This window comes from Dama dama, chromosome X, assembly GCF_033118175.1.
Source record: "Dama dama isolate Ldn47 chromosome X, ASM3311817v1, whole genome shotgun sequence".
NCBI classification, from domain to species: Eukaryota; Metazoa; Chordata; class Mammalia; order Artiodactyla; family Cervidae; genus Dama; species Dama dama.
Window position 1 is genome coordinate 36,856,128 of NC_083714.1, and position 576,716 is coordinate 37,432,843.

General features: G+C 41.7%; 4 protein-coding genes, 2 long non-coding RNA genes, 3 other non-coding genes and 3 pseudogenes across 25 annotated transcripts; 2 read left to right on the top strand and 10 right to left on the bottom strand.

Annotated features, from left to right (window-relative positions):
• Positions 1 to 37,409: 37,409 nt before the first annotated feature.
• On the bottom strand, positions 37,410 to 236,029 carry PLAC1 (placenta enriched 1). 3 transcript variants are annotated; one of them, XM_061137279.1, is made up of 2 exons: positions 235,946 to 236,029; positions 37,410 to 38,095 (listed from the first exon to the last, which is right to left on the bottom strand). In XM_061137279.1, the coding sequence occupies exon 2, from the start codon at positions 38,035 to 38,037 to the stop codon at positions 37,498 to 37,500; it is 540 nt and encodes a 179-aa protein (XP_060993262.1). In that variant the 5' UTR covers positions 38,038 to 38,095; positions 235,946 to 236,029; the 3' UTR covers positions 37,410 to 37,497. The 3 variants fall into 3 exon arrangements, with proteins under 3 accessions (XP_060993262.1, XP_060993263.1, XP_060993261.1); XM_061137280.1 differs by lacking the exon at positions 235,946 to 236,029 and adding an exon at positions 76,204 to 76,254; XM_061137278.1 differs by lacking the exon at positions 235,946 to 236,029 and adding an exon at positions 39,919 to 40,033.
• Positions 236,030 to 239,668: 3,639 nt separating this feature from the next.
• On the bottom strand, positions 239,669 to 262,521 carry PABIR2 (PABIR family member 2). Of its 15 annotated transcripts, none has more exons than XM_061137466.1 (12): positions 261,450 to 262,520; positions 259,425 to 259,454; positions 259,231 to 259,309; positions 254,825 to 254,881; positions 254,478 to 254,521; positions 254,339 to 254,393; positions 253,987 to 254,088; positions 253,600 to 253,661; positions 252,999 to 253,060; positions 250,425 to 250,521; positions 242,232 to 242,372; positions 239,669 to 241,427 (listed from the first exon to the last, which is right to left on the bottom strand). In XM_061137466.1, the coding sequence occupies exons 1-12, from the start codon at positions 261,560 to 261,562 to the stop codon at positions 241,358 to 241,360; spliced, it is 912 nt and encodes a 303-aa protein (XP_060993449.1). In that variant the 5' UTR covers positions 261,563 to 262,520; the 3' UTR covers positions 239,669 to 241,357. The 15 variants fall into 15 exon arrangements, with proteins under 15 accessions (XP_060993449.1, XP_060993448.1, XP_060993447.1 ...); XM_061137465.1 differs by having other exon boundaries at positions 252,999 to 253,063; XM_061137464.1 differs by having other exon boundaries at positions 253,600 to 253,685.
• Positions 246,846 to 246,985, bottom strand: LOC133053360 (small nucleolar RNA U109). Its single transcript, XR_009692272.1, has one exon. It is a non-coding gene; the product is annotated as a small nucleolar RNA U109 (small nucleolar RNA).
• LOC133053359 (small nucleolar RNA U109) lies at positions 250,659 to 250,748 on the bottom strand. Its single transcript, XR_009692271.1, has one exon. It is a non-coding gene; the product is annotated as a small nucleolar RNA U109 (small nucleolar RNA).
• A 5,991-nt stretch (positions 262,522 to 268,512) lies between the features above and the next one.
• On the bottom strand, positions 268,513 to 268,617 carry LOC133053303 (U6 spliceosomal RNA). The gene has a single exon (XR_009692224.1). It is a non-coding gene; the product is annotated as a U6 spliceosomal RNA (small nuclear RNA).
• A 547-nt stretch (positions 268,618 to 269,164) lies between these two features.
• LOC133052611 (P2R1A-PPP2R2A-interacting phosphatase regulator 1-like) lies at positions 269,165 to 306,720 on the top strand (annotated as a pseudogene).
• Positions 306,721 to 340,132: 33,412 nt separating this feature from the next.
• MOSPD1 (motile sperm domain containing 1) lies at positions 340,133 to 363,773 on the bottom strand. Its single transcript, XM_061137872.1, has 6 exons — positions 363,637 to 363,773; positions 350,917 to 351,172; positions 350,730 to 350,805; positions 349,089 to 349,306; positions 344,162 to 344,323; positions 340,133 to 341,930 (listed from the first exon to the last, which is right to left on the bottom strand). Exons 2-6 carry the CDS (start codon positions 351,068 to 351,070, stop codon positions 341,899 to 341,901), a joined length of 642 nt encoding a protein of 213 aa, XP_060993855.1. The 5' UTR covers positions 351,071 to 351,172; positions 363,637 to 363,773; the 3' UTR covers positions 340,133 to 341,898.
• Positions 363,774 to 411,203: 47,430 nt separating this feature from the next.
• Positions 411,204 to 420,867, bottom strand: LOC133053125 (exosome complex component MTR3-like; annotated as a pseudogene).
• A 258-nt stretch (positions 420,868 to 421,125) lies between these two features.
• LOC133053126 (uncharacterized) lies at positions 421,126 to 429,172 on the top strand. Its single transcript, XR_009692091.1, has 5 exons — positions 421,126 to 421,249; positions 424,343 to 424,470; positions 425,085 to 425,190; positions 426,119 to 426,218; positions 428,977 to 429,172. It is a non-coding gene; the product is annotated as an uncharacterized LOC133053126 (long non-coding RNA).
• A 14,792-nt stretch (positions 429,173 to 443,964) lies between these two features.
• Positions 443,965 to 447,412, bottom strand: LOC133052235 (uncharacterized). Its single transcript, XR_009692005.1, has 4 exons — positions 447,296 to 447,412; positions 447,084 to 447,219; positions 446,742 to 446,829; positions 443,965 to 444,189 (listed from the first exon to the last, which is right to left on the bottom strand). It is a non-coding gene; the product is annotated as an uncharacterized LOC133052235 (long non-coding RNA).
• A 15,830-nt stretch (positions 447,413 to 463,242) lies between these two features.
• On the bottom strand, positions 463,243 to 465,059 carry LOC133051631 (small integral membrane protein 10-like protein 2A). Its single transcript, XM_061136203.1, has one exon. It carries the CDS (start codon positions 464,820 to 464,822, stop codon positions 464,616 to 464,618), a length of 207 nt encoding a protein of 68 aa, XP_060992186.1. The 5' UTR covers positions 464,823 to 465,059; the 3' UTR covers positions 463,243 to 464,615.
• A 66,329-nt stretch (positions 465,060 to 531,388) lies between these two features.
• On the bottom strand, positions 531,389 to 532,081 carry LOC133052019 (exosome complex component MTR3-like; annotated as a pseudogene).
• Positions 532,082 to 576,716: the final 44,635 nt, after the last annotated feature.

Sequence of the window (576,716 nt, forward strand, 5' to 3'; positions counted from 1 at the left end):
TTTTTATTGTGGTATATATACACAGCATAAAACATACCATGTTAACTATTTGTAAGTGTAGAATTCAGTGGCATGAAGCACATTCACATTGTTGTGCAGCCATCACCATCATCCATCTCCAGAACTTTTTCATCTTTCAAAACTGAAACTCTGCACTCATTAAACAATAATTCCCCAGTCTCTCCTTCCCCTAGCCCTTGGCAGCCAGCATTCTACTTTCTGTCTCTATGAATTTAATTCCTCTAGATTCCCCATGTAAGTGGAATCATACAGTGTTTGTCCTTTTGTGACTGGCTTATGTCTGTTACCATAATGTCTGCAAGGTTTATCTGTGTAGCATGTGTCAGAATTTCCTTTTTAAGGCTGAATAATATTCCATCACATGTATATATAGCCTTTTTGTGTATCCATTCATCCATTGATGGTCATTTGGTGTCATGGACTGAATTGTGTCTCCTCAAAATTCATAATCCCTAATGTGACTGCATTTGAGACAAGACTTTGAAGAAGTAATGGAGTTAATGAAGTCATAGGTATAAGACCCTAAGTCCAAGAAACCAAGTGCAAAAGGCCTATGTGAAGACACAGCAAGAAGGTGGCCATCTATAAGCCAACGAGAGAGGTCTCAAGAGAAACAAACCCTACTGACAGCTTGATCTTAGACTTCCAGCCTGCAAAACTGAGAAAAGAAATTTCTGCTATTTAAGGCACCCAGTCTGTAGTATTTTGTTATGGCAGCCCTTAGCGAATTAACACACTTGGGTTTGCTTCTACCTTTTGGCTATTGTGAATAAGATTGCTATGCATATGGGTATACAAATATCCATTTGTGTCTGCTTTCAATTCTTTTGGGTATATATTCAGAAATGGAATTGATGTTTACTATATAATTCTGTTAACTTTTTTTTGGAAGAACTGCCATCCTGCTTTACACAGTGACTCCACCATTTTATATTCCCACCAAAAATGGACAAGGGTTGCAAACTTTCCACATCCTCACCAACACTTGTTATTGTTTGTTTTCTTGATAACAGCCATTCTCACAGGTCTGAAGTATCAATAGCATTGCATTGTTGGTTTTGATTTGCATTTTCCTTATGATTAGTGATGTCAAGCATCTTTTCCTCTATTTACTAGCTATTTGTATATCTTCTTTGGAGAAATGTCTGTTCAAGTCCTTTGCCCATTTTAAATCAGACTGTTTATTTGATTTTTGAACTTTTATGTATATATCTAAATGATTATGGGGCTTCCCAGGTGGCTCAGTGGTAAAGAATCTGCCTGCCAATGCAGAAGATGCAGGTCCAATCCCTGGGTTGGGAAGATCCCCTGGAGGAGAAAATGGCAACCCACTCCAGTATTCTTGCCTGGAGAATCCCATGGACAAAGGAGTCTGGTGGGCTACAGTACATGAGGTCTCAAAGAGTTGGACATGACTGAGCAGCTGAGCATGCATGGTAAAAGTATATAATCAGAAAAAAAATGAAACTGTTTGCATTGTAGCTAAAACAGAGAAATAAGAAAATAATTTTTAAAATAAAGCTAATGCTCTGTGATTTTTCCTCTTTTCAATTATTTTTCAATCTTTCTGATTACATCAAGAAGACAATCTGTTTGTGCTCCTATAGATTTTAATGCTCTCTGATTTTAAAAATGTGGAAATTAGAGAAAAGTAGGACATATCCAAACACAATCATAGTGCATAGTATTTTGTATCCTAATTTTAATCATACTTTGTACATGACCATGACATTTTTGGGGGCTTAGCTTTGTACCTTCCCTGGTGACTCAGATGGTAAAGAATCTGCCTGAAATGCAGGAGACTCGGATTTGATCTTTGGGTCTGGAAGATCCCCTGGAGAACAGAATGGCTGCCCACTCTAGTATTCTTGTTTGGAGAATTCCATGGACAGAGGAGCCAGGTGGGCTACAATCCATGGGGTCACAAAGAGTTGGACAGAACTGAGCAACTAACACTAACATTTGTGTGTCATACACATTTCCAGGCTATTGCATGAGAAAACCAACATGTATCTACTGTCAGAATTGAATTTATGTGCTCACCTCCACTTCCTCCCTACCCCTGGCATCTGAGCAAGGTTCAGTTCCCACTGAGTGTCCATTTCCAACAACATGGGGTAGATAGTCAATAAATGACAATTCTTATGACAATTGTTACACAGACTTTTATTACCAATTTTCTTAATAGCTGTACATTATCATTATTTTTTAATATTTATTTTTGGTCATACTGGGTCCTTGTGGCTGCACAGGGTTTTCTCTAGTTGCGGCAAGCTGGGGCTGCTCTTCAGTTGTGGCGTGAGAGCTTCTCATCACAGTGGCTTCTCCTGTTGTGGAGCATGGGATCTAGGTGCATGGGCTTTAGTAGTTGTGGCAGGTGGGTTCAGTTGCTCCGAAACATGTGGGATCTTCCTGGACCAGGGATCGAACCAGTGTCCCTTGTATTGCAAGGGGGATTCTTAACCACTTGGACCGCCAGGGAAGCCCTTAACCGCTGTATATTATTTTTAAGACAGTAACTATTTCAAAATCCAAATAGTTTTTTTTTCCTTCCCTGTGATTTCTGGAGGGCCCTGACTTAGAGCAGGTCCTTTCACAGTTCAACTGAGATGGGTTCAAACTTCCAAAGTAGGGTCTTTGTTTGACCCAGACCCCCAGTGGTGGGATTTTTAAAATTAACCAGAGTGATTAATTTGTTAATCAAAACACCATTATCATTTTTTCTGGATATACAAGAAGGTATGAAGAGCCTTGGAAATGGCAAGTAAGTGAGTAAACATAAAAGACTGTGTTTTCTTCCTGTCATTTACTTAAAAGACAAATGACTATAACAATAAACAATAGAAACTGTCAGCTGGGGTTTATAAAACTTGTAGAAGTAAAAGATATGACAATGATTGCCAGAGAACAGGAGGGCAAGTGTATGGAATTATTGTGTTGTTAAGGTTCTTAGATTTGTGAAGTATCACACATAAGATGAGAAGGGGAAAGCTGGAAGTCTTTGTTTTGTCTCTGTATCAATGAGTCTCAATAGACTTTCTAAATTAAGGATGAATGTTGTTAACCCTAGAGCAACTGCTAAAAAATAACAAAAAGAAGTAAAGCTAAGAAGACAATAGAGAAAATTACATCATCACAAAGAAATATTAATCCAAGGAAGGCAGGAAATTCCCAAATATTAGAAAACCAACACATTTCTAAATAGACCATAGATCAAAGAGAAGCTATGTGAGATATTAGACTTACAAAGAAATAAAATCCTGTGGTAACACCACTCTTTCCTGATTTTAAAATTTTAAATAGTTCCTATTGACTGCCTCTGTCCCTCTCTCCTTGACTTTCTTCAAATCTTTGGCTAAATATTTTCATAATACCCAATGACTTATTATTATTTTTTGGCTGTGCCATGTAGCTTGTGGGATTTTAGTTCCCCAATCAGGGATCGAACCTGTGCCTAGGCAGTGAAAGTGCCAAGGCCTAACCACTGGACTGCAGAGGAATTCTCAATGTCCAATAACTTTGTACGACAACTTTCAACTCAATTTTTCATATGGAAAATACATTAGAGAATCTATCAACTCCACTCTATTTTTTTTCCTGCTCCACTTTTTTTTTTCTTTCTCCGCCCCTCTTCCTGACCCCCCCCCCCCCCGGCCCCAGGTCAGCTGCCGCGGCCCCAACCCCTCCAGACAACCACCAGCCTGCCCTTTCTCCTCCTTCTTCTCTCCCTGCTCCACTTTTTTCCTCCTGAAAACAATCCTCTTGAGGCCTTCCACTTCCTGCTCCAGCCTGAACTGGTAGCTCTCAAGGTCTGGTGTACAGATTTCATCCTGGCATCCTCCTTCCCTATTGCTGTGGGAATTTCCTTTGTATTTCACCTGTGTTACATTCTCTATTTGATGGATCCCATGTCTTTGTCTTAATTGGTTTACTCTTATGTTCTTTTTTTTTTTAATCTTCTAAGACTGTTTTATGGTTTTCAGCTTCCTGCTACAGTTGTAAAGCTTGGCATTTCCCCTCTGAACAAAATACACATCACTGTTTTACAATCATGATTGAAAATTGTGGTGTTAGGAGTTCTGCTTTAATTTGTATTGGCTATCATTTCTACTGGTTCTTGCTCATCATAGTGCCTAAAAACTTTAGGAGTTTGATTATGCGTTGGGCATAACTTTTTTTATGAAGCCTAGGATACTGTTCTATTCCTCCAAAGATTTTTATTTGTTTTTCCCGGGTGCCTGGGACTGCTAGCTATCTGAAATACACTGAATACAATTTCAGGGCATGAAGTTTTGGGGGTTACTCAGAAGAATGGAAGGCAGGCTGCATTGCATGTGAGAGCTGGTTTATTTCCAAGCCATCCTTACTCCTAAGCTACAGCTTTTCCAGATACCAGCCCAAGACAAGTGATGATTTACCAGAATCTTTGTCGTGGCCTGACCCTGGACTCTGACTTTTGTTCCCTACCCATTGGAGGCCACTGGAAATGTTCAGTCTCTTGGCTGCTTCTTTCTGATTGGAAAAATCTCCTTGAACCAAAGTGACCCCAAGAGCTGGTCTCATCTCTCCTGGATCTTGGCCCACTAAATTCTATCTTGTTAAGTGTTTCATGCTTTTAGGGATTTTTAAAATTATGTTATCCACCTTCTTTGATGTCTTTAGCAGGAGTGTTGGTCCAAATGACCTAGCCTGCCATGTGCAGAAGCTGAAGTCTCTGTTCTCATTTTGGTGGCAGATAGCCTCCAGGAGCTTCCTGAGAAAGGAAGCAACTTTTTTGAGACCCTGCATGTGTGCAAATGTTTATATTCTCTCCTCATGCTTAATTGTTGCTTTAGCTGCATACAAAATTCTCAGTTGGATCTTAATTTTCCTTCAGAATATTGTTTCCTGTCATCTAGCTGCCTGTTTTCCTCTTGAAAAATCCAAAGTCATCCTGGTTTCTGATCTTTTGTGTGTAATCTATTTTTTTTTCTCCTGGAAGCTCCTAGAATCTTTTCTTTATCTTTCCATTTGAAATTTTCATGATGAGGTGCCTTAATGTGGGGTTTTTTTCATTCACTATGCTGGGCACACATTGTATTCTGCCAAACAGGAAATTCATGTCCTTCAGTTCTGGGCATTTTTATGTATTATTTCTTTGATAATATCTTCTCCCCCTTTATTTTTTTTTCTGGCTCTCTTTCTAGAAACATCTATGATTTGTCTCTTGGAACAATCCTCTAATGCTCTTTTCCTTTTCTTTTCCATTTTCCTACTCTGCCTTTTTGTTCTACTCTCTGAGAGATGCCCTCAACTTTTCATTTCTTGTTCTTTAAATGCTCCTTCTTTTCTTCTTGAAGAATGCATAAATTATGCTTCTGGAGATACGGTGGATTTTTCAAAGTTGTGTTCTGCTGTGTGCATTGTTTCCTTTATTAGCGTTTCTTTTTTCCATTTGTTGGTTTTAGTCTTAAGGCTTTTTGCTACTGTCTCAGCCAGTGCCAAGACTTGCGAGAGGCAAACAGGACACCCTGGGCGCCTCCCTTGGCTCACTCTCATCCCAGCTCTGGGCCCTGATCCACATTTAGGGATGAAACACTAATGTGCTGACTGGAAGCTTTGTGACCTGTGTCAGGCCTGTCCACTGGCTCCAATCTAGAACAGCTGGACCAGCATTCCCTCAAAAGCAGAGGCTCAGAAAAATAATTGAGAGCAGGTAGTTTATTTGGGAGTTGATCTCGGGAAGTTGGAATGAGGGAGCTAAGAGAGTGACACAGGGCAAGAGGAGAAGCCAATATAACCAAGTGTTACTGAGGTCACCCTTGTGGGAAACATGAGTTTTATTCCACCCAGGGCCTCCCTAGAAGCTTTCAGAGACCTTCCAGAATTGACCACTGAAGAACAGGAAGCTACAGCCTTTAAACACCAGCTCCCATCTCCCTGTTGGGTGAGGGTAAAGCCTTATTAACCCTGGGGTGTTAATTGACCACACTTACAAGCTACTTTTATAAGTAGCTCCTACAGCCTCCTAGTCCACTGGGGCTGCTATAACAAAATACCACAAACTGAGGGGCTTGTCAAAAACGGACATTCTTTGCTCACCATTCTAAGGGGCTGGGAAGTGCAGCATCATGGTGTCTGCCTCCTGATTCATAGACAGGCCTCTTTCCACTGTGTCCTCAGCTGGCAGAATGGGGAAGGGATCTTTCTCCAGCCTCTTCCAAGAGGTTTAGTTCAGTTGCTCAGTCGTGTCCAACTCTTTGCAACCCCAAGGACTGCCGCATGCCAGGCTTCCCTACCCATCACCAACTCCCAGAGTTTGCTCAAACTCATGTCCATCGAGTCGGTGATGCCATCCAACCATCTCATCCTCTGTCGTACCCTTCTCCTCCTGCCCTCAATCTTTTCCAGCATCAGGGTCTTTTCCAATGAGTCAGTTCTTCGCATCAGGTGGCCAAAGTATTGGAGCTTCAGCTTCAGCATCAGTCCTTCTGATGAGTATTCAAGACTGATTTCCTTTAGGATGGACTGGCTTGATCTCTTTGCAGTCCAAGGGACTTTCAAGAGTCTTCTCCAACACCACAGTTCGAAAACATCAATTCTTCGGTGCTCAGCTTTCTTTATGAGGTTACTACTCCCATTCCTGAGGACAGCTTCACCCTCAGGACCTAATCGCCTCCTACCCTGACCTAATCAGCCCCATCCCCCAATACCATCACCTTGAAGGTTAGGTTTCAACATATAAATTTTCAGGAGTGGAGACAAACATTCACACCATAACACACACAGCATTAGAGAAGGCCTTGGAACTGAAAGCAAAGAGAGACCTAATACTCTCTGAAGGTCAAATGATGCCAATATGAGGTGAGTCTGATCTCCTACAAAACAGTGCACTTACGCAGCTGAAATCAGAGGTGCCCCAAGGGGAAGGGACAAGAGGTACCAGAGGTGTCTACTACATAGAATAAAATCCCACCTGCTGTCTAAGGGACATAAGCCCGGTTGCCAGCATTCTGGAAGATCAGTTGGAAAGACGGGTTTGGGTGATTGTAATATAGTTCTCATTCATTTGGACTTTCAGTTAATCCTTTCCATTTTGGTTTGGTAAATAGCTCCCATTCTCAGTTGTGTCAAGTGTTACCAACGGCAGATCTTCTAGAATTCACCCCTACCCCCCATATTGATGCCTTCCTTAATCCACTTGGGCCAAGATGCCCCACATGTGTCAGGTTACCCCTCCGCATGGATGTGTGCTTACAGGTCGGCAGCGCTGCACTGAGGTTTGTGTCCTGGGGAAGGTCGCAGACAGAGCTTCCAGCTCCAGTGTCCCGCGTCCCTGTCCAAGTACCGTCCAAGTACCGTCCAAGTACCAAAGAGCATTGGGGGCAGAGGCTTAAACACCCTTGGGCACTCCTCAGTCAGCCTTGGGTCCTGGTGGTTGACCCTGGGGGAGCTGGGAGGCCGGACCTTTCGCCCCCAGACTCCACCGCCAGGTATACTGACTCCGTCAGAGTCGTGGGGCAGAGCACATCCCCACCATTATTGGGGGAGGTGGGGACCCCCTGGGCGCCTGCAGGATGTCCCAGCAGGTCCAATGCCTTGTGGTTAATTCTGACCTGTCCAGAGTCTGATCTCTTACTGGAGGTCTAGAGACACTCTCCCAGGATGTGGCTCCCCCGCTGCTGGGACCCTGGGAATAAAACTGGGAAGACTCTTAACTGTGGGTGACTCTGCTGCTGGGCCCTTGAAGAATGTGGCTAGCTGCCAGAATTAATGTCTGTATGAGTTTGATTACTCATAAAAGCATATAACTCATATAAGTAGACTCATACAATATTTGCCCCTTTGTGTCTGGCTTATTTCACTTAGCATACTGGCTTCAAGATTCATCCATGTTGTAGCCTGTGTTAGAATTTCCTTTCTTTTAAAGGCTGAATGGTGGTTTAGTCCCTAAGTCATGTCCGACTCTTTGCAACCCCATGGACTGTAGCCCACCAGGCTCCTCTGTCCATGAGATTTTCCAGGCATGAATACATGAGTGGGTTGCCATTTCCTTCTCCAGGGTATCTTTCCGACCCAGGGATCGAACCTGCATCTCCTGCATTGCAGGCAGATTCTATGCCAACTGAGCTACCAGAGAAGCCCAAATAATATTCCATTAAAGGCTGAATAATATTCTATTATATGGATATATCACATTTTCTTTATGCATCTGTAGATGGATATTTGTATTATGTACACATTTTGGCTATTGTGAATAATGCTGCTATGAACACAGACTGGTGTGCACATATCTATTTGAATCTCTGCTTTCTTTTGTATATATATGCAGAGGTGGGATTGCTGGATAACATGGTAATTCTATGTTTAATGTTGAGGAACTGCCAGGTGGTTGTCCACAGCAGGTGTACCATTTTATAAGAAATGCACAAGTGTTCCAATTTCTCCATATCCTTGCCAACACTTATTATTTTGTTTTTTTTCCACAGTAGCCATCCTAATGGGTGTGACATACATTTATTTTTTAAGTATAATTTGATTTCACTATGGTAAACACATGAAATTAAAAGACATTAGATCCTTGGAAGGAAAGCTATGACAAATCTAGACAACATATTAAAAAGCAGAGACATCACTTTGTTGACAAAGGTCCATATAGTCAAAGCTATTGTTTTTACAGTAGTCATGTATGGATGTGAGAGTTGGACTGCAAAGAAGGATGAGCACTGAAGAATTGATGCCTTCGAATTGTGGTATTGGAGAAGACTCTTGAGAGTCCCTTGGACAACAAGGAGATCAAACTACTCAATCCTAAAGGGAATCAACCCTGAATATTCATCAGAAGGACTGATGCTGAAACTGAAGCTCCAATACTTTGGCCACCTGATCTAAAGAGCCGACTCATTGGAAAAGACCCTGATGCTGGGAAAGATTGAAGGCAAAAGGAGAAGGGGGCAGCAGAGGATGAAATGTTTAGATAACATCACTGACTCAATGGACTTGAGTTTGAGCAAACTCTGGGAGATAGTGAAGGACAGGGAAGCTTGGCGTGCAGCAGTCCATGGGGTCACAAAGAATTGGACATGACTTAGTGACTGAACAGCAACAACAAAACAGCAACATGGTAAACACAAAACCATTTCTGCTTGCCATAAAAAAAGAAGCTAAAAACAATCATAGTACTAAACTTAAAAAAATTCCTCTTTACTGTCTAACCATTCTGTCGACTACCCCTAGCTGTGCTCTCAGGTTATCGAACCAGGAATGCAGCAGTGCGGGGTTCCCTCTTCCTCTCACCCCTGGGTCCTTCCCCATCCTCACATTTGGTCCTAGAACTGAACAGTGCACCAGACTTATGCTACAAGAATTGATAAATCAATATTGCCAAGCAGGAGTACCCTACTTATGGGTTGCTAGAGAACAAACCACCCCAAAACTTAGTCTCTTAAGACAATGAAAATCATTGATTTTGCTCAGGAATCTGCAGTTTGGCGGAGATGACTTGTGATATCCAGGGACTCGGCTGGGGTGGCCTAAACTGTTGGAACAATTAGGGGCAGCCTCGGCATCTCTTTCTCTCCTTATTGGAGTCTTGGGGCCTCTGCATGGCATCTCTTCACATGGTTTCTCCAGAGCAACCGGAGCATGCTCCTCAGAGCAACTGGACTCATACGTGGAAGCACAAGGCTCCAAGAGGCCCAGGTGGAAGCTGCAAGGCCACTTCTGCCACCCGGGGCAGCAAGGCACTGAGGGCAGCCCAGATTTAAGGGGAGAGGACATACACCTCACATCCCAGTGGGAGCCATGTGTCAAAGAATTTGTGGCCCTCTTTAATCCATCCAAGGGAGAAATGTTTGTCTCACAGCGTCTCTACACCGAAGCCAGTGAGTATGGAGCAGTGGCAAAATGATGCTGTAACCCTGGGGAGACAGAGGTAGAGACGGAGATGGGAGGGTGATGGTGTGAGGCTGCTTTTTTCTTTTTTGGTTGCCCCTGGGAGGCAGATTCTCACAAGCTAAGAGCTGAAAGGAATCATCAAGCAGCAGTTTGCCCCATCTGCTGGATTTCTGGTATGTTCATGTTTGCCTTTGAACTCTTTCTGCTTCTGGACTGAGTTCCAGTGCCTTTTCAGTCTTTGTGGGGGTGTAATAGCACTATTTTATACACCCATGGCATGAAATAAATGGAGTCAATACCAGGATGTTGTGACAGGCTGGACTGTGGCTTTAATGCTTCATGTGCTTGAGCAAGTGTGGGAACCAGATGCAGCCTAGCAGGCAAGTCTCTCCGGAGCTCTATAAGGAGCATGTTCAGTTCCAAGTAACCAGAGCACAGAATTGCAATATAAGGCTGCTTTGATTTTATAAGTATTTTGTCTTATATCAGGAGCCCTTTCGACTTGGCTGTGACAACAGCTCCTTTGGTGCCCTCCAGACAAGTAGGTAACAATGTATTTTATCACAAGATACTTTTGAAAGTGGGAAGATGTTGCTGATGATCATGGCAATAACATAGTCTGAAACCAGGGCTGTCCCAGGAAAAGGATTTCAGATCATTACCCCTCAGTTATCTCCACAATCAGTCTCATCAACTAACTGAGGTGGAGCACCCTCTCTGCAGTGTCAGGCACAGGGCTAGGCTCTGTGGGGAGAAGTAGCATAGGGGAGCCTGGCTCTGGTCTTCAGACGGCTTCCTACTGAATTGTAGGAGGATCACCTGAAAAAAAAAAAGCCACCTCTGCTATGAGCAAGTGCCCGGATACGAGAGTGGCAGGAGCCCAAAGGAGGTTCTACCTGGGTGGGGCAGTCAAAGGAGTCTTCTAGAGAATGAAGCACTTGGGATGGGTCTTAGGTGGGTGGGTTGGGGCAGGGAGAGTCAGCCTAGATGGCAGCTCCTGTGGGCCTTCCCTTCAGCTACTACGTTCTGGTCAGTGGCATCTGCACTTCACATGCAGATGGCTGTCATTGTACTGCACATGGGCAAAGGGCAGGAAAATGGAACAGCCCAGGGAAGCCAGAGCCACACAACCAGAGGAAGTGGGGGTGGTGGGAGGGCCAGAAGAACTGGGCCTGGAACACTTCCTGGATGCATTTTATTTTCCTTTGAAGTTGACTTTCATCGCAGGAACCATGACATTTTCTTCATGCAAGTATCTCAAAAATGGAGCAAATTGGAGCCCCAGCCATTCCAGTCTTTTCATAGTCACCACTTCCAGCCAGGCCTGCTGTGAAAGATCACATGAGTCCCCTGCTCAAGAAACTTCAGCCTCCTTTGTTTATAGTATAGACTCTCTCTCTCTGATCCTTATCCTTAGCATGTACATTCTTCCGCAATCTGTTGCAAGTGACAGAAGCACAACTCAATCTAGAATGTAGATTCCATGAGAGCATTGTTTACTGCTCTATGTCCAGGCCCTAGGTTGGTGCCTGGCACCTAGAAGGTGCTCAGGAAGGATTTTTATAACAAATCAAATGAAACCAGCTTAAACAAAAAAGGAACAGACCAAAAGTGCTCCCAACCTGGGCTCGGACTAAAGTTAGGTCATTTGCCTCCCTCCCCTTCCCCCACCGCTCCTCCCCTTCCTGCCATGTCTCTAAGTGTTTCTAGGTGCATGCTGCTCATTCTGTCCTGCTGAAGATGGACTTCCTCCCAGTGATGGACATGGAAGAGCAAGGTGGGTGAGGGCATAGCCACATACAGCCCCAAGCTTAGAAACTGCAAGAAAGACTCCCCATTTCAGGATTAACCCAGCCTTACCCCCACCAATCAGAGAAGTATTCTCATTGATGAGGCTGGGGTCACATGAGATTTTTAGAGTGTAATTGATGTGTATGTAAAGGGACATGGGGTACCATGGGACTGGCCTGACCTGGGTCCTATGCCTGACATGGGGCTCTAGCAGTTTCCTGGGGTGAGCAGCAGTCACCTTAAAGGGCAGAGCAGGGCAGCTGTTAGCAGAAGTCAAGGATCCTGGAACTGGCAGGAAAAACAAGCAGAAAGCCAAATGTCTAGCGACAAATGCATAAATCCTCCCTCAGGATAAGACTGGGATGGCAGATGTGGGGCAGCCCACGGGGGCCTGCAACAAACTTGAAATGATTTTGAGATCTCAGTTTTATCTTCCTGAATCTGTGCTTAACAGAAAAACAGTGCTTTAAATGACCCACTGTTGAATCAAGTCTTTCTCTTGGAAGTTGTGTCATCTGTATTCTGTGGCTTTTTGCACCCCTTGGGGCAATGTCTTTATCCCCTCTAGGGTCTGCATAGCCCACGTTGAGAATCTGGACTTGACCTTAGCGATTTCCTCCAGACCTGCCTCCTGACTGCCCTAGTGTCGCAGCATGCCCACCCTGCCTGTGCCTGCGCCGGGTCATTGTCCCCACCTAGAGTGTCCTCACGTGCCTCTCTGCCTCTTCTGGCTCCATCTACCTTTGCAGATGTTCATCAAGCCCCACATCCTATCTAGCATCTTCCTGAGTCCTTTAGACGCAATAAATTACAGTGGAAAGAGCCTGGAAGATCAAGGTTCAAGTTCTAACGTCACTACCAATTCTTTGCAAGTTGCAACCTCTCTGCAAGTTATTTCCTGTCTCTCAGCAACTCGGTTTCCTCTTCTGTAAAATGAGGGATTGCACTGACCCTGCTAGCAAAGGGCAGCTCCCAGCTCCTGTGCCGGCCCCCTGTCCCCCACCGCCCTGCCCCTCTTGGCACATTCCCAACTAGGAGTACTCTCTTTAGTGGCCAAATTCTAGGACATTTTATTGGTTCAGAAAATCAGGAGTTGGGGGTTTTTTCTCTGGTAATGAAGAGTTTATGGTCAGTGCTTATGTTAAGAGTTTTCTCTCTCTCTCTCCTTCTCCCCGTCCCCACCTCTCTCTCTCTCTCTCTCTCTCAGCTGTAAAGGAAAGCTTCCACTGAGGAAGGGGGCCCTCCCACACCCTTCTCCCATGCCATGCTCTGGATCTAGGCGAAAAGGAAGATGCTGGATAATTCAGCTGAGCAAAGCAGATTCTCCATTTGGTCTGCCCTGTCTCAGAAGGTCAGAGCCACAGCTCTGCACCCAGTGGCAGACAGAGGACAGGATTGGTGTGTTCAAGGGCATTCTGGCTTAGTATCACATTCACCTGCTTCTCTTCTGTCCTCTCCTCCCTGCAAAAGTAAGTAGCACAGAGCTAGGTACCCTGAAAATGTGCTCAGATTGCTAGAACGCAGCAGAGAAAAGTGCGTATGAAAGATTAAAGAGGAGCACAACCACTTACGCAAAAGGACACTTTTGGTTATATGACAGTTGTCCTTAAGCAGGAAAAGGGCATGGCACCAGGAAATTAGAAGGCTGTTCTCAAAGTCTTATTTCGAAAGTAATGTCTAATAATATGGACTTGCTACAGGGTGTGAATGATTCTTTGAGGGGAAACAATTTCCCCAGAGTGCTTCTTAAAGGATGGGGGTGGAGCCTAGTCCTCTTCTGATAAAGTGTCTCTGTTCAGATCAGTGCAACTGAGGAGTGTTCGACTCTTGGTGGCTGTCTTGTCAGGCTGTGAGCCTGATGTATCTCCAAATGCCTCTGTCTGTCTGTCTCTTTTTTAAATTCTAGCTGCAGTCCTCATGCTTGACCTTGGGTAGGTTATTTTGATTCCTATTTTTTTAAATTATTTATTTTTTACAATGTTATGTTAGTTTCTACTGTAAACAATGTGAATCAGCTATAAGTATATGTATCTCCCTCTCTCTAGAGCCTCACTCCCACCACCCCCCATCCTACCCTTCTAGGTCTCTGTCTCTCCTAAAAGGACAGGGAAAGCTTAAATTTCAGGTGGCACATGTGTTTTTCACCACCAGGGTCGCTATGAAGTGCAGCAGAATTATGGGGGGATGCAGGGGTTTATCTGCATCTGCAAAAAGTTAGCTAAGTGGAATTAGACTTTCTGTAAGGTGTTTTCCTGACTCAGGCCTGTCCCAAGCTGGCCAATGTGTCTTGAGGCCCTGGGCAACAATCCAAGTCCCGCCAGCCTCAATTGCTCATGGGGAAAAGCAGCCTGTTTCAACTTTCTATGCTTCTTAAAGTGTTACTCTGATTAGACAGGAAGATAGCAGTCTGGTTAGCACTATTACTATTATTACTCTGTCATGGTTATATTTTAAAATTATACTTTCTCTTTCCTTTGCCAAGAGTAAATGATAACATACATTTGCACCACATAGCCAACCAAAGCTGTGTAGGTTTTGCTCAGACAGGTTTGAAAATGTATTCTAGGCCCATTGCTGCCCAAATAGGAAGTCTTCCCCCATCCCCGGGTCAAAGGACCATGCTTTTTTTTTTTTTTTAAATAAGTACAAACTCTTTAAAAACATAAAATAAGTTTTATTATTGCTATAAAAGTAATGAATCTTGTTGTTTATACAAGTATTACTTGGAAAATACATAAAACTATAAAGAGAAAGACAGATATCATCTATAATACTAAAACCCAGAAATAACTACTATTAAATTTGGGTATATTTCTTCCTAGCCTTTTTTCTAAATACTGATACAAAACTATGGATGCAAAATGTTCCCAATATACTTATATTAAATATTCAGGAACATATTGCAAAAATAATTTTGCATCTTACTTTTATCACTTTATGATATCATAACCCACAGATAACCATGATATAATTTTTGGTTTCTTCCTGCCAGTCTTTTATCTGTATATTGATACAAAACCATGCATGCAAAATGCTCCCAATATATTTATACTGCATATTAGGAACACATCGCAAAAATAGTTTAGCATCTTTCTTTGATGGACTTTTGGTATCCGTCCTCCTAGCCTTCTTTCCATATAATAATATGACTATTGATACAAAACTATGAATGCAAAATGTTCCCAATACATTTAGATTACATATTAGGAACACATCGCAAAAATAGTTTAGCATCTTTCTTTGAACACTTTTTATACCACAGTTCATAGATAACCACTTTTAAAGTTTTGATACATTTCCTCCCAGCCTTTAATCTGTATATTGAAACAAAACTACATACAGAATGCCCCCGGTATGCTCAGATTGCATAGATGGGAAAGGTGCAAAAATTTGCTCATTTCTTTTATTGCTAAATACTTCAGCAGGAGCATATTCTCTTGCCACATGTTAGAGGCACCAGCTTTTATTTACCCAATCCTTTTTCATTGGTCATCAAGATGTTTCTAATTTCTATTCTTAAAAATACTGAAATGAGGGACTTCCCTGGCAGTCGAGTGGTTAAGACTCCACGCTTCCAATGCAGAGGGTGCAGGTTCCATCCCTTGTCAGGGAACTAAGATCTCACATGCAGCATGGCGTGGACAAAAAAAAAAAAAGTACTGAAATGAGCATCTTTTATGTATTCTTCTTCTGTGAGCTTTTGTTCATGGAGTTTTTATGCCTTTTCTTGACAACTTATATCAACAACATATTAAGGATGACCCTGTGTCTGTAGTGCTTATGGTTCGTGTTTTCTCAATTGTTTGCTTGAGCATAAATTCTTTAACCTTCTAGCATGAATATAAAATCTTATGCCTTAAATGAATGGCAATTCATTACAAGGAACTTAAAACAACAACTAAAGACACAAAGGCTCACTCCCCCCACCTCCCATTAAACTGTAAAGTACAGCTTGTCCCATTCCTTCCACCTCAGCAAACTGTTTCTTCCTCGCTCAAAACCCACTTTTTGATCTTTTCATCAACGGGTCTTGTAATACTTACCAGTTGTATTGCTGTGAAGATGAGCGGCTCCCAGACCTTTCAGTTATCAATCTGTCACAAGTGCACAGTGGTATCTCGTGACATGATGATCCCCGAGATGTCTGAGGTCTGTGCATCCTTGACTCAAAACTGCTGTATCGTCTGTGACCCCTAAAGACTTTTTAGAGAATTATGTTTGACAATGTAACGAAAAACACAGCATAACAAAAAACACATGGAAAAGCAGAGAAAGAACTTCGGCTGGAATCCCACCATCTTAAGCAACAAGTATGTTTGTTTTGATGTTCTTTCCAGTTTCTGCTCCTACATAGACCCCCCCCCCTTGTCAATTGTAGTGTCCACATGATTCTATGTCTGTGATTTCTAAAACTTGATATCGTGTTTCCCAGGTTTCAACGCAGTCTTTAAAATTATTATTTGAAATGGCTCAAAGAGGTTCCACTGAGTGAGTGACTACATTAAGTTAACTCTTATGGTTGGACATTCCATCTCTTTAAGATTAATTTGGTTGAATCTTTAGAAAGTATCCAATAAAGGTCAGAGACTTTAAATGATTTTCAATCACACTTTTTTTGGTTTGTGCGTACTTATGTGTATACACCTGGGTTATTTATTGTCACTATTTAGCCATCCAGGGGCCAATCTTGGGCCTCAAGCAGGAATTGTCCAGGGCAGAGGGAAAAGCTCATCAGACAACTGATCAGTTTCACCTCTAATTTTTCTAAACAAACAAATTCAACTCCATTTCCTGCTCTAGTCACTACTGTATAGTTGGTTCTGATTAACAGGTAATGAAACAAGACATACAACATGAGCTCAGGAGGAAGAGGCCCCAGACTAGCCTCAGACCCCCATAAAAGCCTCAACCCTCATAAGCCCCAGGCTTCTTGGAAGCAATTGCTTTTCTTGACATTTTATCCTATCTATTTCTTGGGGTTGTTGCAAGTAGAAAATATGAAAACTTTTGAAAAACCATGTAAAAGCACAATTTTTTTAAAAAAAACAGGAAAAATGTTAGAATTATTATGTTTCTGATTATTGCAGTTTTTGTGGCCAGGACTTTAAAATGTCTGGCCTTGGGGCAACAGTCTGGTTTGGAGGGCAGGTCAGGGTGGGTTAGGGGACAGGTGAGGGAGCTGCTTTGGGAGAGGCATGCTTCAAAGACTTCGGACCTCATGGACACTGCTCTGTTCTCAGCTCCTTGACTAACAGGAGTGGCCAAACCAGGGCCACTGCCCCCCACTGGCTGCTCAGAGTCTAGAGCTCACTGGCCTAAGTGGAGCACTCCAAGGCTGAGCAGCTGCCTGGAAATGGAGGTCTTTTCAGGGCTCCTCCCCAATGGTTTAATTTACTATCCCTACAGGGGTCTATGTCTTTTTAAACTTGCCAAAGAGATCACTTTTGGAGCAGGGGAGGGCGGTAAAGGCTATAGGTAGGTGAGATATTATGAAAGAGCTATCAGATTTTTGTTCATTTACTGAGCAGTAACTAATGGGAAGGATGACTGGGGTGTAGAATAGCAGGGAAATACACATTTGCTATAATTGGTGCCTAGATCGATTTTCTTTTAGGAGTAATGTAATCATTTTAAACACAAATGCATATCAAGTTTTAGGGTTATGAGGATAAGTTACACTGTAGGCCGATGGGAAAACAGGTCTCTAAAAATTTACTCCAACTTGGATATAGCCCCCAACTCTAGTCTTTATTTCCTATTTATAAACTTTCATTGATTTTCAAAAAAATGCTTTTTGGACCTATTTTTATTTTCATCTTGTGCAGTTTCTCAAGAAAGCTGCCTAGAAGTTAGCTCACACCTGTGTAGGATGACTTTTTCTCCAAGTGTTGCCTTGAGCCTGTTCCAGGATTGGGTGAACAAACCCAGTTCCTTGCTGCCCCATCTGCCTTGATGATTTGATTGGTATTGTGTTTTTAAAACAATCAGCAAAATAATTTGCACTGCAGAGTCCTTAGTAGGTCTTTTTAATTGGACAGTTATTCATATTAATAAAAATCAAAAGCAGCATACAATCATTTAATGTCCCAGCACTGGAGTATATCCAACTGTTTTCCTCTTTGGGGTTCCACTTTAGTCACTGTCTGTATGCATGCATAAATTTTTACATAGTTGCAACCACTGCTTTTTTTTTTTTTTTTTGTAGCTGTGGTTATTGGCATCTAGTTTTCCAAGTAACATTGACACACATCTGTTCAAATCAATTGATGTTCCCATCATGACTGACTCATTTGGCGGGGAAAACAAGTTTACATGCCAATTGGAACAAAGAAGCATGGGTATCAGGGAGCAGCAGGGAGAAAGAAATGGTGGGAGAGGGTTATTTCGACTTACAGATCATAAAACATTTTCCAATAACATTTTTAAAGGATGTATAATATTACACGGAGTGATTGATTATATTTTATCCCATGTTGTGGGACATTTGGGTGGTTTTCAATACCTAGTGAGTTTAGAATGCATATAAATTACAGGATTTGAGAGATGACTGTATTTTCTTGAAACAGAAGTCTTCTGTGTCCAGATCCGGGCCAAGAGTGTTGATGCAGTGTTCCTTTGTTGGAAAAAAAGTCATTACTGCTAACTGGAAATGCTGGATGCCTTCAAAAAATATCCTTGTGATTAAAATAGTTTAAGTTATGTTCAATTCTAGCTTATAAATGTAACCTATATATCTTGTCCCACAACTTACAGAAATGTGGAATTTTAAATTTAGAGCCTGACTAAACTTTTCCTAGTTTATGGGCCACATCTGTCTAATAAACTTAATACAAGGCTGTGTGCACGCAGCTTCCTAACAAATAACATGTGCTGGGAAAAGATGAGAGAACAATGGAAAGGTGCCTCCTTGAAGGTGGTAACATTGAATCAATTGATCTGCTGACTATAAGTGGATTCCTTTCACACTCCTATACATTATGATGCACATTTAGCAACGTAGAAAAACAATTTGAATGAATACCTTAGAGTGTTAAAGAGAATTTATAGTCTGGAACGAACTGCCATCTTCTTAATTGACACGAAAATGTTTGGCTAAAATATTGCTTTATTCACATTTTTGTCCTTGGAGGAAAATCTAGGCACACTGCAACTTCGACCGTGTGAATAATGGTGTAAGATGACTGCTTTAAGTCAGAAAAAGGGCACTACGCAGTCCGAAGGCTGTGTGGACGCCCTCTAGCTCGATGCCTCTTGGGGACCTGGGGCCAAGGGCCACAGCGCATCTGGAAGGTAATGCCCCCAATCCGGATCGTGGCTCCCACCCTCCGCCACTTGCAGTCCCCAACCGGCCGGGTCTCTCACCTGGGTCTCGCTGGAGGGAGCCGGAGGGCGCGGGCATGGTCCTCCCGTGGGATGGGCACTGGCTGCTGCCAGGCCTCCTTCTGGCTCGAGGGGACCCGTCCTGAGCAGGGAGAGAGGGAGAAGATGAGAGGCGCGGGGGCAGTCTCGAGGTGCCTTTCCCACCCTAAGCGCAAAGCCAGGCGGGTGCGGGAACCTGTTCGCCGTTCAGGCCTCGGGATTGCGGGCCTGCGGGGCCCTGGGCCGGCCGCGAGCCAACTCTTAGGGTTCGTGGTCCGGGATCGAGGCCGGGGCGGGGCAGCGGCGGCCGCGGGGAGCCGGGCTGGCCCTAAGCAGCCGGCTGGCAGCGCCCCCGGAGCCCGAGGGTCCGCGGCGGCCGGAAGGGCCCCGACCCGCCCGCGCCGGCCTCAGCGCAAGGGAGTCTAGGAGAGCGCGCGTGGGGGCGGCGGGAGCCTGAGCCCCAGTTGGGGCTGCCTGGAACCCCGGGCTCTCCAAACCCGACCTCCTCCTGCTCCTCCTCCAGGGGTCCCACTCCCGGCCCCCGGGAAGACAGTTCCAGGCAGCCCGTACAGACCAGAGGGGTTTTCACGTCTTTGGTTTCTTTTAGGATGACAGAAAGCGTGGCAAAGATTCCACACCTCTCTCTGTCTTTGCCAAGAGTCCTTGACCTGCCCATGCGCTGGATCAAACCAAAAACCTGAAGTGATTTTCACAGGCAAAGTGTGACCTCAGCCAGAGAATGAGTCCTCTCTTTTCTAGGCCGGCTCTCAAGCTCCTAGCCTAGACTGGGGGGTGGGGGGCGCAGAGTGAGGGGTGGAGAAGGCTTTCGAGGTCCACTGGCAACAGTGCCCGGGGTTCGGCAGGCACGGAGGGCCCCAGAGTCGACAGCTCAGGGGCTGCCATTTTCTCAGGAGCTGTCCAGCCAGTGCCCTGCCGGCGGGCCAATCCCTTGTGGGCGGGCCCCCGGGCGACCGCGGTGGCCTTGGGGCAGCGCCTCCAGAGTGGAATTCTGGTACCCGATTTTGGGAGATAGGGCAAGAAGCAGCTTGAAACGCTGAGCCTCATTCCACAGCCACCCCCTCAGGTAACCTCGCTCCCGGCAGGCCTCAGATCACTCGGGTCAGCGCCTGTCCACGCGGCAGCCTGGGATTCACCGGCGGGCCAGGCCCTGTGCCTCGCCAGATCTCGACAGAAGCTCCCCCCAACAGAGACAGGGAGAAGAGTGGGGAAGGTGTCGAGAAGGGGCCAGAAACATTCTCTTTCCTGGACTCCAGTGTCCCTTCCACATGCAGGACGTGAGTCATTTACCAGGAGCCGCACTGCGGCCTGGCGACTGCTTGCAATGGGTCACCTTAAGGCTTCCCCTTATTTCTTTTTCAACTACTCCCCTCCTTGCTGCCCCACACCGTTTAGTTGCTGAGACTTGAAGGTAGTCTTTCTTCGTTTTTTGTCCTGTGAGTGGTAGTCTAGGTGATCAGAAGGGTTCTCCGCCCCCCCTCCTCGTTTAAATTTTACCCGGACAGGGAAAGGAGTGCTAAAAGGCAGTTTCTTTCACATCTATTCAAAGGCGGGCAAAGGTTGGAGCGAGGACAAACGCGCCTCACCCGGGTCTCGATGCCGGAGCAGACAAGGCGGGCACTGGACTAGGACTTACCTGGTGGGTGCGCCCGTGCGGGAGTCCCAGCCTTGCCCGGGCAGCAGAAACAATACTCCAGATCACTGATCGCCCACTGCAGTACTGTTCCCGCTGCTAGGGCACGGCTGAGTGTTTGCACAGCAACCCCTTTCTCGGAGCGCGTGGCCCTGACCATCCCCAGCCCCCAGCCCCCGGGCGAGCAGCAGCGCTCTCCTCGGATTCTGGCGGAGCCTCGTGGGAGGTGAAAAGGCCGAGGGAAGAGGAAGAGAGATGCAAGCCTCCACTCACCTACCTGGTCCAGAGCTGGCCTGGGGAGCCGGTGCTCCGCGGGAACGCATGCACGTCTAGCAGAACCCCACCTTCCTACTTCCTCGCAAGGGGGTATAGCAGCGCCTCACGTTTTGAACCATTTAAAGCACTTCAAAACATGAATTGCTGCTGCATCCCCTCGGAGTTAACGAAGGAGGATCGCTCTGGGGTACCTGCAGGTGGAGAAAGACAAGGTGACTGGAAGGAAGACCCCCGTCCCACCCGACGGCGAGGAATAAAGCAAAACGTCAGTCCAAATCGACATACTTTTTAGAAATTTGATTTCCAGGATCAGCAGGTGGAGTGAAGAATGTTACTCGATTTCTTCTTTTTTTTCCCTCAGAGGATGAATCTTGGGAAAGTGTAGTGGTGAAAGGCAGAGGGCTGAGAGAGAGAGGAATTAGGGTGGGAAAGAATCTTACTTCTGAAGGAAAGAATAGTAAGAAAAGAAATTGAGGCAGTTTGGCAACATCTGGATCACTCTTGCCTGCTTCAAAGTCTTCCTGAAACTTCTTCCTGGTGTATGTTATAAATAAGCCCCACTAAAAAAACAATAACTTTTCGTTTATTGACTTAAAGAAGATCACCAAAATGTCTCTCGTGGCTTCAGATGATTTTAACATATATGATGGTTGGGAAATACAGATCCATCCCTAGAAGCATGAGATGTCCTCTTGAACTCACCAGTGCTTCCTTATTACAGCAAACACCCTGCCTTGACTTCTCTTTAAAGGTATTAAAGAATGAGAGATAACTGTTCTGAGATGAAATATCTGGATGTTTACATATGAAACTAACTCAAACTTATTCATAAATAATTTGTACCTTTTAATATCAGCTATCAAAACACAAGTCAAAAGGTTTAAATACTTGATGTCAGATCAATCCTTCTTGTCTCAAGCAGTTCCCCAGAAATGCTTTCCCGTTCTGAAATGGCCGGCACTGTGCATACTCCTTAATGATTAACTCATTACATACCGCTTTTTCCTTTTTAAAATGGACACACATTAGCAATAAATTACACACATCCTTTCCCACAGTGTTTAAACGGAATAGTCAAGCAGAAGGAAATAAATCTGTAACTCTCAATCACAAACCTGTAAGTTAAAACAACACAACTAGTACAAAATGCTAATGGTTTTGAAAATTAAAATACATTTTGATACAAGTAATAGACACGACAAGTATTCACGTCTGTTAAGTGTTTTGGTTCATTTAAAATTTACATCGGTTTTTTAAAACAAGTATAATGGATGCTGTGTCCTGTTTATTAGATGATAAAATGTTCAGAGTATTCAGTGAGACTAATTACAAAATTCATAACACCAGACTGAGATCCAGTGTTACCAAATGCACTACTTATGGTAAACTAATTTATTAATAACTCGTTCCCTAAATTGGGACATACATTTAAGTGTCTGTAAATTCCATCTTGTTTTGGCTATGCTATTTACAAACAACTCTCACTTTTGGGATTAATGGAGATAAACGTCCTTGGTTGCCCTTAAAAAGAAAGAAAAAAAACATGTTTAGCAAATGTACAGTTTTACTTTAAAATTCCACAACCTTCTCCCAATTAAATATTTATGCCCCACACAAATATGAGAACCCTCACATCAGATATTAAAGTCATCCCTCATTTAACATTTCCTTAGTTGACTACTTAGAAAAACAAAAGTTCATTCGAAATAGCAATGGTGTCAAAGGCGAAGGTCCCGTCCAGATTGCTCTGCCAACTCACTGGAATCGAATTCATTTGTACCTGTCATTTAACCCGTTTTTTCTCTCCCAGTGACAGTACAACGACTTACATTCCTAAAAAGCCACTTCGCTCCCCTAGTTTATGGATTTCCCCTTAGATTAAAGTTTACTTACGAAAAGAGATTACAAAGAGGCGTCTTGTCACTTCAGAAGAGAGTCAGTCGCTGATACAATAGACAAAGAATCGATACTTTTCGAGTTGCCCATAGCCCCACCCACCCCTTCTGAACTGAACTGTGTTGGGCCAAATCATTTAAGAGCCAAAGAATGCGCCTCTTCCACTGTTCATATTTTACAACGTTTTGTCTTAACTTTGCAGATGCCTTCTTCCCCCCCACCACAAACACGATGTACCTTCCCTTGGCTCATTCATGCCGACTTTCCCAACGTCATGTTTCCTACAGGGAAAACTAAACAACCTTGAAAGTTTTAGTTGGGAAAAGACAGTGCAAAACTAATCACACATTTATTTCCAAGACATATTTTACGGCTTACAAATAAGAGCCACGAAAAATTCATGTACAGTCCGTCAAAACCAGTGGATCCCGACTCTAGCGAGGCTGACAAGCGGTCACAGCCCCTTACTCGATTTTCTCTCCCCACCCCTCCATCTTAGCTTTTTCCAGCCCGTTTCCTAAGAATTCTCCCAGCCCACTCATGTGTCTGTTTCGCCCGCACCCCGGCCCCCCCAACATGCTTTACAATCCCAAAGCAGCCCATAACTTTTTCAGCGTGGTAACTCGCTTTTTTTTCAGTCTGGCGTAACCAACGTGATTAAAGGGAGAAATACCAGCCAACAAGTCCCTTTTAAAAAAATCGCATGTCACCTCTCGATCCACTCGAAAATGGCGCCGAAATCGAAGAATTTCTTAAATTTCATTGTCAGCTTTTTGCAAAGGTTTCTGGGATTTTCCTGCGAAGCTGCTTCGCCGCGTCTGAGAGCTAGCGAACGAGCAAGCAAGCAAAAGAGAGAGGGAGGAATGGAGGGGGTGCGGAGGGGTGAGACAGACAGACAGCGAGAGAGCGGGGCCCGGGAGGGGAGCGGGGTCGGGGCTTGAGGTCGGCGAGGGCGCGGGGGGCGAGGGACCGGAGCCGGGCGCGGAGAGGCGGGAGCCCGGGGCCGGGGTTCAGGGTGGCGGCGCGGGAGGGCGCGCTCCTGCGTTGGCTGCAGCCGAAGCTCGGAGAGCGGCGTGGCGGAGGCGGAGCGGAGCGGAGCGCGGGACCGGAGCCGCGCGCACCCTGGGAGGCAAGCTGGGCGGCCGGCGGAGAGCCTCCAGCAGCGGCTCTAGAAAAAGCCGGCTCCGGGGGCGTGGCCACGCGGCGCCCACGCCCCCCCCCCCTTCGGCGCACTGCTCCCGGCCCGGGGGCGGAAAGGGGGAGGGGAGGAGGGGAGCAGGGGAGCGGGGGAGGGCTGGGGGGGGGGCGGGGTGTGTGTGTGTGTGTGTGTGTGTGTGTGTGTGTGTGTGTGTCGGCGCTCCACGCCACAACCTTGGCCCGCAGCCGGGATGGGGCCGAGAAGGGCACGGGGCATCCAGTAGAGCCGGTACAGAGTCGAAGAGCCGGGGTTCAGGGAGAAAAAAGAATGGGACACGGCAAAGCCACGGGCACAGGGTAGCGCGGCGCGCGCCCAGATGTGTAGGACGGACGCCACCCCGCGCCCACTGGTCCCCTCGCGGTGCCCCCTGAGCTGCCCGTAGGGAGCGAGATGACTGAGCAACGCCCCTGGCGCTGTGCCGGCTGGGGGTGCCTGACTTGTTGGGAGAGGAAATGGGGCGGGGGTGCTTCGGACCGCGTGAGCGTAGCGCTTTCCCCAAGCGTTTGAGGCCAGCCTAGTGGGGACTCCCCTGCCCACGCCACCCCTCCAAGCCCTCGGGGAGAGCGGCCCCGGGGCGGGCCCCGTACTTGCAGGCCGTCCGCTGGGGGCACAGAGCCCGGAGGATGGAACAACTGTCTGCACACGTCCCGGTCCAAGAAGGGGAAACAGTTTTAAGGTTGACCCGGGGCAACAGGAGGGAAATGAGCCCTTATTGTAAATGCTAACGGCTGTTAGGGACGGAGAGTTGATTTTCTTAGGTGAGAATAGTGAGAATAGTATTGAAGGTAAGTAGGAGGATGCCCTTAGAAGATGAAGGATGGAGTGGAGAGGTGAAATGTCACCGTGTCCGCAGTTTTCAGATGATACAGCCTACACGCGCGCATATTGTGCCAGACAGAGGAAGCGAGTGTTATAGTGTGTTAAGTTGTTACATCCAGGTGGGGGATAAGTGGACGTTTGTTGTACTGTTCCTTCAACTTTCCTGTCTACTTGCAAAATGTCATAATAAAAAATTTGTGAGAACTCGCTCTCCTCGTTAAAAAAAAAACAAAACAAAAAACAGCGCCTCAATGCTATCTAGGAAAAGGAGCACGACTCCTTTCTCCCTCCCTGTCCCGGGTGGGACAAATCTGTCAGCACGCAGGGCTCAGACCAGCGAGTTCTGGACGGGAAGGGCAATGGGTAGCGCTGGCCGGCAGCGGCCACCGCCCCGGACACGGGACGCAGGCCCGGAGGCACCCGGGGGCCTCGGGGCAGGTGGGCGGCCGGGGCACAGCGCGGCGGAGGAGCTGCCGAGCGCGCCGGTCTGGGCAGGGGGCTCCGCGGGCGACTCAGCCAGCCCGGGTGCGACTCCGACTCGCTCGGCTCAGCTCTGCCCAGCCGCCCGCGCGGCGGACGGACTAGAAAACGGATGGGCCGCGGGGAGCTGGAGCCGCGCGCCTGACGCCGCCGCCGCGGCCCGGGTCCCCCACGTTCACCGAGGGTGGCCAGGGCTGTAGCGGCCTGCGCCCTGAGCTCGGGGTGGTGGGGAATCGCGCGCTGCACTGGAAAAAAAAAATCAGGTGCTGAAAGAAAAAGAGCAACACATACAACACACACACACACACACACACACACACACACGAAATCAGTATACAAAAATAAAACCACGGGTTCTGCCTTACTCGGCGCTCAAGTTTCTTGAGCTACTTAACTCTCGCATGCATTTTCCTGAGGTTTCTGGAGCGCCGATGTCAACTCTTAATTTCTTTGCAAGGGCGATCTCGCAGACCCGAGGCGCTGCAAGTGCTGCGCGGCCTGTCCCTTGCCTCTGCGGCTGTTTTCTTTATTTTTTTAGAGGTGGGGGGCGGGAGGGAGAGTAGACCCTTCCAGGGTTTGCAAAACTATTTTCAAAAATTAACCAAAAAAGATTTTACAGGCCAAGGTTTGATTTTCAGGAAAGGTTTTAAGACTGCAGTGACGTGTAAGGGTTCGGTGGGTGCTAAGAAGTTATTTCTAAATGCTAATTTCCCTCTGAAAGTTTTCAGAATGCTTCGTGGACAGGGCTGAAAGTTTGTCGGGCTGTCAGACGTGACTGAACAAGCTTCTAAATCCTCAGATAGATCATTTATAAAGCTCCAGTGTCCTTGGGGTGAAAGACTTTTTCTGGGCTTTTAAGGCTCGGCTTCGTGGGTAATTTGCTTGGGTTGATCTAACTGCGCGCAAGCGTGCATTCCCCTCCTTGGATTAGCAGAAGGACAGACGATTCCAGCACTATAAGATAAAAGTGGAGTTTGTGGCACGTCCTCCAAAGGGGGGAAAAAAAGCAAGTTTCCTTTATTAAACTCTTCTTGCTACATCAGCAAATTAGAGAGCCAGTTGAATATTGATGAATGCTTTGAGGGTGAGTAATATGGCTACAGGCCGCAGAAAGTGAGGGCGGGCAAGCTAAGTATTTACTCAAGTGAACAATCTTCGAGTATTTTTCAAATATGATGTCTTAAGGATTTCCTTAGGTTTTCTTGGGACCTCTGAAACAAACCCTGATTCTGCAAATGGCTTCTCATTTTAGTAGGCCCTTCCCAACCTCACAAAACAGAAGTTGCTCTAAGAGTCGCTTAGAAACTCAGCCTGGCATTAAAACCCAGCCGCAGCCCACCAACCCCCGGTGTCAAGGAGGGAACTTCTTGCTGGGCAACCTGGGACCCCCAAATGAAGTGGACACCATTCATTATTTGTTTTTTTTTTTTTTTTGGTCGTTTCTGAAATTCAGCTTCAAAGCAGGTATTTTCAGGAAAATAGCACATATTTTTTTTCCTCCCTGAAACGTCCAGAAATTACCTTGATAAGAAATAATTCTAGTCAGCCGTGGGAGGAGAGTTTTAAAAAATCTCTGAAGGCTCTGAAGGTGCAGCTGAGGAAAATAAATTAGCCCTAGACTGGAGAAATTCAGCAAGGAAGTAACCCATAACAAGGTATTTAGAAGAATTTTTGGAAAGTGTTTTCTGAAAAGCAATTGCAAATAAATCTTTGGAATTAGATACTAGGAAAAGGAGTTGAATTGAAAATCTTTTTTACGCTGTAAACAAAATGTCTAGAACTTAGCATTTTCATTTTAACTAGAAGTGTCTTTTGTGATTATGTTTTTCACGAAGGCCTTGAGTTAGGGAAACAATATTTTCCTTATGTTGTAAATATCCAGAAGTCTTCAGAGAGATAAAATCAGGATAGAGTTACAGATTTAACAGAAAGAAAACAACTGGAATTGTGTTATGAAGCTTCTACTGTGTTATTTGTAAAAGCTTTTTTTTTTCAGGGTTCAAGAAAAGGCTAGTAGTGAGCAGAAATAATAGACTCATGCCTGCCCTACTGTCAGATTTAACAAAAAAGATAGTGCACCTTAGTAATTTTTATTTTATTTTGAGAAATTGGTTATGATAAAAAATAGCTTTTTGCAAAACTTAGAACTTTGGGGGGGGTGGTGGGTGGGAAATGTCAAATCTTAACTTCTCCCAACCCCATGATCTCACCAGGAAAAAGTAGAATAAATTAGTAAATTTTTCCTTTCTGCCAAGGAGGAGCTTAGTAAGTCCTTGATGGCTGTTGCTTTTGATTTCGAAGTCTCTTTTCAAAGATGCGAAATCACTGCCTTCAATGCTGCTGGGATTTCTTCTTTAAACAGGGCATGTTTTTCTTGTTGGGTGTGCACTATTATTGTCTTAATTATTCCTGGATTTTGGCCCATGAAATCAAAGACTCTCAGATGACAGAAATGATCGGATCTTTGCACAAAGGAAGGCCACAGTGGAGGGGTGGAGGGTGACTTTAGTCTCTACACTGTGCTGGCCTTACAGGGTCCTCATCCTGTAAGCCAGCTGGACTCTCCTTTGCACCAGGGTGAGCTCACAGCACAGTATAATGACAGGGGCATGGAGATGAAAGCCCACCTCCTGGACAAGATTTGGTCACTTGCTTTCACCGTAAACATTATGATCAATTTCTAATCTTACACTTCTAGCACTTTCCTTGAGCCTTATTACCTAATTATACAGAAGAAATAAAAACAAAAACTCAGTATAGAGCAATGTCAACACGTCAAATGCAATTGGATTCAGGGAAGCTGAAGTGCATTTGGACAGTTGGTTACTCCTTTTATATCAAAAAAATTTCTTTTAAAGCTCCAAAGTGGCCAGCACCAAGGAGGTGCTGTCAAAAGCACAGAGCTCCCCAAGTTGGAACAACTTCACTTTTAGGATCTTGCTACTCCTGGGGGAAAATAATATCTCGCTGGGCAGAGATAGGAGGAGGGGACAGGAAAGTGAACAGTGCTAAGGGATGCTATCTTTGTTTGAAACCAAGATGTGTTTTCCAAACCATGAAATATTTGTTGAAATAGGAAAGGAAGGAAAGTCAATGTGTATAACTGAAGCATTAATATTAAAGCTATTAATGCCAAAATATCCAGAACTTCTTCTTCTTGTGTCCATAACATAGCTGTTTGCATTAAAAAAATATTTAAAAGACTTAATATGTAGAGTTTCTAGGACTGGTGGGAAATGTTGTTTCTTTTACCTCCTGTCTCTTAAAATAATTCTTGCGTTTAAAATCAGGTGGGATTTCACAGTAGCTAATGATCAGGCTGAGCTCCATCCATTGGCAGGAAATGGAGCTGGAGATCTGGGTCCAGTTTTCCATTTTAGCATGTGCCCTAAACCCAGGGCTTCAGCAGCTTCCTTAGCTCAGCGTCCCCAAGGAATGCTTAGGCCTCAGGCAAGGAAAGAGGAGGGAGGCAGAGAATAGGGCAAGGACAAAAAAGAGAAAGGAGGAAGGTGAAAGAAGAAAAAGAAAATCAAGTCCTTCCCCTCATTCCTTCTCTTCTAATGCAAACCCTTAACTTGCCACCCCTAGGTCACCAAGGTAACCTTCTCAGCCTCCCTGTTCATCTCCCAGCTTAGTTTGGCCCCTCTCACCCTAGTTCCTTAAGTTCAACTCTAAAAACACAATTCTGATCATATTGATCCTTGGCACTAAAAAATTGCACAACGTAAGTGTAGTCCTTGAATGTGGCCTTCAAGGCCACCTCTAGCCTGGCTTTGATCTGCCCCTCTAGTTGTACCCCTCCACCCTCCAGCCACAGCTTCCATGCAGGAGATTTTTGCTCTTCTCATTTCCTCATCCCTCAAGGCTCAGCCCAAATGCCATCTCCTCCCTGAAGCCTTCTCAGATGATCTCAGGTTCGAGTTAACTTCCTCTGGCCTGTCCCGTCACAGCACATTAATAAAGCTAGTCATTCTAAGTCTCTTCCTAGCAGATAGGAAGCCCCTAGAAGGTAAGGACATGCCCATCTATGGATCTTTTCTCAGCACTTTGCACAATTACTTGTGTCAGTTGGTGTCCAATGCAGATTTTCAAATAAATTCTACCTGAGAAGGGAAAAGAGATGGAGGGAGTGAGGGGAATGTCGTGTTGTGTTGGTGGTGAAGTTTGTGGCCAATATCCTCAACAGTTGGCTTAGGTGCCCTTTGGTACCCTTGGCGCCAAGGGTTGTCTAACCCAAAGCCAACATGGTTGCTTAACAAGTTGGTCTGATATTGACATTTGAAACTCATCCCCTTTAGTAATATGGAATTAGTTTATTTTAAATTAGCTACTCAGGACTAGAAACCCTCTCCTGAAAAACTACCTCCATCATTTGATTTATTTTTATTTTTTATTTTTTTGTCTGTGAGGCACAGTGTATGGGATCTTAGTTCCCTGACCAGGGATCAAACCCGTGTCCCCAGCATTGGAAACGTGGAGTCTTAACCCCTGGCCCACCAGGGTAGTCCCCCACCATCATTTCATACTTTTAAGTTTCAAGCTGATTTTTGAAGGGAAATTACAATTTGAACAGAATGGGGAAAACAGTATGTTCAGGGGCCTGCAGATAGAGAAGAGTTAAAAGGAGAGAGACTCAGCAGGACAGAGGCTATCTTTTGGGGAATTAGTTGGAGGTTGAACTGGACAAATAACGTCTGCCCCTCCAGGACAAATAGATTAGAAGGGTGTGGAAGTAGGCAGAGGAGTCTTGATTTAATTATGGGACCGTGAGGAGTCTTTGAAGGGCCTTGAGGAGTGTGATGTAATGAAAACTGTTTGCAGTAGATTCACTGGGCTTACCTGGTAACTCTACAAACTAAAACTGTGATAAACCTAGGATGATCGGAACCATTGGAATATCCTCGTCTTCATGCACACAGGAGTGAGTTTTCTTACTGGAGAAGAGGGCAGATGGGAAAATACTGCTTCATATATGCCTACTGTGTATCAGGTGATGTGCTAGACTTTCTTCCCCAGCAGCTTTTCTCTTTCTTCCTCTCCCTACCCCCTTTTCTTCCCTTTTTTCTATTTCTCAGACAACTGCATAGGCCCCCACCAAAATATACCCCCCTGCCCCTGACTAGGACTTGACTGGCCTTTAAGGATAATCAATTTCCTGTGACATTAGTCATAAAAATATGTTTTAAAATACCAGTAAATATCAGGCAAAAAAAAAAAATCACCAAAAGAATACAGAAATTAAAAAAAAAAAAAGAATACAGAAATTTAACCTCATGTGCTGATTTGATGGAACAGAGGAATGGAAACACACCTTCTGGACTGAGGCTAATCGTTTTGGAGTGATGGCAGAGCTTCAAACTGAAGAATGTTTTTTTTCATGGGCAGCTAAAAAATTGCCATTAAATATTTTCAAGAAGTTAAAACAACACTGAAAGCAACTTGGGCAACTTAAATATTCATTGTAGTTGCTGTAACCAAATATCCCAACATATTTGAGCTTAGGTGCTTCAATATAATCAGAAAAGTGTGATTTCTCTATAGCTTGGTAGAGCAAAAATTAAGCAGATGAAATATGAAATGAACACGAGAATTAATTTGTAGCTTGGATCATAAAAGCCAGATTTTTGAAGAGATAATTTTATTTTGATTGCAGACTGCAAATCATTATAGGGAGTTAGTGTAGGAATGACATTGAGGCTTACTTTTGGGTCAATTTGTTCCCAACTTGACCCTCTGTTGGTAGTGGGGAGGGCTGAGGTTTTTCTAACCCCAAAGAAACCAGTCTCACTATGGCTTTAGGACTTGGCTTTAGGACTTATTTCTCCTCTCCTCACACTGGCTTTCTTTCAGTATGTTGTCATGTAAATGCAGTTTAGAAAACAGAATATTCTATGGGCATTACTTGGAAAATAAACTTTTAAAGATGTGTATGTATTTAAGTTGTAGAGTTACAACTCAAAAGAATTCTTGCTAGAAAGAAATACGTATTTGGCTAAAAGTCAAAAATTTTGAAGTAACTTTAAAAGGTGAATAATTTACATTAGCCTGGTGTTTATATAATAGGGTGTGTGTGACAAAGTTAAAATAACATTGAAAATAACTTGAGTCATTTAAATATTCCTCCTGGTAACTGTAGAATATAAGTGCTTTTGAAGGGGGGAGTGGTAAGTTTTTAGACAGCTGGCAGGGATTTTTTTGTGTGTTCCTTTACATTTGAAAACTGGTATTAGCATTTAATTCTCTGACTCAGAGCAATTCCCCCTTGCCTGTCAGAGAACATCTACAAATGAAGGCTGACAGAGCTAGGCAGGGAAGGGCAAGCCTGTCATTTCACTTCCGGGAACTTGTTTATGAAGCCTCCTGCAATCCCTCACCTGCTCAGACCCTGTTAGCCCCTCTCAGTTCCTGCTGTTTAATAATTCTGGGAGCTACTCTGATTTCATTGCATTACCCTTCAGATAAGTTACAGGAACTTCATCATTGGCCAAGCCAGATGGTTGTGGATTGGATAGGAACAAAGCAAAAAAAAAGAAAAGAAAAGAAAGAAAGTAGTAATGGGAAGAGTGATGGTGGGAAGCATTGTGTTAGTGTGTGTATATATATATATATATATAAATCAATGAGCAAAGTCCCCTGCCACTCAATTTTGAAGCTGGCTAGTGCCATATATATATAGTGTGTGTGTGTGTGTGTGTGTGTGTGGCTCAGTCACTCATTGTGTCCCACGTTTTGCGACCCCATGGACTGTAGCTTTCCAGGTTCCACTGTCCGTGGAATTTTCCAGGCAAGAATACTGGAGTGGATTGACATTTCCTTCTCAAGGGATATATAAAAAATATGTGCATACACATATATATGACTCAGATTCCCCCATCTCCCCACTCCCACTGAGTTGCATTAGGACATCGTCGGTCTGATCTGAACTAGCATCATCATTTATGTTATTTGATTTACCTTTTACACTTTTCCCCTTTCGCTTTAAATGTCTTCAGCAATGTCGTCTTAGAAAAATAAATAGAAGCTTCCTCTGGAATACTTTTCACCAGTCAGTCGGGCTTGTAATTTGCAGCTGGTAGGACTTATTTTCCCCAGAGAAGGAAAATAGAACTGACAGAGGCAAGGGTACAGCAGTGACTTATCATGTATTTTTCCACCCAGGCTGTGTCCTGCCATTGATTGTAAATTGATTGTATATACACAGATAAATTGAAGAATGTCTCATTTGTGGAGTTAAGGTCATCACTAGGATGGTCCCCAGTGATCCCGCCTCCTGGTGCTCCCACCTTTGTATAATCCCCTCCCCTCATGTAGGGGCTGGACCTCCAGAGTCACTTCCCTAACAAATAGAACATGGCAGAAGTGGTGAGATGTCACTTCTGAGACTGGGTTACAAAAAGCCTGTGGCTTCCAACTTGGACTCTGTCCCTCCTCTCCTTCCCTCCCCCTTCTCCCACTTCCTATCTTTGTTGTCATTATCTTCTTCAATACCATGAGAACACTCAGGCAGCCTATGGAGAGGCTCACAGAGAGGAAGTGAGGCCTCCTGCCAACAGCCCCTTGAGTGAGCTTGGAAGTGGAATCTCCAACCCCAGTTGCATCTTGAAATGACAATTTGATGGCATCTCCTCAGAGATCTTGAGTCAGAGGCACTTGGCTACATTGTGCCCAGGTTCTTGATCCACAGAAACCATGAGAGAATAACTAGTTGTTGTTCTGGGGTAATTTTTTTTGTTTTTTGGCTGCACCAAATGGCCTGTGGGATCTTAGTTCCCTGACCAGGGATTGAGCCCCCTGGGTCACCAGGAAAGTCCTGTTTTGGGGTTATTTGTTATTCAGCAAGGGCTTCCCAAGTACCGCTAGTGGTAAAGAACCCATCTACCAATGCAGGAGACATAGGAGACATGAGTTTGATCCCTGGGTCGGGAAGATCCCCTGGAGGAGGAAATGGCAACTCACTCCAGTATTCTTGCCTGAAGAATCCCATGGGCAGAGGAGTCTGGTGGTCTTCAGTCTGTAGAGTCGAAAAGAGTCGGACATGACTGAAGCAACTTGGCATGCATGCATGTTGTTCAGCAATAGATAACTAATACAGAAAGTTTTATAACTGTATAATCAGTGTATAAGTTTATAAGCTGAAATCTGATCATGATTTGATCAGATTTGTTTTCTGAAAAAGTTGTAGAAAGTCACAAGACTGAAAGCCCTCTCCTTATGTCTCTCTCTGTCTCTGTCTCTCTCCCTGTCCTCTCTTTCTCTCTTTTATGGGAATAAACAACTATAATTACACTTTAAGCAATATATCATAAAGATCAACCATAGGGATTGCAATGCTAATTCGATTTAAAGAAAACAGAGAGAAAGAATTAAAAGATGTTACTTCATAAATTAGCCTTTCTTTAAACATTTGATCTTTGATGATGTATTTCTTTTTTTTTTGGACAGTGTATTTCTTATAAACATGGTGTGTGTGCGCCTCTGTCTGCGTGTGTGTGTGTGCGTGTGTGTGTGAACATGCTGTGTTTAGTTTAATGCTTGGTCAGACTTTCATTCTTGATGGAGGAATGGAGGGATGGGAGTATTGACATGCAGCTCCAAAATGGCCTATTAGTTAACATTAGGGATAAAAGACTCTTTGCCCTTGACATTTATATATACTTTATACTGTTTTTTAAAAATCTGGTTTGCTGTTTTATAATTAGTATTATAACACCCTGTTTTCAGGGTATAGGGATTAAAATTTAAGTGTTACTTTGACTCTCCTTCTATCAGTGAAATATTTTAAAATATTTGACAAGCAATTATCATAACACATGGTTTCAAACATTTTTGGCTTTCCCAGAGAGTGAACAGAATGTGAAAATGCTCATTTCTTTTGAGGGCAATAAAGCATTTCTTATTATTATCACAAATATGATTAAAAACTATGTGGTAGATTTTTATAAAATCATGTCACTTTAAAAGCGAAATGGACATTAGCACAATAAAGGAAGAAAATACCATTTTAGAGTGGCATGTCAAAAGGTAAATAAATTAGCCAACTCAAAATGTGGTTTTTTCTTAAAGCATTTTTATCTTCCCATCTTTTGAATGGTTTCTATGCTTATGAACTTTCAGGCCCTTTCTCAGTAACAGTCACCAAACAGGCTTGAGCACCTACTGAATACCTTCACCAAGTACTACATAAGAGAAAAGCAACACAAACAAACAAATAAATAGGACAGGGTCTCCCATGCTCAAGAAGCCCATGATCAAGCAGAAAAGATCAAACATGGAACTGAAATGGTTGAGGTTTGCTTTTACTGAGTAATGACATGTGTGAGTCAACAAGTGCAGATTACTCTTGAATTCTGAAAAAAATTACACCTAATTATACAGAGAATTTTACCCAGGTAAAATATGATTCTTGATACAATATTGCTTTGCATCTTTGTTCTTGCTATTTCCTTTGCCTAGAATACCTTTGCCCTCCATCTTCACCTGATGAAATCCTCTCTCTCACTTAAGGCCTAGTTCAAATGCCCCCGATTCCATGAGGCCTAGGCTTATTCCATCTTGACTTATCTGCTGCACTGGAAAAACTAACTCACCCAGGTCTCTGGTCTAGAATCCCATGAGTCACACTTCTTTCATCTCTTGATCACTTCTCTTTGGTATCCTTTGTTGTCTCTATCTCTTTTTTGCAACTGTGCCTTGAAGATTGAATGTTAGGGAGTTTTCATTCTCTGATCCTAATCGCCTAGATTCATGTCATCTTCCCAAGGCTTTATCTCCCAGTAATTACCTCTTATACCCTTTTCTTGAGCTCTAGTTCAAGGAAGCTCAATTTCTTGAACTAATTCCTGGACATGTTCCCTTGGATATCACTATCATCTCCAACTCAACTTGTCCAACCTGGACTCATCTTCACCCCTATCCTCTACCCTCATTCCAGTTTCCTTACTTAAAGCCAGAACTGACCATGTCTTCTGAGCTTCCAGGGCTCTAAGTGATGACATCTTCTTTGATTCAGTCTCTTCTTTTTCACCTATATCCTGTCAGACCTTAGCTCCAATCTCATGGCCTCCATGAAGCCTATCTTCTCTGCTCCAGGGTCTGGAGTCTGTCACACTCCAAATTTGCCTGCACAGCTCAATTTCTCTCTTGATCAGGAATGGGGCTTCTATAGACATTTAACTGTTTCATAGGCTAAAATGAATGAAGTCTTATTGTTCTTCACTTGAAATCATTCTCATTTTCATCTCTTCCTACACTTCTACACCTTCCCCTGTTTGTTCTTCTCATGTCCTGTCACCTAACTTACAGCCCTAACCCACTATGTGTCTTCCCATTAACAGTGCACTTAATTGCCCTGTGCCAGTTCTTAGGCTCATAAAGGATGCCCCTTGTCCTACTTTCTGCTTAGCCAACTCCTCCTTATCTTCTAAGAGTGAGATCACTGCTGGTCTCAACCAGGAAATCTTCTTGGATCTTTCAACCCAACTGGAAGCTTCTCCTCTCTGGGAGGGAGTGTTAAGTGTAGGGGAGGAAAATGCATTTCGGAGCTAGTCCAACCTGGGTTTGAATCCCAGTGATGTTACGTATTTACTGTCTAGCCTCAATTTCTCTGAGACTCAGGTTCCTCATCTAGAAAACAGAGAAAATAATTTTTATCTTGCAGAGCAGTTGGGAGGATTAGATAAGGTCATGTGTATAATGTATCAGGCATATGGTAACAACTGTTATTAGCGAGTAGGTCTTGAGTGTCCTCCAAGGCTGATACGTTGCACAGCCCCAGGGGGTGTCTCCACGAATATTGCCCCTTGAGGTTGTCAAGTGCACAGCTTGCACATGTAGTCCAGGTGTACTATATCTAGTACTGACAGTTTGCTATGTTATTTATAGGTGTTTTAGTGTTTAATAATCCATAAGCCTCTGAAGAAAGGTTGGGGAAGGGCAGTCCTCATTCTCTTGTACACAGCCTTGTTTATTGCTACTTTTCTACCCCATTTCTCACCGCTGTCAACTGCCCTCCACTCCAATTGCATTGGATTAAACTAATTGTAGTTTCTCTGATGGCCACATCCCTGATCCTCAGGCCTCTGAACAGGCCCATTCTCTGGGCTAGAATAGTTTCTAGCTCCTTAGGCTTATTTACTTGTCTTCTCCTGATTTGACTGTGTTAGTCTTGTTCACCAATGCATGCTCAGCATCTAACATAATACCCAGAACATAGGATGAGGGTGCTGTTCGTTGAATGAACACACTGTTTTCAGGGATTGTTACCTAGTTTTCCTCAAGAAGGGGCAGGAGATTTTTAAGTGAACAGCTTAAAAACAGCTGTGTTTCTTCGATGGCCATGACTGCGATATACTGGGTATTTGTCCCCGCTCCCTAATTTGTATGTTGAAATCCTAACCCCCAATGTAATAGTATTAGGAGGTGGGGCCCTTGGAAGGTAATTAGGTCATGAGAATTGAGTCTTCATGAATGGGATTAGTGCACTTATAAAAGAGACCCAGAGAACTCACTGTTGAATAAACTGATGTATCTTCCCTTTGCAAGTCTTTGAGAACAGTAATGGATAGCCAGGCTTGGCTGAAAAATTTCTGATCACATAAGTTGGGCAACTTTTCAGAGTACTATCGGTCTGTGACTGAGTATAAGATCTACCCCTTGGCCTCAGGAGTTTACCTTCTAGTTGGTGGGATGTGAGTTGAGTGATTCCTAGAACCACTGGTAGTTTATAAATCACTAGTGTGAATTCTGCATTCCATGGACAAAAAGTGATACAGAAAAGTGATAGATCAAACTAAGAAGGTATGTGGCTAAGTGCTAAGTTGGGTGGTGTAGAGTTTCAGGGACATGCGTAGACAGATGGAGGGATTCATTGGGGGCCCTTAAAGGAGAGAGAAGTCATCTTAGAGAAAGGACCAGGCACTCATATTTGTAAAGCACTTAGATGAGTGTCTGGTGCATAGTAAAAGCTTTGTATGTGTTTATGAAATAAAAATGCCCAACTGATATTTCTATGCCAGCAGGATTTTATTTTTTCCCTAAGAATATACAAAAAAACTTTTTAAAAAAGCTCATTCATGAAATCACCATGAGTTGTTCTTTCTCAAAAGCACACATGGGAGGGTCATAAGAGCTTCTATTTGTCTGCTTGATGACGTGGGGCTCGGCTCTGCCCTCTTTCATTGTAGACACAACGCAGACAATAGCAGTTGGGCCTTTGGCTGGATTGTGACAAGGTGAACACTTCATAGCATGTCTCGCCATTTCGGGTTGTGATCCCTCCATTGGGGGCCAAATTCCTGGAACAGGCCATTGTGAGCCATGGGGAACATATCGGGGCAGTGCATGACACTGGAATCACATACTTAGATGAGGTACGCTTGGAAGTGTAGTATATCTCGGTGCTGTAGAGAACCGTGTCCTGGGAGATAGCCTTGGCCCTGATACCACATTCTGTCACACGGTAGGTGAATTGGTAGGCATATGGCTGAACATGGTTGGCAGGGCAACCCAGGCCCAAGTGTAGCTCATGGAAGTGCACATATACGTCGTTGTTCAACATGAAGGGGTGTACCGTGACCATGAACCAGTCTGTGGAGCACAGTACAGTCATTGGATTTTGTGCGGAACAGGCTGAAAACACAGAGGTGAGGATGATCAGCTCGAAAACTTTCATTCTGGTAGCTTATCAGGTAACGACTCTCAGGAAACAGGAAGCTATCCCGTGAGGAGTTCTAGAGCACACAAAAACACAAAAGGTAAATAATTTTATTTCTTATGGTAAGTTCAAACATGACCACTTAAAATAAACAAAAGGCCAGGGACTTCCTTGGTGGTCCAGTGGTTAAGATTCCTTGCATCCACTGCAGGGGACATGGGTTCAATTCCTGGTCCAGGAACTAAGATTCCGTATGCCATGCAGTGCAGCCAAAAAAAAAAAAAAAAGAGGCCATCCTTAAAGCATTGGAAAAAAAATTGAAGAGAGTAGAACTTAAATGTTCTCACTGAAAAGAAAAAAAGCTAAACATGTGAGGTGAGGGATGTGTTTAATTAACTCAATAGGGGGAATTCTTTCACAATGTAAATATATGTCAGATCAACATGTTGTACACTTTAAATCTCTTCCAATTTTATTTGTCTATTATACCTCAATAAAACTGAAAAAAAATAAGAAACAAAGGAAAATATCGTTGTGAGAGGGAACTGAATTTTTATTTCATTGTTGGAACTCATGGGTTTCTAGATAACTACAATAATTTCTTTAAATGACTTTACCATGTTGTTTTGGTATAAAACACAACTCCCTCACATATACAATGAAAGTCTACACTGATTAGGAGTAGCATTCCTTTGTGTGCAACCCCAACACAAAAGAAAACAAAACTGTTTTCATGCCAAACATTAAATAAGGTGACAGAAAATAACAGTTTAATTCAAGCTGACAGCACTTTCCTCCTGAAGGCCCCAATGTCCTCCCCTATACCATACTAATGAACTCTTCTCTATTGCCGTCTTTTGGTTAGCAACAAATTTAATGAAATGAAAACCCAGCAAGAAATTGTGGTTTATTTCCAACAAACAAGTGGCTCACTTAAAGGGATCAAATGAATGCTTTAAAAATGCCAGCAGTAGCATCATAGGCCATTAAAACCAACAGATTCCCTAATATATTCCTCAGGGCACCTTGTAAAACAGTGAAATTGCAGAAATAAAAACATAACAGTTTTATTTTGACATTTCCCCATCCATATTACACATGAAAACTACACAAAAGTCCCATATTGAAGAAAGCAAGTCATGGGTTTGCACTTTACACATTGATTGTCAAGGCATCTCTTAAGGTGTTCTTTGTGGCCATGGCTTGCACCTCATGGAGTCATATGCTTTGCTTGACATTCTTTTATTTTCACTGGTCTTTTAAATTTATTTTCTTTTTCAATAGGAAGCTTTCTAGCCATTTCCCAGTCCTATTGCTTTTACCTCCTAAAGAGTGACAGGCAGAGTAATAAAAAGGAGTCATGCTAAGAACAAGTGTCTAAAGCACTGCTTCAGAAGGGGTACACATGAAGAAAGAAGGAAGGAACAGGAATATCATCACATATTGTTCAACTCAGCTTTCATTTTAAAACTTTAAAAGTGAAAATAGAATAAATCAAATAGAAAAGTGCCTAAAATTTCAAAGGAAATGTCTATGCAGGGTTTTACTTTTGTTCCTTGATGAGTTAAGTAATCCTTGAGTAAATGAACTCATTTGATCTCTTGAGTGTCTACTATGTGCCCAGCACTGTGCTAAATAAAAAGCATCCTAAGACAGTTCTTTCTTCCCCTCTTTCTCAGTTGCAAAAATGCAGCTCTTTATCTTCCTTTGATACTGATGAATTTGCTGTTTTCTTTAATGGCAGAGGAGCCCACTAGCCAGCTGCTGTGGCCTGGATGAAAAGTTTTGTTTTTATGTCAGCACTTGATCTGATTGGTGCCGCTGTCTTTCCCTCCCTTGTTACTGACTCCTTATTCTCTTGAGGATGTTGAGGTGTAAAGAGAAGCCTGAGAGGTTTACCTGGCTCCTTCCTTTCCTCTTTGTTCTGAAATGTCTCTCTTAAGACTATTTTTTGGTTTGTTTTTCAAACCAAAGCAAAAAAAGAAAGAAAAAACCAACCAAAAACAACAGCAGCAACAAACCGAACACTCAACCTTCTTACCCCTCCAACAAACCAACCAAACAAAATAAAGTGATGATGACCACAGCAACAACAAAAACCAAGTCAATTCTGATGCCAGCTGCTCCTGGATAATGACTCAACAGCTAAATAAACAAGCTACTTGCTCCAGAATGATGTGTATTTGCTGAGGTTGCTTCTGGAAGCTGAGGTCATCACTCCATCACTGCTGCACTATTGTCTGGGTCTCAGGAAGATCACCTTGTCCTGAGCTCGCTTTAGGAGTGTCCTTCTCTCTCTCTCTCTCCCCCTCTTTCCTCCTTCCTTCACGTCGTCTCACAGTCTGGACCTATTTGCCCTGAGCAAAAACCTCCCTTTTAAGCACTTCCTGGAATAGGTCAGGGAAACAATCTTTCCACTCCAGTTTTGTTGCTCAAACCCCAAAACTGAGACCAAGTTTAAGGCTGTGTTCTCATCCAGGGAGTTAGCCATCCACTTCTTCTCCTTCCCTTGAACATCTTTTCTATCTTCCCTTCTCCTCCTTCTCATGGTTAATCCAAAGAGAATTATAAAAAGCCCAGATTGTCTGAGAAACATTACAGTTGCCCCCAAACCAATCATTTTAGACTACCTCACTCTCACCCCCAATATTAACTTTTTGAATTACATTCACTGAATCAGTCTTGAAGGAAGGGGTTTAGTAAACATCACTGAGTTTGGGAGTTTATTTAGCATAGGACAGAATTTGTTTCCTCTGATTTTCTTGTAACCACAAGATTGCCACAAGACTGGAGCAATAAATGTGTGTGACAACATAGCTTGGGCTCAGATAAAACTGAAAAATGAAGTTAGTGGGACCTATGTTTAAGACTGCATCTCTAGGGACTTCCCTGGTGGTCCAGAGGTTAAGACTCTGTGCCTCCAATGCAGCAGGTGCTGGACCGATCCCTAGTTGGGGAACTAAGATCCCATAAGCTGTGTGTGACCAAAGGAAAAAAAAAATGGCTGCATCCCTAAGGTGAGAGAGAGGAGTTGGGACATCACGAGAGAGCAGAAGGCACTTGCTAATGAACTTGCTAAGGCTTAGCTTAATGCCGCTCTTGGGGAGTTGCTCCGTTTTGCTGAGCACAGGTCATCAGAAGTGGGCAGCCTCCCTTCCCTAATGCCTGCAATTCCCAGGGAAGTTAGAGGGTGTGTGTGTGGGAGTGTGGGTGTGAGTTAAGGGATGGTTATAACTCATTCACAACACAGTGTGAATTCATCAAGTCAGCAGCCCTTTCTAACATCCAGCTGAGATGTGCTGGTAGAATGGGATCTTGGACTTGACTGGGGAGGGAGAGGGTGGGCTTTGATTACAGGGTGAGGGGGAGCAGAGGAAAAAGAGGGTTGAAGGGCTAACGATGGGAAGGGGGTGAGAGAAGAGAGGGCTGTGCGGGATGCCAAATGAGAGCTATTTTTAGCCATAGTTGGGTCTGTGCACAGCATCGCAGGAGCTGAGGGAGTTGAGATTTGGGGAAGAAATAACTGCAGAGAGGGGAACGCTCACCCTGGCTTCTTAGAGGAGGTTGGACTGTTAGAAAAACTGCAAATTATCCCTGTGACATCCCAGAATCTATGAGTTTCGATGCATTTGTATAACCAAACAGGGCTCAGCTATTGGTACCTACAGTCCTGAACTGAACTATAGAGAGGCTAGCAAATCCAGAGCTGCTAATGACACGTGGATGCAAAATGTTTGCTTTCCTTGCAGCTATAGAGTACAGTAGCTTTCTGTTTTTCTAAATGTGGTTTATGCATACACAGTTTCCATCAGTCCTTTCAAAAGAGTTTTCCTCCTTTCCCCTTTTAAAAAAATTCCCGAATAAGCCTAAATCTTAATACATCTTTTACATTAAAAAAAAAGAAACGTTTCATTCTGGGAATATGAACTCTATTTCTTAATGTCTCACAAGAAAGAGATTGAATATTGGTCTAAACACAGAGCATTTTTAATCTCAGGGAAAAAAAGATACTTTTCAAGAGAGACAAAAGCTGAAGTCCAACTTAGTCTTGTGATGTTGGTGAGCGAATGGAGATGTATAACACAAATCTCCTTGAAAGCAGACAGGACTTTTGCCTCCCCATCGCCTCTGATGTCGTTAAAGACACATATGAACTCTTTGCATGGGGAATGGGGAGGGGAATTAGCTAAACATTTCCACATCTGGTTTGAGAACAGTTTGGAAAAAGAATTCACTCCATAGGCTCCTGGAAGCTTTTGGGGTCGACAGTTATTTATTTTTAAAATTCAGTATACTCATGACAGCAGAGTTATCACTTGTATATTGTTTTCCCAGAATCTTGTTGTCAAAACAAAAGGAAACAGAGGGGAAAAGGAAACTCCAAGGCAGTATGCAATTATCTCAGGGAAATATAACTGTCAGGGCATTGATTTGCAGCAAAGTTTGTTCATGCTCTTGCAGCTGATTTGAAGAAAAATGAATCTGAGTTGGAATAAAAATCCTTCTAAAAAATAAAAACAGAAGAATCCTAACACTCTGTGGACCCTTTAGTTTAGAAATTCAAATAGTCACATGTTGACTTTGCCCAGCCAACTATCTCAAAGCTTGGGAGCCTTTTAAAATTGAGGCCCAGTTTTAAAAAATTACTTGGTTTGCTGCTCTCAAAGAAAGTGAGCATTGTGATTATATTAATGATGCTGAAGGTACATTAAGGTGAGTTAGAAAATTAAATTACTGCTTTGGTAGAATTTACATTCATTCTAAAGAAATCTGGGCCCAGTTTCGTTTTCTAGCCTCACGAAGCAAGCTGTTAAAGTAACCACACATTATTCATTGTTTGGTGAGGAAGAAGAATTATGAACTGCTAATGCTTAACAATGTCCATTCTCTCAACCGAGGAAAACACCTTGACTCAACCCTAGGAAAGATTTCATTCAAATTAAACTAATCATTAAAAGTGTTTTTTTTTTTTTCTCTGATTCTAAAGGTGGAAACAGTGGAGGGAAAAAACTGTAGAAAAACTGGGAGATATAGAAAAAAGAGAAAACATTCTTTGATCTCAAAATAATCATTGTTAAATTTTTAGTTTCTATACTTTTAGTTTTGGGGGGAGCAGAAAAGTCTATATAAATATATATGATCCAAAGTCGTTTCTGGAAAAAAAAAGGGCAAGGCTTTTTGAAAGCTGTTTTTAATTTTTGACATTGAATTTGAAGGCAATCAAAGCATTATTTTTGTTTGGGCCATCTGGTTTTGTTCTTATAATCTGTTAAGCTATCAAGCATAGTTTAAATGTCATGGTTCATCTCATGCACAAATAAAGGTTGCGAAATAAGTAAGAATCCAAGCTCCTTGTAAGAGAGAGAAGTTTTCGCTGGGTCATAAATTTGGTTACTAAAAGGTGAGGAGTCTGATGTGAAATCAAGTCATAATAAACCTATGAAACAAGGGTAAACCATACCCTGACTGAACATAAGCATTTCCAATAAATATAGAAAGCTGCATTTTGGTGGAAATGGCAAATATCAGGTTATGGGAACTCGCTCCCTTTCGTGAAGAGAAGCTGAGTTCAGTTTTTAAAGTTGAACGAAGGGATGTATTTCATAATTTCCATAGAACGTAAGGAAAATCCCAAATGTGTGCCCCTAATCCAGTTTATGTGTTAATTTAATAATTTATTTGAGTTTGATTTTTCAGAAAATGACACCCTTTGCCACAAAGCCCCAGAGTCCCTTCTCATTTCAAAAGACAAGGTAAGTTTGTGTCTGGGCAGAAGTTGCAAGTCCGCGGCAGCATAGCCGCCTTTTTAACCCATCAGTCATCTCTGGAAGGCTGCCCAAACCAGAGAAAGGCTCCTTCGCCCAAGATGACTTCCGGGTGTTACCATCAGAAGGCCGGGGACTGAATCAGACGCTCCTTCAAGGGCTTCACCACCTCTTTGATACACCTGTGTCAATAAACAAGGGCTCTAGATGGCTTTCAAAAATGGTCAGGCACATTCCTCTCTCCCTTTCAAAATTGGGATTTTTGGGTACAGGTTTTCTTAAAGTGAGGTGCACGTCTACGGCCCCAGCTGAAGGATGGCTTAAGTCCAAATCAAACCACAGTTGACTACAGACTGTTTGGCTGATTTTTACCTGACTTGACTAATATGTGGCTCTCCCAAACCCAAAGCTACCTTGTGTGTGCCCCCACCCAGAATGTGGCCACTTGGTCCACGTGTGTACACCCTGACTGAGGCCATTCACCATCCCTTGGCTCCCGAGAGGGAGAAAGGGTTTAGAAAAGGTTTCTTTGGTAGGAAAGCTGTTGCCCATTGTTAGGGAGCCTATAGCTTGGGAGGCTTGCCTGCATATTGGAATAGGTAAAGAGGCATTGCCCTGAGGCCAGGACATTGTAGGAAAAACAAATCCTTTTCTCCCTCTCTCTTTCTCTCACACACATATACAGGCACACACAGATGGACAAATGGACGAATACACAGACACACACATTAAGAAGAAAGGAAAACCCAAATCTATTTCCTGCTGTTGCCATGATCCTTACTATTTTTTCCCACCCCTTAATGCTTGGGCTGTAAATTCCTTAGGGAGCTGAGTCTTGATCTACTATAGTGTCTGGTACATGGTAAATACTCAGTACATAGTTATTGGATAAAAGAATGAAGGAACCACCAGAAATTACCATCTTCCCCTGTGCCTGCTTATCCAACTCCTAAAGGCCTGAACCTTGTTACTGGCTAAATCTCTCCTCCACTCATTCCCCAAACTCCTCCTTGAAGTCCTGGGGCAACAGTGAAAATTTTCTTGGTAGAAAGTGTGGGGCCCACATCAAGAGTCCTGCCCACTTATCCACCTGCCTATCTACTGAGCTTACTGATGCCAAGGGCTGTATGTCAGCCCAGGCCAACTGTACCCACTGCCCTCTCGATTAGCTCCTAGCCAGCCACTCCAAATGAGCCAGCACTCTGTGCACTAACTCCCCGACCCGGGTCACTGTCCTCCTTCCTGCTATTAAGCAACCAAGCAACAAGTATCAGCATGCCTAGATGTAATGGGAGATTCACAGGCTACCCCCACTCTGATGGTATCAGATAAGTGAATGAAGTCAACCTCTACACAGAAGATAGGTGCAACCTTCTCTGGTCTGGCTTTACATGGGAGGAGAGAAGAAATTCTTAAGACCACCCAGACCAAGTCAGGCAACTGAGAGACACAGTATCATCAGAACTGGAAGTCTCAGGTCCACAAGGTACTGAAGAGTGCTGGGTGCCTAGAAGGGGCTTCCTGGAACCACTGGGTTGACTGAAGCCAGTGGACACAGATCTCCTAAGTCGCCCATGGATGGATTCCCTTAGCTACAAGGAGGAACCAAAACATGGGCTGGATGTCTGTTCCTCCTTATAGCTCATCTACATGTCCACTGTCAGTTCTGAGCACAGAGGTGGAAATCAAAAAGCACCAGAGGTTTCTGAAAAATCAGAGGCAAGATGGATTAAGTCTTCCCCAGCGCAAGCTGACCCTTGGCTCACTCTGGGCCAGAGTCGCTCAATCCACTCCACCAACTCTAGACTGAGAGAGATCCAGGCAAACTCCAGGTTTTGTTTCAGTGCCCCCAGCCTGAGTGCTCCCCTAGAATGCTTTGAAGTTGACCCCATCTCCACATGTGCTATTGTATTTCACTGGTAGATATCACTCTCCACCTCTGCCATCTGTAACTTTTATATAACAAAAATTTGACTTTTGGTATGATAGGTCCTTATCCCAGAAATGTTGAAAAACTTAAGACAGAGTGTTGGCTTGGTACCTTCTCTATGCAATTAGTCTTTCATTAAAATAGATACATGATATGTTGAACCTGTGTTCATCATCTGTCTATTATAATGTATATATATTTAAAAGTAAATATATAACATATAATGTTAGGCTAACCTGTTACATTATTATATCTGATAATATATACATATGTGGTATATAATACTATTAAAATATATATTAACAACAAAAAGAGGAGGGTCTCTACTCCTGAAAATCTATCTTCCCCTTAACTAAGAACAAAGGCCTCTTTTCTGAAAGATTTCTCAAGGGCCAAGCTGTTGAACTTACATCATTTACCTATAAATGTATATGTGTGTATATATATATATACACACATATACATGTGGAATTATGTCCCCTCATATTCATATGTTGAATTCCTCACCCCCAGTACCCCAGAATGTAACCTTATTTGGAAATAGGGTCTTTATAGAGATAATGAAATTAAAATGAGATCATTAGGGTGGGCTCTAATCCAATATGACTGATGCTCTTACTAAAAGGGGAAATTTGGACACAGAGGGAAGATGATGTGAAGTCACAGGGAGAAGACAGCCACATGACTGGAGCGATGCATTTACAAGCCAAAGAAGGCCCAGGATTTTCATCAAACATCAGAAACTAGAAGAGGCAATGAAGGATCCTCTCCTAGAGCCATCAGAGAGAGAGCATGGCCCTGATGACATTTTGATCTTGGACTTCTAGCTTCCAGAACTGTGAGAGAATATATTTTTGTTGTTTTAAGCCTCCCAGTTTGGGCTACTTTGTACAGCAGCCTTAGGAAACTAATAAATATATTTTTCCAACAAATTGAACAGACACACATGCCTCCTTCCTGAGATAAGAGTTTGAAAGGATGAACATTCTGACTCTTTGTCTTGTTACAACGTTAAATTCCCCTTGGGATTAGGAAGATGCTAACTAACCAGGATTGGAGACAGGAAGTTATAAAGAAAGGAGCCTGTCTAAAGGTACTGTCTAAAGCTGCTGGTGGTACTGGATGCCGCAAGAGAGTGAAAGGAGGGAGGGAGAGAGATTTTAGTGTAACATCAGGAAGGCTTTTTCTAACTTTAAAAGTTGTCCAAAAATGCACAGAGAAGTCTGTTGTAGAACTAAGCTTCCTTGGTTCTCTGCAGGCCTTCTGGTAGAGTCTGGGTGGTCACTTGTCAGGATGGCTGGAGAGGGAATTCCTGTCCTATGTGGGAGGTTAGATTACAGTGTCTTGAAGGCTCTATCACCAAATGCCGCATGTGTGTTCCCATGTGTGTGTTTGTAATATATGATCATAATTCATAATGTGTTCATAATCATGTATTATAATGTGGTCATAATTAGTGCATATATTATGAATACAGGCAGGAGAGAATACACACACACACACACACACACACACACACAGTATGCAGTTATTTACATACATCTTCCTGATATATACAGGACTACACAATACAGCCTCACAGGGACCTGAGTCTTCAGCCAGGTTTTTGTTGTGACTGGCCCTTGCTGATATTGGTGGCAGTGACAAGGATAAGGTGCCAGGGGAGAAGGGAGGGTGAGTCACAATGTAGCCATCAGAATGGGGCTTACTGTGTAGCTCTAAATGATGGGGGGCTGACTTGACCTTTTCAAGCAGCACAACTTCTGAAAGTCTCACACTGGGGGTTCTCTTTACAAACTTCCTGCACTGAACGGAACGGTTGGGGCTCTGCTCCTTGGAACTAGCGTCATAGCTACAGGGCAAGTGCTCAAAAGTCTAAATATTCTCTATTCAACCTAGAAAGGAGTGGGGGAAACAACAACCCCCCCCCCCCCGACTCTTTTTGTGCTTTTTTGCAATGTTCTAAGCAATTACAGAATCCTAGGATTTTTGGAAGTTTGTTTCAATATATATGAGTCACATGTGGCAATAAATCTCTGCTTTTTTCTTTAGTTTGGCTATCTTTCTGTGTATAGAGACACCCCTCCCATAGAGTGTGTTCTCTCGTTATCTCCGTTGATCCTTGCAGCAATCCTGTAAGGTCCTCAAAAGCAAACATCACATGTTAAAACTGTGGAAATGGGGGCCCAGAAGGGTGGAGACTCTAGGCCTTGGGCCTTCCCAGGAGCCTGCCTGGTTTCTCTTCGCCTTTACGCCAGATACAAAATTGGAAGATACTATAGTGAGCAAATCATTGTGGCAAGGAAGGGAAAGTCCTGCAGTGACTTGACCTATGGACCACTGCTTCAAGATACGTGGCGAACTCTGCGTCAGTGCTGGCGGCTGTGTTGTTTAGGAGAGGGAGAAGAATTGACCCTCAAACTCAGCCAAGGGAGCAGAGCAAACAAAAGGAACAGAGGGCCTCTGGGAGCAACTTCCCACAGCTGCGAAAAGCTGAGAGAAGCTCTAAGAGGGCAAATGGCAGTGAGGGGCAGAGACCAAACTTTACAGAATAGCCCCAGGTTTGAAAATGACAAGAGGAAGAACAGAGTATTCACAGGCTGAAGACGGCAGACCTGTTAGACAGAGGCTGAACGTGTCATTTGTGTTTCCACTGTCACTTTTTAAAGTTTTCTTTGTATTCCTAAGTTATGGGAACAAGGAAACTGAGTCCACCCAAGGCTGTTCATCTGGTGGAGAAACTGAAATTCCTCTGAAGAAGGAAGGAAGGAAACAAACATTTACTGAGACACTGTGTTAAGAGGCTTTACTTGCTGTATCTCACTGAATCCTCACAGCAACCCTGTGTGGGAGGTACTCTTAGTAATGGCCCCATTTTACAGAAGAAGAAGTTGAGGCTCAGATATATTCGGGAACTCACTAAAGACACAAAGCTAGTAAGTGGCAAAAACAGGATTGGAAGCATCTGCCATAAGCATGGAGCTTCCAGAGTTTTCTCTCTAGTATTTGCCAGTGCTAGGAAAATAATACAGGGCAGGTGTCTGACAAAGAGGACATTACAAAAAGAGGCATAGATTATTTATGGGGTGATGACAGATGGGAAGGTGAGGAAATTAATAGCTTTTCAAACAGAGGGAATTGAGAGAAAAAGCAATAAATGAGAGACAGAAATTCAGAAGTGCTCAGAGAAGATAATTCGAGGTCACTGATCACTCCTTGTAGTTTTGACTTCTTAAGACCAAGCTGTCATTCCTGATTTCAACGGAACACATTTATTCCATGCGCTGCATGGTGACCCAGAGTATAATGCACCTTAGGACATGCTGTATATTCAGGCCTTCCCCATCCATTTTTGACAAGGGAAATGGGCATAACTTCTGTAGAAAGCCACCAAATATGGCAACCGCAACTCTGAAGAATGGCCTGCAAGCTCAAGCCTCAAGATCTCTATGACTGGATAAAAGGTACCGCACTTTCTCAAACTCTTGCATTTGTTACAGAAGTGGGGAATCACATGGTCCTGCTTCCACCCTGAGGACAGAGATTGTGTCTCTTTCTGATTTCATCATGTCTTTAAAAGGAATGCTGGGGTATGTTTACCAGGCTTGGATGTTTGTGAAGCTATGTGCAGGGCTTGGATGGGAGGGGGAAGAGAACAGACCACTGAAAGGGACTTCACATTGGCTCCATGTTCTAAATAACTTGCTGGGCAGCCCCAGTGCCCTCATAAAAGTTGAGCTTCCAGAAACATTTTAGTACTCACTTTAAAAAAAGCCCACGTGGTCAGCGTTAAGAAAGCAGTGGGGATGGGATGTTCTTGGTTCCTGGTCAAAGGCACTAGGTTGAGATGTTGGAGAAAGGAACTGAGCTGGTTTCCCCTAATACTACCATCTGGCATTCTCTCAGACTCCTCATGAAGAATCTTACATTGTTTGAGCCATGCAGTAGCTCACAATAAGAACTGAACAACTGTGGCCCCCAGCTGTTAGAAATCAAGACAGAGCTATTAAAACCAGCAGGGCCGACCCAGCAGTAGAGCCTGGCCATTTTGCATGGAAGGCGACCCTCTCCTAAACCCAGGGATTAGTGTGTTCACGTTGGGACAGTCACTGAAGCAGGTGCTCATTCTCTGGGTAGTTCAGAGTTATTTTTCTGACTGCCTAGAGGTAGAGGCTGAAATAGAGTAAGTCCTCAAAGGGCACGACCCCATCCAGGGGATTGGGAGATAAGGGAGATATTCCTTGTTCTTTGCTCCCTTGGAAAATGGAAAGACAAACTCTTGGCACAAAATGGTAGCTGCCCTGGTGTTTGTGCTACAAAACCAGGGGGAAGGAGCAGATGAAAGAAATAGGAAGGATTGTCCTTCTCAAGGTATATGGTCATTTAGGACACATCACTAGGAATGTGTGTTCCAATTCTGAATCTCTAATTAAGCAACACTTTCGAAAGGGCCACCTTATCATTGTTTATAAAATAAACTGATTTTCAGGAAGGGGGATTTTCCCCTTCATTTGAGAGATTTTGCTGGTGAGGGATCATCAAACTAGGAGGCATTTTTTAAAAAATCAAGTTTTTAAGTAGTATTTGTTATTTCTAAATATAAGAATTTACGGTTTTACTTTGTCTTCTGAAGATTCCATGAGCTTATCTATAAAGGTGACTAAAAATTTGGTGCTAGTAATGTCCTGGTTATGATTCCTCCTATATGGATACATGCTTGGGACGTCTAGGCTGATTGGGCATTGGGAATAACAAGTGGTCTTGGAGAGGAGATTATAGAGGAGACAGTGATGTAGCTCACTTACAGGACAGAAATGGGTGAGATTTATATGGACAGGGAAAGGGTGAGAAGAAAGTCTGAGGAAAGACTCTTCAAAATAATATCATAGAGGGCTCAAGGCAAGATGATACTCTAGCAGCTAAGTGGCTTTGTTGTGTCAGAGAAACCTGGTATAAAACGGTGCTCAGTTTTTACATGCTGAGTAACCCTGGGCTTACTAAGTGTTGCTTTCCTCATTTGTTACTCCTCTAAGTGTTGCTTTCCTCATTTGTTACTCCTCTAAGTGTTGCTTTCCTCATTTGTAAAATAAGGATAGTAACAACAACAACAATACTTCCTAGGGTTGTTGTGAGGAGTAAATGAAACCAATGAGTGTAAAAGTGCTTAGTATAGTTCCTGACATGTAAGTGCTCAATAAATGGGAGCTATTATTAAAAACCATTCCTTTTTTTTTTGGCCGTGGCACAAGGTTTGTAGGATTTTAGTCTCCTGACTAGGGATTCAACCCAGGCCCACAGCAGTGAAAGTGCTGAGTCTTAGCCACTGGACCTCCAGGGAGTCCCCTAAAATCATGATTCTTGAATACAAAAACTAAAGTAAACTAGGCAGATAAACAGGGCTCATAGAACCTTTTAGAAGGTCCTAAACTACTTCCCTGGTGGCTCAGATGGTAAAGAATCTGCCTGTAATGCAGGAGACCTGGGTTCAGTCTCTGGGTCGGGAAGTTCCACTGGCAACCCACTCCAGTATTCTTGCCTGGAGAGTTCCATGGACAGAGGAGCCTGGAAAGCTACAGTCCATGGGGTCTCAAAGAGTCGGACACGACTGAGCGACTAATGCTATACTTTCAAAACTATTTTAATGCTGACATCTAAACCACATTCTGAGTTTTTTAAATGCCTGGGCATTGGAAATAGACCTAAGCTTGAACTGGGGCTATGTTGCTTCCTAGCTGGGTGACCTTGGGCAAGTCACTTCCCCCTCCTGGCCTTAGTTTCCTCATAAAGAAACAGGCCCAGGTATAAAAACTGCCTCTTGGGTTGGAGGGTTGAATGAGGTAGGAGAGATGGCACAACCAGAGCCTGGCACAGAGCAAGTGCCTGATAAACGAGACCTATAGCCAGGGCTTGGGCAGACAGCCTGGCTGTGGGTTTCCTTTCACCCCCACTTCCCTCCACCCCCTTGTGAGTCCCAGCTGGACTCTCATCAATCTGCCACTCTCCCTAGGGGGTTGCTGGAAATTCCTGGCAAGGATGTCTCCAACAGGGATGAATTTTGGATATTCCTCCATCCACCCCTGTTACCACTTGAATTATGGGGAGAGAGAGAAGGAGAGAAGACCTATTGAGAGGGAGAGGAGAAAACAAGCGTCTTCTGTACACTCCTGCCCTGGCGAGCCCAGGCTTATGCCTGAAATAGGTGTTCGGTAAATACTTGAGGAATGTATGTACAAATGAATGAAAAAAAAGAGGCGGTGGGCAGGCATCCGGGAAGGCTGAGACAGAAATGAGATTTGTGGCAACCTTTTCCTGATGATGCACCCGCAACATCTCTCAATCGCAGAGGCCTGCCCAGTCAGGGGACCAAGGCCAACCCTAATCTTCTCCTTCCTCAGGCACAGGTTACCGGCAAATACCCATCACACCCCCTCCAAGACACCAGACAGAAGTGTGGTGGTGGATTGAAGCTCTCCACTTTGGAGCACCGGAATCTCTCAGCTGTGTAAGAAAACAGCTTAATTTCCTTGTTCATACAGGGATGTGCAGATAGAATCTCATCCAGCATTGTGAGATCCCTTCTTGTCCTGAGGATGAGCAGTTGGGGGGCCAGATGACCCATCCGCCATCCACTTCCATGTCTCATACACAAGCAGCCTGACTACCAGGTTTTGCTGTGAACAATGTGCAAGTGAGTGAGGACACCTGTACACACAGGTGGACCATCCGAGCATCGTATGTGCGTGACGACTGTGCAAGGCACTGAGGTGGAGGATTATGCTTTTTACCGGTGATGTCCTAAAACCTTCTGTGCCATGGTTTCTCAGTGCCTTTCATAAGCTCAACTTCTGTTCTGACATTTGTTTCAAATAAAGTTTCCTTCCATAAAAATACCACTTAAGGACACACATGCAGGAATGTGCATTTGGCCTTTCCTGGGTGTGAAATATTTTATTTGATGTGCTGATTTTCAAACTACATTGCTGGAAAATTAATATACACTTAATTGCCTGGGTGGCAACCTCTCACTACAGAAGCAACAGTGATTTGATCCTGAATCCTTGATTCTCGACCTCTTGCTGCCTGGGACTCCCAGCCTCAATGTCACACCCAGTCTCCTGTTGCCCACAAATTCTGCTAATGACACATAGAAACAGGCTCAACATCTTGAAAAGAGAAAAAACCCACCACCACCAACAAGGATCTGGAAAAAGAGTGTGAGGATTCCATCCTACGTGATTGAAAATTTTAAAAATATTTTAAAGAGAACCATTAAGCCAGGCCTTTCTAAGCCAGGAAACTTTTGATTGGTTCCACATTCACATCATCTCTGGCTCGATTTGGTTCTTGGGGTTTGACTCAGCAAGCTTTTGTATTATCTCATTCCACATATGCTGAGGGTGAGGGGTATCTCTAAGTTGCCCTTTTATAGTTAAAATATATATATATATATATATATATATATATATATATATATATATATATTAGTGAAAATCAGAGCTGACTTCCACTGTGGGCAATTCCAGCTAATGGATCAGCATATGAGCCCTAGGCAGTATGTGGAGAGGACCCCGAGGTAGGGGTAATTTTGGCCTGGTGGCAGCTGGCTGGGCAGCTGGGAGTGAGCAGCTGCAGGAGGGGACTGGTTCCACAGAGGGTAGAATTTAAAGTTGGACTTCTGTGCAGAACTGTTCAAGTTGACCTGACCCTGGGTCGAATTCCATCCCTCGGTGTACGTTACCAGCTTATGCTTTGACGTGAGATGAACAGCGGTGGGGAAGTGAGCCAGGGCCATAACAAGGACCCTTGCCTACTTCTGGAGTCACAGCATTACTGGGGAGATTTCAGGTCCCAAAGGTGGCACTTCTTATGTGATCTCCTTCCTCTCAATGCGATGTTTGGGTGGAGCTTCGCCAACAGGGTTCTCATTTAAAGTTTAGAATGTCCTTTCATAACTGTTGGAAAGGAGGTTTGCATATATAGAGAGTATCTAGGATTTGCCCACATCTGTTTAAAAAAACAAAGACCCTTTTTGACTGTAAATTCTGTGCTCTGTAAATAAGTTTTGGGTCCAAGAAGACCGGAGACACACATTTTCATACCCCGCTGCCCACCCTGCTTCTGGAGCCCACAGCCACCGGAGGGGGAGGCATCTGCCTGGGAGGGGGCCACAAATGGATCCAAATAGACATATTTAGTTAGTCAACAAGCTCATCATCTTCTGAATTTTTAAAATTCACCGTGAGCAAATATAAGTGCAGGCTCCCTTTGAAAAAATGTACAGCATTTCCCTCAGAGCAACTCAGTAACTGCAGGAAGGCGAGAACCACATTCCATCCAGGTGTGCAGGACTGAACACCTGTGGGTTTGGGAACAAAGTCTCAGCTGCTCAACCTGAGGGGCCACGGCTAGAAAGGCAGAGTGCCTGGGCAAAGAGACACTGGCTGTCAGACCCCTTCTTTCCAGTAGAGTCCAAGGTCATCTGGCCATTGGTTCCGTATCACTTCTCCTTCCTCCTCCTCCGCACCTCTGACATTGACTGTGTGCTCACAATGTGCCCAGCACCCCACTAAGGGCCCTCTGAGCCTTCCTAAGTTTCCTTTCTTTCTCACTTGATTCGTGTACTACTTACAATGGCCCCTGCCTGGCACATCAGCTTATTTATGAGACCCGCTAGGTTTCAAGGTAGCAGGTGGGGGTAGGGAAGGGGATAGGTATTAATATCAATGTGGTTGTCCTTTCTGTCCCCCTGCTTAACCTCCAAACTAGAAAAAGGAGCAAGTTTCATGCAGAATAAATCAAACGTCAACACATTTCTTGGTTTTCTGAACTGGTAACATTTCCCCCTGCTTAAAAAATGTGGTCAGGCCTAGAAATAAGCCCAATGTATAAAGTTCTGACACTTGTATTCTCAGAGAATGCTGAATAAGGTCCGTATACAAAAAATATGCTCCTAGGAAAGTGTTGTAAAATGCCCTTGAGTAGATTTTCATGGATTATGATTTGATTAGCCATTCCCAGTTCAAGCTATTTTGCTGAAAACCACTCTCTTTGGAAAACTTGGTAATATTTGTATCTTGCCTGATTTTTTTCTATAGGCATCTGCCCTGTTCTGTGTGTACCGGAATGAGATCCTCTTGGCAGGGGACACTGAGGTGATTTCAGGAAACTGTGTGTGTTTGGTGATTGCCAGTTGCTGATAGGTAAAGGACCACTTCTGAATCCAAACAAAAGCCTGGGCCAGGTGTGGGGAGGGGCATTATGAGAAAACAGTCAACTTGAGTATGACAGGCAAGGGGAGAATCCTCAAGGATATAGAAAACTCAAGCTGGAGGAAGGGAGTAGAAACTCGGGATGAAATCAATCAAGAGCAGTAGAAAGCAGAAGGGCACCTTGGGAAATAGTTGACTTAGTCAGGGGCCCAGGGAACCAAGTTAATTCCAGCCCTGCAGGCATGGGAATGAGGGAGGGTTGAGCAACCGCTCTGGTGTCAGGTGGCCATGAGGAGAGCAGTGTTCATTGTAACTTGGGAATTGCATGTGAAATTCAGCCAGCAAGGACCTTGTTTCCCCTAAGGGACTGGGGGTTGGAGGGAGCCTGGGTGGCCTGGGGCTGGATCATGGTATATTGAGAAGAAAAGGCAAGTTTATGAGTTAAAGGCTAAACAGGTTGGACCTGTCCTTGAAATGTACTGACGTGGAACATCTGCACCCCCCTTCCAATTCCTCCCACTGGAAAAATCTGGCTTCCTTGCTGACTGGTGGGGAGGGGGGCTCCTATGTGAGTAACAGGGAATGGAAACTTGGAGAAGTATGGGAAACAGTATTTGGGCTCTATGCTCAAAGTCTAAAGGAGACTCTTCTCAAATCTTTTGTGCTCACTCGATTTAACTCAGTTATTCCCATGGGGGAAATAAATAAAGGTAATGGAAACCATAATTTTTGATCCCTAACAGCCCTTATGTAGCCTGGGCAGGCACTCTATCCTAGCACTGGTTCCTGTTGGGTGATTTGGAGAGATCCTTGGTGGGTGGAAAGAAGCCCCCTAGAGGTGGACACATTTTCATACATAGCATCTGCAGGGCCTGGATTCCATGAAAAGAATGTACAATGACTCCCCAAACTCAACAGGTAGGAAGCCTGTGCTTTATTATCATTAGCCCATGGACTTGAATAGTGCTTTTTACTCCAGAGTATCTCCATATCTATTCAGTCTATTCAGTGTGACTTCCCAGGTGGCACTAGTGATAAAGAACCCACCTGCCAATGCAGGAGACGTAAGAGACATGGGTTAGATCCCTGGGTCAGGAAGATCCCCTGGAGAAGGAAATGGCAACCTACTCCAGTATTCTTGCCTGGAAAATCCCATGGACAGAGGAGCCTGGCAGGCTACATGGGGCCTATGGGGTCACAAAGTCAGACATGACTGAAGCGACTTAGCATAGCACACAATGTGACATGTGGGATAAGTAGTGTTTTTTTCCTATTTTCATAATAGAGAAAATAAAAATCAAAGTTTATTTTTCTTAAAATGGTTTTCAGTAACTATGTTTAATTCAGTGAAAATCTTGCTACCCTCTCCCTCTTCATTCATCTAACAAATACGTACTGAGCACCTTTTAGTAACACTAGTGTGTTAGATGCTTGCATGCATGCATGATAAGTCACTTCATTCGGGTCCAACTCTTTGCGACCCTATGGACCATAGCCAGCAAGGCCTCTCTGTCCATGGGATTCTGCAAGCAAGAATACTGGAGTGGTTTGCCATGCTCTTCTCCAGGGGATCTTCCTGACCCAGGGATCGAACTCGCATCTCTTATGTCTCCTGCATTTGGAGGCAGGTTCTTCACCACTAGCACCACCTGGGAAGCCCTGTTAGATGCTTGGGAATATACAAAAATGAACTAAGACAAGGTTCCAACATTCATTCCAGTTACAGTCTCAAATAGGAGACATGTGATAAACTCACATGTCATTATCTAACACTTAATAGTTAGCTTCAAAAACTTGTAACTAAAATTGTGATAAAGGACACCAAGGTCAGATTCAAGTGCTGTGAGAGTGTGTAACACAAGGATCTAACCTAGTCTTGGGGTCTGGCTTAAGGCCTCCCTGAAGAAGGGCCATATCCACACCAGTTCTCAGACTCTGAACTGGGACTGCAGATGGGGAGATAGTGAGCACATGTCAACAGAATGACCAAGATCAAAGCTACAGAGTTGCGGCACAGGTCAGCACAAGCCATCCCCTGCAACTCTTATCAGGTTTATCTTCCTGTCTTCCCTGCTACTCTTTCCCCTAAGCTGCCACCAGCCATTACTTTCTCCCCTCATCTGAATTCAGCTTAGGTGGGTCTCTATCTTTCATCTTTGAAAATGAGGCAACAGAGATATTCTTATCTCTGTTGCCTCATTTTCTCCAACTAATACAAATAAATGAAAAACAAAAGAATCCGATAGCATGAAAAGCCCAACATCTTGCTTATGTATATGCGTGCATGAGTGTGTCATGTACATGTGGAAAGATAGTGATAATATTTAAGAAACATTGCTTTAGGGATCTCCCTGGCTGCCCAGTGATTAAGAATCTGCTTGTGAATGCAGGGGACATGGGTTCGATCCCTGATTCTGGAAGATTCCACATACTGTGGGGCAACTAAACCTGTACACCACAACTACTGAGCCTGTGATCTAGAAAACTGGAGCTGCAGCTACTGAAGCCTGCATGCCCTAAAGCCCATGCTCTGCAACAAGAGAAGCCATCACAATGAGAAACCCGTGCACTGCAACTAGAGAGTAGCCCCTGCTCGCCAAAATTAGAGAAAGCTCATTGATGTATAGCAGAAACCATCACAATATTGTAAAATAATTATCCTCCAAATTAAAATAAATTAATTGAAAAAAGAAAGCACATGCACAGCAACAAAGACCCAGTGCAGCCATAAATAAATAAATAAAATATATTACTTTAGAAACTACCATTCCTCATACACTGCCACAAAATTGAAATCATCAGGGTGCTTCTTTTTATCAAGTTATCTTTTGAATCTTAGGGAACTGAATCTAGAATGTTTGCAATTGGGGTGGTGGAGTACGGGGACTACAGAGTGAGGGGTGGCGATCTTGATGCAAACAGTTTTGCCACTCAGGACAATACCCTTGAGGTCCATCCAAGTTGTTGTCCATTCCTTTTCATCATACCCAGAGTTTGCCTAACTGTTCATCTATCAAAGGACATTTTGGTTGTTTTCAGTTTGGGAACATTACAGGGAAAGCTATAAGCTGTGAACATTAATGTACAAGACTTTGTAGGGGACATTAGTTTTCACTTCTCTGGGATAAATATCCAGGAGTGTGATTTCTGGGTCCTATGATAATGGCATGCTTAGTTTCATAGGAAACTGCCAAACTATTTTCCAGCGTGGCTGCAGCATTTCACGTTCCCACCCACAATATCAGAGAGTTCTGGTTTTTCCACATTCTCGCCAGCATTTGGAATTGTCACTGCTTTTTATTCAATTGTTCTAATAGGTGTGTAGTATTAATAACATCTCATTGTCTAAGTTTGCATTTCCCTAATGGTTAATGATGGTGAACATCTTGTGTATTTATCATCTGTATTTCCTCTTTGGTGAAATGTGTCTTTATGTCCTTTACCCATTTTCTGGTTGAATTGTCTGTTTTCTTCACTGTTGAGTTTTTAAAAAGTTCTTCATATAGTCTAGATATAAGTCATTTGTCAGATGCATGGTTTACACATATTTTCTCCCATTTTATAGATTGTCTTTTCATCCTCTTTAACAGGACCTTTCATGGAGCAAAAGTTTTAAATTTTGATCAGGTTCAATTTATTGGTTTTTTAGTTTTTGTATAGTGCTTTTGATGTCAAGTCTATGCACTTTTTCACTAGTCTTAGGTCCTGAAGATTTGCTGTTTGTTTTTAAAAATTTTAGTTTTACATGTAAGTCTGTGATACTTTTTGACTTAATTTTTGTATGTTATGAGACTTAGGATGAGGTTTTTGATGAATAATTTTATGTGTCAACTTGGCTAGGCCATGGTGCCCAGATATTTGGTAAAACAGCTGAATGTTTCTGTGAAGGTATTTTTTATTTTTAGAAAAGATTAACATTCAATTCAGTAGACTATAAGGCAGATTACCCTCCAAAATATAGGTGGGCTTGATCCAATCAGTCAAAGGCCTTAAGAAAAAGATTGACCTCCCCCAAGGAAGAGGCAGCTTTTTAGAAGACTACCTTCAGATTAGAGCTGCAATATCAACTTTTCCCTGGGTCTCCAGCCTGCTGGCCTGACTTGCAGATTTGGACTTGCCAGTATCCACAATTGCATGAGCCAATTTCTTAAAATAAACATTTCTCTCTTTCTTTCTGTATATATTTAAAGTACAAATAGAATTCAAAGAAGGAAAGGTGGATAGTCTTTTCAATAAATGGTGCTGGAGAAATTGGATGAATGTATATACACATACATACATACATATATATATATATATATATACACACACATTCTCACATTTTTTCTATACACACAGAGTCTCTACACGAACACACACAGTTTATTGGCTATGTTTTGCTAAAGAACTCTAATACAAGGTTCTTTTATTTTGCCCATAGATATCCAATTTCTCCAGCACCATTTATTGAAAATGCCATCTTTCCTTCATTGAATTGCATTTATAGTTAAAAAAATCAGTTGAGCATAATTATGTGGGGGTATTCTGGATTCTATTCAGATCTGTTAGTCTATATATCCTCCTGCCAATACCACAGGCTTAAAAAATATTTATTTGGTTGTTCTGGGCCTTAGTTGTGGCATATGGGAGCTAGTTCCCTGACCAGGAATCGAACCCAGGCCCCCTGCATTGGGAGCTCAGAGTCTTAGCCACTGGACCACCAGGGAAGTCCCCACCATAGTCTTGATTACTATAGATACATAGTAGGGCAACTGATTCTCTCCTTTTCTTTTTTCATAATTGTTTTTGCTATTCTAGTTCCTTTGACTTTTTGTATAAATTTTAGACAAAATTCTACAAAAGTCTTGCTGAGATTTTTATTAGGAACTACCAATTTGTATATTAGGAGCTACCAACTTGATTAGGAACTACCAACTGAAGAACTATGGCTGGATTTTCAGGACATTGTACAGGAGGCAGTGATCAAGACCATCCCCAAGAAAACGAAATGCAAAAGGGCAAAATGGTTGTCTGAGGATGCCTTACAAACAGCTATGAAAAGAAGAGAAGCGAAAGGCAAAGGAAAAATGGGAAGATATACCCATTTGAATGCAGAGTTCCAATGAATAGCAGAGAGAGATAAGAAAGCCTTTCTCAGTGATCAGTGCAAAGAAATAGAGGAAAACAATAGAATGGGAAAGACTAGAGATCTCTTCAAGAAAATTAGAGACACCAAGGGAATGTTTTATGCAAAGATGGGCACAATAAAGGACAGAAACTGTATGGACCTAACAGAAGCAGAAGATATTAAGAAGAGGTGGCAAGAATACACAGAAGAACTATACAAAAAAGATCTTAATGACGCAGATAATCATGATGGTGTGATCACTCCCCTAGAACCAGACATCCTGGAATACAAAGTCAAGTGGGACTTAGGAAGCATCACTATGAACAAAGCTAGTGGAGGTGATAGAATTCCAGTTCAGTTATTTCAAATCCTAAAAGATGATGCTGTGAAAGTGCTGCACTCAATATGCCAGCAAATTTGGAAAACTCAGCAATGGCCACAGGGCTGGAAAAGGTCAGTTTTCATTCCAATCCCAAAGAAAGGCAATGCCAAAGAATGTTCAAAGTATCACACAATTGCACTCATCTCACACACTAACAAAGTAATGCTCAAAATTCTCTAAGCCAGTCTTCAACAGTGTGTGAACCATGAACTTCCAGATGTTCAAGCTGGTTTTAGAAAAGGAAGAGGAACCAGAGATCAAATTGCCAACATCCGTTGGATCATCATAAAAGCAAGAGAGTTCCAGAAAAACATGTATTTCTGCTTTGCTGACTATGCCAAAGCCTTTGACTGTGTGGATCACAACAAACTGGAAAATTCTTCAAGAGATGGGACTACCAGACCACCTTACCTACCTGCCATGAAATCTGTATACAGGTCAAGAAGCAACAGTTAAAACCAGACATGGAACAATGGACTGGTTCAAAATTGGGAAAGGAGAATGTCAAGGTCGTATATTGTCACCCTGCTTATTTAACTTATATGCAGAGTACATCATGCGAAATGTTGGACTGGATGAAGCACAAGCTAGAATCAGGACTGCTGGGAGAAATATCAATAACCTTAGACATGCAGATGACACCACCCTTATGGCAGAAAACAAAGAAGAACTAAAGACCCTCTTGATGAAAGTGAAAGAGGAGAGTGAAAAAGCTGGCTTAAAACTCAACATTCAAAAAACTAAGACCATGGCATCAGGTCCCATCACTTCATGGCAAATAGATGGGGAAACAATGGAAACAGTGAGAGACTATTTTTGGGGGCTCCAAAATCACTGCAGATGGTGACTGCAGCCATGAAATTAAAAGATGTTTTCTCCTTGGAAGAAAAGCTATGACCAACCTAGACAGCATATTAAAAAGCAGAGACATTACTTTGCCGACAAAGGTCCATCTAGTCAAAGCTCTGGTTTTTCCAGTAGTCATGTATGGATGTGAGGGTTGCGCTGTAAAGATAGCTGAGTGCTGAAGAATCGATACTTTTGAACTGTGGTGTTGGAGAAAACTCTTGAGAGTCCCTTAGACTGCAAGGAGATCCAACCAGTCCATCCTAAAGGAAGTCAGTCCCGAATATTCATTGGAAGGACTGATGCTGAATCTGAAACTCCAATCCTTTGGCCATCGGATGTGAAGAACTGACTCGTTTGAAAAGACCTTGATGCTGGGAAAGATTGAAGGCAGAAGAAGAAGGGGATGACAGAGGATGAGATGGTTGGATGGCATCACCGACTCGATGGACATGAGTTTGGGTAAACTCCAGGAGTTGGTGATGGATAGGGAGGCCTGGTGTGCTGCGGTTCATGGGGTCACAAAGAGTCGGACATGACCGAGCAACTGAACTGAACTGAACTGAACCAACTTGTATATCATTTTGAGGAGAACTGACATCTTTATTATGTTGAGTCTTCATATCCAGGAACATGGCATGTCTTTCCATTTATTTAGATCTTCTTTAATTTCTTTTTTTTCTTTTTTTTTTTGGCCATGCCATGAGCAGCTTGTGGGATCTTAGTTCCCCTGCCAGTGATTGAACCTAGGCCCCTGGCTGTGAAAGCATGGCATCCTAACCACTGGACTGCCAGGGAATTCCCCTCTTCTTTGTTTTCTTTCATTAGCATTTTGTAGTTTTCAGCATACAAGTCTTACGCATATTTGTTAGGTATATGTCAAAGTCTTTTTTTTTTGAGCAATTTTAAATGGTATTATATTTTTTATTTTGGTGCCCATGTTTCATTGTCAGTATATAGAAACATAATAGATTTTTAATGTTTATTCCATGACCTTGCTGAACTCACTTATTAGTTTTAAGAGTTTAAAAAATAGATTCCTGGACTTCCCTGGTGGTCCAGTGGTTAAGAATCTGCCTGCCAATGCAGGGGACACAGGTTCAATCACTGGTCCAGGAAGATCCCACATGTCTTGGGACAACTAAGTCCATACCTTACAACTACTGAGCCCATATGGCACAACTACTAAGTCTGAATGCCCTAGAGCCCGTACTCCACAACAAGAGAAGCCATCACAATGAGAAGCCTATGTACCACAACTAGAGTAGCCTCTGCTCACCAAAATTAGAGTAAGCCTGTGCACAACAGTGAACATCCAATGAAGCCAAAAAATAAACAAGATTCCTAAAATATGACACAATTGAACTTATCTAAAAAACAGACTCACAGATACAGAGAATAGGCTTGTGGTTGCCAAGGGGGAGTTAGGTGGGGGAGGAAAGGATTGGGAGTTTAGGATTAGCAGATGCAAACTATTATATAGAGAATGAATAAACTATAAGGTCTTACTGTATAGCACAGGAAACTATATTCAATATACTGTGATAAATGGAAAAGAATACTATATATATATATAAAACGGACTCACTTTTTTGTATAGCAGAAATTAACACTGTAAATCAACTATACTTGAATAAAATGAATTAAAAAATAGCCCCAAACCTATGGGACACTGTAAAAGCAGTGCTAAGGGGAAGGTTCATAGCATTACAGGCTTACCTCAAGAAACAAGAAAAAAGTCAAATAAATAACCTAACTCTACACCTAAAGCAACTAGAGAAGGAAGAAATGAAGAACCCCAGGGCTAGTAGAAGGAAAGAAATCTTAAAAATTAGGGCAGAAATAAATGCAAAAGAAACAAAAGAGACCATAGCAAAAATCAACAAAGCTAAAAGCTGGTTTTTTGAAAAAATAAACAAAATTGACAAACCATTAGCAAGACTCATTAAGAAACAAAGAGAGAAGAACCAAATTAACAAAATTAGAAATGAAAATGGAGAGATCACAACAGACAACACTGAAATACGAAGGATCATAAGAGACTACTACCAGCAGCTCTATGCCAATAAAATGGACAACTTGGATGAAATGGACAAATTCTTAGAAAAGTATAACTTTCCAAAACTGAACCAGGAAGAAATAGAAGATCTTAACAGACCCTTCACAAGCAAGGAAATCGAAACTGTAATCAGAAATCTTCCAGCAAACAAAAGCCCAGGACCAGATGGCTTCACAGCTGAATTCTACCAAAAATTTAGAGAAGAGCTAACACCTATCTTACTCAAACTCTTCCAGAAAGTTGCAGATGAAGGTAAGCTTCCAAACTCATTCTATGAGGCCACCACCACCCTAATTCCAAAACCAGACAAAGATGCCACAAAAAAAGAAAACTACAGGCCAATATCACTGATGAACATAGATGCAAAAATCCTTAACAAAATTCTAGCAAACAGAATCCAACAACATATTAAAAAAATCATACACCATGACCAAGTGGGCTTTATCCCAGGAATGCAAGGATTCTTTAATATCCGCAAATCAATCAATGTAATACACCACATTAACAAATTGAAAGATAAAAACCATATGATTATCTCAATAGATGCAGAGAAAGCCTTTGACAAAATTCAACACTCATTTATGATTAAAACTCTCCAGAAAGCAGGAATAGAAGGAACATACCTCAACATAATAAAAGCTATATATGACAAACCCACAAAAAGCATCACCCTCAATGGTGAAAAATTGACAGCATTTCCCCTGAAATCAGGAACAAGACAAGGGTGCCCACTCTCACCATTACTATTCAACATAGTGTTGGAAGTTTTGGCCACAGCAATCAGAGCAGAAAAAGAAGTAAAAGGAATCCACATAGGAAAAGAAGAAGTGAAACTCTCACTGTTTGCAGATGACATGATCCTCTACATAGAAAACCCTAAAGACTCTTCCAGAAAATTACTAGAGCTAATCAACGAATATAGTAAAGTTGCAGGATATAAAATTAACACACAGAAATCCCTTGCATTCCTATATACTAACAATGAGAAAACAGAAAGAGAAATTAAGGAAACAATACCATTCACCATTGCAACAAAAAGAATAAAATACTTAGGAGTATATCTACCTAAAGAAACAAAAGACCTATACATAGAAAACTATAAAACACTGATGAAAGAAATCAAAGAGGACACAAACAGATGGAGAAACATACCGTGCTCCTGGATTGGAAGAATCAATATTGTCAAAATGGCTATTATACCCAAAGCAATCTATAGATTCAATGCAATCCCTATCAAGCTACCAACGGTATTTTTCACAGAACTAGACCAAAGAATTTCACAATTTGTATGGAAATACAAAAAACCTCGAATAGCCAAAGTAATCTTGAGAAAGAAGAATGGAACTGGAGGAATCAACCTGCCTGACTTCAGACTCTACTACAAAGCCACAGTCATCAAGACAGTATGGTACTGGCACAAAGACAGAAATATAGATCAATGGAACAGAATAGAAAGCCCAGAGATAAATCCACGAACCTATGGACACCTCCTTTATCTTTGACAAAGGAGGCAAGGATATACAATGGAAAAAAGACAACCTCTTTAACAAGTGGTGCTGGGAAAACTGGTCAACCACTTGTAAAAGAATGAAACTAGAACACTTTCTAACACCATACACAAAAATAAACTCAAAATGGGTTAAAGATCTAAATGTAAGACCAGAAACTATAAAACTCCTAGAGGAGAACATAGGCAAAACACTCTCCGACATAAATCACAGCAAGATCCTCTATGACCCACCTCCCAGAATATTGGAAATAAAAGCAAAACTAAACAAATGGGACCTAATGAAACTTAAAAGCTTTTGCACTACAAAGGAAACTATAAGTAAGGTGAAAAGACAGCTCTCAGATTGGGAGAAAATAATAGCAAATGAAGAAACAGACAAAGGATTAATCTCAAAAATATATAAGCAACTCTTGAAGCTCAATTCCAGAAAAATAAATGCCCCAATCAAAAAATGGGACAAAGAACTAAACAGACATTTCTCCAAAGAAGACTTACAGATGGCTAACAAACACATGAAAAGATGCTCAACATCACTCATTATTAGAGAAATGCAAATCAAAACCACAATGAGGTACCATTACACGCCAGTCAGGATGGCTGCTATCCAAAAGTCTACAAGCAATAAATGCTGGAGAGGGTGTGGAGAAAAGGGAACCCTCTTACACTGTTGGTGGCAATGCAAACTAGTACAGCCACTATGGAAAACAGTGTGGAGATTCCTTAAAAAACTGGAAATAGAACTGCCATATGACCCAGCAATCCCAGTTCTGGGCATACACACTGAGGAAACCAGATCTGAAAGAGACACATGCACCCCAATGTTCATCGCAGCACTGTTTATAACAGCCAGGACATGGAAGCAACCTAGATGCCCATCAGCAGATGAATGGATAAGGAAGCTGTGGTACATATACACCATGGAATATTACTCAGCCGTTAAAAAGAATTCATTTGAATCAGTCCTAATGAGATGGATAAAACTGGAGCCCATTATACAGAGTGAAGTAAGCCAGAAAGATAAAGAACATTACAGCATACTAACACATATATATGGAATCTAGAAAGATGGTAACGATAACCCTATATGCAAAACAGAAAAAGAGACACAGAAATACAGAACAGACTTTTGAACTCTGTGGGAGAAGGTGAGGGTGGGATGTTTCAAAAGAACAGCATGTATACTATCTATGGTGAAACAGATCACCAGCCCAGGTGGGATGCATGAGACAAGTGCTCGGGCCTGGTGCACTGGGAAGTCCCAGAGGAATCGGGTGGAGAGGGAGGTGGGAGGGGGGATCGGGATGGGGAATACATGTAAATCTATGGCTGATTCATATCAATGTATGACAAAACCCACTGAAATGTTGTGAAGTAATTAGCCTCCAACTAATAAAAAAAAAAAGAAAAGAAAAAAAAAGAGATTCCTATAGATTATCTATGTAGATTATCGTGCCACCTGCAAATAGAAAGTTTCATTTCTTCCTTTCAAATCTATATGTCTTTTCTTTTCTGTCATTATTGTACTAACTAGAATTTCTAGCACTATGACAAAAAAGAATAGTAGAAATGGATCTGATCTTAGGGTGAAAGCATTCAGTTTTCCACCCTTAAATATAATATTAATTGTATGGCTTCTTTTTTTTTTTTTTTTGGTAGGTACCCTTTAGCAAGTTAAGGAAGTTTCCTTCTATTCCTTGCTTGCTGAGAGATTTTGTCATGATTGGATGTTGAATTCTGTCAAATGTCTTTTCTGCATCAGCTGATATGCTCATGTGATTTTTCTTCTCTTGGCCTGTTAATATGATGGTTTCATTCATTGGTTTTTAACGTTGAACCAGACTTGGATACTTATCACTGTGCCACAAGATGGTGGAGTAGAAGGACATGTGCTCATCTTCTCCTGTGAGAATTCCAAAATTGCAACTAACTGCTGAACAGCCATTGACAGGAGAATGATCCCAGCAGAAAAAAATACCCCACATCCAAGGGCAAATGAGAAGCGCCAACAAGATGGTGAAAGGAAGAGTGAAATTTGTTCAGTCATAGCCAACTCTGTGCAACCCCACGAACTATACAGTCCATGGAATTCTCCAGGCCAGAATACTGGAGTGGATAGCCTTTCTCTTTTCCAGGGGATCTTCTCAACCCAGGGACTGAACCCAGGTCTTCTGCATTGCAGGCAGATTCTTTACCATTGGAGCCACAAGGGAGCCACAAGGGAAGCCCAAGAATACTGGAGTGGGTAGCCTATCCCTTCTCAAGCAGATCTTCCCAAGCCAGGAATCAAACTGGTGTCTCCCATATTGCAGGCAGATTCTTTGCCAACTGAGTTATCAGGGAAGCCAATGGTAGGAGGGGCAAAATTCTGCTTAGAATCAAACCCTTTACCCACCAGAGATGCTCAGAGGGCTCAAACAAAACCTTGTGCACACCAGGACCCAGGGAAAGGAGCAGTGACCCCCACAAGAGACTGAGTCAGACCTGCCTTTGAGTGTTTAAGTGTCTCCTGCAGGGGCAGAGGTCATCAGTGGCCTGCCACGGAGACAGGGGCTCTGGCTGCAGCAGACCTGGGAGGCACAGCATGTGAGCCCCACCATAGAGCCACTGAGCAGACAACCCACAAACTGGAGAACAATTATACCAAAAAAGTTCTTGCACTGTTGTGAAAGTTCTAGGGCCCACAACAGATTTCCCAACCTGGGGATCCAGCAAAGGGACTGAGAACCCCCAGGGAATTAGACCTTGAAAGTCAGTGGGATTTGATTACAGAACTTCCACAGGACTGGGTAAACAGACTCTTGGAGGGCACAAACAAAACCTTGTGCACAACAGGACCCAGGAGAAAGGAGCAGTGACCCCATAAAAGATTGAGCCAGACTTACTGTGAGTGTCCAGGAGTACAGCCATGAAATTAAACGATGCTTGCTTTTTGGAAGAAAAGCTATGACCAACCTAGACAGCATATTAAAAAGCAGAGACATTACTTTGCCAACAAAGGTCCATCTAGTCAAAGCTATGGTTTTTCCAGTAGTTATGTATGGATGTGAGAGTTGGACCATAAAGAAAGCTGAGCACTGAAGAATCGATACTTTTGAACTGTGGTGTTGGAGAAGACTCTTGAGAGTCCCTTGGACTGCAAGGAGATCAAACGAGTCAATCCTAAAGGAAATCAGTCCTTAATATTCATTGGAAGGACTGATGCTGAAGCTCCAATACTTTGGCCACCGATGCGAGGAACTGACTTATTGGAAAGGACCCTGATGCTGGGAAAGATTGAAGGCAGGAGGAGAAGGGGCCCACAGAGGATGAGATGGTTGGATGGCACCACCAACTCGATGAACATGGGTTTGGGCAAGCTCTGGGTGTCCATGTGCTGCAGCCCATGGGGTCACAAAGAGTCAGACATGACTGAGTGACTGAACTGAACTGAACTGGATACTTGTAATGGACCCTACTTGGTCATGGCAAGTAATTCCTTTATATTGCTGAATTCTACTTGCTAATATTTTGCTAAAGGTTTTTGTATCTATATTCATGAGGGATATTGGTCTGTAGTTTTCTTGTACTGTCTCTAGTTGGTTTTGGTATCAAGGTAATGCTAACTTCATAAAATTAATAGGGAAATGTTCCCACTATTTCTATTTTCTGGAAGAGATAATGTAGAATTGCTGATACTTTAAATATTTGGTAAAATTATCTGGTGAAATCATCTGGAACTAGAGAGTTATTTGTTGGGAGTTTTAAAATTATGCAGCTAATTTCCTTAATAGTTATAGGGCTATGAACTCTATATTGGGTGACTTGTGGTAGTTTGCGTTTTTCAAGGAATTGGTCCATTGCATTTAAGTTTTTAAATACAAGTGTGTAGAGTTGTTCATGGTATTACCTTATTGTACCCCACCCTTATCTGCAGGATCTGTAGTGATATCTCCTGTTTTGCTCCTGATATTGGTAATTTGCTTCTTCTCTTTTTCCTTTGTCTGTCTTGCTAGAGATTGTCAAGTCTATTGATCTTTACAAAGGAACAACTTTTGTGTCATTTATTTTCTTTATTGGTTTCCTTTATTCAATTTCATTGATTTCTGCTCCTTATGATTTCCTTCCTTCTGCTTGCTTTGTGCTTATTTTGCTCTTCTTTGATAGATGCATACTTTCTTTTTATTAATGCTTGCATGATATATCTCTTTACATCCTTTTGCTTTCAGCTTCTCTATATCATTATATTTGAAGTAAGTTTCTAGTAGAATGCATATAATTGGGTCCTATTTTTCTTATCCACTCCACCAATCTTTGTCTTCTAATTGATATGCTTAGGCCATTTATACTTATTGCAATTTTTTTATAAATTAGAATCTAAATCTGCCATTTTATATTTTGTTTTCTGCCTTTTATTACTCAGATTTCTTTTTCTGCCTTCCTGTGGGTTACTTGAATATTTTTTGGACTATCATTTTGGTTTATCTGTCATGGTTTTGAGTGTATATCTTTGTATAGATTTTTAGTGGTTCCTTTAGGTATTTATATATATATCTTATCACACTCTAGTGATGGTGTCATTTTACCATTTCAGGTGAAGTGGAAACCTTACCTCCCTTTATGTTCATTTACTTTCCTCATCAACTCAAGAAGGGAAGGAAAGTCTACTGGATTTCTTCATGTTTTTGCTTATTGTGTTCTTTCTTCCTTATATTCCAAGAGTCCTTCTTTTATTATTTTCTTTCTGTTTGGAGAAGTTCTTCTAGCTATTCTTTTAGGGTAGGTGTGATGGTGACAAATTCTCTTAAGTTTTCTTCATCTGAGAATGTCTCCATTTCCCTTTCATTCCTGATGGACATTTTTGAGAGATGTAGGATTCTGGGTTAGCAGTCCTTTTCTTTTAGTGCTTGAAAAATGTGCCAATTCCTTATTAGAACATTGTTTCCTTGTACTCTTTTCTTTTGGCCTTCAAGACTTTCTTTGTTTTTAGTTTTCAGAAGTTTGACTATGATGGGTCTTAGTGTGGATTTCTTTGCATCTATCCTACTTAGGGTTCTTTCAGCTCTTTGAATATGTAGGTTTATATTTTTTCCCAAACTTGGAAACTTTGAGATTTTATTTTTTCAAATGGTCTTCAGCCCCTTTATCTTTTTTCCCTCTTCCTGAGACTCCAGTGATATGAATGTTACATCTTTTGTTATAGTCCCATAAGTTCCTGAGGCTCTTTTCATTTTTTTCCAGTTCTCACTGTGTAATTTCTATTGTTATACCTTCAAGTTCATTAATTCTTTCATTTGTCTGCTCTATTCTGTTGAGCTCATCCACTGAGTTTTTCATTTCTAAATTTTTCATTTAGTTCTTATTTGTATCTTCGTATTTGTTTGCTGAGATGTTATATTTCTTTGCTGAGACTTTCTAGTCTTTTCATTTGTTTCAAGCATGTTTATAATTGTTCATTGAAGCATTTTTATGGTAGCTGCTTCAAAATCTTTGTCAGATAACTGTAACATCTCTTATCTTGATTTGGGCATCTGTCGATTCTTTTTTTCATTCAATTTGAGATCTTCCTTGGTCTTGGTATAATGAATGATTTTCAGTTGAATACTGTTCATTTTGGGTATCATGTAATGAGGCTCTTATTTAAGCCTTTTGTTTTTCCTGAAGAAGTTTCCCCTACTCTGGCAGGGAAAAGAGAGTTGCCATCTTGTTACTGCCACATTGGGATAGAAGTTCAGGCTCTCCACTCATCATTCATTGGCATGGGTGTGTGTGGAAGTCATAGTTTTTCCTGTGGTGTTTGGCTACAGTAGAGTAGTACTTGTCTAAAAGTTGCCTACTTTGCTAGGCTGCCCCTTTCTTGGTCCTTTGGCTAAAGAGAGCAGGCCTTTCTTGTTTGTTTGCTCCCACTTGGTTTTTTCTTAACTGCTGGTGTCTCCAGCATCCAGTCTGGAATCAATGAGGCAAAAAGAAAATACAGGGAACTCACCATCACATCATTCATTGGTTACTGAGGTCCTTAGCCACTCTGTCTTCTTCTTTCCACCTTTCTTGGTTCTCTTATATTTGTTTTATATATAACACCCAGGGTTTTTAGCTGTATTTAGTGACAAAAATAGGGACAAGTACATCTATTCCAGCTTCTTTTCTTGGAGGCAGAAATCCCCATTTGATGCTTTGAACCCCACACCTCTGATTAGCTAAACCTCTTCACTTATCCCTGAAGGTGTGGTGTTAAAAAGTCAGTTTGATATGCGTCCTTCATTGAGTGAGTGGATCATGCTCGTGTAGCCTGTGAGATATTGAGGCAGATCCATAGATTAAGGCATCCCCAAAGTTCTCCAGCTGCTAAGCTGGTGACAGATTCCTTAAATCTGTTCTGCTCTTGAATAAACAAGTCTTCAGTATGTGCCCAGAGCTGCAACGGGTGTTTAAGAGGTTATGGAGAAAGCTGTAGCCTTCACTCTCAGGATGTTTAATGTCTAGTTGAGGAGAAAAGACAAATGAATTCTCCATCTCAGGACTTGGCATATAGTAGACACTCAATACTTGCTTGATGCTAGGATGAGTGCTGCTGAACAAATGTTAACTGTCCCTGAATGACAGGTGCTAAAATAATTGTGTGATGCGGACTAGAATTGTTGTCTGAGCCAGAAGACAGGCAGTGGTGTGGTTTGGGAGTAGTCAAGAAGGAGGTAGAGGTTGGGTTGTTTTGTAGGTTGGGTTGGATATAGAACTATTTTTTTACTGAGGTATAATTGACATATAACATTATATTAGTTTCAGGTATACTGCATAGTGGTTCAATATTTGCATACATTGTGGAGTGATCACTGCAATAAGTCTAGTTAACATCTGTCACCATACAAAGTTACAAATGTTTCTTTCTTGTGATGAGAATTTTTAAGATCTACTTTTTAGCAACTTGCAAATATAATAATATGGCTTTATTAATTATAGTGCCCATGCTGTACATCACATTCTCATGACTTATTTATTTTGTAGCTGGAAGTTTGTGCCTTTTTGAAGGTATTTTTTGAAGGAAAAATGGACAGGACTTGTGACTGTTTATGTGGGGGGTGGGGCATGAAAGAGAATAAAAAGCCAGACTTTGGTTCAGATCCTGGGTCACTGGGAGCCAAGCAGAAGACTATATGTTTGATCTTGGACCTGATTAGCTTAAGTTGTTAGCAAAAGATCCAAGCACAACTGCACAGTATTTGGATTATCTGGAACTGAGGGACAAGACTATATTAGAAAAACTCATCTTTCTACCTGAGAGTCTCCAGAAGATGTAGGCCCTAGCTCCAGCTTTGTAGACAAAAAAAAAACTATGTAATCCAAGGCAATTTACAACGCCTCCCTGGGCTTAGATTTCCTCATCTGTAAAGTGGAGTGCATTACTAGATGGTTTTAATGAGATAACATTTGATCAGCAACCAGCACAGTATCTGGGATTTGGAAAGAACTCTGTACTTGTTGGAATATTTTCCTTCTAGCTGTAAAGTTCTAGGATTCTGAGATTTCTTTGAAATGTGAAGAGTACTTACTGTATCTGCCTTCTACAACTGAGTTTTCACTTAGTAGCTTTTTTCCCAGCAGAGCCCACCAGTTTCTATTATGTAAAGGTCAGAATGTGAGGGAGGGAAGGTTGTACATGTTGTGTCTCAATCTTCTCAGACTTGCTAAATTTTGAGCATTTGCAGTTTTCATGCTTGAATCAGAAAAGCCTCCATTTTGGCTGACTCCAGCCCTCCACTCTGGGGAGTACAATGGGCAGGTAGCCATTAGTACACAGGAAGGGAGGGCTTTGTGATATCTTAAAGCTATTGGATTTTATTTATTTCCAGTTTGCTCAACATTTGTTCCACAGATCTGGACAGTTTTAAAATGGGTGGGGATGGGGAGAGAGAAGATGAAACCTAACTAGGCTGAGAGAAAAGGATGAACAGTTTTGCCTTTCCATATCAAACTGAGGCTCTTAATAAAACTCAAAAAGACTTGTAGGCATAATTTTGTTTTTATGAAAACATGACTTTCCACATGGCATCTGAAGGGTAGACTCTGGTTTGAGAAATCGTTTCACATTTTGTGACTAGGATAGCATTTTTTTCTTTCCAATTAAAAAGATATTTTTCAGGTTGTAAAGTAATACAAGCTGATTGTAGAGAATTTGGAAGTTACAAATATTAGAGTATGAAAATAATTCATAATTCTACTACTAGAATCATTGTTAATATTTTATTTATTTCCTTTCTGTCTTCTTTCTTTTTGCATGTGTGCACAGACACACACAGGCAGGAGATCATACTGTATGTTCATCTGTATCCTCCCTTTCTCCACTTAATTTAGGTTGTGAGCATTTTCTAATGTTGTTATAGACTCTCTTAAACATGATTTTAAATAACTACATAGCATTTATAGTATAAATGTTACTACATAAGATTTTATAATATAGACATTGAAGTTTATTTTACTTTTTCTCTATTTTTTTTCACGTTTTCTCTATTTTAAATGATACTACAATGAGTTTCTTAGTATTTATATCTTTTGTGCATTTCTGTTTTTTTTTTTTTAGGGTAAGTCCTTAGAAAGAGAGTCACTGGGTGAAAGGACAAGAATACTGTTAAGGCTTTGGCATATTTTGGCAAATGACCCTGTGAGAAAGTTGTACCAATTTGCATGCCCAGTAGTGTTTGAGAATGCCTGACTCACTACATTGATACAGAATACTTCACCATATGTGTGAATGACAATATTTTGGATCATTTCCATTCAAAAGGCATTTACTGAGCACCTACTATGTGTAGCATACCAGGCTAGGTATGAGACTCACCCCCCATTACGGAGTGTAAGTGCTATGCAGATAACACACATACAAAGATGGTTAAAAACACAAGTAAGTGTAATCACATATAAATCTCTGTGGCCAGGGTTGATATCATTCAGCCTTCAAATAGCTACTTTTTGAGGAAAGACACTGTGCTAGCAAATTTTCAAACAGAATTGCAATCTCATACATGCTTTAAAAAAAAAAAAAAAAAGAAATGCACTAATGTGAACCTTGCAAACAACAGGGGTTGAGTTGTAATCATTTACACTATATTTCCTGATGTAAATTAAGGTCAGAATGGAGAGGAATATGACAAATCCACAAAAAAGCAAAAAACCTATTTGGGTGAAAGGACAATTTCTGCTTTTGTTAATTCCCTTTAGAAAGTTAACCTGTTAGTTATCAGAGAAGGGGGACACAGAACACACAGAAACACACTCCTTCTGGCAGCTGGGGATAATTTGTTAGTCTCCTTTGAAATGTGGCTTTGTGCTCACTGGTGAAGGCAGCTGGAACAGCAAAAGCATGACAGACAAAAGCTGAAACCCACATGAAGAAAGGTCTTTTTCCCCAAAATTACTGCCTGAGTTAGCAACAGTCAGAACAGAAAGTACATGTATATGTTCCCAGCAACAAGCATGTCCAGAGCTAGAGAAGGCCCCGATGCTACAGGAGCTACTGAGAATAGTAGTAGCCCTGAATGGGGCTGCTGGATAGCCTTTAAACAAGCCCTCTCAGCCACATGAAAAATTATACCCTCAAATGTAATCCATTTAAAACAGAGATGAAATGAATGAAAGTATCATGTTTTAAAACCTAGTCAAAAGCGTTTACTATTCTGAAAAGGAAGACCCACTTAATATATAGTGGATACTGTCTAGAGATATAGAAATAGAGGTTTTAGTATATGATTTCAAGTTAAAAGGTAACCAATGGAATTCACTAAAAATAATACTATCCAACTGGAAACAATGCAAATGTCTTGCAACTGGTGAATGAGTACACTGGTACATTCAAGTGATGGAATACTACTCAGCAAGAAAAACAATGAACTACTGAGACATAAATCTCAAAATAATTAAAACGAGTGAAAGAAGCAGTGTAAAAAGATCACATATTTCTATGACATTCTGGAAAAGGCAAAAGTATAGGAACATAAAACAGATCAGTGGTTACCAGGGGTTGGGAGTGAAGGATAGGTTTGATTACAAAGGGCAGCATAAGGAAGTTTTGGGGGGTGATATATATTGATTGTGATGGTAGTTATATGACTTTTTGTATTTGTCTAAACTCATAGAACTGTATAACCCAAATAGGAAATTGTAGTGAATACTATTTTAAAAGGTGAATTTAAAAACCTCATAAAGATAATACTATCAAACATGGGGAGGTGGAGAAAGAAAGGCGGTTGAGAGTAATGCTAAGTGAGCTAAATTCATAGCTTTTACAGCAAGGAGTCAATAGATAAGGCTCCAACTGGATAAATTAAGAAGTAGGAGTAGAGACATATTTAGAAATATTGAAATAACCACCAGATGAATTGAAAATAGAATCTCTTAAAAATGGTTGCTTCTGAGGAGCGATACTAGGGGTAGGGCAGAAAACTTTTTTTTTTTTAATTACAAGCATTCTTATATTACTTGATTTTTAAAAATCATTCTCATGTATTACTTTGATTTAGAAATAAAGACAGTGGAAAATGCACTGGACTGGGAATCATGAAACCTAAATTCTAACCTTCAGTCTGCACTAATTGAGCAACTCCCTTCTCTCTGAGTCTTGGTTTCTATTGATATATCCATAATATAAAGAGGTTGAACTAGATGACCTTTAAGATCCCTTTCGGACCTAAAAGAATTTATAACATCAGATGACTGGCATACCTACAACAATTCTTTATTGAACCCAAAGCTAAGAAACAGACATTCTTATTTTTAAACCTGGAACGGACTCAGTCATCAAATTAAAGACTCTTTTTAACCACTGAAGAAACCAAGACACAGATTTGTTAAAAGACCCACCTGGAATGACAGTTAATTGGCACAGAGCTAGGACTGGAGCTTAGGTCTCCACCCGAACTCTTGCCATTGCACCACCCAGCTTCTACTGGGTCTAATGGAATTATTCCCAGGCACCAAGGCTGGGAGAAATTCCCAGAGATGACACCAGACATGAAACTCATATGCTTACATGGTTCCACTGGCCTGGGAAATGAGTCAGAATTTTGGAAGTGGTCCCTGACATAAGCATGGATGATGCAGTACCATAGGCATCCCCAAGTTGATTAAGGCTATGTTAGAGCCCAATCTGAGGACTCCACTTACTAATAACTGGAGAATCGACCACCTTAGACAGCTCCTGCCAGCCCACTCACTTTCTTTTTTGTGCGATAGGAATCCCACCACTCAGAAATACCACCCTTTTCATTCTGATTTAAAACAATATTTTTCTCATCGGTCTTTTATCTCTACAGCCTCTAAGCGCATAACATATTTCACCGAAATCTATGAAGTTTGATAGATACGTCCACTTGGAAACATATATCAGCCATCATCAAATTAAAACGATACCTGGGTATGGTTTAGCAATCCTCCTAGAAAGCGAGTTGAAACAGATCCCAGACTTTGACCACACCACCTCCTTAGGAAAGACCTTCCACGTTGGCTAGCAAGCTAGCTGTGAGCATGTGCGTTGTGCCAAGTGTCTTGCCCACCCGCCCCCCCTTCGCCTGAGCCTGAAGGCTCACTGGCCCCTCATCGCACAAGGTCTGAGATTTAGAGAATAAGGACACCATTATGTGGGGCTATCATTCTTCTCCGGTGGAAACAACGCTGCCCTTTGTAAGCTCCCAGCAAACTTCAAAGGGTGTGGCTATCTCTCTGTGCTCCCAGGGAAGCCTCCTTGGGAAACATCGCTCACAGTGTCCTTCTAGTACTAGAATCTTCTTCAGCTGATAAGTGAGTTACAGAAGGAATTTTTAGACTACTCCCCCAGAGCCCGTTGGTGCTCTGTCTACCTTAGAAACAAGATTGTATTTTTTTTAGTCTTCCTCCCTTGGAAAACACTTGTTTGCCAACTTTTGTGCCCCCCTCCACTCCTGAATCAGGGCTCCCACTCAAGCCTGGCTGTCTGCCCAGTTCTGAATCTTGCCTTACCTACTGCCTGGCGTTTACTTCACAACAGCTGGCCCAGGGATCTCGAGTACTTAGCCTCAGCTGCCAGCTTAGGGAAGGAGAGGCCCCTGGAGTTGAGCCTGTGACAAAGACAGCACTTGTTCCCACACCAGTATTCTCAATGTCAACAGCAGTGACAGGCTTGGTGAGAACTCCACAAGCCCAGGGATGTTTAGACATCCAGCTTTCAGACTGGCTTCGACTCTCCCCACAATGCTCTGAGGTGACTAGAGACCAGTAAAAAGATTCTCATTTTACAGTGTGGAAAGGCAAACACCTGGACACTAGGGATTTACCCAAGGGAACGATGATCATAGTGTTCAAAACAAAAACCAGGATACCTGGTAATGACAAACACTGGTTTCTGTGATTTGCCAATTTGTTGACGTGAAAAGTGCTGTAACCTGGCTTGCTTGTCATTAAGTGAGATTGTGGTGGTGCCACCCAAAGTGATGGATGATGGAAAGGAGGTTGATGTGAGAGTTCATGCCCTGTGGCGGGATGGCAAAGAGAGGCTCTATCCAAGACCATCTCTCCCGGGGCACTGCATGGCATTCCTGCCTTCCTTCCACCAACAAATGTTGACTGTAGTGGAAACATGGAATCTTAACCACCTGAGCACCAGGGAAGTCCCAATATGTGTGTGTGTATATACTGTGTATATACTGTGTGTATATATTTATATACACATACATACATACATACATATATATACATATATCTTCTGGTGGCACAACCAGTAAAGAATTTGCCTGCAGTGCAGGAGACCTGGGTTCAATCCTGGGGTCGGGAAGATCCCCTGGAAAAGGAAATGGCAACCCACTCTGGTATTCTTGCCTGGAGAAATCCCATGGACAGAGGAGCCTGTTGAGTTACAGTCCATGGGGTCTCAAAGAGTTGGACATGACTGAGCAACTAACTTTTTTCTTTCTTTCTCTAGTTTTGTAATGATATCCTTGCATATCTAGAAAACCTGGGATGTGAGTGAATTATAATTTTACATCAAAAGTTAATGAGAGTTCAGTAGGGTAGTTAAATGTACAGTGAACATGTAGAAATAAAAAACTTCCTTATATACCAGCAATAACCAGTTAGAAAATATGCAAAAAAGATACAAGTCATAATAAGAGGTGTGCATGGGAATATTACCCAATACAAAGAGCTGGGCGTCTCCTCTAAACAATTCTAGGACACCCGGGCCTAGAAGCAGTGCCATGGTGCCAGTTTCCCAGGCCTATTGGCCTCTGGCCTTGGCCTTGGCCTTGGCCTTCTCCCTCTCAAGGCTCAAGCCCAGTTCAGGGACTGCCTGTCCAGCTCCAGGTGGTCCTATCAACTTCCTTGTTCTCTCCCCAGTCAAGATACAATTGCTCCCATAGCAGACTAGTTTGCACAAATGGTTCCCAGCCTCTCTCATAGACAACTTTATGTATCTTTCTCCTCCCAAAGCCACTTTCGCTTCTTGAAGTGAAGTGAAGTGAAATGAAGTGAAGTCCCTCAGTCGTGTCTGACTCTTTGGGACCCCATGGACTGTAGCCTATTGTGCTCCTCCATCCATGGGATTTTCCAGGCAAGAGTACTGGAGTGGGTTGCCATTTCCTTCTCCATTGCTTCTTGAACCACATATTAATTCTCTTAAAGAGTACCTGCTTGAAATTTGCAGGGAGGAGAATTCTGAGCAATTTTCCCAGGGAAGATTTGTTTGGTCATTAAGATTGTGGGTTCAAGTATGGAGATTCCTTTAAAAAAAACTAGGAATAAAAGTACCATATGATTCAACAATCTCACTACTAGGCAAATACCCCAAGGAAACCATAATTGAAAAGGACACACATACCCCAATGTTCATCGCAGCACTACTTACAAAAGCTAGGACATGAAAACAACCTAGACGTCCATTGACAGATTTGTGCTACATATACACGATGGAATATTACTCAGCCATGAAAAGGAACATATTTGAGTCAGTTGTAGTGAGTTAGATGAACTTGATGCTGCTGCTGCTGCTAAGTCACTTCAGTTGTGTCCTACTCTGTGTGACCCCATAGATGGCAGCCCATCAGGCTCCCCCGTTCCTGGGATTCTCCAGGCAAGAACACTCGAGTGGGTTGCCATTTCCTTCTCCAATGCATGAAAGTGAAAAGTGAAAGTGAAGTCGCTCAGTTGTGTCCTACTCTTAGCGACTCCATGGACCGCAGCCCACCAGGCTCCTCCATCCATGGGATTTTCCAGGCAAGAGTACTGGAGTGGGGTGCCATTGCCTTCTCTGTAGATGAACTTAGAGCTTATTATAGAGTGAAGTAAGTCAGAAAGAGAAAAACAAATATCATATATTAACACATATAAATGGAATCTAGAAAGACGGTACTGAAGATCCTATTTGCAAGGCAGCAAAGGAGATGACATAAATAACAGACTTTTGGACACAGTGGGGGAAGGAGAGGGTGGGATGAATTGAGACACTAGCATTGAAACATATATATTACCATATGTAAAATAGATAGCAGGAATTTGCTATACAACACAGGGAACCCAAATCTGGTGCTCTGTGACAACTTAGAGGGGTGGGATGGGATGGGAGGTGGAAGGGAGTTTCATGAGGGAGGGGACATATGTACACATATGGCTGATTCATATTAATGTATGGTAGAAACCAGCACAATATTGTAAAGCTATTACTCTTCAATTAAAAATAATATAAATAAAGCCAATTAGATCTTCAAAAATAAAAGAAAAGATTACAGGTACAAATCCCACCTCTCCACATACTAGGAGCCTTTAGTCAAATCCCTTCAGCTCTCTATCACTTTCCTCATCTACAAAATGGAGGATAAGTGATCCTAAAAGTGATCTTCACTTTTAGGGATATGGTGAAGCTTAAATGAGTTTATGTATGTAAAGGGTTTAGTAGAGTCAGGCACATGGGAAGATCACAATATATGGGAGCTGCTGTCACCACTAAAACAAGAATAGTTTGTCAACAACGAAAATCAAAGGTTTCATCTCTTGTAAGCTACAGACTGCTAGCAGCAATTAAATAGGGTTTCCAGACCCCTAGAGAAGAAAATGGCAACCCACAGCAATATTCTTACCTGGGAAATCCCATGGACAGAGAAGTGTGGTGGGCTACAGTCCAAGAGGTCGCAAAAAGAGTCAGACACAAATTAGCGACTAACCAACAACAAACAAGACTCCTATCTTCCATCCAAGAAAGTTTCAAAAATATCAGTGTTAGTTTCAGCCTGGGACCCCCAAACACAACTGCCTAGGACCACTCAGAGTACACAGGCTCAGATATTAAACTAAGGACTTACCACCTAAATGGGCAGACAGAAGTCACCCACAGGAAACAACCAGTTTCAGTGAGAACCAGTGACAAACTCTCAGGCGCATGCATATAAGGAAACATATCTATATAGAAACACACATAAGGAAATACATGATCTCCCCACAATGCTCCCTAAGCCCTCAGGCTACAGGGCTCTATTTATCCAGCAAAGGTAATTCAGACACCACAAAGTCATTTTTATATTCCTTTAAAGTTTGTAAAAACAAGATTCTCTTCTTCCCTTAATCATGAATGTATGGCACCTTCACCTACCCCGCTGAGGAGCTGAACCCGGAATGAATCCAGTCACTGTCGGCAGCCTTGATCAAGTGCACGGTTCCTGCCCTCTGGGGGTTTCTGGAGCTGATCCAGGCTTGGCCTCTCAGGCACGCAAGGCAGGTAGAAGCAGTGCTTCAGAGCTCCAGCCAACGTGATGCTTGGAGGGGTCAACACTCACCACTCCTCACCCAGTGTCCAGAGCAGGAGTGAAGAACTGCTTCACACCCCTGGGTTTTCTCAACCGAGGGAAGTGTTCAAATCTGAAGAAAATCTCAGGACAACCCAGGGAACTGAATCCCGAGCCCCCTTTGCAGACCTTGCTTCTGTACCTTTCACACTGAAATGTCAACAAAATTGTTTCACCGCTGGACTAGGGCCTTGACCAATCTCTGCAGGCTGACAGAGGTGTCTTTCCATCAGAGAAGTTTCACAAGACCTGTTACATTAAGTATTAATAGAAACCTGGGCAAAGGCTGAAGAGGGGGACTGCCTAGGGGTTTTGTCACTCTACCCTCCAAAGCCTCTCAGGACACAGGGTGCTACCCTGCACATAACCTAAGGGAGTTACATTCCTTCCCTTTGCTTTTCTTTACCCCTTCCTTCCTTCCTCCTTCCCTCCCTCCTTCTCTTTCTTTCTTTTGATAGCGTGCAATTTAGCTAACTTCTCTAAAATTTCATTTCCCTCATATCTGAAATGCGGAGAATACCTCAAAAGACTGTTGTGAAGATAAAACAGGATAATGACTTTAAATTGTTTAGTAATATGTTGTACTTAGCAAGCCTTCAATACACATTGACTACTATTATTATTACTGGTTAATCCTCATATATTTCATCTCAGTAAATTACCATAGCTTAGTATTAATTTCAGAAAGTGTAAGTTTTATACAGTTCCCATGTATCACAAGAAAAGACAACTGGAAACATTTGGCTTTTTTTTTCTCCTCCCCCACATTTTTTTTTTTTTTTTTTTTACTTTTTAAAGCTATTTAAACAAACATTTTCAATAGAATTTCTGAATTGGTTCATCCTACATTCAAAAAGGCACTTCAGGGAGGGTCTAAGTCAAGGCGCTCTCTGCATGTCCTTTGGTAAAGAATCATTTCGCAACATGACAAATCACCTCTTGGTTTCTCTCTTTCGCAAGTGATTTTGCTGATTGTCTTAAAGCCAGGCAGCCACGTGCTCCTGCATGAAGGAGGCATGCTGACGAAATATAACTTTCTCATGCCAGAGAAGTATAAAGACCCCAAATCAGTTTGCTCCATACAGAGAGGAAAGTCTTTGCGCTCCTCTAGGTAAAGGCTCCAGAAACTAGCACACTCTCCCTTGCATCGTTCACCTTCCTGGGTTTCTGTGGCTTTATCCCAGCCCAGACTCTAACCATTTAAGTTTGGATTCTCATTCCTGGCTCCCAGCTGGACACTTTGACTCCATTCCCTCATTTTGCCCCTCTGCTGCCACAGTTAGCTGCTCTGGATGCCTTCTGTTTTCATTTGGGCAGCTGGGTGTGGTCTCCAGAACCTCTTTACCCAAAACTCTTTTCAAAGCAGCACCCTGGCTCATCACCATGTTTGAGCTCCTCCCTTCTCCTGCAGGCTCTTCCCAGCTTCTCAGCTCTTGCTTATCTGCCTCCCAGCCTTTACTTCTTCCCTCTGCCTCTCTGAACAGCCCCAAACCTGCCTCCTTGAGGAAGGCTTTCTGGTGTCCTGCAACTGACTTAGGACTTCCTGTCTTTAAAGACTTACTGCCCTCAATTGGATGAGAGCATCCAGTGTTCAGTTAGACTCCCTTGTGTTTTTTCCTTTTATCGAATTCTAGACACCCCAATGTAGGTAAGCCTTTCCACATGCCCAGCTCTGTGCTATACTCATTTATAGACTCAATACTCACAAACTAATACTCATCACCATTTCTTGCTAACACACTCCTTTTTGTTTGTTTGTTTTGTGCAAAACACTGCATTTTGACCAAGTCCTCAAAACTCCCAGACTTGCTTATATTATTGCTGTAATAAACGGCATCTCCAACATCTGTCCTTCTGACCTCATTCAGATGTCTTGAGGCTCAGATAGGAAGAAGGGTGGGAAAACCCTGTGGACACTATGATTGCTGCTGGGCCAAAGCTCTGAATGAAGGTTTTGAGCTGATTTGACTGAAACTGAACCAATTGCTCCAGCCTCCTATACTCACTGCCTGAATCTCTACATAGAACTCCATTCAATAATCAAATGTGGTATCAGGGCTCCTCAGCAGCTTTTGGCAGAGGACAAGTGCTGAACAGGCCAAACCCTATATTTTGACAAGATGACAATGGTACAATGGGTTTTGTTTCTATGCTCCTGATTGGGTCACTGAGCATGGCCCCAGGCAGCAAGGTGGGCCCTAGAGTGATCCATGTCCTCATGTCCTCCAAAAAGAGCTTTAGATCTTCATAAAGACTTGAAGATCCAAACAACAACAACACTCAATTGCAGATATGACTGGTGATAGAAGTCCAATGCTGTAAAGAGCAATATTGCATAGGAACCTGGAATGTTAGGTCCATGAAACAAGGCAAATTGGAAATGGTCAAACAGGAGATGGCAAGAGTGAACATCGACATTCTAGGAAACATCAAACTAAGATGGACTGGAATGGGTGAATTTAACTCAGATGACCATTATATCTACTACTGTTGGCAAGAATCCCTTAGAAGAAATGGAGTATCCATCATCTTCAACAAGAGTCCGAAATGCAGTACTTGGAAGCAATCTCAAAAAATGAAAGAATGATCTCTGTTTCCAAGGAAAACCATTCAATATCACAGTAATCCAAGACTATGCCCCAAACAGAAATGCTGAAGAAGCTGAAGCTGAACGGTTCTTTGAAGACCTACAAGACTTTCTAGAACTAACACCCCCAAAAATGTCCTTTTCATTATAGGGGACTGGAATGAAAAAGCAGGAAGTCAAGAAACACCTGGAGTAACAGGCAAATTTGGCCTTGGAGTACAGAATGAAGCAGGGCAAAGGCTCATAGAGTTCTGCCAAGAGAACACACTGGTCATAGCAAACACCTTCTTCCAACAACACACGAGACGCTTCTACACATGGACATCACCAGATGGTCAACACCGAAATCAGATTGATTATATTCTTTGTAGCCATAGATGGAGAAGCTCTATACAGTCAGCAAAAACAAGGCCGGGAGCTGACTGTGGCTCAGATCATGAACTCCTTATTGCCAAATTCAGACTTAAATTGAAGAAAGTGGGGAAAACCACTAGACCATTCAGGTATGACCTAAATCAAATCCCTTATGACTATACAGTGGAAGTGAGAAGTAGATTTAAGGGACTAGATCTGATAGACAGAGTGCCTGATGAACTATGGACGGAGGTTCGTGACATTGTACAGGAGACAGGGAGCAAGATCATCCCCAAGAAAAAGAAATGCAAGAAAGCAAAATGGCTGTCTGAGGAGGCCTTACAAATAGCTGTGAAGAGGAGAGAAGTGAAAGGCAAAGGAAAAAAGGAAAGATATACCCATTTGGATGCAGAGTTCCAAAGAATAGCAAGGAGAGATAAGAAAGCCTTCCTCAGTGATCAGTGCAAAGAAATAGAGAAAAACAATAGAGTGGGAAAGACTAGAGATCTCTTCAAGAAAATTAGACATACCAAGGGAACATTTCATGCAAAGACGGGCTCAATAAAGGACAGAAATGGTAGGGACCTAACAGAAGTAGAAGATATTAAGAAGAGGTGACAAGAATACACAGAAGAACTATACAAAAAAGATCTTAATGATCCAGATAATCATGATGGTGTGTTCACTCACCTAGAGCCCGACATCCTAGAATTCGAAGTCAAGTGGGCCTTAGGAAGCATCATTATGAACAAAGCTCGTGGACGTGATGGAATTCCAGTTCAACTCTTTCAAATCCTAAGAGGATATCCTATAAAAGTGCTGCACTCAAAATGCCAGCAAATTTGGAAAACTCAGCAATGGCCACAGGACTGGAAAAGGTCAGTTTTCATTCCAATCCCAAAGAAAGGCAATGTCAAATAATGCTCAAACTACCGCGCAACTGCACTCATCTCACATGCTAGCAAAATAATGCTCAAAATTCTCCAAGCCAGGCTTAAACAGTACATGAACCATGAATTTCCAGATGCTCAAGCTAGATTTAGGAAAGGCAGAGGAACCACAGATCAAATTGCCAACATCTGTTAGATCATCAAAAAAGCAAGAAAGATCCAGAAAAACATCTACTTCTGCTTTAATGACTATGCCAAAGACTTTAACTGTGTGGATCACAACAAACTGTGGAAAATTCTGAAAGAGATGGGAATACCAGACCACCTTACCTACCTTATGAGAGATCTGTATGCAGATCAGAAATCAATAGTTAGAACTGGACATGGAACAACAGACTGATTCCAAATTGAGAATGTACGTCAAGGCTGTATATTGTCACCCTGCTTATTTAACTTATATGCAGAATACATCATGAGAAATGCTGGGCTGGATGAAGCACAAACTGGAATCAAGATTGCTGGGAGAAATATCTATAACCTCAGATATATGCAGATGACTCCACCCTTATGGCAGAAAGCAAAGAAGAACTAAAGAGCCTCTTGATGAAAGTGAAAGAGGAGAGTGAGAAAACTGGCTTAAAAGTCAATATTCATAAAACTAAGATCATGGCATCCAGTCCCATCACTTCATGGGAAATAGATGGGGAAGAAATGGAAACAGTGAGAGACTTTATTTTTTTGGGCTTCAAAATCACTGCAGATGGTGCTTGCAGCCATGAAATTAGAAGACGCTTGCTCCTTGGAAGAAAAGCTATGACCAACCTAGACAGCATATTAAAAAGCAGAGACATTACTTTGTCAAGAAAGGTCCGTCTAGTCAAAGCTATGGTTTTTCCAGTAGTCATGTATGGATGTGAGAGTTGGACTGTAAAGAAAGCTGAGCACTGAAGAATTGATGCTTTTGAACTGTGGTGTTGGAGAAGACTCTTGAGAGTCCCTTGGACTGACAGGAGATCCAACCAGTCCATCCTAAAGGAAATCAGTCCTGACTATTTATTGGAAGGACTGATGTTGAAGCTGAAATTCCAATTCTTTGGCCACCTGATGCGAAGAACTGAGTCATTAGGAAAGATCCTGATGCTGGGAAAGATTGAAGGTGGGAGGAGAAGGGGTGAGCAGAGGATAAGATGGTTGGATGGCACCACGGACTCAATGCACATGAGATTGAGTAAACTCCGGGAGTTGGTGATGGTCAGGGAGGCCTGGCGTGCTGCAGCCCATGGGGTCGCAAAGAGTCAGACACGACTGAGCGACTGAACTGAACTGGTCTGCAAGACTTGGTCTTCTGGCATAGATACTGTTGGCATCGTTATTTATTAAGTATTTACTATATGTCAAGCACATTACATCACTTACAGTCCTCAGGCAACCATGATACTACCCCCATCTGTTGGGTGAGGAAACTGAGGCTCAGATAGATTAAGTGACTTGCTCACAATCAGAACTATCAGCCTCCAAAGTTCAAAATGTGAAGCACACATGCCTGCCTTATAGGCTGCACTCTGGGACTGAGAACTGAAGACAAGTACTGGGTGGGCCAAAAAGTTCATTCAGGTCTTTTGTACCATCTTATGGAGAAACTCAAATGAAATTTTTAGCCCACTCAATGACTGGAAATGTTATCAGGTACCTTATTCCAGTCTACAAAAAGCACCACTCACATCCTATTAGTGTGGCCATTACCGTGCAAATAGGTCAGGGAGAAGATTAAAGCATGGCAGCATGTCCCATGGGTGCTCATCCTTCAGAGGTCACACAAGGGAAGAGAATCTGACCATGGACACTGACATAGATGAAGTCACTTTCCTAATAAATTACAGTTGAAGTTGCATGATTCATAACACAATTACATTTCCACTTTCCTCTAAGCCCATCATTCTTAACCTTTTTGAGGGTAGAGCCCTTTGAGAATCTGAGAAAAACTTCTCTTCTCAGAAATATATATAAACACAAATATACAATTTTGCAGATAGTTTCAGAAAAATCCATGCAACTTTCTCTATCTCCTTCGAGAACTACAGACCCCAAGTTAAAAACTCCTGCTTTAAGCAAACCTAATTCTATATTTTAAATAGTGATAAATTCAGAAACAGTGATTCTTTTAAATCACAAACCAACCTAGGGCACAATAACCAGGATGTGCTTTGTGAAAATTTTGTTTTCATATAACATTTTAGGAACATGACTGATGGCCTCCATGAGGTGCATTTGCAATCAACATCTCTGTGTTCCCATAGAAATGCAGTTAGAAACATCAGTGGCACAGACAGCCATCATTAGAACTGGCCAGAACCCAGAGCTAGAAACTACATAGAGTCGTATGGAAGCTGGGCAGCCACTCAGCAGAGAGAAGTGTCTTCATCAGATGGGGATTGGACTCATTACCTGAATAGCCCCATTCAGGATATGTCAAAGGTTCTAAGACCCACATAAACCTGGAGAAGTTTCAGACCACAAGTCCACTCCCGCTCAGCTGCTAATGGCTTCGTGAGAGGTACCTGATGGGGGTGAATTAAGTATATATTGGCTCGCTCACCTGAAGCCAGAGTCAACCTCCTTACACTGGCCCAAGTTGTTGCAAATAGCAACCGTTAGTTCCCTGCCAACCAGAGGCCCCATTGTTCTTTTACAAAAATATCAGATAATCCCAGCCCAAGTCATTCCAAGGCCATTTCCCCCTGGCTTCTTGTGTTTTGAGTGGACAGGTCTTAACTGTGATCTTGAATATCATTGTTAGTCATGGACTGATATTTCTTCTTCTGCACCCACCTCCAGGGTTTGAGCCCTCATACAAAGTGTGCTTAGTTACAAGGCATTGATCCAGTAGCACTTTCTCCTTTAAAAACCCTTTCTTTGAAAATAAGAGGGTGTGTAGTATTGGGCTGGCCAAAAACTTTGTTTGGGTTTTCCATGTGCCTATGAAAAAAAAAAATCCAAATGAACTTTTTGGCCAGCCCAATGTTTGAAGGTGCACTAGATCTGGAGCCTAGTTTCTTCATGTATTCCTTCCCACCTCTCTGAGCCTCACCTCCCTCTATCAGATACATAATCTTTACTCTGCTTCTCTCACAGTTGTCTTGTGAGATTCAAATAAGATAGTGGGTGTATACTTAATTCATTAACTGTAAAGTGTTAGACAAGCAGAAGAATTCATAACTATTTCATTTAAGTTTCAAACCAACTCTGTGGGCTGCACAGATCCTTATTGTCCTGTCTTACATTCTTGACTCTTTTGCCCTCTCCCTCCCTTTCATTCATTGAATATTTAGAGGCTGGATTATTACCAGGCACAATGTGTAGCTCAAGTAAGTGCTTACAGAATCAGAAACAGGCTTAGAAAAGTGAAATTACACTTCCAAGCTCACATTGCTAGGTGTGCAAGGAACTAGGACACCCTCCTTCTCCCCCTTCCCCTCCCCCAAGACCACATTGGCTGACCCAGAACGCTCCCCTTCATTGGAATAAGAAATTGTTACTCACTTCTGAAAAATAAATCCTCTACCCTCTTAGAGACCCATAAGGCAGTTGGTCCTGTTTTCTCCTTGTGACTAAGTGGGTGGGGATAGGGGGGCATGGGGAGAGGGTGAGGCAGGCCCCTTGGACTTGACTCCTCTGTGTGGGAACCTTTGCCGTGGTCGGTGGCTTTTGGAAGATGGCTGTGTGTTTGTTCCCTCTCCCTCTCTCCCGGCCCCCTTTTCTAATTTGCAAGTTATAAAAATGTGTCGACCCCAAACGCACCAGGTGTCTCCAAGTTTCTAATTGAGCAAGGCAGACTCCTTTCCAGCCAAGAGCCTTGAAATATTTATCCGCATTTTAGTTTCACTGAATTAATGCCTTAAGCTGGTGAGCAATCCAACTGAAGTCAATGTTCGTTTCCTAAAATTGTCCAATGTATGTGTGGTATTCAGACCTGAAAATGATGACTTGACTCCAGATTGCAAACTCCCCCGAGTGCACCCTGGAGATGGAAGGCAGCCCACATTGCTTTCTGATCAGTCAGCAGAAATGATCCTCTCAAGTTCAAGGTGGGCTCAGGATTGAAGCTGCCTTGAGATAAAGCAGATCAGGCCCATTCACCCCTGGGGGAAGGCCTCCACGCAGGGGGATGTGAAAGGGCCCTCCAGTCAGGGAAGACATCTGCTCCCCTTGGCTTTGGGCTGTACCAGTTGGCAGATGAAGCTCTGTGCAAATGCTGGCCAGACCAAAATGGTGCCGAGACAGCCACAGTGTTGTTTAGCAGAAAAGAAAGGAAACATCTGTAAACCCTGCCTTGGTGTTGAGCAGGGACAGCCTGTGGCTTTCCTCATGGGCCCATGGTGGGCCAGCTCCTGACTGATCAGAATGGTTCCCTGAAACAAATGCATTCGAAAGATATTTTCCATCCCCCTTACCCCCCCAACAGGAAATTCTTGTGTTTAGTCATCCTTACTACATGGGCTGAGTCAGCAAGCTCTGCTTTAACCACAGCTGCTTTCAAATAGTAAGCTAAGACCAGTTAGCCGGGTGAGGAGGCTTGGCTGAAACACTTGGACAGCCGGAGCTTCAAAATCAGATGGATACATGGGTGGACTGGCAAGTTGTGCCCTGCTCATTACCTTTGAGTCCTTCTGGGTGGGCCTCGATTACTTTTTAGCATGTTGGTACTACAGAACCAGAGAGTCTCTTGGATTGCAAAGAGATCAAACCAGTCAATCCTAAAGGAAATCAATCATGAATATTCATTGGAAGGACTGATGCTGAAGCTGAAGCTCCAATACTTTGGCCACCTGATGCAGAGAGCTGACTCATTAGAAAAGACCCTGATGCTGGGAAAGATTGAAGGCAGGAGGAGAAGGGGATGACAGAGGATGAGATGGCTGGATGGCATCACTGACTGGCATCAATGGACATGGGTTTGAGCAAGCTCCAGGAGATGGTGAAGGACAGGGAAGCCTGGTGTGCTGCAGTCCATGGGGTGGCAAAGAGTCAGACACCAATTGGCAATTGAACATGGAGAAGGCAATGGCACCCCACTCCAGTACTCTTGCCCGGAGAATCCCATGGATGGAGGAGCCTGGTAGGCTGCAGTCCATGGGGTCCCAAAGAGTCGGACATGACTGAGCGACTTCACTTTCACTTTTCACTTTAATGCTTTGGAGAAGGAAATGGCAACCCACTCGAGTGTTCTTGCCTGGAGAATCCCAGGGACGGCGGAGCCTGGTGGGCTGCCGTTTATGGGGTCGCACAGAGTCGGCCACGACTGAAGCGACTTAGCAGCAGCAGCAGCAGCAGCAGCAATTGAACAACAACAGCATGGTGCAGTGGCCTAAGCTTTTGGCCTAGGATTTAAATCCTGGGTCTGCTAATAATTAGCTCTCTGACTATAGGGCAATTGTCCCCTCTCTTTGGATCTTAGCATTCTCATTCTTATAATCAAGCCTTGGATAAAATGACCTCTAAGGGCTTTTCCTGCTTGGATGGTCTATAACACAATCTAGGACAGATGGCCGGGTACTCTTTGCGCAATTTACCAGGGAAAGACACTATATAACCTGTTTTGGGAATCTAGCCCAGTATTTTATCCATCTGTGGTAAAAATCTCTTCCCTAGGTCTAACCACAATGTGTTTTCTCTTGTTTGGACCTCTGTGGACATGGAGTACCCCCAGGGAACATTCTTTTCTAAAGATGCTTTGTCAACTCCAAGAGCCTTCAAGTCAGAGTTCTGTTAAGTCCTTCACAAACTGGGGAGACAATTGCTTAGTTTAAATGACCACACTTTCCCTCTCATGGAATAGATTCCCACCCTTTTTTGGGGTCATTATCACTGACTTGTGAATCTAGAGAGACTAAGACTGGGGTACATGAACTATCCAGTGGGCAGTTAGCTCTGCGGATGGAAGAAATTCACCTCAACCAGAGCAGACACCTCACAAAAGGTGACCTAGACCCCAGAGACACATGACACATGAGAAAGGATAGCTCTGTGTAATGTGACCCTTGCCACTTCTGGCTCCATACCTGGACATGGACACCCAATGATGAAAATGATTGGCATTTACTGAACTTAGTAGTGTTCAATGAACAATGTGTTGTGCATTGTTCTAAGCACTTTAACATGCTCATCTAATCTCATTTAATCCCCTCAACAGTACTATTATTAACCATATTTTACAGACTAGGAAACTGAGCCACAGAGAGGTTCATTAGCTGGCTCAAGGTTAAGTAGCTGCTATTCTAACCCATGGGGCTTCCTGGGTGGCTCAGTGGTAAAGAACCTGCCTGTGATGCAGAAGATGCAGGAGATGCCATGGGTTTGATCCTTAGGTCGGGAAGATCCCCTGGAGGAGGACATGGCAACCCACTCCAGTATTCTTGCCTTGGAGAATCCCATGGACAGAGGAGCCTGGCAGGCTACAGTCCATAGGGTCACACAGAGTTGGACATGACTAAAACAACTGAGCATGCAGACGTGCATTCTAATCCAGGACTGCTAGCTTTGGGGTGTGCCCTGAGCCATCACACTTCTGAGTGGGACAAGCACCATGAGAGGACTAAGCTGGTAACTATGTTTCTGGCTCTTGTGAGGGCTTCCCACCCCACCTTCCTCATATGCCTGCATCCCTTGTCAGTCACAGGGGCTCGCCCTGGCTTCCATGGCATTCTGTGTCCCTTCTACAGAGAATAAAGCATTCTCAGGCAGTGATGCCAAATGTTGACTTTATGACACTGGAAATGGGTTGTGTTTCCCTCTTACAAGGGTCACAGAGGGAAAGAGCACTATAGAAAGTGGATATCCCCTAACTACAGAAAGTACTGGAAAATGGCCACATTGCTCTGTGCTGGTAAGACCATTAGATTTGTCAAGTGTCAGAGTTTGGGAAGAACTGACAGCTTGTCTGGTCAAAGTCCTTCATGTTATAGGTAAGGAAGCCAAAGCTGAGAGAGTGGGATTAGACTCACAGGGACTGAGGGTTAGAGGGTTCTTCAAAGGTTGGGAAAGTGACAGAAATGACAGAGTTGGCCTAGTTTATAATTCCTCTTTGAATCAACCCTCCAAGGGAATCAGAAGGAGGGATTCACCCACAGTAGAGTCACTTCTTCCTGTGTGCTGCCCCAACCCCTTGGCATAATGGGGATTCCATGCAGTGTGGGCTTCAAATGCAGCGAGACATCATGCCACTGCCACATTCAGTTGGCCATGGTCCACAGCTAAATCATAATGTCCCCATTACCTGTCTTAACACCAGACCTGCTTACAAAATGGATCTCATAGTGACAATTACAAACAACTTTGGGGAAAACCACTTCTGTTGAAAAAAACAGGTGATCAAAGAGTTTAGAGTGATGATTGTGATCCAAGGATCCCTCTCAAAGCTTATCATAATGAGAGCTCAAGAGAACTAGCTTACTTTTCCATATTGAATGTGCAGACATTGTTGAAATATTTTTCAGGCCAAAAGGCTTGTAAAGTATTATTTTAAAATGAATTTTATGGCCATATAAAATTTCACTGATCCTAACCGGGAGTCAATGTGGAAAAACAGAAAGGACCTGAGGCTTTGTCTTTGGTTAAGCCGCCCAGGAATTGGCCCGAGGGAATGGTATCTTAATAGCTGTTTTCAAAGAAATAGTAGATCTTCCATTCCCCAGTGTTAACCCACAATGTACTTTCCAGTTGCTTCCTCATAAACTCAAAAAAGAAAAAAAAAAGTACCAGAGTTTAAAAATAAAAGGTACAGAACTGGAGATTTGGCCTAATTTGCCTGCTACTGAATTTTATGTACGGTAAAACCTTATGAAGTGTCTTGTCTCCTAGGTGCAACTATAGCTACACTGAAACAGATCATCCAAAGACCCACATCATGCTTTGGGCTATAGTCTATTACTGCTTACTGACTTTCCCACGTGGTAAAGTTGGCCACACACCATCTTATAAATAACCAAATGAACTCCCCTTCATTTTATAGGGTAGCTAAAGGCTGATTACCTTTCACAATCAGCCAACTTCTTAATTCATCCCAGGTTGCAGTTGGGCTTTGGAAGCATGGAGGAGCTTTGGTTCAGGAGGGAAGACTGAGGGTGGGAGAGGGACAGGAGCACACGTGGATATGTACATGGCACACAGAGTCACTTTTGAAGATTTCTTATAGGTATTCAGTACTTCTAAGCTAGGGGAAAAAAACCCGGCCTTTGTAGTGTTAGGGGATGACATTTCATTGCAAAAATAAATGATTTGGTCATTACCATTTCATGGTTGCTGGCAACCACCCTCCTCTGCTTTCTAACAATTTCCATTTTAGGCACTGACAGGCCCTTCAAAGTGATTCAGCCAAATATCCACCCAAAGTTGCGTATTTGGCAGTTTCATACTTGAGAAATCTGGGGCCTCTGGGCAAAAATGTCAGAAAGGGCTCCCTCCTTCTTTGTCAGTTGCAAAACAAACAGATCACCATACACAGTCACCGGGGCTCCTTGGGCAGCCATGCCGGAGGGAAGGGAAGGAGCGGAAGTTGTTGGCAGGGGCTGCCTCCTTGGCTCCGGCTCTTGCTCTCACTCCCCATTGCTGCTTGCGCTTTTCCTGAAGGCCAGAACTGCCTCAATCCATCGTTAACCCTAACCAAGGTGAGGCTCAGTGTTTTGGCAAGCAGGCATTCCCCGCCCATGGCAAGCAATGAGCAGAGATGGAAATCACGGACATGATTCTCTGAGGTCGGGGAGACTAGGAATCCTTTGGAAGCTCACCATATCGAACTGGCTGAACCTCCAAGCAGCCTGTCACCATGGATCCTCACTGGTTAACTTCTAGGTTGGTCTCTGGAACTCACTTGGGTCCTGGAGCCACCACAAGGCCTAGAGCACTTTGGTTTGTCCAGAGAGGGAGCAGCTCCCAGGGAGCCTCCTGCCTGCCTAGCAATTCTATGGGTCTGATTGCACAAAGTCTTTTCACATGTTTCCCTCAGCCTTAAAGGCTCTCTGCCTGGCTCTTTAAGCCACTCAGGACTCGGTCTAAACGCTAGGCTACCTTGGCGAGACCATCCTGACTTCTCAGTCTGGGCCCCATTTGAATGTTCTCTTTCCAGACACATGTACCCCAATGTTCATCGCAGCACTGTTTATAATAGCCAGGACACGGAAGCAACCTAGATACCCAGCAGACGAATGGATAAGAAAGCTGTGGTACATACACACAATGGAATATTACTCAGCCATTAAAAAGAATACATTTGAATCAGTTCTAATGAGATGGATGAAACTGGAGCCCATTATACAGAGTGAAGTAAGGCAGAAAGATAAACACCAATACAGTGTACTAACACATATATATATGGAATTTATAAAGATGGTAACAATAATGCTATATGCAAGACAGAAAAAGAGACACAGATATATAGAACAGACTTTTGGACTCTATGGGAGAAGGCGAGGGTGGGATGATCTGAGAGAAGAGCATCGAAACATGTATACTATCAAGTGTGAAACAGATCACCAGTCCAGGTTGGATGCATGAGACAAGTGTTCAGGGCTGGTGCACTGGGATGACCCAGAGGGATGGGATGGGGAGGGAGGTGGGAGGGGGGTTCAGGATGGGGAACACATGTAAATCCATGGCTGATTCATGTCAGTGTATGGGAAAAACCACTACAATATTGTAAAGTAATTAGCAAAAAAAAAAAAAAAAAATTTGAATGTTCTCTTTCCGAGAATCTATTTTTTTCCTGCTCACAGCGCTTGTGACTGTTTATAACTATGGATTTATTTGTGTGTTTGCTTGCTTAATGCTTATCTATCCTCTGACACAATAAGCTCCATGAAGGCAGAGGCCACTTTCATTTTGTTCAGTGTTGTACTTCCCAAATGCCTGCCACAGTGCCTGGCACATAGCAGATGCTCAGTAAATACTTGTTGCATGAATGAATAGAATGCTGGGATTCTGCTCACTGGTCCATTCGGTGGAAATTTAAAAAAGCACACCTATTGTCTTCATGCACAGGTCTCTTGCTAAAACTTCTTACATTTGACCACTTGTCTCTCTGGGGAGAGACAACTAGCTATCTCTCAGCTACCTCCTTTCCCGGTCCGCTCCTCCATTTTTGTTGGCCCATGATGCCCACGATCAGGTAGCTTTTTGAACAGAGGCTGGGGATTTGCAGGTGGAACTGACTCTAATAGCAGTGTAACAAAATGTCACCTGGGGACCAGACTATGATGCTTAATAATAATACTTGAATTTACCCTCCCTTCCCTTTGGGTGCTACTTTTATTTATTTATTTATTTTTTCCCCAATTGTTTTTATTAGTTGGAGGCTAATTACTTTACTATATTGTAGTGGTTTTTGCCATACTGATGCATATATATGGAATTTAGAAAGATGGTAATGATAACCCTAGTTTCACACACTAGTAAAGTAATGCTCAAAATTCTCCAAGCCAGGCTTCAGCAATACATGAACTGAGAACTTCCAGATGTTCAAGCTGGTTTTAGAAAAGGCAGAGGAACCAGAGATCAAATTGCCAATATCTGCTGGATCATCGAAAAAGCAAGAGAGTTCCAGAAAAACATCTATTTCTGCTTTATTGACTACTCCAAAGCCTTCGACTGTGTGGATCACAATAAACTGTGGAAAATTCTGAAAGAGATGGGAATACCAGACCACCTGACCTGCCTCTTGAGAAACCTGTATGCAGGTCAGGAAGCAACAGTTAGAACTGGACATGAAACAACAGACTGGTTCCAAATAGGAAAAGGAGTACGTCAAGGCTGTATATTGTCACCCTGCTTATTTAACTTCTATGCAGAGTACATCATGAGAAATGCTGGGCTGGAGGAAGCACAAGCTGGAATTAAGATTGCCGGGAGAAATATCAATAACCTCAGATATGCAGATGACACCTCCCTTATGGCAGAAAGTAAAGAGGAACTAGAAACCCTCTTGATGAAAGTGAAAGAGGAGAGTGAAAAAGTTGGCTTAAAGCTCAACATTCAGAAAACTAAGATCATGGCCTCTGGTCCCGTCACCTCATGGGAAATAGACAGGGAAACAGTGGAAACAGTGTCAGACTTTATTTTTGGGGGCTCCAAAATCACTGCAGATGGTGACTGCAGCCATGAAATTAAAAGACGCTTACTCCTTGGAAGGAAAGTTATGACCAACCTAGATAGCATATTAAAAAGCAGAGACATTACTTTGCCAACAAAGGTCCATCTGGTCAAGGCTATGGTTTTTCCAGTGGTCATGTATGGATGTGAGAGTTGGACTGTGAAGAAAGCTGAGCACTGAAAAATGGATACTTTTGAACTGTGGTGTTGGAGAAGAAAGACTCTTGAGAGTCCCTTGGACTGCAAGGAGATCCAACCAGTCCATCCTGAAGGAGATAAGTCCTGGGTGTTCATTGGAAGGACTAATGCTGAATCTGAAACTCCAACACTTTGGCCACCTCATGCAAAGAGTTGATTCATTGGAAAAGACCCTGATGCTGGGAGGGATTGGGGGCAGGAGGAGAAGGGGATGACAGAGGATGAGATGGCTGGATGGCATCACCGACTCAATGGGCATGAGTTTGAGTAAACTCCGGGAGTTTGTGATGGATAGGGAGGCCTGGCGTGCTGTGATTCATGGGGTCGCAAAGAGTCGGACACAAATGAGTGACTGAACTGAACTGAACTGAACTGAACGATAACCCTATAAGCAAGACAGAAAAAGAGACACAGATGTATAGAACAGACTTTTGAGTGCTACTTTTAAGAAGTCTGAAAACAATGGCCAACGTTCTCGAAGCTACAAATAAAGTCAAACTCCTATGATGTCTGAAGACTTCCCTCCTTTCAGTTTGCCAGCCTTCCTTCTGGGAGCCTCTGTATGCTTCATTGAATAATGGCCACAGCCATCCTGTTGTTACACACTCCAGCTTAGTTCCTCTTCCTTTGAAATTAAGTAATGAAGAGAGATAAGTTACCAGATTTCCAACATTTGAAAATGATTCCCAAAGGGTTGCCTTTGTTTCCTTTTCTACCTGTCACTAGATGTGACAATATGGAGGTTCATTTGTTTTAGAAAGGAATGGAAGGCCCTGTGCTTTTTGATTATATGATTGAATGGTGACCAGTCCATTTATTTCTGCTGTAATATATCATTCCCTAATGGTACCAAGAAAGGTTTTCCCTTATCCCTAGTTTAAAATATTAATCATCTCAATGCTGAAAATCTTTTCAAAAAAGTCTATCACAATTTCAGATGTGTTTCTTTTAGCCTGGAAATTCTATTGCTTGGAATTGATGTCACATATATACTAGGATACAAAGATGTATGCACATCCAGAGGGTTCACTGAAACTGTTTGTAATAGTGGTGCTCCCATAGAATGGAACCCTGAGCAGTCACCAAAAGGGTAAGACAGACCTACATGTATGGTCACGGAGAGATCTCTGGGATGTCTTAAAGGAAACCAGCAAAGTTCGGTGCAGTAGGATCCCATATGTCTTTAGAGTCTGTCAGTTCCTCCTCCCTGTCATTTCAACAAGTCCTTGCTTTTCATCTCCTCTTATTGGTTTAGGCCCCTAATCCCAGGGTTTCTCTTTCCAGTTCATCTTTCCCACCAACTGGAATGAGTGTTCTAGAACATCACTTTTGTCAGCTCTCTACTGCCAGAGGGCGAGTCCCAGGAAACCAAGCCCTTATGATGACAGAGGTAGGATGGTGGAGTGTTTCCATGCTCTGGAATGAAGGGAGACCTGGATTTGAGGGTAGGTTCCACCACTGACTAGCTGTGTGACTTAGGGCAAATGAATCAACCTCTCTGAGCCTCAGTTTTCTCATCTGAAAAGTAGCGACAGGGTGCTTGTGAGGATGAAATGAGAAAATCATGTGAAGAGCTCAGCATGGTGCCTGGCACATAGTAAGCACTCAATAGATGGTAGCTGTTATTATTATTACACCAAAAATTGGTTTATTTGAAGTTTTCTGAGAAATGCTTTGTAACTTTGTAACACCTTTCAGGTGGAGAAGGTTTGTGCATTTCCTTCATGTTTATTGGGCATATAGTACTCAAGGAGCCTGGTGGGTTATAGTCCATGAGGTCACAAGGAGTTGGACACAACTAACACTAATACTCACTATGTATAGTAAGGCTGCCTTTTGTCCATTTTTCCTGATATGCACTACAAAGGCTGCCCCTCTTGTACTCTAGAATCTGGAGGACATGTTTAAGTCCTTCGGATCCATGGCCTTCTGGAGTTTCTCTATAAACTTTGACCATATGACATCCCTTCTATGCCTTCATTTTCCCTAGCTATTTTGCTCTAATATTTCCTGCCTGGCCTCGTAGGGCAGCCTCTCAGTGCTTTTGGCCCTTCCTTGGCTTCTTTAAGACTTTCTTTATGGTCGCTTGTTTTGTTTCTCTTCCTTGGGATCAGGTGACTGTTTTACACCACACAAATTCTTTAAAACCAAAAGGGCTGTTAGCTGTTGCTATGGAATGAAAGGGCATGTCAATTCTGTTTTTTTTTTCTCCCTTGTAGAATGCTAATTTTATGCTGTTATTATGAAAGGGCAGTCATGCTTTTATATTCCATTTTGACTTCTGCCTCTTTCAGCTCGGCTCCCAGAGCGGAGTCATGTCTCAGCTCTGCCTGGGTTTTATTTCACTGTTGACCTTGGGCACATCAAAGACACTCCTGTACCTGTCTCCTCGTCAGTGAGCTGAGAGTGTTGGATCATGGTTCCTAGTGTGTCTGCCAGCTCAGATATGAAGTTCTTCTACAGTGTGGATGGGGTCCTGAAGGCAGTGAACAAGGCTGAAGTTCTTTCATTAATCCCCATGTCAGTGACTGGGCTGAGACGGTTCAAGTTGAAGTTAGCTCTTCTAAGAACCCAGCTTTTGAAAATTTTTCTATTGTATATTAAATGTCAAAAGAATTGGGTTTTCCTTTCCTCCAGGCCTCACCTTAGAGCAGCAAGCTCTAAGCCACACTTATGCTGAGAAGAACTGAACACACTGACCTCTGGTTAGATCTGATTGCAAAGGACATTTCTCTCATCAACACCTCTGTTCCCAGGATTGCCATCCTTCTATGCTTACATCCCTTGGTATTTTCCAGGCGAATGCTGAATGGTTGATTATTTGCCCAGATGATTTTAGCATGCCCTCACTTGGATTTTGCCTCCAAAGTCTTTTTATTGAGAATTTTTATATTAAACTAAGTCTCAAGCTTGATTTTAACTGATCCCACATGAAGGAATGATTTTCAACTCATAACACATGAGGAACATCTGTTCTGCTTATTTGCATTCAGGCGGTACCATTATTATTATTATAGAAGCCGACTGTCGAGTATCAATATTTGTCTCTTTCAGTTCCATTGAACTTTCCGGAGTGCCACTCCCATTGGTGGAACTTTGAAACATACATCTTGGAGTCTAGAAAACAGTGGGACAACACCCATTTTCCTTTCCCTTTTCCCCAACTTTGGCTAGTGAACTTGAGTCAGGCCCTGACTATCTCTTACATACGTGATTGGGCATGGGAGTCTGTGTCAAATGCAGCCAGAGTCCTGTTCAAAAGTCCAGACATCAGGTGCACTGCCTCATGAAGGCCACCCAAGACCTTTGTTTACAGTAACCTGATCTTCAGCCCCAGGGGAAGCTTGATTGAGCTGCGTTATACCTCTCTGAAGCCTCCAGATGGGTCATGAAGGAGAAAGTCTTTGGCCCACAGGTTCTCGTCTTTGATGTCAGGGCACTCTGGTGTCTGACAATCAATTAGTATTTGTTTCTAATAATCAAATACCAAAGCTTGCATCTGATTTACTTAAGAAAATAAACTCAAGCAGATTCAAGAGTTTCTTTATAAATAACTGTCACTAACATTCCCATATGCTATCATGAGTAGGAGAGAAAGGGGTGGGGTCACATTCTGAGAAAACTCTGGATATACCCAAGGGCATGTGAACATAAGGGGCGCTCGTGCCAGGCTCCTATCCCTGGCAGCACAGGGATATTTTAACAAGGGCCTCATGAGATTATTCCCTTGCCTATGGGGTCTTAAAGGCAAGCAAGATGGGGCAGGCAGCACATACCACAAAGGCAGTAGGCTGGCTCTAACTAAGTAGATTGGCTCAAAGTCGGGCTAAATTCATGATGAATAATGGGAGGACTTAAGTTGGAATCTTAACTTTAATCTACTAGTATGACCTTGCCTAAGTCACTTAATTTCTCTGTGCCCCAGATTACTCACCTTTAAAGTGGGACATTACTATTACCTACTTCAGGAAGTTGTGAGGATTACACAGGATGGTGCAAATAAATCACCCAGCGTGTGACTTGAGTGAGCTAAGTACTGTATTCCAAAAAACATAGCAGCTGCTGCTACCTGGCATGCATCTGAGGTTGGAGTCTCATGCCTGTTATAGCAACTAGCACATGGAGCTACTAAAAAAATGATGGCTTGACACAAAGGGCCACATATTCTATGAGTCCACTTATATGAAATATCCAGAATAGGTAAATCCATAGAGACAGAAAGCAGATTAGTGGTTTCCAGGAGCTGGGGGTGGGGGGATGGGGAGTGACTACTTACTTAGTGGGTATGGGGTCTCCTTTGGGGGTCATGAAAATGTTCCAGAACTAGACAGAGATGATGATTGCACAACATCGTGAATGCACTCAATGCCACTGAATTGTGCACTTTAAAATGGTTACATTTTCTGTTATTTGTATTCTACCACAAAAAATTCACTGGCTTGGATTTAGCACTTTCCTCTCTTTTGTGGGTCTCTGATTCCCAGACAGCTCTGAGCCAGCACACACACAGAGGCTGATCATCAGTACCTGCTTCTACTCCATGGCAGGCTGGAGGCACGGCTCTGATGTGCACACACTCTAGGCAGACACCCTGCAAGGTGCTGGGCCCTTGCACTCATCTCATGCCAGCTGGTGGGTCTGGTAGCTCTGTTGGCCTTGCCTGCCCCTGACCTGAGCCCATGTAAGAGAAGTAAGAACAGTAGGAAAGGTGCCAGCAAGAACCAGAGGATTAGGCTGAGGCCCAGCAGAAACAGTGGTGTCCAATTCAAAGCCAACTGTTTCTCAGTCAGGCCACTCAAAACTGAGCAACCCCGGTGGGAGTCATTGGCAACTCTGCTTTCGGAAAAGGCCACTGTCCACACGGCTGTGGGGAGCCCAAGGGGGTCATGGGATTATTAAGCCTGCGCTGTACCGTCCTTGAGCAGTCATCCAACGCTCTGAATGCCAAGATCCTTGAGCTACTACCAGGAATGTCCCTGGAGTGAGTTCATCTGGGGGGGATTGAGGGACCAGTTCCAATTCGGGGTCTAGAGGGTGACCGGTTGCATTTGAGATTTGTTACCCAATAAAAATCTCTGCTAAGGCCCAGGACTGAAATAACTCAGCTGGGCTCTGGACTCAGCAGGGACCATTCATTAGCTAACACTTCTCATCTGTGATAGTTACAGACAGGTTTTTTCATGCCCCCCAAAATGGGCTTCAACGTTGCAGCTGGCAGACAGCTGTGGCCTCACAGTGTTTACATTACCCAGACGAATGCAGTCTGTGTAGGAGACACAGAATGAATCTGATTTAGCTTTTGGAAAATGGGATTTTAAAAAGTTCCGTGGTTTTCTCTTGCCCCTCCCTTCCTGGACTGCAGAAAGACTGAGGTGGAACGAAACAGGCACAGCTAGGAAAAGAGGACTCTTGTTTCTCAGGCTGACGCTTTTCTTTGTTTGGGACTTCTTTGTTTGACACCTCCAGGTGGTGGGGGCTGAGTTGAGACCGTAGGATTAAGATGACCAAAAGTCAGGCCGTCACTCTGCAGCATAGTCTTATTGGGTCAGCACGAGCTCCTTAGGGACTCAGCACAGCCGGCACAGAGACAGCTGGGCAAAGTCCCCTCAGCAATGGTCTAGTCCCCTTCATTCTAACTGTGAAAAGAACAGAAGACCAGGGTCTCTATAAGCAGCTGGATCCATGACCAATTGCCCACAGAATGGGGGCAGGGGCTGGTTAATACTACGGGGGTCTGTAGGACCTACCACACCACCTCATGAGGAAACTACTCCAGTTCAACTCGACAGCCATTTTGTTTTATTTCCTCCGTCATTGTTAAGATTTCCTAGTCCTGTGCATTCTTCCTTTGAAATGCATCTGACATCCTCCCTTCTCAGTCACCATTGTTACTGCTTGGGGTCAGGGCCATATTTCCTCATGTCTACACTAAACAAATCTCCTCTCCCCAGCATTCTCCTGATGGCTCTTCCAAATATCTAGCCTTGTGTCCCAGCCTATCTTGTCCAGTTCCCATCTCATTCCATCAAGAAACATTTCCTGAGTGCTGACCATGGGTTAAACTCTTTGCTGGGCCTTAGGGAAAAACACATCAACCAGACATAAGCTCTTCCCACAAGAAAATCAGTTTAAAGGGGAGAACTCTAAGGAAGCAGGGAATCACAGGAAAGTGTGAAAGTGTTAGGATAGGGCCCAGGGGATTATGGGAGCCCAGAGGAGCACACTTCAACCAGTGTTGAGGGGAGGGTGAAGCGAAGACATCCCTGACCTGGTTTTCATTTGGGCACTCACTTCCTCAAAACCCTACATTGCTGTCATAATCTGTCTCCAACTTTCTTTGTCAATCAAATATGCCATGACTCCCTTAAAAGAAATCTCTATTCCAGAAAGGCTGGTCCCCTGACTGTTATTCAACATTTATAAACTCTGCTACCTCCACAGCTTTGCCCCTGCCCTTGGCTATGATTTGTCTTACTTGGGGCTGGATGGCTCCTGTTGGACTGTTGTGTCTTTCCCTTCCCCCCAGCAATAGCACAGTGCCTGGCACACAGTGTCTGATGACTGGTGACTTACTAAGCACACTTTCTTTTCACTAGGGTACTAATCTGACTCTCACAAGCAGGATACATGATTTGACCTCTATTAAACAGGGCTATCAGAAAAAATCTGTGAATGCAGATGAAGGGGTTTAGAAAACTGCTGATAAGTTTTGGTCACACTGTCCCCAACTTGGTCCTGACCTCCTAGAAGAGAGAATGTTATCGATAATCAAGTGGAGATTAGCAGTTTGAAGAGCTTCAGTAGGCGTAGAGTTGGATATATTTTCTATTCTGATTTAAATATTTAGCCTGATTTGTTTTGGGCTTCATTTTTTTTTGTTTTGGTCCCAGGCCTGTTGGTCAGGGCTAATTTGTACAGCTGCTTTTTCGTTTGGTTTCTTCCAAGAAAGCGAGAGGAAATAAGGTTGCCAGAAAATTTGCAGTTACCAAGGTTTTCCTAAGATGAATATTATTTTTCTCTTCTAATACTGCCAAATACAGTATAAAGAGAAGCATGTGATCATTCCACAAATTTAGCTGCACCAGGGGTCAAATCCTGTACTCTATCCACATCCTGATGTTGGGAGACCTATACTGCACATTTCCTGACCCGCTCTTTAGTCAACCACATTTCCAGACTTGAACTATATTTCCAAAATTGTAAATTCACCCTGATTTTGAGCTTGGATTCTCAGACTTGACTCCTCCTGGATTTCAGCAGGAAGGGTCTGAGGGGCTGCTTTGGGTAGGACAGGGACAAATGAGGCAGTGGAGAAGCTAGGCAGGAGAAAGAGCACTGGAGAAGGAGTCTGGAGTGTCCGGTTCTGGTTCCTGCTCTGCCACTGACTAAATGTGTGGCCTGGGCAAATCACTTCCCCCTTTTGAGTGTCTCCATGGGGAGGGTTGGAGTGGATAAGCTCCAGAGTTCTTTCCTGTCCAATATTATTGGATCCTGTGACTTTGTGATGGATGCTACTGTAAAGGCTAAGAAGAAAATCCCAAGGCCTTGTGGGTATTAACAAGGCTTCTCTCCCCCTATCCCCAACCAGGTCTGCCCTTAGGAGGCTTTTGCCAAAGCTGGTGCTTGGGCAACCTGAGAAGACTGAGAAGAATGGTCTGGAAGAAGGCACCCGTGTTCTTACTAAAGGAATGCCAAGTCTAGCCTGGATAGCTCGTACTGAGTCCTGCCTAGGCTTGGTGGCTACTTTTAAAAACAGCTTTATTGAGATATGATTCACATACCATACTATTCATCCATGTACAATGTATCGTTAACTGATTTTTTAGTATAGTCACAGAATTATACAAACATCACCGCAATCAGTTTTAGAACATTTTCAACAGCACCTAATGCAAGAAGGCCTGTAACCTTTAGTTGTCACTCCCCATCTCAAATGCCCTACCCTGTCCAGTCCTAGGCAACCACTAATATTTATGTTTCTATGGATTAACCTGTTCTGGATATTTTAGAGACATGAAATCATATGATGTAGTCTTTTGTGTCTGGCTTCTTAGCAAAATGTTTTCAAGGTTCATCTGTGTTGTAGCATGTGTCCATCCTTCATTAGTTTTATGGCTGAATAATATTCCATTGTAAGGATATACCACATTTTGTTTATCTATTCATCAGTTGATGGACATTTGAATGGTTTCCAGTTCTTGGTTATTATGCAAAGTCCAATATTATTGGACTGCTCTGAACCTTCATGTACAAGTTTTTGTGTGGACATTTGTTATCAATTCTCTTGGGTATATAATATACTTAGGAGTAGAACTGTTGGGTCATATGGTGACTCTGTGTTTAATTGCTTGAGAATTCCCAGACTGTTCTGCAAAGTGGCTGTACCATTTTACAATCCTACCAGCTGTGTATGAGGGCTCCAAATTCTGGAGGCTACTTTTTAATCTTGACCTATTGGTAGAGAATATGTTCCAACACAGATGGCCCTGGGATAGTTAGACCATGTAATGTTAAGCTTTCAAGGGGATAATTCTGATAAGCAAGTCACCTCCACTTTGTTATATGGTAGTTGGATCCTAGGAGAAGATGACTTGGGGGAAGCCATTGTTGGCCTTTGAAATCTATAGGAATTCAGTGAAAACACTTCAGGATATCTGATAGAATTACTTGTAATAAGACACCATGGGTTTGCAGTGGGCTTATATCAGTTTTAACCCTTTAAAGGATACTTTCTGTGTTAGATCATTTTGGGGGTAGAGGGAGTTGAGGGACTTTTGGTCTATCTGCCTACTCAGTTTCAGTGTCAACCTGTCCTACCTGGGAGTTGGGGCAGGAACAAAATAAGTCAAACAGGAGCCCAGTGCTTTAGGTGGGACGAAGATATGCACTGGTTTGCCCAGGATAGTTCCAGTTTACACCTGGTATCCCAGTATTATGAATAGCACTGTGCTTCACCCTTGAAAGTGTGACAATAAGCTGTATGTCACCTCAGGTTTAGACCACAAACATGTAATGCCCAGAATCACATTGAGAGCTATAAAGGCTAGAATTTCACATCTTGATGAGCTTCTATCTCACAGCAATGAAGAAAGGGTCTCTCAATAGGCTGAAGGTAGGCTCCAAAATGACAGAGTGAGCCAGGACTGTACACAATAAAAAACAAATGCTGATGAGATTCAAAGTGTAGAAAAGTGCATTTTGGAGGAGGGGTGGGATGTTTGGTGGGAATGGAAGTTAATACAGTGGAGGTGTCCATGGATGAGGTGAAGCTTAAAGAGAACCTTGAATGAGGTATAGGATGTGGGTGCTCCAAGTTCCCTGACAGACCAAGGTCCCAAAGAGCCTTCATCCTTGTTCTAATTAAAAGGCGCCGTGCTCCCTTGTGCTTGGGCAGACAATTCACATGACCTCCCAGCTCATTTGGCAGCACTTGGGAGAAATCTGGCCTTGCAATCAGACTAAATGATGTGTTACCCTACACTTAATCTCCACCATCCATCAAAATCCAGAGGCCTTGGCCTCAGCCCTCGACAAGAGGCCCACAGTACCTGGGTAGGATTTCATCCAGGGAATGAATGCAAAGCCCCTAATTCTCCATCCATCTCAGCCCTCTGTAAACAGTTAAAGACTGCAGCCAACAGCAAAAGAACTGCCAACCCAAATGAAAGCAGTGAGTCAGCAAAATAAAGACAGATGGCAATGGATTAACTGTAGCATAGGCGGCAAGAAGCAGACCCTTCTTCATTCTGATCAGATTGCCTCCCCTCAATTCTGGGCGACCTAGTGCTCACACATAGCCCCTCGTGAGTTATGCTGGGGGTGAGAGAAAACGTTTGCTGCACACAGGGTGAGAACACTGCTTCAATCCACTGTCCCCAGGTGGTCCAGGCAGGGGGCAGGGGATAGAGAGGACAGGACACATGGGAAGAGAACCTCTTCTACTTCCTTTGTCACAGGGCCATTTCCTGAGCTGGCCTCATGTTCAAGTATTCTGCCCCTTAACCGTGCTTCTTGCACCAAATAGTCCAGTTGTGGAAACACCATAATAACTATCACCATAACTTGTCCTGCTCTTGCCAATCTGTTTAATCAAGCTCAAAGTTTGGAGAAGTAAAAGGTTGAAACTTGGTTTAAAAATAATGTTTGCAATTGTGTGTGAATTTTTCTTATCCATGTGTATGATTACGAATCCCTAGCACTGTGCTTCCTAGAACACAGGAAGTGCTCAATAAATGTTTGTTGAGCGAAAGAATAGAGGAATGAGAGCATTGACACAAAATGTGGCCTGGAGACAAAAAACAAGACAGGGCATCCCTGAAGTGAGATCCTTTGTGTAAATATCTTTTTTTATGTAATCAAGAAATCAGTCAATAAGCATTTCCTAGCACTGCCCCAACCAGGTACCCAATACTTTGTGCTCCCCTATCCCCTTAGCTACACCAACATTTTCTCAAGACTTTCTGCAAAAGGCCATCTTTTTAAACTGACCTATGTCTTCTTTCACCTAGCATAATGTTTTCAAGATTCATCCAAGTTGTAGCATGTATCAATACCTCATTCCTTTTTATGGCTGAATGACATTCTATTGTATGGATACATCACACTTTTAGAATTCATTCATCGATTAATGGACTTTGGGTTGTTTTCACCTTTCAGTGACCATGAGCAGTGAGGCCAAAGCCTCTGAATATGTGTGTACATGTACTAGTTTGAATCCTTGTTTCCAGCTCTTTTCAGTGTATACCTAGGAGTGGAGTTGTGGGGTCATGTGGTAACTTTGTTACTAAAAAGGTAATGTTTAACTTTTTGAGGAGCCACCAAACTGTTTTTCTGCTCTATTATTTTAATACCTTCAAGGATGAGTAAACACAACAGTAAAAGTGACCAATTCAAAGTCACCAGCATCTGTGAAGCCGACCTAAGGATCTCTGGGTTTTTGGCCCATGATTCTGGGGGCTGCCTCAGGATTCTAAACTATTGGCACTAATGTTGACACCTAATCCTCTTTTCTTTCATCATTCCTCCTCTCCTTCTTTCATTCCTTCATTCATTCATTTAACAAATATTACTTGAATGCCTATCATCTTTGAAGCAGTGTTCTAGATATTGGGGGTACAGAGAGAAAAGACATGCAGTTCCTGTCTTTGAGGCCAATGAAAATGCTGAGGAGATGGGGCATGTTCAAGTCAAGGTGCCATGTCTCATAGTCAGGAGAGTTCCAAATGCGGACACAGTGTCCCATATAGACACCAGGCTAGAAGCTCCTCAAGGGTAGAACTGTGTCCTGTTTTTGCTACATTCCTAGAGCCTAACAATAGTGCCTGGAACACACATGCTGTCAACAAAGCAACCTCAGAAAGGTCTGAAGTAGCCTGCCTGGCAACATCAGCCCATCACCTTTTCTCAGCACCCCAGGCCCCACATTGTGCCCTGTGGGCCATCTCTGTTCATTGAGCTCTATCTTTGAAAGGTGGCACAGAGTGGGTGTACTTTGAGTCCTGCTTCCTCTGACTTCCCTTCAATTTCAGAATGAGTTCTCTTTCAAAAATGTCTGTATATTTTTAGTTTCATGATCCCTTCTTCAAAGAGGAACCCAGATTATGCAAGGAAGTGAGACCATCTTTCTCAGGGAGTAAATTCACGGTGAGCAGGAACACGCTCTATCACCACTTTGATTTTTGTTTCTAGAAATCGTCTTCTATCAGACTGTAGCTTAGGGTGGAAGTGGGGGCTGAGAGGTGGGCAAGAGCTGGCTCTCATGCTCATGGTATTCCATGATTTTGGTATGCATCTCTTTCAGTTCGGCCTATGTTCTGCTTTCTTTGGACCTGACTGTTAACCACAGAAGTTTCCAGAAGAAAACCTAGGGCAGCATGCACAGATGTTGCCAATTTCATAAACTACTACTTCAGTGCATATTCTAGAAACATCTCCTGGACACAAATAATTAAGAAACTGCAAGGAGGGAATTGAGGGGAAAGAAGAAAAAGAGGGAAAGGTATTTCAAATTAGATTGGAAACAAGAAAATGGAAGTGTGGGATGATTCCGTTCCCCCCGCCCCCCCCCCCCCCCCCCCCCCCCCCCCGCCATACTCACTGCAGAGAAGGAAAGGGCCCCTGTGCAGGAAAGCTGCTTTTAAATGGAAAAGCCCTGGGGCAGCCTGTAGACCTTTAACTTCAGTTAGCCTCAACTCCTTTAATGGGTAACTCTTGGCCTTGTCTCCTTTGGGGTTAACCTTCTATATCCATGCTGGAATGCAGGGCTGAAAGGGGAGGGCAGGGGGTGGGAGGGAAGACTCCTTCCTAGGTGATGACGATTGGAATTACACATTTGAAGGTTTTTGATTCTTCAAAAATCAAGAAAGGAAGTTCTATCAAAATTAATTGTTTTTCCTTTTTTTTAATACCTGAAAGGGTAGGTTAAGTATGTGCAGGGTATGGATGAAGATGTACAAACCTCTAATTATAAAATAAATAAGCCATGGGGAGGTAACAAATATCATCAGCATAAGGAATATAGTCAATAACATTCTAATAACTTGGTATGGGGCTGAGAGTAGACTTATTGTGGTGATCATTTAATAATGCATGCAAATGCCAAATCACTATGCAGTACATCTGAAACTAACAGAACATTGTACATCAATTATATTTCAATCAAAACAAACAAAGATCCCAGACCTCGTGTACCAGACTGGTGGGAACCTCTCTGTTAGATCTGCCTGCGGACTCATGGAGTGCTACCTCCAATAAAACTTCCGTTTGAATTCCTACCAGGGAAGCCCACTACTGTGTTAGGCACTTCGAGGTACAATTATGAACCAGACACGGTCCCTGCCCTCAAGGAATTTACAATCTAATAGGGGAGAGACATAAGCAGACAGCTAATTATAATGTAGAATGATGAGTGCTGGAAGTTTCTGGAGGAGGACAGAGGATGAGCATTTAAATCATGCTGGAGGGTCAGGGAAGGTTTCTTGAAAGAAATGATGCATAAACTGAAGAATGAGTAGGAGTTAGCCAAGTGAAAGGGAAGGAGGAAAGATAGTCCAGACAGATGGGCTTTATAGGAATAAGGCAAAAATTTACAAAATACACAGTCACAAAAAATGGAAAGTTGATCTATACAAACAAAAGCTGGCTCTTTGAAAACACCATTAAAATAGGCAACGCTAGCAAGTTTGTTAAAAAAAAAACACTCAGGAGTAAAAAAGAGACAGAGGGAGAGGGAAAGAAAAAAAGAGGGGGAAAGAAAAAAGAGAACTACATTTCAAATGCATTAAAAACTGTAGGAAAATTTAAATATTCTTAGTAATTGTGTCAGTCTTGGTATATGTATAAAGTTATAAATAATTGGCATTTCATATTAATATTTATGCCAATAAATTTGGAACCTAGATGAAATGGATTGTTTTCTAGGGGAATATAAATGACAAAACTTGGTTTGAGAAGAAGGTGAAAATCGGACTATGCCAATAAACTAGAGAAGAAATTGCAATAGAATAAAAAATGCAAAAAAAAAAAAAAAAGCATACACCTCAACCTTCTTGACACACAAAGATTTTAAAGGTAAATTGTACCAAACCTTGATGGGACAACCTCTTATTAATCAAACAAACTGCTTCAGAACATTGAAAAAGATGAAAAGCTTCCAATTTATTTCCCCAAATTATCATTATAGTAAGTCGCTTGCTCAGTTGTGTCTGACTCTTTGTGACCCATGGACTATACGGTGCATGGAATTCTCCAGGCCAGGATACCGGAGCGAGTAACCTTTCACTTCTCCAGGGGATCTTCCCAACCCAGGGATCGAACCCAGGTCTCCTGCATTGCAGGTGGATTCTTTACCAGCTGAGTCACAAGGGAAGCTCAAGAATACTGGAGTGGGTAGCCTGTCCCTTCTCCAGTGGATCTTCCTGACCCAGGAATCGAACCGGGGTCTCCTGCATTGCAGGTGGATTCTTTACCAACTGAGCTATCAGGGAAGCCCAACTATTATACGAATACCAAATTGTACAAAGACAGAAAAATGACACTATACAAAAGCCCTAAATAAATTATTAACAAATAAAATCCTGCACTTTTGAAAAAGAAGAATATAATAGAATCAATTAGGGTTTAATCCCAGAAATGCAAGGTTGGTTCACATTAAAAATAATATCAATGTAATTCATTATATTTGCATATTAAAGGAAAAAAAAGATATGATCATTTCAATAGATACAGCAAGAATATTTGACAAACACAGCACTCATTTGCTCTTAGAAAGCTCTAAGAAAACTAGAAATAAAAGGAAACTTTAATTTGATAAAGACTATCTAAGGGAAACCTACAGAAAACTCCTTTCTTAAAGAGGTAACTAACATAGCAGAGTTATTCAAAACAGTCTCTGAAGCTAGAGTGGAGGTTTGACTCTCTTTTCTGCCACTTACTAACTGTGTGACCTGGGGTAAGCTACTTACCTTCTCTGTGCTTCAGTTTCCTCATCTATAAAATGGAAATAATAATAATACCTATCTCATAACTTTGTTCAGTTCAGTTTAATCACTCAGTCATGTCCGACTATTTGAAACCCCATGGACAGCATGCCAGGCTTCCCTGTCCTTCACTATCTGCCGGAGTTTGTGCAAACTCATGTCAATTGAGTTGGTGATGCCATCCAACCATCTCATCCTTTGTCATCCCCGCCTCCTCCTGCCTTCAATCTTTCTCAGCATCAGAAGCTTTTCTAATGAGTTGGCTGTTTGCATCAGTCACTATTTTCTGCTAGACATTTCTATTTGCAAGTGTCACCATCATCTCAAATTGAACATTGAACATTGAATCCATTTCCTTTCCTCCATGCCTGCTTTTCCTTTTGACTCCCATTTTCCTGTCAGTGGCGCCACCACTTTCCAAGTCATCTAGACTCAAAACTTTGGAACTCTTTTGGTCTCTTCCTTCTCTTTAATTTCCCATATTCAGTTACCAACTTTATCCTGTTAACCCCCTCCCAATATTTTCAAATGTTTTGTAGTCTCACTCTCATGACTCTAGTCCAAGTCCACATGAACACAACCTGATATAGTAAATATCCCTCAGTCCCTGCCTAAGTCACCAAGCATACCTCCAAGCCGATCTTACTCTAAGACCACTGTCCTCAAATCATCCTCTTGCTTCAGCGTCTCTGCTGGCTTCTCACATCCTGTTAGATCCAGTCTATCTCCTCTGCTTGGTTGTCAAGGCTTGTCACCATCTAGCTGCACCTAACTTAACAAAGTTTATTTTTCCCTAGTCCTTTAACGTGTATCCTCTGCTTTGGTAAGACCATTATCCTCAGCATCCTCACACACCTCCTTTATTTTTAAATTCAGTGACTTTGTTTAATTCCATGCCTTGTATTGTTCTGACTCTCTTCTCTGAGTGTCTCCAAACTACCCATTCTTCAATGATCAGCTTAAATAGTGCCTGAATGATGCCATTTGTTAAACACTTAACTATGTGCCGGGTACTGTGTTCATTTAATCTCAGCAACTTAATGTGATAGCTATTTATTAATTTTCATCCCATTTTACAGATAGGGTATAGTGATTTGTTCAAAGTTTCCATTGCTAGTAATGGTGGATCTGGAATGCAAAGCCCTGTTGATTGCACAACCCCAGAGCTCATGCTTTTAACCACCTCCTCTGTTCTGACTCTTTGAGATGCCTTCCCTGGCTGCATCAACTCTCCCTGACATTCACTGTTTTGTCTGATATACACTGTTGTCTAATGTGTACAAGTTCAGCTCCCAGCAAACTGTAAGTTCCTGGAAGTCGGGGTCCACATCTCATACTTCTCTGTGCCTCCACAATCGGCACTTGATCAATTGGTAAAGTTTGATCAAATATAGCTAGCATCCAGTCTTCGAGAAAGAAGGTTTGAGTAGCTTGAGGATAACACAAGCCCTCCCCATTCAAAAGCCTGTGCTCTAGAAAGGGAGGGGAGGGATAGAATTACTAAATTTTTTGAGATTGCCCCCCTGCCCCATCATGTCACCCCTGATGATCAGGAATCTCTCTGCCTAGTTTAGTTTAATTTTGCAGGAAAAATCTCCCCTTTACATAAGGATTAGGCTGGGCCAGGTTTTGTTAGCATGTGAAAATGGAGCCAAATCTGTCAAGTTACAATTGTGCAAAATGTGAGTCCTGGGCATCTTCCAAAAGTGAGCCCAGGGAAAACTAATAGTTGTCCTACCTACCTCACAGGGTCCTGGCAAGAATCAAGTGAGATAATGGATATGAGCACAGTTTGGAAAGTAGCAATGAAAACAGCTTGCTGCTTGAGCCTGGAGCAGAGCAAGCAGAACTCTTTAGTGATATCAAGGCCATGGCCAGGTGAAGGGTGGGGGCGCTTCAGAAATTCTTGGACTCACCATTTCCCAAAGGCTGAACAGCCTTGCTTTCCGGCAATTCTTGGGAAAATCCACTTTATCATGAGGCTCCTTCAGCTCCATGTGAATTTATCCTTGACTTCCCTTTTCCTTTTTCTAATTACACTTACTCAGCTAGTCCACAATACTCTGGGGGCTTCTGAAAGATAAGCTAACTTTCCCTCCTTTTGGTGCATTGAAAAGACAGCATTTTGCTAGTGGTTTACATTTAGCTTTCAAACCTCTCTCCAAGGTCAAGAGCAAGTGATGAGGGGAAAGAACACTCAGGTTGCTGTCTCCTGTGGATCATCTATATATGATAGCAGCCATTGGATGTTACTAAATAAATAAGGAACGCTTCTCTGTTTCCCCTGGAGAGACCAAATTCCCCCAAATTCGAGTGTTGGAAGCCTCAGGAAAATTTAGGAGTCTAGGTTGGAATAAAGTTGGAGGTAAAAGAAGAGACTTTTGTAAGAGACAAAGTTTGGGTTCAAGGGATTCTGATTCTGAAAGTGAGGGACTTTTGGGGGGAGCCAGGGGAGAGTGAGCTCAGCTTGGCCAGAGAAGAGGAGAAAGCGCCGACTGTGCAGGGACTGTAGCCAAAGGGCTCTGGATGGAGAATAGACCTGGCTTGCAGAGGTAGCCAAAGGTATTCTGACCAGGGAATTGAGCAAGATTTATCACCTAAGTTGGCCTAGACTGAACAGAGCTTGGCTTTGAGTCTGTTTTATGTGTTGGGCATGCATTCATCCCTCCCTCCTGTAAGAGCCTTCAGATATAGAGCCATCACTCTCAGGGAAATGGGACAAGGGGAGTTTGTCAGGAGTGGGGACAGAACCTGAGAAACCAAGCTGCAGAAGTACCCCCGAAGCCTCTGAAGGCAGCCTTACAGGCAGGAAATAGCAGCCTCCACTCCCTCCCAAGCTCCTGGGCCACTGGCTACCCTATCGGATTTGAACAGCGCACACCCGGCAGACTTGGCAGCTGACCAGGAAGCTCAGTGCTGTATCCCATCCTGTGAACTCCTAGGTCCCAGCTTCCATGTACCATATACCATTTCTCCACGTTTAGGTTCTAGAACACTGATCCCTATGAGCTGAGCTGTGGCACTGAGCTATGGGAACACTGTGTGTGTGTGTGTGTGTGTGTGTGTGCGTGTGTGTGTGTGTGTGTGCATGCGTGTGCGTGTGTGTGTGTGTGCATGTGTGTATGTGTTGAGGGGTTTCCGAGTGGCCCCAGCCTCAGCCTCCCTGACTGCAGGATTCAGAGGGTGCCTGTGCCTGTGAACTTTGCTCGACTGTGACTGCTGGAGGGAGAGAGATGAGAGTAGGCTCCCGCTGGTTCTGTCCCACACTCCCCGTTATGATAGGCAGTGAAGCAAATCATTTGGGCAATTGCCTGACCTTAATGGGATAGAAAGGGCTCCTCTCTTGCCTGCAAGGAACATCCAAGTATGTGCTTACTGTTTAGTTTTCCTGGAAAAATAATTTCTCTGGCAAGCTCAGGAGGGTGAATTTGCCTTCAGAAAAGAATTGTGTCACATCCATAACCCCTGCGGCCCCCTCATGCATTTCCACGGCTGAAAAACTTGCATTCAGTGGGAGAGCAACCCAAACATCTGCTAAGAACAGTTTTTAGCTTTTACATAAAGAAAACTGTGCTGTGTAAAGAAAAAATAAGAGATCCATGATCAGGCAGCAATTGGTAACCCAGTAGTCCACTGACACGTAGAGCTTTTGGAAGGAGAATGCAAGATATAAAATAGGTCGATTATAGGAGTACCCCTCCTTCTTGGAATTCTGCCCTTTGTACATCCATCCCTTTGTATCTGAAAGACCTTTAGAAGAAGCTTCTGGAGTCACATGCTGAAGAGTAGAGTATGCCCAGAAGGGATCCCAGTCGAAACCAGATCCAACGCTAATAGTTGTCTCTTCAGTGGAGTTGGGGATCCTTGGGATGGGACAGGATTGCTGGGAATAGCAGGAGGAGGAAGCCTGAGTGACAAAAAAGGGACCAGGAGAGGAAAGGGGAGATGGGGCACGGCTCACTCTGGATATCACAGATGGAAAGGGCCGCATAGCCCATCTACACCAGTGTGTTCAAAAAAATTTTTTTTAAACATTGGAATCCTTTGTTCAAACACAGAAACAAAAAATGAATACAAGTGGGGCTGTTGTGGTTAAAGTGGGGTGAGGGCCCTGGGGCTCCGTTTCCTTAGCTTCTCTTTCTCTTGCTGAAGCTAAGAGAAAAGGGAGGTAGAACCACACCCTGTTGGATAGTGAGAACTGATTGTTCAACAAAAACTGTTGATTCAAAAAAAGTTGATTTGTTGAATACAGTCATTGCTAAAAATTAAATTAGGTCTATTGGCAATTACATTATATTCAAGATAAGGCTGATAAATACTGAATACTCATCACTTCCAAATTATCTTGCCACACTTCACTATTATCTATGCTCTTGATTTACATCTGTTGTGTCTATGTGGTAGAAACACCCTATGATAGTGCACAGGTGGACATCTCATCCCAACTCTTTTTTAAAAATTAAAAAAGTAATTGGGGCCACATTGCACCTCATGTAGGATCTTAGTTTCCTGACCAGGGGTCAAACCCATGATCCCTGCAGTAGAAGCTAAGAGTCTAACCACTGGGCTGCTAGGGAAGTCCCTCTTTAAGACTGTGTTCCATGACAACATACTGAGAGCTTGAAATTTGCCTTGGTGGGGGTGTTTACACCATGTGAAAGTGTGGAAATCAGCAAATGCTATAAATCAGCATCCTTCTCTTCTTTCTCTCCTAACTGAGAGGGCCAATTGTTAAACTTTTTACCAGTGGGCCACTGACTACACTGTCAGGCCTCACTTCTCCAAAAACTATCCTTACAGCAACCTCAGTCATGAAGAGTGTGCTTTAGCACTCAGGAGGGGAAGAGGAAAGGCAGCCGAGTGATGGTATCATAAACATAGACCTTTACTCTGAGGAAGAGACAAGCCACTATATGGCCCCAGTCCATGCAGATATATGTTAAATAATGTGGCAGATGAGAAGCAGCCTGGGGATAACAGCATGGACTGACACCTGACCCTGGGAAGTCCCAGGGTCACAATCTTGAGTCTTCTACTTTAAGGGCAAATGCAACCCAGCTTATTCCTAAGACCTTCGAAGATCCTCCTAAGACCATCAAAGACCCTTATTCCAAAAACCCTCCCTGCCTCACAGCCCAGCACAGTTCAGCAAGTGGCCCTGTTGATCCTTATGACTCTCTCTAAAGGGGCTAAGTCACAGGCAGAACAAGCCCACAAAGAAGCTCCAGGTCTGTGGTGTCTCCCAGTGTCCAGAGCATCTAGCACAGTATTTGGCACATAGAAGGCCCTTAATAATGATTTATTGAAAGAAGGAACCGATTTTTCAAAGCCAATCCCTCGCCTCTTTCCCACGATTTCTCCTTTACTGCCCCCCCACCCCCCAATCCTCTCTGTCCTTCCTCTTCTCTCTCTTCTGGGCCTGATCCCTTTACTTCCAGTTTCTCATCCCCTCTTCTCTGTCCCCTCTTTTCCTCTGTCCTCTTCGTTACCTCAGACTGCCAGTTGTCACCCACTTTCCCCTCCTCACCCACCCAAACACCCATCCTGCAAAGTCCTGCTTGAGGCCCTGCAGACTGGAGGCAGTCCCCCCCCAAACCCAAAGTGTCTTTTAGTGGAAAAGTCCCTTTGTCTGCAGTCTTTATGAAAGGAAACTCAGTCATCTAGAGCCAAACACTTCCCTTTTCTCATTTCTCAATTTATACTGGCACATAGGTGTGTATTCTCCAAGTGCCTCTGCTGTTCCCAAAGCACCTTGTATGCCTTTAATATCCTCACAACCTCATTTGCCACATCTAGAGTTTATAGCATTGCTGGAGACGCGGCTGAATGTATTTCCTGATTTTAATTAAGCCTTTTTGGATTACAGTGACCCAGATGCAACCATCTAGCCAGTTTAGGCAGACTCCAAAAGAAGCCTAGGCTGGAACTTCTGGGTGAAACTCACTCTGCAGACAAGTTGAATCGATCTGGAGAGACAAGTTAAAAGTAAGTTTGATTTAAGAAAAGTAATCTGATGGATTCTAGCACAGTAGCTGACTTCTAGAAGCTCTGCTACTGAATAGATGGGCAGTGCTGACCACATGACTTGACCTCTCTGGGCCTCAGTTTCCATATCTGTAAAATGGGGGCAATGAGAATACCCACCTCACAGGGTTTTGGTGAGGATGAATTAAATGATACATCTAATATGCTTACTCTAGCACTTGGCACACAGTATGTGCTTTTAAAAGTGTGTTGGGGGGTACTTCTCTGGTGGTCCAGTGCTTAAGAATCCACCTGCCAATGGAGGAGACACAAGTTTGATTCCTGGTCTAGAAAGATCTCACATGTTGCAGGCCAACTAAGCCCACCCGCCACAACTACTGGGTCCACGTGCTGCAACTACTGAAGCCTGTGCACCCTAGAACCCATGCTCCCCAACAAGAGAGGTCACCCCAATGAGAAGCCTGTGCACCACAGCTAGAGAGTAGCTCCTGCTTGCTGCAACTAGAGAAAAAAGCCTGGATGCAGCAACGAAGACCCAGCCCAGACAAAATTTTTTTTTTAAAGTGTGTGTATGTGGTGGGAGGATAATGAAAAATTTTTTAAAAAATTCAGAACTGTGGAGTTCTTAAGAGGCATAGCAGAGTTGGAGTAAATTGTTTTGTAAGGTCCTTGAGGCCTGATCCCTCAGCCATGAGGCCCCTGCCACTGCCCCCTTGCCACTGGAGTCTGTGCCACTGAACTATGGGGCACAAGGAAGCGTCTGGGGTTAGCAGGCTCACAAAAGATGTGGGAAGCGCACACACTTGGCACGGTCATGGTAACCACACAGTTAGGGAATTGGAGACCGTGTGATGGTTTCCCAGTGTCCCAGTCAACAGGGCCCGTGTGTGCCTGTGGGGCCATATCAGACTGTCTTGGCCCAGGTTCCTCATGCACTTCCTGACTTTGCCTCTCCCTGGGCCCCACACCTCACTTCTCTCATTCCCAAAGAGTCTACTAGGACCAGGTGGGCTGGCCCTGGGCCCTCTAGGCTTCCTTTCCTACCACCTGCCCACTGTCCAGCCTCACACCCAAGACCAGACCCAGTTCTACCTTCCCTTCCCCATTTTGTTTTTTTTACTTTAAGTGAAAAGCTGATCTTAAAAGATTGAGGATCCTGCCTGTACCTCCAAGACACTGGATTTAGAGAAGACAGGGTGACTTCAGTGCTTGACACTGAAATCTGAACCTTTCAGGCAGTGTGACAAATCAAGGGCCCCTCTGGCATTTGGGGTCCCTTACATGATGTGGAGGCCTGGCTGCCCCCTCTATTTAGTCCCACCTCAGGCGGTGATTTAGATAAATGGCTGGGGTTTCCAGGACTCCTGAAGGGACTTATTGGGGGTCAGCGCCAGGCTATATGGGTCTCTGGGCCCTCCAGGCCCCACAGAGCTCAGGCTCTTGTCTCAGGATTGTTCTTGAAATACTGTGATTGAGTCTCCTTGGACTGCTTTTAGTAGGGGTTCAATTCCACAGATCTTAAAAAAAAGTCATTTCTTAGAAATTCAAGTCCATATCAGGAATGATAATGGGATGGCTGCCTCCCAAGGTTTGCAAGCTGTTCAGGATTTAGCTGGAAAAAAAAAAGAAAGAAAGAAAAGAAAGAAAGAAAAAGAGAAAAAAGAAAGGAATCCAGTCCCTTTTTGTTAATAGTGCCAATGCTTTCATTTTTCAGGCAATTTCAGTTCAATCCCAGATCTGGTTTCTGGAGTCACATTTTTCCAATCAAACCTTCTCATTTGCAGGGAGGACCCTGATGTTGGAGTGGAGGATTTGAATTTGCCCAGGTGCTGGCAGTTAGGGAGGGTTTTCATATGCAAAGCTGCACATGCTTTGGAAATGTGACCCCCCGGATTGCAACAGGAGGCAATCATCTCTGGTGAGCAAGGGCAGAGGGCGGAAGCTCGCATGGGAGTTTGTGGGCTCTGTCCTTGGACCTCCGCGTTTCTCTGGCGCCTTGCCTTCTCTGTCTATTCTGCGTTTAACTAGCACCATTAGTGGAAGTTCCACCCCTCAGAGTAATCTTGTCACCGGAGGCCCAGCCCTGTTTCTCCAACTGTTTATGGCAGCATTTCCCAAGCTCGGGAGCTTGTTCAAAAAATACCCAGTTATTCTTCAGATCAGGTAGGTTCAGAAAGCCCAGGAAATTTCCACCCAGATGCTCCCCTGCCTTGCATCACCCCAAGTACAATATGATTAAAACTATACTCATCCTAGAAGCGACTCATCCTCAAAACTGGCCTGAAAGAATGAGGCAGGTCTATACATTGTCCTCTGGAACAATCTCTGAGAAGTCTGGAAACTTATACAAAAAGTGAGCTGCCAGCATTGCAGTGGAAGCTTGCTTACCAGGCCTCTGTGGAGCCAACTCTCAGGATAAAGGATGCTCTCCATTTCCTCTGTAAAATGCACCGACACTGGATGCCCAGGAACACCTCTCCCTAGTAGATCCAGGCACTTCTTCTTTAACGGACTTTTAATTAACTGACCAACTACTCCCCCAACTGCATAGATAAAAGAGAGTCTATTGCAGCTAACAAAAAGATTTATAGCATGAACTCCTCTATTTTACAAAAGGATCTACAAACATAAATATAGCCTTGTAAATGCAGATAATATTTCAAGACATGTGAACAGTGGTTGCTTCTGGGAAGGGAGTACTGAGTGTGTAGGGTAGAAATGTTCACTACATATCCTTTTTCGTATGGGTTAACTTTTTACTATGTTCATATTTGGGGGAATTTTTTTTTCCCAAATCTTATTTTGAAAAATTTCAAACTCACAAAGAGATTTAAAAAAAGAAGTACAATGAATACACATTATACACATTAAATTCCACAATTAATTTGTTGATGTATTTGCTGTATATTTCTATCAATCAAGCTATTTATATACACACATATTTTTCTTTCTTCATTTAGCTACTTGATTGTAAGTTATAGGCATCATGGCACACTACCCTAAATTCTTCAGAATGACTCTCCTAAGAATAAGGAAATTCTACTTCTTCACCACAATCATTATTACAGCTAAGAAACTAAATAAAATATCATGTAGTTTCCAATTCATATTCAAATTGTCCCAATATCCTATAAATGTCTTATAGAGTCCTTTTAAATAAAAAAAATCTAAAATCAAGGTTTGCGTATTGCACCAACTCATGTCTTTTTAGAGTAATTGATTCTGCAGTGGTGTGCGGCCTTAATTTTTGTGTCTGTGTGTGTGACATTGACTTTTTGAAGAGTTCAGGTCAGTGGTGGTGTAGAATATCTCATATTCTGAATTTGTTGGTTTCCTCATAGTATACATTCTTTTTTCAGTACCAATATTTAATAGCAATAGTGATAAAGGAAATCAGACCCTGCTTCATAGAAACATCAATCTTCAAATTAGCTCACCTTCCCAGTATCTCCCGTAGCAGCATTATGAGTCTTCTGGTTCTTGGATCTGATACTTTAATCCCCTTCCCCTGTATTCTCTGTATCCAGTCAGTTCCCAAGACTGTCAGTTTGCCCTTTGACATGCCTCAGGTTTTTATGTCTTCTGCCTCTGCCCCCAGGTCAGGCCTTTAATCCTCATCCTTACACTAATGCCACTGCTTCCTAACTGACCCCTCTGGTGCCAGAATCTTCCCCTCAACATCTGTGCCCCAAGTATATAAAACAAACATTGCCTTCATCATGTCACTCTCTTTGAAAAAGTCAGTGGCTCCCTAGTTCCTACTTCCCCAAAAGGGCCCATCTTTTTTCATCTTTGAATACCAGCCTCCAACATCAGAGACAGAGCCCCACTTAAATTCCAGTGCTGCCAATTCCTTGCTAAGTGACCCTGCACAAGTCACTAGGCTTCTCTGCCCTTCCATTTTCTTACTTGTAAAATGTAAATAATAACTATGCCTGATTCTCAAGTTTGTCCAGCATATGTCTGCAGAGCTCCCGCTCCTTGTAAGGGTCTCTTCAAATCTTGCCCTTTCTTGGAGTCCCTGCTGAAGCCCTGCTGCTTCCAGGAAGACTTCCTATCCACAGTAGTGCCCCCGCCCCCCACCCGCAGCCACCCTGTGAATTTCCATAACCCTTGTGGTCTATGGGGAATACTTTAGTAGATGCTAGTTGCTATGGACTGAATGTTTGTGTCCCTTCAAAATTCATATGTTGAAACCTAATCCCTGATGTTTACATTTTCCTCTTATCTGCTAGTTTGGACCGCTGGGGCCCCTTGAGGGCAGGAGATCTGTCTGTTGTTTGTCCTAGAGTTTAGAGAGCTGGTGCTGTGCTGAGTGTCAGCGGTTCTGAGCTCATCACGCCCCTGGATGTGGGAAGATGTTTGTGGATCTTTACAGTCCTCCATTTAACCCTGAGAAAATAGGGCTCTGAGAATTTCTGCCTCAGGTGAGAAGAAAAGGGCCAAGGGCTGCGACCATCATCCAAATGATCGTAGTCATTGCTCCTATTTATACAGTGGCTATTATGTGTCCAGCACTTTGAATATATGCTCTATTTGATTCCAACTAGGTAAAGAAACAGATGCTCAGAGGGAAGAAACTTGCCCAAGGTCACCCAGCTATTAACAGCTAAACTTGGATTTTGAAGCCAAGTTTGCCTAAGTACAGACTCCATATTCTTTCCCTGCTGCCTCTGGAATAACACTGAACAAACAGTGTGTTGAAGGAAGGAAGGATGACTTATTAGAGATGCTCTGATTAGGACCAAATTTATTCCAGTGCTCTCCTTTATAAATGAGAATGCCCACCCCAAGGGTAGTGTCATATTACCAGTGACAGGGCAGCTTCCCTGAGGAGGCTGCCTGCCTTCAGAACTGAGACCAGAGACAGGCATCTCTGCGACCACGGGAGAGAATGGAGCAAAGCAGCTCACACTGAAGAAGGGTTTAGGATCCCTTTATGTTCCTTAACGGGCCTCAAACGGGGTTCATGGGAACTCCAAGAGGGTTAAAAGCAATGATAAGGAAATAAGTAGGAGAGCAAAGGAAGAATGATGAGACAAGTAAACAGGGGACAGAAGAGGAGATGAGCTTAGGAAATACATGTTTAGGGGAGTCCACCAGGAAATCTAAAAGAACACCCCCTGTAATTGGGGAGTGGTGTGTTTGTGTGTATATGCTATTGATTTTATCAATATATGTATGCGTGCATATGTGTGTGTGTGTATGTGTGTGTACTGGTTCAATCTTTGGATTTAAATAAAGAACAGACCAAATTCAGAGTCAAACTGCCTCCTTCTCAGCAGCCACTTCATCACCCCGGCGTCACATTTCCCAGCTGGAGGGCAGTAATTGCATGGCCAGATCTGGACCCATCTGGGAAACACCAGGGTCTTCCTGAATCGTCATCCACCATGCTGACTGCCAAAGGCATAAGGTGACCTAAGTGAAGCCTTCACACAGGCCATATGCACAGAGTCATAAAACCCCAAGGGAATGTGGCAAGAGTCAGAGCTGGCAAGTCTGCCAAATTTCCAAGGGGAAGAAGGAACTTGCTGCGTCTGTATTTGCCCCCAGGATTGGAAAAATATATCTCAGTCACTGGTACTGAAGGGGGTGGCCTTTACCTTCATAGGAGAGTCACTGTTTATACAAATACTGCTGATGGCCTGATATATGTGTGTATCTTAATATAAATAGAGCTATATACTTACTTTGCCAGATTGCATCAGCTACCTGTTCAACGTTTTACTCTGGTGCTTAACAAAAACAGTCTGAAAATCAGAATAATCTGTGGCCTCTGCAGTGTTTCCACTTGGCTATTTTGCTTTGAGAGTAAAAGGAACCCAGATCAGGTGCTTATCCTTGAGCTAGTCACTGACTGAATGCATTACACCTCTTTTTGTTTGTTAGAAACCGTATCTTTTTGACAGAGCTCATTCACAGGAACGAGGAGGGCAGGGGCCCACACCATGGCAGCAGTGGAGGTAAAGCTAAGAGGAACGAGTGAACTGAAGGCTTGTAGCACTTAGAGAAATCAGTGAGCTGAAGGCTTGTTGCCAATGTGGTGTTTCATTTCTGAATTCAGTAAGCGTATGTCAAGTGTACCAGGCCCCATGCTAGGGTTAGGGGATACAAAAGCAAATAAAACATGTCCTTTTGTGTCCTGGGTTCTCTCAAGGATCTCATGGCCAAATTACAGCTAAGCCTTTTTAGAAAGAACATGCAGGGATTTCTGATCATTTCGGTTGCCTGAGTTGTAGGCAGGAAGCTCCTCCTCCACTCCAAATGCATTGTTTTTAGAAAATTTAAATATGCAGCAGAGATAAAAAACAAAAACCAAGCAAACAAATTCTAGAACCAGAAATGAAGAGGTAGCTCAGAGCCATAACAGCTCCGCAGTCTACAGAGGGATTCAAAGTGGACATGAGTCCCAGGTTCAGGGTTTTAATGGCAGAGTACGGGGGTGGGAGTGGGATTTGAACTGCTCTAGAAAGCCGGCAGCTAGAAGTGCTGACCCATAAATGTGGACAGGTATAGAAGAATAAAAACAATTCAGAAGTGTCCTGGCTACTTTGAGCTGAGAGTGGGGAGATAGTCACATTAACCTGAGTTATGCAAATAAGCCTCCCGGGTAGAACAATTCTTGCCATGTAACAGTAATAATGCTGATCAAGTGCTTAATTAAGTGTGGGTACTGTACTAAGGGCTTTGCTTATACTAATGAATTTTTAGAATAGCCCTATTTTTAAAGATTCTGAACCTAAAGAACAGAAAGATTGAATAACTGGCCTAAGGCCACACAGCTACTACATGGCAGAGCCAGAACTCAAATCCAGATAGTATAGCACGTGGATCTGTGTCTGTCACTATGATTCTGAAGATGAACTCATAGCCAAAACTTGCTGAGTCCCCAAGGAAATAAGCCACTGTGAGACTAGAATGACAAACGGGAGAATTCACACCTTAAGAATTATAGCAAATAGAGAAATATGAAAGGGAGTTTAAAATAAGTATGGTTTGAATGTTCAAAACATTTTTAAAAAGGAATAAGAATTATAAGAGAAAAGTAGAATAGTTCAAAATATACAGGTAGACTTGAAAAAGAACAAAAATATGAAACCAAAATGGGAAAAATATAGATAAATAGCAAACCAGATGCAGCTGAACGGAGGATTAGTGAACTAGAAGCTAGATCTGAGGAAATCATCAAGGATGCAAGACAGAGGAATAAAGAAATGGAAAGTATTAAAAAGATGCTACACACTACATGGAGGATAGAATGAGAGTTTCTAATAAGTGTCCTGTAAGAGAGAATAGAGTGAATGAGGAAGAGGCAGTATTTGAAAGATACTAGAGGAAAATTTCCAAGTTGTTGAATACCAGGAGTCCTCTAACTTCCTGTCTTAATATCAGGCTCAGTAACCTGTAGGTAGGTCATCAGTCCTTATGGGAAGAGGCCAGCATCTTAACTCTACCACTGCTACTATAATAGCTCAAAAGTGCCACATTCTTTATATAGGCCAATATTCTCAACCTTTTTTTCCCCCATTATCACTTGCTTCCTCTTGGGAGACTTTTTACATAATTTTTCCTAATCAGATTCCCCTCATGAAAATTTAATGCCAAAGATATATCTCTGTTTGTGTACTGGATGGACATCTGTGCTTTATACAAGCATGATATAGGCTGTTCCCATCACCTGAGATGAAGGCTATTCTACTTTGCACTCCCTCTTCCTTTTCTGGCTTTCTACACATTCATCACGTATCAGATTAAATGTCACATCCTCAACCCCTCCACAGTACGTCAGGCTCCTATGTTATATAATCTTATTTAAGGAACTTATGAAAAGTGTAAGTGAACAATGATCTTTGTAGCTATTGATTCAGCAGAGTTAATGTCTATCTTGTATTCTGCTGTATTTCTAGGGCTCAGCACAGTGGCTGCAACATGGTAGATGCTCAAGTTCAGTACAGTTCAGTCGCTCATTCCTGCCCGACTCTTTGCGACCCCATGAACCGCAGCACGCCAGGCCTCCCTGTCCATCACCAACTCCCAGAGTCCACCCAAACCCATGTCCACTGAGTTGGTGATGCCATCCAGCCATCTCATCCTCTGTAATCCCCTTCTCCTCCTGCCCTCAATCTTTCCCAGCATCAGGGTCTTTTCAGATGAGTCAGCTCTTCACATCAGGTGGCCAAACTACTAGAGTTTCAGCTTCAACATCAGTCCTTCCAATGAACACCCAGGAGTGATCTCCTTTAGGATGGACTGGTTGGATCTCCTTGCAGTCCAAGGGACTCTCAAGAGTCTTCTCCAACACCACAGTTCAAAAGCATCAATTCTTTGGCACTCAGCTTTCTTTGTAGTCCAACTCTCACATCCATACATGACCACTGGAAAAACCATAGCCTTGACTAGAAAGACCTTTGTTGGCAAAGGAATGTCTCTGCTTTTTAATATGCTGTCTACGTTGGTCATCACTTTCTTTCCAAGGAGTAAGCGTCTTTTAATTTCATGGCTGCAGTCACCATCTGCAGTAATTTTGGAGCCCAGAAAAATAAAGTCAGCCACTGTTTTCACTGTTTCCCCATCTACTTGCCATGAAGTGATGGGACCAGATGCCAATGATCTTAGTTTTCTGAATGTTGAGCAAACATTTTCACTCTCCTCTTTCACTTTCATCAAGAGGCTCTTTAGTTCTTTGCTTTCTGCCATAAGGGTGATGTCATCTGCATGTCTGAGGTTATTGATATTTCTCCCAGCAATCTTGATTCCAGCTTGTGCTTCCTCCAGCCCAGCGTTTCTCATGATGTACTCTGCATAGAAATTAAATAAGCAGGGTGACAATATACAGCCTTGACGTACTCCTTTTCCTATTTCGAACCAATCTGTTGTTCCATGTCCAGTTCTAACTGTTGCTTCCTGACCTGCATACAGGTTTCTCAAGAGGCAGGTCAGGTGGTCTGGTATTCCCATCTCTTTCAGAATTTTCCACAGTTTATTGTGATCCACACAGTCAAAGGCTTTGGCATAGTCAGCAAAGCAGAAATAGATGTTTTTCTGGAACTCTCCTGCTTTTTTGATGATCCAGGAGATGGTGGCAGTTTGATCTCTGGTTTCTCTGCCTTTTCTAAAACCAGCTTGAACATCCGGAAGTTCTCGGTTCATGTATTGCTGAAGCCTGGCTTGGAGAATTTTGAGCATTACTTTACTAGCGTGTGAGATGAGTGCAATTGTGTGGTAGTTTGAGCACTCTTTGGCATTGCCTTTCTTTGGGATTGGAATGAAAACGGACCTTTTCCAGTCCTGTGGCCACTGCTGAGTTTTCCAAATTTACTGGCATATTGAGTGCAGCACTTTCACAGCATCATCTTTTAGGATTTGAAATAGCTCAACTGGAATTCCATCACCTCCACTAGCTTTGTTCGTAGTGATGCTTCCTAAGGCCCACTTGACTTCACATTTCAGGATGTCTGGTTCTAGATGAGTGATCACACCATTGTGATTATCTGGGTTGTGAAGATCTTTTTGATACAGTTCTTCTGTATATTCTTGCCACCTCTTCTTAATATCTTCTACTTCTGTTAGGTCCCTACTATTTCTGTCCTTTATTGAGCCCATCTTTGCATGAAATGTTCCCTTGGTATCTCTAATTTTCTAGAAGACATCCCTGGTCTTTCCCATTCTATTGTTTTCTTCTATTTCTTTGCATTGATCACTGAGGAAGGCTTTCTTATCTCCCCTTGCTATTCTTTGGAACTCTGCATTCAAATGGGTATATCTTTCCTTTTCTCCTTTGCTTTTGGCTTCTCTTCTTTTCACAGCTATTTGTAAGGCCTCCTCAGACAGCCATTTTGCTTTTTTGCATCTCTTTTTCTTGGGGATGGTCTTGATTCCTGTCTCCTGTACAATATCACAAACCTCCGTCCATAGTTCATCAGGCACTTTGTCTATCAGATCTAGTCCCTTAAATCTATTTCTCACTTACACTGTATAGTCATAAGGGATTCGATTTAGGTCATACCTGAATGGTCTAGTGGTTTTCCCCACTTTCTTCAATTTAAGTCTGAATTTGGCAATAAGGAGTTCATGATCTGAGCCACAGTCAGCTCCCGGCCTTGTTTTTGCTGACTGTATAGAGCTTCTCCATCTTTGGCTGCAAAGAATATAATCAATCTGATTTCGGTGTTGACCATCTGGTGATGTCCATGTGTAGAGTCTTCTCTTGTGTTGTTGGAAGAAGGTGTTTGCTATGACCAGTGTGTTCTCTTGGCAGAACTCTATGAGCCTTTGCCCTGCTTCATTCTGTACTCCAAGGCCAAATTTGCCTTTTACTCCAGGTGTTTCTTTTTCTTTTTTTTTTGATACCAGGTGTTTCTTGACTTCCTGCTTTTTCATTCCAGTCCCCTATAATGAAAAGGACATCTTTTTTGGGTGTTAGCTCTAGAATGTCTTGTAGGTCTTCATAGAACCTTTCAGCTTCAGCTTCTTCATCATTACTGGTCAGGGCATAGACTTGGATTACCGTGATATTGAAAGGTTTGCCTTGGAAACGAACAGAGATCATTCTGTCATTTTTGAGATTGCATCCAACTACTGCATTTCGAACTCTCTTGTTGATGATGATGGCTACTCCATTTCTTCTAAGGGATTCCTGCCCACAGTAGCAGATATAATGGTCATCTGAGTTAAATTCACCCATTCCAGTCCATCTTAGTTTGCTGATTCCTGGAATGTCGATGTTCACTTGCCATCTTCTGTTTGATCACTTCCAATTTGCCTTGATTCATGGACCTAACATTCCAGGTTCCTATGCAGTATTGGTCTTTATAGCATTGAACCTTGCTTCTACCACTGGTCACATCCACAACTGGGTGTTGTTTTTGCCTTGGCTCTATTCCTTCATTCTTTCTGGAGTTATTTCTCCACTGATCTCCAGTAGCATCTTAGGCACCTATCGACCTGGGGAGTTCATCTTTCAGTGTCCTATCTTTTTGCCTTTTCCTACTGTTCATGGGGTTCTCAAGGCAAGAATACTGAAGTGGTTTGCCATTCCCTTCTCCAGATGCTCAAACAGCTGAATAAATGAATGAGTACCATAAGTGGCATTACCTGAGTAGGTGAAAGGAAAATCACAGCCTTGGGAGGGACCTTGGAAAGCTATTTTAACTCTTCCCCAGTTTATTAGCAGAACTCTTGTGTAACTACTTCTGAAACAGCAAAGTATGTGCTTTTCTTAAAACCACACTACAGTAGTTCCTTTTTCCTTTAAATAGTTCTCATTATTTGGAAGCAAAAGGTAGTCAGGAAGCTGTTGAGAATAGAGACAGATCCCTTTTTGAAAATATGTAAAAATAACATCTAAAATCATTTCCTATTTTAGAGGAGCCAAGGAAACTGCCAGCTTCAAAGAAACTCTGTAGTAAATCCTTTTGTTACAGGGAATAACAGACCAAATTGAGTGAAGATTCTCTCTTTATCCAATAAAACCAAAACAAACAGGTTGAAATTTGGTGTGGTCACAGTGGTTGCTCATAGTGGCTCCCGAGAGCCAATTATTGAATTTTCAGAAATGTTGAGAGCTGGTTGTTAAATACAGTCATCATTAAAAATTAAATTATAGAAACTTACCATTAAATAAATTAGATTAAAAACAAAGGTAATAAATACCCAAAACTCATCACTTCCTAATTATTTTCCTATGCTTCACTATTATTCATGCTCTTGAGGTTATTTGTGTCCTTTGTATCTGTGTAGTAGAAATACTATATATTATTTTTTATCTGCTCATATCTTTGTAGCTCCACATTCAGTCAAGTCAAACTGGTAGTTTGAAATCAGTCATAGTAGTATTTACATCATGGAAATTAGCAACTGCTACAAATCACTGCTTAATCAATTGTTCTGTTGATTGTCTTGACCAGGGGTCAGGGAACTTCCACCCACAGCTTGTTTCTGTACAGCTCACAAACTAATAATGTTTTTTACATTTTCAAGGGTTGTAAGAAAATGAAAAAGAATATGCAACAGAGACCCTATGTAGCCACAAAACCTAAAATATTTATTATCTGGCTCTTTACTGAAATTTTTTGACAACCCTTGGTCTAGACTTAGGAAAGTGATGGAGAAATGTTAATAGTGCAGATTAAATTTAAAACTGCATCATCTCTGTAACTGTTACATTTCATATAGCATGAAAAATTGAGGAAATATTCTTCCAGTATTCAAAAACTATTATCTGATTTAGTGAAGAAGTCATATATGTCACTGATCTAAACTAGGAAATTTTGACATACATTCTGCTATTTCAGTTTTGTCTTATTAATGTAAATCAACACATCAACCAATAATCCTGTTGGAACCACATTTAATTGTTAATTGCCACCTTAGGTTGGTTATGGACACAAGAGTTAGGAAAACATTGACTAAAGCATTCTATGGGAGTTTTTTGGCTATATGAAATCTATAATAAGGAATGTATATATTTTATTATTATTTACAAATTATGTGCTACACATTTATAATCAAGATATATAGGGTATTTTTTTCCCTTGGAGAGAAGGTTATTCAACATTTAACAACATACCACTGGTCAAACCTCTGTTTTTATTTTTTTCAGGTCTCTATTTTATTTTATAGTTAACATATTTAGTTAATTTTTAAAATTGAAATGAGAGCATTTAACACAAGATCTATTCTTCTAACAAAGTTTTAGGTGTATAATACAGTATTGTTAACCATAGGCATGATACTGTACAGTTGATCTCCAAAACTTACTCATCTCGCACAACTGAAACTTTATGTTTACTGATTAACAACTCCTCATTTTCCCCTCCCACCAGCCCCCAGCAACCACCATTCTATTCTCTGCTTCTTTGAGTTTGACTATTTTAGATATCTCACATAAGTGGAATCATACAGTATTTGTGCTTCTATGTCTGGATTATTTCACTTAGCATAATGTTATGCAGAATACATCATGAGAAACGCTGGGTTGGAAGAAGCACAAGATGGAATCAAGATTGCCGGGAGAAATATCAATAACCTCAGGTATGCAGATGACACCACGCTTATGGCAGAAAGTCAAAGTGAAGTCTCTCAGTCGTGTCCAACTCTTTGCGACCCCATGGACTGCTGTAGTCTACCAGGGTCCTCCGTCCATGGGATTTTCTGGGCAAGAGTACTGGAGTGGGTTGCTAGTTCCTTCTCCAGGGGATCTTCCTGACCCAGGGATCGAACCCGGGTCTCCTGCACTGTAGGCAGATGCTTTATCATCTGAGCCACCAGGGATGTCATCAGAAAAGTGAAGAGGAACTACAAAGCCTCTTGATGAAAATGAAAGAGGAGAGTGAAAAAGTTAGCTTAAAGCTTAACATTCAGAAAACTAAGATCATGGCATCTGGTCCCGTCACCTCATGGGAAATGGATGGGGAGACAGTGGAAACAGTGTCAGACTTTATGTTTTTGGGCTCCAAAATCACTGCAGATGGTGAATGCAGCCATGAAATTAAAAGACACTTACTCCTTGGAAGGAAAGTTATGACCAACCTGGATAGCATATTAAAAAGCAGAGACATTACTTTGCCAACAAAGGTCTGTCTGGTCAAGGCTATGGTTTTTCCAGTGGTCATGTATGGATGTGAGAATTGGACCATAAAGAAAGCTGAGCACCAAAAAATTGATGCTTTTGAGCTATGGTGTTGGAGAAGACTCTTGAGAGTCCCTTGGACTGCAAGGAGATCCAACCAGTCCATCCTAAAGGAGATCAGTCCTGGGTGTTCATTGGAAGGACTGATGCTGAAGCTGAAACTCCAACACTTTGGCCACCTCATGCAAAGAGTTGATTCATTGGAAAAGACCCTGATGCTGGGAGGGATTGGGGGCAGGAGGAGAAGGGGACGACAGAGGATGAGACGGCTGGATGGCATCACCGACTCAATGGGCATGAGTTTGAGTAAACTCCGGGAGTTGGTGATGGACAGGGAGGCCTGGCGTGCTGCGGTTCATGGGGTCGCAAAGAGTCGGACACAACTGAGCGACTGAACTGAACTGAACTGAACTGAATGTCCTCCAGGTTCGTTCCTGTTAGAAATGGCAGGATTTCCTTCTTTTTGAAGGCTGAAAAATATTCCATTGTATGTATATACCACATTTTTGATATCTATTCATCTGTGAATAGATATTTAGGGTATTTCCACATGTTGGCTATTGTGAATAATGCGGCAATGAAAATGAGAGTGCAAATATCTCTTTGAAATCCTGATTTCAATTCTTTTGAATGCATATCCAGAAGTGTGTTTGCTGGATCATACTGTAGTTCTAGTTTTAATGTTTTTGAGGAACTTCCATGCTGTTTTCCATAGTGACTAAACCAATTTACATTTGAACAATGTACAAAGGTTCTAATTTCTCCACATTCCTGCCAACACTTGTTATCTTTTGATTTTTTGATAGTGGACATTTAGACAGGTGTGAGGTGATATCTAGTTGTGGTTTTGATTTGCATTTCCCTGATGATTAGTACTGTCGAATGTCTTTTCATGTGCCTGTTGGCAATCTGTATGTTTTCTTTGGAAAAATATCTACTCAGGTCCTTTGCCCATTTTTATCTGGGCATTTATCTGGCCCATTTTATCTGGGTTATCTGTTTTGTAAGTTGTTTTTTTTTTTTTTTTGCTGTTGAACTGTGGGAGTTCCTTATACATTTTAGATATTATCCCCAATCAGATAAATGATTTGCAAGTATTTTCTTCCATTCTGTAGGTTGCTTTTTCCACTCTGTTGATTGTTTCCTTTGCTGTATAGAATATTTTTAGTTTGATGTAGTCCCACTTGTCTATTTTTTGCTTTTGTTGCCTGTGTCTTTGGTATTCTAATCCAACAGACCATTGCACGGGTGGCATCTTAAGGAGGCGAAGGTCTGTGGGGATTCTTTGGCTTTGGATAGGTTTGTGGTCTCCTTTCTTCAGTTATGGTTGAGCAAAGCTACTAACCTGAAAACAAACTTACATGTGAGCTCTCTTAAAGCATGTGAGTTATGGCTGTAAGCTTTAACCCTCTGCATCTGATCACGGGGAGGGAGGAGGCTGTCTAGTCCTTGAGATGCCTGGGAAAATCCTCAGGAAAAGATAACATTTCACTTCGGTGACAAATTTGTTGATTTTACAGATAACATCCACATTTTGCCTTCGAGAAGGAGCACTCAACAAGGACATTGGTTTTTATGTTTTTCTCTAAACACTCATTAGTACAAATTAATAAATCTTTTGTTGGGGGAACATTGGGCTATATTTCATCTTTGGTCAACTAACAAAGAAAAAAGGAATGCATTTCTGTGGGTTCAGGATATAAAGAACAAGAAACTTTGAAGTTATATAGACCTGGCATGTGCCCCTAAGTCACGCTAAGGACACAGTGCTCAGGTTATGAGTGTGGACAGAGGACGTGTGAGTACATTTTTGCTTTCTCTGGCAGTAGAATTTAAAAACCTCTAGAACAGAGGTTCGTAAACTTGAGTGTGCATCAGGACCACCTGGAGGGCTTATTGAAACACAGATGACTGTGTTTGATGTCCTACCCTAAAATTTTATGAATTACCAGGTCTATAGTGGGCCCCTCAAATTTGTATTTATAATGAGTTCCCAGGTGATGGTGATGCTGACACTGCTGGTCTGGGACCTCATTTTGAGAGCTGGTTGTCTAAGAAAAGGGTTTCCCAGGTGGTGCTAGTGGTAAAGAACCCACCTGCCAATGTAGGAGACATAAGAGATGCGGGTTCAATCCCTGGGTCGGGAAGATCCCCTGGAGAAGGAAATGGAAACCCACTCCAGTATTCTAGCCTGGAGAATTCCATGGACAGAGGAGCCTGGGCGGGCTACAGTCCATGGAGCCACAAAGAATCAGACACGACTAGAACGACAGCGCACATGCATATCTAAGAAAGAAGGCATTGTGTTCCAGCTGCCTAGTTTGGATTATAACCTACCTTGAGATGTTCCCTACAGGGTCACTTTGACAGTTTGTGTTCATCTAAGCAAACTGGAAAATGCCTTTCTCCCACAATTCACAAAAATAGGCAAAAAGCTTGGCTGCTCTGAACTAGAACCATTTCAGCCTTGGACAAAATCAGGCCCATTCCCATCAAGCAAATCCTGCAGGGCCTGAGTTAGCGTTTTGCCTCCTGTAAAGGCAAAAGACCCAGTGAATGTGGGCCCCTGATCTGTGCTGTCCCAGAAAGAGATCCAGAGGCCCAGAGGCTCCCAGCTTCAGCGAGGGGTGATGTGCAGGTTAGGATACTGAAATTTTGGCATTATTTGTCTTCAGGTTCTATCTGAGGGAAGAAGTGAAAGGGGGGCTAGAAAGTGAGCCTGGAAACAATCTTCCCAGCACTAGTAAGTCATGGTTAAACTTCCTTTCTCTAAGAGCTGAAGTGGCAACATAGGGAGGCAGAGTGATGGAGAGGTGGAGAGTGTAATGTGGTATCTCAAGTGTCTCCAGTGGTTATCTTTGGGGGTGGGGCCAGAGGTGATTTTTTCTCTTTCTACTTCTCAGCATTTTATAAATTAAAAACTTAACATGTATGTATGCTAATTAATTATGAAAAAACTCCTCACTATTTTCCCTTTAAAAAGATTGAGGCATAACATATAGAGTTAAGCATGTAAATTCCACTAAACTTAAAGCAGGAGTGTGAGTACCCATGTTATTAAAATCTAAATCAAGGCAGAAAACATTTCTAACTTCCCAGAAAGCTCCTTCATGCCTTCAGTATTGAACTTCAGAGAGATGGAGGCAGGATTGTGCAAGGGGCCTATTAGGCCACGGTGTCCACATGTCAAAGTCTATGAGCTCAAAGGGGAGCTTCAGAGCAAAGACTGCCCTCTGTGTGTGGGGGGGGGTCTTCTATGTGGTGGAAATGGGCCTTGGAGATTGAACCCAGACCTCCTGCATTGGCAGACAATTCTTTACCATTGAGCCACCTGGGAAGCTCCACACCCAGGTTTTCTGGAGCCAAGGTCTGTCTTCCTTTCCACTGTTGCATATTGCTTCCCCACAGCCAAGGAACTCTTCTGGTCAAGAGGTAAAGAATCTCTTCAAAACATGAGCCAAGGTCATCAGGTGCTAGGCAGGGCCAAAGTTAGGCGGAGTTCAGTTTCCTTTCTGTGCTCAGCAGTGGAAGTTCACTTCCAGAATAAACCCACTGCCACTTGCTGCAGTGCTGCCCAGAGGGTGAGGCTGCATATGAGGCAAACAAGGCATGGGGCAAGAGCATTTTCCTTTGAGGAAAAAAATGAAGCCAAGCCCCTCCGCTTTCTGAAAGTCTGGGCTCTAACCACACCTTAAGCTCAGAGTGGGCAGTCTTTGAAAGGGTTAACATTGGATGAAGTGTCCAGCTACTAGGGAAAGGGCCTTGGTCAGAAGGGAAGACTTCTCTTAAACTCAGGGCAGCATGTACAGAAAGAGAAACGGGGTCTACACTGAAGTGTAACTTTCTGGGGAAAGGAAGGTTGGCTCTGGAAACACGTGTAACTTTCCAACATGAGTTGCTTCCAGGTTGAGTCATTAGACCTAATTTCAGTGACTGTTTCCCTGGGTTGTGCCCTTTCTCTGCAGAGTGGAGGGGTAAGAGGCCTCTGGGTGTGCTAGGCTGAAACATTGGGACCATTGTGAGTCCTCCATATCTGACCATTCTTTTCTGTCAGTTAAAAATGCTGTGGACCAGAAACAAACTCTCACATTTATGGTCAATTTACTTTCAACAAGGGTGCCAAGACCATTCAATGGGGGAAAGAATAGTCTTTTTAATAAATGCTGCTGTGACAAGTGGATATCCACATGCAAAAGAATGGAGCTGGACTCTTACCTTATACCATATACAAAAATTAAATCAAAATGGATCAAAGGTTTAAACAGAAGAGCTAAAACTATAAAACTCTTAGAAACAAACATAGGTGTAAATCTTTCTGACCCTGGATTAAGCAATGGTTTCTTAGCTATGACACCAAAAGCACAAGCAACTAAAGGAAAAGAAATAGATAAATGGCACTACATCAAAATTAAGAGCTTTTGTGCTTCAAAGGACACAATCGAGTAACTGAAGAGACCACCCACAGAATGGGAGAAAATTTTTGTGAATTATATATCTGATAAAAGGCTTGTCTGTAGAACATATACACAGAACACTTACAACTCCATCATAAAAACACAAATAACTCAAAAACGATCAAAGGATCTAAATAGACAGGCCTCCAAAGAAGATACACAAATGGCCAATAAGCACATGAAAAGATGCTCAACATCACTAGTTATTAGGGAAACGCAAATCAAAACCACAATGAGATACCATTTCATACCCACCAGGATAGCTATAATAAAAGATAAAATGAGTGTGAGGATATGGAGAAATAGGAACCCTCAGTCAGACATTGCTGGTGGGATTATAACATCCTGAAGTCACTTTGAAAAAAATTAGTTTGGCAGTTCCTCAAAAAGTTAAACGTGGAGTTAGTTGCCCTATGACCCAGGGGTTCTACTCCTAGGTATATACCCAAGAGAATTGAAAACATATGTGCACACAAAAATGTGTACATGGATGTTCAAGGCAGTATTATTCCCAATAGCCCCAGAGAGGAAACTCAAATGTCCAGCTCGGATGTGATATAGTCATACAGTGGAATTTAATTCTGCTTATAAAAAGAAATGAAATACTGACACAGTCTAAGACATGATGAACCTTAAAAACATTATCTTAAGTGAAAGAAGCCAGTTACAAAGGACCACATATTGTATGATTCCATTTATATGAGATGTCCAGAACTTATAAATCCATAGAGACACAAAGTAGATTAGGAGTTGCCAGGAGCTGAAAGGGAGGAGAGAACCAGAGTGACTGCTAAGGGCGACAGGGTTTGTTTTTGGAGTGATGACAATATTCTAAAATAGTGATGATGGTTGCATAGCTCTGTGAATATACTATGCCAGGTGAATTATAGCTCCATAAAGCTGCTAATAAAAAATGCTGTGGATCCCTAATCACCTGGCACTCATACCCTTGGATTCCTCTGAGATGTCCTGGATGGGTGGTCAGTTTTATTCAGTTCTAAATTCCTGGGCCTGCACAAACAGCCAAAATTAGGAATTAAGGTTGGAGCTGCCTTTGTCTTTTGCTCCCAAGCAACATTTTTCTAAATGATGTTAGCACAGAGCAGCCTTTCTTCTGAAGCAGCCACTGTCAGAGGGCCAAAATGTCCCTTGGATGTTTTTTTTACCCTGAATGGAGTGCCTACTTCAGAGGTTATGCTAGAGATGGTTTCCTTCTTGAAGATCCACATCTGGCTGGTCCAAGCCAAACTGTAATGATACTCATGTGTTACCATCTATCAGCAACATAGATAAAGCTATAGTTAGGAACACACACATCAAAATGGGTAAGATAAAATGACTGACAATACTTAGTGTTGACAAGGATTTATAGCAAATGGAACTCTTGTACATTAGCGATGGATCTGTATATTAGTAAAACCACTTTTGTAATGATTTGGCAATACCTACTAAAGCTAAATAGGTGTATGCCCTATGACCCATTGTTTCCCCTCCTATATGTCATGCTCATGCTCAGTCGTGTCTGACTCTTTGCAACCCCATGGACCGTAACCCACCAGGCTCCTTTGTCCATGGGATTCTCCAGGCAAGAATACTGGAATGGGGTGCCATTTCCTCCTCCAGGGGTTCTTCCCAACCCAGGGATTGAACCCAAATCTCCTGTGTCTCCTGAATTGCCGGTGGATACTTCACCGCTGAGCCATTGGGGAAGCCCCTTCTGTGATACGCCCAGTAGAAACACATAAGTATGTTCACGAAAAGACACATACAGGAATGGATACACTATCCCTATTCATAATAACCTCAAACTAGAAACAACTCAAACACCCATCAACTGGATGGAGGATAAATTGTGATATATCCATACAATGGAATACTACTCAGCACTTCAAAAAAAAAAAAGAAAGAAAGAAAACCCTACTGGTACACATAATAATACAGATGCATCTCAGAAATATGGAGTAAAATGAATCAGACACCAAGCATGATTCTATGGTTCCATCACTTTGCCGACAAAGGTCCATCTAGTCACAGCTATGGTTTTCCCAGTAGTCATGTATGGATGTGAGAGTTGGACCATAAAGAAGGCTGAGCACCGAAGAATTGATGCTTTTGAACTGCAGTGTTGGAGAAGACTCTTGAGAGTCCCTTGGACTGCAAGGAGATCAAACCAGTCAATCCTAGAGGAAATCAACCCTGAATATTCTTTGGAAGGACTGATGTCAAAGCTGAAGCTCCAATACTTTGGCCATCTGATGCAGAGAGCTGACTCATTAGAAAAGACCCTGATGCTGGGAAAGGTTGAAGGCAGGAGGAGAAGGGGATGACCAAGGATGAGATGGTTGGATGGTATCACCATCTCAATGGACATAAGTTTGAGCAAGCTCTGGGAGATGGTGAAGGACAGGGAAGCCTGGCGTGCTTCAATCCATGGGTCACAAAGAGTTGGACATGACTGAGCGACTGAAAAACAGCAACAGTAAGAAAAGACAGAACTAATCTATGGTGATGAAGATCAGAATACTGGTTACCTTTGGAGGAGAGTGTTGGCTGGAAGAAACATGAGGAAGCCTGTGATTTGCTGGAATTCTTCCAGAACTTAATCTGAGTGGTGTATCAGAAGCATGCACAGGTACATATGTATGTAACAATTCACAGAGCCATACCACAAGGTTTGGACACCTAACTGAGTGTAAATTGCATCTCAAAAAAAAGAAGATATAAACTAAGGTAGAAAAAACACGTTGTTATAGAACGTGAGATCTGGAAGGGGCCCTAGGGATTGGGTCCAAATCCTTCTTTTACGGATGAGGAAACCAAAAAAACTAATGATTTCTCCAGGGCTGTGAGCTAACTGGCATAAGAACCAAAGACTGATAATAACAGTTTACCATCTTTTGGCTAACAAACATATGAAAAGATGCTCAACATTACTCATTATCAGAGAAATGCAAATCAAAACCACAATGAGGTACCATCTCATGCCGGTCAGAATGGCTGCTATCAAATAGTCTACAAACAATAAATGCTGGAGAGGGTGCAGAGAAAAGAGAACCCTCTTACACTGTTGGTGGGAATGCAAGCTAGTACAGCCACTATGGAGAACAGTGTGGAGATTCCTTAAAAAACTGGAAATAGAACTCCCAAACGACCCAGCAATCCCACTGCTGGGCATACACACCGAGGAAACCAGAATTGAAAGAGACACGTGTACCCTAATGTTCATTGCAGCACTGTTTACAATAGCCAGGACTGGAAGCAACCTAGATGTCCATTGGCAGATGAATGGATAAGAAAGCTGTGGTACATATACACAATGGAATATTACTCAGCTATTAAAAAGAATGCATTTGAATCAGTTCTAATGAGGTGGATAAAACTGGAGCCTATTATACAGAGTGAAGTAAGCCAGAAAGAAAAACACCAATACAGTATATTAATACATACATATGGAATTTAGAAAGATGGTAATGATGACCCTATATGCAAGACAGCAAAAGAGACACAGATATAAAGAACAGACTTTTGGACACTGTGGGAGAAAGCAAGGGTGGGATGATTTGAGAGAATAGCATTGAAATATGTATATTGCCACATGTGAAATAGATCACCAGTCCAGGTTCGATGCATGAGACAGGGTGCTCAGGGCTGGTGCACTGGGATGACCCTGAGGGATGGGATGGAGAGGGTGGTGGGAGGGGGTTTCAGGATGGGGACACATGTACACCCATGGCTGATTCATGACAATGTATGGCAAAACCACTAAAATATTGTAAAGTAATTAGCCTCCAATTAAAATAAATAAATAAATAAATAATATATTTTAGAAAACCCATGAATTTTTGCTTAACTAAAAATTTATGACATTTTGGTTCCACTTGTTTGACTAAGTATGAACAGAATGCCTATGTATTTTTGTTGTGCATCTCTGGGTAAGACTAACTAGTATGATATCTAAAAATAATGAATGTTAGCTTTTAAGTCTTTTTTGTCCATTAGATTGTTAGGTATCTGAAGAGAAAGACCTGGTTCTGTTTTTTTATATCCACAAAACCAAGCAGGACATTGTATACAAAACACTCAATAAACTTTCATTTAATGAATGAAAACAAAACAAAACAAAACAAAACAGTTTACTATCTTTGAATTCTTGTTACCTGCCAGGAGCTGTTTTCAGTTAAGTGATTTAATGCTGGCATTAACCCTGTGAGGTGGGTGGATGTCGTTATTGTGCCCATTTTATAAATGAGGCACATAGGGCCATATAGCTATCAGGTGGTAGAGCCAAGATGCCAGTCCAGGCTGTCTTACTCCAGCATCCACAGCCATAGTCACTCTGCCCAGATTCATAACCCAGTGCTTTGGATCCTGGGTATTATGCTCTACTTTAAATTTTTTTTTTTTACAGAGATATCTGTTTATTTTCTCAAAATGGCCTCTGATAGTCCTGGAAAGGACTGGTGGTAGGTCTAAATCCAGTCATAATGGTCAGATTGTACTTGTTTGTAGGAATTCCACATAGGTGAAACTTTCACACAAAGGCTTCGAGGCTGATGACAGAAAGTTCTAGAACTTGAAAAGATTTCCTCCTGGCTGCTCCAAATCTCCCTGGGATTGGAGGAGGATAGGACAGGCTAAGTGTGAATCCTCCAAGCAAAGCCCTCTCCCTCTCTACCCACTGTCCCAGTGAACAAGTGCATTGTTATCTTTAACCGAAACCAAATGAGAAGTCATGATTATGCTGGTGGCAGTGAGGCAGGTAGGCCCAGTGGAAATGGATCTGGTGTTGGGAAATGGCCTTCTAGAAACTACCGCTCAAGGTGGGGCCTAGGGCCTGGTTCTGACCTTTGTGCTCTGGGCTGGGAGGAGAGATCTGCTAGGCTTGGAAATCTGTGCACAGAGGCAGTGAGAAACATGTCATGAGGGCCTGTCTCTTCTTCTGGCCCTTCCCACCTTTCCCAGATCTTTTCTATAGGCTTAATGGTGAGATGTGGTTCAATTAAGTTCATCCAAAATCCCTGCAGGATCTACTCTTGAGAATTCAGATATGATTTGACTCATATGTCCTCATATGACTTAACTCATATGTCCCCAGTTTCCAGTGAGGCAGATTCCAGAGCCAGACAGCTTGGGTTCAAATTGTGGCCTCACCACTCCCTCCCTGTGTGACACTGGGCACCTTCCTTAACTTCTTGGTTTCCCAGTTTCCTCATCAATCAGGTGAGGACACCAATAACACTATAGAGTTGTGAAGATTAAAAGTTAATACACGGGAAAGATGTAGAACAGTGACTTGCTCAATCTAGGACAAGAGTGAGCTAGTGTCATTATCCAGTGTGAGAAGTCCTGGGATTAGAGAAAGCAGTGTTCTGTGGAAGCACAGAGGGAATCAGGGAAGGCTTTCTAAAGAAGGTGACCCCGGAAGTGAGTCTGGAAAGCTGAGTAGGAGTTAGGATGGCAAAGCAGTGGAGAGAGAACATGGTGGACAGAGGGAAGAGTGTAAGGGTTAGCATAGAGGCTGGAAACTGCTTGGCATGAGCAGGGTGCTAGGGTACAGCCTGGTGTGACTAGAGCAGTGTTAGTGGAGGCTGAAGAGCCTGGTGGGGTGGGCGCCAATGGCAGAGAGCCTTAAAAGCCTGACTGCTCTCCCTGAAGTCTCCTTTTCCTCCCTCTGAGCCAGGCCAGCCTGCTCTTGGCCAGGGGACTTGCCCTGGATCTCAAAAGAACCTTGGCTGGGGTTCACAGGAGGCTGCAACCATCTCCAGGAAATGCCGAGGTGATGAGGATGGCCCTGCATACGGCTAATGTAACTGTCACTCCAGTCTCCCCCCGCCCCTCCCCCCCGAAACACATTCTTGTCTCTGTCTCTGGAAAACATGTGTGCAAGCAGAGCTTGGCTGGGTGGTAGATGAAACTTTTTTTAACAACAGAAAGGCATCAACAGTCCAGCTACATAAGAGCTCCCAGCCAGCCTCATCCATTCACCTGAAAAACAAGTCTGAAAAGCCCCACGCCCCTGGGTGGTCCCATCCCACCTTAGGGACTGTCCTCAATGCATCTGTTTCCCACTGACCTTATAGCAGAGATCCAGCAGGCAGAGGGACCCTACTGCCTCATGCTTGAGGAATGCCTCCCCAACTCCCTCCCACCTCCAGCCTCCTGGCTTCCAGAACTCAACAGCTCGCCTCTTGTGGGCCAATGTTTGCAGAAAATGTTTGTAGACCTCGTAGCATGCCACTTCCAGGAATAATTAGCAGTCAGGCTGCCAGTCTTTCACTCAGGTCTGGGGAATGAAAACCTCAAGAATGTGGAGCTGGGGGTGGGTGAGTGTGGTGGAGGTTAGGGGTGTTTGCCTAAATGGAGTTTGCAAGCTCCTGGATCCCAGTCTCTAAGCATGAACCAATCCAAGCGAGTGCACCACCCAAAGGACCTGCTCTACTGGCTGCCACAGAACTCAGGGTCCTTGGCTAGTCTTTCTGTTGACCCAAAGAACATCATGCAAGCAACACAAGGCAATGCCCTCGCTCATGCAGCTCATACTAAGAGCTAGTGTTCACGGGAACTTTGTCTGAGAATGTCCCATTGCCTTAAAGATTTGGCATCTGAAACTCGCCCTTCCCCATTGTCAGCAAACAAAGGCATTGATGGGTTTTGAGTTCACAGACCCAATCTGGTATCAACCACACAATAAGCAGTTGGGTATTTCTCTGAGAAGACTGTGATCCAGGCTATCTTTTGGAGTTCACTGCACTATTTTATGGAGTCAAAGCAGAATATGATTGCTTTGTGTCTGGGTTTACAAACATTTTTAACCCCATGGGGTGAAACTCCTGCAACACATTGGTATTGGTTTTTGTCAAACTTCCAACTTCTGGTTAAGAACCAGTTTCTCCCTGTGATACTCTGGTGTCATGTTCAGGTCCCTGAGTAAATTTTGCAAAGGACTTCCTATCCTGCTGAATCCCAAACTGGCTCGATAGACAGGAATGACAGGATATCTTAGGAAAAGAAGATTTAACAGAAATCAATGAAGAAACCCATAATTGGGTCCTCTCAAAACAACTTCACAAATATAAGATAGGAGAAAACTTGCCTAATAATATAATATGATTTTTTAAAGGGAGGGGCAGGCTTATGGGTTTCTAGTGACAGTCAGTCCACCGTAAGTCAATGTGCGATGTAGCCAGTAAAGCAAAAAGAAAAGGTGGCTTCAGGTTGTATTCCTAAGAGTCTAGTCTTCAGAATAAAGGAGCTCTGCTCTGGCCCCATTGATTGAGCAAAATCTTCCAGTCCTTGGGTTACACTCTGGGCACCACAAACCTTGGGAGTCAGGGGACAGAGAGTGACAAGTTGAATGGGAGGAGTTCTCCTCTTTTATTATCTGTCTCCCCACTAGACTGTAAACTCCATGAGGGCAGGGATCTTGTTTTAGCCACTGCTCTATCCCCAGTATGTCAAGCAGAGCCTGTGACAGAGAAATTTTTATGCTCAGCAAATAGAAGTGAGAGACTGAGTAAATGAAAGGAAAGTCTTTTTCAGACAGAACTGTTCAAGAGTACCACCTCCCTCCTTGACCCAGGTGAGATCCCCACCATTGGAGAAGTGCAGGTAGAGCCTGGAGAGCTATGTGGTTTGGGAACTGTAGAGGAGGTTCAAGAATCATTGGATGACCCAGAGGCACCCCTCCCCCAAGTTCCAAGGACTTTTGATAACATCCACAAGTGGGAAATGAAGAGACTGACATGGTGTTTCTGGGTGGTCCCAATACCCTAAGCTGGCTTTGTACTTAGAGGCACGTGAAACATGAGTTCCCTCATTTACTTCCTTTTTCCTTCTTGCTCTCTCTTCCCCTCTATTTTTTTTTATTGAGGCATACTTGACATTTAACATTGTATTAGTTTCAGGTGTACAATATGCATGCATGCTAAGTCACTTCAGTCGTGTCCAACTCTTTGTGACTCCATGGACTGCAGCCCATCAGGCTCCTCTGTCCATGCTATTCTCCAAGAAAGAATACTGGAATGGGTTCCAGTGCTGCCAATGCAGGAGCCATAAGGGATGTGGGTTCCATCCCTGGGTCGGGAAGATCCCCTGGAGAAGGGCCGTGTACAACACAATGATTGATGTTTGTATACATTGTGAAATGATCACCACAATAAGTCCAGTTAGCATCCACCACTACACAGTTATGATTTTTTTCTTGTAATGAGAACTTTTAAGATTTACTTTCTTAGCACCTTTCAAACATGCAATGCAGTATTGTTAACTATAGTCGTCATTACTACATATTATGTCCCCAGGACTTACTTATTTTATGACTGGAAGTTTGTACCTTTTGACCCCCTTTACTCATTTCGTTCTACCCCCTGACTCCCACTCTGGCTCTGGCAAATATCAATCTCTTCTCTATACATGAGCCTTTTTTTTTCTTTCAGTTCCACATATAGGAAAGATCATCATGGACTTCCCTGGTGGTCCAATGGTTAAGAATCTGCCTTGCAGTGTAAGGGTCACAGGTTCAGTCCCTAGTTTGGGAAGATCTCACATGCTGTGATGCAACTAAGCCCATGTGCCATAACTACTGACCCCTCACTCTAGAGCCCGTGAGCTGCAGCTATTGAGTCCATGCACTGCAACTACTGAAGCCTGTGTGCCTAGAGACCGTGCTCCACAACAATCACAATGTGAAGCCTGCGAACCACAATGAAGAATAGCCTCCACTCGCCACAACTAGAAAGAGCCCTCAGGCAGCAATGAAGACCCACCACAGTAAAAATAAAATAAAATAAAATAAAATAAAAAAGATAAAGTCTTTTTAAAAGAAGAGAGAGATCATCCATATTTGTCTTTCTCTAATTAATTTCACTTAGCATAATACCTTCAAAGTCCATCCATGTTGAAAAAAATGATAAGATTTTACTTTTTTATGACTGAGTGATATTTCATGGTGTATATGAACCATATCTTCTTTATCCATTCATCCATGGATGAACATTTAAGATTGTTTCCATGTCTTGGCTATTGCAAATAATGCCATAATGAACATGCAGGTGCATACATCTTTTTTAATTAGTTTTTTCAGATAAATACCCAGAAGTAGAACTGTTTGATCACATGGTATAATTTTTTTGAGGAGCCTTCATACTATTTTCCATAGTGGCTGCACCAATTTACACTGCCACCGACTCTTCCCTTCGACTTTGATGTTAAATGGTGTCTAGGGAGTATCTTGCAGTGTAGCTGTACTAAAATCAGGCAGTTGTTGGTTATCTTCCTCAGTGACTGAGAATGTTGGTGCTGTTAATCTAACCAGCTTGCTTGGAGGCACATACCCATGCTCTCTCTGAAGAAAATATCTTTCATAAATCTTTTCATAAAATATCTTTCATGATTTTGATGAAACAGAGCAAGAAACTCTTTCAGAAGTCATGAGTGCTACCCCAAAGGGGAGCTTCATTTGAAGAAACCCCAGTTCACAACATACAAGTAAACAATGATGGAGTGATTACTCACTGTGCAGAATCTGTTGCACTAACAATGGCTTTTAATAGGTGACTGGCTGGTGGGTGAAGAGAGAGGTCAGGCTTGGGATTTCAGAGACTGGATCTGGTGAAGTTTTCCGTCTTTATTGAATGTGCTGCAAGGCATGCCTATAAATCTTGTCATTTTAGAGGCTCCTTTGACCATACTATTAAAGGCAAACTCGCAACTTGTTAGGGGCTGTGGGGAGGCTCAAACTCCCTGAGTAAGTCATGAGAAGATGGATTTCCCCCCTCTGTGTATGTTTAAGCTGAAATGAGAATCCAGTCAGTGCTGACAGGGGAAAGGTGAGAGGGGGAGAAACATCCCAGGCTTGTGAACTTGCTGAAATCACACTGGGTGAGCATCTGCAGGTTTGTTTTTTTAAAAAAAGGAAAAAGGAAAGAAAGAGGAAGGAAAGAAGGAAGGAAGGAAGGGGAAAGATAAAAAAAAAAGTTGAATGGATTTGTGACAGGATGTGAGAAAGGGAACAGCCCATTATTCCACGGCCATTTCCTTTTAGCCTAGAAACCCTATCATGTGAAAACCTTATCATAGTCCTAAAAATGAAATTCTATCAACAGGGAGATTTACTGTACCAAATGATCCCGAACGAGGAGTGGTATAGGATGCAGAGCCCATACTGGTCCCCGAGCCGCCTGACTGAAAGAGGCTGTTCCAGATTACTACCTGGCTAGCAGATAGATGGTGTTTATTGATAGTGAGTGTCAAACACTGGAGAGATTTGTGGATGGTTAGGCTGACACTGCCTTTTGATCTCCATCTGTAGAGGGAGGAATGGGACTTGCCTTGTTCCCTTACATAACTTAATTCCAGAGTGAGGGCCCAAAGAACTTCGAACAATGTGACCTAGGTACTGTTGGCTGATCCCCAAATGTTCCTCATTTGTCTTGACTCTTCTGTTAATGAGAAAAAATGTGCCTGTAATCTAGTGCAGGGCTGGGCAGCTCTGTTCACACAGTCTCTATCTATTCTGGAGATGAAAGGGAAAATGTTCAACAGATGGGTATTTCTAAAGGCTACCATCCTTTGCTTTTTTTGAAGATACACATCTGTTAGATATGAGTACAACAATCCCCACGGGGGTGAAATGCAATACGCTTGCCTTGGACACCAAAATCCTGGCCCAACAAGCCCACTTTGGAGCCATTTAGGATACCGCCTTTTTGTGATATTTCACAAGTTTAATGATATGGGGAGACACCAAGGTTGTTCAAAAGGACCTGATATCATGAATCTTCCCCATGATTCTAGCTTCAGGATGACATGTGGAAAAATATTCTAAGCTCTAAATCCTATTCTCAGCCTCATGCCTTGAAGTCTCTTGGGAAGTCATGCAGATACCTTCAGTCTTTGCAGAATCAAGAGAGCTTCTATCCCAAAGGCCAATCAAGAAAGAAATAGGAGGGTAGAAGGCAGTGAAGTTTCTGTGTCTTCAACAGATCCAAACAAGGGAAACTCAAACATCCAGTAAAGGAAGGCAAAAGTGAGAAAGGACCCAAGACAAAATAAACTTTGTTCCTACAGCATTCTTCCCACAACCTCAATTGCACGTACCCTGAACCCTAAATTTTTCTGGTGTGCTGAAATGTGTAATTTGGAGTTGTAAAAAACAAACATCAACACCCTCTCAAACAGAGGTTAACTGGCCTCTTCACTTTCCTACCAGCTATATTGGTTTCATATACATGTGGCCCAAGATAGACCCCACAAAATGTTGTGGGACTTCCAGGTCATGGAAGAAAGTATTTTGACTCATTCAAGGAAAACTAGGAAGTGGTTCCCTCATTGGCTTCTCATTCTTTCTTTTTCCTCTCTCTATAGTTGGCAATACAGATTAGACCCAATCTTTCAGCAGAGGGGGAAAAGAGAACTTGGGAAAAGCTCTGCTCCCAGAAAAAGACCCATGGCATAGGAGTTGGTGGGGGTGTTTGGTAAGGAAAAACAGGATCAAGGAAACACCTACTGTTTACTGTCTTCAATTCTTAGCAGAGTCTTTGGATAAATCATGCAAACTCTTAGATCTCAGTCGTCTGATTCATAATATATAGAGAACAATAATGTCAATTTGTTCGAGGTAGGGGAGTTGAATTGGTCATTACTTGAGATCACATCCAACTCTGCAATCTAGGATCAGCAGGCCTTGCTTTGGGACCAAAGATAACCACTGTCCCTGAACTCTGTTAATGTTGAACTGGTTTGTAATTCAGAAGAAAAAGTGAGCTATCACATCTTAGCAGAGCCCACAGTTGCTGTCTGGCTCTTTCCTCTTTTACTATGATGGAATTTGAGAAAAGGCAAGTCCCACATAAAAGTTCGTGTGGTTTGCTAGCCTCTCCATAAGCCTCCCCAAATCTTTCCTCTACTGTGACCTGGCTAGAAATAAAAGTAGCTTTTTCCCCTCCTGCTGCCTCTGTCCCCAGAGGATGAGGCACAGTTGGAACTCAGTGTGGACATCCAGTACAGAAAATCTGAGCTCACAAGATTCCTTTCGGGGTGGAGTTGGAGAGCCTCAATTCCCAGATGGACAAGGTCACCACATCATTGCTCAACCCTCTGCTGCTCTGAGTGAGGCAGCCTAGTCTCTTTCCATCTCCCCCAAAGGTAGAATGTGCACTAGTGGAGCAGGAGCAAAGGGGGACTTGGGAACAAAGGAGGCTTTCTTCAACAGAGTGACCTTCCATAAGTCACTTAACCCTTCCATGCCCCTTGCTGCTGTGTGACTTGAGTCATAATTTATTGGTTACAAACGTTTCTGTTGCTCAGTGAAAAGTAATGGCAAAAGGGTGAACTTGTATACTTATTCTACTAAGGAAACTTTGTCCATTCAAAGTCAGGTTACAGAGTGGCCTTTATTTTAATTAAAAAGCATCTGGAAATTGAAAAGCCTGTTCGGCCCAGGGCCTCCTTGGAGAGTAATTGATGCATGTCATCTGGCTGGGCCATCTCATGGTTCCTTCTGTGGAGGCTGGGGTGGGCGGGGGAGTGGAGGCTGCCTAGGCCTGGTGTACTTTCTGTGACTGGAGCAGATAAGCTCTAGTGCACATGCTGCTCCCTGCACAGACTTGATGGGGGCTGTTCCTGCATACCATCCTCAACTAGCACTCACCCCACAGACCCAGGCTTCTATGCCGCTGGCTTTGTTAACGTCCTTCTGAGAGGAAAGTTTATGCCTTTAAACTTGTATTTCCAGAGAAATGGTTAGAGAACCCAATTCCAGGGAGTGTTTCTGCATTCCCTGATAGCCAGGACTGATAGCACAAACATTTCTAGATAACCTCTTGTGACTGGGTTTTTATGTGGGCAATGTGATCCCAGGCCCTGCTCCTCACAGAAAACAGAATGACTGAACAGAATGGAACACTCACTAGATGGGAAGACAGAGAATGTGTCTCACATCTGACTGGCTTTCAAGAGGTCCCTTCTCTTGTCTGAGCTTCACTGTCCTCCTCAGAGAAAATTCATTGATGGGTCCCAAACAGAATAGATTCATCACAGAACATACCGTGCAGCATAAAATAGTGGTTAAGAGTATGAACTGCTTGAAATGTACAACAAGATCAATATAATTAACATGGCTGTATGTTCTATACAAAAGTCATTAAGAGAGTTAATCCAGGGACTTTTCTGGTGGTCCAGCAGTTAAGACTGTGTGCTTCCACTGCAGGCGCACAGGTTCAACCCCTGGTTGGGGAATTAACATCTGACATGCCAAGCAGCATGACCAAAAAAATAAATAAATAAGTCAAAGCTCTTAAGAAAAGAGAGAGTAAATCTTAAGAGTTCTCATCACAAGGGAAAAAAATTTTTTTCTATTTCCTTATTTTTGTATCTACTTGAGGTGATGGATGTTGACTAAGCTTATTGGAGTCATCATTTCATGACATATATTAAGTCACATCATTATGTTATACACCTTAAACTTATGCAGTGCTGTACACCAGTTAGATCTCAATAAAAGTGGAAGGAAAAAACACAAGTATGGACTGCCTTGGTTTGAATTCTGACTCTACTACCTCCTATCTGGGTGACTTGAGGCAAATTACTAAACTTCCCTGTACCTCAGCATCCTCACTAGTAAAATGGGAATATTAAAATTATTATCATGAGGATTAAATGAGCCAATGTTTGTAAAGTGCTGAGAACGGTAGAAGCAAGGGTGATACAGTGTTTGTCACATAAGTAAACTTGTTCAAAATGTGGACTTCTGGACCCTGCCCTGGGAGATTTTGACTTACTGGGTCTGGAATGGGCCTTGGCAATGTGGATTAAAAAAAAGCCCTCTGGATGATTCTGAACCCCAGGCGCTAGATGATCCTTAAGCTCCCATCTAGCTGTGCACCATGAGAGAGGTATATTCACTCAACGAATGCTCACTGAGGGAGTATTGTGTGCCAGGCACTGTGCTTGGGGCTGGCAATACAGCAGTGAACAAGTCAGGCATGAACTCTGCCTCAAGAAGCTTACCTTCTAATGAAAAGAGACAAATATTAAGTAAGTAACCAGAAAAAGACAGAATAAACCAAACAAGTACCTGATATAACATAATTTTAGAGAGTAAGTGCACTGAAGGAAACTAAAGAACATAGGATGACTGTAGGGTCCTACTTTCATAAGGGTCATTAGGGAGGTTTGTTAGAGGAAGTGATAACAGCTGAGAACATCTAGATCACTATCAGGGGGAAGAGCTAGTGCAAAGGTCCTGAGGTAGGAACAAACTAAAAAGATTCAAGGAACAAAAACAAGACCAGAGTGACTGGACTGTGGAAAGCCATGGTGAGAATGGCAGGAAGTGGGGTCGGTGAAATAGGTCGGAGCCACATGATGTACATATACATGGTACAGTGTTTGGATTTTAAATGTACTGGAAAACCATTAAGGGTCTTAAGCCAGGTGGGTGATAGGTTCTGATTTATGCTTTTCAGAGACTGATTTGGCTGCTCTGTGAGGCAAGGGTTGTAGCAGGGGGACCATTTGGGAGGCTGTGATCATGGGCCAGGCAAGAGATGACAGCGGCTTGGACAAGGAGGGTTGTGGTGAAGGTGGTGAGACGTGCTCAGACTGCATATGTGTTTTAAATATGAAACCAACAGACTTCAGTGGAGTAGATGTGGGCAATAGGGAAAGAGAGTAATCCAGAATGAGTCCCAGGTTTGGGGACTGAGCAGCTAGCTGTATGGATGGGGACACCAGCCCTCCCTTTTCCACTTCCTGGAATCACCACCTGTACCTTCTTCGCTGGCCCTGCTGCTGGCCCTTCATTCTGCATAGAACAGCCACACTGATCTTCTCAAAATACACATCAGGCCATGTCCCCCCCCCCCCCCCCCCCCGCCCAAGCTCCAGCCTCGGTCTATGGTTTCCCATCTCGTTTAGTATAAAAGCAAAAGAGCTTGCATGCCACGCAACTGAAAGATCCTGCATGTTGCAACTAAGACCTGGAACAGCCAACTAGACAAATAAATAAATATTTTTAAAAAGAAAAGAAAAAAACAAACCCAAAGTTCTTTCCATGGTCCACAATTCCCTACGTGCTCTGGTTCCTGCTAATGCTCCCAAATCATTTCCTGCCACTCTTCTTGTCACTCTCAATGCAAGAGCTGGCCTGACTCCTTGTTTTTTCTAACGTGCCAAGGAGGGGCCTTTCTAAAGGGCTTAGCCTTCCATGCTCCCTCTGCCTCTAGCACCTTCCCCAGCCCTCCCCATTCCTGGCTCCCGTGTTTCACTTCTCTACTTGAGTGTTACCTCTCCCGAGAGGCCTTCCCCAAGCATGCTATCAAAACTAGCAGCCCCAGTCATTTCCCATCTTCTTTTCTTCTTACCCTGCTATATTTTTCTTCCTAGTACTATTATAATTAATTATATCCTGGCATTACATACTATATGCTGACATTATATGTTCTATAGTTATCCATTTATTTTCAGTCTCCCTACAGTCTAGTATAATTTCCATGAAATCAAGGACTTTGTTCTCCACTATATCTCCAGTGCTTATAATCTCCCTGTTGCATAGTAGGTGTGCTGGGTTGAATGGTGGCCCCTAAAAAGACATGTCCATGTCCTAACCCCAAGAACCTCTGAGTGTGACTTTATTTGTAAAAAGGATCTTTGTAGATGTCATTTAAGAGTCTTGACATGAAATCACATGGATTGTGTGGGTGGGCCTTAAATCCAATGACAAATGTCCTTATAAGACACACACAGAGGAGAGACAGAGAGGGAAGAGAAGGCCATGTGAAGATGGAGGCAGAGGCTAGAGCCATGTAGCCACAAGTCAAGGAAGCCCTGGGGCTACCAGAAGCTGGAAGAGGCCAGGAAGGATTCTCTTCTAGAGCCTTTGGAGAGAGCATGATTCTGCTTACACCTTGATTTGGGACTTCTGGCCTCCAGAACTGTAAGAGAACATGCTTCTGTTTGAAGCCTCACAAGTTTGTGATGATTTGTTACAGCTGCCATATGAGATGCAGTAGCTGTGCAATGTCATGTAAGGTAATAATGAATATATGTAAGCAAGAATGAGATGGGAAAAGGGCAGGGCGAAGAATCAGGAGTTGGCTGCTGGACACGTTGTCTGAGATGCCTGTTACCTGTGGAAGACAGAGGAAAGTGGATATATGAGACAGGAGTGGGCAGATAGAGGGTGAAGCTAGAGACCCCCCACTCGGGAGCCATTAATCCCAGGGAGGGTGGTATCACCACTGGTGATGGTGCAGTTGAGAGTTGAGAAGAGGGGTGAGGAGGCAGCTGAGCACCAAAGAACTGATGCTTTTGAACTGTGGTGTTAGAGAAGACTCTTGAGAGTCCCTTGGACAGCAAGGAGATCCAACCAGTCCATCCTAAAGGAGATCAGTCCTGGGTGTTCACTGGAAGTACTGATGTTGAAGCTTAAACTCCAGTACTTTGGCCACCTGATGCGAAGAGCTGACTCATTTGAAAAGACCCTGATGCTGGGAAAGATTGAAGGCAGGAGGAGAAGGGGACGACAGAGGATGAGATGGTTGGAAGGCATCACCGACTCAATGGACATGAGTTTGAGTAAACTCTGGGAGTTGGTGATGGTCAGGGAGGCCTGGCGTGCTATGGTCCATGGGGTCACAAAGAGTTGGACACGACTGAGTGACTGAACTGAACTGAACAGCCTGGGGGAAGGGATACTATTGACATCTAGTAGGTGGAGGCCAAGGACACTGTTAAACCTCTTACAACACATATGACAGCCCCCACAAGGGAGGATTTCCTGGCCCCAAATTGTCAATAGTGCAGAAGTTGAGAAACCCAGTTACATAGGGAGGGATTAGCTTAAGTCTCCTGGATTTGTACCTTTTTAACCTGTTTTGTGCTGCACACATTTTTCGTTGTAAATTTCTTTTATTTATAAAAGATTCAGTGGTGGCAACCAATTCTCTATGACTGGTTTATTGTGTGAGCTTGAGCAAATCACTTCCCTTTTCCCCCAAGTTTCTGGGTCTTCTGGGTGGCTGTGGGGGAAGGTGGAGAGGAGGCTTGTTGCATTAGCTGCTCTCTGAGTTTCCTACCAGGCCCTAGAGTCTAAGGGTCTCTGTTCTTCCCCTAAAGAAGGTAAATTCCCACTTGGTCAAGCTACTGGGCAGAGTTTTCAAGACTAGCTGCAAAAGAGCAAAATGCAAGCTACCTCTCAGGCACAGAGACTACATTTTCTAGGACAGCCCCGATTTCAAACATTCTATCACCCAGAATCCCAGAGGAAATGGATATTCTTGTATCCCAATATTATTTGGAAAGTGTTCTCCTAACCCTGCCAAGTGTGAGGCACTGTTCTAAGCATTCTCCACACATCACTTCATTTAACCCTCACAATGACCCTGCGAGGTAGCACCATTATTATTCCCCTTTACAGATGACGAAACTAGGGATCAGAGGTTAAGTAAACTTGATTAGGGTCTCACAGCCAGCAAATAACAGAGCTGAGATGAAGACCCAGGTTTGCCTCCAGCTAATTGCACCACCTTAGTGACTCCATCTCCTGACTTTTCACACCGTGTCCCAGTGTGCCCTGAAGTGATAAGGGGAGAGGAGAGGAGAAACAGGTTCTGCCTCAAATGTTCACCATTTCTTTGTCTTTGGAAGGGTTGTTGTGTGAGCAAGTATTATGAAAAAGGAAACCACTTCCCCACCCTTGTGTCTCTTTTATGTGGCCTCTCAAGAAAATTACCCAGTTCAGAGCTTGGAAAATCTGTTGTATATGCGGGACATTGGCTGTAGTTTTAGACTTTTCCTTTGGCTGCCTTAATTAACGCCAATAGCCAAATGTCTGTGTGCTGCAGCTTGAATTAGAACAGGGCAGATGTGGAGGTGCAGAGGGTCATCTGGGTAGATGTTATACCTTTAGCCTTGGTTCTTTCCCCCCTTTCTGGAGTCAGAAAGAATCAAGCCCAGTAGAAAACTACAAAAGATTCTGGTGTCCAGAGGTCAACCCCTTCATTGTACAGGTGAGCATATGGAATCTGAAGTACCTAAGACTTGCCCAGAATCATACAAGCAGGTGGGGTGGGCTGGGGGGTGATTGTGATCAGACTTATGTGACCAGGCCAGGAAAATTCTGCATTTCAAGGGGTTCCTCTCAGAGAAGGGACAGAGGATTGCTCCTTCTTTTCAGGACCTAATATTGTATTCGTTGCTCTTTCATTAGGCTATCATTGTTGTTTCCACAAGATCCCTGGGAAACTAAGAATTATTCTACCTTGGAGGAACCTACCCAAATTCATCAGCAGCCATTAGAGAGTTAAATAATCAAACTACAGTGACAATACTGTGTGCTATGAGAATCAAATGAGTGGTAAACTCTTTGCTTGTTAAGAGGAGGTGATCCTCTTGGGAAGATGTCATTGAGCTAATGAGGCTGCCTAAAGGATAATGAGAGAAATGGAGATGCTGTTCCCAGCAGTGGGGATGAAAAGGTGAAAGTGTTAGTCACTCAGTCGTGTCGGACTCTTTGCAACCCTATGGGGAGTGGTTGGCCATTCCCTTCTCCAGTGGATATTCCTGACCCAGGGATCAAACTCCAGCCTTTCACATTGCTGGCAGATTCTTCACTGTCTGAGCCACCAAGGAGGCCCCAGCAGCAGAGATAGATAGAGCCTAAGTGCAGACATGGAGCAGTAATACACACACAGTTTCAACACACACATACACACATGCATGCATGTTCATTAATTCAACCACTGCTTATTAAGCACCTGCTCTGTGCCAGGTCCTGGAGATATTATCCATTTAGGAGTCTTTCTGCCAAGGACCACAAATTTAAAAGAAGTTGAATACAGTCAAACAGACAATAGCACAGACATTTGGTTGTTGGTGTATTACTACAGGCAGTAATAACAATGGGCATAAAGCAGGGGTGATCTGCCAATTCTATGGTTTCTTCTATATTTTCTGGCATTCTTGCTTCCCTGGTGGCTCAGATGGTAAAGAATCTGCCTACAGGGCAGGAGACCCAGATTCAGTCCTTGGATCAGGCAGGTCCCCTGGAGAAGAGAATGGTTACACACTTTAGTATTCTTGCCTGGAAAATTCCATGGACAGAGAAGCCTGGCGGGCTACAGTTCTTGGGGTTGCAAAGAGTCAGACATGACTGAGCGACTAATACTTTTACTTTCACTTCTTGGGAAGGTGATTTTTAAGGCCCTTGCTGACTCATATATTCTTTGCTTCTCTACTTACACTGGATTTAGTTTATCTGGTAGCAGGCACTTCGGAGAGTAGTGCCATTGAATGAAGCTCCTTACAGGGCAGCTTGATGGGCCATGGAGCCCAGGCTGCTGGGCCAGTCATGGAGCAAACAAGCTCAGATGGGTTCCCTGAAGCTCAATGGGAAAGGACAAACCCTTAGGATAAATAGCTCCTGCTGTCTTGATCAGGGTTACTGATCAAGGTTACTGAAGCCTGGACTTGCCCTAGGTGACTTCAGTGCCTCCCTATCTGTTCTTGACTAAGATGTAAGAAGATCAAATGGCCTAGGAGAAGAGTCATATAAATTCCTTTAAGGCGAAACTCAGATAGTAAGTGGAGATAAAGTAAAAGAATATGTGAACTCTTCAACTGTGAAACCAAGATGTCATCTTCATCCTAATCCAGTTCACAAGTCATAGAGATAAGCTCAGGAAATATGTGCAGTATTTTGTGTGTGATTTATTTGTTCAATTTTGATGTTTTCTTCCTCCATTCTTCCATCTCCAAAATTTTCCATGAAGTCCCAGTATACTAAAAAAAAAAAATCAAGGGGTACATAAATATGAAAATTTCCCTTTTCCTATGATTAAAACTACAAAATTAACTTTTTGGGTGTAGGTTCAATAGTGAAATGGGGTATGACTTAGTCCAGTGGGCCCTGGGACTATCCCAGAACTTCCATGGCTATTTCTCCCACCATCTGCAGGGATCTGCGAGATGTCACCTAGAGCATCCTTTCTCTGTCATTGTGGGCCTGCTTACCCTCCATTGTAAACAGCAAAATGGAGAGGTGAATTTCACAAGCTGGTTCAAATGGGCCTACTCAGGAGTCTAGAATCTAGGTTCCATTTCTAGAAGAGACTTTGCATCAGCTTTTACCACATGATGACACAGTGATCTGAGTGTCACAAATCTTTTACACCATGGATTGCTAGAGGTTTGAAAACAGTGGCTTTGTATCATTTATCTTTCTCTGCTTCCCATCACAGCCTAATTCAGTCTAGATTGAAAACAGATGATAGGGCTGGCTTTGGGTAAAGTCAGGGATAAGATTCTTCCAGCATCCTGTCCATAACACTGAGCCCAAACATTGAGTGGCTATGTGACTTAAAAAATATTGAAAAACCATCCACACTAGCTATTGTGGCAAGAGGCTTGGAAGGATACTTAATCTCCCATGAAAGGCCTTCTTCTGGAGCTGCCACAAAGTCAACACTGGCTTTGTGCCCAACTCCTGTTGGTGGCAACATCAGTCTGTGTGGGTACCATGTGTAAGGACTGAATATTGAGTTGAGTATCTGCAATCATGTTGCTCCTTGGAAGAAAAGTTATGATCAACCTAGACAGCATATTAAAAAGCAGAGACATTACTTTGCCAACAAATGTCCATCTAGTCAAAGCTATGGTTTTTCCAGTAGTCATGTATGGATGTGAGATTTGGACCATAAAGAAAACTGAGCACTGAAGAATTGATGCCTTTGAACTGTGGCATTGGAGAAGACTCTTGAGAGTCCCTTTGACTGCAAGGAGATCCAACCAGTCAATCCTAAAGGAAACCAGTCCTGAATATTCACTGGAAGGACTGATGCTGAAGCTGAAACTCCAATACTTTGGCCACCTGATGCGAAGAACTGACTCATTTGAAAAGACCCTGATGCTGGGAAAGACTGAGGGAGGGAGGAGAAGGGGATGACAGAGGATGAGATGGCTGGATGGCATCACCGATTCAATGAACAAGAGTTTGAGTAAAATCCGGGAGTTGGTGATGGACAGGGAAGCCTGGCATGCTGCAGTCCATGGGGTTGCAAAGGGTCAGACACGACTGAGTGACTGAACTGAACTGAACTGAACTGAACTGAACTAAATCATGTTGTCCCAGATCTGAAGGAAAGACCTAAGTGGGCATGCTCACTATAGGCGAGGTGGCAGAAGCCTTTTGTACACTGACTGACTAGATTGACCTGGGTTGGAATGCCCAGATGAAAAGAGAGAGGGTGGTCTTCTTGATGGAAAGCTGGCCACATCTTTGTGGCCAGTGATTGATCAATCCAAGTGATGATCAATCTTGGATTAGAATTAGGCAAGAGGGGTGGGATGGGGGAAAAGGACTGAAGATCGAGTTTCTACACAATGTTTATGAGGTTGGTAGGATAATCAATAGTCTAAATTGAGTTCCAAAGGAATGCAGCAGACCTGGTGCTAAGAATTTCCCCCCATCACCCTCAACAGAAGGATCGCTTTTTGCATAGCTCACCCTAACTCCCAACTACATGAAGACAAATGAATGTCCCTCTAAACTTCTGATAGAAACTGAGGATTTGGCACCATTCAGGAAGTAAGAGAGTTTTAAGGATTGAATCTCATTATCTCAATAGCCAGAATCTTATCAAATGCTCTGTCATTTAAAAGAAACTGCAAAAACCATCACAATATTGTAAAGTAATTATCCTACAATTAAAACAAAATATAAATTGAAAAATAAAAGCTATTAAAAACCGCAAAAAATTAAAGCTAAAAAAAAGAAACAAAACACCCCCCCCCACACACACACACTGCTGTTTGTCTCTGCTTTGATCTGATGCTGCTGCTGCTAAGTCACTTCAGTCGTGTCCGACTCTATGTGACCCCATAGACCGTGGCCCACAGGGCTCTGCCATCCCTGGCATTCTCCAGGCAAGAACACTGGAGTGGGTTGCCATTTCCTTCTCCAATGCATGAAAGTGAAAAGTGAAAGTGAAGTCGCTCAGTCGTGTCCGACTCTTCGCGACCCCATGGACTACAGCCCACCAGGCTCCTCCATCCACGGGATTTTCCAGGCAAGAGTACTGGAGTGGGGTGCCATTGCCTTCTCCCTGCTTTGATCTAGTGTCTTCTTATTTATGGTTCTGCTACCAACAAATTGAAAATCTCATAAGTTCCCCACTTACATTCTAGGGAGACAAGTTGTACATCTTAGCTACTTCCCATTGTCCTCTTGAGTACAATTTTTTCTTGGTAGGTCATGTCATACAAAGGTCATCCAACAGCTAATACATTGACTATTCTGAGTCAGGTGCCTGTTCATGACTTAAGAAGTCACCACTCCATTTTCAAGGAGTGGTCTAGGTCCATTTTCTTCAGCAAGGGACCATGGGCAACGTAATTTCCCTGAGAAGGGACTGTGGAGATGTCAGACGCCATAACTGACATGTCTGATCTAAGATCTATGACAGCATAATGGCTGTGGAGGAGAGATAATTAGGAGCCTATCAGACAGCCCTTAACATCAGAATGCATAGCTGGTCATCTGCGTCAGCTTTGCCTGAAGCTGGCCCTAGGCATAGCCCTCAAATTCCATAGCACATACACAGGGTCATCTCTGGCTTGGGCTATGTAGGACCACCTCACCCAAGCTTCTCTATTGACAGCAGAAGGGGATGGTGGAGAATAAATGGCTTTTCCCATCTTGGAAGGCTGCCTGGACCCTCCAGAGGGCCTCAGCAGAGCAGCTGTCAGCCTCTACAAAGAAGTAGCTTTGGACCTGCTGAGTGGGTGGCCACGTGTTGTGTGTCCTTCCTGAGGAACATGCACCGACTTGTGTCCTCTGCTATATTTGAACTGTTGAAAGTAGACCCAGCAGGAACTAAGCATCTGCAGCATTAAGTGGCAACACCAGATCATTACTTTGACTGGCCTGAGGCTTAGAGTGAAACAGGAGCTGAGCCCAGCACCAGAGACATTCTCAAATTCCTGACTCCCTGGCCACCAGCTTTTTGCTTAGGTGACCTCCAAAAATAGTGCCTATACCGGGCCAGCAACCAGTGGGTATGGGGAAGTGAAGTATGCAAGTATATGGAATTCAGCAACCTGGATGAAATGGCATCTCTTCTTTTTTGGGGTCAAAAGTGAGGATATATTAGTGATTTCATGTGAATGGAAAAAAACTGGAGTCTGGAGCCTGGTGGAAAAACAGGTAAGGTCTTCTGAGAGAAGCTCAAACTTGGGCTTAAAGGCCAATTTCCCAAAAACACAGGGCTCACAAACATATTTCAAGTCAGGAGACTCTATACATCTTTGACAGGGAAAATTCAATGTTTTGTCCATTTGATCCTATGGGGGAGATGGGAGCAGGCAACAGCAGCTCTCTTGCACTCTAAAATCTTGTGTTCCCTTATCAGAGTGTATAACCCATTTCTCCCCTGCCCAGTATCTAAGGAGTCGTTTTGAGACAGACATCTGTTCAGCAATCTGAGAGCCCCAGACAGAAGACAGAGACATTCATTTTCCTTTACTTATAGTGCAGAGGCCAGGGAGGACTGACTTCATGGCAGTGTTCCATCCTGGCTTGGATTGCAGTTGATCTGGGAAGAACAATCCTGGATGACACTTAGGCACTATCCAAACAGCCTTGTATTACCAAATGAGTCCCAAAAGCCAGCTAGGAGAATACTTTGGAACCCATAACGGATGTAAGCCAAGAGGCCCTTAATCGGAGGTCTGCTGTTGATGAGGTTACAATGTGGTGAAGTGGAAGAAGGCTCATCCGGGAATCAGGACCTCTGGGTTCCAGCCCACAACTAATTCACTGCATGACCTTGAGCAAATCCATCTCCTCTGAGCCTCCCTGTCCACAGTGTGTGCAACTAAGGGTGGAACTCGATGAGTTAGGAGTTCCTGTCCAGCTGTGTCGTTCTACAGTTTGAAGATGGGATAGTTGGTGGTCAAGAGTATCTCTTACAGAGGAAAGTGCCAAACCCAGGGCATAACAAGGCGGTCAGAATTGCTGGTTTGATTTTTGTGTGGGCTGGTTAGTTTTATTGAAAAGTAAATAAACAAAGAAAAATGCCTTTCTTTGGATAGACCTCTCCCTCCATCTCAGCCAGCTATCCTGTTTGGTATAGGGTGGATGAGGTGAGAGAAGGTGAAGCACTTGGTATGAGCCCTGAATACTGCTCGAAAAACACTTTGAAACCCAGCCCTATTCAGGCTGGGTCAGCAGCAGTCAGCTTCCTCAAGGTAAGACAGCACTTGCATTGTTATAATATCTTTGTTAATATCTTCTTTCTACCTCCTGTGAATGATAGGCAGAGCACAGTCGGTCTTAGTTTGAGCTCTGCATTGGTCAGCTATACAGACAGCAACGTGCTCAGGGCTGATGCTGACCACTGATGAATTGGGGAAGGAGCTTAAGTTTCTCTTGGTTGCCCCCTTCCAGAGCCCCAGTTGCTGCTTAGCCCTTGTCCCTTTTCTTCTTTCAACATGACCAAGAATCATGGTTCTTAGCCTTCATCTTGGAAAACAATGGGATGAACTAATCTCAATAAGGAATTGGGTGATGATTCAAGAAAGAATGATAGTCTACCCTTTCAGAAGACTTGTAATTTAACAGGGACTTCCCTGGTGGCTCAGACGGTAAAGCATCTGCCTACAGTGTGGGAGACCTAGGTTTGATCCTTGGGTCGGGAAGATCCTCTGAAGGAAATGGCAACCCACTCCAGTACTCTTGCCTGGAAAATCCCATGGATGGAGGAGCCTGGTAAGCTGCAGTGCACGGGGTCGCAAAGAGTTGGACACGACTGAGTGACTTCACTTCACTTCTTCACTTTACTTCAAGTGCAAATCATAAAGCTTTCCCAGTGCCCCTCAAATCATGTGCCACCTTTAAGACTGATGTATTAGTAGAATGAGATTAAGAAAAAAAGAGAAAAAGATTAAGAAAGGGATGTCAGCATTAAGGCTCAAATGTCACAGATCAATCATGGAAGGGGCTAGATAGTGCAAATTCAAAATACGTTGAAAAGCCCAAAGAAAATATGTCTTATGGTTTTCTCATCCGAAAGCATCTAAAGAGTGATGGTAAACTTTTTGTCAGACTCAAATTCTCCTATTACCAATGTCAAGGATATAAAACATCTTTTCGGTTTCCTGAGACCATCAGTGGAGTCTGCCTTAGGGGTTAGATTTAAAGGTTTCTGGGAAGTTCACTGCTTAAAAATATGATACGAGGGTCTCCTGATTGCTGGAGTTGAACTGGCTGCTTTGGCTGGCTAAGTTCTATTCTCTTTCTTTCCTATCTCTCTGTGACAATGAATGATGGAGTGGAAAGAGTGCTGGACTTGGGTTTGTGCCTTAGTGGAATCTACTTGACCTCTTTAAACTTCACTTTCCTTAATCTGTACGATGAAGGGAATAACTACTTACCTCATAAGTTTGTTTGAGGATGAAATGAGATAATGCATATATAAAGCACCTCGCACAATGTCTGGCATACTGTCAATTCTCAATACACAGTAGTTGTTATTAGTTTTAGTGAGGCCTCACAGTGGGGGCCTGGCGCTGTCTGATAGTGCTAGGCACTGGGAGGCAAGACTAGCTCCATGGAGAGAAACAGAAAATAGGAAGAGAGGTGAAAGGGCTAGCTTCCCTGATGACCAGCCCTGAGCCCAGGAAACAGGTTTAAAAGAAAAGGTTGCCACAGTCTTCTCTGTAAGTGTGTCCAGAGCAAACCATCTTCCCTCTTGCTTGCTCTCAGAGCACACTGGAACATCTGCCAAACCTGCTGTTTTCCCCAACTCGGCCATTTTCCATTAGTTTGACTCATAGAAATCAGAGCTGACATTTTGAGGGGTTAGCAAGGCCAAGAGCTTTGTCAGTCATGCTTAAGGGGGTATAGCCTTTCATACACTGAGCAAGTATTTAACAGACAATACCACAAATATTGTCAATTCCTCCCTTCTCATTTTGTCACGTTACGTGGTGTTATGTGGTGCCCTGATATGAATCATTCAGGCAGCTGCCATACTGCATTAATTGCAGAGGAGCTGGATCCCATACAAGGTGTTCCCAAAGGTTCATTGCTAAAGACTCATCCAGCAGTTCTTTGAAAGGTTGCATTGGGTGACAAGGACACTAAATCCTTCTATGCATTAGAGCTCCAAAAGAGGACAACTGGAAATTACACCATGGTTTTCTCTCTTTCCTTTCCAGAAGAGAAAATTTATAATTATTCACATGGGCCATTCCCACCCTTCCGTTGATGTTTTCTGGCTTTGAAGGCATTTAAATGCTTGTTCCCTTGTGTTCAAAGTCTTACACCACAATTTCTTTATGAAAACAATATGCTTTTAAATTAATTCTAAATAAAAATGAATATATCACTGGAAGACCATCCTCATGTAAAGTATCCCAGAATTAAAATGAGTTCAATAACCTCTAACCTCTAACCCCAGCTCCAATCTCGTATTTCAAGCTACTTGGAGACCATCTCTACTTGGATGTTCCATCATCACCTCAGACTCCCTATGTCCAAAACCAAATGTTTCACCTTTGCTCCAAATCATCTCCTCTTTCAGCTTTTTTAATTTCAGTGAGGGCAATACCATGACCCCATCATCTAGGCCTAGAAAACCTGGAGTCATCCTAGATTCCTTTCTTTCCTTCATCTGCTCTTTCATAGATGTCTAAGTTCTGATAGTTCTGCCTTTGACTTGCTTTTGAATTAGCCTTTGATTTACTCTGCCTCTGTATTCCCAATGTCACCATCTCCGTTCTGGTTTTTGTCACATCATGGCTGGATTCCTAGAAGAGCCCACTCAGTGGTCTGATTTCATGCTCTCCATCCCATTGGCTACTGCCAGATCCTTCAATAAGCCTGCTTTCAGCATGTCACACCTGTGCTCAAAATTCTACAAGAGTTGCCTTTTGCTTATTGAATCAAATCTAAATTAACCTATCATTCAAGAACCATCTATTATTTCAGAATATAAACCTACTGCTCCAGCCACAGTTCCGGCTTCACTGTGTCAGTATAAACCACAAACCACCCACATTCTTGCTTCTGGGTCTTTGTGTGCACGCCCCATCCATCTCCTCTGATTTACAAATCCTTCCATTTTTAGGGCCTATGTCAAGTTCCACTTCCTCTATAAAGCTCTCCCTGACTTCTCTGGCAGACATGGTGTACCTTCCATGTCTGTTGCCTACACCACAATATTTTAGCAACTAATTACATGATAGAAATGAAAAAATACTGACAGAGTCAGGGCACCTGGGTGCTAGTCTGGGCCTTGCCTCTGACTCAATATGTAGCATAGGGCAAGTCTGTCTCCTTCTCTGAGCTTTGGTGTCCTCTGAAGTAAGACGAGAAAATGAAATGACAATGTTTCTGGAACACCAGTCGTTTGTGTAGCATCTTCATGTTTGCTGTATCTGCAACATGTCTCTACTTTTACTTACATAAAATTTTTCTGTCTTGTTTTTTAACCTAAATACATTTTTTAAATTATGGCAAAACATGCATAATGTAAACATTATGTAAACATTTTAAACATTAAAGTGCACAGCTCAATGACATCAAGTACATTGACAATGTTGGGCAATCATAACCATCATTCACCTCCAGAACGCTTCCTATCTTGCAAAACTAGAAGCCCACTTCTATTAAACACTAATTCCCCAGTCCCCTTTCCCTCAACCCCTGGCAGCTACCCTTCTATTCTCTATATCTCTGAATATAACTACTCTAGGTACCTTATTTAAATGGAATCATATAGTATTTGTTCTTTTGTGTCTGGCTTATTTCACTTAGCATAGTGTCTTCAAGGTTCTTCCATGCCACAGCACATGCCAGAATTAAATGCATTTTTAATAAAAAGAAACTATCATATTGTTAAAATTTTAGTTTTATGAAATAGCTCTATTTTTCTAATATACACTGAGATAAATATAAAATAGCTTTAAAAAAAGTTTGTGTGCCTCTGTGGTATGCCCCCTACTCTTCAGGAAACACCTGACTTAATCATCTCCATAGGCCCATCCAGCATATGGATAGTTGGAGCAGTGGTTTTCAAACATGGCTGATTGTCAGAATTTCTCAAGTGGCTGTGAGGAAAGACCTGAGCCCTATCCCAGACCTAGTGAATCAGAATGCCTGGAGATCACTAGGAGTCTATGTGTTAAGTTCCTGAAGCATTCATGATGATCAACCAGTTTTGGAGCCACTGCTCCATGACTAACTTGAGGGCAGGGCTCCAAGTCTGTCTCTTCTTTACTTTTCTGACAGCACAGTGCTGGTCATAGTGGTCAAAGTCAAAAGTCATGTATTGACTGAATAATTGAGAATGCCATAAAAAAAGGTGGGGAGGAGAGATTTTAAATGAACTTTTTCCATTTCAGCAATGTTCCCCCTACCAAGTTCTTTGTACAACAGGAGGAGTGACACCCTACCTTACAGAGTATCTGTGACTCAAATTAGATAACATGTGGGAAAACAATGATAGTTACTATGAACATTTCTTATACATTTCCTGTGAGGCCAGCATCATGCCAGTAGCTGTGGAAGATAGGCAAGAAATTTAAAACATTATTCCTTCTCTCACAGAGCTCAGGATCTACTTGAAGAAACCAAACTAACCCAGATGGAACAAGTGAGGAGCAATGACTTCCGAGAAATTCAAGCCAGGTGCACTCTGGGCAGGCTTCATGGGTAAGACTCAAGTTGAGCCCCGAAGGAAAAATAGGACTTAGAGGGAGAGAGGCAGGAGAGGCCAAAACATTCCAAGTGAAGGGAACGGCATAAGATGTGGCTGAAGTGGTTACCCATGTGGTGTATTTGAGTTGGCCCAACAAGGCTTGTCTCATCACACAACACCCCGAAATAACTCTGGAAATTTGACTGTTTAGAATTCTATTTCTTAGGATGGCCCTTCTGGAAATGCAAACACACCTGGGCTCATTTGTGTATGATCTCACTTACACCTTAGTGTACATTACTTAAAATGCTTTCTCCCCAACATCTGCACAAGATGGGTGGGCTGATGGATGGGATTCTGATTGGTGGAGGTGCAGGAAAGGGTCATTTGGGGGTCTTAGGAACAGTTTCAGCTGGGAATCCAGAAAGTAGTGCAGGGGCCTGGGGAGGGTGACAGATATCAGGGTATCAGATATCATTGTCAGAACTGACATCATCTTAAATATGAGGAAGGGGACAAGTTCTAACCAGAATCTATTTCAAATGACTTCTTTTGTTGGTGTGCTTGGAGGCTTTTAAAAACCAGGATAATGTGCAGATTTATATGAGAAAAGCATGGGACTTCCACATTGGACAAATGAAGATTTGTCACAGCTGGGTAATTCCATCTGATGAGCATTTGGGAAGATAGACAGTGACAGTCATGGCGATGTGGTTCTTTGGAATTAAGGGTGTAACAGGCTCTCTTCTTTCATTTCATACCCAGGGTCTCCCTTCCAGTCCCTTTACACTTTGACTCCTGGGCTTGACCTCAGGTTAGACAAAAGTTTCCTTTGCAAAGGCTATTTTTTTCTTCTAGAGTCTGCTGCTCTCAGCAGAGCTTGTTTTTTGAAGAGTTGTGATTAAAGACAGAGGCTGTTTCTCTTCCTCCTCTGGACTCTGAGGAAGCTGGTCTCCCCCACAGGGCCACACTTGGGGCATCTCTTCCTGGCCAGCCCCCCATTCCCTGCAGCCATTACATCAGTTATCTGAGTCAGGCAGCTAGCCTTTGTTTGCCTTGGCAGGTCCCTGGTTAACTTAGGCAAAGATATTTAGGAAAATGTTAGAAAAAAAGACTTGACTCTAGATCTTCAGGAATGAGCTTATGACAGGTAAGCCTGTCCATCTTTCTTTTATTTTACTACTTTCTTCACAGAGCCAGCCTCACCCTGTCTATGGGATTCTTTGTTTTTCCTGCTCTAATTAGGCATGTTCATAATCAGTCACTGAGTTAATTCACAGATTATTTCTTCAGAACCCACATTGTGCTAAGCTCTGTATGGCAGACAGGAAATAGAATGTGGGACTGTATCTTCAGAGAAAATATCTCTCTCCACTCCCCACCCCCTGCCTCCACAACGCCACACACAGAGAGAAAACATTGAGTTCCCAAGATGAGGTGGCAGAAGGTTAAGGTCAAAATTATTGTTGAGGAGGAGCAATCAGTATCAACACAATTTGGGAAAGGAAGAATGAGATCCAGGAGGGGAAATGGCCCAGCAATTCTTCCAGTAAGAAGTGGCTGTGAGCTGCATTTGGAAAGTGTATTTAGATAAGTTTTATCATCCTATCACCTTTGAGTGAAAAATCTCAAATAATTTCCCCAGAATCATAGCCTGGCATAGGTCCTGCCTTTCCCCTCCAATACCAACTCTTAATGTTCTGCTACATAAGCTTCCTCACCCATCCCCATTTACTTCTGGTCTCTTGAGCATCCCCACTCATTAATGCCTTGCTTTTCTTTATGCTCCTCCGCTCCTTTTCACCCTTCCAATTCTCCAATGTTATCCATTCCTCACCAAGTTCAAAATCACTTCAACCTGGACCCCTCCCTGCCAACATACATCCAGTTATGTCTCCCTCCCTTGAACTTCTTCAACAGATAAGGCATGTCTCTCTCATTTGATATACCATATACAATCATGTGCTATAATAGTTAATGATAGGATGGTATAGAATGCAACAAAAGAGGTTCTAAGAGGGAAGGCAATGGCAATAAATGCCTAAATTACAAAAAGAGAAGAAACTCAAATAAACAATTAACTTTACACCTCAAGGAACTAGGAAAAGAACAAACTCAGTGCAAAGTTAGTTTCTGTTCAGTCACTCAATCGTGTCCGACTATTTGCGACCCCATGGACTGAAGCATGCCAGGCTTCCCTGTCCTTCACCACTTTCTGGAGCTTGCTCAAACTCATATCCATAGATTCAGTGATGCCATCCAACCATCTCATCCTCTGTCATCCCCAAAGTTACTAGAAGGAAGCTAATAATAAAGATCAGAGCAGAAATAAATGAAATAGAGACTAAAAGGACAATAGGAAAGATCTACGAAACTAAGAGCTGGTTTTTTGAAAAGATAAACAAAACAACAAAACTTTAGCTAGATTTACCAAGACTAAATCACAAAGAAATAGAAAATCTGAACAAATTACTAGTGAGGACATTGAATCAATAATCAAATACATCTCAATAAAGTTAGGGACCAGATGGTGCCATGAGTGAATTCTACCAAACATTTACAGAAGAATTAATACCAATTCTTCTCAAACTCTTAAAAAAAGAAGAGAATGCTTCTAAACTCATCTTACAAGGCCGGCATTACTTTGATATAAAAATCAGACAAAAACACCATAAGAGAAGAAAAATATAGGTCAACATCCCTAATGAACACAGATGCAAAAATTCTCAACAAAATATTAGCAAACTGAATTCAGCAACACATTAAAAAGATCATACATTATGATCAAATGAGGTTTATTCCAAGGATGCAAGGCTAGTTCAACATCTGTAAGTCAATTAATGTGATACACCATATTAACAAAATGAAAGATAACAATCATATGACCATCTCAATAGATACAGGAAAAGTATTTGACAAAATCCAACATCCTTTCATGATTAAAAAACTTTCAAAGCACTGGGTATAGAGGGGATTATCATAGTATAATAAATGTAGGTCATATATGACAAGACCACATCATATACAATGGTGAAAAGCTGAAAGCTTTTCCTTTAAGATCAGGAACAAGATAGAGATATCCACTCTCAACACTTTTATTCAACATAATACTGGAAGTCCTAGCCAGAGCAATTAGGAAAGAAAAAGAAATAAAAGGCATTCAAATCAAGAAAGAGAAAGTAAAACTGTCTCTATTTGCAGATGATATGATATTATACATAGAAAACCTCAAAGATTCCTTCAAGAAATTGCTAGAATAAATAAATACAGTAAATTTGTAGGATACAAAATCGATACACAAAAATCAATTGCATTCTATACACTAATAATGAATTACAAGAAAGAGAAATTAAGAAAACAATCTCATTTACAATTGTATAAAAAGAATAAAATACTTAGAAATAACTTTAATCAGAGGTGAAAAATCTATACACTGAAAACTTTTAGACATTAAAGATGAAAAGAAATTGAAGAAGACACAAATAAATGGAAAGATATCCCATTCTCATAAATTGGAAGAATTAATATTCCTGGAATGTCCATACTACACAAAGCAATCCACAGATTCAATGCAATCCTTATTAAAATTCTAATGTTATATTTCACAGAAATAGAAAAAAATCCTAAAATTTGTATGCAACCACAAAAGACCCAAATAGTCAAATCAAGCTTGAGAAAGAAGAATAAAGCTGGAGGCATCATAGTTCCTAATTTTAAACTATATTACAAAGTTATGGTAATTAAAACAGTATGGTGTTGTCATAAAAACAGACACATAAATCAATGAAAGAAAATAGGGAGCCCCAAAACAAACCCATGCCCATATGATCAATTAAATCATGACAAAGCAGGCAAGAATACAAAATGGGGAAGGGATAATAAATGGTATTGTTCAAACTGGACAGTCACATACAAAACAATGAAGCTGGACCCCATCTTACATCATACACAAAAACAATTCAGAATGGATTAAAGACTTGAATTATAGATCTGAAACCCTAAAACTCTTAATCGAAAAAGATCCTTGAGATTGGTCTTGTCAATAATGTTTTGGATATGACACCAAAAACACAGACTACATCAAACTAGAAATCTTCTGCACAGAAAAGGAAACCATCAGCAAAATGAAAGGTAACCTAAGGAAAGGGGGAAATATTTGCAAATTATATATCTTATAAAGTGTTAATAGCCCAAATATTTAAACTCCTACAACTCTATAGCAAAAAAACCCAAAAAACTGGATTAAACAATGAGCAGTGAAACTGAATAGACATCTTCCCAAAGAAGACACAAGATAAAGCAACAGATACATGAAAAGGTGCTCAACATCACTAATCATCAGGGAAATGCAAATCAAAGCTATTATGAGGTATCACCTCACACTTCTTAGAAAAGCTATCATCAAAAAGACAAGAGACAAGTATTGGAGAGAAGGTGGACAAAAGGGAACACTTGTTCACTGTTGCTGGGAATATAAATTTGTGCAGGCACTATAAAAATGGTATGGTAGTTCCTCAAAAACTTATAAATGGAATTACCATATGATTCAGCAATCCCACTTCTGGGTATATATCCAAAGAAATGAAAACAGGATATCAAAGAGATATATGCACACCCATGTTCTGTTCAGTTCAGTTCAATCACTCAGTCATGTCCAACTCTTTGCAACCCCATGGACTGAAGCATGCCAGTCTTCCTTGTCCTTCACCACCTTCCGGAGCTTGCTCAAACTCATGTCTGTAGATTCAGTGATGCCATCCAACCATCTCATCCTCTGTCGTCCCCTTCTCCTCCTGCCTTCAACCTTTCCCAGCATCAGGGTCTTTTCCAATGAGTCAGTTCTTTGCATCAGGTAGCCAAAGTATTGGAGTTTCAGCTTCAGCATTAATCCTTCCAATGAATATTCATCACTGATATCCTTTAGGATGAACTGGTTTGATCTCCTTGCAGTCCAAGGGACACCCATGTTCAATGCAGTATGATTCACAATAGCCAAGATATGGAAACAACCTAATTGTCCATTGACGGATGAATAGGTAAAGAAAATGTAGCATATATAAATGATGGAATATTATTCAGCCATGAGAAAGAAGGAAATCCTGCCATTGTGACAATATGGATGAACCTTGAGGGCATTATGCCAAGTGAAGTAAACGAGTAGAGAAGGACAAATACTGCATGATATCACTTTCATGTGGAATCCAAAGAGAAAGGTCAGACTCTTAGAAACAGAGAGTAGAAAAGTGGCTGCCTGAGGCTGAGAGGTGCAGGAAGTAGAGAGAGGTTGGTAAAAGGGTACCTTCTTTCAGCTATAAGATAAAGTCTGAGGATCTAATATTATATATGGTGAATTTGGTTGATAACACTGCATTGTATAATTGATATTTGCTAAGAAAATAGAGATTAAATATTCTACCCCAAAAAAAGATATATATCTGAGGTGATGGATATATTAATTAACTATTAATAGATGCTGGGAATCCTTTCACATTGTATATGTATATCAAATCCCCATGATGTATACTTAATTATACCTCAATGAAGCTGAAAAAAAAAACAAAAAATAAAAAGCAATTTTCCCCTGACCAGAAAACCCCAGCAATTTTGTATATATTTATATAAATAAAAGCTTCAATAATGGTTAACCACTATATATATATATATATACACACAATATATATATTTTAGAATAGTTCACCATTACTGGGACTTTTATATTACTAGGTGCCAGGCTAAGCATTTTTGTAAGCATCATTGCATTTGATCAGCAGAACAATCCTGTCAGGAAGATGCAATCATTATCCTCGTTTTACAGCTGAGGGAATCAATGCTTGGTGTGGTTCACTTGGCCAAGGTTGTACAGTCAAATGACGAAGCTTGCTTTCTCACTGCCTCTCACATGGGTATGGAGAGGTACATCATAAGCAAACACTCTTATACAAATTTTTCAATGTTTAAAAAGAGAATAGAGGGGGGAATAATTTAAATCAAGTGGGCAGTTCTATTCATCACCCCACTCAATAAGCTTTGGTCTGGAGTTAATGTGAACTGTAAGATGTGAATCCCTCAAATGGTGTTGGTTCTGGTTTGCCTCTCATTGTGTGATTATCATACTTAAATACATATGCTTTACAAATTCAATAGGGCCCCAGAATGCAAGTTAATAGGCTTAGTTCTTGACTAGAGAAAGACTGATCCTGCATAAAGTTGGAGGGAAAAATTAAAACAAATCCATGTTGGACTTACTGAAAAATAATATGTCTGTCTCCAATGTAGCGCATTTCGAAGGAATTTCTGAGGGGTATTTTGTTTATAAATTATTATTATTTTTGCTCACCAGGATCCTAATCCCTCATAAGATAGGATTTCCCCTTACTCGTGTCATTTCCTCAACTGGTGTGAAAGCTCTGTGTGAGTAGAGCCTGTATTATAAACCTCTTGGTATTCCCCCAAAGTGCCCAGCAAAATGACTTGAAAATAATAAGAGCTGAACAAGTTGATGTTGAAGATTATTCATTAGACACATTTTCACAGTTTAAGATTTAAGGTTCTTGAGATCTCCCCAAACTCCTCAGAAAATGGAAGGGAAGATTTGTGCTATCACATATATCCCATGACTTGTTGGCATCCTCTGTGCTATTTCTAGAAATGGAATCTGTCTGTTCCCATCCTTAGCTGGATCAACTGAGCACCTGGCAGTTTCCTACTGATGCCTGTTCAGCTGTCACCTTCAAACTCCTGGTTCTGTTTGCTCAATGTGTCTCCTAGAGCAAGCCTGACTATTTTGGATCTAAGCTACAGCTGTCGGCGTTTCAGGCGTACCTCACGTATTTCTAGAATTAGCTGGAAATATTTGAAGCCTGAAAAAGTAACTATAATGTTCTGAGTATGAAGAAAATATTTAGGCAAGTATCAACTGGCAGCACATAAGGCTAACTAAGAAGAATCGAGTCCCTGGTGATAAAACGAGATGAGAAAAACATAGTCAAGCCATCTTGGGTTACTTGCATTTTAGTAGCATGGGGTGAGTTACTAAAGTATTTATGTTATTTTTATTAGCATGTGATTAAGGAATTGACCAAGTGTGAGGCTGTTTGCTATAAATGTGAAAAGACAGATTGATTGAACACATTTGCTTTGCTCTAATAGACAGTAATCATAATTCTTCAATTTAAAAAGGCATTCTGGTTATACACACATCCTAGGGATGCTTTGAAACTCAAGTTGTACCTTTTGACCTCATCTTTTTAAATTTTTGATAATAGTTTCTGCTCTCCAATCTGATAAGGTACAGTATTGACCTGGAGCAATTATACTGTGGCTTGGTACCAAATTATTAAGATATGATTAGTCCTCATGGAGGAAGAGTAGAGAGGAAAAGGAAAAGTACAGAATAAATTTTATGGAATAACTAGGCACCAAGGCAAGACAAAGGTGATAGAGACTTTTTCAGTTTCCAAGATTGGATTAAATTTGTGATTTAATATAGGTCAGATAAATCATCTATTCTCTTACATTTAACAGTTATTTTGGATTCCTGTATTTGGGTGTGTTAGGAAGAGGTGTCAAATCCCTCTTCAATTTTGCCTTTTAACAGTGTTATCTTTAAACAATCTTGCTTTTGTAATGTGTAATGAAAAAAAAAAAGCCCTAAAAATAACCCACAAACCCTCTGTCATTGAGATCCTCTGAATAAAATCTATTAGTGGAACTAAAGACTCTGGAGATAGAGGAAGTGACTGTGGTGCTGGTGAGAAAAAGACCATGGGCTCAGTCCTTGAAAGGATCTATTATCTTCACTGTCTGTGTTTACAGACTGCTTTCCAAATGATTCTGATGCAAGTTGTCCAAGGACCCCACACTGAGAAATACTATCTTAGAGACTAAACATAGTCATGTTCATAGTCTAGAGAAAATTAAGACCTTAAAAGTTGTTGCCTTTAGATTCTTTTTTAATTTTACTTTTCATGGGGATATGTGCCTTGTGATAATTCTAATCCTGCTTCCTTCTAGCCAATAAATTATTGATAAAGAGACCACTGAATTAGATCATGTGTTGGAGAACTTGAAAGCTTACATTTCCAACCCTAGCACTGATTTGCAGTCTAATCTTGACTTAATCAGTTAGTTATGTTCTCCTTTTGTAAATTGAAAGTCCATCGAAGAAACATCTGGTAAGTTTTGGATGACAAGCACTGAGAAACTGCTTGTATCACACGATGGGATTTTTTCCCTCTACCTAAGGTTGCCAGATTTAGAGGGGGAAAAAAGACGCCTAGTTAAAACTGAATTTCGGATCAACAATGACTTTTTTTGGTATAAGTATGTCCCATGCAAGACTTGGGATATACTTATACCAAAAAAATCTTTGGGTACCTTAAATTCAGTTTTTAACTGGGCATTCTGTATTTTATCTGGCAACCTCATTTCTGCCACCACCCTTTTCCTGGAGCCCACGCTATCCAAGACTTGGGCAACAGAAGACAGCATTTTGTAACTCAAGGCCAGGAAGGAAGTGAGCACTCATTTAACATAATATAGCACAGTAGAAACACTAGCAGGAGATTAACATTTCAGGAGAGTATCTTCTGGTGAGAGGGAGTAAATGGCTAATGTGGGGGGTTGGAGGGGAGGCCAGAGAGTGATTGGCAAACACATATATGAAATCCCAAAGAATGCCCAATCAGTTATTCAAAGAATATGACCTGATTTGCTTTTTATATAGCCACAGGAAAAAAAAAAATAGAGAAACAAGGTCTTCTTCAAACAGAGGCTTCTGTCAGTTTCTACTGCTGCTGCCAAAGGGAATGAGGTATTTCTGTACCAAAGAGCACAATCTTTGGAATCACAATTTGACTCTTTTATTAACTCCTCTATCCAACCACAATCGTGAGTCAAGAATTTAGATTGCAAAATTCACTGTACTCTCTGGATTTCACAGACTTTTCTCCCCTCCAGGTCAGATTTTGCAAGGGGCTCTCAGCTTATGCTATGTGGCCCTGTTTTAGAAAACTTAGCTCAAGTCCTTTTTTTCCCCAAAGGCATGAGTTTTTCTTCCTTGCATCTCCTATCAGTTTTCATCTCCTAGTTCACTTTTCCGGCCTCAAGCTCTCCAAGAGCCAATGTATCTCTTTGCTATCATTCTGCTCTTCTTGCCCAAATATGGATTTACGATGGCAAAACTGCTTTGCTCTGAATTCAGCCAAACAGGGGTATTTGGAGATCATAGGTAACCGATGATGGTGATGGTGGTTTCAAAAATTAAAAACACTTTCTTCTTGGTAAAAAGAAGTTAGGCTCATTGTTTACAAAGTCAAAACATATATAAAAGAAAGGAAAATAAATATTCTTAATCACAAGACTCAGAAATAACCACTCTGAACATTTTGGTGAACGTTTTTCAATATTCATTCATTTGTTCATTCATTTCCTTAAAAAAATATTTATTAGCACCTACTAGGAGCTAAGGGCTTCCCTGGTAGCTCAGACGGTAAAGCGTCTGCCTATAATGAGGGAGACCCAGGTTCGATCCCTGGGTCGGGAAGATCCCCTGGAGAAGGAAATGGCAACCCACTCCGGTATTCATGCCTGGAAAATCCCATGGACCGAGGAGCCTGGGAGGCTACAGTCCATGGGGTCACAAAGAGTTGGACATGACTTCACTTTCACTTTACTTTCAGGAGCTAAGGGGCTTCCCCAGTAGTGCTAGTGGTAAAGAATCTGCCTGCCAATGCAGAAGACCTAAGAGACGTTGGTTTGATCCCTGGGTTGGGAATATCCCTTGGAGGAGGGCATGGCAACCCATTCCAGTATTCTTGCCTAGAGAACTCCATGAGCTTGGTGGGTTATGTTCATAGGGTTGCAAAGAGTTGGACACATCTGAAGGAACTTAGACGCATGCACACACTAGGAGCTAAACACTGTTTTAGATTCAAGGGATACGTCAATAAAGTAGAAAAACAAAACTCCTACCCCCTTGACCACCTGCACACATAAACATATAATTTTACATTAAATTTACATATAACTTTACATCATACTATATATGCAATTTTGTAACCTACTCTTTCATGTAATAATGTGTTGTGGCCCTTTCTATATATCAATAAATATTGATTTATGCCATCCCTTTAATTTCTCCCCGGCATATTATGTAGCATGTATGTAGCATGACTTATTTAGTCATCTCTCTAAAGACATTTATTTCCAATATATAGTGTTAGAAAAATTCTATGATGAGCATTCTTGAATGTGTATATCTCTACGTGCTTGTCCAATCATCTCATTAGGGTAAATTCCTGGGTTTACTCTTACATACTTGCTGTTTCTTCTCAGTCATTTTGCTGTCTTTCTCTGTTTGACCTCTAAATGTTAAAGTATCCCAAGGCTAAAGGCTTAGTCCTCTTTTCTAGCGTCACTATGCCCTAGATTATCTCATACATTCCTATGACTTTAAACAGTATCTATATGCAGGTTACTTCCAAATTTATCTCTACAATCTTGACATCACCTCTTGAACTTTAGACTCATATATCCAACTGCCTTCTTGGAATATCTGTTTGTAAATCTGTCACAGAATCTTAAATGTAATGTGACCAAAAGAGAACTCTTAATTTCACCCCAAAATATACTCCTATCTTGGCCTTCCATACTTTAGAAAGTGGCATCATCATCCACATAGTTACTCCAGCCCCAAATAAGGCATCAACCTGATTTCTCCTCTTCTCCTTAACCTCAGCCCCCATATAATGAATCTTTCAAGTCTTTTCAAATCTCTCTTCAAAACAGAGTTCAAATCTGCCCCTTTCTCTCTACATGTACTGCTATATTCACTTGTTACCATCTTAATCCAAGCCACCATAGCCTGTCACCCAGGCTACTGCATTACCCGCCTAACTAATCTTTCAAAGGCCCATGTTGTCCCTCCACCATCTTTTCTTTACATAGTAGCCAAAGTTGTCTTTTAAGGATATAAGTGAGATCTTGTTGCTTCCATGCTTAAAACCTTCTAATGGTTAAAAATCACACTCAAGATTGAACAAAAACTCATCTCCCAAAGGATAAACCCAAAGAAATCCAGGCAGACATACATAGTCAAACTTATGATAACTAAATACAAAGAAAAAAATCTTGAATGCAGCTAGAGATAAATGATACCTTAACTATAAGGGAAAAACAATTCCAATGTTTGTGAATTTCTCCAGAACCTATGGAGATCACAAGGAAGTGGCCCAATATTTTTCTAGTGCTGAAAGAAAAGAAGTACCAACACAGAATTCCACATCCAACAGAAGTATCCTGCAGGAATTCTCAGATGAAGGAAAGTTAAGAGAATTTATCACTAGTAAGCCAACCCTTCGGTTCGGTTCAGCTCATTTGTTCAGTCATGTCTGACTCTTTGCGACCCCATGGACTGCAGCACGCCAGGCCTCCCTGTCCTTCACAAACTCCTGGAGCTTGCTCAAACTCATGTCCATCAAGTCAGTGATGCCACTCAACCATCTCATCCTCTGTCATCCCCTTCTCCTCCTACCTTCAATCTTTCCCAGCATCAGGGTCTTTTCCAGTGAGTCAGTTCTTCACATCAGGTGGCCAAAGTATTGGAGTTTCAGCTTCAGCATCAGTCCTTCCAATGAATATTCAGGACTGGTTTTCTTTAGGATTGGCTGGTTGATCTCCTTGCAGTCCAACGAACTCTCAAGAGTCTTCTCCAACACCACAGTTCAAAAGCATCGATTCTTCAGTGCTTAGCTTTCTTTATGGTCCAACACTCACATTCATACACAACTACTGGAAAAACCATAGCCTTGACTAGACGGACCTTTGCCAGCAAAGTAATGTTTCTGCTTTTTATTATGCTGTCTAGGTTGATCATAGCTTTTCTTCCAAGGAGCAAGTGTCTTTTAATTTCATGGCTGTGGTCACCATCTGCAGTGATTTTGGAGCCTAAGAAAATAAAGTCTCTCACTGTCTCCATTGCTTCCCCATCTATTTGCCATGAAGTGATGGGACCAGATGCCATGATCTTTGTTTTCCAAATGTTGAATTTTAAGCCAGCTTTTTCACTCTCCTTTTTCACTTTCATCAAGAGGCTCTTTAGTTCCTCTTCACTTTCTGCCATAAGGGTGGTGTCATCTGCATATCTGAGGTTATTGATATTTCTCCTGGCAATCTTGATTCCAGCTTGTGCTTCATCCATTCCAGCATTTCTCATGATGTATTCTGCATATAAGTTAAATAAGCAGGGTGACAATATACAGCCTTGATGTACTCCTTTCCCGATTTGGAACCAGTCTGTTGTTCCATGTCCAGTTCTAACTGTTGCTTCCTGACCAGCATACAGATTTCTCAGGAGGCAGGTCAGGTGGTCTGGTGTTCCCATCTCTTGAAGAATTTTCCAGAGTTTGTTGTGATCCACACAGTCAAAGGCTTTGGCATAGTCAATAAAGCAGAAATAGATGTTTTTCTGGAACTCTCTTGCTTTTTCGATGATCCAATGGATGTTGGCAATTTGATCTCTGGTTCCTCTGCCTTTTCTAAATCCAGCTTGAACATCTGGAAGTTCACGGTTCATGTACTGTTGAAGCCTGACTTGGAGAATTTTGAGCATTACTTTGCTAGCATGTGAGATGAGTGCAATTGTGCAGTCGTTTGAGCAGTTTTTGGCATTGCCTTTCTTAGGGATTGGAATGAAAACTGACCTTTTCCAGTCCTGTGGCCACTGTTGAGTTTTCCAAATTTGTTGGCATATTGAGTGCAGCACTTTCACAGCATCATCTTTTAGGATTTGAAATAGCTGAACTGGACTTCCATCACCTCCACTAGCTTTGTAGTGATGCTTCCTAAGGCTCACCTGACTTTGCATTCCAGGATGTCTAGCTCTAGATGAGTGATCACACCATCATGATTATCTGGGTCGTTAGGATCTTTTTTGTATAGTTCTTCTGTATATTCTTGCCATCTCTTCTTAATATCTTCTGCCTCTGTTAGGTATATACCATTTCTATTCTTTATTGTGCCCATCTTTGCATGAAATGCTCCCTTGGCATCTCTAATTTTCTTGAAGAGATCTCTAGTCTTTCCCATTCTATTGTTTTCCTCTACTTGTTTGCACTGATCACTGAGGAAGGCTTTCTTATCTCTCCTTTAAGCCAACGCTTAAAGAATGATTAAGGGGGGAATTCCCTGGTGGTCCTGTGGATAGGACTTAGGGCTTTCACTGTGGAGGGCCCAGGCTCAATCCCTGCTCAGGGAACTAAGATCCCACAAACAGTGTGGAGCAGCCAACAAAAAGAACGTTAAAGGAAGTTCTTCAGACAGAAAGAAATAATAAAAGAAGGAATCATAGAATATCAGGAAGAGAGGAGCAACAAAGAACAAAATAGGGGTAAATACAATAGGCTTTCCTTTTCTCTTGAGTTTTCTAAATTATGTTTGATGATTGAAGCAAAAGGTAAAACATCTGATGTTTCTCAATGTATGTAGAGGAGATATTTAAGACGATTATTTATACACTGTAAACTGAGGAGGAGGGGGTCATAAAGAGAAGCAAAAACTTTACAGTTTCCTCTAGTAGATAAATGGTGACATCAATAGACTGTGATAAGTTATGTATATAGCTATCCAAAGAGATACATTAAAAAATTCTGTAGATAAATGGAAATGAAATTCTAAAAAATGTTCAGGTAATGCACAGGAAAACAAGAAATTAAAAAAGAGAAACAAAAGACAGAACAATCAGAAAACACCCAAAACAAAGACAACTAAAATATGCATGAATAGGTGAATGGTTCAACAAAGTGTCATAATCCATAATATGGACTATTATTCAGCAATAAAAAAGAGAAAGAGAAAGCCATTGATACACATAATAACATGGATGAATATCTAAGGAATTATGCTGAATGAAAAAAGACAATCTCAAGGGGTCACATACTGTATAATTCCATTTATATAATATTATTTAAATGAAAAAATTGTGGAGATAAACAGATTAGTGGTTTTCAGGAGTCAGAGATGGGATGGATATAACTATAAAAGCATAGCATCCAGGCTATCTTTGTGGTGATGGAATAGTTCTGTATCTTGATTACAGTAGTGATCATACAAGTCTACACAGGATAAAATGGCTTAGAAGTATACATAAACATGGAATCAAAGTAAAATTCCTCATTTTGATACTGTATTCTAGTTATGTGAAATGTAATCACTGACAAGGTTTCAGTTATGCAAGACGAATAAGTTCTGGAGATCTGTTCTACAATACTGTGTTTATAGTCAACAATTCAGCATTGTTCACTTAAAAACACATTAAGAAGGTAGATTTCATATTAAGTTTCTTTTTTTTTATTTTATTTTTTTTTCATATTAAGTTTCTAATGACAGAAGAACGACAACGGCCAAAAACAGAGGTAAAAAGAAATTTTCAGAGGGGTCATATAACTGATTGTAGTGATGGTTTCATGAGTATGCGCATATCTTCAAGCTCATCAAATTATCCAGTTAAATTATACACATTAAATATGTCTAGTGTTTTTTATATCAGTTGTACCTCAATAAAGTTGTTTGAAAAACCAAGATGCAATCATTGTGAGAAGATGGGTGAATAGTACAGGAGATGTTTCTATACTACATTTTCCATCATCCTATGATTTCATAATTATATCAAAATTAAAAGCTTAGAAAAGGGTAACCTCAAAAAGGAGAGATATACTATGATGATATATGAGAAGACTCAACATCAAGATGGCAACTCTCTTCAAACTGATCTATAAATTTAATTCAAGTTTAGTCTAAATCACACCAGGGGTACTTCCATGGTGGTCCAGTGGTGAAGACTTTGTCTTCCAATGCAGGGGATGGGGGTTCAACCCCTGGTGGGGGAAATAAGATCCCACATGCTGTGGGGCAACTAAGCACATGTACCACAACTACTAAACCCAGGCGCCTCAATTAGAGAGAAGTACGTGTGCCATGATGAAAGATCCCATGTGCCACAACTAAGACCTGACATGCCCCAAAATAAATATTAAAAAAATCACACCAGGACTTTTAATGGCTCCTGACAAGCTGATTCTAAAATCTATACATAAGAGTCAGGCATCAAGAATAGGCAAAACAATTTTGAAGAAGATCAGTGGGGAAGGGGACGGATTCTTAACATTTATTATAATGCTATAGTAATTAAAACTGTGTGGTGTGATATTGGCAGATGGATAAACAAGTAAATCAATGGAATATTAAAGAGTTTAAAAACAATTCATATGAATCTAAGACAATAGGATATACAACACAGGTTGATTATAAATTAGGGAGAATATGATAGAGACTTTTCAATAAATGACATTAGAATGATCCTTGTGAGAAAAGATAAAAATCAGATAACTTCTTCAAATCCTCCCTGCAAATCCATCCAAAATGAATTAAAGATCTAAATATTAAAAGCAAAATTTCATAACACTCTGATGCAAATATAGAATACCTTTATAGTCTCAGAGTATGGAAGAATTCATTAATCATACCCAAAAACCTCACAGTTTAATAGAAAAGATGGATAAATGTGGCTGTATTAAATATTAAAATGTCTACAGAAAAAAGCAACATAATAAAGTTAAAACAAGCCATGTAGTAGGAGGGGATATTTGCCTTGCAAAAATTGGAAAAGAAGCAGCATCTAAAGGACATATAATAAATAAATTTTTAAAAGGCAATCAATCCAAAAGAAAAACGGGCAAAGATTACTAACAGGGAATAGACCAAAGAAAACTAGAATCGCCTATAAATATATGAAAAGATACTCAATCTCATCAGGGATATTTTGAAGGGGGGATATTAGTTTTAATTGTCAGATTGACAAGAATTAAAACTCGAAAGTTGCCAATGGTATGGTGTCATGGGACCACAGAGATCACTGGTGGGATTGTTATTGGTAGACATTTTGGAAGCAATCTGCTAAGACCCAGAAAACTAAAAGTGTGCATACTTTTTAAGCTGGCACTCCCATTCTCCTATCTAAAAGGTACATACTCTGGAGAATTTTTCACTACCTGGTGTGCAAAGACACATGGACACCAGTGTTCACTGCAAGTTGTTTTTAATAGTAAAAAAAAATGGAAACAACCTAAAAATTCATCAATTGGGGAATGAATAAATGAAATGTCATGGTTGTACTGTAGGTTACAGTTCAGCAGTGAAAACAACTGGATCATTATGCACCCACATGAATTCCTCTCAAGAACATAATGCTGAATTTAAAGAGTGGATACAAATATAATGTATTATTTATGGCCTGGAAGAAAATGTATCAAATTAAGGAAAACGGATGTATGAGAAGTGGGAGATTAAAGGAACTCCAACTTTTCCTGTAGTTTGTTTTAAAAAATAAATAACTTAAAAATCTGTTCTATTAAAGTATTCTATTTTTTTAATGGAAGACAAAGTAAATATAATAGTGTATTTCCACTCTGCATAGAAACACAAGTGTTTGCTATATTTTTTTCTATACTTTCCTGTATTTTTAAAGTTCTCAATATAAATGAAAGAAGTGGTGTCAGATGGTTCTGATAAATACTCAGTTTGGGGAACCACCATATTAAGGATCTACATCACCGATTTGATGGACATGGGTTTGAGTAAACTCCGGGAGTTGGTGATGGACAGGGAGGCCTGGCGTGCTGTGGTTCATGGGGTCGCAAAGAGTCGGACACGACTGAGCGACTGAACTGAACTTTATATGTTATCCTTCCCAGGGCCATTTTCACTTTTAAAGAAGGCTGCAGTATTTAATCCAAAGGTATAGGCATGGGGGCGTTTGCTGTCACTTCTGAATTGTGGGTTAACAAATTTTGAAGACAAAGCTTCAAAGGGTGTGATTTTCCTCCTAAATGTGCTAGTCCTGCAATTTGGGTGAGTTGCCACTACTCTGACAGAATGATAGGTTTCCCTTAAGTTGGACAGCTCAGAGAGAGGGAACAGAGCACATTTCCTGGCTCATTTCTGCTTCCACTCATAAATAAACCCACATTTAAGACAACTCCACAGTAAATAAAATTTAGAGCAAGATTTATTGAAACACAGACACCTAGGTGCAAATAAATCCTGTCAACTTTTATCAAGCATTTGTTCTATCTTGTTCAACAACCTTGAGTAGATTTAACACAATTTAAAGATTTCTTGGCTTGTCTGCAGCATATCAAGACTTGTCTGTGGCTTTGAGACACCTACTCTCTTCACCCAGATCAACTCAACCAGTTGTTTAAACTGCTCAAATCTTTCTTCAGTCACAGTTTTTAAGTGAGAGTCTTTTTATTGCTTTGGGCATGTTCCTTCTCCTAGCCAGTGCTCAGAATTTTAACTATGTAACTATTCAATTTCTCTCTGTCTCCTTACATGGGGGAGAAACGAGATTTCTGTTCCACACAGTTTGGCAAAAGCTAGCAGGGAGTGAGAGATTGCAGCCAGATGTACATCTGCATGTCAGCAGCAAGAAGGGCTGGGATGGTGCTTTTTCAATCAGAAGGGAGTCATTTTCCCCCCTCAAAGGAGAGGGCCTCCTCCCTCTCATCAGATATTTGGCGGCTAGCTTCTCACTGATTAATTACTGAGGTTGCATCTCCACACAATTGGTCTTCTGAACAACAGTTCTAGAAGGCTTCCAGTTCATTCCTGAACGTGCTTCTTATTTTTTTTAAAAAGTGTCTTCCTTTCCCAAAGCATATGTTTGAAAGAAAAAAACAGTTTAAAGAACAAAGCACAGTTTTTAAACAAATAAAGTAATTCTACCACAATTTCTAATGTTAGAAAATCAAGCACCAGTGGGAGAATAGTTTCAGGGGCAGGGAAACATTTCCAGTACCCTTCAAATCAGAACACCAAGCCAATGGCTTATTCTATTTGCATGTGAGGTATTATTCCATCTATCTTCTGGTTAATTCCAGAAATCCATTTTATATTGGAAAGGTAAGGCAACACAGGCATCCCTTCTCTGTACCCTCAACACCCCCACACACCCAGTAGAGATAGCATGAAAATGAAAGTTAGCCACTCAGTTGTGTCCGACTTTTTGTGATCCCATGGACTGTAGCCCACCAGCCTCCTCTGTACATGGAATTCTCCAGGCAAGAATACTGGAGTGGGTTGCCATTTCCTTCTCCAGGGTATCTTCCTGACCCAGGGATCGAACCCAGGTCTCCTGCATTGCAGGCAGACTCATTACTGACTGAGCCACCAGGGAAGCCACAGAGATAGCATATCAAGGTCATTATTAGTAAGTTCCTTTTCTAGTTTGGGTCTTTACTGAAAATTTCCATCTATTTTCCAAGACAGATATATGAAGTGCACAATACAATCACTCCATGAAACCTAGCTTGGAAACTGCCTCTTGGGTCACATTCTCATTTCTAAGGAGCTCAACATGCAATACAGCCAGTACCAGGAGCAGTCGATTGTGAGATATATAATTATGGCTTCTCCAAGACAGGCTAAAGTCGTAAGTATGCGCTGAAAGTCACCACTTTAAGATCCCATCTCTGTAACAGGGGAAAGACTGGAACTTGATCAATAAACAGTAGCTGTATGATATCAACCATAATTAGCTCTGCAAAATTTGGAGCAATCTGGTCAAAAATGTGTTTATTCAACCTCTGAAAAGCTGCACCTACCCATCAGACCTCCCCAGGTTCCTCTCTCTCTACTCCTTCCCATAACATGCACCTTCTGTGCCCCTTCAACAATTCTAAACTGTGATACAACTGACAGATGACGTTCACAAGCATGACAAACTCCCATGGGTATATTCAGGGAATACACAGTTCTTAGCATGCTGGCTGGTAATTAGACCCTTTTCTCTTAAGTCTCATTAAAACATACTGAAATACAAGCAAGTGAGGATGACACTGTTAGCATAAAAATAATCTTGAATCCACTCCAATTTACAACTAAAGTAAGTCATTCAGCAATTTTGGTACATTCACTATTATCAGCAACAAATTATTGATGTCACCCTTTATAGCCAATCTTGACACATCAATTATGGTTGACAGTGGTTATCCTCATCATATCGGTGACCTGACACACTCTCTCATGCCTCTGTGGTGCCTTTCCCCTCTACTCTACACCTCACACAAGTTTGTTGATTGACTGAAGGACTGAATGAATGAAGTGCTTGCAATTTCAGATAAGCCTCCCACTGCGTTTATAATGTTCACACATTGGGCCGCAGCCATGCATCAGTGAAAAGTAATATTCTGTTACGAATAGGAAAGTCAACTATGATTAAGGGCAATTTTCTTAACCAGAAAGCATTGAGCAGTAAGATGCTTTGCAGCTGTACATTTTTATTAAGGGCTGTTTAAATAAACATAAACCATGTTTGCCAGGAGAGGGTAAAAACACAGATGCAAATTTCAGTCAGAAAAAGGTACATTCATTATTTTTTGCCTTTGCCCTAAAATGTGCCCCTAAAACAGCAATTATACTTGGATGTCATTTTTGACCAGTGACAGGGACCAGAAACAGGGACTTAATTTGGGCAGGAGTTTGCTGGGACATAATATGGCTACTGTGCCTGGAGTCTTTCTTGGTCATAAAATCAGTAAGGAAGTATGACATAACGGTGTGATGGTAAGTCACAGCCTAAGCCATTTTGGTTGGCAGAATTTAGAAGACAAATAAACATTACTTCAGGAGCAGAGAAGACGTGCCTAATTACCTCCGTGCCTGGGCTGGGAGCCCTTGTGCTGGTCCTGGACTCAGGTGTGTCCTCATGGACAGGCGCCATGTGCAGAGGGGCCAGGATGGTCCAGCCAGGAGGTAGGGCCGCTAAGGATGTGAGGACTGGAAGACTCGCCTCCACATCCTCTTATTCAGGGAAACCAGGCAGCCCAGCTGCAGGAAAAGGGCATCCCTGAGGGGCCCTGTGGAGCCAGAGGGAGCAGGATTGGAAGAAGTGGAGAGGCTGGTCCCAGACACTCTACTTTGGAAGCAATGGAGAATTGAGGTGATTGCATTCATGAATTTCTGCCGTTTTTTTTTTTTTTTTTTTTTTTTAAATCTCAGGCCAGCCCAAGGCACCTCCTCTTCCACAGCTAAGGTCTCCCTGCCTGGCTGTAGCTGGGGTCCACATGGGCTTTGTTGCTCACCACAGGTGACCATAGTCTTGGGATGGAGCCTTCTTTCCTAGCTTGCTGCATTTTCAGAGCTCAGAAACCTCCATTCTCTTGCATCTTTTCTTTGGCATTGACACCCCCAGGCCATCGTCCTCTCCTGCTTCTGTTTTCTCTGTCTCTGTTCCTTTATGGAAATCAGCTGTCCTCTCACAGTAGGGTAAAACATAGTGGAGTCCCAGCAAGGCTTTCCCTGGAGCACTCATCTACTTGCTGTGCTTTTCCCTTCTCTCATTCCTCACACTTACATTCCTAACCCCATCCATTCATCAAACTTTAATTTCAAAAAATTGTGGTAACATACACATAAAGTTTTGGGGCTTCCCAGGTGGTGCTAGTGGTAAAGAATCTGCCTACAAATGCAGGAGATGTAAGAGATGTGGGTTCAATCCCTGGGTCAGGAAGATCCCCTAGAGGAGGGCACGGCAACCTACTCCAATATTCTTGCCTGGAGAATCTCATGGACAGAGGAGCTTGGTGGGCTACAGTTCATAGGGTCGCAAAGAGCTGGACATGACTGAAGCGACTTGGCATGCATGCACACACACATACAGCTTACCATTTTAACCATTTTAAATGTACAGTTCAGTGGCATTATTATTTACATCTTTCTGGAGATAGATGGTTGTGCAAGCATCTATCTCCAGAACTCTTTTCATATTCCCAAACTGAAACTCTGTACCCATTAAACAGCTTTCCTTTCCCCCCGCTACCTTGAACTCCTGGCGACTACCATCCTACTTTGTCTCCATGAATCAGACTACTACAGGTCCCTCATGTCAGTGGAATCATACAGTATTTACCTTTTTGTGACTGACTCATTTCACTTAGCATGATGTTTTTTAAGGTCCATCCATGTAGCATGTGTCAGAATTTCCTACTTACTTAAGGCTAAATAGTATTCCATTGTATGTGTATGCTACTTTTTGTTTATCCATTAATCCGTCGATGGACACTTGGATTGTGTCCATCTTCCACATTTTCCTTTCAACTGTGGGAACACTAGGAAGGGACATCAAAAGTGCTGAAGCTTTCAGGTGCCCCAGCTTCTGTTCCTCAGAATCCTCACCTTGCTCATCACAGTCCTCATGTACTGATCACGCAGATAGGGTGCTAAGTGTCTGACAGACTTTATCACGTTTGATATCCACACAAATGAAGATCAAGAGAAGTTAAGCTAAGCTAGCAACTTGCCTCTGGTCAAAGAGTTAATAAGTAGCAGTACATACCTGTGTGCTCAGTCATGTCTGACTCTTTGTGACCCCATGGACTGTAACCCACCAGGCTCCTCTGTCCATGAGATTTTTCCAGGCAAGAATACTGGAATGGGTTGCCATTTCCTTCTCCAAGAGATCTTCCTGAGCTAGGGACTGAACCCGGGTCTCCTGCATTGCAAGCAGATTCTTTACCACCAGTGCCACCAGCACTAGGGTTTAAGACCCCCACTCAGGACCACCCCACTCTGGTGCTCACTCAAAGCCCAGGGCCCTCTGCCAGCAGTTGCTACTTTCTTCTGTTTGGTTTCTGGTTAGGTTGGTATTTAAGAAAAGTAGAACTGATTCTGGAGCTTCCCTGGTAGCTCAGCTGGTAAAGAAACCACTTGCAATGCAGGAGACCCCAGTTCGATTCCTGGGTCAGGAAGATCCCCTACAGGAGGGATAGGCTACCCACTCTAGTATTCTTGGGCTCCCCTGGTGGCTCAGATGGTAAAGAATCCACCTGCAATGCAGAAGACCTGGGTTGGATCCCTGGGTTGGGAAAATCCCCTGAAGGAGGGTATGGCAACACACTCTAGCATTCTTGCCTGGAGAATCCCTGTGGACAGAGGAGCCTGGTGGGCTGCAGTCCCTAGGGTTGCAAAGAGTCAGACTAAGCACAGCACACATAGCACACACACACACACACACACACAGCTGATTCTATGCACTGACAGATCATTGACCACATGTACATGGAGGGGCCTTTTGAATCTCAAATCCTGACCACCACCACCATCTCTGTCTCATCCCTCCCTCTCTCTCTCTCTGTCTTGTGCACATGCATACACAGAGTTCTGAAATCATTCTACTTTGGGGCTGCCAAGACTTCTCTATTTAAAGCAGTCAGAGAGCTTTATCAAGATGCCAGGATTTAGAAGACTGGCCTAGAAGACCAGGGACTTGATTCATGTTCTTAAACCTGCATCTCTTCTCTAAGCTATTTGTTTCATTTCTTCTCCTGAGGCACTCTGTTCTTATCTCCCTTGAATAGATTAATTAAAGAGGTGCCCGGCATTTTTAAATGCTAGAAGAATTAGGCTTGAGGCTGTTGGCAGATGCTTACCTGTTAGCATAGGTATGTCTTAGATGCCTGAGTAATGCCAGGCTCCACTAAGGAGAAAAAGACCCAAAGGATTTTGTGGCTGCGACTGGGATATGTGTGTTGGGAGGGGGTGTCCCAGGAGGATGAGAAAAGGCCCAATGGGCAGGGATGTTGCAACCATCAAAGACAAACTCCACTGCCTCAGTTTTACCAGGAGCTGGTGCAGACCACACTCTCTGCCACTCCCACAAAGACTGGCCAGAGTGGCTGTGCACACGCTGGGACCCTGGGCAGCAGCAGGCCCAGCTGGGTAAACAGAAGTGCAGGAGCAAAACAAGCCAATAAATCATGGCATGGCTCTAGCCTGCCCCAGTTCCCTCCTCCTCCTTCCTTTCCAGCTCACCCGGGTCTCCATATGAAGCACATGGGCCCAGGTGCCCTTTGATCTATATCTCCTTTGCCCTTTACAAGGGAGAAATGTATCTATAGTAGGGGTGACCTCAGCACCACCTGTGACCGACTAACAGTGTTCCTTGCAAGTTGCCACGAATATCACACATTCAGCTACTGAAAGCAAAAAAGGCGAACAGACATGGAAACCTAAGGTTGGCCTCTGGTTAGGGGGCTCTGGGTGGGTTGACCTCCACAGAGTGATAGAGACAAATGGGGCATGTTCTCCACTTCAAGCATTGGCGCATGGGCCACAGCCTATACTAAGCACACAGGACACTGTTAGGACCAGGGTTAAGCTCAAACTCTACCTTCCTTTGCCTCACAGCTTGAGGTTTTTATACACTGCCTGTGCTCCTGTTTGGAGCTCTCACATTTTTGAGATTCTCTCATCCTGCTAGCAAATGGATGTATCCTCTACTGTATGTCATTAATCCCCAGAAGACCTCTCTCTTCAGGAAGCCCACATAAAGTCATGATCCACCAGATGATCTTCTGACTGGCATATTCCCAGTGCCTAAAACAGTGCTAACACATAATTGGTGCGATTAAATACTTCTTGAGTGAATGAATGAATTGCTATAGTGTACTCATTAAGAGGTAGTTTCTGGAGTTAGACAGACCAGAATTCCAGCCCAGGTTCTGCCTGGGGAAAGATAACTTACCCTCCCTTGGCCTTGGTTTCCTTATCTGTCAAATAATAATAATAATAATAGTATCATAACAAGACTATTAGCTACAATGATTATTTTGTATACCAACAGCAGGCAACTGGTGCAGACTACCAGGGGTGCTGAACTGAGGGTTCTGTGGTCTCATTTTGATTCGATGAAAGAGAGTGCTCTAAGGCTTGCTGTGGGTGAAGATAGGGAAAGTGAGAGCTTACTTGTAGGGAAATTGCCTTCTCCGGTTTGCCTGGCCAAGCCCAAGCTATCTGGAGTAGTCTTCAGGGAGAAGCAAATTACACACATACAACAAGTAGCTTTTATCAACCATGCAGGTGTCAGGGAAAAAAAAAACACGACAACTTATGCCTTCAGTGGAACTCACCCCCAGAGTGAGGGCAAGGGATGAGGGAAGGTCTGCCTACTAAAATTCTGAAATCATTCAAATAGATTACAACTTTCCCAAGAGTTGAAAATAGCATTCAGACCCTTCATCAAAGAGCTCCCTAGTCTGAGTCCACCATCAACAGAGAAGCAGACCGTCAATGGGAAGTCATTTCCCTATTTCTGAGTGGAATCTTTGGCTCTATAAGCAGAATGGCTGCCTTACCATGTGCTTGAGTTTGTCAAATGTCACACACTATATTTCAAACGTGAAGGTGACATCATGTGAGCAATATTGCACTCATTTCCGACCCTATTTGAACTTCAAAGGAGATGTCAGACACATTGGCCTCACCTAAATGGGTGGTACTTTTGATCAAGTGGTACCTGATGGCCAAGAAGACTTAGAATCCTATGTATAATTAGACATAGAGCAAAAAAAGGGAATTTTTGACTAAAGGTAAATGAACCTTAGTCTTGGAAAGTTTGAGTTCGGCTGGAAACACAAAGCACATGAGGTCAGAGTAAGTCTCAAATTCTCTATCTAAAAACACTCCAATGACATCATCTTGAGTCTGGGAGTGTCCTTGGGCTCTGGAGAAGTGTGAGCTAGAAAGCCTCTCTGGAGAAACAAACCTTTCCCACCACCAAATCCATCCAAGGACTTTTAGCTCTCAACAAAGCTACAGGGTGGACTGGGCTATGAAGGGTGCTGTGAAGATGGGAGTAACCTTTTACCTCCACTCCTTGAGTCTGCTTCACCAAATGCCAAACTTGCCTATGTGCATTACTTGAAAATTTCATAAACACTGCCCTCCAGAAATACCTCCTTCTTGACCTTTTTTTACAACTTCACCTTTTTTTAAGTCACCTTTTTTTTTTTTTTTTTACAACTTCAGGGTCTGACATTCATCATGGTCAGGGAATTTGGACAAACCTTAGGGAGACCTTAGCAAATAAGAACATGTGGCTCAAGCAAATGGATGCCATCTGCCAGTTAGCAAGGATTGTAGGCAAGGGACATCCAAAAGGAAACAAATTTTGAGAGTAGTCTCAGGGTGAAGGCTCCAGCTGAGGAGCAGAGACTGGAGAGATATTGTCCTGGGATCTGGCTACTTGAGGCCACTGGGGGCTGAACACAGCAACAGAAAGGGGAGATTAGAAGGCAAGGAAGATAAATGTTCACACTTTCCCTGAATCCATGCAAAGAAGCCTTCATTCCAAAGTCCTCTATCTATATCAGACAGAAGGGAGACAAAGCTGAAAAACTGCTCTCCTTCTTTCCTCTGCCCACCTCCCTCTCTTGCCAAATGAAGTGGGTACAAAGGGGCCTGTGAATAATTGTTTTTTACAGAAAGGCTAGGCCTCCCTTTTCCTGATAAGGAATTTGAAATAGTCATTCTCTAAATAGAAAGAATTTCATGCAAGTTATTTTCGCTTCACCCCTGGGCAAAAACTACAGAGAATATCCCTTATGAATATAGATATAAAAACTCTCAACAAAATTCAGAACAGGTAAATCCATAGAGACAGAGATTATATTAATGGTTGCTAAGGGCAAAGGAGAGGGGAGAATGAGGAGTGACTGTTTAATGTGGCTGGGGTTTCCTTTTGGGTGATGGAAATGTTCTGGAACTAAATAGTGATGATGACTGCATAATACTATGAATGTACTAAATGTCACTGAGTTGGACACTTTGCAATAGTTGAAACAGTGAATTTTATGTTATGTGTGTTTAACCACAATAAAAAAATCATCAACAAAATATCAGTAAACTGAATTCAACAACACATTAAACGGATTACATACAATGACCAAGTGAAATTTTTTCCCCAGGAATTCAAGATTGGTTTAAAATATGAAAATCAATCAATGCAATATGCCATATTAATAGAACAAAAGACAAAACCCACATGCTCATCTCAGTAGATGTAGGACAAGCATTGACACAATCCAATATCCTTTCATGATAAAAACACTCAACAAACTAGAAATAGAAAGTAATTCCCCCAATCTGACAAAGGACATCTATGAAAAACCCACAGCTAACATCAGATTTACCCACAGATAAAATCACTGCAGATGGCGACTGCAGCCATGAAATTAAAAGACGCTTGCTCCTTGGAAGAAAAGCTATGACAAACCTAAACAGCATATTAAAGAGAAGAGACATTACTTTGCCAACAAAGGTCCATCTAGTCAAAGCTATGGTTTTTCAGTAGTCATATATGGATGTGAAAGTTGGACCATAAAGAAGGTTGAATACAGAACACTTGATGCTTTTGAACTGTGGTGTTGAAGAAGACTCTTGAGAGTCACTTGGACTGCAAGGAGATCAAACCAGAATATTCAATGGAAGGACTGATGCTGTAGCTGAAGCTCCAGTACTTTGGCCACCTGATGTGAAGAGCTGACTCATTGGAAAAGACCCTGATGATGGGAAAGATTGAAGGCAGGAGGAGAAGGAGATGACAGAGGATGACATGGTTGGATGGCATCACTGACTCAATGGACATGGGTTTGAGCAAGCTCCAGGAGATGGTGAAGGACAGGGAAGCCTGGTGTGCTGCAGTCCATGAGGCCGCAAAGAGTCAGACATGACTGAGCGACTGAACAACAACAACATCAGATTTAACGGTGTAAAACTGAGAGCCTTCTCCCTAGAGATCAGGAATAAGATAAGGATAGCTACTCTTATCATTTCTATTTGACATTGTACTAGAGATTCTAGTCAAGCCAATTAGGCAAGAGAAAGAAAAAAAAGGCATCTATATTGGAAAGGAAGAAGTAAAAATATTCCTGTTCACAGATAATATAATCTTATATGCAGAAAATCCTAAAGAATCTACTCAAAAGCCATAGTAGAGCCAGTAATCATGCTCATCAAGGTTGAAAGATACAGAATCAATATACAAAAATCAATTGTACTGCTATACACTAACAGAAAAATTGAAAATCAAATTAACAATTCCATTTGCAATAAAGAATGATTAGGAATAAATTTAACAAAAGAAGTGTAAGACACACAGTGAAAAGTATAAAAGTCACTGAATGAAATGAAAGAAAATCTAAATAAATGGAAAAACATTCTCTGTTTATGGATCAGAAGACATATTGTTATGATGGCAATACTCAAAACAATCTACAAATTTAAAACAATCTCTAAAAAAATCCCAACTGGCTTTTCTTGCAGAAATTGACATACTGAACCTAAAATTCATGTGGAAATGGCAAGAGACCCAGAGCTAAAACTATAAAAACTCTTAGAAGAAAACATTGTTGTAAATCTTCATGACCTTGGAGTAGATAATGATCCCTAAAGAGGACACCAAAATCACAAGTGACAAAAGAAAAAAAAAGGATACACAAAATTTTCGTGGACTACAGAAAAATTTAAAACTTTCGTACTGCAAATTATACCATCCAGAAAGTTAAAAGACAACATGCAGAATAGGAGAAAATATTTGCAAATCATATATTTGATAAGGGACTTGTATCTAGAATACATATATATATAGCTCTTGCAACTTAGTAACAAAAAGTGTGTATGTGTGCTCAGTTGCTCAGTTGAGTCCGACTCCTTGACACCCAATGGACCATAGCCCACCAGGCTCCTTTGTCCATGAAGATTCTCCAGGCAAGAATACTGGAGTGGGTTGCCATTTCCTTCTCCAGGGGATCTTCCCAATTCAGGGATCAAACCCAGGTCTCCTGCATTGCAGGCAGATTCTTTACCTACTGAGCCACCAGGGAAACCCAGTAACAAAAAGACGTATAACCCAAATAAAAGTGGGCAAAGATCTGAATAGACATATTTCTCTAAAAAGAATACTTATTTAATATTTTCAAAGGGTCCATGGGACACCAATGTGCTTTTCTGGAAAAGGGCGTGGGTAGAACTCAGGATTGCTGCTGTGATGCCCCCGCTTAGTCGTGCCAACTCTTGCAACCCCATGAACTGTAGCCCGCCAGGTTCCTCTGTCCATGGGGTTTTCAGGCAAGGATACTGGAGTGAGTTGCCATTTCCTCTTCCAGGGAATCATCCCCACCCAGGGATTGAACCTGCGTCTGCCTGCATCTCCTGCGTTGCAGGCAGATTCATTACCTGCTAAGCTATTGGAGAAACCCCTAAAAGAGAATATACAAATGGCAAATAAGTTCATGAAAACTGCTCATTATCATTAGCCATCAAAGAAATGCAAATCAAAACCACAAAGAGATACCACTTGGCACCCACTATGATGCAGATAATCAAAGACAGATTTTGCCAACAAGCTTTGGCAAGGATGTGGAGAAATTGGAATGCTCACAAGCTACTGGTAGGAATGGAAAATAGTGCAGCCACTTTGGAAAATAGTCTGGCACATCCTTAAAAGGTTAAACATAGAGTTATCATAAGACCCCAAAATTCTACTCTAGGTACATATGCCCAAGAAAAGTGAAAACATATATCCATCCAAAAACTTGCATCCAAATGTTCGTAACAGCACTTTTCACAGTGACCAAAAGGTGGCAACAAATCAAATGTTCATCAACTGATGAATGGATAAAGAAAATGAGATACATCCATACAATGGAATATTATTAAGCCATAAAAACAATGAATCTTGAAAATACTGAGAAAAACAAAACAAAAAAAACCCCCAAAGGCCACACATTATACTATTACATTTATATGAAATGCTCAGAATAGGAAAATCCATAGAAAAGAAAGATTAGTGGTTGCCAAGGGCTGGGGCTAGGGGGGAAGAGAAAATGAGAAGTGACTACTAATGTGCAAGGAATTTCTTTTTGGTGTGATGAAACTATTCTGGAATTGGATAGTGGTAATGATTGTGCCACTTTTAAAATATACTAAAACCACTGAATTTTATACTTTAAAGGGGTGCATTTTATGGTCTGTGAATTCTATCACAATAAAAAATGGAACAAAGTTATTTTTATTAGGAGATCACTCTGATTTTTGGTATGGAACTCAGAAGGAACTCATAGAATTATATGACAGTGTTATAATAAAACTTTTCAATTCTCATCTTCTTATTTATATGATCAAGACTTCTCAGTTTGACAGAAAACAGCAAAATTCTGTACAGCAATTATCCTTCAATAAAAAATAAATAAATTAAAAAAATTAAGAGTTAAAAAAAGATTTCTCAGTCCTTATGTATATAAAGAAAATTAAAATTGATGCTACATACTTAATCTTTTTAGCAATATAGTAATATTTATCCATGGATACCTGAATAAAAGCCTCATTCATTTCATTGAAATGCATATAATAAAAATTTTTTGTAACTATGAATTATTTTCAAAATATTTTAATATATTTATTTTGTTTTGATTATTTATGTGCAGTAATTATAAGAATTTTTAATACTTAGTGTTTTATGGATGCAGGAAATAAAAGTTAATTTCACTTTATAAGTATATCTTTGTTCAGAGAAGCCTAATGGGGAAGCATTATAGGACTTTCACATATAAAAATGTATTACCTTAAGATAAAATTCTCTGAGGGAAATGAACTAGAAATACAAATTCAAGGAATAAAATATTAAATGTTTATATGTTTTAAAATAAATTGACTGGGTAAAAATCACTTTGGTATTTGGTATTTAAAATACATTTAAAAGAATGAAGTAATAACATTATTTAAAATGCTGATATTTATAATAGATTGGAAATAACATCTTTGCAATTACACTTATGATTTTAAAATTGTGTGACAAAAATGTGCAAGGGGACACTATTATTAAAGATCAGGAAATATAACCTCAATCTAATCATGAGAAAAAAAAATCAGATAACCCTAATTTGAAAGGTGTTCTACAAAGTGTCTGGCCAGTATCTTCAAAAGCATCAAGGTCATGAAAGACAGAACTGTTACAGTTTGGAGGAGACTTTGGAGGCGTGGTGAGAGTCCCTTGGACTGCAAGGAGATCCAACCAGTCCATCCTAAAGGAGATCAGTTCTGGGTGTTCACTGGAAGGACTGATGCTGAAGCTGAAACTCCAGTACTTTGGTCACCTAATGCAGAGTTGACTCATTGGAAAAGACCCTGATGCTGGGAGGGATTGGGGGCAGGAGGAGAAGGGGACGACAGAGGATGAGATGGCTGGATGGCATCACCGACTCGATGGGCATGGGTTTGGGTAGACTCTGGGAGTTGGTGATGGACAGGGAGGCCTGGCGTGCTGCAATTCATGGGGTAGCAAAGAGTCAGACACAACTGAGCGACTGAACTGAACTGAAGGAGGCAAGACAACTGAATGCTATGTGTGATTCTAAAACAGAAAAAAAGAGAAAAATCAGTAGACAGACTGGAGAAATCAGAACAAACTCTGATGTTTAGTGCAATGGACTGAATGTTCCCTGCTTCCCCAAATTCATATGTTGAAATCCTAATCCCCAAAGTGGTGGTATGTGTGGGTGGGGCCTTTGGAAAATGATTAGGGCATGAGGGTGGAGCCCTCATGAATGGGATTAGTGCCCTTATAAAAAGAGGTCCTAGAGAACTCCCTTGCCCCTTCCACCACCTGATGACACAGAAAAGATGGCAGTTTGCAATGCAAAAGAGGACTCTCTCCAGAACCCAACCATGCTGGCACCCATTTATCAGGCTTCCAGCCTCCAGAACTGTGAGAAATAAATTTCTGTTGTTTATAAGCCACCCAGTCTATGGTACTTCATTAGAGCAACCTGAATGGACTAAGACATTCAGTTAGTACTATAGTATGAATGTTAAATTCCTGGGTTTGATCATTGTATTATGGTTAAGTCAGTCAACACTTAGGAAAATTGGATGCAGGGTACTGTTTTTTTTAACTTTCATGTAAATCTAAAATTACTTTGAAATAAAAAATTAAAATCTCAGAAGATTGTCAGGCAAAACCATTTGAAGATTGTAGAATTACATGCATCACAGTGACCATAAGATAAAAGCAAACCAGTGCAGCTCTTCCTGATTCTGAGACCCAAGAGAAGTTTCTCCCCAGTGCCCTCACCGTGCTGATGTGATAAGATCCTCAGCATCCTCTTGCAGGAAACTGTGACAAGACAGGCTCATTTTTCTTTCTGTATGTCTGCATTGTGTACTGAAAGGATGCATACATCCTTCTCAAGTGCATGTGCTCAATTTATTTTCTTTTAAAAAAGAGTGCTTTTCCTGATTACAAAAGCGACATGAACTTCTAACAGAAATTTTAGAAAACAAAGATATTCAATAACTATAAAGAAGAAAATTAAAATGCCTACTATTGCACACCACAATGAATATATTGGGCTATTTTCTCCTTGTCTTTTTCCATGAATATATACATGACTTGTGGGTTTTTTTAAAAAATATTGATCATCCTGTTGTTACTGTAAGCTACTTCACTTTATAATTACAATATATGACCATCTCTCCACATCATGACATACTTTTCTCCAACATTATGTAAGTATGTATGTATTTTCAAAGGTTATACTCCATTTATAGTTATTATAAAATATTTGCTATATTCCCATGTATCCTTGTAGCTTATTTTATACATAACAATTTGTACTTATTAATACACTACCCCTATATTGCCCTCTCCCCCTTCACTCTCCCCACTGATAACCACTAGCTTGTTTTCTATACATGTGAGTCAGTTCCTGTTTTGTTATATACATGCCTTTGTTTTATATTTTAGATTCCATATATAAGCAACATCATACAATATTTCTCTTTCTCTGTCTGTCTTATTTCACTTAGCATAATGCCCTCCAAGATCATCCATGTTGCTGCAAATGGCATTATTTCATTCCTTTTCATGTCTGAGTAGTATACACACACACACACACACACACACACACACACATATATATATATATATATATATATATATACCACATGTTCTTTATCCAGTCATCTGTGTTGGACACTTAGGTTGCTTCCAATCTTGGCAACTGTAAATAACACTGCTATTAACAGTGGGAAGCACATATCTTCTCCAAGTAGTGTTTTTGTTTTTTTCAGACATGTACTCAGGAGTTGAATTTCTGTGTCATATGGTAGTTCTATTTTTAGTTTCTTGAGAAACCTCCATACTGTTTTCCACAGTAGCTGCACCAATTTACATTCCCACCAATAGTGTATAAGGGTTCCCTTTTCTTCACATCCTTGCTAACATTTGTTATTGGTGTTCTCTTTTTAAAAGTCAATTTATTTATTTTAATTGGAGGCTAATTACTTTACAATATTGTGGTGGTTTTTGCCACACATTGACATGAATCATCCATGGGTGTACGTTTGATGATAGCCATTCTGATAGGTATGAGGTGATATCTCACTTTGTTTTTATTTTACATTTCCCTGGTGATTAGTGATGCTAAGCATCTTTTTATGTGTTATTGGCCACATTCATTTCTTATTTAGAAAAAATGTTTATTCAGTTCTTTTGATGATTTTTGATTGGTGTGTTTATTTTTTTTGAGGTTTAGTTGTATGATCTGTTTATATATCTTGTCTCCAACATCATTTAAAATCACAAGATAAAATTCTTGGGTAGACCAAAATTGATGTTACTGGCCCGCCATTACTGGACCATGTGCTTGTCAACCATACAGAGGCAGGGCCTCTGTCCCTGACAGTCTCTGCACTTCGGGTAGACACTTAGACCAGGACAGATGGACCAACACATGATTTATGTATAGTAAATGCTAAAGAAGATGGGATTTCTGCTCTATCAAACATAAACAGGCCCCAGAATATTGCCATATCTAGCGGATAATGGTGTGCTGTGTATAATCTCCCTGCACTTGTATTTAGGAAAAAGTTTTCAAGTGTATCTCCAAATATCATATACATATAATTTTAATATATTTATTTATATATTTATCAATGTATTTATACTTATGTAAGTATATTTTTAGTTTACAAATTATATATATTAATGTACTATACACTAATATAATAACCAAGGACATTCTATAACATACAAACATAAAAATTATTTATAAATGATGGGTATATTAATAATTTGTAACTTATAAGCTAAGCTTAGTGTATATGTTCTGCATCATAAAGCATACATAGAAAATAGAAATTTAGGGTCTTCCCTGGTGGTCCAGTGCTTAAGACTTGATGCTTAATCCCTCCAGGCATTTCAAATTGACTCCGCAGAGATCTGCTGACTTGGTGCCACATGGCTCTTGGTTACATGGCTGGTGTGTTGTCTATTGACTTTAGATTGTTGGAGCTAGTGGGGAAGAGGCAGGCCATTAATCTGTCCAGCACTTAGCATTCTGTTAGCTTTCATTGTTAGAGGCCACAGTGATTTGTAGACCAAACACTGGCCCTGAAGTCAGAAAACCTGGGTTTTAGTCCTTCCTCTGCAGCTTACTTAGCTGTTTGACCTTGGCCAAGCCAATTTATCTCTCTGAAGGAAGTCACAGTGCAGCATAGGAAGCAGTGTCACTGTGCAGAAGAGAGCCCTAGAATCAGGCAGACCTAGCTCAAATCTCAGCTGTGCCCTGTGGGTGACATGTAATTTGGGGCCAGCTGATCTTCTCTTGGCTTCTATGTTCTCATTTTTAACTGGGGGATAATAATATGTATCTCATAGGCTTGTGAAATTCTGTGAAAGTTACTAGAATGGTACTCAGTAAGTTTGCTCAATCTGACTCATTTAAAGGTAACCATGATTAGTGAATGTCAGAGTCTTCCAAATCATACGTTCCCATCCCTTCAGTCTACAAATAAACATAATGAAGATGAGACCTGGGGAAGAGAGCATGTTTAAGGCCACCCCTGAGTTCCCTCTCTTCTATACAGTCAGCAGACCTGGATTCTCATTAAGGTGCTGACACTGGGAAAGACTGAGGGCATGAGAAGAAGGGGACAACAGAGGACAAGACGGTTGGATGGTATCACTGACTCAATGGACGAGGTTGAGCAAGCTCTGGGAGATAGTGAAGGACAGGGAAGCCTGGCATGCTGCAGTCCATGGGGCTGCAAAGTGTCAGGTATGACTGAGCAACTGAAAAATAACAACTTGTCTCCAAGTAAATTCCCCTTAAGCACCACTTTGCTGTGATAGATGTTTAATAGATATTTTTCTACATATGAGGAAAGGGAAGGGCAGGACAGGGAAAGGAAGGGAAGGCAAGAGCCATGACACTAAACCAAGGTCCACATGTCAGATCAAAATGTTCAGCCATCCAGAAGGAATTTGGGTGACAATCACATTCATGATAGTGGTTCACATACTATGTACACAGGGTATTACTTTAAGTGCTTTTTATATATTAACATACTTCATTCTCACAACAAATTTATAACCCACATTTTACACTTGAGGAAACTGAAAGATTTCAAACTTGCCCAAGGTTCTAGAGTGGGAAAGCTGGGATTCCAATAAGTAGTCTGGGCATGAATCAGAATCACCCGAGAGCTTGTGAAAGCACAGATGACTGGGCCCCATCTCCAGAGTTTCTGATTCAATAGGTCTGGGATGAAGCCCAAGAATTAGCATGTGTAAAAAGTTCCCAGGTGAGGCTGAAGCTGCTGGTAGAGGGGCCACACTTTGTACATGAATAGTATATTGCTTTTACACTCTGAACCATCTTATTACACCATCAAGATCATTCTCCTTTGAAAGCCTTAATTGACTCCCCCATAACCTTCAAGATAAAGCACAAATGCCTCCTTGGAACATGCAGGTCATATCATGGTCTGACCTTATTTAACTTTCTAATCTCACCTCCTTCTGGTACGCTCCATACACCCCATGCCCACCCTCCAAAGCATTTTTTTTCCCATTCCAAATGCACTACAAGCGTTCTCTGTCTTCTGTCTACATTTGCCATTCCTTCTCTCTCGGATGACTGCATCCCTACACACTCTTCCCACCAACACTTGACAAACTTCTTGTGCTTCAAGATTAGAGATTCAGTTCAAGCACGACCTCCTAGTAGAGGCCTTTAAGGTTCCTATGTCCTACCCTCACTCCAAGCTGGAATGAGGGGCCTCCTTGGAGCTCCCAGTTCTCTGGCCTTCTTTCAGTTATAGCCCTTCTCTCATTATGCTGTGATTTTTCTATACATTGGTTTCTCCTAGAACCATGAGAGATCTGTTTTATTCATATCATTATGTCCAGTGCCTGATGCCTGGTAAATGTTTGTTGAATGAATACATAAGGTAGATGGTTGAAGAACATCTCAATAACCCAATGACTGTTTAAAAACTACTTGGTGAAAATATGGAATCAGAAAAAGCAAATTGCTTCTTGCTCTAAGCCTCCCCAAATGGAACAGAATTTATTGATTGTTCTTTGTGTCCCCTCTTTCCTGCTCTCCCCTCTCCCCATCCAGTGCTGGAGACCCTCTGCTTGTGCTCCTCAGGCTTTCTTTCCAGTCTTTCTTCCCTAGTCTCTGGATGCCTTTAGGTCACCATTAAAGCTTCCCCTTCTGCCATGAGGAGAACTTCACGTAGGCACCTCTGTTTCTGGCAACACTGCAGGATTCAGCCAACTCCGGCCTGCAAGGTGTACTTCCCGTACCCCACCTCAAAAGTAGGGAATATCTGGGACAGAAGGAAAGAACTAGGGGCATCCATCTTGGGTGACATGGATTTCAACTCTTTTTCTGGAGTGTGGCTTAGTCTCTTCAGGGGAATCTTTTCAGGCTCTTAGAAGAGTGGAATGGGCTCTTCTCTCATGCCTTATAAATCTCTCATTATATTTTTCTCTTTCTCAAATGAAGGCAGAAAATGAATGCTGGTTGGCCTTGTGATTTATGAGCTCCTTGAATAGAGGTTGCTCCACAGAGATCTAAGAAGCATGAGACAAGTTTAATATTTATAACTAGCTTTGCCCCATGACTGCCCTCAAATTTCATCAAAAGAGTTGTGAGACAGCCAAAGCAAACAGTAGGGGGAGTTATACCTTGTAAACTGTAGCTATGAAATAGGACCAACCAGCTCTGGTGGGCGTTCAGATAGAGAAAGTCACTTAACAAACAACAACTACAACAAGCAGCAGGAACAAAAAACCCTAGGGTCCAAGAAGAATCTGATTTCCAGATTGAACACATTATAATATTAAAAATGTCCAGTTTTCAACAAAAAATTATGAGACCTGCAGAGAAATAGCCCACACCCATGAAAAAAAAAAAACACAACCAATAAAAACTGCCTCTGAGGAAGCTCAGATATTGGACTTTTTAGACAAAGATGTAAATCATCTATTTTAAATATGTTCAAAGAGCTAAAGAAAGTCATGTCTAAAGAACTAAAGCAAAGTATGAAAATGACATCTCAATAAATAGAGGTTATCAATAAAGAAATAGACATTATTTTTAAAAGAACCAAATAGAAATTCTGGAGCTGAAAAGAACAACAACTGATATGAAAAATTCACTAGTGAGGTTCAACAGCAGATTTGAACATGCAGAAGAGAAAATCAGAAAATGTGAAAATGTTGATATTCAATATGAGAAACAGAAAAATGAGTGAAGAAAAATGACCACAGCCTCAGAGACCTGTGAGACAACTTTAGGTATACTGACATGCACATAATGGGACTCTCTGAAGAACAGGAGACAGAGGAAGAAACAAAGAATTTCTGAAGAAATAATAGCTGAAAACTTCCCAAATTTGATGAAAAACATTAATCTACACATCCTAAAAGCTCAACTAACTCCAAGCAGGATAAATTCAAAAAGGTCAACACCTAGACACATCATAAGCAAATTGCTGGAAGCCAAAGGCAAGAAAAAATCTTGAAAGCAGCAAGAGAGAAGTGACTCATCACATATAAAGAGTCATCAATAAGTTTAACAGTTAATTTCTCATCAGAAACCAAGGAGGCAAAAAAGCAGTGGGATGACATAATCAAAGTACTGAAAGGCAAAAGCCATCAACTAGGAATTCTATATCCAGCAAAATTATTCTTAAAAATGAAGAATAGTATTCTGCCATGAAAAATAAAAGAATGCAATCTTGCCATTTGTGACAACATGGACTGAGCTTGAGGGCATCATGCCCTTGGACAGAGAAAGACAAATACCATATGATCTCACTTACATGTGGAATCTTAAAAAATAAAAACAAGCTCATAGATACAAAGCACAAATTGGTGGTTGCTAGAGGTGGGGGCTGGGAGTTGGACAAAATAGATGAAGTGGGTCAAGAGGTATAAACTTCTAGTTATAAAATATGTCATGGGGAGATAAAATACAACATGGTGATTATAGTTAATAATACTGCAGTGTATATTTAAAAGTTACTAACAGAGTAGATATTAAAAGTTCTCATCATAAGAAAAAAATTGTAACTATGTCTTTTGATGGATGTTAACTATTGTGGTGATCATTTCATAATATATACAAACACTGAATCATTACCTGATGTTATATGTCAATTATAAACAAAAATAATACAATGTTATATGTCAATTATACTTCAATTTTTTTAAAGAGTGTTAAAAAAAGATATGGCTAAGGGAATCCTTCAAGCTAAAATGGAAGGACACTATATAGTAATTCAAATCTACACAAAGAAATAGAGAACACTAGTAAATATAATATTTATCTATAAATATTAAAGATATTAATGTATCTGTAATTTTGTATCTTTGTAACATTTGTAATTAATGTATCTTTGTAACATTTTTCCCATTTCATTGAAAAGACAACTGCATAAAGCAATAATTACAAATCTATGTTGATAGGAACAGCATGGGGAAGGATATAATGATGACACGCATTTTACAGATGAAGCTCTGAGGCACTGGGAGATAGTGTGCTTTGTCAAGGTCACACCACAGTCAAGAGGCAGAGGCAAGAAGTGAACACATGCCTGCCTGATTGCAGAGCCCATGGTATAAACCCCTTTCTATGCTGTGTAAGGAAGAGCCCTGGGCCTCTTCATCTAGCTGTCAGATGGAGCTCTTTGGAAGAAGCTCAAAATATTCCACCAAAAAAGATCCCTGAGATTAGCTCCTCTTTTGTAGATTTCTACTGTAGTCCTCACAGTGTCCCCAGCATGGGGCTAGGCACACAGCAGATACTCAAAAATTCCAGTTGAATCGAGTTCCTCTAAAGTGACCTACATGGCTGAAGGACTCAAGGAAAAGCCAGGTTTAGTGAGGAAATGGCAAGACTAGATATTCATTAACTGCTTCTCATTAACTGCCAGGCACTATGCTAAGTGTTTATACGTATTCAAGTTGTCTAGTTTCATCCATATAAGAATCCTGTAAATTAGGTTCTATAACTGTCCTGTTTTATAGAATAAGGAAGGTGATGCACCAAGTGTTTAAGTAGTTTACCCAAGGTCCCACAGTTGGGAAGTGGCAGAGCTGGAATGCAACCTTACAGTCTGGTTGCAGGGCTCATGCCATGCTCTTTTTGTTCAACCATGTCAGGAGTGTCTGAGATTTTTCAAGCTATAGATATTAGTTCCCATATAAGGAGCTGACTTTCAGAGCCACTAGTATGATCTCAGAGGTAAGTACAAGAAAGGTGGCTTTTTGCCATATCCTTTTATCTCCCACTTGCTGGCTGATATCTGAAATTTCACATTTAGAGATTTATTCCTTTGGCTTAACTTTCCCCTTAAACAAAGATCTAGGAAAAAGTATTATGATACTCTTTGCAGAGAGATGCCTTTATTGCACATGCAGACAAGTCAAGGTCAGATACAATCATACTCAGAGAAGGGAGAAAACACAAGATCCTGAAGGAAAGCATGATTTTTCTCCATGGAAGAGAAAGCAACAAGGTGAAGAGTGTCAAGAGACAAACACCACCATTTTGGAAAGGACCAGCCTTTGTCAAATGGCAGTCATTGTTCTGGAGACATCTTCACAGACAGCACTGAGTTCCCGAGGACAGTCTTTTTTGTGGCAGTCTTAGAGGATGGGTCTTCAGGGGAAATGGTTCTGAAAACCCTGGAGTCACCTGTTTATCCTGGAATTTCCTTGTTATCTCTGAAACATTACTCAGCACAAATTCCTCTGATTATCAGTACCATTATTGCCATCTGGGAAACAACTCCTGCCTGTTAAAGCAAGAGGAAAGGGGCTGAGGAACATGATGTGGGGAGGGTGGAGTAGCCTCCCAGTTTGGAGGTTGTAGTTGAGAGGTGATGAGGGAGATGCTCTTGCCAGGCCAGGGCTCTGCCCTTGATGACTGCATGACCTTAAGCAAATCATTCTGGCTGGTGCTCTCCCCTCCACTAGAGTTAAATTGCCTTCTGTATGCTGAAGGCTCCCACGCTTATATCTTTATACTGAAACTCCCTGCTGAGCTGGAGCTGTTGTTCTCAGAGGGCTGAGGTGGTGTCCACTGAACACTCACAAGAAGAAACATCACTTAATTATACACATCTGTCTATAAGACGAAGAATTTCCCCCCCAGCCTGACTGCAGAATTTGTGCTCTATGCTACACCATGTTTTAATTCCAGTGCCACCACTTCAGAACTGTGTGAACTCGATTAATATGGGTGAGCCTCAGTTTCCTGGTCTACAAAATGGCAATGTAATCCTACTTATCTGTTACATATTAAGCACTGTGCCTGGAACATATTAAGTGTTCAATGCGTGCTTTTTTTAAATAGCATTTTTTTGTTGTTGTTGTATGGAATTAGGGTTAATAGTCATTTCCTCAACATCCTGAGCAGGTATATTTTCCTTTGTAGGATAAGTGAAATTACTCTTAGAGGCAAGATGCACCTGTTAATAATCTCACCCAATGAAAGCAAATATTAAATACATGCTTTGAAAAGTGAAGAAATGAGCCATGGTTGGATTTTATTTCCAAATTCATGTTTCAGATGTCAATATAAGATTGAATCCTTTCTCTATTTTGAAACATTTAAGTCAAATGAAAACCAGTTTGAGTTTGAGAAGCACTGGGCAAAGCCTTCAGCCTTCTTGTCTAGACTATAAACCACCCCTAGGAGCCTGGCTCTAAACTTACAAAGGCACATGCGCCACCTGGTACTTCACAAACGCTGTCAACCATACTGCCAGGGTGGAGCAGAGACTTTGGCACCATCTGACAGAGACAGTGTGGTCTATTTGGTGGGATTTCTGGGGCACTGGGAAGTAACTCCTTCACCCCATTTTCCCAGTCATTCCATCCTGATGCTTGAAATGCTCAGTGTCTTCTAAGGAGACTCAGTCCAGAAATATCTACCCTAATAGTTTTTATACCAGCACTGTTGGCTACATCCATGGAGACTTTTAGCCTCCTTGAGACTCCTGTTAATATGCAAGTATGCCTGTTATGCCCCAGGCTCTTACCAACTAACTCCTAACTTGCAGTTAATTCCTCAACAGGGCTTGACCGCGTGGGGCACCAGACAAGGACATGAACTAGATAGAGGGCTGCCTCATAGCAGGAAACCAAGTGGTGCCAAAGGAGGTGGAGAACTGGGGGTCAGAGCCTCTGACCTAATCTCACTGCATAAGGCCCTTGAGTCCCTCCCTCCACTCTGCCTATAACTCCAGACAGAAATTAAATCCAGCACCCAAGCAGCCCGAGACTGGGCCAGCAAGTCATACCAATTTGGGCTAATGGGTGCAGAGGAGGCTGGTCTACATTATGGACCATTTTTCAAAGAGATACAGTTTTATGACTGCCCAGCCGGTACAGTAGCATGGAACTAATAGCTCACTGAGGGCTGCCAAGTCCCAGGCCTGCCAGATCTGTTTTAATGACAAGATAAGAACCATTTATAATTAGCACATTTGGTCTGTAAGTGGGCCCCACTATACTCCTAGCCAACAGTTTGTTCCCAGGGTCATGACGAGCATGTACCCACAATGCTTACTCCATTTTTACCAGGGTCTTAAAGAAAACCCAAGTTTTATGAAGCCCAGCCCCCAGCAGATGCTTTCAAATGCTGAGGTAGGGCCATCCAAGCAGTGACTCAAGTTAGGCTGTTGCCAGATCGTCAAAAAGCACTATTGTAGGGGTGGAGAAACCCTGCCATCTGCTAGCAGGCAATGCCAGCACTCTGAGGCAGGAATTGCCCCAGCCTCCCTTATCTGCTAAGAATATGTACAGTTTCCCTTAACATTCACTTAACATGTTTTTTCGACAGGCATCCAGTGCGGAGTGGGATGTAGTCAGAAGTGAGAGATGTAACTTGTTGGTTTCATCCAACCACACTGTGACTGAAAGACATCTCTAGCAGTCTGGAAGGGGAGATGGTGGGGGCCCCCACCGCTGCTCCCTAATACCGCTGGGAATAGACACCCACTTCTGTTTCCTCCCAAGAAAAGTGAATGGACAACAAGGATCCTGTGTGCATTCTCTTGCCATGGTACACACTCACACACGCTCCATACACAAGTCCTTTGTTGAGCTCCAAGGCAGGAAATGGGAAATTCAAATACAAGCGCCTGAGAAGCCATTCCATTTCATTTTCAGGGGGCTTCTCACAATTCTGCAAAGGAGCCAGCCCCAAGTGACACAGACCAGAGCCCCTCTCATGGAGTGTTATTTCTCATCCTCAATAGAAAGCAAAAACTCTCAGGGCTCAGAGCAGGAGAGGCTTTGCCTGATGGAAGAAATCTCCACAGGCGCTGAAATTCTGTAATCTGGGGTTGGCCTCATGGGTGTGGAGGATTTGTGTTTCAGTTGAGTGAACATGTAAAAGAGGTGAATGTACGCAAAAAAAAAAAAAAAAAAAAAAAAAGAAAGAAAGAAAGAAAATCACAGGAAAAGCTCCAGAAACCCACTTGAACTGGGTCTGAAAGAAAGAATGTGAAAGAAAGTGAAGTCACTCAGTCGTGTCCGACTCTTTGCGACTCCATGGACTGTAGCCTGCCAGGCTCCAGTCTTTCTTTCCAGGCAAGAATACTGGAGTGGGTTGCTATTTTCTTCTCTAGGGGATCTTCCCGACCCAGGGATCAAACCTGGGTCTCCCACACTGCAGGCAGGCTCTTTACTGTCTGAGCCACCAGGTAAGCCCTGGTGGCAGAGTCTGAAGAGGCAGCCAAACAGAGAGAGGCTCACTTTTTCCATCAGACATCTTTGTCCTCTGGATTGGTGGACAAACAGGGAGTTCATGAGCTTGTACACGCAGGCAGCATGTGCCCCAAAGCCCTGGGCTAGGCAATAATGGGGGGAATAGGGGTGCCTGGGGCTGTTTTCTCAGAGAACTGGTGATGTGGAAGGATAAGGAGGCTTTGAACCATCAAAGGGCAAGAGGACTTCAGATGAAGCAAAAACTTAAAAGCAAAAATGAGCGTGGTAGGGTGACAGGGGTGCTGGAGGCCAGGAATGAGGCCTGGCTTGCAGAGAGGGCCCCAGGCCGGGAGCATTGAGAGGTAAGGAAATGAAAAAAACAAAACAAAACAAAACACCAGATTGTACTTGTCAGATACTACAGGTTATTGGCATAAGAGTGTTCACTGCCCTTCCTTCAGGGAAAAAAATGTTTGCAGACCGTTGTGAGTTTACGTGCTGCGCACTCCAGCCCTGTCGATGTCTGCCTAGTGGCCTCACCTTTGGGGAATAAATCTGCTGTCTTCAAAGATCTGTATGGGTCCCAGGAAACCCGGTTGAGGGTCTTTCTCGGATGAAATACAGTAAGCCAGGACAGCTGGGCCTGACATTTCATGAGTAAAACAAGGAGGGCTGTGCCTGGCTCTGCCTTGCCTGGGAGGGAAAACATTCCCGCGGGAGCCCCCACCTCCAGCCCCGACTTCAGTTCCCACTCTGCCCCAGAATTGGGAGCGCTCTCAAATGTGCTGGGTTGAAGGATGAGAATAAATCCTGGATATTGTTTCTTTTGGAACTCCATCCAGGGCAGCCTTCCCACACTTAGCCTATTGTCCCCAGCCCATTGGCCACGACCTAGGCCTGACCCCAAACGCAACGCCTGACTGGTTTCTGGAGAAGTATTAGCACCAGGCAAGCCTCCCCAGAACCCAGCAGGTCCAGTGCTCTGCCCCTCTGCTCGTGGGGCCCCGCAGGAGTTAAAATGCAGGCTTAGTCCCCTACTGCACACCTGCAGAGGGGCTGCAGGCCGGCTCTGCCCCAGTGGTTGGCATACAGGGGCCTCATTCACAATTCACTGTGTTCCCAGGGACATTGCCTATCACAGGCTGCTCTTCCATGGGCCTCCTGCTAACGAGTTGCTGCTGCTCACAGTCAGGCTGCTCTAATCTCACAGATAGGCCCGAACCTCCCTCCCTCAGCACATTTTTTAGGAAGGGTATTTTTTTTCCTCTCTCCCTCCTCTTTTTTTTATCATCATCAAAATATATTCACAAAACACCCACATCTCTGTCCACACTATAAATCAGGGTGGGGAGCCTCTGGCCCACAGCCCAGATCTGGCCCTCGGCTTGATTCATCTGGCATGTGGGGGATACTGTATTGGCTGCCACAGCTGCAACCCAGAGAATAATGCCTGCTCCCTCTCCGCCTCCCACCCCCTGGACTGCAGGGGCCGGCCCATTCCAAAGGGAGCCTCGAAAATAGCCAGACTCAGATGGGGGGGGTGGTAGCTCCTGTGACTCCTGCAGTTGCTATTAAACAGGAACGAGGACTCCACAGCGAAGGAGGTGATTTTCATAATGAGAAGAGTCACATGTAGTGGCCATTTTGCTAATTTCCAGGACTGACCTAACAAAACACATCACCTAAATTTTCTCATTTCACCTTCCCAACCATTTCATGCTAAGAACTCTCCTTTTCACCTGGAGCGTAGGAAGCAGGGGCTCAAGAACTTCCACAACTAGGAAGGAGCCCACTGGGAATCAGAGTGGACCAGCCACCAAGAGTATTCTGCTCTGAGCTCCAAGGTGCATCACTGAGGCTGTATCACTGTGCTGCACCTGTGCTTATGATTCTTTTTTGTGTCCCTACAGCACATGCAGAAACCATGTCGTGGTTCTGGGGTGACTGTGCATTTGATTCCAGCTACTTAAGTGGGCAACTTCGGCTCTAATGATTTATAACAACCAACAAACAAAACTGAAGTACAGAGATAATGTTCAGCAGATTACTGAGAATTATAAAAGGCAGTGAAACTCTTCTCAAGTCCAGAGCCCAAGGAAATAGGTGAATGCTAGGGGAGTTCCTGAGCTTCCCTGGTGGCTCAGTGGTAAAGAATTTGCCTGCCAATGCAGGAGAGGCAGGTTCAATCCCTGGGTTGAGAAGATCCCCGGCAAAGAAAATGGCAACCCACTCTAGTATTCTTACCTGGAAATCCCATGGACAGAGGAGCCTGGTGGGCTATAGCCTATGGGGTTGAAAAAGAATTGGACATGACTTAGAGATTAACAACATTGGAAAAGACCCTGATGCTGGGAAAGATTGAAGGCAGGAGGAGAAGGGGATAGTAGAGGATGAGGTGGTCGGATGGCATCATCAACTCAATGGACTTGAGTTTGAGCAAGCTCTGGGAGATGGTGAAGGACAGGGAAGCCTGGCTTGCTGCAGTCCATGGGGTTGAAAAGAGTGGGCATGACAGAGTGACTGAACAACAAAGGGGAGTTTCTGATAAAGATTACCCTTTCCTATTTGCTAAGATAGGCCATGACTAACAGGGCTACAGAAAAGAAGAAAGGGGGTGAAGAAGTTCTGAGCAAAGTCTCAGCCTCTGAGAGACCTCTTCAAAGCCTCCCATGGCATTTCAATACACCAGTGAATTATTGGCACATGTCTTCATCTCCTAAAAGACAGTACTGTGATGGCATCTCTGGGCAGGTGAGCTAGAGCCCAGAATTTATGTACCAATAAAATACAGTATGTCTCTGAGCACCAAGAAAGATGTTGTGAATCTAGAAATATCCAACAGATGAAGGGTTAAAAACAAAAAGGGAACAGGGGTAAGTTCAGAGGCCCCAGTGTCAGACCATCTGTCTACCTTAAAAAAAAAGAAATGTAAGCTTTTGCCTGATGTGAAATCTGTAAATACCAGTGGACCCACAAATACCCTCTGCTGACACTGCAAGGCAATAGACAACTGCTTGGGTTTAGGAAAAATCGGGGCAACTCTAGACTGATCCAGGAAAGAGGAGGCAGCTGCTTGGTGACAGAGACCCAGAGTTCCCCTGACTCTTGTTTATTAAGGCCCAAATGAACAGAGATATAGAATAAAAGAAAGAGTTGGCTGGGCCCCTAACCCCACCAACAGGGTGGTCCCAGACTCCAACAGCTGGTACTAAGTACAGCTCGTCCTCCCAAGGTCCTTGGAAATGGAAGCTTCGCTATGCTCGTTACTGAGAGGGCTCTGGCACCCTCCAACTTGTTTGTATCTCTTCATCCTCTCTCTCTAAACATTTGTTGTCTGGCAGGCACAGCTGCAGGCTCCTCAAAGCCATGGCCTCAGACCTCTGGGAGACCCCAGTGAAAGGGGTCAAGGTGAGGAGTGTCAGCCTGAAGGATATCATGCCTAATTCTTAGAAGTAAGCAGACCCTGCAGGCCTGACCACAGAAAACCCCTGTCTCTTTTCAGAAGCAGCTCACTTCTTTCCCTGTGTGGCACTCCAGAAGCCAAATAACTTGGAGGAGTTTGATTCTACCCAGAGAGAATTGTATAAAAACTGCAAGAGTCTAAGGAAGTAAATCAAAATAACAGTGCATCTAGAAGCCTGGTGACCTATTTCCTGAATTGGCTGTTGGAATCGCCTTCCCAAAGAACAGCCAATTGTGATGTGTTAGTATTTTCATGCAGCGCAGCCCTCTGGCATGGAGGCGCTGCCCCATTCCTTCCCAAGGAAATTCCACTGCAGGCAATGTTATGATTAGTGGACTAATAACACTTGTCGTTGGAACACTCCAGACAAAGCTGCAGTGTGGACTGGCCTCCAAGTCCTTTAATCACCTATTTCATCATCTCGACACTGGAGCCCTGGCAGTAGGGATGGGCTTGTGGATCCCAATAATTAACCAAAGGGACAGCTGCTTGCTTGCATGGGGATCTCCCTTCCCTCCATTCATAATCCCAAGCCAATCTGGGGTGTTAACTGGTGTGGTTACCATGTCCAGTGCTGAATGGCAGCTAGAAAAAGAGGTGCTGCAGGCTAATTCCAAAGCAAGCCACCTGCCCATTCACTTCTGATGTTAGTGCACAGACATTTTCCTGGCAATTAGCTTGCTGGGGTTCTGGGCTGGGGCCAGGGGAGAGTCCGGGAAGTGCGTGTGTGTTGACACCACCTGACTGAGGGCACTGCCGAGTCCCAGCACCGAAATGGTGAGCTCCTCTAGCCTTCCCCCGGATAGTGCATGGGGCCCCAGGGAGAGGAGACAGAATCTCTAATTGCATGAAGGCCTCTGTGAAGGAAGCAGTCGGGTCTATGGGAAATGAAGTGGAGGTGCTAAAGGACTGTCTATCCTACTCCTTCATTTTATCCCTTTGGATTGGGCTTCATGCCAAATCAGAGTTCACTAGCTGAAGGCAGATGCTGACTGTCTTTAGATGAACTGGTTTAGAAGTGAGCATTCAGAAGAAGAGAATATGATGATCTAGGCCAGTAGGGGAGAGGGAGGCTGATATGATCACAGAGATAGGAAAAGAATCTCCTGGGACTGACTGACCACTCAGAGCCACTGGTTAGCCACACACCAGTGAATGTGTCCTCCTTTCTAATCCTGAGAGCCATCCGGGCTTCTTGGCCACATCTTTGAGGAAGGAAATCAACATATAAAGGCCAAACGAAGTTGGGGTTAGGGGTGAGTAGTGAGAGCAAGACAGAGAGGATGAGAAAAAAATCTAAAAGGAGAAAGGTCATTTATTGTTGGAAGGTAGAGTGCTAAGAGCAACGTCTGCAGGCCTGGAGCAGAAGCACTGGAGCTCTGGGGTGCCTGGAATAGGCTGCAGGGAGAAGCACTTTCCCAGTGCAGAGTATTTGATTATTTGAAACACAGTTCTGTAGATAACAAGACACAAGACAGACAATCCTTGGCAGTTTTCTTCCCACAGATGCTGGGCTCATTCTCCAAGGTTCCTGACGTAACTACACTGTTCCTGGGGTTCCCAGGGTGAGATGGCTGCCTCTAAGCAAATTGCGCAAATGCCCCATGTCCAGGCCCCCTGGCCCCAGGTACCAAGACAGGATGGCTTCTGTCCTCTCCTCCACCCTTTCTGAGAAGGATGACAAACTGTCCGGGTGACTGGACAGCTCACACAGCAAAGGCTCAGACATTCTCTGGGAAAGTCCCACCCCAATCCCTTTCCCACTGACCTTTCCAAAATTCATTTGGCTTTGTTTGGGGCTCCACAAGTCCTGAAAGTTAGCTTCCAGGAGAGCAAGAGATGAGGCATTCCCAGTGTGGGATTTAGAACTCTTCATTTCCACCAAAGTGCCAGAGTATAGTTTGGGGGCCGTTTCTCCTTCATATTTAGACAGTGATGTAAAACCTGTTGATTTGTTTAGACACAATTGTCCCTCAGCAGGACAGATGGTATTCAACAGAATGGAATAATTAGGAGATTTAAAAGAAATAATTATGTGGGAAAATACAGTTGGAGTCAAACATGCCTGATAATCTATAAGAAGAATTCATGTTTAAAATGTGCATAAAAATTTGCCACTGTAAATTTTGTTGTCTTGTTCTCCTGAGGTAGAACAACTTTATCGACAAGAGATGTTTCATGTCAGGCTGTTAAAGACAAACATGATTTTTTAAGACTCGTGGGAACAGTGACATGAAGCATTCAGTTTGTTTTCATCTCTTCCTGGGGAAACTGAAGTTCCTGGTGAAACAACTTTATGAGGCAATGGCTTAATTACACGAAATGCTTTAAAAAAATAACACAGCAGGGTGGGAGTGGGGGGTGGGAGTAGTAGCTATCTTGTTAGATTGTTTGTTTGACTTTGAGCTGCCTTTGGCTTTCCACAGCTCAGGGTCCAAATATGGGACTCTTTTCTGAAACATAACACTTCTTGCAATGAAAGTTTCATGAGTAATGTTCTTTCTTAGCACACAGCGCTCCTCTACTTACACAAGTCAGGATGAACGAGCCTGCCTGAGACATTTCTTACTGAGCTGGCTGAGCCCTGGAGCAAATGGGAGGCCTAAATACAAGGAAGAAGCAAATTAACTCCAGCTAACACACTTGGTCACGTGGTTTGCTTCTCTTCTCCCTCATGGCCAGTACCACCAAGCTCCCTTTCATTTGTGTGATCTGACAAAAGCAAGGTAGTGTGATGTTGGCCCAGTACTTTAATGGGGGTACTGAGCCAGAATGAAAATGCACAGTAAAATTTGCCTGATTCCAAAGGTCATGGCAGGAGAAAGGGTAGAATTTTAATTAAGTGGATTTGGGGTTACTTGAGTTTCATTTTAAGTGAGACAGCTGGTCTTGATCTAAAAAACTCTTTCTACTGCTCATACTCTTGTCATTCTTTGACATTATCTACCAAAGCTGAACATACAAGTAACATAGGACTCAGTAATTCTATTCCTAAGGGTACTTGACAGAAATGCATGCCCATTCAATGGAATGCTATCCAGCAATGAGGAAGGCTGGTCTATGGCTAAAAGTTAACATGTACATAAATCTCACAAGTGTGATACTGAGCAAAAGAAGCCAGACACAAAGAAGCACATCTTATATGACTCTATTTATATAATGTTCAAATGCAGGCAAAGCTAACCTATGCTGTGAGAGGTCTGGACAGTGGTTTGCTATGGCTGAAAGAGGAAATGAAGGGTGTGATATGTTGAATGGTGGCCCCACAAAAGATTTATATATGTTCCAAAACCTGTGAACATAACCCTACTTGGAAAAAGGGTCTTTGCAGATGTAATTCAATCCAGGATTTCAAAATGAGATCATCTGGATTATTTGGATGGGTCCTAAATTCAATGACAAGTGTCCTTATATAAGAGATGAAAGAGGAAAAGACAGAAGAGAATGAAGATGGAGAAGGGCTTTGTCAAGAAGGGGTAGAGATTTTGAGTGATGTAGCCACAAGCCAAGAACACCTGGAGCCACCAGAGTTGGAAGAGGCCAAGAAGGATTCTCCCCTAGAGTTTCTGGAGGGAGCATGTCCCTCCTGGACCTTGATTTCAGACTTCTGGCTTCCAGAACTGAGAAAGAATATGTTTCTATTGTTGTAAGCCACTGACTTTGTGGTAATTTTTTACAGCAACCCTAGGAAACTAATGTAGGGAATGTGCTCTGTTTCTTGATCTAGGTACTGCTTAAATGGGTATGATCATTTTGTAAATATCCATCAATTTGTATCCTAAGAGTTTGTGTATTTTTACATGCATATTCAGTTCAGTTCAGCCACTCAGTTGTGTCCGACTCTTTGTGATCCCATGGACGGCAGCATGCCAGGCTTCCCTGTCCATCACCAATTCCCAGAGTTTACTCAAACTCATGTCCATTGAGTCAGTGATGGCATCCAGCCATCTCATCCTCTGTCATCCCTTTGCCTCCTGCCTTCAATCTTTCCCAGCATCAAGGTCTTTTCCAATGAGTCAGTTCTTCACATCAGGTGGCCAAAGTATTGGAGCTTCAGCTTCAGCATCAGTCCTTCCAATGAATATTCAAGACTGATTTCCTTTAGGATGGACTGTTTGGTTCTCCTTGCAGTCCAAGGGACTCTAAAGAGTCTTCTCCAACACCACAGTTCAAAAGCATCAATTCTTCGGTGCTCAGCTTTCTTTATAGTCCAACTCTCACATCCATACATGACTATTGAAAAAACCATAGCTTTGACTAGATGGACCTTTGTTGGTAAAGTAATGTCTGTTTTTTAATATGCTGTCAAGGTTGGTCATAACTTTTCTTCCAAGGAGCAAGCATCTTTTAATTTCATGGCTGCAGTCACAATCTGCAGTGATTTTGGAGCCAGAAAAAATAGTCTGTCACTGTTTCCACTGTTTCACCATCTATTTGCCATGAAGTGATGGGATCAGATGCAATGATCTTAGTTTTCTGAATGCTGAGTTTCAAGCCAACTTTTTCACTCTCTTTCACTTTCATCAAGAGGCTTTTTAGTTCTTCTTCACTTCTGCCATAAGGGTGGTGTCATCTGCCTATCTGAGGTTATTGATATTTCTCCTGGCAATCTTGATTCCAGTTTGTGCTTCATCCATCCCAGCATTTCTCATGATGTATTCTGCATATAAGTTAAATAAGCAGGGTGACAATATACAGCCTTGATGTACTCCTTTCCCGATTTGGAACTAGTCTGTCGTTCCATGTCCAGTTCTAACTGTTGCTTCCTGACCTGCATACAGATTTCTCAGGAGGCAGGTCAGGTGGTCTGGTGTTCCCATCTCTTGAAGAATTTTCCAGAGTTTGTTGTGATCCACACAGTCAAAGGCTTTGGCATAGTCAATAAAGCAGAAATAGATGTTTTTCTGTAACTCTTTTGCTTTTTTGATGATCCAATGGCTGTTGGCCATTTGATCTCTAGTTCCTCTGCCTTTTCTAAATCCAGCTTGAACATCTGGAAGTTCACAGTTCATGTACTGTTGAAGCCTGGCTTGGAGAATTTTGAGCATTACTTTGGTAGTGTGTGAGATGAGTGCAATTGTGCGGTTGAGCATTCTTTGGTATTGCCTTTCTTAGGGACTGGAATGAAAACTGACCTTTTCCAGTCCTGTGGCCACTGTTGAGTTTTCCAAATTTGTTGGCATATTGAGTGCAGCACTTTCACAGCATCATCTTTTAGGATTTGAAATAGCTCAACTGGAATTCCATCGCCTCCACTAGCTTTGTTCATAGTGATGCTTCCTAAGGTCCACTTGACTTCGCATTCCAGGATGTCTGGCTCTAGGTTGATGATCACATATATGTTAGACTTTGATAAAAACTTACTTTAAAAATCTATGATTCTCGGCTTTCCTGGTGGCTCCGTGGTAGAAAGAATCTGCCTGCCAGTGCAGGAGACATGGGTTCGATCCCTGATCTGGGAAGATTCCACATGCTATGGAACAACCAAGCCCATGTTGCACAACTGCTGAGCCTGTGCTCTAGAGACTATGCTCCACACTGAGAAAAGCCACCACAATGAGAAGCCTGCTCACCACAGCTAGAGAAAAGGTTGTGTGGTAGCAAGACCCAGTACAGCCAAAAATAAAAAAAATAAAACACTAGATTCTTTATCCTGAATGCTACTAGACAATAAAATAGCTTTATGTTAGACTAAAAAAAAACTATGATTCTATATTCTAGTTTCCAATTACCCACCATTTTGAGGAAATAGAGGCTGGTTTTATGAGGTTTTTCATATATATATTTTTTTGTTGAAGTAGGCAGCAGGGTGGGTGAGGGCTAACAAATCTCCAGGACAGAAACTGTCTAGAAGTTGGAGGTAACAAAACAGTGATCAAAACCTTGCTTTTGCTCAAAGTGGATCAGTTGGGAACTGTTTGTGATCAACAAGAAGAAGCCAAACCCTAACCCCACCTTATGTGGCAATTTTGCAGTGGGTGGGAGAAGCTTTACATATAATTTGTGTGTTACTAATAATGAGATTCAAAGATGGTTTCTTCTGCCTTGGAAAAAAAAAAGGACACGTTTGGCAGCCTACAAACAATAAGCCAGTAGAGGTTTCAGATTTTTTCCACAAGAATAAGATGACTCCAAAATGAGCATGTTTTCCATTTTCCACTCGCTCCAACCCCAGGCAGATGATTTTGAACGTGCACTCTCTTCACACTGGCTTTGAAGAAGTCAGGACTTGCCAGAACTGTGGACTCAAGACGAAAGCCAAGTGCAGATGGAAGTGACTATGGAGAGCAGGCCCAAATTCCCTCAGCAGGGATTACTGAGGAACAAAGCTGGCAGGGTGGGGATTGCAAACAGTCACAGGTGCAGAAAGGCGCAGGGCAATGGATGGGGTGCCGGGGAAGGGCCTTTTTCCACCTTCACATGTGTCAGTTCTCAGGCATATTTACTTAAAAGGGGTCACTGCTGCCTAAATCCAGTTACTGAACTTGTCAATTCAAGGAGACCCCATCACTGAAGGTGGCAGACAGGCCATGATGTAAAGACTGTCCCCCGATAGCTATGCCCAGGCACCAAGAATACAAGACTGTGGCCACATTGTCTGGAGCACGGAGGACAAAGTACAGGAGATTACAGTGGTCTTGCAACTCTGAGAGGGGGTTTGAACTCTTCAGTAGGAATAAGCAAAGTTTTGGCAATGATTTGGGTGCTGACTTCCTTAAGTGGCCAAATTAGGTTAAAATTGATGACTCCTCTATGTTTCCTCCTGCACTGGAATTCTCAAACTGTGTGCTTTGTTTTGTGTGGATGCTCTGTCAAGGACAACAGGGGCTGGGCCCTCCATTTCTGTTGTCACCTTTGAGCTGTTGCTGTTTACATGTAGCTGTTAAAGTAAAAAAAAAAAAAGAAAGAAAGAAAGAAAGGAAAAAAGAAAAGTGAAGACAGAAGTGAAATGACACAGGTTCCAAATTACGCCACTCTGGGATGGTCACAACAGTGACTTTTTCAGCAAGAAGAAAAATCTCACTCAAGGATTTGAGAGGGAAAAATGCAAAATTAGGGGGCAAAGAGAAGAAAAATCCTACCTAGGAGATGCGAAAAGAAAGGCAATGTATGTGAGACCAGATAACAACTAACTGATTTAAAAAGAAGTCAAAACATTAGGTAATGTGAAATTCTGAGCCTTGACTGTAACATATATTGCATGTTTTTTTTCCTAATTCAGTTTTGTCTGTGTGGCATTCCAGCCAAATGTTCTAACCAAAAGCCCTTGAGGAAAGACTGAACATGAGACAATAGTTCATAATTCAATTCCATCAGCATTCACTGAATGCTTACTACGTGCTCAACATTCTGTTTGGTGCTGTGGGGAATGTGGAGGAAGTAGAAAACACAGTCAGTGCCTATAAGAAGTTGGCCATTTTGCAGGAGAGAGAGGATTTCTAAACATAGGGCAATTAATACAATTAAATTTGAAAATAAAGACATAGTAAAGAGCCAAAAGAAACAGAGTTTAGTGCAAAGATGTATGGTTGAGGCAAGAATGGGCAATTCAACACCACAAAAAAAGCTGAATATAGTAAGGAGAGGGCTACAGGATATCAATACGGTGGACTTCTGGGCTCTAGGAAGAAGGCCAGCCCACATCACATTCTGAAACTGACATTAACAAGAAAAACTCTAACCACTGGTGCTATTAAGATGAGGAAAGTGATGACACCACCCTTATGGCAGAAAGTGAAGAAGAACTAAAAAGCCTCTTGATAAAAGTGAAAGAGGAGAGTGAAAAAGTTGACTTAAAGCTCAACATTCAGAAAAATAAGATCATGGCATCTGGTCCCATCACTTCATGGGAAATAGATAGCGAGACAGTGGAAACAGTGTCAGACTTTATTTTTTTGGGCTCCAAAATCACTGCAGATGATGATTGCAGCCATGAAATTAAAAGATGCTTACTCCTTGGAAGGAAAGTTATGAACAACCTAGATAGCATATTAAAAAGCAGAGACATTACTTTGCCAACAAAGGTCTGTCTAGTCAAGGCTATGGTTTTTCCAGTGGTCATGTATGGATGTGAGAGTTGGACTGTGAAGAAAGCTGAGCACCGAAGAATTGGTGCTTTTGAACTGTGGTGTTGGAGAAGACTCTTGAGAGTCCCTTGGACTTCAAGGAGATCCAACCAGTCCATCCTAAAGGAGATAAGTCCTGGGTGTTCATTGGAAGGACTGATGCTGAAGCTGAAACTCCAATACTTGGGCCACCTCATGTGAAGAGTTGACTCACTGGAAAAGACCCTGATGCTGAGAGGGATTGGGGGCAGGAGGAGAAGGGGACGACAGAGGATGAGATGGCTGGATGGCATCACCAACTCGATGGACATGTGTTTGAGTAAACTCTGGGAGTTTGTGATTGACAGGGAGGCCTGGCGTGCTGCGATTCATGGAGTCGCAAAGAGTTGGACATGACTGAGAGACTGAACTGAACTGAACTGAACTGGGTGTCCCAAAATCAACAAGGGACTGTGAGAAGAGCTTTTAAAATCTCAACTATAAGGCATCCATCTGCTAACTTTTGTCACAGAAGTTTTTGGAGTGTGAATCTAGGTATACCTCAGAGATATCGCTGGCTTGATTCGAGACCACAACAACAAAGCAAATACTGCATGCAATAAGGCAAGTCATGCAAACTTTTTCTTGGTTTCCCAGTGCATATAAAAGCTGTGTTTATACTATACTGTATTCTATCAAGTGTACAATAGCACACTTATATCTAAAAAAGCAATGTGCATACCTTAATTAAAAATATTTTATTGCCAATAAATGCTAACCATCATCTGAAATTTCATAGATTGGTAATTTTTTCTTGCAATGGTAACATCAAAGATCACTGATCCCATAACAAACATAATAATAATGCAAAAGTTTGAAATATCGTGAGGATTGCCAAAATGTCATACAGAGATACAAAGCAAGCAAATGCTAGTGGAAAATGGTGCCAATACATCTGTTCGGACCTTCAATTTGTAAAAAGTGAAAAATCTACAAAGCACAATAAAATGAGGTCTACTTGATTGAATGAGACTTGGATAATAAGAAGTTGTCTTTTAGTCTGCAGTACTTTTTATGGAAGTAAGTGGACCTAAGTTCTTTGTTCCATCAGAGTGATATATTTTTGGATCAGAACAGAGGAGACAACCCAAGTGCTCCCCTTCTTTCCCTCCCTTGGTTATGATTCCCTAAAAAATAGTGGTTCCTTTAAAGACATGCCAGGTGACCCCATTACTGATTACTCATCTCTCCAAGCCTCAGTTTCATGAAATGGGAATACTAATAATATTTACCCTCACTGGATTACTATGAGGAGTATTTGGTAGTACATATGGCGTGCTTAGCACAGGGCCTGCCATAAGACAGGAGCTCAGTGAAAGTTTCTATTGTTTTTGTTGGTCATAAAATTTAGAAAAGGCAGAGGAACCAGAGTTCAACTTGCCAACAGCCGTTGGATCATCGAAAAAGCAAGAGAGTTCCAGAAAAATATCTATTTCTGCTTTATTGACTATGCCAAAGCCTTTGACTGTGTGGATCACAACAAACTGGAAAATTCTTCAAGAGATGGGGATACCAGACCACCTGACCTGCCTCCTGGGAAATCTGTATGCAGGTCAAGAAGCAACAGTTAGAAATGAACATGGAACAAAAGACTGGTTCCAAATCAGGAAAGGAGTACATCAAGGCTGTATATTGTCACCCTGCTTATTTAACCTATATGAAGAATACATCATGAGAAATGCTGGGATGGATGAAGCACAAGCTGGAATCAAGACTGCTGGGAGAAATGTCAATCACCTCAGATATGCAAATGACACCATCCTTATGGCAGAAAGTAAAGAAGAACTAAAGAGCCTCTTGATGAAAGTGAAAGAGGAGAGTGAAAAAGTTGGCTTAAAACTCAACATTCAGAAAACTAAGATCATAGCATCTGGTCCCATCACTTCATGGCAAGTAGATGGGGAAACAATGGAAACAGTGACAGACTTTAATTTCTTGGGCTCCAAAATCACTGCAGATTGTGACTGTGGCCATGAAATTAAAAGACACTTGCTTTGTGGAAGAAGAGCTCTGACCAAACTTGACAGCATATTAAAAAGCAGAGACATTACTTTACCAACAAAGGTCCATCTAGTCAAAACTATGGTTTTTCCAATAGTCATGCATGGATGTGAGAACTGGACTGTAAAGAAAGCTGAGCACCAAAGAACTGATGCTTTTGGTTTGCAGATGACATGATCCTCTACATAGAAAACCCTAAAGACTCTACCAGAAAATTACTAGAGCTAATCAATGAATATAGTAAAGTTGCAGGTTATAAAATTAACACACAGAAATCCCTTGCATTCCTATACACTTACAATGAGAAAGCAGAAAGAGAAATTAAGGAAACAATTCCATTCACCATTGCAACAAAAAGAATAAAATACTTAGGAATATATCTACCTAAAGAAACAAAAGACCTATATATAGAAAACTATAAAACACTGGTGAAAGAAATCAAAGAGGACACAAATGATGGAGAAATATACCATGTTCATGGATCTGAAGAATCAATACTGTGAAAATGAGTATACTACTGAAAGTAATCTATAGATTCAATGCAATCCCTATCAAGCTACCAATGGTATTTTTCAGAGAACTAGAACAAATAACAGAGACGGCAATGGCACCCCACTCCAGTATTCTTGCCTGGAAAATCCCATGGACGGAGGAGCCTCGTAGGCTGCAGTCCATGGGGTCGTGAAGAGTTGGACACGGCTGAGCGACTTCACTTCCACGTTTCACTTTCAGGCATTGGAGAAGGAAATGGCAACCCACTCCAGTGTTCTTGCCTGGAGAATCCCAGGGATGGGGGAGCCTGGTGGGCTGCCATCTATGGGGTCACACAGAGTCAGACATGACTGAAGCAACTTAGCAGCAGCAGAACAAATAATTTCACAATTTGTATGGAAATACAAAAAAAAAAAAAAAAACCTCAAATAGCCAAAGCAATCTTGAGAAAGAAGAATGGAACTGGAGGAATCAAACTGCCTGACTTCAGGCTCTACTAGAAAGCCACAGTCATCAAGACAGTATGGTACTGGCACAAAGACAGAAGTATAGATCAATTGAACAAAATAGAAAGCCCGGAGATAAATCCACGCACCTATGGACACCTTATCTTTGACAAAGGAGGCAAGAATATACAATGGAGAAAAGACAATCTCTTTAACAAGTGGTCCTGGGAAAACTGGTCAACTACTTGTAAAAGAATGAAACTAGAACACTTTCTAACACCATATACAAAAGTAAACTCAAAATGGATTAAAGATCTAAATGTAAGACCAGAAACTATTAAACTCCTAGAGGAAAACATAAGCAAAACACTCTCCGACATAAACCACAGCAGGATCCTCTATGACCCACCTCCCAGAATATTGGAAATAAAAGCAAAAATAAACAAATGGGACCTAATTAAAATTAAAAGCTTCTGCACATCAAAGGAAATTATAAGCAAGGTGAAAAGACAGCCTTCAGAATGGGAGAAAATAATAGCAAATGAAGCAACAGACAAAGAATTAATCTCAAAAATATACAAGCAACTCCTGCAGCTCAATTCCAGAAAAATAAAAGACCCAATCAAAAAGTGGGCTAAAGAACTAAACAGACATTTCTCCAAGGAAGACATACAGATGGCTAACACACACATGAAAAGATGCTCAACATCACTCATTATCATAGAAATGCAAATCAAAACCACAATGAGGTACCATTTCATACCGGTCAGAATGGCTGCTATCCAGAAGTCTACAAGCAATAAATGCTGGAGAGGGTGTGGATAAAAGGGAACCCTCTTACACTGTTGGTGGGAATGCAAACTAGTACAGCCACTATGGAGAACAGTGTGGAGATTCCTTAAAAAACTGGAAATAGAACCGCCATATGACCCAGCAATCCCACTGCTGGGCATACATACCGAGGAAACCAGAACTGAAAGAGACATGTGCATGCCAATGTTCATTGCAGCACTGTTTATAATAGCCAGGACACGGAAGCAACCATCAGCAGACGAATGGATAAGAAAGCTGTGGTACATATACACAATGGAATATTACTCAGCCATTAAAAAGAATACATTTGAATCAGTTCTAATGAGGTGGATGAAACTGGAGCCTATTATACAGAGCGAAGTAAGCCAGAAAGAAAAACACCAATACAGTATACTAATGCATATATATGGAATTTAGAAAGATGGTAATGATAACCCTGTATATGAGATAGCAAAAGAAACTCAGATATATTGAACAGTCTTTTGGACTCTGTGGGAGAGGGTGAGGGTGGGTTGATATGGGAGAATGGCATTGAAACATGTAAATTATCATATGCGAAATGAATCGCCAGTTCAGTTTTGATGGATGATACAGGGTGCTCAGGGCTGGTGCACTGGGATGACCCAGAGGGATGGGATGGGGAAGGAGGTGGGAGGGGGGTTCAGGATGGGGAACACATGTACACCCATGGCGGATTCAAGTCAATGTATGCAAAACCGATACAATATTGTAAAGTAAAATTAATTAATTAATTAAAAAAAGAAAACTAAAAAAAAAAAAAAAAAGAAGAAGAAGAATTGATGCTTTTGAACTTTGGTGTTGGAGAAGACTCTTGAATGTCCCTTGGACTGCAAGGAGAACCAACCAGTCCATCCTAAAGGAAATCAGTCCTGAATATTCATTGGAAGGACTGATGCTCAAGCTGAAGCTCCAATACTTTGGCCACCTGATGCAAAGAGCTGACTCGTTGGAAAAGACCCTGATGCTGGGAAAGATCGAAGGCGGAAGGAGAAGAGGATGACAAAGATGAGATGGCTGGATGGCATCACCGACTCAATGGACATGAGTTTGAGCAAGCTCCAGGAGATGGTGAAGGACAGGAAAGCCTGGCGTGCTCCATGGGATCACAAAAAGTCAAGTTGAGTGACTGAACTGAGTCATAAAAACCTCCTGATTGCCACTCAAGGCTAGATAAATTAATAGTTAAGAGTTTGGGTTTTGTATATGGGGAAAGAATCTTAGAAAGAGTGGATATATGCCCATGTATAGCAGATTCACTTTGCTGTCCACTTGAAACTAATACAGCATTGTAAATCAACTACACTCCAATAAAAATTTTGTAAAAAGGGTTTGGGCTTTGGACTCACATAGAACAGAGTCTAAATACTGTGCTCTATTTACTAGCTATGTAACTTCAGGCAAATTAAGCTATTTGTTATTATTATTATTTGTTGTTGTGGCTACTGTTACTACCAACTTGGTCTCCCAGGTACCTCAATACTGGGAAGGGAAGTTAGAGGACATAAGGCTTCCAGGCGTTGGAAAGGCATACATTCCATCGTTAATGAATAAACTGGCCTCTGAATTATAATCTCCTCTGAATCTAGTTAAGTGGACTCCAGTCCCCCAGAGTCCCCACTACATGATCTGGGAGTTTCTGGTCTCAGTGACCAGCCAGCTTCTCTTTGTCATCATCTACACCCCCAACAAGAAAGGTTTTGGTTTACAAAACTGGAAGTCCTGAGGCAGGTAGCTTCAGGGCTGATATAACTGTAACCCCAGTTTCTTTTTCCTGCTCTTCTCTGTGTCCTGATATTCTCTCCAAGAGGACTTGATCCTCAAGCTTGAGTGAGATGTTTGTGGCAGTTTCAGACCTCACATCCACACAGGACAACATATTAGAGGGAGAGAGGCTGCTTTCTTAGCAATGAGGAACCCTTCCTCACAGCAAACTTTCCTTCATCTCTCATTAATGTGAACTGGGTCACTCACCCATTTCTACACAAAACCTTGCAGCAAGGTATATCTGAAATATCCAGCATTACCAAGATTGTTAAGACTGATTAGGCTCCACCCACTGAAACTGGAAGCAGTTCTCAAAACTATACTTGTGCTAAACAACGTGATGGTAGGATATAAAATTGTAATGGCCACCACCTTAAGTGTAGGATATCCATGCTCCTTAAGCTGGAGATAATGAAAAATAACCCTACGCTGAGTAATTGGCCACTCCTGAAACACCAGCTGAAGTTAAGTTCTACCCCAGTGACCTCTTTGGAACTATAGTCATATCCGGAGTAACAGGAATGTCACTGCCTGGAAAAACAGGGTCCTTTTCTAAAATGGGCTTTCCCTTCTGGCCAGACTCCTTGGTCCATAACTGCAGTTGATAGGATCTTTGGGAGAGGTTTCCTTGGCCTTTTGTTTGAATGTTGTGCCCCCTTTATGATTCTATATGTGAAGAGGAAACCAGCCCTTTCCAGCGATGTCAGGACCCTGATTAATGCCTCAGTAGCAAGCATGACCCAAACCCCAGAGAGTCTGGTTCCTTCCTTTCCCAGAAGGAAGCTAATGTAGCTCTCTTTTGTTTGAAGGTGTTGGGTGAAAAAAACACACTAGCTGCAGCTTCAGAGGGAGGTAAGGAGGCCTGAAAAATCTGTTCTCCTCCTTACCCTCTACAGTTTGTGTTGAATATAACATGAATCAATTGGAGAAACTAAGATTCATCCAAGCTGAGATTGAGGGTGCCATCCATTGATGGGCCAGGCTAAACTTGCCGAGTTCAGGGTGATATCCAGTTCCGGATGGTATGTGACCATAGGCCTGCCTGTGACTCAGGGTCCAGTTCCCATCACCGGCTTCCTCCTTGCCCTGATCTTAATTTTTCAAAACTCCCATTCCTCTTGCAGAACAGTTTCGGTTCCTTGCCTGACCTCTGTCTGGTATCCCCGGGCAGGTTGCCTTTTCGGCCGTCTAGGCCGGCAGGCTGCCTGATTGTCCCAAGAGACAGGAAGACACCCTTTACATCTTTCCAATTTGGGTTCATTTTTACTGCCTCTCTGGAGTTAACATAAAGGACTTTAAAAACATCTCAGTAAATGCAGATGTAAGGGCTAGATAGGATTGTGGTCACCTTGGCCCTCATTTTTCTTGCTGCTCACAGAGTAGGAAAATTCAGTGCTGTTTTTGGACTTGACCCAATACCTTTTCTATCCAGAAAGCCAATAACTCACTCTGAGTGACTTGTTTGGCTGTGCTGGCTATATCACGTATCATATATTATAGATGATATATCACAGTCATTGGCAAAGCTAACTAATGCCCAAACTCCACTCCCAGATCCCAGCACTGACTGCCAGAGGTAACCAGACATACACATTAGTGAGTCATGGTGGGCTGTTAAACCAATCTGCATTATTTGAGGTGAAAGTGTGGAAGCGAATAGACTTCCAAGTTTCTTGGATTAGTATCAGTATGATTTCTTTTGGACTGTAAATACTTTGAAAGATTGTATTTTCTACATTACTTGGAATTTGTTTTTCAAATCCAGTGAATATTGTGTACAGAACATTGTGCTCAGTGTTCAAGGGACTACAAGGGTTCTCGTAAGGAATATGTGCTATATGCTTTGGAAAAATTATAAACAATCCAAGGTAATATATGCTAGGTCACAAGGAACGGTATAGAGCAAGGCTGTAAGCACAGAAGCATGGGGGACTTTGTCCTTAGTTGATGTATAACAGCTTAAACTCATTTCTAAGCATTACCCTTGGGCCTCTTCACTTAGGACAATAACATACTCTGGGAGAGGTGGGGTGGAACACTGCTGACCACCTAGAGTTAAATGAAACCTCTCATTAACCCATGGCTAACCTGCACCAAGAACTCCCTGTTTATTTTCTTGCTTCCTGTGGCTAAATGTGGCTTATCTGGGAGGCCCAAAGAGTGTCTGTCCAGTGGGTAATATGACAGTTTGCATTCTTTTGTTTTTTTTTTTCTTTTTGTGGTCAAAGGCAGACTTTATTATTTTTAATCAAACTTTTTAGTTTGTATTGGAGTATAGCTGATTAACAATGGTATGATAGTTTTAGGTGAACAGCAAAGGGACTCAGCCATATATATACATGTATCCATTCTCCCCCAAACTCTCCTCCCACCCAGGCTGCCACATAACACTGCTTGCATTCTGATGGGGAAGGGAAGATAAACGCTTAAGGCCGTGGGGATGGTGGTGACCTGACCTTCCCGGGAAACGCCTTCCTATATTTCAAGTTGCCTGGTCACTCAGCTTAATGATTTTAAAAGAAGATATTATTTTGTTCAGTGGCCTGTAGTGAAGTTTATACTCTGTCAGGGAAGAGAAAATAAATGTCTGTGGGAGTGGGAAAATAGTAGGGACTTCCTTGGGAAATTCTCTGCTGGTCAGTCAGCTTATTAATTTTTAAGAGACGTTAAGGGGTCAGAAAGAGAACCCTGGCCTGAAAGTCAGGTAGTGCACCTTGGGGTGGGCCCATCAGCAGAGAGAGGGAGAACATCAGCCATCAGGAGTCCACAAGGAGCATTTATAATGAAGAGAATGACACAAATGTCACATTTTAGACTTCTTAACATTTTTTAAAGCACTTTTACATCTGCTACTACAAAATCCTAGAATCTTATGAGTGGGAAAGGACTTAAGGAATTACCCAGCATGGCCCCCCACCCAGGCAAGACTCTCGCCACCATGATCTCTCTCATTTGATGTTCCAAGAAGCCCTCTGCAGAAGCCAGCTTACCAAGTAGCACCATCTTCATCTTATAGGAAGACCAGCTAAGGACTTGTGGTGTTGGAGAAGACTCTTGAGAGTCCCTTGGACTGCAAAGAGATCAAACCAGTCAATCCTAAAGGATATCAGTTCTGAATATCCATTAGAAGGACTGATGCTGAAACTTCAATACTTTGGTCACCTGATGTGAAGAGTCGACTTGGTGGAAAAGACCTTGATGCTGAGAAAGATTGAAGGCGGGAGAAGGGGACAACAGAGGATGAGATGGTTGGATGGTATCACTGACTCAATGGACGTGGGTTTGAGCAAGCTCCAGGAGATGGTGAAGGACAGGGAAGCCTGGCATGCTGCATTCCACGGGGTCACAAAAAGTTAGACACGACTGAGCGACTGAACAACAACTAAGGACTTAGTTTCAGGCCAAGATAATTCATTCAATTCATGACAAAACTGGCTTTAGACACACTAGTCCAGGGTTCTTTCCATGCTATCACATATCTCTTTATTTAAGAGGACATGTTCTAGTCACCCTTCTGGCCTTTACTAAGTACCTAATTGCTATCAAACTGCTTTAGCAGCTTCAAGTTTGTTATCTCAACTGGAGTCCAAGATCTTTGTGGGCCAGATCTCATACTGTCTTTGAATCTCCATCCTCTTCCCACCTTACCCCAGTGTTAGGGGTTCTTGGAAGATAACTAACAAATGCCTGAATGAACAGATTAAAATTCTAGAATTTCTGATTCCTTACACCTTGAGGCACACCAGGTTCTACTTTCCATGATTTTGTTCCCATCTTTGGAAATTTCATTTGGTTGGAGCTTGTGTGTGTGTGTGTGTTAGTCACTTAGTTTTGTCCAACTCTTTGCGGCCCCAAGGACTGTAGCCCAGCAGGCTCTTCTGTCCATGGGATTTCCCAAGCAAGTATACTGGAGTGGGTAGCCATTTCCTTTTCCGGGGATCTTCCTAATCCAGGTATCGAACCTGGGCCTCCTGCATTGTAGACAGATTCTTTAATGTCTGAGCCACCAGGGAAGGGTTCTCATCTTTGGAAATTTCATTTGGTTGGAGCTACTGAGGTTGCTTAGGCAGGTTGACATACTCTGGTATCAGGATTTATATGAGGGAATGTTTCATATGGCAGATTCTCTGTCTCGATGGATAAAACAACTGACAAGTCAATGGCCTAGGTGTAATATTGGCAAGCTGAGGATTCAATATATGTTTTATTTCTCCTTAAAGCCTTGGCTGGAACTCTACAGAATGGAGAGGTCATGTTGTCCATTTCTGGCCACTGGAATGTATTAAATGAGACACATTGTGCTCATTTTTTTAGTGTTAGAGGAGGAGTTCTGATGAGTGTTATTAGTCATGGGCTTTTGACATAAACTAGCTTTTCCCAAGAGTGTTAGGCTGCAACAAAAACAAGAATTAAAGACTTACTTGGAAACATCCACAGGGTTGACTAGTTAGCCAAAGTGCACACTTTTTTTCTGAAGCTAAAATTTTATGCTTGGTGATTTCCATTTTAAAACCAAGTTTTTAAACTGCTGTTTACATCTGTCTGTACTTTGACTTAAAAAAAACCTCTTTGGTTCATAATTCTTTTGATGCTGCTGACATACAGAAAGACTCTAGCTGATCAGTTTCTATTCCTATCTGCTCATTCCTTTAATTTTTATCCTTTCCCACAAATAAGATCTATATTGCAATAAGCATCTCCTTTGCCCCTAGGACATCTGGAAAAGGTGTTAATCAACTAGACATTGATTTGCACAGTGCTATAATTTTTATAGCTATGAGGAAGCCTCCCGCCACCTTTACCCCTATACTAGCGGTGGGTGAACTACCCACAAACTCTTTCATGAGAAGAACAAGCAATGGAACCTGGCCGATCACCTAATAACCAAACACCACCTGGGCAGAAGGAGCCCAACACGTCTAGCGAAATTCTTTCAAATATATTTTATACTATCAAGGCTTAAACTCACACACACACACACACACACAAAACCAATGAAATTTACCAGGAAACGTTTATGGTAGAGTAATAGAGCTGCTGAGATACACTTAAACATAACTTCCAAAGCTTAAACTGCATGATAATCTTTTCCAGATCCTTTTAGCTCATTTCTTATTCCAAAAAGAACCTTATATGGAATTGCACACACTTGGCCCAGTACAAATTTCACCATATTGAGCCCCTTAGACTTGGCCCACCACTAATTCATACTGTCAACTACAGCTTGGCTCTCATCACTGCCCAGTTGTTCCTTATATACCTTACACTGTGAATATTCCAGTCTTTCTCTTCAGGTCCCCAAGTCCTCTTTATCCCAACACCCCCATTCTTAGTAGATGAGCTTGAGAGAGGTTGCTGAAAAAATTGAAGCTATGGGTGTAACTCCCTTAGCTACTGGAGATGTGAGATGATTCTTTTTCTTAGTACTCTCTAAGTTATTCTCTCCCTCTCTGCTGTAGAACTCACCCTTTCCTACCTTTCTACTCCCACATTTATCCTCTCCCTCAAAACTTGCACGGTCTTGTATGGTAGCCACTAGCCATGTGTGGCTATTTGAATGTAAATGAATTAAAATCAAATGAAACTAAAAATTCAGTTCCACAATCACACTAGCCACATTTCAAGTGCTTGATAGCCATGTGAGATTACCTGATGGGACAATGCAGATGCAGAACACTTCCATCACTGTGGAAAGTTCTATTGGATAGCAGTACTCAATAGGATCCTCTGATTTCTCACTTGTCCCATGGGCTGTTCAATCTCATCATTAACAGCAGTAACAACTACCCTACCAGTGACCTTCCTCTCCTTGTTGCTACCAGTATCTAAATGCTGCAAACTTTTAGAATAAAAACTTCCTTCCATGCCTGCATTGCTTTCTTGGTCCTTGGCAATCTGGCTTCTGTACTTTGTAGCTTCTTTATAGCTAAGAAGCCACCAAAGACGTTTGGGGTATCCTCCACCATTTCCCCCCCAGTCATTACCATCTAAAACTTCTCCTCTCTAAAGAGGACTGTTTCTCCCATCTCTTGTCCCTAGTACATCCCACTGCCTAAGAAGTGTTGCTTAGGTGAGACAATGAGCTTCCCTCCTTGATCATTCACTCCCAGATTCTTCTTATGTCTCCCTCATGTCCTGAAAGCCCAGTCCTCTGCTTTTCTTCTGCCAGCTCCTCTCTGGTGAATTCATCTTCCCTTATTTGCCTTTCACTATCTTCTCTATGGGCTTCCCTGGTCTCTCAGACAGTAAAGAATCTGCCTGCCATGCGGGAGACCTGGGTTTGATCACTGGGTTGTAAAGATCCCCTGGAGGAGGGTATGGTAACACACTCCAGTATTCTTGCCTGGGGAATCCTCACAGACAGAGGAGCCTGGCGGGCTACGGTCCATGGGGAAGCAAAGTGTCGGACACGAAGAGATGAGCGACTAAGCACATCTTCTCTATGAAAATGGGTCTCAATCTCATGGCTTAAGATGGATAATTCCTTACCTACCTGACTGGCATTACTGGGAGAGAGGCAAGAATAAGTGTTTGTATTAACAATGAAGGCAGAAAAACTATCTCCTCATCCCAGTTAATTCCCATGTCCCTCGCAACACTGGGCAAGTGCAGAATCAGGGACTGAAGAGAGCAGAAACAAAGGCTGCAAAAGGAAGACATGGAAACACTCTGGTCAAAAGAACTCTGTCTATATAACAATTCTGCGATATTCTTTTCTTATAACCAGTGTCAAAACCTCAGGATGATATAGAAGTTCTTTTTCCTTTTGATTCCTTCCTCTCTCTTCTCTTTTTTCTTTTGGAGCAAAGAGTAGGTTAGTAACCTCCACCTTGCCTTTTCATAGCAAACTCCACAACAGTTGCAGATCAAAATGGAAAACCAGTCATTTGCAACAAGGCATGAGCCTGCAGTAAGCCCACAGCAAATTATAGCCTGGTGTTTTGTGAAGGAAGTTGACAGGACAACACATCCTTCCCTGCTCAAAATGAATGCATAAAATACACTCTGGCCTTTAACAGCATCTGATGTCTATAACTAACATGAAGAGAATGTCAGAATGTTTCTTCTCCCTCTGGCTTTTTTTCCTTTCAGCAGACACATTGCTCTGTTGATAAGAAAGTGAAGAAAGTGAATAGATAGGAATGTATAACTTATACAATCAAAGAAAAATTAAAGTAATGCAGACATCATAGTGCAAAGTGCTTGATTTAGTTACACTTAATTTAAAGACCACCAGGTCCTGACCAATGCTCTTCCTGCCCTTCCCCAGCTTTACTGAGGTACAAGTGACAAATAAAATTGCAATGTATTTAAAGTGTACAACATAATGATTTGGTACATGTAGGCACAGTGAGATGATTACACAATCAAGTTAATGAACAATAAACACATCCATCACCTCACATAATTCCTTTTTTTTCCTGGCAAGAATGCTTACAATCTCCTCTTTGGCAAATTTTAAGTACACAACACAGTATTATTAACTATAGTCACCAGGCTGTACATTAGATCCTCAGAACTTACTCATCTTTTAACTGGAAGTATGTACCCTTTGACCAACACCTCCCCATTTCCCCCAACCTCTCACAAACACCATTCTACTCTCTCTATCAGTTTGACTTCTTTTTTTAGATCCCACACATAAGTGATGCCATACGGTATTTCTCTTTCTTTGTCTCCTGACCAATGCTCTTGACATGTAAACTCAGCATGCAAAATCCACAAGTGAAGTTAAAATACTCGAAAGCAGGAGAAATTTACACTGGGTAGTCCCAAAACTCAGTGGTCTTTGACAGCTACAAGGTCAAGGCAGTTTTTCAAAGTGATTATACAAAATTTGCATATAACAGAAAAAAAGAATTTTTAAGAGGGCATTCAGTTATATTTGAGGTAATCAAAGTAGCAAAAATAATCTCCAAAGTCAGCATTTACTAGGCAAGTTGGGTTAAAATGATATAAAAAGCAAATCGTTTGGGCCAGTACATCTGCCTTTCTTGCACTTGAAGAAAATTTGAAGATGAAGAAACTGTCTTAAAAAAAAAGAAAAGCCTCCTTTCCCACCGCCTTCTGCCAAACAGATTCTGTTGCTAGGTAAACAGAAGCTACCAACAATTTATGTACCAATATATATAGCAAATTATAGCTGAGAGGAAGCCTGCTAGCTTATGAAACAGATGGTAATTTGTTGTGACTCAAGAAAGAACAGGGTTTTGCCATGATGAACCCCTGCTAGTCTCTGACAATTTCCCAGCCTAATAAACACTCTGACTTTGTATGTTATAAAGTTGGATGAGAGTGGGATAATGTAAAAAAAGAAAGGAACAATCGGAAGGAATGGCAGAGACGATGCTCTTTGAGAGTAGAAATTATGGGTTTTAAACTTTGTGTGTAAATATGTGATAACAGTAGAAAGTAAACCAACACAGCTTGTAATATATCCCCTAGACTTGCCATCTGGGTTGAAGTCAAATTGAACAAGCCCAAGAACACCAACTCCACTTCTCTAGCACTATGACAAATTTCAGAAAGACTGGTCAAGCAATCAGAAGCAGGAGCAAGAGGGTGTAATCTTCTGTGAACCTCTGTAACTAGAGAATATATCCATGCTTATTAAAATTGTGTCAAAAGAAATGTTGGCAAGTTAAGGCCCTTGCAGCTCACATCTCTCATCCAAACTAAATTAGTGTTTGTTTAATAAGCAACTGGTTCACAACTGGACTTCAACTGTCTCCCCACATCCTGGAACAAACTGTTGAACCAGACTCAGATCCACACTGACATCTGCAGGTAATCAAAACAGGACTTCTAAGAACTGATTTCAAGATGCAGATTCTTAAACTATTCACCACAGCAGTGTGAGAACCCATGAAGCCTAAATACCCTGGAACATGATTTCTTTAAAAAATACTCTCAATGTTTAAGTGCTTTCATAGACTAAAATATATTATATATAGAGTGTTAACTCAATTATCTCGAAAAACCCCACAAACATATAGTTATTTCCACCTGGTGTAATTATGGTGATTTTCATTTTCACTTGAAATTTTGTCTTCTGTTTCCCATTACTTTTCAGGTATTCTCCAGTGAGTGTATAGTCCTTTTACAATAAGCTATTGAAAGGCAGCTACCTCACTTTTAACCTCAAACCCCTAGTTGTCCCAGTTCAATTTGTATTCATATTCATCAAAGCCTTAAAAAAAAGCCCTGCAAAATGTTTTTCTGTTCTAAACTGCTGCTAATCAGCATGCTTATTTACATAGGCTATCAAAACTCTTAAAGATGCACGAAGATAAGGAGAAAGCAGATTTGTAGATTTTTCTATAGTGTCTTTCAACTGAGCAAAATTTCAAAGTAATATTTATTGCATCAATTTATAATTACTGTATTAGAGAAAACAAGATCTATTTTTAAGACTGTCTGGCGGGGGGGGGGAGCTGTTTTTCTGGGCTTGTAAAATCAAGTGACTCATTAAAGTTCTGAGATAAAAAATCAACATTTGAAGAACATCTTATTCTACAAGTTGAAAATTAACTGTAATGGAAAAATATACCCAGAATTTCTAGTGGTAGAAAAAAAAAGACAACTGCTTAAGGGCTTGTTAACAAATTCGATCAATAGGCACTCAGAAACATGCAGACCTTTAACTTTCAAGTGTGTTATATTTCAAACATTTATTGATATATTCATTTTTTGGTGCCTGGAATGTATTTTCTTGAGGAATCAAAGTTATGATGGTTACAGTCCCAAATCAATTCACAAGAGTAAAGTTAAAATACTGTAGTTCTGCAACAAAATTGTTAGTAGTCTTAGTCATAAGATCACAAAAATGTTGGAATGATTTCATTGATAAATTATTTTTCAATTTCCTTATTGTGGTACATGAGAGAATACTTATAGCAAGATACGAAAGCCAGACTTTTTCTAGCACTTTAGATGTTAACATTTAAGTTTCCTTTAAAACTTGCCACATTTAAGTTTTTTTTATTTTATGCTATTGGCCATACTTAAAGTTTTACTTTAGTTGACAAATAGACACAAGAGGGAAATTAAGGAGAAAAATTTGGAAAGGAATTTTGATATGGAAACAAAAGAGGGGAGAGGGAACTAAAGAAAACATAGAGGTTGCCTCCATTTTATTCATTCATTTATTCCTTCATTCGTTTGACTATTAAGTGGCAGGCCCCATTGGTAAATATAAGGACCCAGTAGTTCATTCATTCATTCATTCATTCATTCATTCACCTGCCTCCCCAAATGACCCAGATAGTCAAGTAGACTACATATTTCTTAAAAAAGCATATTTGCATCTCTGAGCTGGTAAAGAATCTGCCTGCAATGCAGGAGACCTGGGTTTGATCCCTGGGTTGGGAAGATCCCCTGGAGAAGGGAAAGGCTACCCACTCCTGTATCCTGGCCTGGAGAATTCCATGGACTGTATAGGCCATGGGGTCACAAAGAGTCCTGACTGAGTGACTTTCACTTTCACTTTACTGTGTATGAAGTTGAGTATCTTTTCCTATATTTAAGGGTCATTTGTTTATTTTCTTCTATGAACTGTGTCTTCATATTTTTGCCCATTTTCCTCTTGTGATTTTTAGCCTTTCCATCCCTATGGAATTTAAGACTTCTTTATATATATATATATATATATTTGGGAGATTAGCCCTTTAGATAAGTATTTCTCCCAGTTTTGTTGTGTTTCTTTTGACCATGGTTTTTTCCCCCATGCAACAGGTTTCCATTTTTTGTAGTTGAAATTATCCATCTTTTTCATTGTATCTGGATTTGGAGGCATACTTAGGAAGACTTTCTCCACATCCAGGAGAAACTCATAAAGGAATTCATCCATGTTTTCTTACAGTACTTACATGGTTTCATCTCTTACATTTAGGTCTATTTGGAGTTTATTCCAGTGTACAATGTAAGGCTTTACTATATGTTAACATTTCATATATACTTGGGTCTATTTCTGGAGTTTTTGCTTCGTTCCAATGATCTGTCTGTTTATGCAACAGTATAATAAAATAAAGGTAATGGGTTATAACACATTGATATGCAAAAAAGGGGGCAGATTTCTTTACAGAAGAATGCTAGCTAACAAATATGGAAGGAATGACAGAATTAGTAAAATATTTTGCAGCCACCATCTTAAAAACTGACCCAGGTAGGTATCACTAATGAATGCTGAAACTATTGGGTGAAAGTTGTTGGGGAACAGGACATGTACATGGTCACATCTACTTTTTAAATACTAAGTTAGCATTAATTACAAAGGGGGAAATGTACTTTTACAGTGGACAAATCTGGAGAACACTACCTTGACTGAGTGATCAAATTTGGCATCACCAATGGGACAACTGACATCATGTACCTCCTGATGTGATGCAATGAGAATCACCTATGTAGTATTCCTGCCAAAAAGGTTTAACTAATCTAATGTTTAACTGAACCTAATGATGAGGAGACAATCTGACAAATCCAAATTACAGGACCTTATACAAGACAACTGGCCCAGGCTCTCTGAAATGAATATTTCATAAAAGATGAAAAAAAGTGGGGGAGCTGTTCTATTCTAAAGAAAACTAAAGAAACATGACAACTAAATGAATTTGCATGAACTTTGACTCTGAATTTTGAATCCTTGATTGAAAAAATTTGATAAAATAATATTATTTAATTCACAGTCCATATTCAAACTTCCCAAGTGGTCTCAATAATTTCTTTTTGATAAGCTGAGCCTGGTCTTGAACAGCAGAACCACCCAGGTTACCCATAGACTCATGAGAATAAATGAACTATTTTAAGTCACTAAGGTTTCAGGGGGAAGGAGGGGGAGATTACACAGTAATAGCTCATACAAATATGCTATTATATGTGTAAATTTTTGGAAAAAGTAATATATTGATTAATTTGTTTGCATATATGCAAACTTTCCCTATAGGGATACACAAGAAAATAAAAACACAGTTGCTATGGGGAAGAGGAGCTATGGTGGCTGGGGGATGAAGACAAGAGAGAGACTTTTCATTGTCCACCCTTTTGTACCTGTAGAATTTTTAAACATATTATCTTTTAACGTATTATCTTTTCAAAAGGAACATAATAAACAAAATGCACATACCCTTTGACTCAATAATTTATCACTTCTAAGACTCTCTCCTGCAGAAATACTTACAGAAACAAAAATAATATTATTTGTGTATACCAATAAATTATAAAGAACTTAAATGACCATCAGTTAAAGGTTAATTAAATAAATTATGGAATGTTCTTACATGGGAATACTACACAATTGCTAAAAATGAACCCATAAATCATCATCCTGGTCAACATAGAAAATTAAAGAAATTCTGAAGCACTCTCTAATGTCTGTATCTAGCCATTCACCCCCTTATAAGTTACTACAAACTGAATAAACCCATATAGCCATCACCTAGATCACACAGAACATTCCAGAACACTTGAGGTGCCCTGAATGCCCACTTCTAGCCACTTGCCCTCTATGAATGATCACAAATAAAACCATGTAACCATCACCCAGGTCACACAGAACATGCCAGAACATTCCACAGACCATCCAGTTGTAATAATTCATCAAGCTGAACACTTTTTTCTATGTATGTTATACTTCAATAAAAAGTTATAAAATATGCACATGTCTGTTATAAGCATGTTCACACACACACACACACACACACACACACACACACACACACATATATAAAGAGGTAATTAGGCATACAAATCAAACTATAAGTGAAAAGACTGGGGGGGCCATTTATTTACTTTGCATACTTCTATAAGATTTAAACTGTTTATAATGAACTTTTCCCCTCATAATTTATAATTTTTAAATGAATGAAGAAAAAAACTTCTTAAAAAAAGAAAATAATTTAAAACACTACTATGAAATGTTAATTTTGTCTTAGAGGAGGAAATATACATTAGGATTATAAATCGTAGAATCTTGACCCACTACTTACAACAGCCACAGTTCCCCACTCCTCTCAATCCAACCCCATAGGTTCCAGAGAAAGATAAATGCCTGAAGAATAGATTCAAACAAATAAACCCTTTACTAGTTCCGTCTTTCACCTCAAACTTCAGTGTAGTCACCAAAAGGATTACACCAAACTTCCTTTTGCCCAAAGCAAGTAGACCTCAGTGACCCAGTCTAGAAGCTTCTTTCTCTGAGGGCAACATTCTGATTTTAGCTTTGGAGCACTCACCTCTACTTCAGTCAGAAGAGATCATTAAGGAAAAAAACTGAAGGAAAATCACATCTAGGCCAGGCAAGAAACCATTTAGCGTGACCAATTGGTCCCAGTTTGCCCAGGATTTTCCTTGCCTTAGCACTGAAAGTCCCCAGAAAAGCACTCAGTTCCAAGCAAACCAGGACCTAGGAAATCAGGCCTCAAGCACTCTTTAGGTTTCTTCTCCCAGGACCCCAGTTAAGTTCCCCTTAGAGTGGAGAGAGAAGTGAGAGGGAAATAGACAGGCAAGAAGAGACCAAGGTGAGAGGGAGGTATCTTCTCAGAAGCTACAGAAGTGCCCGACTTCTCTTACCACACTTCATAGAAGAGTGAGCAGAATAAGAATCCCAGAAGAGGCTCCAAAGAGGGACCCCAAAGAGCATCTCCCACAGATTCATTAGAGTTTAACCTCTTCATACCAACAATTCCATACATCACTGTGACCCAATCCATTCCTGGATCTAAGTTCTGATTTATGATTTTACTTTGATGTTTCTTTAAGTGAACTCACTTTTTCTTTGTTATATTTATCTTTAAAATACATGTCTTTAAAAATATTATTTGCTAAGTTTATGTTAACTGAAATCTTCACATTGCTTTCATAAATGGAAAGTTGGTATCACATGCCACAAACAGAAGGTCTATATTAGGTACATATGAATAATTATTACCTAAGCGGAGTACTCCTTGATGAAGATTCCTCATTCAAGTTTTCCTTGGGAATGCCTGGAAGACAAGAAGCTTGATGCTCCTCCTAGAGGTGAGAGTGTGTGGTTAACACTACCTTAGGAGTTTCTTCTGGCTCTTTCTATAGGTTAATCCTTCCCCTTACCCCCACTCCTATGACTTTCTTTCATCTCCCTCTACAGGTTGAAGTGATTTTCTTACAGCTCCCTCTGTGGGTTAGAGGTGGGGGGGGTGGTTATCATGCAACAAAATTTTATTGAGTGACTATTATGTTTGAGATACAGCACTGAGTATACAAGGGAGCAAATGGGAACAATTTTGTATTGCAATTGAGCACGAATGGGGAAAGAAAAGGAAGAGGAAGTTAGAAGATTTGGGCACAGACTATATCGTTCATCTCCATTTTCTAAACCCCCGTATATTCAAGCCACTGCAATCCCAGTTTTGTCCCGTTCACCTCATGAAAAGTACACTCATTTAAAAAAAAAAGAAAGAAAGAAAAGCACACTCATGAAAATCGCTAGGGGACCTCCTAATTATCGGATCCACTGGTAAGTTTTCCATCCTCATCTTCAGTGACCCTGGAGACGACTCCCTCCTTAGCTTTGCTGAGAGCATTAGCTAGTTTCTCCAGTGTTTCTTCCTACCCCTCTTGCCACCCCAGCTTTCCTTCAACCTGCCCCTTAAATGTTGATGCTTGTCAGGATTTTGTCCTTAACCACCCTCTTCTCCATAATTCTCCCTTCTTATGTCTACACTAGGGCTTTCCTGATGGCTCATATGGTAAAGAATCTGCCTGCAATGCTGGAGACCCAGATTTGATCCTTGGGTCGGGAAGATCCCCCAGAGAAACGAATGTCTACCCAGTCCAGTACTCTTGCCTGGAGAATTCCATGGACAGAGGAGCTTTGCAGGCTATAGTCCATGGGTTCGCAAAGAGTCAGACATGACTGTGTGACTAACACTTTCACTTTCATAGCTTTCCCTTACATAAGCTAAAGACTCCCAAATCCTAAAAGATAAGAGGTGCCTCTGTTTTTCTCTCCACCCCCATTTCTCATGTTTAGCAAATGACCCACATGACTGTGAGTGTGCCTTGGTCTCTTCTTGCCTATTTCCCTCTCACTTCTCCCTCCACCTTGAGTTTGTTCTTCAATTCAGCTCAGTGTTACCTCTCCTGGGAAGCAACCAAGAAGCCCAGACCAGGTTATGCTCCCAACACACTTTGTGCTTCCTTTGTACTCCCCAACACACTTGAATCAGTACATTTAGTGGTCAGTGTACTTTTTTTGTTGCTGTTAGGTTTTCTTCTTCTTTTTTTTTCTTTAAACTTTTTATTTTATATTGGGCTATAGCCAATTAACAATGTTGTGGTAGTTTCAAGTGAACAGCGAAGGGATTCAGATTCAGCCACACATATACACATATCCATCCATTCTCCCCCAAACTCCCCACCCATCCAGACTGTGTACATTAGTGTACTTCTGTTTAATTCCACTAGCCTGGTCATCTTAAATACTGACTTCATCTGCATTTACAGTTCTCACTACAGGGTTCAATAAATACTTATTAAATTGATGAATATAAAAAAATCCATGAGCTGTGAACAGGTAAACACAGAGCAAGGGGAACTTGGGAACAATGCTTGGTGTGGTTGTGAGAAAGGGATATTTAAAACTTGAGTATTTAGAATTCTCTTCCCTTTCTCCTATAGAGGCAGCCAGGGCTGGCAGGGCTGAGGGGGCATTAAGGTGGCAGGGTCAGAAATTGGTTATGTACAAAGAAATGAGCAAATAAATTGAGGTTAAGAGGAAACAGGCTTGTCACTATTTGAGAACAGTTACAAATATGGACAGGATGGACACTGGAATGAACCCAGTAGTGCTGAACTGGAATCCGAGATGCCAGTTTGAACTCATAACCTTTAATAGATGATCGAATATACATACTTGTGTATATATAAATACACATGTATTATTTTCTCTGTATTGCATGAGTGAGTTCTCAGTGCTCTCAGACCCCATGGACTTTAGCCTGCTGGGCTCCTCTGTCCATGGGGTTCTCAAGGGAAAAATACTGGAGTGGGTTGCTATTTCCTCCTCCAGGGGATCTTCCTGTCCCAGGGATTGAACCTGTGTCTCCTGCATCGGCAGAAATATTCTTTACCACTAGCACCACCTGGGATTCCCTCTGTATTAAGAGGACCTTTATTTATTTATATTATTTTTTGGCCATGTTGCACAGCTTGCAGATTTCAGTTCCCCCATCAGGAATTGAACCCAGGCCATGGCAGTGAAATCATGGAATCCTAACCACTAAGCCACAAAGATCAAATAAATGGTGGAGAAGGGAAAGTTCTCCTTTACACTAGAAATGCCAACTAAGTGTAGAAGGGATAATGGAATTAGAGAGTCACCATTGGGTAGTGATCATAACGCTAGCATGCAAGAAAGATCAATGGATACAGAAACTAGTGGGGGAAAGTCTGATGAGAAAATTGGATATGTATATAGTCTCAAAGTACCTCCACACAAAATATTTTACAAGTTTCAAAGGGAAAATGCTAACTGTACAGTGGAGAAATACAGCAGACATCTCCTTCACCGAAGGATTGACGGTCACCAGTGACAGGACAAAGCGACACCGTGGGCCTCCTGCAATGATCTACTGAGAACACACCCCCACTTCTGTGGTTATTTCTGCCCAAAATGCATAAACCTGAATTTAATAATGAGGGAATATCAAACATAAATAGAAGGACATTTTTCAAAATAACTGGCCAGTACTTCTCAAAACTATGAGGATCACAAAAGACAAGGAAAGACTGGGGGACTTACAGATTGAGAGAGACTAAAGACACATAATGACTAAGTGTAACACATAACCCTTGGTTGAATCCTAGGCCAGAAGAAAACTTTTTTCCTTGCTAAAAGAGCCTTATTGGGCCCAAAGGCAAAATATGAACAGGGTCTATACACTAAGTGGGATAGTTTTATATCAAGGTTAATGTCATGATTTTGGAAGTGCAATGTGATTACATAGAATGTCCTCGTCTTCAGGAAATTTACACTGAAGCACTTAAGAGTAATGGGGTATCATGTCTATAACATTCTCAAATGGTTCAGAAAAAAATGTGTGACACACACACATACATAAAATAAAGTGTGAGGAATAAAACTAATGTGGTTAAATATCAACAACCAAGGAATCTGGATGAAAAATATATGGGAGTTCTTTGGGATACTCTTGCAGCTTTTCTCTAAGTGTGAAATAAAATACTTGATATATTAATATTTTTTAAATACTGAAAAGAAAATTGAGTGTTTAAAACCCAAGTCATGCATGAAAGGCTTTTATTTTTTCGCCTGTCTCCCCACTCCCATCTTGTTCCAAAAACAATGCAGAGTCTTATGAATATGTAAAAAAAACATAAGATAAAATAAATCCAAAACAAGTAAGAAATATGTGTGGCCTTGGCAAGAACCTTCTAAATTGTCAAATTCTACAAAATGCTCTTGAAAATTTGACAGATTATGTGGAGAGATTTCTCTTTGTTTTGGGAAACAGCCCAAATTTCAAAACAACTATTAGTTCTTTTGTATTCTTGATATCCTTTTATTCAAAATTTCTCTGCAGTCACACACAGAGAACGCAATATTAGGATATGGAGGCAGAGAATAGCAAGAATAAAAGAAATAGGCTAAAAATTTTACAGAATTTTATGCATGTGTACACACTTTATTAATTTTACATTCTAAGATATACACAAGATCAGCATTTCACAAAACTTATTATTCCAAAAGCAGTTATCATGAAACAGTGATTATATAAGTCAATCAAGCAAAAAGAGCATCTATTAAATTTTCTTATCATGTCAACTCTTATACTTGTTTTCAAATAGAAGCTTGAAATATGATATAGTATTAGAATAGGAAGAGAGAATTTTACTTTATAAGAATGATCACTTTCCAAATATTAGACTTTATATAAAAATAAAGTACTGTCACCAAAGCTCATCTGAAGGCTAGCATCTCTTTTATTTATTCCAAAACAACCCCTGCAGAAACTTAACTTTCTAGTCACTTTAAATGATAAAAATGAACCTTGGCTTAAATAGTAAAGTGAATCATCTTGCCTCCTAGTTCTCAAACCAGTGGAACAGTTTCATTTTCCTATCCCAATTCTACCCCACCACAGAATTTCAGAAACAAATTTAAATATCATTACATTCTAAAGATTATGTCTTAAGAGCCCTAAATTAGAGCCAAAAAATGATGGCCAAATATGTCCCTTAAGGCAAAGAAGACAGTAGAGAGAAGGTGGATAAATATCCCATAGGAGAAAACCATCTCTCGGTATTATATAGGCAGAAACTCTTAACATGGTTCTTTCATAAACAGAATAAACATACTGCATACCATTGAAGTAATTTTTCTTTAAAATGGCATCCTAGAGAACAATCTTCATAATATATTCATGTTAAGTTTGAAGGATTATGGATTTTGCACAGGTGAAAGCCAATATGAGAGATAAAGCCATTAATGGCCATGATGGTGGTTATCACAATTTAAAATAAACAACACAGCTGATGCTGTAACGGAATTAATTACTGCAAGCTAAGTGATGCTTTCCTATAATTCAGAGAGAACAGGCTTCCCTTCGAGCCCTACAGTATCACTAGTCTGTGAGCACCCTCAAAGCACATCATCTTCCCTTAAAATTCAAAGATCTTTGCCTTCAAACGACACAAATGCAGTAGTTTTCATTTCTTACATTCATTTAAAAATGGAATATTATGGTCCTAGCAGGCAAATTTGCATGTCAAATACAGACAACCCAAACACGATGTCTGAACACTGTAAGAAATCTATCACAACAGACATTTTGCACAGTTTTAAATAATAAATAACACAGCAATAGATTACACTCAGGTTTTTAAAACAGCTCTATCGCGATTTTCCTCTTTTAAATGTTAAATAACTTATGGTACTGCACATTTACTACCATGTACACTGTTGACAGCTCAAACAGCTTCTTAAAAGCAGACTGCACAATGACACTGACTTTGGTAGCTCCTAAAAGCTTCCTTGACCTTTTATTAAACTGGATTCTGATTCTGGTAGCAACACAACAATCAAAATACAATCAACAGGACCACTCACCACACGACAAAAACAAATGACTCTAATGACAAAAAAGTAGTCAGAAAGAAGCAGCAATAGAAACAATATGTAGCAATCAGACACATAAAGCCCCTTTTCTACCCTACCTTATGATAAATAGCTTATAACAGCACAACATTGAACCCCAAGGCCCTTCAGGCCTCATTACACCACCAGAGACAAGCTGTCAAGCTCCATGTATGCTTTTCTACATAGTGGTTTGTATGTAAATAACTATTCATTCATTTGTAGGTGCTCCACACATCTGGTCAAGGCAGGAATTTCTTCTCCTTGAAAACACCACCTAGAAACATTAACAATATTTTATATATTCCTTAGGGCAACAGGTTTGAGGAGAACAATATCAACTGGGGTAGCTAAGTCATAAGAAGCTGTGGTGACTAAATCCAGCATCCTGTAAGTCTGTTTACATTCTCAGCACTATCATCAATCCTCACATCCTATACTCCAATAGCAAAGAAGCGATATGGACAGTAATGAGAGCAACGACATGTTTTTTCCCTTCTGTGAGAAATGGCAAGGAAGCGGGTCAAACAGGAAAGGGAAACAAAATAATGTACTTTAAGCTGATGCAGAAAAATAAAAATTTGATATCATCAAAAGCAATTAATCTAATATTGTGAGGTAAAGAGATTTGAGACTTATGTAGTTAAAAAGAACAAAAAAAAATCTCTCAAGCAAGAGAATTTCTGATCAACTCCAGCTGTCATGTCACTGCTGGGGAAAAGAACCATTATCAAAAATACATATTAGTGCTTTCCTTAAACTATAGACTCTAAAATAGGTGCTCTTTGAAGCACTGAGAAATTTTACATATATATGTATATACTCTAAGCAATCAAAAATGAGTATTTGAGATTTCATCACTAGCTCAAAATGAGATCAGCATAGAGAGACATAAGTAAGGTTGCTACACTTATAAAATCAAACTTTAGAGAAGAGTGGTGCCAAAAAATAACGGCATCAAAATGGTTTAGATCAGTAATACTTTAATCCTCATTATGGATCAAAGTTCTCTGCGTTCCTCCCTGAATGTTTTATGCAGGAAACAGCAGTTAGAACACTGAATCAGAAATGGGTAAGTCACTTGGGTGAGAGATCATCCATCAAGATGAACGGAGAGCATGAATTGGAGCATGCTACTGGAGCGTCTGCGGTTGTGCTGCCTTTAGCCAGCGATTCTGAGGACAAGCCACTGCCGCTATTACTGCCATCCAAAATATCTGAACTGAGGACAAAGCAAAAAGAATTATAAGCAGATGCATCTATCAGGGTAAAGGCAAACATAACATGCAACGACATGGTTTCAAGAACTCATGGATCAGTACAGCACTGGTAAATCATAAAAAGCATAAAAGCAACAGCAAAACTACAGAATGTCCTATGTTCAGATACCTGAGAGAGGACAATGTCACAGAAATCCCAAGTCAGACACTCAAGGCTCTTTATTATTTGGGTGCTCTCCTGGAGGCACTGGAAGGTCCAATGTACCAGTGAGTGTTCCTCTGGATGTGTCATGGTTTTTGTGAGGGAGTTCCCCTACCTTCAGTTCAAGAGATTTCTACCTTTATGTTTCTTTTTAACATTATTTTTTATCTTCATATTAATATTCTTAGCTTCCTGTCAGCCTTTGAGTAAGAGGAAGGGTTACTCTTGGAGGTACCCTGGACTGTTAGAAGTATTCTAGCAAGTATACTGCTTCACTGTCCCTCCATTCCCAAACAATTTTTCCACTGCTCTGGATTTTATCACTTCCCCACTCTCAAGAGGGACTAGATTCAAAGACATTTTTTTTCCTACTCTCCTCCATCATTTGCCTTTTATGTTCTGATTTTATGAATTTCTTTGACTATTTCCTTTCCTCTCGCTTTCAAAATGCAAATGTCTCCCTCCTATTCCTAAAAGGCTCCTTTCTTTAATTCCTTCAGTTACCATCCAGTCAAGCATTTAAATGGAATGCTCTAGATCCATGGTCTCAATACCCTCACAGACTATTTGCCTCTTTAATCCTGATAACTGGCTTCTGCTCCTATCCTTCCACTAAGACTCCTAATGTGGGCATCAAGAGCCTCTAGAACCCAGTCTGGGGATACCTCACCCATCCAGTCCAGGCAACCATGTCTCCCAACAATCAGGCTCATCTGCATCACTAATCTGGCTTCAGACTTTAGCAGCCACAATTCACAGCCCTCACAATCTGACCTCAGGCTGCCCTCCTAGCTGTGATTCCTGTCAATCCAACATGTAATCTCTATGCTCTATATTTGGCCTGAATTCACTCATTCACTCACTTCACTTCTTCTATATTTACTGAGTACCTGCCAAGTGCAGAATGTATGCCAGATATCAGAAATACAAAGGGGTATAAGACACACATGATCCCTGCCTGCATCTAATTTACAGTATAGTACAGGAGACACTTCCCTGGTGGCTCAGAGAGTAAAGCATCTGCCTTCAATGCAGGAGACCTGGGTTCAATCCCTGGGTGGGGAAGATCCCCTGGAGAAGGAAATGGCAACCCACTCCAGTATTCTTGCCTGGAAAACCCCATGGATGGAGAAGCCTGGTGGGCTACAGTCCATGGAGTCACAAAGAGTTGGACACGACTGAGTGACTTCACTTCACTTCACTTCACAGGAGACACAGACTTAAATAACCATACTAATAAATATATAATTAGAACTTGTGATCAAAGCAGGAAAAGATGCAAGGGGTTCTTAGAGTATACAACATGGGTGACCAGATCTAATTTGGAGGAATACGGAGAAATGAGGCTCCCTCAAAGTGATATTTGAGCAGTCGTCTGAAAGATGAGTAGGCATTAACTGGGTAAAGTTGGGGAAGAAGCATGGGTATGCCTAGGAGCAAAAAGCAGGATACTGTTGCTACAGTACAAAGAGTAAGAACATGATGAGAGAAAGCTGGTGAAGGAGTCAGGCAGTTTTAGGACCTACACAGACATATTTTTTATTTTTTTAACTTTTGCCCCCACCACGAGGCTTGTGGGATCTTAGTTCCCTGACCAGGAATTGAACCCAGAGCCTTGGCAGTGAGAGCATAGTCCTAACTGCTTGACCACCAGGGAATACCCATACTTTTTTATTTTTGAAAAGGAAACAAAGCAAAGGATTGGAGAAGGAATTGTGAATCAGCAAGTATGGGTTCTAGTTTAAGTTTGATCACTAGTTCCTTTGCAAAAGCCCATCCTGATCTAAATTGCTCTGAGACTAAGTATTATGACTTTAATAGTAATGTTTTTATAAATTTCCAAGTTAATATATTTCCATTGTTAAATAACCTATGGTTCATTTGGAAGTTTCTGGGCTCTGTACCACCCTTAATAAAACGTAACTTTCCCTAACCCAGTTTCTCTACTCTTCTAGTTTCCTTCAAAATGTCATTTTTTTTCTATTGCTTGTGGATTGTTTTCAGGTGGAAACAGAATACAAATAGCCTTTGGAAAAGTAAAAATAAAAATGGAAACAGTATATTCCACAGTCCTCCTACTCTATGCTTACTGCTGTCAAATACATCATTAATAATATCACTTTTAAGTAAGAAGTTTGGAAAATTTAGCTGGCTCTAGTATTTTTTTCAACCAAATGGCAAAATGGGTCTAAAATATGAAATTATTCAAAGTACTGAAAAAAGTTGCACAGATAATCTAAGACACTGGAAAATCAAAAGACCTTTATATTTGCCTTTGGAACATATGTGATTTTTCCTCCTGCAGCATTTTGCCTAGACTAATATTAAAATGAATTTACTTTCCTAAAGCACATATTGGCTGGGAAGCTGAAGGACACACTCTCTGCTAGTTGGCAGGAAGAAACAGGCTTGGATTAACATTTGGCCACCAAGCAGATAATCTGAATATAAATACTTTCTTATTCTAACCAGACTGATGGTGTGCCCTGGGTTAAAAGATTCCATTTGCAATAAAACCTGCTTGCTTAGGTGAATCTATATTCATTCAAAAACACAGAACATGACTCATGCTGTGAAATCTGGTCTTCTGACACTGTTGATTACCTTAAAGAAATAAGGTAACGGGGACGTTTGCAAAAAAAAAAAGAGTCTGAACATTTCACTTCATATATATTTTTTTAGGAATTTCTTCTCTGCTATTAAGTATAAACATATATAATTTGTTTCATTGACAAAGAATAGCACACTTGCACTTTGTCTACAATGCAACTTAGATTCAGAGCCTGGTAAACCTTTAACCAGATATTTTCACTAAACTAAAATCTAGTTTCTCTTCTAATTAACCTGGCACTACTATACATGGTCCTAGAAGCAGTGACTACAGGTCACAGATACACATTATTAATATATTCACAAGCAAGGTTTATGTGATTTTTCAATCCATAGAGAGATCACTGTACAAAAGTGATTTTCAGTGTCTGCTGTTAAACCTTCTACTAGGGCTTTAAAAGCAAAATGTATGGTCCAATTTAAGTTTCTCTTTTTATTCCCCAGTTTAAGCTCTGGTGGAGGTGCTAATGAGCCTTAGACTAATGGCCCAAAGCCAAACAACGGCAGGAAAGCAAAGGACCTAAATAATTCAAATTGGACATAAGAATACATGAAACAAAAGTAAACTAATTCATTCCAGCCACTGACTATACAAATTGAGGCACTATTTGAACCACACCACCAAAAATACTTATGACTGTTAAAGTAGTACTCTCTGTCTAAAAAAGCTAAGGGAGAAAGGGAAAAAGCTAAGGAAATTATTAAAGCATTCAATGATAAAGTAACAACAAAACTGGGTTGTCCAGTGTGACTCATGCTACTATCCATCTGGCTGAACCACTCTGACCTTGACCAGTCAGTAAACTGGGTTCTATGAGACCAACGGCAGGTAGGTAAATGTGTTAGAAATCAGCCATTGCCCAGTAACCCCAGCACAGATTTTAGCATAAGGTCAGGGCATCCCCTGACCCCTTGGTGGGGGTTAACCTGGTCCATAGTGTATGTTCTCTGGTCTCTACTAGCTTACCTTATGAAAACCCAGCATTATCTTGCTATATAACCTCTATGTTTTTGAGATCATTAAACATGATCATTTCCACTGTCACTTTGGGGACAGGAGTTTAAAAGTATCAGCACATAGGGATGTAATGTACAACATGATAAAGATGATTAACGCTGCTGTGTGTTACAAATAAAAGTTCTTGAGAGTCAAATCCTAAGAGCTCTCATCAAAAGGAAAAATTTCTTTTTCTATTTCTTTAATTTTGTATCTACAGAAGAAGATGCATGTTCACTAAACCTACTGTGGTCATGATTTCATGATGTATGTAAGCCACATCATTATTCTGTACACCTTAAACGTATACAGTGCTGTGTATCAATAATACTCGATAAAACGGGAAGAAAAAATTTTTAATAAAAAATGCTCTTTAAACACCCCAAACAAAAAGTATCAGCACAGAAGTCTAAGCTGCTCACATAAACAATCTTCAAGTATAATGTAAACTTTTCTATCATCAAATCACAATTAAAACTTATTCTTTGCATGTCATATTGTCACGATAAAATTTTCTTGCCATGACACATAGAACATTAAAAATACTGTCAAAAATTAATAATATAATTCTAATGGAAAATATTAAAAAAAAAACATAGCGGTAAGTCAGCAGTCATGTTAACACTAAAGCACTGGGCAAGAAATTTCATGGGAGACTTTTTCCTTTTTGGTAGGAGAAACAGACTATCACATAATCTTCACTATATGGTTAGCAGCTCTGAAAATGGCTTTATTTTACACAGCATGCCACAGACAGTTATATTCTCAGAAGAATGAAGAGCAGAACAAGAGTCCCCAGCATGCAAAAAGAATCAAAGCACCATGCAAAGGTGTACTTCCGAGGTACAGTCAAACTCTTTGATGTTCATAAGGACTAAATGCAGAATGACATAATCCTTGCCTTATGGTGGGCAAAGTTCCCCAGATTTGGTCAGCAAAGACTGCAGAATCTTTAGTAAAAAGTACATTTATAAAAAGGAGATCTACCATTCCTTTGCACAGCAGTTGGAACACTGGACACCAACTCCATATGAGTCCATACTCAAACTTCTCATTTAATTTATACTTCAAAAATATAAAATTTTACAGATCATTACTAGTATATAAACTTTAAAGTTTTAAAACCTATCTTTTCTTTGTGGAATGGGACAGGGAACAAACTATAATGACTGAAATGTTGAGATAATACCTACTAACGATCTGATACCATTTCTTCCCTAAAATGTATAAGAATGATTTCCTTTAGTTATTGAGTAGATTGTTATCCTTGGCAGCAGAAATAAGAACACAGCTAGTTCCTGTCTCTGTCCTCATTTCTAAGAATATGTCTGATCAATGAAACTGCTTTTAAGAGACAGGAATAAAAAATTTTCTGCAAAAGCAGAATTTGATTTTTACATATCATGAATAACTCATTTTTAAATTCTCTTAACTATAGACATAAATGTCAGCAATCTCAGTATACAAGGTGTTCCAGAAGTCTTAGTGCAATTGTCAGCTTTAATATCCTCAGAAGTCCAGATGCTACAAACTTACTAAAGACACCATTTGAAAAGTTTAATCACCTAAATATCTTTGATACTGAGTTTTGTGAATTTTGAGTATTAAATTTCTTTTTAAAAATTACATGAGCTGTATGTTGGCTTATTAGCATTCTACGAGTAGCCATGAATAAAGCAAACCTCTCCAATGTGAGGCGATACTTTTTTTCTTACTGTTTTAGATAATTTGATTACTTCAAATTTATGACAGTCTATTAACCAGAAATTTTCTACTACTATTCCCTGTAGCAAAATTGTATTGGGTCTGCTTTCATTAATATTCTTATTAGTCCCAAATATGCCCATTTACTTTGCAGTAAAATTTTTTTTTACTATCATTATCACTTATTTATGTTTGTGTTATAAAGCTAGGCATTAATAAAATACAGCATTGTGCATTGTTCTTTAAAAATCTTAGTTCTAAAGGAGATGGATATTCTAGGAACAATCAATTCTTGGCTGTTATACTCCTTGCTCTTTAGTTGTGAATGATCTGCTATGTTATCTCTTTTTCATCTTCTCCCTTTGGCCTGTACATTATTCTTTGACATTCTAACAAAGTCAGTTAATAATGGAAAAGAGGCATCCAGAGGCAATACTTTTTGTGTTTACAGAGCAAAGGTGCTGATCTTCCCAAGACTCCCACAGCCAGTCACACGTCCACGGAGGACGGAGGTGGTAGCAATAGAAACAGAAGCCTCACAGGAATTCCATGGTAGCCTAATGGTTAGAATTCTGGGCCTTCACTGCTGCAGCCTGGGTTCAACCCCGGGTCAGGGAACTAAGATCATACAAGCCATGTGGTACAGCCAACCAAACACAGAAGCCTCACAACAGTCACCATCATAGACAGCTTAGATTGTGCTGCTCAGAGGAATAAACATCTGAACAAAAGGAGAGGACCCTTGGTAAATAACATACATTCTCTTTTCCTTCCTTACTTGTGTGAACCTGTTTCATGGCATTGAGCACAGTCACCCTATGACAATATTAAAAAAAAAAAATCACCTCGCCCTGTATGTTTTTAACTTGGTGAGTGCTTTCTGATCTTTTAACATGCACTTGGTTACTTGGTTAGTAACTGGGTAAGCAAATCTATTTATAATATCATGTGCCTATATTAAAACCTACTTTACCATAAAAGTGATATGCAGTTTCCACTCAGTATAGAGTTTCACCTGCTAGTCCTCTCAACAAGCTTTAGAAATTTTCTCTTTGCAATCATCTACATACCTGGAAAGGCACTCTATACCAAAATTAGCACACTAAGCTACCAAGGACAGACAGGGATGAGAGAGAAGAGAGAGCAGGGGCTGAAAATAGCTAGAACAATCTAAAAGGCATGTGTTCCAAGGTTAGAACAGTACTGATCAACGGGTTGAATCAGCCAGAATAATCTGTGACTTCTTGGTGAACAAGAAGCAGGGGTTATCTTGGACAAAACAATGAATAAGTGATTGGAAAGCAACAATAGTCATTCTGTATAACTTATAAGTGGCTTACATACATCTTCCATTTAGAGGACATCATTCTTTTTAAAGTGAATGCCCTCTGGGGCTCTTTTTAAAAAAATCCTTAGCCATAAAACTCAGATCAAAAAGTTCTGAAAGGCTCTACACAATTGCATCTACAACATAGGTACTCAGCAAGTTGATAGAAGGGAGCTTCCCTGGCGGCTCAGACAGTAAAGAATCTGCCTGCAACGCAGGAGACCTGAGTTCGATCCCTGGGTTGGGAAGATCCCCTGGAAGAGTGCATGGCAACCCACTCCAGTATTCTAGCCTAGAGAATTCCATGGACAGAGGAGCCTGGCGGGCTACAGTAGTTCGTGGGGTCACAAAGTCAGACATGACTGAGCAACTAACACACATACACATGTGTGTGTGCACACATATACACATATACACAAGTTGATGGAAACGTGCTTAAAGATTTCCAAATATCACCTGGCCGCTGCTATAATCCCTTCCCCTTCCTCCCAATACATGTTGGAATCCAAGTACTCAACTTTGGGTATAGGAAAAGAAGTTAACTTTGCACAAAAACACTAAAGAGCCTTAAGCTAAACTTCTAAACTCAGATGAGTCAAACTAAAAAAGAAGTTATGTGAACAGACCATAGGAATCTGGAAATGTTACTATTTAAGTGAAACATTAGGATTGTGACAGAATACCCCAAAATTTCCAAAAAAGATTTTATATCAACAGATAGTGCTATTTAGAAAATGCCCTGCTTAAGAAATGCTGGTATTCTCTGCTAAGTTCAAAGGACAGAATATTGGCTTGGCCAAAAACTTTGTTTCAATTTGTGGGAAAACCCAAATGAACTTTTTGGCCAATCCAATACAAAATGCAGGTAGAGCAGTTATAATTAAGGCACACTATCCAGGGCAGTCCAGAAACTCTTTCTCATTCCATCCAGCTACTGACACACTCCCATACCAACAGCAACTATTGAGAGGCTGACGTATCAGGAGCTAGGCAGGAAAGTGAAGATGTCAAAAAGGTACACACACTTTCAAAGGTAGCACTGACTTTCAAACAATCTAGTTTCTTACACTGCCTACACCTCCATGGAGATTTCACCTCTAGGGAACATGGATAAAAAGTTGAATATATTTTACATCACCCCAATATACTTTTGCTGTGGTTCTTTTCAAATACATCATCCCTTAATATCCTTGGGGTTTTATTTCATTTTTTACCATGAACTGAGATCAGACAATTGTGCAGCCTCCGGAGACAGCATATTGGTGGTGCCTTGGAAGAGCCTCTTGGGCTGGCTTTCGGTCTCCATTTCACCTAAAACAGAAAGAGGTGATGCTACCATAATGTGATTTTACAGATACAGGCTTGCTGCTAAAATGGGGTGATCTTTGTGTGACCAAAGATCAGAATACTTCAGGCTGTTTACTTGAAAGCTATTTTTCCATGTGCTTTAATGTAGAAGAAATACACTGCCACATAACCTCAACTAAAAAGTCAGCAGCCCTAAAAATACCTTCTCATTTATTGTACATAGCATGCTATCCACACAGTCAATTTCTTTAATAGAAGAGTAAAACACTGATTTCATTAGACAAAATGAATCAAGACTAACCACAACAGAAAAAAAAGTATCCCCTAATAGCTGAAGCTCCCAGTGAATAACAATTTATGCTAGATGATTAGTAAGGACTCTTGATTTTATATATTTTAATATCAAAACATCTCCTGAGATGAAGTCAAATGGACTCTAAAGTATGCAGGCTGATAAAGAACATACAAATCAAAGATTGCTTTAGGCTACTTAGTGAAAATGAAGATTAGAAAATATACAAGTTTAAAAGCACATCTGTAATTAAAAGCAATTATTAATTAGTTCACAAAATTAATGCTGTACTGGCTACTTCAATCCTGTAGATTTTCTCAGAACTGGGGATAGAAACGCTTTACATTGGAAGAAATAACACTTAACATTTTGCTGCGGGAGACCAAAGACTAACAACTCTAAATTAGACAGAAAAAGCTCCTTTCCAAATAAGCTATGATTTAAAACACACACACACCTTGGTTTCAAAGCTCTTTATCTGAGCTTTAAAATCAAACATTAAAGACAATTTAATTCATGGGCTTATCTATACTCCATTAGGAAATTAGCAACCATGAACTTAAACCTCTACAAGAGTCTTATGATGGAAAAAGATCAAGGAAGAACAAACATAACATTCATTTTTTCCCCATATTATTAATTAATTCATATTATCTTTCCTCTGGAGCTATCCTGAAAATTACTGAAATTCAAGAAAGGTTATATTTTCATTTGCTTTTTTCCATGCTTTAATATGCAGCTTTTCAAAGCTGCTGCCACGCTTTCAACACTTCATTAGCAAAAGACTTTAGCCCTTTTGAGCAAAGAATCCCTCCATCTGCTGGTATATTTTGGAATAGCTTTGAAACGGAACAACCAGATTAAGCTCCCCCAACTTCCTATAATATATTTAAAATTAATACTAATAACAATACTAGCTTTAATTTCTAAGCTTTACTTTCACATCATAGCTCCTGAGAAGGTTCTTAGGATTGTAAATAATTCCTTGCAGCATTAAGGAAAAAGACTATTTATAAAGTAAAATCTATTCACTAAATACAAATCCTGTCACTGTATCAGCATCTGTTCCCCAGAGCACACCATCTTTAATTTTAAGTTGTCTGAAATATAGCACTTTTGAATATGTGTATGATACTACTAATGGAAAGTTTTCACCAAAGTCGCAAGTATCAGTTTACCTGACATTAGAAGAGTTGATTTGTTTACTAGCCCTGGAGGTGATCTGCACACACACACACACAAACTTACTAAATTGCTTTTTTAGAATTATCATTAAAACTCTCATTTAAAATGACATCCAACACTTGCAATCATGTGGTTATATCCCCAGGAAAAATGACTAAACCCGTGTTAAATTTCTTTGCCTTTCTTTAAATAGACTCCATTGGGTGCCCTCTATAAGCATCTAAAACTAGCGCTGAGTGAGATCATTTTCATTTAGTGCTTTGTGGTTTAAAATAATGTAATTAAAAGAGCACCCCTTGGGAGTTTGGGGTTGGTAGATGCAAACTATTACATATAGAATGGATAAACAACAAGGTCCTACTGTATAGCACAGAGAACTACATTTAATATCCTGGAATAAACCATAATGGAAAGAATATAAAAAAGAATATATATATGTGTATAACTGAATCATTTTGTTGTACAGCAGAAATTAACACATTGTAAATCAACTAGACTTCAATTAAAACATAAATTAAATGAAGAAAAAAAGAAAGTGTATTTCTTATAAACCACACACACACACAGAGCACTCTATTATATCAAAAACCCTACAGAGACTTGAATGGGAGGCTGTTCTGTTTGGCAAGCCATCATTTGGTGGTGGCTTATATTTGAGCATACAGCATGTGTATGGACTTATTTGCTATGACATTAACACATATTTCTGCAACATATCAACTTATATCTCTTTTATATTCAGATTGCTGAGAGGCAAAATTTCTCAAACATATATTGATGATATGAATACGCGAGTAAGACTCAGTTATGAAGTGTAAAAAAAATATAGACAGTATCAAATAACTAATTCCCAGAATTTAGAATCAGCAAAGCATACATTGGAAAAGAATATTGCACTATTTCTTTAGAAAAAAGGAGTTAAGCTTTGAACTAATTTCAGACAGAAATTGTTAATTTGTAATTCAAGCTAGACTATGTTTAACAGCAGAAGGGTGATGCATACCTTTTCTTTTAAGAGGAGCAAGAACACTGGGCCTAATGCACTTGATTGGACTCTGGCTTCTCCTGCTTTAAAGAATAAACAGGATAACAGTAAGTACTTTTGGCAAATCAATACAATTTATAGCCATATAGGGAGAAATAGACAATATCTATGTTGTAGGTTGAGTAACTGAAATGCCAATACATGATCTGACCTGGCATATGACAATCTGGAATAACATGGCATTTTAAGCCATTTTAAAAAACTCATTTTCTAAGACAAAATATCCACCAACAGTTGTTTTTTTTTAAAGATAAATCTTATAAAAAAGTTATTTGGGATTTTGACTGGTCTAACATTTTTTTCCTTACTTTTATAAAGAATACATTTCCATATGCATGAAATGTAAACTGAACATAAACTGGCACTATGTCTCAAAAATTAAATATGGTAAAATGTTAACAGTGAATATATAGGTGGTAGGTATATAGATGTTCACTGTGAAATTCTTTCAGCTTTGCTGTTTGAAATTCCCATAATAAAATGCTGAGGGAAAAGTTCACCAGAGAGACAAATCTAATGAACAGCCTTTTATCCACATTGAAAAAGCAGGTTTACTTACGTGGAAAAGCGTCTTGGGCTAGGAACGGGACTTGGTGGTAGCCCGCTGCTGCTCACAAACATCTGTAAGGATGGTGAAAAACATTGCTAGGAAAAAACATATATTATAATAGTTCTAGTATTCCAGTTTTCAAAAGATTCTTCTCAAAATGACAAAAACAACATTTTAGAACTACTTACCTGTCTCTCATATATGTCTATGAGAGAAAAGATAGATGGATAGAGTGACAGATTTTTTTCTCAAATTACTACCATAGACTTCAATTAATTTTCCTTCCAGTCATTGAATTCATCAAAAACTAGGTGATTTGTGTTTGTGTATTGTTCATTTTAGAAAGTAATCAGCTCAGTGTGTGAAAGAGAGTTAATATCTTATCAATGAACCTACCTTTCCAAATCCTCTGGTGGGTGATGGTGCTGGAGAAACTGGAGTGAAGTCAATCCTTTTAGGAGAATATAATTTCTCCTGCTTGTCAAAATCACTATCACTCTGTAAAAAGAAAGTGTTATTTCCTCATAATTCACAAGTCAACGCATCACTGTTCTCTACTACACAAACACACCTACACTTTTACAGATATATACTCCTAAAAGTTGTAATTTCATATTCTGGTGGGAAAGCAGAGATCAAATGCTGAATTCAAATTTGGAAACAGGAGGGCCAAAAGTGAATGAAGCCAATAAATAATACACTGGGCTCTAGAAAATAAAAAAAACAAGCAGATATGTGAAAACTTTACCAGGCTCAAGCTCTCATCCCATGACTGGCTTATCTGCATTGCAGTTTGCACTTCTCTAAAACAGACAAAAATGAACAGCCATCAGAGCTTGTAAACAAGACATACCTTAGGCCACACCCTGTTCTTGTGAAGCACTAACCTTTCGTGTGCAGTTTCTCTGTTCATTATGTCCATGCCTTCCTCCTACAAAGACAAACATGTGCTGAAAACAGAATATTTATCCACACAGTTCTCTATTTCCAAGGAAACGAAAAGGACCTTTCTACTTCATTTGACATCATCAGAGTACAGCAGGACTGACATTCTAAGATTGTCACCCGTGCCACATCTGTATTTTATCTGCCCACTCAGAAGAATTTTAACCTGTTTATAACTAACCAGAGTGGCAGTCTGACTCACTTTTAATACCTAATTCTCCAAGATGAAAATAAAACCAAAATGCAAAATGCAGAAAATTACAGATCTGAGCCAGTAAGTAAAATATACCCTTTTGATTTGATGCAGTCTGCTGCTAGGAATCCGATTAGGTGAGGTTGACAGCAACTGGAAAGAAAAAGTCAACATTTACTATTTTTTGAATCACAAAGCTGTGGTCTGCTCTCAGTGCCAGTGTACAACCTCTTCCTAGATAATTTTTCATATTCTTCTGAGAAATAGAGCTCTTTAAATCACTGAACATTAATGCACTAGAGAGGCAGTACATTCAGTCTTTAGAAAGTACACCAGGTGTCCAACCTCAAAGCACCATCTGTCGCTAGACAGGCACTGACTTTAACATTTTTCCCAAATGAATGCAGAGCTGTGTACATTTATGTAAAAAAAGACTCCAGGTCTTAGAAATAGCCATTACCCCACTTAACTAAAATAAGGAACTCTGTATGAGGGGAAAGCAAAAACCCTGATTCTATTCATTTTTATTACCAATGCACCAATGGAGGAAGATGAGCAAATAAGTCCAATAAAATATTTTGTCTAATTAGAACAAACTCTGAGAGATAGTGGAGGACAGAGGAGCCTGGTGTGCTACTGTCCATGGGGTTGCAAAGTGTTGGACACAGCAACTGAACAACAATAATATTTTATTTACAGTTAATGTTTACTGAAACACTTTAAAAAACTGCAATAAGGAGATTTTACTTGCATGATCTAAGTCAATTCTAAAATTTGATCATTAATGTTATCACCACAACGCTTACTAGTTCAGAAAAAAAAATCAATGTAGAGGCAAGGTGCATTTTAAAGATAACTGTTGCTTTCCTTTAGATCATTTTTTAATAACACAAAGATGAAATGATCTGGGTACCAAAATACGTTCCTTCAAAAATCATCATGATCTGATCATGAAATGTAAGGTAAAATTCATACTAACATCTTACGGCAGGGGGATGATGAAAGGTGAATGAATCTGTAGTACTATAAAGCCAAATATGACAATTATCTTGCTGCAAGAGGCCCTACCCTATCCAAACTTTAAACAATACTCCTGTGGCAAGTAGTATAAAGTAGTGATATACTAAAAAACTAAGTGTTTTAGGCAGAAGCTAATTCACATAAAATTTTTTAGTTATCCACTGAAATAAGATTTTACCTCAAAAGAGATCCCTTCATTTCCCACCCCTTTCTTTTACTTCTTCCTCTCCTAGGCTTTGAAAAGAGAAAAATTTTACCAGTAAAATCCTTTTCAAAAGTATTTCTTTTCCATTATGAAAGTAATACATGTTTGTTGGTGAACTCTTGATAAGGTCATTAGAAAAAAATGCTAAGCTACTGGGGCAGTAAATAAGGCAGGCAAGACTCCATCAGGACAGCAGGGCAGAGAGCATGAACGGGTCCGTCGGGGAACAAAAGAAACCCCAAAGGCAGCAAAATAATCAGGAAAGCCAAAGGACTGCCAGAAGCTGACTGCAGAGAAAGTCACCAGTTTAGATGGTAGGTCTACATCCTACACAACTCGCCAATTTGAGACAGGACTGGAAAGTTGACCCAGAAGAGGGACACAGCAGAGCTGTGTCTGGTACCAGCAATGAGAGCAATGGGTAGGCTGAGGAAAAAGCCAAGAACCTCAAGGAAGTGCCAGTTAATGGTGTGAAATAGAGCAAAGAGCTCAAGTGGGACCAGAAAAGAGGCCCCTGACACTGTTGGACAAGTGGGTGCTGGGGAGTTTTACAGGATGGTTTTTAAATGGAGTTGTGGTGTCGTGAGATTATAAACTGGATGAATTATCGGCAAGGAATGAGAGGCAGTTGAGGGTGGATTCAGCTTTGAAAAAACTCTGAGAGAGGAAGGGAAAAAGGCAAGGACAGACCTATGAAGAAAGAGGCTTGTTTTTCAGATATGGGATGTGTGAGTTGCGAGAAGGCAGGAGGGAAAGAGCCAGCAAGGAAGGGACAGAGGATACAAGATAGAGCAGAGAAAACAGACTGAGCAAAGGTCCACGGGAGTCCAACAACTTCCCAACCATTAGCAGAGAGTTCCCTGTGTGAAGGGAAAGACTTCCAGGAGAAGGAAGTCACTGGTTATCTAAGAGAGGTGTCTGCCATCTCTGTGAAGTGAAAAGGCTCAGGTCATCTGCTGAAAGTACAAGCAGGTGAGACAGGAGGACTACCATTTTCAAGAAGATTTTGAATATTGCTTGGAGAGCAACATGGGGCCACTGGTTCCTTGAACCCAACAATCCAGGAAAGAATGTACTGCTTGCCTTTCAAATGTCTAATTCCTCTCAATTCCTATCTGGAATGAAGGCAACACTTTCCCCCTGGTCACCAAGAAATAAAATATCTGAGTACACCTTCCCTCTGCCTTTCTATCTAATCAGCAAATCATGAAGATCCTACTTCTGCATGTCTCTTTCATCAGTCCCCCAACCGCACCTCTTTCCATTTCAGTCTGCAACACCTCACTTTGTGCAGGTTAAGATGGGACATAGGTAAGTATATTAAGATCTGTAGAGCTTGTGGTGACATACTACATATGGTGTAATCAATATTATGAAAAAAGTAGCCAAAGGGTGCTGGGGAAGGTGTCCTAAACCAGAAAACCAGAAAGGAGAAGGGGAAAGACTGAAGAGAGCATAGGGATCAATAAAGAAGAGTGCATCCACACATCCCTTCAGCAAACTCATGCATTTCAGTGCAGCCAGAAGGAAGGCTATTAGTGAGATGAGCCCCAAATCATCTAAGAATCTTAGATGCTAAGAATCTTCACATCTTAGAAAACAACCAAGTGAAGTGCAGAAGGGCAAAATCATTTTCCCTTCTTCGCTATGCTATTGATATCAGGAACACAGCTGTAGAACATGTAGAAAGATTTTTCACATATACAGCAAAAATGAGTAGTTCTATTTTCTAGTATCCTTAGGGAAGAAGGTGCAGAAAACCAAACCTCCAGAGAGCTATCATTTCCCCCTTGAAGTATCTGTAGCCACTTTCACTGGAGATCTTAAAAGTGTTCTATCCCCCCCTCCCTTTCTTAAACAGATTTTACCAAACAGAATAGCACTGGAAGATGTCTAGTCTAACCCCAGCTCTGCCACTTACTAACCTGTGTAATTCGGAGCAAGTCACTTTGATCGGCTGAGTCTTAGCTGCTGCCTCTTTTAATTGGGAAAAACATCTTTTGCCCTGCCTACTTCATAGGGGTTTCTATGAGAATTAAATGTGTGAAAGTACTCTGTAACATGTAAAATACCATATAAGTGTAAGTATTACTATGGTTTAAGAAAAGGTTAATGACCCAGGTATTGTAGGAACATCAATTATTTTACAGTTCGATGCCAGTGACACCCTCAGGGTCTATTAACAGGTTCTCAGCTCTAATACTAAGCCACAGACTAATTTTGTAAAAACCTCTATCTGCTTTTCAGTCTTCCCATCTCCTCCCTTGCTAGCAGCTGTTAACACACCTTTAACCCAAATGTACTTCTTCTGATTTGCTGTTTCTCACACACTACTGAGTTCGAAGCTTATTATAATTGTGCATAAATTTTAGATGATTCAGAGGTCAGAGAGCCTCTCCTATAAATAAAATGATGAACCTTTGTGCACAGATTATGGAAATCTGGTTCAGCCATTTAGAGGCCTATTTGCTTACACCTCATACCTTCCGGGGCACTCCAATTACTGGATAAGTGGACTCCACATGTGAAGGGCTACTATATAAAAACCTCTTCATAATTTCTCCCACCACGACCAACTAAAAAGGTGATCCGTGATGGTTCTGGCTATATAGACCAGTCACCATCAGCACCTCTACTGGGAATGGAAATACAAGTATTTTCAAGTAGACTTTACTGTAAATAGATGGCTCTGACCAACAAAAATAAATTCTTTGCTACCATATATATGATTTTTGCATCCTAGGACAAATAAAGACCTGTTCTCAGATATAATTAGAAGTTAATCCTGACTTACCGCTGAGCTTCCCTGGTGGCTCAGATGGTAAAGAATTCGCCTGCAATGCAGGGGACCAGGGTTTGATCCCTGGGTTGGGAAGACTGCCTAGAGAAAGAAACGGCAACCCACTCCAGTATTCTTGCCTGGAGAAATCCCATGGACAGAGGAGCCTGGTGGGCTACAGTCCATGGGGTCGCAAAGAGTCAGACACGACTGAGTGACTAACACTTTCTTACCTCACAACCATGATGCAAGTAGTGACAAAAAACAATGAACAGTGTTTAAAAATACCAAGTCCCACAGTCAAGAAAAATTTTTAACCAGATTTCCTTTTTGTGCCAAAAATTGAAAATGGCCACAGCATAAGCAGTAAACAAGACAGGTAAAATCATGTGTTTCTTTCCTAAGCAGTGGTGCCTGGCACATCATCTCAAGAAAGAACAACATTTGAAAGTGTCTCCTCCAATCCCAACCACTAAGGATACTTACTCCTATACTTACCAAGTTGTGACGACTCATGACAGTTGTACTATTCCTCCGAGCTCTAAACGCGTAAGGCTGAAAAACCTGTGAAAGGTCACTGAAAAGTAAAAAATAAAATGATTTATGTCTTCTCATATAAGATATCCTTCGGCTGTATGAATGCCAGTTCTCTGGTTAACACTGAAGTCTTCGATGGCCCCTCAACTCCTCACCGTCCTCTGCAGAACGTCCCCAGTGGTGTGCTGTGGAAGAGAGTCTGGCTGAGATACTGATCTCCTCTGGGCTGGGGGACAGCTAGAAGAGGTATGGGGCGGAGCTCCAGACTGGTTGCCTCCAGTTCCTTCTGGTCAGAATTCACGCCCCCAAACCAGTTACCACCAGATACCAGTAGCCTCATCTGTTTACCCCAGAGGACCTACCTGTAAACGTTACTGCCTACGTGTGCTGTCACGTGAGTAGGGCTGGGGGAGCCCTGATGCTCAGTAGGAACCTTATCAGCACATCTCCCGCTATTGCCCTAAACACCTGTGCTATTCTGGAACCCTGCTATTCAACTACATCAACAGACCTGGAGATTTGCTCACGTTGCCCCTTCTGCCTCAAATGCCCTCCCTCCCACCACTGTCAAAACTCTTCCCATCCTTCAACAGCCATCTCAAATGCCAGACCCTCCACAAGCCTCTCTTCATTCCACAAACCTAATGCTACCATTCCCTTCTTTGCACCCAAAGAGTACAATGGGAAACCAGATGCTTCTTGAGACACCAACTTCACCTTTTATTAAAGGCAAGTGTGCATGTGTTTTAAACCCCCTGGGAGAGGTGTTTTGGTCACCCTTGCAGTCCTGAGCAGAGTGCCATGCCCAGGACAAGAGGTGAAGAAGGATTTTCAAGGCCGAACTGGATTGGGCTTCCAGGGATGGTGGAGATCACCTAATCCAGCTCTCTGAAATTTTAAATTAGAAAACAGAGACTCAGAAAGGCTAAGTGACTCATTCCTGATCATAGCCAGTTAGGGAGAAAATTGGGACTAGGCCTGGTCACCTCACTCTTTCTCCTGTCACATCACGCTACCTTTCAAATAATTACTTAAATCATGAAGCAAAAAAGCAGCCTGTTATTTCTACAACAGTCTAAATGCAGGTCAACAGGATCACCCTAGTCCCCAGCAACTGCTGGCTTACAAGATTAAAAAAAATACCAATTTATTTCTATAGTATCAAAAATAAATGTAGAGCCGAGGACACAATTAGGAAAGCAGAGAGTCACTTTATCATTCCCTCAATGTTGAAATATAATAAAAGACAAAAGGTAAGTCTGTTTTTTTCCCCAAAATAAGGATATCATAATCAGTTTGATAGACAAGGATTACCTTTCTCTTTGCCTTCACTGTGCTTGATTAGTGTTTTGGCTAATTCTACTCCCATCCCCCTTTTTTGGAGTCATTCCATTTCTACAGGGTCTCACAAATTGGCTTTAAAATGAATTGTCTAATTACAAAAGTGAAATGTAATAGGCTCAAGAGGTCTGCCAACCTAACCTTCACTATCACAAGAGTCTGCCTTAAAATAGACCCTCTGGTGACTTACTGGCAGGAAAACACAAGACCCTACCACTAAAATTCAAGGGTCAATTCTTTCTATTGTTTTTGAAAACCTGCACTTTCACTGACCTAAGCTATATGCCATCCTTCTTTTTTTTATTGACTGGAATGTGTTTCAGGCATTTTTAGGATCTGAAAACATTATGACAAATCTGAATCACTTAATAGGACATGAATGTGGCATTTAATTACAAGTTATTAGATAAACTGTAATTTATTGAAGTAAACCTCTGTTAACGCCAGGGTTCCTAAACTAAGCTTAGAAATAGCAGCTCTTAAGAGACAGGTGTCAAGTTGCAATCCTAGTTCCAGGGGCTTCAGTCTGACATTCGGTGGTGTAAATTAGGCAGGGCAAGCAACCTGTTAGAAGAGCCAGAGTCCTGTTTTAGTTCCTTTGAGAGGGGCCAACAGAGCCCCAGGTAGAGAGAGCCCCATTTTCCCCACACTGCCCAGAGTTTAGGGTCAAACTTTCACTCCACCTTGGGACCCAAGTCACTGTCAAGCAGACAAGTCCCCACCCCCTCAGCGTGGAGAACTCATATGAGCTCCAACTCTCACTGGAGGAAAGGAAGACTGCTTGCAGCGGGTCGAGGAGTTCCTGAACCCTGCACTCCATCCTCCCCAACCCTCCTCACCTGAGCCCATGGATCAGGGGAGCGCTGTTGGATCTCCTGAGGGTGCCCCCATCAGATGTGTCAGGCTCAAAGTCCAGCTCCATTTTCTCGTGAGCCATGTCGGAGACTTGCATGCAGCACGCGGACCGTGCTCTGCTCCTGGTGCTTAGCTATGGACTCCCAAGACTCTCACTGCAGGACTGAGCTGCTGGGGACTGGCAGCTGGGGGCGGGGGCTAAGGGGCGGAGGCTTGGGGGCGGGGGCAGGGGCAGGGGCGGAGAAAAGCTGGAAAGGAGGAGGAGGGAAAGAGGATGATGATGATGAAGGGAGGCTGAGAGTGAGGGTGGGTAGGATGGAGAGGTTGTGGTGGTGGGTAACAGAATCAAGGAAGAGAGGAGGGGAGAGGGATGGAAGGAAGAGGGGAAAAGAGCAAGAGGGAGGGGAAAAGATAGACGGAAAAACAGGAAGACAAAGAGGGTAAAGGAGGGGGACAGAAAGGGGAGAGGAAGGAGATAGAGGGAAAGGAGGAGGGCAGGATGGAAGGAAAAGAGGAGCACGGGAGCGAGGGAAAGAAGGACGGGGTTTGGGAAAGAGGAGACAGGACGGAGGGAGAAGACAGGGGAGGGGTGTGGAAACTAGGCAGCGGCGGAACTCATGCTGCTCTGTCGGCCAACGACCTCGAGAGGGGCCGTGCTACAGATACCCGAGCTGCCCGGGAAGCAGTAGCACCGAGGAGCTGACAGTCGGGAAGGGCCCGGCCGGGTGGCCTCGGCGGCTCCGGCTCCCCATGCTTGGGGAGCCGGCCCAGCCCTTCATGCTCCGTGACCCGGTTCCGGAGGCTCCTCAGCCCTGCTATCGGAGCTGCTCCCCCTCCTCGCCCCCCCTCCCTGCCTGGAAGACAGGTCGGGGGTTTGGCCAGCCGCCGCCGCTGTGCCTGCTTTTCCTTTCTTGGGTTCTAAAGGCCCGGGGGAACCCCTCGGGGCCAAGACCGATATCTACAACCTGCAGCCTTTCACTCCTCCCACGCTTCCGAAGCGGGAACCTCTGCAAAGCCAGGTCTTCCGCGTCCGGGCACCCATTGGGTCCTGCGCACGCGCCCAGAAGCGGCGCCAATGGGCCCGCGGGCACGGAGCATGCGTGGGAGCCCCGCCCCGCAAACTTCCTTCAAAGGGGAGGAGCGTTTCCAGGGAGCAGGGCGCTTTTCTCCTCTGCATTGGTCCCGGGAACCTGGCGCCGGATTTTGAAAAGAACCAATCCTTTGGAGACACTGGAGCACCGTCTTTCTGGAGGAGTTTGGGCCAGTATTCAAGAGAAAAAAGAAACACGTGATTTCCACGTTTTTTCGTTCCCAATTTGTATGCCCTGACTTCTGTGATTCCCCACTCATTTCTTAAATCCCTCGACCTTGTCGGTATTTATCTGGAGCAGATTTGTTAGATCATCCATTTGGGTGCACTAGACCAAAGGAAGTCAATGGACAAAAGCAGCGGGGTAAAAATAAAGAGAATCCAATGAGAGTTCCTATAGTTAATGAGAAGCACTCTCCTCCATTATGCAGTATATCAGGGAAAGTCCTGAAGAACCGTAACAGAACCAGAATTTCTTTTTTCTTTCTAGGCTTTATGGAGACTTAACAGTCATGATTCAGCTTATGCGAGACCTGGAATCAAACTTATTTTATTAAACACCTACATAGCAGTTACTGTGTACTACGCAATATACTAAGAGCTTTAGAAATATTAACTCATTGAATCCTCACCACTTGAAGGACCCTGGGAGAGAGATGGCCACTGTACTGTGTTAATCATACATACCTAGAAAGTACAGGAAACTTAAAATGGAAATTTAAAAAAAGAAAAATTATCTTTTGCAGAAATAATTTTATGAACTTCTTCAACTTAGTTGTACCATATTTAAACTTGCCAAGCTCAATTGTCATTTTATTCCTCAATGCTTATATGTTCTGTTTATAAAATGGGAGTTTTAAAACCACTTTTAGATAGTTTCCTTTATTTCTAAAATTTTATTACTAGTACAATTGCCTTACAATGTCTTAGTTTCTGCTGTACAACAAAATGAATCAGCTATAGTTATACATACATTCCCTCCCTCTTAGGACTTCCCTGATGGCACAGTGGATAGGAATCTGCCTGCCAGTGCAAGGGACGCAGGTTTGATCCTTGGTCCGGGAAGATCCCACATGCCACAGGGCAAGTAAATCCATGCAGCACAACTACTGAGCCCATGCTCCACCACAGGAGAAGCCACTGCAACGAGAATTCCCTGCACCACAACCAGAGAGCAGCCCCTGCTCACCACAACTAGAGAAAGCCCTCCTGAAGCAACGAAGTTCCAGCATAACCAAAAATAAATAAATAAATAAAAATAAGTAATAAGAAAAAGATTCCCTCCCTCTTGAGTCCCCCTCTAGGTCATCATAGAGCACCAACCTGAGCTCCCTGTGCTATATAGCAGCTTTCCACTAGCTATTTTACACATGGCAGTGTCCAATATGCTACTGGGGAAGAGTGGAGGAGAACGACTACTAGCTCCAGAAAGAATGAAGCGTCGGAGGCAAAGTGGAAACGACACTCAGTTGCGGATGCATCTGGTGATAAAAGTAAAATCCAATGCTGCAAAGAACAGTGTTGCATAGGAACCTGGAGTGTTAGGTCTATGAATTAAGGTAAATTGGATGTGGTCAAGCAGGAGATGGTAAGGATAAACATCTACTTTTTAGTAGGAATTAGTGAGCTAAAATGGATGGGAATGGGCAAATTTAATTCAGGTGACCATTATATCTAGTACTGTGGGCAAGAATCCCATAGAAGCAATGGAGTAGCCCTCATAATCAACAAGAGTCCAAAATGCAGTATTGGGGTGCAACCTCAAAAATGACAGAATGATTTCAATTTGTTTCCAAGGCAAGCCATTCAACATCACAGTAATTCAAGTCTACGCCCCTACCACAAGAAGCTGAAATTAATCAGTTCTATGAAGACCTAGAAGACTGCCTAGAACTAATAGCAAAGGAAAAAAAAAAGATGTTCTATTCATCATTGGGGATTGGAATGCAAAAGTAGGAAGTCAAGAGACACCTGTAGTAACAGGGAAGTTTGGCCTTGAAGAACAAAATGAATCAGGGCAAAGGCTAACTGAATTCTGCCAAAAGAATGCACTGGTCATAGCAAATGTTCTTTTTCAACAACACAAGAGACAACTTTACACATAGACATCACCAAATGGTCAATACCAAAATCAAATTGATTACATTCTTTGTAGCCAAAGATGGAGAAGCTGTATACAGTCAGCAAAAACTGTGGCTCAGATAATCAGCTTCTCATAGCAAAATTCAGGCTTAAACTAAAGCAGGGAAAACCATGAGGCCAGCCAGGTATGACTTAAATCATATCCCCTGTGAGTATGCAGTGGAGGTAATGAATAGATTCAAGGGATTAAATCTAGTTAACAGTGTGCCTGAAGAACTAGGAACGGAGGTCCATAATATTGTACAGGAGACCGAACAAAACCATCCCAAAGAAAAAGAAAAGCAAGAGGGCAAAGTGGTTATCTGAGGAGGCTTTACAAATAGGTGAAGAAAGAAGAGAAGTGAAAAGCAAGGGAGAAAGGGAAAGGTACATCCAACTAAATGCCAAGTTCCAAAGAACAGCACGGAGAAGGCTTTCTTCCATGAACAGTGCATAAAACTAGAATAAAATAACAGAAGGGGAAAGACTAGAGATCCCTTCAGGAAAACTGGAAATATCAAGGGAACATTTCACCCAAAGATGGGCACAATAAAGGACAGAAACGGTAGAGACCTAATAGATGCCAAAGAGATCAAGAAGAGATGGAAAGAATACACAGAAGAGCTGTACAAAAAAGATTTTAATGTACTGGATTAATTAAATTAAAGATTTAATGTACTGACTGGTGTTGTCAGTCACCCAGAGCCAGACATTCTGGAGTCAAGTGGGCCTTAGGAAATAAAGCTAGTGGATGTGATGGAATTCCTGTAGAGCTATTAAAAACCCTAAAGGATGATGCCATCAAGGTGTTGCATTCAATATGTCAGCAAATCTGGAAGACCCAGCAGTGGCCACAGGACTGGAAAAGGTCAATCCTCATCCCAGTTCCCAGGAAAGGTAGTGCTAAAGAATGTGCTAACCATTGAACAATTGCACTCATCTCCAATGCTAGTAAGGTCATGCTTAAATCTTGCATGCTGAGCTTCAGCATTATATGAACCAGGAACTTCCAGATGTCCAAGCTGGGTTTAGGAAAGGCAGAGGAAACATATACCTTTGTTTCATTGACTATGCTAAAGCCTTTGACTGTGTGGATCATAACAAACTGTGGAAATCTCTCATAGAGAGACTCATTTCCCAGATGCTGGGAAAGATTGAGGACAGAAGGAGAAGAGGGTGTCAGAGGATGTGATGGCTGGATGTATCACTGATGCAATGGACATGAACTTGGTCAAACTTTAGGAGATGGTGAGGGACTGGGAGACCTGGTGTGCTACAGTCCATGGGGTCACAAAGAGTCAGACAGGACTGGGCTACTGAACAACAACAGTGTACATATGTCAATGCTACTCTTCCAGTTCATCCCACCCTTCCCTTCCTAACCCCACCATATCCACATGTCCAGTACATCTGCATCACTATTACTTCCCCGAAAATAGGTTAATCTGTATTATTTTTCTAGATTCCATGTGTATATTAAGTCTCTTCGGTCATGTCCAACTCTTTGTGACCCTATGGACTGGAGCCTTCCAGGCTCGTCCATCCATGGGATTTTCCAGGCAAGAATACTAAAGTGGGTTGTCATGCCCTCCTCCAGGGGATCTTCCCATCCCAGAGATAGAACCGGGTCTCTTATGTCTCCTGCATTGGCAGGTAGCTTCTTTACCACTAGTACCACCTGGGAAGCCCCCTAGATTCCATATATATGCATTAATATATGATATTTTTCTCTTTCTGACTTCACCTGTATGACAGACTCTAGGTCCATCCACATCACTACAATGACCTAATTTCATTCCTTTTATGGCTGAGTAATATTCCATTATACATATGTACCACATCTTTATCCATTCATCTGTTGAGGGATATTTAGGTTGCTTCAGTGTCCTGGCTATTGTAAAGAGTGCTGCAGTGAACATTGGGATGCATGTATCTTTTTGAATTATGGATTTCTCAGGGTATATGCCCAGTAGATGGGTTTGATAAAGGACAGAAATGGTATGGACCTAACAGAAGCAGACGATATTAAGAAGAGGAGGCAAGAATACACAGAACTGTACAAAAAAGATCTTCACGACCCAGATAATCATGATGGTGTGATCACTCACCTAGAGCCAGACATCCTGGCATGTGAAGTCAAGTGGGCCTTAGGAAGCATCACTACAAACAAAGCTAGTGGAGGTGATGGAATTCCAGCTGAGCTATTTCATATCCTGAAAGATGATGCTGTGAAAGTGCTGCACTCAATATGCCAACAAATTTGGAAAGCTCAGCAGTGGCCACAGGACTGGAAAAGGTCCGTTTTCATTCCAATCCCAAAGAAAGGCCATGCCAAAGAATGCTCAAATGACCGCACAATTGCACTTATCTCACATGCTAGTAAAGTAATGCTCAAAATTCTCCAAGCCAGGCTTCAGCAATACGTGAACCATGAACTTCCAGATGTTCAAGCTGGTTTTAGAAAAGGCAGAGGAACCAGAGGTCAAATTGCCAACATCTGCTGGATCATTGAAAAAGCAAGAGAGTTCCAGAAGAACATCTATTTCTGCTTTGCTGACTATGCCAAAGCCTTTGACTGTGTGGATCACAATAAACTGTGGAAAATTCTGAAAGAGTTGGGAATACCAGACCACCTGACCTGCCTCTTGAGAAACCTATATGCAGGTCAGGAAGCAACAGTTAGAACTGGACAGGGAACAACAGACTGGTTCCAAATAGGAAAAGGAGTACCTCAAGGCTGTATATTGTCACCCTGCTTATTTAAATTATATGCAGAGTACATCATGAGAAATGCTGGGCTGGAAGAAGCACAAGCTGGAATCAAGATTGCCAGGAGAAATATCAATAACCTCAGATATGCAGATGACACCACCCTTATGGCAGAAAGTGAAGAGGAACTGAAAAGCCTCTTGATGAAAGTGAAAGAGGAGAGTGAAAAAGTTGACTTAAAGCTCAACATTCAGAAAACTAAGATCATGGCATCTGGTCCCATCACTTCATGGGAAATACATGGGGAAACAGTGGAAACAGTGGCTGACTTTATATTTTTGGGCTCCAAAATCACTGCAGATGGTGACTGCAGCCATGAAATTAAAAGATGCTTACTCCTTGGAAGGAAAGTTATGAACAACCTAGATAGCATATTAAAAAGCAGAGACATTACTTTGCCAACAAAGGTCTGTCTAGTCAAGGCTATGGTTTTTCCAGTAGTCATGTATGGATGTAAGAGTTGGACTGTGAAGAAAGCTGAGCGCCGAAGAATTGATGCTTTTGAACTGTGGTGTTGGAGAAGACTCTTGAGAGTCCCTTGGACTGTAAGGAGATCCAACCAGTCCATCCTAAAGGAGATAAATCCTGGGTGTTCATTGGAAGGACTGATGTTGAAGCTGAAACTCCAATACTTGGGCCACCTCATGTGAAGAGTTGACCCATTGGAAAAGACCCTGATGCTGGGAGGGATTGGGGGCAGGAGGAGAAGGGGACAACAGAGGATGAGATGGCCGGATGGCATCACTGACTTGATGAACATGAGTTTGAGTAAACTCCAAGAGTTGGTAATGGACAGTGAGGCCTGGTGCTGCGATTCATGAGGTCGTAAAGAGTCGTACACGACTGAGTGACTGAACTGAACTGATGCCCAGTAGTGGGATTGTTGGAACATAGGGTAGTTCTATTTTTAGTTTTTTAAGGAAGCTCCACACTGTTCTCCATAGTGGCTGTATCAATTTACATTCCCACCAACAGAGTAGGAGGGTTCCTTTTTCTCCACACCCTCTTAAGCATTTATTGTTTGTAGATTTGTTTTGATGATGGCCATTCTGACCAGTGTGAGGTGAAAAAATATCAGACACTTCATTTGCATGTCATCCTTGCACAGAGGCCATGATAACTTCTCTTTATCATTCCAATTTGCAATATTTGTGCAGCTGAAGCAAGCACAAGATAGTTTCCTTTAAATTACCTATATTTTCCTGCCAGCTGGATTAGAAACACAATTGTTATTTTTTAATCAAATTATGTTTCTCTTTTTATCTCAAGGTTTCAGCCATACCCCCACTCCCCACCAATCTGCTCAAAAAAATTATAGTACATTCTATTGTTCACAATAGCTACCGAATAATCATTTGTTGACCAAGCACACAGTCCCTAACTCTGAAGAGCCAAACAATTGAAAAAATCCTTAACTTTCTGGGGCTGAACAATCAAGAGAAATTCAAGGATATGTGAGAAGACAGATGCTATCTTGGCCATCATTGTCAGGTTTTGTTCATTATTCATATCATTCTTGCCTACCTAGTTTCTTTTACTCTTTATGTAAATCTTTTGAAAGGTTTGGGGTGTTTGTGGTTTGTGGGCTTGGGATCAACTTGTATTTGTATTGCTCTTGTGATAACTAAAGGCTAACATGTTGCTTTAAAGTTGCCATGACAACGGACAAAATAAAGAGCTGATTATGACATGTTTGTGGGACACCTTTTACAGGAAAGAGGCAAGGGGCAGACGGCAGCAGACTGGGACACACAATGAAGTGTACCACAGGGGTCAAGGTATACATCTAAGCAAAACAACAACCCAAGATCATGGCACATGACTACGGAACAGCAAATGTTGATCAGGGAACACAGCCAGGTTGGTATAATTATCTGTGGGTAAAAATGGGAAGTAAAATAATTTCTTTAAATACTGTGTTTGCCACTCTAGTATATAGAAATCTTTGTTTTTGTAGTATTTGTTCCTTTTGACTTTCCAACTTGAGTATGTCCTGTTTCTATTTTTACAGGTTTCAGGTTCTTGTTATATAGCTGAACTTAAAGAGAACCCCTCCTTTTTGGTAGTAGCTGGAAACTTATTGCTATCTCATGTATTTAATCATTTCATATTCTTAACCCCTTTTCTCAAAACTCTCTCTTAGTTGCTCTTTCCTTGTTTCATTATGCCTATTTCCTTAGTGTTATGTACTTTGTTGTTGCTTGGTCCCTAAGTCGTGTCCAACTCTTGCGACCATTTTAAAAAACTAGATATCATAATGTTTAGACATGATGAGATTTGATTTGTCTATTCATTCACAGTATATCCATTAAACCTTATTGCCTGCCAAGAATATTAACTCTTTGAAAAGTAAAATAAGCAGTAGATTGGAAGTAAGAGCTCTTTGTTCTCTGATGTTCTCCATATTTTTATCTTATTCAGATGGTTTCGTTTTGACCCTCTGTTCTGTACTTAACCACTGCCTCTGCAGTCACCCTGACTGAGTAAAGACTCAGTTTTAGCTGCTATCTTTCATAAACTCTCAAGCTTACCCTGGGAAATTCCACAATGGCTTTCAGGAATTTTGGTACCAGCCCAGATTCTATTGCTACCTAGTTATGTGCCATTAATCTCTCTGGAATTTTATCAACTGTAAAATAGAAAATACTTACCTAATTTACAAGATAGCTATGAAGGGCAAGTTACTTAAACCTGTATTTATTTATAAAATAATTTAATAAATATTTACTGAGTGCTTACTTGTTCAGAAATAGTGTCCAGAGAAATATCCAGAGGCGCCTGGTCTGTCTTTTCACTTAAATAGAACGGCAGAGGAATCTTGGCTTTGCCACTTAGTAGTTGTAATTTGAGTAATCCCTCTGAGCTTCAGTTTCCTCCTTTGAAAAATGGGCATTGTGATGGTGCCTACCTCACAGAGTTACTGTAAGCATTAAATGTGATCACATATTTCAAGTGCTTAGGACGGTACCTGGCACATAATAAATGGCCCCCAAATGGTAGCTATTGTTAACCTGTCTTATATCAGGAATGGAGACTCCAAATCATCCTCATGTCAGGGATTTAAGTAACCTAATTCTGCCTAATATAATTACACTTTTCTTATTCTAGTCTCAGAATGAAGAATGATTATGATCTTTCATGTTTATGACATAAACGTCATGAACTGTTTCGAGATAATCCCATTTATTTTAAATTCACCACTGATTGGCCGAGTAGGGTTAACGATTGAACCAATTGAGATAAATATGTGAAAACATTTTTTTAAACTATAAAGTGCTATACCGTGTTATAACTCTTTTAATTAATAACTCCCATTTCAATCATTTCACTTGCCTTCTCTGCCATTTCTCTATATGGTCCTAAGATGGGTGGCTTTTCAAAATTATTAGCATGGAGTTAAGATTTCAGTACTCAACGTGGCTCAATAACTGGTGGTAAAAAAAAAATTCTAAAAGAGCAGTTCTTAGAATGTTTCAATCCATGATAACATTGTTAAAGGGCAACACTGATTTGAATGGATACTAAATTCTGAGATTTTAAAGAAATAAGCCTCCTTGCTTTAACCCTAACTTTTTCTTAGCTAGATTTTATTCAATGTAAAAAATACACACTGCATGATTATGGTGAAACACACACACACACACACACACACACACACACACACACACACACACACACACGGGATGAAATTGTGTTAGGACTTTAACAGGACCCTTTGAGAGCGGGTGGTCCTCGCCCCCACCGCCACCCCCAGGCTTTAGTGTTTTTTACATTGCAAAGGTGTAGGATGTCTTTTGTAACAGGATGGAAAAATTCTTCATGGGAGGTAGCAAGCTTGTCAGCCTCAGTCATGAGACAATGAGCTAACCAAAATTGAGTATTAGACTTAGGGCAGAAAGGATGGCGCTCCCATACACCTTATTTCCATCCTTTCTTGCCTAAATAATGCTTAAGGAAACCATGCCAGGGTTAACACGGGAGGAAAGGAGGAACAACCAAGGTAAATTCGCACTAGGGAGAGAGAATAGAGTACCTGGCTTAAAAAGGCTCCTTTACTGCGCGTGCGCCCCCATCATGGCGGACAAGGCGCCTGTAATAATGTTCCTTGCTTACGTAGTAAATGTGCGTCAGCGGGCCGGACCCAGGACGCATGCGCAGGGGCGCAGTGCCCAAATAATTCTGCAAGGCAGTGGGTTGTGGTTTTTGTTTTGACCGGAAAGTCTTACCCGGGTTTCCTTGGCTGAGGGAAATAAAGGAGGATTCACGGATTACAATAAACTCCTCATGTTCATTACAGGTTTGGAGGTGGGAGATCTCAGTGTTAGGAGGGTCGGAGCCAGTCCTGTCCCACTTTGTGCCCACTGGTGTTAGGGATGGTAGGGCTGCAAATGTGAGCACGCACTTGTCTAAGAACTTCCTCCTCTCTTGTTCCTCTTTCCTCTCTCCCTACATCATCTCCTTAGCTGACTTGTTCTTATGTGAACGGGAGCCAGAAAAACCGGAGAGCTCCAAACAAAGCTTCTGCACGGACAGAGCACGGGAGAAAATGGAACTACATTTTGAGGTGCTGCGGAGTTCAACCACTACAGAAGATAACACTTTGAGACGATCCAGCAGCGCCCCTTTGATCAGTGGCTTTGGGTGAGCAGGATTGAGATACTGGAGGAGGCCTGCGGGGGCGGGAAAGGGTGGCAAGAGTTGCAAGAAAGTGACTTACAATAGCATTCCCACTCCTTGACTCATCGAGGTTCTGCAGGTTATCTCCCTTGCTCTTGGTGACCGGAAGATCCCACTCTCAGCCTGGGAGCGGGGGGGAAGGGGGACGGGCTGGCTGGAGGGCAAGGGCACAAATGAAACGGGACGTCCTCTTCTGACAGTTATCAAGATCAAGGACCCAAAAGCAGCAGCTGTTTGGTGTGGAGCACGACTTTCTCTAACTTCACCCCATCTCTTACCCACACCATTGAAGAAATTGTGTACTCTCCACCCTCACCTCCAGATCTGTAATGACTGTAATTTTTGTCATTCTCTGCTTTGTCTGCTTTGTCACCTCTGACCTTCACCTTAGCACACTCAGAGTGGGAATGGTTGTCAAGTAAATAAGTTTGGGGCTTTTTTACACCTAGTTTTTATTTGAACAAAAAGTTTAGCTATCACAGAAAATTGATCTCCTAATTTTGTATTCTCAATGACCTATATTGGCCCTACTTACTTCTTGGCAGGTGAAAGTTTTTTTCTCATATGCATAAAACACACACACACATATATATATGGCACATAGACAGATATGCAGTATATTTGTGCTATTAAAATTGTGTGGGAATTCTCGAAGAGGAGCTAATAAGGAGGGAGGAAATGTCTAAAAAGACTCTTTAGAGATCTGATGATGAAAAAAGGTTTAAAAGATTAACTGATGGTTAACTGTATTTCCTGCATATATCCAAAGATCTGGCCTGACTCAAACTTATTCCTTAAAATAGAATTTTAAAGTGAGATCTTGGGTTTCACCTTCCAGTATCATAAGTTTTTCTCAATATTGTAAAAATGTCTGGAAAATGCATTCACTGCAAAATTATTAAGTTTGCACCTCACCTTTTGCTGGCATCATCCTACTTGATAGCTGTAATTCACAACTATTAGATGAGAACTCAAGAGACCAGGTCTACCCTCCTTGTTTAATGTATGGTCTAACAGGCCCAGCGATCTCCAAGATGTCATAGTCAGTAATCGATCAGTACTAGGAAGCTGTGGCTCCAGACTCCTAAGCTAGTGCTTTGTCCACTACTAATCAATATCTAAACTGATTAATTAAATACATGCAGCTTTCTGGTCTTTTGAGTTAAGGGAAAATATGTTCTAACAAAATGAAAAACAAACTAAGAGTGACCTGAAAATAATACATTACCTTTTAAAATAGGCAGATAGAAAAATAAGGGCTGGGGACAGCTCTGCATGTTGTACTGAGAACAAGAACATGCTATAAATTCAGGATTCTACTCTTAAATCCTGTTGTGTGAATAAATGAATTGTTATGGGTGCACTCTGCTAGTAGAAGAAAATGCTTGGAAATGTTCATTTTATTGAAAAGCTCTATGAAATGAAGAAACAAGTCACAAATATGTAGATGATGGAGGATATATATTTGCAGGAACATGTGGATCCTATTTAATATATTAAGTGCTGAGGCGGGGGGTGGGGGGCAGCTGACCAGGTCCCTTTTCCCAATCCTCAAAGTCCTGGAAACAAAGAGAGTGATCACAGTTATCCCTTCATACTTTGCTTTGTTCTGCAAAAGATTAGAAATTTTTATTATATTAGAGCATGGTTACAGTGTAGAACCCCATAGCTTAAGATCCTGTTGCTGGACGTGAAGTTTTGTACAGAAAGGTGAAGGGCAGTTGCATATTTCTCTAGTAGGAATTAACCCGAAAGATAGACGAAGTCCAGGGACTCTTGTCTATCAAGAAGAAGTAGCATAGGAATGATAGATGACATGCCTGAGGTCAAGGAACTTGTCCAAGTGATCTGAGGGCATATTTTGTCCTGTTGTGACAAGCTTAGCATGTAATCAACAAGAAAAATTTTGAGAATTACACCGAGCCTTAGTTGCATTCATTTTCTTGCAGTCTTTTCAGTGGAGTATGTCCACTGCTCACTGCACTTTCTTTTAGTTGGCCTCTCATACTCATTGCCTTGCCTCTTTCACAGCTCGCTAAATATTGTTGCACTTCTTTCAAGCACTTTTCCAATTTTGCTTGATGTTAACTATGTATAAAGACTCTCTGTCTCCCTTGCACCAGCATTTGCAGAATTTGTTGTGTGAATGTCAACTCTTTAATACAAATATCACTATTTCTTAACCTCCTGTACAGTTTTGTATTCATCTTGTATTAATAAAAATATCAATGTCAAAAGTTTTGAACCTCTTGATTCTATCTTTAGCCCCTCCAGGTGGCTGACTTCACTAGTGGTGTCAATGATATTATTTAAAGGTATTTTTTTCTTCTACTTCTCTGGCCCTTATTAGGCCCTTATTAGAATTAGAGATTAAGTTCTTGGATTTCTGCCAGTGCCCTCCCTCTTTAAATACCGCTAGTCTGACCCTCGGAGAAGGCAATGGCACCCCACTTCAGTACTCTTGCCTGGAAAATCCCATGGACATAGGAGCCTGGTGGGCTGCAGTCCATGGGGTCGCGAAGAGTCGGACACGACTGAGCAACTTCCCTTTCACTTTTCAGTTTCACGCATTGGAGAAGGAAATGGCAACCCACTCCAGTGTTCTTGCCTGGAGAATCCCAGGGACAGAGAAGCTGGTGGGTTACAGTCCATGAGGTCGCAAAGAGATGGACATGGCTAGAGCGACTGAGCACATGCACAGTGGTTTAATAAGCTTGTATTAATACAAACCTGGAAGAAGAATAATGGTCATTAAGAGTTATTGCTTTAGGGATGTAACTGGCATAAATATAGTGCAGTTTAGACAGAGCTGCTTACTGATCATTTAAACATTATCTCATTATGTGGCATGCCAGGCCTCCCTGACCCTCACTATCTCCTGGAGTTTGCTCAAGTTCATGTCCATTGAATTGGTGATGCTATCCAACCATCTCATCCTCTGCTGCTCTCTTCTTTTGCCTTAAATCCTTCCCAGCATCGGGGTCTTTTCAAATGAGTTGTCTCTTTGCATCAGGTGGCCAAAGTATTGGAGCTTCAGCTTCAGTATCAGTCCTTCCAATGAGTATTCAGGGTTGATTTCTCTTAGGATTGACTGGTTTGATCTCCTTGCTGTCCAAGGAACTCTCAAGAGTCTTCTCCAACACCACAGTTAGAAAGCATCAATTCCTTGACACTCAGCCTTCTTTATGGTCCAGGTCTCACATCCATACATGACTATTAGAAAGACCATAGCTTTGACTAGATGGACCTTTGTTGGGAAAGTGATGTCTTTGCTTTTTATTATACTGTCTAGGTTTGTCATAGCCTTCCTTCCAAGAAGCAAGCATCTTCTAATTTCATGGCTGAAGTCATCATCCACAGTGATTTTGGAGCCCGAGAAGAGAAAATCTGTCAGTGCTTCCACTTTTTCCCCTTCTCTTTACCATGAAGTAATGGGACCAGATGCCATGATCTTATTTTTTTTTTTTGAATGTTGAGTTTTAAGCCAGCTTTTTCACTTTTCAGTTATAGTCTTATTAAATAAAATTGGCAGACAAAAATTTAAGGGAGAGTGTAATTGTTAGCCTTAAGAATTATCTCAGCAGAGGGAAGGGATCAGTTGGAAGTTTGGGGTTGACATATACACACTACTATATATAAAATAGATAACTAGTAAGGACTCAATGTATAGCACAGAGAACGCTACTCAATACTCTGTAATGCTTATGTGGGAAAAGAATATAAAATAGAGTGTATACATGTGCATGCATAACTGATTCACCTTGCTATACACCCGAAACTAACACAACATTATAAATCAACTATATTCCAATAAAATTTTTTTAAAAAAAGAATTACCTCCCACATACAAAAGACAGTGGAAATATGCAACCCATTAGTGACCCTCCAACTTCCTAGTGAAAGTGAAAGTGAAGTCGCTCAGTCGTGTCCGACTCTGCCACCCCATGGACTGTAGCCCACCAGGCTCCTCAGTCCATGGGATTCTCCAGGCAAGAATACTGGAGTGGGTTGCCATTTCCTTCTCCAGGGAATCTTCCTGACCCAGGGATCGAACCCAGGTCTCCCGCATAGCAGGCAGGGGCTTTAACCTCTGAGTCACCAGGGAAGCCCTCCAACTTCCTAGTAGTAACTGCTAAAATATATTCCTGTTCTTGTAGGGGAAAATGACTGGGAAAGGAAGTAAAAATACACATATACACATATCCTCTCATAAATATTGTTACTGCAAATTACTGCACTGCAAAGATGTATCTCAAGGCTCCATAAGCTTTTAATAGGGAAAATGAATACTGAGAAGACTTAAATGTATGGTCGAATAAGATCTGTGCTTAGAAGGGAGAGAAAGTGCTAGGGTAATTAAAAGAAGGGAGTTAGAAATGACAGCAGGATTGGTGAGGAATATAGGAAATTCTTGGATAGATGGCACTTAAGATGGGTCCTAACAAATAGATTGATAGGAAGCAGACTGGAAGAAAGGGGGCCAGGTAACTGAACAGCATTTCAAGAACATGAAATAGGCTTGGAAGTAGGAAAGTACAGGTGTATTCCAGAATGCTGGTCAACTCTGCCTGGATCACTGGCTCCCAAATGTTTACCTACTGACCAGTGCTGATCCCAGGTGACATTCTACCAAATCCATGGTTTTAAAAAGTTAAATACAGCATACTTTCCTGGGCATTACTGTATTTTACTCAGATTGTCAGTCCTGCTTTTTTTTAAAAATAACAAAATGCCCTTTTATAAATGAAATGATGGTAGTTGATGAGATTTTTTTAAAAATGACTTTACTTGGCAAGAGAAAATGCAACTGCATGTTTGTGCTGAGATTTTGTTTTGAAATTTTCCTAGTCTATGAAATCCAAAAGTCTGTGGAGCTAAATTGTGGAGGGCTTTGAAAGTTATAGTGTGTGTGCCAAGTTGCTCAGTCGTGTCCAACTCTTTTGGGAACTTATAGGCTGTAGCCCACCAGGCTCCATCTATCAATGGGGATTCTCCAGGCAAGAATACTGGAGTGGGTTGCCATGCCCTCCTCCAGGGGATCTTCCCAACCCGGGGATTGAACCCAGGTCTCCCACATTGCAGGCAGATTCTTAACCATCTGAGCCACCAGGGAAGCCCAAAAGTTATAGTAAAGAATGTAACTGAATTCAGCAGGCAATGAAGAGAATCACTGAAAGTGGTAAGCGGGAGAGCAAGCTGATTGCAGTAGGAAAAGAACAGAGGTGAGCTGACCAATTAGACTATTACAGAGTCGGTGGAAAAGTAAGAATGCTTTGAATTGGTTTTTAGCAAGGAACCTGGAAAGCATGATGGACATGAAAAATTATGGGTAAAACCTAAAAGAACTGGCACTGAATTGGATATAGGGGGTGGAAAAGAACATGTTAAAGATAGTTTTTTATTATCATTAGGGAAACCTGGATGAAAGATACACAGGAACCCTCTATATTCTTTTTGCAATTTCTTGTGAGTCTTAGTTTCAAAATAAAAAAAGTTATAACAACATACTACTATATTTAAAGTAGGCAACCAACAAGGACTTACTGTATAGCACAGGGAACTCTCATCAATATACTATAATAACCTAAATGAGAAAGAATTTGTAAAAAAGATATGTATGTATAACTGAATCAGTTTGCTGTATATCTGAAACTAACACATTCTAAATCAACTAGAGTCCAATATAAAATAAAAATGTTTCTAAAGTTATAGCAAAATGAAAACATAAATAGGAAAAGATTTCTTCAGGGTCCCAAGCTCAAATCAGGTCAAGGCTGGCTAAGTAGGCACTTTCAAAGTTGATGGAACTAGGAACGTCTTCAGCAGGCAGTGGTGGTGGTGGTTGCTCAGCTCAGTACATTGGTGCCATGGGGGAATGTGACCCATTGTGGCAAAATCTTGCAAAATTTCAATAGAAGCCAGAAACCTGGAATCCAAATTCTTTATGTGAAATCGCCATAGTTGTTCCAAGTGTGCACAGCTAATTAAAAAACATTTTTAACACTGAGTAGGCCAAATGACGGAGAAGGCAATGGCACCCCACTCCAGTACTCTTGCCTGGAAAATTCCATGGACAGAGGAGCCTAGTAGGCTGCAGTCCATGGGGTCGCTAAGAGTCGGACACGACTGAGAGACTTCACTTTCAAATTTCACTTTCATGCATTGGAGAAGGAAATGGCAACCCACTCCAGTGTTCTTGCCTGGAGAATCCCAGGGATAGGGGAGTCTGGTGGGCTGCCATCTATGGGGTCACACAGAGTCGGACATGACTGAAGCGACTTAGCAGCAGCAGCAGCAGGCCAAATGAAACATATCTGAAAAGCTCAGTTCTATTGACTCTGCTAGTGGCTATCCCTCTCATTCATGTGAAAGTTTGAGAGTCCAGAGGAAATTGCTACTAGCACGTAATAGCTTCAATCACAAATTTAAATTGGTTACAGGTTTACACAGAAAATGATGTATCTCTAAGGCCACAATAATTTATACTTATTCTTGGTAGCATGATTAGAGGTAAAATGGCATGCTTGAGAATTCCTTACCTTACATGGACACTTGTTTAGGTTCAGTCAACTAAGGATTTGTGTGTGTGTGTGTGTGTGTGTGTGTGTGTGAGTGTGCATACATATTTTATTTTCTACATCTGCACAGCTGTCTCCACGAAGAAGATATTTACATCAATGGCAATGTTGTTTAAGGATTTGAAATCTTATTTCTTTAAAAAAATTTTTGTAATGAATTTTAAATGACAAATGTTTTCCTTTTCTTCTTAGTGATAATTCACAAGTGTTACAATCTGATTCAATAAGAACTCGAAGAAACAGTGCAACATGTATAATACAACACAGTCTGGTAAGAAAATGCTTATAGATGTGTGCTATTGTTGTTAACCAGTGGTTCTCAAACTTGAGTGTGAATCTGGAAGGCTTGTAAGAACAAATTACTGGCCCTCAACCCCAGAGTTTATGATTCAGGAGTTTTGGGGTGGGGCCTGAGAATTTGCATTTCTAAACAGGTTTCCACTTTGAGAAACATTGTTCTAAACATTAGTGAAGGAAAAATAATCACACTGACTGCAGTTATGATAAGTGCAGCTGCTGCAGCTGCAGGAGAACGAACCTTTAAATCCCACGTGGATTTCACATTGAGGTTTGTTTTTATCTATAAAACCATCTGGCTTCCAGTTTTTAAGAGAACAATCTGATTTTGAGGGGGAAATTTGTAAGTTCTCCAAGGGTAATTTTCAGGCTTATAGTTTGACTTTATCTCATATTTATCTTGAATTGAAAATATAGTTTGTTTTTCATGGTGTTATAATGCCATCTCTAAATGATAACTCATCTACTAATTATCCTGTAAACATAGGAAATATGCTTGTACCTCAGTAAGCCAAAGTGAATAAATGTTTCACTCTAGGAATCATTTTGTTGAGGTGAAATTCATATAGCACATAGTTATTTTAAAGTTACAATTCAGGGGCATTTGGTGAATTCACAATATTATTCAACCACCACTTCTCTCTTGTCTCAAACAGCACACATCCTTGTCTTATTCCTGATCATAAGTGGAAAGTTTTCAGTCTTTCATCATTGAGTATGATATTAGCTGGAGGTTTGGGTAAATGCCCTTTTTCATGTTAGGGAAATTCCTTTCTACTCCTGCTTGCTGAGTCTTTTTTTTTTTCCTATCATCAAAGGATGTTGAATTGTTTCAGAGGCTTTTTCTGCATCTATTCAGATGATCACGTTGTTTTTTCCTCTCCTTTCTGTTAATATGATTTACTACTTTGGTTTTCTTTTGTTGAACCACCTTTGAATTCCTAGGATAGATCCCACTTAGTCTTGGTGTATAATCCTTTTAATGTACTATGGGATTTGGTTTGCTATTATTTTGTTGAGAATTTTTCCATTTACAGTCATAAGGGATATTGGTCCATAGTTTTCTTGTAATATCTTTGCTGACTTTGGTATTGGGGTAATGCTGATATTATAGAAGGTGTTAGGGAATGTTCCTCCTCTTATATTTTTGGCAGAGTTTTATTAAGACAGGTGTTGATTCTTTAAATGTTTGATAGAATTCACCAGTGAAGCCATCTGACTGTAGACCTTTTTTGGTGGGAAGTTTTGGAAACAGATTCTCTCTCTTTACTTGTTAACAGGTCTGTTGAGATTTTATACTTCCTCTTGAGTTAGTTTGGTAATTTGTGTGTTTTTAGAAATTTGTCCATTTCAAAAAAAAAAAAGAAATTTGTCCATTTCATTTAGAGTATCTGCTTTGTTGATTACAGTTATTCATTTATTTCTCTTATATAATTTAATATGATAGAAGCTATAGAACATTTTAATGAAATGCTATAGCTTGGATTCTATTTTAAAATATTGCTTTCTAATCTTAAAACTGAGCACTTTCCTTTTTATAAAATGATATTCGACATTATTACCACAAATGCAATAATAGGATATTGGGGGAAAATTAGAACTGTTCTTTAAACAAAGCTTTCTTCCTCTATCCATTCTAGCTAGAGTGAAAGTAAAGATGAAATGGTGAGAAATGACGTTGGAGATGTAAACTTGTGAAAAATCTTGTAGGGCCTTAAAAGTCATTTTAAAGATTTTGCATTTTGGGAATTGCCTCGCAGTCCAGTGGTTAGGATTTCACCGCCAGAGCCTGAAATCAAACCCTGGTTAGGGAAACTAAGGTCCCATAAGCTATGCAGTACAGCCAGAAAAAAAAAAAAAAAAAGGAAAGATTTTCCACTTTATCCTATTTTCAATGGAAATTCATTGAAGAATTCTAAGTCTGTAATTGACCAAATCACAGACCAATCTAAGTCTGTGATTAAATTTGCACTTTTAAAAGATTACCCTGGCTTCAGAGTAGCAAGTAGATTGAAAGAGGACAAAAGTAGATGCAAGAAGATCAGATGGGCAACTGTAGTAACTCTGGCAAACAGCTGAGAGTAACTTGGACAAATGTGGTGACAGTGGGAAGATCCATGAGATATTTGAAAAGTAGGATCAGTTGGTGATAAATTCGATGGAGAGTGGGACACAATGGAGGCAGAGATGATTACTAGCTCTCTGACTTGGGCAACTGATGGGATAGTGGTACCAGGGAGAAATTGAACATTGGCAGAAGAGTAGATTTAGAAGGGAAGATGAGTTTAGTTTTGGACTTGTTAAGTATGAGGTTCTCTGATACCTTCAAGTGGAAATGTTATATATACAAGTTTGAAGCTTGGGATAGAGATCTGGGCTAGAGATACATTTAGGATCATTAATAAATCATTATTTGAAGCTATGGGAATGAATGAAATGACCTGCAGACAGAGTATAAGAGAAGAAGAGGAATAAGAAAAAGCTTTAAAAATCAATCTCAGAAAGTTCAGTTCATTTCAGTTCAGTTCAGTCGCTCAGTGTGACTCTTTGCGACCCCATGGACTACAGCACACCAGGCGTTCCTGTCCATCACCAACTCCTGGAGTTTACTCAAACTCATGTCCATCGAGTCGGTGATGCCATCCTACTACCTCTCCTCTGTCGTCCCCTTTTCCCACCTTCAATCTTTCCCAGCATCAGGGTCTTTTCAAATGAGTCAGTTCTTTGCATCAGGGGGCCAGAGTATTGGAGTTTCAGCTTCAGCATCAGTCCTTCCAATGAATATTCAGGACTGATTTCCTTTAGGATGGACTGGTTGGATCTCCTTGCAGTCCAAGGGATTCTCAAGAGTCTTTTCCAACACCACAATTCAAAAGCATCAATTCTTCGGCACTCAGCTTTCTTTATAGTCCAACTCTCACATCCATACATGACTACTGGAAAAACCATAGCTTTGACTAGATGGACCTTTGTTGGCAAAGGAATGTCTCTGCTCTTTAATATGCTGTCTAGGTTGGTCATAACTTTTCTTCCAAGGAGTAAGCATCTTTTAATTTCATGGCTGCAATCACCATCTGCAATGATTTTGGAACCCCTCAAAATAGAGTCTGTCCCTGTTTCCACTGTCTCCCCATCTATTTGCCATGAAGTGATGGGACCAGATGCCATGATCTTAGTTTTCTGAATGTTGAGCTTTAAGCCAGCTTTTTCACTCTCCTTTTTCACTTTCATCAAGAGGCTCTTTAGTTCCTCTTCACTTTCTGCCATAAGGGTGGTGTCATCTGCATATCTGAGGTTATTGATATTTCTCCTGGCAATCTTGATTCCAGCTTGTGCTTCATCCAGCCCAGCATTTCTCATGATGTACTCTGCATATAAGTTAAATAAGCAGGATGACAGTATACAGCCTTGACATACTTCTTTCCTGATTTGGAACCAGTCTGTTGTTCCATGTCCAGTTCTAACTGTTGCTTCCTGATCTGCATACAGATTTCTCAAGAGTTAGGTCAGGTGGTCTGGTATTCCCATCTCTTTAAGAATTTTCCACAGTTTGTTGTCATCCACAGTCAAAGGTTTTGGCATAGTCAATAAAGCAGAAATAGATGTTTTTCTGGAACTCTCTTGCTTTTCTGACAATCTCAGAAAAGGCTCCACCAAATAAGACTATGATGGAATGGTCAGAGAGATGGGAGTAGACTCAGGAGAGAGTAGTACCATGAAAAACCACAGAAAACAAAAGTGGTTAAACATGATAAAGACTGAAAGGTGTCTTTTGAGTTACCAAAATGGAGCTTATCATGAACTTTTATTTGAAAGAAAGTGCAGTGGAGAAAAGGGTAGAAGAAGCCAGAATGGATTGGGTTAAAATATGACTGAGAGGCAAGGACCTATAAATGGCGCTATACACATGAACTTGATTATCTGGGGACAGATTATCCTTTCTGCACCTTAATTTCCTCATCTGTAAAATGGGAATATAATAGCATCTGCCTCATAAGTTTGTTGTGATTATATCAATCAGTGTAAAACACTTGGCACAGCAATGATACCTACTAAAAGTGAAAGTTGTCCAACTCTTTGCCACCCATGGACGGTAGCCCACCACGCTCCTCTATCCGTGGAATTCTAAAGGCAAGAATACTGCTAAATGCTCATTAAATATGTTTTTTTTTTATTAGTAATAGTACCTATGTAGAGAAACTAGGTACCTGGCACTTTTTAAATGCATAATTTTCCTTAGGATTTCTAGGCTCTTAATTCCCATAAGGTTCACCTTAATATCATGCATATTTAAAATAAACCATCTTGTACAATGGATTGGGTTTGGCAGAACTGAAGTCATTTTAACTTATTTGATGATGAGAATTTCAAGGCTTATTGGTTTAGCTTGCTGTAACAGCGTTATGCATATGCTTTTATTTTATTCCAAGTATTTACCTCATTATAAGATTTATGGAGATATATATTTGCCTTCACTATAGATAGGCTGAATTATCTAGGAGAATGAAATTATAATTAGAATGCTTTGGGCAAAAGCAACAAAATTCAACTAGAAGTGACTTAAACAATAAGGGACCTTTATTATATCAAATAACAAGAAGTTTTGTGAAAGGAGGTTCCAGGGTTGGTTACTTCAGTGGCTCAGTGATGTCATCAGAGGCCCAGGTTTCTTCCTTCTTTCCACTCTACCATTCTGAGCAGCCTCACTCGCCTTTGTACCTACTATTTAAACCCAGGGTTCAGAATCACATGTATAACATGATCTTCTATATATTTACAGATGTCAAGAAGGCTATATATCAATCTATTGTTAGTAGTTATCTCTGGAGCATGGAATTGTGGGAAAATTTTTACTTCTGCCTTATGTATTTCTATACTATTTGAATGTTTTTCACAGAGCATCAACAATAGAGATGTTTTCATTTCTAGCTAATATATCACATTGCAAAATAGAAAAATCATTCCTAATACAAATATTGTTTTGAAAATATAATGGTACCTTGCTATCCATGGGGAGCGGAGGTTGATTCCATGATGCAGATAATACCAAAATCTGAATATGTTCCAGTCCCATAGCCTGCCCTCCATATCCAAGGGTTTGAATGCTCAGATTCAACCAGCCACAGGTTGTGTAATGTTTGCAATTTGTGGTTGTTTGAACCCATGGGTGGGAACCCTCAGGGCCAGCTGTATATTTATTGAAAAAAAATCCATGTATAAATCAACGTGTGCAGTTCAAACCCATGTTGTTCAAGGGTCAACTGTACTTAAAAAGTGTTACTGAATGCATGAAACTTAAGTTTAAGGATCAAGTCTCATACTAGACTGTCCCTAAATTTGGTGCTGCAGGAATCTAGAGTATTCAAATTCCTAGAGACAGAGATTGGAATAGTGTTTGCCAGAGGCTTGAGGGCGGTGTTCTTTCATGGGTCTATAGAGTTTCGTGTTTGCAAGATGAAAAGGATTCTAGAGATTGGTTACATAACAACAGAAATGTACTTATTTAACAGTACTAATTGTACTGAACAGTACAATTAAAAAATGGTAAATGTAAGATGGTAAATTTTATGTGTATTTTACCACAATTAAAAAAATTTAACTGGCACTGATTTTAATGTATTAAAATGTAGGCAGAACAGTGTTTTAGAAAAATATGTGGTGATTGAGGGCATTTATAATTATCTCTCTCTCTAGTTGCTAAGTCGTGTCTGACTCTTGCGACCCGATGTACTGTAGCCTGCTAGGCTCCTCTGTCCATGGGATTCTCCAGGCAAGAATATTGGACTGGGTTGCCATTTCCTTCTCCAGGGGATCTTCCCAACCCAGGAATCGAACCCAGGTCTCCTGCATTGCAGGCAGATTCTTTACTGACTGAGCTATAAGGGAAGCTGTGAGCTATAAAGAATTATGGGTGCCATTTAACACACAAATAGAGATGTATATGTACAAATCTTGTAAAATCTGCTATCTCACAATTATTTTCTTAAGTAAGCTCAAATTTTTCTTCACCACTGTTAGGAAATCACTCCACCGCACCCCACTTTTTCTTTTCTTGGCCACACTACACAGCTTGCAGGATCTTAGTTCCCTGATCAGGGATCAAACCTGTGCCCCCTGCGTTGGGAGCATGGAGTCTTAAACACTGGACCACCAGGGAAGTCACACTCCACCCCACTTCTGATGAGCAGTAATGGAGGTCCTCTTCTGCTTATGGAGACTATGTCTTCTCACAAATTACCCCTTTGCTGTATCCCCTGAAACCTCTGACGTTGGGATGCCTGTTTCCAACTCTTCCACTAGGAATTCTCTTCCTGGAAACTGTTGAACTTGGTGCAGCTCTGGCTTCTCCATCTCCACCTCCCCCTACTCCAGCAGAAGCAGGAAAAGGTTTTCATCTTCCTGTCGGGAACAGTTGGACTTTACTTGAGCAATTTGTCTGCTTTAATTTGATGGCTACCAACATTTCTTTACCTGATTTGGTTCTGCTCTACACATCGGCAACTATGAACTCTAAATCTAATTTATGGCCCACGTGGTTGTGAGTGTGTAATACATTCCTTATTCTGCTTTATGCTCTGTTCTTCTAGCCTACATTCAGTTCATGTTCAGTATCTTCATAACCCGTTTTAAATTGTTTGGGGAACTAGGCAGAGGCATTCATAAACAGAGCATATAACCCTTGTTCAGAATTTTCTAAGTGCTTCATCTCTAGTAACTCTAGTAAGAAATAAGTTAAAATTAGCAAACCTAGGAAAGTTAAGCATTTTTAAAATTTAATGTCTTTATAATATTAGTTTTCTGTTTCTCTTAAATGGAACTAAACATGATGTTTCCTCCTGTCTTAATTCCTTCACTAGAGATAACACTTGGGAATCAGCTTCACCCAGCACCCTCCCAGGCCCCCGCTCCCACTCCTACCCTCCCTGCCCTGTAACACCATTCCTGGTGCTGGTTCACTTGCTTCCTCCCAAGGACTTTTCCCCCCTAAAGTGTGAGAGAATGACACAATGGGAAATTTACTAACACACAAAAGATACCAGTGATATTTATTGACATCTCAGGAGACTATTTCATTTTAAAACTTAGTTTCTTATAGAAAAATTACCTGAAGCAACTCCCTTGCATATACTACCTATAGTACTTAACCTTTGGGAGAATTCTCTTCTAAATGCCTTTTCTACAATTAATTTTCCAAGTTATTACTAAAAGACCAACCAAGTCCAATATATGATCCATATTTTGTTCAATTTAAAAGTTTTATTGTGGCTTATAATTATCTAGCTCAGCTCAGTTTCAAACCCTACCTTCCACAGACATTTCACACTATATCCTTATTGATGTCATCAATTTCAGTCAGGCAGTCTTCTCAGGATTTCCTGGATAAAGTTTTTCCCATTAGGAAATTCTGAGCCTTTTGCCTGAAGCTAAACTGATTCCTTCCTGTCTTTTCAGTTCAGTTCAGTCATGTCCAACTCTTTGCAACCCCATGGACTGCAGCATGCCAGGCTTCCCTGTCCATCACCAACCCCCGGAGCTTGCTCAAACTCATGTCCGTTGAGTCAGTGATGCCATCCAACCTTCTCATCCTCTGTTGTCCCCTTCTCCTCCTGCCTTCAATCTTTCCCAGCATCAGGGTCTTTTCAAATGAGTCAGTTCTTCACATCAGGTGGCCAAAGTATTGGAGCTTCAGCATCAGTGCTTTCAATGCATATTCAGGACTGATTTCCTTTAGGACTGACTGGTTGGATCTCCTTGCAGTCCAAGGGACTCTCAAGAATCTTCTCCAACACCACAGTTCAAAAGCGTCCATTCTTCAGCACTCAGCTTTCTTTATGGTCCAACTCTCACATCCATACATGACTACTGGAAAAACCATAGCTTTAACTAGATGGACCTTTGTCAGCAAAGTAATGTCTCTGCTTTTTAATATGCTGTCTAGGTTTGTCATGGGCTTCCCTGATAGCTCAGTTGGTAAAGATCTGCCTGCAATGCAGGAGACCCCAGTTCAATTCCCGGGTCGGGAAGATCCCCTGGAGAAGGGATAGGTTACCCACTCCAGTATTCTTGGGCTTCCCTGGTGGCTTGGCTGGTAAAGAATTCGCCTGCAATGCGGGAAACCTGGGTTCAATCCCTGGGTTGGAAAGATCCACTGGAGAAGAGAAAGGCTACCCACTTCAGTATTTTGCCTAGAGAATTCCATGGACTGTATAGCTCATGGGGTCACAAAGAGTCAGACACAACTGAGCGACTTTCACTTCACAGGTTTGTCATAACTTTCCTTTCAAGGAGCAAGCATCTTTTAATTTCATGGCTGCAGTCACCATCTGCAGTGATTTTGGAGCCCCAGAAAATACAGTCTGACACTGTTTCCTTTGCTTCCTCATCTATTTCCCATGAAGTGATGGGACCAGATGCCATGATCTTAGTTTTCTGAATGTTGAGCTTTAAGTCAGCTTTTTCACTCTCCTCTTTCACTTTCATCAAGAGGCTCTTTAGTTCCTCTTTGCTTTTTGCCATAAGGATGGTGTCATCTGCATATCTGAGGTTATTGATATTTCTCCCAGCAATCTTGATTCTAGCTTGTGTTTCATCCAGCCTGGCATTTCACACGATGTACCCTGCATGTAAGTTAAATAAGCAAGGTGACAATATATAGCCTTGATGTACTCCTTTAGATATCAGTTAAAAATAATCACTTCCAGGTAGTCTTTCATAATTAGAAGAGTTTGCCACACCATGCAATTCTCTTCTTTTGTTTTGTTTTCAATAGCAATCATTTATAATTTAGATTAAGCACCATCTTGTACATAGAATGTATTATATATTTAAGTTCAAGCAATCATATCTTTTCAATTAGATTGTAAACCTTATAAACCTAGTGTTGTACCTTCTATATTGTGAACTTTCTGGGCATTTGAATGATGATGATATGAGCATCAGTAGCATGAATTAAACTTGTTAAAATTCTGCTTGTTTAAAGATATGTATGTGTGTGGAAATAAATATGAGAACTTTTTAAAGGTAAAACTATTTTTTTTTAAGATTTGGTGTGTGTTACTGCACAACTTCTCAATGATTAATGCTAATAGTGGGACACATTGGGAGAGAATATCCAAAACTCTTTATTGGATAAATCACAGTGTTTTCTACTTGCTTTGGAAAATAGATTAATTTTTATAATATCCCTTAAGAGTTGGCATACAGTTTTAAAAAAACCTTTTATTTGGTTGCATCAGGGATCTCTCATCATAGTCCATGGAAAAATGCACAGACTCTCTAATTGTGGCATGCAGGCTCCAAAGAGGCATGTGGGATCTTAGTTCTCCAACCAGGGATTGAACCCATGTCCCCCTGCATTGCAAGGTAGATTCTCAACCACTGGACCACCAAGGAAATCCTGGGCATACAATTTTTTAAAAAATTAGTAGTAATATCTAATGTTGGAGAAGTACAAGGAAATCAAGATTTTTATAACACTGCTGGAAAGTGAATTTGTATGAGCTTTCTGGAGGGTAGTTCAGCAATGGGTATCAACAGCCTTGTGATCCAGAAATTCCAATTCTATGAATTTATCCTAAAGAATTCATTAAGGATACATGCAAAGATTAGCTTAAAGGTTGTTATCACAGCATTATTTATATGTGGCAACAGTATGAATGTCCTGCAACAGGGAATAGATTAAATAAATGACCTTTCTTATCTGTGTTTCAGTCCCAGTTCTAGCAATTATTAGCTGCATTACTAGGCAAGTTGCTTAACTTCTCTGGCCTTCAGTTTTCTAAATTTAAAATGGTGACAATAGGGAATTCCCTGACAGTCCAGTGGATAGAACTCTGTGCTTCCTCTGTAGGGGCCATAGGTTGAATCCCTGGTCAGGGAACTAAGATCCTACAAGCCACAGAGTGCGGCCAATAAAAAATGGGGACAGTGGAACAATAATAATATCTATATCATGGAGTTGTAAGAATTGAGTGATCTAAGATACGTCTGGCACATAAATAGGTGCTTCTTATTATGGTACTTCTATAATAATGGTGTTGCAGGTGAATTTTAACATGGGAAGCCTTTAAAAATGGTGTTGCAGATAAATTTTAACATGGAAAGGTACTTGGAATATATTTGGGTTTTGTTTTTTTTTTTTTTCTCTGTAACTTTTTTTTTCTCATTTATTTTTATTAGTTGGAGGCTAATTACTTTACAGTATTGAAGTGGGTTTTGTCATACATTGACATGAATCAGCCATGGTTTTGTTTTGCTTCTGTTTACCATACAGTACAAAAGAGGCAAACAAAGTGTTTTATATCTAGATTTTACTTCTGACTCCTTTGAATGTTCATTTCTTAGCTAAAGAGAGAGACTTGCTTGGAAAACCAGGAGTGCTTAGGCAGGGTGGGGGAAAAGGCAGTGCTAATGTCATCCTCACAGGGATGGGCACAAGGGGATTGTTAATAGCAAACTGATTTTGTAGAACTGTCAGTTGGAAGCACAGACGGCCCACTTCTGGACACTTGTGCCATGTCAGGCGTCACCCCTACAACCCAGGCAAGGCAACACTTCCTGGCAGTCACTCTTGCTGTCCTCCTGAATGTTGTAGTACAGGGCCCCACAGCACTTTCCCTTAAATTCAGACCCAGTTTTTAATGTGTCCCCTTCCTTCACTGCAGGATACCATGGTTCTAATTAGGACCTTATCATGAGTTCCCTTGCCCTTCGTGGAGTTGTACAGTCAGTCAGCAAAATACCGAGGCTTCTTGTTCTAAATACACCGGACCAGATTCAGGAAAGCATTTTCCTTTGACCTCCTTCTTGATTGTAAGGGCTATAGCTCTTGTACCTTTCAAATACTTTCTGGAGGTGACACTTGATGCTGATCTACTTGGCGACATCAGTTCCTTTCCTCCTCATTCCAGCATTATAAAGATCTCAGTTATCTTGGGCCAGTCAGTTCATAGTCAATGATAGAGCCATCCTCTGCTCTTCTACCCTTTTCAAGGGCAACAGTCAGCTTGCAGAAGTTGCCAGATGTATTAGAAATAATGTCATTCTCCAGATCAGTCTTGTACATTTCCTTGTAGACTTTTTATTTGCTGTAGCTCCTGGTTGGTCCTTGAGGAGGTGATTTCAATGAGAGTTTTCATCAGTCACCAGCCCCTTCACAGAGCAGCCATTCAGCTTGGAATCCTTGTACTGAGCAGGTGTTTTCAGAAGGCCCTAAATCACCTTCTCCAGGTGGCTGGACAAGTCTGACTTCACTGCTGACGCAAGTCCCTTTTTGGTCCTTCTCTGACAGGCAAAAGTAATATTATGCCTCTGTTCTTTGCTGTAGATGGTCAAATTGTTGATGATGATGACTTCAACCACATCTTTAGTCCTGATGGCCATTTCAGTGTTCAAAATATCCCACTCAGCATCAAAGTTGGTATATGCTTTGACTAACATGTATGCATTTGAGGGTGTATAGTGGTCACCTTGGGAGAAGGCGATGGCACCCCACTCCAGTATTCTTGCCCGGAAAATCCCATGGATGGAGGAGCCTGGTAGGCTGCAGTCCATGCGGTCGCTAAGAGTCGGACACGACTGAGCGACTTCACTTTCACTTTTCACTTTCATGCATTGGGGAAGGAAATGGCAACCCACTCCAGTGTTCTTGCCTGGAGAATCCCAGGGATGGGGGAGCCTGGTGGGCTGCCGTCTATGGGGTTGCACAGAGTTGGACACGACTGAGGCGACTTAGCAGCAGCAGCAGCAGCAGCGGTCACCTTCTAAACTGCACTTGCACAGAATTTAATGAACAGTAGACATTTTGATAGAACCTGGACTGGGAGCTAAGAGCTCAGGTGCTCCAGATGCAGAGCTGGCATGTGTTATTAGAAAAAACAAAAAAACTCAAACTGGAAAAATAAACACTGAAATATTTACTATGGTCATTTCTGGATAGTGGGTGATGCTTTTTTCCTTATTAATTATGTTTTATACTGAGCATGTATTGATTGTTTCATAATGAGAAAAAGTGAGTTAATTTCTGTTGAAAAAAATTAAAGATCAGGATTAATAGGTTGTGAATCTGCTTAGTATGTATGATGTTGTAATGATGGATTTGTGTTGCCATACATTTATCTGAACCCATGATGTGTAACACTGAGAGTGAACTCTAATATAAGTTATGAACTTCGGTTGATGATGTGTCAATGTCATTGAACCTTGGCTGTTTCCTCCACCTTCTAGAAAATAATAAGAAAAAAACTGATTTCAGAACTATCTTAAGCAAAATATAATTGGTGAGGTAGGGCAGGAGGAGAAGGGGGTGACAGAAGATGAGATGGGTGGATGGCATCCTCGAGTCAATAGATATGAGTTTGAGCAAGCTCTGGGAGTTGGCGATGGACAGGGAAGCCTGGCATGCTGCAGTCCATGGGGTCGCAAAGAGTTGGACACAACTGAGTGATTGAACAAATCTCCTTTAAAATCATATGATAAATTTTAAAACCTAATAAAAATTCAGACTATTTGCTTCAAAAGAACACTTGTTTATCCAACACACATTTTCTGAGCACTCATTCTTTTCCTCCACCCCACCAGCAACCAGCTCCTCTTACTGCCTTTCTTGGCCACTATCTATCTATAGTTTCAGCTGGAATCCTCAGGCCAGTCTTTAGTTCCTTTTACTTTCTTATCATTTCTCCAATCCGCCTCCTTATCTTTATCCCTCCCTGTTTCGGTCAAACCCTTGTCATCTTTTGCCTGGTCCATGACCCTGCTTCTAGTCCCTCTTCCCTCCACCCTCAATTTGTTCTGCATTCACTGCTAGGGTTGCCTTTCTAAAACAGATATGATCTTCTTGTCTAAAATACCCTTGAGGTTTAAGAACTCAGACCTATTTTTTAGGTTTCCTATTGGGCTCAAAGGCTAAAGTCCAAAAGCAACAACCTGGTTTCAACCAAATTTCTCCCTCATGCCCTACCATATGCCAGGTTTCAGCCACCCTGAGCCTCTCTGTTCCCCAAACATGCCTCTCTGCCTGAGCATCTCTTTCCACTCCCAGAAATGGCCTCCTTTCTCTTCTCTATCTAATGAATTCCTGCTCTCTTCTGTGACGCCAGCTCCAACACCCTAGGCAGAATTATTTTCTTTGTCCTTTGAACTCCTACGAAGCCTAACTTGTCCTGGCACTTACCTGTGGCCTAGTTCTCCCAACCTGGACTTTGAATTTCTCAAAGTCAGGAAAATGTCGTATTTATCTTTGGATCCTCAGGGCCTAGCACAGGGCTTTCGCATAAGGTAGGTGCTCATTAAACATGTTTAAATGCACAATTCAATGTGATCTTAAGATATAATGTGAATGTAAAATATGTTATATTCATTATCTAGCATCATCTAGCATTTCAAGAGCCAATCAGGCTACAGATAGAATGGATAAATGAATTCTAAACATAATTCTCAAGCCTTATTTTCACACAGATTTACATCTCTCTATTCTTTCATCTCCCTTTTGTATGGTTCTTCGTAAGCTTTGAGAAAAGACCAAAAAGGAGAAAATAGTCCTGCAAAAGACAAAGGGCCAATTCCAGCAGTCTCCAAACTTTTTGGTACCAGGGACAGATTTTGTGGAAGACAATTTTTCCATGGACATGGGTGGGGGTGATGGAGTGGGGTGTGAATGGTTCAGGCTGTAATGCAAGAGATGGGGAGTAGAAGATGAAGCTTCACTCACACACCTCCTGCTGCGCAGCCCACTTCCTAAAAGGCTACAGACCACTATCGGTTGGAGACCCCTTGCCTAGACAACAAGTATCCGACCAAGCAAGAGTAAAATGTGCTGAATTCCTTGAGCGTGATTGCCCTTAGTCATTCTTTATTATCAAAGTTCAGTTTCCCCAACTAGATTCCAAGATGTTTGGAGTTATTTTGTCTGTTTCTTTAGTATGCTTATTAAATTGTTGTTGTTGTTGTTTAGTTGCTAAGTCATGTCTGACTGGTGGCTTAGCAGGTTAAGAATTGCCTGCAAAGCAGGAGATGCAGCAGATGTGGGTTCAACCCCTGGGTTGGGAAGATCCCCTGGAGGAGGGCATGGAAACCCATTCCAGTATTCTTGCCTGGAGAATCCCATGGACAGAGGAGCCTGGCAGGCTTTAAGAATACTGGAGTGGGTTGTCATTTCCTTCTGCAAGGGATCTTCCCGATCAGGGATCAAACCTGTGTCTCCTGCATTGCAGGTGGATTCTTCACCACTGAGCCACCAGGGAAGCTCATGCTTATTAAATTAGTTACTGATTTAATGACCATTTCAATTTTTTCTGGGTAATGCCTATCACTAAGTTTTGATAATGAGCTAAAACTGGCAAGGAAAAATGAAGTGATTTTAAGATCTTTGAGCCTCGAGAAGGGAAAGCTAGAGATAAAATGTTCTATTGATGTTCTTCTGCCCTGTATTTATGTTAATGGTTATTTTGTTCTGTTATGATATATAGAGATTTTCAATTAGTATAATTTTCAGACAAGATTCAATTGGACTTTTTATTTTTAAAAACTTTAAATTTAATTAGTGCTGTTGATAGCATGCATCAGGCACTCAAGAAATACTTTAGGCCATTCAATATTGACTTAATGTTTAGAAATAATCAGAAACATTAAAGAAAACTTGACTTTTATCTTTTAAATTTCAGTTTGCGCCATCTTCTCCCAGTCATGCTTCTGTCAGTCAACCTCCATCAAATCAAACAGGTAGGAAGTTTTGAAAAACTGGCAGCTGTTCATTAAAAAAAAGTAAATTTTGTTTTTCTTTTAAAAATACCTATGGTCAAATAATTCTAAGTGAGGTCACAAGTAATTAAATTTTTAATGCCAGGAATGGTTTCTTTAAAAAAAGCAAAAACACCAAAATCCAAAACAACTAAGGAGACCTCTATTTATTTGGGTTATTAACTATTTTAATAAATTGATAGTTTCCTGAAATACTGCATACCCTTTGACCTTGAATCTAGCTTCTTCAAGGGATCTCAAAGATGATGAATGCTATATATGGAAATTAATTTTCAAATTCATAATAGTCATAGTTTATCATGGTTTTCTTAATCCCAGATGAAGAAATATTTTGACACATTTAATGATCTTTATGTGTTCCCTTCTCAGTGATCTGAGTTCAGGGACACATTCTATCTGTCTTATGTTGTATGTGTGTGTGTTTAATAGTAAAAGCCTAATACAGAACTAAATCTTTGATTTTTCCAAGGCTTAGCCACAGAATTCAAAAGATTAAATCACCATTCCTTCAGGAGTGGTGGATTTTTTTTTTCACCCAACTACAAGCAAACTTTTGTTCAAGTAGGGGAGCTTAACTGTTATTAAGCACTTATTATTCACTTAGCAATATAATAGGTCCCATCTGTGAGCTCATTTCATCCTACAAGAAACTTACAAGGTCAGAAACCAAAGATGTTCAGCATTAACAAATATCAAGCCAAGACTTAGCCCCAAATTACTGAATTCTTTCACAGCTACTCTCACCAAGTTCCAGTGGCACAAAACCCAAACTGTCCTGAAACCCTAGGTTTTATTTCTCCAGCTCCTGCTTCCTCTCCCTCTCTCTCCCTTGCCATGGCTTCCCTAGGCCCCACTTATCATCCACTAGCAATAAAGTATGGTTTAAAGGATTCTTTTACTTTTTTAATGAATAAGATATTCTTTTGCTGTTTGTCTTTGTGAGTATGTAGCCATTTAAGACATTCTTAATGAAAGAACCTAAAGCTAGTAGTTAAAGTGACCTCTAGTTTATTTGTGTAATTTTTTTTCTTCCTCTAAATTAGACCAAATATTTAAAAATTGATTATATGTTTCTATCTGATTATGAAGCTTGAAAATCAGGACTAATTTAACTGGTTGGTAATATATACTGTAAAGCAACTTACTTCTATAGTGGCAGAATATATATTATAAACATTTAAAATGAAACACAAGTGGTGGTCATTTTTGTAATATACGGAAATATTGAATTGCTGTGTTGTACACCTGGAACTAACATAGCATTGTAGGTCAATTATACTTCAGTAAAAATAAATTAAAACTTTTAAAATTTAAATAAAATTATAAAACAAAAATTAAAACTAAAATAAAATGAAGCACAAGTAGAAAATGAATGAAATGGGAAAATAGAAACAACATTAACTTTCAATCTGGGTGCTGACTGAGTGGAAAATTAAGGCTTATTTTCAGCAGTTTAATGGTCTGATAAATATTTTAAGTTGCATATTTCTTTACATGTATTCTTTAACCATGACTTCTTTTTAGCTATTAAACTTAACCTTTTAGGTACAAAACAGAAATGTGTGTTTCTTGCCTCATTACATTTTGAACTTTCACTCTGACACTAACAAAGGCAATTATTTAATTTCATTTCGTTTTTTAGTAAAATGGGGGAACTAATAGTAGCTACATTATAAGATTATTGTGAGGATGAAAAGATTTAATATATGTGTGGTGCCTAGCACACTACATTAAAAGTTGTTTAATGGAAATTTAAAAACACACAAAAAAGAACCTCCATGTATTCAGTATCCAGCTTTAACTATTGATTACATTTTGTACATCATTTTTCAACTATCCCCTTTTATTTTGGGGGTAGGAGGTTGCTTTAAAGTAGATCTCTGATATCTTTTTAACCTTAAATGCTCTGTATGAATCTGAGGACGTTTTATTTCACATAAGCACAATGCCATCATCACATCTAACAGAGTTATTCTTTAATTTTATTGAATAACCAGTCCGTGTTAAATTTTCCTGATTCTCAAAAAAATGCCCTTTTCACTGATTCAAGCATGTTCCAGCCATGATCTTTTAGGTCACTTTTATTTAAAAGAGCCTTCCTCTCCTGATTTTGTTCCATGCCACTTACTTATTGAAGAAACCAGGCCATTTGTCTTGTGAAAAGCCCCACATTTTGATTCTGCTTCCATGTAACAGTGTTTCATATACTCTTTTGTTCCTTGTATTTCCTACAAACTGATTTGATTATACTTGCATTTATTTTAAAATAAGCGCACAGCCCCAAGTTAATATTAGGTTCTGGGTCAACATTTAAGTAAGGGTATGGTTTAAGTTACCCTTTTCCTACTAGGCAGTTAATGGACAATTTCTCCTTGACTCTAGTTGTTAGTTGTTTTCTGAGCATTAGAGAGCTTGAGAACATCAAGTGAGAAGTTAATTTTCTTTTTTTTTCCAGCTCTGAGATATAATTGACATATAACATTATGTAAGCATAAGGTCTATAATGTAATAATTTGATATATATATATATATATATATATATATATATGTATTGCAAACCTGTCAGTCCTAAAGGAAATCAGCCCTGAATATTCATTGGAAGGACGATGCTGAAGCTGAAGCTCCGGTAATTTGGCCACCTGATGCGAAGAGCTGACTCATTGGAAAAGACCCTGATGCTGGGAAAGATGGAAGGCAAAAGGAGAAGGGGGTGGCAGAGGGATGAGATGGTTAGATCACACCACTGACTCAATGGACATGAATTTGAGCAATTCCAGGAGATAGTGGAGGACAGACAAGCCTGGTATGCTGTAGCCCATGGGGTCACAAAGAGTTGGACGTGACTTAAGAGACTGAACAACAACAAAGCAATGACATTAGATTTCTGTGATTTGGTTTTGAGTTTTCCTTGGAACCTGCAAAGTACCTACTCTCTTACTTCTCTAAGGGAATAGCTTAACTTGTTTTGGAGAAACTTATTTTAATCTTAGTTTGCAAATTATTTCATTCTTTCAACAAGAATTCATTGAGCAATGTGCCATTGGGTAACTAAAATCTCTCAGGCATACTCTCCTTCAGAGAGCAAAAGTGGGTGACTTACTATTTTCTTTTTAGATACTAAGGGACTGAAAACCAACTTCAGTGCTCAAGTGCAGCAAATCTCCTTAACCTAGGTTTCTACCATATAGTACTCTTTGCCCTTGACAGTTGCATAGCTTTTGACCTTTTATCCTTATTTTAACAATCTTATTTTATTATAAACTATCTCATATCCATTTTAGAAATAGGCAAGATATAAATAATAGAAGTGTCAACCCACTTTTGCTAACAATCCTAAAATAGTTGATGTTGGGGAATGCTCCCACTTTCAATGGGAGAAACAATAAGCAAAATTCTGTCCTACTTCTGGGAAAACTTGCTCTTTACTTGTGAATTGAGTGAATTACAAAATACTTTGAGCTTCTCACCATACAAAAGCAGCTAAATAAATGTTAAATGGAAGAACTATACTAACAATTACATTTTGTTGAAGATGTGATTCCATTGTTTTAAAAGACTGATTAACTTCTTAAACTTCCTTTCCTAATTTCCCTCATTTTCCATAATGGCATCAAAATAGTCTCCCAGTTTTAAGATTCAGAGCCCTAGGTTCATCTTCAGTTCTTCCTTATTTTTCTACTGTATCCTATTAAGCATCTAATCCTATTAATTCTTCCTTGACAATATCTTCTCTGTTCCCATTGCTACTTTCTTCTGTCCCTTGGGTCTAGATTACTGTAATAATATTCTAATTATATTCTAATAGATTTCCTACCTCTGCTAGTTTAATCTGACTTCCACAATCAACACCAAAGTAGCTTTTTTTAAAATTTTTGTATACATGTATCTTAACAAGTGTTTTCACTTGTTAAGTCTTTTATTTTATTTTTTTTCATTTATTTTTATTAGTTGGAGGCTAAAGTAGCTTTTTTTTAAAAACAACATTATTTTCACCTTTTTCTCTCCTGTGTAAAAAGTTAGAATAGCTTCCCATTACCTTTTGAGTACTAATAAGAAGAGATAGGCTGTATTGAGCACTTACTATGTGCCAGACCTTTTAACAGGAACTATACAACCACCTCATTATCCTTATTATTATCATCTTCATAGGATCAAGAAACTGAGGCTCAGGTTAAGCTGTTTGCCTAAGGTCACACAGATAGTAAGTTATAGAGCTGGAATTTGACTCAGTTCTGTTTGGCTCCAGAATCTGTGGTCCTAACAACTATGCTATTCTGTCTAAACTTGTTAAACTCAAAATCTTCAATTATTTAAGATTCTATAAATCTGATGCTCCCTTACCACTTCAGGTTTCCTTCTTGTTTATAGTGCAAATTCTTTTCCAGCCAAGCTAGTCTCACTATTTTCCAACCTGCATATTCTTTCTCTCCTCTAAATTTTGTACATATGATTCCTTCTGCTTTTTGGTATCATATCCAAAAATCATTGCCAAATGGCACAAAGATTTTGCCCTGTTTTTTCTCTTTTGTTACCTATGCTTTTGATGTCATATCCAAAAAATCATTGCCAAGTCCAATGACACAAAGTTTTTTCCCTGTTTTCTTCTAAGAGTTTTATAGTTTTACTTTTAGGCCTTTGGTCCATTTTGAGTTAATTTTTGTATATAGTGTAAGAAAGAGTTCAACTTCATTCTTTTGTATGTGGATGTTCAGTTTTCCAAGCACTATTTACTGAAAAGATCATTCTTTCCCCCTTTGAATGGTCTTGGCATCCTTGTTGAAAATCAATTGACCATATATCCAAGGGATTATTTTTAGGCTCTCTCTATTCTATTCCATCATTCTGTATGCCTCTCCATATGCTGGAACAACACTGTTTTAATTACTGTAGCTTTGTGTAGTGAGTTTTGAAATCAGGTAATGTAAGTCCCCCAAAGTTTATTCTTCTTTCTCAAGATCATTTTTATATTTCCACAAAAAATGCCATTGAGGTCTTGATAGGCTTTGCCTTGCATCTGTAGATCACATTGGGTAGTATTGCCTTTTTAACAATATTGTCTTTCAATCCACAAACACAGGATGTCTTTCCATATGTGGGTTATTTTTAAAGTAACTATTTATGTGAAAAACACACATTATAAAAAGATCAAACAATATGGTAAAGTACAGAGAAAGAACTTAAAAGACACTTGCTCCTTGACAGAAAAGCTATGACCAACCTAGACAGCATATTAAAAAGTAGAGACATTACTTTACCAACAAAGGTCCATATAGTCAAAGCTATGGTTTTTCCGGTAGTCATGTATGGATGTGAGAGTTGAACCATAAAAAAGACTGAATGCCAAAGAATTGATGCTTTTGAGCTGTGGTGTTGGAGAATACTCTTGAGAGTCCCTTGGACTGCAAGGAAATCAAACTAGTCAATCCTAAAGGAAACCAGTCCTGAATATTCATTAGAAGGACTGATGCTGAAGTTGAAGCTCCAGTATTTTGGCCACCTGATGCAAAGAGCTGACTCACTAGAAAAGACCCTGATATTGGGGAAGATTGAAGGCAGGAGGAGAAGGGGACAACAGAGGACAAGATGGTTGGATGGCATCACTGATTCAATGGACATGGGTTTGAGCAAGCTCCGGGAGTTGGTGAAGGACAGGGAAGCCTGGCATGCTTCAGTCCATGGGGTCACAAAGAGTCGGACATGACTGAGCGACTGAACAACGACAACAACAGAGAAAGAAAGAACAAATTGCCACGAACCTCACTACACATTGATGAGGACTGCTAACTTTTGAGGGAGCATCCTTCTGAGCATCTCTCATTTAAAATTTTACATAAAAATAATTTGTGGCTTTTTCCTACTTAATATGTAATAGATGTTTTTCAATGTCAATGACTAGATTTAAATCATGCTTGTACCATCATTTGCTTAAGCAAACCCATGCCAAAAGACATTTAGTTTGTTGGGCTCTGAGTAATATTTATTAATATCCTAGTATTAGTGGTTGAAAAAATAGTTTGATGTTTGATGTTTTCTCTTTTGAATGAAGAGAGATACTAGTTTTTCATATAATCAATTCCTGCATATCCAATGTCCTATATAAAGCATAAGTAATAGATCTCAGGTGCAGTAGGTGCAACAGTGAAAAGTAGAGAACCAGATACTTGTTTAGAGATTTGTTTGTACTCTACTATACTCTATACCTCAGTGAATAATAATAAATGTACAACCAAGTGAAATAAAACTTTGTAAAATCATAGGAACTGGGTATTCAGTTTATTCTCCTTTCACCTTTCAGGAAGAAAGCATGAGTTTAATGAATAGAGAAGCAATGCATGAATGGTGAGTAGTGTACAATGAATTTCTGTTGTACACATATTCAGTTATATCTTTTTTTAGATAGGCAAACTTCAGTTCTAATGTCTTTTTTTTGCAGGGAGGTACAAAATGCAATACAGCTAGGTCAATCTTGGAAAGAAAATTTGAGCCTAGTATGGTATTACCCCTTCAATTTTGTAGAAAATTTGAAATTTTTACTGATTTTTAATGTTGGCGCTACTTAGTTTTGCTGTAATTTCTAGAAATTTAAACTCTCATTTGAAACTAAGATTATATGTATTGCATAATTTTTATTGCTCTTAAGAAACAGTTTATGATTTACCCATAAAGTAACTAATTGTTTGAGAGTGGGGTTCAAAATCAGTGGTTGTCTTATACAAACACCATTGTTCCTGTGGACCAATTTCCTCTCTGTCCTAGTGAGTCTAAAAGAAGTTCAGTTGTGCTGATTGAATGCTTAGATGAAAAAGTTATAAATGATTTTGCCCTTCTATGTAATTTATTGACAATATGTTTAAGTTTTAAACCACAGTCAATGGATTTACTGGGAAAATACTGCATTTTTATGCCTGTAACACATATACTCCTACTAACATTTTAGTGTACAGCCTTTAATTTAAACATGTTGCATGTTTTAAAGGTAGTTACAACCCTTGCTAACATTTTTAAATGTCCCTGTACATATTATAATTACTCAGTTGTGGTAGTTGAGTGAGTTTTCCATGAACATCTTTAGTGTTCTTTTCCATGGGTATCTCAGACAATGACAGAGGAAGAATTGAGCTGAAATTTGAGTAGAAGAGATTCTGCTTAGGTGTCAGTTTCTAGATTTGGGGATTATTAGGTAGGGAAATGAATTGTCAGCAGAAGCAGTGACATCTTATTTTCTTTTGAGCTCAGACTGCCTTAGATGGGCATCTGTCTTTGATTTAGGAATAAGTCCTGAAGAAAGAAGTCTTCCCAGGTAGCGCTAGTGGTAAAGAACCCACCTGCCAATGCAGGAGATGTAAGAGACTCGGGTTTGATCCCTGGGTCAGGAATATCCCCTGCAGGAGGCCATGGCAACTCACTCCAGTATTCTTGCCTGGAGAATCCTATGGACAAAATAGCCTGGTGGGCTCCATAGGGTCACAGAGACGTGACTAAAGCAACTTATCACAGCATAGCACCTGAAGAATGAATAGATAACCTCTGGAGGCTGTCATTTTTCCTGTTTTGGTACTAAAACAATTTTTAGAGGCTGTTAGAGTCCTTTAACTAACTCAATTCTAATTACTTTAGATGTTGGTATGAGTGAGTGAGTAAATCGCCACGTGTGTTAGAAGGAAGAAACATGCAATATAACTATACTTGTGTCCTGGAGAAGAAAAGGGCATATTTTAAAGTCCTGAATTGTGCAGTCCTGATTTTGTCCATGTAAAAAAAAATCTATAAATAGCCAGGACATGGAAGCAACCTAGATGCCCATCAGCAGACGAATGGATAAGGAAGCTGTGGTACATATACACCATGGAATATTACTCAGCCGTTAAAAAGAATTCATTTGAATCAGTTCTAATGAGATGGATGAAACTGGAGCCCATTATACAGAGTGAAGTAAGCCAGAAAGATAAAGAACATTACAGCATACTAACACATATATATGGAATTTAGAAAGATGATAATGATAACCCTATATGCAAAACAGAAAAAGAGACACAGAAGTACAGAACAGACTTTTGAACTCTGTGGGAGAAGGTGAGGGTGGGATGTTTTGAGAGAACAGCATGTATATTATCTATGGTGAAACAGATCACCAGCCCAGGTGGGATGCATGAGACAAGTGCTCGGGCCTGGTGCACTGGGAAGACCCAGAGGAATCGGGTGGAGAGGGAGGTGGGAGGGGGGATCGGGATGGGGAATACATGTAACTCCATGGCTGATTCATATCAATGTATGACAAAAACCCACTGAAATGTTGTGAAGTAATTAGCCTCCAACTAATAAAAAAAAATAAAATAGAAAAAAAGAAAAATAAATAAAAAGCTCATACACCATGAAAAAAAAATCTATAAACGTTTTTATAGCTGTTTATTTTTGCTGTCCCATTTGTATCTTAGTTTTAACCAAATATTTTTTGATCCTTTCCTGGACAAGTACTGTAGTTTTCGATAATAAAGCGCAGGTCAAATCCAAAGAGAAAGATTGAAATTTAGGATTTGTGTATATATTAAATGTTGCTCAATGTTGAGTACCCACATTCTAGGTCTTTTTGGAGATGTGAGGGAAACCCCTCATCAGGTATGTAGCTCCCTTTCCCAAAAGGCAAAATGTTCCTTTGCTTATCGAAGTGAATCTTGGGTTCCCTGCTTGCTTTAAGATGATGAGAGCTCCATGGTACAACCACTAATGCAGTAAGGATTCTCTTCCCCATGCCATATCTGCCACCCTCAGTATTTGATAAGTAAGCAATAGGTGCTACAGTTGTTTACTGCTTTCTGCTTATACAGAGTAACAATGAGGTAGAGAAACCATCTCCTGCAAACTGCACTGATTTAATTCCAGCATCTGCAGCAGCTTCTTTCACCGAGGTGACTGGCAAGGTAAGAAAGGAGTGTCTAAAAGTCTGTGTCCCTTGAAATATTTGTAAGACTTAAATGTTTCACTTTTGAGGGATATATTTTGCTATAGTATGTCTGATTCTAAATGACACTCTTCCCTTCCTTTTCATTTCTTAAACTATTATCTACATATTACAAAAGTCACCAACTTTTAGGTACATGATTTGATTAATTTTGGTAATTGTGTACAATCCTGTAACTGTAACCATAATCAAGATATAGAACAATTTTCACACTCTAAACAGTTTCCTCGTGATCTTTTGCACTTGATCTCCTTCCCCACCACCTCCACCCACTCTGGGAAACCACTGATCTGCTTTCTGAGAAAAGTGGTGGTTTTAAAACCTCTGTTCCAATTCAGTGTTAGCAATGTTTTTCTCTATCACTACAAACTTGTGTGAGTTGCACCGGCTTGCCTCCATGTCCTATTCCTAGTCCTATGCAATGATTTACAATGTAAGTTTCTATTGTATGAAAATACCAAATTGCTTCTAAAACAAAAATTTGAGAAAACTTAAAAAAAATTATACCAAGTTCAATCCCTGGCTGGGAAACTAAGATCCTGCAAGCTACAAGGTACAGCCAAAAAAAAAAAAAAGATCCAGGTTCCATGACAACCGAAAAAGTAATGTCTTCTTAGCTAAATTAAAATGCTATTGTTTTGGTTTATCATTTTGTATTATTGAAAAGAATCAAGTGACTAAGAACATGTGAGAACATGTGAACATATGAAGAATCAGTAATTCATTAACACTGTCTGACATAGTTTTCCTTTCACTCGGCTTGTTCATAAGGATCAGAGTTAACTCTTAAATGAACTTTTAACAATGATACCCTCTCATTCATTCATGATTTTCACCTGGACTCAAGACAGGTCAGAGCTAGGACTGTGGGTCCTTCTAGCTTTTCCCCCCACAACTTGGGGAAATCTTGAATCCTTATAAATTACAAGTCAGTTTGCTGTCCTGCGGCTTTCCTGTTTTTACCTACATTTAGAGACAAGCAATGAAATCCTGTACTGTGGGATGCTACATAGAGTTCTCTTTTAGTGTATATCTTTAGATCTGCTATAACGAAATAGTCACAGCTGATCTTATTCAAATGTTTTCTTATAATGATTATGATAATTTTATTTTAGAAGTCAAAGTGCCGCCAATACCATTAGATAAAGTGTCCTTGGCCCATTAAAAAGAAAAGGTACTTTTATCTACCAATGGAAATAAGTATAACTTATTATTTTTGTAAGATATCATATAAAATCAAGTATTATACATAAATTCATTTAAAAGAATTTATTTATTTAAAATATATTTGATAAATTACTAGAGGCCATTTGTCTTACTTAAATGAAACTATATGTAAAGACATTTTGAGAGCTATCAAGTGCCATATAAATGTGAACTGAAAACTTCAATTCCAGTTTAGTCAACTAGTTGCCTTAAATACCTTCTGAAACAAGGTGGGGAATGAATAAACAGAGTGAATTAGTCATCAAATATCCTGCTGAATCTCAACCCCTGCGCTGCCCTGCCACCACACATACACATTAATATCATGTGAATAAGTTGACACAAATTAGATGCACTTACAACACTAAAAATATATACTAATGTGTATGTCCTTTGATGGTTAACTTGTTTATGTGGGCTATTTTTGGTAAAATATATGGAAAATGACCCACCTACTCAGTAATAAAAGGATAGGGAAAGAACAGCAGTTTTTTTTTTTTTTTAAACTCCTACAGTTCTGGATCCCATTTCTCATCCCTGCCTCACTAAGCTATTTATTTCCTTTTTTTTTCTTGATATAACTACTGAATTATAGGCTTAGTACAAAGTTTAACTATAATAGGGAGGGGAAAATGGATAAATGGGAAAGGGCAGTAAACTTAAAAATGTATATTTGTGAAAAATCCATTAAGATGGGAAAGAAGAAGGAGAAAGAACAAGAAATGGAAGGGGAGAGGTAAAGGAAGGAGAAGGAGGAACGTAAAACTAGAGAGAAGGAAACTGAAATGGACTGCAGTGTTCCACGCATTTGGCATAAATTAGTGGCAGTCTTTCTAACAACATAACAAACTCAGCATGTTCTCATTATGTTCTAAGACTTAGAAGAGAATGGCTTTCCTGGTGGCTCAGCGGTAAAGAATCCCCTGGCCAACACAGGAGACATGTGTTCGATCTCTGGGTCAGGAATTTCCCCTGGAGAAGGAAGTGGCAACCCACTCCAATATTCTTGCCTGGGAAATCCCATGGACAGAGGAGCCTGGTGGGCTATAGTCCATGGGGTCACACAAAGGTCAGACACAACTTAGTGACTAAACACACACAATAAGTTATAAACTTGATCATCAGTTTTACTCACATTCAGACCTGGTTATCACGTTAATGTGTAACATTTCCTTCAAAGTCAAGGTTTTTAACAATGCAGTTTTCTGTGATTAAGTGTTTTCCATAGTATTGAAAAAATATATTTGTTCATTGTATTCTACAAAAAATCCATCTACTTAGTTCATTGTGTATGTTTAGCAAAATAAGGATAGCAATAACTTGAAGTTTTAAAATAAGGAATGAGGTTAAATTATGGTATATCCTTAATACATAGCTTTATAAACATATGTAGAATTTAGTTAATAATATGAGAAAAATTATAATCATAAAAAAGATTACATATTACATTATTCACAGTGCAAATCCAATTTTGTTCAAAAAACAATTACGTATACACACATATTCAGGAACTACTGAAAACAGTGATCTCTGGATAATTGCAATGTAAAAAATTTTCCTTTTGTTTTTCTTTTATAAATTAATTGCAGTGAACAAGTTTTACTTTTGCAGTTGAAAGCATAATAGACGCATTAGATAAAATATATCTACCTTGATATACATTCTTTGTCATAGGTGAAATGACATCTGAATACCATCCAAAGAGAATTTTCCAAGACTCAACCAACATGCTTTCTTCTGATACTAATCCCAGTGTTTGATAGGAATGTGTGGTAAGTATTAACATGAGACTTTGAGCATTCATTGGCCACTTTTGGTTTTTCGGTCTACTTTGGCTATTGTACATATTCAAAAGTGTGGTATATTATGAAATATTTTTAGTAAGTTTTATAAAATGACTATCCCAAATGGATACTATTAAATTTAGTTCTTCTACCCAACACTTAGTATATGGTAGACACATTTTTAGAAGTGGGCTTTTGGCATTAGATTAAGAGGTATTAGAGAAATATTAATACATAAAAATGCAAGCTTGGGAAAGAGTCATCTGCCCATCTTTTCTAACTTGGATTTTTGTGTACTTTGTTAGGCTGAGCATGTGATTTAAAAGTGTGTCAAGAAAGCAACTTTTAATAATCAAAATGGAAAATACAGTGAATGGATTTTTATTATCATTACTGTTGGTTTTGTTTTACTCCTCTTATGAAACTGCTGCTGTAACCAGTGCCAATCCCTTGTTTATTTTGCATTCATTTGTACACAAAGTGCAGAGATCTCTTGAATTCTGTTATCAATGAGTGGCATTTTCTTTTCCTAATCGATCCTCAGATGTTCTTGACAGAAACAACAGCAGTGCAGGATCATCTCATAATTCACCAGCTAAAATCAGCACTGTCACAAACTCTTCTGTGTTGCCTTCTGATTCTAGTTCTCCATTTATTGCAATTGATGAACTTTCACCTAAATGATTCACTCATCCCAAGACTTTCTCGCCAATGGAGAAACACACATGCACTCATTTGCTTGATCTCTCTCTCACACACACACATGTTGGATCAGTAACAGAATTGTCTGTGATATAATTGACTATTTCTTATTTATCCTTTTTTCTCAATTTCCTAAAATTCTGTTTATCTACAGAACTTGCATGTCTAATTCCTGTGTATGTTCTTAAAAGCAACGTAGTAACTTTCAAAGATATTTTCCAAACAAGATGTATCTTGAAGATACAATCATCATACATCTTCAGGTTGCTAATATATAGAAACATGCTGCGCCTTGACTTTAAAAAAAAAAAATTGAGAGTTCTATTTATTTATGTGAATAAAAAATAAATAAAATTTATATTCTAATGAAATATAATTGTTCCATTAATAAACAGGTAAAATGATTTTGAAAATTATGTGCTGAATATTTATGCTAGTTTTTTTTAATATTTTCAGTAATTGCTAGTTTCCATTCTGTAAAGAAAAATCATCTATCAAAAACAGTTTCAAAAACTAAGCTAGTTATACCGTACTGATCCAAGGATTGCCAATTTTTCACATGAATCCTTGGATGTTTAATTTGTTGGGAAGAACTATGTAGGGGAGGCAAGATGAATGGAAGCTAATTGAATAGCAAGAAAATAATATGTAATTGGGGCTTCACTCAATTTGTACTTAACCTGATTATCCCTGATCAATTTTGTATTCTAATTAAGTGTGAAAAAAGACAATGTAGATAAATTGTGGTCTTTTACATTCTATGAATTACCTTGTATTCATCATCATGACTACTGATTTGATTAAATACAGGCTTAATATGTTAAGGCTTTTCTGCAAGAATCATGTGCTTCCAGTTGTTCCCAAAGGGTTATAAAGATTTGTTTAAAACGCAATTTTCTCTTCACAAGTCTTAAGGATTTTTTAAATAGGAAAAATCATCTGTTAAAAATTTTAAATCTAAAGTAAGTGCTCTAAGTAATTGGGGCTAGTATTAGCATTTTGAAAAATAGAAATGTGTTATATCTTCATGAAATGAAGTTGAGAATTGGTTTAAATTTCCTCAGCTAATGAAGGTAGAAATGGCTGTCTAAAATATTTATTAAATGTTTTTCTTTGTCATTAGAACTAATCAGAATGATTGAAATCTGATGTACGTGTATCCCACGTGGGAAAAAGATAGGCATCAAGAATCTTTTGTCAATGGCCCTGATGGAATTGATTAGAATGGATATATATTGTGTGTGTGTGGGGAAGGGCAGATTCTATTCACCAATGGGTAAATGAAACTGAATATTTCTGAGATGACTGGGATCATCCTGAAACTGGGATAGGATTCTACAAATTGACTTAGGACACGTGAACTATGAATATTGCCTTTGTTATTTAGCTTCTTGCCAGACTTTAGTTGATGAATTGTGAACATATAAGGGGGCTCTCACAGAATGAGGTATGATTGCAGTGATGTTACTTGCTGAAATTATATATTATTGACAAAAAAAGGTCCCCATGCATTATTTGACAGTTCAGCAAAAAAAAAAAAAAAAAAAAAGTTTTTCAGAATGGAAAAAGGATGGAGAAAGTAAGCAATGAGGGTGAGACTGTAACTCAGTGTGTGAGGAACTTTCATCCAGAAATCTTGGTAATCTTGACTATATCATCTAATACACTTTTTTTCAACTCAGACAATTTCTTTCACTCTATTTTCTTAGTTTTTATTGTTTTAGTTGAATCCTAGGGTGCCACAACTCACTATAATATGCTCAGAATTGAGGACCTTGTGGTTGGTTTTCCATTCTATTACCTTTTGAACTTGTATATTGGGAGGCTCCATTTCTTAAATGATTTTCCATTTATTAATTTTCAGGTCAAGGCAATTCTAAGTTTTACATGAGATATTTTGTGGTTAAGTTTTAAAAATTATAATAAGACTATGTTTTGTAATTCTAAACATGCCGAGGAACTGCCATACCAATTTTCCACAGTGAAGGACATGTTTCCTAGGCTACAATAACAAAGTACCACAAACTGGGTAGCCCAAAATAATAGAAATGGATTATATCTGTAGAGACCCTATTTTCAAATAAGGTCACATTAAGAGGTGCAGGGAGTTAGAACTTCACCATTATCTTTCTGTGGACATAATTCAACCCACAACAGGATGGTTTTGGAATTTTTGATTGTTTCAATTTTTTTAAATTAGTTTCTTAAATCACCTATCTTATAATTCATCTTTAAAAATGTGAGAACAAGAGGTGATCATATTGTACACATGTTTGTATGTCTTCTTATACATTTAAATATATATTATAAATGTATATATGTGTACATATATGCTAGTTTTCACATTGTCAGTAAGAGGATAAATGAAAATGGAAATATGTTTTTCAAATATTTTAAAAGCATCATTTTTAATCCTTAAATATGTGTTCATGTTCAATCACATATTCCTATTTTACTTATAACCTTCTAAAAGAGCAGTACTCAAATTTATCCTAACATGAAAACTCACTGCAGTAATAAGTTAGATTCTCAGATCAGGAAAAAGATATGGTTCTTCAAATTTATAATGACTAAATCAACTAATCGAGTTTGAAATATCAAGTATATTCAGTAAGTATTGAATATTTTCTGTGTACACAAACTATGCTTAAAACTGTATATGAAAATGAGTGAGATACCTTTCCTATTGTCAAGCAGGATAAGTGTGAAAATAATGATACAAGGTAGTCTAAGATAGTATGACCATAAATACATACATGAAAAGATCTCTATACTATAAAAGTAGGAGAGAGAGACAATAGTGAAATCACAGAAGCTTAGAACTTAAAGCAGTTTCACTTCAGTCACTCAGTCATGTCCGACTCTTTGTGACCCCATGAACTGCAGCACGCAAGGCTTTCCTGTCCATCACCAACTCCCAGAGCTTGCTCAAACCCATGTCCATTGAGTCAGTGATGCCATCCAACCATCTCATCCTCTGTCATCCCCTTCTCCTCCTGCCTTCCATCCTTCCCAGAATCAGGGTCTTTTCCAATGAGTCAGCACTTCACATCAGGTGGCCAAAATATTGGAGTCTCAGCTTCAGCATCAGTCCTTCCAATGAACATTCAGGACTGATTTCCTTTAGGATGGACTGGTTGGATCTGCTTGCAGTCCAAGGGACTCTCAAGAGTCTTCTCCAACACCACAATTCAAAAGCATCAATTCTTTGGTGCTCGGCTTTCTTTACAGTCCAACTCTCACATCCATACATGACTACAGGAAAAACCATAGCTTTGACTAGACAGACCTTTGTTGGCAAAGTAATGTCTCTGCTTTTTAATATGCTACCTAGGTTGGTCATAACTTTCCTTCCGAGGAGCAAGTATCTTTTAATTTCATGGCTGCAGTCACCATCTGCAGTGGTTTTGGAGCCCAAGAAAATAACGTCTGTCACTGTTTCCATTGTTTCCCCATCTATTTGCCATGAAATGATGGGACCGGATGCCAGGATCTTCATTTTTTGAATGTTGAGTTTTAAGCCAACTTTTTCACTCTCCTCTTTCACCTTCATCAAGAGGCTCTTTCTTTAGTCCATCTTTGCTTTCTAAGAGTGGTATCATCTTCATATCTGAGATTATTGATATTTCTCCTGGCAATCTTGATTCCAGCTTGTGCTTCATCCAGCCCGGCATTTCGCATGATGTTCTCTGCATATAAGTTAAATAAGCAGGGTAACAATATACAGCCTTGCTGTACTCCTTTCCCAATTTGGAACCAGTCTGTTGTTCCATGTCTGGTTCTAACTATTCCTTCCTGACCTGCATACAGGTTTCTCAGGAGGCAGGTAAGGTGGTCTGATATTCCTATCTCTTGAAGAATTTTCCATAGTTTATTGTGATCCACACAGTCAAAGGCTTTAGCATAGTCAATAAAGCAGAAGTAGATGTTTTTTCTGGAATTCTTTTGTTTTCTATATGATCCAATGGATGTTGGCAATTCAATCTCTGCTTCCTCTGCCTTTTCTAAATCCAGCTTGAACATCTGGAATTTCTCGGTTCACATACTGTTGAAGCTTAGCTTGGAGAATTTTGAACACTACTTTGCTAGCATGTGAGATGAGTGCAACTGTGCGGTAGTTTGAATGTTCTTTGGCATTGTCTTTCTTAGGGATTGGAATGAAAACTGACCTTTTCCAGTCCTGTGGCCACTGCTGAGTTCTCCAGTTTTCCAAATTTGCTGGCATATTGAGTGCAGCACTTTCACAAAATCATCTTTTAGGATTTGAAATAGCTCAACTGGAATTCTATCACCTCCACTAGCTTTGTTCATAGTGATGCTTCCTAAGGCCCACTTGACCTTGCACTACAGGATGTCTGGCTCTAGGTGAGTGATCACACCCTCGTGGTTGTCTGGGTCACTAAGATCTTTTTTGTATAGTTCTTCTGTGTATTCTTGCCACCTCTTCTTAACATCTTCTGCTTCTGTTAGGTCCATACTGTTTCTATCCTTTATTGAGCCCATCTTTGCATGAAATGTTCCCTTGGTATCTCTAATTTTCTTGAGATCTCTAGTCTTTCCCATGCTATTCATTTCCTCTATTTCTTTGCATTGATCAATGAGGAAGGTTTTCTTATCTCTCCTTGGTATTCTTTGGAACTCTGCATTCAGATGGGTATATCTTTCCTTTTCTTTTTTGCCTTTAACTTCTGTTCTCTTCTCAGCTATTTGTAAGGCCTCCTCAGACAACCATTTTGCCTTTTTGCATTTCTTTTTCTAGGGGACGGTTTTGATCACTGCCTCCTGTACAATGTTATGAACCTCCGTCCATAGTTCTTCAGGCGCTCTGCCTATCAGAACTAATCCCTTGAATCTATTTGTCACTTCCACTGTATAATTGTAAGGGATTTGATTTAGGTCATACCTGAATGGTCTAGTGGTTTAAAGGAGTTTAGAAATCTTTTAATCTACCTCTCAATGCAGGAATCCTTTTAAGAATTCCAGACAGGTTGTCTTTTAGCTTTAGTTTAAAATCTTGTGATTTCAAAGTGATTGACTGAATCCCTCACAGGCCAGCCAGTTCATTCTATTGATGGACAGTTCTTGGTATTAGAAAGTTCTTATATTAAAGAGGGGTGTGGGGTTAGAATTTGTATCTCGGTGGCCTGTTTCACTGGCTCTTTATAATTGAGGCAAATCAAATGAGCTATTAAAAGCACATGAGTTAAGATTCTAATTCTGCATTAATCTTTGTTTCTGCTCCCTGAATTATTAGTACTCCCACTACAGCATATTTAATCTTGTCTTCTAAATGAATTTTTAAAATTCACCTGGAAGCAACTATATATAAATATCCATGATGAAAATGCATGTATGGTACTTTGGATATCTATGGAGAAAACTAATTACAATTTGCCTGAAGTGTTTTTAAATATTTTAAATCTTAGAAAGTTGAGCTTGAAGAATCTATCATATACATAGACTTCACTCTCAGATAGTTGAAATTCTGCATTTAAAAAAGGCAAGAGAATAATAAGTTACTCTGGTGAAAAGGTAGCTTTCTTTCCCTTAAGTTCCATGATATCTCACAGATTTCTTAAAATGTGCTTCTTAACCTGAAAGTAAATAAGATTAATTTTTCCAAATGTCCATAAGGTATAGGTGAAAAGAGTCACACATCATATAGAATGCTGGAAACTTGCTCAACTTTCTTAATAGTGGGAGACATAGTCTCTCAGAAGAAATGTGTTAAATTGATACAGTTATTAACTGAATCCTATAAATTGACCAATAAGCTATAGTATGAAATTGGAGATCTCTGTGGCATTACTGACAAAAAAGTAAATTGATAACACTGGTTCACATCAGCTTTTTAGTTGACTGACCAGTCTACATTATTAGTGAGCACAGGAGTCAGAAAGCCTGACTTGTAGCTCCAGCTCTGTCACTGGCACTGTATGACTTTGGGCAGGTCACATCACCTCTCCGTGTTTCATATTTCCAATCTGTAAAACAGAGCTGGGCTAGGTATTTCTAAGATCCCTTCTGCATCTTAAAATTTTACTGATTCTGTAAAAACATCTGCCTTCATCTTTGCTAGCATGACAGTGAAAGTCATGATGACATGAAACTCCAAAAGGCTTTAAGAAAATATTTAAGAAATTAGACAGCTTTCTACCTAATATTTTGATTCTTTCTGGCAATAAGAAATTCATTCTGTTTAGCCTCATCAATAGTTTCTTCTCTTCTATGAATTATGCATGCTTTATGATGAAATGTGGAAAGCTAATTCCCCCCTGGTTTCTTGTTTTGTGTGGAAAAATGATCCTCTCAGGAGTTCCATATTAATAACAAGTTCCACTGACAAAACACTCACCATAAAGTTTTCTTTCTACTATAACTACAGCTTGAGACAAGAAAAGAGATATAGTTTGTCTATTTGTTTCAGAGTAGCAAAGGAGACAGGGCCAAAAGCAACATCAACTATAAAAATTCTATCCCAATACACATTTGGAAGTGCTCAACAAGTACTGGAAAGCAGATAAACAGCAAAATAGCCTTTTCTTTTTCCTTGATAATTACTGTATGGCTATGAGAAAAAATTTCTTCCTCTATTGCAGTTTAGTTGATTTCTTAGCATGATTCGTGTTTGATAACTCTCCACTGAACACAAATGAAAAAGGACATACCTGAAAGTCGCAAACAGCTGGTCCATGACTTTGTGCTGAGGAAAGAAATATTTTGAAATCACATTATCCAGCAGAGGAACCTCATTGTAGTTTTCATTTCTAGTCCCGCTTTTCTGAGAGGAAAGGTTTAGTTTGCTTTCTTTATTTTTTTAAATTTAGTGGAGGAAAATTGATTTACCCTCGGTGTCCATCAATAGTTTGCTTTCTTAACTAGACATATTAAACTCTGCAGTGGTTTACATTGTCATATTCTTCTATAGTATTTTTATAAGTGTGAGGTCTTTGGAGAGAAAATTGCTAAGGCTAGCATGTTAGGGCTGTCAAGGGACGTTCAGCTAAAATTCCCTTAAACTTGATTTAGAATACATCCTCATGCCACATTGATTATCCAAGGTTTTAAAAACTTGTGTAATAAACAAAGCTGTTGAGAGCATGGGGAAAGTGGTATATGAATTCACTGTGGTGGATTCTTAATGTCCTTTCTGGAGGAAGTTTGAACGAATGAATGAATGAACGTGAAGTCTCTCAGTCATGTCCAACTCTTTGCGACCCCATGGACTGTAGCCTACCAGGCTCCTCTGTCCATGAGATTTTCCAGGCAAGAGTACTGGAGTGGGTTGCCATTTCCTTCTCCAGGAGATCTTCCTGACCCAGGGATTGAACCTGGGTCTCCCGCATTGTAGGCAGACGCTTTACCATCTGAGTTCTGAAGGAAGTTTAGTATGTATCATAAACCTTCAAAATGTGTACATCTTTTAAAACTTTTTTTATTCTTTTGGCTGTGCTGGGTCTTTGTTGTTTCACAGGCTTTTCTCTAGTTGTGGTAAGTGGTGGCTGTTCTCTAGTTGCAGTGGACGGGCTTCTCATTGTGGTGACTTCTCTCGTTGCTGAGCACAGGCTCTCGGGCATTCAGGCTTCAGTAGCTGTGGCCTGTGGGCTCAGTAGTTGCAGCTCCTGGGCTCTGTAGTACGGGCTCAGTAGTTGTGGTGCACAGACTTAGTTGTCCTGTGGCACGTGGGATATTCCCCGACCAGGGATCGAGCCTGTATCTCTTGCATTGGCAAGCAGATTCTTTACCACTGAGCCACCAGGGAAGCCCCCAAATGTGTACATCTTTTGATATAGCAACTCTTCTAGGAATTTTTCTTAGGAGAAAATACAGGACAAGTTGAAATAGATGTTTACTGTAACATTATTTGTCACTTTGGAAAACCTAACATTTTTGATAAATGGGGCTGGGACAACTGAATATCCATGTGCAAAACAATGAAATTTGACTCCTACCTTATACCGTATACAAAAATTAACTCAAAATGGATCAGTGACCTAAATATTAAGACCTAAAGATCTTTTCAAGAAAATTGGAGATACCAAGGGAACATTTCATGCAAAGATGGGCTCAATAAAGGATAGAAATGGAATGGACCTAACAGAAGCAGAAGATGTTAAGAACAGGTGGCAAGAATACACAGAAGAGCTGTACAAAAAAGGTCTTCATGACCCAGATAACCACGATGATGTGGTCACTGACCTAGAGCCAGACATCCTGGAGTGTGAAATCAGGTGGGCCTTACGAAGCAATACTATGAACAAAGCTAGTGGAGGTGATGGAATTCCAGCTGAGCAATTTCAATTCCTAAAAGATGATACTGTTAAAGTGTTGCACTCAATATGCCAGCAAATTTGGAAAACTCACCAGCGGCCACAGGACTGGAAAATGTCAGTTTTCACTCCAATCCCAAATAAGGGCAATGTCAAAGAATGTTCAAACTACTGTATAATTTCACATGCTAGCAAGGTAATGTTCAAAATCCTTCAAGTTAGGCTTCAACAGTACATAAACTGAGAACTTCCAAATGTAGAAGCTGGATTTAGAAAAGGCAGAGGAACCAGAGATCAAATTGCCAACATCTGTTGTATCATGGAGAAAGCAGGGAAATTCCAGAAAAACATCTGCTTTTGCTTTATTGACTATGCTAAAGCCTTTGACTGTGGATGACAAAAAAATGCAAAAGTATTAAAGAGATGGGAATACCAGACAACCTTACCTGCCTCCTGAGAGACTGTATGCAGGTCTAGAAGCAACAGTGAGAAACGGACACAGAACAACGGACTGGTTCCAAATTGGGAAAGGAGTACGGCAAGGCTGTATATTGTCACCCTGCTTATTTAACTTACATGCAGAGTACACCATTTGAAGTGCCAGGCTGGATGAAACAGAAGCTGGAATCAAGATTGCCGGGAGAAATATCAACAACTTCAGATACACAGATGATACCACTCTAATGGCAGAAAGTGAAGAGAAACTAAAGAGCCTGTTAATGAGGGTGAAAGAGTAGAGTGAAAAAGCTGGCTTAAAACTCAACATTCAAAAAATGAAGACCATGGCATCCGGTCCCATCACTTCATGGCAAATAGAAGGGGAAAAAATTGAAACAGTGCCAAATTTTATTTTCTTGGGCTCCAAAATCACTGTGGATGGCAACTGCAAGCCATGAAATTAAAAGATGCTTGTTCCTTGGAAGAAAAGCTATGACAAACCTAGACAACATATTAGAAAGCAGAGACATCACTTTACCGACAAAGATCCATATAGTTAAAGCTATGGTTTTTCTAGTAGTCAGGTACATATGTGAGAGTTGGACCATAAATAAGGCTGAGCACTGAAGAATTGCTGCTTTTGAACTGTGGTGTTGGAGAAGACTCTTGAAAGTTCCTTGGACTGCAAGGAGATCAAACCAGTCGATCCTAAAGGAAATCAACCCTGAGTATTCATTGGAAGGACTGATGGTGAAGTTGATGCTCCAACACTTTGGCCACCTGATGTGAAGAGTTAACTCGTTGGAAAATACCTTGGTGTTGGGAAAGATTGAGGGCAGGAGGAGAAGTGGGCAACAGAGAATGAAATGGTTGGATGGCATCATTGACTCAATGGACATGAGTTTGAGCTAACTCAGATGATGAAGGACAGGGAAGCCTTGCATGCTGCAGTCCATGGGGTCATAAAGAGTCGAACACAACTTAGTGACTGAACAACAACAAAACCATTAAATTCTTAGAAAAAGAAGAGGGTAAATATTTATGACCCTGGATTTAGCAATGGATTCTTAGATATAGCACCAAAAGTATAAGCAACAAAAGGAAAAATAAATTGAACTTTATAAAAATTAAGAACTTTTGTGAATCAAAGAACATTATCAAGGCAGTGAAAAGGCAACCTGTAGTGTAAAAAAAATTTGTAAATCATATCTGATCAGGGTTTAATCCTGAATATGTAAACAATTCTGATAGCTCAACAACAAAAATCCCAATTAAAATATGGGCAAAAGACTTTATGAATAAACATTTCTCCGAAGAAGACATATAAATGGTCAATAAGCACATGAAAAGATGTTCAGCATTATTAATTATTAGGGAAATGCAAATCAAAACCACAAAGAGATGCCATTTCACACATGAGGATGGCTCTAATAAAAAAGACAGAAAGTAGCAAGTATTGGTGGAGATGCAGAGAAATGGGACCCTTACACCTTTCTCACTGGAATGTAAAATGACACAGCAACTGTGGAAAACAGTTTATCAGTTCCTCAAAATATTAAACACATAGTTATCATACGATCCAATAATTCCACTCCTTTAAAACAAAGCCTTGAACAGGTACTTGTATGCCAGTGTTCCTTGCAGCATTATTCATTCATAAAAGCCCAAAGGTTGAAACAACTTGTGTCCATCACCAGATGAATGGATAAAATGTGGTATGTCCATACCAAGAACTATTATTCAGCCACAAAAAGGAATGAAGTTCTGACACATGCTACAACATGGGTGAACCTTGGAAACATTATAAGTGAAATAAGCCAGACACAAAAGGATAAATATTGCATGTCACCACTTACTTACACAAATTCATAGAAACAGAAAGTAGATTACAGGTTACCAGGGGCTGGTGGGAGGGGGGATGGGGATTCTTAATGGGTACAGAATATCTGTTTGAGATGATGAAAAACCTTTGGAAATATAGAGTGGGAATGTAATTGTGAATATAAACTTCCCAGGTAACACTGTTGGTAAAGAATCCGCCTGCCAGTGCAGGAAACACAAGAGATGCGGGTTTGATCCCTGGGCTGGGAACATCCCCTGGGGTAGGAAATGGTAACCCACTTCAGTATTCTTGCTGAAAAATTCCATGCACAGAGGAGCCTGGTAGGCTACAGTCCATGGGGTCACAAAGAGTTGGACACAACTGAGCACACATGCACGCAATGTGCTGAATTGTATACTTCAATATGGTTAAAATGGCAAGTTTTATGTAAAAAACTAGAAACCTAATGTCTAACACTAAAGTATCAGTTAAGCCAGCACTTATCAGAGTGTTTTATAAAATATAAGTAAGTGTCCTGGAGAATTGATGAAGGGAGAGGCCATGGACAATCTCTGGTCAAGTAAGTTTGGGGAACTCAGTTAATTCATTTCTTTAACATGTGGAAGCCCACAAAAGGGAATATGGTATGGGGCATTTTAAACTATTTAACCTAAGTCCTATTTTTTTGAGGGTCATCTTGTAGAACTGATGTCATATAGAATGCCCTCTGGGAAACTTCGGGTAAACAAATTACAGTATAGTCATTCCATGGAAATCTCTGTACCTGTTAAGAATGATGTACCTGTTAAGAATGTTTATACTGTATTGTAAAGTAAAAAAGTAATGTTATTAATGGTATCTCATTTATGTTTTTTAAAAGTATATGTATATATTTTATAGTGATCTATAACAGAAAAAAGTCTGTAAGGCTATATGCCAAAATGTTTACATTTCTAGGAGCTGGAAGATGCATAATTTTGTTTTCATTTGTGTTTCTCTTTGCTTGTCTGTATTTTCATTTTTTTCACATAGCAAATCTGTTACTTGTATAATCAAGTAATAATAGAAGATAAATATGTTTTAGAAACTCATATGCAGCTCTGACTAATGTGAGGGAAAGGATAAGAGCATCAGTGCTCCCTTACCACTATTGGATTCTTCACTTGTGTGTGTGCGTGGTAAGTCACTTCAGTCCTGTCCAGTCAACTCTTTGTGACCCCATGGACTGTAACCTGCCAGGCTCCTCTGTCCATGGGATTCTCCAGGCATGAATACTGGAGTGGGTTGCTGTGCCCTCCTCCAGGGGATCTTCCCAACCCTGGGATCAAACACACATCTCTTACATCTCCTGCATTGGCAAGTGTAAGAGGTGTAAGGTGCTTTACCTTTAGCACCACCTGGGAAGCCCCCGTGCATTGGCAGGAGGGTTCTTTACCACTAGCACCACCTGGGACTCTTCACTTACTTCTTTTTTAATTTTCATTGAAGGAGAGTCAAAGAGTCTTTCAACTGTTAGAATGTTCTGCTCATTAAAAAATTCCCCCAGATATTGAACTGAAATCTATCTTCCATTCTTTGGTCTTAATTTGTCATAGGGAATGCCACAAAAATAGGCAAAGTCTATCTATCACCTCTACCCTAGTGGCTCAGATGGTAAAGAATCAGCCTGCAATGCAGGAGACTCGGGTTCAATCCCTGGGTCGGGAAGATCCCCTGGAGAAGGTCATGGCAACCCACGCCAGTGTTCTTGCCTGGAGAATCCCATGGACAAAAGAGCCTGGTGGGCTACAGTTCCATAGGATCGCACAGAGTCGGACATGACTGAGTGACTTAGTAGCAGCATCACCTCTCTCATAGGTGTAGACTTTCAGATATTTGGCAACAGCTACCATGTCCTACTTTATGTTTCCATTCTAGTCTTTTTTCTCTGAGATAGTTTCCAGGCCTTGTTACCATCCTGGCCATTAGCCTCCAATCTGTCAATATCCTTCAAGTGTGGCACCCAGAAATGACTACAACAGTCCACTCTTGTTTTTCACATTTCATTATCAGTTCCTAAAAATTTGTGATATTATTAGATCCCTCTGATTAAAAATATAACTTCAGATTATTTTCCAGTGCGATATGACTGTACTCTGAATCCTATCCTAAGACTGTATGTGAGAGATACTCAATTATCTATTTTTTCCCATCTTTTAATTTCTAAAGCTATATAGATGAATAAAATATTCCAGGTCAGTTCCTCATCAGATCTCTTGCATTTATTGTAACCTTAATAGAATGTTTGCCAAACACCAAAGGATAATGAGAGAGCTTCCACACTGATGGTGAGGGCAAGAGGTGCCCTGTAGTCTGACCAAGGAATCTGAAGAACCTCTTGTCCTATACCATTTTCTACTCTTTGTCTCAGTCATTTGATATCAGCTTTTAGATTAGTCAAGCTTCATCCAGATTAATTGGCCTCTCTATTGAGATGCATTTCATAAGATGACAGTGACAAGCCAGGGTTCACAGTGATGTAGAACATCATATCTTGTCCTTAATCTGATCTCAGATCTCCCAACCACGGCAACCCACTCCAGTATTCTTGCCTGGAGAATCCAATGGACAGAGGAGCCTAGTGGCTACATTCTATAGGGTCACAAAGAGTCTGACATGACTGAGGGACTGAGCACGCATGAGCACTCCCAACCAACCTAGTATATATTGGTCTCCTTTCCAGCCTAGTGAATCCTTTGCCTTTTATTCCTTTTGCCATTCTCCCATATGGTAGGCACTATTTAAAAGAACCTGTTAAACTGTATATACCAGCTCCAAATAGCATTGGCTCAATGCCTTCTACCATGCATATGTTCCTGTGCGCTTAGTTTTTTCAAGAGAGCGGTTTCCTAATTGTAGAGACTGACTCTTGGTCCACAGTTCACACAGGATACATATTACTTACACTTGCTAAGCAGATGTATCTTTAAATTTTCAACTTTTGAAGAGTTTTTATTTAAACAGTGTATGGTACAGTGAACTCTAGTCAATATTCTGTAATAACCTCAATGGGAAAAGAATTTGAAAAAGAAAAAAATCAACTCAGTTGAGATATAATTTACACACTTACTATAAATTTCACCTATTTTAAGCTTTCGGTCAAGATATAGACCACTTCCATGGAAATGTCCACTGACCTTTCATCATTAATCTTCCTCTACTCCTACCACTGGCTCCAGGTTACCACTGATCTCCTTTTTTCATCACCACAGATTAGAGTTCTCTTTCATAGAATTTCATATATATGTATAAAATCATACAGTATATACTCTTTTGTGTCTAGTTGCTTTTGTTTAGAATGTCCTTGAAATCCATTCATGTTGTTTCCTGGATCAGTACTTCATCTCTTTTATTGCTGAGTTGTGTTTTGTTGTATGTATATGGCACAATTTTTGCTTATCCATTCACATTTTGATGGATAGCTGGGTTGTTTCCAGTTATGGGTTATTACAAATAAAGCTGCTGTGAATATTTGTGTTTAAGCTTCTGTGTAGATGTGTATTTTAATTTCTCTTGAGTAAATACCTAGTAGGATTGCTATGCTATGTTATGTGAGTGCATGTTTAACTTTGTAAGAAATTGCTGATCTGTTTTCCAAAGTAATTTTACCATTTTATATTCCCACCAGCAATGCATGTTCATTTATGTGGCCCATGTATGTAGTTTGTTTAAATGATAGTTTGATTTTGAAATCCTAATTTTCAAAAGGATTTGTTGTGTTAAATGTTGCTTGAGATAGGAAAGCCATCAATGAGAGTGAGGAAATATGTTTAACTATGTTTATTTTATCAAAAATGCTCATCAGATTATATTTGCTTTCAAAGAATTTACCTTGTTTATCTTGGGTTTGGATATTTAGCCAAATACAATTATTCATTACTGTTTAAGATGATCAGCTGAAGGGAATACTTCCTTCAAAAGATAATCCTATTTGACTTAGAAAATAAACTGACTTAACTTTCTCCAGAGGCTTCTAAGTCTCTTTAGGAATAGCTTCATATGACTTCTCGCTTTTAGTTAACTTCAATATAAATTCATAGATAAATCATAGTCAGTTAAAGAGAAGCTATGACTTGCTAAAGTCCCAGTGACATACTTATGTGTATGTAGCCTCCCAAACTCACTCACTTACTGACAGGAGAAGAGTCTGACTTTCATAGGTATTTGCCAGTGTCCTGTTGGTCAGGGGGCTGTGGGTACTGGGAAAGCCATGAAGCATGGTATCAGCCTTTGGATCTTGGTGAAAGAAAGAAAGAAAGAAAGAAAGAAAAGCAAACCAAATAGATGTACTTGGTCTATTTCATCATCCCTAAGATCCAAGGGTTTAATAGAGCACATGTTACCAAGCAACACGCTTTGCTAATTTCGCTTTACCAAATAGGAACTCCAACAGAAGTGCCAGGATTGTCTGAGTCTTGTCTGGGACTCCTCAAATGTTGAGCAGGAGAAGGAAACTATTTGTGTACTAGAAATGTAGTACCACATTTGGCCATCAACTAAAGGGTTTTGTTCTCTCTTTTACTACATTGTGAAAGCAGAGGTAGTGTACTTACTTACCTTTAGGGATGTCTATCCCATTGTAGATGTAGTGGTCTGCACCAAGCAGATCGAACATTGTTTTCCTCTGTGACTCAGGACTCACACAATACCACATTTGAGGGCTAATATCACATTTGGGGGTCATTAGGCAATGCTTGCTCGATGTCAGAGATAAAACCATTCTGCTCCTAGGTTTTTTTTAATTTGTTTCCATGACAAGCTTTTCTTCAGTCTCTAATTTTCTCTAAACTATTTAAAAATATTGTTCACTCCATTCAGAGGCTTACTTTCCCTTTATAAACCAATACTGAAGGACTACATTACTACATTATCTTGAACTTTTCTTGCTTGTAAGCCTTTCAGAGAACCTGGGTTCATCTGTGTGATTTTATGGGAATCTCACTATAAAAAGAGAACTGAAACTAGGGAAAGAGCTCTCGGGTTCAGATTCTTAGGTTGAGTGATTCAAAGTCCCATATTATTTTTCATGAATGAAAATGGCTTTTTTTGTTGTTGTTGTTGCACTGGGTCTTAGTTGTAGCATATGGGATGTATTTCCCTGATCAGGGATCAAACCCCGGGTCCCCTGCATTGGGAGTGTGGAGCTTTAGCCACTGGACTACCAGAGAAGTCCCGAAAATGGCCTTTTTTAAGAAATAAAGCTCATTTCTCAGGAAGTTGAATAGCAGTATTATGCTTTCAGAGACTAATCATGCTAACGGAAACTAGGCACTGTCTCTCTGCTGATGTATTATTTATCATGTTTATATTCTGTTTCTTCCCCCAAAGGACTTGAATTAGAGACAACTGAAGTTGAGAGTTTGTCTTTAGTTTTCTCCTACCTTGCTTTCTGTTGTCTCTTTCCCTCCAGCGACCCAAGTGCCAGCCTTCCCTCCCGGTGCTCCCAGAGGTTCATTTTCTTACCATCTTCTAATCAAAACTCCCATCCTAGCAAGTCTATAATCAATTTGGAAATTCTGATTAAAGTTCTTCGCAGGAAAATTAAAACGACCAATAAATTTAACTCTGAGGGAAGGTGTTTGTATTTTAAAGCAATAATCTAGCTCTAACCTCAGTCATTGGATTTTGGGGGTCAGTGGTCAGGGGATGATGTAGCTGGGAGCTTCTATTCCCTTCTATTCCTGTCCCCTCTCCCCATCTCTCCCAAGCATGACATGGAGTAAGCAGAAGCCATGGGCCCTTCTGTCCTATATTGCCTTTTTTATTTTTAAAAATTTCCCTTTAATGGTAAATACTCATAGAAAACTTGGGAAATCCAAAGAACTACAAGATTAAAAATTTACTAACAGTCTTTACTCTCAAAGATAATCAATAATATTTTGATGTACTTCCAGCCTTTTCTCCTATTTATATTTTTGAAATATTTTTGTGATCATGCAATATATATAATTTCATAGTTTTTGTTTTACTTATTTAAAAATTAAGTTTTTTATATCAATATAAATTCTGACCAGAGGCTATAAGTACATAGTACATGTGTATGTTTGCTTACTATCTTACCCTGACTATGATTTCTTCAATTAGATCCTTATTTGGGGGCATTTAGGTTATTTTCCCTTTAAAAAAAATGAAGTATTATTGACCAGAACACTATGTTAGTTGACTGTGACTCATTTATTTGTAACCGGAAGTCTGTACCTCTTAGTCTCCTTTACCTATTTTACTCATCCTCCCAATCCACCTTCCCCTCTGGCAACCACGTGTTTGTGCTCTGTATCTATGACTCTTTTCTGTTTTGTTATGATTGTTCATTTGTTTTTGAGATTCCACATCTAAGTGAAATCGTACAGTAGTCCTTATCTGACTTATTTCACTTAGTACAATACCCTCTAGGTCCATCCATGTTTTCGATAAATGGCAAAATTTCATTCTTTTTTTTTTTATAGCTGAGTAATATTCCATTGTGTATATATATCACATCTTCTTTATCAACTCATCTATTGATGAACACTTAGGTTGCCTCCATATCTTGGCTGTGTGAATAACATTGCATTGAACATGGAGATGCACATATTTTTGAATCAGTATTTTTGTTTTCTTTGGGGAAAATATCCAGAAGTGGAATTGCTGAATTGCAGGGTAGTTCTAGTTTTAATTTTTTGAGGAGCCTCCATACTGTTTCCCACAATGGCTGCACCAATTTAGATTCCCACAACAGTGCATGAGGATTCCATTTTCTCCATATCTTCACCAATGCTTATTATTTGTTGTCTCTCTCTCTCTCTTTTTTTGTCTCTTTTGATAATAGCCATTTTGACAGGTGTGAGGTGATATCCCATTGTGGTTTTGATTTGCATTTCCCTGGTAATTAGCGCTGCTGAGCAAATTTTCATGTACTTGTTGGCCTTCTGTATGTCTTCTTTGGAAAAATGTCTATTCAGATCCTCTGCTCATTTTTAAATTAGGTTGTTTGTTTTTTTGATGTTGAATTGTATGAGTTCTGTGTATATATCCTCATTATTGTCTCCATTTATTTAGGGGGAAGCTGAGGCTTGGGAGAATTAATTGCTTGCCCAAATTGCCTCCTAAAGAAATAGGTACCATAATGGTACCTGTGGCATAGAATTACTGTGAAGATAAAATTAATTATATGCAGCATGTAAAAATACCAAGTTAGCTGTCAAATAATAAGCACGCAGTTTTAAAATTGCTGGTTGTTATTGTTCTCATATACTAACTAGTCTCTGTAATGAAGGGAAGAGGCCAGCCAGAGATATCATCCAGTATCCCCTTCTAGACTTTTGTGGCATGTAATACTGAGTTTCCATTTATGTTGGTGTTATAGACCTTCATTTAAAATAAATTTAGATAGGGAAAGGTAAGTTAATTTAAAGAAACCATTAGGTATCAGGTAGTATGCGGATATGGCACAGATGATGATAAATATATATGAATGCTAACCTCAGTGATTCCTCATTCCTAGAATACATTTAAACTCTGTAGTGCAGCAGTCACTCTATTTAATAGTGCACTGTGCAATATTAATATTAATTATTGATATTTAAGAACAACATATTATTATATTACTATAATATCATAATTTCACTCCCAGCACTCCTCATCCCCTTTAGCCTACTCTATCTTTCCTTTTTTCTTATTAACTTCTAACATTCTCTGTAGTTTGTTTATCACTTTTATAATGTAAACTCCCCCAGGGCAGGAATCTTTTTCTGTTTTTGTTCACTAAGTGAATACACTGCCTAAAACAGTGCATGGCCTGTAATAGATAGTCACTGAATATTTAGTGACTGATTAGATGAATAAATGTGAAATTCACAGTCTTTTACAATCTGGTCCCAATCTATTTACAGGCTCACCTCTTGTCCTTCAACCCTCTGAGTATCACTGATACTAGCAGTTTCCAGTGCACACCATTTGCTCCCACATCTCTGTACATTTACTTATACTCTCTCCTTTGGCCTGAATAAATAATCATGAATTCAAGCAGATATTTAGTTATAAGAATGTTCTTCACCATCTATCAATGAAAAATTTGAAAACAGCCTCAATATTCATCAATAAGGGATAACTTAGAGAAATCACGGTAACTCCCACTTGAGGAAGGGCAATTTGGCAATATCTATCAAAATTACAAATGTGCAGAGCCTCTGAACCAGCAGTTGTGCTTTAGGCAGTTTATCCCACAGATATACTTGCTTGTATGTCAAATGAATATGTGTTGGTGAGTCACTGCAGTGCTTTAGTCACTCCTGTTAGACATAGCACTGACAGAGCTCATTACATTATTATGTAGAGCTATATTTATTGATGTGGGAAGATTATAATAGGTAACATTAATTCAACTTGCTATGTGTCAGGCACTGTGATAAGTGTTTTTATATATTTTTGTCTCACTGAATCCTCACAACAGCCCTGTGAGGTAGTTACTATAATAGTCCTCATTTTACACAGGAGGAAATGGACTCAGATGTTAATTTACTTAACCAGGATCAGACAACTAAGAAATAGCAAACCTAAGATGTCTGTGCATGATGTGTGCACAGTTGTATGCGACTGAGACCCCATGGACTTTATCTAGTCAGGATTCTCTGTCCATGGGGTTTCTCAGGCAAGAATGCTGGAGTGGGTTGCCATTCCCTTCTCTAGGGGCTCTTCCCAACCCAGGGACTGAACCTGCGTCTCTTGTGTCTCCTGCATTGGCAGGCAGATTCTTTACCACTAGCACCATCTGGGAAGCCCATGATGTCTGAAATACAGTATGACAGTACTTTGTGTATGATGATCCACTTTTGTAAGAAGAAATACATATAGATATCTAAACTTATATATGTGCACATAAAATGATTGGAAAGAAACACACCAAAACATTAACAGTTACACGGTGAATTATGGGTGGTTTTTATTTTCTCCTTTTTGCTTATCATTATTTTCTGAGTTTTCTGTTAAATTTTGGGGCTGACTTGGAAGAAGTGAAGCCAGGAGGCATGAATTACTTGTGTAATTTTAAAGATGGCTAAATTTTTAAAGTTTGTTGGTAGTGTGGAATAGTGACACAGATATGAGGGAAGTGTTTTTAGGCTGAGAGAGGAAAAACTAGCCAGGAGGGAGAGCTTGCCCAAAGGGAAAGAGGATGGCCAAGTGTAGGAGAAGGCAACAGAACCTAGTGTCAAGGACACAGGTGGAAGAGGAAACCTTGAGGAGGGAGTCCCTTGTTCTCTGGAGGCTGAGGAGTGGGGGATGAGCAGGCAGATGTGAAAATGCAGTGATCCAAGGACACGCAAGGTCAAGTACCAAGAGAATCGAGAGAATCAAGGGAGTTCCTGCTTGATGACCTATGTCCTGTCATTGAAACTCAAAGCTTGGCCCTCAACTGAGGGGTTGGGGTCGGGGTCGGGGTGAGGTTGGGGTAAGGAATCTGAGGAGAGGGAGAGGATTTGAAACAATCGCTGAGAGAAATTTGATACAGATATTTAAAAGGACTACCCTGTAGCCCTTGGGGCCCTGCTGAGGCTGGCTGGCCTGGCTTTGTAACAGAGCCAATCTCATGACCTTCTCCAGCAATAGTTAGCAGGCTGGGAGTGGGAGGTGGAGAGAATGGATGGTGGGGTTTTCACAGGGCTGAGGATTGGCAGAGCAGGTGCTACAGAAGGTCATGGGGAGAGTGAGTCCAGAGATCAGTGCTAGCATGGCTAAGATGGCTGATCACAGCACCAGCTTGGAAGGAGGAAAGGAAGCCAGCAAGCTACTGATGCCTCTGGGCAAGGAGTGGGAAGGAAGGACAGCTGGTGGTCCCGGCAGCAGAGTGGTAGAGGGAGACCCATACGAGGCTGAGGTCAGAGAGGGTGTTTCTGAGTTTGATACTGTATGTTGAAATGGTCCCCTTATAGTGCCACTTGGAGTAAGAGGAAAGGAGCAGAAAGTAAACTGCACGTGATACAAGGGTGAAGACAGCATTAAAATAACTACAACCTGATGAAGGGCCATTTGGCAATATCTATCAAAATTATGTGTGCCTTCCTTTTCATCCAGCAATTCAGCTTTGAGGCATTTCTCTTACAGATAGATACACTTACTTTGGCGTAAGATGAATGCATAAGGTTGAGTCATTCCAATACTGTATGTAACCTCAACGGATTGGAAACAGCCTAAAAGTCCCCCAAGAGTGATTTGGTTCCTTAAATGAACTGTAGTTCTTCAATGGAATGCTAGGTAGCTGGGAAAGGGAGGAAGCTCTTTGTGTGCTGATACAGAATGATCTCAAATATTTTGTTAGCTGAAAGAAGCAAGGTACAAATCAGTGGGAATAGTTCTCAATCTCTTTTCTAACATGAGTAAAACATCCCAGAAAGGATACATAAAAAACTGTTAATGTTGATTGCCTCTGAGGAGGGGGAGCTGTTGGCTAGGTGACAGGGTTTGGAAGGCGACTTTTCACTTGTCCTTTTATTTCGTACTCTTTTTATTTTTTTGCTTTATGGAAGTGTAACTACAAAATAAAAATTGTGTATATGAAAATAATACAACAGTATGTACCTTTTGAATTTTGAACCACAAGGACATATTACTGAGAAAATTAACTAAAAACATTATTTTATATATATATATGTATATATAATTTGAATCTCTTTTATAGATACTAAATCATTTTTTTAAAGCACAAAAAAGTCCCACTAGAGATTTGCTTCAAATTAGTCACTCTGCCAGGGTCATGGGTGGGAATTTGAATGAAATTAAATTAGGTGTTGATAATCACTGAAGCTGGGTGTTGGGTATATGGGGGTTCATTTTCTTTTGGAACATGAGCTTGTCATTTTTGTAGGTCAAAAATTGTCACATTTTGACAGTTTTATGTGCTGTTAAAGCCATAAAATGTTCTCATTATTAAGCTAATGCTGTTCTCATTATTTTTATAAATTTTCCATAATATAAAAGTTTTCAGCGAAAGGAAAAAAAAAAAAGAGCTCCCACCAGGCCCTTGGTAGGAACATTCAGGTACTTTCTCATCCTGGCTCCTGTATCTAATTATTGAGTGGAAATTCCCATTCCCCCATTGACATCTGAAACAGCAGTACTGCCTTGTTGATTTCCCTTTATTATGGAACCTGGTACTGTTCTCAGGATTTTTCCTATTAACAACAATCTCTCCCCATCCTGTTGTGTGTTAATTGGGTACTGCCTTATCCTTATTGCTGGTAAAGTTCATCCTGTTCTTCAAAAATCACTTCTTTAGTTTCTTATGATCACTTAACATCCTCTTCCTGCCTCACAGTCTATTATTAGCAATCCTAACTAATTTGGGGCCATGCCTGTATGTATCCAGGCTACTTATATTAATCAATCTAGGGGCTGATGTCTCTAGGACATTCAGTATACCACACCATAAAGTTCATCCTTGTGTTCAAGTGGGCTTTCAGCTTCTAGTGTTTTTGCTTATGCCTGCACTTCTTATGTTACCTCAGAGGCTATGGTGATTTGGGCCTGGTCCCTGACATCTGCTAACCCAGGCCTTTTTGTCTGCCCTCAGAAGGCAGGTGGCTTTCTCTTGCTGTCTACAGGCATCTCTTCTCTATAACCCACAGTCTGTTGGTTAACTCTGCTTACATGTCCCATTGCCATCCCCAAACCTAATTAGTTCCCCCAACATCAAGCTTCTCCTTTACCTCCTCTGTAAAGAGCCTCCTCTGACCATCTCATCCTAGGAAGTCTGGTTTTAGCATACCTCCTCTGTGCCACCCTTTACCATACTGAATTGTCCTGGCCTCTTTTTTTGTCCTGCCAGCCTCAGACTGTGAATTTCTGGATTAAAGATGGAGACCATGTCTTGTTCTTCCTTGAATATCATACCTATCACAGCATCAGACACAATGGTTAAATGCCCGAAATAATATTTTTTAAATTTTAATGTGAAATATTACCAACTTAAAGAAAATTGTCTGCAAAGAGAGTAAAAAGAAATTTCACATACTCTTGATGAAGATTTATCTATTGTTAGCATCTTGTTACATTTATCATTCTCTCTCTTTCTACACACACACACACACCTTTCTGAAACACTGCAAAGTTGCAGACATATCCCATCACCCCCTAATACTTCAATGTATTTCCTAAGAACATTCTTATATAAACACAGTTAAGTTAGTAAATTCAAGAAATATAACATTGATACAGTATACCATTACAGTTAGTTGTCCCAAGAATGTTCTTTTTTGCTATATTTGATAACCTTTTGAATTCTGTGGTAATAAGCTTGTAAGTCTGCAACTGATATTTTTCATGCTTCACACCTGATAAACTGATCAAAAAGCCACTTTGTCAAGACACTTAGTCACTGACTTTAATTTTACTTGAGCTACATAATATTTGTCTAAAATTGTATTTGCACTAAATGTGGGCCTGTCTAAAATTGTATTTGCACTAAATGTGGGCCTGTTTTACTAGAACGGTCTATCAGGGAAGTAAAGAATCCAGCTGTTCCTTTCATATTGAAATGGAATGTTGATACACCTGGAAACTATAAAAATGTAAATCAACTATACCTCAATTAAAAATATTTTTTTAAGTGAAAAAAAAAGCAGCAGTGGAGTGTTGATGTTCCCTTGTGCCTGCCCATTTTTGGGTCTCCATCAGTAGTCTCACTGAGGCAGCCAGGAAGGCACCATTTAACAATAGGGACTCATTAACAGTGTGCTCAAATAAAGGAGCTCTCCCAAGGAGCTTCCAGTCTAGGAAGTAATGTGGTAGCCACAAAGGGAACAATGAGCAGAGCAAAGAGAAGGTTAGCATTTGCTAGGCACCTGTTAGGTGCCAGACACTTCAGAAACCCTGTAATGCAGGTATTATCCCCATTTGCCCAAGATCACAAAACTAGGAAACAGTAGAATTAGGATATGAACCCAGGCCCCTATGACTCAAAATAAGAGAATATGAGGCAGCTTATAGTCATGTGCTCTGGGCCAGATGAGATGAATTAAATAAGTCTCAGTGAGATGCATGGAACCTACGAAGGCCACGCTGGGGACTTTCTGGGAGATAGAGTGTGTTGGGATGCTGACAACCAGCAGCAGGTGCTCCCATCCCAAACCCCCTTAAAACCTGCCTGATACGACTGCCTGTTCTCACTGAAGGGCTCAGGCTCTGTCCACCTCCACTTCTGGTGGACTTGGGGAGATGGGGAGGGGAAGCTGGTTCACATTTCTACATTCAACTCCAATGGCCCCCTCTCCAAGGCTAGTTGAACTGTTTATCTTCCAAGTGCCTTGACCTCCTGGGGGCAATTTCTCTACACTTCTCAACATCAGAAGCCCAGCTCCCTCTGAGCTGAGAGGAGCCTCTTGCTTTTTACCACAGGACCCCACACCCTCCTGACCTGTCCTCTCCCACCCACCTACCCTTATGCTTCTTTTTGCATGGAAGGTATGACAGGAATTTAACATGTTTGTGCTTTTTTTTCCATGACAGGGAGAAGAGCTGGCTTAGACAGATGTAGAACCGCCCAGTCTGCTTAAGGCATTACCAACTGAATAGCTTAGTCCAAAACATCAGTTCTGTAGATTAAAATTTGAAAAGGGACATATGCATTCTGACATTTTTTTCCCCCAATGAAGAAACTAAGATGGAAAAGGAAAAGTTTGTTCCTAAGTCTGTAGTTCTAATCCTCAACAACCAAGGAATTATGGTGTGTGGGGGTGGGGTTCTCTTAAAAGAAAAATTGGATAAACGAAGGGTTTTGTAGGGTACATAAAAGAAATGCAGGATTGTGCTTGGTTTGTTAACTTTTTTATTTTGAAATAATTATACTCATAGGAAGTTGCCCTTTACCGTCTGCCCCAATGATTACATCGCACATAATTATAGTTTCATATAAAGGCCAGAAAATTGACATAGGTACAATGTCTGTGTATAATTCTATGCTCTTTTGTTACATATATAGATTCACCACAATCAAGACACAAAACTATTCTGTCGCGACGAAGATCTCCCTGGTGTACCCCTTTATAGTCACACCTACCCTGTCACCCTCCACCATCCCTAATGTCTGGTAACCATTAATTTGTTCTCCATCTCTATAATTGTGTACTTTTAAAAGTACAGTTTCCTTTAGGAAATGGATTTGCACTCTAGTTTTCACAGAATCTTAGGTTTGAAGGAATAATGTCTCCAGGCCAGTCTCCCTTCCCATGCCCAAATTTTGTCTACCACCTCTCTAAGTGTCCAGCCAGCCCCTATGACATACAAACCAGAACCTTCTCCAGGATTTTAGAATGTTGAGATATTTCATATAAATATTTAGAGCAAGGATATTGTTTCTTTCCACAAATTTATTCAATTAGCAAAACGCTTACCTTTAGGTTAAATATTACAAAATGCCCTCTCACCTGCCAATTTTCCCATCACACACTGAAAGGAATGAAACACTGGAAGCCTGAAAGGCTCACAGAAAATTCCAGAAATCCTTTAACTACAGGTTAGCCTGGCTCCCAGCAATTGGGGCCTTTCCAATGTATGTGGTTCATGTGTGGAATTTGGGCTGATTGTGTGTTATCTACATGGTATCTACAAGTGTCATTCTGTGAGAGAATCTTACTGTAGCCCAACTCCCCAGGACTCCCTTGTGGGGAACAGAGTTTTACAGGGCACCATATAGCTTGTTTTAAGAACATTAGAAAATAAGGACTCAAAGTAATGGTAAAACCAGAAGGGGCTGGCAAAAGTGAGGCCATGGGGATTCCACAGTTAGGATTAATTTGGATCCCCCACCTCCTCTCCCCTGGACAGTTTTGAAATCTTTTCACAAGTTTAACTTATTTCTTATAAAGAGCACTGTGCTCTCCTTAACTGGACAGTAGCACATATATAAATCTAGACTCAGCCCCATTAGGATGTGCCTTTTGGAATAAATGACTTCAAACTAATGGTTCCCTCCATAGCAGCCCCAGAGGCAGGGGTGGGAGGGCATCTGACTTTGGCCCAGGAGACATCACAGTCTAGTGAATGTCCTCTTCTTGAAGCTGGAACAACAGTGGCCCAGTTCCCTACTTTCTTAATAGGGGCCCCTGCCTCCCACAACATTCCTGACTTCCCCTTGGGTGGGGAGAGTACAAACAGTGAGAAAAGAAAGGAGAGAATGCAGCTAGCTATGTGCTCCACCTCAAGTGCCATTCCTCTGGGTCCACATCATAACTCACAACCCAAAGACCTTCAATACTCATGTCTCCGTGTTTTCCCCTCATCAAATAACTCATGGGGGTAACTTGTAATTTCCAAAGTGAAAAGATATTTCCAATTAACTTAATAATCCTGGCATGTTCTCTGCTGCCTTAGTTTCTTTGGGGGGTAATTTTGTAGCTACTCTTCTGCTATCTTTTTCTTCAACCTTTTAGAAGAGAAGACAAGGCCAGGTCATGGTCAGGAAGCTGACTTTGGCAGTGCCCCTTCCTCCCTGTGGCTCAGACGGTAAAGTGTCTACCTACAATGCGGGAGACCTGGGTTCAATCCCTGGGTCAGGAAGATCTCCTGGAGAAGGAAATGGCGACCCACTCCATTATTCTTGCCTAGAAAATCCCATGGATGGAGGAGCCTGGTAGGCTACAGTCCACGGGGTCACAAAGAGTCAGACATGACTGAGGGACTTCACTTCCTCCCGGAGAGGCCTTCTTGTGGAAGGCAATTAACTTCAACTGCCAGAGCCTCAGTTTCCTCATCTACAAAAGTGAGATAAATAACTGCCCTCCTAACCTTACAAAGGTGGTCATTTAGATAAACAGATCTTAGAAACATCTTCGTGAAATTTTCAGAGGGGAAAATATAGTGATCAAAATCTTCAAATACAGGGCTTCCCTGGTGGTCCAGTAGTTAAGAATCTGCCTTGCAATGCAAGGGACACCAGTTCAACTCCTGCTCTGGGAAGATCCCACATGCACAGGACAATTAAGCCCATGAGTCACAACTACTAAGCCCACTGTAACTATTGAAGCCCAGGTACTCTAGAGCCCATGCTCCACAACAAGAGAAGCCACCACAATGAGAAGCCCAACACTGCAATGAAGAGTAGCCCCTGCTTGCCACAAGTAGAGAAAGCCCACGTGCAGCAACAACAACCTACCAGAGCCAAAAAAGAAAAGAAATAAATAGATCTTTTAAAAAATCTTCAAATACAGTATAAAAAGTACGATTTAAAATCTTCTTCAATGTTTAGAAAAACATTCTTAAAATAACTTTTATAAGTCATCTATTTTACTTTACATGGCTTTGGGGACCTATTTTGATTCAATTCTTAGTATTGTTCAGTATATTTTTTAGCATGAGGGCAAGGTTGGTCATAAAATGTGATGAAATCTATTGGAAAGTGGGATTTTTTTAAAAAAAGAATGTGGGATAAAGCGATTCAAATAGGTGTTCATAAGACAGAGAAGACACATTAGGAATTTGATTTCATGCACATGGACAATGAACTTTGTTGAGCCAGTAGATTTACTATTTTTCAGTAGGAACACTGTTTCACAACAGCAGGATGCGTCCTGGTCAGTTGGGTGTAAAGTAGAACGTCAATCAAAACCCCTGCGGCCCCCTCTGACCAGGCCAGTTTGCATGCCTCTTCACCTAGTCTTGTGAGGACTGCCCTGAACTAGATCCCTGGGGCTTTGAACCGAGAACTTCATCAGGTTTCTGCTAGAGGCTAATCATCAGATCAACTCATTGCAAAAGCAAGTGATCATGCTGATCCCTTGAGTCATAAGGCAACAGAAAGAGAAGGAAATGGCCTTAACCTCCTTCCAGGATTAGAGGAGAGAAGTTCCTGAGATCTAATGAATTTCTGCTAAATTTGGGGTGTGCTCCCCAATTGCGCTTTTTCTCTACTTTTTCCTGTAATATTCCTTTCAAAAAGCTGCCCAGAAAACAAAGGGGCCTATTGCATTGCCCAGTGGTGCTCAGCCATTTAAGGCTCCCTCCTCGGTGTAAGCAGAGCTAAAGGCTAAAACTGCTCATCTGGTTGGAAAGTGAAACCTGCCTTTCCTGCCTATGTGATGTCAAACTGGCCTGATGGATTTTTTAAATGCATGCACCGGTTATATGAGTCTATAGCACATCTTCTATCTGTTCTGGGAGAGTTTGTGGTTTGTGGTTTGGTTCATATTTCGGCCAACAGGTACTGTCAAGGGGGACTAACTTTGAAAAGTGGTCCAACTTTTTTTTCTGACCTCTGACCACTCTGAAATATTTACCTGTCTATATGATACCATAATAAGTGGTCTAAAAGTGAAAAAGTCTTTCGGGGGAGCAAGTGATTGTATGATAGCAAACAGCTTGGTTTTCTGTTGTTGTTGTCATCTGCCAAGATGAATGGTTGTTCCTGTGTTGTGTAAACACATACTATCACCTCCTTTTCCTTTTTCACTGAGTTGACCCCAAAGTGAGCCACCTAGCTGGGAGACAACATGCTTTGAGCGGTAAAATTATAAACTCTGAAGCCAAGCAGATCTAAGTTTAGCTGTGGAGGCCTTTAAAAGGCTGAATAATATCTCTGAGCTTTAGTTATTTTGTCTATCATGTCTATCTGCCTTGAGGAGTTGTTGCAGGATTCTTAGGATGCTATTGTAAATGTCTACCCTGGACCAAGGGGTCAGTGTTTCTTAACTTTTTGGTTACCTACAGATCACCTGGGGGACCTTACTAAACTGCTGACCCTGATTCAGAAGGTCTGAGGTGGGGCCAGAGAATCTTCATTGCCAATAAGCTTCAGGAGATGTCCATGAGGCTGGTTCATGGACCACACTTGGAGTAGCAAGGGTCTAGGTAACATTTGCAAAGTACCTAGCGCAGTTAATGCTTAATACATGGTCACTCCAAAGTAATTCAATCACTTGCTTAAAAATCACTGAGAAGAAACTATTTTCCCACAAAAGTAATACCAGTCTGCCTATAGCTCCATTCTCATAGCCTTTGCAAAAGTGCCTCATTGGGACTGGCCATGGTTGGTAATTTTTGAAAGCAGATAATGGGTAAATGGGAGAGGTTCATTATACTACTCTCTCTGCTTCTGTACATGTTTAACATTTTCAGTAATAAGACTTTTTAAATGAGAAGAGATTTTTAGGGTAGTGATATCATTCTATATGATACTAAATATATATGATATCATAATGGTGGGTACATGGCATGAATTTGTTCATAGAATGGACAACAAGAGTGAATCCTATTGCAAACTATGGACTTTGGTTGATAATGATTTATCAGTGTAGATTGATCCATTATAACAAATGCACCTCTGTGGGATGTGGATGGTGGGGGAGGCTATGCATGTGTTGGGGGTTAGGACAGGGATATACGAGAAGTCTGTACTTTTTGTTCCATTTTGCTGTGAACCCAAAATTGCTCTAAATAATAAAGTCTATTAAGAAAACCCCACAAACAAGAACACCTGTTTTCTAACAACCTGTGAACAGTAGAAGATACAGGTGTAAAAGTACAGTCATTAGCTAAAAAAACATGTTTACTAGGGGAGAGGGCGCTTTTGTTTCAATTCCCCCGAATAAACCCATTCCTAACCTGGCCTGCTATGACTTAGGATTTTGCAAAAGTAATTAACCCATCCATCTCAGGGTTTAACACGTTTGTTTCCCCTTAATATTATCACAGTTTACACTTTATTTTGTCAAGATGGGTTTTGAATTGTTTTTCTCTACCTTGGTGGACTAAAATCTGTCTGTGCATGCGTGGCATCACTGACTCGATGAACATGAGTTTGAGTAAACTCTGGTAGTTGGTGATGGACAGGGAGGCCTGGCATGCTGCAGTCCATGGGGTTGCAAAGAGTTGGACACGACTGAGCTACTGAACTGAACTGAACTGACTGATGCATGCATAGTCAGTCTCTAAGCTGTGTCCTCCTCTTTGCAACCCTATGGACTGTAGCCCACCAGGCTCTCTGTCCCTGGGATTTTCCAGGCAAGAGTACTGGAGTGGGTTGCCATTTCCTCTTCTAGGGAATCTTCCCAACCCAGGGATCAAACCCACGTCTCCTGAGCCTCCTGAGTTTCCTGCATTGACAGGCAGGTTCTTCACCACTAAGCCACCTAGGAAGCCCCAAATCTGACTATATCCTCAGGAAATAATTTTATTTATTCTTTTCACTTTATTGAATCAGGGCTTTTCCCCACTTGCCCAGCTTGTGTGTTCATTAAGTCAGTGATTCACAAAGCAACCTCCTGGCTAATTGTAAGATGCATTTAGTGAGCTGGACATTCCCCATCATCATCTTCCTTGACCTGGGCCCAATTTTTATTAGGTACTGAGCTGACTTAGCTCAGGGTAGGTGCCACTTTAGATTTTTAGACATATTTTGATAACCAGGTGATGGGGGCAAATTAGAAACTAAATGAACAAAATAAAGGAACCAGCCAGCTTGAGTTTAGTCTATTTGCATTTCTTTGTCCTCTTGGTCACATGAAGCCTCTCCAAACCAGTGTCCTAATTGAATCTTTATTTTTCTGCCTATGGCTCACTTAAAGGGTCTTTGATGTGGTAACTGGACAAGGTGTCATCCCGATGGCCCGAAGCTGGGTCAGCTCTTTGTTATTTTGTTTGGTATTTAATCCTGGAGAGTAATGTTCTGCTCTGGAATGTTGTTTATCACTTCAAGATTATAGGTGTAGCAAATATTTTCCTAATGAAATAATCACTAATTTGACATTCTGGTGCTGGGACAATACGGTGAGTTTCCCTCTATTTGAATCTTCTGCATGCATGCAAGTATAGCTACGAGCTTCCCAGGTGGCGCTAGTAGGAAAGAACCCACCTGCCAATGCAGGAGACATAAGTGACGCTGGTTCGATCCCTGGGTCATGAAGATCCCCCTGGAGAAGGAAATGGCAACCCACTCCAGTATTCTTGCCTAGAGAATCCATGTGCATGGTCTCAAGCCTGCCCTCACCTCCAATTTCCTTTAGGTCTATTTTAAATTGTTCCTTTTAGGCCTGTTCTCTCAAATGTCAGGGTTTTAGGTGCTACTTGAAATTTTCTATATCCTTCATAATAGCAAAACTTTGAAACCTCAGAGTTGTTTCCATGTTCTTGTCAAAACCCTGTAGGTGTCTCCTTGGCAGCTGTTATGTAGTCTTTTTAACTTAACTGTTCGTTGAATGAAAATATCAAGGAGATGCTCGTTTCCAGAATCCCTTCTTGAAACCTGAAGCTTTTCATGCTGACTTTGTTTAACTCCTTCTGAAGTGAATTCAGGTGGCAGAATTGTGACGGCCTAACCATTTCAAGGTGACAAAACACCTACAGTGACAGATAATTACAACTATTGCCATGCCTCTTGCCGTGCATTTCCTGTTTGCTAACTGCCTTCACGATGAATCATACTCATTTTCACGATGACAACTTCTTTACCTTGTTCCTGATTAAAATTTGTAATGCCAGTGGCCCCTTGGCAAACTTGGGTCTTTCCTCTCTAGTCTGTGTTCAGCCTCTTTAAGCAGAGAAAAAGTTTTCTTCATAGTAGACAGGGAGTAATGACACACACATCACAGTCTCAAATATCTCCCCAGAAATTGTTTCAAAACAACTCGCCTCACCTCATGGCACACTCATCCCTACCTTTCTTTGTGAACCCAAGTCCTCTCTATGTATGAATCAAGCCCATCACTTAAGGTCAGTTCAGGCCTCTCCAGCTCCGGCAGCATTTGTCGGGTATGCCATGCATTTCAGCACTGTATTGGATCAAAGGCTATTTTGAGGTGCATTTTCTTTTCTGCCCTTCCTCCCATGCCACCACACACTCAAATATGGACTGTAAATCCAGACAGTACAGACACGCAGTGTATGATCACTTGCCAGTCACCCAGTTTTTGTTAATTACAGCCTGTCAAAATGCAGCAGATTTGAATTAAAAGGGAGAACTTAAGTGAGTTGAATCAAGTAATCTCTAAAAGGGAAAAATCCAGGTATTTTTATGATTCTGGGGATTTAACTTTGAAAACTAGTTTGGGGGGAGATGCTTGTATAAAACTGGGAAATTATACACTGAAGAGGGGAGGATAACTACTGTCAAGGGGTGACATTGATTAGCAATTTAGTCTTTGATAGGAAATATTGTTACTGAATCATCAAGAATTAACCCATTCTGAGTTTGGGGAGAATGGATACGTGTATATGTATGTCTGAGTCCCTCTGCTGTCCACCTGAAACTGTCACATTATTAATCGGCTATACTCCAATACAAAATAAAAAGTTAAAAAAAAAATAATAAAGAATTAACCCCTTCCAAGATTATAAAGAAATTAATTCTCCCATACTGTTGCCTAGCACCTTGATGGTTTCATCTTACATTTAAATTTTTGATTCATTTGGAGTTTATCCTGTTGGAATGCATCAATCCAATTTCATTTTTTTTTCTAGATGGCTATCCAGTTTTCATGCCATTTATTGGCCAGTATATTTTTTTCTCCACTGTTTGGAGATGACACCTTTACCTAAATTCCTGGGTATATTTGGGTGTATTTCTGTACTTTCAGTTCTTTTCATTTGGTCTGTTCAAGGACCTATGGCACATTATTGTAATTATTGGAGTTATAGAAAAGTTTTAATTTCTGGAAAAATTTCTCCCTTTACTCTTCAAGATTTCCTAGTTATGAGCATTTCTTCATATGAACTCTAGAATGAACCCATCTAGGTGGGAAAAAAAATCAACATGGGATCACATTAAATTTATACAACTTAGAAAGATAGGAAATGTTTATGATGTTAGCATTACAATTTCCATTTGTTCAGGTCTAGTTTTGTGTTTCCCTGGATTGTTTTATTTTCCCTTATAAAGGTTTTGGGACTTTAAGTTTAAAGCTAGGGGTTTTTTTCCCCTGATATACTTTTTTTCTTAATTGAAGCATAATTGCTATACAATATTGTGTTGGTTTCTGCCATACATCAACATGAATCAGCCACAGGTATACATATGCCCCTTCCCTCTTGAATCTCCCACCCACCCCTCTAAAACCTAGAGTTTTAAAATTTTTTGCTATTGTAAACGGACTCTTCATTATATATTCTAACTGGTGCTTGTATGCATATGTGTATCTATGATTTGTTACCTTGGAGTGGGGTAGTGTTTTCTATGATTCAAAATCCAGAAGTCATAACAGATTCATAAATGCAACTACCCCAGAATAAGTTTTGCATGGTAAATACACCATAAGCAAAGTCAAAGAAAAATGATAAACTGAAAGGAAATATTTGCAACTTCTATCACAAACAGCTCCTACAAGCCAATAAGGAAAAAAACTACCCACTCACCAGAAAGCAGGGGATGGCGAACCAAAAATGTAAATAAATAGCTCTATGAAAAGATGGTCAACCTCACTTTTAAGTTAATAAAAATTAATAAGAATGAGGATACTCTTTAACTACTGATATAGAAAGTTCTTCCGAGATATAGCGTTAAGTGGAAAAATAGCTGGGTGCAGTATAGTATTGGGTTGGCCAAAATGTTTATTTGGGTTTTTCTGTAACAGCTTATGGAAAACCGTCCTTTTTGGCCAATCCAATATATAGACCATGTTACCATTTATATATAAAGCACTAAAATAAGAATCTGTATTTGGAGAAGCAAAGTATATTTAAACTAATAAAAAGTGGTCACTTGTACAGGGCTGAGTGGATTGGCAATGGGGTGGGCAGGGATGGTGAGCAGAGTTTTCACTGTACACCTTTTTAGTTTTTTTATTTTTGAAGCATGTAACTGTTACCTATTCAAAAACTCTAATAACAAATTAACTCCCTTGGTAAATTAAAAACTTAAGACATTTTAGCTCACGTATTTCACTTCTCAGTTTTGCTTATTTAACTCACAGAAACAGGAGACAGCTTTAGGATACAGGGCTTCCCTGATAGCTCAAGCAGTAAAGAATCTGCCTGCCAATGCAGGAGACACAGGAGACCTGGGTTTGATCCCTGGGTTGGGAAAATCTGCTGGAGAAGGAAATGGCTACCCATTCCACTATTCTTGCCTGGAGAATCCCATGGACAGACAAGTCTGGCAGGCTACAGTCCATAGAGTTGCAAAGAATTGAACACGGAGACAAAAATTTTGAGTTCCTCAGAGACATACCCAAACAAAATGTGTAAATCAATGTGAAACTTCAGGTCTCCATTTTCTTTTATTTTTTAAAGTAATTTTTGTTCTTTACAATGTGTGATCACACGCACACAGGCGCGCATGTGTGCCTGCACTCACACATATACACATACACACGATTTGAGATGGACAGAGAAACAAGAAGGATAACCTTCGAACACAGACTTCCCTGGTGGCTCAGATGGTAAAGCATCTGCCTACAATGCGGGAGACCCAGGTTTGATCCCTGGGTTGGGAAGATCCCCTGGAGAAGAGAAATGACAACCCACTCCAGTATTCCTGCCTGGGAAATCCCACGGACAGAGGAGCCTGGCAGGCTACAGTCCATGGGGAAGCAAAGAGTCGGACACAACTGAGTGACTTCACTTCAAACACAAGGGTAATTTTTTTTTTTTACAAAGTTCAAAATAGATTACATTTATGTGCTTTTTAGTCATTACACAATGTACAGACATGATCCATTTAATGATTTATGCTCCCCAAATGGTTAAACAATGAATATTTTCTATGAAAGAGTATACATAAAAGCTTTGACTTTAGAAGCAAAGTACTGTTTCCTGCAAAAACCAACCTCAGGCATATATCTTGTGTTTATCCTTGAGAATACTACAGTAGCAGTGCATAAATTCATTCTGTAAAAAGATCTGGAACATGATTTTCAAGAGACTCAATGCATTGTGCTCTCAGATAAAAATCCTAAGTCAAAAGATCAATTACTACAACACTAACAGTTAAAACTGCATATATATGTTAGAGATTAGAAGAGGCTATAAAGAAATGTAAATAGTTGTGCTTCAGGGGACTTTTTTGGTAAAGTTGTTTTAATAATAAATACAAACTTATAAATACAACTTAAAAATGTCTCAGTGACTGGTATAAAATAGACAGATATCAAGGATTTTTTATATTGATACTTGGCTTAGAGTTTAAAGGTGAAAAATCATCTCCACATAAACCACCTGGCATTGGTAGCCCCAATCTGGGCTAGTACCTTACAGTCAGGCAGAGGGTTATGGAGAAAAGATAAGTGATTTTTCCTCCTATTAACATAAAGCATTATCCAGAGGTAAAGCTAGGGTGTACCAAGTAACTAAACAAATGTCTACCTTCCTTTAGAATTCTTAGACCAAATAAAATGGTCACCCTACTTCTTGGTGGCTGGACCACAACCTATTCTGCAGTTCATCAAATGAATTAAATATGTCTTCTGTGAGAGACTAAGATAAGCATGATCCCTCAGTACTTTATGCTTTTTATTACTCTCTACATATTAACTGTAAAACTTGTATTTTAGAAACACCATGGCAACTGTTTATAATGATAGAGGACAAGGCATAGTTTACATAGGAACATTGATGTTCGTACCTAGGAAGTAAATGTACTTTACATTTAGGCTGGTCAGTTTGATCTTTTAGGCCTTTAACTTTGAAGGACACATGACTGCAACAATCAAAGTGAATTAAAAAAGGATGAGAAAATAACAAATGTCTTAATTAAAGTCTTTTGCATGGCTGGCTTAGATATAAAAAGAATTTCTTCAAATAATTTCCTAAGTGTCACTCAGAAGCCTTCTTGCTATCTGTAACATAATGTGCTGGAGTCCTTGGAATAAAATTATAGAGTAATTTAAAATATATATTATACATTTGCAATGATTGTAAATCATTCAATAGTTTGTAGCATGTTAATGGGGTGAAATAGAGATAAAAGGCAGTCCACATTCATATTTTCAAGATAAATGTACTTCAGAAGTCAACTGAACTCCTTGTTCATGTTCTAAATATAGCCATTGTGATAAGACCTGAAAGAAAAAATTGGAGCACAGTTAAAGACACGCACTTTACAAAATCTTTACAGCACAAAGCCAGGCACTCTACCAAGAACTCAAAATAAATTTGAATTTTGATACTATACAGATACTATAATAGAAGATATCCAATATATAGTAATTGGCAGTCATTGGATAGATTTAATTAAATTACTAATGTCTGGCCATAGCTAATTTTTTAACCATTAAATATCTCTCACTTTTCCAGTCACATCAGCTGTAATAATAGCAGACATGGCAGTTTAAAGTGTCAGTAAACACAGCCAACTTTATCAACAAAAACAATGTAAGACTATTTGTATTCCAGTGTCCTAGAGCCACAAAGAGACAAAAGCATAGTATTTCTGCTTAGCTTGTTTCTTTTGGAGAGACTCCATACATAAGAATTTTAATAATATAAGAATATACTCGGTCCTAAATGGTTCTTAAAAAGTGAGTGATAAAGTACAGAGAAGGAAAGTAATCACATAGGACTTGGGGCAAAGATGCCCCAAAAGGTTAAACTGAAGTAAGCCTAAAAGATGGACAGGAAAGACAGAAAACAGTAAGATGGGCAGGTATTTCAGGTGAGTGAATGGCAAGAACTAGGGCATGGAGGTAGGACTGGGGCTCCAGATGAGCTTTGGGGGATCAATAAATAACCTAATGGGCTCTAACCAAGGATGTATATAGGGAAGCAGCTAGACAAGATTAACTCAGAGAGGACTCAGAGCATGGAGAGTCTTCAGTGTCAAACTAGGGAGTTATACTTCATTCTATGGATTATGGGGAATCATTGAAGGTTGTTGAGTAGGGGGTGGTGGTGGTGAAACCAACACAGAATTGAAATCAACCTGACAGTAATGTGATGGGTGATTTTGGTTGAGGGGGAAATAACGGGGATAAAAGGGGGAGGAATAGGAAGAGAAGGGACACAGATAGTCAGGGAGACATCTCAGAAGACAATTTTGAACTTTAAAAAAAGTGAGCACACCAAGGAACTGAAAAGAGTTGGCATCTCAAAAGAGGTGAGGGGAGACAATGAGGAAAGAGTCATGCATCACCAGAGTCCTAATCTTTGACACATGGTAGGTATTGAATAAATGTTTGTTCAGTTGAACTAATTAATTATAAGATTTCAAGCCAGGATGACTGAAAGAAATGATTCAAAAGCAGACAAGGGAATTAGTTTAAAGAGAAAGGATCACAATATTAAACAAGGCTGCCTTTATCATCTTTATCACTGTATGTGCTTTGTGTGTTTCCCCAAGGTCAATTTCTAGAAGTGGAAATGCTGTAGAATGGAATGTATGCAGTTTACATTTTATACATGTTTTGCATGCATGCTAAGTCACTTCAGTTGTAGCTGACTTTTTGTGACCCCATGGACTGTAGCCCGCCAGGCTCTGCTGTCCATGGGATTTCCCAGGCAAGAATACTGGAGTGGGTGGCCATTTCCTTCTCCAGGGGATTTTCCAGACCCAGGGACGAACCTGTGTCTCCTGTGTCTCCTGCATGGCAGGCGGGTTCTTTACCACTAGCGCCACCTGGGAATCCCATACAGTTGTAAGTCAGCAAAAGGACAATAATGGAATAAATATAGTATTTGGTACTAGATAAATAAGTTCAAAAGAACCAAATGTAAGCAAACAATTAAATCTTAAAATACACTTTACCTCAACATGCTTCTGAAGCAATTTTTTTTGTTTCTCTTTAAAAAAAAAATCAAGCCACCACCATCACCCCATATTTACAAAAACCACCACTACCACCTCCAGGCCATACAAATTGCCTACATAGGGAGGGGCAACATAGGGGTAGAGGACTAGGAAGTACAAACTGTTGGGTATGAGGCTCAAGGATGTAATGTATAACACAGGGAATGTAGTCAATATTTGTAATAACTGTAAATGGAAAGTAATCTTTAAAATTGTGTTAAAATTTTAAAAAATTAAAAAGAATCAATTATAATCAATAGAACTTAGGTGAGCCATTTAAAGATTCTGGGCCTTGATTCATGTTAGGAATGCTTGGTTTAGGTTTAATATTAGTGTTTCTATAATTCATGCTTTTACAATGTATACTTTAAGTGTTTAGGATACAACTTAGTCCAGAATAGATTTTTTAAAGAAATAATGGGATAAATAAAGGAATAATGTATTGTTCTTTTCAAGGAAAAAAAAAACTGCCTATGCTATGCCCCAATGCATCTTTAAAACACTTACCTAAGATATAAGCAGCCACTAATTTTTGATTCACACTTAAGTGGAGGTAGAGAGGCACCAGCGATTCCACATCCCCCAGCGTGGGAAGCATCAGAGCTGCAACACACACCGCTCCCAGGAAGACAGTCAGTAAACTAGGTCCTGAGGAGGCAGTTCTGTTTTCTGTAAAAAGACAAGAATCCCTGAGATTTCTTCTAAAAACAACTTAAGATAAAAGTTTATTCATATAGACTGGCCACCACTCACCAGGATTCTGATTTTGTCTAACTTCTCTGATACTTTCGCCATCATTCCCATCCCATGGGACCTTATCTGCTGGACTTATCTAGAAGCCCATTACAGGATGGAATGCTCTAGTGGCCATCATCCTTTCCCCATCACCCCACTGGAATTTGTAGAAAGTGTTCGAGCATGTATCATCTGTGTATGTTTACAAATTATAGGCATTAAGTACTGTACTATTATATTTAATATAAAATATGCAAAAAGAATTTTAATAGAATGGGCTAAAAACAGATAGAAATTGAAGTTCTAGCATTGTCTTCCCATACCCCTCATGCACTGCTTGTGTGTACTCCACCTTGGAGCCCACTGCAGTAGAACTACACTACCTTCTGGGAGTATCTTTGGTAGACCTTGAGACAGGTTTGGTCCTAATAACTACAGCATCCTGCTACCATTTTGGAAAATGTTAAGGCAGCAGAAAAGGTTCAACTTTAATGTTATTAAAACGTCCTGTGAAAATTCTTGCCTCCCACTCTACCTGCATTTATAGTATAGAAGAAAACAGCAGAGACAACATCTGACAACTATTCTGCTAAATGAAACAACTCAGTCACAAAAGGACAAATACTACATGATTCCACTTGTTTGAGAAATCTAAAATAGACAAACTCATAGAATCAGAGAGAATGTTGGCTGCCAGGGGCCAGGTTGCTAATCAATGAGCATAAAAATCTCAGTTCTGCAGGATGAGTAAGTTCTAAAGATCTGCTGTACATCATTGTGCCTACAGTCCACAATACTATATTGTACCCAAAAATTAGTTAAAAGAGTAAATATCATGTTGTGTTCTTACTATAATAATATAAAATTTAAAAGCATTTATTATCAGGTCTGCCCTTCTACACATCTGGCTGTACAGAACTATACAGTATTCATACCCATATTTTTAAGAAGCCCACCAGCATTTTCTGTCTTACAGCTTTTCCCACTACCCTTCTTTTCATTAAAAGAAATAGCCAACAGCAACACAATCTTTGTGTTTTATTAATGAAAAACACTGTTCATTTTATTATTAGATGCAGCTTTTCTAAATTATTAATACCTTAGCTGTTGTGTGAAGCTTAATTGAGCCTCACCAAAGCCAGATAGCTGAAAACAAATTCAAAGTTTACAGTGATTATTGCTTGAGATGAAACAATAGCATAAATGCCTAAAAACAAGTCTGTCTTTTGCTAATGAATATAGTACTTTTTGTACTTGTTGCAAAGGTAAGTTTTCAATGCAAATGTTTCTGACAACTACACTGCTCAATGCAAACCCAGAGTAAAGATAATTTCAAGGAATTTTTACTGTTTAGAGAAATTTCAAAAACATTCACATAAATGCTTGACATTTTTCAAAGTGGAAAGTTTTTCTGATACTACAGGGTTGTAAAAATTTTACAGATACAGAAAAAAAATAAGGGTTCTTCTGTAACCCCATCCTCTTAGAGATAACACTGTTAATAGCTTGGTATATAGATCCTTGCAGATTTTACAAATGCCCATATAAACATGTAAAATGATTTTTTACTTAAATGAGACCATATTATACATACTGTTCTTAACTTTTTCCTCTCACTTGGAAAAATATTTGAATCTCTTTTTATGTCAATATAGGACCATCTATCATTCTATTGCATTGTTGTTTAGTCACTTAAGTTGTGTCTAATTCTTTGCAACCTCATGGACTGAAGCCCGCCAGGCTCCTCTGTCCATGGGATTTCCCAGGCAAGAATATTGGAGTGGGTTGCCATTTCCTTTTCCACAGGATCTTCCCCACACTGAGCCACCAGGGAAGCCCATTCTATTAAATCCTTGTAAATGTCTGCATGACATTCCATCTTTTGAATATTTGTAATTTAATCAATCCCCAATTTATAGACTTTTAGGTCATTTTCAATTGTTTATTATTATAATCAGTAATAAAGAAAGTAGTTTTCTTAAGCCAAAGAGCACTAGCTCAAACCTGGCATCAGACATAGCAGTTTTTTAGTAATATAATTAAGATAAACCCACTAAAATTCAGGTGAATCCTTTTAAAACACCTTTTTAATGACCTGGGCTTTGGTATTTTGTGAAAGTATGCTTTGTGGGTTTCTCTTCAATTTCTGTTAAGTGAAATATATATATATATATATATATATATATATATATACATACATACACACACACACATATAATTATATGCTCATAGACAAGGTCTAGAAAGTAACACAGAACATATAAAGGCAGATTTGTTAAGTGTGTGGGATTATAGGTATTGTTTCCTTCCTTTAATTTGTTACTAAGATGTCTTTTATACAACACATAAACTTGAGAATAATCTCTCATTTTTACTGCCTTTCACTACATTTTAAGATCCAAATATCTTGAGATATAGCCTCTAACCATTTTTCCAGCAAAACTCAAAGAGAGAACCTCACAATATTGTTGTGCCTATAACATACCTAATAAACATTTTCTACAGCTAAAGACATGCAAAAATAATGACTCCCATAGAACAATCGCAATTTGTTTCAACATTTTGATTCAGAGAAACATAATGAAAAACCTAGACTTCCATATACTGGAAACCACGCATGATTTACTATTGATTTAATAAACAAGAGAAGCTAAAAATATCACTTTGTGAGCCTAGATTGAGTAAGTTACTGTTATACTCTACTACTTTACTCAATTTCCTGCCATATTATTAGAAGCATTGGGGTAACTATCCACAAATGGGACTTGCTGGCCGAGATCGTGGGGATCTCTACTGTGGTATTGCCCTTGCTCTACAAAGTAGCAGGAGCCTTGGGAACTTTGTAAGATAAAGAAAAACAACTTAACAGACTACCAGGTGAGAAGCCCAGCCTTTCTACTGAGTCCCATGCACATATTTCCTATATAACTACTCTGTGCCGGGCACTGTGCTAGGTGCCAAGGACATAATGATGAACCAGACAAATAAGGTGCCTGCCTTCTTGAGCTTCCTAACAAGGAAGGCTTAGAGAGGTGTTTTCCCCCCAAAAACAGAGACTACCATGTACTATGCCAATATCACCTATGCTATTCATCTACTTATTCCAATTTTACATTTAGAACAATTCTCTAATGTACCTGAGATACAAAGGTTCATTATAAACATAAAATAAGAATAAAATGCTCAATTAATACGCATTTGTATTTTAGGATATTTTCACTTGAATTCTAACAAATTTGAAAATAAAAGAAAAAATATATGTAAAACACTAAACCCTCTTCGGCATCACACCAGTCTGTTAAATACAAAAGTGATCTCCAATGACCACTTTAAATTACAAAATTAACACCCAAAACCAAACACTCAGATGGTCTTTCTTCTTCTATAGAAGGCATTTTAAAAGAGGAATCTTGCATTTCACATCTTTTTTTTTTTATTTATTTTTATTTATTTGGCTGCCTTGGGTGTTAGTTGAGGCATGTGGGATCTAGTTCCCTGACCAGGGATCGAACCCGGGCCCCATGCATTGGGAGTGTGGAGTCTTAGCCACTGGACCACCAGGGAAGTCCCTTCACATCTATTTTTAAGTCAACTTCACAGTATTGATTGGACATCAAAGTGACATTTGACAGAGATTCTCTTTCAGCTTCAAAACATGAAAAACTAGTCCTGTCAGTTAATAACAGTTGCTGAGAAGAAAACAATCTACTAACTACTACCTAATTCCTAATCTTGGTATCACCAGTGAACCCGGGCACTCCCTGCATGGAATGAGAAGACACTTGCCTCCAGTGAATGCCTGTCTTGTCAAAATAAACATTCTAAGATGAACAAACTGATAGGGATTTATGAATTAATGTAATAACAAGTACATGGTTTTTATTCCCTCATATATAATGTTGCGATCTCAAGAACAGGTGCTATCATATTCATATATCACGATCAAAAAGTCACCATTCTTTTCTATGGAAAATTTTCCCTTCCTCCCTTTATAATAGAGTTGAAGGGAGATAATGAGAAGATCAAAGGATGGGGGAATGATGTCCAAAGAGTTGAATATGAGGATAGTGTCGATGTTGAAAGAATATATCATAACACTCCTGAATATCTAAGCTGGAAGGAAATGAGGAATGGAGAGGGATTCAATTAACAGCCCACAGGGGAAGGGGATATTATAATCTACTTAGTTTAATTAACTTCAACTTTAATGAGTTTTTTTTTTCAAAATAATATGAAAAGTGCACCAAGCTTGGCCTACTGCCAAGCACAATTTCTCTCCTTTTTTGAATTAATTCAATGAGAAAGGATATAGGAAAATCACAGAAACAAAAGTACACAATTGCCAAATTGTGCTAGCATTGTAAAGTACAGTGCCTGCAGTCTCAGGTTTTATAGACTGAAAAGCTTTGGCAATGACTGCCCCCTGCCTTACAGCCCCGTCTAGTGGAGTTATTTTCTCCCCTAAAAGGCCAGCTTGAGGCCTCTTGTTCAATTCTAGGTACCTGAACTCTACCTTCACTTTTGAAGTAGTCAACTAGGTTTAGAGTGGCAGGTTATTGTTCTAGTAATTATTCTTTGCTCCCTGATTCATTTAAAGTAAGAAACATGTAAGACCTCAAAAGGACTTTAAAAACAACCCAAAGTAAAAAAAAAAAAAAAGAAAGAAAAGAAAAAGAAAAACCAACACAACGCAAAGTACCTGGTTGAAACGACTGCTCAAAAAATAAACTTTCAGTTAAATGTTCTTTTATTCTTTTTTCCTCCTCTTCCTTTTGTTGTTCTTTTGCAGACGGGAGAAGAGTAGCCACAACCTCTTTCCTTCCTAAAGCCTTCCTCTGGCTTTGCTCGGAAACTTGGAGACGGAATTTGTCTATTACACCATAGTGACAGGATCTGACGTCTCTATGACGAATTACACTGAAACATTGAAAAAGAACAAATGCAGTTTAGGTTTCAAACAGAATTCAGCAAGAGATTTCATACATATTAACTGAGTGTAACCAAATACTCAAATACAGAAACTTGTTAATGATTTAAAAAAAAAATTACAGTATAACCCCAAAAGAGATGGGTAGTTCTTAAATATTTGATGAATAAGAGTCTAAAATAAAAGGATAGGTAAAGGAAATTCCTTTTCACAATGACATTTTTTCCTGGATATCTCTGTGTAGCAATATTCACTAAAGAGGATATATGAAATTGTTTCTTCCCCACAAAAGCCTCAAAAATTCCTATTGCCACTTATTTATTGTTCAAATAACAAAAAAACAAACCTCACTCTAGACTTCAATTAAAATTGAAGTCCATGCACAAAGGCAAAAATAAGCAATCAAATAAGTAGGTAATCCAGTAAGACCAATGCAACAGAAGGCTAACAATACATTTCTGTATTTCTCTGAAAAGAGTATAAAGCAGTGTAATTTTTTATGAAAGTTATCTTCAGTGCCATTCATTTTTACTTTATTCTTAATAGAGAACACAAAGCAATTAGGTCAAAGGTAACACATTTATGGGGCAAGATACTATATTTCTTTGTAATACTCCTTGCTTATCATGTACACAATGAAAATCAAGGAAATATGCAAAAAAACATATCATCAAAGATACATCATTTTATGGCTCTGAGATGATGAAAATATATGCAGGAGAAAGGACTTCTGCTTCTTATTCTCATGCAAGATTTAAAGCAATACAGTTTACTTGGTAGCTTAAATTAAGGGCTGGTCATTAGATCCATCTGGTCACCACTAGTTTTAAAGTGAAAGTTAAATATGAACAGCTTGAACAAACAATCATTTATCTGACACTTTAAGACCAAATTATCTGGAAGAGCTCAGCTAACCTTTTCCAGATGAGTAGTTATACACTTGCTTCCTGTTTGCATAGACTAACTTTCAGTTTTATTACTGAATCATTTCAGATGAATTTATATTACTATTGTTCTCAGATGTAGCATTATTAGTCCCTCAAATGTCACTATAATAACAAGATGTTCCAAAGAAGGCTAAATTCCCTATTATAGCTAGAGAAATGTACAGGATTAAGTTAGAACTTTAATTCCATAAATCTCTCTGCTATGACTAAAAGCACAACCATGAGGAAATGTTCATGGAAATATTAAAACACACCTTGGCTCCAACATAATGAATTATTATGTTGCCAACCTGTTTAGAATTTCTGAGAAACTTCTTAAAAAGAATGTTGATAGACAAACTCTCAGCAAAAATTCAAAATGTAATAAGTGCCAAGGTGGAGCAGCTTTAAGAAAAGATTTTTGCAAGTTAAACACATAAATATCAACACACTGAAAACATGTTACCAGGAAGTGATTTTGACTTACATATCCATACAACACTGAGGCTTTACTGCACCTGCAGCGTCAACGACAACATACTTATTTGGAGTAGTACACAAAACTGAAAGAAAAAGTCACAATGGCCATTAGTGATTTTAAAAAAATTAGTTTTTACAAGTCAAAAATTAGTAGGGAGTAGTTCAAATCCATACAATAGACCTAGGAGACTCACCTTTGAACTTCAAGGCAAACTCATAGGGATTATAGAGTGTCAACACTTGCTTATGTGTTGACTGGTCATCTGCATAAAATATTAGCTCTGTGGGAAACACAAAGACAGGAAGATTTCCTTCCACTAACTCTGGCTGTCTTTTTTGTTGATGCATTGGCACTAAATCCCCCTCGCTGAGGCGTCGGTTTTTACAGTCTCAAATCTATTTGGGGTTTTTCTTAAAAATCAGTTAAAAACTCCAAAGCATTTTGGCAATCTGGAAAGAGAAGAGAGAAAGCAAGCTGAGTGATAACTGTTTTTCATGAGCTAGCTGTGACTAGCATGGTTAGCATACATTAAAACAGTCCCCATGCCTTTTGACTTTTCCTCTTGGCTTACGTATACAGGTTCTACTAAACTCTGCAAAGAAACTTACACATGCTCCTTTCACATTCAGGATATCAACCTACGATAAGTTACTTACAAACTTGAATACAGGAATAAAGAAGGCTTCCTATTTAATCACCCTCAAAGAGGTGCGACCAAAGGGTTGTATTTTAAACCTCAAATTAAAAAAAAAAAAAGAATACATTATGTTACAGCATATTTTATGTGAGCCAACCAGAATTCTTAAAGAAGAAAATAAAGTAAGCTTCCATGATTTACAAGGGAAAAACACAAGACTCACTTTTTTAACACTCATTATTCAGTCGCTAAGTCATGTTCGAATCTTGGTGACCCCACGAACGCAAGGCTTTCCTGTCACTATCTCCTGGAGTCTGCTCAAATTCATGTCCATCGAGTCAGTGATGCCATCCAACCATCTCATTCTCTGTCACATACTTCTCCTCCTGCCCTCAATCTTTTCCAGAATCAGGGTCTTTTCCAGGGAGTCGGCTCTTCAAATCAGGTGGCCAAAGCATTGGAGCTTCAGCATCAGTCCTTCCAATGAATATCCAGGGTTGATTTCCTTTAGGATTGATTGGTTTGATCTCCTTGCTGTCCAAGGGACTCTCAAAAGTCTTCTCCAGCACCACAATTTGAAAGCATCAATTCTCCTGTGCTCAGGCTTCTTTATGGGCCAACTCTCACATCCATACAAGACTACTGGAAAAACCATAGCTTTGACTATATGAGCCTTTGTCAGCAAAGTGATTTCTCTGCTTTTTAATACATTGTCTAGGTTTTTCATAGTTTTTCTTCCAATGAGAAAGCTCTTTTAATTTCGTGGCTGGAGTCACTGTCTGCAGTGATTTTGGAGCCCAAGAATATAAAATCTGCCACTGCTTTCACTTTTTCCCCATCTCTTTGCCATGAAGTGATGGGACTGGGTGCCATGATATTAATTTTTTGAATGTTGAGTTTTAAGCCAGCTTTTTCACTCTCCTCTTTCATCTTCATCAAGAGGCTCTTTAGTTCCTCTTCCCTTTCTGCCATAAGGGTGGTGTCATCTGCATATCTGAGGCTGATCTTTCTCCTGGCAATCTTGATTCCAGCTTGTGCTTCATCCAGCCCAGCATTTTGAATGATGTACTCTGAATATACGTTAAATAAGCAGGGTGGCAATATACAGCCTTGCGGTACTCCTTTACCAATTTTGAACCAGTCCATTGTTCCATGTCTGGTTCTAACTGTTGCTTCTTTGTGTGCATACAGGTTTCTCAGGAGACAGGTCAGGTGGTCTGGTATTCCCATCTCTTTAAGAATTTTGAACAGTTCATTGTGATCTACACAAAGGCTTTAGCATAGTCAATGAAGCAGAAGTAGATGCATTTCTGGAATTCTCTTGTTTTTTCTATGATCCAACAGATGGCAATTTGATATCTGGTTCCTCTACCTTTTCTAAATCCAGTTTGTACATCTGGAAGTTCTCAGTTCTCGTACTGGAGAACAGGAACACCGAAGAAGTTCTCGCATTATTGCTGATGTTCTAGGCCCCATATTAGATTTCCCAACCTGGGGATCCAGCAAAGGGACTGGAAATACCCAGGGAATCTGACTTTGGAGGTCAGCAGGCTTTGATTACAGAGCTTCCACAGGACTTGGGGAAACAGAGACTCTTGGAGGGCACAAACAAACCTTGTGCGCACCAGGATGCGGGGGAAAGGAGCACTGACCCCACAAGAGACTGAGCCAGACATGTCTGTGAGTGTTTGAAGGTCTCCTGCAGAGGAGTGGGTAGGCAGTGGCCTATGGCGGGGACAGGGGCACTGGCGGCAGCAGCAGTCCTGGGAGGCGTGTGTTGGCATAAGTCCTTTTGGAGGTCACCTCTAGCCCTTCCACAGAGCCTGTAGACTCCAGGACTGGGCCTCCTCAGGTCAAACAACTAATAGGGAGGGAGCACAGCCCCACCTATCAGCAGACAATTGGATTAAAGATTTATTGAGCATTGGCTCTGCCCACCAAAGCAAGACCCAGTTTTTCCCATAGCCAGTCCCTCCCATCAGGAAGCTTCCACAAGCCTCTCATCCTCACCCATCAGAGGGCAGACAAAGGAGTCAAGAACTACAGTCCCACAGCCTCCAGAGCAAAAACCACAATCACAGAAAGCTAACCAAAATGATCACATGGATCACAGCCTTGTATAACTCAATGAAGCTATGAGTCATGCTGTGCGGGGCCACCCAAGAAGGACAGGTCCTGGTGGAGAGTTCTGACAAAATGTGGTCCACTGGAGAAGGGAATGGCAAGCCACTCCAGTATTCTTGCCTCAAGAACCCCATGAACAGCATGAAAAGGCAAAAAAAAAAAAATTCATCATTACAACAATGCTTTAGTTAGTGCCTTCTGGCAGCATGGGTGGGACAGTTCTCTTAATCTTTTTTCTATTGAAACCCACAAACAAAAATGTCTTGAAAAGAAGCCGAATATCCAAACTTGCTGAGTTTTCTATGAAAATTCAAGTCAGTAAGCAAGCCTTGGCATGCAAGTGGCACCATGCCTCCCCTCCTACATCAGTACACAAGCTTTGTGAGAGCTATTTTCTTCCAACTTCAGAGACCTTTTTGGATTCCTTCTGGGGCTCTTGAATATGTTCCAGAAAGTTGTAGCTGGCAGAAGTCTGCCTGTCTGATAAGTAATGTTTCTGCATTTATTTCCTAATCTAATTTTGATCAACAACATTCTTATTTAGTTAGTGCCCCAAATATATCTTTGTAAAATAAAATGTGAAAGCAAAAATATACAATCACAGAAAATGTCTGAGTTTCACCCTGTAGATCACAGCTTTAGAATAGGCCACAAACCATTTAATACTTTGCACTCAGGTTCTCATACACTCAAAGAGAAATATTAACAAATGATTACATTGTTTGGTTTCTACCAGCTATCAGGGCTGTGATTCTGACTAGGGCTTTGTCCACTTTTATAAAATAGGATACTGTATAATCATGTATGCACATTTTTATTCTTTTTTCCCAGCTGAACATTGTTGTTGTTCAGTCGCTAATTCATGTCTGACTCTTTGTGACCCCATGGGCTGTCTTCCAACATCTCCCAGAGCTTGCTCAAATTCATGTCCATTGAGTTGGTGATGCCATGCAACCATCTCATCCTCTGTCGCCCCTGTCTCCTCCTGCCCTCAATCTTTTAGGTGAGGAACTATGTCAAGAGCTGCACAGAGATACAAAAATGAATAATGCACTGGCCTTGCTCTCCAGAGACTCTAGTCTAACTGAAGAGACAAAACAAATAATTAAGCTACCTTTATTATAATGCATACTGCTGTATATAAAGTGCTAGGGAATTAGAAGACTACCTGGATAATTCTACCTGGAAGAGAGGCCAGGAGATAACATTTGGGGTGGCCCTTAAAGAAAAGAAAGGCTTCTGTATTGAGGGGAGTAAGCAGGGAGGGCATTCATTCCTGGGGATCAGCATAAGCAAAGACACAAGAATGTGAAAGTAAGGAAGAACCTTGGAAAGTCAGCATTCACAGGCTGCCCCAGATCCCACTTTCTATTTGTACACTTTACAGCATGCCTGTAGCTCATATGTGTTAGGTTGTTGTTACCATTTTGACCAAGCTCAAAGCACTTGACATTTTTATTAATAATAATATTTTACATCTGTTTAATTTACAACAGATTACAAACTTCTTATTAATTATATATACTGAATGAATTGACACATGTAAAGCCTTTAGCACTTGCCATAGGCAAGGTGCTACTCTAAGTATTCGTTGCTATTACTAAATTAGGGAAAGACCAAACAGATAAAAAATGCCAGAAGGCCTCTTTTTGTCCAGTATTCTTTCCACTATACCAAACTAACTGTCCATTTCAATAAAAGAAAACTAAAGTTATTCTGAAAAGCATTTGATAAAATTATTTTACTTCTGAGTTTTTATTTGCCATGAATTTCATTCCATTGTTAAGAGCTATACACATTTCTATTTGGATAATGTACTCCTGGAAGTTTGGGAAATTTTTTTGAATAGAAAATGATAAGCCCTACAATTACTTTCTTAATAAGCTTAGCTATCAGGAATAGAACAACCACATTTGGCATCACTAAATAATATTCAACATCTTACTCCAAAATTCAAGGTGAGAATTTAGCTTATGATAAAAGGTAGCATCTCTAATTTGTGGAACGTATTCAGTCAAATGTTGATAAAATCAGGTATCCACCTAGAAAAAAAGTTGATTTTATGCCTCACTCCTTATAAAATTCCAAAATTTAATTGTGACAAATCTGAAATGGAACAAAGTTTTAAATGTATTTTTAAAAACATAAAAGCACTAGAAACCATGGGAAATCTGTTTTTATATAATCTTAGGCTCTCTAATAACCAGAAACCAAAAATTAATAAATTCAACTATACAAAATTTTTTAAAGTTCTGCATGGCAAATAAATTTTATAAGTAAAGCTGAAGGAATATTTTCAATTCATATCATAGGCAATGTGTAATTCCCCTACTATATATAGAGGACCCACAAATCATTAAAAAAAAGATAATGCAATACAAAAATGAGCAAACACTGTAAAATTTTATAGAAAACGACATACAAATTGTTTTTAAAGTTGCAAAAGTATGTGTAACTTCACTCACAAGAGAAATACAAGCTAAATCTATATTGAAATACATGTTTTTACCTGTCAAATTGGCAAAAATAAAAATTTTTGACAGTACATGGTGGGAGCAATCAGGCATGCTCTTACATTGCTTGCAAGGATATAAATATAAATTGGCACATCCACTATACCTGTTAAAATTAAATGCACATAACTCTCAGATCTAGAGATTCTACTTCTAGGAATGTGTTGGGCATAAATATTCCCAAATATTCTCCTTGTGTGAAATCCTGTATGAGAAAGGTTTGAGGGATTTTTTTTTGGAGGGTTTTTTTTTCTTGGAGCACTAAGTATTAATAAAGTAATTTATGTGAGGCACATAGAATGAAGCTTGGCATGCAAGAAGGGCTAGTTGTTGCAACAGCAAAAGATTGGAAATAGCCCAACTGGTCATTAATAAGAGATTCATTAAGTATGATATAGTCATTTGTTGGGATACCAGCTATCTATCAAGAAGAAAGGGGAAGCTCTTTTGCAGGGTGCAATGCAGACTGTAGGGTATGCTACTATTTGTGTGGAAAAGGGAGATAAAAGACTATGTAAACCTATTTTCTTGGATATGGGTAAAATATCTTTGGAAGGACAGCTAGGGCTGCCCCTGGAAAGACAGACTGAATGAAAGGGAGTTTTCTCTGAATACTGTTTTATATCTTTTGAATTCTGAACCACATGAAGACCTAATTTAAAAGTAAAAAAAAAGAGTTGAATCTAACAACAACTCTACTAGAGGCTAATTTGAGAAAGGTGCCATTTTTGAAACATAAGGAATTTAGAAACCACATGTGAAAAATCTGTTAACTGTTCTTTCCAATTTATGATCTTTTAATAACATTGAAAACCTTAACCTATGTGTTAAATAGAATGGTTTTAATTATTTAAGATAAGTTTATATGCAACAGAAACTCAATACAATGAGAAAAAGTAAGATTTATTTAAGATGACTTGCAAACCTAGGAAAATGTAAAACTTTGTCACAAAAGAGTATGAGAAGGTTTATAAATCTGACTGAGAAGTCAAAATTAAACACAGAGAACAAGGGCTAAACTCCTGTTTCTAACCTCAAGAAGTTAGTTGGCACAGGTCAGAGTAGATTATTAGCTTTAAATGATGGCTTAGTAGAAATTCTTATTTTTGAATTTTGAAGCACTCTTTATGAGCTAAATAGTTTCCCATGAATCGTGAATAGGCTGTCTGTCTCCTGGTCACCATTTTCAGCAGTTTACTATTTCTTTTCAGATTTCTGTTGCCATTTTTCACCTATCTTGGCTAAGATATAAATCGCCTCCCAAACTCCAACCAGTGGCGATTAGGGAGGAATTAGCACCAGGTCACCAGTGCAATATTATAGACTCTGCCAACAAACATGATGGAGCATGACACCTGCCTTTAATTAGTGGTTTTCTGGAGACTAACATTTTCTTTTTGCTCCAGTCAACACTGCAAAATGATAAAATGCAAAAATTCTGGGGGCAGACTATACATTAAGCTGGTAAAACCTCATGGCAAATTGGTTAATAAGGTTGCTTTTTGAAAGTCAACCCTTCTCATTTTACCAATAAGAAAAGCAGGCCCAGAGTGGTTAAGGGTCTTACCCAAGGTTGCACAGGATATTGGTGGCAGAACTCTGGTCTTCAGACTCACACTTCCCTATACAATAATCATCTCCTCTGTGTCTCAGTTCAAAAATCCTGCTTCCCTGATGCTGATGGCCATTCATGCCCTCATCTCTAGAAAATTCCCCTGCTTTTCCACAAAAGAAGAATTCTCAAAGGATGATCCAAAATTCAAGTCTTGATGCATGTTTCCTTTTCAGTTTTATCAAGAAAAAAAACAAACAGAGAGACAATTTCACTTACTAAGTTGCACATACTTTCTTTTCCTGATTGTGAAAGCAGAGCTATGGCTGTCAGTAACCAAAGTTTGAGCTTCCTTTGTGGCTCAGATGGTAAAGAATCTGCTTGCAACATGGGAGACCTGGGTTCAATCCCCGAGTTGCGAAGACCCCCTGGAAGAGGGCATGGCAACCCACTCCAGTATTCTTGCCTGGAGAATCCCCATGGATAGAAAAGCCTAGTGAGCTACAGTCCATGGGGTCTGAGTCGGACACGACTGAGCGACTAAGCACAGCACAGCACAACCACACTTTACTTTATTCTTCCTCTCTGGACACCAAAATTTTACACATTCTTCAAAGCCTACTTCAAATATCCCCCCTTTGTTGACTTCATCTACTGCTCTAATCTACAAGGATCTCAGTAATTTTATTACATTATTTTTTAATGTACTTACTAGATAGAGTGAAAAATTTGACATTTGTTTTATGTGGAGTAATTATGACTCTCCAGATTTCAGGCATAATGCTATATTGTTTTTCTCTGGGGTTGTGTTTGTTTGGTTTTGCTGTTTTGTTTTTAGCATCTGAAGACTAGAGATCAGTGTTAGACATTAGAAGACACTGAACTCAGCAGTTAACCTACAGGTGTCCACTAATAACTGGCCCCTCCATCAGCTCCCTTTCCCCATAGCTGAACACCCTTTATCCACAAAAGACAGGTAACCGATCCCAATTAGAGGGACTGTAAACCTATGGTGGCTACTTGCCATGGGCTGGGGTAAGAGAAGAACGGAGAGCATCAGCACTCCCAGTTGCCTCTCCCCTCCTCCCTCCCTCCCACTTCCCTCTCCTCATCATCCCTGCCTCCTTCCTCCTTGCCCAACTAGGCCAGCAGGGTTTAGAAATCTGAGGCTCTGATATACCCCTGACCTTACGGAAAGACAATACCACTGGGAGCTCCTGGTACCGGAAACTACCTCATCCTTTTCCTCTGTATCCAAAGCACAGAAATGCAAACATGAATGAAATTTGAAAGAAAACCTTATGTGTGCACACCACCTTGTGACCAGTTTGCAAACTACTCTCCCTCCAAAAAAAGAAAAGAAACCCTCAACACACTGAAATCAGCACCTATACTTTCTACCCTCAGTTCTGGGAGGAGACCAGTACTCCAAAGTGTGGCCATTTTCTGTCTTCCTCACTTAGGATGGACCGGAGGAAGGGGAAGACAAGGCTCTGAGATACACAGGGAGTTTGCCCTCCCCACCCCCTGCCCTTTTTGCAGGGGATAGGAGGCTGCAAGAAAAATGAAAAAAGTAATTCCTGGGGATTCTTGTATCAAAGTGATTCAAAGTTTGAAGCAGTTAAGGATGATTCGAAGTACAGCCTGCCCCAGAAACTAGTGACCCATCTGCTACAGTGCACCAGCTACTTACTACCTGTCCCTGGCTCTTGTGTTTCCTGATTAGGGTACCCAGCTCCACCTTCAGGCCGGTTCCCTTTTATCTGGGCATAGGGGCTATCTCATTCTTCCATACATGGTGCAGTCCCTCCCAATGGCCAACTGAATAGTATATAGTGAAGAGCAATATGTTCTTTTACTTTACTCTCACTGGTATTAAAACCTCTCTTTCCTTCCCATTTCATAAAGTCAGCTTTCCTCATCTCTGAGCTTCTAGTATTATCTATTAGGCTTTTTAATGGCTGGTCTGTTCCTAAAATTGACTCTTTCACAAGCAATGTTCTAATGTTCATGCTATATTAGATGGTTCACTGCTCAATATTAGGCAATTTTGTTTTTATGCACTTTCTAGTTTTTTTGTATAATTTGATATCTTATAAGATTTACTGCTATAAATGATATGTATTGCTAGGCTATTACATATTTAAGATGTAAAAGTTGAGTAGTGTCTGTTTTAAGGTTTAAAAGACATAAGGATGGGGAATTCCCTGGTGGTCCAGTAATTAGGCCTCTGTGCAGGGGGCACAGGTTTGATCCCTTGTCAGGGAACTAAGATCCTGCATGCTGTATGGCATGGCCAATACATTAATAAATAAAAGAAATAAGGATGCCCTCCAGTAATGTCTTTTTAAAAACATTTCTTTCTAACTAGTTATTTGTAACCTTTGTTTTACAAAATCCCAATATGTCTTGAGTTATTTCAAGATGTATGTACAATTCTCAAAGTCCATATGTCCATATTAATTAACTATATGAAATACATATGTTGCTATGTAGAGTACTCTCAGAAGTTTGAGGATCACAAATTATTTCAACAAACATTTACTGAGCACTTATTATATACCAGGCACTGTGCTAAAGAATATGGAGAAATGATGAAATCATGGTCTCAGCCCTCCAAAAACTCAGTCTAGTAGGAAAAAATGGATATACATAGTAATTAGGATAAGATGTGAGAAGAGTTAAAATTCTGATAGATACAAAATGCTCTGGGATCATAAAGGTGACAGTCTGCCTTAAATAGGGGTTTGCAGTAGGAGTGGAGGGAGATGGGGGTGAATTCCAAGGAAGAGTATTTGTGGAGGCATGAAAGAGACTCTTAAAATGAGCTTTAGCATTGCTTATAGTTAAAAAATAGCATGTGTGGGGGAGCAGCAAAAGAGAAGGCTGGAAAGGTAAGCTGGAGGCAGATGGTGAAAATCTTCTAAGCCAAGTTTGAGAGGTTTAGACTTGATTCTGGATGCCAGCGTTTCTCAAAATGTGGTACCAGACCACCAGCAGCAGCTTCACCTGGGAACTTGCTAGAAATGCAAATACTTGGGTCCCACCTTAGACTTAGTGAATCAGAAATTCTGGGGTTGGGGCCCAGCTACCTGGTTTTAATAAGCCTTCCAAATGCTTCTGATGCACACAATGCTTTGAGAACCACTGCTGCAGGCCAAGGGAACCTTGGAAGGATTTAGAGCAGGGAAGTGACTGGATATAATCAGAAGTAGGAGACTGGTTGCCACTCACCACTCAAGCACAGGGCCTGACTCCAAAGTAGCTACCATAAAAAATAAATAAATATTAAATGAATGTGGCATGGAGAGGTGAGGGGCTACACTAAGGTAGGAGTAATGGAGAAGATTTTAGTGATGTTTTTCAGGTGGCTCAAGTTGAATCAAGTGACTAGGATATATCCATACAAGTGTGACCAAAATGGTTTTTATATAAAAAGCAAGCTATAATCTTGTCGACTGTATCAATTACTGAGTGTTTTAAGAAGTGAGCCACACAGACTCTAGAAAAAAGGGAGGTCAAGAGCAATTTCTATGTGTTCCCACAGGGTCAAGAGCAACGGGTGCCCTGGCATGTACATGAATCTTCTGATCTGCTTGGCGGTTCTACATCTCCCTTGAAGTTAGTAAACTGGTATTCATATTAACATAGAAATCTTTTGTGAGTTTGGTTAGTATGAATCAATCCCTGAGACTGACTGACAGTTTCTGAATGTGCTGGCAAAATGCAATTTTGAAAACCTGATACTTGTTCTGATGATCTAATCAAGGTACTGCCAAGGTGAAAACCTGCTATAGCCTTTTTATTCTAATTTCATCACTGATCACATAGACCATTTAATTCAGGTAGAAGCTGGAATGAGTGAAAGAATCAGACTTTGTACTATGCCCTGAAGGTCAAGAAAGTCAAGTGGAACTGTTATTTATAATTTTGGAGGCAGGATTTAACTGAAGCAATCTTCAATTTCCTGACAGAGAGGAGGGAGAGAAAGGTACGATCAAGCTACATGGTTAACTTACCTAATTACCTAATGAGCATTTTGCAGAATGTGATTCCTATTTCTATTAGGACTCTAGATACTTCTTGTTACTTACTGTATGTTCCTTTTACTTGATACCAATATCTTGGCTTATTTAACCAGCTTATTTTATCCAAGAATAGTGCCCAATCAAAAACTGCACTATTTTGTGGAATTTGAGAGCTATAAGGGGCTCTGGAGATTAAAACAAAACTTTCACATTACAGATGAAGAAATGGAGGGCCTCAAAGAAGAAATCACTTAATCTATTTATTGTAGGGCAAGGTTCTCCAGAATGCTACAAAGTGGCAAAACAAGATTCAGAACACTAATAATCTATTTCAGACAAGATTTAAAATTTCTCTTTCATTTTAAACTTTTTAAAATCAGAAAAAAGAAGTAATTACTTTATTGAGCTATTAGAGACATGGGAAGCTTTTCTTGCAGTTTCTTTTCTGCTTTTCAGAAATTGGAGTTAAATGTAAAAGATCCATGAGAAAAAAAAATTGAAAGTAAAAAATTTAGGAAGAAAATGTGCAAGAACAATTTAAGGGGAGAAACATGCGTTATAAGCTATTTGTTCTATTTTCTATCTTTGCCTATAACATGGTAATTTTGTACTGAATACTGTCCATTACATTTAGATATATTTTATAAATAAAAGGAATTCAAAAATTTCAAAGATCCTGGTGTGTGAGTAAACGTCTTATTCTGAGAGTTCTAGAAATGCTTCAGAAACTAGCTTAATCTTGTTTGGATAGGTAGACGTGAACAACTTGAAAGGAACATTTGGCCCCGTTTCCTGTTTTCCAAACTTCCCACTGCTTTGTAAGCAAATATACGGGTAATCTAAAAGCTGGTGTCCATCCCCTATTCAATATCCTGTATATGATATTTTCTCTGCAGAGATTTCCCAGCACTTAGAGGAAACATGTGGACAAGAATTTCATCATCAAGAATATATTATTCCCGTGTGTGCCCTGCCTGAAGAAGTAGATTTTCCCCTTCTGTCTGGAATTCACATTAACACAATGCATTCTGAAAGTACACTACTGTTTTTTAGGCAAGATCCAAAGGACCCAATTTTTCAGGTTTCTGTCCTCTTTAGCGCCCTCAAAGATTAAAAAAAAAATCCGGACTCTTTCCCCCCAAGTTAGGTCTCTCCTCGATTCTGCTGGGACAGAAATGCTACTTCAGTCCAGAGAGGAGAGATGTCAGCTACTTTATCCAGGGGGGACACCACAGAGCATTGACGAAGGGTTGGAAGGCTGAGCAGGGAGATCAAACGGTCCATCCTAGGACTTCAGCTCCACCAGGTTGGGGCCCTGCCTTTCCAGCCCTCGTCCCCACACCGGCCGGCTTCATGTGAAACCGGTCATGTGAGCCTGTTTACAGCCGAGCAGCTGGTGCAACCATCAGGATCTGTGCGGAGGTCCAGGAAAGGAAAAGATACAGGCCACGTACCCCTTACCACCACCCCCCCCCCATTATTGATATTTCAAGAAGGCGTTTCCTGTCACTCCCAGCCTCTCCGCCCCACTTTCATCGCCCTCCAGCGATCCTGGGACGCCTCGCTCCAGCCCAGCCGATTTCCTTCCAATTGCTCGCCGCGGGGACGGGCTGGGCTGGAGGAAGGGCGAGGACGATGACAGCCCGAAGAAGGAGTCGACCTCCCTCCCCTAGCCCTCCTCGAAACATCCGCTAAAGAGTTGTCCCTGGAGTCGCATCCCCGGGGCAACCGAACTCTGCCTGGCGGGCACCGGGAGGATCCCGAGCCAGCTGCCTCCGCCCGGGCAAAAGCGAAACACACACGAGCCGGCCCAACTCTGGGGCGGAGATCCGCGATCGGCGAGGCAATTGACAGTCAGAGATGGGGCAGCAAGGACTCCATCTGCCTTCCCCCCACCTCCCACCCGCGTCCCGGCGCCGCGGAGCCCGGCTGTCAGTCACAGAGCCAAGCTCCGGGTTTGGGTACAGCTCATTCTTTCCGCGGGGTCTCTCGGCAACGTAACTTCCACGTCTTCCCGAAGTCGGAGAAAGTGGGTGACGGGACGGTGGGGGACTCTCACCTCGGCAACACCGGCTCCTCGGAAAGCAGCTGCGATTGCTCCCTCCGGTCCTTTGTCAGCATCTCTAGGCTGCACTGCCTGCTGGGATACCGGAGGACTCAAATACCACCTCTCTCCGCCCTCGAGGATGAGCTGCAGTTGCGGGGTGGGTGGGAAGAAGGAGAAGAGGTGGAGTCGGGGGCGGGACCGGATCCAGGGGCGGGGCTTCCTTGCTTGCCACCTGGTCTCTGAGTTTCTCCCTGCTCTCTCTGACCTGCCCCTCCTCTCTTTCCTGCTGCCCCTTGAAGACAATGTGAACTCTTGCAGAAGACAGTCTCTCATTGCACTTGTTAGGCAGTGATCCTTGACTTATTCCCCTACACACACACACACACACACACACACACACACACACACACACACACACACACACACACACACCGAGGACGGAGGCTATTTAATTCTACCTCTGAGGTGTCTTATTAACTACCTCTTTCTCCACGCCATCCTTAGTGCTACAGGCTCTGTTTCGGCCCCATGATTTTTTGATTTTACCATTGCAGTAGCCTCCTGATTAGACTCTCTCCTTCCACTCTTGTCTTTGTCTAAACTACCTCCCAGACAGCAACCAGAGAGATTTAAGATGTATATGCAACATATTACTCCTCTGCTTAAAACCTTTCAATGTCTCAACAGTATCTACATCCCCTTAGCATTTTATATGAGGTCCTCTGCAATCCTTTTCTGATAACTCAATACTTGAGCCCATCAACTGCCATTCACGGAAGATAATAGGGCCTGGTACAACTCAATCAGCACCAGTTCCCCCAAATACTCCCCCTTGAGAGGCCACACTGTCAGTAATGCTCATAGGCCCCTTTTGTTATTTTTCAGTTGCTAAGTCGTGTCTGACTCTTTGCGATCCCATGGACTGCTGCACACCAGGCTTCCCTGTCCTTTACTATCTCCTGGAGTTTGCTCAACCTCATGTCCACTGAGTCAGTGATGCCATCAAACCATATCCCCTTGGAGTATCATTAAAGAGAGAATTTTCAAAATTAAATTTTAATGATGTCCATTAAGGAGAATAAGGTACAGCCACTCTGGGTCCCCTCCCCACAAGTATAAGGCGCAAAGGATTTCTCCCAATTGTCCTATCCAAGCAATGGTCTGCCAGTAGATTTCCCTTGGGCTCAGGCTTCGGATACCTTTGCTCCCAGATTCCCACAGTTACAATGCCCTTCTGTCTTTGCAGTACCTATCTATCTTTCAGCACCCAGTAAAAATGTCACTTCCTCCAGCAAACCTTCCAGGATTGACCATGATCACAATTAACTCCTGCCCCACCACCATATAATGTTACTTATTCTGCTTTGGAATTCGTCCTGACTTAGGTAATCACTGGTCATGTATATGTCTTCCTTTCTCTCCTGCCTAGACTAAGAATTTCTCAAAACCCACCCATAGCTGGCAGCAGAATGCCTGATCCAGAAAAGACATGATACAATTGGATGAAATCCTTCAATTTCACTGCATCTGAAGCCGTAGGTAGGCCTAGAAAGGATCCCAGGCAAAACCTCATATAACCACCACCCTCCCTTTACTAGGACATCTCCATCTTGACCGGATCACGTGTCATTTCACAAACACAAACTGGTTAGGCAGCAGAGCATTGCAAAAGGACCAAAGCTTATACTTCCCTTGCAGGTCAGACTGGTTTGTGGTACAATATGTAGTTGTGGAAAATGTAACTGGTATAGTTCACATGACAATGCAGTGTAGAAAAACTTCATGGTGCCATAGAAAATAATTGAGTTTCCAAATACAGATATCTGTACCTCCTATTCTGGGGAAGCTTCAGACTCCTATCTGCTTCAGTCTACTGTTGGGTTCCATCCACATCCCTTCAGACCTTGTAAACCATGTTACAAAGTATTCTTTTACAAAAGCAGGCATCTTACTTTGTGTTGTCCTTGCATCATTTAATACATGTTTGTTTTCTCTCCAATTACATTACAAGCTACACTCTGGTGTGGTTTCCTCATCCTTAAAATTGGGACAAGAATCCTTGGCCTACCCAGTTTACCAGGCTGCTAGGAGGTTCTCATATGCTAATATTTATAGTATAAGTGATAATGTAATTATGGGATGCTCTTCCAGAGTACTGTCTATTTTATTATTATGTTTTAAAACCTTTATACTCTATCACTCAGGTATGTATGTTTAATATTCCACATTAGGAATCAAAGCCTTTATTGTGAATTCCTGGAGACAATGCTTTAAATCATGGTTTCCCAAATTTGCCTAAAGAATTACCTGAAACTTTTTTTTCTAAACCTGACGCTCTTGACTGAAAGAAAGACATACAACATAAGAGTTGTGAGTTTAAGTTCTATTTGTTGTCTTGCTGAGGACTATAGTCAGGGAGACAGCCATTCACTTAGCTCTGAGGAAAATGCTCCAAAGTGGTAGGGGTGAAACCAGTTTATCCACAACTTTCAGCTAGGAGACATGGGCAGTCAAGCATACATTCTTGGTAAAAGATTATTGTTATTCACAAAGAATGGATATCTCAAGTTAATGATTTTAAGTATGCTTATGTATGAGAGATGCAAGAATCTGGGGTCATTGACATTCTTCCTGAGACATGCATCTAAATATCCATAGTGTCTGCTTGTCCAGAGCAGAGAGTGCCTCATTCTGCTCTAATCCTGATTTCATCTCAGGGTACACTGTCCATCAGCAAATGCAGTGGGTTATGACTTAACCCTTGTAAAACTCAGTGGTGAGCAATGTTCTTTGTTCTACTTTGTTCACAGAGCCCTTGATAAAAAATGGATTTGCAGAGTCATACAGAAATTCCCCATTGGCTATTTTACATATGGTAGTGTATATGTTTCTGTGTTACTCTCTCCATTTGTCCCACCCTCTCCTTCCTTCCCCCCCACCTCCCATGTCCATAAGTCTGTTCTCTATGTCTGCATCTCCATCTCCATTGATGCCCTGCAAATAGATCCTTCAATTAAAAATAAATTTTAAAAATCTCTAGGAAAACACACACACACACACACACACACACACACACACACACACACACACAAACCACCAAAACCAGACTTCCAGAACGTACCCAGACTTACTGAATAAGAATTCCCAGGTAAGATTCTGCTCCAAAAATTCTCAAGTATGGGCTTTTCCACACCACTGACCAATTGCCTGACACCAGCTGGGTGTCCTATAATTCAATCCCACTCTGACACTGTCTACCCACAATTCAACTCAACTCTGACACTACCTACCCAGAGATCATGTCAGATCCCACAGGTTAAGAGATCAGTCCCATAAGACCACACTCCACTTCAGATATCAATCACAAGTCCAAGTTATCACCTGTACTTCTCACCACCTGGCTATAAATTAGAGGTTCCAATGACCCCTCCTTTGGGTTCAATTAATTTGCTAGAGCAGCTCACAGAACTCAGAAAATCAGTTTAATCACTAGATTACAGATTTGTTACAAAGGATACTAGAGAATATAAACCGATGGCCAGGTGAAGAGATACATAGGGCGAGGTCCTGAACAAAAAAGAGGTCCTGTCCTCATACAGTTTGGGACCCAGCATGGTGGCACATGGAAATGTTCTGGTTCACCAACCTGAGAGTCCTCTGAACCCTGTCCTTTTGGGTCTTTATAGAGGTTTCATTAAATAATCCTGATAGACTAAATTATTGGCCACTTGTGATTGACTCAACCTCCAGCCCCTCTCCCCTCTGGAAGTCCCCATCCTTAGGAGTTTTCCAAAAGTCACCACATTAACATAAATTCAGATGGGTTGAAAGAGGGTTGTTATGACTATCCAGACAGTTTTATTGCTTTCATCACTTAGGATATTTCAAGAGTTTTAGGAACTCTGAGATCAAATTACCAACATCTGTTGAGTTATACAGAAAGCAAGGGAATTCCAGAAAAGCATCTACTTGTGCTTCATCGACTACTCTAAAGCCTTTGACTATTTAGACCACAACAAACTGTGTAAAATTATTAAAGAAATGGGAATACCAGACCACCTTGCCTGTCTCCTGAGAAACCTGTATGCACAAGAAGAAGCAACAGTTAGAACCGGACCTGGAACAATGGACTGGTTCCAAATTGGGAAAAGTGTACGTTAAGGCTGTTATATTGTCTCCCTGCTTATTTAACTTATATGCAGAGTACATCATTTGAAATGCCAGGCTGGAGGAAGCACAAGGTGGAATCAAGATTGCCAGGAGAAATATCAATAACCTCAGATATGCAGATGATACCACTCTAATGGCAGAAAGTGAAGAGGAACAAAAGACCCTCTTGATGAAGGTGAAAGAGAAGAGTGGAAAGGCTGGCTTAAAACTCAACATTCAAAAAACTAGGATCATGGCATCTGGTCCCATCACTTCATGGCAAATAGAAGGAGGAAAACTGGAAACAGTGACAGACTTTATTTTCTTGAGCTCCAAAATCACTGCAGATAGTGACTGCAGCCACGAAATTAAAAGAACTTGCTCATTGGTAGAAAAGCTATGACAAACCTAGACAATGTATTAAAAAGCAGAGAAATCACTTTGCTGACAAAGGCTCATATAGTCAAAGCTGTATTTCCAGTAGTCATGTATGAATGTGAGAGTTGGACCATAAAGAAGGCTGAGCACCAAAGAATTGATACTTTCAAACTGTGATGCTGGAGAAGCCTCTTGAGAGTCCCTTGGACAGCAAGGAGATTAAGCCAGTCAATCCTAAAGGAAATCAACCCTAAATATTCATTGGAAGGGCTGGTGCTGAAGCTGAAGCTCCAATGCTTTGGCCACCTGATGCGAAGAGCCGACTCACTGGAAAAGACTCTGATGCTGGGGAAGATTGAGGGCAGGAGAAGAAAGGGGTGACAGAGAATGAGATGGCTGGGTGGCTTCACTGACTCAATGGACATGAGTTTGAGCAAACTACTCTGGGAGATAGTGCAGGACAGGGAAGCCTGGCATGTTGCAGTCCATGGGGTCACCAAGAGTCGGACATGACTTAGTGACTGAACAACAATAACCAGAAATGGGGAGGAAGACCAAACATATATTTATTATAAGTTACAATATCACACCACGAGAAAAACAAGATCAAAAATACAATTTGGAATGACACCAGGTGATACTTACTCTCAGACAATCTGGGAGGCACTGCTCTTACCAGTTGTTCGCATAGAATGTATTTATCTAAGCTTCTTTCTGGAAAAGGCCTTTCAGATAAGGAGAAATTGCAACTGGAACAGATCCTGGGAGGAGGCTCAGGAAGGGCAGACAAACTTTAGTTTGCGTCACAATTGTGCCTGCAACTAGAAAAGCAAAAGCTTCCCCTGAGTTTCTTTGTCCTTGCTCCAAGTGTCCAGAAACTGGCCTGAGGCTTTGTGGCTGGCAGCTAATCTGATTTCTCAGTGGAAGCACAGAACAGGGACCTTTACTGCTTCCATCCAATTGGTAGTTTTCCAGGACTTTCTCAGTGCGTTGTGACCAACACTCCCTTTAGACCCCTCTCTTCAGAGTTCCCCTAGCTCCCCAAGCAGGTCTCTTTCCCAGCAGTTAAACCCATTACTGTTACTGTTTTCCTGTGTGTCTGTGAGGTGGTGAGTGCTGGACGGGGTCTCATCCACCTTCTCACCCCTGTGTCTGATGTATTGTTGGGGCCTCTGTTGCACTGACCGAGGGCATTGTTTAGTGTCTGCTTCAACTACTTGACTGGGAGCTGACTGAGGGCAGCCACATTTCAACCCCGTATCCTCATGTCCTAGCCTTGTGACATGCACAGAGTCATGGGTCAGCAAATGTTTGTTGAAGAGCAAATGGTCTCCCTTTCGGTAGAGCCTACGTGAGCGACTTCAGGAGAGAGGCTGTCAGCAAGGTACTGGTGCTGGTAGTCTTGGGATTAGGATTTGGGCATGTAGACTTGATGCACACTTGCTCCTTCTGACCGGAACTGAGCTTGAGAAGGGACTTTTTCAAAATAATTTTTAAAATATTTATTTGGCTGCCCTAGGTCTTAGTTGCAGCACACGGGATTTTTAGTTGTGGCATGCAGTGAACTCTTACTTGTGGCATTTGGGCTCTAGTTCCCTGACCAGGGATGGAGCCTGTGCCCCCTACACTGGGAGCCACTGGACCACCAGAGATGTCACTGAGAAGGGCCTTTTGAAAGGAGTGGGGAATATGGCCTAGTTCTCCCAACACGTTGAGGCAAGCACTGAGACGGGATGTGGCTAAAGATGTGGCTAAAACAGGACTGAACACTAACAAGGTTTCAGCAGTATTCTCATTCACTGACAGTCCAGACACCTGTCAAATGCAGGCATACAAAGGTATTAAAGTCCATACCGTTCATCCCAGATTGTTTAGCCATGTTCAGCTATGTTGTATTGCTATCCCATTTTGGAAACCTTTGCCCAGAGCTCCCCTCCTGTTCTTGTCATAGCTCATTTTGGAAAAAAAATTAAGCAATAGGAATCATAATTGCAGGCATTTGGTCGTGGAGCAGAGACAGAGTTTTAATTGCCTAGAGCACTGTTTGCAAAAGAAGGAACTGTCCCACTAACTAGCTCTATGACCGCAGGCCAATCCTTCCTTCAGCCTGGGCCTCAAAACTTGCCCATTTGTACAATAAGGTTGCTGGACTATGACGAGTCTGTGGCAGGCCTAGCAGGCCTGGACAAAAATCTTTGTTCAAAGCCCAGGAAATAGATCTTCTCCTGCCCTGATTCCCCACATAAACTTACAGAATCAACCACAGAAAAATTGTCCTATATTTCTCCTCCACTCTACCCCACAATCGACATTATAAAAATAAAAATTACTAAATTACCTATTAGTCAAGACCACCCACTCCAATATTCTTGCCTAGAGAATCCCATGAACAGAGGAGTCTGTGGGCTGCCATTCTTGGGGTCACACAGAGTCGGACACGACTGAGCAGCTAAGCACACACAAGACCACTTAGTTAACTACCTGCTAGATGTCAATACTATGTATGAATGATTTTGTTTTATTCTTTAAATAGTAGGAGCATTTTCCATGCTCCAGAAGCTGGAGATGGCCTCAGTGATATCAAGAGGAACCTATGACTTAGTGAGTCTGTGGGCAGAGGTAAGGATAGTTCGTAGCTTCTGTCATGGCAACCAGGGTACCTGTATTCTTTGCACCTGTTGGGTTACAACAGTTGACAAGGGTCTCTATTCACGATGCTAGAAAAAAATTGACCACGATAAGGAGATGATGTTAGGCAAAGTGTTAAGGGGAAAGAAGCAAAAGTCAGCAATTCTTTTTGAAAATAGAAGACAGCTGTGGGATGAGACATGTGAGGCAGTGTACTTTAATAGAAGAAGTATGGAGTCATGAGCTATGGAAACTGGGGTAAGTTGCTTATTAATAACTTCTCTAAGCTCAGATCCTTCAGCTATAAAGCCTTTTTTCAGATGTTGGCCTGAATAGAGGAAATAATGCATGGATGTAAAGAGCCTAGAACATAGAAGGAAGGCACTCAGTACACATTAGTTATCATTGTGAAGAATCTGAGACCTGATAAAGAAAGAAAGGCCACTGCCTAGTCAACTTTGTTTCACAGATTCAAAGGGAGTCCATACTGTCTAATGATGGCATAACCCAGATATGGGCTTGGTGTACCCCCAGTTCCATCCCTCGCCTCTCCACTCTGCAGAGGATTTCTGTGCTTTTACATCTGCATACTTCAATGCCTCCATGCTCTTGGATACTTGTGCCTGCTGTTTTGGTTGTCCTGTGTCCAATCCAGAGAAGTTTTGCCATTTCTCACAAGAAATCCAGATATTCAGCATTTTCTAAATTTGGTAACTTAAACTGAAATTGTTCAAGGTTGTCAGGGAGGTCCTACCTCATGTCCTGGGTAGCTTTCTGCTTTCTCGTCTCTACCCTTTCACTCTGTTCCATTCCAAAGCCTATACTCCCCACAACCCTACGCTTCATGTTTATCTCTTCTGAGGCTTGTCTCATCAATGGTAGAGTGAGCTGAGATTTTGTATCTAGTAATCTTGTAGGTGCTCAATGAAAATATATTTATATTTAAAGCTTAAAACTGCATTAAAACTTCTGGGACACCCTGTTGAGGGACTATGCCAATGTTGTTGTTCAGTCGCTAAGTCGTATCTGACTCTTTGCAACCCCATGGACTGCAGCACACCAGGCTCCTCTGTCCTCCACTATCTCCTGAAGTTTGCTCAAACTCATGTCCATTGAGTCAGTGATGCTATCTAACCATCTCATCCTTTCCCTCCCCCTTCTCCTTTTGCCTTCAATCTTTCCCATGGGCAGCACTAAAATTTCATCAGTCATCCAAGATGTATAACTTATCACACTCACCTACTTATCTACTCATTTCATGGGCAAACTTGGAAAGCAGACTGAACTCATATACCTGAAAACAATGTTGAGGTAAGTATGCATGCCACAACACATCTGAGAATATTTCATCGTAGAAGCATAGATGATTTCAGTGACTGGTATGAGTAAGCCATGGCAGGGAGATCCTGAAATAACACATACTTAAGATGTAGCTTGTATATAATCATACTTCACATCAGCCCATGTGATTTTGTACTTCAAAAGTGACCAACCCTATAATCCAGTTTTAAGTATCTTCCAAATGTCCACACAGAAGACAGATATACTGTACTAAAGTGCAGTGGTTTAAGAGTGTGGATAAGAAGCATTTAGATCCGGGTTAAAACCTCATCTTTGACACTTACCAGCTGTGTGTGACCTTGGGCAAGTATGTCTCTTGTAGTTTCAGTTTTCTTTTCTGTGAAATGAAGTGATTATATAAATGTTGAGGTTCTCAATATGACTATACAAAATGCATTTTTAATGTTGACATTTGGAATAAAATCAGAGTCTAGGTATATGTTCAGAATCAGTAACTTTACTAAAAAAGTGAAATTCAACATTTAAAACACCCAAGCTCCATGTTTAAGAAACCAATTCTAGTTTAATATGGTTACACACACCCAAACAAGTTCCTAGTGTTTGAAGCAACCTCCTCCCAAATAAAACCATACTTAACCAATAAAATCTGTTACAAATGATTGTGTCATCAAAATACACTTTGATTGGCCGGTGGTACTTTTAAGCTGGGCTATTGGAGCTTGCATAACTATATTCATAGCAGTAATGGAGAGCCCATGATGGCAAAGAACCAAGGAGTTTTGGGTTCAGTGGTACTCCTCTTTGTCTCTAACACTAGGCAAGCCTCTGACAATAGCCGAGGAAAAACTGCTATGGCAATTTTTCCTATCAGCAACTGAAACCACTTCTTTGCCTTTAGTCAGCTGCCAGTGCTGCAGGCTTTTAGGTAAAACTGACCCCAGTGGAAGTGACTAGCTGTAGTCGCATTGCCTTAATACATGACAAACCAAGAGACATTAAAACTGTAGAGATAGGAGAGGTAGGTATATGTAACAAACCTCTTTATTTTGTTTGGAGCAGCATCTTTAAATATTCAAACCAAGAACAAACCTGGCTCTTTTTGGTCCCATTAATAATAGTAATCCCATAGTCTCTCTTGGGGCTTCCCAGGTAGTTCAGCGGTAAAGAATCCACCTGCCAATGCAGGAGCCGCAGGAGACATGGATTTGATTCCTGGTCAGGAAGATCCCCTGGAGGAGGAAATGGCAACTCACTCCAGTATTCTTGCCTGGAAAATCCCAGAGGGGCCTGGTGGGCTACAGTCCACAGGGTCTCAAAGAGTCAGACACAAATGAGCTCGTACGCATACACACAGTCTCTCTTTTTAAACTAAATATGTGTTCTGTTTATAACACTTGATAATGATTCTTTGTAAGTAAATAGATGCTCTGGTAGAAGCCCCTACAATTTTAAATAATTTGAACCCGATGGTTAGAAACAAAAAGTTCATTTCAAAGCTGCAAGCACTTTCCGTCTCTTAAGAGGTATGGATTTGCAGATTTTGAGGCAAACATTCCTTTGTTCTGAGAAAAAAAAAAAACTACCTGAGGTATCCTTCAGTCTAAAAAAATATAAGACCATGAGGTCCTACCCATCCCATCCCATCCCATCCCTAGTATCCTCAGGACTTGATAACCTTGTGGTGTTATTGTTGTTTTCAAACCTTAGTTGAATTCTGGAAGTCTAAATCTGGTGTTCCCAAAGGCCAGCAGAACAAAATCTAGGGTAGACAGGCTTATGTTCAGAGGTGTTTTCCCAACTCTAACCCCCTCTAGTCAAATATTCCCCCATCTCCCAAGTATTGTTGTTGTTCAGTCACTAAATCATGTGTGACTCTTTGCAGTCCCATGGACTGCAGCACACTAGGCCTCCCTGCCTCTTTCATGCTACCAGAACCCCCTTTTTTCCACTATTCACCCCTCAGGGAATGTGACTATATTCACCAGTTTGTGATAAATCCTGATTAAACTAAAAGGATGATTTTCAAATTGTGGTCCCTAGAGGTCCCTTTTCAAGGTCTCACAAGGTCAAAACTGTTTGTATCATCATCATCATCATCTGCCTTTTTTTTCCTATGTGGACATTTTCACTGATGGTGCAAAAGCAATGGTGGGTAAAACTGCTAATGCACTGGCACAAATCACAGCAGTGATATTAGACTGTACTAATAGTCCTTGTACATTTCATCAGTACACATCTGAAGGAAGCAAAATTCTATTTTTCCTAAGGAATCAGTACGAGGTATTAATGTTATTCAATCTCAACCCTTGAGTACAGGACTTTTTAATATCCTGTGTGACAAATAGGAAGTATGCATAAAGCACTTCTGCAGAAAAAAGTATGATAGTCATCTCAAAAAAAATTAATTTTCCCTGTTGAGTTATGAACTACACTATCTACTTTTTTCATGGAAATCCATTTTTATTTGAAAGAATGATGGGCAATTTATGGTTATTTAAACTTATTATTTGGCAGCTATTTTTTTCCATAACTGAGTGAAGTGAGCCTGGGACTTCAAGAGAACAACCTTTGTTTTCAACTGCAGTCAACTGTAATAAATGCTCCTGAGATATCAGGGAAGATGAGAATAAAAAAATGCCCCTTAGGTTTAGGAACATGAATGTCCTGCCAACCTTCTCAAAAGATTTCAATGGATGGTAAGGTTGGGATACAGATTGAGATAAATTGAGATGTGCCTGCTTAGTCGCTCAGTCATGTCTGACTCTTTGTGATTCCCATGGACTATAGCCCGCCAGTCTCCTCTGCCCATGGGACTCTCCAGGCAAGAATGCTGGAGTGGGTTGCCATTCCCTTCTCCAGGGGATCTTCTTGACCCAGGGACTGAACCCAGGTCTCCTGCATTGGCAGGTGGATTCTTTACCATATAAGCCACCAGGGCAGCCCAAATTGAGAAGTGAGTGGGAAGTAAAAAAAAAAAAAGATGGAGGCAGTGAGAACAGACAACTCTTGGGAGAAGTTTAACAATGAGGAGGGAAAAGATAAAATAGCTGAAAGGGGAGTGGAGGGGTCAAAGAAAATTGTTCTAAAGATGGGAAAGGCTTGAGAATGTATAGGAGATGATGGAATGGAGGAAATAAAGGAGGAGTGAATGAAGAAAGAGGAGGGGGAATAGTGGGCAGGATTCAGGAGAAGAGATTGGGATCTAGGTCTCAGTTGATGATGATGGTGGTGGTGGTGGTGGTGTATGTTTGTGTATTGGCTGAATAGGAATAAAAGAAGTTTTGAAGAGGGTGGAGAAAGTGTGAAATTGTCATTTCAGAGAGTGGGAGAGCAGACCAGAGAAACAACACAGTCTTGCGGGCATTGTTGATGTCATCTACACCCCTTGTTTCTACCATTTCTATGTTGCTGGTTCCCAGATCTATATCTCCAGTCCATGCATGTCCTCTAACCTCCTTGTGTCCTTGTGTTAGTCGCTCAGTCTTGTCTGACTCTTTGTGACCCCATGGACTATAACCCTTGAGGTTCCTCAGTCCATAGGATTTTCCAGGCAAGAATACTGCAGTGGATAGCCATTCCCTTCTCCAGGGGGTCTTCCCCACCCAGGGATCAAGCCTGGGTCTCCTGAACTGCAGGCAAATTCTTTACCATCTGAGCCACCAAGGAAGTCACTTCTAACCTCCAGATCCACGTATCTAATTGACCACTGGATAACTTCCACTTGTGTATCACACAGGCATGTTACTCACTGCATCCAAAATCACACTCATGATCTCTCCCAAACTGGGTTCTCTTTTAGGGTTCCTTATCCATCATCCTTTTCATACTGTTCATGGGGTTCTCAAGACAAGATACTGAAGTTGTTTGCCATTCCCTTCTCCAGTGGACCATGTTTTGCCAGAACCACCTTACCTGCCTCCTGAGAAATCTATATGCAGGTCAAGAAGCAACAGTTAGAACCAGACATTGAGCAATGGACTGCTTCAAAATTGGGAAAGGAGTATGTCAAGGCTGTATATTGTCACCCTGCTTATTTAACGTATATGCAGAGTATATCATGCGAAATGCCAGGCTGGATGAAGCACAAACTGGAATCAAGATTGTCGGGAGAAATATCAATAACCATAGATATGCAGATGACACTACCCTTATGGCAGAAAGCAAAGAGGAACTGAAGAGCCTCTCGATGAAAGTGAAAGAGGACAGTGAAAAAGCTGGCTTAAAAGTGAACATGCAAAAAACTAAGATCATGGCATCTGGTCCCATCACTTCATGGCAAACAGATGGGGAAACAGTGGAAACAATGACAGACTTTATTTTCTTGGGCTCCAAAATCACTGCAGCCATGAAATTAAAAGACGCTTGCTCCTTGGAAGAAAAGCTATGACCAACCTAGGCAGCATATTAAAAAGCAGAGACATTATTTTGCTGACGAAGGTCTGTCTAGTCAAGGCTATGGTTTTTCCAGTAGTCATGTATGGACCATAAAGAAAGCCGAGCACCAAAGAATTGATGCTTTTGAAGTGTGGTGTTGGAGAAGACTCTTGAGAGTCCCTTGGACTGCAAGGAGATCAAACCAGTCAATCCTCAAGGAAATCAGCCATAAATATTCATTGGAAGGACTGATGCTGAAGCTGAAGCTCCGATACTTTGGTCACCTGATGCAAAGAACTGACTCATTGGAAAAGACCCTGCTGCTGGGAAATATTGAGGGGATGGAAGAAGGGGACAACAGAGGATAAGATGGTTGGATGGCATCACCGACTCGATGGACATGTGTTTAAGCAAGCTCTGGGAGTTGGTGATGGACAGGGAGGCACTCCATGGGGTCGCAAAGATGTCATGCAAGACAGAATCCTAGGAGTCATCTGTGTTTTACTCATTCAGTCATCAAATGCTATTGATCCAGTTTTCTTAGTGTTAGTCACTCAGTCGTATGTTACTCTTTAGGACCCCATGGACTGTAGCCTGCCAGGTTCCTCTGTCCATGGATTCTCCATGGATTCTCCAGGCAAGAATACTGGAATGGATTACCATTCCCTTCTCCAGGGGATCTTCCCAACCCAGGGACTGAACCTGGGTCTCCTGCATTGCAGGCACTCTATTGTCTGAGCTACAGGGAAGCCCCTATTGATCCAATCTCCTTAGCCTACCTTCAGTCTTCCAACCCCCTATTTACCACTCTAGTTCAGGCCAGTATGACCTTGTATCAGACTGTTGCCAAATCCTCCTTCCTCCCTCCCCGCCCCGCCCCCCGACCTTTTATCTTCAGTAAACAGAGTGATCCTTTTCAAAAGCATGTATACTGTCACACTTCTGTTTAAAACCCTTCAAGAGCATTCCACTGTCCCCAGGCTAAAGAACAGAACTTGTAACTCCCTCTTTCCTTCCATCCTGACCTCTGCCTTCTATCACACCATTTCTATTCTCAGTCCCCTCGTCTTTCTCCTTTTTTTAAATAGCACTTATCACCTTTTTACTTATTATGACTGTTTATTCTGTCTCGTCCCTCCTGGAGACCCCCTTCATGAGAACTTGCATCTCTTTTTTTGTGAACAGCTATTATCTGTTATGGGCTGAACTGTGTCCTCCCTAAACCCCAAACACTGAAACCTAACCCCCAGTACCACAGACCATGGCTGTTTGGAGGGAGGAATTTAAAAGAGGTCATTAAGGAAAAATAAAGTCAGGTGGGTGGACCCTAATCCAGTATGACTAGTTCCCTCAAAGAAGAGGAAACTAGAACACAGACACATATAGAGGGAAGATGATGTGAAGATACAGGGAGAAGACCACCAACTAAAAGCCAAGGAGCGAGGTCTCAGAAGAAACCAACACTGATGATGCCCTGACTTCTAGCTTCCTGCCCCTAGAACTGTGAGAAAACAGATTTCTATTGTTTAAGGCCCCCCGCCCCGCCCCCAGGCTGTGGTACTTTGCTATCACAGCCCCAGTGAATTTAAATAATCCCAACCACCTAGAACAACTCCTGACATGTAATAAGTGAAAGTAAAGTGAAAGTGAAGTCCCTCAGTCGTGTCCGACTCTTTGCGACCCCATGAACTGTAGCCTACCAGGCTCCTCTGTCCATGGGATTTTCCAGGCAAGAATACTGGAGTGGGTGGCCATTTCCTTCTCCAGGAGATCTTCCCTACCCAGGGATTAAGCCCGGGTCTCCTGCATTGTAGGCAGACGCTTTACCTTCTGACCCACCAGGGACGTCCCTGACATGTGATAAGCACTCAGCAAATATTTGCTGAAAGAATAGATGAATGTGAGGCCCCATGTGATCTGGCCTCTGCTGCCCTCTCTGACCTCATCTCCTGCCCCTTTCCCCTTGGATCTCTCCTTCCAAACAGGACTCAACTCCTTCCAAACAGGACTTTTCTGAACTCCTCAAACATGCCATACCCTTCCACCTCAGACTTTGCACTGTTCTTTCTCCCTGGAGTTCTCTCTTCCCCAGCCCACCACTGCTCCCCCCAGGTCAGCACTGCAATTTCACACTATTCATTCTTCTGGTCTCAAATTCAATTTTTAAAACTATTTTTCAAATACATTAACTGAACTAGAATGGACATACAACAAATTACACATATTTAAAATGTGCAATTTGATAAGTTTTAACATATGTATATACCCATGAAATCATCACAGTCAAGATATATATATATAGATATATAGATGTATAGATGTATAGATACATGTATGCATGCATACTCAGTTGCTCAGTCATGTCCAACCCTATGGACTGTAGCCCACCAGGCTCCCTCATCCATGGAATTCTCCAGGCAAGAATACTGAAGTGGGCTGCTGTTTCCTTCTCCAGGGGATCCTCCCGACCCAGGGATCAAACCCACGTCTCCTATGATTCCTGGATTGGCAGGTGGATTCTTTACCACTAGTACCACCTGGGAAGCCCCATATAGGTATATAGATAGATATATATAGATATATATCATGCCTTACGCCCCCAAAAGTTTTCCCATAGCCATGTTTATTCCCTGACTCCCCACCTTACCCTCCTCTCAAGTCAACCACTGATCTGCTTTTAGTCACTGGGAGCTGCATTTTTGCACTTTATTGAGCTATAATTGAATTACAGAAAACTGTACACATTTAATGTCCCGAGTTTGCACTTTTAGTTTTATATAAATGGAATCATATGCTATGTCTTTTTTATTCAGGTCTGGCTTTTTTTAAACTCAGCATAATTTTGATATTCATCTGCATTGTTATGTGTATCAGTAATCCATTCCCTTTTATTACTGAGTAGCATTCCATTGTATGTATCACAGTTTGTTTCTCTCTTCAGCAGCTGATGGACATTTGTGCTGTATATAGTTTGCAACTATTACAAATAAAGCTGCTCTGAGCATTTGTGTACAGCCAGCTTTATTCCTATTCTTTTCTTAGGGAAGTATTTTCCGTCTTCTAAAATAAGTGAGGCCCTCCTCTCTCTCGTCTATTCATTTCCTTCTGTGTAAGTGTGTATTTGCTTAGGAGGAATGTTCTGTTAGTTTGGAAGAATGATTTTGAGAAATTGCTCAGGAGAGAGAGCGAGACCCACAGAGAGACAAGAAGAATTAACTTTTCTCTTGAGTGGAATGGGGATAAGGAGGGTGGAGAGAACAAAATCTTTGGATGCGTCTGTTATAATTTGATGCATACATACTTTTGTGACAACTTCAAGTGTATTAGGGTTTGTTTGAGATATTGGTAAGAAACAATAAGATCAATTTCAAATTGATATACATTATTTTAGTTAAGAAAGGGTCTAGTGCTGTGATTTCTGCTTATTATGGTGTCCTAGAATTAACACAATTTCCTGTATCCTTTGTTCAAATAGCCACTAGCTAAGACTTCTGCTCATCTCATTATCCCTGCATTCTTTCCCCCAAAACAAAGAAACTCCATCCCCTTTTACTATTGCAGCCTGCTCCTCTCAAAACTCTCTCTCCTCTTCCATGACTGGCTGCTGGATCTGACCCAGCAATTCAGGACCTAGAAACCCAGTGGAGGTGAGAGACCCACCCAGCAGCCTGACTCAAGTTCCAGGCATACAGAGCCCTGTTTCCAATCCTGCTGGTCCTAAAAATATCCCAACCATTGGCAGGTGGCTAGGCTATTTTCAACCTTGGGGGCCTCAGGAATCAAAGGATCTTTGCCAGGCCAGGAAGCAAAAGAGCAAGTTCTTATTGGTGGGCTTCAGATAAAAAAAGCTGTCTATGGCACTGGTTCAACTCATTCTCAAATGTCTAACTGGCATTGCCAGTTGTTTCGCTTTTTAAACTCAATCATATTTTCCATTTCCACTCTAAAACATGAACCCAGGACAGCACATGCAGATATTGGGAGGATAGGGTGGGAGGCCAGAGAAATGTTTCTTTCTTCAACTTGCCCAACTCTATGTTATTTTCGAGTTACAGAGGAACTCTGAAATAAGTTACAGAAGAGCTCTAAAGTTTCTCTACAGTTTCAGCCTTAAACATCACACACATCTAGAAAGTGGGTCATGGTGTCTGCTTCTTCTGCTGGCAAAATTAAAGTACTATTATTATCCCCATTTTATAGAGGAGGAAACCCAAGGAATAGAGAGGTTAAATAACTTGCAAACTAGAAACTGGCAAAGCCAGAGCCAGGAAAGAAACTCAGATTTTTTGGACTCCAAAGCTTATGCTTTAATCGCTAGTGTTTCCAAAGATGTGGTCCTGAGATGCCTCCCAGAATTGTATTAAGTGGATGACCACTTTATAACCAAGTCCTGTCATGCAATTTCAGCATCGGAATTTGCATTTCATTTACAATCATAATAGCACAAAGAGTCATCTTTTACATCTTTTGGATCCAAGAGAAAAGAACAGAGGTGGACCTAATGCATAAATGATGTATTTGTTCCAAACAAAGGCAGATATCATAGTTACTTCAGAGGAAGTGTTTTAATAATGCACATACCAGTATTCACATTGAGGAAAGTGATTTAGTTTCAGAAAAGCAACATCATCCATCATATTAAATTAATGTTTATGATTTGAATTTTATTGATTTTGTAGTTTTGCTTGCATTTAATATGCAAAATCATTCCAGTTTTATCGTAGTTTAACTACTATAAGTTTATGTCTCATATTATGCTACCATCTATTGGGTTGGCCAAAAAGATCATTTGGGCTTTTCCGTAACAGCTTACAAAAACCCAAACTTTTTGGCCAACATTCAAGTAATACAATAAAGGATCAACATTGAGGTTCTGAAGGAATTTTTTTCCAACAGAAAGTCTTCACACATTGCTCATATTTGACAAAGTGCTGAATAGGCAGTTGAAGACTGTAAAGAGCTGCATGACTATCCTGGGATTCCTGTTATTGGAATTTTGTTTTTGTTGCTGTTATTACCTTTGAGACAGCTCAAAGTTTCAAGGTGACACTGGCCTCCCTTTAACCACCTGTGCATGTATGCAACAAAGCTGTGTGTCTTTGGCATTCCTTGACTATTCAGTCTAGCTACTATATCTTAGTCATTTGTGTTTTATGCCATTGTTAGTAGATTGTTTATACTATTTTCTCAGTTGTTTCCCTAAACAAAAATGATGCAGTGACAGGACTAGAGGCAAGAAAAGAGAAAAAGAAAGGAAGAGCTCCTGTTTTCTTTCACTTCCTCTAAGTTGCCTGTTACTTCCTTTCTCTCTACTTCTATTTTCTTACAAACCTGGAAGTAGTTATGAAATTGAGCCACATGTGGTGCAGAACGATTTTCTAGCGCAGCATGTGGTGCAGAATGATTCTCTACTCCCTACCTTCCTCAAAAAGAAAAAGACAGAAGCAAATCAAAGTTCTTTAAGGAAGAACTGGAAAGCCCCATTTCATCCCAAAAGTAAAGGGAAATAAATGTTTGGGGTGATGCAGACTGTGACTCCAATTCTGGCTTTGCAATTTACAAGCTATGTGATCTGGAGTCAGTAAAAACCTCACTGAGCCTCAGTTTTTTTATACCTAAGATGGGAAGAAGATAATATTTCCAACTCCATAGAGTTGTCATAAAGATGAAAGTAAATGATGTAATGTATGAATATCATCTAGAGAGTGCTTTTAGATCTCTTCAAATCTCCTCCTCAGCAGCACTGCACAAACCTTTTATGAACTTAAATTCCCTCTAACCTACAGAGCTGATTTTATTCTCTGTCCTCATTCTTTCAGGGCAGACACATGGAAAAATGTTTAGGATATAATGTTAAGCCAAAACAAAAAAAAAACTGAGGGGAAATAAAGGTACAAAGTGCATGTACACAAGGCTTGCAACCAGGGCTGGGACTTTGTTGCAAACTCGGTCCCTAGATCAGTGAGTGACTGCTGCATGGTATGGCCTAATAAATACCTGTGGAATGAATGGATGAACTGTGGAAAAATCTGGAAGCAGGTGAACAAGGACTGAAAGAAGCATCTGGGAATGAAAAATATTGAGGTTGGATTAAACCAGAGATTTCCTCCCTCCCTCCTTTCCTCCCTTCTCCCTCTCTTCCTTCTTTCCTTTTTTCTTTCCTTCTTCCTTCCTTCCTCTCCCTCTTTCTTTCTCTCCCTGAAAAACTCTTATGTTATGTTTCCAAAGAAAACATGGGAAAATAAATGACAGTTCTGTTGGCCTTACAGAAAAATGCACATTAGATATCTCAGTATGTGTGTTCCGTTGCTTAGTTGTGTCCAACTCTTTGTGACCCCGTGGACTGTAGCCTGCCAGGCTCCTCTGTCCATGATATTTCCCAGGCAAGAATACTGGAGTGGGTTGCCACTTCTTCCTCCAGGGGATATTTCAGTAAGGCACACAAAAGGAGCCACGAATGTATTATTAAATTATAATCCAGTGCTAAGCAGGCTTTACTGGGAATGTTCCTTGGTCCTTTAATTGTGCTCTAAGGAGGAAATATGCAGAACATTTCAAAGCATTCATGCTTGTCAAATAAACATAAAAGAAAGGGACCATTTGGCAGTGGGTGAAATGTCATGCAGGCTTCAACATGTGAACTGAAAGGAGCTACTATAGAGAGCATGACAAGTGAATTTATTAAAATTTGTTCTTAAAATAAGTTGCTTTACTTTGAGTGTGTGGACAATGGACCTTGTTTCATGCTTTTGTATTTAGACTTTTAAAGTTTTGGATATACCTTGAAAGAGTTTAACCTTCTCATTTTACAGATAAGAAAACTCAACCCCATTTGGGGATGTGATTTGCTAAGGTCACATTTGTACTTCTATCCCTCAGCATCCTCATTCCAATCATCCCCTATGCTTGCAGAACACTTCAGAGTTTTCAATGTGTTTTGATACACTTCTGGTGTTTCAGGCTCTCCATGAGTCAGTGGGGGATAATCTTGGGCACAACCTCATTCAAGGGTATTGTAGGAATTCAGTGAGCTAACTTGGCTTTCAGTAAATGTTAGTTATTATTAATATCTTTATTGGGATAAATACTATCTCGTGGAGTCTTGTCCGCAACCCTGGAAGGCGGGCAGCAGAGGCCATCATTTCACTTGTGAGCTTATGGAAAGGCAGAGGGGTTAAGTGGCTCATCTGGCTTGTAAGTAGCAGAGTCACATCTGGTGGCACATTCTGCCATCCAACATATCAGTCAACCCCTTGAAGATTCTTTCCAACTCTAAAAGTCTATAGTTTCTATAGAAAGGAGTCTTGTGGCCAACCTTTTAAAAACTTTTAATGTCTTTTGACTCAGAGAGCAACAAAGTAGAAAAGGGTAGGGCTTACAGGAGATAACACTGAAGGGAACCAGCTTCCTAGGACTAATAAACCAGTGATGCCCCATCTACTGTGTGTGTATGCTATCTCTCCCTCCCCACTCTGTAGAGGAAAATAAAAGAAAGACAAAGAGTTAGCCACTTGCCATTCCATTCAGTGAGCAGATGCCACAGGATGAGTCTGAGACAGAAGGAAATGAGCTATACAGGATATACGCAAAGGCATGGGTAGTGTACTTGAGGATTTTGTAGGGCTTTTCAGGAATAATTTTAAGGGGATTTTGACTTGACATGACTTTATAATGTCACTTCCACATTAGATGTCACACTGCTACTGCTACTAATAGCTGCTACCATTTGCTGAGCAATTATTATATGCCAAAGTCCAAGTGCATTATTTCATTTAATTACCATAACAATCCTATGAAGTAGGTACTTATCCCCATTTTAAATGGGAATTTATAGTAATAGTAATAATAATAACAGTTATAAATTCTTGAATATCTAACAGTTCAAACCGGTCACTTGTCCAAAGTCTTAATAGATCTCAAGCATCAGATCCAGAAGTTGAGCCCACTTCAGCGAGGTTAAGACATCACTTGTCAAATGCAAAAGGCACTGAGAAGTGATTTCTTATTGGTCATCTTTATGTTATCAGTTACTAAATCTAATTTTTTCCTATAATATGAAGAACAAAAATTTCAAAGAGATCTTCCAAATTTGAGGGATGCTGTTTTTCATAGTGATCTGTGTGCACCAAATCTGGAAACAAGTTATAGACCTGAAGACTGCCTGCAAGAGCCCATCAACACAATGCAAAAGCAAGGATTTTCTGAACAGCTGTGGAAACCATCGAAAATATTTTTCTCTTTTACAACAGACATTAAAGATGAAATCTAGTGCATGCTTCCTCTGTCTCCCTGAGAATCCAATTTAGCTCTTGGGCTGTCTACTTCACATTCATTGTACTTTCTAGTTTTACCTTTATTTACTCAAGAACTTTCTCATGTGTTCACCAACCTGGAAGTTGCCTGAACCTCCTACAATTGGAATGTTATGGAGGTTTTGTCATGTGAAGAAGTGAAAGAAGTCTTAGTTGCTCAGTCCTGTCTGACTCTGTAATTCCATGGACTATAGCCCACCAGGCTTCTTTGTCCATGGAATTCTCCAGGCAAGAATACTGGAGTGGGTAGCTATTCCCTTCTCCAGGGGATCTTCCTGACACCTGTAGGTTTGATCAATTATTAGCTCTACTTCTAGCCCCTCTCCCTTCTCTGGAGAATAGAGGGCGGGGCTGAAAATTCTAAGCTTCTAATCATGGCTTGCTCTTTCTGGGGACAAGGCCCCTCCATCCAGGAGCCAGCGAGGAGTCTCCTCTCGCAGAATCCCCCATTAGAACAAAAGATGCTCCTAGTGCTCCTATCACTTAGAAATTTATGAGGATTTTAGGAGCCCTGTGTCAGAGACTGGGGATGAAGACCAAATCAATATTTTGTATTACAGATCACAACGAGGGAGAGACAGAGAGAGGTCTTTACTATCACACAGAACACTCAAAACACTCTGATCACTCTGATACCAGATGCGTGGAGGTTTTTCCCTACCAAGCAATTCTGCAATCCCAGCTGGGTGTCTTACACTTACCTGAATTCTGACACTACCTGAAGAAAACGTCCCATCACACAGGTTAAGGGCTCAGTCCCACAAGACTCTTGCTACCTGACTTCAGATGCCAATCCCAAGTCCAGGTTTTCACTTGTGTTGCCAAAGTCTTGGCTCTCTGTGCACCAATGCCAAACAGAAATATGGAGACAGAGTTATGGAGAAGGAAAGGGTGGCTTTATTACTTTGCCAGGCAAAGGGCGAACACAGTAGGCTAGCTGCTCAAGAACAGCGCCTCTCTCTCTGGTGGGTTTTGTTGCTCAGTTGCAAAGTCGTGTCCGACTTTTTGTGACCCTATAGACTGCAGCATGCCAGGCCTCTCTGTCCTCCACTATCTCCCAGAGTTTGCTTAAATTCATGTTGGTGATGCTATTTACTTCTCTTTGATGAATAGGGAGAGGTTATGTAGTCAGGTGGGCTTCCCAGGTGGCGCCAGTGGTAAAGAACCTGCCTGCAAATGCAGGTGACATAAGAGACACGGGTTCGATCCCTGGGTCAGGAAGATTCTCCCGAGGAGGGCATGGCAACCCACTTCAGTATTCTTGCCTGGAGAATCCCCATGGACCGAAGAGCCTGGTGGGCTACAGCCCATGGGGTTGCAAAGAGTCAAGCACAACTAAAGCGACTTAGCATGCACAGGGTCTTATGTGGCTCAGTATCCTAATCTAATGAGCCTCTAACAGTAAAAGTGAAAGTTGCTCAGTCGTGTTCAACTCTTTTCAACCCCATGGACTGTAGCCCGCCAGGCTCCTCTCTCCATGGGAATTCTCCAGGCAAGAATACTGGAGTGGGTAGCCGTACCCTCCTCCAGGGGATCTTCAAACCCAGGTCTCCCACACTGCAGGCAGATTCTTTACCAGCTGAGCTACCAGGGAAGCCCAGGAATACTGGAGTGGGTAGCCTATCCCTTCTCCAGTGGATCTCCCTGCTCCAATAATCGAACTGGGGTCTCCTGCATTGCAGGCAGATTCTTTACCAACTGAGCTATGAGGGCTCTGGGCCCTTTAATCTTTAATCTTGGTTTTGTGGCTGCTCTTCTCTTGATTAGCAACTGTTCTGCCCTTTGGAACTCAGAGATGGTTATGGAAGCCGGAGTCTTGTTTACAAGAAATGGGGGACAAAAGGCTTCCATGCCTGCGGGCCCCATAAGGCCCTGTTCAGCATCACTTGTGATTCTGACCAGTTGGCTATAAATGTATAAATCTGAGTTTCCCACTTTTCTGATTGCACCTTCTGGGAAGGTGACACATTTCATCTCCATGGGCGTAGAAACTCCTGCACTCAGGACCCTCTCAGACTTTACCCTGTGTCTCTGTTCATCAGGCTGTTTGTCTGCATCCTTTATCATATCCTTTTATAAATTGGCAAACACAAGTCAGTGTTTCTCTGAGTTCCTTGAGCTACTTGAGCATATTAATCAAACCTGAGGAGAGAGCTCTGAGAAACTCAGATTTATAGCCCATCTGTCAGAAGTCCAATGGGAAGTCTTGTGGGACTGAGCCCTTAACCAATGGGATCTGATGCTCTCTCCAGGTAGATAGTGCCAGAATTCAGTTAAAGTGTAGGACACCCAGCTGGTGTCATAGAGAATTGCTTGGCAGGAAAAAACCAGCCACACACCTGGTATCAGAGTGATCAGAGTGTTTTGGGTGTTCTATGTCATAGTCAAGAAAGACACAAGAGGAGAACTATAGATTTTTTCAAATTTATTTTCTCCCTCTCCCTCTCTCTGTTTCCATGGAGAATCCTGACTAATACAGCCACCAAAGTCCAATAACAATAACAGATACAAGTGAAAAAGCTTCAGCTCTAACAAGATTGAGTGGACCCCATCCATTCAGAGCCTCTCTCTCCTTCTGGTTCCAGAGTTTTGACGAAAACCATTTATCTAGGGTCACTTCTTAGCTCTTAAACTCAAGGAATTTTTTTTCTTTTTCCCCTAAAGAAAGGTGTCAATTGAAAGTAAAAATATTTCAGCATATACTAACTTCAGAGCTAATTACATTATTTACAGAACTATTTACATTATCTGTTATTGCCACAAACTTAATGGCTTCAAACAACACAAAATTAGGGACTTCCCTGGCAGTCCATCCAGTGGTTATGACTCCACACTTTCACTGCAGGAGGCACAGGTTCAATCCCTGGTTGAGTAACTGAGATCCCACATGCCATGTGGCACAATCAAAAAAGAAAAAAATTTCCACAGATTTATTATCTTATAGTTTTGTAGGTCAGAAGTCCAAAATGGATCGCACTGGGCTAAAATCAAGGAGAGCAGGGCTACAATTCCTTCTGGAAGCTCCAGGGGAGAATCTGTTCACTTGCCTTTGCTGCTGCTCCAAGCCACTTACATTCCTTGGTTCATGCATCTCCTTCCATCTCCAAAGCTAGAAGTGAAGGATCTTCAAATGTCCTTCTGACCCTGACACCTTACTCTCTTGCCTCCCTCTTTCACTTATAAGGACTCCTGTGATTACACTGGGCATGCCTGAATAATCCAGGATAATACCCCCTCATCTTACAGTCAGCTGATTAGCAACCATAATTCCATCTACAACCTTAATTACCCTTTGCCATGTGCCAAAACATATCCACAGGTTCTGGAAATTAGGACATGGACACCCTTGAGGGCACATTATTTTCATTAGCACACTATTCCTTAATTGTAGCCACAGAGAACAGTTTTTTTTCCCCAGAAACACTTATGTATATGCAAGTGTTCATTCCTGTGTAATCCTCTCAATTTGTGTATACAGATGCTTTTAAAAATGATGTTGTTCTGTAACTTTTTCTTCAATTAAAAATATATTTTGATCTTTTTAAATATCATCCCCTATAGGGTCACCTAATTTTTGGTCCACTTAAACAAGAGGATAATTATTACTGTTAACCATAAAGGGCATTGGTTACTGTAAAAATATCCATCAGAGATGGGTCCCAACTTGTGTAATCTTCCACAGGCCATCAAAGTCTCATCCAATGATGCAAAGATCAGAGTCACTCTGCAAAGTGCAGCAAAAGAAGACAAATCAAATACCAGTACTGACGATAACATGGCATGTCTGATTCCAGTGACTATAAAAATTTATTCACTTCAACAAATTTTCCTTTAAAATTAAAAAGAAAATATGTATATTATTAAAATAACTTAGAGTATAAAAGGATGTACAGTGAAAACTAGATCTCCTTATTAACCAAGGGCCCACAAAACCACTACTCTTAACTGTATCCTGTGTGGCCTTCTAGAAAACTTTTATGCATATATAAGCACAAATATGTAGATAGATAGATATAGATATAGATATGTATCTTTTTGAGGGCAGGATTTCAGAGTATACTACACTCAATGCTCTGTGAAACGTGCTTTTTAAAAAGATCTGTCACTTTGAGTTAATTGTAGATTTACATGTTTTAAGAAATAAAACAGAGAATCCCATACACCCTTTACCAGTTCTCCCAATGGTCACATCTTACCTACAGAATACTGTCACAACTAGGAAATTAACAGTGGATACAATCCACTGACATTATTCAGTTTTCAACAGTTTTACATGCATTCCTGTTGTGTGTGTGTATTTAATTTTACGCAAAGTTGTCACATGTGTATAGATGCATGTGATTACCACCATAGTCAAAATATAGAACAGTTAGATTACAAAGATCCCTTGTGCTACCCTTTTAGAGCCACAGCCACTTCCCTCCCTCCTCGAACATCCTTAAGCCTTGACAACCACACTTCTATTCTCCATCTCTATAGTTTTGTCACTTCAGAAATATTATGTAAATAGAATCATACAATGTTACCTTTTGAGATCGTCTTTTCTCACTCATCATTCTCTGGAGATTCATTCAGATAGTTCTATATCAATTTTTTATCCCTTCTTACTGCTTAGTAGTATTCCACGATGGTATGGATGTACCATGTTTTTGTTTTTGTTTTTTAACCATTTAAAAGTTGAAGGGCATTTTGGTTTCTTCCAATTTAAGGCTATGATGAATAAATGTTACTTCATTTCTTTACTAAAAAACCCTGTGACTTAGCACTGCCTACATCAGGGATTTTTTTATTCTGGGGTCCATGTACTCCTAGAGAGTCAATAAACTTCCTGCAATTATAAATTTGCCATTTTATGATGGCCTGATTTCCATTTTTTCCAATTCTGGTCAGAGGTTAATATGTTCAAGGTACTGAAAATAAATGACCTGACCTCTTGCTCCATTTCTCTGTACAAGTGGCAGATATGCTCTGTGCTTCCTACTTCTGCAACCAGGTCAGGGCTTCTCCTGCTTGACTAAATGGCTAATTTTGTCTGATTTTAGAGGAAGGATTAAGAAGTCCATTTTTGCCTTAAGATCATGCTACATTCTCCAACACAGCTTTATTATTAACAAAACTCCTACTTTGATTCTGATTCACATGTATATTTCTTTTGGCTCAGATCCCATTAAGGGAGGGATGTGATTCATTACCATCCTTGACCCCCTCCCCCACCACATACAGAGTTTTTCATTCAGTGTTCAGAGGATTCCATCATACCACACACACTCCTTAAGAACCTACAGGATCAAGTCCACAGCCCTTCACCTGGGATTCAAGTTCTCAAATCTGCCTCTCCAAATTTATCCCCCAGTGCTTTCCATAACAAACCATCTGCTTCTCTCAAACCAGTCCATCCATCTTTATTCCAACCACTCAGCCATTTCCTCTCCAAGAGATGCTCCCCCTAATCCTACCCATATTTCAGAGCCACATACTTCTCAGTGAAAACTCTCCTGGCTATTCCAGCATGGAGTCTGAATTTACTTATCGTCTAAAATAAAGTTAATGTCAACTTCCTTCTTCTTTGTCTACACATGTATTCTCCCCACAACTAGATCTGTGAGTCTCTGAAAAACAGATCACACCATCACTTTGTCCCCTCGAAGCTTAACATGGGTTAGAATCACAATGAATATCTGTGGCTAGAATTTATCTTCTCTTATTCCTCTATTCAGAGCACAAGCTAGAGGTATTAAGGGTGTTAAATTGTTCTTATCCACCATCAATAACAGCAATGTGTGTGTTAGTCGCTCAGTTGTGTCTGACTCTTTGTGACCTCCTGGACTATAGCCCACCAGGCTCCTCTGTCCATGGGATTCTCCAGGCAAGAATACTGGAGTGCATTGCCATTTCCTTCTCCAGAATAATAGCAATAGATTGTCATTAAAAAAATACATCAACAGCTTCTGTTTATTAGGCACTTAGTCTCTGCAAGGCACCAGGCTTTATCGGGATTGACTCATGGACTCTTCATACCCCTTTTAGAGATGAAGAAATTGAGGTTGAGATTCAGAAAGCTTAGGTAATTTATTCAAGGTCCACGAGCCCATAAGTGGCAGGGCCAGGACTAAACCTAGGTCTGACTGAACTTGGAAAGCACTGTTTCTCAACTTTGGCTGCACAACACAGGCTTTAAAAATACTGACGCCTGGGTTCCACCCCCAGAGATTCTGATGTAATCGGCCTGGGTTGCAGCCTTGGCACTGGGAGTTTTAAAAGCTCCCCAGGTGATGCAAATTGCAGCCAGGGCTGAGCTATTCATTTCAACATTCCCCACTCTCCAGTCTCCAGCGTGGGGAACATCATCAGTGGGGGTGAGATGGTGGGAACCTCTGTTTACTGAGCTGCTTCAGACCAAGCAAGAACTCAGAGTCAGAGGTGTGTGATTTAAAAAAAAAAGTAGGTTCTCCTCCAGATATGCAGACTTGTATAGAGGCTCCTATGAATGGGCTTTAAGCTAATTCTATGGGAATCTCAAATGACAGGGTGACCCCAGTTGACATCTGATTTCACAGACACCCCCTGCCTGCCCCAGATGGTCATTCATTTACCCTATGATTGCTATTTGAAAGCTTGGGCAAGGCCTCCTTTTTTAAACTGTTAAGCCTCAAGAGCTTGAAATGTTTAAATAAAATATTTTAAAGTTGCTGATGGAAACAGGGAGGCATCTTCCATAAGTAAGGCCTTATCATTTGGTCTCCTGAGTCAGCAAAATATCACAGTCTCCTCTGGGCCCAGAGCAGGCCTCCTGGGAAGGAGAGTCAGTGAGTCTGGTGCAGGTCTAGGTCCCTCTCTGCAGGGCCATCAGGAAAGGCCGTGCTGAGATGAGAGCCCAAAGGACTGGCCCAGCCAGTCTCCTGGGAGGTCCTGGAAAGGTTTCTTACTGCTCAGGAACTCGGTCCCTTCTGAGGGATTCTCTGCCTCCACTCAGGCTCTACCCCTTCAGGGACCCAGATCAGGAATGCTGAAGCAAGCTCTCCCTTCACCCAAGGCCCACATAGAAACCTCACCAGTGTGGGTATTACTGGTGCCATAGTAGCAGCCATAGGTGATAGGATAGCCCAGGAGAGGTAGCGATGGGGTGATTGGACTCATAGCCAGGTGACTGCAGCACTGCTGGTGGGGCTCCCGAACAGCTCTGGCCCTTGCCAGGAACAGTGGCTACATGGTACTGAACTCTGTGTGCCAGGCGCTAGGCCCCTTACTGTGTGATATGACACTCTTAGTTGCCCAAAGGGATTTCCTCCTGTTCCCTGTTAGTAAAATTCACCCTTTTGAGGTGCACAGTTCAATGGATTTTATCACACAATCACCACCAGAATAAGATGTGGAATCTCTCCATCACCCCCCAGAGTTTCTGCAAATCCCTTCACAGTCAATCCCCTAACTCCTACCCTGAGCCCCTGGCAACCACTAAGCTGATTTCTGTCTCTGTAGCTTGCCTGTTCTCTTGGAATCATAGCTAAGGACCTAAAACTTAAAGCAAAAGACACTCAATACCCCACATTCTAAGTTCAGAGGACCAGCAACTACTAGCACCTGCTACCAGCCCACATCACTGTGGGAAAACCAACTTGATGCCCCAGGGCCCAGTTGATAGAAGAGGTCTACTTGGGGGCTGTGAAATGTTTCCATTCCCTAAGCCAAGAGATGGGAAACTCTAAGAGATCTGCTCATAAAAACAAGAGTCATCAGAAGTCACCCACCATCTTACTAAAATGGAGACTGACGTCTATCCTTCCTCTGAAAGCTGCAAAGGTCCCATGTTGGCACTTTGCCTGATGCGGCTGGGCCACACAGGAAGGGACATCAGGAGAGAAGGAGATCTAGGACACTGCCAGGTAGAAAAGGGGCCAAAGCCTAAATTTCCTGATCTTGAGGAGTAGGATATATATGGCATTTGTCTGCAAGCCCAGGAATTGTCGCAAAATGATAGATAAGATCAGGACCCGTGGTCTTGCCAAAAACTACCTTGTTATGGGGGGAAAGAGTTTCACACCTCAGTAGAATGTGGTCTTATGCCTGTATCAGGAGCACACTGCAATTGAGGGATATTTACTGGGAAATATGAAAGAAATAAAATGAAACTATTTTAGGTATATACCCCTAATAAGTGGAGACACCTCATTTCTCCATTAATCCTAAAAACACCCTATATGATAACTACTTTTATTATTCCGATTTTAGATGAACCAATTGAAGATCAGAGAGGGCAAGTAATGTGTCTGAGGTCACATAGCAGGTAAATAAATGACAGAACCATGATTTGGACCCAGGTCTGCTTGACTCTAAAACCTATGTACCTTTCTCTACATCTGGCTTCCTTCTAGGTGTGTCTTAGGAAGGGAGGAGAGACATCATCACATAGTAGTAGTGAGATTCCAGACGAGACTCAAGTGTCCAATATAAGAAATCCCTATATTCTTCCCACTGGTGACCTTCCCTCCATCCCCTACACTTTAACTACCAGAACCTTGGTTCTTCAGAATGACCCTTCTGAGGTTCTGGGTCACCTCTTGCTCTAAGGCTGTATCAATATTCTTCTTGTCACTTCACACTGGAACCTTTTGACCTACTCTGACCGCACACCCAAACACCAAGCTGCCCCCTTGTCTAGGTCTCTGCATCTATCTCCATCCTTCCATGCTTGGCTCTGCTTCTAATGAGAAGCCTCCAGCTCCACTACTAGGCCCCAGTTCCCACCGTGGGAAACTGGGCTTTACTCTGAGATCTGACATAAATGTTTCCCAGCAAGCTTTCACCTCAGTATGAGAGTATAACTCAGTAAGAGCTGGTCAGTTTTTTAAACAACCATGTGATACTCAGTTTATGTACTTAACAAAACCTCTTCTTCAATGATAGAAAATAATCATCTCAAACAGATGGTTACTGTAGCCCTAGCACAGGAAAGAAATATCCACCCTAAGCTTCTTGCTAAGTACTTGCCACATGAGTTGTGATGTACTATGGTACATATAGGAATTCCCTTAATATCAGTACTAAAATTCCTTTCTTAAGAGCATTTATGTACTGAATAGCAGCAAACATTGAGCATTCATTTATGAAGGTTTTAAACTAGAAGCAACACCACATGCCAGTCCAGTTTCACAGGTGCTGCTAAAGCAATGCCAAGATTGCCTTATCAGGATTCACTAGGCCTAAGGATTTTCTATGTTGAAAGGTGGGTGTTAGGCAATGCAATGAAACCTTGTTAAGTTTATATGAATTTGCAAAAATGCTATAGCCACTATTTATAATCTCTTTTTCTTTGATGAAAATATTGGCCAATCCAAATCCTCTTAGTCCTCAGAGGTCTCTTTTCTCCAGTTCCTTGCATTTTAAATTAACAAGGTGATCCTGTTAAATGATGCTAATTGCTAGCTAGTTGGATCACCTTAGAACATGGCCTCATTCCAAAAAATGTAAAAATGGAAAGAATGCAAATGGTGTCAACAATCAAGTATATACAGTCCAGGACACTGCTATTGAATGGAACCAAAAGATGGGAGATTGATAGAAAAGGATGTGTCCCTCGTTGGCATATGTGTGCTCAGTTGCTCAGTCATGTCTGACTCTTTACAACCCTATGGACTATAGCCCACCAGGCTCCTCTATCCATAGGATTTCCCAGGTAGAATACTGGAGTGGGTTGCCATGGCCTCCTCCAGGGGATCTTCCTGACCCAGGGATTGAACCTGCGTCTCCTGCATTGGCAGGCAGATTCTTTACCACTGAGCCACGTGGGAAGCCCATCCCTCTTTGATATCAGCCTCCAAAAGATGAGGATTCCCCAGACCTCTTGAGATTCCTTTACTACTCTACCAAGCACCCAGGAATTCATGCCAATATTTTTTTAAAAGTTAAGCTTCAATCAGATGCTTAACCATGCCTTTTAAGTCTTTTGTCATTTATAGATAGTTACTTTTGTACTCTGATGATGTTATAAAAAACACTTCATCATGAAGGAGATTCATAGAAAGATTATGGAAGCAGTTACCACAATTCCACATCAAGATGATGGCTATGTGGGGATTCCAGCCTATACAGGTTAAAACAAGGAGTTGTCCCCCCCAGGGTCCCTAGATGAGTCATCCAGAGATTTTTACTCCCTGACAAGCAGGGTCGACATCCCTATTCAGCCTTGAAGCAGTTACAGAAGACAAACCGCCACCCCTCTGCTTCCCATAAGAATATGAGAGTAAAATCTCTGATGGGAGAATGAAACAGGAGGGAAGGGTCAGGACACAAACTTTAAAGAATGACATAGCCATAGCAAATGACATAAACTGATTAGAACCAAATAGTCCAAGATGGTAGATTGAATAGACTTCCACTAGATCCTGAGCTTCAGTATATGCTCATTGTAACACATCAGTAAGCTAAGTGACACACTCACCAGTGCCATGATAGTTCTGAGGCAGACCATCAAAGATCAAAAAGTGGGCAATGGTCCAATTCCTGAAAATCACCACCCCTTCTCTAAAATAATTGGAATAATCCTCCAACTCATTAGCCTATGAAATTACCCAGCTCATAAAAACTTAACCAAGCCATATTTTGAGGCTGCTCTCATCTTCTGAGACAGATGGAGTCTGTAGATGGAGTGTTTCTTTCTGAATAAATCCACTTCTTACCTATCAAAAACAAAACAAAACAAAACAAAACTTAACCTTCAACTGGTGGTGATTTAGCCACTAAGTCGTATCTGACTCTTGTGACCCCATGGACTGTGGCCTACCAGGCTCCTCTGTCCTCTGTCCATGGGGTTTTCTAGGCAAGAATATGGGTTGCTGTTCAGTCACTAAGTCATTTCCGATTCTGTGACTCCATGGACTGCAGCACGCCAAGTTTCCCTTTCTTTCACTATCTCCCAGAGTTTGCTCAGACTCAACATTGAGTTGGTGATGCCATCCAACCATCTCATTCTTTGTCGCCCCCTTCTCCTCAATCGTTCCCAGGATCAGGGTCTTTTCCAATGAGCCAGCTCCTCGCATCAGGTGGCCAAAGTGTTGAGCTTCAGCTTCAGCATCAGTCCTTCCAATGAATATTCAGGATTGATTTCCTTTAGGATTGACTGGTTTCCATGGCAGCTTTCAGGGGATGGGTCCATAGCCCACCAGGGGAGGTGGTGCACTGGCTGGCTGTGATAGAAGCAAAGAAGCTGATGAGTGGCTGTCTCTGCAGTGTTGTCCAAAGATTCTGTTCGACTCTTCTTTCATGGGCAGATAAGGCACAGGGGCCTTGAAACCATCACCACTTTCCCTCCCAATACCTTTCATTACTCCTGCAGACTTGGTTGTGGAAGGCCAGGCAGCCATGTGAAGGAGAGGCTACAGGGGCTCAAAGTTCCATCTGGAATTGACTCTGGACCTATGTTAAGCATTCAACATCCATTTTCACACCCCTCTTTTTGAATTGAGTTATGACTTGTATGCAGTACACAAATACGATTATAGCTCAGTGAATTTTTATGTGTGCATACCCTGGTTTGATTCCTGGGTTGGGAAGATTCCCTGGAGAAGGGATAGGCTACCCACTCCAGTATTCTTGGGTTTCCCTGGTGGCTCAGATGGTAAAGAATCCACCTGTAATATGGGAGACCTGGGTTCAATCCCTGGGTTGTAAAGATCCCCTGGAGGAGGGGATGGCAACCCAGTCCAGTGTTCTTGCCTGGAGAATCCCCATGGAAAGAGGAACCTGATGGGCTGCAGTCCATGGGGTCACAAAGTGTCAGACATGACTGAGCAAGTAAGCACAACATAGCAGATCTGTGAAATTACCACCTGGCTCAAGATTGGGAATTGCCAGCATTCCAGAGCTCCCCTCACCAGTACATGCTTTCCTGGCAAATGGAACTATTATTCTATCTTCTCTCACCTACATTAGTTTTTGCCTGTTTTTGGTCTTAATTTCAAAGGACTCATATAATAAGTACTCTTGTGTCTACCTTATTTTGCTCAACAGCATGAGATACATCCAGGGTTATATCAGTAGTTTATTTTTCATTGCTATTTAGTATTCTATTGTATGAATATATGATACTTTATTTTTTCATTTTATGATTGATAGATCTGCTATTTCTAAGTTTTTTACTCTTATGAATAGCTATGTTTAACTCAATGAAGCTATGAGCCATGCTATGCAGGGCCACCCAAGACGGATGGGTCATGGTGGAGAGTTCTGACAAAATGTGGTCCACTGGAGAAGGGAATGGCAAACCACCCCAGTATTCTTGCCTCAAGAATCCCATGAACAATATGAAAAGAATACTGGAGTGTGTAGCCATTTCCTTCTCCAGGGAATCTTCCCAACCCAGGGATCGAACCTGGCTCCTGCATTGCAGGAGGATTCAGGGAAACCCCAAACTTCAACTATTGGGTAAAAAAATTGACCAGAATTATGTCAGCTTCTATTTTCCTATGGATCAACTGGTTTTGACACACTACCTCACCTGGACATCTGGTTCTGGATACTCACTGTTGATGACCTTTGTGTCACTGACATATGTCTTAGTTTGGGATGCTATAACAAACACCAAAGACTTAGCAACTTAAGCAACAAATATTTATTTCTCTTGGTTCTAGAGGCTCAAGATCAGAGTTCTGACATGACCAAGTTCTTGGTGAGGGCTCTCCCCTTGTTATGTCCTCACGTGGCCTTTTCTTGGAACAAGATGAAGGAACAGAGTCATCACTTGTCTCTTCCTCTTTTTTTATAAGGGCATTAAGCCCATCATCGAGGCTCCATCCTCATGACCTAATCTAACCCTAATTATAGATACCTCCCAAAGGCCCCACCTCCAAATAGTATCACATTGAGGGTTAGAACATCAACATATGAATTTGGGAGGGGGAGCACAATCCATTATGGTAATTACTTCTGTCTTGCCTAGGTCAGTTAAATATCCTCGTTGGCTTCTGCCATCCCAGAATCCTCTCATTTCCATTGATACTGGGGGAGGGGGGCAGTTCCATCGCAGCATCTCCTACTGTTAATCCTGGTCTAGAGAAGATAGCTACTATTTATCTTCTCAGAGAAGCTAGTACTCCTGTTCACCAGTGCATTCCTGGTGAAAAAACTGTCTTCCAAGCCTTCCCAGCAAACATGACAATGTTTATCTGGCAGTTTATCTGGTCTCACATTGTAACTCTATGCTAACATTGCCACATCCCTGACACTTTGAACTTTCTGACTCCTTCCCCAATATCTAATCAGCTCTGGCACGTCCACTTTGTTTGTTGTGACCATTGTTTGTCCTCCTTCTTCCCTTGTTCCTCAGCCTCAAGTTGCCATTCCAGCAGCAGGTTAGTCCTGCTAACCATGGGTCCTTATCAGGGCATGAAACCCTGAGGCATAAGAAAGTGCTTCTAGGTCAGCAAGTTCTCCTCTTCCACCTTTGTATTTATCCCCATCACCCCTGACTATCCAACTATCCTAACTAAGGTAGGGGTAGTCTTGGTCTCAACCCTGGGCCCAGTGCTGCCCATTCCCTGTTAAGGAATAAGTGAACAAGGAGAGGCCAGCTGGGAATCACTATTTACAAAAAAATTCTAGGGTCTCTCAGGGATCAACAAAGAGGAAACATTGGGTCCCTAAGAACTTGGAGGGGGTGGGTGGCCCTTGACAATATAATGAGGTAAGATGTGTTTAGGAGAAGGCCTTGGCCGCCTTGCTGGATTCACCGGCCACAGGCCTGGACCAGAGCTCCTATTGTTAACTGAACAATAAATCGTGTCTGACTCTTTGTGACCCCACGGAGTGCAACATGCCAAGCTCCTCTGTCCTTCACTATCTCCTAGAGTTTGCTCAAATTCATATCCACTGAGTTGGTGATGCTCCTGACCTTCCCTGTATTCTGCTCCTTTTAGTTCCCTTGCAGATGGGACCTTGCAGGTGGGACCATTCCTCACTCATCCTGAGTGCTCTTCATGTCCACCCTCTTATTGACCCCCCACAGACAGTCAACAAATCCATTCTGCCCTGGACTCTCAGTTTAGTGGGTCCCCTCCCCTCCAACCCCAAGGATGCCACCCCAACTCCAATGGCCTGCCCTCTTTAGCCTTCTGATGGCAAAGGCCCTGCCTCCAGTGTCCCGCTGATCCCAGAACCTATTTCTCTCTCCCTGTTCCTGCTGTTTCTGTCTCATGGGAGCTGAGAGCAAACTGTCACATGATCAGAGGAGGGACATTTAGAATTTCAGAACTTTGTTGAACTCAGAGATGTTGAGCCATAGTTGGGCCCTGGGATTAAGCCTGCAGTAGGCCCCTTGCTGCTGCTGCTGCTAAGTCGCTCAGTCGTGTCCAACTCTGTGCAACCCTATAGACGGCAGCTCACCAGGCTCCTCTGTCCCTGGGATTCTCCAGGCAAGAACACTGGAGTGGGTTGCCATTTCCTTCTCCAGTGCATGAAAGTGAAAAGTGAAAGTGAAGTCGCTCAGTCGGGTCCGACTCTTCGCAACCCCATGGACTGCAGTCCACCAGGCTCCTCCATCCATGGGATTTTCAGGCAAGAGTACTGGACTGGGTTGCCATTGCCTTCTCCAGTAGGCCCCTTGAGGGTTGCCTATTTACTTGCCCCCCAAACAGACAACAGCTGCTTGAATGAGCCACCAGAGGGCAACAGCTGCTCTGTTCTCTAAACATCTTTGTTTTTTCCCCCTTATGACAGAGACTTTACACAGTCATGAATACGCAATTGTTTGTAGAAAATTTTAAAAAGCCATGTGACTTTGAAGCAGTGACTGGGTCTTTGATCGTTCCTCAGAGACCCTTCCCCCTCCTTCCTCCCTATACATTAGTGTAGCTACAGCTTCAAGGGTATGATGGGGACCCTCGTCCCTCTGCCCTGCCTGGGCCTTCTCACATTTGGTATCTACTGCCCCTGTGTTCCCTGCTGTATTTTGGTACAAAACTTGGGATCTACATATTATAGGCTAAACTGTGTCCTCCCCTAAATTCATATGTTGAAATTCTAAGTCTTAGTACATCATAAAGCAACTGTATTTGGAGATAGGGCCTTTAAAGAGGTGGTTAAGGGTAAATGTGGGGAGGAGGGGGGCATCGTGAAGTTGGGTCCTAAACCAATTTGACTGGTGTCCTTATAAGAAGAAATTTGGATACACAGAGAGATATCATGGATGCCCTCACTCAGAGGGAAGATCACATGAGAATACAGCCAGAAGGCATCCATGTGAAATCCAAGAAAAGAGGCCTCAGGAAAAACCGCTCTGCTGACACTTATGTCTCTGACTTCTAACCTCCAGAGCCGTGAGGAACTAAATTTCTGTTGCTTAAGTCACTCAGTCTGTGGTATTTCATGATGACCACTCGACAGACTAATAAGCTATGTCACTGTTAACATTTTTTGTTTTCTCACTCTTCCAGTCTGTCTCTCTCTCTCATTACATATATATATGTGTGTGTGTGTGTGTGTCTACTATATATATACATATATATATACACACACACATATACATTACACATAGTTAGAATTTGATGTAGCTGTGTGTCCTGCCCTTTTCATAATTCTGTAACATATTTGTCCCATATTACTAAAAATCTGACAGAATATGATTTTTAATGTTTATATATCTAAGTCTGTGGGTATACCATAATATATCAAACATTTCCAAATTTCTTGTTGTTGTTCAGTTGCTAAGTTGTGTCTGACTCTGCAACCACATGGACTGCAGTATGCCAGGCTCCTCTGTCCTCCACTATCTCCTAGAGTTTGCTCAAACTCATCTCCATTGAGTCGATGATGCTATCTAACCATCTCATCCTCTGCTGCCCCCTTCTCCTTTTGCCTTCCATCTTTTCCAGCATCAGGGTCTTTTTGAATGAGCTGACTCTTTTCATCAGGTGACCAAAGTATTGGAGCTTCAGCTTGAGCATCAGCTCTTCCAGTGAATATTCAGGGTTGATTCCCTTTAGTTCTCCTTGTTCTCCTTGTTATCCAAGGGACTCTCAGGAGTCTTCTTCAACACCACAGTTCACAAGCATCAATTCTTTGGCACTCAGCCTTTCATATGGTCCAACTCTCACATCCCTATATGACTACTGGAAAAAACAGCTTTGACCGATACAGACCTTTATTGGCAAAGTAATGTCTCTGCTTTTTAATACACTGTCTAGGTTTGTCATAGCTTTTCTTCCAAGGAGCAAGCATCTTTTAATTTCATGGCTGCAGTCACTGTCCACAGTGATTCTGGAGCCCAACAAAACAAAATCTGCCACTGCTTCCACTTTTTCCCCTTTTATGAAGTGATGGGACTTTGCCATGAAGTGATGGGACCGGATGCCATGATCTCAGTTTTTTTGAATGTTGAGTTTTAAGCCAGGTTTTTCATTCTCCTGTTTCACTTTGATTAAGAGGCTCTTTAGTTCCTCTTCCCTTTCTGCCAATAGTGTGGTATCATGTGCATATGTGAGATTATTGATATTTCTCCCAGAAATCTTGATTCTGGCTTGTGCTTCATCCAGCCTGGCATTTCTCATGATGTACTCTACATATAAGTTAAATAAGTAGGGTGACAATATACAGCCTTGACATACTCCTGATAGCTTACAGTGAATGGTGTCGGATTTGTGATCTCAGAAGAAGATTTAGCTTCAGGACCAGGGACCAGGCTTGATCACTCAAGAGCTTTTGTGTAGCAGAGTTCTATTAAAGTAAGAAAAGAGACAGAGAAAACTTCTGACACAGATATCAGAAGGGGGCTGGAGAGTACCCCCCTCACTAGTCTTATCAAGGCCTTATATACTTTTACCAGAGCCACTCCCACAACATAAATCTTAAGATAATGGGATTAGAACTAACAATAGAAAGATCTTACCAGACCCACTTTCTCTGGTGGCTCAGATGGTAAAGTGTCTGCCTGCAATGTGGGAGATCCGGGTTTGATACCTGGGTCAGGAAGATCCCCTGGAGAAGGAAATGGCAACCCACTCCAGGATTCTTGCCTGGAAAATTCCGTGGATGGAGGAACCTGGTGGGCTAGAGTTTATGGGGCTGAAAAGAGTCAGACATGACTGAACAACTTCACTTCACTCACCAGACCCACTCCCATAATATTCATTTTAAGATAACAAGATTAGTCGGAAGGTTATTGTTAAGGAGAAACAAGTCCTTGAGCAAGATACATTGTTTTATTGACTAAGACAAAGCAATGTAGATAAAACATTTGTCCTTTTCTCCTCCTTGAGAGCCTCAGACCCCTTTCTCCTTCTCGAGGGCCCTGGACCCCTTCCTCCTCAAGGGCCCTGGACTCTTTATCAACCTACTTAGGAATTGACTCTCTTACTCCTTTCCCAATTTTGAACCAGTCCATTGTTCCATGTCCAGTTGTAACTGTTACTTCTTGATCTGCACACAAGTTTCTCAGGAGACAGGTAAAGTGGTCTGGTATTCCCATCTCTTTAAGAATTTTCCATCATTTGTTAGATCCACACAGTCAAAGGCCTTAGTGTAGTCAACAAAGCAGATGTTTTCCTAGAATTCCCTTGCTTTCTCCATGATCCAACATACACTGGCAATTTGATCTCTGGTTCCTCTGCCTTTTCTAAATCCAGCTTGAACATCTGGAAGTGCTTGGTTCACATACTGCTGAAGCCTAGCTTGAAGGATTTTGAGCATAACCTTGCTGGCATATGAAATGTATGCAATTGAAAGTAGTTTGAATATTCTTTGGTATAGCCCTTCTTTGGGATTGGAATGAAAATTGACCTTTTCTAGTCCTATGGCCACTGCTGAGTTTTCTAAATTTGCTGACATAATGAGTGCAGCATTTTAACATTATATTTTAGGATTTTAAAATAGCTCAAGTGGAATTCCATCACCTCCACTACTGTTATTTGTAGTAACATTTCCCTGAGGCCCACTTGACTTCACACGCCAGGATGTCTGGCTCTAGGTGAGTGATTCCACCATCGTGGTTATCCCAGTCATTAAAACCTTTTTTTTTTTGTATAGCATTCCCAAATTAGACAATATTAGTTTCTAATTCTTTCGCTATTTTAAGGGATGCTATTATAAACATTTCGTTATATATGTTTATCTCCTTATACGCTCATGCTTTAGGTGAGAATTCTAGAATTGGAATTGTATCAAAGCCATGAACATTCTCCATACTCTTGATAAATTTTCTCAGATTGATTTTTGGAACAGTTATATAAATTTCCACTTCTGTTAATAAAGTATAAGGCAGCCCATATCATTACACCCTCGCTAAAAGTAAACTATTACTTTATAACCATTGTATCTGACAAACAAGAAGGGTACTTAATAATTCATTTCATTTTCATTTCTTTGATTGCCAGTAAGGTGAAGCCTTTTTCATTTTTAGTATTTTTCTTTCGTCTTTCCATGTAATCTGTTCCTTACCTTTGCATAGTTTTTCCGTGACCATTATTATAAAGATGTTCTCCTGAAAGTTCTACTGTTTCACGTTTCACATTTAGATCAGCAGTTCATCTTGGAATTAATTTTTGTGTAAGGTAAGACAGGGATCAACATTCACTTTTGTTCTATTTGGATATCTAATTAAGGGTCCCCAACCTCCGGGCCCCAGACCAGTACCTCCTACCTCCTATGAGATCAACGGTGGCATTAGATTAGCAATTAAGTGCACAATAAATGAGATGCACTTGAATCATCCCCAAACCATCTCCCCACCCACCCCCCATCCATGGAAAAATTGTTTTCAATGAGGCCAATCCCTGGTGCCAAAAAGGTTGGGGACTGCCAAATTTACCCAGTACCACTGACTGGAAAAGACATCCGTTCTTTGCTGCTGCTGCTGCTAAGTCGCTTGAGTCGTGTCCGACTCTGTGTGACCCCATAGAAGGCAGCCCACCAGGTGTCTCCTTTCTTTAGTGTCCTGTAATATCACAAATCAGATTATCTATGTGGGTTTGTTCCTGGAATCTCTGTTCAGTTCTGTTGGTTAAATTGTCTATCCTCATACAAATACACTACTTAGTTAACTATTGTAGCTTTATAATAGGTCTTGGTATCTCCTGGTATAAGCCATCCAGGACATGATTGTCCTGGTTATTCCTGGCCTTTGCCTTTCCATATAAATTTCAGAAATAACATATTAATTTTCATGCACACATATGCATAAACTGCTGAGGGTTTCATTGGGATTGTGTTGCCTCTTTGTATTTATTTTGGGAGAACAGCTAGCTTCACAATATGGAGCCTTCCAGTTCATGATTCTGGCATATGTATCCATTTAATTTAGGTCCTGTTTTTTAGCATAGGTTTACTATTATTCAGGTATGGTAAGGCCAACAGATTAGGAGATGACTGCCATTGAAAAGATACTTTGTAGCAGTTCCCAAGAGGAGGGAGCACCTCATGAGGAACCACATGATGAAGGCCCTGGGTTGGTCAGGAGGCAAAGGGAGCAGGTAAATGGGGAGCAAGAACCTTTATTGTGGTTTCTACTGGTGAGGCAGGTAAGCAGACTGAACATGGCTAGTCTGAATAATTTTAGTGGGCTCTGGGTCATAGGGGCTGTCCCTAGTTGTCTAGTACCTGGCCCTGGTGTGATTAGGGCAGGTGGACAGTGGCCCGAAGTCTGACAGCCCAGTAGAGGAGATAAGTAGTGACTGGGGCTATGGCCTTTCAGTTGGTTGACTTGCTTTTGAAAGGTATGCTCACAGGTGAGTTCTTGACTCTCTCTAGGAATTGAACAACCCTGGGAGGCGCAGTCCCTCCAGTGTCAGCAAGGCCCCAGATGTCAAAGCATCAAAACTATATAATGGGACTTCCCTGATGGTCCAGTGGTTAAGACTCCACGCTCCCAATGCAAGGCGCTCAGGTTCAATACCCGGTCAGGGAATTAGTTCCTACATGCCAAAACTAAACATCCCATATGCTGCAAAAAGATGGAAAATGCCACGAGCTACTACTAAGGCCTGGCACAGTCAAATAAATAAATAAATAAAAATATGTATTAAAGAAGACTATATAAACTAAAAAAATGAATACATTTCCTCCATTTCAGTACTGTTTTATAGTTCTCAGTGTGAGGTTCCAACACATTTTGAAAAGATTTTAAGTGCTGCCTTTGCCACCCTCAGCTCACCCCACGTGCGCTCTGACAGTCCAGGCTGATTTCACCCTTCCCTGTGGATGCCCATCTCACTTCACCCAAGCTCAGACACTCTGGCCAAAGCTGCTCCCACACAGACTGTCATCATCTCTTTCAGACTCTCACATTTTTTGCCAAGATCCAACCCCCCACCATTTGCTACTGAAAGCCTTCTTCACTATGCTTGGTTACTATCTTTTCCCAAACATATTCCAGAGTTAGTGACAGGTGTATCTGTAGAGCACGTAAAGGCCCAAGTCTCCTTTGACTCTAGGAAAATGAGGCAGGAACCAGGATATGTTTTGCCAATCCCGGTACAGACTTTTCAGGTACAGATAGGTTTCCCTTTCGTCTAGTTCTATAGCATATTGCACCATGCTCATTCATATGATATTTAAGCAGTTTTTGAGATCTCATTGACATATAAGAATTGCATGTTTTAAGCTGTGCAATGTGATGTTTTGAAACACATTATAATGATTACCACATTGCTTGGTTTCTTATCAGCTCAACATGGACTGGCTGGGTCCTGCCTCGACATCTTTCTTACCCAGTTTAGGCTCTAACACCCACACCAGATCATCCTCACCACTACCCTGCTCACCCCTCACCCTCAACTGTGTTGACTCTCTCTTATGGAGCTCAGGCTCCAAACCCCTGAGCTGGGTTACTGCACTTGTTTCCTAGGGCGACTTTAACCATGTACCATAAACTGGGTGATTTCAATAACAGAAATTTGCTATCTCACAGTTCTGGAGACTCAAAGCCCCAAATCAAGGTATTGGCAACGCTGGTTCCTTCGACAAGTTGGGAGGGAGAATGTGTTCCTTGGCTCCCTCCTTGGCCATCTTCTCCCTCTGTATGTATCTCTATATGTCCAAATTTACCGTTTTCATTAAGACACCAGTCATACTGGATTAGGGCCCACTCTTCATCATCTCATCCTAAATTGATTACCTCTGTGAAGACTTTATCTCCAACTATGTTCACATTCTGAGGTACTAGGAATTAGAATTTTATCGGTTCCGTCCAGTCCAGCTGCTATAACAGGATTCCATAGACTGGGTAGCTTATAAACAGCAGAAGTTGATTTCTCAACTTCTGGGAAGTTGAGAAGTCCAGGATCAAGTCCCAGGAAGCTGAGAAGTCCAGGATCAAGGCAGGGGCAGATTCAATGTCTTATGAGGACCCCCTTTCTAGTTCATAGATGGCCATCTTTCCCACATGGCAGTAGGGGGAAGGGAGCTCTCTGGGGTCTCTTTTAGAATTAAGGGCACTCATCTCATTGATGAAGGCTCCATCCTCATGACCTAATCACCTCCCAAAGACCCTCCTTCCACAGACCACAACATTGTGGGGCTAGGATTTCACATATGAACTTTGGGGAGACACAATCCCTAAGTCTATAGCAGACTTTGACATCTGAATTTTTGTAGGACACAATTCAACCTACAAGTTACTTCCCATCCCATGTAGCTGTCGTCCTTACTGTCATCAGATCCTGAAACATCGTGCCAGACCTCCCTGTATGAATATCCTCAACATCCTCTCAGGTTCTAAAAAGCTGGGCCAACTGCTACTAAGCACCCCCTGCCCCTGGAATTGCTCTCCTGGACTCACCTGGACCCTTAACAGCCCATATCAGGCCCCTGACACTATCCCCCACGTGGATGCTCTTCTCACCCTGGCCTCAGCTGACACCACATAATATAGGATCACAAAAGCTCCTCCAACACAAACACCTACATTGCTTGGCCCCCGCTAATAGCTTTTGGACTGAATTGGTCAGCGAGAGGAGAGAAAGAAGAAACCTGGTCATTCGGGGTAGCCCTCTATTCCTTGTTTGTGTTTCCAGTTCTTCTAGTTTCTTTAAATATACCAAAGAAGGACATCCCTGGTGCTCCAGGGGCCAAGACTCCAAGCTCATAATGCAGGGGGCCCAGGTTCCATTCCTGGCGAGGGAACTAGATCCCACATGCCATAACAAAGACCCAGATGCCACAAAAAAGGTCAAAGATCCTCTGTGCTATAACTAAGACCCAGTGCAGGCAAAGAAATAAATCAGTATTTTTTAAAACTAAGTCAAAAAATATATACCGAAGAGATCAACTTTACTTTCTAGGTCTACAAAATGAGTGGAAGAATACATTTCTTATTCAAACGAAAGCAGATATTTCCAATATCTGAGGTCTTTGGAGATATGGTTTTGCCATTTGTTTCTGCTATCTCTCACTCAAGAGTGTTTTTTTCCTTCTTAATTGTCATGTCGTGTTTATTGTTGATTTACATGTAGGAGAAGCCTGGAAATCCTGCAATCAGGGTGGCTTCCTGGAGGTGCCAAACCAGATGCCCTCCCTACTTCGGTGACAAAAGCCTTCCATCAGGTGAGCTGCAGTGACCACAGAAGTTCTCCAACAGGCAGATATGAGCAGCAGTGAGCCTAAAAACAAAAATAGACACACATCCATGGGCCCGGAGGTTGGAGAGAAACGGGTCAGTCAGAATCACATTCAGCCAAACAAAATAAAAACTCCTCATGGTTCCAGTCATGGCAAAACAGCAAATAATAGAAGCAGTTTGTGGAACGGTATATCAATGCTATGGGGTGTTCCAGGCCCTTCACATGAAACTGTGTAGTAGGAGTTGGGTTGAAAGGGATCCCTGAAATCATGACTCACAGAAAGTTTGAAAACCATTGTTTTTGGAATTTTTCCTCTCCCTCTGGGGATCCTAGTAAAAGCTGAACCCCTAAGAAAGGGAGGGAGGGTGCCCTGACATCATGACAAGGAAGGTCGTGGGCCACAAGAGGCTGTCTGGCTAGATTCAGGGGTCACAGGCCCAGCCCAGATCTCTTAACCTTGCCCGTATTCTGCTCCCTTTGGTCCCCCTGCAGGCCACACTACCACCCCTCACTCACCCCGAGTGCTCTTCGTGCCCACTCTCTTTTTGATCCCCCACAGACAGTCACCAAATCCATTCTGCCCTGGACTCCCACTTTCATGGGTCCCCACCCCTCCAACCCCAAGGCCGCCACCCCAACTCCAATGGCCTGCCCTCTTTAGCCTTCTGATGGCAAAGGCCCTGCTTCCAGTGCCCCGCTGATCCCAGAACCTAGTTCTCTCTCCCTGCTCCTGCTGTGTCTGTCTCATGGCAGCTGAGAGCATCTAGTCCCCACATGGTCAGTATGAGGACAATATGCAACTCTGTTGTGAGTTTCACAGCACGGCTCCTCTAGGACACAACCACTTGTCCTAGCAAAAGATTTGGGAATTTTGAAAGTTCTGCCTTGGGAATAAAGCCTGCAGTGGTATCTGCTCTTCTGTCTGAGTGGCTACAATATTCCTTCCTCAGACTAAGGACCATTACTGAAGAAACCACCAGGGGGCAACGATGCTCTATTTAATTCTAATTGCCTCATTATAAAAGTGGGGGACATTTGGAAAATATAGAGAGACCAATAGTAGAAAATAAAAACCATCTGACACCTTGTATGTCAGATAACCATTCAGAGCTTAACGGCATTTTGCTTACATTATTTTTCCCATCTATTTAAACATAATAAAATGTAAATGTAACATTTATCCACATAGTATGTGGTTTATACATTGAAATAAAATCTTGTAAAGATCTTTCCAAGGTGTTATTTATTCTTCTATGGCATTACTTTCTAATATTTAATTATTGCAAAACACATGGGCAGTATACTTCACAGAGGTTCAATTTCTATGCATACAGTAGAGAGGAAAAAGAAAGTTCCCTCTGCCCTTCTAGATTCTTGACTGAGACTCCCCGCTCCCCTCCATAATAAAAGACAAATACACAGGAGAAAAACAAGTTTAACAACATCCACACCTCCTGTATACACAGGAGAGACCTAGGAAACCTGAGTAACTCGCCCAAATGGCCCAAACTACCACATTAAGTACCATCTCCAGCTAAAAACAAAAGGAGGTGTTGGGGGTGGGGGGTGGTTAAGGCAGGGAACCAGGAAAGAAATAGTAAACAAGGGTAAAGTTGCAATGCAAACTTAAGTCTTTCTCCACTGATAAAGAGTTTCAGGAGATAAAGTCATCCATCCCCCACCCCTGCTTTCTGGGAGCAGGAGACACCCTTACAAATGGAGATTTCCCTTAGAAGTGTAAATGTATCTTATCGAAGAGTAACTTCTACTTGGTTTTCAGAGCTTCTCCTCTGTCTGTAGCATCTCAGAAATAACCAGCCCCAAATGATCAATATTCTGGTGTGGCAAGTTCTGCTCTCTCTTTAATACCATTGATAAGCCCTTAAGTTTAGGGGATCAACGACCAGAGAGGAATTGCTGGCTCAAAGGCAAGCCAACCAATAGGTTTGGACACCTATTGCCAAGTTGCTTTCCAGAAAGACAACTCTAGTCTCTCTGGAAGTGTGAGAGAATGCTGCTGTGATCTTGTCATTGGCAACACTGGTCCTATCTTTTGAAGTCTTTGCCAATTTGATGGGCAACATATTTCTTCACAGGTGTTTTAAACTGTGCCTTGTCAATCAAGTGTAAAAGACACATTTACTGAGCACTGATTCACTGTCATACCTGTACACAGTGGGAACCCAGAAGAGGGTAAGACAGATACCATGCCACTCTCCCCAGTCTCTGGTTCTAGGGAGATGAGCTGTGCTCAGGTGCTCAGACGTGGCTGACTCTTCGCTACCCCATGCACGGTAGCCAGCCGGACTTCTCTGTCCGTGGGATTTCCCAGGCAACAATACTGGAGTGGGTTGCCATTTCCTACTCCAGGGGATCTTCCCAACCCAGGTATTGAACCCACATCTCTTGTGTCTCCTACATTGGCAGGCACATTCTCTACCATAAGAATCACCTGGGAAGCCCGAAGTTAAACATTTCCTCCTCTAAATGATCATCAGCTACTCATTTCCTCTTTTGTGAACTGGGGTGAAATGGGGGGGGGGGGGGGGTAAAGGGTAGCTGATGATAAAAAGAAAACCACAGGCCAGAATACTGGAGTAGGTTGTCTTTCCCTTCTCCAGGGCATCTTCCCAACCCAGGATCAAAGCCAGGTCTCCCGACTTGCAGGCAGATCCTTTACCAGTTGAGCCACAAGAGAAGCCGAAGAATACTGGAGTGGGTAGTCTATCCCTTCTCCAGGGGATCTTTCCCACCCAAGAATCAAACCAGGTTCTCCTGCATTGCAGGCAGATTCCTTACCAATCGAGCTATCAGGGAAGCCCAAAAGCTCATGAACCCAAAACTAGATTTAATACATGATCCGACTGTTGTTTCAATTTCTCCCAGAAACGGAATCTTAATCAACATGTCTGGAATTACCAATAAGGTAATCTGTCTACCATAAACTCTGTCTATCCCCCTGAGGAAGAAAAGGCCATCTGCATGAAAAAAACAAACAAACAAAAAACCCCTCCCTTTCCTTGCTCCCCTAATCATCAGATATCCCACATCTTGAAAAGGACAAATTCAAAGCCACCGCCATTCTGTCTGGGCTGGCAATTGAAATGCTCACCTGGCCTTGCACTAAGAGGTGGCCTGCCTGTTCCCCATTTCACCAGGAAAGCAGATACTAATGCAGCAGACCCTGTTAAGGGACGTTCTCTCCGCTCCACTGCAAGGTGTGCGCCGTGTGGCGTGGGGGCGCGTGCGCCGTGGGGTACGCCAAGATAAACCACTGCTTGTGCTGAGGACCACGCAGAATCAATCAGCCCGTGTCCCTGAGCAGAAGCCCTGGACCCTTCCACCATCCTTAAGCAGAGTCACAGAGAGGTGCCTTCAAGACTGAAAATCTGTGATGACAGTGCGCAGTCTTATTTTAGAAAACGTGATTATGAGGAAGCCTTCGTCCTCCAAAATTCTTCCCTTACTACCTTTCTTGTCGCTGCTCTTTTCCTGAATTCCTGAGTAGCCAGGACACAAGGTGAGTTCCGGAGGGTTAACTTAACCTTCTAGTGTCTTCAGCAATTCATCATATTTAGGATCAGTTCTGTCATCTTAGACTGGCATTTGGTCTGTAAAAGTATTGGTGGAGAACATGCTTTTTCAGATCTATAATTTTTTTTTTTTTTTACTTACTGCAAAACAACTTCAAAGCGACATCAAAAGAAATAGTTGTCTTGGGTGAGAAGCAAAACAAGGTTAAATCTCATCCCACTCATGCAGCAAGTGCAGTCGTTTTTCCTCACTCTTTTTCCTTTGGGACTCGGCATCTGAACAACACAGTAGCATCTAGAATATTTGGATACTTGTTGCGGCTGGCGGTAGTATCAAAGATAAACAAAGCCAGACACTAAAGTGGTCAGGACAGATTTTAATCAGTAACATACTATTGCAACACAGAGAATATTCCAGCTTCAACTTTGATTTGTACAAGAAGTGACTGGGTGTTTTTAAAAGGAAAATGAAGGAACAAGGAAGGGTGTAAGTGAAGGTTCAATAGAGTCAGGGAAGTGAAAAATTACAAAAAGTGGAAAGTTCTTTGAAGGGCGTCACTGTGAAACCCATCTGGGTTTATTAACTGGTGCCTGTCAACATTTAGGTCCTCCCCTTCCACAGAACCTGGGAGAAAGGGACCCCATGTTCTGCTGTTGCCTGGAAGAAACAGTAAATTATTTTGGCACCCTCGAGTTTTCTAACACAGGCATGTTGAAGGGGACTAAGGTCATCCTTGGGAGGAGACCCTGAGCTGTTACAAACTATTTTAGTATTTGTTCACATCTTCATTGACCAAGTTCGAGGCTTAAGTGAGAAGAGGGCTCAGAGGAGACTAGCTAGAGTTTAGTCGAGGAGAGCACCTTTATCAGCAGACCACAAGGCTTCAGTGGTATGTGACGCCAATCACAAGCCCACACGATAGAGCAGAGGGGATCTCATAGGCCAAGATGCATGGAACTGCCCCATGTGGGATGGGAGAGCAGGGCCTGAGCCACCCACAGGGTGGACTCTTTCTTTCCTCTCAGTTCTGTCTACTCATGCACACAAAACTAAGTTCTGTTCTGGTGAGAGTGAACTGGCAAGACAATTTTGACTGGGAGCAAGAATTTAGAAAACAGTGGACAGCCTGCAAAATGTGTATTGGAGAGAGCCCAGATGCTCCTTCCTCTGTGCCCTGCTGTCCTGAGGACAGCTTGTGGATGGTTTACATTAATATATGCCCATATAGCACTCAGGGTCTTTGCTCTACCCTCCTGGAAAACTCCCAGTTGCTGTCCCCACTGCCAGCCTTGGAGAGGATAGGATCAAGGGCTATCGGTCTTTTGTGTCACATGCAGATAACATGTCAGTATTTTCCAGGTTAGCTTTTGGGGTGGGGATGGAGTTGTGGGTGGGGTAGACATACCTTCCTGCACTAATGCTCAGGAGCTCTGCTTGCAGAGTGGCTCAGGAGTCTATATATTTCAGAGTTCTCCAGGAGATTTAAGCTTCCAGGCTTCCAGATATGGAGGTTTCAAGGTTCCAAGAGCCTCCTTGACTAGGCTCAGAACTCCTGCAGTATCCACACCACCACCAGCACCACATTCTGTAGGTCACGGCCAAGTCACAGACCAGCTCAGATTCAAGAGGCTAGAGAAATTGACTCCACTTCTTGATGGAAAGACTGGCATAGTCCCAGTGCCAAGGGCTGCACATCTAGCAATGGAAGGAATTGTTGGAACCTTCTTTGCAGTCAACTGACCAATCTACCTAGAATCAATATTTCACCATTCCAGGTGCTAAGCAATTGTTATGGCGTACTTGGCACACAAGGCTTCACAGCTCCTCCTTTAGCCATTTTAAAAGGACATCCAAATGATCGTCTCTGAAAAGGGTGGCTTGCCATGGTTAATAACTGATTATCATGGTTAAATGGTATGTTCAAGAAGCAGGCCATGGACTGGATTTGCACAGTACCATCAGTCATCAGTATAGAGCCTCCATCTTTGGCTGCAAAGAATATAATCAATCTGATTTCAGTGTCGACCATCTGGTGATGTCCATGTGTAGAGTCTCCTCTTGTGTTGTTGGAAGAGGGTGTTTGCTATGACCAGTGCGTTCTCTTGGCAGAACTCTATTAGCTTTTGCCCTGCTTCATTCCAAACTCCAAGGCCAAATTTGCCTGTTACTCCAGGTGTTTCTTGACTTCCTACTTTTGCATTCCAGTCCCCTATGATGAGAGGTGAGGTATGGCGGCTGAGAGGAGCTACCCCACGCTCGAAGCCAGTGGCGGCGGCCGAGAGAAGCTACCCCACACCCGAGGCCAGGGGCAGCAGCCGAGAGGAGCTACCCCACTTCCAAGGAGTGGCTGCTGCGCGGGCGCAGGAGGGCCGAGAGGAACTACTCCACATTCAAAGTCAGGAGGGACGGCTGTGAGAAGATACCCCTCCTCCAAGGTAAGGAGCAGTGGCTGCGCTTTGCTGGAATAGCCGTGAAGAGATACCCCACGTCCAAGGTAAGAGAAACCCAAGTAAGACGGTAGGTGTTGCAAGAGGGCATCAAAGGGCAGACACATTAAAACCACAATCACAGGAAACTGGCCAATCTGATCACAGGACCACAGTCTTGTCTAACTCAGTGAAACTAAGCCATGCCGTGTGGGGCGACCCAAGACAGACGGGTCATGGTGGAGAGGTCTGACAGAATGTGGTCCACTGGAGAAGGGAATGGCAAACCACTTCAGAATTCTTGCCTTGAGAACCCCATGAACAGTAGGAAAGGGCAAATTGATAGCATACTGAAAGAAGAACTCCCCAGGTCGGTAGGTGCCCAATATGCTAATGGAGATCAGTGGAGAAATAACTCCAGAAAGAATGAAGGGATGGAGCCAAAGCAAAAACAACACCCAGGTGTGGATGGGACTGGTGATAGAAGCAAGGTCCAATGCTGTAAAGAGCAATATTGCATAGGAACCTGGAATGTTAGGTCCACAAATCAAGGCAAATTGGAAGTGGTCAAACAGGAGATGGCAAGAGTGAATGTTGACATTCTAGGAATCGACGAACTAAAATGGACTGGAATGGGTGAATTTAACTCAGATGACCATTATATCTCCTACTGTGGGCAGGAATCCCTTCGAAGAAATGGAGTAGCCATCATGGTCAACAAAAGAGTCCGAAATGCAGTACTTGGATGGAATCTCGAAAATGACAGAATGATCTCTGTTTGTTTCCAAGGCAAACCATTCAATATCACAGTAATCCAAGCCTATGCCCCAACCAGTAATGCTGAAGAAGCTGAAGTTGAATGGTTATATGAAGACCAAAAAGACCTTTTAGAACTAACACCCAAAAAAGATATCCTTCTCTTTATAGGGGACTGGAATTGAAAAGTAGGTCTAAAGGTATAGGAGGAGTTATTTCCTTGGGGCAAGAATTCTTAAAGAGATAATTTTTTCTTCAAGCTTCCTCTGGAGAATATTGTGACCACATTGTCAAAAATTGTATTCTTTTTTTGTGACCATAGTTTTATAGTCGAAATTTAGAGCAGATAGTGCTCAACTTGGCCCTGATAACAAGGGCAGATTGGTCCCAGAAGGGACTGTCCCTCTGGGGAAGTAGGGGTCTTGGTTTAATCAGCCACAGGCTGTTGATTATAGGAGGAAGTCCTGGACATAAGGGAACTTCAGTTCATTTTCCTATCCTATGTCAATAAAGACCTAATAGTTTCAGGCCATTTTTCTTGTCATTGGATCATAGCTATAGATTGACCAATCATTTAAAAATATTTTCCCAAAGGGTTCCCAGGTCAGGTGTGGAACCTTAATTCACATATTAGCTCAAACAGTTTGTACCAGATGTCTGTGCACTCAAACCAAACCAACAAACCAAACCAAACTAGAACTTCACCAGCCAGGAGTCACATGCCAAACGAAACAAAAGGCAAAGAGATGCCCTGAAATCAAAAGCCAAGTGGCAAGAGTGCCCCAAAACAATGGTAAAGGGATGCCCCCAAATGAAGAGTCAAATGGCATAAATGCCAAACGTGACTTCCTAGTTCAATTAGACCTGCAAGCTGGCAAAGTCAGTGCTAGCAGCCTTTTTCGTTCTGATCGTTTCAAGCAATAATTTGTTGATTTTCTGGGAAGAAGTTACTTTATCATTTCTTTTTTTAGAAGCTTCTTGATACCAGTCAAAGCATAGCCTGCCTTTTCTAATTGTGCATGTAAAAATATCAATTTTAGAATATCAAAAGAACCCAAATTTGGCCATTTTAGTTTGAGCTCTCTTTTAGTATAATTTCTCCAATTAATTAAGTACTTGCAAGTATGAGCTCCATATGTAGTGTACATGAACCTGGCTAGAGAGTTAGTCAGAGGCTAACTTTCTGACACCCTTTTATTTCTGTTGAGAGATCACTAGTGAACTTGTGTAGTGGGCCCATGTGCTGCTTGTGAGCCTAACTCTTTCAGGAGTTACCCCAGAGTCATTTCAGCTCGTCCCACGTGTGTCAGATTCTACCTCCAGCAATCTAAGACTACCATGGCTGCTCAGGTCGTTGAATGGCCAGTGGTGGACTAGGTCTCCACCACTCCCATAAATTTCTCAGTCACTGAGAAAACCAAAACCGGCCAGGAGGAGTCTGGTCCCTTTTCTTCAGAGCAAAGCTCTCATGTATTTTCCTCACTTTTATCCTGACAAATTCTATAAAGGCAGTCAAATTGAGGAAAAGTGTCAGATCAGCCTCTTAACCACTCAGCCAAGACCACTCAGTCCCCTTCAATGGAGCGAATTTGGCATCTTTCAGCCAAGTCCTGGGTATTCCTCGATTTTTCCCCAATCGAGCCCCGCTACCCAGTACCTTTCCACTGGGTGGGCAATTCTCCTGGCATCTTTCAGCCAGCCCCCCACCTAGCATCTTTTGACTGGGTGGGAATTCCTCGGTATCTTTCAACCAAGCCCCACTAGTGTCTAGACCATGTGTGGGTATCCCCCGGATGTTTCACCTGGGCTCCCCCTAGTATCTTTCCTACTAGGAGGGGGCAGGTAATCTGCTCCACCACCAAATAAAACTCAGAATCTCAATCAATATGGGAGATTCAAGAACCAGGAGAGACTTACCCAAATTCGTCTGCACTCGCCGAGGAGGCGGATGGGTGCAAGGGGCAGCTGCTGGTACCAAAGCTCCAGTTCCCCATGGAGTCTATTTGAAGGAAGGAAGTCCACTCTGGGTCGCTTTGTCAGTCTCCATAACTGTGTTGCTTGTGAGATTCTGTTTCCCATTTCAAGCTGAATTAGAGGCTACGTTCTGAGAGGCAGGATTGAAACAAGCCACCTGATTGGTCCCTGAGTTCTTTTTATTTCTTTCTCCCCTCCCTGGGTTCCATAGGTACCATCTCAAGGGAAAGGGCATTAGCATCTAGGCAATAGTTTCCTTCAACCATCTACTTTTCTTATGACTTAGTATTCATTTCTGAAGTCATCTTTCTCTAGGGAATTTTCAATTAAGACACAAAAATTCACCTGCCAGATACCTTGGTCCTTATGCCCCCTGGGTTTTATTGTGATATAATTGACATCCAGCACTCCCAACAAACGGGAATGCCAAAGAACGTTCAAATTACCATACAACTGCACTCATTTCACATGATAGCAAGATTATACTTAAAATCCTTCAAGCTAGGCTTCAGCAGTATGTGAACCGAGAATTTCCAGATGTTCAAGCTGGATTTAGAAAAGGCAGAGAAACCAGAGATCAAATTGCCAACATCCACTGGATCATACAAAAAGCAAGGGAATTCCAAAAAAACCATCTACTTCTGCTTCATTGATTATGCTAAAGCCTTTGACTGTGTGGATCACAGCAAACTGTGGAAAACACTTACAGAGATGAGAATACCAAACCACTTTACCTGTTTTCTGAGAAACCTGTATGCAGGTCAAGAAGCAACAGTTAGAAACAGACATGGAACAAAGGACTGGTTCAAAATTGGGAAAGGAGTACGGCAAGGCTGTATTATGTCACCCTGCTTATTTAACTTACAGGCAGAGTACATCATGTGAAATGCTGGGCTGGATGAAGCACAAGCTGGAATCATGATTGCTGGGAGAACTATCAAAAGCCTCAGGGGTTATTTATAATGGAGGGGGAAATGGTCCAAATATTTGCTCTGTGCTCATGCTTGGGCAAGCAATTTCCCTCCAAGGATCTTAATTTCCTCACCTATAACATGAGAGTGTTGTCCTGGAATAGTAATTCCCAAACTCAGCTCCTCAAAAATTTGTATGCTTTTAGTCATTCATAATCTGGGGCGCTCTGCCCCCAGATATTCTGGTTCAGTAGGTGTGGAGTTAGCAAAGTCAAGACCTGGACAGGTGTGAAACAAGAACAAAAGCAATCCCCCAGGGCTTCCACAGGCCCCATGTAAGAAATCTGTGATGTAGATGTTAAAAGGTGCTCCTCCAACAATGGTAACCAGGTTTCCTCACTCTAGGGCTCTGAAAGCCTTGAAGAGTCTAATGTAAGTAGTGAACTATCAATAGATGTTAATAGTATGCAACATTCTCAAAGGCGTTTGACCATAGAACCAACACCTACTAACAGTCCAGGCACAACAGCATTTTCCAGATCACAGCTAAGAACACCCTAGATTAGGTGTCTTAGCTCAGATTGTCAAAACAAAGATCAAAGACTACATAGCTTAAACTACAGAAATCTATTTCTCACAGATTTGGAGGCTGTTAACTCCAAGTTTAAGGCAGCAGCATATAATTGCCTTCTCCCTATGTCCTCACATGGCCTTTCCTCAGTGTGTGTGGGCAGAAAGAGATCTCTCTCTCTCTTTTCCTCTTCTTCTAAGGCCATCAATCCTGTTGGATTAAGACTTGCCCCTCACGACCTCTTTTAAATTCATCTCCAAAACTTTCTATCTTCAAATATAATCACATTAGAGTTAAGTCTTGAAAAGACTAATTTGGGGTGAGGACTGGTTACACAAGTCAGGCTATAGCACTAGAAGATATCCAAGGCCACTCTGAGTCTACACCCTAAGATTCTCAGTGAACCATTTTGTTCTGACGAATCATTGTTCACAATATGAAGGAATTTCCAGTGGGAAAATAGTATAGATAACCTCAGTTCAGTTCAGTTCAGTCACTCAGTTGTGTCCGACTCCTTGTGACCCCATGAACCGCAGCACTCCAGGCCTCCCTGTTCGTCACCAACTGCCAGAGTCTACCCAAACCCATGGCCACTGAGTCAGTGATGCCATCCAACCATCTCATCCTCTGTTGTCCCCTTCTCCTCCTGTCCTCAATCTTTCCCAGCATCAGGGTCTTCTCAAATCAGTCAGCTCTTCACATCAGGTGGCCAAAGGATTGGAATTTCAGCTTCAACATCAGTCAACATGAACACTCGGGACTGATCTCGTTTAGGATGGACTGGTTGGATCTCCTTGCAGTCCAACGGACGCTGAAGAGTCTTCTCCAACACCACAGTTCAAAAGCATCAATTCTTCGGCGCTCAGCTTTATTTTGTTGTTGTTCTTGTTAATTAATTTATTTTACTTGGAGGCTAATTACTCTATTATTCTGGTGGTTCTTGCCATACATTGACATGAATCAGCCACAGGTGTACCTGTGACCCCCATCCCGAACCCCCTTCCCACCTCCCTCCTCATCACATCCCTCTGGGTTGTCCCAGTGCACCGGCTTTGAGTGCCAGAGATCAAATTGCCAACATCCACTGGATCATACAAAAAGCAAGGGAATTCCAAAAAAACCATCTACTTCTGCTTCATTGATTATGCTAAAGCCTTTGACTGTGTGGATCACAGCAAACTGTGGAAAACACTTACAGAGATGAGAATACCAAACCACTTTACCTGTTTCATGCATCGAACTTGGACTGGTCATCTATTTCACATATGGTAATACACAGGTAACATAGATTTTTAAACTTGGGTTTCTTCAGTGACACAGAACTGCATATATGGTGTGTGGTTTGCCTCCCATCTCATGTGGAAGACTCTCATCTGGGGGTTGATAGGGTTTTGTAAATGTCCATCTAATGGGATGTAACTGGCCCCTTCCCACAGGTCTCTGCCCTGTTTTTCCACGTGGCCACTTTGAAGCTGGGCTAACCCTTCTTCAGTTCCAGTTGCCTTCTTCTGACTTCATGGCCTCCCAGCCCCTCGCCCAGCAGGCTCAGCCTCAGTGCTGTAGGTGCCTTGTTTCTGTCTTGTTCCTTGCTGCTGTGATTCTAGATATTGCAGATCTGCTTTGGAATTATATATTATGTCACTGGGGGCAAATAAAGTCTGTGTTTCTCTGCCGGTCAGGGGTTCTTGGTGTGGTCCCCAGGCCTCATTCTGGTCTCTCAGCTGCCTCAAGCCAGCCTTTCCTAGAGCTGAGCAGGCCCCTGAGACACACACGCTCAGGTCACACCAAGCTGGTGCAGGGAGGACCCCAGGCGGCCCTTTTGCCAATTCAGACCTGAGCACAGACCTGCAGGGCTCAGGAGCCACACAGGCCAGAGCCCACCCTCGTGGTCAGAGAGACCCCTCTGCCCTACAGAATGGCCAGACTCCATCTCCAGCATCCAGGAACTCTCACTCCTGGCAGTTCAGGTGCTGTCTCGCTGGTGGACCGGCGACACCAGGACACATGAAAGATAATGCTTGTCCCAAGCCCTGAGAACACACTCCCCAGCTCGGAAGAGCCTTACTCATTAAAGTCGGTACCAAAAAACAACAGAAGAATGTTTCCGATTATAAGAGTTTTTGATTGGGCTCAGATGTACGTGGAAGGCACAGCCCCCTTGTTCCCGCTCTCAAAAGCAGCCCAGTTATTCAGGAGAGAGTCCCCGGCTGGCCTGCATAGGGTCCATCCCTTGCAGGACAACAGCTCCAGGTTTCCCGATGAGTCCAGCGGAAGTCCTTTCAAACTTAGAATTCGAGATGCACTGGCAGGTTCCTTCAACTGGGTCGTGGCTGGGAGTCAACTCAATTAGAAAGGTTTCTTTAACGAAGCAGTTGGAAAGAATCGCTCCAACACGTCTATTCTGAGCACGCCTCGGCAGACCCTCTCCGGTGCTCCCAGTTCTCAGCTGCAGTTCGGCGCACGCAGTCTGCAGGCCGACGATGCGGGTCCTTGTGGCGGCAGCGGCGGCTCGGTCCTCGGCGTCCGTCGTTACTCGGGTCTCGGGCTCAGAGGGGCCCGGCGGCACCCCTCTGGCGGGCAGCCGGCACCAAGCACTGCTGGAGAACGGGGTAGAGGCGCTGGCAGCCCTCGAACCCCAGGGGCACGGCCTCCGCCCATCTCTCGGTCGGGCCGCCCTCCCCGCTGCCCAGCAGCCCGGCCACCTGCTTGAGCACCGGCATGAGCGCCACGGTGAGGCCAGCGGCGGCGCGCTCCTCCTCCAGCAGCGTGGGGTCCAGCAGCCAGGCGGGCGCCGGCCCCGGCGCGCGGCTCAGGCCGCAGCCCACCACCAGGTCGTACATCTCGACGCCCGCGGCGGCCAGGGCGAGCGCGGCGGCAGTGAGCGGGGCGGCCAGCGCCGAGCCGCCGTCCCCCAGCAGCAGCGCCCACACCTCGAGCTGCGCGCGCGGGTAGCGGCCCAGGCGCACGGCCGGCTCGAGCGCCTCCTGCAGCGCCAGCGCCCGCTCGCGCTCCTCGCCGCCGCTCGGCGGGGCACGGCGATGGTGACCCTTCCCGCGGTCCGGGAAGCGCGCGCGGCGGAAGTCGCAGAGCAGGCGGCCGCTCAGCGCCGCCGAGGCCTCGCCGCCCGCGCCGGCCGGGCAGCCGCCCTTCTCGCCGCCCTCGGCCCGGGGCGGGCCCTACACGGCGCAAAGCACCTTGGGGCCGCCTGCCTCCAAGTAGGCCGAACCCTTGGCCTGGCTCAGCAGCCCGGCGCGCGCGTACACCGGCCGCAGCCGCGCCGGGTCGCGAGGGGCCGACGCCTCGCCCTCGCCGGCCGCGTACAGCTGCGGCGGCTGCGACTCCTCGGGCACACGGATGCGGCGGTGGTCCGCGGGCATGGCGGCGCAGCTGCCGGCCGTCTCCGCGCGTTAGCCCCACCGTGCGGCGGCGCTTCCGCCCGCCCAGCCGCGCGAGGGTGCGCGGGACAGCGGCTGGCCGTTCAGCTTTTTCACAGTCCAACTCTCACATCCGTGCATGACCACCGGAAAAACCATGGCCTTGACTAGACGGACCTTTGTTGGCAACGTAATGTCTCTGCTTTTTAATATGCTATCTAGGTTGGTCATAACTTTCCTTCCAAGGAGTAAGCGTCTTTTAATTTCATGGCGGCAATCACCATCTGCAGTGATTTTGGAGCCCAGAAAAATAAAGTCAGCCACTGTTTCCATTGACCCCATCTATTTGCCATGAAGTGATGGGACCGGATGCCATGATCTTAGTGTTCTGAATGGTGAGCTTTAAGCCAACATTTTCACTCTCCTCTTTCACTTTCATCAAGAGGCTCTTTAGTTCTTCTTCACTTTCTGCCATAAGGGTGGTGTCATCTGCGTATCTGAGGTGATTGATATTTCTCCCAGCAATTTTGTTTCCAGCTTGTGCTTCCTCCAGCCCAGAGTTTCTCATGATGTACTCTGCATATATGTTAATTAAGCAGGGTGACAATATACAGCCTTGACGTCCTCCTTTAACTATTTGGAACCAGTCTGTTGTTCCATGTCCAGTTCTAACTGTTGCTTCCTTACCTGCATACAGGTTTCTCAAGCGGCAGGTCAGGTGGTCTGGTATTCCCATCTCCTTCAGAATTGTCCACGGTTTATTGTGATCGATACAGTCAATGGCTATGGCATAGTCAATAAAGCAGAAATAGATGTTTTTTCTGAAACTCTCTTGCTTTTTCGATGATCCAGGAGATGTTGGCAATTTGATCTCTGGTTCCTCTGCCTTTTCTAAAACCAGCTTGAACATCTGAAAGTTCAGGGTTCACGTAGTGCTGAAGCCTGGCTTGGAGAATTTTGAGCATTACTTTACTAGCGTGTGAGAGGAGTGCAATTGTGTGATTGAACATTCTTTGGCATTGCCTTTCTTCGGGATTGGAATGAAAAATATCCTTTTCCAGTCCTGTGGCCACTGCCGAGTTTTCCAAATTTACTGGCATATTGCATGCAGCACTTACACAGCATCATCTATTAGGATTTGATATAGCTCAACTTAAATCCTATCACCTCCACTAGCTTTGTTTGTAGTGATGCTTCCTAAGGCCCACTTGACTCACATTCCAGGATATCTGGCTCTAGGTGAGTGTGAGTGATCACACCACTGTGATTATGTGGGTCGTGAAAATCTTTTTTTGTACAGTTCTTCTGTGTATTCTTGCCACCTCTTCTTTTTTCTTATTTATTTTTTCTTATTATTTTTTATTTATTTACATTAGTTGGAGGCTAATTCCTTTACAATATTGTAGTGGTTTTTGCCATACATTGATATGAATCAGCCATGGATTTACATGTGTTCCCCATCCTGAACCCCCCTCCCACCTCGCTCCCCATCCCATCCCTCTGGGTCATCCCAGTGCACCAGCCCGGAGCAGTTGTCTCATGCATCAAACCTGGACTGGCGATCTGTTTCACAATTGATAATATACATGTTTCAATGCTATTCTCTTAGGTCACCCCCACTTGCCTTCTCCCACAGAGTCCAAAAGTCTGTTCTATACATCTGTGTCTCTTTTTCTTTATTGCATGTACACTTATCATTGTCATCTTTCTAAATTCCATAAATATGTTTTAGTATACTGGATTGGTGTTTATCTTTCTGGCTTACTTCACTCTTTATAATGGGCTCCAGTTTCATCCACCTCATTAGAACTGAATCAAATGTATTCTTTTTAATGCTGAGTCATAGTCTATTGTGTATATGTACCAGAGCTTTCTTATCCATTCGTCTGCTGATGGGCATCTAGGTTGCTTCCATGTCCTGGCTATTATAAACAGTGCTGCGATGAACATTGGGGTCCACGTGTCTCTTTCAGTTCCAGTTTCCTCAGTGTGTATGCCCAGGAGTGGGATTGCTGGGTCATATGGCAGTTCTATTTCCAGTTTTTTAAGAAATCTCCACACTGTTCTCCATAGTGGCTGTACTAGTTTGCATTCCCACCAACAGTGTAAGAGGGTTCCCTTTTCTCCACACCCTCTCCAGCATTTATTGCTTGGAGACTTTTGGATAGCAGCCATCCTGACTGGCATGAAATGGAACCTCATTGTGGTTTTGATTTGCATTTCTCTGATAATGAGTGATGTTGAGCATCTTTTCATGTGTTTGTTAGTCATCTGTATGTCTTCTTTGGAGAAATGTCTGTTTAGTTCTCTGGCCCATTTTTTGATTGGGTCGTTTGTTTTTCTGGAATTGAGCTGCAGGAGCTGCTTGTATATTTTTGAGATGTTGCTTTATTTCCTATTATTTTCTCCCATTCTGAAGGCTGTCTTTTCACCTTGCTTAGAGTTTCCTTTGTTGTGCAAAAGCTTTTAAGTTTCATTAGGTCCCATTTGTTTATTTTTGCTTTCATTTCCAATATTCTGGGAGGTGGGTCATAGAGGATCTTGCTGTGATTGATGTTGGAGAGTCTTTTGCCTATGTTCTCCTCTAGGAGTTTTATAGTTTCTGGTCTTACATTTAGATCTTTCATCCATTTTGAGTTTACTTTTGTATATGGTGTTAGAAAGTGTTCTGGTTTCATTCTTTTACAAGTGGTTGACCAGTTTTCCCAGGACCACTTGTTAAAGAGGTTGTCTTTTCTCCATTGTATATTCTTGCCTCCTTTGTCAAAGATAAGCTGTCCATAGGTATGTGGATTTATCTCTGGGCTTTCTATTTTGTTCCATTGATCTATATTTCTGTCTTTGTGCCAGTCCCATACTGTCTTGATGACTGTGGCTTTGTAGTAGAGCCTGATGTCAGGCAGGTTGATTTCTCCAGTTCCATTCTCTTTTCACAAGATTGCTTTGACTATTTGAGGTTTTTTGTATTTCCATACAAATCGAGAAATGATTTGTTCTAGTTCTGTGAAAAATACCGTTGGTAGCTTGATAAGGATTGCATTGAATCTATAGATTGCTTTGGGTAATATACTCATTTTCATTGATTCATCCAATCCATGAACACGGTATATTTCTCCATCTATTTCTGTCCTCTTTGATTTCTGTTATCAGTGTTTTATAGTATTCTATATATAGGTCTTTTGTTTCTTTAGGTAGATATATTCCTAAGAATTTATTCTTTTTGTTTCAATGGTGAATGGTATTGTCTCCTTAAATTCCTTTTCTGTTTTCTCATTGTTAGTGTATAGGAATGCAAGGTATTTCTGTGTGTTAATTTTATATCCTGCAACTTTACTATATTCATTGATTAGCTCTAGTAATTTTCTGGTGGAATCTTTAGGGTTTTCTATGTAGAGAATCATGTCATCTGCAAACAGTGAGAGTTTGACTTCTTCTTTTCCTATCTGGATTCCTTTTATTTCTTCTATTGCTCTGATTGCTGTGGCCAGGGAAGAAACAGAGGAGTCAAGGACGATACCAAGGTGCTTGGACTAAGCAATATGAAGAAAAGCACTTTCATTGATCAAGAGGCAAAAGACAGAGGAAAAACAGATTTGCCAGGGGGAAAAAGCAGTCAGTGAGTAAAACCTTCATGAATACTAAATCTGCTGATTTTTCTAAAAAGTTAACTTATAAAATCCATAAATCTAAGATTCCCTTAAATGTTCCAATATATATGCAATATATTAAGTAAGAGTTCAACTAAAATCCCAACTCCAAACAGATTAGTAAATGACATATTTTCATTTGGATCAAGAGTCACCTCCTCTTCAGGTTGATCTGTTGTGGGTATCCAGAGAGGTTGACCTGTAGCACTGTCTCATAAAAACACATGATTTGTGAAAGAAATTGGAGTGTCATTGCCCCAAGTAAACAGTGAATTATGTCATATATGTGATGATGATGTCAGAGAAAGTAATTTAATGATCTGAGTTGTAATTTGATTTTCTGGTATTGGTAATAGACTAAAGGCAAATGCCTCTGGTAACATCAGATAACCCTTCATTTTTATCTTTTCAAAACTGATGCAGATGACCAGATGATTATTTTCTTTTCGTCTTTTGGTATAGAAAATTAAGAGCTTTCTTAGCATTCAACCTTCCTTACATTTTCTGGTCACAGTGCACTCTTTGATCACGCTGCTTGGGATTATGCTGGCTAGTGTTTGGGGCTTTCCCATTCATGTTGCAGGCAACATCTGCAGCATAGGTGCTAATAATCTGTCTGAGAGATGCATGAAGAAGCAGGAAAATGTGTTCACAGAACCTCATGCAAGCCAAGGAACTCAGAAGGACAAGTGAGTGGCAGGCTCCGCAGGGAGGGTGGGCACCTGGCTGTATCCTCTGCCCCAAGTGCAGCGGGCCTCGCCCTCATCCTGCAAGACGCAGAGTCCTGGGCTCCTGCCCTGGCCCCTGGTCCCTGCTCTTCATCCACCGCCTGCCTGGGGAAACCTTGGCCCCGCCCCTCATTTCTGATCCCGCCTCCTTTTCGCCATTAGCCCCGACCCTCACCTAACCCTCTTCTCTGGCCCCCACAGCCCTCGCTCTGCCTCCATATTGTGCCTGCACACTAGCAACCATCTGCTCTTGAGGGTGCGGACTGCGCAGGGGACAGTAGGGATCCCGGCCCCGCCCACCCCTACCCTAGGCCTGCCTCCATGGAAAGCTTTTCCGCAAAGGCTTGGCGTGTCAAAGAAGATCAGAATGGTAGTGGGATTTCACGGTGTTTGGCAGTCTAAATGCAAATGCCTCAGGTAAAATCACACCCACTGACCTGAAATAGGGCCAGTGGGAGATGGCTTCCAGTCTTATGTGAGACTCATTCTGTAGCAGGAGAGGATAACCAAAGGGATATAAAGTTCAAGCTGCAATTAGAGAAAAAGTGATGTAATCTGAGCTCTGCATCCTGATGAACCTCTCGGGCAGGAAATGAGACATCGAAGCTTGGGGCCCTTTAGACTGAACGATAAGAACAAAATTGCTGCCACCTTCAGCCCAAGATCTTTATGAAATGCCAGCAAGAGCAAGGCACCCAGCCACCCTGAAGATCTACAGGCATATCGGGCTGCCAGTCCTACTCTCCTTTCCTGTGGGGTGGGCAGGTGGTTACTGACCACAGTAAGGCTATTTGCTGGGAAATGGTTTTTTTTTTTTTTTTTTTTTCTAGTTTTTCAATATTAATAAATTTGCCTGCACTGGTTCTTAGTTGTGGCATGTGGAATCTAGTTTCCCAACCAGGTATTGAGCTTGGGCCCCCTGCATTGGAAGCATGGAGTCTCAGCCACTGGACCACCGGGGAAGTCCCTCCTGAAATGTTTAAACCATGGTAAGTTATACGTAAGACATGCAATTTTAGTTAATTGCATGTCTAATTCCAGTTAGAACTGGAAAGTGTATTGATATGTTTAAAGAATAAACAATGCCAAAAAATTCTACCCACTAGCTAATGTAATTCTGCTATTACAAAGTCTTTAGAAGACCTAGTGGTGTGGTGTAATAAAAGATGTCTCAGGCACAAGGGACCGAGATTGTAATGCAGGCTCAGCAGGAATTAACTGTGTGCTTGCTGCTTCTAGTTTGGTCCTACTGGCTTCTGAACTAAGCTTCTATAAAACCATGCTGGTCACCCTACCTCTCCTTGCCCTTGGGAGTATCAGAAGGTTTCTCCATGATCCCCAAATATGCATTCATGGCCTTCATGAAGTGGCTAGAAGGATCCCTTCTCATAGGGAAGTATTAGATTACCTGCTACCTTTAGGGGATCGGGGTCCCCAGGTGGCTCGGATGGTAAAGAATCTGCCTGTAATGTAGGAGGCCAGGGATCGACCCCTGGCGTGGGAAGATCCCCTGGAGAAGGGCATGACAACCCACTCCAGTATTCTTGCCTGGAGAATCCCATGGACAGAGGAGCCTGGCGGGCTACAGTTCATGGGGTCGCACAGAGTCAGACACGCCTGAGTGATTAGCTTTAAGGGGAATACTTCCCTAGACAAAGGGGCGAGCTTAACAAAGAGGGGAACTTTTAGCATGGCCTGGAGACCCCATCGCCTTGCCACTCACTCCTGTTCTTAATGCATCAGACTCCAGAGCTTAGAGCTCCGCCCCAGTTCAGGTGACAATGCACATGACAGAGCCGCAGCTTCCTTGATCATGCTGGTGTTCATTGTGAATAATAAAAACATACAAATGAGATATTCTGGAGGATATGAATTTTATTGGAAGAACACATGTATTTAACAAAATACGAGAATCTTAAGCAACGAATAAATTTTAAAGACACAGAAATGAGGTTAGCTCAGGGAAACTCAGCAGTATGTCTTTCTTTTTTTTTTTTTTTGTTTTGGCCACGCCATGCAGCATGTGGGATCTATTTCCCCCACCAGGGACTGAACCCCCTCCCCCCTATATTGGAAGCATGCAGTCTTAACCACTGGACTGCTGGGCAAGTCCCAACAGTATGTCTTTTTATCTTCTCTGCAGTGAAAGGTTACCAGTGTACCTTTGCAGTCTCTCACTCATTCTTGCCGGTCTAGTCCCAAACAATAACAAAAGTATTACTGGCTCAACAAGGATAAGATGAAAAGTGTACCAAACCAAGTAGTTAAGGCCAGGAAACTCTGTGACATAGAAAATAGAAGGCTGTGGGAAGGTGTCAGACAAAAGAGGCCTGCTAGAGAGACCAGTGAGCCTTAGACAGTTACTTCCATCCTGTGGAATACAAATACAGCACACACACACTTTGACATGCCCCCATGGGTACAATATTTTTTAAGATTTCTTGAGGAAGCACAAAAGCACATATTATACAAAATGAAAACAACCCAAAGTCCAAGCCATTCCCAAAGGCACAATACCCCAAAGTCAATTTCTGGTCAAATGATAACTCGCTGATGTCACAGGGCCACTCCTTGAGCCGAAGTCCTCCGAATGAAGTTGACGACTTCTGTAGAACTGCTGAGATTTTATGAAATTCAAAGTCCTACAGACTAAAGGTTAACCTTATACACCACTAATGCAAATACTATGTATACATAGAGAAACCAAGGCAAAACCATAATACAGATGATGTAAATGGCATTACCCATTTCCCCAAGGAAAAATATTCTTCCCTCTCATTTCTAAAATCTAAAAACACTTGGAGGGAGGTGACACTCATTTGTGATCATGGAAGGGTCTTTTGTTTAATTATTTTTTTAAACCCCTTCATTGAGGTATAAGCAATGACTGACATACAAAAAGATGTATACATGTAATGTATACAATCGAATGAGTCTGGAGATAAGTATACATCCGTAAAGCATCTCCATAATCTATACCATAAACACACCCATCCACTCTGAAGTTTCATTCCACCCTCATAATTATTATTATTAGTATTTGGTAATAGAAACATGACAGAACAAGATCTACCCTCTTAGCCTTTTCAGTACACATCAGCTCCGGGGTCTGGAGGAGATGCACAGGTGCTTGGTTCCTGTGGCTCAGATAGTAAAGCATCTGCCTACAATGCAGGCGACCCGGGTTCAATCCCTGGGTCAGGAAGATCCTCTGTAGAAGGGAAATGGCAATCCACTCCAGAATTCTTGCCTGGAAAATTCCATGGACTGAGGAGCCTAGTGGGCTACAATCCATGGGATCGAAAAGAGTCGGACATGACTGAGCAATTTCACTTTCACTTATATCCTGTAGCTCAGTACACTGACAGCCTACTAGAGGAAAATCTAAAACAGGACTTTCAGCATTCTGGAAGGTGGTTTTTCTGACTGATGGGGGAGGCTGGTACACCAGTGAATCTCCTTAGGATTCACTGAAGTGGGTCCACTGCTGCTCTTTTCCAAAGCTGATAAGAAGTAGTACAGTAGGCTTGCACATGAATAAGGAGAAGCGAAGGAAGCTCAGAAAGCCAACCCTAATAAAAACTGTGAGGTGGCCTGGCTGGCACCACTCAGTAACTCATTTTGGGTTCATGCTGGAGTCAGCATAGTGGACTGGGAGGGCAAATTCAAATCCAGAGGGATGAAGAGACCATTCAAATTGTCCACGAATGCACAGATTTGGCTTATTCTGTCCACTCTTTTTGACAGAGCTACACACTAAAATTCCATACCTAAAATTCTGCTGGATCTGAGTCATTGCCTCCTCCCAAGTATTCTAGCAGGTCCTGTGCACGACAAGACACAAAAATCGGACCTCTGCCAATTGGAGATCAGATCTCTGCTCCTTCAGAGTACTTGAGAAAGGGAAGGTGAGAGATGAAGTTCAGCTCCGCTTGCCAACAGACTGCCGATGTCAGCAGAGCGACTTAAACCATCTCTAAACAAGGTTTGTAGCTTTAATCCTCATCCCCATTGATCCTATTGATCACAGAGAAGTCGTCCTGAGGACATATGTATGGGTAAAAAGCTCCTAGAGGATAAGCAGTCACTCATACTTTTTACTTGTCCTTCAGGTGCTGTTTCCACAAGTTCCTCTTGAGGAAGTTCTCCGCACAGGTCTGGCTTTGGCCAGGACTTTAGAATCAGCACTTGGAGGGATGGTGAAGATACCCAGGGGACCTGGTATCTCAAAGGGAGCACATTGTAAGGGACACTCAAATAAGGAAAATTAAATTGCTCATGCTGAAAAGGGACGAGAATTTCTTTCTCACCTTTCCTCAAAAACTCTGGAGTATGGTCAGTTCTTTGACTCTGCTAAATCACTTCAGTTGTGTCTGACTCTGTGTGACCCCACAGACAGCAGCCCACCAGGCTCCCCTGTCCCTGGGATTCTCCAGGCAATATGCTGCCATTTCTGACTCTGCAATGTATGCAAATCTTTTCTGTAAGTTAAATAAGCCTCTTGGAAATTTGACAAACTAAGAGTGTTCCTTCAGGGACCTGGCAGCAAAAGCAGTGACCAAGAGCCCATAAAGCAACAGGAAAAGAACAGAAAATATCTCCGGGAAAAAAAAGAAAAGTGTAAGCAACAGCAGTTCCTTCTCAGAACTCCCTTAGATTATATACTGTGCAACAGTACAGCTGGACAAAGAGCTCCCCTTCCACAACAGCCATTTTTCACAGGTCTAGGCAACACAGAGCAAGGAAGAGACAGCAAAGCCTTCACCTGCAGACAAAATCACAATTCACTTGGGAAAATGGAAAATAATCCTGTTCTCACAATAAATGTCCTAGTTTATACGAAAGCCGTATCTTCTTATAGTATATCCATCAGGGCCCATTGTTAATTTCTGTCCCTCAGCTATGCTAACCCAAAGGAAGGGCACAGGAATGGAGAAAGGAGACAGGAGAAAGAGCCCTGAACCCACAATGTCCACCACAGTCGTCACACCAAAGACCCTTGTCCTCCCCACTGACAGTCTTTCCTTATACTCTCAGAGCCTCCTCCTCATAGCCCTGCTGGGCCCAAATTTCCTGAATTAAGAGAAAGCAAAAGCCTGACATGGAGAAACCATCGGGCCTTTTCCCTCCCCCAATTGAGCTCCCCTTTCCTCTCCCCCACTGCAGTAGCACAGCACCACAAACAATGCATAACGGTCCCTCCACTGTTGTACCAACACCAACTTCTTCCTTGAGAGGGCAGAGAAGGTCCCCCTGAGGCAATGCCACCTCCACCAACAGACAAACCTAAATGGAAGAAGAGCCACCACCAGCCAGCCTTTCTGCTAGAAAGGGTTTCTAGAAGATACACGGGTGGGAGAGAGAGCTACAGTCTGGGGGTGCAGCCCTCTCCAGCAAGAGGAATACAAGGGCTTCATCCTCCAGCTGGGGCACCTGATTCGGGAGGTTCCTGGACATCCAGGCTCGTCGGCATATGCCCCGAAGGAAGCAAATGGCCCCGGATTCATGGACAGTTCATTGACAAGACCCATCGGACCTCTGTCTTCCAGCCAATGCACAGAGTGTGCTCAGTGGAAGAGTGCAGAAAGTGAATGTGGAAAGTTCCAACCACATTCCTACAAACAGAGTCGAGACTCCTCAGGATTCCCAATGTGCCCTCACTCGGCACAATGGCACAGAATTCTGGCATCAGGCTACCGCCAACTTCTGCCCCAGACTCAACATTTCCCATGCCCCATATGCTGCCATTGCCAATATGCACCTTCTTTAGGACTTTAGCATGGCACCTGAGGTGTGTGAGTGTAAAAGGAAGAAGTGTCTGGTTGGTATATCAGTAGAACACACCAGCAACAGCAGTTCACTTGCATGTGCCTCTTTATCGCCACAGGTAGTCTCAACAGATGAGTTGAGTGGTCTACTCAACCAAGTGCAGTCAACATCAGTGGGAGCCTCCCAGGAGACACTCTGAGACTACTGCTTTGGACCACAGTATAGGAGGGGGAAAGGTCACATTTCCTGAGCCACTTTTCACAGCCTAAGGCAGTGCACAGACTGAAGCAGGAACACAAGAACATCCCTAACAGTGAAGTCCAAAATTCTGAGGAATGCTGTCACACAGGGTAAAGCCTTCATCATGAAAGTCTCACCTTTGCCAGAAAGAAATCCACTCTCATGTCACACTCAGCGATGTGCACTATTATGTTCAGTCAGTCCCCTTGCTACCATGATCCCAGACAGTACCAGGGATTGAGAAATAGGTAGGAGACACTTTTGACCACAGAAAGTCCAATGCACCTTTCACATTGAGGGCCTATGTCCTCCTGTCCAGCTTTCTCCTTGTGCTCTGAGAGCAGCTCTACAGAGGGTCACTCTTCCCAGCCCCTTCCCCACCTCTAGGCTTTAGGCAACCCAACGAAGGTCCGTATGTAGTCAGTCATTCCATCTTTCCTGATCAGGGAACTCCTTCCCACTTTGAGCCTCTAATCTCTACAGTACTTCTCCTGAAAAGAACCGACAATCAAAAGTGGCCTGAGAACCACTCATGAAACTCATTTAGTTCAAGATTCAATTGGTACAGCTACTATGGAAAACAGTATGAAAGCCCCTCAAAAAATGAAAACGAGAACTACCATCTAGTTCAGCAATCCCACTTGTGGTATGTATCAAAAGGAATACCTCACACCAAGAATTTATAGAACATTAATTATCCCACAAGTGAGTACACATTCACTGAGGTGCTGTCTCATGAGGCTAAGTGACATGGCTGGCCTAGGAATGAATTCCTGGGAAAGAACCAGCAAGCCAGATTCCATCTCAAATTCAGAAGACGATTACCTTCTCTTTCCACGAGAGCCCTGATTTGTGAGACTGTCACCAACTGGAGAGTCACCTTCTTGGAATCCTCAACCTTGTGACTTAATTGAAGTGCCGATACACAGCAGATTGACCTCTTAAACCATCCATTTTGGTTTTCTTGACCCCTACCTCCAATGAAGTCAGCCAAGATGACTTTGATGGGCAGTGGGAACAAGTGTGTGTGGAAGGGGAAGCAGGCCTCATGGTTATTCTTAAGTTTCACAATTGTCTTGACTAGGAAATAAGCCAGTTTTGATCATCGTCATGTCACCTGGGGAAGGAACATGGGCTTAGGACAGGTTTTTCTAAGTGTCTCAGGCTTCAGGTTTTCACTGAGTAGGAAGCTATCACGACCCCCATCTTTCACAGCTTTAAAGTAATTTCACCGATTACAGAGATGAACAAAACATCTTTAAACATGCCCTCTAAAGGCTACACACTTTAGTTTCCAATCGCAAAGAAATGTGGATTTTCTTTTAACCTTCGGTGAATGAAATTCAGGTTCTGTGATGCCACCTTCTGGATAAAACCCGTGCTAATAAAGCAACAGAGGAGCCCGAGGTTTCCATGAAACTAGAGCTTAGAAGTGTCTTGGAATGCACCTTAGAAGAGTTCATATTTCTATTTAGGGCTTTCCCCCCATCCCAACTGTGAAAACTCTTCTGCAGATTTTCAACAAATTAACCACTGCCCCGAAAATAAGTAACTTTACACAGACAATGAAAGAGAGGAGACCTTTTTGGCACTGCCAGTTAACGTGCACCCTCTTGGTGCCGGAACTTGGTGCTGAGCCACATCAGCTTTGGCATAAGGCGTCAGAGATGGCCACACAAGAAAGTGGCTCAGAGCAAGGCAAGGTGTGAGTTGCTGGACTACCTCTTGGCATCATAGCAGGATTAAAGAGGCTGGTTTCCAAAGAGAAGCCCCGTAATATCTGAGGAAATTTGCTGGCCCTGTGAAAGGAAACAAACGTTTGGTTGAAATGGGGGCCTGGACAGGTAGGGAGATGAGCTAAATGAAGCCACAGTGATCTGTTCCCACATTCTGGAAATGGTGTGCTAATCCCTTCAGTACCTCCTGTGTGCTGAGCACTTTACAAAAACCATACAAGAGATATCCCTGAAAGCAAGGTGTGAGTCCCATTTGGCAAATGTGGAAATTGAGGCTCAAAGATGACAGTAAGAAAGAGTCAGACTCAGACACTAAAATGTATTTTTAATGAAACAGGAGGCATTGTCTCAGCAACATCTGCAAGGCAAAAAATAAAAATACCGTGCCCCCCGCCTCCCCGACAAACGGCGGATGAGTAAACATTTAATGAAGTCTTGACCTGCATATTACTTGAATTGGTAGCCTATATTTCCAGGACCCCTGCGACTAAATGCCCACCCTCTTATAGAGGGGATAGACTGGCAGACTATCATGCTCTGCCACTCACTTGGTGTACAGGCCTCATCTTTCTCCCCTTTCCTAAATAGAGCTGGCTTGAAATTACACTCAAATCCATGTTCCCCTACCTGAAAAAAGCAGCACTCTCACAGTCTCTGGATTCCTGAAATTTGTTTTTCACAATCCCGTCCAGTCAAATCTGCTTCTGCCTGGTATTACAAGTGTTTTCCAAAAGGATATAAAGATCAGAACTCTGATGTGAAAATGGCAAGATCAGGCTTTTTGGAAAGGTGACATTCTAATAAATTCAGTATGTCTGTAATAATGGCACTCACGCTGAACTGGAACAAGATGCCACTGACTGGTCAAAGACATCGATTATAAACATAGTGTCTGAGCAGTGCTCAGGGCAATGATCCTGACAGTGTTGCAAGTTCCTATCTTAGAGACCCAGGGAAGACATTTCAACACCATGTTAAAAGACGTTGCAGCTGATGGGATGGATGCTACCCTCCTCCCAGCATTTGTGGCCCCACAGAACATAAGGTTGCACTTACTCATCTGGCAGGTCTGGACAGCTAATCCAGGGTCCACTCTCTTCTCATAACAGGCCCATCGGCTGGCCAGTACTCGATTTTTCCATCACAGGTCCTGAAGGAAACAGTGATTATACAGGTCTACAAGGAGACTTGCTTACAGATGGACAGCCTAACACAGTTGCAGGAAAATTAGGTAAGTTGGAAGCTCGTAACATGAGTGGCTGGGGCGAACTTCCCCTTCCCCTGATCCACAAAACACCAAGGCAGCCAAGGGCCGTCAGCTGTCCTAACACCACACGCCATCCCTCAGAGCCTTACTGTCTCGGTTCACATGGGAAAGAACAGAAAGACCCTCAGTGGTTAAGAAAGGTCACCAAAATGGCCAAGATCAACATTTGAGGCAAGCCCCGGCAACGATATATCCACCCCAAACGCCCTACAATATAAAGCAGAATCAGCTCCATGGCAGCCGCCAGTCACCTGTCAGACTGTCTGGCACCCCCACCCACCCAGCCAAACGCTCCGCCCTTCCCTCACTTTAAGCCGCAAACACGACAAAGCAGTGAGACCACAATTGGGAAGGAGGCTCCAAGACCCACATTTAAACAAAGAACGTCTTCTTCAAGTTTCATCATGCCCGTACAATAATGCCCAACACCAAACCTGGAAGTGCCTGAGAGATCTTCTCCGCCATCTACCTAGGAGCCCGCAGACACATCTGTCAAAGTGTCCATGAGGACACACTATCTACCCAACTCTCCCAATCACACTGCAGACGGCCAGATACGAATAAAGTTAGTAAAACTTACACTTCCGGGATCTCCAGAAAGGGAGCCGCCGTGTTAAATCCTAACCGAGGGAAACGGTCTACGGAAGCCCCCACAGCACAATCCAGACAGTTAAGAGCTTAGGCACGTGCTAGGGTTTCTTCCACAACGTTTCACGCCCCCGCCTGCCAACATCGTCATTGGTGGGCCTGCGATGATTGACGGGGAGATTGGCCATTCCTCTCAGGGAGGTCTACTGGTGGGAAACTGTCCATTTGTCAAGGCCCAGCTGATGTCATGAAATCTCTGCTCGTAATCCTATGTCTTTCTTTATCCGTGTCCATCCCTCAATGCCTAGCTCTTGCACATACCTTGTGCTTTGTTTCTTGTCATCTTAGACTTTGGAAAGCATGCACGTTCAAGTTACCCAGGCCTAGATCAATTCCATCCCCCCTCCAGGAAGCCTTCCAAGTTTTACTCCTTCCAGGCAAAATGTGAGTTCTTCACATGAGATACAGACATGGAGATGTATCAGAGCAGAGATGCAGAGAACTTGTTTCTGAGCCCTGGGTTCAGATCGTACTGGGCTGTGCATGGTTTGAGGGAGGTTTGCACTTGGATTTTTTGCAAGTAAGTTCAGGTTGCAGACATTTGGGGAAGACCAGGGAACTCTGACAACAGTCTAACTCTTAGAAACTTGCTAGGATTGGTACCGCCCTTTTCAGGAATTTCATATCCTTTCCTGCTTTTCTATCTGTGAAAATCTTGTCCTTCCTACAAGGCCCAGGCATAAATCACTTCCCTAGCTCTTTTCCTGAATTCATGTTCTCACCCCAATCACAAGAGTTATTTCTCCTATTGCTATAGGAAGAAAGTAATGAGGATTTCATATCTCTGCTGCAAATGTCACTAAGCTTCACAGTTATGCAAGATGAGACTGGAAGCCCACTTCTTTCCAGGAGGCCTCTTGCTGAGAGATTTCTGCACCTGCTCTCAATTTGTGAGTTATACAAACAGGAGGGCACAGTTCCCCTAGGCTTGACTACCTTGAGTGTTTAACTCATCTACACTCTACATGGTGTGTGGACCACATAGCCACTGGGTCCCTTAGCTGGACTGCATGGTCACAGTGCACAGTGCTCCGAGGAAAGGTGATCTGATGCCAGCACTGTCCTTCCCGTGGGAGAGATCCTTTAGGGCGGTATCTGAGGCTGCGTGGTGTGCACAGTGTTATGCAGCAGTCCATGACGTGGCCCTACCCACTGTGATGGCTAATTTTACATGCCAACTTGACTGGTCATGGAGCATCCAAATTAAACATTATTTCCGGTTGTATCTGTGCGGGTGTTTCTGGACGAGATGAGCATTTGAATGGGTGACTTAGTGAAATAGAAGGCCTTCCCCAATGTGGGTAGGCATCATCAAATCCGTTGAGGGTCCAAATGGAACAAAACTCAGAGAAAGGAAGAATTCTTTCCTTTTTTCCCTATCTTGCTGCTTGAGATAGAACCATTCTCCTCGTTTTCTCCTTCTCTTCAACTCAGATTTACACCACCAGCCCCGCCTGGTTCACATGCCTTCAGGCTGGGACTGAATTATACCACTGGCTCTCCTGGTTTTATATGTTGTAGGCAGGAGATTGTGGAATTTCTCAGCCTCCAGAAATAGAGATCTAAACTCAAGATAAACCTCAAGATATATATATATATATATATATATATATATATATATATACACACACCAACTGAGCTATGAAGTTAGCCCATATGTATATAACTTCATATATATATATATATAGCTTCATAGCTCAGTTGGTATAGAATCTGCCTGCAATGCAGGAGACCCAGGTCTGATTCCTGGGTCAGGAAGATGCCCTGGAGAAGGAAATGGCAATGCACTGCAATATTCCTGCCTGGAGAATCCCATGGGCAGAGGAGCCTAGCGGTCTATAGTCCATGGGGTCACAAGAGTCAGACATGACTTAGTGACTAAACCAACAGACAATATATAGATAGATATATAGGTATAGATATATATAGATAGATAGATATAAATAGATAGATAGATATAGATATAAAATGTCTCTTATTGGGTCTGTTCCCTTGAATATTTCTGACTGATACACCTGGAACATTGCATCCAGCTGCAGCTGTTAGACTTGGCTTCATAGTCCTCAAATAGAACTCGGAAGAAACAGCAAAATCAAATACATGAAAGTTAGTTCCAAACTATGAGTGAGGAAACTAAGATACCAGAAACAAACAGCCAGATTTTGGCACAGAGGGGTTTCTTTTCCACTAGATTAGCTGCTCCTTTGCAAGCCCAGAGAAAGCTTACAGGTGAGCTCTTCTGGAACTGGGGTTGTTAGGTGAGACTCTGATAAAGATCCAGAGGGCAGGAGAGCTGTTGCAGGCCTTGTCCAGTAATCAGTAACGGATGATGAATCCACATGGGGAGGGAAGACAAATAAGGGTGGGGCCATTGATGTGAATCCTGCCCCAGGGTCTGCCAAGTCTTTCCCATGTGTTGCTAGGCTTGTCCCTCTGACTGGCGTCAGCAGATGGATACATGCTGGACCCTCTCAATCCCTGGCATACAATGACCACACCACACAGGTCCTATCTTTCAGATCACCAGTGTCTCTTTGATCTGTGGCCACCATTCATTCTTTTTCATTTTTATCTTGTCTAACTGTGCAACTTATGGGTTCTTAGTTTTCTGACCAGGGGACCGATCCTGGGCCCACAGCAGTGAAAGCACTGAGTTTTAACCACTGGACCACCAGGAAAGGCCTGCCTTTCATTCTTGTCTCATTGATACCTCATTCCACATTCATGGTCTGTCTGAAGAAAAGCATATCTTCTTACCTACTGTGTATAGTACATGGGCTTGTGGTATGCTCTTGGGATTCATACCACGATTGTTCCTCCTACCAGCTGAATATCCTTCGTTGTTTTGTGCCTCAGTTTCCTAATCAGTAGAGTGAGGATCCTAATAAGAACTCTGTCATCAGGCTGCCATGACCCTTGGTGAGTTCATGACAAGCATTTAGACCAGTGACTAACGCCCTTCACCCACCACCCACCTGGGGAAACCGAGGCCACGCCCCTCGTTTCTGATCCCGCCTCCTTATCGCCATTAGCCCCGGCCCTCACATTTTGCCTGGAAGGAGTGAAACTTGGAAGGCTTCCTGAAGGGGGATGGAATTGATCTAGGCCTGGGTAACTTGAACGTGCATGCTTTCCAAAGTCTAAGATGACAAGAAACAAAGCACAAGGTATGTGCAAGGGCCTAAGAAGTAGAGCTAGGCGTAGAGGGATGGACAGGGATATAGAAAGACATAGGAATATGAGCAGAGATTTCATGACGTCAGCTGGGCCTTGGCAAATGGACAGTTTCCCACCAGTAGACCTCCCTGAGAGGAATGGCCAATCTCCCCGTCAATCATAACAGGCCCACCAATGACGATGTTGGGAGGCGGGGGCGTGAAACGTTGTGGAAGAAACCCTAGCGCGTGCCTAAGCTCTTGACTGTCTGGATTGTGCTGTGGGGGCTTCCGTAGACCGTTTTCCTCGGTTAGGATTTAACATGGCGGCTCTCTTTCCGGAGATCGCAGATGTGTAAGTTTTACTAACTTTATTCGTATCTGGCCGTCTGTGGTGTGATTTGGAGAGTCGGGTAGATAGTGTGTCCTCATGGACACTTTGACAGACGTGTCTGCGGGCTCCTGGGTGGATGGCGGAGAGGACCTCTCAGGCACTTCCGGGTTTGGTGTTGGGCATTATTGTAATGGCATGATGAAACTTGAAGAAGACGTTCTTTGTTTAAAAGTGGGTCTCAGAGCCTCCTTCCCAGTTGTGGTCTTACTGCTTTGTCGTGTTTGTGGCTTAATGTGAGCAAAGGGCAGGAGCGTTTGGCTGGGTGGGTGGGGGTGCCTGACAGTCTGACTGGTGAGTGGCGGCCGCCATGGAGCTGATTCTGCTTTATATTGTAGGGCGTTTGGGGTGGATATATCGTTGCCGGGGCTTGCCTCAAATGTTGATCTTGGCCATTTTGGTGACCTTTCTTAACCACTGAGGGTCTTTCTGTTCTTTCCCATGTGAACCGAGACAGTAAGGCTCTGAGGGATGGCGTGTGGTGTTAGGACAGCTGACGGCCCTTGGCTGCCTTGGTGTTTTGTGGATCAGGGGAAGGGGAAGTTCGCCCCAGCCACTCATGTTACGAGCTTCCAACTTACCTAATTTTCCTGCAACTGTGTTAGGCTGTCCATCTGTAAGCAAGTCTCCTTGTAGACCTGTATAATCACTGTTTCCTTCAGGACCTGTGATGGAAAAATCGAGTACTGGCCAGCCGATGGGCCTGTTATGAGAAGAGAGTGGACCCTGGATTAGCTGTCCAGACCTGCCAGATGAGTAAGTGCAACCTTATGTTCTGTGGGGCCACAAATGCTGGGAGGAGGGTAGCATCCATCCCATCAGCTGCAACGTCTTTTAACATGGTGTTGAAATGTCTTCCCTGGGTCTCTAAGATAGGAACTTGCAACACTGTCAGGATCATTGCCCTGAGCACTGCTCAGACACTATGTTTATAATCGATGTCTTTGACCAGTCAGTGGCATCTTGTTCCAGTTCAGCGTGAGTGCCATTATTACAGACATACTGAATTTATTAGAATGTCACCTTTCCAAAAAGCCTGATCTTGCCATTTTCACATCAGAGTTCTGATCTTTATATCCTTTTGGAAAACACTTGTAATACCAGGCAGAAGCAGATTTGACTGGACGGGATTGTGAAAAACAAATTTCAGGAATCCAGAGACTGTGAGAGTGCTGCTTTTTTCAGGTAGGGGAACATGGATTTGAGTGTAATTTCAAGCCAGCTCTATTTAGGAAAGGGGAGAAAGATGAGGCCTGTACACCAAGTGAGTGGCAGAGCATGATAGTCTGCCAGTCTATCCCCTCTATAAGAGGGTGGGCATTTAGTCGCAGGGGTCCTGGAAATATAGGCTACCAATTCAAGTAATATGCAGGTCAAGACTTCATTAAATGTTTACTCATCCGCCGTTTGTCGGGGAGGCGGGGGGCACGGTATTTTTATTTTTTGCCTTGCAGATGTTGCTGAGACAATGCCTCCTGTTTCATTAAAAATACATTTTAGTGTCTGAGTCTGACTCTTTCTTACTGTCATCTTTGAGCCTCAATTTCCACATTTGCCAAATGGGACTCACACCTTGCTTTCAGGGATATCTCTTGTATGGTTTTTGTAAAGTGCTCAGCACACAGGAGGTACTGAAGGGATTAGCACACCATTTCCAGAATGTGGGAACAGATCACTGTGGCTTCATTTAGCTCATCTCCCTACCTGTCCAGGCCCCCATTTCAACCAAACGTTTGTTTCCTTTCACAGGGCCAGCAAATTTCCTCAGATATTACGGGGCTTCTCTTTGGAAACCAGCCTCTTTAATCCTGCTATGATGCCAAGAGGTAGTCCAGCAACTCACACCTTGCCTTGCTCTGAGCCACTTTCTTGTGTGGCCATCTCTGACGCCTTATGCCAAAGCTGATGTGGCTCAGCACCAAGTTCCGGCACCAAGAGGGTGCACGTTAACTGGCAGTGCCAAAAAGGTCTCCTCTCTTTCATTGTCTGTGTAAAGTTACTTATTTTCGGGGCAGTGGTTAATTTGTTGAAAATCTGCAGAAGAGTTTTCACAGTTGGGATGGGGGGAAAGCCCTAAATAGAAATATGAACTCTTCTAAGGTGCATTCCAAGACACTTCTAAGCTCTAGTTTCATGGAAACCTCGGGCTCCTCTGTTGCTTTATTAGCACGGGTTTTATCCAGAAGGTGGCATCACAGAACCTGAATTTCATTCACCGAAGGTTAAAAGAAAATCCACATTTCTTTGCGATTGGAAACTAAAGTGTGTAGCCTTTAGAGGGCATGTTTAAAGATGTTTTGTTCATCTCTGTAATCGGTGAAATTACTTTAAAGCTGTGAAAGATGGGGGTCGTGATAGCTTCCTACTCAGTGAAAACCTGAAGCCTGAGACACTTAGAAAAACCTGTCCTAAGCCCATGTTCCTTCCCCAGGTGACATGACGATGATCAAAACTGGCTTATTTCCTAGTCAAGACAATTGTGAAACTTAAGAATAACCATGAGGCCTGCTTCCCCTTCCACACACACTTGTTCCCACTGCCCATCAAAGTCATCTTGGCTGACTTCATTGGAGGTAGGGGTCAAGAAAACCAAAATGGATGGTTTAAGAGGTCAATCTGCTGTGTATCGGCACTTCAATTAAGTCACAAGGTTGAGGATTCCAAGAAGGTGACTCTCCAGTTGGTGACAGTCTCACAAATCAGGGCTCTCGTGGAAAGAGAAGGTAATCGTCTTCTGAATTTGAGATGGAATCTGGCTTGCTGGTTCTTTCCCAGGAATTCATTCCTAGGCCAGCCATGTCACTTAGCCTCATGAGACAGTACCTCAGTGAATGTGTACTCACTTGTGGGATAATTAATGTTCTATAAATTCTTGGTGTGAGGTATTCCTTTTGATACATACCACAAGTGGGATTGCTGAACTAGATGGTAGTTCTCGTTTTCATTTTTTGAGGGGCTTTCATACTGTTTTCCATAGTAGCTGTACCAATTGAATCTTGAACTAAATGAGTTTCATGAGTGGTTCTCAGGCCACTTTTGATTGTCGGTTCTTTTCAGGAGAAGTACTGTAGAGATTAGAGGCTCAAAGTGGGAAGGAGTTCCCTGATCAGGAAAGATGGAATGACTGACTACATACGGACCTTCGTTGGGTTGCCTAAAGCCTAGAGGTGGGGAAGGGGCTGGGAAGAGTGACCCTCTGTAGAGCTGCTCTCAGAGCACAAGGAGAAAGCTGGACAGGAGGACATAGGCCCTCAATGTGAAAGGTGCATTGGACTTTCTGTGGTCAAAAGTGTCTCCTACCTATTTCTCAATCCCTGGTACTGTCTGTGATCCTTGTAGCAATGGGAATGAAAATAATAATGCACATCGCTGAGTGTGACATGAGAGTGGATTTCTTTCTGGCAAAGGTGAGACTTTCATGATGAAGGCTTTACCCTATGTGAGAGCATTCCTCAGAATTCTGGACTTCACTGTTAAGGATGTTCTTGTGTTCCTGCTTCAGTCTGTGCACTGCCTTAGGCTGTGAAAAGTGGCTCAGGAAATGTGACCTTTCCCCCTCCTATACTGTAGCCTAGAGCAGTAGCCTGAGAGTGTCTCCTGGGAGGCTCCCACTGATGTTGACTACACTTGGTTGAGTAGACTGCTCAACTCTTCTGTTGAGACTATCTGTGCCCATAAAGAGGCACATGAATGTGAACTGGTGTTGCTGGTGTATTTTACTGATATACCAACCAGACAGTTCTTCCTTTGACACACTCCTCAGGGCCTTGCTAAAGTCCTAAGAAGGTGCATATTGGCAATGGCAGGATGTGGGGCATGGGAAGTGTTGAGTCTGGGGCAGAAGTTGGCGGTAGCCTGATATCAGAATTCTGTGCCATTGTGCCGAGCGAGGGCACATTGGGGATCCTGAGGAGTCCCAACTCTGTCAGAATGTGGTTGGAACATTCCACATTCACTTTCTACACTCTTCCACTGAGCACACTCTGTGCATTGGCTGGAAGACAGAGGTCCGATGGGTCTTGTCAGTGAACTGTCCATGAATCCAGGGCCATTTGCTTGCTTTGGGGCATATGCCGATGAGCCTGGATGTCCAGGAACCTCCCGAATCAGGTGCCCCAGCTGGAGGATGAAGCCCTTGCATTCCTTTTGCTGGAGAGGGCTGCATCCCCAGGCTGTAGCTCTCTCTCCCACCCGTGTAACTGCTAGAAACTCTTTCTAGCAGAAATGTGGCTGGTGGTGGCTCCTCTTCCATTTGGGTTTTCCTGTTGGTGGGGGGTGACATTGCCTCAGGGGGACCTTCACTGCACTCAAGGAAGAAGTTGGTGTTGGTACAACAGTGGAGGGACAGTTATGCAGTGTTTGTCGGGTTGTGCTACTGGAGTGGGGGAGAGGAGAGGGGAGCTCAATTGGGGGAGGGAAAAGGCCTGATGGTTTCTGTATGTCAGGCTTTTGCTTTCTCTTGATTCTGGAAATTTGGGCCCAGCAGGGCTATGAGGAGGAGGCTCTGAGAGTATAAGGAAAGACTGTCAGTGGGGAGGACAAGGGTCTTTGGTGTGACGACTGTGGTGGACATTGTGGGTTCAGGGCTCTTTCTCCTGTCTCCTTTCTCCATTCCTGTGCCCTTCCTTTGGGTTAGCATAGCTGAGGGACAGAAATTAACAATGGGCCCTGATGGATATACTATAAGAAGATACGGCTTTCGTATAAACTAGGTCATTTATTATTGGAACAGGATTATTTTCCATTTTCCCAAGTGAATTGTGATTTTGTCTGCAGGTGAAGGCTTTGCTGTCTCTTCCTTGCTCTGTGTTGCCTAGACCTGTGAAAAATGGCTGTTGTGGAAGGGGAGCTCTTTGTCCAGCTGTACTGTTGCACAGTATATAATCTAAGGGAGTTCTGAGAAGGGACTGCTGTTGTTTACACTTTTCTTTTTTTTCCCGGAGATATTTTCTGTTCTTTTCCTGTTGCTTTATGGGCCCTTGGTCACTGCTTTTGCTGCCAGGTCCCTGAAGGAACACTCTTAGTTTGTCAGATTACCAAGAGGCTTATTTAACTTACAGAAAAGATTTGCATACATTGCAGAGAGTCAGAAATGGCAGCATATTGCCTGGAGAATCCCAGGGACAGAGGAGCCTGGTGGGCTGCAGAGTCAGACAAAGAACTGACCATACTCCAGAGTTTTTGAGGAAATGTGAGAAAGAAGTCCTCGTCCCTTTTCAGCATGAGCAATTTAATTTTCCTTATTTGAGTGTCCCTTACAATGTGCTCCCTTTGAGATACCAGGTCCCCTGGGTATCTTCACCATCCCTCCAAGTGCTGATTCTAAAGTCCTGGCCAAAGCCAGACCTGTGCGGAGAACTTCCTCAAGAGGAACTTGTGGAAACAGCACCTGAAGGACAAGTAAAAAGTATGAGTGACTGCTTATCCTCTAGGAGCTTTTTACCCATACATATGTCCTCAGGACGACTTCTCTGTGATCAATAGGATCAATGGGGATGAGGATTAAAGCTACAAACCTTGTTTAGAGATGGTTTAAGTCGCTCTGCTGACATCGGCAGTCTGTTGGCAAGCGAAGCTGAACTTCATCTCTCACCTTCCCTTTCTCAAGTACTCTGAAGGAGCAGAGATTTGATCTCCAATTGGCAGAGGTCCGATTTCTGTGTCTTGTGGTGCACAGGACCTGCTAGAATACTTGGGAGGAGGCAAGGACTCAGATCCGGCAGAGTTTTAGTTACGGAATTTTAGTGTGCAGCTCTGTCAAAAAGAGGGGACAAATAAGCCAAATCTGTGCATTTGTGGACAATTTGAATGGTCTCTTCATCCCTCTGGATTTGAATTTGCCCTCCCAGTCCACTATGCTGACTCCAGCATGAACCCAAAATGGGTTACTGAGTGGTGCCAGCCAGGCCACCTCACAGTTTTTATTAGGGTTGGCTTTCTGAGCTTCCTTCGCTTCTCCTTATTTATGTGCAAGCCTACTGTACTACTTCTTATCAGCTTTGGAAAAGAGCAGCAGTGGACCCACCTCAATGAATCCTAAGGAGATTCACTGGTTTACCCAGCCTCTCCCCATCAGTCAGAAAAACCACCTTCCAGAATGCTGAAAGTCCTGTTGTAGATTTTCCTCTAGTAGTTTGTCAGAGTACTGAGCTACAGGATATAGGATGTAGTTAAAGCCAGGAACCAAGCACCTGTGCATCTCCTCCAGGCCCTGGAACTGATGTGTCCTGAAAAGGCTAAGAGGGTAGATCTTGTTCTGTCATGTTTCTATTACCAAATACTACTAATAATAAATTATGAAGGTGGAATGAAACTTCAGAGTGGATGGGTGTGTTTATGGTATAGATTATGGAGATGCTTTATGGATGTATACTTATCTCCAGACCCATTCGATTGTATACATTACCTGTGTGCATCTTTTTGTGTGTCAGGCATTGCTAATATCTCAATAAAGGGGTTTAAAAAAATTAAAAAAAAAAGACCCTTCCATGATCACAAATGAGTGTCGCCTCCCTCCAAGTGTTTTTAGATTTTAGAACTGACAGGGAAGAATGTTTCTCCTTGGGGAAATGGGTAATGCCATTTATAGCTTCTGTATTATGGTTGTGCCTTGGTTTCTCTATGTATACATAGTATTTGCATTAGTGGTGTATAAGGTTAACCTTTAGTCCATAGGATTTTGAATTTCATAGAATCACAGCAGTTCTACAGAAGTCGTCAACTTCATGAGGAGGACTTCGGTTCGAGGATTGGCCTTGTGACATCAGCGAGTTGTCATTTGACCAGAAATTGACTTTGGGGCCTTTGGGAATGGCTTGGACTTTGGGTTGTTTTCATTTTGTATAATATGTGCTTTTGTGCTTCCTCAAGATATCTTTAAAAATATTGTACCCATGGGGGCATGTCAAAGCGTGTGTGTACTGTATTTGTATTCCACAGGATGGAAGGCACTGTGTCAGGCTCAGTGGTCTCTCTAGCAGGCCTCTACTCTCTGAAACCTTCCCACAGCCTTCTCTTTTCTGTGTCACTGAGTTTCCTGGCCATAGCTACTTGGTTTGGTATACTTTTCATCTTATGCTAGTTGAGCCAGTAATATTTTTGTTATAGTTTGGGACTAGACCCGCAAGAATGAGTGAGAGCCTGGTAACCTTCCACTGCAGAGAAGATAAAAAGACATACTGTTGGGACTTGCCCAGCAGTCCAGTGGTTAAGCCTCCATGCTTCCAATAGGGAAGGGGGTTCAATCCCTGGTGGGGGAACTAAGATCCCACATGCTGCATGGCATGGCGAAAAAAAAAAAAAAGGAAAAGAAAGAAGCAGGACATACTGCTGAGTTTCCCTGAGCTAGCCTCATTTCTGTGTCTTTAAAATGTATTTGTTGCTTAAGTTTCTCGTATTTTGTTGAATACGTGTGTTCTTCCAATAAAATTCATTTGCTCCAGAAGATCTCACTTGTATGTTTTTATTATTCACAATGAACACCAGCATGATCAAGGAAGCTGCGGCTCTGTCATGTGCATTGTCACCTGAACCGGGGTGGGGCTCTAAGCTCTGAAGTCTGATGCATTAAGAACAGGAGCCGGTGGCAAGGGGATGGGGTCTCCAGGCCATGCTAAAAGTTCCCCTCTTTGTTAAGCTCGCCCCTTTGTCTAGGGAAGTATTCCCCTTAAAGCTAGTCACTCAGTCTTGTCTGACTCTGTGCGACCCCATGGACTGTAGCCCACCAGGCTCCTCTGTGTGTGGGATTCTCCAGGCAAGAATACTGGAGTGGGTTGTCATTCCCTTCTCCAGGGGATCTTCCCACCCCAGGGATCGAACCCTGGCCTCCTACATTACAGGCAGATTCTTTACCATCCGAGCCACCTGGGGACCCCGATCCCCTAAAGGTAGCAGGTAATCTAATACTTCCCTATGAGGAGTGATCCTTTTAGCCACTTCATGAAGGCCATGAATGCATATTTGGGGATCGTTGAGAAATCTTCTGATACTCCCAAGGGCAAGGAAAAGTAGGGTGACCAGCATGGTTTTATAGAAGATTCGTTCAGAAGTCAGTAGGACCAAACTAGAAGCAGCAAGCACACAGTTAATTCCTGCTGAGCCTGCATTACAATCTCGGTCCCTTGTGCCTGAGACATCTTTTATTACACCACACCACTAGGTCTTCTAAAGACTTTGTATTAGCAGATTAGCTAAGTGGGTAGAATTTTTGGCATTGTTTATTCTTTAAACATATCAATACACTTTCCAGTTCTAACTGGAATTAGACATGCAATCAACAAAAATTGCATGTCTTACGTATGACTTACCATTCAGCAGGGACTTCCCCGGTGGTCCAGTGGCTGAGACTCCATGCTTCCAATGCAGGGGGCCCAAGTTCAATCCCTGTTTGGGAAACTAGATTCCAGATGCCACAACTAATATCCAGTGCAGCCAAATTAATTAATATTAAAAAAATAGAAAAAAAAAAAAAAACATTTTCCCAGCAAATAGCCTTACTGTGGTCAGTAACTCCCGCCCACCCCCACTGGAAAGGAGAGTATGTCTGGCAGTCTCTTCTGCCTGTAGATCTTCAGGGTGGCTGGGTGCCTTTCTCTTCCTGACATTTCATGAATATCTTGGGCTGAAGTTGGCAGCAATTCTGTTCTTACCATTCTGTCTAGAGGGCACCAAGCTTCAATGTCTCATTTCCTGCCCGAGAGGTTCATCAGGATGCAGAGCTCAGATCACTTCTCTTTTTCTCTAATTGCAGCTGGAACTTTATATCCCTTTGATTATGCTCTCCTGCTACAGAATGAGTCTCACATAAGACTGGAAGCCATCTCCCATTGGCCCTATTTCAGGTCAGTGGGTGTGATTTTACCTGAGGCATTTGCATTTAGACTGCCAAACACCAGGAAATCCCACTACCATTCTGATCTTGATTGACACGCCAAGCCTTTGCAGAAGCGCTTTCCCTGGAGGCGGGCCCGAGGGCGGGGGTGGGCGGGGCCGTGAGCCCTACCGGGGCCTGCGCAGTCCCCGCCCTCAAGAGCAGATGGTTGCTAGTGCGCAGGCGCAATATGGAGGCGGAGTTGGGCTGGAGGGGCGGGAGAAGCGGGCTGGGGGAGGGGAGGAGCTAATAATCATAAGGAGGCGGGATCAGAAACGAGGGGCAGGGCCAAGATTTCCCCAGGCAGCGGTGGATGAAGGGTAGTGGCCAGGGGCCAAGGGCCAGGGGCCAGGGGAGGAGCCCAGGTGCAGGTTTTACTCACTGACTGCTTTTTTCCCCGTCGCAAACCTGTTCTTCCTCTGTCTTCTGCCCCTTGATGAATCAAAGTGCTTTTCTTTATATTGCTTAGGCCAAGCACCTTGGCATCCTCCTTGACTCCTCTGTTTTTTTCATGTGCCACACGAACTCCATCAGCAAATCCTCAGCTCTGCCTTCAACATATAAGCAAAAGGCTGCATATCCAAGGACAGGAGGAATTGCTGTGGCCTTTTTTTCAGTCAATTCACCACCGTCTGTATGTGGAAATATGAGCCAATACCTGGAAGCAGAGTCCCATAAGCAGAATATGGACTCATAAAAAGACATGAGCTACGATATAGAAACAAAGTCAGTATGTAAGGTATGTGCTTACTCAAGGTGTATGAATCCCTTCTAATCCACTAGGGTGAACACAGAATCAACAATGGGTGTAAAGGAAACATCTGTGGATTTGCAAGGGGTTAGAATTTCAGCTCAGTGTGCTCTCCAAATCTAAGAAGAGTAGATAATCAAAGGAATCTCCTTTCTACCTCCAGGAGAGTAGAGGAGACAGGAAGCATATAGCCCACAACTTGCTGTGCAAAGTTGCACAAAGTTCAGATGCAGGATTAGAGTTTTAGACCACTGTTTGGGCTCAAGAGAACTTTGTGATGGAGGGAAGAAATTTTCACAATTAAGGTATGGGGAAATCATTCTGGCTTTTATGTGATTTAGCTTGAACTTTATGCTAACTAGAACAGCCTGTCTTATGACCTGTTTATCATGCAGTGTACATCTGCTTTAGCCATTCAGAAAAGAATTCATTATCCAGAAGTAACGTATGTCCACTTTGAAGGTAGGGATAATGCTACCCTGTTCTATGATGCCTATGCTACTATTCCTTTAAAGATAAGTTTTCCTTCCCAGATATCAAGGTCCTGCTGATTCACTCTGTACGTGCTAATCAATCCCTTTTGAAATCTTGAAGGAATGTACCCCTGCATGTTTCTGCCTGATGGTTCTTTGTTCTGAAAAGATACAAAACTGTGATGAAAACCATGCTTCTCCAGCACAGCTTCTAAGAGTTGCTGATAAGTTGTTCCCTAGGCTATAGTGCTCAGTTTTGCTCAAAGAACACTCTGTTCTATTTCTATTCCTGTTACAGTTCGGTTATTGGTTATTTGTGTTGACACGATGATAATTAAGGCATGGCTTGGCACCATCTGAGTTAGAAGTGGTAATGTGATATGGACTAATGTTCTGAGCAGGTTCCGAATATTGGTTCTTGTTTTGGTTCCAGTATGAATAGAAAGGACGATCCCCCCCCCCCCCCAAAGGATTGGTCATCAGGGTGATAATTTGTTCTTTGGCAATATCTTTCATTGGAGGCACTATGAACACTCTGAAAACATGCCTCTGTGAGGTTATCTACAAGACCTTCTAGAACGAACACCCCCAAAAGATGTCCTTTTCATTATAGGAGACTGGAATGCAAAAGTAGGAAGTCAAGAAACACCTGGAGTAACAGGCAAATTTGGCCTTGGAGTATGGAATGAAGCAGGGCGAAGGCTAATAGAGTTCTGCCAAGAGAACGCACTGGTCATAGCAAACACCCTCTGCCAACAACACAAGAGGAGACTCTACACATGGACATCACCAGATGGTCAACACCGAAATCAGATTGATTATATTCTTTGCAGCCAGAGATGGAGAAGCTCTATACAGTCAGCAAAAATAAGACCAGGAGCTGAGTGTGGCTCAGATCATGAACTCCTTATTGCCAAATTCAGACTGAAATTGAAGAAAGTAGGGAAAACCACTAGACCATTCAGGTATGACCTAAATCAAACCCCTTATGACTATACAGTGGAAGTGAGAAATAGATTTAAGGGACTAGATCTGATAGACAGAGAACCTGATGAACTATGGACGGAGGTTCGTGACATTGTACAGAAGACAGAAATCAAGACCATCCCCTAGAAAAGAAAATCAAAAAAGCAAAATGGCTGTCTGAGGTGGCCTCACAAATAGCTGTGAAAAGAAGAGAAGCAAAAAGCAAAGGAGAAAAGGGAAGCTATACCCATTTGAATGCAGAGTGCCAAAGAAGAACAAGGAGAGATAAGAAAGCCTTCCTCAGCCATCAATGCAAAGAAATAGAGGAATACAATAGAATGGGAAAGACTAGAGATGTCTTCAAGAAAATTAGAGATACCAAGGGACCATTTCATGCAAAGATGGGCTCATAAAGGGCAGAAATCATATGGACCTAACAGAAGCAGAAGATACTAAGAAGAGGTGGCAAGAATACACAGAAGATCTGTACAAAAAAGATTTTCACAACCCAGATAATCACAAGGGTGTGATCACTCAACTAGAGCCAGACATCCTGGAATATGAAGTCAAGTGGGCCTTAGGAAGCTACAAACAAAGCTAGTGGACGTGATGGAATTTCAGTTGAGCTATATCAAATCCTAATAAATGATGCTGTAAAAGTGCTGCACTCAATATGTCAGGAAATTTGGAAAACTCATCAGTGGCCACAGGACTGGAAAAGGTCAGTTTTCATTCCAATCCCAAAGAAAGGCAATGCCAAGGAATGCTCAAACGATCACACAATTGCACTCATCTCACACACTAGTAGAGTAATGCTCAAAATTCTCCAAGCCAGGCTTCAGCACTACGTGAACCCTGAACTTCCAGATGTTCAAGCTGGTTTTAGAAAAGGCAGAGGAACCAGAGATCAAATTGCCAACAGCTCCTGGATCATTGAAAAAGCAAGAGTTTCAGAAAAACATCTATTTCTGCTTTATTGACTATGCCAAAGACTTTGACTGTGTGGATCACAATAAACCATGGAAAATTCTGAAGGAGATGGGAATACCTGACCACCTGACCTGCCTCTTGAGAAACCTGTATGCAGGTCAGGAAGCAACAGTTAGAATTGGACATGGAACAACACACTGGTTCCAAATAAGAAAAGGAGTATGTCAAGCCTGTATATTGTCACCCTGCTTGTTTAACTTATATGTAGAGTACATCATGAGAAACTCTGGGCTGGAGGAAGCACAAGCTGGAAACAAGATTGCTGGGAGAAATATCAATAACCTCAGATATGCAAATGACTGAAGGACTGATGTTGAAGCTGAAACTCCAATCCTTTGACCACCTGATGCAAAGAACTGAGTCATTGCAAAAGACCCCAGTGCTGGGAAAGATTGAAGGCAGGAAGAGAAGAAGACAACAGAGGATGAGACGGTTGGATGGCATTATTGACTCGATGGACATGAGTTTATGCAAGCTCCAGGTGTTGGTTAAGGACAGCACTGGCGTGCTGCAGTCCATGGGGTTGCATAGAGTCAGACACGACTGAGCAACTGAACTGATCTAAACTGAAAAATAACCCCTAGGTGGCAGTCTGTGTCTTCGTTTTAGTCTATGCCTGCACAGGTGGAGAAGTTGAGTGATTACTGAATCCATTTGAGCCTTGAAATACCACAGTTTTGTCAAGTGAATGTCATGAATCAGTGCCGCGGATGAAGCATCTGCTGGGGTGTTTATTGTATTCCTCACAGGCCAGGTCTCCGGCCTGGGAAGAGGAGAACTGAGGGAAAGAGAAGTCTAGATTGGGAAAGGAGAGGTGAAGGTTACCTTTCCTGTAGAGCCTACTCTGCCCACAGTGCTATGTCCTAAATCTTGAGATGGGCAGAGATATATGTCAGGCTGAGACAGCTAGTTTTCCCAAGCCATCCTTCTGTTGATATATTCTTTAAGAATGCATATTTTAAAAATAGATCTGATGACGGGTTATTTAGAGAGATGCCTCTTGAAAGTCTGTCATTTTGAGATCCTATTTTTCTTGTCCCTGCTACTCTTCATTAGCATCCTCAAATATTTGGAGAGTTGCAGCCTCTCTCAGGCCAATACTGGGGTTCTAGTCTTATATCTGCTAGTAACTTCCAGAGTGACCGTAGGCAAATCTCCTTCCCTTCTTCAGCCTCCATTTAATCATCTAATTTATCATCTAATGTAATTTTGCATTAAACTCCTTCTGTAAATCAGTGCCTATTTGGATGATGGCTAATACTTGACTTCAGTGACTCTAATAATTTGTTTTTGAAAGGATGTTGTTTTTTGGTTGTGCTGGGTCTTCATTTTTTGGTTGTGCTGCATGTGGGCTTTCTCTAGTTGCGGAGAGTGAGTGCTACTCTTTGTTGTGGTGCCTGGGCTTCTGACTGCAGTGGCTTCTTGTTGTGGAACACAGGTTCTAGGCGCACAGGCTTCAGTAGTTGCCTCATGTGGGCTTGGTAGTTGTGGCACATGGGTTTAGTTGTTCCACAGCATGTGGAATCTTCCTGGACCAGGGATCAAACCTGTGTCCCCTGCATTGGTAGGCAGATTCTTATCCACTGTACCACCAAGGAAATGCAGTGACTCTAATAGTTTACATTGAGCAAGATACACACACACAGAGAAACACACACAGAGGAAACCACATACGTGGGTTTCCAATACCTGTTGCATACTTATTAAGAGCTTCCCTTTTTTTTTTTTTAGTGTCATCAGGGGAGAAGTCCAGAGGTATAGCAGGCTCTAGACATAGAGCTCCAGGTCCACTTTGTGATTCCCTTGTATCTGTCATCCTCCATGATTTGGCTTCATTGTCAGGCTCTTGGCAAGATGGCTATAGCACTTCCCAGGAGTCACATCCATATCGAACAATTTCCACAGGGAAAACAAAAGGACCACCCCTCTGCATTTAGTTCTTAGGAGAGAGGAAAAGTTTCTTAGAAGCACCCTAGGACACTTTTCACCTCTCACTGGTCCCGACAGAATCATATTTCCATTTCTTTTTCATTCACTGCCAAAGGGAATGATAGAATCCTGAATAGCTTGCACTAATCTTTTTCTGGGAAAAGGAGTATTGAAATTAACTGCTTATTAACCCTCCTTTGTCCCCAAGATGGAAAGATAAAATGCTTATGGTGCAAAGATGAAGTCATTCCTACTGAGAAGGATGAAACGGTCATTTTCATGATATGAGTCAATAATTGCTGTCCATTTATTCTATCTCATGGGTCCTATGTATTTATGTGCAGAGGGAAAGGGGCCACCTCATGGAGATGATAATATTATTTACCATCCAAAGATGTTGTCATCCTTCTAGATTGACTTAAGGTATATTATCTTGGGATGGCAAGTGCGACACAGTGTCAGTTAAGGAATAGAGTTAAATGGAAAGAGTGGTAGGCATTCATGAATTTTATTTGCAGTGGTGAGCTCAGGCAGCAGGCTGTGATTCTGTTTGCTGGGTTGTCTAATGCAAAACTGGACCAGATGCTAGCCTGTGACATGTGGCATTGAGTGGTTAGAAGGCTACTGGCATAATGTAGGGGAGGAAATTCAAAATTTCTGAACATGAGAGTACCGTATTGAATCTTATGAGGGTCTACCCATTCACTGCTAACTTTGCCCTCCAAAGAAATTCAAGCATCTTTCCTGTAACCCTTACCTTGAGAAATTAGTGGGTGAGGGAAGCATCAAAAGCTAGCAAAAGCACTTCTGCTGAGACTGAGTATGCCATTGAGAAGTAGATGCCATTGAAATGGGCTCTCTGATTTGTAGCATATTGGAGGGGGCCAGGCATAGATGAGTCTAAGAGTCTAGATAGACAGTCTAACTGTCACTGATGTGACAGTTAACATCAGTAGCAAAGCAGATATTACTGTAACATACATCTGGGGATCATCTGACATGTTATGGGTTGAATTGTGTTCCCCCTGCCCCCAATTCATATGTCGAAGCCCCAATTCCCAATGTGACCATATTTGGAGATGGGGCCTTTAAGGATATAATTAAGGTTCAATGAAGTCATCAGGGTGGGGCCCTATTCTGATAGAAAGAGTGTCCTTGTAAGAGGAAAAGACACTAAATCTCTCTCTCTACAAACACATAAAAGAGAGACCATGTGAAGGCACAAAGAGAAGGGGACCATCTGCAAGCCAGGAAGACAGGTCTCACCAGAAACCAATCCTGCTGGCAGTGTTATTCTTGGGTTTTCAGGCTCCAGCACTAGGAGAAAATAAGTGCGAGCTCTTTAAGCCACCCAGTCTGTGGCATTTTGTTATAGCATCCTGAGTGGACTAAAACACATGTACACATCTCTGGCCTTGGATAATTCACCTTGGAGTTCCCATGAATGAAATCTACAGATAATCCACCAAGGCCTTATTTGATTTCTATAACCAAAAAGATTCTTATGTCTGGCCAACAGAAGTGCCTGGAGTTTTAGTCACCACACTAGCCTAACAATGGAATAGCTCAAGTTCAATTCCCAGGCATGATTTATTCACACCCAGAGTCCTTAGAATGAAGGGTGGTCAGGTGAATCCATTGTAACACTTGTGAAACTTCCTCTTGGCCTCGCCCCAAAGGACCTGTACCAGTTGAGCCTGGCAACTTAACAGAGGGAAGCAGGATAGCCACACACCTTCCAGAGACTAACTGGAAACTGCCTTTCAGATAAAACTACTGCCAAGTGATCCAGGATACCCGCGCAGTAGTACCTAGCAGGGAATGGATGGAGTGCTTTTGGGGGTTAGGGAAAAAGGGTTCTTCTCAGAGGTTGAAAGTCAGAAGGATCAGGGAGACCCTGACCCCCTCTTCTGGGATTATTCTACCAGTTTCCAGGAACATTTAGCATCAGGTAAGATCTGCACAGTGCTTAGTGTATGTATTTTTTGTAATTGTGGTTGATGTCAAGCCTGAAGGCATCCGAACTCCCCTGATAAAGCCAAGGACCCTCTCAAAAGGGACATTTTGGCCTCCATTTAGAATCCACCAAACCAAGCCTAACCTCTTCTTTTGTATGAGGTTTGCACATATTATATAAACTTGAGAATATTAAGGACCTTTAGTGTGTGTGTGTGTGTGTGTGTGTGTGTGTGTGTGCACGCACTGTTGGCGACTACTTCAATGTGAACACTAAAGGCCTGGGCAGGGTGAGCAGCACCTAGGATTTGGGCAGGCAGGCAAATTGGTTGGGTCACAGGCCCACACCTGACCTTAGGTGGGGATGTCAGGAGGTCGGGGTATGCCAGGCCCATGAAGGGAAGTACCACAAGAATGGCCCAGGCAGGCAGATCCCCCAGGACCTCTGCAGGTCACCCTAAGCCAGGTGGTGAGGGCTCAGGCAGGCAGGGTAGAGGCCTGGCCCCTGGGCCCTTGGAGGGCTCCACTAGGGGCTGCCAATCGCTTGGGGCCTCCCTGAGTGGCGGCTGGAACTCAAGATGTGTCTGCCAGCTAGATTCAACCACTACTGGAGGCGCCCATGGAGGCGGTCATTCCTCTCCTCCAGGTAGTCTAGGCAGGTGTTGACCTGGTCCAACATGGGGTTGATGGCTGCCTGTACTGCTTCTCCGGGGAAGTCGTCGACCTTGCCTTCCGTGCTGACATCCACAGGCACACCCTCTTCCATGTGGCCTCCAGACACTGTGGGCTCGTGCACGTGCAAGGCTCACGCGGCGGCCGTAGAGCAAGGTGGCACGTTGGGTGCGCGGACGGCCGAGGCAGGGAGGGCGGAGGGCGGTCATTAAAACCTTGTGCTCATTGAAATCGTCCTCCTGGGGAAAAGAAAGCAAGACTGTCACAGTCCGTCCTGATTGAAAATGTGCCTGCTGGGTGGGTGGGCTCGAGTCTCTCCCGTATTATTCATAAAGATCTTACAGGCTGTGGGTGTCCGCAACTCACATCTTGCCATCCCGGTCTAGGTTTCCCCAAGGCTGCAACGTGTCACCTCCTGCCCGAGGGGTTCCTCAGGATGCAGATGGCAAAGAAAGTCCTCTGTTCTCTCATCAGAGCTGGAATTTATCTCTTTATCTCAGTATTATGACCTACTCCTGTTAAAGAATACCTTATCCATTAAGATGTGAGCTACCCGAGTTAGCTATGCAAGCCCAAGTCAGCAGCCTGGAGAGAAACATGGTGAGATTTGAATGTGGGGGAGTGGGTCTTCTCACCTTTACTCCTAATACAGGTTTGGCAGGTATTAATTAAATAATCAATCAATTGACATGTTTTGTGTTTTATAGGAGACCAAGGGATTTTGGACCTGGGGAAGACTTGAGAGGAGTGAGCATATTTTTTTCCATTTATTGAGGGCTTTTTATTGGCCAGGCTATATATGTCTCCCTCACAACCATTGGTCATCTATTTCTATGTGGCTGGTAAGTTTCAGGGCTATCCTAATGTTCTGTTGCTTTCTCTAACCTCTGTGCTCCAACTGGCTGTATCTCTGAAAACACTGAAATCATCTTCTGCATCTTCTGAGGGATGCAGAGTTAAGACTGGGTGTGGGATTTGCCCCCATCCTTTTCTTCCGTAATCCACCACATAATGGTCTCTGCTCACCCTGCTGGAATAGACTTCTCCAGGAAACCTCCTGACTTTAGGAATTTCCACACAGAGACAGACTCTCATCTCCTGTCTACTGTCCCATGCTCCCTGGCCACTGGAGAAAGAGCTATGGGGTTCAGAAGGAGCAAATCACCCTTCTTATCAACAGAGGAGGTAAAATGGGGTAGCTTATCCTTATGGGAATTGCACAGATTTTGGCCACCATCCAAGACTTCAAAAGCACTTGTTATTCCTACCACACCCAGGCTAATGTGGATCCACAGTGAAAACAGGCTCTCCATGCTAGTAGGTTAGCCTCTTGGCTCTTATCACGTAGTGGCTCCTGTGGTGCCCAAAATGTTTAGGGTGAATCGGTATGCTTACTGTGTGGAGCATGTGGCAAGGAGAATCGCAGCTCAGGCTGCTAGGAGGTAATATCCACTATGAACCTGGAACCCATTTATGGTGCTGTTTCTCCCATTGCCAAGATTTGCAAGTTTCAGAACAGAGCAGGGCAGAAACAAAGGTGGTGTCTCTCATAAACACACCAGACCCATCTGCAACAGTTGTAGTTTGTGTCCCTGCAAGTCTGATCTCTGCTGGTTTAGAAGTTCTTGTTCCCTAGAAGTAGCACATCTAGTACGCAACAAAACAAGGGTTCCACAAAATGTGAAGTTCACTCTTAGTTCCTGGAACCACTCAAAACAGGTGGTTATGATGTTCATTATTTAGAATGAGAGCAGGGAGGAATACAAATGAGACTCGGATCCCCTAAGGTCTCTTCTTATATGACTGTGCTGAGGGGCTAGAAGCCAGAGTACTGCATTTCTAAGAAGCCCACCAAAGCTCAGACTCCTCAGGAATGAAACTGTGCCCCACCCCACCCCCTGGTAGATAAGGCAAAAGGACAGTGAAATTGACAAACAAGTTATAAATAAATAACAGGACCACCTTGTGGCTATGTGCAGGCACAAGGACTTACCCTCTACCTGTGTTGCCCGGCTGATTGTGTTTTTTTTTAAAAACTCTTTCACCTCTTCTTTAGTATTGTAAATAGGATATAGTGGGAGTGAATTCACCATTTAGGTCATGGAACTGTAGAAGAACAAAAATAAGTTGGGATAATGCGGCTCTAGAGAAAGAAGAGATCATGGAGAAAACCTGAACTGTAAACAGATGCCCCATAACCTCACTTTTGACTGTGATAGCTGGAAATGTTTGTATGTGTTGTTTCTCTCTGGGCAGTTCTTGCTGGTATGTGGAGTAATTAAAGTATGCCAGGAGGGAGCCATGTTTGGAATAGTATGAATGGAAGAAGGGTGTTTGTACAAGCTAGGAGTAGAAGGTAGTTACCATCTATATTACTTTTAAAAAATATTTATTTATTTGGCTGCATGGGTCTTAGTCGAGGCATGTGGGATCTAGTTCCCTAACCAGGGATTACACCTGAGTCCCCTACATTGGGAGCACAAAATCTTAGCCACTGGACCACCAGGGAAGTCCCCATATTACTTTTCTGTCTACCTAACATTCACTCCTTTAGGGAACTGCTGAAAATCATAGGGATTTACTTCTTCAGACCACAAGAGTGCTTGGTATAGAAATACAAATGATGGAAGGACAGCATTACCCAGCAAACAACCGGCAAATTGGACCTCCAAAAGACCCCTGCTTGTCCTTTTAAAGGCCTCCACCTTTTAAGACTTTGGTTACCTTACCCAGAGTTACTCATATTCTTTGGTTCAACAAAATTTAGCTTATGAACTTGACTTCTAGCTTCCCAAGCATCCTTCGGGAAGGATTTGAAGCAAAGTTCTTAGACTTGCAGTAACACTACCCAAGGTCTGGACTTAGGGTAACATGTCTTAAAAGAGAGACTGTTTCCCACTCTCTGACCACTCCCACACCTATGCTGGGGCCCTGAATTCTAAAGATAGTCTCTCTGAGTTGCTGGAGAAGGGAGTCATCACCAGTAATCGTTCAGGTGACCAGAACCAGTCTGAAGGCAGTCATGGGACTGCATTCAAGAAAGGGGGTCAAGGGTCACAATGGAAAGTGCAGGCTGTAGTCCAGCTCGAGGAAGTCTAGGGCCTGGAACCTTCATCTGTGCCTGTGAAGTCAGAAGTTTGGTCCTACCTGGAGAGGACCTTGGGGAAAGGCAGGGGGAATTGATAGAGTTGAGGTAGAAAAGGAATTTTTTTCACCAGTCAGAATGGTCATCATCAAAAAGTCTACAAATAACAAGTGCTGGAGAGGGTATGGAGAAAAGGGAAACCTGCACTGTTGGTGGGAATGTAAACTGGTACAGGTACTTTGGAAAACAGTATGGAGGTTCTTTATAAAACTAAAAATAGAGCTACCATATGATCCATGAATCCCACTCTTGGGCATACATCTTGAGAAAAGTCTTTTTAAAAAAATGAATTTATGTATTTAATTGGAGGATAATTACTTTACAATATTGTGATTTTTTTCCCCATACATCCACATGAATTAGCCATGGATGAACATGTGTCCCCCATCCTGAACCCCCGTCCCACCTCCCTCCACACCCCATCCCTCTGAGTTGGCCCAGAGCAGTGGCTTTGAGTGCCCTGCTTCATGCATTGAACTTGCACTGGTCATCTATCTTACATATGGTAATATATGTTCCAATGCTATTCTCTCAAATCATCCCACCCTCACCTTCTCCTACACAGTCCAAAAGTCTGCTCTTTACACCTGTGTCTCTTTTGCTGCCTTGCATATAGGATAGTCGTTACTGTCTTTCTAAATTCCATATATATGCGTGAATATCCTCTTTTGGTGTTTCTCTTTCTGACTTACTTCATTCTGTATAAGAAGCTCCAGTTTCATCCACCTCATTAGAGCTGACTCAAATGCATTCCTTTTTATAGCTGAGTAATATTCCATTGGGTATATGTACCACATCTTCCTTATCCATTTGTCTGCCGATGGACATCTAGGTTGCTTCCATGTCCTGGCTATCACAAACAGTGCTGCAATGAATATTGGGGTACATGTGTCTCTTTCAATTCTGGTTTCCTCTGTGTGTATGCCCAGCACTGGGATTACTGGGTCATATGGCAGTTCTAGTTTCAGTTTTTAAAGGAATCTCCACACTATTCTCCACAATGGCTGTACTGGCTTACATTCCCACCAACAGTGTAAGAGGGTTCCTTTTCCTCCACACTGTCCCCAGCATTTATTGTGTGTAATCTTTTTGATGGTGGCCATTCTGACTGGCATGAGATGATACCTCATTGTGGTTTTGATTTGCATTTCTCTGATAAAAAGTGATGTTGAGCATCTTCTCATGTGTTTATTAGCCATCTGTATGTCTTCTTTGGAGAAATGTCTGTTTAGTTCTTTTGCTCCCTTTTTGATTGGGCTGTTCGTTTTTCTGGTATTGAGCTGCATGAGCTGCTTGTATATTTTGGAGATTAATTCTTTGTCAGTTGTTTCATTTGCTATTATTTTCTCCCATTCTGAAGGCTGCCTTTTCACCTTGCTTATAGTTTCCTTCGTTGTGCAAAAGCTTTTAAGTTTAATTAGTTCCCACTTGCTTATTTTTGTTTTTATTTCCATTACTCCAGGAAGTGGGTCATAGAGGATCTTACTATGATTTATGTCAGAGTGTTCCGCCTATGTTTTCCTTTAAGAGTTTTATAGTTTCCAGTCTTACATTTAGATCTTTAACCCATTTTGAGTTTATTTCTCTGTGTTATCTTTTACACGTGGTTGACCAGTTTTCCCAGCATCACTTGTTAAAGAGACTGTCTTTCCTCCGTTGTATATTTTTGCCACCTTTGTCAAAGATAAGGTGTCCATAGGTGCGTGGATTTATCTCTGGGCTTTCTATTTTGTTCCATTGATCTGTACTTCTGTCTTTGTGCCAGTTCTATACTGTCTTGATGACTGTAACTTTGTAGTATAGTCTGAAGTCAGGAAGGTTGATTCCTCCAGTTCCATTCTTCTTTTCCAAGATTGCTTCTTTTTCAAGATTCGAGGTATTTTGTGTTTCCATGCAAATTGTGAAATTATTTGTTCTAGTTCTGTGAAAAATACCATTGGTAGCTTGATAGGGATTGCATTGAATCTATAGATTGCTTTGGCTAGTATACTCATTTTCACTATATTGATTCTTCCAATCCACGAACATTTTATATTTCTTCATCTATTTGTGTCCTCTTTGATTTCTTTCATCAGTGTTTTATAGATTTCTGTATATAGGTCTTTTGTTTCTTTAGGTAAATTTATTCCCAAGTATTTTATTCTTTTCATTGCAATGGTGAATGGGATTGTTTCCTGAATTTCTCTTTCTGTTTTTTCTTTGTTAGTGTATAGGAATGCAAAAACTCTTAATCTGAAAATATACATGCACCCCAATGTGCACAGCAGCACTATTTACAATAGTCAAGACATGGAAACAACCTAAGTGTCCACTGGCAGATGAATGGATAAAACAGATGTGGTATATATAGACAAGGGGATACTACTTCATAAAATGAGTGAAATAATGCTATTTGCAGCAACATGAACCTAAAGAATACTGTACTAAGTGAAATAAGTCAGACAAAGAAAGACAGATATCATATGATATCACTTATATGTGGAATCTAAAATAAAAAAAATACAAATCAACTTATTTACAAAACAGAAATAGACTCACAGATATAGAAAACAAACTTATGGTTACCAAAGGGGATACATGGGGTGGGAGGAAGAGAAATTAGGAGTTTGGGATTAACAGGAGATTGCTATATAAGAAACAGATAAACAACAAGGTCCTACTGTATAGCACAGGGAACTGTACTCAGTATCTTGTAATAACATAAAATGAAAAGAATTTGAAAATAAATAAATAAATAAATAAACATATATATTAAATAAATATAAATATATATAATGCCTGCCTGCCTACCTGCTAAGTCATTTCAGTCATGTCTGACTCTTTGTGACCCTATGGACTGTAGCCCAGCAGGCTCCTCTGTCCATGGGATTCTCCAGGCAAGAATACTGGAGTGGGTTTCCATGCCCTCCTCCAGGGGCCATGGATCTTCCCAACTCAAGGATTGAACTCCCATCTCCTGAATTGCAGGCAGATTCTTTACTGGCCACTGAGCCACTGGGGAAGTATATATATATGTTGTAAATAATTCTGCTGTGAATATTGAGGTCATGTATCTTTTTGAATTAAGACTTTTCTCCAGACATATGTCATATATATATATATATATTTGGCTACACCATGCAGCTTGTGGGATCTTAGTTCCCTGACCAGGGATCGAATCTGGGTCCATGGCCATGAAAACACTGGGTCTTAATCACTTGGCCACCAGGGAAATCTCTATATATTTGTAAGCATAACTAAATCACTTTGATGTACACCTGAAACATTGCAAATCAACTATACTTCAATTTAAAAGAAAAGAAAGAAAATTAATTCTTTTCATCTGATATGTGAGAGAGGAGCTCCCTCCCATCTGGTGCTTTCAGAGAACTGCATGTTTAGGAAAGCCTGAATTAAAGGACATTTTCTGTTGCTCTAGGATAGTGTTAGCAGTGCTCAAGAGAACTGTATCTCACTCGACAATTAAGTCTATTCCAAAAGTTGCCAGGAATATTTGGCTCATGAAAATCAGATGGTCATGGAATTGAGCAGGTTAATGTATCTGAGGATGCTGTGGTTTCACTGGCTGTCTCTCTCTCTCTCTCTCTTTTTGGTCTGTCAGATGAAGAGAAATTATACCTGCAGTGAATTAAGGGAAATGATTTGAAAAGTGAACCCCCAAAACAAAAACCTGTACATAATTTATGCAAGTTAAAAATTTTAAACTGCAACTGTTTAGAACTGTGTATATTTGATGTTTCTCTGTTAATGGGCAAAAACTATGTTTTCTGAGGAGAAAGTGACATTTAACTACAGTTTAATTAATTGCGCTGAATTACAGTTACAGTTTCCACATTAAAGCTATTTTGCTTCTGGGTATTATTGCAAGAATGCATTTAATATCTCATAAAAACTAATTTCTTTGGTTAAAATTCAAATCCTGAGTGACTCTGAGTTACACCTGACCCTCCATTCATGTGCAGTGGTACATGTACTTGGGAGTGCTAATCCAAGGGTGTAGGAATAGGGTGTCTAACCCTCTGTTCCCCAAATCCTAGCATCCATGCCATCCACTTAGATAGTGAATTTTACACTAAAGTTTTTAAAATATTTATTTTATTATTTATTTGGCCGCACCGGCTCTTATTTGTGGCATATGGATCTAATTCCTTAACCAGAGATCAAACCTGGGGCCCTCTGCATTGGGAGTGCAGAGTAATGCAAAGAAAAAAACAAATCATAGCTATGAATGTCTCACATTAGCAGGAAGAATAATATTGTTGGCAATATTTCATCACTCTGCCACTACCCTTCTCCGTGTTTGTCTCCTCTCCTGCAAACCAGGGGTGATGACAGTCACGTATCTCTGAGTTGTCATGAGGATTAAATGAAATGATGCATACAAAGTGCTTGGGATATTGCATGGTTATAGGAAAAGTGCAATAGTGTTTCCAAGTATTAGTTCTCTATAATTAAGAAGAGTGAATGTTATATAATATATATTTCTTTCTGGCTCCAGTATTCTTGCCTGGAAAATGCCATGGACAGAGGAGTCCGTTAGGCTACAGTCCCTGGGATCACAACGAATCAGACAGGACTGAGCAACTGAGCATGCACATACTACCCCATTCCATTGATGGACTATTTCTGTTTAGCCCAGCTTCTGTTGCACATTTAGCTTATTTCCCCCCTCTTGCTATTATGATCAATACTAAAATGTGAGAATCTTGTCTAAACATCATAGGGTACTTGCCCAATTTTTCAGTTTTGAAAAATTAAATCACACCTTTTGTTTTGTTTTTACCTTAAACATGACATGGCAGAGATTAGCTCATGAGAAGTTTCATAGAGTAAGGAAGCTCTGGACTATCTGAAGATTACTGATCATTTCATCAGGCATTTCCTTATGATCTTATGCTGTACTTGGAAAGCAAGGAAATCATATTTCATGTGATCATTCGGGAACAGTTTAGGATACGCATCCACTATTGCAGAAAGATAGGAAGGCAGAACCTACCTGGACTCATGGGCCACTCCCCAACCCCCTTCCCCCAAATTTCCTTCCAACTGCAGTAAATTCACTTTTAATAGGTTTTAATTTTTAATCAAGATAATACATGCATATAAAGGATTATAAAAAAAAAATCAACCAGTACAAAAGGGCATATAATGAAAAGCAGTGAATCCCCACCTACCCTTCTTAGCTTTTGCTTTCCCATTCCAGAGGCAAAAACTTTACATGTCTGTTTAGAGGTTAACTCCAGTTTTCCTAGTAATATGCTTTTCTTACTATTTGTTAACTTTGATGAAGTGAGACGTTTTCTGCTGCCTTCCTGCTGTCTCCTGGGTTTTCCTGCCCCACTTCCCTACCATTGTATCACTATTTTTAAGTTTCCTGTTGGTTAACTCCTTCAGTTCAAAAATATAACCCCTGAATCTGCCTTATTCTTTCACCTGGAGACTTCCTAGTTTAGGAGAATAACACCACTATTCCCTTTCCTCCCCTCTGGTTGCCAACTTGTTGCTTGTACTTGTCAAAGTTGATTACCATTCCCATTCTGTTCTATGACCATAATTTAGTCTTCCCTGATGTGTCTAGAGATTTACTCTAAAAACGAAAAAGCATAACTAATATTTCCTCTGTAATGGTTATTTAAACACTGTTCATTGAATAGGGATGTTGAAGCTATGATTGGATTTTCTGTGATTGCAGAGTCTTGATCCACGTATGCCAGTGTTCCGATTCCTTTTCTCACACTCCCCGCAATGGTTGAAAACTGAGGTTGCTTCATATAGGAAGCATGTTCTCCTTGTACAGTTTGAAATGTTTGTTTTCCCCTGAAGGTTCTGTTTTTTCCTTTGGGGGATGAAGACAAGTATGTCTTCCAGATCATGTGATCAGTTTCCTCCAGCTTCCATCCATCTATTGCCTAGAATTGATTCCATCCAGTGGGAAGTCCTTTCACTTCTTTTTCAAATTTGGAAGATTTGCTTCCTATTTGGACCATTCTTGTGCAGTTTATTTAAGTCCTTGGTAACTTTTCCTTTTTTTTCTCCTTTAGCGCATCCTGTGCTCATTGTAATTTCCCAACGTGCGTGCTCATTTGATTCTTTACCAGCTGAGCCACGAGGGAAGAAGCCCTTTATGTACAGAAGAACTTCTTAAATATTTCTGAGGATTTTCAGATTTTTAAGTTCTGTTCCTTGAATTAGCTACTTCCTTGAGATTCAACTTCTCGTTTATTTTAGAGTTTCCTGGTTAGATTGCAGGCTTTCCACAAATAATGATTTCTAGCCGCGCGTTTATATGAAAAGGTGGGGCGACAGCAGGACAGGCCGGCAAGTGTGTGTGCGCGAGGCGAGCTGGGCTCTGTGCTCTAGGGCGGGTGAGCCAGTGGGTGGAGGTCAGCCATCCGGCTGGGCCTCCCCACTGCCACAAAGTTAGTTGCTCTAAATATGTACCTGCAGGCGGACGTTTAGAATCACCGAAGCCGCTATGTAGAAGTAGGGGAAATTCATGCGCAGACGCCAGGCCAGGTCGAAGAAGGTGATCAGCGTGCGCGTGAGCCCCTTGCAGAAGGCGCCATAGGAGCCGCGGGTCGTGGCTGAGCGCGACAGCCGCACTGCTACGCCCGACAGGACTGCTGCTGCTGCCATCGGTTTGCTGTGGCCCCGGATACAGTGCCCAGAGCCAGGTGATTCCCGCTGGTTCAGGGGACAGAAGGACGCTCTCGCGGGGAATCGGCGCGGTAGGTGGATCGCGCGGCAGCAGATGCTAATTGCGCTGCACTGCGGGATCCCTCCTCCTCTGGCTGTGCTCCCTCCTCCTCTGGCTGTGCTCCCTCCTCCTCTGGCTGTGCTCTGGCCACAGCGGGCACTGGTGCCCCGCCGGGCCGCCCTCCTAGGCTGCCTCGGGGCCACGTGGGGCGGGATCAGGCAGAGCGCCAGGGATCCAGAGCCCTGGGACGGGGAAGGGGCAATGTTAAGGGGGAGTCTGGAGGAGCGGGGAGGGGCGGGCAGTTTGTCGGGGAGACCTAGCTTCCTGACCCCAGTGGTCCTTTTTCAACTTTTAACTTTTAAATTTTAACGGAAGCAAAGTGAAACTTGCTCGAATCGTTAGAAATTTTGCTTCATAAGCACGATCTTGAGCAACTTCGAAGCTTGAACGCATTTCCTGTCGCCTCAAATCCCTTTAGGAATTTTTTCGGTCCCCGGTTGTAAGCTAGTACAAACACACCAAACCAACTAATTGAACTTTAAGTTGTGTGCATTCTGCGTTATTCATTCAAGCGTCTTATTTGTTTTTGCTTTATATCTGTAGTATTCTGCTAATGGGCAAAGTCTAAAAGCGAGTTGTTAGACTTTGTCAGCAGCACAATGAGAACAATGGAAAGCAAATTCCCTGCTTAGTTTCCCTTTCCCCACCCCGCCCCAGCAGCCATGAACTGAGATCATGTTTCCTGTATATACCTCCAGATGTGATGTGTTGATAAGGTGCCCTTACCATGTCAATAACACACAACTACCTCACTCTCCTTGAAGATGGATAATTACACCAATACATATATCAGCTCATAGTGTTCAATAATTCTTATAACAAGTCCCTTGTTGATGGGTGTTCTGAACGTTTCCAGTTTTTCTTATGCCAGAATTTATTGCAATAGCATCATTGTAAACATGAATTTGCAAGTGGCAGAAGAGGATGAATAATATAATTCATTCTTTATTATAAAAAACCATCACATAGCATAGATATTTAGTGTTTGAGGTCAAAAAGTTTTCCTAATACATGCGGTTGATCAAAGAAGTTTAGAGAAGGAAGCTCTATACAATATTGTCAGTCTTGGAATTTTTTTCCTCAACATGATAGGCAATAGTTGTATCTTATTATTCTTCTAATTTGCATTTATTTAACTATCAGAGAAGCTTAGCAACTTTACAAAATTTCTTAATTTTTAATATATATGATTTTTACCAATTGTTTGTAGATCATTGAAACTTAAGTATATATTATGAGAAAAGCAAAGTTTCTAGGATCACAACCACCAGAAAAAAAAGACTATTAACAGCTTGGTATCTGTTTTAGTCAATTTTAATCAACGAAACACACAGACACACATACACACACACATATATATTTCACACACCAATAGTAAGACAAAAGTGAAATCATAGTAACATACTGCCTTGATAGTTGTTTTAAACATAATGATATATCTTGCTTATCCTTTCATATTGATTCTTTGTGATTGAGAGTACTGTGTATGACTCCTTATAGCAGGCCAATCATTAACTGAAGGATATTTGGATGGTTTCAAAGTTTCCACAGTCATAAACAGTGTTGAGATTAGCATCCTCAGGCATATCTTTGTATACTTCTCTGATGTCTCGCTCTGGTACATTCCTAGAAATGGAGTTCTTGGATCAAAAGTTTTTCATTTGTTTAATGATTTTGATACATATTGTCAAACTGTCTTTCACACAGCTCTAAGGTATCCATGAACATCCTCTACTTTCTTAATAATAGCATTGATATTCTTTTAAATCTTGGGCATTCTAGGTGAAAATGACATCTCATTGTTTTAATTTGCATATTTTGTTTACTGGCAAGGTTAGACATCTTTTATACATACAGATATTGTTGCACATTTGCATGAAAGGAAGTACTCTATCAAAAGATTTGTAGTCTTATAGAAAACAAATTTATGGTTACTGGAGGGAGAGGGATAAATTAGGAGTTTGGGATTAACACATAAAAGACAGTGAAGAATCTGCCTGCTATGCGGTAGACCCAGGTTTGATCCCTGGGTCGGGAAGATTCCCTGGAGAAGGGAATGTCTATGACCAACACTTTCACTTTTTCATATAGAAAAGAGATAAAGAACAAAGACCTGTATAGCATAGGGAACTATATTCAATATTGTGCAATAACCTACAGTGGAAAAGAATCTGAAAAAGTATATTTAGATATAGATATATAGGCTTCCCCAGTGGCTCAGACAGTAAGTCAGTCAGACAGAAAAGCCCTCCATAAAACTGAGGGCTTCCTAGGCGGTGCAATGGTAGTGCACCAGTGCAGGAAACACGAGTTCGATCCCTGCATCAGAAAGATCCCCTGGAGTAGTAAATGAAAACCCACTCCGGTATTCTTGCCTGGAAAATTCCATGGACAGAGGAGACGGCGGGCTACAGTCATGGGATCACAAAGAGTTGAATATGACTGAGTGCACACACACATATATAACTGAATCACTTTATTGTACACCTGAAACTAACACAATACCGTAAATAAATTATACTTCAATTAAATATATATATTAAATAAATAAATAAATAAATATATATATATATATATAAACATTTGGATGAGCTAAGAAAAAGATTTGCAGTCTTCATTTTAATCAGTATATTCAATTTCCATGTAAGAAAGGTTGTACCAATTTCCACTCCCTCAGGAGTATGACGCTGTCCATTTCCCCACATCCTCACTCATATTATTATTAGGTATTATTTTATTATTGCTAATCTAAAAGCAAAGCATTATTCTGATTAATTTGCTTATATTTGATTACAGTTGAAGCTGAATATTATGTTTATTGGTCATTCATAGTGGCCTCAAAAGGAAGGAGGGCCCCATGGACTAGATGACTGGAAGGCAGACTAAAAGGGTCCTGGAAACCCCAGGGGCAGTGGCATCAGTGGGGGAGAGGAGAGTTAGGCTTTTTTTTTTCAGTTAACTTTCCCTTCTCCTCACCACTTTCTCTTTGCCCCTCAAGTTGCCCAGGCTCTGGTTCCTTTGCTCATTTTTATATTAAAATTTTTGTCTAAGGCAAGCAGAACAGCACAAGCAATCTATAAATGATACAATCTCAACCCCAGCTTTAGGAGAAACAGAGTAGACAAGACAGCCTCAGGCAATGCATTGTCTTTGGGAAACTGTACAATCTTGTGAGAGTTGCTCAGTCGTGTCTGACTCTTTGAGACCCCATAACTATACAGTCCATGGAATTCTCTAGGCCAGAATACTGGAGTGTGTAGCCTTTCCCTTCTCCAGGGGATCTTCCCAACCCAGGGATCGAACCCAGGTCTCTTGCATTGCAATTGGATTTACCAGCTGAGCTATCGGGGAAGCCCCTAGTGGCCCAAAATATGTGATAAATTCCTGGAATGAACACAGGTTGGCTCAAACTGAAATCACACAGGAGGGCACCACAGCCCAGCGAATCTCAGGCAGGCAAAGGATGCTGCAGAAACAGAGCCACTTTGAGGGAAGAAGGACCAGGTATGGAAAGCGGACATGGGAGGATGAGGGAAAGGAAATGATTATTTTAAAAAGTATTTGAAAAATGGCTGAATAATTTGGGTTTTACTTTCACCATCTTCCTTTCCCTCATCACCAGTGAAGGAGTGTATCTCCTGGATAAAAATGAACAGTGTTTTTTGTAAAGAAATTGAGTGATATGCCTGCAAAAGGCTAGGGCTCCAGAATAGGAGGGGGAAGAGGATTGGTGCCTGGGGCAGAATAAAAATCACCACAAATGCTCCCTCTCCCTGAATCCATAACTTTGCACTGATGCTGCAGATCTGTCAAGAGGTGACCTGTTTTTTTTTCTCTTGAAGATATCTTTTAACTTGTTTTGGTCAATGGGACATTGGCAAAAACAGTGCAGACAAAAGCAAGAAAAGTGCTTATGCATTGGGGCCCACACTATTGCTAGTCTTGTAAGCCTGCTGCCACCAGACTGGATGATCAAACTCATGCCCCAGTTATCCCTGTATCCCCAAATAATAGCCAACCAACTCCTAGAAGTAGTGTCACCAAGACTGCTAGCAGCAGCTGACCACAGATAATGTGAGAGTCCAGTGGACACAAGCAAAAGAATAGTCCAGATGTGCCCAGCCCAAATTGCCAACTCCCAACAACTGTACATTAAATAAATGGCGGTTGTTTTAAGGCTCTGGGTTTTGAGTGGTTTGACCTTTGGTGGAAATTACTTGAATCATGGGGCCCTAGGACTCAAATAGAAGTATGGCTCATTTAACCAAAAGAAGTCTGTCAAAAAGAGAGTTGGGTCACCATGAGAGAGGGCCATAGCTCCTCAGGTTGTGTATCCAGGGTCCCTAGAATGAAGGGGAACCTGAGAGCCTTGAGGAAGGATGTTATGGTAACATTGTAATTATGTACAGTAAAGCTTCCTAGTTACCCCTGAAAGGACACACAGTAATTTCCCAAAGTAATTGTGTAGCGGAGAAATAAAAATCCACATACTCGCCAGGGCTTAGTAGACAATGGCTCTGAGCTAACAGTCATCCTGGGGAATGAGAGCATCACAGTTACCCACAGTCAGAGTGAGGGCTAATGAATGTCAAATGATAAATGGATAAATCCAACTCATAGTGGGGCCAGGGGTGTACAAACCCACTCTCTGGTAATTTCTCCAGTTCCTAGGTTTACAGTTGTAATAGGTAAAACCAGCAACTGGCAAAATACCCCAACTGACTCCCCGTGGAAAAAGAATTTTTCTGTTAAGGAAGGGACAGGTGGAAATCTGGAACTTATTCTCCTTTCCAATTGTAGCAGGAATAGCAAACACAAATATTGCTCTTGTTACATGCCAGACACTCTTCCAAGCACTTTACATACATTAAAAAATATTCCTCAAAACAGCACTACAAAGTAGGTACTATATTTGTTTGCTTTTAGGTATTTTAAAATGATTTTTTAATCTAAGTCTAGTTGACTTACAATATTGTATTAGTTTCACAGTAGGTACTGTTATTGTACACATTTTACAGAAAAGTTAAGCTTAAGTAACTTACCCAAGGTCACCAGTTAATAATTGGTAAGGTGGAACTTAAACCAGAAGCTGGCTCCAGAGTCCATGCTATTAACCATTATATTGTACTGTCTAAATAGTAAACTAACCAATACTGCAGACATAGGAGCCTCTCAGAAATGAGGGTCGCCATCAAGACTTTAAAATTCCAGTGTAGTGATCCCTGTTACATAACATTCTTATGTGATATACTTGTTTGGCTAGTGAAGAGTACAGAGGGCTCTTGAAATAGAAATGATATATATGGACTGGCTTTGAGGAGGTTCTGAAGGCACAAGTAACATTTGTGAGCAGTGACTCACGCTGCCACTGTGCCTCCACCTGCCACATGGCTTTCCTTTTGTCAACCCACACTTACGGTTTCATGGGAACTGTTATGGGCGAAACTGAATATTTTTTATTTGGCCATGCTGGGCCTTTGTTGCCGTGTGCAGGCTTTCTCTAGTTGTGGCGAGTAGGGGCTGCTCCTAGTTGCGGTGCTCAGGCTTCTTATTGCAGTGGCTTCTCTTGTTGTGAAGCACAGGCTTTTGTAGTTGCAGCTCGTGGACTCTAGAGTGCAGGCTCAGTAGTTGTAGCACTCAGGCTCAGTAGTTGTGGGACACAGAGTTAATTGCTTGGAGGCATGTGGGGTCTTCCCAGACTAGGGACTGAACCCATGTCCCCTGCCCTGGAAGTCAGACTCTCAACCACTGGACCACCAGGGAAGTCCCAAGACAAGGTCGTTAAACATGTAACTGAGGGTCCTTGAGGTGAGCCTTAATCCAGCATGACTGCTGTTCTTACAAGAAGAGTGAGTGACTGAGTGAAAGTCACTCAGTCGTGTCTGACTCTTTGTGACCCCATGGACTGCAGCCCATCAGGCTCCTCTGTCCATGGGATTCTCCAGGCAAGAATACTAGAGTGGGTTGCCATTTCCTTCTTCCTGTCCCAGGGATCGAACCTGGGCCTCCTGCATTGCAGGCAGCGTCTTGACCAACTGAACCATCAGGGGAGATTATAAGGAGAGATCAGGACTCAAATAGACCCAGAGAGAAGACCATGTGAAGACATATGGAGAAGATGGCAGAGGTGAGGGCTTCAGAAGAAACTAACACTGCTGATAACTTAATTTCTGACTTCTAGCTTCCAGGGCTCTAAGGAAGTAAATTTCTGTTGTTAGGGCCACCCATTCTGTGGTTCTTTGTCATGGCAATCCTGGCAAACTAATATAGGGACTTCTTTATAGACCAGTTGTGTTAGTCAGGGTTCTCCAGAGAAACAATAGTATATATATATATGCTATTATTTTAATATATATTTATTATATTTATATTATTATATTATATATATTATATAATTAATATAATATATTATATATAATATATTAATATAATATAATATTAATATAATATATATAATTATATATTAATATAATATATAATATAATATAAGTAAATATATTATATTTAATTATAATATTATAATAATATTATATAATATTATATATAATAATATTATAATTAAATGATTATATTATATTATAATTATAATATATAATATAATATTATATAATATATTAGATATTATAATATATTATTTTATATTATATATGTGTGTATATATATATGAAAAGATTTATGATAGAAATTGTCTCACACAGTTATGGAGGTTGAGAACTTCCACAGTCTGCTGTCAGCTAGCTAGAGAACCGGGAAGGCCAGTGGTATAATTCAGTCCAAGTCCTAAGTCTGAGAACCAGGGGTGCTGGTATAAATCCTGGAGTTCAAAGGCCCAGGAACCAGCACCACCACCAAATGTTTGAGGGTAGGAAAAGATCGATGTCCCGGCTCAAAAAGAGAGAGAATTCTCCCTTTGCCTTTTTGTTCCTTTCAGGCCCTCCCACCAAACTGGTGAGGATGGACGTCCTTACTCAGTCAGGAATCTACTGAAGTACAGCTTTGTGTGACATTAGGGCACCAGCCAGAAGCATATCGCTGCAGCAGTCCGGCCCCACATAGGAGTAGGCCGAGAAAGACAGTGCAAAAGTAAAATCTTCCCTGAAGATTGGTATATCTGGTTGTTCAATTTGCTTAGAAGGAGAAATGGCCTCAGGTATGGCCCTACACTGTCTGATGTTCAGGAACTAGGAAAGAAAATAATTTGTAGTACTGGTGACAAGAAGGTTTGGGAGGAGTAATATGTAGCTGGACCTCTAGGAAGGGCCAGAGAGTGTGAGTACATTTGTGCTTCATATAAATGCCCAACAGAGCATGTTAGCTGTGATTAAGGCTCTCAATAATCATGTAAACAAGGCGACTTACCTACGAATGTCAGCCAGCCCCACCCTGAGTCTTGCTCAGTGGCTCACATACAAAGTGGCCATGGTTGCAGGGACAGAGGCTCTTCATAGGCTCAATTACATGGGCAGCCCCTCACCCAGGCTGATGTAGTTATCAGATCAGTTGAGTGTCCAACCCCAACTTGCCAATAGCAGAGGCCAATACCAAACTCATGATAGGTGCCATTTCCTTCTGGGAGGACGGTTCCAACCATCCATCTGGTGGCAGGTTAATTACATTGGACCTGTTCCATGATAGAAGGGGCTGGAATATGGACTTGCCTTCCCTAACTGCAACACTGCAGCCAGCACCACTCTTGCCGACATACAATTATGATATCCCACACAACACTGCTTCTGACTAAGGAACTCCTTTTACAGAAAAAGGCAAAAAAGAGTTAAAAGAATTCACCCTGGTCATACCTTACCCTCCATTATCTAAAATGGTGAACTGCCTATTCAACCTCCATTTGCAAGTATTTCCTTCACATCCTCTTGATTTTGGCCTCTGCTGATTTAAAACTCTGATTATCAGTCTACCAGTAGAAATAACAGTGATTCAATGAATAGATTGTTGAGACTGCAACCTAGCCATTCGAGCTTCATGCATCACTGGGCCAGCAGGCAAAATATGGGTTTGATTGCTGTGATTGATCCTGATCATCAAGGGGATGCATTCTCTTACACAATGCATGCAGGAAGGATTAAGTCTGAAACTCGGTGGCTCCTCTTGAAACTGGAATATACAGTGGTCAAAGTTAATGAAAGATTACAGCCACATCACATAGGCAAGACCACTGAAAGCTCAAACCTCTGAGTAATGAAGATTTACCTCTGCCCATTGGGTAAAGAGAATTCAATAGCTGAGAAACTGACTGAGGGCAAGAGAAAATGGAATAAGTAATGGAAGAAAGAAGTCATATTAATAAATACCAACTATAACTTTGTGGCTAGTTACAGAAACAACATGGAAATAGTTGTTTATATTTTCTATTTTCCTCATTTTGAAATATCTGTGTGTTCTAGATGTGTTAATGTACCCTCTTCACCTTGTCCCCTTATCTAGGGGATGTTGTGACTGAACTTCACAGTTTAGTCCACAAATTACAGAATATCAGTATGTGATTATGTTGAACTTAGGAATCAACATGGGTCAATAATCCTAAATTTAGAGCTGGGTGTGATAACTTGTGAGAGTTTGGGCATTCTCTTTTGGGGGAAAGTTGAGTGTGATTTGTTTTGTACAAGCCATAGTTGTTCTATGCTAAATTGAACATCTTTATTTATTTGTTTGTTTGTTTTAGTCATTAAAAAACATTTTACAAAATATTCCTTGTAACCCCATAGGCCAAGAATCAAGTAAAGTGACAGATGCCCTTCCAGAGCCTGACCCTCCAGGAATGATGCCCACTTCAGAATGTGAAGAGGAGGAAGGGTCCGGAAGGCCATGCTGGCCATGCGTGGCAGGTGGGGCCATCCCGCTGGGCTGCAGGCTCTTCTCACCATGATCCATGCACACCCCTCTAAAGCATAATTCGTGCTGTAGCTCTGTGATGAAGCACCAGATTCTGGAGAAGTTCCCTGCTAATTATCTCTCCACTCGTTGCAGAGGTTTTGAGATTTCACCTTCAGGAATATAAACAAAAGATCTTTTGGGGATCTGGGCTAAGAAGTCTGTCTTCTTGCAAAGTGCTTCTGAGAAGGGATTGAATTGCCTGAATACTGAAGTCTATGTACATGTTTATCTGCAAAACATATAAGTGAAATTTTTATTTGTTGTTGTTGTTCGTTTGCTAAGTTGTGTCCGACTCTTTCTTACCCCATGGACTGCAGCAATTGAACATCTTAAAAAAAAAAAACTATTTATTTGGCTGCATTGGGTCTTAGTTGTGGCATGCGGGCTTAGTTGCCTCGCAGTATGTGGGCTCCTGGTTCGCTGACTAGGGATTGAACCTGCATTCCAGGTGTTGGGGGCAGATTCTTAACCACTGGACCACCAGGGAAGTCCCTGGAACACTTTATTGTTGTCACCATTGTTATTTAGAATTTTAAGTGTGGAAAAAGATTGAATAGACATTCATCATTATTTAAATCTAATCTGTTACAGAAAGTACATTGAATAGCACATTGTTGGATAGCAGAAGCCTATCTTTCATTAATTTAAGTGAGAAAAATAAGGTTTCTTAGCTTACCCAAACTCATTTTCCCAAATATTACTAAAAGACTCTTAAAAAAATCTATATAATCCACCAAAGTTTTCTGTAATAATATAAAGCATTTATAATCCATCTATCTAGCTATTTATTTAATATTTAAGGAACTCACTAGTTTATATCTTTAGGTGCAGTATGTGATGATACTATAACGTATAGGATATGAATTACACTCTTCCACATTCCAGGACACACAGTCTGTAATATTATTACACTATAATGTTACAGTAATCAAATAGTGTGGTATTGAAGAAGAGATAAATACACATATCAGTGGAATAGAAGAGAGCCCAGAAATAAACCTACACACATATGGCTAACTGAATTTTTACCAAGATGAAAAAGTAATTAAATGGAGAAAAGACAGCCTTTCAAAAATGGGTTGAAATAATTGAACATCAATAGGCAAAAAAAAAAAAGAAGAAAAGAAAAAGAAAAATTGTCTTGACTTAAAAATAATAATTTATTTAAAAAGTAGTCTGAACTGGACAATAAATCTAAATGTAAAACATAAAGTATAAAAGGTTTTAGAAGAAAGCACAGGAAAAAATCTGTATGACCTGGGATTAGACAAGAAATGAGTAAGCATGACACAAAAACACAATCCCTGAAAAAAAAATTGATGAACATTATCAAAATTAAAAACTTGTGCTCTTTAGATGTCATTACTAAGGAAATGAAAAGACAAGGTACTGTCAAGAACTTGATGATATGAGATTTTATCATACTTAGAAGATTAAAAAGCTAACCTGTTCCGTGGGTACTGGCAAAAGACTCTTGGGTCTGACACAAAGGACCTTATTGCTCCTGGCAAAAGCCATAGCTAGAGGATCAGCATGATGCTCATGTGGGTCCCTCATGTTCCCTAAGTCCCACGGAGGTGATGCAAAGCCACTATTATGGATGTTAGGACACACAGGGGCTACATTACAGGAGAGGGACAGTGGGCTTGGTGAATACATTGCTTTTATAACTAGCGTAAGCAAGCCCTTTCTGTCTAGGGGAAGTCGCCATCTCATTCATCAAGGCTGTCTGCTCTGATATAAACACAATCCTGAAAAATGGACATGTAAAGAGCGTTAATGTTTCCAGTCTTGGCCAGCCCATCAGAAAGATGTGCAAGGGCACTAGTGGCCCATGGTGACTGTCTCTCCCAACATTCTTGGCCAAATTTGTTTTTTGCTGTATGAATATGCCACCTTCATCTGACCAAGAGAGCCTGGGATCAAATCTGTTGAGTTTGTCTCATAAACTGTTTTCACCAGAACTCCAAGCTGCAGGATGAGACTGCCTAGCAGTAGTCACCTCATCCACCCCTCCCAGAGTCCTAGTCTCACCCAACTTTGAGTAAGTCCCAGCAGGGAGCACTTGGTCTTCTTTTACACACTAAGGATATAGCTTCAGGCCAGACTACTATCCATAACAACCCACAAAAGGGAGTTTAGACTATCCTGACGATCTTTAATATCACTGCCAATAATTATAAGGGCCAAAAAGCAATCTCTGTTCCCAATGGAGAGAGGCCATGGCTCATTCCCCCCCACATACAAACATACAACCCAAAAGGGCACAGTTCAGGATTTGTTGTCACCATTACACTGGTTTGCTCAAGCCACATGGGCAGTGTCACCAAGTATTTGTAGCCTCAGTCTTCATATGTGGCATGACTCAAGGTCACTTGGGTGTCAGGAGAAGCATATGAATCCGAATTAGATTGAAACAATGTTATACTGGATCGTGTGTTTACACATGTTCACTTTCAGGGGAGGCTGTTGATGGCATTAGGTATAACAAAATACTTCTAGACCTGTCATAACCACGTGAGTTTTTCTGATTTCATAGAACATGGAAGGGGATTACAGTATTAAGCAGCAAGTCAGATTGCCAGTGCAGCTGTTGCCTGACTTAGGTGACAGTGCTGGATCCAGGGGACAAAGACAGCATTAATCACCCTCCATCCTTGGAGGTCTAAGGTGTTCTCTGTCAAAGTGCTGGGGATTGGTAATTTCCCTTCTCTGTCACATGATTGGGGTGTCCCTTCCTAATACCAATAACTTCGCTTTTTCGCCAGTCATCCCTTGCTTGTATGCAGAACTTTCATCCTGGCCATTGCAAAGGAGGCAGCCAAGTGATCTCTTTCTGGGGACAGCTGCATTCAGTGACCAAATTGCCCCACTAAGGTGTGTGGACCAAGCAGAAGTAGAGTCATAAGTCATTCCAATGCTTAACAATATCAGATACTAATGGATGGTAGGGTGTGTGGAATGGTCATCAAATACTTTGACTATTGGTCCATTACTGGGTGACATTTGAGGGGGGAAAAAGATGTACTATTTGTCATGCTGCAGAGGGACTGGAGAACTGAAAATGTAACACAGATAAGACTCACAGAAGCCATATGGTATAGTTGAAGTCAAGTGATCAGGCTGAAACAGCAACACATAACCTTAAAAGGTGTCAAAAGTGATAAGACCATGCGTGGCATTGAGGGGGACAGTAAAAGGTCTCATGTGGTCAATCTGTCAGGAGGGAGCAAAGTCAATTCCCCATGCATTGTGGCTCCCATTGTTGCAAACAAACAGGCCAACTTTTGAAAAAAAGTCACAAATCTGGCACATGCTAGTGGCTTCTGCATCAGAAACAGAGCCCTTTAATTTGTGCCTAGTCCCAAATGCTAGATGTGTTGCCATGTCTGATGTCATTGTGTCAGTGCAGCCTTGATCAGCAGCTGAATTTTAGTTGGTCTCCCAGGTGGTCCATTGGTTAAGGATCCGCCTGCCTGGAGCTCACACCTGGTGCTCTGTGACAACCTAGAGGCATGAGATGGGGTAGGAGGTGGGAAGGAGGTTCAGGAGGGAGGGGACATATGTATGCCCATGGCCGATTCATGTTGATGTATGGCAGAAACCAACACAATATTGTAAAGCAATTATCCTCCAATTAAAAGCAAATAGAAAAAAAGTAAAGAAAAAAAAAGAATCTGTCTGCAAATGCAGGGAACATGGGTTTGATTCCTGGTCTGGGAAGATTTGGCTCTAGAGCCTGAACTACTGAGCCCATTGTGCCACAACTACTGAAGCCCTTGTGCCCTAGAGCTCATGCTCTGCAACAAGAGAAGCCACCACAATGAGAATCCTGCACCCCACAACTAGAGAGTAGCCCCTGCTCGCCACAGCTAGTGAAAAAACCCAAGCAGCAACGAAGACCCAGCACAGCCAAAAAAGAGAAAAGAACAGATCACCTTTACTGTAGGCATCCCTATGAGTGAGCCAGACATTCTCATTAACACCCACAGTTTGTGTTTCCATAGTTTACAAGCCCCCACCCCAAGAGGTGTCTTTTATCTGCCAGTCTGTAGTCTTTCAACTGACAGATTGAGTGGCCAAGCCATTAGCAACAGCCTCAGAGCCAGTAAAAGTATAACAAGATTCATCAAGGGGTGGGTTGACCAAACTGATGAGAACAGCCCTGAATTCTTCCCACTGAGCACAAGTGCTCCCTCCCTGCTGAGACTTCTGTATAGAGATCAGGAAGCAACAGCTAGAACCAGACATGGACCAACGGACTGGTTCAAAATTGGGAAAGGAGTACAGCAAGGCTGCATATTGTCACCCTGCTTATTTCACTTATATGCACAGTACATCATTCGAAGTGCTGTGCTGGACGAAGCACAAGCTGGAATCAAGATTGCCAGGAGAAATATCAGTAACCTCAGATATGCAGATGACACCACCCTTATGGCAGAAAGCAAAGAAGAACTACAGAGCCTCTTGATGAAGGTGAAAGAGGAGAGTGAAAAAGCTGGCCTAAAACTCAACATTCAGAAAACTAAAATCATGGCATCTGGTCCCATCACTTCATGGCAAATAGATCAGGAAACAATGGAAACAGTGACTTTATTTTTTGGGCTCCAAAATCACTGCAGATCGTGACTGCATCCACAAAATTAAAAGACACTTGCTCCTTGGAAAAAAACTATGTCCAACCTAGACAGCATCTTAAAAAGCAGAGACATTACTGTGCCAACAAATGTCTGTCTACTCAAAGCTATGGTTTTTCTAGTAGTCATGTACGGATGTGAGAGTTGGACTATAACAAAAGCTGAGCACCAAAGAATCGATGCTTTTGAACTGTGGTGTTGGAGAAGACTCTTGAGTGTCCCTTGGACTGCAAGGAGATCCAACCAGTCAATCCTAAAGGAAATCAGTCCTGGATATTCATTGGAAGGACTGATGCTGAAGCTGAAACTCCAGTCGTTTGGCCACCTGATGTGAAGAACTGACTCATTGGAAAAGAGCCTGATGTTCGGAAAGATTGAAGCCAGGAGAAGGCTATGACAGAGGATGAGATGGCTGGATGGCATCACCGACTCAATGGACATGAATTGAGCAAACTCCAGGAGCTGATGATGGACAGTGAAGCCTGGCATGCCATAGTCCACGGGGTTGCACAAAGATTTGGACATGACTGAGTGACTGAACTGAACTGAGCTGAGCACAAGTGTGATAACATTGCAGTTAGGGCTGTTGATTTGGAGGAATTCTAATGTCATCTATACCATGGAAACTTTGGACCTCAGAGGATAAAGGCACTTACAGTAAATGCTGACACACATGCCCCTCTTCCCCCATGATGGGTGGCAAATAGCAGGGGAGTTTGTCCCAGTAGCACCTCTCTACCTTTGTAAGTGCCCTGAATGGAAGTATCTTCTTTGACCTTTTTTTTTTTTTTGGCTGCCCTGCAGGGCATGTGGGATCTTAGTTTTGCCCGATCAAGGATCGACCCTGCGACCCCTGCATCGGAAGCTCAGAGTCTTAACCACTGAACTGCCAGGGGAGTCCCTCTGCTAACTCTTTGTGAGTATTTATAGTACAGTACAAGCCATTTAACACACCAGTTTCCTTGTATATTTTCACATCAGTAGATTGAATTGGCACATAATGCTCTAATCGCAAGATCACTTGAGCTGTTTTCCTTCACCGAGAGTTTTACTCAAGCTCTACCAGTTGAGTTCAGGCTCTTTTTGTTCCCTTGGGGGAACACAGACCAAGTTGTTTAGCACCTGCACTTCCGCAGTTACAACCGCAGCTCCGGGCAGCTCCTCGCAGCTCCTGGCATGGGTGGAGGGAAGATGGGGAGGGAAGTGGACTGGAGGAGGCCAGCCTTTTTCTTTGTCTCCTAGCACTAGGAGTAGCTTCCCTCCACCCCTAGTACCTTCCAGAGTGCTCTGCTCCGGGAGTCTTCCCTTCTGCCTCTCCACTCGCCACAGCTCTACCCTGGAGACCGCAAGGCCATTGGCCCTGTGTGTGCCCAGTGGCTTCTCCTGCCAAAGGATTGTGTATGATGGTGGCTTGGATGTTCATTGTCAACAGTCATAAAGTTTGAGCCCCTCCCCCTGCACGTCCCCTGTGCACTCTTTTTTGTTCTTTAAAGCACCTGGAATCTGGGTAGAGGAGGAGGGAGGCTTCACAGGGTGTGAAGGGAGAGAAGCTCTGCACCAGCAAGCAGGGCTTTCCATTTACTTTCAATTTTGATGGAACTTTACTTTCAATATTTCTCCCACTCGGGTTCAGCTATTGAGTCTCTCATGTTTTTCATGACCTAAACCCGTACATCTTCGTTTCTGATACTGTTTATTTCAGCTTAGGAGACCCCTTGACTCAGCAACCATATTTCCTTTAACTAGGGATCCAGGGCTGTCCCATTGTCATGATAATGTCTTGTTCAGGATAACGACTCTTCCTCTGCCCTCCCAGAGGAGAGGGATCAAGAACTAAGCTGTGAAACTTGTAGAAAAAGAGATTAGACTGGTGGGGGGAGAGAGCGGCGTTGAAGGAATGTGGTCAAAAAGTAAAACTTGCAGTTATAAGATAAATGTTAGGGATGTAACGTACAACATGATAGTATAATTGACACTGCTGTATACTCTTCATATATAGTCCATGACTTTGCAAAAAGTCAGACACGACTGAGCGACTTTCACTTCACTTATACACTTTATGAAGGTTGTTAGAGAGCAAATCCTAAGGCATTCTCATCACAAGGAAAACTTTTTTTCTATTTAATTTTGTATCTGTATGAGATGGTGGTTGTTCACTAAACTTATTGTGGTCATCATTTCATGATGTATGTAATTCAAATCATTATGCTGTACACCTTAAACATATACTGTTTGTATGAGTATTGTGATTATTGTTGTTATTGTTTAGTGGCTCAGTCGTGTCCGACTCTGCCACCCCATGAACTGTAGCCCACCAGGCTTCCCTGTCCTTCACTATCTCCCCAAGATTGCCCAAACTCGTGTCTATTGAGTCAGTGATGCCATCCAACCATCTCATCCTCTGTCGGCCCCTTCTCCTCTTGCCCTCAATCTTTCCCAGCATCAGGGTCTTTTCCAATGAGTCAGCTCTTCACATCAGGTGGCCAAATTATTGAACTTCAACATCAGTCCTTCCAGTGAATATTCAGGCTTGATTTCCTTTAGGATTGACTTCTTTGATCTCCTCGCTGTCCAAGGCTCTCAAGACTCTTCTCCAGCACCACAGTTTGAAAGCATCATTTTTTTTGACATTCAGCCTTCTTTATGTCCAACTCACATTAATACATGACTATTGGAAAAACCATAGCTTTGACTACATGGACTTTTGGCAGCAAAGTGATGTCTCTGCTTTTTAATACACTGTCTAGGTTTGTCATAGCTTTTCTTCCAAGGAGCAAGCATCTTTTAATTTCATGGCTTCAGTCACTGTCCGCAGTGATTTTGGAGCCCAGGAAAATAAAATCTATTGGTGTTTCCACTTTCCCCCAATCTATTTGCTATGAAGTGATGGGACCAAATGCCATGACCTTAGTTTTTTGAATGTTGAGTTTTAAAGCCAGTTTTTTCACTCTCCTTTTTCAACTTCATCAAGAGGCTCTTTAGTTCTTCTTTGCTTTCGGCCATAGGTGTGGTGTCATCTGCATATCTGAGGTTGTTGATATTTCACCAAGCAATCTTGATTCCAGATTGTGAGTCATCCAGCCTGGCATTTGGCATAATATACTCTGCATATAAGTTAAATAAGCAAAGTAACAATATACAGCCCTGCAGTACTCCTTTCCCAATTTTAACCAGTCCTTTGTTCCATGTCTGGATCTAACTGTTGCTTCTTGACCTGCACACAGGTTTCTCAGAAAACAGGTAAAGTGGTTTGGTATTCTCATCTTTTTAAGAGTTTTCCACAGTTTGCTGTGATACACACAGGCAAAGGCTTTAGCATAATCAATGAAGCAGAAGTAGATATTTTTTTAATTCCCTTGCCTTTTGTATGATCCAGTGGATGTTGGCAATTTGATCTCTGGTTTCTCTGCCTTTTCTAAATCCAGCTTGAACATCTGGAAGTTCTCGGTTCACATACTGCTGAAGCCTAGCTTGAAGGATTTTAAGTATAATCTTGCTATCATGTGAAATGAGTGCAGTTGCATGGTAATTTGAATGTTCTTTGGCATTGCCTTTCTTTGGGAGTGCTGGATGTCAATTATATCACAATAAAACCTGGGGGGAATAAGGACCAAGGTATCCGGCAGACGAATTTTTGTGTCTTAGTTGAAAATTCTCTAGAGAATGATGACTTCTGAAATGAATACTAAGTCATAAGAAGATGGTTGAAGAAACTATTGCCTACATGCTAACACCCTTTCCCTTGAGATGGGACCTATGGAACCTAGGGAGGAGAGAGAGAGGGAACAAAAGAACTCAGGGACCAATCAGGCGGCTTGTTTCAATCCTGCCTCTCAGCACATAGCCTCTAATTCAGCTTAAAATGGGAAACAGAATCTCACAAGCAACACAGTTATGGAGACTGACGAAGCGACCCAGAGTGGACTTCCTTTCTTGGAATGGACTCCACGGGGGACTGGAGATTTGGTATCAGCAGCTGCCCCTTGCACCCATCCACCTCCTCGGTGAGTGCAGACGAATTTGGGTTAAGTCTCTCCTGGTTCTTGAATCTCCCATATTGATTGAGATTCTGAGTTTTATTTGGTGGTGGAGCAGGTTACCTGCCCCCTCCTAGTAGGAAAGATACTAGGGGGAGCCCAGGTGAAACATCTGGGGGATACCCACTCCCGGTCTAGACACTGAGTGGGGCGCGGTTGAAAGACACCGAGGAATTCCCACCCAGTCAAAAGATGCTAGGTGGGGGGCTGGCTGAAAGATGCCAGGAGAATTGCCCACCCAGTGGAAAGGTGCTGCGTAGGGGGCCTGATTGGGGGAAAAATCGAGGAATACCCAGGACTTGGCTGAAAGATGCCAAGGTCGCTCCGTTGGAAGGGACTGAGTGGTCTTGGCTGAGTGGTTAAGTAAGAGGCTGATCTGACACTTTTCCTCAATTTGACCGCCTTTATAGAATTTGTCAGGATAAAAGTGAGGAATATACATGAGAGCTTTGCTCTGAAGAAAAGGGACCAGACTCCTCCCAGCCGGTTTTGGTTTTCTCAGGTGACTGAGAAATTTATGGAAGTGGTGGAGGCCTAGTCCTCATACCCCACAGTGGGCCCATAGGGAAACCCACTCATTAATTAAAATACTTGCTTGTCCAGGGGTTGCACATAAGAACTGGCCATTCAGCGACCTGAGCAGCCATGGTAGTCTTAGATTGCCAGAGGCAGAATCTGAGACACATAAGACAAGCTGAAATGACTCTGGGGTAACTCCTGAAAGAGTTAGGCTCACAAGCAGCACATGGGCCCACTACACAAGTTCACTAGTGATCTCTCAACAGAAATAAAGGGGTGTCAGAAAGTCAGCCTCTGACTAACTCTCTAGCCATGTTCATGTACACTACATATGGAGCTCATAGTTGCAAGTACTTAATTAATTGGAGAAATTCTACTAAAAGAGACCTCAACATAAAATGGCCAAATTTGGGTTCTTTTGATATTCTAAAATTTATATTTTTACATGCACAATTAGAAAAGGCCGGCTGTGCTTTGACTGGTATCTAGAAGCTTCTAAAACAAGAAAAGATAGAGTAACTTCTTTCCAGAAAATCAACAAGAAATTGCTTGAAACGATCAGAACTAAAAAGGGTGCTAGCACTGACTTTGCCAGCTTAAAGGTCTAATTGAACTGGGAAGTCAGGTTTGGAATTTATATCATCTGAGTTTTCATTTTGGGGCATCCCTTTACCATCTTTTTAGGGGCACTCTTGCCACTTGGCTTTTGATTTCTGGGCATCTCTTTGCCTTTTGTTTCATTTGGAGTGTGACTCCTGGCTGGTGAAGTTCTAGTTTGGTTTGGTTTGTTGGTTTGGTTTGAGTGCACAGACATCTGATACAAACTGTTTGAGCTAATATGTGAATTAAGGTTCCACACCCGACCTGGGAACCCTTTGGGAAAATATTTTTAAATGATTGGTCAATCTATAGCTATGATCCAATGACAAGAAAAATGGCCTGAAACTATTAGGTCTTTATTGACATAGGATAGGAAAATGAACTGAAGTTCCCTTATGTCCAGGACTTCCTCCTGTAATCAACAGCCTGGGGCTGATTAAACCAAGACCCCCACTTCCCCAGAGGGACAGTCCCTGCTGGGACCAATCTGCCCTTGTCATCAGGGTCAAGTTGAGCACTATCTGGTCTAAGTTTCGACTATAAAACTATGGTCACAAAAAAAGAATACAATTTTTGACAATATGGTCACAATATTCTTTAGACTCCAGAGGAAGCTTGAAGAAAAAATATTTAAGAATTCTTCCCCCGAGGAAATAACTCCTTCTATACCTTTAGACTAGATCTCTCTGGATCTAGACCATGTCTAATTCTTGAAACCAAAAGGAACAAAAAGGAGAACAAAGCCTTTTAAAATCTTATTCCAACCATCTTTTATGCATAACTAAGTTTGGAAAACCAAGCTATAGGGTCTCTTGTGTCTGTTTGCATGTATGTATGTCTCAGTGTGTGTCTTTGTTTCTTTTGATAATATTTCTGATTGCTGAGACCAGTTTGTAAATGAGCTCTAATCTGATTGGCCTTAAAAAAAAAGTAAAACTCAATCCAATTGTTTGGTTGTGGCCAATTACCTTTGTCTAGTACTTCTGGGTTACCTTGGTGGATTTCTGTTCTCTAGGGATACCCACTAGGAAATTTATTTGAGATGAGTGTTCATTCCTGTTCCAGCTTTATGATATTACCAAATAGGATTCTCTCACCTGACCAACTAATAATACCTGCTCTGGGGGTGCTGACCATAGATTTAAGTTATCTCTTAGGGTCATTTAAACTCAATCAGAGTGATGAGCTAAGTCTCAATTAAAAAAATTAACCTCTTATCTATGAAAAGGTAAATTCCCACAATTATGGGGTGGATCTATATGGTTAATATCAGGCTATGGTCATTTAAAAGCTGTTCTATGTTGGGAAGGGTCAAATAATACTAAAACTGATCAACCTGGTACTCATGAGACAAGCCTGGGTGCTTTCTGAACTATGTCTATTATTATCCTTAGAGAGAGTGATTGGTATGGAACTCAGTGGATTTGTGGAACTAATTTATGGCCTTCACATCTACAGGGATGGATATGAAGTTGTAGCCTGGGATTCCCATGAATTTAAGGTCATACATGATAATGAATTAGAGGTAACACTAACCAATCTACCATTGGTATGATTGCAGAGGGTCAAAATGTGTATTCTACTGGTATGACCATTTAGCGGCTTGTGTGTGTGTGTGCGTGTGCCTTCAATGGTGTTGGAGGTTGTAATTGACCATATCTAAGCCTTAACAAAGTTCATAAGCTTTAAATGATAGTAATTGGCCTGTTAGCCTATTTTTATTATTATTATTTTTTCCATTTATTTTTATCTGTTGGAGACTAATTACTTTATAATATTGTAGTGGTTTTCGTCATACACTGACATGAATCAGCCATGGATTTACATGTGTTCCCCCTCCCGATCCCCTCCTCCTGCCTCCCTCTCCATTCCATCCCTTTGGGTCTTCCCAATGCACCAGCCCTGAGCACTTGTCTCATGCATCCAACCTGGGCTGGTGATCTGTTGCACCCTTGATAGTATACTTGTTTCAGTGCTGTTCTCTCAGAATATCCCACCCTCGCCTTCTCCCACAGAGTCTAAAATTCTGTTCTGTACATCTGTGTCTCTTTTTCTGTTTTGCATATAGGGTTATCATTACCATCTTTTCAAATTCCATATATACGCATTAGTATACTGTATTGGTCTTTATCTTTATGGTTTGCTTCACTCTGTATAATGGGCTCCAGTTTCATCCATCTCATTAGAACTGATTCAAATGAATTATTTTTAATGCTTTAGCTCTACACCTAAAGCAACTAGAGAAGGAAGAAATGAAGAACCCCAGGGTTAGTAGAAGGAAAGAAATCTTAAAAATTAGGGCAGAAATAAATGCAAAAGAAACAAAAGAGACCATAGCAAAAATCAACAAAACTAAAAGCTGGTTTTTTGAAAAGATGAACAAAATTGACAAACCATTAGCAAGACTCATTAAGAAACAAAGGGAGAAGAACCAAATCAACAAAATTAGAAATGAAAACGGAGAGATCACAACAACAGACAACACTGAAATACAAAGGATCATAAAAGATTACTACCAGCAGCTCTATGCCAAAAAATGGACAACGTGGAAGAAATGGACAAATTCCTAGAAAAGGATAACTCTCCAAAACTGAACCAGGAAGAAATAGAAGATCTTAACAGACCCATCACAAGCATGGAAATCGAAACTGTAATCAGAAATCTTCCAGCAAACAAAAGCCCAGGACCAGATGGCTTCACAGCTGAATTCTACAAAAAATTTAGAGAAGAGCTAACACCTATCTTACTTCAACTCTTCCAGAAAATTGCAGAAGGTAAATTTCCAAACTCATTTTATGAGGCCACCATCACCCTAATCCCAAAACCAGACAAAGATGCCACAAAAAAAGAAAACTACAGGCCAATATCACTGATGAACATAGATGCAAAAATCCTTATTAGCCTATTGAATTCTAAAATCTCTATGATGAGAAAGGCATTGCTACACAACTGCAAGGCCCTTGACACCTTACAAGATCTCAGGGAGATATCTGTGCTATAATTCAATCTGAATGCCAGATTTTCATACCTGGTAAATCCTTTAATGTAACACATTTGAACCACATGAAAAATCAGATTTCTGCTTTAAGTGACCCATTCCCTAGTCTTAGCGATCTTTAAAAAAAAAAAAAAAACTGGTGTAGGAGGCTCATGGCTAATATATTTACTTTTAATTCCACTATACCATTTGTATTTTGTTTCACAAGATTCTTATTGTATTACCAAGTGTGTGACTGAGCCTCCAATGAAAATGATGACTAGACTTGAAGCAGTTGATCAAATGTATAGCTCGATATATGATGAATGATTTGTAATAGTGTAACTCTAGGTATGAAAAGTGGAGAAGGCAATGGCACTGCACTCCAGTACTCTTGCCTGGAAAATGCCATGGATGGAGGAGCCTGGTAGGCTGCGGTCCATGGGGATGCTAAGAGTTAGACAGGACTGAGCAACTTCACTTTCCCTTTTCACTTTCATGCATTGGAAAAGGAAATGGCAACCCACTCCAGTGTTCTTGTCTGGAGAGTCCCAGGGATGGGGGAGCCTGGTGGGCTGCCATCTATGGGGTCGCACAGAATTGGACATGACTGAAGTGACTTAGCAGCAGCAGCAGCAGCAGGTATGAAAAGATGCAATGAGAGGGAATACTTTCCTGGACCATAACTAGAAGACAGGTGTCCAGAGATCTTTGACTATTAAGACCTAGTCCAGTAATAGCACACTGAGTGTCTTATCAAAAAAAAAAACCTTCTCCAGAACTGGGAATGAGCCTTCCCAGCAATGCGGGACAGCGTAGTCATGAAATGCGCCCCAAAGTATGGTCGGATTTATGACCACAAGTGGGCCGTGTTAACTACAAATTGGCACTTTCCAAGAGCATTGCCAACGACTGAACAACAAAGGCATTTGCCATCTGCCTCTAAGGAGGTTGAACCCCATGCTGCTATAGCTGTTGACCTTCAACAACCCCTGAGGGAGTGCAGGGTGGAGTGAGGCACTCTGTGCTCCAGGGAATCTGGTGGGAAAAGTCTTTAAATAGTTGGATATTTTTAGGAACAGATTTTATGATCTCAATCCTTGCATCTCCTCATATCTAGAGAAGCCCTAAATCCATTCATAGTGATATCAGATCCTCATGACTAACAAAAATCCGTTTGTAAAATGAGTGCTTCATGGTATTGAACTCCCCGTTCACCAAAATCTTATTTATTGACTTACCCCCACTGCCGCTTTGGAGCAGCCTCTCAGAGCTGTCTGAGATGCTGCCTCCTGGGCTTCAGTCCTCATGTTGCCCCAAATAAAACTTAACTCACAACTCTCAAGTTGTACATCTTGTTTTAGTCAACAGTTCATTAACAGGTAGGACAGTGAGGGATCTTTAATTCATTCTCACTTACTCACCATTTGGGCAAGAGCATTCTCTACTGGATCCCCAGAAGTGTTCTCATATTCTATAACTGGGCTTGTGTGGGCCCTTATCTTTCATCTTCCAGAAATCCCTGTCTCTGTCAGCCTCCCACCCTTGTCTCCAAAGCTGTCAAGCACTGTGCAGGATCTGAGATTTTATCCTACTTACAAATGAACAAGTTAACCTGCTGTATATACATGTTTCATGGATGCTGAAGGAAGACACAAGGCTATAGAATCAGACAAAGCACTTTATTGCTCACTGCAAAAGTAGAAGCAGAGTGTTCCTGTGATGCTTGTGCCAGCCTCCTGCACCCAAGTCCCATGGGGAGATGCCAAGGGTCCATCATGGGTGCCTGCACACACAGTGGACTGTGTTCCAAGAGGAAATGCTGAGTTTGGCAAATTCACTGCTTTCTTTTTTAAATGTTTTATTCATTCATTTGGCTGAGTCAGTTCTTAGTTGTGGCATGCGGGATCTTCATTACACCATGTGGAATGTTTTGTTGTGGCACATGGACTCTCTAGTTGTGGTGCACAGGCTCCGGAGTTACGGGGCACAGGCTCAGTGGCTCCATGGCATGTGGGATCTTAGTTCCCTGACCAGGGATTGAAACCATTTCCCCTGCAGTGGAAGTCTGATTCTTAACCACTGAAACACCAGGGAAGTCCCTTGTTTCTTTCACAATAAGCAGGAGCAAGAGTGTTCCTTATTGGAGTGAATCAGCACATCCTTCAGGGTGAGAGATGGCCAGGGGAAAGCATGGTTAGGGCCTCACCCAGCAAAGAACATGCAGGGACATACACGGCCCACGGTGAATTGTCTCTCACAACAGATACAGACAAAGAGAAAATATTGCAAATCACATCTCTGGCAAAGCACTCACTCAAAATATTATAAAGAGCTCTCAATACAGCAGGAGAACAATGCAATTTACATGTGAGCAAAAGACTCAAACAGATACTTCACAAAGAGGAATATACAATGGAGAATAAGCACATGAAAAGATGTTCAACATCTTTCCTTTAGAGTTGCAACAATTCCCATGCAAAGTCAGCCCTCTATGAGATACCTCTATGAAAAAGATGGTCATTTTCTCATTGTAGCCTCACACAGCAGAGAGCAGCGAGGGAAAGCCAGCTCTCTCCTATCTCTTCTTATAAGGGCACTAATCCCATCAAAAGGGCTCCCCTCTCATGACTTATTTACCCTCCAAAGCCCCACCTGTTAATACCAGACAGTGGGGATTAGGGTTTCAGTATGTACATTTTGGGGAGACATACACAGAGAAAAGTCCACAGCAGCACCTCTCATATTGGATGAAATTAAAAATACGGACACTACCAAATGCTGGTGAGAACAACCAGAAATCTCACATATGGCAGGGGGAATGCAAAATGATACAGCCACTCAGGAAAACAGTTTGGTGGTTTCTTATAGAGTTAACCATACACTTACCACACGGCTTCCCAGCTGGCGCTAGTGGTAAAGAACCCACATGCCAATGCAGGAGATATAAGAGACCCAGGTTCAATCCCTGGGTTGGAAGATTCCCTGGAGAAGGAAATGGCAACCCACTCCAGTATACTTGCCTGAAGAATCCCATGGACAGAGGAGCCTGGCAGTCTACTGTCCATAGGGTTGCAAATAGTTGGACATGACTGAAGCAGCTTAGCATGCATGCACCACATGACCCATCAATCCCACCTCTAGGTATTTACCCAAGTGAACTGAAAATGTGTGTTCCCACCAAAACTTGTAGACACATATAGCAGCTCAATTCATCATTGCCAGAAACCAAAAACAACTCAAATATCATTCAACCAGTGAAAGGATAAGCAAACATTGGTACTTTCATACACTGAGATACAGCAATAAACAAGAATGAATTATTGATATACTGAACAAGTTGCATGAACTACAAAGCTGTGCTGAGTGAAAGAAGCTAGTCACTACAGTTGCATACTATATGATTCCACTTATATGACTTACTTGAAAAGACAGAAGTAGAGTTATGGAGAGATCAGTGGGCACCAGTGTATATTGCTGGGGGGAGGGGATCAATATAAAGTGATTGTAGAAGGGAGTTCTTTGGGGAGTGATACAGCTACTGTATAAAAAGACTATTAAAACCCATAGGACTGTATGCCCACCTCCCTCGCTAAAGTCCCTGCTTTTACTAGCTTCCCTTGCTGCTAAGTTTTAGACATATAACTTAGGTTCTGCCAATCCGATGCTAGTGATTTCTAAGTTCTCCCTCGCCTCTCCACAAGAGTTGGTCCATGAAGCCAAACCTAGAGACCATTCCACTATCTTTCCCACAGATTATAACCTAATATATCTCTAATAACTATTTGCTGATTTAAACTAGTTGAGTGGATTCTGTTGTGTAAAACAACAATGATTATTAACATATTTATGTATGACTGATGGTACTGTCCAAATCCAGCTCATGGCCTGCTTCTTAAACGTACCATTTAACCATGATAATCAGTTATTAACCACGGCAAGCCACCCTTTTCAGAGAGGATCATTTGGATGTCCTTTTAAAATGGCTAAAGGAGGAGCTGTGAATCCATGCATGCCAAGTACTCCATAACAATTCCTTAGCACCTGGCATGGTGAAATTTTGATTCTGGGTAGATTGGCCAGTTGATTGCAAAGAAGGTTCCAACAATTCCTTCCATTGGTAGATGTGCAGCCCTTGGCACTGGGACTATGCCAGTCTTTCCATCAAGAAGTGGAGTCTATTTCTCTACCCTCTTGAATCTGAGCTGGTCTGTGACTTGGCCTTGACCTAAAGAATGTGGTGCTGGTGGTGGTGTGGATACTGCAGGAGTTCTGAGCCTAGTCAAGGAGGCTCTTGGAACCTTGAAACCTCCATATCTGGAAGCCTGGAAGCTTCAGTCTCCTGGAGAACTCTGAAATATATAGACACCTGAGCCACTCTGCAAGCAGAGCTCCTGAGCACGAGTGCAGGAAGCTATGTCTACCCCACCCACAACTCCATCCCCACCCCAAAAGCTAACCTGGAAAATACTGACATGTTATCTGCATGTGACACAAAAGACCGATAGCCCTTGATCCTATCCTCTCCAAGGCTGGCAGTGGGGACAGCAACTGGGAGTTTTCCAGGAGGGTAGAGCAAAGTCCCTGAGTGCTATATGGGCATATATTAATGTAAACCATCCACAAGCTGTCCTCAGGACAGCAGGGCACAGAGGAAGGAGCATCTGGGCTCTCTCCAATACACATTTTGCAGGCTGTCCACTGTTTTCTAAATTCTTGCTCCCTGTCAAAGTTGTCTTGCCGGTTCACTCTCACCAGAACAGAACTTTGTTTTGTGTGCATGAGTAGACAGAACTGAGAGGAAAGAGAGAGTCCACCCTGCGGGTGGCTCAGGCCCTGCTCTCCCATCCCACATGAGGCAGTTCCATGCATCTTGGCCTATGAGATCCCCTCTGCTCTATCGTGTGGGCTTGTGATTGGCGTCACATACCACTGAAGCCTTGTGGTCTGCTGATAAAGGTGCTCTCCTCGACCAAACTCTAGCTAGTCTCCTCTGAGCCCTCTTCTCACTTAAGCCTCGAACTTGGTCAATAAAGATGTGAACAAATACTAAAATAGTTTGTAACAGCTCAGGGTCTCCTCCCAAGGATGACCTTAGTCCCCTTCAACATGCCTGTGTTAGAAAACTCGAGGGTGCCAAAATAATTTACTGTTTCTTCCAGGCAACAGCAGAACATAGGGTCCCTTTCTCCCAGGTTCTGTGGAAGGGGAGGACCTACATATTGACAGGCACCAGTTAATAAACCCAGATGGGTTTCACACTGACTCCCTTCAAACAACTTTCCACTTTTTGTAATTTTTCACTTTCCTGACTCTATTGAACCTTCACTTACACCCTTCCTTGTTCCTTCATTTTCCCTTTAAAACCACCCAGTCACTTCTGTACAAATCAAAGGTCACGCTGGAATATTCTCTGTGTTGCAATATTATGTTACTGATTAAAATCTGTCCTGACCACTTTAGTGTCTGGCTTTGTTTATCTTTGACACTACCACCAACGGCAACATTTATCCAAATCTTCTAGATGCTACTGTGTTATTCAGATGGCAAGTCCAAAAGTAAAAAGAGTGAGGAAAAATGACTGCACTTGCTGCGTTTTGGGGATGAACTATTCGCCTTGTTTTGCTTCTCACCCAACACAAGTATTTCTTTTGATGTCGCCTTGAAGTTGTTTTGCAGCAAGTAAAGAAAAAAAAATTATAGGTGTGAAAATACATGTTGTCCACCAATACTTTTACAGACCAAATGCCAGTCTAAGATGACAGAACTGATCCTAAATATGATGAATTGCTGAAGACATTAGAAGGTTAAGTTAACCCTCCGGAACTCACCTTGTGTCCTGGCTACTCAGGAATTCAGGAAAAGAGCAGTGAGAAGAAAGGTAGTAAGGGAAGAATTTTGGAGGACGAAGGCTTCCTCATTTCACGTTTTCTAAAAGAAGACTGCGCACTATCATTAGAGATTTTCACTCTTGAAGCCTCGACTCTGTGACTCTGCCTAAGGATGGTGGAAGGCTCCAGGGCTTCTGCTCAGGGACACGGGCTGATTGCTTCTGCAAGGTCCTTATCACAAGCAGCGGTTTATCCTGGTGTACCCCCACGGCGCACGCGCCCCCACGGCGCACGCGCCCCCACGGCGCACGCGCCCCCACGGCGCACGCGCCCCCACGGCGCACGCGCCCCCACGGCGCACGCGCCCCCACGGCGCACGCGCCCCCACGGCGCACGCGCCCCCACGGCGCACGCGCCCCCACGGCGCACGCGCCCCCACGGCGCACGCGCCCCCACGGCGCACGCGCCCCCACGGCGCACGCGCCCCCACGGCGCACGCGCCCCCACGGCGCGGCGCGCTAACCTTGCAGTGGAGGGAGAGAACGTCCCTTAACAGGGTCTGCTGCATTAGTATCTGCTTTCCTGGTGAAATAGCGAACAGGCAGGCCACCTCTTAGTGCAAGGCCAGGTGAGCATTTCAGTTGCCAGCCCAGACAGAATCGCGGGGCTTTGAATTTGTCCTTTTCAAAATGTAGGATATGGGGTGATTAGGGGAGCAAGGAAAGGGAGGGGGGTTTTTGGTTTGTTTTTTTCATGCAGATGGCCTTTTCTTCCTCAGGGGGATAGACAGAGCTTATGGTAGACAGATTACCTTATTGGTAAATCCAGACATGTTGATTAAGATCACGTTTCTGGGAGAAATTGAAACAAAAGTTCGATCATGTATTAAATCTAGTTTTGGGTTCACGACCTTTTGGGCTTCCCTCATAGCTCGATTGGTAAAGAACCTGCCTGCGATGCAGGAGACACAAGAGATGTGGGTTCGATACCTGGGATGGGAAGACCCCCTGGAGTAGGAAATGGCAACCCACTCCAGTACTGTTGCCTAGGAAATCCCAGGGACAGAGAAGTCTGGCTGGCTACCATGCACGGGGTAGTGAAGAGTCAGCCACGACTGAGCAGCTGAGCACAGCTCATCTCCTTAGAACCGGAGACTGGGGAGAGTGGCATGGTATCTGTCTTACCCCCTTCTGGGTTCTCGTGTGTACCAGGTATGACAGTGAATCAGTGCTCAGTAAATGTGTCTTTTACACTTGATTGACAAGGCACAGTTTAAAACACCTGTGAAGAAATACGTTGCCCGTCAAACTGGTAAAGACTTCAAAAGATAGGACCAGTGTTGCCAATGACAAGATCACAGCAGCATTCTCTCACACTTCCAGAGAGAGCAGTCTTTCTGGAAAGCAACTTGGCAATAGGTGTCCAAACCTAAAAGGATTGGTTGGCTTGCCCTTGAGCCAGCAATACCTCTTCTGGTCATTGATCCCCTAAACTAAAGGGCTTATCAGTGGTATTGAAGGGAGAGCAGAGCTTGCCACACCAGAATATGCCTGTTTGGCATATTGATCATTAGGGGCTGGTTATTTCTGAGATGTTACAGACAGAGGAGAAGCTCTGAAAACCAAGTAGAAGTTACTCTTTGATAAGATACCTTTACACTTCTAAGGGAAACCTCCATTTGTAAGGGTGTCTCCTGCTCTCAGAAAGGGGGGGGGTTGGGGGATGGATGACTTTATCTCCTGAAACTCTTTATCAGTGGAGAAAGACTTAAGTTTGCATTGCAACTTCACCCTCATTTACTATTTCTTTCTTGGTTCCCTCCCCTAACCGCCCCCCACCCCCAACACCTGCTTTTGTCTTTAGCTGGAGATGGTACTTAATGTGGTAGTTTGGGCCACTTGGGTGAGTTCCTCAGGTTTCCTAGGTCTCTGCAGTGTATACAGGAGGTATCTATGGTTTTAAACTTGTTGTTCTCCTGTGTATTTGTCTTTTATTATGGAGAGGAGGGGGGAGTCTCAGTCAAGAATCTAGAAGGGCAGAGGGAACTTTCTTTTTCCTCTCTACTGTATGCATAGAAACTGAACCTCTGTGAAGTATACTGTCCATGTGTTTTGCAATAATTAAATATTAGAAAGTAATGCCATAGAAGAATAAATAACACCTTGGAAAGATCTTTACAAGATGTTATTTCAACGTAGAAGCCAGAGAGTGTGTGGATAAATGTTACATTGACATTTTATTTATGTTTAAGTAGATGGGAAAAATAATGTAAGCAAAATGCCGTTAAGCTCTGAATGGTTATCTGACATACAAGGTGTCAGATGGTTTTTATTTTCTACTATTGGTCTCTCTATATTTTCCAAATGTCCCCCACTTTTATAATGAGGCAATTAGAATTAAATAGAGCATCGTTGCCCCCTGGTGGTTTCTTCAGTAATGGTCCTTAGTCTGAGGAAGGAATATTGTAGCCACTCAGACAGAAGAGCAGATACCACTGCAGGCTTTATTCCCAAGGCAGAACTTTCAAAATTCCCAAATCTTTTGCTAGGACAAGTGGTTGTGTCCTAGAGGAGCAGTGCTGTGAAACTCACAACAGAGTTTCATATTGTCCTCATACTGACCATGTGGGGACTAGATGCTCTCAGCTGCCATGAGACAGACACAGCAGGAGCAGGGAGAGAGAACTAGGTTCTGGGATCAGCGGGGCACTGGAAGCAGGGCCTTTGCCATCAGAAGGCTAAAGAGGGCAGGCCATTGGAGTTGGGGTGGCGGCCTTGGGGTTGGAGGGGTGGGGACCCATGAAAGTGGGAGTCCAGGGCAGAATGGATTTGGTGACTGTCCGTGGGGGATCAAAAAGAGGGTGGGCACGAAGAGCACTCGGGGTGAGTGAGGGGTGGTAGTGTGGCCTGCAGGGGGACCAAAGGGAGCAGAATACGGGCAAGGTTAAGAGATCTGGGCTGGGCCTGTGACCCCTGAATCTAGCCCGACAGCCTCTTGTGGCCCACGACCTTCCTTGTCATGATGTCAGGGCACCCTCCCTGCCTTTCTTAGGGGTTCAGCTTTTACTAGGATCCCCAGAGGGAGAGGAAAAATTCCAAAAACAATGGTTTTCAAACTTTCTGTGAGTCATGATTTCAGGGATCCCTTTCAACCCAACTCCTACTACACAGTTTCATGTGAAGGGCCTGGAACACCCCATAGCATTGATATACCGTTCCACAAACTGCTTCTATTATTTGCTGTTTTGCCATGACTGGAACCATGAGGAGTTTTTATTTTGTTTGGCTGAATGTGATTCTGACTGACCCGTTTCTCTCCAACCTCCGGGCCCATGGATGTGTGTCTATTTTTGTTTTTAGGCTCACTGCTGCTCATATCTGCCTGTTGGAGAACTTCTGTGGTCACTGCAGCTCACCTGATGGAAGGCTTTTGTCACCGAAGTAGGGAGGGCATCTGGTTTGGCACCTCCAGGAAGCCACCCTGATTGCAGGATTTCCAGGCTTCTCCTACATGTAAATCATCAATAAACACGACATGACAATTAAGAAGGAAAAAGCACTCTTGACTGAGAGATAGCAGAAACAAGTGGCAAAACGAAATCCCCAAAGCCCTCAGATACTGGAAATGTCTGCTTTCGTTTGAATAAGAAATGTATTCTTCCACTCATTTTGTAGACCTAGAAAGTAAAATTGATCTCTTCGGTATGTATTTTTTGACTTAGTTTTTAGAAAACACTGATTTATTTCTTTGCCTGCACTGGGTCTTAGTTATAACACAGAGGATCTTTGACCTTTTTTGTGGCATCTGGGTCTTTGTTATGGCATGTGGGATCTAGTTCCCTCGCCAGGAATGGAACCTGAGCCCCTGCGTTGTGAGCTCGGAGTGTTGGCCCCTGGAGCACCAGGGATGTCCTTCTTTGGTATATTTAAAGAAACTAGAAGAACTGGAAACACAAACAAGGAATAGAGGGCTACCCCAAATGACCAGGTTTCTTCTTTCTCTCCTCTCGCTGACCAATTCAGTCCAAAAGCTATTAGCGGGGGCCAAGCAATGTAGGTGTTTGTGTTGGAGGAGCTTTTGTGATCCTATATTATGTGGTGTCAGCTGAGGCCAGGGTGAGAAGAGCATCCACGTGGGGGATAGTGTCAGGGGCCTGATATGGGCTGTTAAGGGTCCAGGTGAGTCCAGGAGAGCAATTCCAGGGGCAGGGGGTGCTTAGTAGCAGTTGGCCCAGCTTTTGAGAACCTCAGAGGATGCTGAGGATATTCATACAGGGAGGTCTGGCACGATGTTTCAGGATCTGATGACAGTAAGGAGGACAGCTACATGGGATGGCAAGTAACTTGTAGGCTTATTTGTGTCCCACAAAAATTCAGATGTCAAAGTCTGCTGTAGGCTTAGGGATTGTGTCTCCCCAAAGTTCATATGTGCAATCCTAACCCCACAATGTCGTGGTCTGTGGAAGTAGGGTCTTTGGGAGGTGATTAGGTCATGAGGACGGAGCCTTCATCAATGAGATGAGTGCCCTTAATTCTAAAAGAGACCCCAGAGAGCTCCCTTCCCCCTACTGCCATGTGGGAAAGATGGCCATCTATGAACTAGAAAGGGGGTCCTCATAAGACATTGAATCTGCCCCTGCCTTGATCCTGGACTTCCCAGCTTCCAAAATGGAGAAATCAACTTCTGCTGTTTATAAGCTACCCAGTCTATGGAATCCTGTTATAGCAGCTGGACTGGACGGAACCGATAAAATTCTAATTCCTGGTACCTCAGAATGTGAACATAGTTGGAGATAAAGTCTTCACAGAGGTAATCAATTTAGGATGAGATGATGAAGAGTGGGCCCTAATCCAGTATGACTGGTGTCTTAATGAAAACGGTAAATTTGGACATACAGAGATACATACAGAGGGAGAAGATGGCCAAGGAGAGAGCCATGGAACACATTCTCCCTCCCAACTTGTCGAAGGAACCAGCATTGCCAATACCTTGATTTGGGGCTTTGAGTCTCCAGAACTGTGAGATAGCAAATTTCTGTTATTGAAATCACCCAGTTTATGGTACTTGGTTAAAGTCGCCCTAGGCAACAAGTGCAGTAACCCAGCTCAGGGGTTTGGAGCCTGAGCTCCATAAAAGAGAGTCAACACAGTTGAGAGTGAGGGGTGAGCAGGGTAGTGGTGAGGATGATCTGGTGTGGGTGTTGGAGCCTAAACTGGGTAAGAAGGATGTCTAGGCAGGACCCAGCCAGTCCATGTTGAGCTGATAAGAAACCAAGCAATGTGGTAATCATTATAATGTATTTCAAAACATCACATTGCACAGCTTAAAATATGCAATTCTTCTATGTCAATGAGATCTCAAAAACTGCTTAAATATCATATGAATGAGCATAGTGTAATATGCTGTAGAACTAGACGAAAGGGAAACCTATCTGTACCTGAAAAATCTGTACTGGGATTGGCAAAACATTCTGGTTCCTGCCTCATTTTCCTAGATTCAAAGGAAACATGGGCCTTTACGTGCTCTACAGATACACCTGTCACTAACTCTGGAATATGTTTGGAAAAAGATAGTAAGCAAGCATAGTGAAGATTGCTTTCTGTAGCAAATGGTGGGTGGTTGGATCTTGGCAAAAAATGTGAGAGTCTAAAAGACATGAAGACAGTCTGTGTGGGAGCAGCTCTGACCAGAGTGTCTGAGCTTGGGTGAAGTGAGATGGGCATCCACAGGGAAGGGTGAAATCGGCCTGGACTGTCAGAGCGCACGTGGGGTGAGCTGAGGGTGGCAAAGGCAGCACTTAAAATCTTTTTTAACTGTGTTTGAACCTCATACTGAGAACTATAAAACAGTAATTAAATGGAGGAAATGTATTCATGTATTTTTTTATTTATATAGTCTTTTTTAATACATATTTATTTATTTGAGTGTGCCAGGCCTTAGTTGTAGCTCGTGGCATTTTCCATCTTTTTGCAGCATTTGGGATGTTTATTTGAGGCATGTAGGAACTAATTCCCTGACCGGTTATTGAATCTGAGCCCCTTGCATTGGGAGCGTCGAGTCTTAACGACTGGACCATCAGGGAAGTCCCATTATATAGTTTTGATGTTTGACATCTGGGGCCTTGGTGAAGGGGGAGTTCTATACCGGGAAGCACTCATTTTACAAAAGGATTTTTGTTAGTCATGAGGATCTGATATCACCATGAATGGATTTAATGCTTCTCTAGATATGAGGAGATGCAAGGATTGAGATCATAAAATCTGCTCCAAAAAGCATTCAACTATTTAAAGACTTTTCCCATCAGATTCCCTGAAGCACAGAGTGCCTCACTCCACCCTGCACTCCCTCAGGGGTTGTTGATGGTCAACAGCTATAGCAGCATGGGGTTCAGTCTCCATAGAGGCAGATGGCAAATGCCTTTGTTGTTCAGTCGTTGGCAAAATGCTCTTGGAAAGTGCCAATTTGTAGTTGACACGGCCCCCTTGTGGTCATAAATCCGACCATACTTTGGGAGGCATTTCATGACCACATTGTCCCGCATTGCTGGGAAGGCTCGTTCCCAGTTCTGGAGAAGGTTTTTGTTGATAAGACACTCAATGTGCTATTACTGGACTAGGTCTTAATAGTCAAAGATCTTTGGACACCTGTCTTCTAGTTATGGTCCAGGAAAGTATTCCCTCTCATTGCATCTTTTCATACCTGCTGCTGTTGCTGCTGCTAAGTCGTTTCGGTCATGTCTGACTCTGAGCGACCCCATAGATATCAGCCCACCAGGCTCCCCCATCCCTGGGATTCTCCAGGCAAGAACACTGGAGTGGGTTGCCATTTCCTTTTCAAATGCATGAAAGTGAAAAGTGAAAGTGAAGTTGCTCAGTCCTGTCTAACTCTTAGCGTCCCCATGGACCGCAGCCTACCAGGCTCCTCCATCCATGGCATTTTCCAGGCAAGAGTACTGGAGTGCAGTGCCATTGCCTTCTCCACTTTTCATACCTAGAGTTACACTATTACAATCATTCACCATATATCGAGCTATACATTTGATCAACTGCTTCAAGTCATCATTTTCATTGAAGGCTCAGTCACACACTTGGTAATACAATAAGAATCTTGTGAAACAAAATACAAATGGTATAGTGGAATTAAAGTAAATATTTAAACCATTAGCCTCCTACACCAGTTTTTTTTTTTTTTTAAGATCATCAAGACTACGGAATGGGTCACTTAAAGCAGAAATCTGATTTTTCATGTGGTTCAAATGTGTTACATTAAAGGATTTACCAGGTATGAAAATCTGGCATTCAGATTGAATTATAGCACAGATATTTCCCTGAGATCTGTAAGGTGTCAAGAGCCTTGCAGGTGTGTAGCAATGCCTTTCTCATCATGGAGATTTCAGAATTCAATAGGCTAATAAGGATTTTTACATCTATGTTCATCAGTGATATTGGCCTGTAGTTTTCTTTTTTTGTGGCATCTTTGTCGGGTTTTGGAATTAGCGTGATGGTGGCCTCATAGAGTGAGTTTGGAAGTTTACCTTCTTCTGCAATTTTCTGGAAGAGTTTGAGTATGATAGGTGTTAGGTCTTCTCTAAATTTTTGGTAGAATTCAGCTGTGAAGCCATCTGGTCCTGGGCTTTTGTTTGCTGGATCTTTTCTGATTACAGTTTTGATTTCCGTGCTTGTGAAGGGTGTGTTAAGATCTTCTATTTTTTCCTGGTTCAGTTTTGGAAAGTTATCCTTTTCTAAGAATTTGTCCATTTATTCCAAGTTGTCCATTCTTTTTGCATATAGCTGCTGGTAGTAGTCTCTTATGAGTCTTTGAATTTCTGTGTTGTCTGTTGAGATCTCTCCATTTTCACTTATAATTTTGTGGATTTGATTCCTCTCCCTTTGTTTCTTGATTCATCTGGCTAATGGTTTGTCAATTTTATTTATGCTTTCAAAAAACCAGCTTTTAACTTTGTTGATTTTTGCTATGGTCTCTTTTGTTTCCTTTGCATTTATTTCTGCCCTAATTTTTAAGATTTCTTTCCTTCTGCTAGCCCTGGGGTTCTTCATTTCTTCCTTCTCTAGTTGCTTTAGGTGTAGAGTTAGATTATTTATTTCATTTTTTTTCTTATTTCTTGACATAAGCCTGTATTGCTATGAACCTTCCTCGTAGCACTGCTTTTACAGTGTCCCGTAGGTTTGGGGTTGTTGGGTTTTTATTTTCATTCATTTCTATCCATAGTTTGGTTTCTTTTTTGATTTCTTCTATGATTTGTTGGTTATTCAGAAGTGTGTTACTTAGCCTCCATATGTTGGAATTTTTAAGAGTTTTTCTCCTGTAATTGAGAACTAATCTTACTGCACTCTGGTCAGAAAATATCTTCTGCTTCTGTTAGGTCCATACCATTTCTGTCCTTTATGAGCCCATATTTGCATGAAATGGTCCCTTGGTTCCTCTCATTTTCTTGAAGAGATCTCTAGTCTTTCCCATTCTATTGTGTTCCTCTATTTCTTTGCATTGATGGCTGAGGAAGGCTTTCTCATCTCTCCTTGCTCTTGTTTGGCACTCTGCATTTAAATGGGTATAGCTTCCCTTTTCTCTTTGCTTTTTGATTCTCTTCTTTTCACAGCTCTTTGTAAGGCCTCCTCAGACAGCCATTTTGCTTTTTTGCATTTCTTTTTCTTGGGGATGGTCTTAATTCCTGTCTCCTGTACAATGTCAAGAACCTCCATCCATAGTTCCTCAGGCACTCTGTCTATTAGATCTAGTCTCTTAAATCTACTATTCACTTCCTCTCTATAGTCATAAGGGATTTGATTTAGGTCACACCTGAATGGTCTAGTGGTTTTCCCTACTTTCTTCAGTTGCAGTCTGAATTTGGCAACAAGGAGTTCATGATGTGAGCCACAGTCAGCTCCCGGTCTTGTTTTTGCTGACTGTATAGAGCTTCTCCATCTCTGGCTGCAAAGAATATAATCCATCTGATTTTGGTGTTGACCATCTGGTGAGGTCCATGAGTAGAGTCTCCTCTTGTGTTGTTGGCAGAGGGTGTTTGCTATGAATAGTGTGTTCTCTTGGCAGAAGTCTATTAGCTTTCGCCCTGCTTCAGTCTGTACTCCAAGGTCAAATTTGCCTATTACTCCAGGTGTTTCTTGACTTCCTACTTTTGCATTCCAGTCTCCTATAATGAAAAGGACATCTTTTGGGGGTGTTCGTTGTAGAAGATCTTGTAGATAACCTCACAGAGGTGTGTTTTCAGAGTGTTCATAGTGCCTCCAATGAAAGATATTGCCAAAGAACGAAGTAACACCATGATGATCAATCCTTTGGGTGGGGGAGGGGAGGTTGTCCTTTCCATTCAAACTGGAACCAAACCAAGATCCAATATTTGGAACCTGCTCAGAAGGCTAGTCCCTATCACGCTACCACTTCTAACTCAGATGGTGCCAAGCCATGCTTTTTTTTTGCCATCATTTCAACACAAATAACCAATATCAGATCTGTAACAGGAATAGAAATAGAAACGAGTGTTCTCTGAGCCAAACTGAGGAGTGTAGCCGAGGGAAAAACTTATCAGGAATTCTCAGAACCTGTGCTGGAGAAGCATGGTTTTCATCACAGTTTTGTATTTTTTCAGAACAAAGAACCATCAGGCAGAAACATGCAGGGGTACATTCTTTCAAGATTTCAAAAGGGATAGATAAGCATGTACAGAGTGAATCAGCAGGACCTTGATATCTGGGAAGGAAAACTTATCTTTAAAGGAACACTAGCATAAGCCTCATAGGAGAGGGTAGCATTTATCCCTACCTTCAAAGTGGACATTCTATACTTCTGGATAATGAATTCTTTTCTGAATGGCTAAAGCAGATGTACACTGCATGATAAACAGGTCATAAGACAGGCTGTTCTAGTTAGCCTAAAGTTCAAGCTAAATCACATAGAAGCCAGAATGACTTCCCCACACCCCAATTGTGAAAATTTCCTCCATCAATCACAAAGTTTTCTTGATCCCAAACAATGATCTAAAACTCTAATCCTGCAACTGAACTTTGCACAACTTTGCACAGCAAGTATGTGGGCTGTATGCTTCTTGTCTCCTCTACTCTCCTGGAGGTAGAAAGGAGATTCTTTTGATTTTCTACTCCTCTTAGGATATGGAGAGAGCACACTGAGCTGAAATTCTAACCCCTTGCAAATCCACAGATGTTTCCTTTACACCCATTGTTGATTCTGTGTTCACCCTAGTGGATTAGAAGGGATTCATACACCTTGAGTAAGCACATACCTTACATACTGACTTTATTTCTATATCGTAGCTCATGTCTTTTTATGAGTCCATATTCTATTTATGGGACTCTGCTTGTAGGTATTGGCTCATATTTCCACATACAGACGGTGGTGAATTGACGGAAAAAAGGCCACAGCAATTCCTCCTGTCCCTGGATGTGCAGCCCTTTGCTCATAGGTTGAAGGCAGAGCTGAGGGTTTGCTGATGGAGTTCGTGTGGGACATGAAAGAAACAGAGGAGTCAAGGAGGATGCCAAGGTGCTTGGCCTAAGCAATATGAAGAAAAGCACTTTCTTTGATCAAGAGGCAGAAGACATAGGAAGAACAGATTTGCGACGGGGAAAAAAGCAGTCAGTGAGTAAAACCTTCATGAATACTAAATCTATTGATTTTTCAAAAAGTAAACTGATAAATTCCATAAGTCTAAGATTCCCTTCAATGTTCCAATATATATGCAATATATTAAGTAAGAGTTCAACTAAAATCCCAACTCCAAAATGATTAGTTAATTACATATTTTCATTTGAAACAAGAGTCACCTCCTTTTCGGGTTGAGCTGTTGTGGGTATCCAGAGAGGTTGACCTGTAGCACTGTCTCATAAAAACACATGATTTGTGAAAGAAATTGGAGTGTCATTGCCCTAAGTAAACAGTGAGTTATGCGCATGTATGTGATGATGATGTCAGAGAAAGTAACTTAATGATCTGAGTGGTAATTTGATATTCTGGTATTGGTAATAGACTAAAGGCAAATGCCTCTGGTAACATCAGATAACCCTTCATTTTTATCTTTTCAAAGCTGATGCAGATGACCAGATGATTATTTTCTTTTAGTCTTTTGGTATAGAAAATCAAGAGCTTTCTTAGCATGCAACCTTCCTTACATTTCCTGCTCACGGTGCCCTCTTTGAACACGCTGCTCGGGATTATGCTGGCTAGTATTTGGGGCTTTCCCATTCATGTTGCAGGCAACATCTGCGGTGTAGGTGCCAATAATCTGTCTGAGAGATGCATGAAGAAGCAGGAAAATGTGTTCACAGAACCTCATGCAAGCCAAGGAACTCAGAAGGACAAGTGAGTGGCGGGCTGGACAGGCAGGGTGGGCACAGGGCTGACTCCTCTGCTCAGAGTGCAGCTGGCCTCGCCCTCATGCTGCAAGACGCAGAGTCCTGGGGTCCTGCCTTGGCCTCTGGCCCCTGCCCTTCCCCCACCGGCTGCCTGCGGAAACCAAGGCCCCGCCCCTCGTTTCTGACCCCGCCTCCTTATCGCCATTAGCCCCGCCCATCCCCTAACCCTCTTCTTCCGCCCCTACAGCCCTAGCTCCACCTCCATTATGCGTCTGCGCACTAGCAACCATCTGCTCTTGAGGGTGGGGCCTGCGCAGACGACAGTAGGGTTCCTGGCCCTGCCCACCCCTGCCCTCGGCCCACCTCCATGGAAAGCGCTTCTGGTGAGGCTGGCGTGCCAATGAAGATCAGAATGGTAGTGGGATTTCATGGTGTTTGATAGTGGGGTTTCATGGTGTTTGGTATTCTAAATGCAAATGCCTCAGGTAAAATCATACCCACTGACCTGAAATATGGCCAATGGGAGATGGCTTCCAGTCTTATGTGAGACCCATTCTGTAGCAGGAGAGGATAATCAAAGGGATATAAAGTTCCAGGTGCAATTAGAGAAAAAGAGAAGTGATCTGAGCTCTGCATCCTGATGAACCTCTCGGGCAGGAAATGAGACATTGAAGCTTGGTGCCCTCTAGACTGAATGGTAAGAACAGAATTGCTGCCACCTTCAGCCCAAGATCTTTATGAAATGTCAGGAAGAGCAAGGCACCCAGCCACCCTGAAGATCTACAGGCAGAAGAGACTGCCAGTCTTATTCTCCTTTCCTGTGGGGGTGGGAAGGGAGTTATTGACCACAGTAAGGCTATTTGCTGGGAAAATGAATTTTTTTCTATTTTTTAAAATATTAAATAATTTGGCTTTGCTGGGTCTTAGTTGTGGCATGTGGAATCTAGTTTCGCAACCAGGGATTGAACTTGGGCCCCCTGTATTGGAAGTATGGAGTCTCAGCCACTGGACCACCAGGGAAGTCCCTGCTGAAATGTTTAAACCATGGTAAGCCATACATGTAAGACATACAATTTTTGTTAATTGCATGTTGAATTCCAGTTAGAACTGGAAGGTGTATTGATATGTTTAAAGAATAAACAATGCCAAAAATTCTACCCACTTTGATAATGTAATTCTGCTATTACAAAGTCTTTAGAAGACCTAGTGGTGTGGTGTAATAAAAGATGTCTCAGGCACAAGGGACCGAGATTGTAATGCAGGCTCAGCAGGAATTGACTGTGTGCTTGCTGCTTCTAGTTTGGTCCTACTGACTTCTGAACGAATCTTCTATAAAACCATGCAGGTCACCCTACCTCTCCTTGCCCTTGGGAGTATCAGAAGATTTCTCCACGATCCCCAAATATGCATTCATGGCCTTCATGAAGTGGCTAAAAGGATCACTTCTCATAGGGGGTATTAGATTACCTGCTACCTTTAGGGGACTGGGCTCCCCAGGTGGCTCGGATGGTAAAGAATCTGCCTGTAATGCAGGAGGCCAGGGATCGATCCCTGGGGTGGGAAGATCCCCTGGAGAAGGGCATGGCAAGCCACTCCAGTATTCTTGCCTGGAGAATCCCATGGACAGAGGATGCTGGCGGGCTACAGGCCATGGGGTCTCACAGAGTCAGACACGACTGAGTGACTAGCATTAAGGGGAATACTTCTCTAGACAAAGGGGCGAGGTTTACAAAGAGGGGAGCTTTTAACATGGCCTGGAGACCCCATCCCCTTGCCACCGGCTCCTGTTCTTAATGCATCAGACTCCAGAGCTTAGAGCCCCACCCCGGTTCAGGTGACAATGCACGTGACAGAGCCGCAGCTTCCTTGATCATGCTGGTGTTCATTGTGAATAATAAAAACATACAAGTGAGATCTTCTGGAGCAAATGAATTTTATTGGAAGAACACATGTATTTAACAAAATATAAGAAACTTAAGTAAGGAATACATTTTAAAGACACAGAAATTTGGTTAGTTCAGGGAAACTCAGCAGTATCTCCTTCTTTGTCTTTTTTTTTTTTTTTCGCCATGACTTGCAGCATGTGGGATCTCATTCCCCCACCAGGGATTGAACCCCCTCGCCCCTGTATTGGAAGCACGGAGTCTTAACTACTGGACTGCTGGGGAAGTCCCAAGAGTATGTGTTTTTATATTTTCTACAATGAAATGTTACCAGTGAACCTTTGCAGGCTCTCACTCATTCTTGTGGGTCTAGTCCCAAACCATAACAAAAGTATTACTTGTTCAACTAGGATAAGATGAAATGTATACCAAACCAAGTAGCTATGGCCAGGAAACTCAGTGACACAGAAAATAGAAGGCTGTGGGAAGGTCTCTGAGAAAAGAGGCCTGCTAGAGAGACCAATGAGCCTGAGACACTGCCTTCCATCCTGTGGAATACAAATAGAGCATACAGGCACTTTGACATGCCCCCATGGGTACAATATTTTTAAAGATTTCTTGAGTAAGCACAAAAGCACATATTATACAAAATGAAAACAACCCAAAGTCCAAGCCATTCCCAAAGGCACAATACCGCCAAAGCAATTTTTGGTCAAATGACAACTCGCTGATGTCACAGGGCCACTCCTTCAGCTGAAGTCCTCCGAATGAAGTTGATGACTTCTGTAAAACTGCTATGATTCTATAAAATTCAAAATTCTATGGACTAAAGGTTAACTTTATACACCACTAATGCAGATACTATGTATACATAGAGAAACCAAGGAAAAACCATAATACAGAAGCTGTAAATGGCATTACCCATTTCCCCTAGGAGAAACATTCTTCCCACTCAGTTCTAAAATCTAAAAACACTTGGAGGGAGGTGACACTCATTTGTGACCATGGAAGGGTCTTTTCTTAATTATTTTTTTAAACCCCAATATTGAGGTATGAGCAATGACTGACATACAAAAAGATGTACACATTTAATGTATACAATCGAATGAGTCTGGAGATAAGTATACATCCAAAAAGCATCTCCATAATCTATACCATAAACACACCCATCCACTCTGAAGTTTCATTCCACCTTCATAATTTATTATTAGTAGTATTTGGGAATAGAAACATGACAGAACAAGATCTACCCTCTTAGCCTTTTCAGGACACATCAGTTCCAGGGTCTGGAGGAGATGCACAGGTGCTTGGTTCCTGGCTTTAACTACATCCTATATCCTGTAGCTCAGTACATTGACAACATACTAGAGGAAAATCTGCAACAGGCCTTTGAGCATTCTGGAAGGTGCTTTGTCTGACTGATGGGGGAGGCTGGGTAAGCCAGTGAATCTCCTTAGGATTCACTGAGGTGGGTCCACTGCTGCTCTATTTCAAAGCTGATAAGAAGTAGTACAGTAGGCGTGCACATGAATAAGGAAAAGCGAAAGAAGCTCAGAAAGCCAACCCAAATCGAAACTGTGAGGTGGCCTGGCTGGCGACACTCAGTAACCCATTTTGGGTGCATGCTGGAGTCACCATAGTGGACTGGGAGGGCAAATTCAAATCCAGAGGGATGAAGAGACCATTCAAATTGTACAGGAATGCACAGATTTGGCTCATTCTCTCCATTCTTTTTGACAGAGCTGCACACTAAACTTCCATAACTAAAACTCTGCCGGATCTGAGTCCTTGCCTCCTCCCAAGTATTCTAGCAGGTCCTGTGCACCACAAGACACAGAAATAGGACCTCTGCCTATTGGAGATCAAATCTCTGCTCCTTCAGAGTGCTTGAGAAAGGGAGGGTGAGAGATGAAGTTCAGCTCCGCTTGCCAACAGACTGCTGACGTCAGCAGAGTGACTTAAACCATCTCTAAACAAGGTTTGTACTATTAATCCTCATGCCCACTGATCTTATTGATCACAGAGGATTCGCCCTGAGGACATATGTATGGGTAAAAAGCTCCTAGAGGATAAGCAGTCACTCATACACTTTACCTGTCCATCAGGTGCTGTTTCCAGAAGTTCCTCGTGAGAAAGTTGTCTGCACAGGTCTCGCTATGGCCAGGAATTTAGAATCATCACTTGGAGGGATGGTGAAGATACACAGGGGACCTGGTATCTCAAAGGGAGCACATTGTAAGGGACACCCAAATAAGGAAAATTAAATTGCTCATGCTGAAAAGGGACGAGGACTTCTTTCTCACCTTTCCTCAAAAACTCTGGAGTATGGTCAGTTCTTTGTCTGACTCTGCTAAATCACTTCATTCGCATCTCACTCTGTGTGACCACACAGACAGCAGCCCACCAGGCTCCCCTGTCCCTGGGATTCTCCAGGCAATAGGCTGCCATTTCTGACTCTCTGCAATGTATGCAAATCTTTTCTGTAAGTTAAGCAAGCCTCTTGGGAATTTGAAAAACCAAAGTGTTCCTTCAGGGACCTAGCAGCAAAAGGAGTGACCAAGAGCCCATAAAGCTAGAGGAAAAGGGCAGAAAATATCAACGGAAAAAAAAAAATAGTGTAAGCAAGAGCAGTTCCTTCTCAGAACTCCCCTAGATTATATACTGTGCAACAGTACAGCTGGACAAAGAGCTCCCCTTCCACAACAGCCATTTTTCACAGGTCTAGGCAACACAGAGCAAGGAAGAGACAGCAAAGCCTTCACTTGCAGACAAAAATCACAATTCACTTGGGAAAATGGAAAACAATCCTGTTCTCCCAAAAAATGCCCTAGTTTATACAAAAGCCATTATCTTCTTATAGTATATCCATCAGGGCCCGTTATTATCTTCTGTCCCTCAGTATTACTAACCCAAAGGAAGGGCACAGGATGGGAGGAAGGTGACAGGAGAAAGAACCCTGAACCCACAATGCCCACCACAGTCGTCACACCAAAGACCCTTGTCCTCCCCACTGGCACTCTTTCCTTATACTCTCAGAGCCTCCTCCTCATAGCCCTGCTGGGTCCCAATTTCCCAAATCAAGAGAAAGCAAAAGCCTGACATGCGGAAACCATCGGGCCTTTTTGCTCCCCCAATTGAGCTCCCCTTTCCTCTCCCCCACTCCAGTAGCCCAACACCACAAACAATACATAACTGTCCCTCCACTGTTGTACCAACACCACCTTCTTCCTGGAGAGGGCAGAGAAGGTCCCCCTGAGGCAATGTCATCCCCACCAACAGGAAAACCCAAATGAAAGAGGAGCCACCACCAGCCAGCCTTTCTGCTAGAAAGGCTTTCTAGCAGATCCATGGGTGGGAGAGACAGGTACAGCCTGGGGGTGCAGCCCTCTACAGCAAGAGGAATACAAGGGCTTCATCCTCCAGCTGGGGCACCTGACTCGGGAGGTTCCTGGACATCCAGGCTCATTGGCATATGCCCTGAAGGAAGCAAAAGGCCCCGGATTCATGGACAGTTCACTGACAAGACCCATCGGACCTCTGTCTTCCAGCCAATGTGCAGAGTGTGCTCAGTGGAAGAGTGCAGAAAGTGAGTGTGGAAAGTTCCAACCACATTCATACAAACAGAGTCGGGACTCCTCAGGATCCCCAATGTGCCCTCGCTCGGCACAATGGCACAGAATTCTGGCATCAGGCTACCACCAACTTCTGCCCCAGACTCAACATTTCCCATGCCCCACATGCCGCCATTGCCAATATGCACCTTCTTTAGGACTTTAGCAAGGAACCTGAGGTGTGTGAGTGTCAAAGGAAGAAGTGTCTGGTTAGTATATCAGTAGAACACACCAGCAACAGCAGTTCACTTTCATGTGCCTCTTTATCGCCACAGGTAGTCTCAACAGACGAGTTGAGCGGTCTACTCAACCAAGTGTAGTCAACATCAGCGGGCGCCTCCCAGGAGACACTCTCAGACTACTGCTCAAGAGCACAGTATAGGAGGGGGAAAGGTCACATTTCCTGAGCCACTTTTCACAGCCTAAGGCAGTGCACAGACTGAACCAGGAACACAAGAACATCCCTAACAGTGAAGTCCTAAATTCTGAGGAATGCTCTCACATAGGGTAAAGCCTTCATCATGAAAGTCTCACCTTTGCTGGAAAGGAATCCACTCTGATGTTACACTCAGTGATGTGCACTATTATGTTCAGTCCCCTTGCTACAATGATCCGAGGCAGTACCAGGGATTGAGAAATAGTTAGGAGACACTTTTGACCACAGGAAGTCCAATGCACCTTTCACATTGAGGGCCTATGTCCTCCCGTCCAGCTTTCTCCTTGTGCACTGACAGCAGCTTTACAGAGGGTCACTCTTCCCAGCCCCTTCCCCACCTCTAGGCTTTAGGCACCCCAATGAACGTCCGTATGTAGTCAGTCATTCCATCTTTCCTGATCAGGGAACTCCTTCCTGCTTTGAGCCTCTAATCTCTACAGTATTTCTCCTGAAAAGAACCGATAGTCAAAAGTGGCCTGAGAACCACTCGTGTAACTCATTTGGTTCAAGATTCAATTGGTACAGCTCCTATGGAAAACCATATGAAAGCCCCTCAAAAAATGAAAAAGAGAACTACCATCTAGTCCAGCAATCCCACTTCTGGTAAGTATCCAAAGGTGTACCTCACACCAAGAATTTCTAGAACATTCACATTCCCACGAGTGAGTAGACATTCACTAGGTACTGTCTCATGAGCCTAAGTGACATGGCTGGCCTAGGAATGACTTCCTGGGAAAGAACCAGCAAGCCAGATTCCATCTCAAATTCAGAAGAGGATTACCTTCTCTTTCCATGAGAGCCCTGATCTGTGAGACTGTCACCAACTGGAGAGTCACCTTCTTGGAATCCTCAAAGTTGTGACTTATTTTGAAGTGCCGATACACAGCAGATTGACCTCTTAAACTATCCTTTTAGGTTTTCTTGATCCCTGCCTCCAATGAAGCCAGCCAAGATGACTTTGATGGGCAGTGGAACAAGTGTGTGTGGAAGGGGAAGCAGGCCTCACCTTTATTCTTATGTTTCACAACTGTCTTGACTAGGAAATAAGCCAGTTTTGATCATCGACATGTCACCTGTGGAAGGAACATGGGCTTAGGACAGGTTTCTCTAAGTATCTCAGGCTTCAGGTTTTCACTGAGTAGGAAGCTATCACGACCCCCATCTTTCACAGCTTTAAAGTAGTTTCACCGATGACAGGGACAACCAAAATGTCTTTAAACATACCCTCTAAAGACTACACACTTTAGTTTCCAATCACAAAGAAATGTGGATTTTCTTTTAACCTTCGCTGAATGAAATTCAGGTTCTGTGATGCCACCTTGTGGATAAAACCCGTGCTAATAAAGCAACAGAGGAGCCCGAGGTTTCTATGTAACTAGAGCTTAGAAGTGTCTTGCAATGCACCTTAGAACAGTTCATATTTCTATTTAGCTCTTTTCCCCCACCCCAATGTGAAAACTCTTCCACAGATTTTCAAAAAATTAACCACTGCCAAGAAAAGAACTAACGTTACACAGACAATGAATGCGAGGAGACCTTTTCGGCACTGCCAGTTAACAAGCACCCTCTTGGTGCCGGAACTTGGTGCTGAGCCACATCAGCTTTGGCATAAGGTGTCAGAGATGGCCACACAAGAAAGCGGCTCAGAGCAAGGCAAGGTGTGAGTTGCTGGGCTACCTCTTGGCATCATAGCAGGATTAAAGAGGCTGGTTTCCAAAGAGAAGTTCCGTAATATCTGAGGAAATATGCTGGCCCTGTGAAAGGAAACAAACATTTGGTTGAATTGGGGGCCTGGACAGGTAGGGAGACAAGCTAAATGATGCCACATTGTTCTGTTCCCACATTCTGGAAATGGTGTACTAATTCCTTCAGAGCCTCCTGTGTGCTGAGCACTTTACAAAAACCATACAAGAGATATCTATGAGAGCAAGGTATGATTCCCATTCGGCAAATGTGGAAATTGAGGCTCAAAGATGACAGTAAGAAAGAGTGAGACTCAGACACTAAAATTTATTTTTAATGAAACAGGAGGCATTGTCTCAGCAACATCTGCAAGGCAAAAAATAACAGTATTGTGCCCCCTGCCCCCCTCCCCCACAAATGGCAGAAGGGTAAATATTTAATGAAGTCTTGACCTGCATATTACTTGAATTGTTAGCCTACATCTCCAGGACCCCTGCAAACTAAATGCCCACCCAATTATAGAGGGGATAGCCTGGCAGACTATCATTCTCTGCCACTCACTTGGTGTACAGGCCTCATCTTTCTCCCCTTTCCTAAATAGAGCTGGCTTGAAATTACATTCAAATCCATGTTCCCATACCTGAAAAAAAAAGCACTCCCATAGTCTCTGGATCCCTGAAATTTGTTTTTCACTATCCCATCCAGTCCAGCCTGATTCTGCCTGGTATTACAAGTGTTTTCCAAAAGGATAAAAAGACAGATCAGAACTCTGATGTGAACATGGCAAGATCAGGCTTTTTGGAAAGGTGACATTCTAATAAATTCAGTATGTCTGTAATAATGGCACTCACGCAGAACTGGAACAAGATGCCACTGACTAGTGAAAGACATCGATTATAAACACAGTGTCTAAGCAGCGCTCAGGGAGTGATCCTGACAGTGGTGCAAGTTCCTATCTTAGAGACCCAGGGAAGACATTTCAACACCATGTTAAAAAATGTTGCAGCTGATGGGATGGATGCTACCCTCCTCCCAGCATTTGTGGCCCCACAGAACATAAGGTTGCACTTACTCATCTGGCAGGTCTGGACAGCTAATTCTGGGTTGACTCTCTTGTCATTACAGGCCGATCAGCTGGCCAGTACTAGATTTTTCCATCACAGGTCCTGAAGGAAACAGTGATTATAGAGATCTACAAGGAGACTTGCTTACAGATGGACAGCCTAACACAGTTGCAGGAAAATTAGGTAAGTTGGAAGCTCATCATGAGTGGCTGGGGCAAACTTCCCCTTCCCCTGATCCACAAAACACCAAGGCAGCCAAGGACCGTCAGCTGTCCTAACACTGCACGCGATCCCTCAGAGCCTTAGTGTCTCATTTCACGTAGGAAAGAACAGAAAGACCCTCAATGGTTAAGAAAGGTCACCAAAATGGCCAAGATCAACATTTGAAGCAAGCCCCGGCAACGATATATCCACCCCAAATGCCCTACAATAGAAAGCAGAATCAGCTCCATGGCGGCCACCACTCACCAGTCAGACTGTCAGGCACCCCCACCCACCTAGCCAAACCCTCCCGCCCTTCCCTCACTTTAAGCCACAAACACGACAAAGCAGTAAGACCACAATTGTGAAAGAGGCTCCGAGACGCACATTTAAACAAAGAACGTCTTCTTCAAGTTTCATCATGCTGGTACAATAATGCCCAACACCAAACCCGGAAGTGCCTGAGAGATCTTCTCCTCCATCCACCCAGGAGCCCGCAGACACATCTGTCAAAGTGTCCATGAGGACACACCATCTACCCGACTCTCCAAATCACACCACAGACGGCCAGATACGAATAAAGTTAGTAAAACTTACACAATTGAGATCTCTGGAAAGGGAGCTGCCATGTTAAATCCTAACCTAGGAAAACGGTCTACGGAAGCCCCCACAGCACAATCCAGACAGTCAAGAGCTTAGGCACGCGCTAGGGCTTCTTCCACAACGTTTCACACCCCCACCTCCCAACATCGTCATTGGTGGGCCTGCAATGATTGACGGGGAGATTGGCCATTCCTCTCAGGAAGATCTACTGGTGGGAAACTGTCCATTTGCCAAGGCTCAGCTGATGTCATGAAATCTCTGATGGTAATCCTATGTCTTTCTATATCCGAATCCATCCATCAATGCTGCGCGTGCGCCGGAGGGGGGAGGTGGGGGGCGCGTGCGCCAGGGCAGGGGGGCGCGTGAGCCGGGGGGGTGGGGTGTATGCGTGCACCAGAGGGGGCCGCGTGCATCGGGGGGGACGTGTGTGCTGGGGGGTACACCAAGATAAACCCCTGCTTGTGAAAAGGACCACCCAGAAGCAATCAGCCCATGTACCTGAGCAGAAGCCCTGGACTCTTCCACCATCCTTAAGAGGAGTCACAGAGAGGAGGCTTCAAGAGTGAAAACCTGTAATGACTGTGCGCACTCTTATTTTAGAAAATGTGAAATGAGGAAGCCTTTGGCTTCCAAAATTCTTCCCGTACTACCTTTCTTGTCACTGCTATTTTCCTGAATTCCTGAGTAGCCAGGACACAAGGTGAGTTCTGGAGGGTTAACTTAACCTTCTAGTGTCTTCAGCAATTCATCATATTTAGGATCAGTTCTGTCATCCTAAACTGACACTTGGTCTTTAAAGTATTGTTGGAGATAATGCTTTTCCACACCTATAATTTTTTTCTACTTTCTGCAAAACAACTTCAAAGTGACATCAAAAGAAATAGTTGTATTGGGTGAGAAGCAAAACAAGGCTAAAATTTCATCCCACTCATGCAGCAAGTGCAGTCATTTTTCCTCACTCTTTTTCCTTTGGGACTTGCCATCTGAATAACACAGTAGCATCTAGAAGATTTGGATAAATGTTGCCGTTGGTGGTAGTATCAAAGATAAACAAAGCCAGACACTAAAGTGGTCAGGACAGACTTTAATCAGTAACATACTATTGCAACACAGAGAGTATTCCAGCGTGACCTTTGATTTGTACAGAAGTGACTGGGTGTTTTTAAAGGGAAAATGAAGGAACAAGGAAGGGTGTAAGTGAAGGTTCAGTAGAGTCAGGGAAGTGAAAAATTACAAAAAGTGGAAAGTTCTTTGAGGGGAGTCAGTGTGAAACCCATCTGGGTTTATTAACTGGTGCCTGTCAATATGTAGGTCCTCCCCTTCCAGAGAACCTGGGAGAAAGGGACCCTATGTTCTGCTGTTGCCTGGAAGAAACAGTAAATTATTTTGGCAGCCTTGAGTTTTCTAACACAGGCACTTTGAAGGGGACTCAGGTCATCCTTGGGAGGAGACCCTGAGCTGTTACAAACTATTTTAGTATTTGTTCACATCTTTATTGACCAAGTTCGAGGCTTAAGTGAGAAGAGGGCTCAGAGGAGACTAGCTAGAGTTTGGTCGAGGAGAGCACCTTTATCAGCAGACCACAAGGCTTCAGTGGTATGTGACGCCAATCACAAGCCCACACGATAGAGCAGAGGGGATCTCATAGGCCAAGATGCATGGAACTGCCTCATGTGGGATGGGAGAGCAGGGCCTGAGCCAGCCACAGTGTGGACTCTTTCTTTCCTCTCAGTTCTGTCTACTCATGCACACAAAACAAACTTCTGTTCTGGTGAGAGTGAACTGGCAAGACAACTTTGACAGGGAGCAAGAATTTAGAAAACAGTGGACAGCCTGCAAAATGTGTATTGGAGAGAGCCCAGATGCTCCTTCCTCTGTGCCCTGCTGTCCTGAGGACAGCTTGTGGATGGTTTACAGTAATATATGCCCATATAGCACTCAGGGATTTTGCTCTACCCTCCTGGAAAACTCCGTTACTGTCCCCCTGCCAGTCTTGGAGAGGATAGGGTCAAGAGCTATCGGTCCTTTGTGTCACATGCAGATAACATGTCAGTATTTTCCAGGCTAGCTTTTGGGGTGGGGATGGAGTTGTGGGTGGGGTAGACATAGCTTCCTGCACTCGTGCTCAGGAGCTCTGCTTGCAGAGTGGCTCAGGTGTCTCCAGGAGATTTAAGCTTCCAGGCTTCCAGATATGGAGGTTTCAAGGTTCCAAGAGCCTCCTTGACTAGGATCAGAACTCCTGCAGTATCCACCCCACTACCACCACTACATTCTGTAGGTCAAGGCCAAGTCACAGACCAGCTCAGATTCAAGAGGCTAGAGAAATTGACTCTACTTCCTGATGGGAAGACTGGCATAGTCCCAGTGCCAAGGGCTGCACGTCTAGCAATGGAAGGAATTGTTGGAACCTTCTTTGCAGTCAACTGACCAATCTACCTAGAATCAATATTTCACCATTCCAGGTGCTAAGGAATTGTTATGGAGTACTTGGCATGCAAGCATTCACAGCTCCTCCTTTAGCCATTTTAAAAGGACGTCCAAATGATCCTCTCTGAAAAGGCTGGCTTCCCATGTTTAATCACTGATTATCATGGTTAAATGGTACGTTTAAGAAGCAGACCATGGGCTGGAATTGCACAGTATGATCAGTCATACATAAATATGTTAATAATCATTCTTGCTTTTACACAACAGAATCCACTCAACTAGTTTAAATTAGCAAATAGTTATTAGAGATAGATTAGGTTATAATCTGTGGGAAAGATAGTGGAACAGTCTCTAGGTTCAGCTTCTTGGACCAACTGGTGGAGAAGTGAGGGAGAACTTAGAAATCACTAGCATCAGATTGGCAGAACCTAAGTTATATGTCTAAAACTTAGCAGCAAGGGAAGCTAGTAAAAGCAGGGACTTTAGCGAGGGAGGTGGGCATACAGTCCTATGGGTTTTAATAGTCTTTTTATACAGTAGCTGTATCACTCCCCAAAGAACTCCCTTCTACAATCGCTTTATATTGATCCCCTCCCCCCAGCAATATAGTCTGGCATCCACTGATCTCTCCATAACTCTAGTTCTGTCTTTTCCAGAAATTCATATAAGTGCAATCATATAGTATGCAACTTTAGTGACTTGCTTCTTTCACTCAGCACAGCTTTGCAGTTCATGCAACTTGTTCAGTATATCAATAATTCATTCTTGTTTATTACTGTATGTCAGTGTATGAAAGTCCCAGTGTTTGCTTATCCTTTCACTGGTTGAATGATATTTGAGTTGTTTCTAGTTTCTGGCAATGATGAATTGAACTGCTGTATGTGTCTACAAGTTTTGGTGGGAACACACATTTTCAGTTCACTTGGGTAAATACCTAGAAGTGGGATTGATGAGTCATGTGGTGCATGCATGCAAAGCTGCTTCAGTCGTGTCCAACTATTTGCAACCCTATGGACAGTAGACTGCCAGGCTCCTCTGTCCATGGGATTCTTCAGGCAAGTATACTGGAGTGGGTTGCCATTTCCTTCTCCAGGGAATCTTCCAACCCAGGGATTGAACTTGGGTCTCTTATGTCTCCTGCACTGAGACATTGCTAGCATTGCTAGTGGTTCTTTACCACTAGCGCCAGCTGGGAAGCCATTTGGTAAGTGTATGGTTAACACTATAAGAAACTGCTAAACTGTTTTCCTGAGTGGCTGTATCATTTTGCATTCCCCCCGCAATATATGAGGGTTCTGGTTGTTCTCACGAGCATTTGGTAGTGTCTGTATTTTTAATTTCAGTCATCAGAGATGCTGCTGTGGACTTTTCTCTGTGTGTGTCTCCCCAAAATGTACATACTGTAACCCTAATCCCCACTGTCTAGTATTAACAGGTGGGGCTTTGGAGGGTAAATAAGTCATGAGAGGGGAGCCCTTTTGATGGGATTAGTGCCCTTATAAGAAGAGATAGGAGAGAGCTGGCTTTCCCTCGCTGCTCTCTGCTGTGTGAGGCTACAATGAGAAAATGACCATCTTTTGTGTAGAGGTATCTCATAGAGGGCTGACTTTGCATGGGAATTGTTGAACCTCTAAAGGAAAGATGTTGAACATCTTTTCATGTGCTTATTCTCCATCGTAAATTCCTCTTTGTGAAGTATCTGTTTGAGTCTTTTGCTCACATGTAAATTGCATTGTTCTCCTGCTGTATTGAGAGCTCTTTATAATATTTTGAGTGAGTGCTTTGCCAGAGATGTGATTTGCAATATTTTCTCTTTGTCTGTATCTGTTTTGAGAGACAATTCACCGTGGGCCATGTATGTCCCTGCATGTTCTTTGCTGGGTGAGGCCCTAACCATGCTTTCCCCTGGCCATCTCTCACCCTGAAGGATGTGCTGATTCACTCCAATAAGGAACAGTCTTGCTCCTGCTTATTGTGAAAGAAACAAGGGACTTCCCTGGTGGTTCAGTGGTTAAGAATCAGACTTCCACTGCAGGGGAAATGGTTTCAATCCCTGGTCAGGGAACTAAGATCCCACATGCCATGGAGCCACTGAGCCTGTGCCCCGTAACTCCGGAGCCTGTGCACCACAACTAGAGAGTCCATGTGCCACAACAAAACATTCCACATGGTGTAATGAAGATCCCGCATGCCACAACTAAGAACTGACTCAGCCAAATGAATGAATAAAACATTTAAAAAAGAAAGCAGTGAATTTGCCAAACTCAGCATTTCCTCTTGGAACACAGTCCACTGTGTGTGCAGGCACCCATGATGGACCCTTGGCATCTCCCCATGGGACTTGGGTGCAGGAGGCTGGCACAAGCATCACAGGAACACTCTGCTTCTACTTTTGCAGTGAGCAATAAAGTGCTTTGTCTGATTCTATAGCCTTGTGTCTTCCTTCAGCATCCATGAAACATGTATATACAGCAGGTTAACTTGTTCATTTGTAAGTAGGATAAAATCTCAGATCCTGCACAGTGCTTGACAGCTTTGGAGACAAGGGTGGGAGGCTGACAGAGACAGGGATTTCTGGAAGATGAAAGATAAGGGCCCACACAAGCCCAGTTATAGAATATGAGAACACTTCTGGGGATCCAGTAGAGAATGCTCTTGCCCAAATGGTGAGTAAGTGAGAATGAATTAAAGATCCCTCACTGTCCTACCTGTTAATGAACTGTTGACTAAAACAAGATGTACAACTTGAGAGTTGTGAGTTAAGTTTTATTTGGGGCAACATGAGGACTGAAGCCCAGGAGGCAGCATCTCAGACAGCTCTGAGAGGCTGCTCCAAAGCGGCAGTGGGGGAAAGTCAATAAATAAGATTTTGGTGAACGGGGAGTTCAATACCATGAAGCACTCATTTTACAAACGGATTTTTGTTAGTCATGAGGACCTGATATCACCATGAATGGGTTTAGTGCTTCTCTAGATATGAGGAGATGCAAGGATTGAGATCATAAAATCTGTTCCAAAAAACATCCGACTATTTAAAGACCTTGTCCACCAGATTCCCTGGAGCACAGAGTGCCTCACTCCACCCTGCACTCCCTCAGGGGTTGTTGAAGGTCAACAGCTATAGCAGCATGGGGCTCAATCTCCTTAGAGGCAGATGGCAAATGCCTTTGTTGTTCAGTCGTTGGCAAAATGCTCTTGGAAAGTGCCAATTTGTAGTTGACACGGCCCCCTTGTGGTCATAAATCCGACCATACTTTGGGAGGCATTTCATGACCATGTTGTCCTGTGTTGCTGGGAAGGCTCGTTCCCAATTCTGGAGAAGGTTTTTGTTGATAAGACACTCAGTGTGCTATTAGTGGACTAGGTCTTAATAGTCAAAGATCTCTGGACACCTGTCTTCTAGTTATGGTCCAGGAAAGTATTCCCTCTCATTGCATCTTTTCATACCTGCTGCTGCTGCTGCTAAGTCACTTCAGTCATGTCCAATTCTGTGCGACCCCATAGACGGCAACCCACCAGGCTCCCCTGTCCCTGGGATTCTCCAGACAAGAACACTGGAATGGGTTGCCATTTCCTTCTCCAATGCACAAAAGTGAAATGAGAAAGTGAAGTCGCTCAGTCCTGTCTAACTAGCGACCCCATGGACCGCAGCCTACCAGGCTCCTCCATCCATGGCATTTTCCAGGCAAGAGTACTGGAGTGCAGTGCCATTGCCTTCTCCACTTTTCATACCTAGAGTTACACTATTACAATCATTCATCATATATCAAGCTATACATTTGATCAACTGCTTCAAGTTTCGTCATCATTTTCATTGAAGGCTCAGTCACACACTTGGTAATACAATATGAATCTTTTGAAACAAAATACAAACGGTATAGTGGAATTAAAAGTAAATATTTAAACCATTAGCCTCCTACACCAGTTGTTTTTTTTTTTTTTTTCAGATTGTCAAGACTAGGGAATGGGTCACTTAAAGCAGAAATCTGATTTTTTCATGTGGTTCAAATGTGTTACATTAAAAGATTTACCAGGTATGAAAATCTGGCATTCAGATTGAATTATAGCACAGATATCTCCCTGAGATCCTGTAAGGTGTCAAGGGCCTTGCAGTTGTGTAGCAATGCCTTTCTCATCATAGAGATTTCAGAATTCAATAGGCTAGAAGGATTTTTGCATCTATGTTCACCAGTGATATTGGCCTGTAGTTTCTTTTTTTGTGGCATCTTTGTCTGGTTTTGGAATTAGCGTGATGGTGGCCTCATAGAATGAGTTTGGAAGTTTAACTTCTTCTGCAATTTTCTGGAAGAGTTTGAGTAAGATAGGTGTTAGCTCTTCTCTAAAATTTTGGTAGAATTCAGCTGTGATGCCATCTGGTCCTGGGCTTTTGTTTGCTGGAAGATTTCTGACTACAGTTTCGACTTCTGTGCTTGTGTTGGGTCTGTTAAGATCTTCTATTTCTTCCTGGTTCAGTTTTGGAAAGTTATCCTTTTCTAGGAATTTCTCCATTTCTTCCAAGTTGTCCATTTTATTGGCATAGAGCTGCTGGTAGTAATCTCTTATGATCCTTTATATTTCAGTGTTTTCTGTTGTGATCTTTCCGTTTTCATTTCTAATTTTGTTGATTTGGTTCTTCTCCTTTTGTTTCTTAATGAATCTGGCTAAAGGTTTGTCAATTTTAGTTATCCTTTCAAAAAACCAGCTTTTAGCTTTGTTTCACATGTCTGAAAGAGACATGTGAACCCCAATGTTCATCACAGCACTGTTTATAATAGCCAGGACATGGAAGCAACCTAGATGCCCATCAGCAGACGAATGGATAAGGAAGCTGTGGTAAATATACACCATGGAATATTACTCAGCCATTAAAAAGAATTCATTTGAATCAGTTCTAATGAGATGGATGAAACTAGAGCCCATTATACACAGTGAAGTAAGCCAGAAAGATAAAGAACATTACAGCATACTAACACATACATATGGAATTAGAAAGATGGTAATGATAACCCTATATGCAAAAGAGAAAAAGAGACACAGATGTACAGAACAGACTTTTGGACTCTGTGAGAGAAGGCGAGGGTGGGATGTTTTGAGAGAACAGCATGTATATTATCTATAGTGAAACAGATCACTAGCCCAGGTTGGATGCATGAGACAAGTGCTCAGGACTGGTGCACTGAGAAGACCCAGAGGGATGGAATGGAGAGGGAGGTGGGGGGGGGGGATCGGGATGGGGAATACATGTAAATCCATGACTGATTCATGTCAGTGTATGGTAAAAACCACTACAATATTGTAAAGTAATTAGCCTCCAACTAATAAAAATAAATGGAAAAAATATTAGTAATTAAAAAAATAGGATAATAGCCCAATTACTATCATTTAAAGCTTATGAAAGTTGTTAAGGCTTAGATATGGTCAATTACATCCTCCAACCCCATTGAAGGCACACGCACACACACACATGCAAGCTGCTAAATGGTCATACCAGTAGAATACAGATCTTTGACCCATTGAGATCATACCAATGGTAGATTGGTTAGGGTTACCTCTAATTCGTTAACATGTATGACCTTAAATTCATGGGAATCCCAGGCTACACCTTCATATCCATCCCTGTAGATGTGAAGGCCATAAATTAGTTCCACAAATCCACTGAGTTCCATACCAATCACTCTCTCTAAGGGTAATAATAGACATAGTTCAGAAAGCACCCAGGCTTGTCTCATGAGTTCCAGGTTGACCAGTTTTAGTATGATTTAACCCTTCCCAACATAGAGGAGCTTTTAAATGACCATAGCCTGATATTAACCACATAGATCCACTCCATAATTGTGGGACTTTACCTTTTCATAGATGAGAGGTTAATTTTTTTAATAGAGACTTAGCTCATCACTCTGATTGAGTTTAAATGACCCTAAGAGAAAACTTAAATCTATGGCCAGCACCCCCAGAGCAGGTATTATTAATTGGCCAGGTGAGAGAATCCCATCTAGTAATATCATGAAGCTAGAACAGGACTGAACACTCATCTAAAATAAATTTCCTAGTGGGTATTCCTAGAGAACAGAAATCCACCAAGGTAACCCAGAAGTACTAGACAAAGGTAATTGGCCACCACCAAACAATTGGATTGAGTTTTACTTTTTTTTTTTAAGGCCAATCAGATTAGAGCTCATGTACAAACTGATCTCAGCAATCAGAAATATTATCAAAAGAAACAAAGACACACACTGAGACATACATACATCCAAACAGACACAAGAGACCCTATAGCTTTGTTTTCCAAACTTAGTTATGCATAAAAAATGGTTGGAGTAAGATTTCAAAAGGCTTTGTTCTCCTTTTTTTTTCCTTTTGGTTTCAGGAATTAGATATGGTCTAGATCCAGAGAGATCTGGTCTAAAGGTATCAGTTCAGTTCAGTTCAGTCACTCAGTCGTGTCCGACTCTTTGCGACCCCATGAATTGCAGCACGCCAGGCCTCCCTGTCCATCACCAACTCCCGGAGTTTACTCAAACTCATGCCCATCGAGTCGGTGATGCCATCCAGCCATCTCATCCTCTGTCGTCCCCTTCTCCTCCCGCCCCCAATCCCTCCCAGCTTCAGGGTCTTTTCCAATGAGTCAAATCTTCGCATGAGGTGGCCAAAGTATTGCAGTTTCAGCTTCAGTACCAGTCCTTCCAATGAACACCCAGGACTGATCTCCTTTAGGATGAACTGGTTCGATCTCCTTCAGTCCAAGGGAATCTCAAGAGTGTTCTCCAACACCATAGCTCAAAAGCATCTATTTTTCGGTGCTCAGCTTTCTTTACAGTCCAACACTCACATCCATACATGACCATGGGAAAAAACACAGCCTTGGCCAGGTGGACCTTTGCTGGCAAAGTAATGTCTCTGCTCTTTAATATGCTTTCTAGTTTGGGCATAACTTTCCTTCCAAGGAGTAAACGTCTTTTAATTTCATGGCTGCAATCACAATCTGCAGTGATTTTGGAGCCCCCCAAAATAAAGTCTGACACTGTTTCCACTGTCTCCCCATCTATTTCCCATGAAGTGATGGGACCAGATGCCATGATCTTTGTTTTCTGAATGTTAAGCTTTAAGCCAACTTTTTCACTCTCCTCTTTCACTTTCATCAAGAGGGTTTCTAGTTCCTCTTCACTTTCTGCCATAAGGGTGGTGTCATCTGCATATCCGAGGTGATTGCTATTTCTCCCGGCAATCTTGATTCCAGCTTGTGCTTCTTCCAGCCCAGCGTTTCTCATGATGTACTGTCCATATAAGTTAAATAAGCAGGGTGACAATATACAGCCTTAGCATACTGCTTTTCCTATTTGGAACCAGTCTGTTGTTCCATGTCCAGTTCTAACTGTTGTTTCCTGACCTGCATACAGGTTTCTCAAGAGGCAGGTCAGGTCGTCTGGTATTCCCACCTCTTTCAGAATTTTCCACATTTTATTGTGACCTACACAGTCAACAGCTTTGGCGTAGTCAAAAAAGCAGAAATAGATGTTTTCCTGGAACTCTCTTGCTTCTTTGATGATCCAGTGGAAGTTGGCAAGTTGATCTCTGGTTCCTCTGCCTTTTCTAAAACCAGCTTGAGCATCTGGAAGTTCACGGTTCACGTATTGCTGAAGCCTGGCTTGGAGAATGCTGAGCATTACTGTACTAGCGTGTGAGATGAGGGCAATTGTGTGGTCGTTTGAGCATTCTTTGGGATTGCCGTTCTTCGGGATTGGAATGAAAACTGACCTTTTCCAGCCCTGTGGCCACTGCTGAGTTTTCCAAATTGGCTGGCATATTGAGTGCAGCACTTTCACATCATCATCTTTCAGGATTTGAAATAGCTCAACTGGAATTCCATCACCTCCACTAACTTTGTTCATGGTGATGCTTTCTAAGGCCCACCTGACTTCACACTCCAGGATGTCTGGCTCTAGGTGAGTGATCACACCATTGTGATTATTTGGGTCATGAAAATCTTTTTTGTACAGTTCTTCTGTGTATTCTTGCCACCTCTTCTTAATATCTTCTGCTTCTGTTAGGTCCATAACATTTCTGTCCTTTATGGAACCCATCTTTGCATGAAATATTCCCTTGTTATCTCTAATTTTCTTGAAGAGATCTCTAGTCTTCCCCATTCTGTTGTTTTCCTCTATTTCTTTGCATTGATCGCTGAGGAAGGCTTTCTTATCTCTCGCTCCTGGCTATTCTTTGGAACTCTGCATTCAAATGGGAATAGCTTTCGTTTTCTCCTTTGCTTTTCATTTCTCTTCTTTTCACAGCTATTTGTAAGGCCTTCTCAGACAACCATTTTGCCTTTTTGCATTTCTTTTCCATGGGGATGGTCTTGATCACTGTGTCATGTACAATGTCACGAACCTTCGTCCAGAGTTCCTCAGGCTCTCTATCAGATCTAGTCCCTTAAATCTATTACTCACTTCCACTGTATAGTTATAAGGGATTTGATTTAGGTCATACCTGAATGGTCTACTGGTTTTCCTTACTTTCTTCAGTTTAAGTCTGAATTTGGCAATAAGGAGTTCATGATCTGAGCCACACTCAGCTCCTGGTCTTGTTTTTGCTGACTGTATAGAGCTTCTCCATCTCTGGCTGCAAAGAATATAATCAATCTGATTTCGGTGTTGACCATCTGGTGATGTCCATGTGTAGAGTCTCCTCTTGTGTTGTTGGCAGAGGGTGTTTGCTATGACCAGTGCGTTCTCTTGGCAGAACTCTATTAGCCTTTGCCCTGCTTCAGTCTGTACTCCAAGGCCAAATTTGCCTGTTACTCCAGGTGTTTCTTGACTTCTTACTTTTGCATTCCAGTCCCCTATAATGAGAGGTCAGGGACGGTGGGCCGAGAGGAGCTACCCCACGCCCGAGGTCAGGGGTGGCAGCCGAGAGGAGCAACCCCACCTCCAAAGAGTGGCTGCTGCGCGGGCACAGGAGGGCCGAGAGGAACTACTCCACATTCAAGGTCAGGAGGGACGGCTGTGAGAAGATACCCCTCCTCCAAGGTAAGGAGCAGCGGCTGCGCTTTGCTGGAGCAGCTGTGAAGAGATACCCTACGTCCAAGGTAAGAGAAACCCAAGGAAGACGGTAGGTGTTGCAAGAGGGTATCAAAGGGCAGACACACTGAAACCACAATCACAGAAAACTAGCCAATCTGATCACAGGGACCACAGTCTTTTCTAACTCAGTGAAACTAAGCCGTGCTGTGTGGGGCCACCCCAAGACGGTTAGGTCATGGTGGAGAGGTCTGACAGAATGTGGTCCACTGGAGAAGGGAATGGCAAACCACTTCAGAATTCTTGCCTTGAGAACCCCATGAACAGTAGGAAAAGGCAAATTGATAGCATACTGAAAGAAGAACTCCCCAGGTCAGTAGGTGCCCAAAATGCTAATGGAGATCAGTGGAGAAATAACTCCAGAAAGAATGAAGGGATGGAGCCAAAGCAAAAACAACACCCAGTTGTGGATGGGACTGGTGATAGAAGCAAGGTCTGATGCTGTAAAGAGCAACACTGCATAGGAACCTGGAATGTTAGGTCCATGAATCAAGGCAAATTGGAAGTGGTCAAACAGGAGATGGCAAGAGTGAATGTCGACATTCTAGGAATCAGCGAACTAAAATGGACTGGAATGGGTGAATTTAACTCAGATGACCATTATATCTCCTACTGTGGGCAGGAATCCCTTCGAATAAATGAGTAGCTGTCATGGTCAACAAAAGAGTCCAAAATGCAGTACTTGGATGCAATCTCAAAAATGACAGAATGATCTCTGTTTGTTTCCAAGGCAAACCATTCAATATCACAGTAATCCAAGCCTATGCCCCAACCAGTAACGCTGAAGAAGCTGAAGTTGAACGGTTCAATGAAGACCTACAAGGCCTTTTAGAACTAACACCCAAAAAAAGATGTCCTTCTCATTATAGGGGACAGGAATGCAAAAGTAAGGCTAAAGGTATAGGAGGAGTTATTTCCTTAGAGCAAGAATTCTTAAAGAGATAATTTTTTCTTCAAGATTCCTCTGGAGTCTAAAGAATATTGTGACCACATTGTCAAAACTTGTATTTTTGTTTTTTGTGACCATAGTATTATAGCCGAAATTTAGACCAGATAGTGCTTAACTTGGCCCTGATAACAAGGGCAGATTGGTCCCAGCAGGGACTGTCCCTCTGGGGAAGTAGGGGTCTTGGTTTAATCAGCCCCAGGCTGTTGATTACAGGAGGAAGTCCTGGACATAAGGGAACTTCAGTTCATTTTCCTATCCTATGTCAATAAAGACCTAATAGTTTCAGGCCATTTTTCTTGTCATTGGATCATAGCTATAGATTGACCAATCATTTAAAAATATTTTCCCAAAGGGTTCCCAGGTCGGGTGTGGAACCTTAATTCACATATTAGCTCAAACAGTTTGTATCAGATGTCTGTGCACTCAAACCAAACTAACAAACCAAACCAAACCAGAACTTCACCAGCCAGGAGTCACACTCCAAATGAAACAAAAGGCAAAGAGATGCCCAGAAATCAAAAGCCAAGTGGCAAGAGTGCCCCAAAAAGATGGTAAAGGGATGCCCCAAAATGAAAAGCCAAATGGCATAAATGCCAAACGTGACTTCCCAGTTCAATTAGACCTGCAAGCTGGCAAAGTCAGTGCTAGCAGCCTTTTTAGTTCTGATAGTTTCAAGCAATAATTTGTTGATTTTCTGGGGAGAAATTACTCTATCATTTCTTGTTTTAGAAGCTTCTAGATACCAGTCAAATCACAGCCGGCCTTTTCTAATTGTGCATGTAAAAATATGAATTTTAGAATATCAAAAGAACCCAAATTTGGCCATTTTATGTTGAGGTCTCTTTTAGTAGAATTTCTCCAATTAATTATGTACTTCAAACTATGAGCTCCATATGTATTGTACATGAACCTGGCTAGAGAGTTAGTCAGAGGCTGACTTTCTGACACCCCTTTATTTCTGTTGAGAGATCACTAGTGAACTTGTGTAGTGGGCCCATGTGCTGCTTGTGAGCCTAACTCTTTCAGGAGTTACCCCAGAGTCATTTCAGCTTGTCTTTATGTGTCTCGGATTCTGCCTCTGGCAATCTAAGACCACCATGCCTGCTCAGGTCCCTGAATGGCCAGTTCTTATTTGCGACCCCCGGATGGGCAAGTATTTTAATTAATGAGTGGGTTTCCCTGTGGGCCCACTGCACGGTACGAGCACTAGGCCTCCACCACTCGCCTAAATTTCTCAGTTACCAGAGAAAACTGAAACTGGCCGGGAGGAGTCTGGTCCCTTTTCTTCAGAGCAAAGCTCTCATGTATTTTCCTCACTTTTATCCTGACAAATTCTATAAAGGCAGTCAAATTGAGGAAAAGTGTCAGATCAGCCTCTTACTTAACCACTCAGCCAAGACCATTCAGTCCCCTACAACGGAGCGACCTTGGCATCTTTCAGCCGAGCCCTGGGTATTCCTCGATTTTTTTCCCAATCGAGCCCCCCTACCCAGTACCTTTCCACTAGGTGGGCAATTCTCCTGGCATCTTTCAGCCAGCCCCCCATCTAGCATCTTTTGACTGGGTTGGAATTCCTCAGTATCTTTCAACCGAGCCCCACTGATCGTCTAGACCATGAGTGGGTATTCTCCAGATGTTTCACCTGGGCTCCCCCTAGTGTCTTTCCTACTAGGAGGGGGCAGGTAACCTGCTCCACCACCAAATAACACTCAGAATCTCAATCAATATGGGAGATTCAGAACCAGGAGAGACTTACCCAAATTCGTCTGCACTCGCTGAGGTGGTGGATGGGCCTAAGGGGCAGCTGCTGGTACCAAAGCTCCAGTCCCCCATGGAGTCCACTCAAAGGAAGGAAGTCCACTCTGGGTTGCTTCATCAGTCTCCATAACTGTGCTGCTTGTGAGATTTTGTTTCCCATTTTAAGCTGAATTAGAGGCTATGTGCTGAGAGGCAGGGTTGAAACAAGCCACCTGATTGGTCCCTGAGTTCTTTTTTTCCCTCTCTCTCTCCTCCCTGGGTTCCATAGGTCCCATCTCAAGGGAAAGGGTGTTAGCATCTAGGCAATAGTTTCTTCAACCATCTTCTTATGACTTAGTATTCATTTCAGAAGTCATCATTATCTAGCAAATTTTCAACTAAGACACAAAAATTCGTCTGCCGGATACCTTGGTCCTTATTCCCCCCAGGTTTTATTGTGATATAATTGACATCCAGCACTCCCAACGAACGGGAATGCCAAAGAATGTTCAAATTACCATACAACTGCACTCATTTCACATGATAGCAAGATTATACTTAAAATCCTTCAAGCTAGGTTTCAGCAGTATGTGAACCGAGAACTTCCAGATGTTCAAGCTGGATTTAGAAAAGGCAGAGAAACCAGAGATCAAATTGCCAACATCCACTGGATCATACAAAATGCAAGGGAATTCAAAGGAAAAAAACACATCTACTTCTGCTTCATTGATTATGCTAAAGCCTTTGCCTGTGTGGATCACAGCAAACTGTGGAAAACTCTTAAAGAGATGAGAATATCAAACCACTTTACCTGTTTTCTGAGAAACCTGTATGCAGGTCAAGAAGCAATAGTTAGAACCAGACATGGAACAAAGGACTGGTTCAAAATTGGGAAAGGAGTACGGCAAGGCTGTATATTGTCACCCTGCTTATTTAACTTACAGGCAGAGTACATCATGCGAAATGCTGGGCTGGATGAAGCACAAGCTGGAATCATGATTGCTGGGAGAACTATCAAAAACCTCAGGGGTTATTTATAGTGGAGGGGGAAATGGTCCAAATATTTGCCCTGTGCTCATGCTTGGGCAAGCAATTTCCCTCCAAGGATCTTAAATTCCTCACCTATAACACGAGAGTGTTGTTCTGGAATAGTAGTTCCCAAACTCAGCTCCTCAAAAATCTGTCTGCTTTTAGTCATTCGTAATCTGGGGCACTCTGCCCCTAGATATTCTGGTTCAGTAGCTGTGGAGTTAGCAAAGTCAAGGCCTGGACAGGTGTGAAACAAGAACAAAAGCAATCCCCCAGGGCTTCCACAGGCCCCATGTAAGAAATCTGTGATGTAGATGTTAAAAGGTGCTCCTCCAACAATGGTAACCAGGTTTCCTCACTCTAGGGCTCTGAAAGCCTTGAAGAGTCTAATGTAAGTAGTGAACTATCAATAGATGTTAATAGCATGCAACATTCTCAAAGGCGTTTGACCATAGAACCAACACCTACTAACAGTCCAGGCACAACAGCATTTTCCAGATCACAGCTAAGAAAACTCTAGACTAGGTGTCTTAGCTCAGATTGTCAAAAAAGAAAAAAAAAAAAAAAGGATCATAGACTAGGTAGCTTAAACTACAGAAATCTATTTCTCACAGATTTGGAGGCTGTTAACTCCAAGTTTAAGGCAGCAGCATATGATTGCCTTTTCCCTATGTGCTCAACATGGCTTTTCCTCAGTGTGTGTGGGCAGAAAGAGATCTCTCTCTCTCTTTTCTTCTTCTTCTAAGGCCATTGATCCTGTTGGATTAAGACTCACCCCTCACGACCTCTTTTAAATTCATCTCCAAAACTTTCTATCTTCAAATATAATCACATTAGAGTTAAGTCTTGAAAAGACTAATTTGGTGTGAGGCCTGGTTACGGAAGTCAGGCTATAGCACTAGAAGATATCCAAGGCCACTCTGGGTCTATATCCTAAGATTCTCAGTGGACCATTTTGTTCTGACGAACCATTGTTCACAATATGAAGGAATTTCCAGTGGGAAAATAGTATAGATAACCTCAGTTCAGTTCAGTCACTCAGTTGTGTCCGATTCTTTGTTACCCCATGAACCACAGCACTCCAGGCCTCCCTGTCCATCACCAACTGCTGGAGTCTACTCAAACCCATGGCCATTGAGTCAGTGATGCCATCCAACCATCTCATCCTCTGTTGTCCCCTTCTCCTCCTGTCCTCCATCTTTCCTAGCATCAGGTCTTCTCAAATGAGTCAGCTCTTCGTATCAGGTGGCCAAAGGATTGGAGTTTCAGCTTCAACATCAGTCCTTCCAGTGAATACTCAGGACTGATCTCCTTTAGGATGGACTGGTTGGAACTCCTTGCAGTCCAAGGGACGCTCAAGTGTCTTCTCCAACACCACAGTTCAAAATCATCAATTCTTCGGCGCTCAGATTTATTTTGTTGTTGTTCTTGTTAACTAATTTATTTTATTTGGAGGCTAATTGCTCTACCATTCTGGTGGTTTTTGCCATACATTGACATGAGTCAGCCACGGGTGTACCTGTGACCCCCATCCTGAATCCCCTTCCCACCTCCCTCCCCATCACATTCCTCTGGGTTGTCCCAGTGCACTGGCTTTGAGTGCCCTGTTTCATGCATCGAACTTGGACTGGTCATCTATTTCACATATGGTAATACACAGGTAACATAGATTTTTAAACTTGGGTTTCTTCAGTGACGCAGAACTGCATATATGGTGTGTGGTTTGCCTCCCATCTCATGTGGAAGACTCTCATCTGGGGGTTGATAGGGTTTTGTAAATGTCCATCTAATGGGATGTAACTGGCCCCTTCCCACAGGTCTCTGCCCTGTTTTTCCACGTGGCCACTTTGGAGCCGGGCTAACCCTTCTTCAGTTCCAGTTGCCTTCTTCTGACTTCATGGCCTCCCAGCCCCTCGCCCAGCAGGCTCAGCCTCGGTCCTGTAGGTGCCTTGTTTCTGTCTTGTTCCTTGCTGCTGTGATTCTAGATATTGCAGATCTGCTTTGGAATTATATATTATGTCACTGGGGGCAAATAAAGTCTGTGTTTCTCCCCCGGTCAGGGGTTCTTGGTGTGGTCCCCAGGCCTCATTCTGGTCTCTCAGCTGCCTCAAGCCAGCCTTTCCTAGAGCTGAGCAGGCCCCTGAGACACACACGCTCAGGTCACACCAAGCTGGTGCAGGGAGGACCCCAGGCGGCCCTTTTGCCAATTCAGACCTGAGCACAGACCTGCAGGGCTCAGGAGCCACACAGGCCAGAGCCCACCCTCGTGGTCAGAGAGACCCCTCTGCCCTACAGAATGGCCAGACTCCATCTCCAGCATCCAGAAACTCTCACTCCTGGCAGTTCAGGTGCCGTCTCGCTGGTGGACCGGCGACACCAGGACACATGAAAGATAATGCTTGTCCCAAGCCCTGAGAACACACTCCCCAGCTCGGAAGAGACTTACTCATTAAAGTCGGTACCAAAAACGACAGAAGAATGTTTCCGATTATAAGCGCTTTTGTTTGGGCTCAGATGTACGTGGAAGGCACAGCCCCCTTGTCCCCGCTCTCAAAAGCAGCCCAGTTATTCAGGAGAGAGTCCCCGGCTGGCCTGCATAGGGTCCATCCCTTGCAGGACAACAGCTCCAGGTTTCCCGATGAGTCCAGCGGAAGTCCTTTCAAACTTAGAATTCGAGATGCACTGGCAGGTTCCTTCAACTGGGTCGTGGCTGGGAGTCAACTCAATTAGAAAGGTTTTTTTTTTTAAACGAAGCAGTCTGGAAAGAATCGCTCCAACACGTCTATTCTGAGCACGCCTCGGCAGACCCTCTCCGGTGCTCCCAGGTCTCAGCTGCAGTTCGGCGCACACAGTCTGCAGGCCGACGATGCGGGTCCTTGTGGCGGCAGCGGCGGCTCGGTCCTCGGCGTCCGTCGTTGCTCGGGTCTCGGGCTCAGAGGGGCGCGGCGCCACCCCTCCGGCGGGCGGCCCGCACCAAGCACTGCTGGAGAACGGGGTAGAGGCGCTGGCAGCCCTCGAACTCCAGGGGCACGGCCTCCGCCCAGCTCTCGTTCGGGCCGCCCTCCCCGCTGCCCAGCAGCCCGGCCACCTGCTTGAGCACCGGCATGAGCGCCACGGTGAGGCCGGCGGCGGCGCGCTCCTCCTCCAGCAGCGTGGGGTCCAGCAGCCAGGCGGGCGCGGGCCCCGGCGCGCGGCTCAGGCCGCAGCCCACCACCAGGTCGTACATCTCGACGCCCGCGGCGGCCAGGGCGAGCGCGGCGGCAGTGAGCGGGGCGGCCAGCGCCGAGCCGCCGTCCCCCAGCAGCAGCGCCCACACCTCGAGCTGCGCGCGCGGGTAGCGGCCCAGGCGCACGGCCGGCTCGAGCGACTCCTGCAGCGCCAGAGCCAGCTCGCGCTCCTCGCCGACTCGGCGCACAGCACCTTGGGGCCGCCTGCCTCCAAGTAGGCCGAACCCTTGGCCTGGCTCAGCAGTCCGGCGCGCGCGTACACCGGCCGCAGCCGCGCCGGGTCGCGAGGGGCCGGCGCCTCGCCCTCGCCGGCCGCGTACAGCTGCGGCGGCTGCGACTCCTCGGGCACGCGGATGCGGCGGTGGTCCGCGGGCATGGCGGGGCAGCTGCCGGCCGGCTCCGCGCGTCAGCCCCACCGTGCGCTGGCGCTTCCGCCCGCCAGCCTGGCCAGCCGCGCGAGGGTGCGCGGGACAGCGGCTGGCCGCTCAGCTTTCTTTTTTTTTTTTTGAAGGTTGTACAGACTAATAGTTTTATTACTATTTTTGTATTTTTTATTTATTTTTATTAGTTGGAGGCTCATTACTTTACTATATTGCAGTGGTTTTTGTCATACATTGACATGCATCAGCCATGGATTTACACGTATTCCCCATCCCGATCCCCCCTCCCACCTCCCTCTCCACCCGATTCCTCTGGGTCTTCCCAGTGCACCAGGCCCAAGCACTTGTCTCATGCATCCAGCCTGGGCTGGTGATCTGTTTCACCCTAGATAATATACATGTTTCGATACTGTTCTCTCGAAACATCCCACCCTCGCCTTCTCCCACAGAGTCCAAGATAGTCCAACTCTCACATCCGTGCATGACCACTGGAAAAACCATAGCCTTGACTAGACGGACCTTTGTTGACAAAGTAATGTCTCTGCTTCTTAATATGCTGTCTAGTTTGGTCTTAACTTCCCTTCCAAGGAGTAAGCGTCTTTTAATTTCATGGCTGCAATCACCATCTGCGGTGATTTTGGAGCCCCCCAAAATAAAGTCTGACACTGTTTCCATTGTCTCCCCATCTATTTCCCATGAAGTGATGGGACCGGATGCCATGATCTTAGTGTTCTGAATGGTGAGCTTTAAGCCAACTTTTTCACTCTCCTCTTTCACTTTCATCAAGAGGCTCTTTAGTTCTTCACTTTCTGCCACAAGGGTGGTGTCATCTGCATATCTGAGGTGATTGATATTTCTCCCAGCAATCTTGTTTCCAGCTTGTGCTTCCTCCAGCCCAGCATTGCTCATGATGTACACTGCATGTAACATGACGTACTCCTTTAACTATTTGGAACCAGTCTGTTGTTCCATGTCCAGGTCTAACCGTTGCTTCCTGACCTGCATACAGGTTTATTGAGAGGCAGGTCAGGTGGTCTGGTATTCCCATCTCCTTCAGAATTTTGTACAGGTTATTGTGATCCACACAGTCAACGGCTTTGGCATAGTCAATAAAGCAGAAATAGAAGTTTTTCTGAAACTCTCTTGCTTTTTTGATGATCCAGGAGATGGTGGCAGTTTGATCTCTGGTTCCTCTGCCTTTTCTAAAACCAGCTTGAACATCTGGAAGTTTACGGTTCATGTAGTGCTGAAGCCTGGCTTGGGGAATTTTGAGCATTACTTTACTAGCGTGTGAGATGAGGGCAACCGTGCGGTCGTTTGAGCATTCTTTGGCATTGCCTTTCTTTGGGATTGAAATGAAAACTGAACTTTTCTAGTCCTGTGGCCACTGCCGAGTTTTCCAAATTTACTGGCATATTGCGTGCAGCACTTACACAGCATCATCTATTAGGATTTGATATAGTTCAACTGAAATTCCATCACCTCCACTAGCTTTGTTTGTAGTGATGCTTCCTAAGGCCCACTTGACTTCACATTCCAGGATGTCTGGCTCTAGGTGAGTGTGAGTGATCACACCATCATGATTATCTGGGTCATGAAGATCTTTTTTGTACAGTTCTTCTGTGTATTCTTGCCACCTCTTCTTTATTTATTTTATTTTTATTATTTTTATTTATTTACATTAGTTGAAGGATATTTCCTTTACAATATTGTAGTGGTTTTTGCCATACATTGATATGAATCAGCCATGGATTTACATGTGTGCCCCATCCTGAATCCCCCTCCCACCTCCCTCCCTATCCCATCCCTCTGGGTCATCCCAGTGCACCAGCCCGGAGCAGTTGTCTCATGCATCAAACCTGGACTGGTGATCTGTTTCAGAATTGATAATATACATGTTTCAATGCTGTTCTCTCAGATCATCCACCCTTCGCCTTCTCCCACAGAGTCCAAAAGTCTGTTCTATATATCTGTGTCTCTTTTTCTGTCTTGCATATATGGGTATCGTTACCATCTTTCTAAATTCAGATTGGGAGAAAATAATAGCAAACGAAGCAACAGACAAAGGATTAATCTAAATTCCATATATATATGTCAGTATACTGGATTGGTGTTTTTCTTTCTGGCTGGCTTCACTCTGTATAATGGGCTCCAGATTCATCCACCTCATTAGAACTGATTCAAATATATTCTTTTTAATGGCTGAGTCATATTCCATTGTGTACATGTACTACAGCTTTCCTATCCATTCGTCTGCTGATGGGCATCTAGGTTGCTTCCATGTCCTGGCTATTATAAACAGTGCTGCAGTGAACATTGGGGTCCATGTGTCACTTTCAGTTCTGGTTTCCTTGGTGTGTATGCCCAGGAGTGGGATTGCTGGGTCATATGGCAGTTCTATTTCCAGGTTTTTAAGGAATCTCCACACTGTTCTCCATAGTGGCTCTACTAGTTTGCATTCCCACCAACAGTGTAAGAGGGTTCCCTTTTCTCCACACCGTCTCCAGCATTTATTGCTTGTAGACTTTTGGATAGCAGCCATTCTGACTGGCGTGTAATGGTACCTCATTGAGGTTTTGATTTGCATTTCTCTTATAATGGGTGAAGTTGAACATCTTTTCATGTGTGTGTTTGCCATCTGTATGTCTTCTTTGGAGAAATGTCTGTTTAGATCTTTGGCCCATTTTTTGATTGGGTCGTTTGTTTTTCTGGAGTTGAGCTGCAGGAGTTGCTTGTATATTTTTGAGATTAATCCTTTGTCTGTTGCTTCATTTGCTATTATTTTCTCCCATCCTGAAGGCTGTCTTTTCACCTTGCTTATAGTTTCCTTTGTTGTGCAAAAGCTTTTAAGTTTCATCAGGTCCCATTTGTTTATTTTTGCTTTTATTTCCAATATTCTGGGAGGTGGGTCATAGAGGATCCTGCTGTGATTTATTTATTAAGAAAGCCAAGGTTGCAGGGATGATATGAGGCTGGGAGTGAGTGGAGGATGTTCCAGAGAGAAATGAGGGCAAATCAGAAGCACTAGCAAATAAGGAAATTATTCGTGCATGGGAGCCAAGCTAAGACCAGGGAAGGAAATTTCTGGCATCTGTTTTTTTAAAAGCACAAATACTTTTACCTGGAATAATAACTACTATTTAGGTAAAAATGAATACCACTTTCCCATTAGTTACTATCTCTTAGATAGTGTGCTAGGCTGCTAAATGTTTATTGTTGTTCAGTCACTAAGTCATGTCCGACTCTGGGACCCCATGGACTGCAGCACGCCAGGCTTCCTTGTCCTTCACTATCTCCCGGAGTTTGCTCAAACTAATGTCCATTGAGTCGGTGATGCTATCTAACCATCTCATCCACTGCTGCCCCCTTCTCTTTTTGCCTTCAATCTTTCCCAGCATTAGGGTCTTTTCCAATAAGGAAATGAGAACCCACTCTAGTATTCTTGCCTGGAGAATCCCAGGGACAGAAGAGTCTGGTGGGCTGCCGTCTATGGGGTCGCACAGAGTTGGACATGACTGAAGCGACTTAGCAGCAACAGCAATGAGTTGGCTCTTCCTATCAGGTGGCCACTGCATTGGAGCTTCAGCATCAGTCCTTCCAATGAATAGTCAGGGTTGATTTCCTTTAAGATTGACTGGTTTGATCTCCTTGCAGGAGACTTCCAAGGGACTCACTCCCAAGAGTCTTCCAAGGGACTCTCAAGAGTCTTCTCTAGCACTACAGTTCGAAAGCATCAATTCTTTGGCACTCAGCCTTCTTTATGGTACAACTCTCACATATGTACATGACTACTGGAAAAACCATGTGAGTCCTAAGTCGCTTCAGTTGTGTTCAACTCTTTGCAACCCTATGGACTGCAGCCTGCCAGGCTCCTCTGTCCATGGGATTCTCCAGGCAGGAATACTGGAGTGGGTTGCTATGTCCTTCTCCAGGGGATCTTCCTGGAAGAACCACAGCTTTGACCATATGGACGTTTGTCAGCAAAGTGATGTCTCTCCTTTTTAATACACTGTCTAGGTTTGTCATAGCTTTCCATACAATGAGCAAGCATCTTTTAATTTCATGGCTGCAGTCACCATCCCCAGTGATTTTGGAACCCCAGAAAATAAAATCTGCCACTGTTTCATTTTTTCCCCCATATATTGGCCATGAAGTGATGGGACCAGATGCCATGATCTTAGTTGTTTTTAATGTTGTATTCTAAGTCAGTCTTTCACTCTCCTCATTCACCTTAATTAAGAGGCTCTTTTGCTCCTCTGCATTTTCTGCCATTAGGGTGGTATCATCTGCATATCTGAGGTTGTTGATATTTCTCCTGGCAATCATGATTCCAGCTTGTGATTCACACAGTCTGGCATTTCACATGATGCTTCCCTGGTAGCTCAGATGGTAAAGAATGCCTGCAATGTGAGGGACCTGGCTTCGACCCCTGGGTCAGGAAGATCCCCTGGAGAAGGGAATGGCAACTCACTCCAATATTCTTGCCTGGAGAATTCCATAGACAGAAAAATCTTGAGGGCTACAGTCCATGGGGCTGCTAAGAGTCAGACACGACTGAGCGAGTTTCATGCACACATATTCTGCATAGATGTTAAATAAGCAGGGTGACAATATACAGCCTTGACGTACTACTTTTCTTATTTGGAACCAGTCCATTGTTCCATGTCCGGTTCTAACTATTACTTCTTGACCTGCATACAGATTTCTCAAGAGGTAGGTCAGGTGGTCTGGTATTCCAATCTCTTTAAGAATTTTCCACAGTTTGTGGTGATCCACACAGTCAAAGGCTTTAGCGTAGTCAATAAAGCACAGTAGATGTTTTTCTGGAACTCTCTTGCTTTTTCTATGATTGAACAGATGTTGGCAATTTGATCTCTGGTTCCTCTGTTTTTCGAAAATCTGAAAGTTCTCAATTCACATGCTGTTGAAGCCTGGCTTGGAGAATTTTGAGCATTACTTTGCTAGCATGTGAAATGAATGCAACTGTGCAGTAGTTTGAATATCCTTTGGCATTGCCTTTCTTTGAGATTGGAATGAAAACTGATCTTTTCCAGTCCTGTGGCCACTGCTGAGTTTTCCAAATTGGCTGGCATATTGAGTGCAGCACTTTCACAGCGTCATCTTTTAGGATTTCACTGGAATTTTATCACCTCCACTAGCTTTGTTCGTAGTGATGCTTTCTAAGGCCCACTTGACTTCACACTCCAGGATGTCTGGCTCTTGGTGAGTGATCACACCATCGTGATTATCTGGGTCATGAAGATCTTTTTTGTATAGTTCTTCTGTGTATTCTTGCCACCTCTTCTTCATATCTTCTGCTTCTGTTAGGTCCATACCGTTTCTGTCTTTTATTTTGCCCATCTTTGCTTGAAATGTTCCCTTGGTGTCTCCAATTTTCTTGAAGAGATTTCTAGTCTTTCCCATTCTATTGTTTTCCTCTTTTCTTTGCTTTGTTCACTTAAGGTTTTCTTATCTCTCTTTGCTCTTCTCTGGAACTCTGCATTCAGTTGGGTATATCTTTCTCTTTCTCCTTTGCCTTTGCTTCTCTTCTTTTCTCAGCTATTTGTAAGGCCTCCTCAGACAACCATTTTACTTTGTTGTGTTTTTTTTTTCCTTTGGGATAGTTTTGGTCATTGCCTCCTGTACAATGTTGTGAACTTCCATTCACAGTTCTTCAGGTACTCTATCAGCTCAAATCCCTTGAATCTGTTTGTCACTTCCACTGTATAATCATAAAGGACTTGATTTAGGTCATACCTGAATGGTCTAGTGGTTTTTCCTCTTTCTTCAATTTAAGTCTGAATTTGGCAATAAGGAGTTCATGATCTGAGCCACAGTCAGCTCCTGGTCTTATTTTTGCTGACTGTATAGAGTTCCTCCATCTTCGGCTGGGAAGAATATAATCACTCTGATTTTGGTATTACCCATCTAGTGATGTCCATGTGTAGAGTCAGCTCTTGTGTTGTTGGAAGAGGGTGTTTGCTATGACCAATGCGTTCTCTTGGCAAAACTCTGTTAGCATTTGCCCTGCTTCATTTTGTACTCCAAGGCCAAATTTGCTGGTTACTCCAGATATCTCTTGACTTCCTACTTTCGCATTCCAATCCCCTATCATAAAAAGGACATCTTTTTTTGGTGTTAGTTCTAGAAGGTCTTATAGGTCCTTATAGAACCATTCATATTCAGCTTCTTTGGCATTAGTGGTTGGGCCGTAGACTTGGATTACTCTGATGCTGAATGATTTGCCTTGGAAATGAACCAAGATCATTCTGTTGTTTCTGAAGTTGTACCCAAGCACTGCATTTCAGACTTTTGTTGACTATGTGGGCTACTCCATTTCTTCTAAGGGATTATTGCCCACAGTAGTAGATATAATGGTCATCTGAGTTAAATTTGCCTATTCCCATCCATTTTAGTTCACTGATTCCTAAGATGTCAATGTTCACTCATGCCATGTCCTGCTTGACCACATCCAATTTACCCTGATTCATGGACCTAACATTCCAGGTTCCTATGCAATATTGTTCTTTTGTGTGTGTGTGTGTGTGTGTGTGTGTGTGTGTGTGTGTGTGTGTGTGCATGTGTTCTTTTTATTTTTATTTTTTCCATTTATTTTTATTCATTGGAGGCTAATTACTTTACATGAATCAGCCATGGATTTACATGTGTTCCCCATCCCGATCCTCCCTCTCGCCTCCCTCTCCATCCCATCCCTCTGGGTCTTCCCAGTGCACCAGCCCTGAGCACCCGTCTCATGCATCCAACCTGGGCTGGTGATCTGTTTCACCCTTGATAGTATTGTTCTTTATAGCATCAGACTTTACTTCCATCACCAGTCACATCCACAACTGGGTGTTGTTTTTGCTTTGACTCAGCCTCTTTATTCTTTCTGGAGTATTTCTCCACTCTTCCCCAGTAGCATATTGGACACCTACCAACTGGGGGCTCATCTTCTGTTGTCATATCTTTCTGCCTTTTCATACTGTCCATGGGGTTCTCGAGGTAAGAATGCTGAAGGAGTTAGCCTTCTCTTCTCCATGGACCGTGTTTGGTCAGAACTCTCCACCATGACCCATCTGTCTGTGGTGGCCCTAATGGCACGGCTCATAGCTTCACTGAGTTACACAAGGCTGTGATCCATGTGATCATTTTGGTTTTCTGTGACTGTGGTTTTCATTCTGGAGGCCATGGGATTGTAATTTTTGCTTCTTCTTTCTGCGCCCTGATGGATGAGGATAAGAGGCTTGTGAAAGCTTCCTGATGGGAGAGACGGAGTCTGAGGAAAACTGGGTCTTGTTCTGGTTACACACATGTATATACATACATGTGGGCTTTCTTGGTGGCTCAGTGGTAAAGAGTCACCTGCAATGTAGGATACACAGGAGATGTGGGTTTGATTCCTGGGTTGGGAAGATCCCCTCAAGAAGAGAATGGCTACCCATCCAATATTATTCCTTGGAAAATTCCAGGGACAGAGGAGCCTGGAGAGCTAGTTCATTGGGTCACAAAGAATCGGACACTACTGATTTTATCTTGTATGGGTTTCCTTGGTGGCTCAGACCATAAAGAATCTGTCTGCAATGCAGGAGACCTGGGTTCGACCTCTTGGTCAGAAAGATCCCATGGAGAATATTCATACACACATATATGTACAAATATATTTTTATGTAGTATTTAAACTCTGAAATCAATACATGGATAAGGATAGGTAGAGAAGAGTCTCAAGGCCTGAGCCCTGGGCACTTAATTATTTAGAAGGGAGAAAGAACCAGAAAGAAGCCCTGTAAAGGAACAGCTAGTTGCTGAAGTATAAATAAATATATGGATGTTTAATACATAAGTATAAATATAAGTATATATAAATAAGTATATGTATAATATATATTTCCCTATATTTAATATCAATATATAACCTAGTATCATGCATAACATATTTAATTTATAACTCTAAAAAGATACACAAGGTAGGTATTATTATCCATTTTTAACAGTTGAAGAAAGTAAAATCCAGAGAGATTAAGTAATTTTCCCAAGCTTACAGTATATAGTTAGGCTGATGGACAAACTCAGAACTTTCTGACTCAAAACCAACACTTTCTACAACTTCATATACTATATGTCTTACAGTATACTGCTATGAATTTATCCCTTTCATCTAGATTATCTAATTTGGGGGCATACAATTTTTCATAGTATTCCCTTATAATTCCATTTATTTTTGTAGTGTCAGTGGCAAAGTCCTCTAGTTGATTTTTGTATATTTAGTATTCTTTTTTTTTCTTGGTCAGTTTAGCTAAAAATCTGTCAGTTTTGCTCATCTTTCAAATAACCAACTTTCTACCTTGTTGATAGTCACTATTATTTTGCAATTTCCATTCATTGGTTTTTCCTTTAATCTTGATTACATTTTTCCTTTGTTTGCATTCATTTTAGTTGGTTCTTCATACTTTACTTCCTTATGGTGAAAGTTTAGGCTATTGATTTATTTCTTTTTTAATATAGGTGTTTACATGTGCAAAGTTATCTCTAAAAGTACTGCTTTTCTTGCATCACACAAGTTTTGTTATGTTGTATTTTAGTTTCCATTGGCCCATTGGTTATTAAGGTGGGTGATCATTTTCACATATTTGTGAATTTCTCAAATTTATTTATTTTTTGAACTTCTAACTACATCCTATTGTTGTTTTGTGAAGATACTTTGTCTAATTTCATTGCCTTTCAATTTAATAAGACTTGATTTATGGCCTGTATATGGTCTATCCTGTAGTTAGTTCCATGTGAATTTCAGAATAATGTGTTTTTTGCTGTTTTGGGGTGGAGTGCTCTATAGTTTGTTGTCTAATTGGTTTATCATATCAATCAAGTCTTCTCTTTCCCTGTTGATTTTTGTTCTTCTATTTATTCAGTCCATTATCGAAAGCATTAATGCCTTCAACTATTAATTTTAAATTGTTTATTTCTCCTTTCAGCTTTGTTACTTTTTGCTTCATGTACTTTGGGATTCTGTTGTTAGTTACATTCACATTTATAAATGCCAATAACTTCTGGAGTGATTTCACATTTTCTCATTAGAAAAAGATCTGTCTCTAGTAATCATTTTTGTCTTTAAGTCTATTTTGTCTGGTATTAAAATAGCTGTTCCAGCTCTCTTTGATTATTATTTACATGGTATATCTTTTTCATTTTTTTTACTTCTCAACTTATTTCTGTCTGAATGCAAAGTGTGTATACTTTAGATAATATATAGTCAGATCACTTTTAAAATCCACTCTACTGACCTTTGCCTTTTCATTGCAGTGTTTCATTTAGAGCGCAATTCATGTGCAATTAATTTAATTATTCATAATTTAAGGTATATGTTTGTCATTTTAATATTTACTTTCTATGTCTTATAGACTTTTTGTACTTCTATTCCTCCATTACTGCCACTTTTTTTTTTTATTAATGATGCGGAGTGACTGCTTAATAGGTATAGGGTATCTTTTGGGGATGAATTTTTTTAAAGTTTGGAACTCAACAGTGGGGATTGTTGCACAACATTATGAATGTACTTAACGCTACTGAATTGTATACTTTAAATAGCTAAAGCAGTAAATGCATGTTATTTTTAGTTTACTACAACAAAAATACTTGGATGCAATCTCAAAAATGACAGAATGATCTCTGTTCGTTTCCAAGGCAAACCATTCAATATCACAGTCATCCAAGTCTATGCCCTGACCAGTAATGCTGAAGAAGCTGAAGTTGAACGGTTCCATGAAGACCTATAAGACCTTCTAGAACTAACATGCAAAGAAAGAGGTCCTTTTCATTATAGGATATTGGAATGCAAAAGTAAAACATCAAGAAACACCTGGAGTAATAGGCAAATTTGGCCTTGGGGTACAGAATGAAGCAGGACAAATGCTAATAGAGTTTTGCCAACAGAGTTTGGTCATAGCAAACACCCTCTTCCAACAACACAAGAGAAGACTCTACACATGGACATCACCAGATACTCAATACCAAAATCAGATTGATAATATTTTTTGCAGCCAAAGATGGAGAAGCTCTATAAAGTCAGCAAAAACAAGAGTGGGAGTTGACTGTGGCTTAAATCATAAACTCCTTATTGCCAAAATCAGACTTAAATTGAAGAAAGTAGGGAAAACCACTAGACCATTAAGGTATGACTTAAATCAAATCCCTTACAATTATACAGCGGAAGTGAGAAATAGATTCAAGGGATTAGATCTGATAGACAGAGTATCTGATGAACTATGGACAGAGGTTCTGACATTGTACAGGAGACAGGAATCAAGACCATCCCCAAGAAAAAGAAATGCAACAAAGCAAAATGCCTGTCTCAGGAGGCCTTACAAATAGCTGAGAAAAGAAGTGAAAAGCAAAGGAGAAAAGGAAAGATATACCCATGTGAATGCAGAATTACAAAGAATAGTAAGGAGAGATAAGAAAGCCTTCCTCAGTGATCAATGCAAAGTAATAGAGGAAAACAATGGAATGGGAAAGACTAGAGATCTCTTCAACAAAATTAGAGATACCAAGGGAACATTTCATGCAAAGATGGGCTCAATAAAGGACAGAAATGGTAGGGAACTAACAGAAGCAGAAGATATTAAGAAGAGGTGGCAAGAATACACAGAAGAACTATACAAAAAAGATCTTCATGACGCAGATAATCATGATGGTGTGATTGCTCACCTAGAGCCAGACATCCTGGAATGTGAAGTCAAGTGGGCCTTAGGAAGCATTACTATGAACAAAGTTAGTGGAGGTGATGGAATTCCAGTTGAGCTATTTCATATCCTGAAAGATGATGCTGTGAAAGTGCTGCACTCAATATGCCAGCCAATTTGGAAAACTCAGCAGTGGTCACAGGACTGGAAAAGGTCAGTTTTCATTCCAATCCCAAAGAAAGGCAATGCCAAAGAATGCTCAAACGACCACACAATTGCACTCATCTCACATGCTAGTAAAGAAATGCTCAGAATTCTCCAAGCCAGGCTTCAGCAATATGTGAACTGTGAACTTCCAGATGTTCAAGCTTGTTTTAGAAAAGGCAGAGGAACCAGAGATCAAATTGCCAACATCTGTTGGATCATCAAAAAAGCAACAGAGTTCCAGAAAAACATCTATTTCTGCTTTATTGACTATGCCAGAGCCTTTGATTGTGTGGATTGCCACACACTGTGGAAAATTCTTCAAGAGATGGGAATACCAGACCACCTGACCTGCCTCTTGAGAAGTCTGTATGCAGGTCAGGAAGCAACAGGTAGAACTGGACATGGAACAGCAGACTGGTTCCAAATAGGAAAAGGAGTACGTCAAGGCTGTATATTGTCACCCTGCTTATTTAACTTATATGCAGAGTACATCATGAGAAATGCTGGACTGGATGAAGCACAAGCTGGAATCAAGATTTCCAGGAGAAATGTCAATAACCTCAGATATGCAGATGACACCACCCTTATGGCAGAAAGTGAAGAACTAAAGAGCCTGCTGATGAAATTGAAAGAGGAGAGTGAAAAAGTTGACTTAAAACTCAACATTCAGAAAACTTAAGATCTTGACATCTGGTCCCATCACTTCATGGCAAACAGATGGGGAAATGTAGAAACAGTGACAGACTTTATTTTGGGGGGCTCCAAAATCACTGCAGATGGTGACTGCAGCCATGAAATTAAAAGACACTTACTCTTTGGAAGAAAAGTTATGACCAACCTAGACAGCATATTAAAAAGCAGAGACATGGAGAAGGAAATGGCAACCCACTCCAGTATTCTTGCCTGCAAAAGTCCATGGACAGAGGAGCCTGGCGGGCTGAAGTCCATGGGATTACATGACTGAGCATGTGTGCACGAGGGTGGAGGGAGATGGGTTGGTAGCAATAAAGTGGTAGAACTAAAAAAAATAAATAAATAAAAAGCAGAGACATTACTTTGTCAACAAGTTCCATCTAGTCAAGGCAATGGTTTTTTCAGTAGTCACGTATGGATGTGAGAGTTGGACTATAAAGAAAGCTGAGCATCAAAGAATTGATGCTTTTGAAGTGTGGTCTTGGAGAAGACTCTTGAGAGTCTCTTGGACTGCAAGGAGATCCAACCAGTCCATCCTAAAGGAAATCAGTCCTGAAAATTCATTGGAAGGACTGATGCTGAAGCTGAAACTCCAATACTTTGGCCACCTGATGCGAAGAGCTGACTCATTTGAAAAGACCCTGATGCTGGGACAGATTGAAGGCAGGAGGAGAAGGGGATGACGGAGGATGAGATGGTTGGATGGCATCACCCACTCAGTGGACATGATTTTGAGTAAACTCCAGGAATTGGTGATGGACAGGGAGGTCTGGCATGCTGTAGTTCATGGGGTCGCAAAGAGTCGGACATGACTGAGCGACTGAACTAAACTGAACAACAAAAATAAGAAAGAATAAGGATAAATTAAGATATTACCAGATAAACATAAAGAAAGAATTTATTGCTAGCACAGCTGCCCTTACAAGAAATTTTTTGGCAGTTCTTCATGCTAAAATTAAAAGATAATAGAGAGTAACTTGAATCCACATGAAGAAATAAAAGTATCAGTAAAGGTAACTATATAGGTGTTAAAGTATAAAGGGACTTTTTGGGTAACTATATTTTTCTTCTATCTGATTTAGAAGATATCTGCATAAACAAATAATTATGAATATGTGTTAGAGGAATCTCAAAATCAGTAAGCTAAGTGAAAGATGTCAGACACAAAGCTCACATACTGTGTGATTCCATTCATATGAATCTTCTAGAAAAGGCAAATCTATACAGACAGAAAGCAGACTGGTGGTTGTCAGAGGCTGAGGGGATGGGGAATGGGAATCAACTGCTTAAAAGGTTCTGGATTTCTTTTAAGGTGATGAAGATATTCTGGAATGACATAAAAGTGGTTGTTGCACATTATAAATGAACTAAATGCCACTGAATTGCTCACTTTGAAATGTTAAATTTCATTATCTGTTATGTGAATATCACCTTAATAACAGCAACAACAAAAAAATCAGTAAGATTTTTTTTTAACTTTTTGTTTTATATTGGAGTGTAGACGATTAACAACGTCGTGACAGTTCAGGTGGACAGCAAAGGGACTCAGCCATACATACACTTGTATCCATTCTCCCCCAAGCTCCTCTCTCATTCAGGGTGCTACATAACTTGAGCAGAGTTCCCTTTGCTATACAGTAAGTAGGTCCTTGTTGGTTATCCATTTTATTTTTTATTATTTTTTTCCATTTATTTTTATTAGTTGGAGGCTAATTACTTTACAATATTGTAGTGGTTTTTTGTCATACATTGACATGAATCAGCCATGGATTTACATGTATTCCCCATCCCGATTCCCCCTCCCACCTCCCTCTCCACCCGATTTGAGCAAGCTTCAGGAGTTGGCAATGGACAGGGAAGCCTGGCATGCTGCAGTCCATGGAGTTGCAAAGAGTTGGACACAACTGAGCGACTGACCTGAACTGAACAACAAAAAAGGCAGCTCTGTACTGGTATGGATGCAGGGGATTTAAGAACCACACTTTGGTCATCCAATCTTAATCAAATAATTAGGACTTCCAAGGGATGAGGATTTTAATTCTTCTAACCTGTTCTCTCCACTTGAAGGCCTCTGGAGAGTCCAGTAGAAAAAATTGAAATAGCAGACCATACCATCCCCATCACATGCCCTAACTGCCCAAGGGCACTTGTCTGGTTCAGATCATTTAGTTCACTCCATCCACCCCTCCAGTTTCCTGTCATGATGGTACATTCCTGCCCAGTATGAACTATTATTACCATGTAGTGATTTTGACCAATCCAGTTGATTGTTGTATGTTACCTAGGTTACTAAGTTCGTTTTCAACTTGTAGCTTGACTTTAAACTGCTCTGATCAGTCAGGAGGTAGGTATGGGTTACTATGTTGTTTGTTTACTCTGAAATTTCTAGAATGTCTGCAACCAAGTCCAAACCTGAAAAAAAAATAACAGGCCTGGAGCCTTCTCACCTAGTCCAGCCCAGTGCTAATGGATCCCAGAGCCCCCAACACTCGTGTCCACTCCAGCTCTGATATTTTCCCCCTAGTGCCCACCCGACAGCACCAGGAGAGAGCCCGTTACCTGCTGGAGTGGGGAAAGAGAATCAGGAAGGCCTCATGCAGGAGGCTGCACTGGAGCGGGGCCCTGGGGGCAGGGGCACTGAAGGGAAAAGGGGGAGGGGATATTCCAACGAGAAGAACCATACAAAAGGGACGATGACTCTAGTAATCAGTAAAACATGAACACTGTGGCTAGAGGGCCATGAGTTCAAACGATTCTGCCCATTTCCTAGTTGTCCTCATGATCCCATCCCCCAGTTCTCTCACAGCCCATCCTCCCTGTGGTGTGAACGCACACCCAACTGCTCATGCTCAGTGAGGTAGTTTCCATTCTGTGTATCTAAACGTCACTGGTTGGACCCCCCCACCCTATTTCATGCCCCTAGTGCATTTGTTTGTGCAGTTGTCAGGTGGGCAGCTCTTTAGGCTCACTTTCCCTCTCAGATGGATTCCTAGCTCAGTATCATCTCCATTTCTTTTTTCCAATTTTAGTATATGTGCTTCCTAAGCAAGCCCTCTCAAATATAGTTGCTGTGGGGAAGTAAAGTCGCTGCTGAGAGATTTGATAGCTCACTTTAATTTTCCCCTATTGCACTTTAATTTTACCCCCAGAGCAGAAATGGCGGCAAAGAACTTTCTAGAAGGAGGCAAATGCAATGCAAAGCTGCCTAGGACCATTGAAATAGTTTGAACTCATGGCTTGAACCAATCACAGAGTCTGGTTTGTGTCTCTCTCTGCGTGGTTTGTCCTGTGCTTCCCACAATTCCTGCAACCCCAGTTCAAAGGCAAACACGTGAAGCGGGAATTCTTTCCACCAGTAAGAGTGATGCTTGGGATACAGGCACGAGTTCCACATACAGAGAAAGAGCGAGTGGATAGTGTACCTGTCAATCACTCTTGCCTCAGCCAGGCAGGATCTTTATAGGTGAGACCGTCAGCTGGCTATAAAAGGAGTGCACTTGCTTCTTACCGCCTTTTTTCCCCTGGGTCTCTTGGTGGGTGCGTAGGGAGTTGGTCGTTTCAGCGGTGAGGCGGTCCTCAGGGGTGAGGGAAAACAGCCGCTGCTCCTAGGTGAATAAGGTTAAGTTAATTTTTATTTGTCATTGCTAGTTGACTATTTACAATGTGCTTTTTATAGAGGAATATACTTTAATAATATTGTAATTGATAATATACTTTACTAGTCTGCAGGGCTTTGGAGTTTTGACTGTGTGGGTCCTTTAGCCGAACTTGGACACAATGTTGTGCTTTATCGTACAGCATGATAACTCTTTAATATTTTACTTGTTTTAAATATTGGTCTTGGTTCCCTTTCGTAAACGTTGTTAAGGTACGGTTAGCCGAGCAGGTAGAGGGGAGTCTTGGGGCTGCCAGGGAGCTGATTTTGGCTTTTTATTTTAAATCTCTGCATGATTGGTGTCATTGTGTATTTAATTCTTGGTCTTGGTCCCTCCGTTTCTGTTCTTTTCAACCTGAAAAGGAGAAACTTAACAAACTGAGAGGAGTTGTGCATGGGATTGGGACAGTTAGTCGCTTTTGGTTACCTTTGAGAGTAATTTTTTGCTTATGTGTCACGTCGACGTGTGTGCCCGCGTGCCGGCATGTCTGCGCGTGTGTGGCTATGCATGCGTACGTGCGTGCGTGGGCCCACACGCTTGCCCACTTGAGTGCTTCCGTGTTTGCTCATGCGTGCGTGCCTGCTTGCGTGCCTCCATGTTTGTTCTTGTGGGCGTGCCCGCTTGCGTGCCTCCATGTTTGCTCATGGGCGCCTGCCCACGTGCATGCCTGCCTGCTTGCCTGCGTGTGTGCCCATGCGTGCGTGCGTGCCCGCGTGTGTGCCTATGCCTGGGTGCCTGCCCACATGCGTGCCTGCCTGCGTGTCTGCCCAGACCCATGTGCCCATGCCTGCGTGCATGCCCACATGCATGCATATGCGTGCGTGTCTGTGCACGTGCTCGTATGTGTGCCAAGGTGTGCATGCACATGTCTGGGTGCCTGTGTGTGACTATGCCTGCGTGCCTGCCCACGTGTGTGCCCACCTGCTTGTCAGTGTGTGTGCCCATGCCTGCGTGCCTACCTGCATGCCCAGGCCTGTGTGCCCGCATGTGTGCCTATGCCTGCGTGCATCCCCATGCTTGTGCCCATGCCTGCGTGCATGCCCATGCTTGTGTGTCTGTGTGCATGCTTGTATGTGTGCCCAGGCATGCATGCACATGCCTGCATGCCCGCGTGTGTGCCTCTGCCTGCGTGCCTGCAGACGTGTGTGCCCGCCTGCTTGCCTGCATGTGTGCCCATACCTGTGTGCCCGCATGTGTGGCCTTGCCTGTGTGCCTGCCCATGTCCGTGCCCACCTGCGTGCATGCCCGCGTGGGTGCCCATACGTGTGAGTTCTCATTTGTGTCATTAAATTTTGGAATCAATTCTCTCAGACGCTGATTCAATTAAAAAGAAAAAAAAATTTCTGACATTTTAAGCTTGGAAATGAGGAAATCAGAAGTCTGATTGGCACCGGGATTGTTTCCTAATGACTTTAAATAGCTTTCAGTCACTGTTGGGGCAGTTTTATGTTTTTGTTTAATGTGCTTGTATATTTGATATCATATTTGAACAAACATGGTCCTGGGGTTTTTCATGTGCTTTCCTTGAAAAGCCTGATCTTATTTGCACTTGGTGTTTTACAAACACTGTGGATACCCCAAAGCCTCTCTTCAGCCAATATTGGATGCAGTTTGGCCTTTAAATTTACGTAACAATTGTTTGTTCATTCTCTTTGCATTTCAGTTAAGTTTCCTTGTTGGGGATTTCATAGTTTTCTTATGAAAGGTTTTGTGAAAGTTTACATTTACAGGGGGAGAAGATTAAGTCAGACTGTGTGCCTTTTATTTGGTAATTGTGTATTTGGTATAGTTTTATTTGTCTACATTGTGCTTTTATAGCCCATTTCATAAATTTCTTTAAAAATAAACATTTTGGGGTACTCAGGATTTACAAATGCAGGATTTAATCAGGCAGAGTCTTTAATGTTTTATGATAGTGAATGCACTTAAGTGTCTGTCATAGGCTGCCTTGTAGTGTGGTTTGGCACTTTTACAGAGGAATTGTGTGTTTGGTATCATTTGAATTCATTAAATGTAGATCCTGGTCCTTTTCACAAGCTTAGTGTTAAAAAACAAAAACAAAAAACCCCGTATGTTGTCTTCAATTCACAAATAAGAAACAAGTTTTCTAATCAATAGACTGATGGTATTTTCAGTGTAAAAATACACACCTGAACAATTTTGAGTGGCCACGAGCTTGTTTTAGGACAGTGGATGCTCAAAAGTGCCTGGTACTGGCCAGAGTTGAGTGGCGTTTTGGATTTTGTCTCCTGTAAAATCACATGTTGAATATGGGGTTATTCCATAAAATATTCTGTCCCTAGCCTTTGGCATGTATTTGCTTTGAAAGATGTGAGACATTTAAAGATAAAAATCAGGAAAGTAACGGGGAGATGGAGGGCCTTGTGTTTCCAGGCAGCGAAGTCGTGTTGTGCAGGGTTGAGTTTTATTTCACAGGCTCAGTGTGCATTTAACATAATAGTAATTTTAAAATTTAGGTCCAGTTCCTCTTTCCCAGGTCCTTTTCCCCCTGTTGTTCCACAGGGGGGAAATGATTTGTACAGGTTCTGTTCATAAGCAAGAAGGACAGCAGTGTTGGGTACCAGGGTAGTCAGGACCAAAAACGGCGGGAATTCCAAGTCCCGCCCGGACGCGCTGCCTCCCCCTACTGGCCACACCCAGCGGAGGTTTTAGTGGAGGCTTCTGAAATCTAAATGGTAATGGTCGCTTGTGCCTCCGTTACCTGGCATGTATTTATGGGGTGAATTAAGTGAGAGGAAAACCCTTGTCTCTCAGAAACCCAAAGACCAAACTCGGAGAGGAACCCAGTTCTTGCTTTGAGGTAAAATGATGCTGTTAGTGAATTTGTCTGGTTTGTTCTTGATTTCTACCTGAATTATGTGCATTCAGTATCTCGGTGACTGCTGGACACCTTTTTCGGTAGAACACTAGTGATTTCCGAATATTCTCTTCCTGGATTATGTTTAGAATCAGAAAGTTGGATTGTTGGTAGGATTGAGAGCTACTTCTGCCTCTGTTACATGACATACCGAGGTTTTAGGCACTGGGACATTAACTAGCATCACAAATACCACCGTTTCAAGTTCTAAACCCCATTTTTGACTGTGGGGTCTAGGTCCAAGGGTCAGGCTTGAAGGCACCTTTATTGCATCTACTTTGCTCATAGGAATCCTAGAGGGTGTATTTTCTTTCTTTCTTTTTTCATTTATTTTATTAGTTGGAGGCTAATTACTTTACAATATTGAAGTGGGTTTTGTCATACATTGACATGAATCAGCCATGGAGTTACATGTATTCCCCATCCTGATCCCCCCTCCCACCTCCCTCTCCACCCGATTCCTCTGGGTCTTCCCAGTGCACCAGGCCTGAGCACTTGTCTCATGCATCCCACCTGGGCTGGTGATCTGTTTCACCATAGATAATATACATGTTTCGATGCTGTTCTCTCGAAACATCCCACCCTTGCCTTCTCCCACAGAGTCCGAAAGTCTGTTCTGTACATCTGTGTCTCTTTTTCTGTTTTGTATGTAAGGTTATCATTACCATCTTTCTAAATTCCATATATATATATGTTAGTATGCTGTAATGTTCTTTATCTTTCTGGCTTACTTCACTCTGTATAATGGGCTCCAGTTTCATCCATCTCATTAGAACTGATTCAAATGAATTCTTTTTAACAGCGGAGTAATATTCCATGGTGTATATGTACCACAGCTTCCTTATCCATTCATCTGCTGATGGGCATCTGGGTTGCTTCCATGTCCTGGCTATTATAAACAGTGCTGCGATGAACATTGGGGTGCACGTGGTAGAGGGCATATTTTCCAAAGAACACATCCACGACAGCCAACATTAGCAATGATTACATTTCTCTCATTGCTACTACCTTAAAGGATCTGTGCTCAGCTTCAGACAGCAGCAATGTTATTTAATGGTTTGGATTATTCATAAAAGTACCCCTAATGATACTAGCTGCTTTCTGCTGTCTCTGATTTTCTAACTAACTGTGTTACTGATTACTTACACTAATACCTCATGAAATGTTGTTGTGGAGTATAGTGAACAGCTCAGCGTCCCATTTCAAAGGTTTAAGTCTTTAGCTATGGTGTTGAAAATAAAATAAACAGATCAGTTTGAGACGCACCCCCCCCCCCCCGTAGAAGATAAGGGACATTGCCTTTTAGCCTAATATTTCATACTTTCCCTGTGATGTTTGATTAAAGCAGGATGAACTGTGGTTCATTTTGAAGGGGCACTCAGACCTCTGCAGTAGCAATCTCATCTGATCTTGTAGCCACAAGATGAGTGCTGTCCCTTACGTTGTATTTCACTCTGCATGATTGGGTACCCACCAACCATTTCCAAAAGTTCCTCTGGATAAGGGGGAAAAAGGGATGTTTGTTCCAGCCACTCACCTAAGTAAGTTTGCAAGTTAAGTAACTTTCCTTCTGTGGGGCTAAGCTGCCCACCCTCAGGCAAGTCTCTTTGCAGATTTGTTAAGTTACTACCTTTTTGAGGACCTGCCGTGGAAAAGTCCAGTACTGATAAATCTGTGGACTTGTAACATGAAGAAAAAGGAACCAGAACCAGAACCAGCCAGATGAATAAGTGCATTGCTGTGTAGTGAGAGGTGAGGGGTGTTGGGCAGAGGGCAACTCTGCTGTCTCCTGGCTCATTACACAAGGTGTTGGACCCCTTCCCTGCGTCTCTAGAGATAGGAACTACCAGCAGTGGCAGGGTCACTCCTGGACACTGCTGCCTAACTCGATGGTAGAGACCATGTTTCTACAACTAGTTGTTTTCATTAAGCAGGAGCATGTTTTTACCCATACTTGTCTGTATTCCTCTGTACTCTGCGAGTGCTACTGTTACAGAGACATTTGGCAAAATCAGACTGCTTGAATTTCAAAGAAACCTCACTTCGACTTTTTAAAACCAGAATTTTGACTTTTCTTTTTATTCTTTTTGGAAAGCCAATAGCAGACAGTCGACATATGGAATGAACTAGATTGTAGAAAACAAACTTCGGGAGTCAAGAGTACAGGGTGCTGCTTAAATTCCTCTGTTTCAACAGGTATGAGAATGTGGATCTGAATGTAATTTTAGAGCCCAGCTCTATCTCTGGAAAAGGGGGAGGGATGAGATTCATGGACCAAGTGGGGAGCAGGGAATGTTAGTCTGCCAGCCTACTTACCCTCATTGTGACATTTGGTAGGAGTGCTGAAGGCATAGGCCAGCAATTAAGGTAATATGTAGGTCATACTCTTCCAAATCTTTACCCTTCCATACATTATGGGCATTTTCCTGCTCCTACAGACATTACTGGGACCACATATCATGTTTTGTACATACTAAGCCTTCAGTCTCTAAGTTTGAGAGAGACTGCTCATTTTCACTCTAAGACAGGTCTGGTAGTTCAGCTGACTTCTAACATATTCAACACTTGGTGTCACTGTTAAAATTTTTCAACGGATTCAGGTATTGAAAGCTGGGGATAAGATTTGAGATTTGCATGCTTATGTCTCCCTGATCCCTGTGTTTCCTGTTCATTTACACCGTGGGATGAATGGGTTTGGGTGAGGTGATCATGACAAAAGGTGCTAATGTTATTGGGTTACATTTAAGCTCCTCTATAACAAATGCTGTCCCTTGTCTATGTCCAGGTCATAGTCTCTGACTTCTAACATATTCAACACTTGGTGTCACTGTTAAAAATTTTCAACGGATTCAGGTATTGGAAGCTGGGGATAAGATTTGAGATTTGCATGCTCAAGTCTCCCTGACCCCTGTGTTTCCTGTTGAGTTACACCATGGGATGAATGGGTTTGAGTGAGGTGATCATGACAAAAGGTGCTAATGTTATTGGGTTACCTTGAAGCTCCTCTATAACAAATGCTCTCCCTTGTCTATGTCCAGGTCTTAGTCTCTGTCAGTACAGTGGCCAAACCACAAGGCTTGGTTGGTAAGAATTCCCCATGTTTGGTGCTGTTTTTCCCAGATTGCTCTCTGATGTTTCTTTAAAACATGTAAAGGTCTTGTGTGTGAACCTGATTTCACCTTTGCAGGTAATTTTCTGACAAGGTTAGTAGTAACTGGATCTGGATTCCTTTCTGGTGAGTGATGAGATTTCATATTAATTTGGGATTGAAGCTTTCAGAATATTGGAATACCAAATCACAGCGTGGGACATCTTCTAATCACAGTTTTTACATTTGGAGTTGTTGCTCACTCTGGCGTACATTTTGGAATGCAGTCTTCCCCTGCAGTCTAACAATAAGCCTTATAACCTAGAGTCATGTGTAAATGCCTGCATTATGTAGCTCTAATGCTTGGTACTTTATAACTTGCCACTTGGATTGCTTTGGAGTCAGTCAGATCACAGTTCCAATCTGCTTCCACCAGTAACTGTGTGTAGACATAAATACTGGAGTGGGTAGCCATTTCCCTCTCCAGAGAATCTTCCCGACCCAGAGATCGAACCCGTGTCTCCTGCACTGTAGGCAGATTCTTTACCATCTGAGCCACCAAGGAAGCCCACACTTTTAAGAAGTTCTATCCAAAGTCCAGAAGGAGCTGATGAGGTTGCCACATTGTGGTTGGATCAGGCAGAATGTGCAGAGAACTCTAGTAGAATACTGCATTAGGACTCTGGATAGCTGCGAGTGCCTCAGGAGAGTCTTGAAACTGCTCGATCCCCAAAGAGCAAACCTGTGAGCTTCTGCTAGAGTTCTTCCAGAGTCAAGCGTGGAGGTTCTGCTCTCCTTACCTGGGTCTTTCTCTAGCTGATGATGCAGTCTTTACTGTCTAGAGAAGGACTTCCTTAGAGGAGGCAAGGCAAGAGGTGTCAGCTAAAAGCACAGTGCGGTGAACTTCCCAGGTGGCCCAGTGGCTCCCAATGCAGGGGACCGGGGTTCGATCCCTGGTCAGGGAACTATGATCCTACATGCTGCAACTAAAAGTTCACATGCGTCAACTCAAGGTCCCACATGCCTCAACGAAGATGGAAGAACTCACGTGCTGCCACTAGAGACCCGGTGCAGCCAAATAAATAAATAAAAATATTAAAAAAAAAATAAAAGCATGGTGGGAAGAGAGTAGAGGAGAATGTTTATAGTGCACAAAGGTACATGTGTAGCTTGCTGGTCAGGGAATAACTTTTCTAAACATGATCTTTTCTCAACAGATCCAGTTTCACTGTTTCCACCTGGGCTGATCCTGGTGCCTCTCAGGATCTTTGTGGAGGTGAGGACATTTGACAGTCACAGAAAAGTGTTTTTATTAATACATCATTTTGATTCACACAATAAGCAAAATGGCTGCAGGTAAAGATTTTCACAGCTTGCATGAGTGTTAATTAGAAACAACTAGAAGCCTTGGATGTGAGTGTCACTTGTTTAATTTAAATATCTTTGCAAAGAAACTGGTCCTTACTCAGTTAAAGTCATAGCTGGCATCCAGCCATAAGGAAACCCCAAAACCCATCTGTTCCTTGGACTTTTGACCAAAATGGTCACCCCACACACACCTAGTAAGTATAGTGTAGATCATTTGGGTACTTCAACACAGTGGGAATTTTGATTCCTCATTTAAGCAAAAATCTTTCCAGCTACCTATTTCAGCATCTCTCATTTTTGGCTATTCTATAGACCTGTTTTCTCCATTTATGTATGTAGTTAGGTTGGAAATGTCAAGGGACCCACAGGGGAATGTTTATGAAATTCCATAAAAATATGCTTTCGCAAGACTAAGGTTTATTGGTATTCCAGAGGAGCTAGCTGGTAATGACTTCTTTTCCATCGGCGTCTGTTCCTCACCTCCTCCTTCTCACCTTGAACTTTTGCTTGAATCTAGGAATCAATTTTGTCTAATTTCCAAATGTTACTTGTCGGTGGTTTGGCTGGATTCATTACACACACACACACACAGAATGGAAGGTAACTTGGTGCATTTTAATGACATAAATACTACCCTTATCGTGAAAGCTTTTATTCTCCCTTCCTGTTATTTTGTTTTGTGATTTCTCAGCAGAATCAAGAGATATAAGGATAATTTTATTAAAATGAGAGGTTCTCTTAGCAGTACCATGACCCTACTGTCTCATTTCATGGTAAATTCTACTTGTCATTTGTAGGCATTTGTGGGAATTCATGTTTTTCATGGAGTTCTAATGAGTCAAAAGTGATCCAGAAAAGACTGTCCTTTGGTCACTGACTGTCCAGCTGTGGGCCTGGCATGCACTCCCTGCAATCCCTCTGTGCACAAAGTGGGTGCACAAAGCAGTCCCAAAATAAAAGTTTGTGTTTTTTTTTTAAAAAACTTCTATCAGACTTATACAAGTATGACATTTAAAGAATGAAATAATTCCATGAGGTTTACTCATCAAAATAATACTTCCCCCAGTCTACCACCATTCCATTTCCTGCTCACCATGTTTATCCAGAAGTGACACGTGATTGTGCAACTATAGAAGTAAACTGGTGCTGAAAACTGCTCAGAGAATCCTGGGAGCACTAAAAGGATTTTAGGTGTAGTTCTTTGGCCACTTATTGTCTGTTTTTCTAAGGGGAGAAGAATCGCAGCGGATAAATCCTCAGAAAAGGAATCAGAGAGGGAATGACAAGTAGGAAATGGTCTCTTACATTCAGGGTTCTGCAGCCCAGCCCAGAGATGGGGAGAAGGCTTGAAACAGTAGTACTGTGCTCCGAGGATGAGGACGAAGCAGTCAGAAGGATAGGGCTTTTGGTGTGAAAGGTATCATGAGCATTGTGGGTTCAGGGGGTGTCTCCTACCCCCTTTCCTCTTCTCAATCCTCCCTGTGCTTCGGCATCTCCTCAACTAAACAAGTAACATAAAGGATATTACAGATTTGGAAGTTTTATTACTGTGGTCTGAGATGGAGCTAGCAAATATGGAAGGAGATGGATATATCAGGAGGCAAAATCATGACTTATTGCAAATACCACTTTTCCCTACACATCTTCTTATACACACTTGAAGCATTGTACTGGGGACCCTTAAATCTCTACAATTCTTAACTGCTCTTCCCATGTTACTGCAGATATGAATAGATAAACCAATCCAATTCCAAACTCCTCATTTTCCAGTGGGCTCAAGATGCTCTGGAGAAAAACGAATCAAATATATAAACTAATTCTGAGAACTGAGAAAGGTTCTTTGATGATGGTCTCCTTACAGATGGTCTGACTATGAATTGCCTATTGAGTACTTTCCAGTTGACACGCTTTTCCTTCACTTGTTTCCATACTGCCTAAGTTGACCTATCTCCTTCATGATGTGTGTTTATATACCTAAGACTGAACTGTCATTTTTCCAGGTTGAGAAACTACCACTAAGAAATTAGTATCTAAAACAACTACAGTGGAATCCAAATATTCTGCATTTTGGTGAGTACAATAACTTTTCAAGGCTAAAAGGAGCCATTCTCAGGTTCTAGATGATAAAAAGATGATCAGTACTACCATCCTTTCCTCATGTATCAAGAGCCATCAATCTTTCTGTCACTGTAATAACAGACCAAGAAAGATGACAGTGTTAAAAGTGTGGAGCTAAAAAAATAAAAGTGTGGAGCTACCAGTTCTTTATTCAAGTGTTTGATAAATAGACCATAGATGGCATATATATCTAAATGAAGCATTTAAAGCAGTTAATTGATGCATCTCAAACTGAGGTTGCCTTCAAATCTCATCTACATTGATATCTTTGCCCACTAAAAATCATCTTTAAATATTACTTTGATTAGTTGAAAAGATGGTAGTATCGATCTTTTCTTTCTTTTTCTTATTTTGGGCTAGTTCTGTGTGCTGGGATTCAGTGCCTTTTCTTCCTCTACTTTTTTGTTTTCTAGGCCAGATCTTTGTTTTCTTAGTATGTTCTTTGTGAGGTTTCATGGCAATGACACTTGTGAACGTGATATGGTTTGTGTCTGTCAGAAAGCGTCTATTCAGCTAAATCCTGTCTCTCTTCTATGAACACCAGCAGGCCATCTAGAATCTGCTCTCAGCTTTCGTTTTCTTCATCCCTTCCCTGCTTGGCTAGACTTTATCATGTTTCAGCTTTGATATATGTTTCCTAATTCCACAAATTCCTCTGCTCTGAGCCCTTAAGAAGCATACAATTCCTATATGCCAATCCACCTACAGGAACTGTCCCTAGAAAATCATCCAGTTGGTCTGTTAACTCTTTTATACTGGTACTCCTGGAGTTCTCTTCTAATCTTGTCTAGGTTTTTTTTTTTTTTTTTTTTTTTGTCTTAATTTTCAAGAAGTATTTTCCTACTTGGTATTTCCATACCCTTTGTGCTTCTTAATCACTTCCTGCTCATGGCTCCTTCAGTGAGTGGAAGTGGTCAAACCCCTCTGATTTCTGAGTTCTTATATATCATTATTTCTTATTATTTCAAGTTCTCCACGATCTTGGTCACCCTTTATGATCTTGTAACAACTTAAACATCCTTGTTTGTACAATACACTCTTACAGAGTATGTAGACTCACATGTATTTCCTTTATTTGTCCCTTCTGGTCTTAAAGATCTGGCATTTCCCTATCTGCTCAGGCTGACTGATAAGATCTCATAGTTAATTTTAAGAACTCTTCCTTTGAACTTCACCTGTTTTCATTCTTCCACTGCTGATGTTCTTTGATGTGGCTGATTACTTAACTTCTGTGAACTTTAATTACTCTAAGTATAAAATGGAGACGATGGGATCTGCCCCAGCTTCTTAAAGCGGCTGTTATGAGAGAAGAAGTTAAAGCATTGTTGAATACTGGGTCCTCAGAAATATCACCAGAATAACTTGTTGATAAGGACAAGTTGAGTTTATCTTTACTGTGGTAAGGAAGAGTACTATTTTGCAAGCTAAATGGGGATAATTATGCAGTTTGGGAATATGATTACAGGTGGCTATTGGAGTATGGCAGATTGATTAGGATTAGGTAAAGTTCATGACATAATATTATACTTTGGATTGTTGGACACAACAAGGCAAGGTTTTTGAGACAAGGGTATTGATCTCAATCCTATCTGCCGAAAGTCTGTTCACGATTCATATGAGTATCTTTGGGACATCTCTGGAATGAGCCACAGAATTATTTGCAATGTCTTTCTTCACGAGCAAGAGTTATCTGGAATTGTAAAGTCATGTTGATGAATACTGTAGAATAGTTCAATTGTTTGGTAAGACAGCTGAAGAGTAAAATCATATTAATGTAGGCGGTGAGCTGTGAGGAGGTTGAAGCTTTTAGTGCTTGGGATACAAAAGCACTTTGTAAATGATAAGTACTATATAAATGGTGGTCATATTCATAAGGCAAGTGTTTCATTTGTTTTTTATTCTTATGCCTTTTTATCTAAATGCAGTCTTTTTCTGCTGAAACTCAGTAGAAAGGGGAATCTGTATTCAGAAGGACTAAACTTCTGATATGTTATTTAGCTCTTTGATGCCTGGGACCAGCCTTGAAAAAGTCATGTGTAACCTCTACAAAATTTTCCTCAACCCTTTAAAGCAACTAATCACAAGAGATAATGAAGGCAAAGTCAGGGAGTTTTAATTCAGGTTAAACCTTCAAAATAAGATAAAACATTTGGGGGCAAATATATGCCAACATGGTGAGTGAAGCAAAACTCCTCACTTGGCCAGTCAAGAGTCAGCCTTTTGCCTTCCTTATCTGAAAATAAAATCTTGGCTAGTTCTTTCCTTTATAACTTCCATTTTGGCCTAACACTGGCTCACTCGTTACCTCCAGCTACATGGTATATAGACTGTTTTTAAAAGCTCATTGGGCATAAACTTTAGGATAAGTTGTTTAACTCATAGACTAATGTAGGTAAAATATCACAGGAGTATTATATTTAACATCGGACTAGCAGTTAAAATATAGTTCTCCCAAGAGAGTTATTGCAGGTCCGTAAACTCTAGGCAACATAAATATCAGATCAACACTATTGATTAGTTCTCTCTTACTTCGATAGTCAGGTGTGAATTATTTTTAATATATCTGACACTGTCGTAGAAAATAAGTGGACACAGAGGAAAGAGCACTGAGGTATTTGACCATTGTTGTACTAATGTGAACCATCGTGAAACAGAAAAAGTTAGTTTTCAAAGACTACATAGCACTTTTCCTATCTCATAGTACTTTTTTATCTCAAGTAAAAGCAATGAAGAAAATAGATTTGCTTAGGATTCAGAGTGCATTACATACTTGAAATAGACTCACGACAATGCCAGACATGGAAGAGAGAATTAAAAAACATGGCAAGAAATGACCCTTTTCTCAAGGATCTTACAATCTAGTTAGAGAGACAAAACTAACTTAAATTCATTTCATCTGTATAATGAGTTAAGAGGAAGGAAACATTGCCATTTCAATAGAGAAGTCTTAGAAAAGGTCAATGGTGGGGTGCTTCTTGCTTTGGCTTCCCAAGGATAGAGGAAAAGTCAGAATCCACAGGGGCTTCCCAGGTGACACAGTGGTAAAGAATTGCCTGCCACTGCAGGAGACATGGGTTCTATCCCTCGATCAGGAAGATCCCCTGGAGAAGGGAATGGCAACCCACTCCAGTATTCTTGCCTGGAGAATCCCGTGGACAGAGAAGTCTGGCAGTCCATGGGGTCGCAGAAGAGTTGGACACAACTGGGCACACACACACTCCCACACGCACACAGAATCCATAAAGGAGAGGGAGAGCACTCAGGAGAAAGGTGTGAGGCAAGGGGACAGAAGTGGGAGGGCACAGACAGACCTGGGATCTTTAAAGTTGAATTGCTGCTGGAAATCTGCTGCTGCCGCCAGATTTACATCTTTCTCGGCTGTGGTGCAGCTTGGCCCTGAGTACACAGATGCTTTATTGGATTATTATGTCTGTGACACTGCCGCTATTAGTCATACTCAGCCATAGGACCTGACAATATAATGATGTTCTATTTTTACTTCTGTCCCCAAAATGCCCCAGAAGTGCTGAAATTATGACCAGAAAATTAATTTCTTTGCATTTGGACTAGAAGTAAAAGAACAGGGAATAATTCTACATTCAGTCTATAAATCTCCAGAGTTGTTTAGAAACGTTTTGTGTTAACAGTTTAGGCTGAGTTTTGCATTAAGTATTGCACGCCTCCCCAGAGGAAGTGGTGAGAAAAATATCTGATCAGAGCACTTCAGTGTGGTTCAAGGCTATCAAACAGATGCTTGTAGATACGTGCAGGTACAGTTGTAACGCTGATTATTTTGCAAGGTCAGAAAAGGAGTGGCTGTTTTGTGCCACATACTAGTTGCTTTCCTGAGTATAGAAATAAAACCGGCTCCTTCATCCAAGCTTCTCACAGAGGTTTTCTTGGTGATCTGTGTGTGTACCAGGAAATTAGCACACAGGACCATTTATATTCTTCTTTATATTGAGTTCCTGATAAGATCAGTTAAGCCACGTTCTCAGTATTCTTCCCTAGCACTTGGTCCATAGTCTCAAACTGTCATAGACAGGTGGGCCCTTGGAGATCACTGTCCACTGTGTAAGTGAAGAAATGTCAGTGGAGTGAGATAGTGACCACATAGACTGTGATTGAGCTGACACTACCATCTTGTCTCCTGCTTTCTGTGGTGCGCCTTTCCTCTCTTCCCAGACGTCCTCCATACGTTAACATATGTATTTGAAGTGAGTGCATGGCGAAGGAAAGGAGCAGTGCTGGGGTGCCTGTTTGTGGGGAGTGCTCTCCCCACCCACTAGGTGTGCTGCACACGTGGACACACACAGCAGGGCAACCACATGACAGCCTGTGTCACCTGGAAGGCCAAGAGTTCTCTTTGTGAAGATGTGCTGTATTGCTTTGACTTTGTGGGGTGGGGCACAGGTCAGTTTCATAATCTGTTGACATTGTATACCATCTCTTTGGGAAACAAAAGGCTTTTGCACATATCCATAGACATACAGTTTTTAGGAGTTCAGGGGCCAACCTCAGGAGTCCAACATAATACCCACGGTAAGAATTCCTCTTCATGTTACAAGCACTTATTTCTTTATTTGATCATAAGACATTTGATTGCCTGCCATGTACTCTGAGCCCTGTGCCACTTCCTTGCTAAGTAGCCCCATGACCTTGGGGTCACCTCCCCAGCTCTAAGTTTTGTGTATAAGATTAGCGTGTTTTAATGGAATGATCTCTAAAGTCTCTTATGTACTCAGCCTTGTTCTAAGTACAGATAGGAATGCACGGTCCAAGCATCTAATAAAGCAGAACAGTGACCAGGACCAGGCAAAAGCAAGAAGCAAAGGGAAAAGGGATGACGGCTCCTGTTTAGTCCTTTGAAACAGACACTTAGGCAAAGAAACTATTTCACTGGTGTGTGAGAACTACAGCACTGAGTTTATCTCTACATGTGGCCTCTATATAATAATGAATGCTCACATCATTTATCCATTTGGGCTATTGCAAATTTTTTTTTTTTTTTTTTGCTGATGAGTTGCTCTTAAACTTTTAAAAAACTCACTCCTTTCCAACCAAGTACTTAATGGGTCAAGTTACTGTTACTGGACTGCAGGAGGTCAGGGAGATGGTGCCCTGTATAAGGAAGAGCAGAGTTTCACACACACAAACTTTTCCAAGTAAACTATATTTAAAATGTTTATGTTATTATAGGCTCTACTGAAAACATTTCTAAAGCTCTTAGTAAACTCGTCCCTAGGCCGCTTGTGTCTGTATTTATTCAGCCTTCAAATAATTCATTTGCTCATTTCAAGCATGTGTTTGTTTTATTTTTTTCAGCATGATTTAATTTAACTGAGACTTCAAGTTTGTATCAGGATGTCCAAATAAGTTCATTAATTCTGGGAGGTTTTCTCCTAACAAGTGGAAATTCATCAACATCAAATAATGACCTATTAAAGTTATTAAATTTGAACATATCTTTATGCTCACCCTGGAGCTTTAATATGTCAGTCAATAATAATCAAATGCCACCCAAACACTCATAATTTTCTGAGAAGAGAAAATTAGTTGGTTTTAATATGTCTGAAAGATAAATCAGACTATCAATGTTTTATCATTCATATGAGAAATTTATATAACTCACATTAAACAAATCAGATCAACTGGAAAATTAGAGTAATTAAATGTTACAGGGGAAAGAATTTTATTAGAGGAGTAACAAAGACACTCATGCTGCTAAGATCATACCTAAAAGAGCAGCGAGAAAGCGCAGACAGATGAGGGTAGAAGGTGTAAGGAAGGCACAGGTTTCCTGGAGTTCTTAGGAGTGAACAGGGAGAGCCCAAAGTAATTCGATTCATAACAAGTAGCTGGCTAAGCTAGAATATGCCAGCACACTGGAGAAGAGGACAGATACTATAAATGTTGACTTTACTTCCTTTAATTTAAATTTAAAATATTTTGGAGTAAAAAATAAAAATGCTTTTAAACATAGTTGCTTTTGTGATGATGATCAGGAGCCTTCTCTGCCATGTTTCTCTACCCCTTCTCTAATATCTGTTTTTATTTTTTTAATATTTGTTTTTAGTTTTGGCTATTTCCCTGTCTACATATACTCTCTTAATACTCATTGTTTAAATTTTTATCTTAGGAGATTGCATATTGTATTCTGCTCTAATGGCTCATTTACCCCAGTCTCATCTTTAGCTTCTTTCCTCCCAGATTACATCACCGTTTCTCTACTGTTTTAGCCACTGTACTTTAACATTCATCTCTTGTTGCATCAAGAGTCCATACTTAACAAGGAGATGTATATTGCACATCTGTCCTTCACTTCATTTCTTTCCCTTTTACATTCTGCACTCTGTCAGGCATACCTTTTCTTTTACATTATAATTTTACATTATTGTTAAAAGCACACTATTTTTTATAGTCACCTTATTTTGTGGGCTAAATCATTAAGTAAATTCCTAAGAAAGGTATGCATAAGGCAGAGTTTCTGAACTATTAGTTATTTGAAAATATTTTTATTTAGACCTCACACTTGATTGGTACTTGTATAGAATTCTGTGTTCAAATCCATGGGCCCAGAGTTTTCTTCTTAAATTTTTCTTTTTTCTGTCTTTTTTGGATCTTCTATTAGATAGATATTGGGTCTCCTGGACCAATCATCTGTTATGTTTGTATTTCTCCTTACCTCTATCTTATACTTTTGCTCTGTATTCTGGGAGCATTTTCTCAATCTTAAGAAACTTATGCTTCATCAGACACCCTTTTCTAGGTCCCAGTGAACTCCTTACTCTCTGTTACCTGGGTCTGTCATGGGACATGTTCTTAATAGGCTGTCTGAAGTTTCTCACTCATGATTATGACTCTGACTATGATGATAGTAGACACAAATGTCATTATTTCTAATCTTAGTTGTGTTCTCTAAGAAATAAAATATAAACCTCCTTTCCTCTCTGTCTTCCCCTTAATTTCTCATGAAAATATAGTTTCTCCTTCCCTTGGAATATCATTATGCAATATAGGCATCAACTATAAACTTTTCTATTTGCCAACACATCATGAGGGTTGCCTTTCATGCTGTTCGTGCCTGGGATTTGAATAGAATTTATTTTGTGAACTTGTTCCACGTCTGATTTCTATACCCTTTCCTCTTGAATCTGGGTAAATAAAAATAGTACAAGATCATGCATTAAATGAGCCATTTCAAAACATCTCAAGAAACAAATAGAAAAAAGGAGGAGGTTATTTGTGTAGGAGTCTGCCTATGCAGATAATTACAAATTTAAAAACCTACAGTAAGCACTATTCCTTTGAGCTGCAAATCAACTCATTCTTATTTGGCAGAAATAAAGTGAAAGTCACTCAGTCGACCCCATGGACTTTACAGTCCATGGAATTCTCCAGGCCAGAATACTGGAGTAGAGAATCTTCCAACCCAGGAATCAGACCGGGGTCTCCTGCATTACAGGTGGCTTCTTCAGCAACTGAGCTATCAAGGAAGGCCCTAATTGGCAGAATGCCCCCAAAATACCACCTTGGTGATCCAAATAGTTTTTACTTTAGTATATGTCAACAAGTCACTTAATTTAAGCTCTACACTGCACTTTGCTCCTTGAAATATATAGCATCCCTCTGTCACAGAAATTCTTGAGACTTTTCCTGCAGTAGTGTTGTATTGTGCAAAATGGAAACTTTCCAGATGACGGGCTCATCCAGCCTCCTACTTGCTGCAAGACTCCTGGCACACTCAGCCCTACCAGTTTCTCCTGCCTGGTAATTAACCAAATCCTTCATCTTGAACTGAGAGTCCATATTGTCACTGGGTACAAGAAATAGGTGAACGAAATAGGTTTTTCTCAATATTTAAACTATCTCATAGTGCCCAAAGCAAGACTGTGAAATAAGGGTCAGGCTTCTGATTTTAGAGCTTGATCTTACAGTTTGGTGCTAGAAGGCTCTGTTTCTTTGAAGAACTGTTTCTTGTATTTTCTTTTCCATTCATTGTTCACTTAAGCTTCTCTTATTAGGGCCAAAGTTTCATATGCTATTCCTCACTTCACAGCCTGTGAAAGCATACCCAGATTATCTTTTTGGAAGTGACTGGTTGTAGGGGGACGAGTCTTTCATACTTAGAAGTGACTTAAAGAAATAAGACCCTCAACATACTTTGCTGTCCATTCTGCCTTATTGGAGCATTCATTATGTGTCTCTCTATATCTGGATTTACGAAGCAAAGAGGACATTCTAGAAGACAGTATGTTAGCAACTGAGAAACCACCAACTTCAATTCATTAATTGCTTCTATAGTCTCCTTTTAACATGTTTCAAGGATTTTCCTAGAGCAAACTTTTGTTTGTGGTTAATATTTAGAAAAACCAGCATAATTGTCTAGTTTTACTATATTCTGAGGCTGAACATTAAACCATCCTAGAGGTGTTAAGATTTGGATATGGTTTGCCTTTATGATTACCCTAGTACATTTGTTAGTGAACCTTTTACATGATACAACTTTAAAAACAATATTAATTTTTTGCTCTGATCCTAAATGCAGTGTAATAATCTGCATAGTGTTTTTAAGCACTCAAAGCAACTGTGAGAAGAAAGATTTTTACAATCTGGGAAGAAAAATGTAAATCTTTAGTATTTTATTAGTATTAGGGGAAAAAGGCATTTTAAATGTTCATATTGTGGTAGGTGGGCTTCCCTGGTAGCTCAGTTGGTAAAGAATCCGCCTGCAATGCAGGAGACCCCGGTTTGATTCCTGGGTCGGGAAGATCTGGAGAAGGGATAGGCCACCCATTCCAGCATTCTTTGGCTGCCCTCGTGGCTCAGATGGTAAAGAATCCAACTGCAATGCGGGAGACCTGGGTTCGACCCCTGGGTTGGGAAAATCCCCTGGAGGAGGGCATGGCAACCCACTCCAGTATTCTTGCCTGGAGAATTCCATGGACAGAGGAGCCTGGCGGACTACAGTTCATGGAATCACAAAGAGTCGGACATGACTGAGCGACTAAGCACAGCACATTGTGGTAAGTGGTGTTTTTTTAAAATTGTGTGTAATTTCAAGGCACGATCAAGATCTGTTTTTGTTGTCAGTTTTCTGTGCTCTTCCACCAATCTGCTGAACAGAATGCATTTCAACAGAGCAGAATGGTACTATTGGGAATTATTAATTTGGACTTCTGTGTGTCATACTGTCTCTTGCTGCAGCAGAAGAGTGCTTCAACATCTTAGAGAAGTGATTATGTAAAAGCCCAAACCTCTCATACACTAAATCTCAGTTTTACTGTAATACTGAATTCCATTTTGATTAACACCCCTTTCTGTCATTCAGCATTCAACACCTTGGATCTGGGAAATGCTGGGTCACAGAGAAGGAATTGGCGATGGCCTGTTGTCATTCTTGGGTGCTCTTAACACTAATCTATTAAACAGGATGCATTGTACCAGAGTAGAATGATAGGAGTATTAGGAATTATCAGGACTTCTATACTTCTAAGGAGAAGACAATGGCAGCCCACTCATGTACTCTTGCCTGGAAAATCCCATAAGTGGAGGAGCCTGGTGGGCTGCAGTCTATGGGGTCGCTAGCAGTCAGACACGACTGAGCGACTTCACTTTCACTTGTCACTTTCATGCATTGGAGAAGGAAATGGCAACCCACTCCAGTGTTCTTGACTGGAGAATCCCAGGGACAGGGGAGCCTGGTGGGCTGCTGTCTATGGGGTCGCACAGAGTTGGACACGACTGAAGCGACTTAGCAGCAGCAGCAATACTTCTAAAGGCTTCTTTCTTGTATCTCATATCTTGGATCATTCTTAGCACCCAAAACCATAATTATTAGTTTTGTTGAGTGCTTAGTATGTGCCAGCCAGAGTGAGATGAGCACTAATTCTCACTGTATAAATGTGACATAAGGATACTGAACCTTAAAGCAGTTTAGTTGTTTCTCGCCTAGTGGATTCAAACCTTGGCAATTGGACTCCAGAGACGATGCTCTTAACAACTAGGTGTGCATCATGAGGTCTCCTGCCACAGTGCAATGCTTGAGGGACTCCACTTTTGTAAGGCTCAGGGTTCCTAAATTTTTTAGTTTTATGTTGCTAGCTGACCTGCCCTGCAAGACATATTAGAAGAAATTCTTCAGGGAGAATGAACTTGACTTAAGTAGAAAATCAGATCTACATTAGTAAGAAAAGTGTTCAAGAGGGATAAATGAAGGTGAAATAAAATTTTTTAACTTAATTAACATTAATTTATTTGATAGGTAGCTGTTCAAGTAATGCTAAGAGAATATTTGGTTGATTATAGCATCTGGATAAAGTGAGGCTATTGATGGCAATATTATTAAGGATAGGCATTTGGAATTGGGAATACTCTGTTATAAGATACGAGCGTGACTTGTGAAGAAGTATGGTGTTATTAGAAAGTCAGATTAGTTGTAAATACGTATTGCAAACACTAGGAGAATCACTAAATTTTCTTTTAAACTATTGTTGATGTTCTACAAGAAGAGGTAAAATGTACTCATAAAACACTTGATTAAAACCAGAAAAGGCAGGGATAAAGAGGAAGAAAAAAAAGAAGAGCAGGGAATAAAAATGGTTACTACCATAGTAGATATTAATCTATCTATATCAGTAGTCACTTTAGAGGCAAATGATCTAAAAGTGTCAATTAACAGATTTTCAGAGTGCATGAAACTATATGCTGTCTATGAGAGACCCATTTTAGATGTAAATATTCTGTAGTTTGTAAGTAAAGAGATGGAGGAAGATGAGTAGCTGTATTATTTTTAGACAAAATAGATTTTGTAACAAGGAAAATTATCAGGAATAAGAGGGAGCATTACATAATGGGAAAAAGGAGAAAGCTCTTCCAGAAAACATAATGAAACTCTTAATGCATTTATATCTCACAACAGTTTGTCAAAATACATAAGGCAAACAAGTAGAACTTCAAGAAGAAATAGACAAATCCTCTAATATAGTTGGCAGTTTCAGTGCCCTCCTTTCATTAATTGATAGGTGAAGCAGGCAGAAAGTCAGTAATGGCATAGTTGACCAGAAAAACATCATCAGTCAATTTGATCTAATTGACACTTAAAGAGTACTCCATCCAACAACAGCAGAATACATATTCTCAAACTCACATAGGACATTCACCAACATAGATCACATTCTGGGTGATGAAAAACACCTAAACAAATTTAAAAGAATAGAAGTCACGTAAAGGATGTAGTTGGACCACAATAAGATTCAGTTAAAAAAATCAATAAAAAATAAGAGTTCCACAAATATTTGGAGATTAATCAACACATTTCTAAATAACATATAGATCAAAGAAGAAGTTTCAAGATAAATTTTAAAATATTTTGAACTAAACAAAGAAGGGAAATAAAACTTATCAATCAAAATGTAAGGTTGCAGCAAAAGCAGTGCTTGAAGGAAAATTTATAGCATTAAATTTAGAAAAGAAGATTTTAAAATGATTCAGCTTATATGTTAGGAAACTGGAGAAAGAAAAGTAATATGAGCCTAAAGTAAATGAAAGAAAAGAAATAGATTCAATAAAAATTAGAGGAGAAATCAGTGAAATTCAAAATGGGAAAACAATAGAAAAAATCAACGAAATTAAATCTGGATCTTTGAAAAGAGAGTAAAATTTGGCCGGGGTAGTGAAGATTAAAAAAGGGAAGACACAAACTACTAATACCAGAAATGCAAGAGATGTATCACTGTTGATAATGATGGGCATTAAATCTAAAACTTTCTAAAATAACAATCTATTTAAAATAAATAATTTTAAATGAGTCATTATTAAGGGTTTACTGAAGGATATGGATTCTCTGTAGATTATAGAGTGTATAAAAAGGCTGAGCTCACAAAAGGTCTTGTTGAGTTTAGGGATCAGTAGGCTTCCAGAGATACCTGGGAAGCCTACCCTTCTTTCCCCTTCACCCTTCCCTCTTCCCACTGGTAACCACTAGTATGTTCTCTATGAGTCTGTTTCTTTTCTTTTTTTTAATTCACTAGTTAGTTTTCTTGATATCATAAGTGATATGTGATATCATATAAGTATGAGTGATATCATATAAGTGATATCATACAGTATTTGTCTGACTTATTTCACTAAGCATGATACCCTCCAAGTCCATCCATGCTACTGTAAATGACAAAATTTCAGTTTTTAAAAGGCTATGTAATATTCTATTTTATATATATATATACGACATCTTTATTCATTCATCTATTGATGGACATGTAGATTGTTTCCATATCTTGGCATTGTACATAGTGCTGCTGTGAACATTGGGGTGCATCCATCTTTTTCAATTAGTGTTTTCCTTTTTATGGGTATGATTGTATGCAATTTCAAATGTTATGTGTCCAAAATCTCTGCCTCTGAGTCACTGAGCTGTTTGTGTAGCTCCTGACAAAGAGAAATCCCTCAGTTGTCTATTTCTAGGAATCTCTAGCTCTCTGTTTTCAGAAAATTCATATGGGTCAGAAAGGAGTGAGAGTAAGGAATGTCAAGAGGTTCAGGCAGGAGGAACAAAAGATCCAATGAACTGCCACCACATCTTCCATATTGGCAGCAAGGGATTACAGAAGGGAAGAGGTAGAAAATGGCAGTGCTTAGATATTGGGAAAGAATAGCCCAAGTGTTCACAGTTTGATAGCACCTGAACTCTACAGGGTTCATTCAGGTCATAATCTTTTTTTAAATTGATGTATAGTTGATTTACATTGCTGTACCAATCTCTGCTCTGTGGTAAAATGACTCAGTTATACACATGTATACATTCTTTTTAAAATATTCTTTTCCATTATAGTTTATCACAGGAGATTGGATATAGTTCCGTGTGCTACACAGTAGGGCCTTGTTGTTTATCCATTCTATGTATAATAGTTTGCATCTACTAACCCCAAACTCCCACTCCATCCCTCTCCCTTTTTTACTACCTCTCCTCCTTGGCAACCACAAGTGTCTTCTCTACATGAGTCTGTTTCTGTTCTGTAAACACGTTCATTTGTGCCATCTTTTTGATTCCACATATCAGTGATATCATATGACATTTGTTTTTCTAACTTACTTCACTGTTGGTGGGAATGTAAGTTGATGCAGCTACTATGGAAAAGACAATGGAGGTTCCTCAGAAAACTGAGGATAGAATTACCATATGATCCAGCAATTCCACTCCTGGGCATATACCTGGACAAAACTATAATTCAAAAAGATACATGCACCGCTATGTTCATAATACTGTTTACAATAACCAAAACAAACAACTTAAATGTCCATCGACAGATGAATAGATAGAGATGTGGTACATATATACAATGGAATGCTACTCAGCCATAAAAAAGAATGGGAAAAAATGCCATTTGCGGAAGCATGGATGGACCTAGAGATTATCATACTAAGTGAAGTCAGTCAGACGGAGAGTGTCTAATCTTTAAAAAATGGCTGCCAAATGTGACTGAGTACTTATTCATTTCTGTTCAGCATGGGCAATGTCCTTAATAGACAACTGCGGGACCCTGTGATTACACTCTGTTTTGCTTATTAGATCCTGTGACTTGTTCCGATGAAGAAAGAACAGATCTCACTGGTGACAAATCATGTTTTCAGCCCCAGTGAGCATCACCTCTGATCTAGACTGAATTGTGTCTATAAAATTCGTATGTTGAAGCCCTAACCACCAATGTGACTAGTTAGAGAGAAGGCTTTTAGGAGGTCATTAAGGTTAAATACAGTCAAAGGGGTGAGAGCCTAATCAGGTAGGATTAGTGGCCTTATAAGGAAAGAGAGATCTCTTTGCATGTGCACACACTGAGGAAAGGCTAGTGAGACCACAGTGAGAAGGTAGCCGTCTACAGGCCAGGAAGAGCGATCTCACCAAAAAACCAAGCCTTGCTTCTGAAACTATGAGTAAATAGACTTCTATTTTTTAAACCACCCAGTCTCTGGTATTTGTTATGGCAACCCAAGCTGACTAAGGCATCCTCCATTCTTCTTTCTTTAGCCATGCAGGATCAGTGGGAACAATAAGTAAAGTATTGCCTGCATATAAAACACAGACAAAGAAATTCCCTGTGTGGAAGTCTGGCATTTACAGTTGTTTAAAGGGCAGTTTGGCTTGTCTCTTTTGTGTTTTAATAGCAGAAAGACATTTCACATAATAATTCAACTCCATGGCTCACTCTAATCTCTGTCTCTGAGTGGGGGTTTGCATTCTTTGCTTGTGATTTACATCGCCTGACACCTAATGTAATGACTCCCACTGCAAGGGCCATTGCTGCATCTGTGTAGCTCCAATCTGTCACTGGCAACGTTCTGAGAGCTGGGGTACCCTCCATTCAATCATGAAGCTAGACTGAGTATAATTAATTACATCCTTTACCCCCAGCCCCACCAACTGCAACACATCATTTCTCTTAAAAACTCAGTCAAAGCAATATTTTTTCCCATACCCTCCATCCCCATCTCTTCAGTAAATGCAGACATGGTTGTGCAATCAATCTTGAAACTTTAGGCTGTTTTTTTATTTCAAATATTCATGAGCATATCTCTGTTGCAGATTTTAAATGCATTCTTTTAAGAATGTCATTAGTACCTGAGCTCTCTAACTGGCTACTACACATCAGGAAGATCTTTGAAACTGGAGTTTCAGCCACCTGTAGGTAAGCAGCGGCCATCTCTGTGATTGTCTTCTAGGACTGTAACAGATGCTTTAGCTGATAAATAACACCCATAATTTTATTGTCAACATTGCAGTTCCGTGACAGTACCTAAGCACCAGTTATTCTGTGGGCTACGTTAAATGGGGTAATAGAATGCAGGACTAGGATTTCAAGGGTAAGATTCGATACGATTGTTTAGGTTGTATCATTAGGCATTACACCAAATAATTTATCCAAGTGGATGGTCTTCAATTTTCAAGTCACTCAGATTTTGAGTGACTGATAAATTAAGATAATGAGGTTCATTATGGGCGGTGAGAGGGGAAAAAAAATGTGCATCAGAAGCTTGGAAAAGAACAGACTCTCAAAACCAGCTAAACCCATAATGCATTCCAGTGAATTGTTAAGATGCTATTATGTTAAGAAGTTTTCTGCTTCCCTATAAAGGTCTCTGAGAGTCTTTTCTGTTGGCCATTAAGACAGAGCAATACAAACCAGACAGCAGTTGTGACTTGAATGCTCAGTGCTGTGAAACTATTATGTGAATCCATGTTCAGTTTACATATGGAAGATGATGGTGCCTCAGTGCTGTTTGCATCATTAAAACTCAGTAGGGAAAATGTAAAGTGAGTGGAAAAGAGGAAGGCAGAAAAAATTAATTGGAGCTTTGAGACCAAGGACATGCCCACCTGGTCAGCTCCATCTAAAGTTAAAGAAGTAAATGCTGTCTAGAGGACTCAATCACTTCTTTTGACTCTCTGGAAGGCTATTAATCTCTTGCCCACATATAGGAAGCATAGCCCCTGGAACAGACTCCGGGCACTAGAAAATAGAAATCAAAATAAGGCAGAAGTTCTTGGAGTTTATCTAGGACAGTTAGTTTCCGAAATAATGAATATCCTCATTACCCCAACTCTCTCCTTCAACCTGACATGATTCCTTGTACTTTAGTTCTCTGTATTGCTCCTCATCCCCAGAATGTGTCCCCTTTCCTTTCACATAATGAGTAGACTGGAAGGGGAGAGAGTGTACTTAGGAAAGGAGACTCTGCACTTAGGTAAGTACTTAGGTAGGAAATTCAAGTTCTAGTCTTGGCTCAGACACTTAAAACTTCTCTGACCTGAATGTCCTTACCTGACAAACTTGACTGAGAGTAAGGATCTTTTGTGTCTCATCAGTGCCAACAGTTCTTAAGTCTGAGCATTTACCGGCCTCAGAGAGGTTCCTGCTCTGTGGCCCACTGGCATGTAGAGGGATGGGGGATTTACTTACATCTAGGAAATAACATTGACCTGGCCCCTGAACTTTCACATGAAAAGATTAATCCTACTTACTCTGCCTGTCTCAAGGATGAATCTGTTTTCTATCAGTAGTAAAAAATATTAACACGGTATTTTTCTCTAGTCATATTTTTGTTAAGACATGAGTTTATACTGTATTCAGGGTTCATATCCTCCTTTCTTAATATATCCATGTCATGGGCTTCTTACAGTGACCATATATCTTGAACCAAGTAATGTACACATAGTATATTAGTGGAGTCACTTTAAATAAAAGTGTCAGAAAGAAAAGCAATTCAAAGTGGCTTCTAAGCAAGAGAGGGAATGAATGGCATATTACTGAGGAATCTGATGGAGGCACTTGAGTTCACCTACAGCATTAACTTTCATTCTATTTCTCAGCGCTGCTTTCTCTTCTCCTGTAAGTCTTGGCTCTTACCTGGCACAAAGAGGCCCGTCCGTGTGGTAAGAGGACACAACTGCCAGTGTTCCCCGTTGTCTATATTGTAAGACGAGAGGTTTAGGCTCTGTGGCATCCGATTGTCTCCACATAGCTCATGTGCGTCAGCTGTACCAATCTTGGCGGCCAGGGATCTTGGGTCACCATGATGGGCAGGCAGTGCTCTGATTGCTGGCTAACAGACAGAATCAATAGCCGTTCCCCACACTATTCCTAGTCTGCTCAGCGCTCACACACCCTCAGTGAGATGAAATATGATCAAGCTGATGTTTCCAGTGATACCTGTGGAGGGACTTCTCTCTGCAATTGTGAAACTCATTTTGTGAAGTCTTTAACAGGAATAAAAATCAAATTTTATGTTTTTCCACCTTTTCGGTAGTCACAGACACATTCACTCCCTTTTCTATGTTTAAAAGTCAGGTCATTCTTGGGGCTTCCCTGGTGGTCCAGTGGTTAGGAATCCACCTTGCAATGCAAAAGTCAAGTCATCCTGAAGCCTTGTAAATATTCAGACCCACTGTGTTCATTCAATTGGTCATACATATGGCATCAGGTTCCATTTGCAATCTGAATATTATTTCATTCCCACCCAGGGGTGCTGTCTTAGCTCCTTAAATGGATAACCAATTGTCTACTTCAGTCTCTCTTGAACTCAGACCCCACTGTCATGAATCATTTTTTCATTCTCTATCTCTGGGACCACATCTTGGGTTCACTAAATTCCACATCCTAGTGACTCTTAGCACCATACTCTCCATCCAGAGGAGCTGTTAACTGCTCTCGCTTTGTTGTTTTCCCATTGCCTTCTGCTTGTTGATGTGGAGCTCTCATTTCTAAAATTTCTTCTCTCTATATTTAACTGCTCCCTTATTGACAGCCAGAATCCCATCTATTTCATACTAGAAGTGAATGTGAATGTGGAATAGAAACTTAGACTATCAGGAAACTGTTCATTTTAAGTAATTCTACTGGCTTACATAAGTAGGAGATTAATTATTTTCGTTATTTGTCACATAAGAGCTTTATCTTGGGTTGTCAAAATTTCTTAAGGCTTTTCAACATGAATATGGAATTAATGATTAAAACTATCATTTAGGAAGTTTTGACTGCATGTAACAAAATGTTTTACTGCATGTAATGTCAACTACAGGGTCACATCACAGAAATCGTGCTGGTTGTAAATTCATTCCTTGTGTAATAGCTCCAGCTCATTAAGGATCAGTGCTCTTACGAGCTTTCATATTACTCTGCCACCCTGAACATGTTAGCTTTTTAAGTCAATTAATCTAACACAACTTTTCCTTTCCCAACCATTGGACTTAAACCTCATGGTATTCCATGTCCAGTGGTCCTGAGCTTTTAACGGCAAGGAACAAAACAGAACTTCAGTAGCATAAATAAATATGATGGTTATTGCAGTGGCTCAGTGGCATCTTCAAGGAACCATGTTTTTAAGAAATATTTTCAGTCTTCAATTCTGGTTGTATTTTATCTTCTGGTGGTTGTCTCTTGGAATTAATAAGGCTTCTTTATTGCAGTATTCATCTTCATCTTGTTGTTTCATGAGATAAGAAGGCTTCCTTATTCTATTTATGTTCAGTTGGTAAAAAGGGAAAGTGTGAACATTAAATGGCAAAATGGGTCTTGCAGGTATCTTTTTTTTATCAGCTACACAAACTCAGTAGACTCCTGCTTTGCTGTTCAGTCGCTTGGTCATGTCTGACTCTTTGCGACCCCATGGATTGCAGCACACCAGGCCTCCCTGTCCATCACCAACTCCTGGAGTCCACCCAAACCTGTGTCCATTGAGTCAGTGATTCAAGCCAACCATCTCATCCTCTGTCATCTCCTTTTCCTGCTTTCAATCTTTCCCAGCATCAGGGTCTTTTCTAATGAGTCAGCTCTTTGCATCAGGTGACCAAAGTATCAGAGTTTCAGCTGCAGCATCAGTCCTTCCAATGAATATTCAGGACTGATCTCCTTTAGGATGGACTGGTTGGATCTCCTTGCAGTCCAAGGGACTCTCAAGAGTCTTCTCCAACACCACAGTTCAAAAGCAACAATTCTTCAGCTTTCAGCTTTCTTTATGGTCCAACTCTGTGGAAAAACCATAGCTTGACTAAATGGAACTTTAGTTCCATTTATGTTAATGTTTCTGCTTTTTAATACGCTGTCTAGGTTTGTGTCTCAGTGGGTAAAGAATCTGCCTGCAATGCAGGACACCCCTGTTTGATTTCTGGGTCAGGAAGATGCCCTGGAGGAGGGATAGGCCACCCACTCTGTTGTTCTCGGGTTTCCCTGGTGGCTCAGATGGTAAAGAATCTGCCAGCAGGGACTCCTGGGTTCGATCCCTGGGTTCGGAAGATCCCCTGGAGGGAGGGTATGGCAACCCACTCCAGTATTCTTGCCTGGAGAATCCCCATGGACAGCAGAGCCTGGCAGGCTACAGTCCGTGGTATCACAGAGAGTCAGACACGACTGAGTAATTAAGCACAGCAGCAGGTTGGTCATAGCTTTTCTTTCAAGGACCAAGTGTCTTTAATTTCATGGCTGCAATCACCATCTGCAGTGATTTTGGAGCCCAAGAAAATAAAGTCTGTCACTGTTTCCATTGTTTCCCCCATCTATTTGGCATGAAGTGATGGGTATGGATGCCATGATTTTCGGTTTTTGAATGTTGAGTTTTAAGCCAGCTCTTTCACTCTCCTCTTTTACCTTCATCAAGAGGCTCTTTAGTTTCTCTTCACTTTCAGCCATAAGGGTGATGTTATCTGCATATCTGAGGTTATTGGTATTTCTCCCGGCAATTTTGATTCCAGCTTATGCTTCATCCAGCCTGGCATTTCGCATGATGTACTCTGCATATAAGTTAAATAAGCAGGGTGACAATATACAGCCTTGACATACTCTTTTCCCAATTTTGAAGCAATCTCTTGTTCCATGTCCAGTTCTAACTGTGCTTCTTGACCTGCATACAGATTTCTCAGGAGGCAAGTCAGGTGGTCTGGTATTCCCATCTCTTTAAAAATTTTCCAGTTTGTTGTGACCCACACAGTCAAAGGTTTTAGTGTAGTCAATGAAGCAGAAGTAGGTGTTTTGCTGGAACTTTCTTGTTTTTTCTATGATCGAATGGATGTTGGCAATTTGATCTCTGGTTCTTCTTCCTTTTCTAAATCCAACTTGAACATCTGGAAGTTCTCAGTTCATGTACTGTTGAAGCCTGGCTTGGAGAATTTTGAGCATTACTTTACTAGCATGTGAAATGAGTGCAATTGTGCGGTAGTTTGAACATTCTTTGACATTGTCCTTCTTTGGGATTGGGCTTCCCTTGTGTCTCAGCTGGTAAATAATCCCCCAGCAATGTGGGAGACCTGGGTTTGAAATCTGGGTTGGGAAGATCCGCTGGAGAAGGGAAGGGAAAGGCTACCCACTCCAGTATTCTGGCCTGGAGAATTCATTCCATGGAGTCGCAGAGTCAGACATGACTGAGCAACTTTGACTTCTTTGGGATTGGAATGAAAAC

Excerpts from the sequence above, each read along its gene's own strand:
- PLAC1 (XM_061137279.1), bottom strand. The coding sequence starts at position 38,037 with ATGAAAGTTTTCGAGCTGATCATCCTCACCTCTGTGTTTTCAGCCTGT.
- PABIR2 (XM_061137463.1), bottom strand. The coding sequence starts at position 261,562 with ATGCAAGTCTCCGACATGGCTCACGAGAAAATGGAGCTGGACTTTGAG. Across the intron at positions 254,394-254,477 it reads AGAGAAACTGCACACGAAAG|AGAAGTGCAAACTGCAATGC; the intron begins GTTAGTGCTTCA and ends TGTCTGTTTTAG. Across the intron at positions 250,522-252,998 it reads TGCTCCTCTTAAAAGAAAAG|GTGAAATGGAGACCGAAAGC; the intron begins GTATGCATCACC and ends TTTCTGTTTTAG.
- MOSPD1 (XM_061137872.1), bottom strand. The coding sequence starts at position 351,070 with ATGCATCAACAAAAAAGACAGCCAGAGTTAGTGGAAGGAAATCTTCCT. Across the intron at positions 350,806-350,916 it reads GTTTGCCTTGAAGTTCAAAG|TTTTGTGTACTACTCCAAAT; the intron begins GTGAGTCTCCTA and ends TTTTTCTTTCAG. Across the intron at positions 341,931-344,161 it reads AGTGGCTGCTTATATCTTAG|GTCTTATCACAATGGCTATA; the intron begins GTAAGTGTTTTA and ends TTTTTCTTTCAG.
- LOC133051631 (XM_061136203.1), bottom strand. The coding sequence starts at position 464,822 with ATGGCAGCAGCAGCAGTCCTGTCGGGCGTAGCAGTGCGGCTGTCGCGC.